General features: G+C 38.3%; 1 protein-coding gene across 1 annotated transcript; it reads right to left on the reverse strand.

The window, feature by feature from the left end:
* Positions 1–22,943: 22,943 nt before the first annotated feature.
* KLF12 (Kruppel like factor 12) lies at positions 22,944–483,060 on the reverse strand. Its single transcript, XM_036831128.1, is given in 10 exon segments — positions 22,944–31,563; positions 53,003–53,160; positions 105,387–105,449; positions 148,815–148,950; positions 179,221–179,299; positions 179,301–179,604; positions 179,606–179,766; positions 279,458–279,547; positions 341,952–342,015; positions 482,865–483,060. Coding segments are annotated over 9 exon segments (1,206 nt in total). The 5' UTR covers positions 341,985–342,015; positions 482,865–483,060; the 3' UTR covers positions 22,944–31,381.
* Between the last annotated feature and the right edge of the window lie 93,656 nt (positions 483,061–576,716).

The raw sequence follows: 576,716 nt of genomic DNA on the forward strand, positions 1-576,716 counted from the left end.
GACCCTTATAGATGAAAACTATAAGGTATTGATGAAAGAAATTTAAAAAGACACAAAAATGGAAAGATATCCCATATTCATGGATTGGAAAAATTAATATAGTTAACATGTCCATACTATCCAAAGTGTTCTACAGATTGCATGCAATCCTTATCAAATGTTTAATGGTATTTTTTACAGAAATAGAAAAAAAAATCCAAAATTCATCTGAACCCCAAAAAAAAAAAAACCTGAATAGCAAAGCAATTTTGAACAAGAAGAACAAAGCTGGAGATATCACACTTCCTGATTTCAAAATATATTACAAAGCTACAGTAATCAAAACAGTATGGTACTTACTAGAAAGTTAAGGAAGGTATAGTCAGGGGCTGATAGGTGGAAGAAGACTTGGTAATCACAGATCTTCTTGATCCAATTAATAGAATTACTTTGGAGTAGCAGACATAGGAAGCTGATTTTATAATAGTTACACTGTCTTTTACACAATAAATTCTCAATCAGTCTTCACTGAATCTGAAGAAAAAGAAGGAGGAGGCGGAGGGGGAGGGGAAGGGGAGGGGAAGAAAAGGAAGACGCTTTCCTCTTTGATGAAGAAACACTAGTAGTGAGGTTTGTCACAAGTGTATTAGTAGCTAAAGTTCCAAATATTGAAAGCAAATTGCTTTTTAAAATAAATCAGAGTGGATTCATGATTATCACTATTATAGTGTCACTTTCAATCATTTGCTTTGTTAACCGTGGAGAGAAAGGGATATAGTTACAGTCTGTGAATGGGAATTAAACAGGATACAGTCATGGGAGAGTATCATTAAGGTGAGCTTCATCCAGCAAGTGCATGAGGGTCAAAAAAGGTGGAGAATTCTGTTTTAGATTATCTTCTCTACCACTTCTCTCACTCGGGCATTTGACAGGATTATGCCAATAACAACTGGAAGTTACACTCTCTAAAACTGTATTTCATACAGAAGCTGGATCCCCATGCTCTACAAACTAGAAGACAAGTAAAAAGTTAATATTCTACCTTCAAGTCAAGAAGCTAGATCAGCACTCCCTTAGCGTATTAGTTTTCTGTGGAAACCCTAAACCCTTAGTGGCTTAAAACAACACAAAATTTTTACCTCACAGTGTTGGAGAGTTAACAGTGTGGGAATGGTTTAGCTGGGTCCTTGCTCAGGGTCTCCCCAGGCTGAAATCAAGGTGTCAGCCAGGGCTCTGATCCTATCTGAGGCTCTGGGTCCTCTTCCAAGCTCACTGGTTATTGACAGAATTAGGTTCCTTGTGGGTCTAGGACTGAGGCATTCAGCAACTAGAGCCCCCACAGTTCCGTGCCACAAAGCCCTCTCCATATGATGCCAGTTTGCTTCTTCAAGACCGACAGGAGAATCTCTCTGACTTCTTTAAGGGCTCACCTGGTAAAGTTAGGCGCAGGATAATCTCCCTAATTTAAAGTCAACTGATTGGGGACTTTTTTATATCTACAAAATCCCTTCAGAGCAGTACCCTAGATTATCGTTTGGCTGAATAACTGGGATAATGTACATACTTAGAGTGAAGAATCTTGGGGCTCTCTTAGAATTTTGCTTCCCACACTTGAAATGGAAAACATATCCCTATTTAAATACCTGTTATCACTAGTGTTGCTGCTAAGATTCTTGAGGATCCAAGAATTGCCTTTCACAATTTTCATTTTTGGGGAAAAAAATTACCTCCACAAAACTAGTGCAAAGAACAGTTGCCTCTTCTTAGTTACTTGGATATACTTCAAATTGAAGGAATTAAAAAAAACAAAAAGATTTTCTATGACAATTAAACTGTGGGAAGTCATGTGGGAAAATAAGACTAGTTAGTTGCAAGAAATGTAGATCATGAAAGGGACTCCACAAGAAGAGGTCAAGGTACCACTAATTAAGAAAAGATTGTGCTGAATAGCCAGTCACCTGGATTAAATTAAGTCCATTTCCTTGGATACAAGGCGCCTGGACTCTGACAACCAGTCTGTTCTAGAATCCCTCTGTGCCTTTTTAGTAACCCACAGAAAATTTGGTATTCAATACTTTGAGTCCATAAATCCATTAAAAAAAATAAGAATGCACATTACTTTCTGGGAGGTCTGCTTGTTCTAATGAGCAAAGAATAAAATAATTATCTCACACAATGCTGCAGGTGTAGAATGTAAGAGCAACTTCAATAACTGTATGTGCAATTGATAATAGGTCTCCAGTGAAAGAACATTTTTAGATCTCCATTTTCTCATAGTTTCTTTTCTTGTGAAATAGCTAATGCCAAAATTAGTTCAATTGCTCTTTTTGGAAGCCTTCAAAAACTGCAGTCACATTATTGGTTCTTTTGTTTATTACATTCTATCCATATGCTGCTGGCTGGCCTATTCAGAGAGCTCAAACCTTTGTGTATGCCCTTGGGAAAAGATGTGTGGCCTCAATTTCTAATCAGGAAGTGCAGCTTCTCAACTTGACTCTGCCTCTGACTTACGTTCAATTGATTTGGTTCAATTTTTAAATGCCAATAAAGCTGAAAATATCAATAATGTTCCAAAAATAAATTTATTTTTATCCACAAATAATTGTGAAGTCCTTGTATTAGGATTATAAAGTCTAGTTGAATAGCGTTATTCAAAGATCTGTCTCTGATGTGATAAACCACATGCAGAAATGGATTCATTTGTAAATGATTGTCCTTTCAATAGTTTATAAAATGTCGATTGCTTAAGTAAAAAAAAAAACAAAAACCAGAGAAAATTTTTTTAAAAACTTGGCTCTGGACTTGGAAAAATTAGAAACAGAAGGTTAATTCTAAAAATGAAAACACTCCTACTGGATTAACCAACAAGTAAATTGAAAAACAATAAAGATTATTTAAAACATTTCCGCATTCTAGAAATACAGTTACTAACTGCCTTACTGCCTAACTCTCCACCCCTCAGCAGATGATTTATCTGCTTCACTGAGAAAATAGACCATCCCTTCAATTTCCAGGCAGAATCAAGTTCACTTGATTCTGGGTCATATCCCAGACTTATTAAGATTCTGAACTTCAAGTTCACTTCCCAAAGCTTCACTGCACACTTACCGTCAGGCACTTCATGAATGGCTGTTGGGAGAGGAATGGATGGATGAGTGCAGGTCTTCATTCTTGACTCCTTTACTTTTGTCAAGTAGAAGAGATCCTCTCCTGTTACTTAACTAAGCCTTCTGAAGACCAAGTCCTCCTCCTGTTTTCTTGGCTCCATCCTCCAAAGAAGTTCTTGGATCCTCCCTCATCAGGGACTTACCTGGCTGCATCAGTCAATCCTTCTCTTATATACCTTCCATCTCTCCTGGATCTTTCTATTACCAAGTCCAAGCTCATATTGCTTGCCGTATGACAGGCCAATAAATCAAGATACAAGTTCTTGGGGAAAACAATAGTGACGTTATTCGGAAAGCCAGCAGACTGAGAAGAAGGTGGACTAGTGTCCCAAAGAACCACGTTACCTGAGGTAGAATTTAGGCTTCTTTTATACTAAAAGGGGAGAGGGTGTGGCTGGTTGCTGCAAACTTCTTGGTGCTGGAATCCTTTGTTCTTGCAGCTGTCTATGTAGGCCTGTTCATCATGTTCCTGTAAACCTCCAACAAGACAAATGTCATTCTCTGTTCTGCAACTATTTATCTCTATGTGAATGGAAAAGTGTTATACCTTTAAAGGTCAGAGCCTTGAGTATGGGCTATCATGTATATTTCAGGCTAGAGGCAACATTCTTTTACAAAAGGTGGAGAGCCAGTGTGACTAAGCACAGGCAACAGAGCACAGGGCTTAGAGCTAAAGGAATAGATGCAATGTGGAGTCAAGTTTGTTCTTCTCTGTTACATTTGCATTTTTCTATTAACAAGGACACATGCTTCAGCTTTCTTTTCTCTGATGTGTGTGTCTGTGTGTCTCTGTACACGTATATACACCTTTATTACATTTACAAACACATATGTCACATTGTATTTAGACATTCCCTTGTTGATAGCCATTTCATTTGTTACCAAATTTTTGCCTTTATAAACATTTCCCTGTCTCCTTGCACACAAGTGTGACCGTTTCTCTGGGACAATGGTCCTCAAGGGTCATATTCCAGACTTATTAAGATAAGATCTCCAAGCCTGTTTCTTAAAAGCCTTGCAGATAATTCTAATGAGCAGCTTTCAGTTGAGAACTACACCTTTAGAATGAGAAGTAGAAAATCTGGGTAGGAAGGTATGCACACTTTACACTTTATTACATATTGCACAATTACTTCCCAATGTAATTGTACCTATTTTCTATCCTATTAGTGTGGTAATATTTTTTTGCTTCTTGCTTGCTACCATGTGGTATTGCCAGACTTTTTCATTTTTGCCAACCCGAGTATGAAATTGGATTTCAAATTATTTTTATTTTGATCTATCCCAATTACTAGCAAGTTGGATCATCTTTTTGTGTATTTTTCCATCCTGGTTCTTCTGTAAATTACCTGCTCATATCTCTTGTCTATTTTTCTGGTGATGATTTGTCTTTTTCTTATTGATTTATAGGTGAGGTTCAAAATATATTCTGTGTAATAATCTTTTTTCTATATGTGCAAAGTATCTTCTCCAAGTGTGTTGCTAGTTTTTAAAACTTGTGGGGTTTGAGTGATAACCACCTAAGTTCAGTTTCCAGCTCCACAGCTTCTGTTAAGTTGTTCTTTTTTATAATTGGAATTGACTATTCTTAGACTTTTCCTCTTTCATATGGATTTCACTGTCCTTTTTTTTCTTTTTTTTTTTTTTAATTCATATCACTTTCTTCAGAATTAAAGTCCAGAAAGGAGTGTCATGTGTTCTAATCCTGGCTGCCAGGGGCATGGATCTTTTCAGCTTTGGAAGTGGAAAATGGGTTCTGTTCTTCACCAGAACTTTTGAAATCAGAAACTCCCCAAACAGCAAGGGGAGTTTAGATGCCGAGCAGCCAAAAACATGAAAAAATCCATTGTAGCTTCTAAAATTTAACTAAAGGCAGTAGCATGCTAGTAAATATTTAACTGGCACTCCAGGGGGAAGAAGCATTGATTTGGAGCATTTGTCAATTTCTAGGGTGTATGTATCCCACTATAACAAATTTCAAGCTACCAATGTGATGTTTCTTAACATAGAGTTGGGAAGTGATGAACTCAATCCTCTCTCAAGAGCTGGTATGAGTCAGCTTCTGGACAAAATTGCAACCAGTATAACGATTGTTATAAGTTTGATTTCTCCTTAACAATAACAAAGAAAAAATATCCCAAGTTCCCCTTTAGTTACAGCCCTTCACAGATGATTGTCATGGAAGGATTGTCTACACCTGCTAACCCCACCACCTCAAATCATTCATTCTTCATCTCTGCTCTAAGTCCATACACTCCGATATATATTATCTAATTAGCCTGTGGCAGCTTAATTCCCTGAACACTTTCCTGCACTTTTGGAGCAATCTCTACCATGAACTTTTGTGTCTACCATGAACATTAGAGTCTGCAACACTGCATTCTTCTGTGGTCTGTCTGATAATCAACCTGATCTTTCTCAGTCTCGTTTATAAACATCTGTTTTTCTGTCCTCCCCTTGAATGCCAGGATTCCCCAATTCCCCTATGGCTCTATCTTGACCTCTCTTCATACTCTACACCACCATCTATTGGGTTGGCTGAAAAGTTCATTCAGGTTTTTCCGCAAGACATTATGGGAAAACCTGAACGAACTTTTTGGCCAAATAGAGATTCCTGATTCTATATCTTCAGCCCTGTCCTTTCCATTGAGGTCCAGACCTATACAGGTAGTTCAAACTGCTTTTGGGCAATTTTATCTGGACGTCTTCTTGGCACTTGAAATGATATGCTTAAAGCTAAACCTATCATCTTCCACCCACCTTACTCCTTGATCCAACCCCCTCCCTCTTCCACTATCCCAAGCCAAAACCTTCTCCTCTTCATATGTTCCTTATCAAAACCAGAAACATGTGAGTGGCTTTCAAGTCCTCTGTTTCCCTAACCCACAGCAAGTTATTACCTAGTCTCTTAGACTCTTCCATTTGCCCTACTATGACCTAAGATGAAGCCACCATTAACTTTTGATGAATGCAATATCTTCCTCATTGGCTTTCTTGCACTACACTACAAGTTATTTACCTCCAAAATCTAGTGTTCTTGTTCAAAGGCACATCTGATGTTGTGATCTTTCTACTTAAAATTTTTCAATGATTCCTGAAAGTCTGCAGAAAAAAATACTTTAGCAAGGCATTCATGGTTTGTAGTGCTAATTGTGATTGACCCCATCCATTCCCAATCCTATCCTCCTACTATGCAGCAAAATAATTTTAGGAACTGACATTTGCTTCAGAGGCAGATCTTGCTTAGTCTAGCCAGTCATGATGATCTCATCCTCCTTGCCAATAATGGATTTTGGAACTCAGGGCTGAGAAAATTGATGCTGGACATTCCACTGGTGACATTTGTTGATGGAGCTGTGGATATGGTAACTAAGTTGGTCCACTCTAAGACTGAAGTGAGGAAGTTTTATTCCACAAATTGGAGAGTTCTCTCTTCCCATATTGAGGTAAACAATAAAAGAATATAACCTTGATTACTCTTGGCTGCTATCTTAACAAGCTAAAGTTGATGCTGTGGAAGACAAAGCAAAACGATGGAAGAAACCAACTAACCATGAACATACTATGACTTACTCTTTTAAAGCTGATATGAAATCATCCTAAACATTATAAGGCTCTTCATGACCTAGTCCCTAATTACCTTTCTAGCTTCACCTCTTCTTATCTGTCTTCTTACACTCAGTGTGTCATCTGAGGACCAGCAGCATTGGTATAACCAGAGAATTGGTTAGAAATAGGGAACTTTAGGTCCTACCCTAGACCTACTGAATCAAAATTTGAAATTTAGTAATTTCCCTAGGTGACCATATGCACAAGAGAGTTTGAGAAGCACTGCCTTTGACCAGTGGTTCTCAAAGTGCAGCTCCCAGACCAGCAGCATCAGGATCAATATCCCCTGGGAACCTATTAGGAATACCAATGCTCAGGCCCCCAGACCCACTGAATCAGAAACTCTGGGGGTGGTATTCCCAGCAATATGTGTTTTAATGACTCTGTCACTTCTCCAATACCATGCATAGGATTTGTATTTTTAGGTGATGCTGATACTGTCTGTCTCTAGACCACTCTTTGAGAACTATTGGTCTACACTACTGTTTCCTAAACTTGGCTGCACGTTGAAATCACTTAAAGAGCTTTACAACTTACTGATGTCTGCGTGACACGCCCAGAGAATCCTGATGTAATAGATATGGAGTACAACCTGGCCATTGGGGAGTTTTCAAAGCTCCCCAGGTGACTCTAATTTTCAGCAAATTTGAGGCCACTGATCTACACTCTAACCATACTGAACTACCTCTGCTGTTTCTCCAAAACCACAAAACTTTCTTTTTTGCTGAACCAAATCACTTGTTTCTCCCATCTCACCTTTCCATTCTTTACCTGACTGACTTGTGTAGGCCTTTTACAACTCAGTGCAGGTATCACCTCTTGCAGGAAGATTTCCCTGATGGCCAAGTTTGGATTAAGTGCTCCGGCCATATACTTACGTGGCAGCCAGAGCAATTCTCACACGGTAGTCCACTTTGTTTCTTCTGACCTATCTTCCTCATGGAATTAACAGTCATTCTGAGTGCAGTAACTCAGCCATAGACACTGTTTCATTCCTGTGTTTAACAAGACCTTGCACAAAAATGGGTGCTCAATAAGCATTTGTTGAATAATACGCATTAGGGCAGGAATTTTGTCTTCAACTTCCTTGGTGATGGTCATAGCTCTTCAAAAAAATATTAATAGAATTTTTATAATTACTTCTTAAAGGAACTCTTTCCATTTAAAAGCCTCCAAATAGAAAATGCTATAGATGTAGGAAAACTAGGGGAAAATAAAACTAGGGAAACTTGGTTAACACCATCGATTTACTGCTGAATGAGGTCTGGACATTGTGTAAAATTAGTTATTTTTCACTGGGTCTGGGATGTGGATTTTGACTAAGGCTGGATTACCATGATGACTATATACAGCATCGATGTGATTAAGAGCTGGGTTGGGGGCAGCAAATTCCAGCTTGGCCACTTACTCATGGTGTGTCTCTGGGCAGCTGCTTGCCTTCTTTAAGCCTTATGGTCTTTACCTCTAAGATGGGTAATGTTTGCCTCACAGGGATATGGAAAGCTTAAATGAGACAACATTTTTCAGGCACATAACACAATACCTGGTACATAATAAGTGCCCCATGAGTGGGAGCTAAGAGTTAAGAGGGTATTTCTAAATTCCATTTAGACTTGTGGGTAGAGTTTGGTGCCATCTTTGCTGACCAAGCTATTTTTCAAATATAAGCTTGGTCTCTTCAGAATCTTTGCATTTTATATTGAACTCTTGATTACCCAGGGGCAAAACCAGAAACTGTTTCCACACCTACTCCTTCCCTGCCATCCTCACAAATATCCTTTTATGGATATTACTTCTTTCTCCCGAACAATAGCTGCATTACAAAGTAATGAAAACTCCCATGAAGGGGGTTGAGGTGGGATGAATTGGGAGATGGGGGTTGATATATATACACTACTGATACTATGTATAGAATAGATAACTAATGAGAACCTACTGTATAGCGCAGGGAACTCTACTCAATACTGTGTGGTGACCTAAATGAGAAGGAAATCCAAAAAAGAGGGGATATATGTATACATATAGCTGATTCACTTTGCTGTACAGTAGAAACTAACACAACATTGTAAAGCAACTATACTCCAATAAAAATTCAAAAAAAAGTAATGAAAACCCCCAAAAGATGGCCCAAAGGAACAGAAGGATGGGAGGGCTTATTTGTGGATGACTGGCCCACAAGCAACAGATTATGATTTTAACTGAAAGTCCCAGAAATGCAGACCCTCACAGCAGACGCCAGCCTATGTAGGAGGAAAGGAATCACAATTTACCTGGAGGTTGAGCTGTGTAACCCACAGCTATAAAATATAGCCCTACATGTGTTAAATGCTGAACCAGGGCACATTTAGACAAGAAATGTTTATTTATAGGCATCAGTAAAGTGAAAGCATAAGCTGTATGGACAGAATTGGGCTGGTCAAGGGCAGCTAATTCCTGCAAATACCTTGTTGCTCATTGAATGTAAATGATCTACTTCTGCATTTTATCATGTTTACACAGTGATATTTTGTGGTAGCTGCTTCCAGGTTTATGTGTATCTTTAATCTGGGAAAGTCCAGGGCTTATTCACTCTTATGTTGAATAAAAGGTCACTGGTAAAAATCAGGAACCAATCTAAAACAAGAGAGGGACGGGAAGTTTTGCCAAGTGTGTACATACCAACTTATTTCAATATTTTCTTAAAAATCCATTGTCTCTAAACAAGACATGGCTTCTCATATTGCAAATAAAAAAATCAGACATTTCAATGAGGCAAGTAACAATACCAACAAAAACAATACCCTAAATAGTGCCCTCAGCTTTCATTAGAGCCACAGAGAGGTACTTTTGTGTGGATATAGTGGGTAAAAGGGGATAAGTAGAGTGAGGTGAAAATAAGCAGAACCCCAAACTTCAGATATCGTATTTTATTTAAATGATCTAGCATCCTATGAAGTTGTTACTACGTGTTATCCCCATTTTACAGATAAAGAATCTAAAGATCAGCAAGCCTGATTTACCTGCCTAAGACTCACATGGCTAGCAAGCCACAGGGCTGATCACCAAGTCTGGGTTATTCAGCCTTGTCAAATCCTGAGTTTTCCTCCATAATGTGATTTTTTTTTGTTTCTTCAGAAAAAAATATTTTGAGTATGTGTGTGTGTTTTCTTTATTCACTGTACAACTCAACATCTTTTTTTTTAAATACAGAGAAGAGGCGTTTGGGGGTATTGGATTTCATATGCTGAATAAATGTGTTTGACATACCTGAAAAAATTTTCTACAGCTCTACAGCATGAAAATTCATCCCACTGAATTTCAGCTTATTAATATTATCACACTGAACATTCTGTTCAAGGATGGAAAAAAAAATTGTGTTTCCCAAATGACAGACACTGAGTGTTAAGGAAGTTAAAAAGGACACTGAATGAATGTATTCATAAACTCATAAATATGACTTTATTCTTCATATATATAAAATCTGAAATCTGTTTTGTGATGCAATATTTCTAATGTAAATATTCCTGGCAAGATATTAGCAGTTTTTAAAAAAAAGGTTTTAATAATCCTTTTGCTGCTTTGACCAGTTCTCAACCACTCCCCTGAGGGACATTCAATTCTCCTAGAAAAAAGAACAGGAGTTTACAGAAAAAAAAAGTACAGTTCTCCTAACCTATGCTTTTGCATTTCTAGTCTTCCTCCCATTTGCTCTTTTGTTAAAAAAAAAAAAAAAAAGGCATTTGATAGCAGTTTGCAATCAAATAGCAGACTGAGTAGTGAAAACTATCAAATCAGATTTGATTTGCCCAGAACTCTCAAATAAGAGACATACCTTCAGTAAAGTAATTTGTAGAAAACTGTTTTTCTAAACATTTTCCCATCTGTGTGTTGGATGGAATAATCTACCTGGGTATTAGATTGCATGGACTCCAGTGCATGAAAGTGTATTTTGACAAATCCTCCTACTCAACAGGGACTAAGCAGATGAGTGACACGTCCTTTACTTCTTAGGCAGACTCACCCTGAGCAAAATTATAAGCCAGAAAAAGATTATTTTCCAGGGCTCTTGTCTCTCCTTCATGAATCTCTGCACAATTCTCTCTTTACCCCTTGCCACTTCTGTAACTCCCAGCCACCGCAAGCAACCACAATGACCACCACAAAAAGCACACAATCACACGAGGGAGGTGTTTGTACTAACTTCATTCTCCTTCTTAATCTAAACCTGCTCTTGTAAATACATCTCCAGACTCATTAATATTAAGGTGTGACTGTTGATAAGGTCACCACTTTTGCTCTTCAGGCTTATTTGGTAAGTGATTAGAAGCCTTAGGGAAATAAATGAAGTCTAATGGGTAATTTCAAACACCAAGTGCATAAGTAGAGAATATATTTACTGAGGAGGTGGGCTAGAAGGGGTATTTTTAGCTGACCCCCAAATAAAGTAGCTAATAATCTGTGTATGCTTAAGGCAGATACCCTTTCATACTTAAGTAGCTGTGATCTCCTTTGTTGCAACATTTCAAGCCCGCACTCACAAAATAAAATATCACCTTTACCTTCCTGGAGATCGCAGGGAGATGGCCCCAAACTCTGCAGAAGACAATGATAATGATAAAGGGATCTTTGCTGTGGGTCTGATTGACAACATGGGCGTTCTAAGGGCAGGGTATCCTGAGAGAGGGAGAGGGACTGAGCCACCGTGTGTTCGCTCTTTTAAAGTTCACAAAACGGATAAGTTACTCCCACTCCTCTGGGGAGGAAACACAGAGGGGTGGAGAATGGCTGGAGTCGATCTTGCTGAACTTTCCTTCCTGTGGAGTGAAGTGGAAATCTTTTCCCTTCATGAACTTGAGGAACGGGGAATGACAACAAAGGCTGACTTTGGGCAGGCTCTGCACTGTCATTTTGTATATGTGATCCTGTTTATACCTCACAACACCCGAGAAGGCGGTGTTTTCTTTACCCCCAGTGTTAAGATGTGTCTCCTTAGGCAAGGAGTTTGCAGGCATCACTCTGCCGGTAAACTGAATAACCAATATCTAAAAACACTCCCGTCTGACCTTAACACGAATACTCTTTCCACCGTGCCAATATTTTAAATATCTTCAACCTCTATGACACAAATGAACTTATCTACAAAACAGAAACAGACTCACAGACAGAGAACAGACTTGTGGTTGCCAAGGGGGAGGGGGGGAGGGAGAGGGATGGATTGGGAGTTTGGGGTTACCAGATGCAAACTATTATATATAGAATGGATAGACAACAAGGTCCTACTGTGTAGCACAGGGAGCTGGATTCAATATCCTGTGACAAACCATAATGGAAAAGAATATGAAAAGGAGTGTGTATATATGTATAACTGAATCACTTTGCTGTACAGCAGAAGTAAACGCAACATTGTAAATCAACTCCACTTCAATAAAATAAATTTAAAAAAAACCTTCAACCTTCTGTAACAAAGACTAAGGTCGTAGCTCCACCAGTATATTTTATCAAAAGCTTCTTTCTTAACCTCTGTCCTCAAAACACTCACAGTTCCAAACTTCTACCTAGATCCTCTGGCACAAATGGAGAAGAATTCATCCAATTTTGGTAGGAAGTCTTTTTTTTTCTCATCATGGAATCGAAAATGCCATCATTACACCATTTATCAACAACCGACTGAGGCCAATCTCAGTCTTTACATTTATATCAAACATGTCCTATTTGTGAATTGATTCCAACAGCCAATGGCATTATTTTCAATCTAAGGTAGAGGAATCTTTCATTGATAATACATTCAAAAGAAGTAGGACTCTAAGAAATATGATGGGAGGGTCCTTTAGTTGATAAGGACGTGAAGAGATGCCAAACACCAGTGCCTATGTGAAGTTTTACGGAGCCGTTAACCTTGAGACTTCACTGTATGTAAAGATTAAACTGCAATTTCTGGTTAGCAGATTTATAGAGCTTTACAAATACCTTGGTTTCACTGTTTGTGCTTTTATCTACTTCTGGATTTTATTACTGCTTTCTGTCCAGTGATAGTCTTTATATACACAGAATGCCAAGAGATTAAGCAGTGAAAAGGAGTCAAAAGGTTTCCTTTGTCATCTTTGATGTCTTAAAGGTCTTGATAGAGAGATGCACCTTCCACCAGTTAGAGATCCATAGAAAATGCCACCCATCTCCCCTGCATGGGTGACAAAATTTTCATAAATCAGTCTCTACAAATAAAGGTCAAGAAAATGTTAAAATAGTAGCTCTCCAGGGTTATGGTGGAAAATAACTAGTCCCTGATTAGCAATTCACTGCATAGGCACAAAATCAAATTAAATACTTTATATGATACAGTCAGCATGTTGGTAAATAAATATATCATAGTTATATATCATTAGAAAAGGGACTATGGTTATGGTTTTATGTGAATAAAGACAGCCACATCAGTGTAGAAAATGAATTTTTAAAAAAGGAAATGCAAAATTTTTAGACCCCATCTGGGCTGAATGATTCTAATATTACAGAATCTTTCACAAAAGACAGGAAATGACAATGTTAGCACAAAATACATTAATATTGGAAGAAGAAAGAAAACATCCATTAACAATGTGAAGAGGTGGCCTGTTCCTACTTGCCCTGGCTATGAGGAAGTATTGTGTATGCTCGGGCCTTCATGCTCCTGAGTTATCTACTGTCACAAGGGCAAGCTACCAAGCCACTTGAATGCTATGACTTGAAGGAAAACAACATTTCTGACTAGAAAATTGTTTCTCAGCTACAGTTCTACCTGCTCAGCAAAAGCATTATAGTCAACGCATTTTTTTTCACTTGAAGAAAACAATTTATTTTTTGATTGCAGTGAATTCTGTATACCAGCTGTCACTCCGAGTTTCAAAATTCTTTATTATATAATATGTTTTTAAAACCCAACCCTAATCAAATGATCAAGTGAAAGCTATTTCTAAACAGAGACTCATACATGAGGTATGGTATCAATTTAGGGCTTACCGAACGTGCGTTTTCTTAAAGGATTTCTTTGGAAAGATGCAAAAGTATTAAAGTCACAGAATTAAAAGACTTTTTTTTTATTGTCATAAGACTCTGTGGATTGAAATGATGAAAAGGTAATCAGATGCTAATAAGCGTGGGCACTGGCAGAGAGTCTGAGCAGAAACTTTTAGGTAAATTGGCACCTTGCAATTTTCACAATATTTGAAAATTTCAAAATATTCTCTTCCTATAAAGTGCTTGGTGAGTTGATAAAATTCTATTTTCTAATTTTTGAAAAAAGGAATTTTATACTTTATAATTTTATACTTATACTTTACCATAAGCCCATAAGCATACATATATATATATATACATATAAATTCCAGTGAAAGATTACAGAATACAATTTGATAAGCCTCCACTGATGCTAATTTTGACATGTGAATAAGTTTTAAATTATCAGTTATTTTATTATGCTCCTTCTTTAATGGAAAACCCAATATATTTGTGTGTGCGGAAGTGTGTGTAAGGGAGTGCATTTAAAATATGACCTAATTTTCAAAAAATTTATCAAAACATTCACTTTTAGGAATAATAATATTACTCCCTATTGCCTAAATAATAAAAGCCAAAGTCCACAATTTAGCCTTTATGGCCCTCTATGATCTAGTTCAAAAATACACTTTCAATTTTACTGTTTCTATTCCCTCATTAAAATCCTATTTGTAAACTGGATCATTTATGTAGCCATCAAATATTTATCGAGTGCTCACCACGTTCCAAGCTTTGAGACCCAAAAATCAATAAGGCACAATTTCTACTTTCAAACAGCTCACAGTCTAGCAAAGAAGAAGATACATAATCAGCTACTTACAGTATTAAAAGTACAGTATTTGACGTGTGTTAAAGGCACAAAAGGAAATGTCAGTCACTTCCTGGATGGATAGATAACAGACTTGGGGAATATTATATAGAGGGAGTAATGAGTACATTAGAATTCACCAAATTGACACACAGAAAATGAAGCTCTGTACACAGGCACACAAGTTTGAGATAGGAATGTAGATCTATTCAAGTACAGATGTAAGACTATTTCTGGAACAAAGAGCACAGGGGTTCACCATCTTCCAAATGCCATTTATCCATGAAATCCTTTGTTTATGGCTCATCTTGCCATTTCTGCAGACTAGAGTAGACAATGTTGGTTGCTTATGGGAACCTAATAACTATGACATGATCTTGGACCAGAGTTGTTCAAACTTGGTACTACTGAGAGTTTGGACAGAATTCTTTGTTATGGGGGACTGTCCTGAACATTGTAGGATGTTTAGTAGCATTCTGGGATTCTAATCACTAGTTGCCAATAGCATCTTCACTCCCAGTTGTGATAATCAGAAGTGTCTCCAGTCATTGCTAAATGTCATGTGGGGGGAAAAATTGTCCTCAGTCGAGAATCACTGTCTTAGATTTGTGTGTCCACATAATCACTTTAATATTGGTAAGGGCTATAACCCTACTAGATAGGAATGATTATAAGAAAACAAATTATCACATTCAAAAGTCTTTAGGACTGTAAACAACCTAACTTTATACCTAAAGGAACAAGAAAAAGAAGAACAAATAAAACCCAAAGTTAGTAAAAGGAAAGAAATTATAACGGTCAGAACAGAAATAAATGAAATAGAAACTAAAAAAAGAATAGAAAAGATCAATGAAACTAAGAGCAAGTTTCTTTGAAAAGATAAACAAAATAGATAACCTTTAGCTAGACTCATCAAGAAAAAAAGAGAGGGCCCAAATCAATAAAATCAGAAATGAAAAAGGAAAAGGTACAACCAACATCACAGAAATACAAAGGATCAAAAGTGATTGCTGTGAACAAATATATGCCAATAAAATGGACAACCTAGAAGATACGAACAAATTCCTAGAAATGTACAATCTTCCAAGACTGAGCCAGGAAGAAATATAAAATATGAACAGACTAATTACCAGCAATGAAATTGAATCACTAATTTAAAAAAAAAAAACTCCTCCAAAGCAAAAGTCCAGGACCAGATGGCTTGACAGGTGAATTCAATCAAACATTTACAGAAGAGTTATCATCTATCTTTCTCAAACTATTATAAAAAATTCAGAGGAAGTATTGCCTTTGAACTCATTCTACAAGGTATCATCACCCTGATACTAAAACCAGCAAAGATATCACAAAAAAGGAAATTACAGACCAATAACACTGATGAACATAGATGCAAAAATCCTCAACAAAATATTAGCAAACCTAATCCAACAACACATTAAAAGGATCACACACCATGATCAAGTGGGATTTATCCCAGGGATACAAGGATGTTTCAATAACTGCAAATCAATAAATGTGCTACACCATACCACGTTAACAAACTGAAGAATAAAAATCATATGATCATCTCAATAGATGTAGAAAAAGCTTTTGATAAAATTCAACATCCATTTATGATAAAAACTCTCAACAAAGTGAGTATAGAGGGAACATACCTCAACATAATAAAGGCCAATTACGACAGACTTACAGACAACATCATACTTGATGGTGAAAAGCTGAAAGCATTTCCTCTAATATTAGTAATAAGACAAAGATGCCCACTCTCACTCATTGTACTCAATATAGTATTGGAAGTCCTAGCCACAGCAATCAGACGAGAAAAAGAAATAAAAGGAATTCAAATTAGAAAAGAAGAAATAAAACTGTCACTATTTGCAGATGACATGATAGTATATATAGAAAGACACCATCAAAAAAACCATTAGAGGGACATCCCTGGTGGTGCAGTGGTTAAGAATCTGCCTGCCAATGCAGGGGACAAGTGTTCAAGCCCTGGTCCGGGAAGATCCCACATGCTGCGGAGCAACTAAGCCCATACACCACAACTACTGAGCTCTAAAGCCCGCGAGCCACAACTACTGAAACCCGTGTGACACAACTACTGAAGCCCGTGTGCCTAGAGCCCATGCTCTGCAACAAGAGAACCCACTGCAATAAGAAGCCCGCACACCGCAACAAAGAGTAGCCCCCACTCGCCGCAACTAGAAAAAGTCCGTGCACAGCAATGAAGACCCAACACAGCCAAAGATAAATAAATAAATTTATATTAAAAAAACCCATTAGAACTAATAAATGAATTCAGTAAAGTTGCAGGATACAAAATTAATATACAGGAATCTGTTGTGCTTCTATACACCAACAGTGAACTACCGGAAAGAGAAATTAAGAAAACAACCCCATTTACAGTTGCATCAGAAAGAGTAAAATGCCTAGGAATAAATCTAACCAAGGAGGTAAAAGACCTGTAGTCATAAAAGACACTGATGAAAGGATTGTAGAAGTTTGGTGAATCCAAAATCTGATGGGGGTGGGCTGGCAAGTTAGAGAGTCAGGGAAAAGTTGCAGTTCAAGTGTAAACGCGTTTGCTGGCAGAATTCCTTCTTTCTTAGGGACAGTCTTTGTTTTATTAAGGCCTTTAGCTGATTGAAAGAGGCCCATCCACATTATGGAGGTTAATCTGCTTTACTCAAAGTCCGCTTATTTAACTGTTAATCTCATCCAAAAAACACCTCACAGAAACAGCCTCAATAATGTTTGACCAAATATCTAGGCACCATGGCCCAGCCAAGTTGACACATAAAATTAACCACCACAATGGATAAATTGCTCAGTGTGAGAAATTAGCGCACCTGGATTTGCCATGGGAGATGTTGGGCAGGAGAAAAAGAGAGAGAGAGAGACCAGTCAACTAGAGGCTTTCAAACTTTAGTTTTTTACCTTGTGCCTTGTCACATGCATGCTCTTGTGTACATAACTGAAATAAAAGCTACGCTTCATCTCCTCTCTTTCTTCTCTTCCCTTTTCTTGCATTCCATTCCACCCCATTCCATCCTGTCCTATACCATCCCATTCTATTCTTTATTTAATTTTTGAAAATTTTCATCTTGACCCAGTAAATGGATTTCATTGCCACTAATGGATCACAAAACTTCAGTGTGCAAACAAATGAATGTATAATTTACATGTGTGTGTGTGTGCGTGCACATGTGCATGTGTGTAGTAAATCAAAGAAGAAGCTGACAGGTCAGAAAACAGAGACAGCACGCTTTAGACCTTGAAATGATCCATAAACCAAGAGAATGAGGTGATTGTGATGATGCAAGCAGCCTTGCCTCCTTTACCCCTGGGGGCTGCACATGCCCTCAAAGTTCATGGAAATCCTGGGAAGGGCTTTGGTCTTTCACTGGGCATGGAATTAGGGATCTGAGCAACTGCATGCAAGAGAGATCTCAGGGGACATGGAAGCCCCGTTGATTACCTGTGTTACAGAAGCTATTCTCTCTGCATTTAACCTTTCACAACACCTTAGCCAGTTCTGGTGGTACTTATCCATTTATATTTTATACTATAGAAACTGTGTATTTATCTACTCCAATAGGTTGTAACCTACTCCAATAGGTTGTAACCTAAGGTACAATTTTTATATCCCATATTGATTAGTATAATACCTGCACGGAGTAATAACTCAAATGTGTGCTTTATTTTATGCATGTAAAACTTTTTACTAGCAACCATAATAACATTGACTTGTTATGGGTGGCTGAATAAATAAACTGTATGAAATCTCCTAACCATTCTCCTATGTTTTAGATACAGCAAATATAATTTAAGTTCTCACTTAAGTTACAAAATATTGTTTTATATATATATATATATATATATATATATATATATATATTACAAAAGAATCAACATCAATGCCCAAGTGACCCCGTGGATTCATGCTGAACATATTACAAAGCAGTGGCTCCAAATTAGCCATGAAAGGTGAGGCAGGGTTCAGCAATGGAATGTACAGTCCCTACCAATGTAAGCTTTAAGGGCCCTGAGGATGATCAATTATGCTAACCCTTCATGACCACATCTACCTCATGAATCGGTCTCTGGTCAAGCTGAAGAGCTCAGAGGAGTCTGGGGCACAGCAAGGCTGCCCTTGAGATGTTTGAACTGACCTGAGTCTTTGGTACAGTCTGAAAGCTCTAAGGGATCTGGACATCACAGTAGCTCATGGCACAGACTTACAGTGCCCTGCAATCCTCTCCAAGGTAATGGATTACAATGTATGCATGTAAACTGTAGCTCTAATAAAAGGGGGCATCATGATGGCTATACTATTTTTAAGCAATTCTGGAGCATTCCCTGAGTGAACCTGTTTTTAGCATACCTGCTTAAGTCTGATGTTGTTGATATTATCCTGGCCTCATAAAACTGAGTTACACACACACACACACACACACACACACACGAATTTACCACAGTGAAACTGTAAAAGAGAAAGATCATGTAAAAGTTGTTCCTGTATAAGGAAAATGTATTTTATTTTAGAAATAGACAATCATTCAAGGGTATGGGCTGTGTAGGTGTTCATTGGTGAATTTAGACTAAACAGGAAGTGATGTAAATTATACTTATTACACTGCTGGGAGATAAATATATTAAATCCAGGCAGCACTCGGACAAAGCACAAAGAACTCATTGTGTTGAAGGAAATCATGCAACTTTGGTGGGAAGACAATGTATTATATGGTATGAAAACCATCAGTGGCCTTTTGGGACTGAAACAATTTTTTAGGGAGTATAATTTTGTTCTAGCACTGAAATATTTTTCTTTTTTAATAAAGCTCCAAGGTATTCTAATCTTAATCACATTGTTACTTCTATACTTTTAACTCTTTCATGCTGTTGCTTTGTAGTCATTAACGTGGAGAGAAACAGAAACAGTGAAACCATCAATGTTCAGATTAGAAATCTCAGCTAGGCAAAACATCCAGAATAAATGTAAGAACTGAGGAAGTTTCAGAATTATCTAGCACCCATATAATTCCACCTATTGTTGAAGTATCCAGGAATCACTTGGTAGAAGAAACACTGACAAATACATTACCTTGAACGTAGAATAGTATCGGGTGATCTATTCCATGAGATTTGCTTCATTGGTCTATGCTTATGACAAAGTTTCCTAAGGCAGACTGGAAAACAAACAAGAACAAAGCTGTAGAGCTGGCTTAGCTGCTTGTGTGGCCTCAGGAAATCAGGCCAAAGACATGTAAATCTAATGTCCAAGTTCCCACTTTGTTACAAAGTCACATCCAAAAATGAAGTAACTGAATGAATTAGGTTCAGCCTTACAAGTTACTACCATGCTTCACCAGAGTGTTAAACAAGATAGACTATCCTAATTTATTGGCTTTTGCCTGAATGGATTATTTCTAAAATGGCACGACTAAAATACTCATAAATAGTTTAGTAAAAAATGTACTTACAGTTTGTTGCCTCAGGTGTCAAAGAATCTTATCATCATTTAGTGAGTGATTTCTTCTGTAGAGTTGGTGTTGTGATCACCATGAAAGTGCCAAGGAAGCTCTCCCTGGGAGAGGAATCACTCCCTTAGGACCCCTTCAGATGCTCAAAGCAACCAGGTTTGGGAAAGTCAAATATACAGTGCACTGAGCCTTCCAAACTACATGGAAGGAGCGGCCTGGATGGAGTGCAGCGTGATGTGCAGCCCTCATGGCTCTCCTTGCACAGCGTCTCTGAGTGGCACCCGGTGATTTCACAGAACTCAAAGTTCATTTACAAATGGATTTGAGTCAGGAATAAAGTGAGTCAAAATCAATTTCAATCTCTGACTCTTATGAGTTATTAAACTACACTACAGTTTGCCAAGTATGAAGAATAGCATTTATTGGATTTATTTTTATTTATTTGTACATACATCATCAAAGGTATTTGTCGAACATTTCTATGATATTCATCACTACTTATTCTCTCTTCCACCTGGACCCCCTGCTCCCCACCTTCCATCCTTTCTCCATCCCCTTAACTCGTAACCCTTCAGTAGCCTAAGACACCAGTCCTGGAACCAGACTGACTGGGAAAGTTGCCTGAACTCATTACTTTACTTTTACCTCTGTAAAATTAGGATAATAAAAGAACCTAACTCAGGATTTTTGTAATGAATAAAGGGAGCAAATATAATACTTAGAACACTGCCTGGCGTCTAGGAAGTACTCAAATATTGTTTTAATTATCATCTTCTTATATAATCGTTAGTAGCATTTACTACCATTCTCATTGTTGAATGGATTTTTCTAGTAGGTCTCCAATTGAAGGACACTAATAGGAGGATACAGTAAGTCCCCTACATATGAACCTTTAAGTTGTGAACTTTCAAAGATGCGAACATGCGTTCGCATGTCGAATCACCGTGTCTGGCGTACGTTGACACGTGTGTGCATTCTCTACAAGTGGTTGTGCTTTTGTGTACTTTACTGTACAGTACTGAATAGAGTACAGTAGTACAGTATCTTTATTCCAAACCCAGGATCTCCGGAAGCAAGCGTAAAAGCAGCGGTGATATAGCTGGTACTACTGTACTTTTCAGGGTACTGTACTGTAAGATTAAAAATGTTTTATTTGTTGTGTTTGTTTGGTATTATAGATCTATTACAGTACAGTACTATATAGCTGATTGTGTTAGTTGGGTACCTAGGCTAACTTTGTTGGACTCAAGAACAAATTAGATTTACGAACGTGCTCGTGGAACGGAACTCGTTCGTATGTAGGGGACTTACTGTACTTAGATTTTTCAAGTGCTTTTTTAGCAATTATTTAAAAGATAGTCTACTCATTAATGGTCTTATTTTCAAAAGCCTTATAATTGTTTTCTTAAAAAATGTACAGAAATAAACTAGCGTTGGCCTGTGTTAGATGGATCATTCTACATTTAAATGATCCACAAAGTTTGAAAAATATTATAATTCATTCAATTACAGAGATTTAATTTTAGGCTCTGAAAAATATCTTTTTTTCATATCACTTCATATTTCTGGACCACTTTTTAGTTTTACATTCATTAAAATATTGTTAGGAATCCCTCTTTAGGTCCTGGTTGTTATGAAATAAAACCCTGTTCATTTTTTAGTATAGAGGCTATCTTGTTCAGTGTTTTAAATTACTATACACAAATGGTAAAACTTTTCATAACAATGGTTTAATTAGAATGGTTAATAACTATGATTTCCAAAGTGTCTGGATCAGCCTTAGTAATAATTAGGGAGTTTCGTTCCATACAAAATGCTTTATTTAACCTTCATGCCTTCATTCAGATAATTATACAAATGCATACAGTTAAAGGTTTAAACTCTATTTCGGTTCACAGCTCAATTCATAGGAAAGTTGAATACAGAAAAGCAATGCACCAACAGAATATGTCTGAGACACCATTAAAAACGATAACACTTGTTCATTTACATCTCTGAGAATAGACTGGAATAATCATCCTCTGAGAGAATCTCATTAGGAGGGTCTCCCTTTACGTTATCATAGGGCAAAAAAAAAAACAAAAAAAACCAAAAATCACCATTTTACAGTAAAAGGAAAAAAGCTCTGAGTATATTTACAATACATACACTATACATAAATACAAGAACAACACTTACATAATATTAATAAACTTATAACAGGGGTTGCCTAGACACTACAGAGTATATAAATGCAGAGGAAACTATTGGGAAATTAGATCTTTAGATAAGCTGGAGAAATAAATTCATTTGCAATTAAAACTCTGAACAGAAAACCAAATGAAGATTTAAGAAATTAACACATTTGCTTGCCAGCATTATTTGGGGGGCGGGGCGGGTTTATCCTTTAATTCGGAGGACCTCCTCTGGGCATTCTAACTCTCTAGGGTCAGAGACCCAGGAGCCTTTTGTAAAATTACACCTGTAAAGTGAATCAGACTCAGCACATCTATTCAATTTGCTGTTCAGAGGCTTCAAGCCTAGAATAACTGTTTTGTAAACGAAAGGATGTTTTTGTATTTTTACACAGCTCTTGTAATCCAATCACCATGTATAATGAGCTAAGTGTCAAGGAAAAGGAAAAAGATGCCTGCTTGATTTGGCCAAAGATGATATTTTTCTTTATTCTCATGTGTTTTTTCAAATACCACCAAGAGATTTATTCAAAAGATGACGTTTGAATTGAATCCCACACACCAAGAGCAACGTCTAGACTACTACTAATTATAACTAAGTCATTTTAAGTGGCAGGTGGGTATCTTAAACGTGGTCTGTTCTCATCGTTTCACAACACAAAGTTCTGAGTACATTCTTCTATGGACAAACATGAATTTGCTGGTTTCTCTCTTTTTTTTTTAAATGAGCATGTTATGATACACATAATTGCATTATGATACAGGATGACATAATACAGAAGACGATGTTTTCAAGCTGGTTTTGTAAGTAGTTATCTCACATCCACGGGGAGTTGATTTGCCACGTGATGCAATGTGTCCCACACAGACATGAACAAAACAATACAGCCACCCATTCCATGGGTCGGGGGCAGTGATGGTAATTTTTTAAAATGAAGTTTTAAACACAACAAAGTGTGGACAGACAAGTTGATAGGAAAGAGCCTTGAATATAGGCACCAGTGCCCCAGTTCAACAATACCCATCCAATGTAATCAAGTCTGAGGGATGAAATATATCCTGTAGTCTGGATGTAATTACAAAATTCTGTTATGGGAAAACTATCAGGGCAAACACAAGGAGGACAAAAGCATTTCCTATAATGTTTTATGCTATATCTTAGGGGTACGAAATTAGCAGAAAGGGAAGATGTTGGTATGTCCCTAAAATATCCTACTTTTTGATTACTTGAGCATTTTGACTAGAATTTGACCCAAATTCTACCCTCCTCTTCACCCTCGCTTGGAAAAAGCAAGATATAATAATTCACGCAAGGAGTCCATTCGTTGGTTCTTGCTTTGCACAAAGGGCAGAGTGTTGCCTCAACATTTAAAATTTCTAGAGAAGTAATCCAGAAAGAAAAAGTACCGATGTGACTATTTTCACTATTCACCTCTTCTCAACTCACTTTAAGTTGTGGTCTTGTTGTTGAGAAATTATTGCTTGTGAAACCCAATTAACTGAGGAGAAAGTCCCTTTCCACAGTGGGTTGTGTGCACACAGAACACTTGCTTTCAGCATGGAAGGGAATTTGTTTATACAGGTTTTATCTCTTCCCTCAGCCAAGTAACATGGAAAAAGATCATAATTCAGGAGATTCATTTTCAGAAAAAGAAACACCATGAGAAATGACATTCTCTTAATGTCTTCTAAGTCCATTAGTACTTCCATAAATCAATACTGTCACAGACCTTGTTCTACATAGAAAAGGGGGGTCGGGGTCATTTCTCTGAGGTTGGACAGCTTCCTACGTAAAATTCAATTAAACTAACAACAATACTACAAACAAATTATTTATAAGGCTACTGAAAACATTCCAAGGTGGTACTGTTAGGTGAGAAATCTGAAAAGGAATTTTCCGTTCTCTCTTCTTGCTCATCATCTGAATGTTCAACATGGTCTCCCCATTCACCACCGCCAAGAGTGGGCTCTGTTATTAACGACTAGTTCCATGGAGGTGAACATTTCAAATGTAACTTAAACATACTCTAGAAGGTCTATACAGGTGTAAAGCCTTTTAGTAAACCTACAAAGAAATATGCAGAATCGAGAAAACCTGCTCTGTCGAAAATGCTACAAAGTAGGGAAGGGTTTTGATGATTTGGGGATCTCCAGGCCAAACATTTTAAGAGGCGAGTGACAAGTTCAGGGAGACAGCTGGCTGGTACTGTTTGTTTATAATAATCCTCCATGTGTGACTTCCCAGGAGAAGACTGATTTCAAATATGATGTACCACTGTTAAATCACGTGCTGTATCATGTCCCTATTATCTTATTCAGAAAATACGATGACACACATCCATAATAAAACTACTTAAGAGTTAGATATGGAAAGGTGGCTTCTGTGAACACACGTGCTGTGGCGCACTGGGAAGAATACAGGCGTCAGAGCCAGAGAAAGGTAATGTCACATTCCCACTCTGTCGCTCACTATTTCTGTTTGTGGACAACTTAGCCACCTTCTCTGTGTCTCAGCTTTCCACCCATAAAATCTAGCACTGTTGTACAGATTAGAGGTAATATGTCTAAAAATTGCCTAGTATAGTGCTTGGCACGTAGTAAGGGTTTACTAAAGAATAGCTATTCTTTTCATGGTTTGCTGAACTTTTGACCTTTCAAGTTCTTTTAGTTCTTTCAGACAACTTGCAGAAAACAGCCCGCTCAGAAGACTTGCCTTCAGTGAGATTATGGAACCCAGCAACTTTCCTTTGACACTTAAATGGTTATTTTACACCCTATCCTGGCATATTTCCTTCTTTCCCTTTTTTTCTGAAATGCAGAGGAGGAAACGGGAGATGGTTTTCTAGGCCTGTGATCTGGTTCTGGAGAACAGTGCCCATCGTGGTAGGCTTCACTGTCTAAAGCCTGAGTGTTTAATCACAGTTATACTTTTAAAACTGCTCTTACCAAATGTTTGGCTCTGAAAGAATATAATTTTACTGATACCTCTCAATAGGTTGTTTGGGTGGATTTGTGCTCTGAGATGGTGAGGCCGGTGAATTTCCAGGGCTCTTGTCTATTCATATCATCTCCTCATATATTTCTATTCACGACTCCACTTTTAGCAGTGAGACAATGATAGGAAAATATTGTGAAGTTCTGAATGTAAATCTGGTCATTTCCAGGACTAACTGTAAAGCTTAGTCAAAGATTAGGCTTACTAAATGTCAGTCATACCTTTGTAGGCTTTTTGGGGAGAAATGATGGTGTCAGTATTCACTCCAAAATGGTTCTTACATGATAACAGGAAATATTAGGGGAAAAGGATATGAAGAAATGTAAAGATGGATTTGTGCAGTTGATATTAGTGAATAAAATAAAGGAAAACAAACAAATATCTCTAGTGTTTTGCTCTAAATAAATTGGCTTTTCTTAACCAAGCAAAACTTTTTGAGCCACACACAAGTGCTTCATAAGATTGGGGCAAATCACAGTGAAGTTTTCATCTCAAAATTATAAATGCCGTGTGCCAGAGTATATATTGGAGATAATCATAAAGTTCAGATTTGCATTCTTACGTTTCGTAGTTTAGAAAGATTAAATTAAGAAATGTTAACATAAACAAGATTAGGTATATTTAAAACACACCAAATAATTTTTGAGGGGGTATGTGAACAGATTCAATTTACTGTGTGCATATATTTACTCTGTGTGCATGTGTTCGCAAAGGTGGAGGGAAAACCCAGTCTGATGAAGAATTATTGCTGTGTAAAAGTATAGGAATATCTCATTGGTCATAATGTTTATTGACAGGCACTTTCAGCTTTTAATTCATTTCTGAAAATTGGCATTAGCTTATTCCTACTGCCAGTACAGATTCATTTTACATGTGGCCATACCCATAGCACTCACCTTGTCAACAGATAGCTACTGCTAAAAGTATTCCCTCTGGGATTCAACAAGAATAAACACCTGTAGAGGGTGTTTGTTTCTTTTGATAGAGAACTACTTCATGGAGGAGGAAAGTAACTGAGAAAAGAGAATAATTGCTAGATGCTTCTATTTTAGCACAAGTAAAATCCTTTGCAGCTGTTTTTCTCTTTTCAGGCAAAGACCTTTTGAGTTTGGAATCAGTTGGCTGCAACTTAAAATGACTTCATTGCGTTCTAAACCATCCTGGCTAAATTGAGACAAGTGGCCACTCCATTTTGTCAGGAAGCACAAGGGCTGTGCTCTGACAAAGCAGAACAGAGTTCCCATGGCAATATCACTAATCATGTGTAAGATACACAAGGCATATCTGAACAAGTTTTCTTTTTTTTTTTATTGTGATGAAAACTAGAAGCTCTTTTTCCCAACATACTTCATCAAACTATTTACAACCTCTGTAAAATTTGTGAGTTTGAAAATACTTTTTCCACTATCACACGTTACGAATACAGTAAAATATCTTCACTCTATTTCTTTAAGATGCAGTATCCTCCTGTTTCATTTTCTTACGAAAATCTGAATTTCTATTGCAGTTGCACAGTATTTAGCATATTTAAAGTACCAATGGACATGGGTTGCTAAACAGACATTATTCTATAATGAAACTGTGAAAATATAGCATTTTAAACTTTTATGTACACTTCTTAACTATAAAATGCAGGCGAAGTCATATATAGCATTATAAGCTGATTCCCTAGTAAGGTAAATAACTTACATTTTCTAGACAGCATGGATTATTACAAATTCATTCTTTTAAAAAAGTTCTCTGTTGATATTTATTAGTCCCGTGGCTGCTGCATATATAGGTATGTATACAGGTGTGCATCTGTCGGGGGGCCTGTACATGTTAAGTGGAAGGCAGTGTGGAGATAAGGAGAAATGTGATATGGAAGACATGGTTTACCAAACCCCTCTTCTAAACGAAACCAAATCAAGTTGAAAGATTGTTTTCATGAGATGCGCTACCTCAGAAAAGTGGAAGGGAGAGATCTGATCAGTGAAGTTGTAGAATACATTTACCTCCTAAATTTATAGGCATTAATTAGTAAGGAGCAAAATCTGAGATTGGATTATGGACTAAGAGTATTAAGGCTTCCTGGGCCTATTATAATTCATAAGAGTTATCTCACGTTCAATCCGTTACACAAAGATTGTAACTCAACATATAATGAATGCTGGTATTCTTAACACTGCTTAAATTCTGTCAATCCTTACTGTAAATGTTAAGACACCTTTATAACAACATCATGGCTACATTTCTAAGCAGTTGTAACAATGTAACAAAGGCGTATTAATACATTTGAAGGCCTCACCTCACCAGATTTATTCAATTGCAGCTTTGATAAATATAATAAAGTACAGAATAAGGAATACTGCATCTTTATCCATATACATGGTATCATTCTAATGAACTGATTTCAAAGTGCAGAATTATATTTATGTTTAAAACACAGATGGCAATTTGAAGTTAAAACAACTGTATAAAAATGAACACAATCTTTGTATAAGCTATTCCAAATTTCAACCATAATGAGAATGGCCTTTTCAATCATCTAGAACTGGCATTTGTAAACACTGTAGCATTTTGCAAGTTTTTCCCCCCCCCGACATTCCTCTTCCTATTTTCCACTTAAACTTTAAAGTGAATAAAAAGTGCTCTTTTTTAAAAAAAATGTGGTTTATGTTATTGTTATTCAACTGCCTTTGAAAATAAATGTCCTATAGTGTTTTGTAAAAGTAATGCCAGGCAACAGTATAAATTTTATGGTAAAGCCATTAGGAATTTCAGTCTAAATGCCTTAATAGAACTTAAGACAAGTTATCAATCAGGCTCCTCAAAGTCCACACACAATTGATGGGATGGGGCTGGAAGTGGATGGGGAAGTGTGAATCTTTTCCCAAACAACCTAAGATCAGGATACAAGGAGGGAATCTATTGAAACCTCAAAGTCTGTACCTCTTAACTTTTCAAATAACATTAACTTCCTTGAAATCAATCTCTACAATGCAAAGAGACAGGTCAACTGTAGCTTCTCAAGCCATTGCAGCTACCTGTGTCTAAGTTCCCAAACATGCACATACGCCCAGCTGCAAACTGAATAGCTTCAAATTTGAAACCAAAGAATGCTTCTAGTTAGAGAACAACTGAGAAGTCCTTTGGATTCTACTCCTTTTCTATTGTTAATCATCTACTGTGCTTTTAAAAAGAGTCTAGAATGGACATAAGATAAAATAGAGTAGGCTTTTCCATGCCTGAAGTTATTCTTACTTAAAAATGTAATTCCTTCTCTCCCAAACCACCTTCCTTTCCACAGGGAAACACTTGTAGAAAATTCACCAAGGAGAATTTGTTATGTCCCAAGACAAGCCCCAGGTAAATTTCAGTCCTGCGACTAGATCAGCAACTCATTCACTATTTGTGCTTGGATCCCTCCTTAGAAGTATCAGTACATCAAAAGGGGGAAATGGCATAATGCTGACAGGTTCTATCAGTAAACTTACTGTCTCAGTTGGGTTGCCACTTTCAGGGGGTGAGCAGACAAGCTCATGTCCCTGAATTTTTCCTACGTTATTACAGAGGAGCAGCTCATTTCATTCTGTGCTAAATTTAAATCGAGCTGTCACTCAGGAGGCTCCCACTGCCTGTCAGTTCTATGGATTCTAAAAACCATTTCTACGTGTAATGCTCTCAAGATCTCTCAGCAGAGAACAGGATTGGCCCTTCTTACGAGAGCAGGCAGAATTAACTCAAGTCTGCCCTTCACCTCAGTGATTCACCTACTATCTGCCAACTTGGTTCCAGGACTAGCATAGAGGGCTGCACAGCTGTGTTCATCATGCTGTGTTCGTCATGCTCTGTGTTCTTTGCCACTGACCAGTAACCAACGTTGGCCTTTCTATTCAAAATAGTCACAGGCAATGAGAAGTAGGAGTTGCATACAGTACAGATAAAAAACTTTCCAGTTGGTTAAAAAAACCCCACAAAAACCCAGTGCTTGGTGGGTAGTACACTGTTGTAGCTAAAGAAGCTATTTATCCATAGAATTGCAGCCCTTGTTGGAGGGAAACTGCCAATGAATTTTTCAGACCTGGCAGGAAATGTAGAGCACATATTTTTGAAGATAGAATTTGACCTGAAAATCATTATGCTGTTGCTTGAACATTAAAAAAAAAAAAAAATTCCTTTTAATGCCATCCAACACAAATCATCCTTTTTCAATGTTTATAGTTTTTGCTTCACCAAAATAAGATTATCTGAATTAGAAGATAATCCTAAAATGGATAATTCTAGAACCAGAAATTATTTCAGAATGTTCACACCTTTAAAAATGAGCTAGTAATATTGCGAGGTTGATTTGTGCAATTCTCCAAATCAAGTGTTTGTAATTAAAATATATTGCAAAGGTCTATGCTGGCAACTTCTTATATCTAAGCTATAAAAAAATCTTAATAACAACAACAACCAACAACAACGACAAAAAATCCTCACCAAGCCCCTTAGCCACAGAAAGCTGAAAAAACCCAGCTTTTAGTGGGGAAAAAATATGATATTTTTTCTGAAAGAATGCTCGTTGGTGATGTATTGCTTTGTTTACTATAGACTTTGCTAGTTGCAAAAAAGGTTCATAATTTTTGGGGGCTGACGGGACTATAATTTCCTCTCACCCTCAGCACACGATGGTTGGGTTCAATATCCCTGCAGATGCCATAGCAGAACCACTGGGTGCTCATACAGTTTAGAAAATGAAATCTGTAGAGAAGAACCTAGTGGAGAGTCACTTATCCTCGGCTCTCCAAGGGAGGAAACTAGCACCATGTCAGGCTTTCCTTGGGGAGCATTCCTTTCCCACTGACTTGGTTCCAAGAACTGACCCATTCACCCAAGAGTTAATTCCCTGCTATGCCTCCGTGGCCTTTCTAGTCACCAAATAACTGTTTTCAAACAAGAAAAGGGGGAGCATAATCTTTAATTGTGGTCCTCAACCAAGCAGAACAACAAACAGCAGAAAGATTACCTCAGTGCTGCAAATGTAACCAAGACGTCTAAAATGCTGGGGTGTTTTTTCCAATCCCTTTAGTAAGTATGAAAATTGGTAACATGAGTCCTCAGTGAAGTTATTGTAGGCAAGTCCTTTTATTCGTTATTGCTTTTCTCCTCAAGAGGCGCATTATTTCCATCTCTGCTTTGTCTGATTTTTTCATGTTCACTGACTTTGCCTGGTCAGCCCCACCTCTTACCTTGGTGCCAGTGTGTCTAAGAAAGTTTCCCCCCCTCCCCCCGATTCCTTGTAATCAAATACTAGGGGCAGGAAGAGATGATGCCTAGGTGACAGAACACTGAATTTGAAGTGGGGCAGTAGTTTTTTTAGACAGGCTCTTCCTATTCAACTACAGAACGGCTCTGTGCCCGTCCATGCCGGGGCAGACACCGGGACTAGACTCCAACTGAAATGTCGCTGCCCCTCTGCTCGAACAGATGAACAAAACAGAAGCAGAACAAAACAAAAACGATCAACAACAAACAAATGAAAGAATCAATGTTGGTTTTCTCCAGGGCACGGATGGCAGAATGACAAGTTGCGGGTGATATCTAGTGGCGGCCATCACTATTGCAAAGGGCTGCCTGAGCACTCCTTTCTTTTCAGGTAATGGAACCTCTCCAACAGCTTCTTCTTTTCTACTTTCAGGCTGCTTGCTGGTAACAGATTGGAAGTGGGTTCTATCTTACTTAGACAGTAACTCAAACTTTTGTAAAAACGGGCTCAGGGGTGGGATGATGGGAGAATAATTCAAATTTACAAGGTCTTGCTCTAGGCATCAATTTGTGGTAGATGACCTTTAAAGTATCAATAACAAAACGTCTGACAGCTCAGAAAATGTACAAACTACAAACATCTCGAAATGGCAGAGGACACAGCACGGAAAACAATGCCTGTCTCTTCAGCATTTGTGTCACCGATCTCCCAGGCCAGCGTGAAGTTGTTTCTCGTGTAGTCATGATGGGGGTTACCTTCAGACCGAAAGGAGAAGTGTTACTACTTCTTTTTTCCTGCTCTGCTTTCAGACATCGTGGGATGGTGATGCCCTTTTGTGTTAACACTGTGAAGGGGATTCAGCCCTGCTGAATTGGGTGCCGCTAAGAGATCCAGCTCTTACGCTCAGCTGGACAGGTAGCCTTCCTCACACCAGCATATGCCTCCGGCGGTGCAGTGCCAAGTGATCTGACCGGGAAAAGCTGCGATCACAGTCTGCGCACTTGAATGGCTTCACTCCCGTGTGTTTGCGGTAATGCCTCGTCAGTTCATCCGAACGAGCGAATTTCCAGGTGCAGCCTTCCCAGGTACACTTGTAGGGTTTCTCTCCTGGAAGAAACAAAGGGACACACGCTTTGGTGCTCCATCATTTCTCCAGAAAAAACCATCCCAACATGATATTTGGGGAAATGACTGTTCTCGATGGATTTTCCATTTGGTAATCCTTTGTCGGGAAACCTAATCACCCCACCAGCTGCTGTTGGGTCAGACAGGTGGGGTTTCAATTTCGTCTCTCTTGCTGTGACACTGGGCAGGTTAGTTAACACTTGCGTCCTCAGTTATGGGTAAGTTACTTTGCAGTCAAAATATCAAAAGGCATAGACTGATGGCTACTGGATATATAATCACCATGGTAGACTGGAAAGGCGTGTTAGGGAGCTCTACCTAGGTTGACGTGGTTCGAGGGCTAAAACTCACAAAGAATTATAAAGGGTAGTGATTTATATGTTTTGTTGCAATATCCCTCCAAAAAGTGTATCGCTTAGATGTTTAAAGGCTATTTTAGGGTACAATGTCCTTTTATCAGTCACACAAAATTTCATTAAAAGGTAAGCACTCTACCACCCCCAGAAATTAGGTATTAAGTACTTATTATTTATAAACATCTACTGTTAGTTTGTCTACTGGGAAAGAATCCTAGATACCTTAATAGTGCAAGTTTCAATATCTCCTTCAGTGATTTAAGAATTAGGGCAAGCCCTAAGGAATCATCAAGTTGGTCCTAGTGTTGAAACCCACAGTAAAAAACTGTCTGAAGAAGTATGTAATTTGACCAGATCCCTCAGTCAACTCGTAAGGACAGTAAAATATGCAAAGGCTTTGCTGGGAAAAGATATGCTATCCATTGTCCAAAAGAGCTCCCTGGGGGAATGGGACAATAGTTGACCTAGGTGTGCTTTTTCCTGGCTCTCATTCAGAATGGAAGCGCTGTCCTCATGCAACCCCACAAGAACTGATCTCTCCTCTGCCGCTTCCATCCAGTAGTCAACGAAATGCTGCTTAGCCACACTTGGTGTCTGGCCAAAGGGCCCAAGACAGGGAAAGGAGCTATTTGCTGATCCCAATGAGAGGTGCAAAGTGAGCTTTGTTATATCCACTTAACAGATGAGAAACCTGAGGTTCAATGGAGTAAAGTAACTTGCCTGAGGCCAGTACATAGATGTGTTTGGTTCCAAATGCAGTGCTTTTCACTGTGTTCTAGGGGAGTGGATAATTCTTTCCCCATCTAAACTCTGTCACATCCTTAGACAACATTGATTCCACCTTCTTAGATACTTTCAAATTATTCAACTCCTATTTCTATTAAGTCGCCTACCACAATAGATGATACAGATTTTGTCTAGATGTCTTTCCCCTCTACCAGTTTCTGAATACACAGAGATCAAGAATCACGCCTCTACTATTTCACTATCCTCAGAGCTTAAAAGTATGTGCCAAACAGTGTTTGAATAAATTAATAAAACTGCAGCACATGCTCACACAAAGGCGTGTACACAGGAAACTACTAAGCCCTGTAAATGAGATGTACAAGTGACGGGAAAACTAGACTGAACCAGACCCAGCAGTTTTTGTTCAACTGTTAAATAAACGTTAACTATAGAGGTCCTTTTAGGATCAAGTGGCCCTTTCATAGAAGTGAGTGAATAGTACAGCCCAATTAAATCTAGAAATACTGACGCACTAACTGTGGCCCACAGAAAGCTCCAGGTTACTCTGAAAGGGCTCCTGTCAGGTAGATGCCTACTGACTGGATTAATCCAAAACCTCAACTTCCGACTCATTCTGGATGTCCTATGGAGACAAAAATCTGCATTTACAGGTGTCTACTGATCAGAATTTAACAGAAATTTTAAAAAATCAGCAAAACCCCTAACTTAAAAAGAATGGCAATCCACTATACAGTATATCCATGGCGACTGTTAAAATGCTTTTATTTACGTGTCATCACCATGTTTTTTTTCTTGAAATTTATAACATGAGCATGGGTTTTAATAAGCTGAGCTTGATATAAATCATATCTTCAAAACACATCCATCTTTGGGGCACTGAGCTCAGCCAGTTGACTCCTTGTCACCAACAGGTATCTCCTAGTTATCTCCTGTGTTACTAAGGAACCAGCCACAGAGAGTATAGGCCTAAGAAGGAAAAAATAAAAGATTTTCTTAATTGGGGAAAAGCATTGCTCAGTTGTGTGTTAGGAGGACGTCTGTTTCTATCTTGATGTTGAAGTGTCATCTGAGTATGACTGGGGTTAGAAAAGCTGCTGGACCCTCACCTTGGCATTGCAGATGGAGAGACAGGAAGGGGCTCCATAGCTGGGATGGGCCCGTAAGTAAAGAGAGGCAATAGAAGGGGACAGGGCTTCAGTCTCACCTCAAGAAGGATGCTGGAGGCTGGTATGGCCACCGTAGGGACGGCCTGTTGTCTCAGGGGTTCTCTGAATTTCCTTGTACACCCAATTTTGGCACTTAATATTCTCCAATTTCTTCCTCCAAATTATAATAGACATACTTGTACTTTCACTTTGGCTGTTTAATAATGGTAGTTGTGCCCTTTTCACTTGAAAATCTATAGCAGGGGTGGTAAACTGTGGCCCCCAGGCCAAATCTAGTCTGTGGTTTGTTTTCTGTGCAAGCTGCAAGCTAAGAGTAGTTTTCACACTTTTAAATGGTTGGGAAAAAAAAACCCCAAAAGAGGGCTCTCTCGTGGCATGTGAAAAGTATATACTTTTCATGAAATTCAAATTTTAGTGGCCATAAATAAGTCTTTATTGGAACACAGCCACACTCATTTGTTTGCATATTGTTTATGGCTGTTTTCCAGGGAGGGAGGCATTGAGCACTGCAATAGAGAATGTATGGCCTGCAATACCTAAAACATTTACTACAGAAGGCTGGCCGACTCTTGATGTAAGGGATGGGCACCTCAGCTTTTGGCAGGCTTCCTGATTATGTTAACTTAAGCAGGATATATAAAACACCGTGTTAGTTTGGGATGGGTGGTTGAGGGAGTATTTTGGCTATAAGATAATCACTTATTCTTAACTCAGGCTCCTCGATTAAAATTCTAACTGTCCTCTTGGTAATGAATACACGTGATATTTCATGTCCGATGCTTTAAATAGAGAGTTCTAGACAAGGAGAAATAAGGGCTTCTCTGAAAAGGCTCACCCAATTCAGTCAGGGTTTTAAAAGTCTTCAGGATCTCCTCTGCTCATTATAAAAGCACAATAATGAGTAAGGCCTTCGCTATGAGGGTGAGAGGGGTCAGGAAGGTCTCTATACACTTTACCTGGTAACCAAAAGAGCACTGATTCTACAGTGATGGAGCCCGACCCTGCCCTACTCCATCCCAACCCACCCTTTCAATACGGTTGTGTTACCATGGCCACCATGCTCAGCAATGAGCTACGATTAATTCTACTGAGTCTGAGGAGGAGGACATAAGGAAGGAAGGATCAGGAAAGAGGAGCTCAGATGTTTGGCATCATTTCTAAGGTGGATATCTTAAAGGGGGAGAGGCAGAGAAAGCAACAACCATGGCGAGGATTTCTGTGGGCCCAACAAATGTGCAGCAGGAAACTCAGTGCAGAACCTGAAAAAAGTATTCTGTGAGGTGAAATCAGGTACAGTAAGTGCCTCCAAAATGCAAGATGCAGATACGTCCCTACTTCATGAGTAAAACCAGTGAAAATGATATATAAGCTTATAAACCATTAGGGGCTAAGTGATTAATGAAGGCACATAAAAAAGAATGAACACATTCTCATCTAGGGGGTGGGGGGAGGGATGACCTATATCAGAAAATAATCAACTTAATTATCTGAGTCATAGATGAGTTTTCCTTGAAGCTTTTCTTACAAAAATATATGCTTTCTTTTTAATATCCCCAAATATTTCTTGCCCCCATTTCCTCACGAATAAAACCAGAGTTTGGGTATTCTCTCTCCATACTCAGAAAAAAGAAGAGGGGAAAAAAAGAAAATAAGATCTTCAAATCTCTCTTCGCAGCTAGAGGCTGAGCTATGGGGGTGGCTCCAATCTATGGAGATGAGATGGCTGCTTGGACCAGGCAGAGAGCAGGCTTGCCCCTCCCTCAAGACGGACCTCGGTTTCCTAGTGCCTAGCATTTCATTAAAAAAAGTCAATAAGTTCTCTCACTGGACTAATTAAGTTTTAGAAATGGATACAAGAACAATGCTAGTGGCTACTACATGTGTATGTTAAAACTGCACGTTATATTTTATGCTTGTGCTTTGAAGCTATTTAAAGGGTACAATCTTATAAACAAATTAACATAAGAGACACTAACTTCATGATGTGAGTAAAAACTAATTAAGATGGGAGAGGAACCAAGATGGCGGAGTAGAAGGACATGCTCTCACTCCCTCTTGCGAGAACACCAGAATCACAACTAGCTGCTGGACAATCATCGACAGGAAGACACTGGAACTCACCAAAAAAGACACCCCACATCCAAAGGCAAAGGAGAAGCCACAATGAGATGGTAGGAGGGGCGCAATCACAGTAAAATCAAATCCCGTAACTGCTGGGTGGGTGACTCACAGACTGGAGAACACTTATACCACAGAAGTCCACCCACTGGAGTGAAGGTTCTGAGCCCCACGTCAGGCTTCTGAACCTGGGGGTCCGTCAACGGGAGGAGGAATTCCTAGAGAATCGGACTTTGAAGGCTACCGGGATTTGATTGCAGGACTTCGACAGGACTGGGGGAAACAGAGACTCCACTCTTGGCGGGCACACACAAAATACTGTGCACATCGGGACCCAGGGGAAGGAGCAGTGACCCTGGGGGAGACTGAACCAGACCTACCTGCTAGTGTTGGAGGGTATCCTGCAGAGGTGGGGGGTGGCTCTGTTTCACTGTGGGGACAAGGACACTGGCAGCAGAAGTTCTGGAAAGTACTCCTGGGCGTGAGCCCTCCCAGAGTCTGTCATTAGCCCCACCAGAGAGCCCAGGTAGGCTCCAGTGTTGGGTTGCCTCAGGCCAAACAACCAACAGGGAGGGAACCCAGCCCCACCCATCAACAGTCAAGTGGATTAAAGTTTTACTGGGCTCTGACCACCACAGCAACAGTCAGCTCTACCCACCACCAGAGCCTCCCATCAAGCCTCTTAGATAGCCTCAACCACCAGAGGGCAGACAGCAGAAGCAAGAAAAACTACAATCCTGCAGCCTGTGGAACAAAAACCACATTCACAGAAAGATAGACAGGATGAAAAGGCAGAGGGCTATATACCAGATGAAGGAACAAGATAAAACCCCAGAAAAACAACTAAATGAAGTGGAGATAGGCAACCTTCCAGAAAAAGAATTCAGAATAACGATAGTGAAGATGATTCAGGACCTTGGAATAAGAATGGAGGCAAAGATCGAGAAGATGCAAGAAATGTTTAACAAGGACCTAGAAGAATTAAAGAACAAACAAACAGAGATGACCAATACAATAACTGAAATGAAAACTACACTAGAAGGAATCAATAGCAGAATAACTGAGGCAGAAGAACGGATAAGTGAACTGGAAGACAGAATGGTGGAATTCACTGCTGCAGAACAGACTAAAGAAAAAAGAATGAAAAGAAATGAAGACAGCCTAAGAGACCTCTGGGACAACATTAAACACAACAACATTCGCATTATAGGGGTCCCAGAAGGAGAAGAGAGACAGAAAGGACCAGAGAAAATATTTGAAGAGATTATAGTCGAAAACTTCCCTAACATGGGAAAGGAAATAGCCACCCAAGTCCAGGAAGCGCAGAGAGTCCCATATAGGATAAACCCAAGGAGAAACACGCCGAGACACACAGTAATCAAATTGGCAAAAATTAAAGACAAAGAAAAATTATTGAAAGCAGCAAGGGAAAAATGACAAATAACATACAAGGGAACTCCCATAAGGTTAACAGCTGATTTCTCAGCAGAAACTCTACAAGCCAGAAGGGAGTGGCATGATATACTTAAAGTGATGGAAGGGAAGAACCTACAACCAAGATTACTCTACCTGGCAAGGATCTCATTTAGATTTGATGGAGAAATCAAAAGCTTTACAGACAAACAAAAGCTAAGAGAATTCAGCACCACCAAACCAGCTCTACAACAAATGCTAAAGAAACTTCTCTAAGTGGGAAACACAAGAGAAGAAAAGGACCTACAAAAACAAACCCAAAACAATTAAGAAAATGGTCATAGGAACATACATATCGATAATTACCTTAAACGTGAATGGATTAAATGCTCCAACCAAAAGACACAGGCTTGCTGAATGGATACAAAAACAAGACCCACATATATGCTGTCTACAAGAGACCCGCTTCAGACCTAGGGACACATACAGACTGAAAGTGAGGGGATGGAAAAAGATATCCCATGCAAATGGAAATCAAAAGAAAGCTGGAGTAGCTATACTCATATCAGATAAAATAGACTTTAAAATAAAGAATGTTACAAGAGACAAGGAAGGACACTACATAATGATCAAGGGATCAATCCAAGAAGAAGATATAACAATTATAAATATATATGCACTCAACATAGGAGCACCTCAATACATAAGGCAACTGGTAAGAGCTATAAAAGAGGAAATCGACAGTAACACAATAATAGTGGGGGACTTTAACATCTCACTTACATCCATGGACAGATCATCCAGACAGAAAATTAATAAGGAAACAGAAGTCTTAAATGACACAATAGACCAGATAGATTTAATTGATATTTATAGGACATTCCATCCAAAAACAGCAGATTACACTTTCTTCCCAAGTGTGCATGGCACACTCTCCAGGATAGATCACATCTTGGGTCACAAATCAAGCCTCAGTAAATTTAAGAAAATTGAAATCATATCAAGCATCTTTTCTGACCACAATGCTATGAGATTAGAAATGAATTACAGGGAAAAAACCGTAAAAAACACAAACACATGGAGGCTAAACAATACTTTACTAAATAAGCAAGAGATCACTGAAGAAATCAAAGAGGAAATCAAAATATACCTAGAGACAAATGACAATGAAAACACGACGATCCAAAACCTATGGGATGCAGCAAAAGCAGTTCTAAGAGGGAAGTTTATAGCTATACAAGCCTATCTCAAGAAACAAGAAAAATCTCAAGTAAACAATCTAACCTTACACCTAAAGGAACTAGAGAAAGAAGAACAAACAAAACCCAAAGTTAGCAGAAGGAAAGAAATCATAAAGATCAGAGCGGAAATAAATGAAATAGAAACAAAGAAAACAATAGCAAAGATCAATAAAACTAAAAGCTGGTTCTTTGAGAAGATAAACAAAATTGATAAGCCATTAGCCAGACTCATCAAGAAAAAGAGGGAGAGGACTCAAATCAATAAAATTAGAAATGAAAAAGGAGAAGTTACAACAGACACCGCAGAAATACAAAGCATCCTAAGAGACTACTACAAGCAACTCTACGCCAATAAAACGGACTACCTGGAAGAAATGGACAAATTCTTAGAAAGGTATAACCTTCCAAGACTGAACCAGGAAGAAACAGAAAATATGAACAGACCAATCACAAGTAATGAAATTGAAACTGTGATTAAAAATCTTCCAACAAACAAAAGTCCAGGACCAGATGGCTTCACAGGTGAATTCTATCAAACATTTAGAGAAGAGCTAACACCCATCCTTCTCAAACTCTTCCAAAAAATTGCAGAGGAAGGAACACTCCCAAACTCATTCTATGAGGCCACCATCACCCTGATACCAAAACCAGACAAAGATACTACTAAAAAAGAAGATTACAGACCAATATCACTGATGAATATAGATGCAAAAATCCTCAACAAAATACTAGCAAACAGAATCCAACAACACATTAAAAGGATCATACACCACGATCAAGTGGGATTTATCCCAGGGATGCAAGGATTCTTCAATATAAGCAAATCAATCAATGTGATACACCATATTAACAAATTGAAGAATAAAAACCACATGATCATCTCAATAGATGCAGAAAAAGCTTCTGACAAAATTCAACACCCATTTATGATAAAAACTCTCCAGAAAGTGGGCATAGAGGGAACCTACCTCAACATAATAAAGGCCATATACGACAAACCCACAGCAAACATCATTCTCAATGGTAAAAAACTGAAAGCATTTTCTCTAAGATCAGGAACGAGACAAGGATGTCCACTCTCACCACTATTATTCAACATAGTTTTGGAAGTCCTAGCCACGGCAATCAGAGAAGAAAAAGAAATAAAAGGAATACAAATTGGAAAAGAAGAAGTAAAACTGTCACTGTTTGCAGATGACATGATACTATACATAGAGAATCCTAAAAATGCCACCAGAAAACTACTAGAGCTAATCAATGAATCTGGTAAAGTTGCAGGATACAAAATTAATGCACAGAAATATCTTGCATTCCTATACACTAATGACGAAAAATCTGAAAAAGAAATTAAGGAAACACTCCCATTTACCACTGCAACAAAAAGAATAAAACACCTAGAAATAAACCTACCTAGGGAGACAAAAGACCCGTATGCAGAAAACTATAAGACACTGATGAAAGAAATTAAAGGCGATACCAACAGATGGAGAGATATACCATGTTCTTGGATTGGAAGAATCAATATTGTGAAAATGACTATACTACCCAAAGCAATCTACAGATTCAGTGCAATCCCTATCAAATTACCAATGGCATTTTTCACAGAACTAGAACAAATCATCTTAAAATTTGTATGGAGACACAAAAGACCCCAAATAGCCAAAGCAGTCTTGAGGGAAAAAAACGGAGCTGGAGGAATCAGACTCCCTGACTTCAGACTATACTACAAAGCTACAGTAATCAAGACAATATGGTACTGGCACAAAAACAGAAACATAGATCAATGGAACAAGATAGAAAGCCCAGAGATAAACCTACCTACCTATGGTCAACTAATCTATGACAAAGGAGGCAAAGATATACAATGGAGAAAAGACAGTCTCTTCAATAAGTGGTGCTGGGAAAACTGGACAGCTACATGTAAAAGAATGAAATTAGAGTACTCCCTAACACCATACACAAAAATAAACTCAAAATGAATTCAAGACCTAAATGTAAGACCAGACACTATAAAACTCTTAGAGGAAAACATAGGAAGAACACTCTTTGACATAAATCACAGCAAGATCTTTTTTGATCCACCTCCTGGAGTAATGGAAATAAAAAGAAAAATAAACAAATGGGAGCTAATGAAACTTCAAAGCTTTTGCACAGCAAAGGAAACCATAAACAAGACGAAAAGACAACCCTCAGAATGGGAGAAAATATTTGCAAACGAATCAACGGACAAAGGATTAATCTCCGAAATATACAAACAGCTCATGCAGCTCAATATTAAAGAAACAAACAACTCACTCCAAAAATGGGCAGAAGACCTAAATAGACATTTCTCCAAAGAAGACATACAGATGGCCAAGAAGCACATGAAAAGATGCTCAACATCACTAATTATTAGAGAAATGCAAATCAAAACTACAATGAGGTATCACCTCACACCAGTTAGAATGGGCATCATCAGAAAATCTACAAACAACAAATGCTGGAGAGGGTGTGGAGAAAAGGGAACTCTCTTGCACTGTTGGTGGGAATGTAAATTGATACAGCCACTATGGAGAACAATATGGAGGTTCCTTAAAAACTAAAAATAGAATTACCATATGATCCAGCAATCCCACTACTGGGCATATACACAGAGAAAACCGTAATTCAAAAAGACACATGCAACCTAATGTTCATTGCAGCACTATTTACAATAGCCAGGTCATGGAAGCAACCTAAATGCCCATCAACAGACGAATGGATAAAGAAGTTGTGGTACATATATAAAATGGAATATTACTCAGCCATAAAAAGGAACGAAATTGAGTCATTTGTAGAGACGTGGATGGATCTAGAGAGTGTCATGCTGAGTGAAGTAAGTCAGAAAGAGAAAAACAAATATCGTATATTAATGCATGTATGTGGAACCTAGAAAAATGGTACAGATGAACCGGTCTGCAGGGCAGAAGTGAGACACAGACGTAGAGAACAAACGTATGGACATCAAGGGGGGAAAACCGCAGTGGGGTGGGGATGGTGGTGTGCTGAATTGGGCGTTTGGGATTGACATGTATACCCTGATGTGTATAAAATTGATGACTGATTAAAAAAAAAAAGTAATTAAGATGATAAATAAATTTGTAAAGTACACTGTAATATGTATAAATGAGCCCTGAAAGAATATAATAAAGAACAGACAGAATCCTTCCTCCATCCCCCCTTCTTTCCTTTAAATCTTGCTAGAAAACAGAAAGCTCACTTGAAAGTTAAAAAAGTCAGCGGTGGGGACAGAACGGTAGGTGAATTTTCCATGAACATTTTCCTATGGAAAGAGTTGGTTTGGACACTAATAGGAGTCAAGCATCTCCCAGGGTCTGTGCGGCTATTGTGCACAGCTGCTCTGTGTCAGGCTGAATGGGGGTGACAGTAAACACTATTTCCAGTGATTTCTTCAGGAATAGTGAATGGTCCTTAAACTCATTTGAATTAGAATTCTGCAAATGTGTTATTCAACACTGTTTTCACTAGAAATAAGCTAAAAATTAAAAAAAGCATGCCCACCTTTTTTTTTTTTTTTGGTCTAACCCACAAATACACTTAGAATCCTCAGTAGCAAAGTCTCTGAAAATGTATTTAAATATTTTTCAAAATAATCAGAAGTTCTGACTCCACCATTAGATCACCTTTGATTTTTGTTTCTTATATTAATCCTGTGAAATAATAAAATGATAGGGAATGGTGTGGTATATGTCCTTACCAATAAGTCTTAGTAAGTGATTAAGTTGAGACATCAAGTTGCTAATGTATAGGAAAAAAATCAAAGGACCTGAACTGGGTAATGGGTAGCTTAACACTACACTCACCTTGGGGTGTAGTTATTAACTTTTAGACTTTCAATTCTGAAGTGAAAATCTCTATGTCCCATGAAAAACCTGTAAACCACTTCCACCTCTTGACCATTTTTCAGCACAATCTGTCCTCTTTCAGTTCTTTATAAAACCTGAACTAAACTATGAAACCTCTGAAAAAGAAAAATGTTAACTGAAACTAATAGCAAGCCCTCCTATTCTTTTAAAGTGAAAGAGTCCTGTAAAGATTAAAAAGAGAACATAACAGGGCTTCTCTGGTGGCGCAGTGGTTAAGAATCTGCCTGCCAATGCAGGGGACACGGGTTCGAGCCCTGGTCTGGGAAGATCCCACATGCCACAGAGCAACTAGGCCCGTGAGCCACAACTACTGAGCCTGCGCGTCTGGAGCCTGTGCTCCGCAACAAGAGAGGCCATGACAGTGAGAGGCCCGCGCACCGCGATGAAGACTGGCCCCCGCTCGCCACAACTAGAGAAAGCCCTCGCACAGAAACGAAGACCCAACACAGCCAAAAATAAATAAATAAATTAAAAAAAAAAAGAGAACATACCAAAAAAAGAGGGTTTGTTAATTTTTGTTCGAAAACACTCTTTTTAACTCCTCATTTGGGGTTCATGTTAGAAACAGTTTTATATGCACACTGGCCCGTGTGTGTGTGTGTGTGCGTGTGTGTGTGTATTCACAGGCATTATTTAAATAGTATTCTAGTATTCTAATTAATGAATAGAAATGGGAAAATGAAAACTCTCATCAGGGTTTTTTTCTTGAAACAGTGAACAAACTGATTTATTATGAGAACTGCTGTCTCTTTCAATTTTGGTTAAAGAAAAGGATTAAGAGTCACTCAGTGCATTTCCATGACATTTACCCAGCAGAAGGCATAATAAAGTCTAAAGAAAACATCAGGTATTGAATGGATTCCCAAAACCCACGAAACAAAAATAACTTTTTCGGTACCTCCCATTTCACCATCTGAAACGCTGAAAGGTAAATGTGTCCTGAGACAAAAGACAGGTGCCCTTTCATATTAAAATGACGTGTGAGTAACACCAGAAAAGGAATGTGCAGTTTGCAAAAGCTCCCGGTCAAACAAAACGCCCATGTCCTCACACCAGCTTCTCTCTATTATTTTCTCAAGCAACCGAAAAAAAAAAAAAAACACCTTTGGCAACAGGAAACATAGGCATTTTCTTCAGTTCAGAAGTGCATTTCTGAAATGTGTCCCTGTTTAACTTTTATAAAGTCAGGGGGCCCCAGACACTGACAAATGAGCTTCATTACACTCAAGGCTCAACATATTTGCTGTGACAATCTGTTTCACTTGAGGAATGGTATTTGCATATGAGGGGAAAAAAACCCCCAGAATCAAGATTCCTATCTCGTTTTCTGGTTTCTGTTACATTAGTTCATAAAAGTTCACAGAATTTTAGATCTGGAAGGAAATTAGGTCCTTTGAAAATGAGGAAACAGAAACCTAGAGCTGAGATTACAAGGCCCTTGACTTGTCCAGGGGTAGACAAGGCTGCCTTCCTTCTTGCTGGTGGTAAGGGGGCAGAAGACAGCACAGGCTTTGAAATCAAGTGGAATGCACGGTCAAATGAGGCTCAGTCTCCAATCTGCGACTGGATCTCAGGCTAGAGAGTTAAGCTTTCTGAAACTCTGTTCCCCGTCTGTAAAATGGGAACACTGCCTCCACTGTGAAACTAAGAAATACACGTGCCATGTGCCTGGCAAATGATAGGGGCTCAATAATGGATACTGAATTCTATAGTTATGAAATTCAAGGTTTTTCTGTTTCTGCTAAGAAATATAAATAACATAAAGTTAAAAATAAATCCCATTTGCTATTTTTAAGGAAGGAATTAAGATTTGCAGGTAAAATGGATGCTGATCCTGATTTTTTCTAACGTTTTAAGTATAAAACTCCTTTACAGGCCAAGTAGACCAATCTACTCTATAATCTGTTTGATCCGTTTGGTCTTGTCAATTCAATCAAACAAGTGATCAGTATGTTAGTATCTGCCCTATGGAACTGTCGGAACTGAATTAATTCTTTTTCATTACGTGTAAACAAGACCAAGTGGGTCTTTTTTTTATGCAATTATATAATGGATTTCTTTGATGAAAATAATATTTGCTACAGCATATAGCGTCTTCCATCTACCACACTTAGCTCTAAGAGTTTTATGGATCTGAACTCATTTAACTTCGACCCTAACTGTAGTTGCTGTAACCAACCCCACTTCACCCAGAGTTAGTATGTGGTGGATGGAGGGGGGATTTCAACCCAGGGAGCCTGACACCCAAGGTCACAATCCTAACCACTACCCTGCAATGCCTCTCAACACCTTAAATCACTGCTTTCATAAACCAGGATATCCAGTCAGAACTGGCCAAGCAGACTGAGAGAATATGAACTAGTACTTACAAGACAAACACTGTGTTAACCCAGAGGCCAGCCCCTCTCCTCTAGAAATCAAATGTAAATGAAGTTAAAAATACCCTATACTAAAAATGTACTTTACTGGAAGTAAAAAGTTCAAGGTCTAAGGATAATACTCTACGTGGCTGAGTTTATATTTCTATGTAGGGACAACGTTTATCTTCCTGTTTCTGGTTACCTTTTCCTCAGTTTCTTTTGTAGACGCCTTCCTTTACCTGTCACATAAATCAGGGGTCCCCAAATCCCAACCAGTACCGGTCCGTGGCCTGTTAGGAACCAGGCTGCAGAGCAGGAGGCGGGTGGTGGGAGAGCGAGCAAAGCTTCCTCTGTATTTAGAGCCGCTCCCCGTCCCCCGCATTACCGTCTGAGCCCCGCCTCCTGTCGGCATTATGGTCAGTTGCATAATTATTTCATTATATATTACAATGTAATAATAATAGAAATAAAGTGCACAATAAGTGTAATGCGCTTGAATCATCCCCAAACCATCCCCCGCCCTGGTCCGTGGAAAAATTATCTTCCACGAAACCAGTCCCTGGTGCCAAGAAGGCTGGGGACCGCTGACATAAATGTTTACTGAGATTTGGGCTTTGACATCTTCTCACTTGCATAGGTTCTCCTTGGTTTCCACAGCTTCTACCACAACTTATAAGGGAAAGATTCCCAAGTGTCTACACCTCAGTCTCTCTCCCAAGCACCATGGAAGGGGAGACAACATTTCCAGTTGGCAGCCCGAAAGCAACCCCACGTGACCAAAACGTTATTCAGCATCTACCACTTAGATGAGACATGTTCCTCCTTCTATTTTGATATCTGGAAAAAAGACAAGCCCATCTACTCAGGTATCAAGTCATACATCTCTCCAGTTGGCGAGATTTCTTGGACTCTTTCCTATCGGTTATTCTCTACCTGCCCCAACCCGATTATTACATTTGCCAGTTCTGCCTTCCAAATGTCCTCTCCAGTTCATCTCCATGAAGATGGTCTGCCTCTTTTTAGAGTTTCACCACCTTTCACCAGTACCAACTTCTACTTCTCTGTTTCCCTGTCTTATGTCCTGCTACCTCTAGTTTAATTATTAATGCTCCTGGTCCTTGTCTTCTCACTGGCTTTCTAACAAAGCAAAACTTTAGTCGACTTTCAAGAAAGACTGGGAATTCCCTGGTGGTCCAGTGGTTAGGACTCCATGCTTCCACTGCAGGGGGCCCAGGTTTGATCCCCGGTCAGGGAACTAAGACCCCGCAAGTCACACAGCACGGCCCAAAAAACCCCCCAAAAAACCAAAAAACAAACAAAAAAAGATCCTCTCTGCCCACTGAGCTGCTGCAACAAGGAAACGTCCAAGTGTTCCAGGGTCACGGAGGAAAAAATTCTACCTGCCTAGGGAAGGAGGGTGGTCAGAGAGCTTCACAGACAAGGTGACACTGAGGCAGTTTCCAAAAATAAATAGGAGTTTACCAACTCAAGAAGGAAAAATGGAGGTGCCCAGGCAGGCAATTTCAGGTAAGGGCAAGAACGTACCAATGAGCTCCATACAGCTGGGCATGTTTGGAAGTTGGTTCATTTGTGTGGGTGGGGAATGGGGGAAATTGGGATGGGGTCAGCAAATGAGGTTTGACGGATGAACAGGAGTCAGATGAGAAGGGTCTTGCACGCCCAGCTTAGAAAGGTGTCCCCAAATTCCCTGGCCATAACAGACAACTCCCATGGTGTTCTTTTGTTATTCTGCTTGTATCTTTATTATAAGACTTTGTATACTTGGCCTTCGTTGTGACTGTTCAATGGATCTTACCTAGTATACTTATGGACAAGTTCACTGAAGATGGGAGTTCTGCCTCTTTCTGCCTTTTTCAAGAAAAATCTATAGTGCCTTAGACATGGAAAATGCTCAATAAATATCTGTCTTGTTGAATTTGTCTATGAATAGGTCCTTTCAAATAAAAGACTACGTTTTACTAAGTATTTAAAATACGTTCCTGAAAAGATTATTTATACTATCATTATAAAAATGATGACAAAGGGCTGATTAAATAATACTTTTACTTCAACTTTTTTCTTCATTATATAAATATTAAATTAGTTGAGTCTGAAGTAAAGAGATAATATAATTACAGCTGATTGTGATGAGGATATATTAAATTATCCAAACTTTTTTGCCTTGAATCTACTGCTCATATTAATAATATATGTCCACGTCAATATCCAGACATACACAATTTCAATTCAACAAATAATGATTGGGTCCTTACAATGTGTTAGTCACTGTATTCACTGGGGATATAAAAATGAGGCCCCCTGTGGTAATTATGCAACAACTTGCTATATTTATGTTCAAAGTTAAAAAAATACAAAACCTGAGATACATAGAGTTAAGTAGCTTGTCTAAGCGCACAAGCCAGTTAGGGGCCAAAGACAAATTTCTGTGGCCTGACTTCAAATTTAGTGCTTTTTCTATGATACCTTCTTATTTCTTCGCAGTTATCAATATGGAGTGTATCTGTGAGCTCTCTGGCCAAGATCCGCAAAGAGCTTATTTGCAGAGGATTTTTACCTGAAAAATGTCAGTTTGTTCTTAAGTGATTCATTATCCTGGCATCACTAAGCCCTATGCTTTATCTAACAATGAATCTAGACCGAGGGTCTGACGTGGAGCTTTATATGGAATGAGTTACTTAATTAATGAAGATAGATGTGAAAGTATAAGCAGCACCCCATCGCCTGAAGGTAAGATCTAGCAACCCCAAGAATTGTGAACAAAAGGCCACCAAAATGCACAGCTGTCACATAGCTCATGATTTTCTTTGTAGGATATCATCAAATCATTTCAGAATCTCATCCAATAAAATAAGATGTCAAATTAGAAGCAAGAAATATAGGAATAGCAAGGAGAAGTAATGAGACAAGAAAGAAAGTGAAGAAGCATGGAATCCACAAACATTTTGGACTGGGGTGTGTGTGCGTGCGTGCGCGGGCGCACGCACAGTCATTATCTGATATTAATTATAGCTCATGATATTAGTTACAAAGTCTTCATTCCTCAAGGGAAGGGCTAAATAATACATCATTTCTTTCATTTGTAAAGGTAGGGAAGGACATATTTTAGAGACGTTTAAATCAAAATTGGTTAAAATTTTTAAAGCATCCATATGAGTTAACTTCCTTGATGTGTAAAATTCAGATATGAATTATTTTTGCTAAAGCCAGACAGATAAGAAATGTGGCTGCTCTATATTTACTAATTTTTAAAACTTTGGTGTATCGTTTTCACATGAATTCAAATGAATATTAGACAAGATTGGCTAAATGAGCCTCAGATTTATTAGAGAGCAGGATACCAAGTTGAAATTTTCAAATTCAGATTCATCTGAGACAACATTTTTATAGGTCAAAACTACTTTTTTAAAAATCTGGTTTTAAATCTTTATCTTGCCGTTTCCTTGTTCATCATTAAATTATAATATTCTGCAGAGCAGTGATCATCACGCCGTGTCAAACGTACCACTAGAGGGTTCTAGCTGACTCTTCCTTGGACCCTCTTAGACTAGACCCAACATCTGGTTGTAGTGCGCCATCTAGTGGTTGTAAGAATCACTGGTGCCTGAGTGTTATTTGCTTGAACTGCATTTTAGAAAACACAATGGCATACATTTTTAGAAAGTAATAAGAATTCTAAACAGCAATACCAAACTCATAAAACCATTTTTTTCTAAAATTCATATTTAGATCACTTAATAAGTAATGAAATTCTTAAAGTGAGGGAAACTCATTGTATTAATACCTAGTAGTTATGTTTAGCAGAGATTTAAATGACCTTTAATTTCAATACACTGCATATTCATTTAAATACACTGCACACTGCTTCATGCAGAGGAAACACACAATTTAGACCAGTGAGTAGGAAAAACGTACCTGCTGACAAAAGGGGTGGATGCAATGACCGAGATATATTTTTTTCCTTCTATTGAACGTGCCTTAAACAACTTACCACAGACAGGTGTTAGTAGGCATTTAAAAGTATTTGGTCAAACCTTTATGTTATTATCTAAACTGCACATTTATGAAACGATATTTAATTATTTTTAAAAGGTACTCTTCAGCATGTCTTTTTTTTTTTTTTTACTCTAAATTCCTTGTTAATACATAGAAAATGATCCTCTTTCACGCTCCTACAAATATGTTTAATTTACTGTAGGTATAAGTCCTAAACAGATGACTGATTATGTACTAATAAAGCACAAAAGATCAAGTGTTAAAGGTAGACTTAACGTGACTTTCTCAAAGAAAGTGTCTTGTTGTCCCTTGCTCACCTCCCATCGCGTGTGTAGTTCTCATAAGTCATCTGTTATAATCCCAAACTTCACATTCATTATTACTGGTCACACACAAATAACTTACTCAATATGCCTGAAGCAAAGGTAAGGCTAAGAAGATATTTATTAAAATCAAAGCAAGTCAACCTGAATCCCTATAGAACTAGTGTTGATTTTACTTTGAACCCGAAGTTATGAAATCTTGCATGTAATTATAAATCAGAAACCAGTATGGGCTCACTTTGAACCAGTGGCAGCAAATCAAGCGAATTTCATTATTTCTTTTTAAAAGTACTCTTATTTGACTGGTAGTTTAGGAGCCTCTGCCTTGAGCAGAGTAAGTGTTTCTCTGCTAAGTGGATGGATGAAGTTGGCATATCTGGGTTTGGAGCAGGAATTTCACAAGGACTTTTGGATGCAGCTGTGAGATCAAGAAACATGGATTGGAGTAGGACAACTAAATGGATTCTTAGCTATAAGTTAATAAATTAAGACCCACTTGGATGGAAGTCTCCAACATCACATCTCAGGGCTTTTTCCTTGAACCTGTTCTACTCAGTACTTGGAAAAATGGAGAAGCTGAAGGAGAAAGCTAAAAAAGTAAAAGCAAGGTGGGCAGGGAGAGCTCCAAAATCTTTCCAATTTATTAGAATAATGAGCCCAAGTCAATAAAATGGATGCAGTATAATTATCTCCCAGACTTGAAAGGGTATGTGCAGCCCTCACAGTAATGACTCTGTCCTGTATCTCCCACAAGAGGTCATCCAGCCTGGGGCAAAACACCTCAGTGACGGGAAACCCACTATTCCCAAGGGAGCCATCATCTGAGGGACAGGTTCAATGACAAATACAACACTGCACGTTTAAGTTGAAAAGAAATCCGTTATAGGTACAGGGTGTGGGAAGATCCAGTTTTCAGCAGTTTTTGATTTAGATGACTTAACAGAGTCAACTGCTAAAAGACTTAACACTATCTTTACATCTATTAAGAGACGTCCATTAACAAGAGCTCTTCCCTCAATTTGTGGCGTGAAAACTTTAAAAGATACTGTGATATGTTGGCATATACCTAGGAAAACGTGGCTGAGAGAACCGCGGGTGTCTGGCTGGGAGACATGAAGATACGAGTGGTCCATGAGAGTGCTGAGAGGAGCACCAGGGTCCCGGAAGTGAAATTTACACTGTGATGGCTGGAGCGATTCCCTTGGACAACGAGACAACGGGAGCCAAACAACGCCATACGAGACAATTCAATGCTGTAAGAGATGAGGACTCTGCCCTCAGAAATGTCACCCAACTTGTCTTGCACAAGAAAAAGCTCTCTGTCACGCGAGGCATTTAAGGAGAGATGGGAAATAAGACTTGACCGGGAGTCACACTCATACCAAGGAGATAATGACACTGGTTATTGTGTGGATCAAATGAAAGAAAAAATATGCTAAGTGTGCAGAATACTGCATAGTATAGGGACTGGTTCTCTGTGAAAGATGACACCCAAGGATCCCTTTAACTAGGAAATGAACTAGACTTGGTGACATATAAGGTCCATTCGGACCCTAGGAGTCGATGACTTCATCTTATTAATAAGCCAAACTAATTACTTCTGCTTCAGCACTAAAGGTTTATATTGCTTTGAATTATAATGCACACATCACGTCTCCCCCACTTTCACAATCTATATTAAAACCTACAAGATGCAATCCTATCACGCCATAACATTAAATCCTTTAATAGTACCTCATTAAACCTTTTCCTCTCTTTCACTGTTCATCACTTGCATAAATGAAATAGAGGGTGCCTGTGTGAAATGGGGATAATATGTATTTTGGAAAGTTCAAGGAAAATAGGAGTAACTCAAAATATATGAGGATTCACTGAAGAAAGGTCATTCTTTTTTTTCTTTAACTGAAATGCTCCCATAAGAAGTCAGTAATATGAGCTGATCATACTTACTCCTCTGATTTGTATTCACTGTCTACTGATAGGATGAAACATGCTTATTCAACTTTCATGCCTTTATACGCATTCTTGGCCTTAATGAGAAAATCGAAGATACACTATTCTATAAAAGATAACCAACAAGGACCTACTATATAGCAAGGGAACTATACTCAATATTTTGTAATAACCTTTAAGGGAAAAAAATCTGAAAAGAAAAAAAAAGATATATGTGTATGTAAAACGGAATCATTTTGCTGTACACCTGAAACTAACACAACATTGTAAATCAACTAACTTCAATAAAAACTTAAATATTACATGGCTTAATTTTTCAGATCCAAAAAAAAAAAAAAGAAAGAAAATTGATTCAAAAATAGTGCCGAAGAAATAGATGAAAACCTCTCCTGGGAAAGCTCTGGATCAATGGAGAGGAAAGAATCTGGAATTAAGTAGAAAAGGGATAAGGAGTGGGAACAGGGAGGAAAGATGGAAGTGACAGTTTGCACACTGTGTTGAATTACCTTAGAAATAGTAATAGTATTAATGTATTAGATAAGCAGAAGTAAACTCCAGATTCTATAAAGCTTTTCTGACTTCAGGCAAGCATCCCGTGCTATAACTTCATCACACACACAAAAGGATGTCCCATCTTAACGATCAGAGTCATGAAAGTCTCTGTAAAGCAGCTTTCAAATAATCTGATATAAGAACATGACTCAATAAATGGCAAAGAATGATGATTTAAATGATTTTGCTACCTCAGCTGAGAAACAGTTTGTACAGTGTGGTTATCTTAATGTATCTGAGATGGGAGCACGATTTACGCAGCCCCACAGGAGTCTGTTACACGTGAAGCTCCCAGATAGAGGCAGGTGCTGGAGGCCAATTCCTGTCGAGGATAGTTACTGGCTCTATAGCACATTGCTACCAGGAATGCGTGTGAATGAATTTCTCTCTTCTCTCTGCTTCTTTGAGGTTCACACATTCCAGTCACCAGTCACTTTTCTGACCAAAAGGTTCTGTAATTGGGGGTCCCTCCTTCCACCTTTGGTCTCTTCCCAGAGCCTCCCATTGATGGTACCCAATGGGATCCAGAAGCCAAGGAAGCCAGGGGATGCCAGGTGAGGGACACACAGGGTAGAGGATGGATGCGGTGGGTAGGGAGCTAAGTGAAGAGTCACTGGCTTCTCTCCTGGGTAGGTGCATGGGTGAATGGATGGTGACAAAGTCAGTGAATCACTTGTGATCTCAATTTCCTTCGTTGCAAACTGTGAATACGAAAAATCCTTTCCTTATACAAAAAAATACCAGTGAGAATCAAATGGAATCATGTGGAAGTATTGTTTTAAACTTCTCACAGTGCTATGTATATGTCAATCTTATTTCATTTTTTGGGGGGGAGGTTTATCTGTTTGGTTATTTGGGGGATGAGATCAAGGGGAGAAAAACATGATCTAAGTGGTGGTGAAAACAATAACTTTAAGAGAATGATTTTGTTCAGCTTGTTTGGTATGTTATGTGGACATTTTAAAACCTAATAACTAGACAACGATTAAGCGGCAACACTGATTATGAAAAAGACTAGACCACTGTGTTCATACTATTATTTTAAAAGTCCTTACGACACAGAAGAAATACTTCTTTGCTTGCTAAACTTCACGAAGACTTAGGCCTTTTTTCAACTGAGAGAGGGAATGTACTCCACTCAGAAAGGAACATAGGATGCACATATGATGGGTGAGCACAGAACATTCCAGCACACTCATGGCTCCAAAGCCAAGCAGCTGGCCCTTTCTGGACTCTCAGCGACCCTCAGGTGAGAAGCCCTGCAGGGCTGTACCTGTATGTGTCCTTCGATGAGCCTTCAGGTGAGAACTTTTTGTGTACACTTTGTTGCATCCCTCAAAATCACATCTGTGGATACGCCGTTTTCTGGAGTCTGGGGATTCAGACCTTCTCTGGCGTCTTGTGCTCTCAATACTAAACGGTGAGATTGAACTGGAAAAAGAGAAAGTAGATTTAAATGGTGAGCAATACAGCACTCTGTTTGGTTCCAGTGCCATGAGACCCGAGGCTCATAGACTGCAGCTTCATACAGACCCAAGGTCCCATGTCCACATTTCCCGCTGTCACCTTCTGGGACACATTTCATTTCTTAATCTTGAAGGCAGGCAGCTAGACCTATTTTTGATGAAACACTCTTAGGGAGAGAAAGACATGCTTAAAATAACAACAAAATGACAAAAACAAAAACTAAATGAAAGCAGAGGTGAGTGAGTAGATCCCCATCATCAAAAGAAATAATCTGGCGGTGTTAAAACTATCCCTCAAAGTTTTGAACTTGTGAAGACACTTACAGAGAATATTTTAGGAAGACCTGCCATAGACAAATGACAAAATGAATGCATTTAATAAGTAACATGAGGGTCTGAATTGCATGTGACAACATATAAAATTGTGTAAAATCACAACGTAATTTCAAAACAAGTAAGGTCGGGTTGAAAGAAATGACATCAGTACATCAATAACATGACTCATGACAAGCTTTTTCAGTTCTGTAAAATGCACCTGACATTTGACTTTTCTCGTTGGTGGTTTTTCACGGTGAGGAATAAAGTTCACTGTATTGAAAGATTAGCTGTACCACATTATGAAAAAAAGTTTTAACTATGAAATTTGGCCCTGGCTTGTACATTGTTTAACCTTAATGCCACAGTAGAAAAACAGGATTAGTTTGTAATGTCAGGTAACTGATTAACATGTACTTCTTCCAACCTTAATCTCTTTTGATTGAGATAGAAATGAAGAACATGACTCATCTTCTTTAGTTATTCATGAAGTTCTTGAAAATTACAGTGAAATACACTAAAAAAAAGAAATCACCCATATTCCTACTATAAAAAATTTACCACTATTAATACTTTGACATTACTTTTTTCCAGGTTTTCCATGCTTTGATGCTTTTTAAAATTCTTTTCTATTAATAAATCAATCCTTGAAAAACCTGAACACAACAGATAAAGATACCCCTCCCTCCTTCTATCATTATCCTGGTCCCTTCTCCTCCCAGGGAAAACCTCTATCATCAGCTTCCTTTAAATTCTTCCAATTCTTTTAAATCATGCTCACTGATATATATCTGCATTCATGGAAACTCATTATATTGTTTGGTGTCTTTTAAGAGACATATAAATAATATGCTGTTCACATCATTCTGCAAATTGTTCTACACTTGACTTTTGTTAACTTGACACCGAGGATCTGAGATCTGTTCATATTGATACACTGTATTGTTTATTTGAAATGCTATATACCACAGTTCATTGATTCTACGATGAATATTTTAATATTTTAATGTCTCTAAAAGCAGGATGCTTCTGACATTTGACAGCTTGTCATAGTTTGACATATTTTTTTTTCTTTCTTAGTGGTATATAAAGTAATGGTGTATTTTACAATAGATGGTGTTTTAACCTAGATCAGGAGTTGGTAAATTGTTTCTGTAAAGGGCTAGATAGTGAATATTTTATTTTGACTGAGAGTCATACAGTCTATGTTGTAACAAATCAACCCTGCAATTGTAGCATGAAAGTAGCTATAGATAAATATATAAATAAATGAGTATGGCTATGTTCCGATAAAACTTTATTTACAAAACAAATAGTGGGCTGTAATTGATCCATGGGCTGTAGTTGGTTGATACTTGACTCAGATGAAATACAGGAGTAGTCCAAAGAATATCATCCCAGCATTTTAAAATCCATTTCCTAGGTGATGGACATATAAGTTATTTCTAATATTTCACTGTAACATTGCTCCAGTGAACATGTTTTGAATGTCTCCTTCCATGTACGTGCCTTTTAGGTTTTCAGTGCATCTTTTCACTTGTACAAATAACAGATTCAGTAGCCAAAGCTTCATATTATTAGATAAGATCAAATATAAATGATGTTTATCTACTAGTATCTTAAACAGTTTTGTGCAAGGTTTCTAGTAGTTGAAGGAAAGAACATATGGGACGGCTAAGCCACTTTTTCAGCCTTCTTATCACTCAATACGGATTTGTGGTTTTCCACACCATTGACTCAGTTGTAGGGATTGGAGCCTATTGTGAAAAGAGTCAAAATAGTGTGACAGGTTTGCCCATGAGAGAACAGCTTTAGTCACTCCTAACAAGGTATGTTCTGGCATAGGCTGTGATTTTTGCAAATAATTAAGACTGTGTGTGTGATAATAGGGCAACAGTAATTCACTTCTTGAATATCTAGTCATAAAAACAAATATGGATCTTGTCACTGGGAGCCCTCAAAAATGGAAACTTTCAGATTGTGGTATGTTTGACATCTTTTAAATTGAGAATATGATATGGCATTTGTTTCCTTCAAATTATAACTTAAAGTCTATATAATAAGAACCCTTTGTTTTGTACAATAATTTCTACACACTAATATGCAGAAGTCTAAATGTAACTAAGCATAATCACACACACATATTGTTTGCCCATAGTTGACTTTAGCTATTTATCTTGCTATGTATACATGTATACAGAGAAAAGTGAAAAATAAATCTGAAATAAAAAACTAAGTAACTACTAAGTAGGTCTTTAAGGGACAGAAGTAATGCTGCTATATAGTCAATCAACTACTGAACTATATGGCAGGCAGAGAAGGGAAAGCAAGGGCTATAGAATGGTATAAAATTACTGCACTCAGATTTCTGAATTTACATTAAATGAAGACAGGTTAGGTGGATGGCCTTAATGTTCTACAAAACTTCATACCCTGGTTTTCCTCATTTTAAAGTGAAATGTTTTAGGACATTATGAAGAACAACCACCTAAAGGTATTCGTGTAAAGATGATGATGATGATAAAAATAATTTTTAAAAAGGTATGTGCAATGAATAGCTGGACCCAGCAAAAACTAGCTTTAAAATGATATTCAGTGGGTAAAATTTTCCCTGGTTCCCCTTTTTAAATGGTACAGACATCCTCAGAAGACATCAAAGAACCTTAGGCTAGCCTGTACCTTTCAGAACTTATTTGATCTCTTTGTGGAAAGGCAGGAAGGTAAGTGGGGCTGAAGTGAAAAGGAATAAAAAGTGCAGAAGAGCTTAAAGAACACAAGAAGAGGAGAGGACAACCCAACTCCACAGAGGACTGCTGCTGTACTGGGGCCCACGGCATGATCCTACAGTTAGGGGGCACTGCAGGTGGAAGACAATTGTGGGTTGGGTGTTTGGCCAGGCCAAGTCCATGGCAGGAAATCTGATAGTCACGGTGCTGGTACCAAGTATTTTTGTGTCTCTGGAGCCTAGAACATTGTGGGCATATAAGAAATGTTTGCTAAGTAGAATGAATGAATAGATGGATGAATGGAAGAGTGTATTAAGTCAGGTATACCTAATTTTTAATTTAATATAATCAACTAATTAATGAATCTTTAATTGGTTAATTAATCCTTACCAGGATCCTTTGACTGCAAATCTTCCAATAATGATCACTCACTTCCCACTCTTACTCTCATTTCCCTAAATTTCATGTTTTAAATGCTAGAGTATACAAAGTGGCTACTGAATATCTGGGATTCTGGGTAACCATTAAAACCACATGTACAGGGCTTCCCTGATGGCGCAGTGGTTAAGAATCCGCCTGCCAATGCAGGGGACACGGGTTCGAGCCCTGGTCCGGGAAGATCCCACATGCCGCGGAGCAACTAAGCCCGTGTGCTGCAACTACTGAAGCCCGCGCACCTAGAGCCTGCAAGCCACAACTACTGAGCCCACGTGCCACAACTACTGAAGCCCACGCGCCTAGAGCCCGTGCTCCACAACAAGAGAAGCCATTGCAATGAGAAGCCCGTGCACCGCAACGAAGAGTAGCCCTTGCTCGCTGCAACTAGAGAAAGCCCACTCACAGCAACGAAGACCCAATGCAGCCAAAAAACAAATAAATTTATAAAAAAAAAAAGTTTAAAAAAATAAAAAATAAAAAAACACATGTACATATAAGTGTCTTGGTTCTTTGCTCTAAGTTCAAGAGAATGGCATTCTAAAGCATGGCTTACAATTAAAATTCTCAGTGGGAGACTGCTGAGATCCCTCTGAACACGTACAAGATGCTGGTGAATGAAAGAAAAAGCTTCCCTTTGATCCTAGGTAAGCATCTAGGTGAGCGTGAAAGGGTGAAGGAATGATTCTAACTCATCCTGTTCCGTCTCACTCTGGGGCTCAAAAGCACAGTATTTGGTAACAGAACAGCTATAATTACATGTTGGGTGTTTCTATTCTGCCCTTCCTATGCTTTCTGAAAGCCATGTGCCCTTTGTTTCCAAAGCACTTCAGGTATCCTCAAATGCACGCACACTGACTTGTGTGCTTCGAAAGTTGGCCTTGTTCTGAAGAATGGAAATGCGCAAGAAACTACTGCCTACGCCAGCAGAGGATTCTTCCAATAATCCTTGGTAATAAGCCCGGTACGATGAAAATGGTCAGGGTAAAAGAGTTGCTAGTGTGTTCCCAGACACTGCGCTAATAAACATATCCGTGCAGTTCAAAAGAACAATAACTAAAGGCCCACTCCCTTCCCCAGAAGGTTCCACCATTTAGAAAAGTGAATGAATGCCCGAGGGGGCCTCACAGGCACTGCGTTGTAACAATTAGATGTAGAGAAAACAAATGAGTGCATCACGCCTTCAGTTACACAATAGTCCCACTTGGAATGGCAAGTTAAATTAGAATTAAACCCAGAGAGGCTCGAAAAGTCATATCCAGGAACAGCTCTATTTAAATAGAAGGCACCACATGGCTGCCATGAAAGAAATGAAGGTTAACTGTAATCAGCACGTAATAAAAGGCCATTTGTCACATGTGACCTGAGTGTGATGAGACGCCCTTCACTGAAATTGGAGTTTCTACAGGAGTTAGAAAAAAAAAAGCCAGGACATTCGTTTAAGGCTGGGAAGGGAGGACACACACATCCTAAATTTTAAAACAAGAGCAGAAAACAGAGGGATAGAAGGTGCTTCAGCAAATTCACATATATCATCTCAACAGAACACCAAGGAGGATGGCTGACGATAACCATGACGGCTGACATTTACAGAATGCTTACCATGCGCCAGGCACAGCTCTAAATGCTTTAAGCTTCAAAGCAACTCTCGGAGGTCAATATTATTAGTACCTCTAGTACTAGATGAGGAAACTGAGGCAAAGAGAGGTTAAGACCTAGGCCAAAACAAAGTTGGTGACCACACCAGGATTTGAACCCAAGTGGTGGATTGACTCCAGAACCCAATACTAGTTAATATGTTCTGTTGACTCAGGTAAACAGGAATATAAACCAGCATATAACACAATATGAAAAAGCAACAAAATAATCTGTATCATTTAAATTTCCCCTCTAATCCTATTATAGAAAACAACAGCACATAAAAGCATTCTTAAATGTAGCCTGCTATAATATACTTTTCTCTTGAGAATTTTAAGGTAAACTGTTTTATTAATACTGCCAGTAGAGGTACTCAGTATAATTACTTACTATTAATCTACCTTAAAAAATACTGTCTTAAGGTTGTTGTAAAATATATATTTCCTTCCAGGGACATGTTTTTAGAAGACTGAGTTTGGCAGCGGTATGCGATTAAGTTTTCCTTGACCATCAAGACCACAGAACTAGTTCCTTCCCTGCCATTTTAGTTTATTTACAATTGTACCAAAAAGCATTTAGAGTTGGTTGCATGACAGAGTTACCTTAAAGGAAGGGGGAACATTCAGTTTTAAGAGAATATTTTGTACTGTTTTCCAAAGTTTGCTTTAAAATCGTTTTCAACAGGACATAAATATTACCTACGGGAATTCTGAATCAGCTTCTGCCACAGAAGAGACGGAAGCAAGAACTACTTCCTTGTTAGTAAATCAAACACCACGTTGAGAATGAAATATCGAGGTCACACCATCAAAAAATCTAGAAACAATAAATGCTGGAGAGGATGTGGAGAAAAGGGAACCTTCCTGCACTGGTGGTGGGAAGGTAAACTGATACAACCACTATGGAGAACAGTATGGAGGTTCCTTAAAAAACTAAAAATAGAATTACCATATGACCAAGCAATCCCACTACTGGGCATATACCCTGAGAAAACCATAATTCAAAAAGAGTCATGTACCAAAATGTTCACTGCAGCACTATTTACAATAGCCAGGACATGGAAGCAACCTAAATGTCCATCAACAGATGAATGGATAAAGAAGATGTGGCACATATATACAATGGAATACTACTCAGCCATAAAAAGGAATGAAATTGAGTTATTTGTAATGAGGTGGATGAACCTAGAGTCTGTCATACAGAGTGAAGTAAGTCAGAAAGAGAAAAACAAATACCATATACTAATGCATATATATGGAATCTAAAAAAACGGTACTGATGAACCTAGTGGCAGGGCAGAAATAAAGACACAGACGTAGAGAATGGACTTGAGGACACAGCGGTGGACGGGAAAGCTGGGACGAAGTGAGAGAGTAGCACTGACATATATACACTTCCAAATTAAAATGGATGGCTAGTGGGAACCTGCTGCATAGCAAGGGAGATCAGCTCTCGATGCTTTGTGAAGACCTAGAGGGGTGGGATGGGGAGGGTGGGAGGGAGGCTCAAGAGGGAGGGGATATGGGGATATATGTATACATATAGCTGATTCACTTTGTTGTACAGCAGAAACTAACACACCATTGTAAAGCAGTTACACTCCAATAAAAATACAAAAAACAATATCGAGGCCACATGCCAAAAAAAATAGTTGATGAGAATTTCAGTTAAACCAGAGTTACATAAATCTTAGTAATTGAGATTCTATTCACGTGGACAAGCCAGACATTTGTGGGTTTTTTGCAGGCTTTGTCTTCGCCAGCAGATGGCTCTCAGAAGCAGGAATCTTTATATTTCTCTTCCGTACTATCACAGACTCTATCTAGCGTCTATCAAACCATGTCAGTGCCTTTTCTATGACATGAATTGGGGAAAAGGCGTTAGATACATTCACCCTCCGGTCCCCAGAAGCTACATTCCAAGGCAGCACAGATTCACTGATTCACAGATTCACCTCTTTCATTCCTGACCATAGTTTCCTACAGAAAACTACTTTTGAGCAGATTTGAAATTGTAAGATTAGTAGTTGCCAATCTCTCCAGAAGCTGTGACTAAAACATTATACACCACTTTACATTCAAATCTGGATTCAATAAAAATAAATCTATTTCACAAAATGTATAAATCAAGAGTAATACATTTGCTGAAACATGTCCCAAAGCTCAATCCTGGCATACATTCCACTAGAATTTGACACTTTTTCATATGAACAGAATGTGTCCAAGTGTATTTCTAATTATTATTCTAATAAATGAAATCTCCTACTAAGTAAAATATAATGGGTTTACCAATGAAGTTTTTTTAGGTGGGTCTGCAGATAGATTCATAGTATATTATGATTTTCCTTAAAAATAACAGCTGCTACTAAGTATTTTTCATTACTATCTAGGACCATTAAAATACTCAGAACTGGTACAGGCTCTGCTGTTTTCCTGATTCATCATATTTTAGCAAGTAAGTAAAATCATAAGCTGTGTAAGCAACAAAGTAAAATAGATAAACAGACAAAAGTGAATCATTAATGGCATTTGCTGTGATTGCTTATACTATCAAACTTTTATGATGAATTGATATTACAAGTTGAGAGAGGATTATTTGTTAACAAAAAAGATCCATTTCAGATATGCAATATCTATTCAAAAGTTTCTTTTGGGGGAACACTGTAGGCATTGTAAACACTTTTCCCCATAAAATCAATTCATAATGCCGAATGGAACAACGGTCCTGAAACAAGTGCAGATTTCTTTTGTTTTCTTTTTCTTTTTTTTTTTTTTTTGGCTGCACCTCGCGGCTCGTGGGATCTTAGTTCCCCAACCAGGGATCAAACCTGGGTCCACAGCAGTGAAAGCACGGAGTCCTAACCATTGGATGCCAGGGAATTCCCACAAGGGTGGATTTCTGAATTACACTGGACATGGAACAGAAGACATATAACTTACTGAAATATTCAGAAGAACGTTTCCACAGAATTTCTTCAGGAAACACTGGGGTTTAAATTATGTTTCGTGCCAGGAGATATAGCTTGATGGATCATTTAAACCTAAAAAAAATACTTTCTAGGTCTGAACAGGATTAATTAATCAGAATGCCTTTAAGGCAGGTGCTGTCCTCCCCAGGTTGGCATGAGTCCTACAACTCCCTGTTGCCTTATAAGGACAGCACTATGCATTTATCTTATTGGCATGGCCATTCAACCCCTCTGATTTTGAGACCCTCTAGAACTGTGCTAAGTTAGAAAAATAAGTTCTCCTTATTTCATTAAAAATAAACTTTAAACTCCTCAAGAATGAAGATGTGGTCACATGCATGCCTCTCTAGAAGCTGGCATATCAGTAGGTGCTGGAAAGGGTGACGGGAAAGGAAGAGAGAAAGGAACTTGGGAAACACAGTCCGCCCCATGAGGACGTTCCCAAGGGCACACACTGGAGTCTCACCATAACACTGTTCTAGGGCAGAATTTGATATAAACAGGTTAATTTTTCCATATCAGAAGGATCTTCTTATAAGGCAGATTCAGTCTTAAGGTAGTTGTTTGGATATACCCTAGGCAAGGACAGTATATAATAAGACTCTGTGTCTTAAATATTAAAACATATATAAATGGTTCCAAATATACAGTTCTAATGAGATATTGTAAGGCAACCATAAATAAACTTTTTACATGACCATCCACACAGCCTCCACTTATTTTACGCTTATCATTAACCAGGTCTATATTCTACTAGAGATTTGTTTTATTAAAGAGAACTGAAATTATATCAGTTAACTATCTGGTACTTACATAAATTATTGAAACAGTTTTTAATTGCTCATACAGGTATATATAAATAACAAGGCCAGATTGGTTCAAGATGGCAGAGTAGAAGGACGTGAGCTCATTCCCTCTTGTGAGAGCACCGGAATCACAACTAACTGCTGAACAATCATCGAGAGGAAGACACTGGAACTCACCAAAAAAGATAGCCCACATCCAAAGACAAAGGAGAAACCACAGTGAGACAGTAGGAGGGGCGCAATCACAATAAAATCAAATCCCATAACTGCTGGGTGGGTGACTCACAAACTGGAGAACACTTATGCCACATAAGTCCACTCACTGGACTGGTTCTAAGCCCCACATCAGGCTTCCCATCCTGGGGGTCTGGCAACAGGAGGAGGAATTCCTAAAGAATCAGACTTTGAAGGCTAGCAGGACTTTATTGCAGGACTTCGACAGGACTGGCGGAAACAGAGATTCCACTCTTAGAGGGCACACACAAGTAGTGTGTGCATTGGGACCCAGGGGAAGGAGCAGTGACCCCAATGGAGACTGAACCAGACCTACCTGCTAGTGTTGGAGGGTCTCCTGCAGAGGCAGGGGGTGGCTGTGGCTCACCATGAGGACAAGGACATGGGTAGCAGAAGTTCTGGGAAGTAGTCCTTGGAATGAGCCCTCCCAGAGTCTGCCATCAGCCCCATGAAAAAAGAGTCCGGGTAGGCTCCAGTGTTCGGTTGCCTCAGGCCAAACAACCAGCAGGGAGGGAACCCAGCCCCACCCATCAGCAGACAAGTGGATTAAAGTTTTACTGAGCTCTGCCCACCAGAGCAACAGCCAGCTCTACCCACCACCAGTCCCTCTCATCGGGAAGCTTGCACAAGCCTCTTAGATAGCCTCATCCACCAGAGGGCAGACAGCAGAAGCAAGAAGAAGTACAATCCTGCAGCCTGTGGAACAAAAACCACAATCACAGAAAGACAGACAAGATGAAAAGGCAGAGGGCTATGTACCAGATGAAGGAACAAGATAAAACCCCAGAAAAACAACTAAATGAAGTGGAGATAGGAAACCTTCCAGAAAAAGAATTCAGAATAATGATAGTGAAGATGATCCAGGAACTCAGAAAAAGAATGGAGGCAAAGATCGAGAAGGTGCAAGAAATGTTTAACAAAGACCTAGAAGAATTAAAGAACAAACACCTAGAAGAATTAAAGAACAAACAAACAGAGATGAACAATACAATAACTGAAATGAAAAATACACTAGAAGGAATCAACAGCAGAATAACTGAGGCAGAAGAACGGATAAGTGACCTGGAAGACAGAAAGGTGGAATTCACTGCCACGGAACAGAATAAAGAAGAAAGAATGAAAAGAAATGAAGACAGCCTAAGAGACCTCTGGAACAACATTAAACACAACATTCATATTACGGGGTTCCAGAAGGAGAAGAGAGAGAGAAAGGACCAGAGAAAATATTTGAAGAGATTATAGTTGAAAAATTCCCTAACATGGGAAAGGAAATAGCCACCCAAGTCCAGGAAATGCAGAGAGTCCCAGGCAGGATAAACCCAAGGAGAAACATGCCAAGACACACAGTAATCAAATTGACAAAAATTAAAGACAGAGAAAAATTATTGAAAGCAACAAGGGAAAAATGACAAATAACATACAAGGGAACTCCCATAAGGTTAACAGCTGATTTCTCAGCAGAAACTCTACAAGCCAGATGGGAGTGGCATGATATACTTAAAGTGATGGAAGGGAAGAACCTACAACCAAGATTACTCTACCCGGCAAGGATCTCATTCAGATTCGACAGAGAAATCAAAAGCTTTACAGACAAGCAAAAGCTAAGAGAATTCAGCACCACCAAACCAGCTCTACAACAAATGCTAAAGGAACTTCTCTAAGTGGGAAACACAAGAGAAGAAAAGGACCTACAAAAACAAACCCAAAACAATTAAGAAAATGGTCATAGGAACATACATATCAATAATTACCTTAAACGTGAATGGATTAAATGCTCCAACCAAAAGACACAGGCTTGCTGAATGGATACACAAACAAGACCCATATATATGCTGTCACAAGAGACCCACTTCAGACCTAGGGACACATACAGGCTGAAAGTGAGGGGATGGAAAAAGATATTCCATGCAAATGGAAATCAAAAGAAAGCTGGAGTAGCTATACTCATATCAGATACAATAGACTTTAAAATAAAGAATGTTACAAGAGACAAGGAAGGACACTACAAAATGATCAAGGGATCAATCCAAGAAGAAGATATAACAATTATAAATATATATGCACCCAACATAGGACCACCTCAATACATAAGGCAACTGCTAACAGCTATAAAAGGGGAAATCGACAGTAACACAATAATAGTGGGGGACTTTAACACCTCACTTGCACCAATGGACAGATCATCCAGACAGAAAATTAATAAGGAAACAGAAGCTTTAAATGACACAATAGACCAGATAGATTTAATTGATATTTATAGGACATGCCATCCAAAAACAGCAGATTACACTTTTTTCTGAAGTGCACATGGCACATTCTCCAGGACAGATCACATCTTGGGTCACAAATCAAGCCTGGGTAATTTTAAGAAAACTGAAATCATATCAAGCATCATTTCCGACCACAACGTTATGAGATTAGAAATAAATTACAGGGGAAAAAATAGCATAAAAAACACAAACACATGGAGGCTAAACAATACATTATTAAATAACCAAGAGATCACTGAAGAAATCAAAGGAAATCAGAAAAATACCTAGAGACAAACGACAATGAAAACCGGATGATCCAAAACCTATGGGATGCAGCAAAGGCAGTGCTAAGAGGGAAGTTTATAGCAATACAAGTCTACCTCAAGAAACAAGAAAAATCACAAATAAACAATCTAACCTTACACCTAAAGGAACTAGAGAAAGAAGAACAAACAAAACCCAAAGTTAAGAGAAGGGAAGAAATCATAAAGATCAGAGCAGAAATAAATGAAACGGAACAAAGAAAACAATAGCAAAGATCAATAAAACTAAAAGCTGGTTCTGTGAGAAGATAAACAAAATTGATAAACCATTAGCCAGACTTATCAAGAAAAAGAGGGAGAGGACTCAATAAAATTAGAAATGAAAAAGGAGACGTTACAACAGACACCGCAGAAATACAAAGCATCCTAAGAGATTACTACAAGCAACTCTATGCCAATAAAATGGACAACCTGGAAAAAATGGACAAATTCTTAGAAAGGTATAACCTTCCAAGACTGAACCAGGAAGAAATAGAAAATATGAAGAGAAAAATCAAAAGTAATGAAATTGAAATTGTGATTAAAAATCTTCCAACGAACAAAAGTCCAGGAACAGATGGCTTCACAGGTGAATTCTATCAAACATTTAGAGAAGAGCTAACACCCATCCCTCTCAAACTCTTCCAAAAAATTGCAGAGGAAGGAACACTCTCAAATTCATTCTATGAGGCCACCATCACTCTGATACCAAAACCAGAGAAAGATACCACAAGATAAATAACACGGATGAATATAGATGTAAAAATCCTCAGCAAAATAGTAGCAAACAGAATCCAACAACACATTAAAAGGATCATACACCATGATCAAGTGGGATTTATCCCAGGGATGCAAGGATTCTTCAATATATGCAAATCAATCAATGTGATACACCATATTAACAAATTTAAGAATTAAAACCACATGATCATCTCAATAGATGCAGAAAAAGCTTTTGACAAAATTCAACACCCATTTGTGATAAAAACCCTCCAGAAAGTGGGCATAGAGGGAACCTACATCAACATAATAAAGGCCATATACGACAAACCCACAGCAAACATCATTCTCAATGGTGAAAAACTGAAAGCATTTCCTCTAAGATCAGGAACGAGGCAAGGATGTTCACTCTCACCACTATTATTCAACATAGTTCTGGAAGTCCTAGCCATGGCAATCAGAGAAGAAAAAGAAATAAAAGGAATACAAATTGGAAAAGAAGAAGTAAAACTGTCACTGTTTGCAGATGACATGATACTATACATAGAGAATCCTAAAGATGCCACCAGAAAACTACTAGAGCTAATCAATGAATTTGGTAAAGTTGCAGGATACAAAATTAATGCACAGAAATCTCTTCCATTCCTATACACTAATGATGAAAAATCTGAAAGAGAAATTAAGGAAACACTCCCATTTACCAGTGCAACAGAAAGAATAAAATACCTAGAAATAAACCTACCTAGGAAGACAAAAAACCTGTATGCAGAAAACTATAAGACATTAATGAAAGAAATTAAAGACTATATAAACAGATGGAGCGATATACCATGTTCTTGGATTGGAAGAATCAATATTGTGAAAATGACTATACTATCCAAAGCAATCTAAAGATTCAGTGCAATCCCTATCAAATTATCAATGGCATTTTTTATAGAACTAGAACAAAAAATCTTAAAATTTGTATGGAGACACAAGATCCTGAATAGCCAAAGCAGTCTTGAGGGAAAAAAACTGAGCTGGAGGAATCAGACTCCCTGACTTCAGAATATACTACAAAGCTACAGTAATCAAGACAATATGGTACTGGCACAAAAACAGGAATATAGATCAATGGAACACGATAGAAAGCCCAGAGATAAACCCACACACCTATGGTCAACTAATCTATGACAAAGGAGGCAAGGATATACAATGGAGAAAAGACAGTCTCTTCAATAAGTGGTGCTGGGAAAACTGGACAGCTACATGTAAAAGAATGAAATTAGAACACTCCCTAACACATACACAAAAATAAACTCAAAATGGAATAGAGACCTACATGGAAGACCGGACACTATAAAACTCTTAGAGGAAAACATAGGAAGAATTCTCTTTGACATAAACCACGGCAAGATCTTTTTTGATCCACCTCCTAGGGTAATGGAAATAAAAACAAAAATAAACAAATGGGACCTAATGAAACTTAAAAGCTTTTGCAGAGCAAAGGAAACTACAAACAAGACGAAAAGACAAGCCTCAGAATGGGAGAAAATATTTGCAAATGAATCAACGGACAAAGGATTAATCTCCAAAATATATAAACAGCTCATGCAGCTCATTATTATAAAAACAAATAACCCAATCCAAAAATGGGCAGAAGACCTAAATAGACATTTCTCCAAAGAAGACATACAGATGGCTAAGAAGCACATGAAAAGCTGCTCAACATCACTAATTATTAGAGAAATGCAAATCAAAACTACAGTGAGGTATCACCTCACACCAGTTAGAATGTGCATCATCAGAAAATCTACAAACAATAAGTGCTGGAGAGGGTGTGGAGAAAAGGGAACCCTCTTGCACTGTTGGTGGGAATGTAAATTGATACAGCCACTATGGAGAACAGTATGGAGGTTCCTTAAAAACTAAAAATAGAATTACTATATGACCCAGCAATCCTACACTGGGCATACACCCAGAGAAAACCAGAATTCAAAAAGACACATGCACCCCAATGTTCACTGAAGCACTATTTACAATAGCCAGGTCATGGAGGCAACCTAAATGCCCATTGACAGACGAATGGATAAAGAAGATATGGTACATATATACAATGGAATATTACTCGGCCATAAAAAGGAACGAAATTGGGTCATTTGTAGAGACGTGGATGGATCTAGAGAGGGTCATGCTGAGTGAAGTAAGTCAGAAAGAGAAGAACAAATATCGTATATTAATGCATATATATATATGGAACCTAGAAAAATGGTACAGATGAACCAGTTTGCAGGGCAGAAATAGAGACACAGATGTAGAGAACAAACATATGGACAACAAGGGGGGAAAGTGGTGGAGGGGATGTGTGGTGGGATGAATTGGGAGACTGGGATTGACATATATACACTAATATGTATAAAATGGATAACTAATAAGAATCTGCTGTATAAAACAATAAATAAAACTCAAAAATTCAAAAAAATATATATCATTAGCCATTCTTACCTAAAAGTGACTATTATCTGAAATAATTTGGTTACCATTCACTTGAATTTTTGGAAAAACATGTAAAATTTAAAAAAGAAAAAAAATAACAAGGCCAAGTAGAACTCATTAGTAATGTCCCACTTGAGTTTTTGTTGACCAAAAGGGCTATCTGGCGCCACAAATAGACATTTCTCCTACCATAAAATGTGGCTGTATTTGAATTTTGGAGAAAACCAAAAATCTTCCCATCTAACGGAGGGAATATTTTACCTGTTTTTTATTTCCGTCTTGAAAACTCAACTTAATCTTTGAATACTTTGCCAAATTAATGTTGGAAAAGTTAGAAGGTATATTAATGTGACCCAAATTCATATTTGAAAGACATTTAGAAGATGAGGAAACCAAGGCTCAGAAAATTAATTAAACTAACCTATGCCAAGCCCATACAGCTAAACAGTAGCAGAGGTGGAACCAGACACTGTTTCCCGACCCCTCAAGCTAGGACTCTTTCACTCTCCAATGACACTGGAGAAAGAGAGAAAGAGCTATGTTATAATTTTTATTTGGTATGGAGGAAATGTGCTTGGTAACACTGATGTATATATATATTTTTCATCAGATAGTTAGAAGTAAAATCCCCACCCTATTTACTTTTTTGCTTTGGCTACCAGGAAACTCAGCCACAATAGCCTAGGATCTGGTGTGTTTATCTCCACTTTACTTATACAGCTCCCAACCCAAAAGAATATAGTTTTAATTTTATGAAGTCATTCTTAAATGTATGTCTCATAAAGTTCTTTCTAAACTAGGTCAAGTACTCGTGGTACACAAGGAAAACAAAACAAAACAAAAAAAACAGAACATGCTGAGCTTAAAAATGGAGAAAAACATGTGAAATTTGAATCTGCATTTTAATATGCAGACTTCTAAATTAAAGTTTTGTGATCAATAAGTTCATATTATTATCTTTAAGAAAAAAAAAGAAAACAAGAATCCTATTTTTTGTTGTGGTCCCTAGAGAAAAGCATAGACTGTAATCTGAAATCTATGCATGAATTATAGCTTATTATAATTTATTAGTTATGGTATCTTAGACATTTAATCTTTTGGATTTTCAGATTCCCATATTTCAAATGTGGAGCTGTCAGGAAGATTAACCTAGAGTAATGCAGACCTGACTCTATGTCCAATATACTGCCAACACTTCTTAGCCTTGGGCTCCTTCTTCCTTTTTTTGGCTAATAATAACTTTATTAAGATATAATTCACACACCATAAAATCACCCTATAAAGTGTACGATTCAGTAGCATTCATTATATTCACAATGCTGTGGAACCATCTTCTCTATCTAGTTTCAAAATATTTTCATCACCTCAAAAGGAAACTCCATACTCTTTAACCGTCATTCCACACACCCCCTCCTCCCAGCTCCTGGCAACTACTAATCCACCTTTCTGTCTTTATGAATTTGGCTAGTCTGGATATTTAATAGAAGTAGAATCATAAAATATGTGGCTTTTTGGGTCTGGCTTCATTCACTTAAGCATAAAGTCCTTAAGGTTTATCCATGTTGTAGCATGCATCAATACTTCATTCCTTTGTTTTCTTCCAGTTTTATTTAAATATAATTGACATGCAGCACTGTATAAGTTTAAGGTGTACAGAATAATGATTTATGTACATCATGAAATGATTAATACTTCATTCTTTTTAATGGATGAATAATATTCCATTAAACAGATACATCACATTTTATTCATTAGTTGACGGACATTTGGGCTGATTCCACTTTCTGATTATTAAGAATAATGCTGCTATGAATATCTGTACAAGTTTTTGTGTGGACATATATTTTAAATTCTCTCAGGCATATACCTAGGAGTGGAATTACTAGATGATATGGTAACTCTATATTTAATATTTGAGGAATTTTCAAACTGTTCTTCAAAGTGGCTACACCATTTTATAATTTCACCAGCACTGTGAGAAACTTGTAATTTCTTTTTATCCTCACCAACACATTATGTCTGTCTTTTTGATTTTAGCCATCTTAGTGCATGTAAGGTGGTATCTCATTGTGGTTTTGATTTGCAATTTCCCTAATGACTAATGAAGTTGGGAATCTTTTCATATGCTCATAGGCCATTTGTATATCTTCTTTGGAGAAATGTCTGTTCAAATACTTTGCCTATTTATAAATTGTGTTGTCCTTTTATTGTTGAGTTATAAAATTTCTATATATTCTGGATACAAGTCCCTTATCAGATATAAAATTTGCCAATATTTTATCCCAATCCATGGGTTGTCTTTTCATTTTCTTGTATCCTTAAAGCACAAAAGTTTTAACTTTTGGTTAGGTCCAATTTAATATTTATTTAGTTGTATGTGTGTTTACTGTTATATCTAAGAAGGCTTTAGCTAACCTCAGGCTCAAAGATTTACTCCTATAGCTTTCTCCTAAGATCTTTACAGATTTAGCTCTTACATTTAGATCTATGATCTATTTTGAGTTTGTGTATGGTATAAAAAAAAAGGAAGGAGTCTAATATCATTCTTTCACATGTGGATACACAGTTATTCCAACATTGTTTGTGAAAAAGATTCTTTCCTCATTGAATTGTCTTGGCAACTTTGTGAAGAAAGCAATTGACCATAAATGTAAGGGTTTATTTCTAGACTCTCATTTCTATTCCATTGATCGATATGTGCATACCTGGCCTAGTACCACACTGTCTTGACTTTATAGTATTGAGGTAAATTTTGAAATTGCAAAGTGTTAGTCCTTCAAATTTATTCTTTTTTTCAAGGTTGTTTTTTCAAGATTACTTCCATATGAATTTTAGGATCAGTTTGTCAATTTCCTCAAAAGAAAATGCAGTTGGAATTCAGATAGAAATTACATTGATTTATTTCCCATTTTGTGGAATGCTACCATTTTACACAGCAATAAGTCTTTCAATCTATCAACATGGAATGTCTTTTCTTTTAAGAGTTAATTGTTTTAAAAATAATGCTTTATAGTTTTTAGTGTTCCAATCTTGTACTGCTTTGGCTACATTTATTCCAAGGCATTTTTCTTTTTTTTCGTGTTATTGTAAATGGAATTTTCTTTTTCATTGAAGTATAGTTGATTTACAATGTTGTGTTGGAGTTATTTTCTGAATTTTATTTTCAGATAGTTCATTGTTAGTGGATAGAAATACAGTTGATTTTTGTATATTGATCTTATGCCCAGAAACCATGCTGAACTCGTTTATTAGTTCTAACAGTTTTTGAAGGGATTCATTTGTGTTTTCTATATACAAGATCATGTCAACTGCAAATAGAGATAATTTTACTACTTCTGTTCCAATCTGGATTTATTTCTTTTTCTTAATTGCCCTGGCTAGAATGTTGAATGAAATTGGTGAGTATAAACATCCTTGTCTTGCTCTTGATCTTAGAAAAACTATTCAGTCAACCATTAAGGATGTTAGATACGGGTTTTTCATAGATGTTCTTTATAAGATTAAAGAAATTCCCTTCTATGCCTAGTTTGCTGAGCGTTTTTATCATGAAAAGATGTTGACTTTCATCAAATGCCTTTTCTGCATCAATTGAGATAATCATGTGGTCTTGTGTTTAAGTCTATTAATATAATATATTATACTGATTGATTTTCATGTGTCAAACCAGCCTCATTCCTGGGTTAAATCCTTCTTGGTCATGGTATATAATCTTCCGTATATGTGGCTAGATTCAATTTGTTTGTATTTTGTTAAGGGCTCTTGAGCCTATATTCATAAGGGATATTGTGTAGTTTTCTTTCGTCTTTATCTGGTTTTGGTATCAGGGGAATGACGGTCTCATAGAAGAGGTTGAGAAGCGTTTTGAGCTCCTTCTTTTTTTTTTATTTTATTTTTATTTATTTTTATGGCTGTGTTGGGTCTTCGTTTCTGTGCAAGGGCTTTCTCTAGTTGTGGCAAGCGGGGGCCACTCTTCATCGCTGTGCGCGGGCCTCTCACTATCTCGGCCTCTCTTGTTGCAGAGCACAGGCTCCAGACGCGCAGGCTCAGTAATTGTGGCTCACGGGCCCAGCTGCTCCGCGGCATGTGGGATCTTCCCAGACCAGGGCTCGAACCCGTGTCCCCTGCATTGGCAGGCAGACTCTCAACCACTGCGCCACCAGGGCAGCCCTTGAGCTCCTTCTTTACCTTGGGTTCCATGAAACCATGTTTATACCAAGAGCCATTCCTTACTAAGTTCCTATTTGCTGATACTTACACTTTCTTTCCAACCTCAGTTTTGCTCTTAGCCTGCTTCTATGGAGCTGATGTTTCTGCCATTTCTATGCTATTTGCCTAGAACTTCTCACCTAGAACTTCATATATCACTAAAATCTCAGAGCCAGACTATCCACCAAGAGTACAGCCCTGGCCCATCTTTCTTCACGTAAGAAGAAGGGTTAGATAAAAACTTTGCAAGCTTTCAAGCATCATGTAAATATCACTTACTTTCCTAACTTCACTCTTCTCCATTATTGGTAAAACGCTGTCCACAGCTCTCAGGACCAGAGTATTATTAGATATGATTGGTAGCCTCTCAATGTGTACTGTGCTGTTTATAGTAAACTTACTGTGTACTATCAAATACTGCAGATGGCATAAGAATGACTTTTATATCACCATACATAAACTTAGAAGATCATCACAAAAATTACAGAAAGCTTGGCAGGGTAGATGTTGTTATTGGCAGTCTAAGAGCTGAGAAACAGTGGAGAAAATAGATGCTCAGAATGGTTAAATGCCTCGGAAATGATAGACTTAAGACCTCCAGCTTACACTTCCTCCTACATCACATCAGTCCTAGAGTAAGATGGAAAACCTATAATATATCAAGATGACAATACTAAGTCTCGTGCACCATATTCATTGATGATTAAATATCATTTGCACTGTTGGTATTTTTTTACTTGGGTTTTTCCTGCTGAGAAAATCCATAAGATGAGAGTTTAAATAAATAGCAGTCAGGTGTATAGGTATTTTTCATCTCAACACTACTTATTCAATCAAATAAAACAACAAATATTTTCTGTGGGTTCACCATAGGAAAGCAAGTGGGCACACAAAAGTATCCTGAGAGAGTTTATAATCTGGTGAGGTGTAGGATTTGGATATTTATCTGACTCAGACAGGTGACAAAGGACTCAAATATTTACCAATTATATGACATGTGGAAGTCCAACCCTCACTCCCAAAAGATGTATGTAAATTTCTGGGAGGTTTATATTCTCAGGGCTATCTTGGCCTCTATCATTAATCCGGATGTAAAAATCAGCACCTTCTTCAATCTTCACATCAAGAACAACCACAAACGCTCATCTGAGTTCAGTAGCCCTTTTTACTATCGACGTTGAGGCACTCCTGGAGCTTTGTTTTTCTCTTCCTAGTGTTCCTGTATTTATAAAATGCTTCTGGCTACTTTTGTGCTGCTCACTGGTCCCCTCCAGCCTCAGGCAAGTGTACATCTTGCTGGCACTCTCTCTCTCCTTCATCTCATCTCTGGTTTCTTCTACCCCCATCTCATCTTTATTCAAGAGAAAAACAACAAACTCCTTCCCTTGGCACACGCGGGGCAGATTTCCCCTACTAAAAACCCTGGGCCTAAGGTTACATCCAAGTCCTTGGCCGGGAAGTAGGAGTGGGGTTCAGCTGTCAGTCTACCTCCAAGCATTCCTCAAAGCACATTTTCTACACCAAAGGAGTTTTTCCTGCAGGAACTTGGTGCCAGCTGTTAAGATAATAAAACATTGCTCCAACTTATGTACGTGAATCATAATTATAAAAGCCGTAGAAATGATATGTGATAAAGAGAGGAATAATAAAGCGCTATGGGAGTAAAGGGAGAAAGTGTCTAATTCTGAGAAGATCAGGGCAAGCTTAATGTAGGACACTGACTTGTGGGTCTTAAAAGAATGTGTGAGTGGTAAAGAAAAAGCAGAAGAGACAAGAACAGGATGACCAGAGCCAGATACCACGGGCTTTGAGTGTTCCCTTATAATGATGGCAGATACGGGAGAGGGAGGAACGACCCCAGCAGCTTAGCCTGGGTGACCAGGATAATAATAATGTCCTGAACCATCCTAGAGTCCCCAGGAAGAGTGGCAAGATAGGAGGCACTAACGATTAAAATTAATCTACGTATAAACAATAGATTTATGTTTAAAAAAACAGCAGAGGGGATTCCCTGGCGGTGGTTAGGGCTCCACACTTTCATTGCCAAGGGCCCGGGTTCGATCCCTGTTCGGGGAACTAAGATCCCGCAAGCCAAGAAGCGTGGCCAAAAAAAATAAATAAATAAGGATCATAAAAAAAAAGACAGCAGAGTGGCACTTTCATTTGCCAGACAAGCAATAATTTAAAAGGGTAGTATAAACTAAGTTAAGGTAGTATTTTCAGGGATATCTTGAATGCAGTTTATAAAAGAAAGCTCATAAAATTAATTTAATAGTAATGGGATTTCATTAAGTGCTGTCCAATCTGTAAATTCTAAAGGCCAGGTACTTTGTAGAGAAAATTAGACTACAAATGCACAGTTTTTGTTTATTCAATCAATTAACATTCATTAAATTCGTTTAGGGATATTATTAAGTTTATAGTTGGCAGTTTACATATTGATGACCTAAGTGACTGCTTTTCTGATTGGTTTTAATTATAGGAGTTTGTTTTTCAGGACTTCAAAGAGACTCACTTAAGTGGAGGGGAGGACAAAGAAGGGACGAAAGAAACATATTTTGAAGCACTTACTATCGCCTCAGGCAGCTTGCTGAGTATTTTACATATTAGAATGGCTTGAAATATTGGATGGACTGAAAGATGTGAGTTCAGAACTACCCGGGTAAGAATCTTGCCAATGAAAATGAATTTTTAGCTGTGTCTTAGAAAAATTTATCAGCTTCCCTAAACTTTACACCTACCTTGCAGGGTTATAAGATGAATTAGAGTTATGAAAATAAAACACCTTGTATAAACAGGTGGATAAATCAGGAAATGTTTCAAGTTACTGTTGTTTCGCTTTGTGTGAACCTCAATGATTAAGCCCATTTTACAGATGAGGAATCTGGAGTTCAGTCAAGTTACGTAACTCGCCCAAGAGCAATAGATAATATTAGCGGGGGCGGGGCTGCCTTATTTTAGGCAGTGCTGTCCCAGTCACCTACAACAGTGCCTGGTAGAGGAGGTGCTTAACAGAAACTTGCTAATATTAGTGAAAAGCATCTCACATGTATGTGCCTCTGAATGCCGGAGGGTCCCTGAGCTCAGGCCTCTGATCGCTTCTCTTTCAACTCCTTGGGTGATCACATTCACCCCCATGCTTCATAGAGTGTGCTGCATAGACCATCTTTTTGCATGTCACCCATCCATTTTTATTTCTGCAGGCTCTCTTCCCTGAGCTCCAGACTCATACATCTTGAACTTCCACTCATGGGTCAATCAGACATCTAATTTAACATGTTGAAAGGTGAATATGTGATATTTTCCCCCAAACTTGCTCCTTCCCCAGTGTTCTCTATCTCAGGAAATGACCACTGTTCTCCTGGTGGCTTACAACAAAACTATGAGTCTTTTGTGATTATCCTCTTCCATTTACAACCTGTCAGCAAGGTCCTACTGGCTCTACTTTCAACATGCATCCTGAATTTGAATACTTCTCACCATCTCCACAGCCATGTATTTCTTATCTGGCTTTACTGCCACAGCATCTACCTGGAATTTCTGTTTCCACACCCTTTCCCCCCATAGTCTTTTTTGTTTGTTTTTTATTATGGTAAATATACGTAGCATAAAATTTACTCTTTAACTACTTTTAAGTGTACAATTCAGCGGCATTAAGTACATTCACACTGTTGTACAACCATCACCACTATCCATTTCCAGAACTTTTTCAATACCCTAAATAGAAACTCTGCTCCCAGTATATTACAGTAACCCACCCTCCTGGCCCCTCAGTCCCTGGTAACTTCTACTGTACTTTCTGTCTCTATGAATTTGCCTAAACTAGGTATCTCATATTAGTGGAATCATACAATATTTGTCCTTTTGTGTCTGGCTTATTTCACTTAGCATAGTGTTTTCAAGATTCATTTACTTGGTAGCATGTAACAGCATTTCATCACTTTTTAAGGCCAAATAATATTCCACTGCATGTAGTTACCACGGTTTGTATATCCTTTCATCCACTGATGGGCATCTGGGTTGTTTCCATCTTTTGGCTATTGTGAATATTGCTGCTGTGAACACCAGTGAACGTGTATCCCTGTCTTCAATTTGTTGGGTGGTATATACCCAGAAATGGAGTTGCTGGGTCATAGGGTAACTCTCTGTTTAACTTCTGAGGAACTGCCAAACTGTTTTCCACAGCGGCTGCATCATTCTACATTCCCATCAACAATACAGAAGGATTCCAATTTCTCAACAGCCTCACTAACACCTGATTTTTTTTTTTTTTTTAAATAACAGCCATCCTAATGGCTGTGAAATGTTCTCTCATAGTCTTCTTAATAAAGAAACAGTGTCCTATCAAAACGCCAGCGGTTTCCCATTTCACTGAAAACAAAGCCCGAAGTCTTTATTATCACCCACAAGGCCCCCTAGGAACTCTCAGACCTTATCATTCCTTCTCCAGCTCACTCTACTCCAGCCACAGTGGCCTTCTAACTGTTCTTGGAATGTGTCAAACTCATTTCAACTCAGGGCCTTCACTCTTGCTATTCCTCTGCCTAGAACTATTTCTCACCATATGGCTTCTGGCCTCACTGAATTCACAGCTCTAATCAAATGTCACTTCTTCAGAGAGGACATACATGTCCCCTCCCACCCCCTTTCCCCACACCCTCTCACTGTCTATTGCTTTATTTTCCTTCGTGTCGCTTATCACTCCTAACATTATATAGTATATTAATCTGTCCATCATCCATCTCTCTCAGCAGAGACGCGGGTGGGGACTTTTTCTCTTTTTTTTAATTAAAGACTTAAAAAATTGATGTATAGCTGCTGTACAATATTATGTAAGTCACTGGTGTACAGTATAGTGATTCCCAATTTTTAAAGGTTACACTCCATTTATAGTTATAAAATATTGGCTATATTCCCTGTGTTCTACAATATAGCCTTGTAGCTTATTTTATACCTAATAGTTGTACCTCTTACTCCCCTCCCCCCATCTCACCCCTCCCCCCTCCCTCTCCCCACTGGTCACCACTAGTGTGTTCTCTATATGTGAGTCTGTTTCTTTTTTGTTATAGTCACTAGTTTGTTGTATCTTTTAGATTTTTCTTAATCACGTTTTCATCTGAAGTGCCTAGAACAGTGCCATACAAATCGTGGCATTAATTATTGAAGGAATGCATGGTTATATGTTCACAGAGGTTTAATACTTTGGGATATTTAAGATAAAGAAGCTTAATCTACTTGTTTTGTTATTTTCCTTAGAAATGGCAAAATATTCTTTGAAATTTCAAACATATATGTCTTTTCCTCTTTTCGGGGCGGGGAGAAGGGTGGGTATTTGCTATTCTCTATTGATCAGTTAAGAAGTATCTACTGATATATATTCTGTATAATAACAACAATATCATTAAGCATTTACTTGTGCCCAGAACTGTGCTAGGTGCTTGATACATATTATTACTAATTTTCAAAAAATTCTATAGGGTATCTGCACTTTACAGAAGAGAAAATTAAGGCTCAGGAAAGATAAACTGCCCAAGATCACACGGCAAGGAAGTGGCAGGCCAGGAATCCCAACCAGGCGCTGTCTGGCTCCAAGGTTGATTACTTATTCCACCAGGCCACTCTGCAAGACCTCCTACTCAGCGATTTGGGGGCCCAAGAGCATCAGACCCCACAATCTCTACTTTAAGGCACATGCTGCTTAGTAAGTGGTATGACAAGGCATATATCTATACATATAATTTAAAAGACACCCGACAATATGAGGGACAACAAACTGGTGTTCCAAAGACTGTTCGTGGCCATTAGAGGAATTCAGAGATGGGAGCCACCCCTGGGGGCTGTGGTGGTTAGGACGCCATCCTGGGAAAAGTGAGATTTGAGCACGACCCTGACTTTGAGTGGGAATTCGAGAAGGGAGGCGTAGGGTGAAGTGGAGAGGGTCACACTCCAGACAGGATGAATCACCTGAGCATTGGCCCAGGGATAACAAGGAATGAGGGGTATTTGGTCAAACGTGGGTAGAGCAGTCTACTAGAAATTCAGAGTTTACTTCTGGAGGAGTGGAAGAAGAAGAAGAATGCTGGCTGATATTTATTGAGCACTTAATAAATGATGCCAAGCCCTGTACTATGTATGGATTATCTGTTTAATTTTCAGAACAACCCTATGAGATGAACACTACTATCCCCATTTAACAGATGGGAAAACTGAGACTAAGGGTGAGGTAGGGACGCATAGTAAGAGGTAAGGATGGGTAGGCAGTCTTGGTAAAGATTTTGAATGCTAAGACAAATTACTTGTCTTTGGTCTGTATGCACTGAGTTTTTTGGGTCCCTCCCCTGTGAAGTTCTACTCCCATCTTAATAACCACCAGTGGTGCTACTTTAAAATCACCTCCTCTCTTCCCAAAGCTATCCTGAACATGATGCATGCTTCCAAGCACGCATGCATCAAGACAAGTCTGCTAGCCTGCTAGTCTACTTAAGCCCTACTAACTGAAATTCCTTAGTTGCCCCTAACACGTCCCCTGGATCCTCCATTCAAGGACCTACTTTCAGCCAGCAAAGCCTACATAATGCAACTCATTTATAGGGAAAATGGATGTGTAGTGTGAGAACTGTTTCATAATCTAGAGATATTAATTAAGGATAATGTCTCCAGAAAGCCTGGAGTTGCTGTGAATTACAATCTATTCTTCCTAACTCAGAGAGTTAATTATTAATATAATAAATATTTGATTCTTCCAGCTGCCAATATAAACTATAATACTTTAAGACTGTCTGACTTCAAGAGTCAGTAAAACGATTCAAACACTAGAAAATTCACCATTTTAAGATTTCTCTCATTATCTCATAGTTTCCACAGGTTTACATAGTACCAGGTGATATAAGTGCCTGTATGTTAAAGATCACATTGTCAAGCAGAAACTTCATATATTACTAAGTGTTAGTGGTGCTTATGTTACAGGGAAGGTGCAAATCTCCACGAGATGTGTGTTACGGCTTCCGAAGAACAATATAGGGGCTGGTTATCAGATGGGCTGTTGCCATGCAGGATTAACTGGTATGTTGTGATCCACTGTTCAAACATGTTTGACATCATTGGTGCAAGTTTGGGTTCATTCAAAGAGAAAGTAAAGCAGAAAAATAAAGTGTTGATGCTTATTATGAAGAGAGTGACTGACTAAAACAGAAGGGCTTCCCAGGGGAAAATTACATATTAATAGCTATACTCCAGCACATGACTTTTAGAGTTTCTAGCTTTCTTTTCTTAAAAAAATTTTAGAGCACTAGATGAAACATTATCTGTTTGATTTTTTAGTTCTCTTCATTACATACTAACTTCTAAGATAAAATTCATGTTCTAACAAAAAGGATTATGTTTCACTGGTTTCTAAGATTTCTCATCCTGTTTTCCAAACAACGCAATGTATTTTTTCTTTTGACTCCTATCTAGATTACCTGAGGGCAACTTCTGAGACCCTTCAAAAAGATGATGTGCCTATAAACCTAATAAGTATTCAATGTATTACTGGCAATGACATTGCAGGATTAAATATGAGTTATCAGAAGACATCTGTGAATCAGATACAAAGTTCATACTAATTACCAGCTTAATTTTCCTTGTTTATTGGGTAATAAAAATATACTTTAATGTGGAAATAGTAAGGCTTTGACTTTTCCTAATTCTGTGCATGAATATTAGGCATTTGTGGAAATATCTGCAACTGTCTCATTTAGCTTTATCTGGAACCTGGGTTTTTTTTTTGTTTTTTTTTTTTCAGCAAGAAGTTAGTTAAAGAATATGTATATTATCAGTGAGAATGTATTAAGCATCTTCTCTGGAGAAATCTCTGTGAGTCTCTCAGAAGATGACCAAATTGGCCAAATGCATGTTGGCATTAATATGTGACTGAAAACCAATGATACCAAGTTATCTGAAGATTACAGATTTTGGCAGATGTAAAAAATAGCTTAATAAAAACCAAATTATTTAACTTTCTTAAATCCACCTCATCCAGTATGCATTTTTCAGTGCTTACTCTATCCTTGTTTTTCCATGTCTTTTCTTGTGGAAAACAGACAAATAATAAAAGACATTGTCTCTGATCTGTAGAACTTAAAATATGGGTAAGTCAATGTGCATTATGTTTATGAAAAAACAACAACAAAAGACCAAATGTAAGCAGCTATGGAGTGATTAAAACAGAATCTACGAGTGCTGAGGGAGTTAACCAGGGTGTAAGATTACCCTTAAAGGGCTGCATAGCTGAAAAGACCATGATAAACACAGCCAAGATGATTTCATGAAGCTTTCACTTATGATTATATCATTTGTCAACTCTGGTCTGTTGGCCATCCCTTATGGGAGAAGGTCTGTGGTTAAGTGTTTGGGGCCGTACGGAGACAGATCACCCAGCCTCATTCATCTAACTGTACAGCTGTGGACAAGGCCTCAATGCCTCAGTTTCTTTTCTATAAAATGGGACAAATAAGCAGACTTACAGGGTTGTTATAAGGAGTAAATAAATTCATACATGTAAGGCATTTAAGACAGTGCCTACTACTTGGTTAGCCTTCGCTACTGGGGTAGCCTCAATAAATCTTACCTCACTCTGTCCCCTAATTTTGGGCTGGGAATGTATTAAGTATTGTTGTTAACCTCAAAGACAATTACAAAAGTGCACAAACAAACTTCAGTTAGAAAAACACAGGTCAATACAGTCAACGATACTGTATTAGAAACTTCGAAGTTGCTAAGAGACTAGATCTGAATTGTTCTCACGCAAAAAGAGAAAAGATAGTTATGGAATGTGATGGCGGTGTCAGTGTTAAGGTGGTAGTCATAGTGCAATATGTAAATGTATCAAACCAACACCTAATATATGTCAATTATATCTCAATTAAAAGTAACAAAATGTACGTCACATAGCCCATATAGGATGTAGAAGTGAAGGCATAAAGTCAATAAAAAAAGTAAGAAGTTTTAAGTCTCTAAGAAAGTTCAAAGTGCTCAGGGGCAGAGGTTGGGGAAATGAACACACCACTTATGCCTCTTTTCATTATTGTTATCTGATATTCTCAAGAGACCTTTGCACCATTGCGGACTAATAATAATTTCTGAATCATTCTCACATTTACATAGAGATAATGATAAATAATCAGAAAACATATTACACTCTCTTTGACAATGATCAAAACATTTGTAAATTTACCTGGGGTTAGCACATTCTTGGATAATTGTATTTTTTAAGTGAGCTGTCTAGTTTTCAAATCCAAATAATAATTTTTCCTTGTAGCAGAAACATATCACCTTGTGAGGTGTGATAATTAAAAATCGGTAAGGTGCACAGGAATATGCACTCAGCTATTTTTTCAGAGCTGATCTGCTGGGCTGCAAGCGCACAGCCCTTGTAGAATTATTCAATTTTGTGGACTCTGTGAGCTACAGCCTGTGACCTGTTTGCATGCTGTCCAAGTACCAAGAAGCGTTCCCAGAAATAGTTACAGGAGGAGAGAGTGAATCACAGTTGAGCGCTGAAGGGTAAACCCGCCTAAGCCTCATCATGGAAGATGATTTAGAACTAGCCATGCCATGCATCCTTTAGTTTGCTTACATGAGTTCAATTCTTGATTTATTGTTTCAGAGCAACTAGTTAAGATTTTCTTTGCCATATGTTCTTTTATCTCAAGAAGCAGGAATCAGGGAAAGCATTCTTGATACACCCTCTACGTGTCCCGAGGTGAAAGCATTTTGTGCTCTGGCATATATCTAAGTGTCAGTCTACCAGTGTCGGGGAGACTTCGAGGAAAATCAGGAGAAACAACAGAGCAGTCTAGCACTGACAGACAGTGCAACTCATGTATGAAAAGCCCTCCCCCCACCCCGCCCCCTAATGTGATCTACGCATCCAGAAGACAGGCCTAAAAATTCCAGGAGCAAAGGCAAAAACATAAGGAGTAAAATGGGACACATTCTCCTCAAAGTACTAAGAGCATTTTTACCTACCCATTTTTTAAAAAGTTTATAATAAATCCTTCCATTCCTAAAGCATCTTTCCTTGGAGCAGTTAAACTTCCTCTAAAAAATGTTTTATTCATTTTTAAAGTTCCAGTTCATCCTGACAATGTTTCCATGGAACAGAAACTTTCCTGCATCTTAGAGGAGAGAAAAAGCAAAGCACAGTTAAGTCGAGCACAGAAGGAGAGCGACAAAAGCTCAGGTGTGCTCTGCCATGGACCCACGATGCCTCCCAAGCACGAGAGAGCCTATCAGGGTTGGTCCCTGCCCACAGGAGTGGGTTGCACCAAAAATGCTCCCAAGACCCACAAAAGCTTTGGGTTGGTCAGACATAGCTGGCGTTTCAAAGCCGTAAATTCCGGTTTCCTTGTGGGATAAGAATCTTGCCTTCAGATTTACAAGGAGTAACAGCAAAGACTTCTATTGTGATCCCCTGGATCACAGTTCCTCTTATAATCCTAAGGCCAATGCCACATCCTCTCTTAGCTCCATGACAGTTGTCTTAAACCATGTACCATGGAACCTGCAGAGCTTCAGTGTCACTGTTTTGAATTATTTTTATTTCAAGTATGTAAGGCTCATAGAATAAGACTAAAACTCTCACCTTTGTCCCTCCAGTGATGAATTTCAACAAGTTCATTGTTCTCAGTGGTTGACTTTAAAACAAGAAATCAGACATTTCTCCAAAGACACACAGATGGCCAATAGGCCCAAAGGGGAAAGTAGGAGAGGAATAAATTTGGGGTCTGGGATTAGCAGATCCAAACTACTATATATAAAATAGATAAACAATAAGGTTCTACTGTATAGCACAGGGAACTATATTCAGTATCTTGTAATAAACTATAATGGAAAAGAATATGAACAAGAATATCTATGTATATACATATAAAACTGAATCGCTTTGTTGTACACCAGAAACTAATGCAACTTTGTAAATCAACGATACTTCAATTTAAAAAAAAAGAAATCTAAATTTACAGAAAATAAGTTTATACTAACCAATTACCACTCTTCTCTCTCTAAATATTCCATATGAAGTTTAGTTTTAAAGTTTTAAAAAATACAGTTTAGTTGCTTTGGAAAAAATCTCAAGATGTCATTGTGAGATCAGTCACTTCTTCAGTATTTCACAAGCGTTTCCTGAGCACCTACTATGTGTGAGCACAGCTCTGAGTTCTGGGGGTTCAGCAGCAAGTGGGGTTGTGACAGTCCCCTTCTGTCACCTGCTGCACACCTACCCCAGGCCACCAAGGGACGAGAGCCTTCACTGGTCCTGCTGCCATGCACACTGACCTCTGAAAAGTGGCTGGAAAGCCTATTGACATGGTGAGTTTCAAGCCCAACCTGCTGACGGTTCTCTCGTTTTGTGGCTTTTGAGCAGAGCCAACAGGGTCAATTTAATAAAATGCTGGATATTTAGAGGTATAAGAGAAGCAAAAAAAGTGACAGAAGCAAAGGGCAGTGCTTGTTATTTCAGATTCTTGCTACAGTCATTAGACTTGGGGAAGATTCCTGAATATTTAAGGTATTCTGTGGAACATGCACAATTTTTTCACTTGGAAAAGCACAAAATTTTAAGAACGGAACCAAATCTCTGAAATCACTTGCTAGCTTTACTCCAGTCAAACCTGAGCTCAAAAGACAGAGAGTATATGGATTTTAGTCTCTACTTACAGCATCACAAATAGGAATTTTCCTTTCGCTGAACTTTTGTGTATTCAAATCATAATAGCTCACAATAGCTAACATTGATAGAACAAATTAAGGTTTGCCAGATGCTTTGTTAATTCTTTTACGTGTATAATTTTATTTAGTTCTTCCAATACTCTAAGACGATGGCATTATCGCTCCCATTTTACAGATGAGTAAAATAAAGCTTAGGCAGATTAAGCAACCTTAAAGAGGTCAAACAGTAGAATGTGAGTAACATCAACCCTCTTAGCACTGAGGGTATGAAACGGCAGCGTGTATACTTTCAAATGAGAGCTCAGGATTCCAACCTGCTTTTCCCTTAAGAAAATAGTTCATCCAGAAGAAACAATAGTCACCTCTCCCTGTGAGGGACTGAAATGGCTCAGCTTCCCCCTGGCTCAAAGGAGTGACTGTTTCTCAGTTCTTTCCATCGTCGCCTTAAATCTGGGAGAGCCATAGTAAAGTCATGTTCTCCTGAGCATAAAGAAAAAAGTTGGCCTTGAGTCCCAAACCCTCCTCTGGTCTTTCATTCTCTTACATAAGAAAATCCCACATCTTTTCATTAGTTTCTCCACTTACAAGAAAAGTTGCTAGAAGGAGGCAGGAAGTAGCCTGTTACATTTCAGATGGGTTGAGGACATCAGCCTTGATTTCTTCAGCTCTGGCTACACTCCATTTCCAAAATCTGAGCTTAGAATATGAGCAAATTTGGGGACTTCCCTGGTGGTTAAGACTCCGCGCTCCCAATGCAGGGGGCCCGGGTTGGATCCCTGGTCAGGGAACTAGATCCCACATGCCGCAACTAAAGGATCTCGCATGCCACAATGAAGATCTCGCATGTGGCAAAGAAGACCCTGCGTGCCACAATTAAGACCCGGCGTAGCCAAGATAGACAGATAGATAGATAGACATTAAAAAAAAGAATATGAGCAAATTTGGAGGATGTATATTCATCTATGAATTACCTAAGTACTGCACGTGCTGTTACTACTACTCCCTCTTGCTGAAGGTTGGTGGAAGGGGTTTATCCTGACTTCCTGCAGGATCAACTCTTCTTATGCAGAGTCTTAAATTCTGTTGTCTGATCAATGCTATGTTCCTTAAAATAGCCCTCTAAGATCCAGAAAGCACCTGAGAATTTAGCTTTGCCAAAAGACTTACTATACGATTATTTAACAAGTTGAATATTTTTAGAAATCAAGCGGGGTGGCGGGGGAGAAGTACTAGAAGAAATGTTTTCTCATTCCATTAAAGTTACATGGAAACTTCTTTTGAAATGGCTTCTGAAAAACTACCAAGAGATATGTATGTTGTTATATGCATAGGTTTGTGTGCATTTATTTCTATTTAGAAAAAGTTGATCCAAGAAGTACATCTTAAAAATCGTTTTGGTAACAGTGTGCTTCGGAACCACGAATAATTTCAGAATAATCACCTTAAAGTCCCATTGTGTTGATGAGAAAAACCATGATGGTGGTTTCTAGGAAGTTGTGGTGTCCAAAAAAAAGGAGAAAAATCAGACGACTATAGAGTACATTGAGAGTTCTTATAATTTCCTAGTTCCTTGAGGCAGGAGGTATGTCAAGCATTTCAGAGAGAAAACTAATCTATACCTTTAAAAAGGTTTTGAAAATCCGTTTCAAGAACTTCAGTGACCTCTCATGTTTATCTGGAAGCTCATCTTTCCCCTTTCTACGAAATATTTTTCCATACTTCAAACAAAGCCAAATGCCAAGATCTGTGGCATCTTTGTACTGAAATAAAATAGAGCTGGTGTGTCTGCTTTGAAATTCCCCTTCCACAAATAAGAATTCCAGCTGACTCTGGGCAGCCTGGGTTAGGAGATCCAGTGCTAAATTTGGACTGAGATCTCCATGTGTCGGCTCTGTTCCACAGTGGCTTGTTACAGAGAACGAATCACTGAATCTCTATTTTGGACCCTTAATTTCATCACTGACAAAATGTGGTCAGTGATACCGAATGTTAACGTCCCAAAGGTTGACTGTGAGTTTCCCATGAGAGAATGGGTGAAAAAGGATTTAAAAGGATAAGCATAGGCCCCCTCCAGTAGGGATCTTCTCAAGACAAGTTTTTATAAAACCCTTTTTGGCAAGTCAGTGATAGGAGAGGAGACCCGGTGACAGGGGTCTTTGTGCTGGACCACCTGGAGCCTGAGTCAGCTACACGGGAGCTGGTCCAGTATGGGGAGGGGTGGCGGCAGCAAGAGGAGTTACTCCAGAGGAGGGAACACAGGAAGAACTGCTATAATGCCCCAGGGCTGCAGGAGCAGGTGTGTAGGCACCGAAGAGCAATGCAAGAATGGAAAGTACAGCAGCATGTGCCATGTGCTGCTTAAGGCTAGCGTGACGACAGGACACTCAACACATGCAAAATCTGTACCAGGATATTAAGAAATAAAACTGCAGGGTGAGATCGATATACATACAGGTATGGATATACACATATATGTGAATGTGTGCGTGTGTCCCTCTACACGATTAGAGTTTGTTCTTTCCTGAATGTAGCTGGTTGAGGTTTACCTTCAACGAAGGCTAGTGTTTCAGAAATAAAGAATGCTGACATCCCACTCCTGGACATACATCCAGACAAAACTACTATTCAAAAAGATACATGCACCCCTATATTCACCGCAGCACTATTTACAATAGGCAAGACACGGAAACAACCCAAATGTCCATCAACAGATGAGTGGAAAAAGAAGATGTGGGGTGTGTGTGTGTGTGTGTGTGTGTGTGTGTATAATAGAATATTACTCAGTCATAAAAAAGAATGAAATGATGCCATTTGCAGCAACATGGATGGACCCAGAGATTATCATACTAAGTGAAGTAAGTCAGACAGAGAAAAGCAAACACCATATGATGTCATTTATATGTGGAATCTAAAATATGACACTAATGAACTTATCTATGTAACAGAAACAGACTCCTAGATATAGAGAACAGACTTGTGGTTTCCAAGGGGGAGGGGGGTGGGGGAGGGAAGGATCGGGAGTTTGGGATTAGCAGATGCAAACTATCACATACAGAATGGAAAAATAACAAGGTCCTACTGTATAGCACAGGGAACTATATTCAATATACTCTGATAAACCATAATAGAAAAGAATATGAAAAAGAACATATATATGTATAACTGAATCACTTTGCTGTACAGCAGAAATTAATACAACATTGAAAATCAACTAGACTTCAATAAAATAAATTACTTAAAAAAAAAGAAGAATGCTGATGTTTCTGCATCCTGGTGTTAAATCCAGAGATGACAGCTGCACCTAGAGGCATCTGCAGAGCCTTCTAGCTTTAGCTGGCTACATCCTTTGGACCAAGGCCTGATAATAGAATCAGTCACTTTTAGGAATGCTTAAAATGACAGCTATTATTTATCAATGAGAATAAACATTTTACTCATTCTGTAGTTAGGAGAAGTTGCGGTTACTACATTTGTATTCATTTAAAAAATATGGCTCATTACCATAAATCATCTGCAGTATGGAGTTATTTTTGGACATGTGTTCTTGAGCCCCTGGGGACATAAAAGAATGCACATTGCAAATGCACGTTCGTTTAAAGGATATGTTTCATGCAGGAAAGTCACTACTCTTGCCTCATTGTGACTAAAATCGTGAAGATGTGAAGGAGCTCACCATGAAGGGGTCCGGGTCAGGAGCCAGGGAGCAGGCTTTGGTTTTCCTCTTCCAGTGACTAAATCATGTGACATTCAGGTCAACTGGAATGAGGGCTGAAGGACATACTCCGACCAATCTAATCCTAATCATGCATATTGATACATATTAACTGTAATTATTATTATCCCCAACATGTATCTAACAAAGGGCATATTATGTCCAGATTGTGACGATGAGTGGTTCCATATTTTATGAAAGTATCGCATGCAAGAATTACTATATTTCACACACTAAGCCGAAGTACCAAGTGCAAGAAGAGAAGGAAATGCTCCTTTGTCAACACCTGTGCTTCACATCTACAATCTCCACAATCAGAGGCCTCCCGATCTACTGAGAAGCACCGACTTGTAAAAGCAAATGCTGTTTCAGACAACGCCGGGCAATAACAGCCATGATTCTGCTTTCACTTAATGCTATTTTCAAGATACCCAACAGTTTGAAAGCATGCAAGTCAAGGGCATGCCACTACGCAACTGAATCAATAACAGCGGAACAACATTAGTGGTCATGAGATAAATGATGTATCATTTTTACGTTTCAAGGATAGTAATGTCCGACTACGTAGGTAACGCAGGCAGTCTATACACCAGGCAAAAGTCTATTACTGAATGCCTGACACCTTCAAAATGGGTCTTTAAACCCAGAGAGAAATCAGCATTCTAATGACATTCCAATGTCAGTACAGTGGAGTAGTATCAGGCTGGCAAAGATGCACAGATAAAACCCACAAACAAAAATACTGCATTACCACAATCAGGAGTGTGTATATGTGCATGTGGGCAAACAGTGATGGAACTGTGTTAGTTCAATTATTTTTCAGTTTACAAACATGGTAAACCACACTAGGAAACGGAGACAATGGAGACACTTTTTAAAAAACTTTTAAATGAAATGAAAAAATGCAAATAATTTCTATGCATGAATTCCACTAGCTCAAACAGTGCTGACGCCCAGGGCCAACACATGATGCAATATCTAAATATGTTAAATTGCTGAGGCGCAGACATGATTTTTACAAAAGACCATCAACACACAGCAACAACGTAATTTTGCTAACTCATTCTTGAGAGTCTGAAATCTCCCCCAAAGAGACATTCCTTGAGGATACCTTTATAGTCCCGGGATTCACACAGTGACTAGCACAGAGTACGTACTCAAGATAAGTCAGACTTCTGATAAGCAGATTATTTTAATTGAGCAAATCTTGGAAAAACTCTTAAAACATTCCAGAATATTCTGGAAAGTATTCTAGGAGGATTAGAACACTTCAGTTTAAAACCATGCCCCATCCCTTTTTTTCTTCCTTCTTCTAAGATTTCCAGAGTGCCTGCTATGTATGGGCCAGACCTTTTGTAAGGTACTGGAGACTTAGAGTCTAAAAGAGAGAGGTGCGCACGCATGCGTGCGCGCACACACACAGACACACACACACACACACACACTCAAGGGTTGTGACAGAAAGACTTGGTGGGCACACAGAGGAGGAAGTGGTTAATCCAAGCTGTCACTGGCAAAAGGGTGGGGTCTTAAACTGTGGAGAAGGCTGTTATCATTAAGAAAGATTATGCAAAATGAGATGGAACTTTGGAAAACATGAACATTTAAAAAGGAGGTAAAGGAAGAGGAGTGAACAGGAGGGATGTAGTGGAAATACTGAGGTCAGCTGTGTGTATCATATTGGGATCAGTTAACCCTAGGTCTCCATTTTGTTATCCGTAAGAGGGTCAAAATACTTTCTAGACATTAATGAGATAACTAATGCTAGCTATATATTAGCTGTGGTCCTGCATAAATTAGGTTTGCCTTCCCTTAAAATACTAATAGTCAATATTTATTGAGTTTGCCAAACACTGTTCTTACAGTTTTCTAGGTATTATTAGTACATTTAGTCCTCACAATAACCACGGCACAAGGATTGATAGCAAGTCTCATTTTATAGATTAGGAAACTGAGGCACAGAGATATTAAAAAATTTGCCTTAAGGTTACAGAGTTAGTATGTGGTAACTGTAACATGAAAATAAGTAGACTGATGTTTTAATCCCCACTCTGTTCTGCCCTTCTTCATTTTAAAGATTAAGATAGTAATATCTTTTAAGATATCTCCCAGAATTGTTACGAAGAAAAATGGAATGATATGTATGAAAATGCGTAAAACTATAAAAAGCTTAAGAATGTAAAATATCACTGAAAGGTGGTTTAACCAAGTACACAGTCCATTTCCTGAGGAAATCAGACTTCATTGTGTCCGTTTGGAGAGAAGTGTTAAAAATGAGGAGTTTGTGGAGAATCACTTTGGAGACCTACCTTCTACCACCAAAGGATGAATTATTTACCAGCAATATAACCAGGCATGCCAGAGAGCAAATTATTGACTTCAGGGCCCATTTCTAATTCTGTATCAGGTTCCCTTTGTCAGGGGGTAGTACATAGCCCACACAGAAGGCAGAGTCAGACACAGATGTTCAGACGATTGTTTTTGAGGGAGGAGATAATCAGGAGCTGGCATTTTGATAAAAATAATAACTAACACACATGATCCTGCTCCAGCTGGATCTTTAACCTGAATCCACGCATTTAAATTTTAACCTGCTGAGCTCTAGGAAAGAGATATTTTTGTTATATTTTTACCCCTGAGGAAAACGGTGGTGAGGAATTTGATGACTCGCTTAAGGCCAAACAACCAATAAATGCAGAGGACACGATCTGAACTAGCATCCCCTGATCTCAAAGCCTGTGCTTTTCTCCATTGAGTTGCTTGGATTTTTATTTTAACATTTATTCACCCCAGGTCAATTTTAAAGGCCTTAAAAAATTATTGGAGAATAGAAATCTACATTCAGTACTTTCGAGGCCCCATTTCCCTCTGTGGCCAATTACACCCCTAGATTTGCTTTGATGGACATTTCCTAAAGAGTAAATGATCCTCCCTTATTATCATTAGGAGGCCCTTTCTGGTGTGTGCTCTGGGACCATGGGTCCACAACTGCTATGATCCTGGGGAGGTCCAGCTTCTTAGCCCTTGGGAAGATAAATGATTTAACTCTTCACACCAACATGGATTTGATATTCTTGCACAGTGCCACTTAAAATGCAGGACCTGTTGAGTTAGCTAATCGATTAAAAAGAGAAAAGATATTTATTCTTTGTTCATCTGACAATGTCCCATGCCTTAATCCTGTTAAACCACAGAGCCACTATTTAAATCTCGTTCCAAATCCTATTTCCAGAGTTGTGATGTTTGTGGGTGTCTGTGTCTTTGAAGGTGTGGCAATAAAAACCAGAAGCTTGATTTTCAAATCCATCAATATACACAAGAAACAAAAAGCCATGGAATTAGCACACCCAAAGGACAAAGAATTTAAAAAAATTACCCACACAAAGCCCAACCAGGAGGTGACCCCTTTTTATTGGACTAATTACAAGGAAATATAAAAGGGCAGGCTTTTATTAATCAAGCTTTTTTCACTCAGCCATGAAGAACTACTAGGCGGGAAGAAAGCAAAGAGACAGGGTGTTAATGTAAGCCTAATAATTAAATTCAGAATCAAGTAGATCAGAGGGAAGGGTGTAAATGGAAAAGTCAGGTGGAGGTAACAATTGGAATCTTAATCCAGGTGGAGGTAACAATTGGAATCTTAATCCTTTATAAAACTACATGATTGTGGAAACAAAAAGAGAAATGGAAAGCTGTCAAATATATGTATTTTTAAAGTACCAATAAAGGAGGTTACATTTAAGAGAAAAGTGAACAGTGACCAAAAAATACCACCGAGGCATTTTGGAGCATCTTGCCTTCCAGAGCATGAAGTCCTTTCCTACAAAATCTCTTCTATTTATTTTCATATCATCTCTCTGAAATATATAGGCAAGAGCAGGCATGAGGGACTCAATCTTGCCCCAGATCAGATAATTAAGAGAGTGACAGACGAGGCCCCCAATCTCTGAAATTCAGGTCAGTATTCTACGATTATCCTTCAAATATTTTGTTGAGTATAATAATTATAAGCAGAGAAACGGTAGAGATGATGTACGTAATGTCTAAAGATGTTTCTAACATGAAAAAAATTCTTGTTGCTCTCTGAATCTGAGTATTTCTACTTTTTAAAAAATACTGAATAAGGAATAGGAAACAGCCATGAAAAAGTGGAAGGGAAACCATCAAAGTCAGGAGACAGAAGGTCTAATCCCAGCTCAAATTTGCTGTGCCAACTTGGACAACATTCTTTAAACTCTCTGGGCCTCAGTTTTCCTACAAATAATACAAGGATGTTGAGATTACTCATTTCATTGATCAATATGCCCTGGGCTGACTGTCCCATGTACTGTGAGGGAAGCCAGGAAATGATGGTCCTCACAACAGAGGGTTTGCCATCTGCAGATGAAAAGGTGGGAAGATCATTACACACAGGCAAACAAATGAGGAGAGTTAACCAAATGATAAGGATGGTAATTCGGTTCATACAGGGGCATTGGATCAGGGGGGAAGAAGAGGCTGCTGGGATGGGAGACTGTAGGGAAGACTTTGCACAGAAGAGATTTCTTAACCTGAGTCTTTCGGAATGAGTTTCTTTTGTGATCAAGGTGTTTTGAAAAACATAAGTTCAGTGTGGCTGGAACGTAGGGTCCAAGGCTGATGGGAAACATTTAGGGAAAGCGAAGTGGAAAAGGAGGAAAAGAGTCATCTTGCAATGGGTCTCATAAGTTGCTCTGAGGGCTCTGGACATGTAAACGATGCAAGGTACTGGCAGAGCTGTACAGAAGAGCAATCCCCTTTGCACTTTACAAACATCATTGTAGGCATGGTGAAGACTGCATACAGCAGGGAGTAGAAAGAATCAGAATCCAAGGAGACCATTAGGAGCTCAGGTTAATACTTCAGGCAAGAGATGGGACGAAGAAGAGCCAACACAGCCAAGAAATATTTAGAAAGAGGAATGCTAGACTGGGTGATCAAATAGATGTTGGTTTTGACAGAGCTGAAGTTACTGTGAGGCTTCTGGCTTGGGTGACTGTGTGGATGGAGAACAGGAAGAAAACTGGGCCTGGAGGAGCTGAGCAAATAGATTCTTTTCCAGTGCTAAGTCTTTCATGGAAGAAAGGGGCCAGGGTACTTGGTGTTTTGGGAAAAGACGCCTTTGGGTATTAAGATCTATTTATTTAGTTGAGGTTGAGTGTCTCACCAAGCAGCGCTGGGCTGGACATATACCGGGGCAGGTGGCATCATTTTATGATGGGTTGTTGATAGCATACAGAGGTGGGGCAAAAGAAAGGGACAGAAACTCACAGCTGTAAGTTTGCACGCTGAGGACATGGCAGGCTCCCTTCAGGGGTACCGTGATAGTTTCTGTCTGATTTACCTGTGGTTACGTACGGCTCATCAATCTTAATAATCCTTTCTCCACAGAGTAGCCAGAGTGAGCCTTGCAAATATACACATATCTGGTCATTTCACTCTCCTCCTGTGGTCCCGTTACACTCAGACCACAGGCTGCAGGCTTCTGTCCCGGCCAACCCCTCCGCCCTTACCTTGTTTCACCTGCTCCTTACTCACTTTTTTATATTCCTTGAATTTTCCAAATGCGTTCCCATCCTAGGGCCTCTGTGTGAGTTGTTTCGAGCACCTGGGCCATTTCCCCCAGCTGGCTCCTTTTCATGCATCTTCCAGCTTGTGTGTCTCCTTCTTTCAAGAGCTTTTTTTCTGACCAAGCCCCTGGGCTGGCTTTCGTCTCCAATCATCCCCCTGTTACACTTTCATCAGAGCACTTATCACCTCCAGACATTTGTTAGTTATCTATCTTACTCAACTCCACGGTAAGCTCTGTGAGATCACAGGCCCGTTTGTCTTATTAAATACAGTGTCCCCAGAGTGCTGAAAAGTGGCCAGATCACTGCAGGTGCCATAATTTCACTGAATAAGGGAACAAATGAATGAACACAAATATTCTAGAAAAGTGACGATGTTATTGAGTACAAAACAAAAAACTCACAAAACTTCTGGCAGTTTCAAACGTGATCAGGTTTGCAAGTGACGTAGAATGGAAATACTTAAATGGTAACTTAAAATTCAATTCAAGCTAAGAAAAAGAACAAAAATGGCAAGCAAGTACATAAAGCCCCACCAGGCAGGTAGGCAGAAAAGAGATTCAGCTAACGCGTTCTAGGGACACGTTAAAAATAAAAATAAACAAGCAACACAGGACCACTCTGCTTCCTAGCCTCATTTTCTAAAAGGTCTTGCTGATGTCTTCTGGTCTTTTCTGAAGCCTTTTTTGCCCCCCGAAAACCATCATCACAATGATCCACAACATTCAATCAAGTCTCCCATTCAGGAGAGGAGAAGAGGGGCTGATGTATAAACTCACACAGATATTCTCTTCGTCTCTTCTCACCTTTCCATGCCAATATGCTTTGCTTTAGCGCCCCAGGAGGTACCCTCCACATAGGCTACAATGTGAAGAGTGCCCCCTGGGTTTGTGCAATATGGCCGTCCTGGAAAGAGAGAATCGCCAGCCAAGTGTGGCAGCACAACATTCCTGGCTGCCTAGGCTTCTTTATGAGGGAGGATTTTCCATTAAAAATGTCCTGGCAAGACAAAAAAAATTGTCACTGCTGTGTACAACGAGTTTCTAATAACCAAAACGAAAATGGGCTACACTGTATATTATTCTTGAGGCTGGTGCTGCATTGGTTGTAGGTTTTGGCATAACTCAGGGGAATCTCCGGGTCCCTTCCTCTCAATGGTATTCCTGGGGCTCTCTGCTCCCATCTCAACGGTCTCCCTGCTACCTGAGCTTTCTTGACACACAGGAGAGCGTCAGACACAAAATTCGAAAATGTAGTCTTCGAGGAGCTCCCAAGGTAATATTTGAAATACATGCCATGGATTATGGAAAAGACACTCTCTATTAGCCAAAATAATAAGGACTCCTCCAAATAATTGAGATTGCATGGTACAGAGGACTTCCAATGACTTCCAAAGACTTAACAGACGGTTTCATGATCAATAACAAGGCTATTGTCCACAAAAATAGAAAAACCCACGAGGGTCAGCAAAATCTCATAGGAAATATTGGCGCAGTGCCAACGGGAAGGGGAGAGAATGAGTCTAGTCCCACTTAGAGGCAGAGACTGAGTCAACTGGCAGCATTTCAGCTACATGATGATTCTACTTCAAAGTCTCCTGTCAAGATCACTCCATGAGCTTTCACAGTACACCCTCCATTTACCAACTTCTACCTCTAGGTGGCAGCAACTTCCTTCTGTTCTCAACACCCTCGCCTTTGGCCTTTGCTTCCTACCTTCAATACAATTCCACACTTCTCTTTCTCAAAAAAACACTTCACAGCCTGTAAAGTTTGGGGAAGATTACTGTAAGCCACTTGCACTGTAAGAAATCAGTCCATTCTTTCGGTTAAGCTACAGGGTTCTTCAAAGAGTACGAAATAAGAAAAACAAATACCGTATGCTAACACATATATATATGGAATCTAAAAAAAGAAAGGTTCTGAAGAACCTAGGGGCAAGACAGGGATAAAGACGCAGACGTAGAGAATGGACTTGAGGACACAGGGAGGGGGAAGGGTAAGCTGGGACGAAGTGAGAGAGTGGCATGGACATATATACACTCCAAGTGTAAAATAGACAGCTAGTGGGAAGCAGCTGCATAGCACAGGGAGATCAGCTTGGTGCTTTGTGACCACCTAGAGGGGTGGGATAAGGAGGGTGGGAGGGAGACGCAAGAGGGAGGAGATATGGGGATATATGTATACATATAGCTGATTCACTTTGTTATACAGCAGAAACTAACACACCATCGTAAAGCAATTATACTCCAATAAAGATGTTAAAAAAATAAAAAAGAGTACGAAATAATTCAGGTCTAAAGTGAAAAATAGAAAGCTATTTTCTTTCTTTCTCCAGACCTATCAACTACAAAATCTAAGGAAAGCAATGTTTCTTCTTCTTTACAGTCCTCTAAGGAAAGAAGGCAATGAGTAGAGGAATGGGAAAATAGATGGAATTGGAGAGATTTCTATTTTACAAGAACATTAATTTAATCCTATGGGTAATTTAAATCATTGCTTTCTAAAGGATATAACCCAATATGTCTTATGTATGAAGGCATTCCAAATATAGGGTGGAAGAGAATATTTACTAGTCACACAGAATTAGTAACATACAGAGTGTTACCCTTCTGTTTATTTGGCCTTCACAGAAACTGAAGTAAACTGGCTCCATCTGTAACCTAAAAAGCTATCATTTCTGCTTGGATGTAACACATGTCCTTCCTGGAGCCTGTATTCATCTAATGTATCAAACAACAGTCCTACCTACCTATACTCACCTGCTCAGGATTCTAAACTGTTACAGTTAAGAAGGACCCAGGAGAGTCGAAGTAACTTATAGCCTCATTTGAGATTATAATAACTGCTGGGTATGTCAAAAAAATCACCCAGGTGGTAGAAAAAGATGTCTTTTATGTGAAGTTGACATTCAATTGTGGGCTAATATCTAGGGTTTATGAAGCACTTTCTTTCAAGGTGATACTATGACAAATATTATCTCTGTTGCATTCTTCCCAAGACCAAATGTGAATAGTTTGGGTCAAACACCATTCATTCATTCACTTAACAGAAATACTGGGGTGAAAGGAGAAGAAAGATCAATTTAGTGTAAGTGACAAATTTATACTAGAACCCAAGCCTGCAGACTTCAAGCTCTATTCATTTCATAGGAGGCTCCTCTATTTTATATCTTTTAACAATAACTGTGTTTGGTTTTTTCCATAAATTTATTAATTTACTTATTTATTTATGGCTGAGTTGGGTCTTTCTTGCTGCGCGCGGGCTTTCTTTAGTTGCGGTGAGTGGGGGCTACTCTTTGTTGCGGTGCGCGGGCTTCTCATTGCAGTGGCTTCTCTTGTTGTGGAGCACGGGCTCTAGGCGTGCGGGCTTCAGTAGTTGTGGCTCGTGGGCTCAGTAGTTGTGGCTCGCGGGCTCTAGAGCGCAGGCTCAGTAGTTGTGGCGCACGGACTTAGTTGCTCCGTGGCATGTGGGATCTTCCTGGACTAGGGATCGAACCCGTTGTCCCCAGCATTGGCAGGCGGATTCTTAACCACTGCGCCACCAGGGAAGCCCTTAAGTGTGTTTGGTTTTATTTGTTTATTTTTTACTTTGTTGGCCGTGCCTCGTGTCATGCGGGATCTTAGTTCCCTGACCAGGGATTAAACCCACGCCCCCTGCAGTGGAAGCTTAGAATCTTAACCACAGGACAGCCAGGGAAGTCCCAGTGTGTTTGGTTTTAAAAGCTGCTTTTTAAAATACATGATTTAAAGTAGGATTTCTGGGAAAATGGAGAGTTTGAGGGGATTAGGATCAAAAACTATTAAGTCTCAAGAATGAAGTCTATTTTGACTAAACACTCTTCTTGTGCTTCAAACATTTAAGAGTGAGGCCGGAGAGAAGCCACTTATTTTAGTTACTAATTGCAGGGGTGCCTTCATCATCCAAAATATAAGACTGCCTCCAAGGCATAACAGTGAAGTTCAGTAACCGCCTTTACTGGTCGCTTCTAGTTTACTGGATAACAGGGCAAGCGGACGGTGCTGGTTTATGACGCGTCTTCTTTCCCATCACCGTTTGGTACCAGCAGCCCCTCTTCCTTTGGGACACTCCTCCTTATGCGTGGTCGTAACAGGACTGTTAACCAAGGTAGGTACCCTCCCCACCTCGGCCAAGGGCTGGGCACCTGCGCCAGGCTGGGGCTGATCAGACTCTGACCTCCTTGACTGAGATCGAGGAGCTGGGAAACGAGTCAGCTCCCCTCGTTCTGGGCCGGCACCTGCTTCTTCAATCTTGCTTCGGGGTGCTGTCCTGCCCCCTGTGTTTCCTGAGGCCCAGCTCCTCTTTTTTTCCTTTGACTCCCGTAACCCACCTCACGTCCTTCGACAAAATTACCTTTGGCTTAAGTTAAACAGACTCAGTTTCCATTACTTCCAACAAAAGAAACTCACCTGATAAAGGAGACTAAACTGAATGAAAATTGAGGCAGAGGTAATGGCTGCAGACAGTGGATTCCTGCAGGGTCCTCAGCTCTCCTGTTACTGATTAGCTGAGGGTTTATGTGCAGCAGCTGGGGCTAAAACCCGTGGGATATGGGTTGGTTTTAATTGGGGGGTAAATAGGTCACACGCTATCTACTGCTCTCTTAGAACCGATTAAAAGAAATATGAGGATATTGGTCCTTCCTTAGGTAATGTAGTACTGTACCAAGAAATGTAATACATAGCCAGTTTGAAGGAAATTGTTAAGAAACTTTATGAAAATCTAGGGGTCAGCTGAGAAGAATTAAAGTAAGATGAGGATATATTATTTAATTTAAAAATTGCTAGTTCACTGTCCGTGTGTATACAGATAAATCTCCATGGCTAGAAAGATTATATTGGAAATACGACTTAAAAACCCAAATCAAAACAAAACTGCTGGTACCCCAAAGCATTCTCTTAAGATTTATGATCCTGAGTGGTATTCCCAGCACATTCAAGAACACATTAGGATTTTTGATTGGGTCCTAATATTAAGTCATTATTCTTTCAAATATATATATTTAGAAGTCAGCTTTGGTTAGCTAATTCTTTAGCCCAAAAATATCCACTGAAAAATACTGCAAAAGACTAAGAAAGACGGAGGCTCCTCTAGAGATATATAAAATAAGATCTTTCGTTGTTTTAATTTCATACATTAATTATAACAGAACTTGTACTGGTGCTAACAGTAGGTACATCATTTTTTTCATATTGGGACAGTTTTTTCCTTGCATTATTCATTAGTGACTCCCTAAATCCCCTTATTCTGCCTGTTTCATTACAACACAACCATTATTTTAAAGGTCTACATCTGAACAAGTTTAACAGGGAGGGGATTGTGATGGAGGGTAATGCACACTGCACACTTTAAAACTATAAAAAGCTGTATTTTAAGTAGCTTTCCCAGTAAAATCATGATTCCTGATTGTGTGGATTTTAAATATCCTTAAGCTATATAAAACCAAGCTAAGAAACAACAATTATGTGAAAAAATATGCTACAAATCCCAGAATTACAAACAAGTCATTTTGTTTTTTCTTTTCTTCTGCTTACTTTGGATTTAATTTGCTCTTCTTTTTCTGGTGTCCTAAGATTAAAAACTTAAAGATTATTGATTTTATAGAGACACAGACGTAGAGAACAAATGTATGGACTCCAAGGGGGGAAAGTGGCGGGGGGGTGGTGGTGGGATGAATTGGGAGATTGGGATTGACATGTATACACTAATATGTATAAAATGGATGACTAATAAGAACCTGCTGTATAAAAAAATAAAATAAAATAAAATAAAAAGATTACTGACTTTAGATCCTTCTTTTCTAACATATGCTTTCAGTGCAATAAATTTCCTCCTAAGCACTGCTTTTTGATGCAACCTACAAATTTTGATAAGTTGTGTTTTCATTTTCATTTACAGCTGACCCTTAAACAACACAGGTTTGAACTGTGTGGGTCCACGTATATGCAGATTTTTTTCAATAAGTATGTAGTACAGTACCACACGATCAGAGGTTGGTTGAACCCGTGTATGGGGAAGCACGGATATGGAGGGCTGACTGGAAAGTTATACACAGACTTTCAACTACACAGGGTCAGTGCCCCTAACCCCTGCTTGTTCAAGGGTCAACTGTAGTTAAAAGTATTTTTAAATTTCTCTTCAAATTTCTTCTTTGACCCCTGTATTACACAGAAGTATGTTGTTAAGTCTCTGTGTATTTTTAGATTTTTCCAAACAAGTCCTTTTGAATACTGAACTAATATTTCTTGGTCATGCTAAACTTAGTTAAAACAACAGAGATATTTTAATACACAATAGTACCACACCTAGCTACAGTGCTGAGAAGATGCCACAAATAACAAGAAATGTATTGACGTGCCCAATAAGACGCTAATATGGTCCTGAGCGGCGGGTTGGTAAAAACAAATTACTAATGAACTTTTAATAGAAAAATGTCTCAGAAGTGGTGACCTTTTAGCTCAGCATGATCTTATGGCCTTAATTCTCCCACAATTAGAAAATAATTGTAGAAAATAACTTACTTTAACTTTTTTCCCCAAATCATCTTTATTGTGATTGAAGTAATACTAGACACAAAAATCAGCTGATATTACAGGAATGTGAAACACTTTTATCGACCGTTCTTGCTGAAATTCTGGGTAATAGAGAATTGAAGAAAACTAGACCAAAGGTCGTTAAGAAGGGCAATCTGAAAGACAGCATACAGGTTTAAAGTATACATAATTGTCACCAAGCTAAACTTGAGGAGGTGGTGGAAGTAACGAATTTACTAGCTGACACTGGATTATAACATAAGAAAAGATATGGATTTGGAGGGATTTTAAATGTGGCAACACTGTGGAAGTACTTTTCATTGTAATTCAGGATACAGAGAACTCGCAAACCGGTTTATGATTATATAAACCACGGCCCATTTTCTCAATCTGTTATCAAACACTGGAGAGACCATGCTTCCAAACTAAATCTAAAGGCAACCTGCTGTCACTTATTTGCCAACACGTATGGATAAAAAAAAAAAAAAAAAATGAAGGCCAGGCAGGCACCCTGGGAACTGGAATTTTCACATATTAAAGTTCAGACACGGTATCATAATTTTTGCCCCGTAAGTCAAGAAGCAGTGAAATGCTCTGGTAATTAAAATAACATAGTCAATATTATCTATAAATAATGAGCATGCAAGGATCTGCAGGATGATGAGTAAACATTTTGGCAGGGAGCAACTGCTACATATTGGAATGGAAAGCAATGTCTTTATCAGGCCTCTCTCGCCTCCTTCTTTCTCTCCCCCGTCACATCAATCTCATGGGAATTTCCCAGACAAAAGCCTTCTGCTTAGCTTGTAATGAATTAAACATCCATCTGATTTAATCTTTAGCATTTCTCTTGCTCTGCCTACAGGTAACTAACTGCCACGTAGCAGAAAGCTGACTGGACAGGAGTGCAGCGAACTGGTTTTATGCCCACATCTGACCTGGAACACATGTCTGTCTTTGGACCTCCATTTCTACGTTTGTAAAAGTGAGAGGTTGAACTGAACTTGATAATGCTTACGGCTCCTTTTCAGCCCCACAGTTGATAACTACTGCATTTGGACATGTAGAACATGGGTTAGTTCTACCTGAGCTTTCTGAAAGGTTTCCAATATCAACAACTTGAGCACCTTCCTCTATTAAGGCAAAAAGTTTAAACAAGAAGGAATGTCCTTATTTTTATGACAAAAATCCATACTGCTTATATCCTTCAAAAAGTCTCGATGAAGTCATGTCTAACATTTGCAACTATATGCATGTAAATATTTAAGTTCATGGTAGCACAGCATATCAAACAATAAAACATCAAAGCGTGCAAAGGCTCTTCCTGCCCTCCCCAAAATTGGTGGCACGGGATTTTTTCACTTCCAAATGTGAAATGTGATTCACACCCAGAATGTGTCATAATTTGCATGGACACGCTATTAAAACTGGAGCTTCTTTTGTAGACGGCTACATAACATCTCAGGCATGTTGGTAAGAAAGGAATCATGACTGAGACTGGTGGTGGCAGCATACGGTTGGTTAGGGAAAATTAATCCTATTTTACTAATGGCAATTCCTATTCACAATGCCTAATTTTCTCCATTATCGTATAAATAGCCCACAGTGTCTATTATGTCACACATACCTCTGTCACATAATAGCCCTACGTGGATGCTTTGGGTGCAGAGTACAACCATGACTACACCATCATCAAACAACCATATACACCCAAGTCTTTGAAAACTCTGGGACTGGAGCAGGATGGAAAGAGAAATAAAGAGAAGAACGAAAAGCTATAAATGAGCATATACTACGTGCATGTTTTTGGAATCCTCCCACTGATCCTGGCAAGCTTGGAGCCTTAAATCAACTTCGACGTCCAGTTCAGAGATATTCCCCACCGAGCCCCTCCCTGTCCTGGTTCAACCTACACACCAAACACAGGTTCCAGATTTCTAGAATAGCTTCAGGAATAAAAGAGCTGAAAGACGACTTGGAAACAGCCACTCTCTGTGGGTTTGGTATCAGAATACAAGAGCTTCAAGCAAAAAGATCTGTGAAGAAGAAAAGCCTATCTGTACATTCAACTCTCTAATAAGACTTGCCCCATTTGCCCCCATTTGCCCCCACCATGGAGCAAAATATTTTTTTCCCTGTCATTATCATATGTAAGAAAAAATACCAAATGCTCTTGAAAAGGTTCACATTGGAACAAAGGAAGGTGTGGAAGAGGAGAGCTGTGACACGTGACATAGAGAATGAAGTTCATGTGCTGAACCTCAAAGGCTTCATCAATCCTCAAATCAACAAGTATTACTAGAGCGGGATGGCATTCAGGGGAGAGCCATTCTGATAGAGTTTACGTCTGGTCTGGATTGCTACCTCTGATTAACTGAATATCAAATGAGTTGTCCGGTGAGCTCGTGTTCTCTACTGGGGTGCTAATAGATCTTGCAAGAGGTTCTTCCTGCCATTTCTTAATCCTAAAAGTTAGCAGATAGTTATAACAGACCTGGCTCTATCCTAACATCTGTCATTGGACCCTTTACAGTCTGGTGCTTTCAGCTCCTTCCTGGTTATGTATATTTTTTTAACTACATTTTCTTTCCATTGCAGCAGGTTTGTTTGTCTTGAACAGACATTCTTTTCCACACCTTTCTTCAGCTCCAAAGGAAATGCGGCCACAGGAATGAGGCCAGTGGACCGACGCCGCCTCTTGTACTGACATCGTGCACAGAAAAACACTATTTACAATTTTAAGCCACTTTTACTCAATAATAAACAGTGGTTTGATAGTTCAACCACAGCTGTTGACATTTACAACCGTCATGCATTTCCTAGGCATAACTTACAAGTTCAAGCTTTTACATCTTTCACTGAGGTTTAATGCTTTACGTGATGAACAGTATTTTTTAGCTGATTGCGCCACTTGCTGGCTTCACAGAATCACCCAACATCACTCACATATAATGTCTGTGGATCTAACTCAAGCCGGAACCAAGTTAGTGCTGAACTTGCCATCTAATTCTATAAACTATCCCAAACTTCTATTTTGCGGAGAGCAGCTATCACTTTCATATCCATGGCTAGCGTGAGTATTTAAAACTTCTGGATTTTCAGAGCCAAGACTTCACAAAGAAATAGCAAGAGTTTATCACTTAAGTAGATGTAGATGCTGGGTGATTCACTGGGCTTCTTCCCAGCTGGGTGATTTATTTCCATACACCAGCCTCATAGTATTTATGTAAGAAAAAATTCAAGGTAGCATATGCAATAGGATTTTTAACTAAACTCATGACCCAATAATTTAGAAATGTCTCCAGGTCTTTGTATATGTGTTTCAATCAATAAAGGAAGTGCTGTGTCAACCCTCTGCTTTTCCTATTAATTCTGGGTCTTTACTCAAAAACCTTCTTCTTGGGGATGGGTTTTCTGACAATCCTCTTCTTTCCTCTATAGTTTTCCCCTTCCCAACTGCTCACTCCCAAACTAGTCTTAAACAGAGCTGATTACATTCTCCTCTGAACATCATACTATGAATGTATCTCTTAGAGCATTATCCACATTTTATTATATATTATTTGTATAAGGTAATATTTATATTATATATGTGAGGCATTACACACACCCCTCTCCTACAAGACAGTGAGCCCCGTAAAGACAGAAAGCATATTTTATTTATCTTTGTAATCTAGTGCCTGAGAGTGTAAATAAATGTTGCTGAATAAGTAAATGTTGAATTTTCTCAAGCCTAGTAGTAAAGATCCCTTTTGTTTTTCATGGATTATTTCTCTGGAGATAAAAGTGGTTTAAACTTACTAACCAAATACTGTGCTATGAATTATGTAGGAACAAATTATTGTTATTCTAATATTCCAGAAAGGAAAAGTGAAGGAAAGAAAATGTGTTATGTACTCGGTGTTCCACATTTAGCCACTGAGAAATAAGGTGTAGAAACTGGATTTCATACCTGACAACGTGGTACTCTACCCATTAGCTTATGTCACTCACTTGAACAGTTCATATTCTCTATTTGTAATAAAGTTTCTTTAGCACAATATGCTTTGGACTAAGAAGGCATATCAGTTCCGTGCAGTCAAAAAAGGGCCTGATTTCTCCCTTTCTTTTATGTAATGGCAACCAGCATTATTATCCTCTCAGCTTTCCAGGTTTGACAGGGAACGGTATGCTTTAGTGACTGTGAGAAACCATGAGGGGTGCCCCAGCTTTTAGGGAGTGTGTAAGCAAATGGCTGTTTCCTCTGTACTCCATTTCCCACTCTGTGAAAAAGAAAAGCGTAATATTTAACATCACCAAGCTACTGTGAGGGTTAATTAGATTTAATGGGGGAAGGGAGGCAAGCTGATTAGGCACTATTCAAATTCAAAGAATCATTATTTTGTGTCTAAAAATAATCCCAATTTAGGAGTAAAATTAATTTGGAAGCTCAATCTTTGGTAATCATCTTCCCATACCTAAAAAAAAAAAATGCCATAGTTTTTAATCAAAATCCCATTCTAAGTGCAATTCAATGAAGTAAAAGAATGGAGACCTGTAAATGTCCATTCACCTTTGAAGTAAGACAGTACACAGATCAGTTCTTTCTTTTTCTTTTTTCTTTTCCCTACTTCCCTCCCTCCCTTCCTTTGCTCCCTCCTTCCTTTTTTTGAAGATACACTATGTGTGGAAAGGTTAATTTTGGAGAATGGAGTAACGTAAACAAGTACAGATTTTAAATCTACATTGATTTTTGTTCGTTTGTTTCATATGAAACATTTGTGAAACACTTTAAATTCCCTCTTTAAGGAATCAGTAATCAATGTTCTGTGGTTGAAATAACTCTTCAGGTCATATCTGATAAGTTCCATCTCTATTTTTGTTCAAGAACTAGTCAGTCCACCTAGAGGGGTGGGATACAGAGGGTGGGAGGGAGACGCAAGAGGGAGGAGATATGGGGATATATGTATATGTATAGCTGATTCACTTTGTTATAAAGCAGAAACTAACACACCATTGTAAAGCAATTATACTCCAATAACGATGTAAAAAAACAAACAAAAAAAAGAACTAGTCAGTGAAAGAAGATCTTTGTATTCCCCAAATTAAAAAACAAATCCCTTGATATTTAAGGCTAAGGTCAGAAAAAGGGCATCTAAACAGTAATCATCATAATTAATTTAATAGATTAATTTACTATGAAAATCTTCACGAGAAGTAGAAGCTGGTACCTGAGAAAAATCCGAGTTGTTGTCTAAATCTTACTAAAAAAGTGTCTTCTAAAAATGGGAAACATTCTTTAAAAATGTAACAGTTGATAATCCTTGGAAACATGCCATATCTGTTAGGAAAAAAAATGTTGCACTCAGTTTTTGGTGAGTGAAGACGCTTTGGCTGGAAAGGAACTCTATTCGTGTTTGTTTAGAATTTTCCAAAGGAAAGGGAAATAATGTAGTTCAGTCAGTAGAAATGAATTCTCTACAGAGAAAGCAGGAATAATTCTCTTTTAACACAGTCCTATTAAAAATTCCCATAAGACTTATAAATTCTCATCACCTAGACTGTATACTCACCAAGCAAACTTCTGATTATTCATTCGATTTCCCCGGACCCTTGATACTGGGGACGGATGTACCCTGTAGGAGATGAGAGTAATCCAGTCATTGAAAAAGCATTTTCCTGATTATAAATGAACAAATAAAAAGTGATCTGGCTTATAAATGATCTCTTTTAGATTTGCTTAATATAAAATGCCCCAGAACTTGAGCACCTCTTAGTAAATGGATGCAGTTAAATTCCTATGCCTACAGACCAGCAGTCAGTCTCTCTCTTTCCTTCTGCACCACTTTTAACATAAAAAGTGTTTGTCACAGTGTTGACTGTGAAGATCCCCCCCAAAAACAGGACCAGTTTTAGTAAGTTGATTCATTCATTCAGTCCAACAAAAAGTTACTGCTGCCTACCTAATCCTTGCCAGGTTTAGGAGTGCATAAAGGTAATGTAAGGTCTGGTGCTGGCCCTCAGTGAGCCCTTTCTGCTACCTGTTTCCATAAGGAGGACACGAAGAGACAGTCTAAGTATACACTCCCTCAGTCAACTTCCAGATTTAAAGCCCTGAAAAGCAAGATAATGAAGGGGATCAGTATACGCCACCCCAAAATACGCTACTGAGGCATAAGGATTATTTTCATTTGAAGGCAACCACAAACAGAAACAGGAGGAGGAGCTCTCTACCTTCCCTTTATATGCCTAAAAGCAGGGCATACATTTCCCTTTTGTAAAGGAAATTTTCATTTTTAAAGGCGTTCCCTCCCCCACCCCATACCAGGAAGCGGAGTACAATGTACAACTCTTATCACCAAAAATGGTATTGAGATGAGCTGACATAAACAACCCTTATATACCATTAGTTTCCCCCATACATTTCCTAGTCACCTTCCTAAAATTTAGCCCCCCTAAACGTCCAGACCCCCTTTTCTTTTGACAAGGCACTTCTCTACAATTTATTACCCTTTGTTAAAACGGTATATAAGCTTCAAATTTTAACCACCCCTTTGAGTTACTCACCACTGAGTATTCCTGCCTGCATGTATGCATGCATGTTTTATGTATAAATAAACTGTTTTGATTTTTATTCCTCTTGCTAATCTATCTTTTGTCAGTTTAATTTGCAGGCCCCCAGAGCCCGAACATGAGAGCGTAGAGGAAAAAAAATTTTTTTCCCTCCCCTACAATAACTTCATCCAAATGTCCAGGCACAGAATCTGTGGGAATGGAGGAGAAAGGATAGGTGAATAGTTATTTCTAGGAGGAAGGTCTTCTAGATGTGATACTCTCCAGCCGGGCTTTAAAGAAAACAAAGTCATTTCAAACCTTTAGCTAAATTATGGGGAAAAGATAGTAAAGACTATATTGTTTTACAAGCTTCCAGGGTTGGAGTCATCCACTGGAAATAGTTGAAATTTCTAGGAACTGCTAATATCTTCCAATCAGGAGCTAGCTGCTGAACCTCCATGAACCTCCACCTCTTTGTGGGTCACTTACCGGCAGCACAATTTGCTCTACTTCCTGTCCTTGTGGACACCTTCCTGCTTCCTGGTAAAGTACCTATCTTTACTAGGTACTTGTGAGATCTAGGCAGTCGTTAAGCTTGTGTTATCTTTACCCTTTATGTCTCAGACATTATTCTATTTACAAGACAAGAAACAAAATGGGGATTTTAAATTGGTCTTAAAGTCCAGTTAGAACCAAGAGCCCCAAGGTTGATTAGAATCCCAGTTCTCCATAGTTGTTCAGCGAGTGAGAATCATTTCAAAACGGACAGTACGGTTCTAGCCCCTCAGAAGGGCCAAATGCAGTCTTTCCGTAAATCCAGAGCCAGGCTGCACTTTGCACTCAGAAGGCTTATTTCTTCCAACATCCCTTATTAACATTCTTTTCCTCACAGCACTTCTCAATGGATTCTGCAGCTGAGCTGCTCAGCCCAGATTTTTCTGCTCCGTATGGGGGAGGGGTTGTTAATTATGCAGAAAGATGGAGAGAGGCCAGACAGCCCCTCTGGTGAACTGTCTCATTCAAGCACGGCCCACTTCCTGCTGTTTTGCAGCCACAAGGATCACCTGTTGGTCCTGGCATCTGGCCACAGGGGGGCCTATCGGAAATGACAGACTCAGCTAGAAATGAAAGCCAGCTCATATTCCAGTACCCCAAATTGGGGAGAGAGAGAACAAACACGCAATAAAAATGTGTAAGAATTATACACAAGGTAGCAAGACTCATTTTTTTTTTTGCTTTCTTTTTTCTTTCAGTCTGTCTGTTTGAAACAAAGTCATCAAAATGGAATTGTGAGCCAAAAACTGTCTCTCCAGTTAAAGTTCCCTGACCTAAGGGAAAATGCAGGAAATCCTCTTGAACCTTGCCTACATACCCCCTGGGGTGTCAGACTCCTACTGCCTAAATAAAATGTGAAGGAGTAATAGCCCACATACTCGCAGTTCTTTAATTTGCTCTGCATCCATTAAATGTTTACCTCATGTTGCTTCCTCCTTAACCCTATTTCTAGTCATCATGATAATTCCACCAGGTGAAGTTTGATGATATAGAAGTACTGATGCTTCTCACTGCATATATCAGTGGGAAAAAACGGGTCTGTTTAACCTATAATTACAATATTCTCTAAGTAATTGTATCTTTTAGCAAAACTTCATTGATCCATAGATCAAATATTGTAAGTGGATAATTTCTGTAATTGTTTAACAGTCTTCAAAGAATTCCTGATTGTGTGTGTATGACCAAATAATTATAAGGTTTCTTGAAATGGTAAAACAAGAAGGGTTTTTTCCCTTCCCAAAGTGAGTAAATTGATAACCTGGAGCTTACTTTATCTGATAAAGCAGACCGTAAAGATTTGCCTTTCAGCTACTCCCCAATTTCATTTCTGCAAAAGAATATGCAGTGTTTCTGTGAGCTCTGTCTTTAAACTGTGACACTTTTTGCCTTCGTCTACCTTCTTTCCACATATAGCAGCTAGGCAGGTAGCAAAGTCAAAACCCCAGTAGGAGAAACCACCATCTAATCTGCATGTCATGCATTATTCATGACCTCCTGATTCCTGCACCTGCATCTAGGCAGGAAGCTTGCAGGGAGTGTTCATTATTCTTCTCTTAGCCTCACACAGGCTCGATTACTGCTAAGCCACTTTGTTCTGTAAGTAAGGGTTTCAGGCCTCAGTACTAACCGCTGGATATGGAAAGAAAAAAAAAAATCACCAGGCTGAAGAAAAGGGCAATCTTGGTTGTTGTATAACATGTATTCAATCCTACAATGTGCTCTTCCGAGACTGACAGTTTAGGTCAGATGGAAATGCTCGCATTTGGTAATTTACATTACACAGAAAAAAGGAAGCTATAACATTAAGGCCATGTTACACCAACTGTTCTATTTATATACACTTACTCATCTGAGGCAGACAGCATGTTTATAATTTTACCCAACACAAGGCTTAATTTAGCTTTTCTGCTTAGCATGTGAGAACTTTTTAGATACCTTCACACAAAAATGATTCTTCCTTCTTTGGGTATAAGCACTAAAGGACCCGACCCTCCAATCTTGTATTTTAATGACTAACATTTATAGTTAATCAAGGGAATATGACCAGTCTGTTTTTCAATGTTTTCCTGAACCTACCCGAATGGCTGGTGGCCGGCGGCGGGATGTGAAATCCCGATCCCCAACGCAAATTATTGATCACGGATGAACTGCTGGGAAGGGCGCCCATCCTACCTTTTTACTATCCCCACCGCAGAAAAGCTGTGACAATTTAAATCCAATCTTACAGCCCCCAGTGGAATCAGGATGAAGCGGTAAAGAGTACAAACTGTGTAGCTGCCTGGGATTGAATTCCGGCTCCACCATTTTACCAACAGTGTCATCTTAGGGCAAGTTACTTAACCTGTCTGCCCTTCTGTTTTCTCATTTCTGCACAGATGGAGGCAATGATAGTGGCCACCTCCTAGGTCTGTGCGATTTAAATGAGTTCATAGTTTTAAAGTGTTTGGAACAGTGCTTGGTACCCAGGAAGCAGTTAATACATGTTAGCTATTATCATTAGCAGTGCCGATTGGATAGGAAAGGATGGGGAAGATGGAACTGGAATATCCAGTTAATTCCAGGGGGTTGAGATAAATGTGCTCTACAGAGCCTGCAGTCTTGACTACTATGCTGATATGACTTCACTAAAGGCGAGGAAATAGCAAAGAGAAATAAACACCCATAGAGTAACATGAACCAAATACTGTGGTTTCTAAGGTATGACTTCCTCTCTGGCACCTCATTTTGTCTTCTTTATTAGAAGACCTATCTTCTGTTTACTAAATTGGATAGTATTTCAGCTGTATCCCATTCAAGAACAAGTCAGTAATCATAGGAACAAAGTCATCCCCATTACTAAGCCTCTATTAGGTGCCAGACACCATGCTTAGTTCTTTAGCCACATTATCTTATTTTCTCCTCATATCATTAGTATCCACATTTTCCCTTTGAGAAAAATAGGTTTAGAAGAGTTAGGTAAGTTGCCAGAGTTGCACAGAAAAAAGCAAACTCAGAACTTGGACACAGGCATGTCTGACCTGTCTTCCTCCAGATTATCATCCAATACTTATAAACTCATGTATATTCCCTCCTCACTACCCCAGAGGATGCAATAAAGTGAATTAGCACCAGGGGCCTTAACGAGACTTCGCATTCGTTTAAGCCCAACCGAACATTCTATAGTATAAGTAGATGCAAAGTGAATGTACTGGTTTTCCTGGCCTAAAATTGGCACCGGGCTAAATATTAAGCCTTCGGGGACTCACCAGAAACAGAGCCACAGTCATATACTTTGTTCTCCCCTTAACTCTTTATGAAAATTCCGCGTTATTTGTGTTACCATTTAAACACATAATGTATAACACATGTTAAGTTTTTTTGTTTTTTTTTTAAATTATTTTTTATTTTTGGCTGTGTTGTGTCTTCGCTTCTGTGCGAGGGCTTTCTCTAGTTGTGGCAAGTGGGGGCCACTCTTCATCGCGGTGCGCGGGCCTCTCACTATCGCGGCCTCTCCTGTTGCGGAGCACAGGCTCCAGACGCACAGGCTCAGTAGTTGTGGCTCACGGGCCCAGTCACTCCGCGGCATGTGGGATCCTCCCAGACCAGGGCTCGAACCCGTGTCCCCTGCATTGGCAGGCGGATTCTCAACCACTGCGCCACCAGGGAAGCCCCACATGTTAAGTTTTTGATGGTAAGATGAATCCACCTCCTCACTTCCCATTTTTTCTAGAACCCAAACCAGTCCAGTTCGGGACCACACGTGTCTGATGAAACCATCGATGTCACGGTCATCAACAGCCTCCATGTTTTCAAATCTACTGGTTAAGTCTCAGTCCTTATCTTCTCAAATTCTCCACAGTGACTCACAGAACTGATCACTCCATCCTTGAAAAACTTTCTCTACTCGGCATCAGTGACATTTTTCCCTCCTTCTTACTCCTCTTCTTTTTTTCCTTTGCCTAAGCCTCTTCCTCTCATTCTTTTGAGCTCTAAATATTGGTATGGCCTGGGGATCATTTTTCCCATGACCTTTCTCTGCCCTGTTTCAGCTCACTCCCTAGATGAAGGAATCTCCAAAATAGCTCCCCTCACCTCCTTGATGATTTCGTCCCATCCACAGGCCTTAGATACCATCCATATAACAATGACTCCCAGATTTCTATCTCCAGCCCTAGCCCCATATCAACACGAGACTCAGGGTTTTCAGCCCCGACCAACCTTTCCCTTAAAAAATAAAAGGTGTTCCTTTTCTTATCTTCCCAGGCTCAAAACCGGCACCATCATTCACCCAGGTGCAGCCCTGAAATAATATTTGAGCCATTTCATGCTCTCATGCCCCATAGGTTAGAGAGGCTGCTTAAGTGAGAAAAATCAGAATAAATTATTATTTCAAAGGCCAATAAAATATTTATTGTAACAAATTACTCATCTAGTAAGATTAGAGATTTTCATTACAAGATAATAAGAAATTATTATATGTACATATTTCCTATCCTTAAATCCACTGTTTTCTGTTATGTGATAAAATGAGTAGCCCATACTTTCATCCATAAATTGATCCAATTATTTGACAAAATACACACTTTAACAACTCAGTTTACTACATTTGGGGAAGAAAAGATTAATCTCTAAAAAACTCCATGATTATTCTTAAGATTCAGAATTTTCCTATGTAGAATCACATGAAAGATAATTTTAAAGTAATTCTTGGTATTGCTGCCTTCTGACACACAGTTGTACTGAATACAAGTTCTCATGATTATTCAGGTTGGTTTGGATGTTTTTATCATAATACACACACACACACACACATACACACTACACTTGACCAAATAAAAATATAAGCATGACTCCAGTATTTAAACTAAGTGGGCCCTTTTTATTCTCAGTTTTCATCAAGTCAGTGATTAGATGACCATTAGGAATGCCATATATTTTCTAAGAGTTCTTTTTCCCTCCCATTGTATTTAATTCTCTCTTTGCAGAGCCATTGATGTTATTTTCAGAAGAGTAGGCTGAATTTAAACATCATACAGAATTAATGTGATCATTTCTTCACAGTTAACTTTAACAGTATAAATTTTGTTAAAAATATAGTGCTTTGAAAGGAAAAACATGAATTTCTGCTACACATCAACAGAATGAGAAATTCTAAAAAGGGAACATTTGGTTGGTATAATTACATCACATTAATTAATGCCAGGTTCATCTCCCAGCATCCCCACTTGCTCTCTCTGTGGCAGTGACACTGAAGATTCTCCTTCTCCCCTTGTCCCCTGGTTAGTGGATGCTCAACTCTAAGAAGCCCTCCCCAACCTCTATGTCTAGGCCAACTTGCTCCAAGTTCTCACAGCCCAGGATACTTAGCACACATTAACTAAAGATTACAGTTGTTTATACGTTTAGTTTATTTTGTCTGCCTCTCCAAGTAGATGATATGCTCTAAGGGGACAAGGGAGCTTTTCTCTTTTCACTCACTGTCATTAACTCCTTTACCTGCCACAAAGTGGGCACCCAATAAATAACTGTTGGAGCATTAGCGCTATTTCCCTACTAGACCAGAACTTCTAGGATGGGTGGCAATGGCTATGTCTAAGTCACCACTGCATCCTCAGAGCTTAGCAAAATGTATGATACAGAGTAGGCATATAATAAATACTTGTTAAGCAATGAGATGTAGAAAAAGGATAAAACATTTTAGATTTACAAAGCTGAGCTATTTTACTGAGCACCTCCAGAGCACCTAGAGCTTCAATAATTGATCAATGTTAACTAAATCCAACACATTTCCCTTAACAGCTACTACCCATGAAGTCTTGCACTGTGGGCTAAGACAGGATCTCTGCCCTCAGGCAGCTTGCAGTCTAGTTGAAATAAAGAGGGAGCAACTACCATAAAATAGGGTAGGAAAATTAAAAGGGATTTCAAGTTTTATTGGAGGGAAGAAGAGGTTAGAATTAATTCAAACTGTAAAATAACAGAGAAGGTTTTGAGGAGACCTTTAGGCCGGGTATGAAGGAAAAGTAAAAATGTCATCATCAGAAGTGAACGACGGTAGGAAGATACTCCAAGAAGAGAAGCGTGAATTGAAGGTGTGAGGTGAATAAAAAGATATGCCTGGAAGGGAGAGTTTCTTAGAAAAATTGGGGAAAGCTGAGCTAGAATGTTAAGGCAGGTGTAGAACACAGATCAATAAATGAATGTCTGAAAAGGAATCAGTAATCGGGATAGTCAGTTGTGGAAAATATCAATCTTTCCTCTACTGGACAAAGCAATGTATATACTTCATGTATATTTTTAATTTAAGCAACATTTATTGCATACCTAGTATTTACTCATGAATTCAAATATTACTTGAGCACCTATTATGCCAGACACTGTTCTAGGCTCTTAAGCATGGTGAACTGTGTTAGGGGAGAGGATATTACATCTATTAAAACGTGATTCCTGACATCAGGAAGCGTACAGCACGGCAAGAGTTTAGACAAATGATTGGCCATCAGGGTGCAGTGTGATAGCTGGCCATGGGAGCAGATAAAAAGGGCATCAGAATTAAGTTTTGGAGCAGACACAGACGTTTTCCTTGGATTATAAATATGGTAAGTTTTAAAGGAAAAGTTTTCAGCTATGGAAGAGGAAAGGGGCATCCAAAGATATGAAGAGGCATGGAAGGGTAGAAATAGCCATAGCAAAACTACAAATTGTTCAGGGTGCCAAGGGCTGGCAGGTCTGGAGGGGCAGGAGATTATGTAATAACAGGGAACCCTGGAGATTCCCCACATATGGATGGGAAGTTGAGTTTCATGACTCAATTTAGGCTCATGTGATCTCACGACCAAGATTAAGAGACTTGATCTTCTCTACCCTTCCCTCAATGCCAGAAAAGCCAAAAATAATCTGTTTCTCCTTCAGTATTACCTTGGGAAGTAAATGGCACCAACCACAATAGCGTCAAAGAACCCAGCAGCCCAGGAATCAAGTTTGACTGAACCTCTCTCCCCACATCCAACCCATTTTGAGGCCCGTCTGCTATATCCTACCCACTTTTCCTTTCCACAGCCATCAACCTATTTTAACCCACTCTTCTCTCCTACCAGCACTACTCCCTAAACTTCCTCTCCCAATCCATTTTTTACACTAGCACCATAGTGATCTTTTTAAGAGGCAAACCTGTTTTTTCCTCACTCTGTTATCCCTCTAGTGGCTTTTCATTGCTCTTCAAATAGACCCAGATCTCAACATAGCCTAAATGCCTACGATCGGGCCCCTGCCTACCTCTCTAGCTTCACTTTCTAACAATATCTGTGCTTTCTGTGATCCCATCACCCTGGTCTCCTTTCAGTTTTGGTGCCTTTGCTTATGTTCTTCCTTTTCTATAGAACCCCCAACAGGCCCTCTGCCCCCTTCATCTGGTTAACTCTTACTCATCCTCAGCTCTCAGCTCAAAGAGTGCCTCTCAGGGCACCTTCCCTGACTCACCAACCTACATCATGTCCATACTACAGACTCATTATTCTCTGCATTTATTCTTCTCATCAGGCTTGTGGTTATATACAGATGCAATCATTCAGTGAGAAGCAGAAATGATTTTCTCCTTAGCTCTCCACTATATGCCCCGTATTGAACCCTTCATCTGATACAATTAAATATTGCTCTTTAAAGAGAAGGAGATGATGAGAACTAGTTATAGTAGCCTTTTTATTTTCCCTGAGATTTGTTCTTGCAATAATCTGGAAAGATAAATAAGTGAATGTACATAATAATTTTATACACAGATTTAATATGCATTTACTTTTATATTTAATATGTATTTATATGATAAAATATAAAGTGGAAGAGAAGGTGAATGAAAATGGAATGGGCCTGGGTGTTGTCTCCTGGGTCCCACAGGAGATGGGTTCTTTGGACCCTGCATCAGCCCATGCCCAGCACAGTCTGAGCACAGGACCCATCCAGGGCCAGGATGCCAAAACAGATGTGTCTATCACTTCCTCATCTCTGGAGAAATTCGTGGAAAATTAGTGGACACTGTGGAGACACTGGTGAAATTCAAATGAGGTCTACAGTTCAATTACTAGTGTTGAACCAATAATAATTTTTTGGTTTGGACAACTGTACTATTATTATTTAAGATATAAACCATACAGAAGCTGAGTGAAAGGGATCTGTGAACTCTCTATAGTATTTTTGCAACTTTTAAATATTAAAATTATTTAAGACTAAAATTATTTAAAAATAAAACATTTTTAAAGTGCTATTTCTTTGCTGGGATAAGAATATAAGCAATGCAGATCTTCTAGGAACTCCTTTTTCCCTGTTTTATTTCATGCTTTTCAACAGTTAGTTATTGTTGCTAGCATTCATTTTATAAGTTTATAAATATGAGTATATCTGTGTGTGTACATTCTCTCTCACACTTTTTTTTAGTAATTAAACTCATCAATCAACAATTCTAATGCTTTCACCATCATCTTTTCCATGCACTGGGTAGAGAATTACTAATAACAGGTGTGCTAAGAAGTGGTAGAAAGGAGTAGAAGAAAAAAAGATGAAGTCATTTTAAAAGGTTAACAAAGGGCTTCCCTGGTGGCGCAGTGGTTAAGAATCCGCCTGCCAATGCCGGGAACACGGGTTGGAGCCCTGGTCCGGGAAGATCCCACATGCCGCAGAGCAACTAAGCCCATGCGCCACAACTACTGAGCCTGTGCTCTAGAGCCCGCGAGCCACAACTACTGAAGCCCATGTGCCACAACTACTGAAGCCCGCGCACCTAGAGCCCATGCTCTGCAACAAGAGAAGCCGCTGCAAGGAGAAGCTCGCGCACCACAACCAAGAGTAGCCCCCTCTCACGCAACAAGAGAAAGCCTGTGTGAAGGAACGAAGACCCAACACAGCCAAAAATAAATAAATTTAAAAAAATAATAAAAATTAAAAAAATAAAAGGTTAATAAAAATAATGCTATGGGGGGGGAAATTTAGATCATGTCTACAGAGCAACAACCTATATCGTGGAACTGACATTTATCCAGGTAATATAGATTCCACATGCCTGCTCTGACCTGAGCTATACTGATAGTTGCTTCAATTTTTCACTTCATTTTGCATCTGCATAAGTCTGACATATTATTCTTCAGCATTCAGTATATGGTGTGTTAAGGTTCCCAACTTTCAATATGTGAACTGAAATACTTTGATCTAGTTGTTAGTATGCATGGCGCTGAAAATTTCATGAATTGACAGACATTCTGATTGGTAGTTATTCTATTAGTCACACTGCTAATGCCTTTTATTTGGTGTGCTCTGTGGAGGAACTGGAGTATTGGAAGAATTACTTCAAATGTTTTTACTGCCTCTGGCTGCATTAATTTTGAGATGCCTCATTTAGGCTGAAAAAAGAGGCAAAGTTAAAGTATGTAATATGGGCATTCTGTCACCCCAAATTGGACCTATTACAATTCAGCGTTCTCTCAAGAAGGGGTTACAGCTCACTGGGTTGCACCATTTTTCCTTTGAGTAGGACAAAATTTTACATCGTTTTGTTCACAGGCATAATGAAAATGGCGTAAAGTAGACCCCAAAGGTGATAAGCAATTGCTAAGGAGAAAATGTAGCTTACATTTCCCTTAGAGTAAAACTTCAAATGCTAGAGAAACTTCAACCTGGTAATTAAATGTAACTGTTATCTCTATTTTAATAATGTGTTTAAAAGAAATGAATTTATGGATTTGTATGTGTGTATAAAGCCTGATTTGTCTTTAAGTAGACACCAAATAAATCAAAAGGAATGGTATCCAAGAGATGGACTCAGTACTGAATCAGAGAGCAGTCTGATCTGTAGACAGCTGTAGAGGCTGTCCTTTCACTGCCAAAACTGACGGCCAAGAAGCTTGGAGGACTTTAAGGCAAAAGAGCCAGGAAATGACTTACTGACTTATGCAGAGACACTTTATTTTAGAACTTAGCATCGCAGGCCAAGAGCTGCCAAACACATCAATCAGTACCCACAGGGCTAAAGGTGCTTGTGGAGACTGGCAAGGAATATATGAAATATCACACACCCACTTACCAACAGAATTGGACAAAGAGCAATGCACCCACCATATAAGCACTTCCAAAATGCACCAGGCCTTCTACAATTGAACACCATCATTTACATTAATTGCATTCACATTCACCATTCCCTCCTCTCCCACCGCCAGCCACTGGTATTTTCTTTCCACTGCTTCATGTAGCACTGACCCAAGAGGTTACAGAGTTTTCCTGCAGAAACACCTATGGGATATTATTATATTAACAAAATAGGCAAACCTAAGCACAGCTAGTTTTGTTATTTTGGTTATTTCTGAATTTGATACAGATCTCAACATCGTTGTTCTGGTTGCTTATGAAGCACCCATTACTGTGATTGAAAAAAAGGATAAAGAGGAAAGAATTGATTAAAGTGTATTAAGCACTGTGCACCTGCCAACCAATTTAGGTGATATTAAAGTAATCCAAGATATGGCCTCTGACCTTAAAAACAGACTGTAGTTCAACTGGGTGAGTATACAATCGCCTCAGAAAGGTTAAATCATAATATAAGATTAAGAACGTCCGTTCTCCAAACAGAAGAGTTGGTGCAAGACAGTAGATGATGAAAAAATGGAAGCACTGATTACTTCAAGCGGGCAGTGGAGAGAAAAATCACTTCAAGCTAAGGGTATGAGATGGGGCCGGGTCTCCCAGTCTACATCTCCTGAGCAGGCGTGGAGAAGCCCCCAGGCGTGCAGGTGTGCAGGTGAGGATAAAAGAGGAACAAATAGAAAGAGGTGGGAGATGAGAAGAGTATGTGGTTACCTTAGGCAGAAGCAGGAGTTCATGCAAGGGAGTGCAGACCAGAAGGTGGAATGTGTTTGATGACTGGTGATAGATGTTTTGGGATTTTTCTCCCTAGAAAGTGCAAAACTGATGGAAGATTTCATTTCACAGGAGAAATGGTATCACATAAGAATTCATCTGCCCGTGGTGCACAGATGACTAATATGAAGATAATCTGGATGATGTTGCAACGTTCAGATATAAAGGGACAGAAGTCAAACACAAAGAGGTCCTGAGGAAATAGGGAGAAAAGAACTGATGCGATAACAAGAAGTATCCACATGATCTGTTGACACTGGATAAAGGAAGGTAAAGGCAAGACACGAGTTTTGAGAGACTAGAGGAATGGTGGGAAACATAGTTTTAATTTTAGGCAGCTGGAGGGCAGACTTGCAGGAATGGATCCGATTTTCATAAACATAGTGCAGAAAACGGTAGCTGAAAAAGTGGGTGAGATTTCTAAAGGAAAACTACAAAGGCAGAGGAGTTCGGAGGCACTGACTCTGAGATATCTTACAGCTGAGGGCAAGAGGAAAAGGAAGAATCAAGGAGTTAGAAGGACTAAGACAGATAAGAGGGAAACTAATATAAAAAGATCCTGTGAGAAGTAAACACAGCCACTTTGTCAAACTGTCTAAAAGGAATGAGAGTGGGAACTGGGAAAGGCCCATTACACGGTCAACAGGTAACCACCCGAAGAATAGTTTTCTTGGTAAAGCTACAGAAGGAGTGAGCGTCAGTCTCTAGAGTGTTAAAGCTCAAAATGGGGATAACGATCTCTAGGTCCATCCATGTTGCTGCAAATGGCATTATTTCATTCTTTTTTATGACTAATATTCCATTGTATATATGTACCATATCTTCTTTATCCATTCCTCTGTCCATGGGCACTTAGGCTGCTTCCATGTCTTGGCGATTGTAAATAGTACTGCAACGAACACTGGGGTGTATGCATCTTTTTGAATTATGGTTTTCTCAGGGTATATGCCCAGGAGTGGGATTGCTGGATCATATGGTAGTTCTATTTTTAGTTTTTTAAGGAACCTCCAGACTGTTCTCCATGGTGGCCGTACCAATTTACATTCCCACCAACAGTGTAGGAGAGTTGCCTTTTCTCCACATCCTCTCCAGTATTTTTTGATTGTAGATTTTTTTGATGATGGCCATTCTGACTGGTGTGAGGTGATACCTCATTGTAGTTTTGATTTGCATTTCTCTAGTAATTAGTGGTGTTGAGCATCTTTTCATGTGCTTTTTGGCCACCTGTGTGTCTTCTTTGGAGAAATGTCTATTTAGATCTTCCGCCCATTTTTTGATTGGATTGTTTGTTTTTATGATATTGAGCTGCATGAACTGTTTGTATATTTTGGAGATTAATTCCTTGCCAATTGCTTTGTTTGCAAATATCTTCTCCCATTCTGTGGGTTGTTTTTTTGCTTCGTTTATGGCTTCCTTTGCTGTGCAAAAGCTTTTAGTTTAATTAGGTCCATTTGCAGCAACATGGATGGACCCAGAGATTGTCATAATGAGTGAAATAAGTCAGACCAAGAAAGACAAATATCATATGATATTGCCTGTATGTGGAATCTAAAAAAATGGTAAAAATGAATTTATCTACAAAACAGAAATAGAGTCACAGATATAAGAAACAAACTTATGGTTACCAGAGGGGTAAGGGCGGAAGGCTAAATTGGGAGACTGGGATTGACATGTACACACTACTATATATAAAATAGATAACTAGTAAGGACCTACTGTATAGCACAGGGAACTCCACTCAATACTCTGTAATGACCTATATGGGAAATGAATGTAAAAAAGAGTGGATACATGTGTATGTATAACTGATTCACTTTGCTGTACAGCAGAAACTAACACAACCTTGTAAATCAACTGTACTCCAATAAAAATTTTTAAAAAAGAGAGAGAACATACGTCCACACAAAAACCTGCACACTGTTGTTTATAGCAGCTTTATTGATAATTACCAAAACTTGGAAACAATCAAGATGCCCTTTAGTAGGTAAGTGGATAAACAAACTGTGGTACATCCAGACTGTGGAATATTACTCAGTGTTAATAAGAAATGAATTATCAAGCCATGAAAACACATGGATGAACTTTAAGTGCATCTTACCAAGAGAAAGAAACCAATCTAAAAAGGCTACAAACGGTATGATGCCAACAATATGACATTCTGGAAAAGGCAGAACTATGGAGACACTAAAAAGATTCGTGGTTGCAGGGCGGAGGGAGGAATGGATGAATAGGCAGAGCACAGAGGACTTTAGGGCAGTAAAATTATTCTGCGTGATACTACAATGGGGGATACATATCATTATACATTTGTCAAAATCCATAGAATGTACAACAGCAAGCATGAATGTAAACTATGGACTTTGGGTGATGACGATGTATCAGTATAGGTTCATCAGTTGTAACAAATGGACCACTCTGGTGTGGGATGTTAATAGCGGAGGAGGTTGGGGGTACAGGGAGTATACGGGAACTCTCATTCTTTTCACTCAATTTTGCCATGAACATAAAACTTCTGTAAAAAAAAAATAAAGCTTATTTTAAAAAGTTTAAAAAATGGGGATGAAAGAATATTGGAAAACAACTTCTGTTTGAGAAGCTTTCCCATGAAAGAAGAGAAATAGCTGGAACAGCCAGTTGGGACCAAAAAAAGTCATTTGTGTTTTCTTTTTCTCTTAAGAAAAGGGAAGCTATCATTCTGTATGTTAGGAAGAAAGCACAATGGAAAAAAGGTGTCCCTGACACACAGCAGCGACACATACACAAAGATTTTCTGAAAAGTGAGCTTACCGTGAACTGGGTACGTGGTCAGAGTTTTACTGGACAGTTTCACTTCTCCACACAGCAGCCCATGACATAGATATCATCATTCCCACTTTGTAGTAAGGAAAAGGCAAGCTTAGAGAGCTGTGATATACCTAGCCCAGGGTCACACAACAGTGTTGAAACTCAAGTCCAAGCCACAGAGACTCCACGCCACGCTCTTAAACAATGTCCCACTCTGTTTATTTTATGAGCAAAGAAGTAACTCTATTTTTTAAAAACATGTCAAGTGGAGAACAGCTAGAATAGTAGAACATATTGCAAAATTTTCTTGCTTATAGTTTTGTGTTTACCAAACAATGCTGCTTGAAATTGAGAATTATGTTTATAAGTAGTCATGAAGTAGTCTGAACTCTTTAAGTGACCATCTAACCTCAAAATATTGCTTATAATACGTACAGTGGTCCACATATACCTGGTATAAGAAAAGATATATATTTGGTCTTTGCCCCAGGTGCTTGAACAGAGCTCCTAAAACCCTTGCCATTTCCTAAGTGATAGCGTGTCTCTTGTTATTCCTCACAAGCCCCTTTATGGTAAACCGAGTTTATGGTAATGAGGTGACTCAGGGTCAGGCTCCCAGGTGGCTTCTGCAGGAGGGCTGGTCACCAGGAAGACCAAGCAATGATGAGAGGGTCAGAACTTTCAGACCTACCCCCATGGAGGGGAGAGGGGTTGGGGATTGAGTTCAATCATCAATGGCCAACAATTTCAGCAGTCATGCTTATGTAATGAAACTGCCATAAAAGCCCCTAAATGATGGGATTCAGAGAGCTACCAGGCTGGTGAACACAACAGTGTGTAAGCAGGGTGGTGTGCCTGGAGGGGACATGGTAGCTCCGTACCCCTCTCCCTCATACCCTGCCCTTTGCATCTCTTTCATTTCACTGTTCCTGAGTTGCCTCTGTTATAATACACTGGTAATCATGAGTAAAAGCACTTTTCTAAGTTCTGTGAATCATCCTAATGAATTTTTGAGCTTGAGAGGGGATCTTAGGAACCCTCAAATTTGTAGTTGACCAGACAGCCTGGGGACCCCATATGTGGCTGGCATCTAAAGGAGGGCAGTCCTATAGGACTGAGCCCTTGACCTGTGGGTCTTTGCTAGCTGTGGGTAATTAGCGTCAGAATTGAACCGAATTGTTGGACACACTGCTGGTGTCAGAGGATTGGATAATTGGTTGCTGTTTGGAAAACAACATATAATTTATATATGTATGTGTGTGTGTGTGTGTGTGTATTTCAAACAATTTTATATTGAGCTTTCATAGTACTTAAATTTCCCATGTGGTCTGGCCAAACATGAGAATAATGCACATAACACCATTGTCAAAAAGTGAAATTGTGATTTTTGAAGTCTGTAAGTTAAACGATCTTTTAAAAATTCTGCAAAATTTTGGGGGGCTATTTTCCCTCAATCTCCTTATTAGAAAATGTGGAAGCATGAATGGCCATTAAACAGAATTAACCCATATTTAAATCTACCAATCCTGATAGTCTTTTAAATAATCAAGACAAACTGAATTTACAAAATATGATTAGAGCAGTTTGCTTAAATTTGTAGTCCCTGATTAAATACAGGTGTTATGCAAAATAGGCTGGGTCTGGAAACTGCTCACAAATGCATCCTTACTATTTAGCATTATTTTTGCTTTGAATAAAAGAAAGCAAGAGTTTTTATAGAGTCCCTGCAAAATCTGCAGAAATGAGAAGAACCAACCTAGAAAAAAAAAAATTCCATACATGTACTAAACAATACCACACAAAGTATATGGGCCTAAAAACTGCATATTAAAAAACAGTAAAACAGAACTACCGTGATTTAAAAAAAAAAAAAAAAGAATTGATAAAATTGAAATAGAATCAGCTGATGGTTTCACTCTTGCATTCCTGCCCTGGAGATCTGAGAAAGCAAGCAATATGATTCAGCCAGTTGTACAAGGGATAAAATGACAATTCAACATTCGAAAATAATAATTAACGAATTGAAAGACTTTCTTAGTTTCTATTGTTTGCCAGGCCTTGTGCTAGACATTGGTGATGTACAAATGCATAAAATATTGCTCCTGCCCTGAAAAACGTTCCAGGCTAAAGAGTTCAAACATCACAGAAATTTCATAGCAGGGTTACATAGCGCATGGTTAAGAGTACAGACTCTGGACCAGGCTGCCTGGGTTCAACCACTATGAGGTTCTAGCACTTACAGGTTGTTTGGTCTATGGATAAGATATCTAATCTTTTACATATCTATCTATCTCAGTTCTCCCATCTTTATAGTGAGGGTAATTACATCGTCTCACTCAGAACAATGCTTGGAGCACAGCACGTGCTGGACAAGTCTTAGCGACCGTGACGATCTTGACCTTCCCAAGGAGAGTCCCACGTTGCAGTGTTGATGTCTGCTCAGGGCTGCCCCATGTCTCTGTGTCTCACTTTCCTCTGAAGCAAGGGCAATAATAAGAGGATGCTATGTCTCTGGGTATTAGGTACAGTCTAAATGCTAGGAGACAACAAGAAAGACTATCTCAAAAGAGCCAGCTCTCAAATTGTCCATAACTAGGGAAATTCATCATGAAGAAATGTAAAAGCTTAATTTTTGAATAAAAAGTCACCAGAGTATTGCACCAACCTGTTAAATATAGCAAGACAGATTCAAATCAGTATAGCTGTAGTAGACGGCATTCTGTTAGAATCCCAGAGTAACGGTATTTTGGAAATTAAATGTGAAACTAACTAGACAAATTCTCTGCTGATTAGGAAGTATGACCCAGTGGCTGTGAGGTGACTAGTTTCTTCTGAGTTTATCCATATTCAAATTTGGTGTTGACTGCATATCAGAGGAATGGCTGTCAGGAGAGTCAAGAAAGTTTACTGTAGTGGTGTCAGGGGCTCTAATTTGCTAAGTCATCTCCAAATTGTGGCTGTGTTTATAAAAGCAGCATCAATCTGGGCAGAGCAAAACAGGACAGTCAGTTGGACTGATTTACTGCTTTCTGTATGCTGAGTAGTGCTGAATAGCAGGGATCCTGAGATTCTCTTCTGCTCAGACATGTATCATTATGCTAAACACACGCTTGCTCCCCCGTTTGATTCATTCACACCACGGGAAGCAAATCATGGATGGATTAAATTACGCTTTTTTTTTTAGGTAACAGCATTACCAACATAAGGGGTCAAGGCCTTCAAAGAGAATATTTCTATTTTGCCAATGTGAATTACTGCGGAATGCCAGTTGTAAGTCACATAAGAGCCTGTATACACCCTACTTTTTTTTTTTCACCTTGACCATGAATTAATCCACAAGTACACAGTTTGGAAATATATTTGCACAATCTTAAATTCAATTATGCCATTCTGTTCTTCATATTGCAATAAAGCGAGTGACACAAATTTTGGGGTTTCCCAGTGCATATAAAAGTTATGTTTACACTATACTGTAGTCGATTAAGTGTGCAATTTTATTATGTCTGAAACACAATGTACATACCTTAATTACAAAATACTTTATTGCTAAAAAACGCAGACCGTCATCTGAGTCTTGAGTGGTAATCTTTTTGCAATAGCAACATAAAAGATCACTGACCACAGATCACCATAACAATAATAATGAAAAAGTCTGAAATATTGCGAGAATTACCAAAATGTGATGCAGGCAAAAGCGAGCAAATGCTGTTAGAAAAACGGCACCAACAGACATGCTTGAGTCAGGCTGGCACAAACCTTCGGTCTGTAAAAACGCAGTATCTGCAGAGCACGATACAGCGAAGCACAACGGAATGAAGTACGTCCGTATTACCTTTCTTCCCCTGAACCTCAAGAATACGCAGAATAGGCTTTCTAGTAAATAAAAAGAGGGTGAAAAAAAACACAACTTCTGCTGCTTCTTTACAACTTACCCTCTGCGACAAGTGGCTAACATCTGACCCTAGTTATACTCCATTTATATTATTATAAAATACTGGCTATATTCTCCGTGTTGTACAATATATTCTTGTAGCTTATTTTATACACAATAGTTTGTACCTCTTAAGCCCCACCCCTATGTTGCCCACCCCCCCATGGTAACCACTAGTTTGTTCTCTATATCTGCAAGTCTGCTTCTTTTTTGTTATATTCACTAGTTTTCAGATTCCATATAAAGTGATATCATACGGTATTTATCCTTCTCTGACGTTTCACTCAGCATGATGCCCTTTAAGTCCATCCATGTTGCTGCCAATGGAAAACTTCATTCTTTTTTTATGGCTGGGTAGTATTCCATTGTATATATACCACATCTTCTTTATCCATTCCTCTGTCGATGGACACTTCAGCTGCTTCCACGTCTTGGCTATTGTAAATAATGCTGCTCTGAACATAGAGGTGCATGTATCTTTTTGAATTAGTGTTTTCATTTTTTTCATTATATACTCAGGAGTGGAACTGCTGGATCATATGCTAGTTCTATTTTTAGTTTCTTGAGAAACCTCCATACTGTTTTCCACAGTGGCTGCACCAATTTACGTTCCCATCAACAGAAACTTGCACTTCTCTTGACGGCCACGTCTCATGACACCTCTGACACGCCCCCATCACCTTCTTTTGCTCCTTCTCTCCTGCCTCTCCCCTTAGTTTCCATAGACTTCATTAAGGTACATCATGCTGGTATCTCTCATGGTTACATTCTTAGTTCTAATCTTGCCCAAATTCTAATTTTGCATTTCTAACTCTTTACTAGATCTGTCCACTTGTATATCTCACTATTAATACAAACTCAGCATTTATCTTCTCTCCATTACCAATTCTCCACCCATAGTTTTATTAGTAAAATGAGTGTTTTTCAAGTTACCAGAGTTCAGAGCTGTGTAGGTGTTGTTGATCTCTTCTTTCTTACCCCTTATAGCCAATAACCGTTGTTGATTGACCCTGAACTGTCTCAACTGGCCTTTATTTTCTATGTTCTTGCAACCCCTCTAAATGAGGAAGGTGGTTATTATCTTACACTTTGCACATTTGTTTCCACTGGATGTCATGCATCAATCTCTGTCCCTGCCAATCCATGTGACATCCTGCTACGAGATGAGCTATCTGGGCAGATACGGATGTTGGCTCACTCAGCACTGTGCCAGCCTCTTGTTTTTTGACTTCCTAAAGAAGAGAGTCTAGAAAGCGAAAAGCGACATTTCCCAGAGGCCCTTGTCACTACATTTCTGTGTGTGAGCTGTTTCCACCAAGCCCCCGAACAAGGCAGATGTGAGCAATTTAAGGAAGCAACCCTGGGCAGACACCCTTGTCTCCCGACAAGGCTGACAGCAGAGGCTTAAGTTCTTCTAGGCCAGCTGGGAAGAGATCCTGGCAGGATCCAGGTCCACTTTAAAGGTGCAAATGGTGGGTGGGGAGTACCGGAGGTATTTCGCTAGAAGTGCCCTCTGGTTGCTCTGTTGATGTATCATTTAATAACTCCCTTTCACCATAAATTGTTAGAATGGATTCTATTATCAGCAACTAAAAAGCCTGAAACACTTTCCTAAACCACTCTCCTCATTTTATCAACCCTCAGTTCAGTAACCATCAAAGGGGTCCCTAATGTCTATAGTATGAAGCCCTAACTCCTTACCATCACATTAAAGACCTTGATATTCTGGCCCTCACCCACTAGTACTATTTCACACGACTTTCTATAAGAACCTTTCCTTCTAGGCTTCTGTTTTTTTTGTTATAGGGCTTACCCCATTTCATTTACTGGAAATGCCTTTCTCCCTGCCTCTGACATAAACTCTAGCTATCTTTAAAAGCATAGAATAAGCCCCACCTCTTCCTTGAAGCCCTCCTTGACCACCTCATGCGGGAGTGATTTTTCTCTTCTGCCTCCTCTAGACATACAGGATATATTATATTGTCAGACTATATATTTTTCACTTACGGCTTTCTATATTCTTGATAATTTTCTTATACAAGTTCATAAGATTTCTCTAATATTCATTCATGAGGAACCTACATTATATCATCCATAATAACAACTAAATAGCTAATTTATTGAGCACCTACTACAGCCAGGTGCTGTTGTAGGCACTTTTTATGTCCTATCCCTGGACACCCACCACGTGACAACCTTGTTCATTTAATGGATGCTGAAACAGAAACAAGTTCTGGGAAGTTATATAGCTTGTCCAGGGTCATGGAGTTAGAGAAAAGATGGTGCTCAATAGATATTTTATCCAACTACCAACTGAATAATCAGGAAATTATTTTTTCAAAGGAACATTTCTTGAGCACTTACTATTTGCCGCGCTCTATGCTGAGCACGACGTTACAAGTGATGTTTTATTTAATCCACTCAACCACCTCAAGATTTAAGATACTTTACTTGTTTTAAAGATGAAAAAAACACACTGCCACCAAGAGAAATTAAGTAACTTGCCAAGATCTTAGTGCCAATACACGGTGCTTCTGGGATTGGAACCCAAGCATTTGACTCCAGAATGCATGCATTGCATCTTAGAACAAACACTTCTGTTCTGAAGGATATAATTATTTGACTGGGAGACCATTCAATGAAATCTTTTGTTTTTAAGCAAAAAATAATAAAAATAAGGTACATCACAGCACATTTTCTTTATTACAAGAGTCATGATTACTGTGACAATTTAAATCTTCTAGTTTGCAAGACACAGAAGTAGCCTAACATTTGAAAATTGAAAAGTCAGGGAAAAGAGAAGAACAGGCAGGGCAAGAAGAACCTGGGGAAAAATAATCTCAAAGTTTGAGAGGATGTCACCTGACATGTTAGTCCTCCCCATAGTAGCCCACATATATTTTATTTTAAAAAAATAATTACTGACTAAATCTCTCAGGGTTCTCTTGTTAAGTCTCCTTGCTGAATAAGATGCTCTTCTTTGACTGATTCTTTCCTTATGTTAACTTACTCTTAATATGCAAATTTGTAGTTTGTTGTTTATCTATTAGTTTTTTGATAATACTTTTCCCTTCTAAAATTATCACCATATTAAATTTGGCAAATGTGCATAATTTTATTTCCTTAAAGAACTCATACATAACTTATTCCAAATCTTGGGTTTCAAAGCAACTGAATTTGAGCAGGTAATTCTAGTTCAACCCAAATTTGTCATCCTTTTATAGGAGGGTCTTTTTGTTCCTTTCTCCACATTCATTTGTCATTCAGGAAGTCAGTGAAGAGGTAAAATGATGGCCTATAGAAAATGACAAGTATACCCACACGTCAAATGCATCTGAAAGCAGATTTGTTTCAGGAGCAAACCTTCAGTTCAGTAATACAGGGTGGTTCCCAGTGACTGCTAAGAACAAGTCTGTAAAGGACAGCTCTTCACTGGGCATGCAGAAACCACTTCTCTGCTCTTATATCAAACACATGTCACGTTCCCTTTGTTTACATGCCTGCTTTCTAGTTATGTTTAAAATGAAATTGCTTTCATCTCTTTTTGCATTTTTGTTTCAGAACATTTCAACTTTACATATTAACTTTCAAATTAAGTAAACAGCTGGGCAAATGGAGTTCTCTGCAATTCATTTTCTTATAAAGTGTGAAACTTGCACCTACACATTCTGCTAATTAGGATATGAATAAAAGTCATAGTCTAGTGAAAACTGACTAGTTTTCCTGCCTTGAGTCCTATATATCTGTCATCTCAGCAAACTGCTGAGTTCTGTATACATTTCAAAATAGTTTATTGTTACTTCTGAAAGCTATTAAGAGACTCCACTTTTTTTCCGAATTGTAACAGTTTGAGTCATTAATAAAACTCAAAACTACTGAGAATAAACTTTCGTTTTCCTCTGGTGAGTTAAGAGTATAAATGCTCTTGGGGACACATAATGGTCTCATAAATCGCATCCTATAAGGGAAGGTTTGCGCACCTTTGTTTTCCTACAAATATTTTCATCCATCCGTCTTTAAGCGGGGCCATGAGTGCTGGATCAGTGATACTCTCCATTTGGGAAGTGCCTTAGAGTTCACAAAACACTGCTGTCTCATTCGATCCTCACAAAAGCCTGCGGCAGGAACACAGGCATTACTATATCTGCATTCTGTAAATAAGCACCCTATGGCATTCGGGGACTTGCTGGGTGTCACCATGGTCACCATGGTACCAGTCAGTAAGAAATGAGCACCAATTCTAAACGTTTCTTTTTTCTACCCGGACAGAACTCAGAGCCAGAAAGCAATTTGGAGATCCCCCTCACCCCCAATGGTGAGGATAAGACCATACAATTTGCCCAGAGTGGGACTCTGGCCACACAGGGACTAAGGACGCCCTCGTTCTTCCCCGATGTAATGAAAAGGAAGGCTTCAGAGTCAGACATAGCTAGGTTGGACCCTAGTTCCAAAATACACTCCCTGTGATCTTGCGCAAGTTACCTATATTCATTTGACTTTTGGTTCTTCATTGCTTAAGTGGGAATATTAACACCTATTTTCTGTAGCTGTGGGAATGAAAAGAGATAAGAGATGTGGTGTGCCTGTCTCAGGACCACTGCTCAGAACACATTCTTTTCTTGCCCTCTTTTCAATTCACTGTTTACATAATGGTACTCAGCTTTTACATTTTATTTCCTAAACTAAACATCTCAGCAATCCATAGTTGCTTACAAAAACTGGTTTTAAATGTATTTGTTTCTGACTTTTACAGGTCATCCTTATGTTTCTTTTATTAATTGTTCAGTCTTTATTATATATATATAGTCTTTTCCCTTAAAATACTAGACCAAACAGTAAACATACTATTCTTATTATAATTTATTTTAAAATGTAAGTCAAAACCCACATCAGTCTGCTCTGGACAATACATTTGTTATATATTTATTTTTGTAATTTCTTTTTAAAATTACACTGTTTTGTGCTTAGAATGGAAGCTAATCCTTCCAATGATCAAGTATTTTGTGAAGTGACCCATGCTGACACTACTTTGCAGCAATAAAAGTCAAGATTCTCTAGGGTGGCACTCAAAACCAATTAATAGAGATACATAGAATTTTATATTGCATCCTATCTACTACATGCAGTGCTGGGCATGGTCCTGGAGTCAAAATACTGCTTAGAAAGCATCCTTAGAGAATTTTCTGGGGATGCCACAGCACATTTAGGAACAAGTTTACAAAGAAGCTGCAAGAACTCTCCAGCTAATCCTGGTGTTTCCCTCCTCGTGGTCTAATAGGAGAGGAAGGAGGAGGTCTCCTCATCTCCATTCTGCAGATGTGAGTGAGTGCTGAGGCTGGGGAACCTGCAAACAGGGCCAGCAGAACACAGAGGGGGAAGTGAAATTCAGGACCAAGGACTCACAACTCTGGGCTTCCACAAATCATACTCCTGCTTCCATGAAAGTCCCTCCTATCCTTCCAGGAAATAAAAGTAACACATTGAGTGAATGGAACATTATCTATTCTGATCTTGAAATTTTTGATAATAGGGGGAACTAACCCTTGGAAAACATGTTCTGCATTTCAAACTCACCAGAAATACATTACAAAAAAAATTCTTTTGCATTCCTCTCAAGATCCCTAAAAAAACTTCCTAGGACTTCTTTCATTTTCTTAAAGTTATCTGAAAGTTAAATGGACTCAAAATATGATAATCAGAGTGAATAGATATGTGCAGTCTATACATTTTATAAAGACAGAGAGTAGAAATGTTTACCAGATTTAGTAGTAAAAGTATATATTCATGTGACTACTTAGACATAGCAAAAGCTAAAAATCATTATTACACTATTATCTAATGATGCAGTTGAAAGCATTTTTCTCTAAATAATACTGTAGCAGAATTTCAATGCAATTTGTCATTCTTCCTCATTGAATTGCCACTTTTCTTCTGCCACATTACCTGTTTGTCATTCCAGATAAGTTGTCAGGTCAAAAAAAATCATTGTCTTCTTTAAGAGCAATACTTTTGTGGCTATTCTCCTAGAATAAAGCCTTATTATAGAAGTGACCTTTAAGTATATATGGATGACACCAGCATCCTACCTGTATTTATTATGCAGGATCTCATGCTTTGCGTATCTAGGTATTAACAGTTCCCTAGCTTTATCTGTTGTTGCACTATTTTTATGTACGTTGATTTGTTAGCCCAGTTGTTAATTTTTCAGTTACACTATACTAGGTACATTTGTATAAATTATGGCAAAATTTCTTTTGAAATGGGAAAGGGAATAAGTAAAGAAATACAGTATTCGGCCTTGTTGTCATGGCTTCTGTTCTGGGATTATGATCCCTGAGGGCCAAAGAATACAATCGTCAAAACAGGAATCCAGTTCACTGGCATCATGCTGGAGTAGTCTCAAAAATTATTCCCCACAATGTGCTATCCTGGTCTGTAGAATGCACTAAATATGGCAAGCCACCGACCTAAATCAGCTGTTTTTAACTGCTTTTCCCCCAATACTCAGACATGTAATTCTCATGTTTATATACACAGTCAAACAGACACCAGAAAATAGACACAAATAAACCCAGATTTTGAAGGTCGCTCATTATGGCTATGGTACCGACAGCAGGTTAAATGATATTTCCAGTTAGCTGCAACTCCACTCTTTGAACCGATTACAATATACCAGTGAGTCCTAACCCATCAATTTGTATCCACATCTTAGATGAAAACTGCTACAAGAAGCCTTTTTACAATGAAATTGAACACAGAATCTCAAAGCGTAAAAGAGACAAAAGCAATATGTAGCTATAATAAACTTATTTTATGAACAGAAATTCTTAATAATTATTACAAAATGGATATGAAAAGAACAACTATGTGTTTTAATATAAATACTAAAATGTGAGGGTTTTTCTACGATTAGTGGCAGCATCCAAATGACCTTGTATTTCATTTCAGCGAGTGAGTCTAAAAGAATCTGGAACCACTGAAATTCATAGTTAAAAATGGTCAGACTGTTTAACAGGCCATTCTGCAATCTCCGAATCCTCTGCCATTAGAATAATGTCGATTTTCACTGGGTGGAGAAGTACTTGAATAATTTAAATTTGTACTGAGTGGAATGATATAAAGGAACCTTCTGAGGTATTTGAAATATTCTATATTTTGATCTCTACGAAGGTCACATGAGTGTATTAATCACTGAGCTGTACACTTAAGATCTGTATACTTAACAATGTACATGTCACATCTTAATAATAAAACAATGACCCAGAAGCCTGAAAAACAGTAAAGGAAACTTTTGTTTTTAAGTTAGTTAAGAAAAATGCCTAATGAAAGTGTATATTGTTTATCATTATTATTAGAGTTAGAAAATAAGAACCAAAATGATTTCTAATATATTATCTTGGCCACACATGCTATAAAGATTCACTTGATACAAATGACTGCTAAGCCATGGTGAAGTCACATGTTGAACACATGTGCCTGACTTTGCCTGACATTTAATTGAGCCTGGCACATGTGTGCTTTAGTAATGTACTCAGCTGTGCAATTTTATGTGAGTGGACATCTGTAGACATGAATTTGAAAAGAATTCGTGCAAAGTGACAACCTTTATAACTAGCAATGTATGATAAAAAGGGTCATAACGAGAAGCCGCAGCAACTAACATTTATTGAGGTTTTACTACAGTACAAGCACTGTGCCGAGTTCCTGCATTCAGCACCTCAAGAATTGCATTTACAGGATTTTTAAACATATGAACAGAGACGGCAGGAAATCTGTTTTGCAATCTGCCCCTAAAATAAGATAGTATGGCAGTACATAGTAATGCAATTATAGGCTCCAAGTTTGTAAAAAAAAAGTTGTTTGGCAACTCTTATACATGATTGTATTATAATTGCAATTTTAAAATTTATTGACTTTCATTAAAATGAACCTTAAGCATTTAAAATCTAGCATTCTATAGGTGTCATCTTGAAAAGCATCATCAAAGGAACTTTTCTGACACCAGATGCATATTTTCTCATTCGAAGAGTTTATAGCTCACAAACTCCTTTCCTTAGCCCGCAAGAGCAGTGAATAAGCTTGGAGACAATGGGAATGAATTTCCTGGCTTAGGACTCCTTTCCTAAACAACTATTGTCTTCGTGATTAATATGTTTCATATGTAAAGCAGGTTCTTGACATTTTTTTATTGGATCTTGTATAAATCATCTATTATCATTACATTAAATCTTATTGAAGTTTCAAGTCTAAAACTCTAAATTCCAAACTCTTACTTGATTACTTAAATTCAAGTAATTTTTTTTTTAACATCTTTATTGGAGTGTAATTGCTTTACAATGGTGTGTTAGTTTCTGCTTTATAACAAAGCGAATCAGCTATACATATACATATATCCCCATTATCTCCTCCCTCTTAAACTGGTTTTAAAATCAGCAACAACTGGGTTTTACAAGCATCGGATTTGCTAAAAAGGAAGTACTGACACTTTTTTCCCCCCTAAATTGGGAAGACATGTGAAACAATCTTGAATCTTTTTTTTCCCCTGTGATAAAGATGGGTTTGCCTGACCCATGCAGACCTTCCCCAATGACTGGTGATTTTTGGCATATATTCGATGCTCAAGAAATGTGAGCTTCCATGAAAGATAACAGAAATTACTGCAATGCGTGGAGGAACTTAAGTTCACTGGAAATTTTCTTTGACTACAAATATCCTAGATATTGTGGTGGACAGAAAATGAAACCACTCTTGGCATGTTAGAGATGACATTCTCTACTTGTCTCTTTCACGAAGCTGAGGGTGAGGTCTTTACACATGGCAAGCGTTCAATAAGCACTGAATGCATGAAGTGTAAGAAGGAAGTAATCCCCTTCTGATGTCTGTCGTCTCATTAAGTAGAACAATATACAACAATAAACAGTCATTCAAATGATCTGGTAGGAGTATCTGGATGAATCAGTAATATTTACCTGCAACTTTGGCTTTATAATTTTAGTTATGTAATATAAAGAGGTAACTATAGTTCCTGGGCATTTTATAAGCACAGAAATCTGGAAAATACTTGAGACTCTCTCTATCTTTAATGGATAAGAAATGGGAAGGTTGGAGAGTTATAAAATATTATGGAGTTAGCAAATGGAAGAGCTATTACTAAAAGAAAAGCTCCTTATTTTCTCATTGGAATAAACCAAGACCCAACCTCATCTGGGGTTTAAAGCTTACAAATACTTATTCACGTTTGAAGGTAAGAGATCAGAGGAAGAATTTCAAAGTTCATGTGGATAAGAAGACAAAGATGTACCCAGAGTGAAAATAGAGAGGGGGAGATACAAATGACTATGGCATTTGCTGGGCCTTTCTTTAATAAGTATATTTTGAATGGATAAAAATTCATAATTGCTACCTACATTGACTTCTCCAGATAGTTAACAGATAATCAAATTTATATATTCAGACAAAAACATGTTGTAATTAAGTTGTTTTTTTTTCCCCCCAAACACAGTTATTTGAATAACTGTCCCAAGCTTTCTTTTCACTCTGGGTTGATCTCTAGTCTACAGAAATGAACATCACTCCTCTGGCTGTCATTTTTCTCATCTCCCTCACAGTTACGTGTACACATTTGCTTCCTCGAATCTTAGGCTCCTTCCCCTTCAGCACTCACGATTCCTTCCTATTAACTTGCTGCATCCAGGCTTATAAGTCCTTTCCGCAACTCAATGAGATCTGTACTGTCTCTAGTTCATTTTTTGCTAAATTGATTAGAGTTCTCATTTTTCACTCTCCTGAAACCTCAGAGGGACAGGATCTGGCTGAAAATCACTCCTCCTTTTTTTCTTGATGCTTCTCTTAGCCCTTCTGTCCGTGTAACTTTCTTTATCTGTCTCCTCACCACGGGTCTTCCTCCAAAACTGGTCCTTGGCATCTTGTTCTTCATTGAGAAGGACTGAATAGATCTTATTTTAAAGATTAAGTAACCAAGAGAATGCCTTAAAAAAGGACTATGAATAGCGAAGGTAGCTGGAGATGTGGACTGACTGGAACTCCTGCACACTGCTGGCGGGAATCTAAAAGGATACAGCTACTTTGGAAAACGGTTGGGTAGTTTCTTACAAAGATAAACATACATGTTCCCTTGACCCCGCAATTCCTCTTCTAGGTAGCTACCTAAGAGAAATGAAAACATGTCCACAGAAGAGTTGCACAGAAGGTTCATACAGCCCTAATATAATAAACCCAAACTGGAAACAACCCAAATGCTCATCAATGAGTGAAAGAATAAACAAATTATATTACATCCAAGTAATGGAGTACTACTTAGCAATGCAACAACATGCAAGAATCTCAAAAACATCATGTTGAGTGAAAGAAGACTGAAACCAAAGAATACATAGTATACGATTCCATAAATGAAGGTCTAGAACTACTCCATAGACAGACATCAGAAAGTGGTTGGCTGGGGGTTAGGGGGAGGTACTGAATTTATTGGTGGGTGCAGGGGGCGAAGGTAACTTTTTAGGCGATGGAAACGTTCTGTATCTTGACTCAGCACAACTACTGAAGCCCACGCGCCTAGAGCCCGTGCTCCACAAGAGAAGTCACGGCAATGAGAAGCCCGCGCACCGCAATGAAGAGTAGCCCCAGCTCGCCGCAACTAGAGAAAGTCCAAGCGCAGCAACGAAGACCCAATGCAGCCAAAAATAAATAAATTAAAAAAATAAAATAAAATAAAGCTAGTTAAGTAGGGCATATTCATGCCCCCCCACACCATTTCTCTCTACCCATGTCATACACACACTTCTACTCTAACATTAAAAAAAAAAAAAAAAAAAGTTGCAGGTGTATGAGTACAGTCGCCCCCACTCCCCCACAGACCCAACCCCGGCCCCATGCCCACCCCATCCAAGGGTTCTGCATTTGTGGATTCAACCAATCGTGGATTGAAAAAAAAATTTTTTTTTCCATAAAGTTCCAAAAAGCAAAACTTGAATGTGCCAGGAGCTGGTAACTATTTACATAACATTTACATTGTATTTACAACTATTTACATAACATTTACATTGTGTTAGTACTATAAGCAATCTAGAGATGATTTAAAGTAAGTATAAGGGAGGATGTTGTGTATGTTATATGCAAATACTAAGCCATTTTTATAAGGGACTTGAGCATCCTCGGATTTTCGTATCCACGTGGGTCCTGGAACACAATCCCCATGGATATCAAGAGGCAACTGTATATACAATTGTTAAACCCTTTGAACTGTATTTTATTTTTGAATTTTATTTTATTTACTTTTTTATACAGCAGGTTATTAGTTATCCATTTTATACATATTAGTGTATTTATGTCAATCCCAATCTCCCAAGTAATCACCACGACCACCCCCTGGCCACTTTCCCCCCTTGGTGTCCATACGTTTGTTCTCTGCATCTGTGTCTCTATTTCTGCCCTGCAAACCGGTTCATCTGTACCATTTTTCTAGGTTCCACATATATGCGTTAATATATGATATTTGTTGAACGTATTTTTAAAATATGTGTGTTTTATTGTATGTAAATAATACCTCCAAAAGAAAAAATAAACCTCAATAATCATTCTTATGCCAATGACTGCCTCTCTACATTTCCAGCCTTCTCTAATCGGTTCCAGTTCCAGATCTCAAAATTCCAACAGGATGGTTCCGTTTGTATGTTTCACCATTTTATCAAACTCCACCCACTCTACTCAATTACATTATTCAGTTCAAAGGCATGGCCATTCCTTTTGCCTTTATCTTATCCTTTAGAGTCTAGTTATCACTAAAACTCTCAATTATTCCTATAAAACATAAATCATAAATCCTTTCCCTTCAAGACAGAATGCAGGAAGGAGCACTTTTAACATGTGCTGTGAAATATATCTGATCGGGCATCATCAGTATCACTACTTATTAGTTTTATGATGCCTACTAAGTACTTAACTTTCCTGAGTTATACTGTCCTCATCTGTAACATGAGATAATTCATCCACTGCTACATTAGGAACATGGTGAGATACATAATAAAAATAAACTGAGACTTATAAAGCACTATATTTTTAATACAACACTTAGGGTTATTGTTACTGGTTCAAAAGCCACCACTGGAGCCCTGGCCCAGGCCCAGAGGTGCTCGTGTCTGAACTATTTCAATAACTTCCGATATTGTCTTCCTGAGTTTTTTGGGCATGTGACCAACTTGTTACTCATTTTCATGACTAATAATTTATCATGCAATCCCTTTTAAAACACTAGGATAATCTTGATCTTTTAAAGATACACATGGCAAGATTTATGAAACTCCTCATTTGTTTTCAAAGTAGCTGTCAATCTGGAAGCTTGGGTAAAAATGTAGGAGTAAAAAGCCAAGGCTATAAATATATTTTTAGAAAACCAGGTTGATTTTAGTCTATGAAGAGATTACATGCTTTTAATTCAACAATTACTTTGTTTGTTTTCTTGACAATACTTTTGCTGGATATTCTCATATCCAGTAAAATCTTTACTGGTCTACTGACTTTACCTGAATAATAAGCCTCATAAAAAGCTACAGTGAAAAATTAATATCTTAACCCCACAGTGTAATCTACCCAAGTAGACAAGAAGATATTCTAATTTCTTGATTTTAAGAGAGACATTTATTTTTTCTAATCAATTTCCTTGTTTGCCCTTTACTATTATATACTAGGAAAAGTTTCTCTAAATGTACAATTTAAAATAAGTTTTGGGCTTCCCTGGTGGCGCAGTGGTTGAGAATCTGCCTGCTAATGCAGGGGACACGGGTTCGAGCCCTGGTCTGGGAAGATCCCACATGCCACGGAGCAGCTGGGCCCGTGAGCCACAACTACTGAGCCTGCGCGTCTGGAGCCTGTGCCCCGCAACGGGAGGGGCCGCGATAGTGAAAGGCCCGTGCACCGCGATGAAGAGCGGTCCCCGCACCGCGATGAAGAGTGGCCCCCGCTTGCCGCAACTAGAGAAAGCCCTCGCACGAACCGAAGACCCAACACAGCCAAAAATAAATAATAAAATAAATAAATAAAGTAGCGGAAAATAAGTTTTATATTTGCATTAGAAAATGGAAACTACAAGAACCAATTCCATGTTTTCTATCACTTGTAACAGTGATTACATATACAGAACAAAATGGAGAAGGGATGTAGAAATGAAGACCCAAACACTTTTTGCTGAAAGGTCGTGAAATTTTAGCTCAAAGATTTTATCTTCTCTTATCTGTGTAACAGTTTCAATTTTATGTTTTGTATTTTGTCACTCTCTTAGTCCACAGCTATCTAATTCCAGAAATCAGGGGAATAGACACATTAGCTAATGTTAATTTTTTTTGTCATTTTGTGCACCATAAGAGGTTAATCAATGTTAATTTGAGTTTAGAGACTGAACATAACTACATTTCACAGATTTTGCTTATTCAGCTAGAATCAGCTTCTTGCTAAGTGCTACATCTTTTGTAATACCACTCTATTACACTTGGCAAAATAAAACACTTCTGAGAGTATAAGCCCTGGAGATAAGAGCTTACCCTATGAAATCCAGATATCAAGACTCAATAAATGTACTTGTTATTAATTTTAAAACATACATCATTAAGTAGATATAGAAAGAAGAATTTATGAGATCTACCAGGGCCATCTAGAAATTTCATGAGAACATGACTAAAATTTGCTAAAACTTAGAAAATAAGATTTCAAAAACAGGTAAATTAATTTCAATTGCTTCTAGAAACAACAGCCATTTTTTCCCAAAATATTAGTATACTAGTCATCACTCTCCTAAAGCTTTGCATCTCCATGGGAGGAATATATTTCCCCACCCCACTGATGCTGGGCTTGATCATGTGCCTTGCTTTGGCCAATGGGATGCTAGTAGATGAATGACGTGAGCAAAGGCTTAAAATTTGTTTGTACTATAGGGCTTGTCCTCTTATGCTCTAGCCACTGCTGTGAGATATACATGTCCTGGGCTGTCCTTTGGGTTAAGAAAAATGAGTAAACAGTACTGCTCCAAGAACCTGCAGACCTGCTCCAAATGACCAGCTGATACATGGAAGAGAAGTAAATGTTTTATGACGGTATGCCACTGAGTTCTGGAATGACTGGCTACACAGCATTATAGCGGCAACATATGATTAGGAAAAAAAAAAAAACACACCTTGATATTGAATTTGGGGTGGTGCCATATTTTTCTTAGGTATTAAATTAATATTTGGTGGCAGACATTACTGATTAATTGAATCAGTCCTGTCCATGTTTTTCTTTTCCTTAGCCATACTCCAATAATTGGGAACATGTAAATTAGTTTTGGCCAATAAGATATGAGCAGAAATCACATGGTGGGTGTCCTGGGAAAGATTTTTAAAAGTGACACAGTTGGTTGCTATGTTCTTCTGGTTAGTTTGTTTTGCTTTTACTCCTTCTCTTCTGACTATTATAAGGGCGGGATACCTGGAGATGCAGTTGACTTCATATAACCATTGGAAAGCCACAACTGAAGGACAACAAAACAAGAAGAGAGAAGAAACCTTAGGACACTCCATCAGCCTGTCCTGCTTACTCCAGACTTCTTGTTATACCAGAAAAATAATTCCATGTTTAAGTTCTCTTGTAACATTTATTGTTATTTGCAACCAAAAGTAACATTAATAGATACTTGAAAGGATATGTAGATAGGTAGGTAAATAGATAGAACTTTATTCAAATTAACAAAAAAGATCCAAAATTGTACCCAGAAATTTCCTGGCATTTTTACTACACTAACTGCACATGGTTTGGGATTTAACTTTTAGGATAAGCCATAATGTGTGATGTACTAGATTTCAACTGAGGGCAACCCTCAACTTTGTGACTGTGAAAGTAGATGGCACAAAATCATGGTAAAATGTCAACCTGATAAGATTCACTCTGATCCAAGCTATCTTTTTCTATCTATGTCAGATTTTTCTTTATAGCAGCAGGTTCTCCATGAAAACGTATCCTTCAATTTTCTACTTTCATTTGACACATGTAAGTAAACATATTCAATGAGATTCAAGTGTGGGAGAGTGCTATAAAGTGAAGGAAAATTATGGTACAATGGCAATAACTCATGAAGAGTAATAAGAAGAGACAGTGTCTAGAGCATTTGACTGCAAATGGAAGAGATTATATCCTGGTGAATTGAGTTAATTTCAAATATATTACAGTATGGTTTTCTATCATATGTACTCTCTCTGACTATATTAATAAATGAAAGAGTGATGAATAGTTCTGGGAACTTGTAGCGAAACATTAATATTTCAACATCACCGTTGAGTATCTATGTCAACACACATCAAAAATGCATGAGAAATGACTACCTATACTCACTAGTTACACTCATTAAGAATATATGGATGAGAAATATAAATGGTATACATAAATTTGCAATGCAATTACAGGTAGAACATATAGAAAGAAAAAAGCTACACAAAGATCTCACACAGAGAAGTATGTCAAGCAATTGACAGCAAATTAATACTGGCAATCAGTTTGGAGTATACTGTATGACCACATGAAATACCACTTTATTTTAAATTATGAGTCATCTCAGTAATTACTAGCACTAAAATTTTTTTTAAATATAGAAGTAGCAAAAATAAGTAGCCACTCTCAAACAAAAGTGGCTCTTCATTCTATCTATGATGTAGCTTTGGAATCCCCTACTTTAAAAATAAATATAAAAACAAAAGTTTGGCTTTAAAAAATTTGATTTCTATTTTTAAATTGATCACCTAGAAGTAATAAATCCACATTAGAATGAGGCATGGCAGTTTGAAAAACAAATCAACACTCAGTTAACAATAATTTCCAAGTGGTTAGGAAGGCTAAACAAATAATCTGTTTATATCTGTAGTATATTGAAAAATGATGTTCAATTCAGTTGGGGAGGGGGAAGGTCAAACTCACTGTTTAGCATTATGCATGGAGTATCAAATGTCTACCAAAGAGATGAGATATAAATCACTCTCAAAACAGCAACACCTGTGCAGTAGCTTTCATATATGGTGCCTTTTATTTTCTTTGCTCTTTTTTGTTTGTTTTGTTTGTTTGTTTTCATATTTTCTGGCATTTCTAGAACAAATTGTAATACTTGTATTCTTTTTTTTTTTTCTCTCTCTCTCTTTGGCTGTGCCACGTGGCTTGTGGGATTTTAGTTCCCTGACCAGGGATTGAACCCGGGCTCTCAACAGTGAAAGTGCGGAGTCCTAACCACTGGACCGCCAGGGAATTCTGGTGCCTTTTATTTTATTTTACTTTTTAATGATCAAAAAGATTCAGGCATAAAAAATTCTGAGGGTAAGCTCTCACTTGGAATGACAGTTGCGTCATTTTTAGGGAAAAAGTATGAATGTTTCTGTATCCTAGAAGATACAGTAACAATATATGAAAAAAAAAAACTTTCTAGGATAATAAATATTTTTGACTCATCAGGGGATACAAAATTAGATTTCAAGAACCCAGGCCCAAAAGAAGTAAGTACTTCTTTGAAAGAAATTTTGAAAGAAAAATTTTGTTTTGCATTTATTTTTTGTTTTTGTTTATTGATTCTTGTGTGGGTTAAATAACTGCAGATTCCCTTAGGAAAAAAAAAAGAACTTGTATCACAGCATAGAGGGAAAAGTATGAGTGGATAAAGAGATTCAGTCCTGAATCCCTCTCCCTAGGGATGTAATGGTAGCATCATTACTTGGCATCAATAGAGCTCAGTTTCTTCTGTAAAATTAAAGTTCTCTATTGGTCAGTGAGTTTGTTTATTCATTCCAGAATATTCCTGCCTTAAGGTCTCTGCACTTGTTATTCCCTCTGCCTGGAGGGCTGTTCCTTTAGATATCCTGGGGACTTGATCTCATGCCTCTTTAGGTCTCTCCTAACATACAATCTTATCAGAGTTCTTTAAATGCCTTACGTGAAAGAGTAAATGCTGTCTACCATTCCAGCCCACTCAGCACCCACACCCTGTCTCCGTCACCTCCACAGCACTTACCTTCTTCAGGGGTACCATATGCTTACTGTCTGTTTCCCTCCCACCTCCTCCACTGGAATATAAGCACCATGAAATCAGTGATTTTGTCTATTTTATTCAATGCTGTTCTAGTGTTTAAAAAAGTACCTGGCCAGGCACTGTGCTAGCAGCCCTGGAGATACACGGAAGACTAGAACATGTTATCTACCCTCTGAACAGCTTAATATACTGGAGAGTCTGACATGTATGGACACAGGGGTGTCTATACATATACATATGTGTGTATGTATTTGTACATATACATACAGATACACATATATATAAAGATTTATATATATATATATATATATACCACAAGCTCCTGTGTCTAACTGTGGAAGCTGTGGACAGCTAGGTAGCACTACTCATATAAATGGCACCCTTTGGGATGTACAGTGTTCAACCTGCACCATCATACCCAGCTTCCTTGAGACTGAAATCTGTAAAACACAAAGCTGACGACGCCATTGCCATTTAAAACCTACTGATGTCTCCCCATTGTCTACAGAATAAATTCATCCTTCCTGATCGGGTCCCTACCCACCTCCCCAAGCAGCTGCATCTCCCAGCTCTCCGCCAGACTCACTTCCGCGCCAGTTACTACGAACTCACACATCCCTACCGCATGTCAACGCTCTCCTCTACTCCAGACTGAGCTACGTGACCTTCCCCCCTTTCCTCACTGCAGCCCTTCATGCTTTTATCCCATTGGGATTTAATTCGCCTCATATATGTTGATTTTGAGCTCCCTGTGGTAAGGTTCTATGAATCATTCATCCTGTATCCCCAGCATGTTAGCACAGGGCTGAATAAACGAATTAATTATTCACCAAATACAGACATGACTTAATTTGCTAATTCACAAAACAGTTCAAATATCAAATTATTATCAAAAACTGATCAGACTTTGTTTAAACGAAAGCGGGACCAACACGGTCCCATCAAAGCGATAAAAGTGACTGTGTATGGGTGTACAGTCTTCATCTTGCTATTAAATACCCAGGGACTGAGTTACTCAGTGATCATTATATTTTTTTTTGTTAGTATTGCAAGAATGTTGGGTTGATGAAGGCTAAGTATACACTTTAGACTCTATCTATGTTCATTCACATCAAATCAGGAGCTTTTTCTGACCTCCTTTAGAAGAAGAGCAACGTAAAAGTGTTTATCTCCTTGGTAAGACAGCGAACGCCTCTCGGATTTACCCATCAGCCACGATGTCTATTATTAGTCTATTAGAGAGCTAGACTTCCACCTACAGAACTGAATCAAAGCTATTTCTTTGTTAAGGCATGAAGTGGGGATTTGAAGGTGTCCCAAACACATTAGGCTTATTAAATAAAAGTACAGCTTCTTTTAATGAGACAAGAATCTGGGCAAGATTTAAAAGAAAAAAAACCCTGAAATTGTCTGACATACTGAGCTCTCTGGCTTCTTCTCTGGGCACAATCAGCTCAGCTGGGTTCGTTCTAATCAGCAGACAAGGGAAGAGGCATGATCCAAATACCCTCAAATCTTTCAGTCAAGGGCTGCAAAATTAGATGACACAGTACCATTTCAACCCTTGGACAAACATTTCCTTTTATAGATTGACAGAAAGCAATTCTAAAAAGGATGCTCATTTTGGGAATGTCAGCACATATGAATACACTGAAACAATAATTTCCCAAAATAATAGCAACAGTGAAGTTTATAGAAAGAACGCTCTAATGTATTTGTACTTTATTTCTTCACATATCAATATAATGTTGTGTGTGATTTACAGAAGTGGAACACCTTTTTAAGAACCATTTCTGAGAAGGCATCTAATAGAATTATCTCCCCCTAAGTCAGATTATATTTAAAGTGACAGCAAGTTTAAAGATGAAAAAAATCTGAAATTATTTCATAAAAGTTATATTCTTATTGGGATTCAGGTCTCAAAAAACTTTGCTAATTTTAGATAGTTATGGTTTAGAGATATTAAAGCCACAACATAAAAACAAGAGCTGCCTTCAAAAAGGAATATGGGTTTATAGTCAGACAAACTTTGATTTCAATATGAGCTCCGCAAATTATCAGCTATAGGACCTCTGGGGATAGAGTAAACCTCTCTGGGCTTCCGTTTATTTGTGCATAAAAACAGGAGCATAGGGGCTTCCCTGGTGGCGCAGTGGTTGAGAATCTGCCTGCCAATGCAGGGGACACGGGTTCGAGCCCTGGTCTGGGAAGATCCCACATGCCATGGAGCAACTGGGCCCATGAGCCACAACTACTGAGCCTGCGCGTCTGGAGCCTGTGCTCCGCAACAAGAGAGGTCACGATAATGAGAGGCCCGCGCACCGCGATGAAGAGTGGCCCCCCACTTGCCGCAACTAGAGAAAGCCCTCGCACAGAAACGAAGACCCAACACAGCCAATAAATAAATAATTTTAAAAAAACAAACAAACAAACAGGAGCACAGGGCAAATTAAATGAAAACTATGTAAGTTCTCACAGAATCTGCCTGAAAGAAGTCAGTCAGTAACAGTTTTGTTTTCTCTTTCTTCCTTATCTCTAGGACTGTTCTCTACTGTAATTTAAAAGACATTAACAAAGTTATATATGAGGAGATTCAGAAATAAGGATCAAGAATTTTAAAATAAGGAAAATGAAAAACACACACAAAAACCCCAAACCGAAAACCCTCCAAGATTTCTGACCCTTCTCTGATCATCAGATGCAACCTTCTAAATTAAAAACCATGATGTTTGAGCCAGCAGCAGAATCTGAAGGAATAGGATATCCAACTTGCTACCGTATCTGTTCTTTCAAAGAGCATCTAAGTGCAAATAAAGATTGGACTCTTCATTTCCAGAATTCACAAATTGTTTTCCTTTAAGAAGAAGGGCACTTGACACAGGCAATATAATAAAAACAGGGGGAGGAAGTCAGTGTTTTAATTAGCTTAAATGTAATTGACAGGAACTATTTAAAAAGAATATCCTTTTAACAGGTTCAAATTTTAGGGATACTAACCAAAGCAAAAAGCTACTAAGGCTACTAATGTATGTTGCTTCTTTTCCACTCTGACAGTTACAATCAAGATCAGAGAGGGCAGAGAACTCAGATATGGTGTGAGGTAAACAATCACGTGCATTTACCAATTCTGCGAAAACTGACCCTGAGGAAAGCTGGTCCATCTCCTTAAAATCTTCATCGGCTTCCCCCACTCTCTACTCCACCCTTTCCCACTTCACTCTTACTGAAAGTATCAGGTCTAGATCTTTATTCTTTCAGTTTAAGGCTTGTTCCTGGTTAAACACTAATTCCTCTGAGGAGGGCGCTCTTTCAGATATTCTTATTCATTTACACTTTACTTTGAAAGAAGTTGATTATTCTACCAGCATCAACAAATGAGGAGTAGGAAGGTTTGGAGTTAGAGAAAAAAGAAGAAAAAGGGGTACAGAAATTAGAGGCTCTGGGTAAGAGAGCCAAATTTTACCTATTTAAAAAATATCATTGTTTTGCCTAGGGTTAGAGTTAATTATAATAATTTGCTCTAATCGTGTGCCTGTACCTCTTTTTCCAAACACTTATTTCATAATTATGTTTGTCAAGTAGTTAAGGGTAATGATCCTATTATAGCATCAGAGGAAAAAAAAAAAAAAACCCAGACCTAAGCAAAACAGATGTTCTATGAATTGCTGGAAGTTGGCTTTGTCAGAATTACTTGAATACATTGTCTCTGGCTCAGACAGTATCTCTATAGTTGAAATACAAGAAGGGTAGAGCCTGTCTGTAGGCCTCGCTATGGCTGGTTCTTCCCATTTATCTGAATTCACTGAGGCTGAGCTGATAAACGAGAAGCAAGTGAATCAATGAAAATAGTTGCAATGATCAGTTCAAGGACAGCTCAGGAGCCTTGCTATAAAAATCGATTTAAATGGAAGTCGACTTAGGTTGCAGCTCTAGCCACCAAGCATTGTTCCTTTTTATTCAAAGACAAGAATATCTAAATATTATATATTGGGGTGGGGAGAGGTGCAATTTTGGCTAACAACTTCTGCATTTCAAATCAAAGGAAAATTTCTTGAACTGAAGATTTAATAAACGTTCATTTTAAAAACCAGTAAAATGCATAATACCAAATATTTAAAAACAGCATTTATTAGCATATTAAGGTTTATGCTATGTAAATATAATAATGTCAGCAAAGTAAGCCACCAAATTAAAAATTCAAACTATGGCATGAGGCAAGGCTATGAACCCGAATGGGAAAGGAGACAAAGAAGAGATTCAGTTGGAGAGAGTCACCTTGTGGGTTAGGATCTTGTTTGAAGGGCTAGCCTAGGAAAAGGCAGTTTCGTCCCTCTCTAAGTGTCAGTCTTTCCTAATATCTTCCTTTCTCATCTTCCCGCTTTCTTCCTTGACACTGCACTGGTGGCCAATGAGATAAGAGGCATGCCTTCAAACCCCTCCTAAACCATGGCTTTAATTGGAGAGACGTGTTTCGGTTGCCCAGGGCTTCTAAAATGTGCTGCCTCTATTGCACATAAACCCTTGATTTTACCACCTCTCTACCTGCAGACATCCTTCTCACCTAACTCAAAGTTCTGCAAGTGCCAGAAACAGATGCATGGATGTCTTTTGAAATCCTCTCATCTCGTACATGCCAAGATGATTTCAATCCTCTTATGATTTGAAGCATTATTTTATTGATCATAGTATACTGGAATTTTTTTGTTTGTTGGACAGCTTTTGAGTTAATAGAAGCCATCAAGATCCAAAGGCAAACAGAAAAAAGAGGAAAGGGAAATTAATAGTGAAACAGAGACATGCATTAAAAACCAGAGAAATTAAGAGCAGGAAGACATATCCACCAAAAGTTAACTTTGGGTAAACCTAAGTACAGATTTTTTTAAAAATTCTCTAACAAGGACTATATACTTATTTGTCCCAGAATAAAATTTTCCTCAACATATTGTTTTAAGTTTTGAAATACACCTATATTTAAGAGGTCTCTGCAGAACATTCTTTTCTCTTCATCTTAGCACTTCTCAGCGTTTACACACACATACTCCTTCTTGAATGATGGTTAATTAACTATTGATGGGTCCTGGCATTCTAGTGCTTCCCAAGTGACAGCTCAGTATTCTTTACTAATCATTTAATGAAAACACTTACATGAATAATGAATCTGGCACTTGCCTAGATACACATGCAACTTTTGTAATAGTAATAAAGGCAGGCGTATGCACAGTCAGAACAAAATATTGTGGGGCTTACAAATGTTTTCACAAAGCAGATCGGAGAGGTTATGTTGAAAATGAAGCTCCAGTTCCTAAGGTTGCTATTAAAAGTTTCACATTAAAATACACTGTTATATTCTCAGCACATAATATCAAAAGCACAAAAAATGGTTATGTTTAAGACGTTAATACCATGATTTGCTCTATAAGCCCGAAATGGAGTAAGCGTAACTTAGATTTTAGTAATCACAGTGCCAAACTTACAGAAACACACATATCTATAACACACACACACAAATTATGTATATATTATATGGTGCAGGAAAACAGTGTGATTAAAATGTCTATGAAACTTATGATTCATCTCAGAATTGAACCTTGTCATCATTTAGTCTAATTTTGCAGGTGAGAACATGGAATCCTTGATCTTAAGATTTAGCTCCCACAAAACCACAATCACTGGGCTCATCACTGAACTGGTGATGAAGTGACCGGGCACGCCAGCACTTAAATATCATTTCAGCCACCCTTCTGATCCAACGCTTCAGGTTAACATTGGCTTTGGAGAAACTAAGTTACTACAACCAGTTATTGGAACAAACGAGAGAAAAAAGTGTTTTTATACATGTTCAGGTGGAAGAATGTGACTGGTAACAGACATTACAGGCACTCTTGAGAAAAATATGTTTTGGGAGTCAGAAGTCTTAAACTTTGTTTCATCACCTCTTATTATATGACTCTGGAGAAGACACTGAACTTCTCTCATCCTCAGTATCTTCATTTGTAAAATCAGCATGACACTTGCAATATTTATATTTCCTAGTTGTCATGTACTTATACTACACACTATTACCATTATTGTTACTACTACCACTAATAATAATATTAATTTCACCCTTGAGGCTCTCATCTGTCAAAACTTTGCAATTCAATTTTCATGCCTTGTAACTGTATCACACCCTCACAATGGTCCTGTAAGGTACGTATTCTTTCTTACTACAGATGAAGAAACATCTCAGAGTGGTTAGTTAACTTGCCAGATGTCACATGGCTATTAAGTGACTGAATGTGAACTTGAATCCAAATCTTTCTGACCGCAATTTCATTAGATTTGCCATATCCTGTTTCCTCTAATACATAATATACCTAGTACCTATTTATCATAGAGCTATATGATTCATTTTATACACCCTCACATATACACACACATAGGCTTTAAATTCTAAAATGCATTACTGATTTTTTTTTTTTTAATTTCAAGGCTTAATTCATGAAACAGAGTAGATATTTAGTCAATACCTGGGAAAAAAGAATTAATATATGGGAGGTAACTAAGATCATTTTAAGTAAAGTGTTAATTAACTTTTGTGTTGGTAGCAACAGTGGCTTAATTTAAATCTTCCTCTTCTTTAAAATTATGTTATTAAAAATTACGCTAGAGAAAAAATACACATAGACTAGTCACAGGTGCAATTCTAGACACAGAATTGACGATGAAAAAGCAGCTATTTTCAATGAAAAAGGGCTCAACTCTAACCCTGTGTTACAGTTAAAGGAGTGAGAAACGATCCCTTTAAAAATTACACATGATTTGAATTTTTCAAAGGGGTAACACAGTATCTTCCAAATTTTAAATTTCAAAAAAGCTGTTCTGTACTTTCCTATCAACACAAGATAATACCGCCTGTCATATTTTACTTCTCTCGACTGTTCTATATGAATAATGAAAACCTGATGAGAATTAGATAGTGACACTCGAAAAGAACAATTTTTTTTTTTTTTCAGAGTTAAGGAGAAGGGGCGGGAAGTCTTAAAAAAAGAAGTCTCATTTCTATTCAAAATACAAAATTTCAACTACGTAAAACACTCCACGTTTCCCCTAATCTCCTCCCAAAGAACACAAGGCTGAATGGAAAGGTGCCGACACGTGTGCCCGTTCAGAGCTAGAATGACATGTCTGGGGAGCAGGAGGTGCTGCTGTTTCCAGTATCCATTGAACACCTTGGCAATTCTTATTTCATCCTGAGAAGGTGATACTTACTCTTGTACTGCTCTGGCTATGGAAAGGGCCGTAGATCCAGTTTCATTAACGCTATCTAAGGTCACATTTGGCAGGTCATCATCATCACTGTCACTTTTACTTTGTCTGGGAGATAGGCCTCGGGGGTCCATTTGTGCTGGGAAAAAAAGGCATATATAATGAATTAAAATTAGTGTGCAGAAAGGTAACCTTGTCCTGGACCAACATCAAGCACGGAATGTCTCTTCTGTGTCTATCACACACATGGAATTCTCCAGAAATCCCAGGAATTCGTGAAAGGCGTCGTATTTTATGGACTGAGCACGCACTGACTCTTTTCCCTCGTTCACCTGATTTATAAAACCTCCGTCAGCTCTCGGTAGTTTCAGGGGATGATTATGGAATAGAAACTGTAAAATCCACAACATTACCAGCTTCTGAGTCGTCAGAAGCTGATTAGGTAGCTCATGAGTTACTGTTCTACCCTCTGGCTTCTTCTGGATTCTGCTGCCAGAGTTCTGGCCATTTCGCTGCACATTAGCACTTTCCCTGGAAGGTGGAGAGCAGGAGGGAGAGAAGGTTTTATTTGCTTATAGCTCCCATCAGAAGCTTAAAGAACAACAAGGTTTACAAGACTAACATAAAGGTTTAGGTATTCTTCATACTACAGTGAATCCTTGCCCACAGTTCATTGTTGCTCTAAGTGGAGAGCTGAGTGCAGGAAAAGGACTGAAGTAGTAGCATTTTAACTGTGTTTACATGTGCTAGAAAGTGCCTTTCATCTCTATGCTGATCTCATTTTCCAAAAATGCATTTTCTAGATAAGATCCTCCTCCAACTGCAAACTTGCCGAAGCAGGAAATAGCCTGATGTTCTGACTCCTGTTGATTGGGACCATCAGATCCTTTTAAACGAGAGGATTACCATCAACATTTAATGTATTAATGCATATTTTTAAAAATAGATTTCATTTCCACCTCCTTCTCTTTATGAACAGCTTTAGCAACCACTGCCTAGGATTTCCATCAGCCCTCTCACCTCAGGCACGGAAGAAGCACACCTTCTAAATTAAAAGTACTGCGCTAGCTACATAATTGCATTGCTAAAATATATGACTTCAACCCTCAGCCGGCTCCCTCAGCCTGCTCTTCCAAGCTGCCTACAAAAGATTCCTGAAACCACCTCTAGCTGTAAAGAAAAGCAAAATACACTTAAAATCGTGGTTACAATGACATTCGGGTACATTTACAGTTTCATTTTTTTTTTTCTCAAATCATTTTTCTTCTTGTTGTTACTGTGCATCAGACATTAGGTAGAGCCACAGGAAAATGCTGATATTTTCCCATTTTTTAAACCACGAAAGACAATTTCTCATGATTCCACCTAATACTTACCATATGAATAGAAAAACTATACCTAGAGAGTTCTGATATATTTCTAACTAAACTTGGTTAGGAAGGAGCGAATATCTGTTGAACCTAGGGCGTGAGTGTACTTGACATACATCCTGCCTGTAAGTCTCAACACGAAAATGTACTTTGAATAGTGGAAGTGTTTGGTAAATGTTGGCTAAATTAAAGAGAAAATCATGAAACTAATCTAAAGCAGTGGTCCTTTGCTGATGACAAATTTGCCCCCCCCAAAAGACATCTGGCAATGTCTAGAGACACACTGATCTGTCATAACTTGAAGGAAGGGGGAATGCTACTGGTACCCAGAAGGCAGAAGCCAAGGATGCTGCTAGACATCCTACAAAACACAGGACAGTCAGTGCCCCATGACAAAGAACGAACCAGTCTAAAACGTCAGTAGCACCAGGCTGAGAAACTTTGACCTAGAGATTTAAGAGTTTGGACGTAACGGTGTTACATCTGATGATTTTCAATTGCATAACTATGTTCCAGTTTCAAAGTCACTAGCAACGAAATTAAATCACACATTCGATTATCCATCTTTTCTGGTTCTATCCTCAAATAAAACAATTCACTGTCATGTGACTCAGCACTCGTAACTTCCACCAATACAGCACTCACTCACTCCAACGCCAGGAGTGAATTATGCAGTGACGCTCATTAAGAGTCCTTGAATGTTGTCTTTTTACCACATGGTGGGACAAAGACTTTCTTTTCCAGCTGATCTCTAGAGATTTCTTAGGAGAGGGATGTTGGAGAAACTCTTTGTAGAGGAAAGTAACCAGTTCCACAACTATGCAATAACAGAGAGCTACTTAAGTATTCAGTCATTCCAAAGGCACTGAAGGCATCAGACCATTTAAGATTTATTTTGGCTACAGGCAACAGAAACTGGCTCGGGCTAACTTATATTAAACGAATGTACTGGAAAGATACTGAGCAGCTCATAGAATGGAAGGTAAAGATGAACAACCAGCACTCAAGGAGCCCAAGACACAGAGATGATACAGGCATTTCAATCAGAAATTCATAGATAAGTTTCCTCTGGGCCCATCTCACTGTAAAATGATTCATTTAACAATCGTTCACAACTGCTCAAATTCAACCAAGAAAATGAGTAATAGACCTAGCTAAGCTTCCAAATCTCATACTGTGTGGTGTTACATACACCTGTAAACATCAACAATTTAACATTTAAAGTTCCTGAAACACCATGCACGAAGACTCCTTTGCCAAGATATCAAATTAACAAATAGCCAGAGAAAAGAGAATATTTTGGTCCCATTTTGAGCAAGCCAACTAGAGCTCTCATAGGTAAGTAATACAACTCAAGGAAGACACAGGCAGTTAAGCAATAAGCAATTTGGCTGTGAAAGTTAGTCTCGCTGTATGACAGATTCCAAATAACTGGTGTGAGAGTTGATCATCTAAATTATGTTATGTTTCTATCTTAATGAAAGTTTAAAATATGTTAACTATGATGCCTTTTTTGATGTACTTTTCAGGAACATTATAATTGAGGATTTCTTTCCAATAGTTTCAATAAATATTATGAAATACATCTGCTGCCGTCATGCTGGGAAACTCTTTTTACCCGTACCTTCAGCCAAGTCGAGGAAGTAATTAGAAAAGCTTCTTAAAATGTGCATTGCTGATTAGGTCAGATGATTAGCTTATACTCGCATAATTCCACTCTATTTTTATTAAATGTGGGGTAGGGACATTTATCCTAGTTAACCTCCATTAGTCTTTGAGTTTTCTCAGCTCATTTAGGGAACACCAATTCTTTGGGGCGCCCATGCAGAGAAAATAGAAAAGTTACCTGGACACCAGAACCAAAAACATACCTATTTCCCGAAGTAAGAGAGCAGCCAGAGAACTATAAGCATCTGAAAAGAATTTACATTTGAGATTTTATTCCTCTTAAATGAAAAAGGGATCAGACACTGGTGGGTACCCCAGCTCATTGCTGGTGGAAGTGTCATCCCCGAGGTGGAGGTACTGGGGAACACGGTGTGAACTTCACTCCATGTCACACAGTCTTGGGAAGATAACTGCAGAACCCCCAACACCTGAAGTTGAACCTATCTACCCTTTCAAACACCCACCTATAGTCAATGTTACTGTAAAGATCATCCCGATGAATCTTGTCTCCCTGTAGCCATGCGCTCGTGGGGCTCCTTCCCACCGTGACTCTGGCCTTGGCTCGATGGCTTGAAGTCACTTTAGACTGAGAGGACACATTCCAGCCACCAGATGACCACGTTCATAGGAGTGACTAGCGTGAGAACAGCCCGGCTAAACCCATTCCAAATTTTTGACTCACAGAACTGTGAGTAAATAAAATAGTTGCTATTTTAATCTACTAAATTTGGGAGTGATTTATCACACAGCAATACAAAAATCAATGTACTGACACAAGAGGGAAGGGGGGCAGGGCACAGCCTTTGAAAGAATGACACAGCCCGAGGACATGACATCAACGGATTAGAACCAAATGGGTCCAAGATGGCGGACAAGCCGACTTCCACTAGACCTTGAGCCTCACTATACACTCACTGGAACACATCAGCAAGCTAAATGACGCACCCACAGGTGCCATGACAGTTCCAAGATGGGCCATAAGGATCAAAAAGTGGGCAGTGGCCCAATTCCTGGAAATCTCTGCCCCATCCCGAAATAGCTGGAATACTCCTCCCACTCATTAGCCTATGAAATTACCCACTCCTGTAAATACTGACAACCCCCATACCCTGGTGCCTTTCTCACCTTCTGAGATGGCCCACACTCTGTCTGTGGAGTGTGCTTCTCTCTAAATAAATCCACTTCTTACCCATCACTTTGTCTCTCGCTGAATTCTTTCTGCGATGAGACATCAAGAACCTGAGCTTCATGAAGTCCTGACACCAGGTGTGTGATCTCAGTTGGAAGACTGTGGGTTTTGGCCGGGTTCGAGTCCCGGCCATGTGGGTTCAAGTCCCAGCCTGAGGTGCACGGTTTCAATACCAGCCACTCTCCCAGCTCCTTCCAGTAATTTCCTGGCAACGATGTGGAGAAACCTCTGCTACAGTTATAGTCAGTCTATCACACTCCTCTCTATTTCCCTCCCAAGAGGTAATCTGGCCTTCAGTGGCATATATTTAAGCGGGCTATTAATACAATAAAGGAAAATAAATGCCACACATTATTTTACATTATTTACTTCTTAATGCAAAATGTGCAAAATGTATTTACAGGTATTTTGTCTTCAGAAGCGTCTTCTTTGATCCTTGACCGTGCCTCATACAGGCTTCCATGGGAAAAGGGGCCATGAGTTGGCATTATTGCTCTGGTGAACAAAGCTTCTCTACCCAAGTTCATAGTTCACAGGAGGCTCAGATGGGCAGAACTCCCAGATACGTGATCACCCAAAGCTACACTTCCTATGTTTGCCTTTCTAGAACTCACATGAAACATGTAAACTTTACTTTCCCCCCACGTAACAGTGGACTGACACAGACACGGTGGCATCAACGTCCATTCTCACCTCCGTCACCTCAGGCTAGGTGCTCTTCTAACTTCCTTAGAAAGGAATTGGTCCATTCAGCTATTCTTAAAGGAAAGGAAGCTTTCCCGTAAGTCACCATATTTACTATGTATAATACAATCATCTTTGAACCCACATGGAAATTTACAGACTAACGTTTCCTAACCAGAAGGAATGCATTCAGTCGCCTTCACCTCCGCCCATCAGGGCTGGAGGGCAGAGGGGTGCACGTGGACGGAAGCGGGGTGAAGCAGTCGGGTGAGCAGCTGCAGTGCTGCCAGCCTTTCTCTTGCCCTGTCGGCCACTGTCAGGCTGCCTGCGACCTGCAGATGCCCTCATTGCTCGCCCTGCCAAGGCTGAAGCGTGCCCCAGTTACAGAAACCTTGGTTTCCAGGAGGGCCGCTGCTTCCCTAGAAACAAGGGCAGTGGGAGGATGAGGAGGGGGGGGGAGATGGAAAATGAATGTATAGGGGGGAGAATTCCTAGCATCCCAGAGTAGAAGAGTCCTCCTTCAGCACTTTCAACGTAGGAATGCTCCAAAAATGACAGTCACAGAGGTTTTTTTAGAATAAAAACATGGCTCTGGCTTCAGAGAACATGGGTGAGACTTCTGGCCCCGCCACTTGTCATTTACAGCCATCTGGCCTTGGACAATTGATTGGCCACCACTAACCCTCAGTTTTCTTCCCCTGCCATTGCTGCTGTGAGGAGTAAGTGAGATAATATATGCAAAGTGTTTAAGTACCCTGCCTGGCACTTAGCAGTCAGTCATCATTCTGTTTCACCCCTGGCAGTAAGTTTAGTACTCCTTCAGCCTTCCCTTATATCGATATAATACTATTTACAAAACCCTCATCTTCCCCTGGACTTATTCAAATCAAGCATTTTTCTTTTTAAATGCACCTAAACTGATAATACTACTAGAGAATATATATTGAATAATACCTAAATATATATTATAAATATATATATAAATATATATTATAAATATATATATAAATATATATTATAAATATATATAAATATATATTTAAAATATTATATATTATATATATTATATATATAAATATATATTAAATAATACCTAAAACCACTACTTCTTTTAATCCAAACATTCCATACTTAAGATGGTTTGAGTTACGATTTTTCGACTTTACAATGGAGTGAAAGCGATATGCATTCATTAGAAACTGCACTTTGAACTTTGCTCTTTTCCCGGGCTAGCAACATGCCCTGCCAGACTCTGTCATGATTCTGTGCAGGGCAGTGCGCCCCAGCTCCCGGTCGGCCACCCAATCACAACTCTTCACGACCGATACACTTACAACCATCCTGGTTTTCACTTTCAGTACAGTATTCAGCAAACTACATGAGATGTTCAACACTTTATCATAAAGTAGGCTTTGTGTTACATGATTCTGCCCAACTGAAAGCTAACGTAAGTGCTCTCAGCACGTTTAAGGCAGGCGAGGTTAAGCCATGATGGCCCGTAGGTAAGGTGCATTAAATGCATTTTTGACTTAAGATATCTTCAGCTTATGGTGGGTTCATCGGGATGTAACCCCATCTTAAGTCAAGGAAGATTTGTATTCAGTCAACAGATATTTATTGGGTACCTATGAGGTACCAAGCACTCTTCTGAGTGTTGGGGAGAAAGGAGAGAATAAGGTAGATAAAAATTCCTGGTTTCGTACTGGGGCCAGCGGGGGGAGAGAGAGATAACAAAAATCAATAAATAAGAAAACCACATCCTCTGTTAGACAGTAAGTGCCATGGAGAAAATAAAACAGGGAAGGGAGGGTAGGGGTCGCTGAGAGGCAGGTGGACAATTTCAGACAGGGTGGCCAGGAAGGTCTCACGGAGAAGGTGACACCTGAGCCAGGACCTGGGGGAGCTGAGGGAGGCTTGCAGATGCGGCTTACTTATTTCGGTGGATGGGGGTGGGATATTCCAGGCAGAACAAACAATAGGTGCAAAGGCTCTGAGGTGGGAGCAGGTTTTACGTGCCTGAGGACCTACAAGGAGGTTATAGCTGGAGCTGAGACAACGGAGAGCAAAGTGCATGAGGTCAGACAGAGGAGGGTGGGCACGAAGGCCTTGATGGCCAGTGGAAGGATTCTGAGTTTTGTTTCTGGGTGGGAAAGGAAGCCACTGGGAAAGATTAAGTAAAAGGATGACAGGATCTAAGTTGTGTCATTTGATCAGAATAACCCTGGCTATACAAGCACAGGGGGAGATCCAGATGGAGATACCTGCAGGACAATCATCAGTGATATTAATATTCCCTAAAAACTGCACTAGCTTTTCTCTCTTTGGTCACCTCATGCTGGCTGCACATAGTCAATTAAAACTTAGGTAGAACTTTATTACCCGCAGGGCTATGAAGCAGGCTTTTCATAACACATTTGTACAACTGATGTTCTCACCTCATTTGGTTTCAGAGTATCAGTTGCTCAAATACATACTTGATTTTTCTAGCATATCAAGATAGATGATGAGAGAAAAACGTGTAAGTAAATAAAGCTTGACTCAAAGGCCGGTGGACTCCAAGATTAGAACCAGCTCTCCTGGGTTGCACTGTACTTACTGATGTTTCCACTGTGCGCTGTTTCTTACTTTCTTTACTTTTGTTACTGCTAATGTGACTATGCCTCTACACAGTAGTAACTGTGATTGTTTAGATAACCCCCAATGGAGATTTAAAAATCCAATCAATTATGCAAATCCTGGGATGTTGGTACTCTGTAGATACAATACGCAACTTATTCATTTTTTTCCCCAATTCCTCTGCACATTTGTCGGTGTTATGGCTTCTGCCCCCATTATACTAAAAAATAACCTCATAATGTTCTTATAATTCCCTAGTGCAAGGTCCCCTTCTCAGTGATAATGCCATCGGACCTCTCTGCACCTTTCAAGACTGTTGGTTATCTCTCTTCATTTTCACTTGCAGCCTCTTCTTAAATCTCTCTCCTCCCTTGATTTCAGGGGTGGGCACACTGAGGCTTGCCACCTGCTTTTATAAATAAAGTTTTATTCCATCATGCTCATGATTTGGTCTCTGGCCGTTTTAGGACTCAAATGGCAGAGTTGAGTAGTTGTCACAGAAACCATATGGCTCACCGTAAAATACCACCTGGCCTTTTGGAGAAAGCATTTGCTGACTCTGCTGTAGACTGTTTAATTCTCTTGGGTCTCTCTCCCTCTTACCTTCTTCATCTCCTCTCTCTGTATATACCTAAATGTTAGTTTCCCCTTCAGACTCCACTACCTACCTTCTTATTTCTGCCTCTCTTTATTGGTGACCTTCTCAGCAATTCCAGACAATTCCACAATTTCTACAATTTCAATTACTATCTCAGTGGAGATGAACACCAAATTCATGTTCCCGTCTCTAACCTCTGCCCTAAACCCCAGTTTATTTACATTTATATTTCCAGCATCCTACTTCACCTGACTGTCGGAAAGTCATTTCAAACTCCAGTCCTATTCTTCTTTCAAGTCTCAATGGAAAGACCCATCATTCTCCTGGTCACCCAGGTTCAGAGCTCTCATCATCTCCTGTGTGTCCCCTTCATTCAACCAGCTGCTAATTGCTACTGCTTTTACCCCACAATTTTTCTGGAGCCCCTTCCTTTCTTTTCATAATAAACTCAATAAACTCCCTCAAAGTACTGCTACATACATTTGTCTTCCATAGTATTTCTCTAGTAATTAAATGAAGCAGGACTTTCCTCAAATCACTCTTCATTTGAAAGCCTTGAATTTTCCCCACCACGTCAACAAATAAGGTTCAGCAGTGCCCACTAACCATTCTACAATTTCATTTTTCATTTGGAACGCTTATGTGTCTTATCTGCAAAGCCCCTGAATCCAGCTACATATGGGTATACCCTTCTACCCACAATTCAGTCAACAAAAAACCTTCCTTCATCAACCTTCTTTTCATTTTCTAAAAAAATGTAAACTTTCCTTTTTAAAAAATACCCATATTTTGTACTTAAATATTTTCATGGCACTCTTGCACTTCCATTTTCAATTATACTTAAGCATGTACTTATTTTACATCCCTTTTTATTCCATCTACTCCTTGAAAGGAGAGACCATATTGATTACATTCCCCTGTACACAGTCAAAAGTAACATTTACTGATGAAGATGATGGTAATAAATGCAGATCTCTACTTGAAATGATCGCAGTGGTTCCCAGCTGGCAAAAGATTCGGCAATATAATGATAAAAGTGTATATTTCACATTTTATTTTAAAAATTACATTCTGGCTTATATTCTAATGTTACATTTGTGGGGGGGAAGTCACAATCATTAAATTTCTATTCCTCTATGAAGTCTTAGATAATTCAATATATTTTTTGGTTTGTATAGTTCACAGGACAACATGGGAATGAAAATGTTCTCAGTTTTTCTTCACTTTTTAAGCTAAATTACATTTAACAGGCTTTTCTTTCCTTTCAGGAAAATATTTTAAATACATCAACATACCTATCATTTCTATAATATGAGTTACTGCTTGGAAACTGCAATAAAGGAATTCAATGCTTTAAAATACAGCTTAAAATTAATGCTTGTTGAGATTATCACAACAGCAACTAGGGTTTCATTTTCTAAAGAATCATGACTAAAACTACTTTTCTTACTTACAAAAAGAAAATGAATAGAGATTTACAATTGTCTTGTGTTCACTGGAAGTATGCCTTAGCGCACAAAGGGCTTTTGTGATTAAAAAGAATTCATAAAATTTTCCATTAATAAGTGGGGTTTTACCCTATACTTACACTAACCTTATGTAACTCTCCAGAGTCAGCCAAGAACCCTGAACTCTAGGAGTCCTCTGAGATACCACTATACCACTATTTCCCACTACCTTTCCATTTTCTCAATTCATTACAACTGCTCAAAACCCAACCTAACCAGCTCCAATTGATTTATTCAAAACTGAATCTACTTTAGTCAGAGATGATTTAGAATACTTAATAATAAAGTGAATTTGTGGTGAGTACATATGGTGTATAATGAGATCATCAAACTCATTTTCATCCGTAAGGCACAAAGAAGATGATTTTAGGCATTAATCCGTGGCATTTTAATTCACTTTTCTTATTTCACTTAGTTGGTCTTTCCGCTCTGTGTTTTCCGGTTCGTCACCTGGGTACAATTGAACCTTGCAAGAAACAGATCGAGATCTCCTATAATGATTTTAATACCACTAAATCATGATCCTCGATTTAAATATAAGGTGCTTAGATATAAGAAAAGAAATACTTCAGAAATGGCAGAAAATCTACCTTGAACTTAATAGTTCTGTTTCTATATCAACTAAGCTCTGTATAGTTAGTTGGCATGGAAATGACTTACACTTACAAAGAAAGATTCTTTGCTAGTTTCAAAGTAAAATGGTTAAAAAAGTTGGCACATAAAAGTACCACCGCATGTTTCGAATCAATGTTACTATTGCTCTAACCCCTCTTCAATGGTTGCTTTCTGTGCCTCATTTTACAATATACTTAAACCTGCCAGATTAAAAGTAAGTCATGATATGTAATAGTGACTTAATTCATCCTATTAGACATACAGTAGACCTTTGGAATTCTTGAAGATTTGTTCCAAGACTATTAAAAATCCTCAAATTTGTAAATTACTGACACATGCTGTTGGGTCTCTCTACAGCTTTCAAGACCATTGGTTATGCCTCTTCACTTTCACTTCCACCCTCTTCTTAAAATTCTCTCCACCCTTGGCTTTGGGAATGGGCACACTTGTCCACATACCCTGTAATACATTTCCATCCAGAGTTATGTATCTCTTCTGCACACCTTCCCATCATATTTTTTAAAATTTTATTGAAGTTTTCTTTCTCATTTAGCAATTTACCCACATACCCACACACACGCCTCTCCCCCCAGCAACTCACTAGCGTTACTGTGTGGGCCACAGGTAGAGAGCACAAAGCATCGCTGAAATGAGTCCTGTAGTTTGGAGGCTCAGGCGTGAACTGACCCCCATGTTCACGTGACTTGTTAGAAAAAGTTTTAACTTGTGACTTAGCAAAATATAGGTACTACATAACAGACTTCTAGGGATACTTGTGAAAAGCCAACATCTTAGATGTTCTACCTGTCAACGCCAGGGTCTACTGTGTTAAAATCCCGAAATATAATTTTTTTTTATGATGGCAAAAGTCGGTGCTAACTCTTCTCTTTGCAGTGCATTGTTTGGCTTCATCCTAACCTGGGATGAATAACTACCCGAAAATGACCTGTAAATATCTTTGGGCCAAAAAGCAAGTATTGTTACATTTTCTTCCTCTGTTTCAACCTAGGCTGAAGGATGTGTTTGCTCACATCCTCATTTTATGCAAACTCCAAAGAGAAATATTTGCTCTGCAAAACTGGATGAAAGGTGTTTTCCATATCAATTCTATGTTTGATATGCTTTTAGAAGAAAGGACAATTCTATTAGTTCCCCTCAATCCCTAAGAAGCATGCATTCTCTGTTTGGGGGGTTTGTTTGTTTGCTTTTAAAGAGATGTTATTTTGATGCTTTGCCTAAAAGCCCCCCTTGGGGATGATAAATTACCTAGTCTCTGAGAATGCCACTGAGATCCCTACCACCTGGAAATGGAATCATAACTTCCTTTGTCTTCGGGTACAACCACTACTTTGGGGCTCATTTGCAGAGACCCCTTCCTGAGCGCGGGGACTCCACCCTCAAACATGGTCAGGGAAGGAGCCCATACAGGCAGGGGGCGCTCTCTCCAGAAATGACTCCAAGAACAAGGTCAAACTCATAATTCTACCTAGAGACAGGCCAGGTGAAACAATATATGCTAATTAATACACGCTATATTGGGAGAGGGCGTAAAAGGCATACACTTGTCTTTTTAGCTTTCTTAACTTTCAACTGGGTTTACACTAACTTCTTTACAAAAGCCCATCTCGGTTCTGTGAGGAGAAGAAGATAAGGGCTATCGCGGAGGGTAAGGTCTCGGACTTTCCCAAGCCAATGTCTGGCAGATTGTGTCGTGCTTGAGGTCAGTATGCTTAGATGTTAAACAAACACAAATATTTGATATTGTTTTCTTTGAATATAGTAATAAAGAAAAATAGATTTTTCTTTTTGGTAAGAACTACTGACATTTATGTTTGGATGACTTCTAAAATGTATAATGCTCTAACAGTATGCATTCTGAATGTCATGTACCCTGATTTCCTTCACCAAAGTTGCCAAAGTCACCTCCTCAGCACTAAGCATTAGCTCGCCCTGAGGCCAAGCAGAGATCTGAGAAGCCCGGATGGCTCATTATAATCCATGCACATTAGTATGCTAAAAATAGAGCTCTTCCTCTGTGTCTACCCCATTCACACTGCCAATTAAGTAAGATGTCAAGGACCAAAGCAACTATTCGGTATTGTTATTCCTTTTTTCTCCTTCAACCACTTCAAATCCTGAAAACTGTTTCCTCCCATTGTCTCTCCCATCCAACCATCTTTGACATAAAAATCACAGCAAGATCCTTTTTGACCCACCTCCTAGAGAAATAGAAATAAAAACAAAAATAAACAAATTGGCCCTAATGAAACTTAAAAGCTTTTGCACAGCAAAGGAAACCATAAACAAGACGAAAAGACAACCCTCAGAATGGGAGAAGACATTTGCAAACAAAGCAACTGACAAAGTATTAATCTCCAAAATATACAAGCCGCTCATGCAGCTCAAAATCAAAAAAGAAACAACCTAATCCAAAAATGGCTGAAGACCTAAATAGACATTTCTGCAAAGAAGATATACAGGTTGCCAACAAACACATGAAAGGATGCTCAATATCACTAATCATTAGAGAAATGCAAATCAAAACCACAATGAGGTATCACCTCACACCGGTCAGAATGGCCATCATCAAAAAATCTACAAACGATAAATGCTGGAGAGGGTGTGGAGAGAAGGGAACCCTCTCGCACTGTTGGTGGGAATGTAAATTGATACAGCCACTATGGAGAACAGTATGCAGGTTCCTTAAAAAACTAAAAGTAGAACTACCATACGACCCAGCAATCCCACTACTGGGCATATACCCTGAGAAAACCATAATTCAAAAAGACACATACACCCCAATGTTCACTTCAGCACTATTTACAATAGCCAGGACATGGAAGCAACCTAAATGCCCATGAACAGATGAATGGATAAAGAAGATGTGGCACATATAGACAATGGAATATTAGCCATAAAAAGAAACAAAACTGAGTTATTTGTAGTGAGGTGGATGGACCTCACTAAAAATAGTCTGTCATACAGATTGAAGTAATTCAGAAAGAGAAAAACAAACACCGTATGCTAACACATATATATGGAATCTAAAAAAAAAAAAAATGGTTCTGATGAATAAAGGAATAAAGGATAAAGATGCAGACGTAGAGAATGGACTTGAGGACTGGGGGGGGGGGTGGTGGAAGGGTAAGCTGGGACGAAGTGAGAGAGTAGCATTGACATATATACACTACCAAATGTAAAATAGATAGCTAGTCGGAAGCAGCTGCATAGCACAGGGAGATCAGTTTGGTGCTTTGTGACCACCTAGAGGGGTGTGATAGGGAGGGTGGGAGGGAGACGCAAGAGGGAGGGGATATGGGGATATATGTATACATATAGCTGATTCACTTTGTTATACAGCAGAAACTAACACACCATTGTAAAGCAATTACACTCCAATAAAGATGTTAAAAAAAAAACAACAGAAAAAATTTTTAAAAAAAGGAAGATAAAATAGGAAGAGCCATGTCACATATGACCCAACAGTTGCTCTCTCATACACTTGCTTATAAAATTGAGTTAAATTATTTACAGCTTTTCTTTGATGCCATTTTTAAGAAATTCCACACACATATATGATAATCACCTATTTAATCTCCCAAAAGATTAAAAAATCTCAACATTCACAGTATTTCTTTCAGATCATTAAAAAAAGTAAAATATCACAGAGTTGCCTCTTTGCATTTTTTCCCCTATTTTGTTTCCCTCTTCCATAGTGTCCTAGTGTATATAAATTTTAATGCTTTAACTCTGTATGTATCAATGAACCACCAATGCAGTTTTGCTCTATAAAAACCATATATAATATCATATTCTACAATTTCACATTACATTTGAGATTTATTTATAGTCTTTTCATTTAAAATTCTGCTCAAGTCATTCCATGTATCTCTTCTCCCAAACACAAGAAGGACTCAGCCCAGTGAACATTCCCACCTTCCCCAAGTTCTTTTTCATTATAGTCCAAAATTCTGGTTCATGTTTCAGTGTTAGGGAGTTAATTAAAATATATCTCTTTATGCAGATATTCATCTATATTTTTAAAACCAGTTCTAAGCTCACCTTCCCTTTCAGGTTTTTTTCTTCTTTCAAAAACATATCCTTTACTTCTTTCAGCATATCTGTGTGGGTGGTAAACTTAGTCAATACATGTTTGAAAATTTTCTTCATTTTACTGTCAGTTGAATTGACTTTTGCTGAGAACAGAATTCTAGGATCCCTCACCCGGTGCTTTGAAGAGACTACAGCATTGCTTTCCAGCATTTGTTTTTGTTGACAACCCTCTGTCATTCTTTAATTCCTTTGTAGAAAAGCTTTGAGATTTCTTTATGACTCATGCTTGACAGTTTCCCTGCTATGTGTCTAGATGTGGATTTATTTTTACTGACTTGTCTATAGTCTAGGATTCATGTCATCCCTTAATTCTCCAAAATTCTCAGATCTTCCTCTGAACACTGCTTTTTTGAATATCATATTCTATCTATTCCTATTTTATAGAAGTCCTTTTAGATAAATGTTGGAACACTTCAATTCATGCCCATGACAAAAATTTTTGTCAATTTTTTTTTACTTTGCCTTGTTTTCTGGGTAAAATTCTCAGTACAATCTTTCAATTCATATATTGTTCCACTGAAGAATTTTCTCAACATTGCCAAAACAAGAACCTGGGAACTAGCCTAGATTTATTTTTTCCTTCATCCTTGACATCCATTTGGGCAATGAGTTCTGTCCATCAGATGTCCAATTCATACTGCCTCCGCAATGGCCTTTGGGAATTCTTACGTGGCTTCCCAAAATAGCCTCCTAACTTTTCTCCTTTCCTTTATTGTCACTATTTCAGTCCTTCATCCACAAATTTGAAAATTACCAATGTTACTCCCATCTACTTACAAGTCTGTCTCCCTAATAGGTGTTTGGTAAATACAGACTCTTTAGTTTGGCATACCAGGGCTGTGATGACCAGATCCATGGATACCCCTGGAACCCCATTTCCATTTCTGACAAACACCCTTCACTTGAACCATACCAACCTATCTACTTGTATAATCTCCCTACCTACCAGGACGCAGTATGCTCTTTCATATTTCCAGGACGTTGCATCTTTTTTTTTTTAATTGCCTTTCCTTCCTCATTTATGTGGATAATATAAGTAACACTTTCCTCTGAGAAACACCCTTCTCCTGAAGTCATGACCACCCCCTTCCAACCCCCCAGCTTCGTGCTCCTTTATGATATATCACTGTGAGTCTACACTTATCTGTATTACAGCACTTGTCTCACTATGCTTGTCTCCTTCATCCACTTGACTATGCACTTCTTGTGGGCATTGTCTGTGCATTGAACTTGTGGCTGAATCATAAATGTGCATTAATCAAATGAGTAAGTGAATGGAAAGGAATACATTGGATAATTCCTGGGTAAGGCAAAAGTGTAAACAAATAAGAATTAATATTTTTTAAAATTTATATCTGGTAGTTCAAATTTATTTAGTTTTGGTAAAAGAAAAAGAAAGCAAGAAAGAAAATAAATGGTTTTTATACTCATCATATTCATTCAATAATTCATAAATATGAAGACTTTTCCCCTTATTTAAATGGTACAATATAGGGAAAAAAATTCAATAAGTTTATATAATGAGTCAACTAATTTCATTTAGTTTACAAAGTATTAAATACAACAGTTTCTAGGTGGTATCATTTTATAATATGAATATATATACATACATACGTCTCATGTATTTATATCTATATATACATGCTTAAATAAGGTACAGTTCCAAGCTCTTCTTTGAATGCATTCTAACATGCCCAGATAAGAGATGACCACTGCACCCTGTACCTTACAAATATGCAAAGCCCCTCTAAATAAACCACCCACTGGCTGAATAGTAATAACATGGCCAATATTCCTTATATGGTCTCTGGAATGAGGTATGGAATAAGTAGTGTTAACAAGTAGAGTCTGAGTGTGACAGCTTACTCCTGCTGATTAAGCATAACTCTAGTCTCAGTGTTTACCATAATTATAATTAAAAATACAGAGCATGACACTGAAAGATCACTATAAACCATTCAGTGGCTTATTTAGACTTATGAACTGAAAAAGTTGTAACTTTCCACTTATATCAGATCATGCAAAATTCTATAGGTAAAACTAGTTTAAGTTACAGCTGAAAAAGGGTTTACTTTTTAAGTGTGAGGGGCTTATTGTGGTGATTAACATGAAGAATGATCACAACTGGCCAAGGAAGGAAATAAAGGGGCCTGTTAATAAGTTGTCCTACTTGCAAGGTAAATAATGAGGTAATAAATTGGATGTATATAGTACCTTGATTACTGTAGATCATACCAATGGGCACAACGATGCCAGGAAGCAAGGGCTCACCAGTTAGTGCCCATTTGTTAGATGAGAAATGGGTCATGTTCCATGACAACCATGACTTCGAGAATATGCTGGAAAATATTTAATATCTACTTGCTAGCACGTATCATGATACCAATCAATTTTGGAAAGCATACAAGATATTTTACTCTCTGCTAAACTTCATAAAACAGTAAGAGAACTATTGATACAGAAACACAGAAAAATAGTATATGAGACTCTGAAGAGAAACTGACACAAAAACTGGAAAATGTCAGATCTTACTTTGAAGCTATTCTCTGTTAACCAAACACACATTTTATGGAATTTATTTTCCAATTCAAAAGAAGGCATTTTGGAACAGCTGCTACATAAGCTAGGATAATTCTAAAGCTGTAATGTTGTAATGATTATTAGCTATTGGCTAGTGCTCAGAATTTTATTGAACTCATTAATCTAAGAAAAATAAATATAATTATAACGATACTAATAAACGCTGGCTGTATCTTTATTTTGTAGTTTCCCCTTGTGTTTTTCAGAAAATAACCACTACCAGAGCGAGGCAAGACAGAACAGTCACAGCTGTGTTGTATATGTCTGTCTAACCAATTCCCTGCTCACGAGAGCTCCAGGCAGGAACCAGATATGTCGAAAAATGACACAGATGTCGATCTCTGAAACTCAGTGAACCACACTTTGACAAAATTGCCCTGCACCTAGGAAATGTTAACCTATAGCTCGAGGCTGTTGTTTTCAATGCTGCGAGATGCTGGAGAAAATGGAAGTACATAATGGTACCATAATGTCAATATTTAGCAACATGGAATTACCTCATGCAATTCATATACATACTACTTGATTTTATTTTTAATTTTAAAGTTTAAGAGTGTATAGCATTGTCTGTTTTTTTATTTTTGTTTTGTTTTGTTTTTAATTTTTATTTATTTATTTATTTATTTTATTTTTGGCTGTGTTGGGTCTTCGTTTCTGTGCGAGGGCTTTCTCTAGTTGCGGCAAGCGGGGGCCACTCTTCATCGCGGTGCGCGGGCCTCTCACTATTGCGGCCTCTCTTGTTGCGGAGCACAGGCTCCAGACACGCAGGCTCAGTAGTTGTGGCTCACGGGCCTAGTTGCTCCGCGGCATGTGGGATCCTCCCAGACCAGGGCTCGAACCCGTGTCCCCTGCATTGGCAGGCAGATTCTCAACCACTGCGCCACCAGGGAGGCCCATACTTGATTTTATATATAGATAATTTCATATGTAACATTTTACACCTTGACAAAAATAAAATGATTTAAAAATACAATGTACCTAATTTGAAAAAATATGAAATTGGGGTATTTAATATTGACAAATTCTCCAGATAACTAAGGCATGCCTTTTTAATTATGGCAAAGTATGGCAAAAGTATTAAAAAGTTGTGATTTTATTCAAGGCTCTATCACTAATAAGCTGTGACCTTATAAGAAGTAGAGGAAGGTACATGAGTCTCAGTTTTCTTATCTGTAAAAGACAGGCAATAATACCTATACACTGGTTATACTGTAAGACTTAAAGATGATTGATGTATGTAAAGCACAAAGAACATATAAGCGTTCAATAAAGGTTAATTATTTAAATGATTTTTAGTAAATACAAGATTTATTACATACTTTGTCTCCTACTTCAAATAGACTAACCATAATTCAGCATTTCCTTCATTACTAATGGTCATTATTTCAAAAGCAATTATTATGCTGTAATAAAGTATTACCTCTAAGGACTAAAGAGCTGTGTAAGCCTATTTACTGCAATCCCAAAAGACCTTGCTGTGATTTTTCAAGTTCTTATCTTAATAATAATTTTGACACCTCCTTTGTTAGCTGCCACTCTTTTGCCCTTAGTCCACCTACAGATGAAGGGAATTTCCTATTTGGACAGGGGGATTGGCAGATGAGAATCTCAGAGGGTTTCGAGCATCTGTAGATTGGTAATGCAAAATCAGTAACTTCTTTTCCTAAGGAAAACTACAGAAAGTGAAATGCTACAGTTTTTGTGGCTATTGGGAATACATAAAAAAATCTATTGAGACAACATTTCAGGGGACATGAGTTATAAAAATAAAAATTGAGAAATATACCTCTCCTATATTTTTCTTTTGCCATTTTTATTCACTATTTCCTCTCTACACACAGCAGGAAGAGTCATATTCACAAAGGATGTAAGAAGTACATCTAAACTAAGAGTTAAAAGCCTTTCTCTTTCAGAGAAGGAGAATCTCAGGTCCTCCCCTATAAGTAATTCATAGTATATTCACGTATGCAATGTATATGTTATACCCTATTGCCGTGTGTGTGTGTGTGTGTGTGTGTGTGTGTGTGTGCGCGCGCCTTATAGCCTAAGATTCAGTAAAGCTCCACTATTCTTCATTCTTTACGTACCCTTCATTCTCTGTCCTCATTGTTCACTCTTTTCCTTGGCTGGAATACTTCTGCCTACTCCAAGTAGCAAAGCCTTATGCTTCTTTAACTTTCACGTCAAATGCTACCTACTTTACCTTTATTATAACATATGACTTCCTCCAGAGTCTAATTTATGTTCTTTGCAGATTTACAACCTAAGTCTCTGGAGGGTTTCCTCTGTTTTAAAGGGCTCTGTGTTTATAGAGGACTGACAAAACATCTACTCCTAACAAAGGCCACACCAGAGATGATTAGGGAGCTCTTGGATTTAGCACAGATGAGACAAAAATGCAATCATGAAATTGACAATTCCTTCTAAACGCAGAAAATTTGAAGCAATTCAGCAAAGCTGTTTTAGATTTGTGCTTGGGTTTGCTTAATATACCTTTAAAATTAGAGATTGGTGGAAAGAAACGAAATCTTTGTTTTATGGCTGCAACAAACGGGCCCCACCATGGTAAAAATGTCATTTATTCTTTCTCACAAAGAGACATTCGGTGCATAGTGCAAATAAAAGTAGCATTTTCCTTCTACTTAAGGTTTGTTAGATGAAACTTATGTTTTTAAAATGCACTGCAAACACCAAAAACTGATTGTACCGTTATCAGCTTTTAAATCAAAACAGCTTGCTATCTGGTAAGGACAGGAGAACTGGTTGATTTATTTCATAAAACTTTATGTACAAAGAGACAGTGTCTATGAACTTCATGGAGAGAATACAGAGTCTGGAGGGGTAATTTTTATTACAATTTATAGTGGGATTATCCATACTCCACAGTTTTCAGATTTTATTGAGATTTTAATGGTAGTGTGATGCTGACACAGTTAACTGCAATGGGATAGGAGGTGTAATTTGTTTCACCCTGACTGGGAAATGAAATTGGCATTACTATTACATAAGAAACCTCACAGACTCTATTAATTGCCTAGATCCGATCAAAGCCATTATTTATCCTAGTTTCACAGGTAAACTATTTTACCTGAGAGTAAAACAATAAATAAGAACTGGCTGTAATTTTCATACAGCAATATCTTTTCATTAAGACTGTTCAGAAGCCATAAGAATATGTCTCACCCACAGGGGTTCAACTCCAGAAAACATTAAAACCTAAATCATATCAAGCACCTATAATGCACCACCAAATATTATTCTTCAATATTAAATGCAATGAAATAAAACAAACCTGGGAAACAGAAGAAACAATATACTCAAAAACACCAGGGAATTACAGATGGCCCACTGACATAAGAGAGTAACAGCTCTGGGAATGATATTCATTCATTCTGCAAACATTTATTGTTCATTGTGTGCCAGACACTGGACAAAGCAGTAAGGCCATGATATAGATACCATTATAATAAAGTTTTATATTATATATAATGTATTTGAGCCAAATATAGTGAGCCAAGAGAATATATTTTACATATATGTATATCTATGTGTATGTGTATATGTATGGCATAAATTGTAATACAATTTGGTATGTGTCTTTCTAGAAGAGAAGGCATCTGAACCAGGTCTTTTTCCAGAGAAAGAAAAGGCCGTCCAGGAGAAGGCAACTACATGGATAAAGGGAGAGTTGTCATCATGAAAATCCATGGAAATGCTGGCTGAGACATGAGACATATTCAGTGGAATGGCAACAGCCTGGCGGGGAGGGGTGGTAGGATCCTCACTGTGGGGATATGAGGAACCCTGCTGGTTTCCACTTTATGTTGTTGCTTCTTCTACTTCACCATACAGGGGAAGGTTCCTTTTATGTTTAGGGTTTAGGACTAGAGACCAGCACTGGCCATGGCATTCTAACTGAGCACCTCATATAAAACACTGCACCTACATTAATTAATTCATTTGTTCATTCACTAAGTATTTATTGAACATTGACTAGTGTCAGGCACAACGCAATGTGTTGAAAAAATTGTAGCTAATGAGGCCCAGATGGATTTTGGGAGATGTCAGCCTATTTTATCCTGTGAGTGAGGATTTATAATAATATATACTGCATTATATAAGCAACTACAGTTTTTGTCAACAGACAAGTTTATTCTTATTGTAGGTCACCCCAGTCCCACTAGGTCTTTCTCGCACTGAGAAACTGAGAAACCCATATACCATGGGAATATCTTTCGAATTCTACTCCGTTTCTACTGAGCTTTTCCTAAGTCCCTAGCTGTTGAGAAGGCAGTTCTCTGATGAATTCTCCAAGGGCTACTCCCAGTTATCAGTTTCACCAAATTCTCCTATTTTCTGTCTTCCTGCAGTCCTGCTGTCCCAGACATAACTCTCTTTTTATTTTTTCTCTATGACATTCAATAAAACTTAATAGTTCACAAGTCGGCATATACGTGCGTCCACTAACCCAACAAACACAATCCACAGTTACAAAAAGAACTAAGCACAGATACATAGAAAGTAGCATTTTACTTCTACTAAACAGAAGTCACATACAAATGTGCAGGATGGGAAGTAGGACAAGTGAGTAGAAGGGATGCTTCTTAAAACAAAGTAGATATGTTAGGTTTCAAATTCATGTTCAAGTTTCACTTTAAAAGAGCATATTCACTGCACTCCCTGACAACCCTAAACCAGCTGGGAAAACCCGAGAGCAATCACAGAAGAAATAACTTGATTCCATAGAGTTCCTCCAACTCTTTCCGTTCACATTATTTTAAAATTCCACCACTAGATGGCAGTACAAAGGCTAGATCAAATAGAGGGGCGCCTATACATCACTTCTGGGACAGGTGATTTGGTTACATATAGAAGAGAAAAAGAAGAAAAGTCAAGAAAGAAAATAGAAGGTGAGAAGAAGAGTAGAATGGTGAAGGGTGGAAGGAGGAGTGGAGAGAAGGACACCTGGGAGAAGAAAGAAGAAAGAAGACAGAAGGGAGGGGAGATGGGGAGAGTGCGAGGGTAAAGAAAAGAAGGTGGAATCAAGAAGGGTATTAGAGAGGGAGATGGAAAAAAAGAGAAAGGAAGAGGGAAGAATCTGAATTAAAGGTGACGGAACTCCATGCAGTCTCGTTCAAACTTTTTAGACAGCAACTACAGTAAGAAATACGTATTTCAATATGACTCAGTACACAGACAGTATACAGACACACACAGTATTGCATTTGCATGTATGGAAGTAAAAGTTTCATGATATGATACTTATTTGGGTGATAGTCTCATATTTCTTAATCAATTCCATCCTATTTAATTTTGTTAAAATGCTGATTATAAGCTAATAAACTGATTTCAAGATTCATCAATAGGAAAACGACTCACAGTGTGAACAGTATCATTTTAGTGTATTGTACACTAAAAAGCAGGCTTTTAAGAGAAGTTATTTTAAAAATCGCCATAGTGACATTTCTGGCCGTATAACTGGCCAAAAATATTTCTTGATAAAATGAAGAAAAACGATGGTGAAGACGCCTGGTCATGAAAAACACATACAACTGGCCAATGATCAAAGTAGCATTCTCCCCACATGAAGGTGGCTGGAGGAAAGATGGAGTACGTGACGATTACTCTGTAAATTGGTAGCTCTTCTTTTATTTATTAGAAAGAAAGACAAATATCAATTTGTCCTTTTCTAAAGAACACAAAGTGGAAGAACAGTTAATCAAATTCTCCATTAACAATGGAGAACGGGCAGAGAAGGGGCTGAGAAAATAGTAACAGAGCTTGGAATAGAAAAAGAATTATTGTTGAGGGAGTGAGAAAAAATCGGGAGACAGAAACCACAGCCAGAGGGTTATAAATAATTAAAAAGTCAATTTAAAACAGTGCTGGCAAGGATTCTAAGACCAAGTTTCCCTTTTGGATCTTATATTCTTCCTTCTTTCATTTGTTCTTTCCAGGTCTTAAGACTCACTAGGTAAAATGCCCATTTGCAAAAAATAACTATATCTATATAGATATATCCAGATAAGGATAGATATCTATCTCTCTATATATATAGATATATCCCTCCAATACCCAAAGGTTTCTTGCAATGAGTATATAAGTCCAAACATCATCAAAAGAATCCTATAAATATCTGCAATCTGATATGTAAAATAAGAATTTCCTTGCAGCATAACAGCACCTGTACTATTTGAAATTAGAAGCTTTATATTTAAATAGAACATGACTTCAGGAGAGAAAAAAGTTGTTCTTAAAAAAGGAAACTATAGAGGAAAGGAAAGATATTATATTTCAAGATACAGTATGTTAATGTTCAATGTGTTAAATATTATCAGAGAAAACTTTTCAAGTGTGGTGAAAAATGAATATAGAGACTAACCTTAGACTAAATACTAGTAATATATCACATTTAAGCATCTATCTATTTAAATATAAATTAGACCACTTTATCCTAGGAGGCACTTGACCTAACAAATTAAAATGGTGTGCTAGGTATCACTTAATAACAGAATGGACACAAATTCCACTTTGGTAACCCCTTGCTTTAGCTACTTTATCTATTGAATGGGTTTGTCTCCTGTCTATTATCTTTGCTTCCTTACATAATATCTATCTCTGAATGAAGTATCACCTCTCTCTTAATGTGGATCCCCTCTGCAGGCCATACTTTTTTCTCTTCTTTTCCCCTTTGTAATTTTATTTACTATTTAACTGTGTGGGGGAAAAGCCAAACTCATTCCTTGACATTTTACAGTTTACATTTACAGTTTTCTCTTTTCTGCTAATTCTCTTCGAACAGTACATACAATTTCTGTCTCCTCTCTCAAGACAGTTATTATCATCAAATTTTAGACCTAACCCAGTCTATGCCAGACAAAACAGAGGAGTCGACAGATTGTGGGTATTTCAGATAAACAAGAAGAATAAAGAAGCCATTTTTTTGATGGAATCCATTCAACTTCCTATGGGCGCCCAGAAGTGAAAAAATACAGATAAGTTTCTACTCCTTGTTGAAAATCAGGTAAAAACAAACAACAAATGACCAACGTATCTATATAAAATATTCTGACCTCCTATTTAAAATTCAGTTTTTCATAAGTACTGGCTGCCTTTCTCACTATTTGACATGTTCCTGTCTTATATTGACAGTAATAAAACACTCAAGTCCTATCAAAATCTAAATTCAAGAATAATAAGCCAAAATTCAGCAACCATCCATTCCTGCTTCCCAATAAGCAACATTAAAAAATTAACAATAAAAGATTGAGTAACTAGATGGTTTGTCAATAAACATTAAATTCAGATTTAAAATAGGAATCTGTATCTAGTAGTTATCATACTTAAGCATAAGTAGAAGAATACATTTACCAAAGGAAGCTGTGGTAGTTCAATCACTCAAGAAGCCAAGACAACCATATACATGAGCATAAGTCAGCTGCCCTGGACTATTCTGGTCCTATGGACAGATGATACCAGGAATCCATTGAATGGTGAACTAAAAGAGGACAGTCATGTGTAAGGTAGACAGGAGAAGCAAGTCTGTGACAAAATGAACCTGGACCTGAAATGAGATACCACAAACGTCAACGTTGGGAAAGCTGACAGCAGAAGAAAACTGGCGACACAAAGAGATCTGAAATGGAGAGTTTCATGGGAGCAAAACTGCAGTTGCATTAGATGGTCAGGAGCTACAGTCATAACCTCCAACCAGCTCTGCAGCAATCACTGCAATGACCAGATTTCCCTTCACAAGTATAAATGGCCTAGGACTAAAAATACACTTGTGGCTTCTTTCTGTGGGCTGCTGAGAAAAGCAAAAGCCTGTAAGAAGAAATAGGGTTTGAGTATTTCAGATTTGCTCACAGCCACAGCCCTTTGAAATTCCTGAACCAGTGCTATGGGAATAAGGTATAGTTTTCGAAGATTCCTCACTTCATCTAAAAATAATAGAAAAATAACACGCTTTCATTAAGGGAGATGACAAAAGAAATGACATGCCCAAATGGCTGCTGGTTTCTTAACAGCAGTAACAACAGGCTCTCGTCAGACATCTGGGGGGAAAAAGTACTTTAAACTCAAGGATCTTATCCTATAAATATTTGAAGTCAGGAATAATGCACTTATGACCCATAATGAGTTATTTTTCAAGTATGACATCATTATAAGAAAAAGTCTTGATGCAAGAAATATGTTTTGTAAAACTTCTGGTAGGCTGGGCTGCCAGGGTTGCATTTTCAGGAAAAAGAATGTGGTTGCATAGGAAACGAGCTGAGCTTTTTCTGCTGGGCAATCTCCTTTTTTACAGCCACGGGGACATCCAGTGGGTTTGGGTGGCTAAGGAGAAGACAATATGGGGAAAGGGGGAGAAGACAGACCAACAGACCATCTACATAAAGTAGCAAAGAAGGATGCAATAGTGGTCAGGGAAGAAAACTGGGCAACAGTGAAATACCCAGCTGGCTTTTCAGTTCTGGCTGTTTCAAAGCCATCGGTCAATCACCCCTTTGCTCGAGCCTCATTCCTGGGCATCAAGGTGATATCACCTGTTCCTTTAGCTCCATGGAGAAAGGACTAGCTCACATATGGGAGGGAGAAAGTAAATCCATTTTTTTTTTTTTTTTTTTAAGCTCTTTAGTTGGATGGTCACAGACTGGCTACGGCCTTGCTCTTTAAGTGTTCTGCATTTCTGAAATGTAATATCTATTAATATTCAATTATACAAATGTCTTTAAACAACAAATTATTTGGGGGTTACCTTTTTCTTTTAATTATTCTGTACATTCCAGTAAGTGGTGAATGAGAAATGTTTGATCTTATATTCATATTAATGCTGGTATCGTTTTTATAATTCTCAGTGGAACCCACATTTTGCTGAACTCCTGTTTGCTTTTCATTGTCAATCCAAGATCATTATCTGCTGTTTTTTGCATTTTCTTTCCTTTTCCATTATGTATCTTTTTTCCTAAAACTTGTGTCAATCTAATAAATTGTCTTTAGAATTTGGGTTAATTACTGCAAGATGCAGGTTACTTCCACAAAATTATACATGCAACTAATGTGCAATTAACAATTTTGCTTCTGTAATTCTTCTCTCTCTAGAATTACCCATTTTCAACTGTCTACTGGATTATTCTTGACAGAATACAAATATGCTATACTTTCTGCCTCTTTTAAAATTCTCCCTTGAGAGCGTAAATGCCTCTCCAGCTATCATGCCATTCCTCCAAAACTCTTCCAGCAAAACTACTCCAAAGAGTTGTCTAGACTTTGTCGCCCCTGCCTCACGTCCCATCTGAACATGAACTCACTTCAGTCCGCCCTTTGTCCCCACCACTCCACTGACACAGTGTCACCAGTAAACTCCATCCTCCCAAAATGCTCCATTCTTAGTCCTCATTTTGTTTGGCTCCTTAGAAGCTTTTGATACATTTGATGAGTCCCTCTGTGAAACGCTCTCTTCACTTGCATTCTCTTAAACACTCTTTCCCTCACCTTAACAGGGGATCAAAAGGAAGGAAGGAAAAGAGAACCATAAAAGTGCCTACTTTTCCATCAAGGCAATAACAAACGAAGAACAACTTTGCTTGTGATTTGTTTTGACCTTCTATGCTTCCTGCTGCTAAATATCTGTAAAAACTAATGAAAATCTCCTGGGAAATCTACCAAAAACTTCCCCAGGCTGAACTGAAATTCCTTTACAAGGTCAAATCATCCCTTTAGGGTCTTGTTTATAAATAACAGGTCTCAGGTTCTGTGGAGAGCCTTCTACCCCCCAGCACTATCACTTCAAGGGGCTAACTGCTACTTTGTCCTGTATCAAGCAGAAAAATGTCCTCCTCTGGAGACCTTCTCTGACAGCACCCCTCTGATGGCTCTAGTCTACACTGTGTTTACTGTGCCTTCCAGAACATCATGCCATTTTCCTTCATATCACAGATTACATTCAAGACCCAACTGAGATCTGTTGGTGCCCTGGGCTAGCTGACGACTTGCCATTCCTTTAGACCATATTCCATAAATACTGGATAGGCTGGAGTTCTCTCCTCATTAGAATGCTTTTTCACATCCGAGCATACCGTGCGGAAGTTCCAGCCCACCACACTCCCGAGCCCCGAACACCTCTTTCTGAGCATCACAGCAAAAACATTTTTTCCGACCACATATAACACCCTGTATGAAAATACTTCTGTCATATACAACTTTCTCTCTCTGCAGTTATAATTAAACTCTTTGCCCTAGGCACATCTATGGCTGGTCTACATTTTAACCCAACTCTGTCCACAGTTATCAGTTAATTGTACGATTTTTCTGTTTGATGTCAAAATCTCCCAGTAGACTACAAGCACTCAGATAGAAACAGCATCTGTTTTGCTCAACACTATGTCTCTGGTGCCAATAAAATGCCTGATCCATAAGAGATGCTCAATAAATACTTGAATGGACAAATGACTCAATTCATGTTATTTTAGATACAGATGTAATCATTCACAGTCCCTTGTGTAGTGTCATGTAAGGTAATCTATTTCTCTACCACAGACCAGATATGTTATACCAACTTTAAAGGTAATTAGCTAGTACAACCACCTACATTTATATGAGTTAGTTTTGTATTTTTATCAGTAGCATTTTGAAAAACCAACTCCCCTACTGTATTTTCTTTTGCTCATCCATACCAGATATACAAGTCCTATTTGAGAATGGAAATAGGGCCCCCTTTATCACCCAGCCATTGCATTGCTGGCCCAGTGCCCAGTGCATATGTGCAAAATAAAGACGTGAGGAATCACTGAAATGCCCTCTCCTTTATTCATTCTGTGAGGTAGGCAGGCCTCCTCCACTAGACAATTTTACCATCATCTAATTACTCAATTAAACAATAAAAAAACTTACAAAATGCTGTAGCAATATTTGTAGAATGTGAGGATTATAAAAACTTAATATAAATTAATAAAAATAGAAAGTATGAGATTTTCCAGACAATTTCTCATCCTAAACTCTCATCCCTTATAATTTGTTGTAACAACTTTGAGAAGCATTTCTATACCAACTTCTTGGAATCAGTTTTTCACTTTTAAATTCAATAAGTCTTTTTTCCTCCAACTTTCTGTTTTTATACGACAGAGAAAAAATTTCTGAACGTTATTGCTTCAGGTATTTTTTGGGGGGGGATATAATAATGATAAATAACTGCAAACATTTATTGATAGTTGATCAGTGCTAGACATTTACACATAAGCTCTTACTTTATCTTCCCAATAATCTTCCAAGATATATACTTTTATTCCCATTTTATCACTGAAGAAAATGAAGATTAGTGAAATTAAATAACTTTGCCCAGTTACTGCCCAGTCCAAAGCTGGAAGTGAGGGAACTAGGATTCTAACCCATACAACCTTGACCACAAATCTCATGCTGTTAACATCCACGTTATAGTTTAGTGTGTTTATGGTTATATAAATGTTTACTCTTGATATGAGGAAACTACTGAATAGAAAACACTGCATGAAACTAACAAATATACTCATGTAGAGAACAAATTACAGCATGAGTCTTACTTAACACAGTTCTTCTGCAAAGATAAATTTTCCAGAAAATTAAATTTTGGCAGTAAACTTTAAATAAAAGTAATCTCTCCCATAAAATAATGGCAAATAAAAGAGATATCTCTTTTGTTTCCTTCATTAGAGCATGAAAATTGTAAAAACAGGTCATGAACAGTGTTAAAATCCTTATCAATCACCTTCACAATAAAAGCAATATTTTTCATAAGTGTTATTGAAAAAAGATTGGGTTCTGTGGCGTACACACATACACATATATAATGTAATACACAAGGTTATAATTTTTCTAGTTGTTAATTCCTAATTCTTAAAAAATTTAAAGCACATCTGTAAATTATAAAAGAAAATAAATACCTAATGTGGCCTTAGTTATGTTATTATTATTCAATCAATTAGCTCATTTGGATCAGAAGTATTAGTAATATCAAAGAAGGTTTGACTCAAGAAAAATCTATGTAAAGACTCACTTCTTTTTCTTCTACCTGCTCACAAAGATGGTGGTAGGACTACTTCCTGGCCTTTGCCCATAAAAGCACCAAAAAAAAAAAAAAAAAGAAAAAAAAAAGGTTGTCAGGTAAGCAGAGTGTCTGGATCTCAAGTTTGCAGTTTAAACCTCTGACTGCTGTAAAGCACAAGATTTTTCACGTGGTAAAACTGGGAAGATGAAATTTGTCATGTGCTATGAAGAAACTCACAGCAGATAAAATAGTAACTTGCAAAAGATGAATGCACAATTTTGTAATGTATGCTTGCAAAAATTTCTCCAAGTTCACGACCAAATGTTATTCCTATGCACTGAATCCTACCTTATACAAGAACCAAAAACAACTATGTTTACTATATTTTACACGAATGCAGTGTTTTATGTATTCACCCATCATATTTTAATTATGGGCCTCGGAAGTAATATGGTATCAAAGCAAAAAGTAATGCACTCTAAGTCTTAAATCCATCGTCATTTCTAGGCTCTGAGACAAAATACACACATATGAGTTGATGATTATAGGCATTTTACATCTCTATAGAAGGGTGGCTTATGTTTTTAGATTCATAGAGGGAAGAAAAAATCAACACCATGATATTATTACAATTCCTTCTATTTAAAAATGAAGCAAAAAGAACTTAGAAGAAGAAAAATAACTTCATGATCAGCTGTCTATCATACATAATTAACTTGGTATTATTACATACAGTCATATAACAAAGTATCTTTCTGTCTTCTAACCCCCAGAAGGAAATATTAATACTGCATTTTGAATGATTTCTATCATATGGAGGTTTCCGGCTATTTAAAATAATAACTTAGACTTGTATGAAGATAAGAACTCAAACTACATAACACATTTGTAGCCAAACACCTAACTTTAGAATTACTTTAATGGCAACTTAATTTACAAATTACTCAAAAGTGAATGATCGATCAGGTTCCAACCACTGGAACTTCATGGAATTTTATATTATTGCCAGACAAGTTAAGTTCCAGTCTGAACAACTGAAAGAAGAAACATCCTGATACACTTTTTAAAAATTTCACAGTGGTTAACCTCTACAAGGGATTTACACATTTACATCTCACAAGCAGTTACGCTGACTATAGATTGAACTTTCTATCTGAGCACTTGAAGGTAAAAATATTTTGCAAAGTTAGGTATTTGAATTCTGACATTAAATGACTTGATATATAGAAATATGGACTAAGTAATACTGAAGCATATACCTATATAAATATGAGGTTATTTTCTACTAAACTGTGCTCTACTCAGCAGTGGATCTGCTGGCTCCTCTGTGCCGTTCTGCACAGAACTTCCTTGGATGTAGTGTGTTTGCCTACGACTTAGGGTCCGCTCACTGAATAAATGAAGAGTTACTGCTGAAACAAATCAAGGCTTGCTTGTGTCTCTTACCTTTGCCATGGCTTCTCCCATCCTCCAAAGTGGTACGACGATAGTGTTTGTTCACATTTCCAGGTGACCGCACAGCTGTGGTAGACAACAGGCACCGACTGGACCACCACGGGGATGCGGTGAACGTGACTCAGTTTGTTAGACTGTAAATTCATGGGACTTGAAGGCGGAACGGGATGGATAATGTGCAAAAACTGCTGGCCTCCCACACCAGAGGCAGAGGCAACAAGGGGCCCTGGAGTTAATACCGTTGACGAAGATGATGCTGACATACTGATGTTATAACAGGTTGGGGATGAGGCTGGACGACTAGAAGACGACGAAGAGGTTGAAGGTTGAGACGGGGAGGAGGCGGACGCTGTCATGGAAACGGGGGAGGAGGAACACTGTGGGGGACGTCCTGGCTTTGTTGATGGACAAGTCCACTGGCTCAGTTTGTGTCTGGAAGTGATCTACGCATAACGGGTCCTCCGGGGGTTCCCCTTTCACATTATTTAGCAACAGGGGAACAGCTTCCATATCGGGGTAGTTGTGGACGTTTGGAGACTGTGGGGAGAAAAATAGAGGTATGATTGATGACTTGAATGATTTTTAATTTTTCTCTTATTGCTACAGAACATTAATTCGCTCTCCAAATATCTGAAGAACCGCTCGGACAGTCGTCATAATTAAAGTGGAGAGTACAAAGCACAACAGAGTAAGACGACTGGGAGAGCGACAGACATCATCTGTCGAAATCCAGGGAAGATACCTACGGAGGAGAAAAGAAGCCACAGGAACCTAAAAATGACAGCGATTTACATAAAATCTTCTGAAAGACCAGTTCAGAATGCAAAATTATTATCTTAAGACAGCAATAAAATACCAACCTCTTCAATTAAAAACATTCGCTCTGTTTGTCTGACCCATCACTGCAACTTAAGAGTCTCACTCATTTCCTTGGTTATAAACTAATGGGAATTTTGATTAGATAAGCTTAAATAGCCTTTCCAGCTCTAAAATTCTACAATTTCATGATTCCAACCTTTACTCAACACTCTAATAAATCTGCAGGCATAATATTACCTGGCAACACCGGGGGAAACTCACCACAACATTTCACTTTCATATTTGGTGCAAGAGCCATCATACCATTCTCATTTTTGAGCATTAAAACAGGCATAAAATTCTCCAACCTCCCACACCCGCTTGCTAAATTATTGAATACAAACCATTTCTAATAACTGGATTATAACTGAGCTCACAGCAATGAAAAAGTTTTTCTCAAAATAATATACAGAAATACTACAACAGACATTTTTAGGAAATAATTTTAGGAAAGCTATTCTGTAAATCTTAAGTTGCCTATGCTTGTGCTGTGTAATTAAGACAATGATAATAATTTTGTCCAAGTTTGTTTTTCATGCTTTCAAGTTTTAAGGAGCAAAATTTAATAATAAATAATAATAAAAAATCCAAGATTCCACCCAGACTAATGGGCTCAGTGTGTTATTACTGAGCATGAATATAATTTATTTTTATACCTATTCACTCATAAATTCAAGAAATAGTTACTAAATGTCTATTTCCAAGGCCTAAAATGGCCCCCAAATTAGCAGGTGTCCGTCTAGCCTTAACAGAGAGTTAGACTACAAAAGATTATTTTTGGTTATATCTAATTTGACCAGGCTAACGTAGACATTATTGTTCTATTATATGAAGACCAAAACTTTTTTTTTTCAGCTTCACTATGGTATGAGAACAACAATGCCTAAAATTATATTAAATTGGTTCATTTCATTCTTTGTTTAATAAAAGATTTTGGTTTGCTAGTCCCCTCAAAGCTTGAGCATACACTTAAAGGAACAAAACATGCTTCTTCAAATCTTTCTTTATAGAATATAAATTATAGCTCCATTCAGAAAATACAATAGTGCAAGGGCATTTTATTTAGCAACAATGAGAAAAGAAAGAAAATAAGCTAAACAATGGTACCAGATCAACTAAACAGGAAAATGGGTTGATATTTTATTGTTTGTTTTTTTTTTTTTTGCTTCTAGGCTAACATGTTACTTACCCACCAAAGAAAAGAATTAGAAAATATCAAAATGAGCATCCAAAATATCTACTGCATAAAATTCTAAATGACAAGGTTTCATTTCATGTGCTGAAATTGAGAAATAAGAATTTAGATATTCTCAGATATTAAGAAACAAAAGAAAAGAAACACCATAAACAGAGCAACTTTTATAAAAAGCTATTAGCATTATCTACTCTTCTAACTAGAACACTATTTCAGTCTGTACCCAGTATTATCATTTAATTTCTCTGTAGAACAATGTAGGATGTTTCTTATTAGTATGTCATACCCACATAGAAATTCTTTGTTGAGGCTGCTTTCATAAAATATCCCAGTTGGTTTGTCATTAAAATTATAAAATATGTCATTAAGCACAAATTATCATAGTTTGCTTTCAAATATAGCCTTAATTTCTCTCCAAAATTCTAATTTTGGAAATAGTGACTATTTCCATCACGAATTTTTTTCTTCCTAATTATACTTAGACACAAGGTTCTAACATAGGTTTATAAACCAAAGGCTGAGGTGCAATTCATCGTTGTAGAAACATTTCATAAAGTAAATGGAAGAGTGCTTGACAATACAGGAGGTAAACATGGAGCTTATTTGTAAATAGATGGCTTCTGAGGCATCAAGCTTCACTGAGCTTTGCAAACTGCTTAAGACTTCTGTAGATTATGAACACGAGTCCATACTTTGTAGGTATCTGCTTAATCCCTCAGTAAAAAAAAAATTTTACTCCTTAAGCTGTTTTACAACAATAGAGGAAGAGCACTCTTCTTGTAATTCTGCTGTATATACCAGAAAGCTAGGAAGACCAAATACTAAGAGCCCCTAGGTGCTTTCAAATACTTGAGAACTATATAGCTTTTGCATGAGCTCAAACCAAAATACAGAAAGTGCTCATAAAAATTAGGAAGGATCAACCAAACCTTTGGACAACAGACGTATCTTATTTGGGAACGTTAGACATGTTATGCATGAATTTATAAGTGTAAACATCACAGACGCACATGCTGGTTCCTATTTCATACGTAGCAGTTGAAATGCAGCCAGCATATCCAAAAACAATGCCTCATCAGTATAAAGAGGACAAAACCCTGATCATACCATTCATCCGTTTACAGTGTTGACCTAATATATTCTCATAGCCCATACCAATCACTTCTACTGTGATAATGTGGCCAGTAAACCATCCATAATTCCAGCTTCAAGCTGCACATATGTACACATAAGACCCCCAATACTGCATAAATATGTTTCCCAAAGAGTTGAGGTATATGCTTCCTCCTCCTTTTAGGAAAAAGAAAAGACCTGAAAGGCTTGATCCTGAAATCATTATTAGAATTCATTTCTTGGCTTTTGGAAAGTGGAAAATGGAAACACATTGGTTCCGAGACATGAATCCATAAATGTGTAGCAATGGGAGAGCAGCCAAGAGAGAGAAGGAAAGCTGGGGAAACCACGGGAAAACACCAAACAAGCAGCACTTAGAGCAGTTAGAAATTAAATAAAAGGACTACACAGATCTGAGAAAGTGAGAAAAGATATGGCTATGTTACCAGGAAACAGCCTCTAAGAGGCAGGGACACTGAAAAGACCAGATATCACAAAGAAAAGTTTTATGCACAATTAGGACAAGAAAATGTTGTAAAAAAGAACAAAGAAAGGATTTCATACTAAAATTCTGCCCTTGGTCATTAACTACTCAATTCTTGATACAACATTGATGGACGGCTCACAGCAGCATTCGCTAAGCATTGTTGTTGTTTTGCTGTTTGTTTGTTTAAATAAAAGCCCATCAGGATTTTTGCCTGGGAGCGGTGACTTTAGCTGAATTTTTGCTGTTGATGACCCTGGGGTGGAAAAGATGATCAAACACTTAAACTATATTTAATATTATCAACAGAAACAGAATTCCTTCTAAGGATGTGAAGATTGAAGGGCACGCTGCATTTTTGTCAAAGAGAATGAGAGTAATTAATTTCATTTTCCAAGAGATGATATAATATTTCTTGGAGGAGGTCCACAATAAAATAATTTTTCAGCCTTTCATACCTTAAGAAATAAATGCATAAACACACACAAAAATCTGACAAGGTAAATGTAACATTATACTTCATTAAAAAAAGGTGTGTGAAAAACCTAAAGATAAATATAAGTAGGATTATACTGCTGCATAATAATATTTCTTCAAAAGTCTGAAGGCCAGTTTGATTCAAAATAATCCACGCAATAAAATATAATGCACAATATTCTAGTGAACATATTCCCTTCAGTGATCTGGGGATTACATGTGAACTGGTCTAATGAGATCATCTTTTTCCTGAATAAACGTTTTCAAATGTAACTTCAGCTTTAGGCATTTTGTTGAATAAATGCAAAAATGTATCTAAAACTTTCTCTGTGTGAGTACTCAGAGTGCCTGATGTGTTTCCTACAGTCAGCCATTGCCATCAGCTGAATCTTATAACAGTCCTCAAGTGAATATGGGTTTTTAAGGCTTGTCATGTATTTTGATCACCTGGTAATCTTAAAAGGAGAAAAAAAATATACGGACACCACCTCATCTTTGGAAAGCCCTCCAGAGACTCTTACGTTTGGTTGAGGACCACTTGGGTAATATTCTGCTAAATGTTATCCAAGATTTATAAGCTGTTTCATCTTTAATGGCATCAGGGATTGTTAGAGAACTAGCATAATATTTATGCATATACACACGTGCACACACAGACACACACACAAAAAGGATGTGCCCAACTATCTATCCATCCATCCATCTCTCCATTCATCTATCCATCCAGCCAGCAGGCCAGCAAACAGCATTTAAAGCATAAAAAGATTATGTTTAATTTTATCCTTTCAACTTTATAAAAGTTTTTTGAGAAATCATTTCATGGCAGCGTTTAGAAGATTGTAGAGTGACTTGCCTACTGTTACATAGCTCATGGCTTCACGGTTATAAGAATCCGCTTTATAGCCTGTTATGTGGTTATTAGAGACAGAAAATTTGATTTGGACACAAAAGACTTGAATTCATGACCTGCCCTGTTACTTATTAGCTGTACAGTCATGGTATCATCATTAAAATTCTCTAGGTCTGCGTTTAGCCACCTATAAAAGAGTAATATTAATTCCAAACTCACACAATTGTTGTAAAGATTGAATTTAGGTCATTAAGTGCTTTTAAGTAATACTGAGAATTGTGGGACAGAAGCAAATGAGCTTCCCCTTTTAGAGCAAAAATTCCAAACAGAACCTGATCTATTACTATAGCTCCATGAACTCAGCATAAGATATATTCTGAGGCAGGATCACATAATACAGCCACTGTAGAGGGGCAGTGTTTGCTAAACAACCAAACAGATATATGTTACAAAAGTAAGCTGAACATGCAGAAATATTGTAAGCATTTTCAGGTTCCACATAAAATTTTAAACAAACACATCCTCTCTTAAAATGCACAAGACAGTCATTTGACATTATTCAAATTTTTTTTTCTCTATTTTTTTTTTAGCTTAATTAGATTGGCCCACAGGATAAGCATGTAATAGGTGACGGAATACATTTTAATTGACTAGTCTGATTTGTTAATTCCACTATATAAATATCGCCTATCAATCCATAGTTCAGTTGGTATCCATTATGACAATAATACATAAATATATTAAAATAATTGTTTGGGGATGTTGGCTATTCTTCAACAGTCTTATCATGAGATGAAATAGTAGAGCTTTATTTGTTCCTTGTGTCTCGGTAGAAATTTAGTTTATGTAAGTTTCACTGACTTGGTGAGTAGTTGAATGTGCACTTTCTATGAGAGGTGCTTAAAGAAACTTACTGTGCACTTCATGTAAAAAAAGGAATAAACTGGGCTTTCCTGGTGGCGCAGTGGTTGAGAATCTGCCTGCCAATACAGGGGACACGGGTTCGAGCCCTGGTCTGGGAAGATCCCACATGCCGCGGAGCAACTGGGCCCGTGAGCCACAACTACTGAGCCTGCGCGTCTGGAGCCTGTGCTCTGCAACAAGAGAGGCCGCGATAGTGAGCGGCCCGCGCACCGCGATGAAGAGCGGCCCCCGCTCGCCGCAACTAGAGAAAGCCCTCGCACAGAAACGAAGACCCAACACAGCCAAAAATAAAAAAAAAAAAAAAAAAAAAAGTAATAAACTATGACTCCATATCCTATTATCATTGAGCTTTTGTTATACTGCATTATTTTAAATGCAAATACACTTTATTTAAAGAGTAGAATTCCTCTTTGTACATGAAATGCACAATAGGTACATGTCTTAGTTTTCCACATTAGTAAATGAAAATTTAAAAATATGAGCACCATGGTTCAAGCAAGCAACCTGCTCAACTCTGACTGGTCATTTTTGCTCAAAGTGTGAAAGGCACCAAACATCAATTTGTGAAGAAACAAGTACTTCGCTTTCCTCTCTATTGTGTTATTTTACTAAAAAGGAAGGCCTATTTTTCAAAATTTGTCTCGCATGGGCCCTGATGGTCATCATTCACCTTTCTTTCAAGCCTAGTGATTTTTCTTCTTTATTCTTCATGTTAAGAGCAAACTCTTAACTACAATTGCTGTAAAAGTGTGAATTTGTAAACCTGACCAAGAAAAAATTAAAGCAAAGTACACTCAAAAAAGGAAAAACAAATTGTAATTTTTCTAAAAGTACGGATGAGAGAATAAAAGGCAACAAGTAGAAATATCCTACATTTACAATCTGGAACTTGGTTTCAAAAGTACTGAATGAGTTAAAGAGGAAGATATTTCAATGAATATTTAATTCAACTGCTTTATCTCAATCTCTCAAATGCTGGTTTAAGAAATGATTGATTCCTTAAGAAAATTCAGAACATATGCATAACATAATGGACTCTTTGTGCTTTTACATTTATGTTTTTATGCTTTCACATTCAAATTGAAAATGCCAGCCTTCTAAAAGGATTCAATACAGGCATTTAAATTTATCCTAAATTTTCCTTACATCCTAGTTATTATATTTTTCCATGACCTATTTATTTCCCAGGGCTTTCATGAATCATATTATTTACCCAAAGCAATCAATTTATGTTAACAGTTGGCTGCACATCTGAAATTCTGGTTTGGCACTTACGTGTTGTAAAGTTAGGGTCATACCTGAGGTGGGGAGGATTCTCCTACAGGGTGGTAGAGGACAGAGGCATTTCTATTTGTGCATTTAAAAAATTAATAGCAGACATTCCTAACCAACGAAAAGACTAACAAACTCGTTTGAACATGGATATAATGTGTTACATGTAAATTAATATTGTGTTCTACTACATAACATAATCATTGAAGACTCAAACGCATTTGTTAGATGAGAATATTTGTGCTCAAGATATTAAGCCACTTAAATCCCATTTACCTGGTCAAATGAGATAACAAAATAGTGTCACAACAATAAATGTCCAAAAAGGAAGTATAAGAAGTTAGTTTTGTTCCTATTTTCTTATAATTACTGTCAAACTGAACTTCACAAAAGCATGCAAATATGTCTTAAAAATAAATTTTATGAATCCAACTATACGACATTTTGGAAGAGGCAAAACTATAAAGACAGTAAAAAAGATCAGTGGTTGCCAGGGGCTTGGGGGAAGGGAGGGGAGGGATGAAAAAGAGAAGCACAGGGGATTTTTAGGGCAGTGAAACTCTTCCGTATGTTACTGCAATGGTGGTTACATGTCACTATGCATGTATCAAAACCCACAGAAGTGTACAACACAAAGAATGAACCTTAATGTAAACTATGGACGATACTTAACAATAATGTATCAATATAAGTTCATTAAATCATTAAATCTAACAAAGTATTACACTAATGCAAGACTTTAATAACAGGGGAGACTGCGAAGGGGGGGGTAGGGTGGCTATATGGAATTCTTAAGTACAATCTGCCAAGTTATTCTGAAAGTATAAATCTCTACTAAAAAAGTAAAGTCCCCTAATGATTTTAAATTAACTTGAATGTAACATTAGTGCTACTGATAAGATTCAATTTTATCTATTATTTTGTTTATAATTCTTTGCAAAATTCATAAACCAAAACTATTATCATAACACTTGCAAATTTTTTTTAAGAGGTAACTGCTATAGACTTATCTTGACTACATCATGGTTAAGTTTTTTCTTCTTTTGGTTTTAAATTGGTATTATTATTCAGTGACTGATGTAAGATATTAAAGTTTCACTATATGTGACAGGAACATGTCTTACAGACTTTTAGGGATAAAAAGTTCATTTGAATCTTCACCCTAAGCCACAGTCTTAGTCAAGCGCCTGAGGCAAATGTTCTGTGCTAGTTACATATTTTAAAATATGCCATAATGTTTACCATTCTCAAACAGATTAATCTTGTCTGCTACCAGATGGACTGTGCTTTCGATTTCACAAAATATTCACCATAAAGAGTTATTTTTATAATGGTATTTTTCATAGTACTGGAATACATCAAATTTCAGAGACTAGAAAATGACCTCAGAGAGGCTGAGATACCCAAATGATACAACTGGAAACCCTACCATATTACAAACATATAAAGCAATAATGCAATCTTTTTATGTAAAGGGAGGTATATTTGCAAAATGTAGGTTTTACTTTTTGGATATTTAAAGCAAGCAAGTAGTCCAGAGAAGCCTGTATATGCTTCTCTACTCATAGAAAATGCCTTTAAAGAGAGATCAACGACCAAGCCAAAACAAGACAAGTAGCAAAGTTGAGAGAAATCCACCTTTTCTCACCTACCCCTGGAATCACAGGGAGCTACCATGGGAATGTGGCAGAAGTAGAAAAGCAATAGTGTTTACATGCTCCAGAACTTGTTCACAAGCAGTGGATTTAATTCCATCCCAGCCCCCTACAAATCAGCAAAATGCCCTCATGCAAACCAACTCTTTTAGCTTCATCTTTTGGCTTGCTGGTAAATGGGGTATAGATGCACGTAGGTCTTTCTAAGGATCTGAGAGGGTGAAACTGTCTAAAGGTTTTCTAAAGTGGTCCCCTGTTAAGGTGCAACTGCCACAAGGCACACATAGGCGTACGTAATTAATACGTTTAGGTGTAGAATTAACTGTACAAATCGAGCCCCTGTTGATTTTACCCATCGAGATGAGCGTCTGAGCAAAAGGGGAGAAGGGGCAGGCTAGAGCCTCAGGGAAGACAAAGGCAGGAACAGGAAGGCAGAACAACTGATCTGATTGAAAAAGAGGACTTGCCAGCCAGACAAGACTCCTGCTAATCAGCTATGATTTACAGTGACAGGGCAAATAGCTCAGTACTCCTCCTGGCTGGGACACAGAATTCTAAGAAATAAAGATTTAAAAAATGATACTAGTAATGTTGACAAGCTTGTAGTAAAACAGACACTTTATTATGCTGCAGGACAGCAGTGTAAATGGATACACACTTTCAGGAATGCTGGTGAGCTGTGTCTCAAGAGTCTTAAAATACCTTAAAACAAGTAATAACATTTTTAAGAATGATATAAATGAACTTATTTACAAAACAGAAATAGACTCACAGATTTCAAAAGCAAAACTTATGGTTACCAAAGGGGAAAGGTGGGGAGGGATAAATTAGGAGCTTGGGATCAACATACACACACTACTATCTCTAAAACAGATTAACCAACCAGGACCTACTGGGGACTCTACTCAATATTCTGTAATAACCTATATTGGAAAAGAATCTGAAAAAGAATGACTATATGTGTATGTATAACTGAATTACTATGCTGTCCAGCTGAAACTTTCACGACATTATAAATCAACTATACTCCAATAAAATTTTTTTAAAAAAAGAATCTAGGGCACTGCCATCTCCCTCTCTCTCTTCTTCCCTCTCTCCCCTCTCCATATATATGTAAATACATCTATTCAAAGTCTATCCCTAATCATTCTATTTTGAAAAACAAAATGCTATTTTGAAAAGCAAATTCTCAATCAACACCAGTGTTGACTTTTAGAAATCACCAAAGAGAATATGCTTAAAAAAAAAAGTCAAGGAATGTTAACTCAGATTTAGTCATGATTCCTGTGAAATGACCTCATAATTTCAAGTGTTGGCACTGTGAAGAAGCTTTCAAAAGATGGTCATTCTGTTGGGAAGATGACATATGTATCAACCATTTCAATTTTATGCAATTAAGTACATTTTACATAAAATGTGATTTTGAATTTGTTTTGCAACTAATTAGTATATTAAAATATTAACAGCTATTAAAGTTAAATTATCTACGAGTTTATATATTCAAGTTGGTTATAAAACTTTCCTTCTGGGATACAGGGCATAACTTAACGCAGGGACTTGCCTTTAGACATAGAGGGCAATTTGGGATTTTGACAAAGATGTATACACAAATATTTAACTTTGCCTTATTTACAGGAATAAAAGTTAGAAACAACAAAGTGGTCATAAAAACAAAATAAAATTTGGAACAATGATTTGAACCCTAACTATGAACCAGAATCATACATGGAACATTTTAAAGGTATACAGGCCAGAGATGAAATAGGTCTGGGATATGGCATAGGCACCAATAGTTTAAAAAGCATCACATGCAACTACAATGATAAGCCAAGTTTGAGAAACAATACTCAGTGGCATGGGGAACTATTATCTATGTAATGCTAAGTTTAAAAACGTTAGGATATAAAACTGTGTATAATAAATGAGTTTAACTTTGTTCCACCAAAATATTTTTACACGTGAAAATAATAAAAAAAAGGCTAGAAAAAATATTCCAGAATGGTAATAATAACTTCTCCATTTGGTGAATTTGTGGGTGATCCATGTTTCCTTTTTTACTTCTTTCCTGTTTTCCACATTTTCTACAGTGAATCTACTACTTTTTCTTTTTTTTAAAGATTTTTTTGATGTGGAACATTTTTAAAGTCTTTACTGAATTTGTCACAATATCGCTTTTGTTTTATGTTTTGATTTTTTGGCCATGAGGCATGTGGGCTCTTAGCTCCCTGACCAGGGATCGAACCTGCACCCCCTGCATTGGAAGGCGAAGTCTTAACCACTGGGTCACCAGGGAAGTCCCGCTACTTTTAAAATAAAAAGAAACAAGTTACATTTTCAGAAAGATAAAAATGAGTAGTGTACAAAACATATTTTAAAGAAAAAAACCTAGAAAGTGAATGGAGGTGTTTTATAATTTTCAATCTGGCTTTTCCAAGATTCTAGTGAACCGTAATGTTATTAGAAGCAAATCACTATAATATACTGTTATTAGAAGAAAACAGCAAATTCTCCTAAAATCTCAATTTGCCAAGGGTGTTACTACTATCAGTCCTAGATTGTTGGCATGGTTATTCTACATAAATTAACGTATCTACCTATATACCTTGCAATTAAACTAAGAAAAGAGTTAAATGTAACTGGTAACTAAAAGTATGCAATTGTAGTAACCCTAGTGGGTTAAAACTATGAATTCTTCCGGAAACCTCAAGCTTCCGCATCACAGTTTACTAGGAAAACATTCTCATACTTGAGAAGCTAATGTCAACAATTATATAACAATGTATGGGTACTACAAAGCTTTGTGTGTTTCTGATGAAAAGCTTTCACGCAGTAAGTATTTAGTCACCACTACTGTATAATCAGTACAACACTGATAAATCTGAGGATACTGCAAAAGGATTTTAATCTTGACCATGATAGAAGCAACTCTTCCCCCACCCCAGTCCCCCAGAGCTTTAATGAGAGTTTCACCACTTCTTTAGTGAACTGCATTTAGAAAACATGAAATGGTATGAACAATGGGGAATGTTTCATTCAACCTTGTGCTATAAAGAATGGAGGACATTTTAAATGAATTTGAGAAAACAAAACTGTGCTCTTTAAATCAACAAGTTAAACACTCAAATAAGTATTACAGAGAACTTGCAATCATAAATTAGTTAATTCAATACTAATTAATTGAATAATAATGATTGATTTTTAAAATACAGGAAAAGTAAATATACTTAATATTTACTACAACATTATCTGGTAGAATTTTCTCCTCCAGTTTTAATAATAAAGAAATGTCATCTCCCAGAATTTGAAAGAACTGCCCAGGGCCACAATGTAATATGGATCTGTGATCTAAACCTAAGAGTGATTCCTAAGACTGAACTTATCCCCCATGCTGCCCTCATCAGCCCTGAAAGATGGAAAAAGAGTGAGAACCTGTGCCTTTGAGAAATATTTTCTTGCAGTTCATGTGAAATTAGTATCTGGCAATATTAAACTGAAAAGAGTATAAAAATGAGTGCTGCTTGGATAGCTGTCTGGTGGGCACCAACTCACTTTCCCAACATACCTAGTACACAGCAAATTGAAGGGCATGAGGCAGGTACCAGTAACCCACATGATAATGTCTATTTCATGTTTATTTCCAATTTGTTTTCACATTAAGTTTTAGGATAACCACAACTAGAAACATCATTCTTAGGAACAGCATCTTGCATTTGGTGCTCTGGCCAAACTGTATGTGATGTAAGTTTGAAAGAAATGAGAAAAGATGGGGGAATAAAATGGAAAAACCAAAGCCTAATTAGATTTGTAAGCAATACATGAGAAATGTAGTGAAAACCAACCAGCTCACCATCTATTTAACTTCTTTTGTTCCTTTTCTTGTAAACCAGACGCTCAGAAATGAAAAAAAAAAAAAAAAGCTTCATTTTTGGCCAATGATGCATGTTCCTTGATAAAAGCAGTGTAATAAAGTGTAAATTTGGTAAATAGAACACTAAGCGAGAGGCAACACGGTTTTGTAAAACGAGTGCTTGCCTGTGTTTTAGTAGAGGTTCTATTTTATGCAGACAGCTTACTCATCATCTCTCTTCCTTTAATTTCTAATTGAAAATGACTTTGATTATGCTTTTGCACAGTCACATGTCTGTTACCACCTTGACCTTTACCAGAGTCTACCTGTCCTGATGAGACACAACTCTTCTATGTTTCCAAAGCACTCTAGGCCTGTGTGTCTTTTCTCTAACCAGGCTGTGAGCCCATGCAAGACACCACTTTTATTAAACTCTTTTGTCACCCAGCACCTATCAGAGTCCCTGGAACAGGCCCCAGTTGCTCTCTGAAGCCCTCACTAATTCTAAAATTCAATAAATCTATGAAACTTAACAAACAGTAAATATACTTATTAACGGTAACATAAAAATTAGCATTGTAAGTTTCCATCTGCCCATTCCTTCATTTAAAAAGAATTTAATTGACTGATTGCCATTTTATTAATTCCTCTCACAAAAGAACAATTTCATCTGCATACCTGACATTCTTTCTTACAGCTAAGGGCGCAGTTCTCAGCCTGGGTAATTTTTCTCCCAGGGGACACAGCACTGAATGTCTGAAGACATTTTTGATTATCACAACTGAGGGCAAGGGTGACAGGCCCTTCTCTACAGCAAAGACGAAAGATCAATAGGGCTGAGGTTGAGAAGCCATGCACTGAACTACCATCCCTTTCCTTCTATCTTTTTCCTTCTACCGTCCTATTTTTTCCTTTTTAAAAAAAATTTAGATTATTTTCCTCTCATTTTTCCCTCCTCAACTTCCTCCATATGTATTAATCAGGTAAATCCATCTATACAGTTAAAACATCAGTAGATGCATCTCTGTGGGCAAGTGGGTATGGTTTATATATTAATATGAATGTTAGTTAACATGCATACATTCTTGTGACTTTTACCATACGGTACACTTAAAAATTACAGGGGGGTTACGTGTGTGTGTGTGTGTGTGTGTGTGTGTATGTGTTGTGTGTGTAGTGAGAATGTGCACAAAAAATAACTTGAGGAGTTTATGATCTATATATGCAGATGTGTGTGTATGTGTGTGTGTTCACATGTCTTGATTTTATAAGTATTTACTGTTTACCTCTCATATTTGTGCTTAGGTGCATAAATAGAAGAAGGCAGATATATTTGTTTTGTGTAAAAGTCAAGGGGGACTGGGGTTGGGTCAGAGAGCTGAGGTAACAAGTACGGTTGATGAGCCGAGCTCCATTAAGCATGTGCCTTTCTACTGAGGCTTCTGGTATCAGCCAAAGGATGGCTACTCTGTCTAGACCTCAAACCTGAATCATCTTCACCACATTTAAAGGTGAAATGGCATGTATCTAACACTTACCGACATGTGTACACGCACTGTGATATATCCATTTAATCCTCACATCCCAATATAGGAAACTATTACTAATCACACTTTTCAGATAGAAAATAGAGACTTGGAGAGGTTAAGAAATGTGCCAGTGGCTCTACAGTGGTAAGTGGCAATGTCAAGACACAATTTTGAGTGATCCCTGACAACAAAATCCATTGCCTCGACTGTAATGCATCACTGATCTCCACGTCTGATTCTATGCTGTATGCCTCCAGCAGATCAGGAAAGACTGAAATCACTGTAATCAGTGCCATAGAACATTTTCCTTTATTTTCATACAATTTAAAGATGACTACGTTTCATAAAGAAGGGGCTAAAAAGGTTAAGTAAAAGCTTTCGTGGACTTCACAAACATGTATTAACAGAATTGTTTTTCCTTCATTGGTTTCCTTATATCTCTAAGAAAACAACTGTACATTGTTCAATTATGCATTACTGAATACAGATGAAAAAGAAAAGAATCAGGCATATTAACCACTTCTTTGATTTAAATAAGAGAACTTTAATTCCCATGAGATAAAGTTACTCTGTGTTTCTGGCTTTAAATGATTCCTGTGATGAAATCTCAAGCACATTATTAAATAAATAAGCAAACTCACATTTACATAGTTCATTTTCTCCTTAGCATCAGGACCTTCAGCTGCAGTAAAATAGCCCATGTTCAATTATCTACCGTCTTATAAGGGATCGCAGTATAACTAATCCCAAATGACAGATAATCCAAAAAGCATTTATGTTGGGTTTTAAATTCATTATATGATTCCAGCAGATTTACCACCATAATTATATTCTTTTTCTCAGGCTCATATTAAAATTCATTTGTATTTCTTGAGCACAAGCCAACTGTCAGCAGAAGGGAGGATCCCAGATACATTCTGGATGACAAAAGGAAGTTGATTTGCTATTTGCATGTTTTCTCCATAGGTAATTGACATGAAGATAATCAAGAGTTGGTTGTGAAATTGCATTTCATATTTATTAAATGTCTTATATGATTAATTAAAAAGGATATATTATAACACTATAGCAGAGGTGTGAAGGGCATGGGCTATAAACACTAATAGACTTAGGTTTGTGCCCTGGCTCTGCCCCAGTTCTGTGACCACAAAGCAAGTTGCTTACCTGCTAAACTGCAGCTCCTCACTTACGAATGGTGCTAATATTTCTACCTACATTTGAAAGGAGTTCTGAAGATTAAATTATTGAATGTACACTGCCTGACACAAAGTACTCAATTAAAATTGTGGTTGTATTTTTTGCTGTAGCTATTATTTTTATCTATTTTACTCTAGTGCTAAAACTAGAGATGACTATATCTGATAGTCTGTAACAGTTTAGCTTCCATAAAATGACACTGCCTTGATTATTCAATAAATTATATTAGCACACTATAGGGTCAAATGTTGAAATTTGTTCATAATCTTCTGCACAAGACAGTTGGACATATTTATGATATAACTACCAAAACCAACTGGAAAATACTAGAAACACACAATTTCTTGTTTTCAACCCTTGGGGCCATATACGTTAAAACTTTTAGGATTTTAGGAAGGTAATAGCACATCGCCAAAAGGGTTCGGAGTGGAACTGCATTCTCAGACATATTAATATTTCGGCAGTAAAGCAAAAGAGCATTTACATCGAGTTAGAAATAAGGACTATAAATATCTGCACATTGGTTTAGTCCAGATTTTAATTCTAAATGAGTTTTTTTTAATTTTTAAAAAAATTTATTTATTTTATTTATTTATTTTTGGCTGCATTGGGTCTTCATTGTTGCACATGGGCTTTCTCTAGCTGTGGTGAGCGGGGGCTACTCTTCATTGCGGTGCGCGGGCTTCTCATTGCGGTGGCTTCTCTTGTTGTGGAGCATGGGCTCTAGGCACACAGGCTCAGTAGCTGTGGCACACGGGCTTAGTTGCTCCGCAGCACATGAGATCTTCACGGACCAGGGCTTGAACCCGTGTCTCCTGCAATGGCAGGCAGATTCTTAACCACTGCGCCACCAGGGAAGCCCTAAAGGAGTTTTTTTTAATGTTAAATTTTCCTAGCTTTTAACAGATAAGAGATTGTGAAACTGGATTAAATGATACTGATAATATCAATTCTACCTTATTTTCATTAAAGCTGTGTTACACATCACAGAATTATAGGTTAAGATAACTGAAGAATAAAAAAATCCTTCTCTTGGTTTGCATAAAATGGTGCTGGATAATTTCTTGCTAGTGTAACTCTAAACAGTAATTCCAGCTTATATGATAACTCCTTAATTGTATAAAGGATATGGCAGATATCCTGATTTGCAGAAAGGTGACATGTAGATGGCATTATCCCTTTCCCCTTTATTTCAATTAGTAATTGATTTCTTTCATTAGCTATACTTTACTGGTTAGCTAGATTAAATTATTAGATTTGAGTTTTAATATGCTGGAACATTTTTTGATACTTTCCCTGGTCAGTAGATGAGATAGAACCTAAGCAATACCATATGAAAAGGGGGTGGGGTCTTAAGAGAAAACACTGATTTACACTTTTCCTACAAATACACACAAATTATATCAGATTGTAAATAATTCCCCAAGATGAAGTGGAAAGGTAACAGAACAAAGGTAACAAAAAACATACAATAAGATTATATTTAAATGTAAAAGATTCTACATTCTGCAATTAAGTAGTCTAGTTTTTTATGGCTTTAAAATCTTTTAATATTTTAGATTTTGTTAATACCTTAAAACTGACAAATCTTGAATATAAGAATATAGAAGTTGAAACTGAAAGAATGAAAACAGACTCACATAGCTATATGAATACCAGAAAAAGTACACTGTAAACTCAAATAATTACTATAAGAGGGACATTTCATTTTGACAAAATGACCTCACAAACAGGAATACATATAATTGTTCTCAATTTATAACCACCTGAAAACAGCCTTAAAAACGTAAAGGGCTAAAAATGAGAAATAGACAAATCCATAATTATAGTGTGAGATCTTAGCACACCTCTCTTAATAGCTGATAAACAGGGAGCCAAAAGTATAGAAGATGGGGAAAAAAAAAAAAAAACAACACAATTAACAAACCTACCTTAGTTGATCTGTTTACAACAATATACCTGGTATCTCCCCAATAAACAGTGCTTTTCAAATACTCTGAACCTTTTACCAGAATTTGACCACAGGGTAAGCTGTAAACTAAGTCTTAATAAATCCAAAGAGTGAAAATTATTCAGCATATGTTCTCCGACCACAGCAGAATTAGGTTAGGTATCAATTACAAAAAGATACCTAGAAAATTCCAAAACACTAAGAAATTAAGCAGTACACCTTAAAGTCAGACCGTGGGTTGAAAAACTATCACAAAAAATAGAAAATAATTTGATTCAAATAAGAATAAAAATATGATATGTGAAATCTGTGGCATATAGCTAAAGGTGTGATTAGATGAAAACTTATGCTAAAACATAATTACAAAAGAAGAAAGGTTGATAATCAGTGATCTAAATATCTATCTAAAGAAGTTAGAAAAAGAAAGCAAATTTATCTTAAATAAAGGATAGGAAGAAAACATTTAGGATAATAGAATTAATTAAATAGAAAACAAATGCACAACAGAGAACCTAAACAAAACCCTAAACCTGTTATTTCAATAGATCAATAAACTAATAAACTCACAGTAAAACTGTTAAAGAAAAAAAGAGAGAAAAGGTAGTCATTACCAATATCAGGATTAAGAAATGGGGATGTCTCAATTAAAAACATAATTAAGAGAATGTTAAGAACAGATTTATGCTAACAGATTTAAAAATTCTGATAAAATAGAGAAATTGTTTAGTAAGTACAATTTACCAAAACTGACACCAAAAAAATGGAAAATCAAAGTATCTTATATCTATTTGAGAAATTGATTTAACCTTCTGACTTCAAAACTCTAGGCCCAGATTTTGCTTCATGAATTATTTCAAACATATTATGATGAAATAATTTAAAAATAACCCAAATCACATGCAAAATCTTCCAGAATTAAAAAAAAGGAACACATTTTAAATGTTATTATGAGGTTGGTATACTTGTGATGAAAACCTAACAAAATTCAAGAACAGGCAAAACTAAGCTATAGCTTTAGAAGCCAAGATAGTCATTATTTTGAAATTGGGTAGTGACTGTGATGCAACGCGAATGGGACACATAAATTCCTCTTTTTTGATCTGGGTGGTAGTTACGTGTCTGTGTCACTTTGTGAGAATTTCACAAACAGCACACTTGTAATTTGTGAACTTTTCTGTGTGTATGTTATATATCAAATTTAAAAGAAGAAACATACCTAGAAAAATAAATGAAAGAGCTAAGTCCTTAGATTAGACCTCACTGCAGGTCAACAATAATCCATAAAACATTACGTGTGAATTGTCTGAAGAATAAAGTTGTTACCTTGATACACTATTATTCAGAGTATTTTTTCTGCACATGTCCATCAAAAACAATTATAAGAAAAAGAGGATGCCTTGCTGAAATCAAACCCAACTACACTGATGGCATTTTTCCAATGTCAAAAATGTGAAAAATAACATTTGATGTGATTTCTCAGGAAATCCATTTAAGTTTATATGGATATCAATATTCTTTCTAAACACCAACCTAAACTATGTGTTTAATAATACAACGTCAATTTCAACAAATATAGCAGTACATCTTTCCAGAGTTTAATTTTACATTTTGAAAATTATAAAAGAAATATCTGTCCAATCGTCTGTCCAACTTCTCCTCAACTTTTCTTAGATTTTCCATAATCATCCTGCAATTACATGGGTAAGATTTATCAGTATACATATATGTAATGTATTCAGCACTTAACATAGTTCCTGGCACCTTGTCCTTATAGGTACTCATTAACAGTCATTAAATGAAGGAATGGACTTCATGACAAAGCAGACAGTCTCTTAACAATTTATCTTCCATTGAAGACTTCAATTTCCTCTGAAGAAAACTGGTCCTTCCCTTTCTAAAAGTTAGAGAATTCTTCTTTGATGGAACAAGTATTGAACAGTTCCATCTCTTCCCTGTCCCTGACTAACTTATCTTTTATAACTGAAATAAAAAAGCTCCTAGTAGAGCCACACTGATTACTCTATGAGTCATAGAACTTCTCATTTATTTTGAACCAGAGTAACTTTTTTTTGCTGTTTGCAGCACTCTAAAACTCCAGCTTTCCTACGTTCTCCCCCCACTACCATGTCCAGTATTTCTTTTCCAACGTTTACAAAATTCAGTATCAATTTCCATGCTCCCCAGGTTGCCATCTTTTTGACATCCCTTTTTATTCAGAACCTAATCAGAGCATCATCAGTTTCACCTCATTGCTTCCTTTTCCTATAACTGTAGCCAAGTCAGAGATTTACCAGATGTCCTAACACTACACTCCAATAATATTTTACTTATACGAGTTAAACAATTTACACATTATATCATTGATTTTATAATAACATTGTAAAACACATGTCAACACAAATTTGGTTCCATTCTACAGTCATCACTTTTCAAATATTTTCCATTTTGATGTCCACAGATTGCTTTTTATTCTGGTATAGAGGAAAGATATTCTCAAAAGTACTTAAAGGTAGCTAGAAGTGTGTGTGTGTGTGTGTGTGTGTGTGTGTGTGTGTGTGTGTGTGTGTAGATCAGCGGTCTTAAACACAATCTTAAAGTGATCCTTTGTCCTCATGCCTATATGACCATTCAGCTTTATGAAATGCATAATGTCAGAACATTTGCCTTCAGAGCTCTGAGGAGGCTTCAGCAGAGAAAAACATAAGGTTAAAGTAGAAATTAGTGTGAAGGGATGTTCACTGAAAACCACCTAAAATTAGCTACAAAGAAGGTTTCCCTCTAAACCTTGCCATTTTTTGGTCTGTCAAATGTACTTTCTCCCCCCCCTATCCTAGCCAGTCTTTTCTTCTCCAGACTTCTTTTCACTCCCTTGTTGATAACCTTTTTATTTCCTTTCTGGTCACCTTCATACTAAAGGTAGATTCTTTACGGGGTCGGGGAAAAACCATATTCAGCATTTTACACATTATATAAACAAGTACAAAACAGAATATTGTATTTGATGTGGTTAGATTTTGCTTATCATCTATTACTACTGCTCACTTATATCTCCCTGAAACACAGGGGTGGAACATCAAACTCTCTTATATAGTAAGGTTCTAGATTCTGCCAGTGAGATGCCCTCATGCAAGTATTAGAAGTCAGAAGTGAGCTGGAGGTCATCTTCTGGCTGGGGTGGCCGCGGACAACAACGTTCCACGTGGTAGGGTTGAATAATTTGTGTGAGAAGTGTTTGTGTCCACAGCAGTAATGGCAATACCAGAAGCTTCCCAGTCTCTGCTTTACAGCTATGATGGTGTGTCCTGAAATCAGTGGTAGAGAGGCAAACCCACCTTCAACCCCTCCCTCTCTTCAATGGATTACATAAACATCTAATTCTCTACATTAAATTCCTGGCTGCTTGAAATTCCACTCAATTCCTAGAGTGGTTACCATTTCCTATGTTATAGTCTGCAAACCTGTTAGGAGATTAGAAAAGAATATAAGAATATAGATAAGAAATGTAAAGGAAGGTGTAAAATGCACAGTTACCCATCACAAAGCATATGCATTCTAGGCTCTTTAACACAGCATAAATGATAATCTTTGATAGTCCCACACCCACCTCTCATATCCCTCCACTCTCTCTGTCTCAAAGTGCATGGAGTTTCCTCACATTATTGAAAATTCTGGGCCCCTTCACACATTCTGTTACCTCTGAAAGGAAGTACACAATTCTCTCCCAACCACTTTTTCTCCACCCTCAACTTTTCCCTAACTTCTAGACATCTTTAAGATGAAATTCAGATGTCCCCTCTTCCAGGAAGCTTTCTCTGAAACTCACTCTAGTCCTATTAGGAGCTTTCTTCTTGTGTCCAAACAATTTTTCCACCTACCATGCTGTATTAAAATTATCTGCCCATGTATATGTCCCTCTTAGAAGACTGTTGAGTCCTTGCAGTGTGGGACTACATTCAATAAATATTTGTCAAATGAATAAAAGACAGAATGAGTCTATATTTTTCATTGCTCTATCTGCCTGAAGAGGCTAATTATATCAGTTAAAAAATACATCCCCTATTTGGTACAGTGGAAGTTTACATTTTTGTAGGGTTCAGCTTTTAAAGGGAATGAGGAAAAATCCATGGAATGGATTTCATCAGGGCTCGGGTCAAAGCAAGATTTCCCAGAGAAACTTTCAGTTCTCCCCGTAAGCTATTTCCCTAAGTGTGGAAGACTACGTACTTAGGTCCTGTACCCTATAGAAAGGGAAACGATTCTAACAAGTCCTATGTGCGGTAAATGATGGCATTTTTTGGTCCAGATTTTATGTCTGGCCATTCACACTACAAATACATTGCAAAATTTAATCTACACACCTTATGTCGGCACCACCCACCTTCACCCTGTATAAACTCATTTAGTGGCCAACATTTCTCACTTAGGTCTTCAAATCCCTTTCAGTATAATGACATACATAAACACAAAAATAGAAATGAAAAATGAAAAACTGTAAGTTTCATTCAGTATTTTGAACTCAAGGGTCTGCAGACAGTTTATGGATTACGAGACTCCGCCGTCCTTACCTGAGGACAGGTGTAAGGCGGGCAGGCAATCATGCTAGAATTGGGACTGCAGAGATGCACTCTGCCAGGAACCTGGCCACTGTCCAAAACAGAACGGGGAATGGGGGTCAGACTCCACTGATTAGAAGAAAGGGGATTAAATCTGGGAGCACCTAGGAAGCCACCAGCCATTGCTGGATCTTGCCAAGCTCTGGATTAGTACAGTATTTGGTTCTTTACGGCCAGAACCCTTTTTGACTGATCAATCATTGTTCTACCTGTTCTTAAAGAGTTTTGATATCTCACTTGGCTAAGATATCCTCATAAGTGGGTACGGGAGAGGTAAATGGAATGAGGAAAAGAGGGAAGTTAAGTATTGTCTGATACATTTTTGAAACAATCAGGAAAACAGAGTCAAGCTTTTAGGAGGAGAGGTCTCAAGGCTCAGCTGTGGGAACCAAAATAATCAGAAGAAATGACTGAACCTTCATGAGAGTAGAGATTTTTACTTCCTTCACTGGTATGTCCCCAATATCTGGAATGTTTGCTGAATAAATGAGTGGAATGAGGCTGGTGCTGTTATATGCTTTCCTTCATCCCATTTGCTTATTTCTCTCTTGGTATCTCCTTTGGTCACTGAGAATTGACCACTGCACCGACCATATTTTCAAGGTTTTAAGCCTAAAGCAAGACTTTCATTATGTCAAGTTTGTGTGTTTATACTTTCATTTATGTCAAGTTTGCACATGGGTAATAACAAATATAAGCTGAATCACATTAAAATCAAAGGTGAAAAACTAATCACCTAATTTTACCATAGAACATTACAACGAATTCAGCAACTGATCTAAATGAGTGATTTTATTAGCCTTGGCCATTTGATAATAGCCTGTTAAAACAACCTAATCAATGATCAATTTGACCTGGTTTGCTCTCATCTCTGCTTCCCTATTAAGTAAGAACTTCAATAAATAGAGAAATCACTTTAGTAGATTTAACCTCCAAAAATAAATAAAAGGGAGGATAAGCCTAAACATGAAATGAGCCAAGAGAATCATCTGTCAGACACTAAGAGAGGCTGCCTAAGAAAGCTTTATTAAATGTGGTCTGAGATTTCTATCATTTTATCATTAGCCTAATTTTAAATAGATGACGCTGCTCAAAATATTGTTTGTCAAATTTTCTTTTACTTTACTTTTGGTATGACTGTTGTGTTTTTACTTCTAGAAACAACATGCAACTTATATATAACACAGCTTAAAATCAACTTACATCGTAAGTTCCCCCAAAAAAGTGTATTATGTAATCAAAGCACTGGGAAATGAGCTATTAAAACCCAACTTTATTATTCTTTCCCTATGTCCATATTTGTTTCTGTGGATTTTTCTGAAAACTGTTGCTCAGCCTAAACTCTTTAGTGAACTATTTAAAAAATTATAATAACACATGAACTTGAATGTGTTTTATTTCTGCTCCAAGTAAAAATATGTGAAATGAAAAGATTTAATACTCTTTAATAATTCTCAGAGGAAAAAAAGTAGGGTTATGAAATATCAGTAATATGTATTACTATGTTTCAAAATATCTAAAAATAATTCACATTGATGATGTTTTCAAAAGCTCTACTACAGCATTTAAATTAAGAAGGCATTCAGAATTTATAATGAGAGCAGTAAACATATGGCACCACTCAAAAGAAGGCATTGAAGCAAATAATTCATTAAAAATGCAAATGAATACAAGTGAACTTGGTTAGAAAGGTTACTATGGAAGTGGAAAAGGCAAGGTTGAGGACTGTTCACTGGGGAGAATTCTGATGAGGTCAAGTGCAGCCTCCGGAGCTGCGGACGACTTATTAAGGAAGTAGCAGTTCTGAATTTTTATTACTGAGCTTTGCTCACACTGTGATGATTTCAGATAAGGTTATTTATGAATTCTCTGAATATCTGACCTTGGGACTTTTATGGACACTAGATATATTGCTTTTTATGGGGAAAATAGGCAGTTCTATGAAGGTAAATCATTCAGATTATTGAAAGAGAAAAGAGGGGAAACATCCCCTGTGAAACATTTGATGCCTGTTCAATAAGTTTAAGCAATTATGCACTACAGTAAATCAGAATAAATTATAAATCAATTAGTCAATCTTACTAGAAGCCATAATGTCACATAAAATAAATGACATGATGCCCTTTTTACAATAAAATTCAATACTGACAAATTCAGTTATTTAGGAAAATGTAACTGCAGCAATGTCAGTCTATGCTGAATTATAATATGTCCAATAATGAACTTGTATTTTCTTTAGCACAGGGCACTGACTTTATACCAAAGTGAAGTAAGTACTTGTACAGGCTTGGGAAGCAGACAAGGACATCCTATTACACCACTCACCAACTTGGCAATGGCCTCCCTCAAGTGAAACCATTACCAGTTCAAGTCATCAGAACTAAGAGACGTGGGACAATTGACTGTCACAACTTAGTAATTATATTATTTTATTTTCTTTATTATCAAGTGATAATGAAGATTTCAGTGAAAGCTTTCTTTTAAGTAAGAACTTACAAACACTATCCTTTGCATTAGATATTATCTAAAGAGAAATTTTAAGAACGATAGCTACTTGTCCTTATTATGTTGCAAATATCTAGTCATTGCTAAATATCAGATTTTAAGTAGGAATTTCAATGATGAGATATAAAATAAAAAATGATTAAGAGCAGCTTAAATGTTGTTTACTATACTGTTTCAACAGCACTGGTCATCTCTGTTTCAACACTGGTCATATTAATTTTTCATATATCATCTGCAAAAGAACACTTATTAGAAGAGAACACAGTAATTATTGCCAAATTAGAAGACCACTCAATATTAAAAAAAGAACTGTATCAGTAGATTTATTTTTATAATATTTGAAATATGAAAAATAATGCATTTAACATAGGTAGGCATAATAAATAAATATAAAATTTATATGAACCATAAGAAAACGAACATCCATAATTAGTTTCTTGTCTAATATATGCCTTTATTCTCTTTTAAGGTTATAAGTACCCGCTTTACAGCATCCTACAAATTTTGATATATAGTATTTTCATTATCATACAATACTAATTATTTTTAAAATTTCCATTATAATTTGCCTAATTCATGAGTTATTTATAAAGATGTTAAATTTCAATTTTTTTTACATTATTGACTTCTAATTAAATGCAGTGGTCAGAAAATGTGGGCTGTGTGATAGGAATTTCAGAACTTTGACGAGGCTTGCTTTTATGGCATTGTTTTTTCTACATTTTTACAATTTTGAAAATTTTGAAAGAATGCTTATTTTCTAAATTATTGATGCAAGGATCTATATATTCTATTCCATTTACCTTATGAATTATGCTTTAGAATGCATCATTATCTTTACTAGTTTTTTCTGACTGACATGAAAATAATTGACAAAGGTATACTAAAATCTCCCTCTGTATGAGAACTTTCCATTTTTTATGTTTAAATCAATTTTGCTTTATGTTTTCATGCTACTTTTTTTAGCTGCTTACAAGTTTATAATTGTTATATAATCCTGATAACATGTAATATATGTAGTGAAACTCTATCACTACCTAATTATATTTTCTGTACTTAAGTCTGGATGATCGAAAATAAAATGGATACACTTCCATGGTAAACTTCTCATCATTCCTTTACATTTTTTTTTTAACATCTTTATTAGAGTATAACTGCTTTACAATGGTGAGTTAGTTTCTGCTTTATAACAAAGTGAATCAGTTATACATATACATATGTTCCCATATCTCTTCCCTCTTGCATCTCCCTCCCTCCCACACTCCTTATCCCACCACTCTAGGTGGTCACAAAGCACCGAGCTGATCTCCCTGTGCTATGCGGCTGCTTCCCACTAGCTATCTATTTTACGTTTGGTACTGTATATATGTCCGTGCCACTCTCTCACTTTGTCACAGCTTACCCTTCCCCCTCCCCATATCCTCAAGCCCATTCTCTAGTAGGTCTGTGTCTTTATTCCCGTCTTGCCACTAGGTTCTTCATGACCTTCTTTTTTTTTTTTCCCTTAGATTCCACATATATGTGTTAGCATACGGTATTTGTTTTTCTCTTTCTGACATACTTCACTCTGTATGACAGACTCTAACTCCATCCACTTCACTACAAATAACTCAACTTCGTTTCTTTTTATGGCTGAGTAATATTCCATTGTATATATGTGCCACATCTTCTTTATCCATTCATCTCTTGATGGACACTTAGGTTGCTTCCATGTCCTGGCTATTGCAAATAAAGCTGCAGTGAAAATTTTGGTACATCACTCTTTTTGAATTATGGTTTTCTCAGGGTATATGCCCAGTAGTGGGACTGCTGGGTCGTAGGGTAGTTCTATTCTTAGTTTTTTAAGGAACCTCCATACTGTTCTCCATAGTGGCTGTATCAATTTACATTCCCACCAACAGTGCAAGAGGGTTCCCTTTTCACCACACCCTCTCGAGCATTTATTGGTTCTAGATTTTTTGATGATGGACATTCTGACCAGTGTGAGATGATGTCTCACTGTAGTTTTGATTTGCATTTCTCTAATGATTAATGATGTTGAACATTATTTCATGTGTTTGTTGGCAATCTGTATATCTTTGGAGAAATGTCTATTTAGGTCGTCTGCCCATTTTTGGATTGGGTTGTTTGTTTTTTTGTTATTGAGCTGCATGAGCTGCTTGTAAATTTTGGAGATTAATCCTTTGTCAGTTGCTTCATTTGCAAGTATTTTCTCCCATTCTGAGGGTTGTCTTTTGGTCTTCTTTATGGTTTCCTTTGCTGTGCAAAAGCTTTTAAGTTTCATTAGGTCCCAGTTGTTTATTTTTGTTTATATTTCCATTTCTCTAGGAGGTGGGTCAAAAAGGATCTTGCTGGGATTTATGTCATAGAGTGTTCTGCCTATGTTCTGCTGTAAGAGTTTGATAGTGTCTGGCCTTACATTTAAGTCTTTAATCCATTTTGAGTTTATTTTTGTGTATGGTATTAGGGAGTGTTCTAATTTCATACTTTTACATGTAGCTGTCCAGCTTTCCCAGCACCACTTATTGAAGAGGCTGTCTTTTCTCCACTGTATATTCTTGCCTCCTTTATCAAAGATAAGGTGACCATATGTGCGTGCATTTATCTCTGGGCTTTCTATCCTGTTCCATTGATCTATATTTCTGTTTTTGTGCCAGTACCATACTGTCTTGATTACTGTAGCTTTGTAGTATAGTCTGAAGTCAGGGAGCCTGATTCCTGCAGCTCCATTTTTCGTTCTCAAGATTGCTTTGGCTATTCGGGGTCTTTTCTGTTTCCATACAAATTTTGAAATTTTTTGTTCTAGTTCTGTGAAAAATGCCAGTGGTAGTTTGATAGGGATTGCATTGAATCTGTAGATTGCTTTGGGTAGTAGAGTCATTTTCACAATGTTGACATTTCCAAACCAAGAACATGGTATATCTCTCCATCTATTTGTATCATCTTTAATTTCTTTCATCAGTGTCTTATAATTTTCTGCATACAGGTCTTTTGTCTCCTTAGGTAGGTTTATTCCTAGATATTTTATTCTTTTTGTTGCAGTGGTAAATAGGAGTGTTGTCTTAATTTCACTTTCAGATTTTTCATCATTAGTGTATAGGAATGCAAGAGATTTCTGTGCATTAATTTTGTATCCTGCTACTTTACCAGATTCAATGATTAGCTCTAGTAGTTTTCTGGTAGCATCTTTAGGATTCTCTGTTTATATAGTATCATGTCATGTGCAAACAGTGACAGCTTTACTTCTTCTTTTCCGATTTGGATTCCTTTTATTTATTTTTCTTCTCTGATTGCTGTGGCTAAAACTTCCAAAATTATGTTGAATAATAGTGGTGAGAGTGGGCAACCTTGTCTTGTTCCTGATCTTAGTGGAAATGCTTTCAGTTTTTCACCATTGAGGACGATGTTGGCTGTGGGTTTGTCATATATGGTCTTTATTATGTTGAGAAAAGTTCCCTCTATGCCTACTTTCTGGAGGGTTTTTATCATAAATGGGTGTTGAATTTTGTCGAAAGCTTTCTCTGCATCTATTGAGATGATCATATGGTTTTTCTCCTTCAGTTTGTTAATATGGTGTATCATGTTGATTGATTTGCGTATATTGAAGAATCCTTGCATTCCTGGGATAAACCCCACTTGATCATAGTGTATGATCCTTTTAATGTGCTGTTGGATTCAGTTTGCTAGTATTTTGTGGAGGATTTTTGCATCTGTGTTCATCAGTGATATTGGCCTGTAGTTTCCTTTCTTTGTGACATCTTTGTCTGGTTTTGGTATCAGAGTGATGGTGGCCTCATAGAATGAGTTGGGAGTGTTCCTCCCTCTGCTATATTTTGGAAGAGTTTGAGAAGGATAGGTGTTAGCTCTTCTCTAAATGTTTGATAGAATTCGCCTGTGAAGCCATCTGGTCCTGGGCTTTTGTTTGTTGGAAGATTTTTAATCACAGTTTCAATTTCAGTGCTTGTGATTGGTCTGTTCATATTTTCTATTTCTTCCTGGTTCAGTCTTGGCAGGTTGTGCATTTCTAAGAATTTGTCCATTTCTTCCAGGTTGTCCATTTTATTGGCATAGAGTTGCTTGTAGTAATCTCTCGTGATCGTCTGTATTTCTGCAGTGTCAATTGTTACTTCTCCTTTTTCATTTCTAATTCTATTGATTTGAGTCTTCTCCCTTTTTCTCTTGATGAGTCTGGCTAATGGTTTATCAATTTTGTTTATCTTCTCAAAGAACCAGCTTTCAGTTTTATTGATCTTTGCTATCGTTTCCTTCATTGCGTTTTCATTTATTTCTGATCTTATATTTATGATTTCTTTCCTTCTGCTAACTTTGGGGATTTTTTGTTCTTCTTTCTCTAATTGCTTTAGGTGTAAGGGTAGGTTGTTTATTTGAGATGTTTCCTGTTTCTTAAGGTAGGACTGTATTGCTATAAACTTCCCTCTTAGAACTGCTTTTGCTGCATCCCATAGGTTTTGGGTCGTCGTGTCTCCATTGTCATTTGTTTCTAGGTATCTTTTGATTTCCCCTTTGATTTCTTCAGTGATCACTTCGTTATTAAGTAGTGTACTGTTTAGGCTCCATGTGTTTGTATTTTTTACAGATCTTTTCCTGTAATTGATATCTAGTCTCATAGCGTTGTGGTCGGAAAAGATACTTGATATGATTTCAATTTTCTTAAATTTACCGAGGCTTGATTTGTGACCCAAGATATGATCTATCCTGGAGAATGTTCCATGAGCACTTGAGAAAAATGTGTATTCTGTTGTTTTTGGGTGGAATATCCTATAAATATCAATTAAGTCCATCTTGTTTAATGTATCATTTAAAGCTTGTGTTTCCTTATTTATTTTCATTTTGGATGATCTGTCCATTGGTGAAAGCGGGGTGTTAAAGTCCCCTACTATGATTGTGTTACTGTCAATTTCCCCTTTTCTGGTTGTTAGTATTTGCCTTATGTATTGAGGTGCTCCTATGTTGGGTGCATAAATATTTACAATTGTTATATCTTCTTCTTGGATCGATCCCTTGATCATTATGTAGTGTCCTTCTTTGTGTCTTGTAATAGTCTTTATTTTAAAGTCTATTTTGTCTGATATGAGAATTGCTACTCCAGCTTGCTTTTGATTTCCATTTGCATGGAATATCTTTTTTCATCACCTCACTTTCAGTCTGTATGTGTCCCTAGGTCTGAAGTGGGTCTCTTATATACAGCATATATACGGGTCTTGTTTTTGTATCCATTCAGCCAGTCTGTGTCTTTTGGTGGGAGCATTTAATCCATTTACATTTAAGGTAATTATCGATATGTATGTTCCTATTCCCATTTTCTTAAATGTTTTGGGTTTGTTATTGTAGGTGTTTTCCTTCTCTTGTGTTTCTTGCCTAGAGAAGTTCCTTTAGCATTTGTTGTAAAGCTGGTTTGGTGGTGCTGAACGCTCTCAGCTTTTGCTTGTCTGTAAAGGTTTTAATTTCTCCATCAAATCTGAATAAAATCCTTGCTGGGTAGAGTAATCTTGGTTGTAGGTTTTCCTCCTTTATCACTTTAAATATGTCCTGCCACTCCCTTCTGGCTTGCAGAGTTTCTGCTGAAAGATCAGCTGTTAACCTTATGGGGATTCCCTTGTGTGTTATTTGTTGTTTTTCCCTTGCTGCTTTTAATATGTTTTCTTTATATTTAATTTTTGATAGTTTGATTAATATGTGTCTTGGATTGTTTCTCCTTGGATTTATCCTGTATGGGACTCTCTGTGCTTCCAGGACTTGATTAACTATTTCCTTTCCCATATTAGGGAAGTTTTCAACTATAATCTCTTCAAATATTTTCTCAGTCCCTTTCTTTTTCTCTTCTTATTCTGGAACCCCTATAAGTCGAAGGTTGGTGTGTTTAATGTTGTCCCAGGTCTCTGAGACTGTCCTCAGTTCTTTTCATTCTTTTTTCTTTATTCTGCTCTGCAGTTGTTATTTCCACTATTTTATCTTCCAGGTCACTTATCCGTTCTTCTGCCTCAGTTATTCTGCCATTGATCCCTTCTAAAGTATTTTTAATTTTATTTACTGTGTTGTTCATCGTTGCTTGTTTCTTTAGTTCTTCTAGGTCCTTCTTAAATGTTTCTTGCATTTTGTCTATTCTATTTCCAAGATTTTGGATCATCTTTACTATCATTATTCTGAATTCTTTTTCAGGTAGAGTGCCTATTTCCTCTTCATTTGTTAGGCCTGGTGTGTTTTTACCTTGCTCCTTCATCTGCTGTGTGTTTTTCTGTCTTCTCATTTTGCTTACCTTACTGTGTTTAGGGTCTCCTTTTCGTAGGCTGCAGGTTCGTAGTTCCTGTTGTTTTTGGTGTGTGTCCCCAGTGGCTAAGGTTGGTTCAGTGGGTTGTGTAGGCTTCCTGGTGGAGGGGACTAGTGCCTGTGTTCTGGTGGATGAGGCTGGATCTTGTCTTTCTGGTGGGCAGGTCCACGTCTGGTGATGTGTTTTGGGGTGTCTGTGGCCTTATTATGATTTTAGGCAGCCTCTCTGCTAATGGATGGGGCTGTGTTCCTGTCTTGTTAATTGTCTGGCATACACTCTCCAGCACTGTAGCTTGCTGGTCATTGAGTGAAGCTGGGTCTTGGTTTTGAGACGAAGATCTCTGGGAGATTTTCGCTGTTTGGTATTACGTGGAGCTGGGAGGTCTCTTGTGGACCAGTGTCCTGAAGTTGGCTCTCCCACCTCAGAGGCACAGCCCTGATGCCTGGCTGGAGCACCAAGAGCCTTTCATCCACACAGCTCAGAATAAAAGGGAGAAAAAATAGAAAGAAAGAAAGAGGATAAAATAATATAAAATAAAGTAAGATAAAATAAAATAAAGTTATTAAAATAAAAAATAAAAATAATTATTAAGAAAAAAAATTTTTTTAAGTTAAAAAAAAAAAAAAAACCGACAGACAGAACAGTAGGACAAATGGTGAAAGCAAAGCTATACAGACAAAATCTCACACAGAAGCATACACATACACATTCACAAAAAGAGGAAAAGGGGGAAAAAATAATATATCTTGCTCCAAAAGTCCACCTCCTCAATTTGGGATGATTCGTTGTCTGTTCAGGTATTCCACAGATGCAGGGTACATCAAGTTGTTTGTGGAGCTTTAATCCACTGCTTCTGAGGCTGCTGGGAAAAATTTCCCTTTCTCTTCTTTGTTCACACAGCTCCTGGGGTTCAGCTTTGGATTTGGACCTGCCTCTGCGTGTAGGACGCCTGAGGGTGTCTGTTCTTTGCTCAGACAGGACGGGGTTAAAGGAGCCGCTGATTCGGGGGCTCTGGCTCACTTAGGCCAGGGGGAGGGAGGGGTACGGAGGAGGCGGGGCGAGCCTGCGGCAGCAGAGGCCGGTGTAACGTTGCACCAGCCTGAGGCGCGCCGTGCATTCTCCCTGAAAAGTTGTCCCTGCATCACGGGAGCCTGGCAGTGGCGGCCTGCACAGGCTCCTGGGAGGGGAGGTGTGGAGAGTGAACTGTGCTCGCACACAGGCTTCTTGGTGGCGGCAGCAGCAGCCTTAGCGTCCCATGCCCGTCTCTGGGGTCCGCGCTGATAGCCGCGGCTCGCGCCCGTCTCTGGAGCTCGTTTAGGCAGTGCTCTGAATCCCCTCCCCTCGCGCACCAGGAAACAAAGAGGGAAGAAAAAGTCTCTTGCCTCTTTGGCAGCTCCAGACCTTTTTCCCGGACTCCCTCCCGGCTAGCTGTGGCGCACTAGCCCCCTTCACGCTGTGTTCACGCTGCCAACCCCAGTCCTCTCCCTGGGATCCGACCTCCGAAGCCCGAGCCTCAGCTCCCAGCCCCTCCCGCCCCAGTGGGTGAGCAGACAAGCCTCTCGGGCTGGTGAGTGCTGGTCGGCACCAATCCTCTGTGCGGGAATCTCTCCGCTTTGCCCTCCGCACCCCCGTGGCTGCGCTCTCCTCCGTGGCTCCGAAGCTTCCCCCCTCCGCCACCCACAGTGTCCGCCCACGAAGGGGCTTCCTAGTGTGTGGAAATCTTTCCTCCTTCACAGCTCCCTCCCACTGGTGCAGGTCCTGTCCCTATTCTTTTGTCTCTGTTATTTCTTTTTTCTTTTGCCCTACCCAGGTATGTGGGCAGTTTCTTGCCTTTTGGGAGGTCTGAGGTCTTCTGCCAGCTTTCAGTGGTTGTTCCATAGGAGCAGTTCCACGTGTAGATGTATTTCTGATGTATCTGTGGGGAGGAAGGTGATCTCCGCATCTTACTCTTCCGCCATCTTCTCCTCTCTCCTCCATACTTTTAATCTTTATATGTTTTTATGTTTAGGTATTTCTCTTGTAAACCATATATAATTACACTTTTAAAATCAAACTAACAATCTCCATCTTTTGGCTTTCATGCTTAGTCCAGTGTATTAGTGTTCTATTGCTGAATAACAAATTACTGCAAACTTAGTGGCTCAAAACAACACAAATTTATTATCTCACAGTTTTTGTGGGTCAAGAATCTAGCACATTTTAGCTGGGTGCTCTGCACAGGGTCTCATAGGCTAAAATCAAGATTTCAGCTAGTCAAGTCCTTTTCTGGAGGTTGGATTACCATGCACCCTTGGGTGGGGCAGACAGGAAAACTTGGAGGTTGGCCAGAATGCAGCTTATCACATTCATTTACATTTATTATGACTAGTGATATGTGGCATTATTTTTATCATCTTACTTTTGGCTTTCCATTTGTTCTGCCATTCTTACCTATTTTTTATTATTTCTGATGTTAAAAAAACACATAGGAAAAGAAAGATGCCTATACTTTTTTGTTTGCTTCTTGTCTTATACATTTTTTTCCATTCTACTGGGTTTGGAAATTATGTACTGTACTTCTATTCTTTTAGTAGTTACTCTTGAATTTTTACCAAACATAATTAACAGTGTCATAGAGATATAACATAAGGACCTTAGGAAACTAATTCCCAATATCCTCTCTAAACTTAAATGTTATGATAGTCCAACATTTCAGTTCTGTCATTATATAAAAATCCTACAAATTAAATATTAGTAGTAGTATCTCAAGAAGAAAATGTGTGTGTAAATTTATGTAATGTTCACCAACTTCTTTGGTTATCATTCCTTTTTAGATTTCAGATCATCCTTTTGGGATCATTCTATTTCTTCCTCAAGTATTAATATGTCAGAATCTTTTAGTTGAATACTTTAGGAAGTCCTTTACTTTAGGTTCTTGGTTTTTGTTCACTCAAAAATGTCCTGAGTTTTGCTCATATTTTTGGAAGATATTTCACAGAATTATAGTGAGTGATAACACAACTTTATGTTGACATGTTCTCTCAGCATTTTGAAAATACTATCCCACTGTCTTCTAGCTGCCATTGTTGATACTGAGAAGTTGGATGTCTCTATTGGTATTTCCTTTGTAAGTGATATCTTTTTCTTGCTATTTTTATGAATTTCTTTGTCTTTTCTTCAGTTTTGACATTGTAGTTTATCCACTGAGTCAATTATACTTCTTATTTTTAACAATTCTATTTGTTTCTTGATCTCAGTCAGCCCTAGCCTAATACTGATATTGTTCCCAGGGTAATTCCAATTATGATCTTTTGATATTTTAGTGTGCGTGTGTATGTGTGTGTCATTGTGTTGACCGGGAAGGGAACAACTAGGAATGGTGGAAGGACCTGAAAAATCTCCCCTATTTTTTCTCTTCTCCAATTGTTTTGCAGTAGGATGACTTTGCAGAGTATTTACTCCTCCATACTACTGGAAGTATCATTGTCTATAAAGACCAAAATATCAAATCATTTTCATTAATCATGTTTTTTTTTTAAGTTGTTTCCTTCATTGCTCTTGGAGATTTGTTTTATTACTACAACCTGTACCATCATAAGTAATACAATTTCGTATAATGCTAAGTTATGTCCCATATTTTGAATAAAGTGCATGCCAAATATAAAATCCAGGTGACCCAGCACATTAAATCTCACCTGAGAGAGTTAAATAGGCCATCAGAGCAACACTTGCATACAACTAAAATGACCAGAGTACTTTTCTTTAGGCATAATTATGTACTTTAGGCTATAAAATTGGAAAAAAATTACTACTTCATGCTCAGTGATACACTGCTGACATATTCTCCCTCAAACATTTCCCCATCATGGTTCACTGTTTGATATGTGAATAGAGATAAAGATTAAAAAAGGAAAGAGTTTGGGAATTCCCTGGTGGTCCAGTGGTTAGTACTCTGTGCTCTCACTGCTGAGGGCCTGGGTTCAATCCCTGGTCATGGAACTAAGATCCCACAAGCCACAGGGCAAGGAGGAGGGGAGGGGAGGGGAGGGGAGGGGAGGGGAGGGGAGGGGAGGGGAGGGGAGGGGAGGGGAGGGGAGGGGAGGGGAGGGGAGGGGAGGGGAGGGGAGGGGAGAGGAGAGGAGAGAAAAAGTTGGCTAAGCTGTTAACCAGGAATGACTACGAATACTCCTGTGTTTATTCACTTCTCCCTAAAGAATTCTCACACCTTATCCTGTGCCCCAGAAAAAGTCAGGAAGCCTCGTATGGAACATGTAACAGCTCAGTTGATATAAAATAGTTTTTTGATGTATCCTTTCCTGGATCTGGAGTATTTTTATCTCAGAAAGATGTGTATCTAGTTAATAAATCCTTATTACATGTAATTTAGTTGTACTTTTCTTAGTATTTTAGCTGTCATAAAGAACCTCACGATAATATAGTAATAACACTACTGGCATTTCCTCTTGACCTTCAAATTTGAAAAGGTGCTAATGGATATCTCTCATGAATCTTAGACTCTTCATGGATTATAAGAGTAACACTGACTTTATAGCTGGTTTTGGAAAAGCATAAACTCAAAGTAAATTTAATTAAATTATGTACTATTTCTATTCACAAGAGAAAATTACATTCTATATGAATAATGACATAAAATTATACAGAGGCTAATAAAAAGGGGAAGTTCTTTTTACATTTTCCTATAGAGGCCACACAGACATAAAATTTAACCTTAGAAATTTGATGTTTCTCACCTAAAAATAGACTTTCTCATTTTGACATGCTTTGGGAGCTGTTCTAAGAAGGCAAAATTAAAAGAGGAATGAAGAACTGGTAAAGAAGGTGCAAAACTTCTATTAATTACTTAAAAGTATTTCTGGCCTGGAATATCCAGAATTTCCTCTGTGTTACATTTTTCTCCTAATTCCTCAGCCAAGGTCTTCAACTATTTTGCAGTCCCACTTCCACAGTGACATCGGAGTTAAGTTTTTAAGAGATTTTCTATCAAGAAAGAGACAAGAGAAGAGGCCAGACAGTTTCATGGAAGAAGCTTCTACTTAGATTGGGTGTTCACAGAAGGCTTGTCTGATGAAGTGAGATTGGATCTGAAACCCGGATGAAATAAGGGAGACATCCTTGAGAAGAGTGCTCCAGAGGACCTATGAGCTGGCAGTGTGCTGGGTACATTTGAGAGAGCTCAAGGAGGCCCGTGGAGGTAGAGCAGGAAACATGGGAGAAAATGAGTTCATACAGGGGAGTAAGGAGTCAGGTCATGTAGGATCTTTTAGGAGATGGTAAAGAGCTCTTATTTTATTTTTTGAGTTAGGAAAGTCTTTGACCAGAGGTGTGAAACCATCTGATTTACATTTAAAAGCAATCATTTTGGCTGTGAGAGGGAAAACAGACTCTGCAGAAGGGCAAGAACTTTCCACAGGCTGCAAGAAAAACCCAAACGACTAAGACGGTCAATTAAGATACTTTAAAACAGAGGATAGGTCTATATCCTCCAGGTTTTCTGATGTTCTGGACTACGTGATGTTCACTGAGTACTGCACTGCCTTTCACGACTTTTTATTTCTGCTGATGCTATTTCTCATGCCCAAAATATCGTTTCTTTTTTTTCACTGCTTGGCAAAATTATACTTATCCCTCAAGGGCGAGCTCCAATGTTATTGCTTTGTAAAGCCTATGTCTATGACCCTTGGATATTCAATGTGTTTTCTGCTCCTCTTCTACTGTGACACTTTCAGTGCGACACAAACTTAAGAAACAAAAAGAAAACAGAACAAAAGATATGAAGGTAATGAGACACTGTGAGCAATTACTATATGTAAGTATGCTAATAAATGTTAGAATCTCCAGAATGGAAAGCAAATATCAGATACTAAAACACACAGTAAAACTACAGTACTTAAAACACAAGGGGAAAAAAAAAAGTTTTGAAGAGGAAGTATATAAAACTTTTCCTTAATTCTATCTACACTATGCCATTCAGACCAATCTTATGAAGATATTAATAAAAGCAACATGAAAATTACTCAAAGCAGTAGGGGGCTGTGGCGCTTACACAACCTCTACACCAGCGGTCTGGCAAGCTGGAGCCTTAGGGCCAAATCCAACATGACAATTTTTGAAACTGTCATCATAGAACACAGACAGCCATGCCCACTCATTTACATACTCTCTAAGGAGCCACTGCATCAGATCATACGGTCCGTAAGATGTGCACAGTCTAAAATGTTTACTATTTGGCCCTTTACAGAAAGTGTTTGCTGACCCCTGCTCTGACTCACTTCACCAGAAGCTCCTCAAGACTTAGGGTACTACTCAAATAAATCCTGTTCTTCTGGTTCTCAGTGACAGTCAGTGCTAATTTTGCTGCCTGGAGCAGCATTCTCCACCTCCTCTGCCTGGCTAAGTCCATGTCTCCTTTAGGACTTAACTCAGGCCATCTCTCTAACAGAAGGCTCCTCACCGTCCAACATGCTAACAGTCCTCCTCTCAGGTCCCTATCAACTAACGCGTACCTGGAACTTCACACATAGCTTTTTTGATTTTCATCATTTATATCCTTGCCACCCTGATTAAATATCAGATGGCTGAGAACAGGAAATGTTTTGTGGACTTTGCATTTCTTCTCCAAATGAACAAATATTCAACTTATGTGGTTGGCATTAGACCCAGACTGAGAGAGAGTTAAATGGGCCAGAAAGAAATTCACATTCACTTTACTGCCTCATCCTACAAGTCAGCATGGTAAATTTGTCATATGCCGTAAGTTTAGGAAAAATGTTTATAAAGGTTTATTCCTATAAAATGTATCTGTAGGGTCTTTCGTCCTTATGAGGAATTGCTTCCAACCTGTGATGAAGGTTCCTCTGTCATATTCAGCGGCTTCCAGATGCCTCTAGCCGTGACTCAACCATTCCCTTCCTAATTTGTTGCTTTAAAACTACTTTTAGAGCTGGAAAACAAAACAAACACGGGGTAAAACTGGTATCTAAAATTAGAATAAATAGGCTTTTAAGGATCTATGGGATTTTTTTTTTCTACAGGTGCATGAACAGGGCTGCTCTTCCAAAGATAATTTTTCTAAATTCCAGATTCTTGGCTGTGTTCTAAATGGGTGTTTTTCTTAAGTCAGAAACCTAGTACAATTACTTGAACTATTATGGAATGCAAAACTACACCTTGACCGACTTAAAGAAAAAAATCTATAAAGACCTACTGCTTTTACAAAGAGTAAACTTGATGTTATATTATTATTCTGTTAAAAAATAAAGCATGTACCCAACTTTTAGCAAGCCTGACACCTAAAAATGTTAATGCTCAAGACAGATTAGAACTCTTTTATGTACCTGTTTACGGTCATTAATTCCTAAACATGCTCTCTAGAGACAACGAAACAAAAATCACATTTCAGGAGTCATTGCCAAGCAAAACTAAATAGAAATTAAGGGGACACAGTTTTGGAAATGAAGGCCAAATTAGCGGAAACAATTCCATTTTTATAACTCAGATTTATAAATCATTATTTACAAAGCCATAGATTTCATTTTGATGTCTGTATTTTGGCACCAACATAGAATCAGTAAGTGTTATTTTTTTATAGAAGATAAAAAACACTTAAAGTAACATTTTTTCTTTAAACTTTCCTAAAATCTTAAAGCGGTAAAATAACTGCTTTCATCTATTTAGCAAGGAACATTACTTTCTTATATTTAGTATGAGAGGTAAAAAAATTTCAACCAACTTATTCACACACACAAAACAGCTAAGATCTAGTCAAAGTTGTCCTAATTTATAAATCTAAGGAAATAAAATATTTAATACAAAAACAGGGTAATACAGGCATAATTATAGTTTGGCAAGGTCGAGGGAATTTCATTTTCTAAGCTTTGGCACAGAACTACTGTCCCATATGAAAAGTTTTTCAAACAGAGTTTTGCTCTCATATAGACTTTTCCTCCTCTGTAGACATTGGATAGGTGGGTTTTTGTTTGCTTGCTTTTGGCACACTATGGTGCTTTTCCTTTATGATTTTTTAAAAAAGCAAACTATGTTGTTTATAGAGAGAGCTAAAAAGAATCCACTGAATACAAGACCTAGTTTAGACTGACAAACTTAAAACAAGCGTCCACACCAGCTTTGCCATTCCAGTTCATTAGTAACTTTAGAAATCTGGTCCTGGCACAAGATCATGAATTTTCTACTCCCATTTTTTACTGTCATGCTAATGGAGGAGTGGAATGAAATCTTAACTCGAGTAATGTGGCATTATGTTGTTTATATGACACTAATAAAATTCATTATAAAAATAAGTCAGGTAACTAGGTCTTTTTCATCAGTATAACTTTAAATAATCAGCATGATTTATGGCTTTGTCCAAAAAGTGAATAAAAATTAAAAACTAAGGGCTTATGGAATGTTTTGTTGGCTCATTTAATCTTGTCTTCATTACATTTTTAAAGGTAAAGTGAGGGCGTGTTCTGCTTGACTAGAACAGCAGCTGCTTCACTCTCCTTGTCGTTTACTTGGTCAGCCTTTCTGGTTTTTTTTTTTTGTTTTTTTTTTTAGGATGTTCCAAAAATTAACTGGGTTTTTTAATATGTTTATATATTTATATTTCATATGAATGTCATTAATTTTCTTCTTTTTTTAAACATCTTTATTGGAGTATAATTGCTTTACAATGGTATGTTAGTTTCTGTTAAATAATAAAGTGAATCAGTTATACATATACATATGTTCCCATATCTCTTCCCTCTTGCGTCTCCCTCCCTCCCACCCTCCCTATCCCACCCCTCTAGGTGGTCACAAAGCACTGAGCTGATCTCCCTGTGCTATGCGGCTGCTTCCCACTAGCTTCTATCTTACATTTGGTAGTGTATATATGTCCATGCCACTCTCTCACTTTGTCACAGCTTACCCTTCCCCTCCCCTTGTCCTCAAGTCCATTCTCTAGTTCAAATAGTCATGTACCAAAATGTTCACTGCATCTCTATTTACAATAACCAGGACATGGAAGCAACCTAAGTGTCCATCAACAGATGAATGGATAAAGAAGATGTGGCACATATAGACAATGGAATATTACTCAGCCATAAAAAGGAACGAAACTGAGTTATTTGTAGTGAGGTGGATGGACCTAGAGTCTGTCACACAGAGTGAAGTAAGTCAGAAAGAGAAAAACAAATACCGTACGCTAACACATATATATGGAATATAAGGAAAAAAAAAAAAAGGTCATGAAGAACCTAGGGGCAAGACAGGAATAAAGCCTTTCCGATTTTTGCTGCCTACACATCAATCACAGGCATTAGAAATACTGACCACTGCAGATAAAGCTTGAAGTTTAAAAGCTCCTGTTCTTTAACGTTTGAAGGACCTACCCTTTTTGGAGTTTTCAGAACTCTATTTTTTTCCCAGTTTTATTGAGATATAATTGACATACAATACTGTATTAGTTTTAGGTGTACAAGGTAATGATTTTATATATGTATTACATATACTGCAAAAAGATCACCACAATAAGCTTAGTTAACAAACATCACCTCACACAGCTACAATTTTTCTTCCTTCTGATATGAGCGTTTAAGATCTACTCTATTAGCAGCATTCCAATACACAATACAGTATTGTTAACCACAGTCACCATGCTGTATATTACATCCCCAGAACTTATTTATCTTCTAACAGGAAGTTTGTACCTTTTTAACCACCTTCACCCACTACGCGCACGTGCACACACACACACACACACGCCACCAATCTGTTCTCTTTATCTATGAGTTTGGTTTTTTAAATTCTACATATAAGTAAGATCACACAGTATTTGTCTTTCTCTGTCTGACTTATTTCATTTAACAGAATGCCCCCAAGCTGCATCCACATTGTCAGAAATAGCAGGATTTCCTTTTTTTATGACTGAAGAATATTCTTATATATACACAAACACACTACACTGTCTCAGAACCATATCTTCCAATGTCATTTTCATTAGGGTCATTTTTAAATTTTATCCAAATTATAGTCACACAGAATATACTCACATACAGAATATACTAAAATAGGGAAACAAATTTGTGCTTAGATTTTAATTAATTATACCAAATACATGTGGATTTAAATAATTCTGAATTTTAAAACAAGTGCATGAATTTCATGAGTAAGCATGAAGATATATGTAAATCACTAACAAATAAAACTTTAATTTTCAAAGTACAGTCTGTATGAGGAATATCAAGTGCAAAACAATCTTATAAACTTTGAATATTTGTTTTACTGACAAAGGATACTTACGAACAGACCAATCACAAGCACTGAAATTGAAACTGTGATTAAAAATCTTCCAACAAACAAAAGCCCAGGACCAGATGGCTTCACAGGCGAATTCTACCAAACATTTAGAGAACAGCTAACACCTATCCTTCTCAAACTCTTCCAAAATATAGCAGAGGGAGGAACACTCCCAAACTCATTCTACGAGGCCACCATCACTCTGATACCAAAACCAGACAAAGATGTCACAAAAAAAGAAAACTACAGGCCAATATCACTGATGAACACAGATGCAAAAATCCACAACAAAATACTAACAAACAGAATCCAACAGCACATTAAAAGGATCATACACTATGATCAAGTGGGGTTTATCCCAGGAATGCAAGGATTCTTCAATATACGCAAATCAATCAACGTGATACACCATATTAACAAATTGAAGGAAAAAAATCATATGATCATCTCAACAGATGCAGAGAAAGCTTTCTACAAAATTCAACACCCATTTATGATAAAAACCCTCCAGAAAGTAGGCATAGAGGGAACTTTCCTCAACATAATAAAGGCCATATATGACAAACCCACAGCCAACATCGTCCTCAATGGTGAACAACTGAAACCATTTCCACTAAGATCAGGAGCAAGACAAGGTTGCCCACTCTCACCACTATTATTCAACATAATTTTGGAAGTTTTAGCCACAGCAATCAGAGAAGAAAAAGAAGTAAAAAGAATCCAAATCCGAAAAGAAGTAAAGCTGTCAGTGTTTGCAGATGACATGATACTATACACAGAGAATTCTAAAGATGCTACCAGAAAAGTACTAGAGCTAATCAATGAATTTGGTAAAGTAGCAGGATACAAAATTAATGCACAGAAATCTCTTGCATTCCTCTACACTAATGAAGAAAAATCTGAAAGTGAAATTAAGAAAACACTCCCATTTACCACTGCAACAAAAAGAATAAAATATCTAGGAATTAACCTACCTAAGGAGACAAAAGGCCTGTATGCAGAAAATTATAAGACAACTGATGAAAGAAATTAAAGATGATACAAATAGATGGAGAGATATACCATGTTCTTGGATTGGAAAAATCAACATTGTGGAAATGACTCTACTACCCAAAGCAATCTACAGGTTCAATGCAATCCCTATCAAACTAACACTGGCATTTTTCACAGAACTAGAACAAAAAATTTCACAATTTGTATGGAAAAAGAAAAGACCCCGAATAGCCAAAGCAATCTTGAGAAAGAAAAACAGAGCTGGAGGAATCAGGCTCTCTGACTTCAGACTATACTACAAAGCTACAGTAATCAAGACAGTATGGTACTGGCACAAAAACAGAAATATAGATCAATGGAACAGGATAGAAAGCCCAGAGATAAACCCATGCACATATGGTCACCTTATCTTTGATCAAGGAGGCAAGAATATACAGTGGAGAAAAGACAGCCTCTTCAATAAGTGGTGCTGGGAAAACTGGACAGCTACATGTAAAAGAATGAAATTAGAACACTCCCTAACACCATACACAAAAATAAACTCAAAATGGATTAAAGACCTAAATGTAAGGCCAGACACCATCAAACTCTTAGAGGAAAACATAGGCAGAACACTCTATGACATAAATCACAGCAAGATCCTTTTTGACCCACCTCCTAGAGGAATGGAAATAAAACAAAAATAAACAAATGGGACCTAATGAAACTTAAAAGCTTTTGCACAGCAAAGGAAACCATAAACAAGACCAAAAGACAACCCTCAGAATGGGAGAAAATACTTGCAAATGAAGCAACTGACAAAGGATTAATCTCCAAAATTTACAAGCAGCTCATGCAGCTCAATATCAAAACAACAAACAATCCAATCCAAAAATGGGCAGAAGACCTAAACAGAAACTTCTCCAAAGAAGATATACAGATTGCCAATAGACACATGAACGAATGCTCAACATCATTAATCATTAGAGAAATGCAAATCAAAACTACAATGAGATATCATCTCACACCAGTCAGAATGGCCATCATCAAAAAATCTACAAACAATAAATGCTGGAGAGAGTGTGGAGAAAAGGGAACCGTCTTGCATTGTTGGTGGGAATGTAAACTGATACAGCCACTACGGAGAACAGTATGCAGGTTCCTTAAAAAACTAAAAGTAGAACTACCATACGACCCAGCAATCCCACTACTGGGCATATACCCTGAGAAAACCATAATTCAAAAAGAGTCATGTGCCAAAATGTTCACTGCAGCTCTATTTGCAATAGCCAGGACATGGAAACAACCTAAGTGTCCATCAACAGATGAATGGATAAAGAAGATGTGGCACATATATACAATGGAATATTACTCAGCCATAAAAAGGAACGAAACTGAGTTGTTTGTAGTGAGGTGGATGGACCTAGAGACTGTCATACAGAGTGAAGTAAGTCAGAAAGAGAAAAATAAATACCATATGCTAACACATATATATGGAATCTAAAAAAAAGAAAAAGAAAAATGGTCATGAAGAACCTAGTGGCAAGACAGGAATAAAGATGCAGACCTACTAGAGAATGGACTTGAGGATACGGGGAGGGGGAAGGGTAAGCTGGGACAAAGTGAGACAGTGGCACGGACATATATACACTACTAAACATAAAATAGATAGCTAGTGGGAAGCAGCCGCATAGCACAGGGAGATCAGCTCGGTGCTTTGTGACCACCTAGAGGGGTGGGATAGGGAGGGTGGGAGGGAGGGAGATGCAAGAGGGAAGAGATATGGGGATATATGTATATGTATAGCTGATTCACTTTGTTATAAAACAGAAACTAACACACCATGGTAAAGCAATTATACTCCAATAAAGATGTTGAAAAAAAAAAAGGATACTTATGTAATCATATTCCATCAGCCCATATTTTATTGCTAAGAAGGGACTCAAATAAAAATTACAGTGTTTCAACCGTAAGAGCCAATACTAAAACCCAAAATAAATACTGCTAATGTCTGATATTTTGTCTTATAAGCATTTTAAAACAACTGCAATTATTTCAAACCAGAAGCAGTACAAGTTAATATACATTAACAGAGTCCATCATTACATACAATAACGCAAACTATCAAAGGAGACAAATATCAGGATCATGTATAGACTGGCTTAGGGAACTATCTCATGCCCGGCAAACAGCATTTATGGATGGAGTCATACTCATTCTTTATTTTGCTTTTCACTGAATTGTCACATTGGTGCCTTTGTAAACTGTCGTCTGTGAAATGAAAACAATTATCCCTGAATATGAAATTTATTAGCCCAGTAATTTTGAGCATGACTGCTAAATTAAGAATACCTTCTCTAAAAAAAAAAAAAAAAGACCCTTTCCCAAATAATTACTATGGCTAATATCTACATTACATTGCCTCCTTATTTTTACACATTCTGAAGTTTGTTGTTAGCTATTAAATAAAATTAAATTATGCCTTATTACACATCTTTTTTTATAAATAAGCAACTTTAATGAGAAAAGCAGTAAATTCATTAAAAACTAAGTTACTTGCATGAGAAAAAAATGAGTGATTCTATCAAAGTTTGAAAAGTTTCTCTTTGTTGAAAAAGACAGAGCACCAGTTTTTATCGTATAAGCCTTACGAATATGTGGCACAGTCCTCTAGAACAGCGGTCCCCAACCTTTTTGGCACCAGGGACCGGTTTCGTGGAAGACAATTTTTCCACAGACCAGGGTTTGAAGGGGGATGGTTTCGGGATAATTCAAGCACATTACGTCTATTGTGTACTTTATTTCTATTATTATTACATTGTAATATATAATGAAATAACTATACAACTCACCATAATGCATAACCAGTGGGAGCCCTGAGCTTGTTTTCACTTGCGGCTCACTGAGAGTGTTTTGATATGCGTCTGCAAGCAATCGATTTATTATGGTCCCTGTGCAGTCAAACCTCTCTGCTAATGATAATCTGTATTTGCAGCCACTCCCCAGCGCTAGCATCACCGACTCAGCTCCACCTCCAATCATCAGGCATTAGATTCTCCTAAGGAGTGCGCAACCTACATCCCTCACATGCGCAGTTCACAGTAGAGTTCACGCTCCTATGAGAATCTAATGCTGCCGCTGATCTGACAGGAGGCGGAGCTCAGGCGGTAATGCGAGCAATGGGGAGTGGCTGTAGATACAGATGAAGTTTCGCTCTCTCACCTCCTGCTGTGCGGCCTGGTTCTAGAGCAGGGGTTGGGGACCCCTGTGCTCTAGAAGACGTATAAATTTAAATGTCCTTGCCACATTGATAACTTGCTAATTACATAAACAGGATGACATTCAGTGGGGAAGACGACAAGGTAGTATAGTTAGGGATTTTTCTTTTATTGTACATTGGAGAGATGTGACAGGGAAGGGCACCATAAGCTCAAGCACAAAAGGAAAGAGAATAGGAAATAATTCTGCTCGGAAACTGATTCAACAGAAGTAACATACTACTTAATTCAACCCAACCTGCATCTATTCAACATCTAACTATCTGCAAAGCTTTGAGCAGGGCACTCCAGGGTAAAACAAATACACACCCATTTTTACCTCAAGGAACTTATAACCCAGTCTGAAAAACAGGCATGCACATAGCAAATCCCATTTGTAAGGCACAATGTGACAAAAGGTAGGACATTTGCCTCTGACAGACAGTTGATAAAATAATTAACTCATATTTTTAAAAAGTGTTAATTTTTGTTAGAAAAGTTACAATTTGGGCATGTGCTATATGACAATGTGTGAGATAAACCACATTCCTGTACCACAGTGACTAGCTATTCTACTATAAAGGACAAACTGATAAAATGGAATGACAGCCAACTTAATTACAGATATAAGTTATGAGAGAAAGCAATAGCCTTTCTGGGGCAACTTCCCCAAATTTAATACAGCTGAGAAAACGAAGTCTTTTTTGTACACTATGTTAAAAGTTAAGTCCCCTACTTGGTTTTCAGAGATCTACAGAAGAGGACCTCAGTTGACTTCCTATCAATCTCATTTGTCAGAATAAAATGGAACTCTTTTCTCATCTGGATAACAAGGATATTAACAATACCTGCCTCCTAAAGTTGTTCTGAGGATTCAATATGTCAGTATGTCTAAAACACAGCCGTACTTGTATTTTTCTCCTCCCTCAGTTGAAGGGCATATCAATACTCCTTTGTGGATCTGAGTTTTATTCATCTTCAGCCTAGCATGAAGTACTGTCTACGGAATTAAATTTTCCCAGACAACACGCTTCGCAATCACCTCCTGAGGTGTCCTTGACCTCCCAGGAGTGCGACTGCACAAAGCAGTGTAACACTTACAGTCAATAAAAGAAAAGATCTGCGGTAATCACTTCCACTGTCTCCTAAACCAGAGAGATCTACCAACCTGTCTGCACTTCTTCAACTCTTTTGGACCACTTCAATCACGCTTTCATCTTCACTACTCTACTGGACGCTATCCCCTTAGGTAAGACCAGGTATACGGGATCCAGTGCCTCAAGGACCCTGCTCTCATCTTTCTCTGGCCACACCCTTCCTCACAGGGAGAGGAGTCTGCCAGGCCAAAAGAGGACATGCTCACTCAGAGCTGCACTTGCCTTCTAGACTGGCAGTATCCAACAGAACTTTCTGCAACGATGGAAACGCTAGATAGCTACGCTAGATAGCTACAGTGTCCAGTATGGTAGCTACTAGCCCCCTGTGGCTATTATATACATGAAATATGATTAGTGTGACTAAGGAATATTTAATTTTATTTCATTTGAATTCATGTACATTTAAACTTAAAAAGCCATATGGGACCAGTAGCCACAACATTGGCCGCTAAGAATTCTCTTATCAAGACCACCCATGACCTTGCTGCCAATCTATTATTTACTTGTTTATTTTCATCTTCTTTGATGTTTCAGTAACATTCAACACTGCTGAGGAATCACCTCGTCATTAAGTACCTGCTTCTTTTGACCTCTGGGGCACACTTTCCAGGTTTTCTGCCTATATCACTGGCAGTCTTCTTAGGTTTCTTTGCTGGCTCCACTTAGAGTGTGCAAACTTTCAGTACTAAAATTCCTCGGGGCCCAGTCCTGTACCTTCTATTCTATTTACAATCTTTTAGGTAATCTCTTACATCAATATGTCGATCACTATGAAACCTTCACCTCAAAATACAGATTCTCATAGCCAATGGTGTTCCTGAAATCTTCACTTAGCATCTAAGTGTGACTCAGTTTCTCTCTTCTGCAAAAACACATCTCCTAATCTAGTCCTTCCCCCTGCCACTGTATAGCATCAACATCTACCTAGTAGCTCAAGACAAAACTAAGGGGTTATCCTCGATTCCTCTGTCTTTCATCAGCTCCAAAATCCAATCCGTATGTGGGATCTTTTAACTAAACCTCCAAATACATCGCTAATTGGTTTACGCTACTTTATCTCTAATACCACAAACCTACTCCAAGTCACCACCATCTAGTCTTGACTATTACAGAAGTCTGCAAACTTGTCTTCTTGCATTCACGTTTGCTTTCATTACCACCCATCCCTACCACTCTTCACCCAGTGAAGCAGCTGCACTTTTAAACAGGTGGTAATGGAAGGGTTTAGTGACAGTGGCCATCTGAATCAAGACTTGAAATAAGAGAAGGAGGAGTGAGCTAGGCAGATACCTAGAGAAAGAGAAGTCTAGAAAGGAGGACAAGCAAGGGCCTTAAGCTATGAATGAAAAATAGGCCTTATTGTTAGGGAAATGAAACGATGCTGAAAGGTTGTAAGTTGGGAAGAGAAACCTGCTATGTGGAGAATGGGCTGACAGGGGTGGGAATGGAAGTTAGAGAAACCTGTTAGGAGGCTATTAGTGTAGCTGGGGTGAGCATTTGGGGAGGTGGAGATGAATTCAGATAAAAGGCATATTTAGAAGTTATGAATTGAATGTGGAGGATGCAGGAATGAAGGATAGCAAGGATGGCTTTGGCTCCTATGGCTTTGGCTTCAGAAACCTGATGAAGATTGGTGCTCCCTACTGAGATAAGGAAGGTGCACTATGGAACCCACCATTTAGGTGAATGCTGGTGGTGGAGGTTCTGCAGGGACATCACATAGGTAGGTTCCAAAAATGGACAGCAAAGGTCAGCTGGCACAAATCTAGGAGAGTGCCACAAAGATGGAACCCTGAAATTCTAACCTCCAGGTGCCACTTACCCACAATATGTCCACTGATATTTTGTATACCGGAGGTTTGCCATTCCTACTAGTTAAGTAGAGAAGCCAGTTTTATTCATGAGCATGGAACACACAGAATCTCTCTGATTCTCTCCAGCTGCCATCCAGGACATCCTTTAATTCTGCATGAAATCTGTGCTCAGTGACAAAAAATCTGTGCTACTTCAGTAATAACCAAATAACAAAGTTAACTAGGAAGTAGCAATGTGGCACACAGCAAGGGCTCTTTTTGTAAAAGGACATAGCCATCTCACAAGACAGAGAATCAGATCTATTGGATATGTCAAAAATACCAAAATGTTTAAAAAAATTAAAGTATAATTGTTGTTAATGTATACAGTCAGATCAAAACTGCTCACTCACTAGCTCTGATCACACACACTCTCACAGTTAATCATCATTGGAAACACCAAATATCTTCAAAAATAGAAACTAGTGACATATGTGCTGAGTAAGCATAACTGCCCAATTTTAATCTACATAGTCTAATCTAGATATACTGCTCAAGCCATCCATAAATACAATAAATAATATAAAAAAATTAAAGACAGCAAAGCTAATAAAAGTACCATTTTCTTTAAAAAGTTCATTTTGTTTACATTGTTTTCTTAAAAAAAAACTTCTTATCCATCTATTCATCTAAACCACCTTTAAAATTTTTGTAAGCTCCAAATAAACATTTATCTGAAGTTGGTCAAATATTATCCCCATGAATTAAAAAAAAAAACAAAGAATCCTGAATGAGCTTTCTTAGGGAAACCAAGATAAAGGACTGCATGACAAGAAGTGACTGAATACATGAGACTATGATGGCCATTTCTAAGTTTGCTTTATTTATAAGAGAAACACTGATTATTGATCATGATATTTAAATATCTGATAAAAAAACCTTATAATTTTTAGATGAAAATAATTTAGACTCAAATGAATTTAGGTTACCTCTTTTAATATTTTCATTATAAAAGTTTTGTTAAATCATTGACTGTCTTTTAATTATGAAGGCTTTTGGTGGGGACATTAGTGCTCTGAAGAGCAGCAAGATCTAACGACAAATCTCAGCATGCATAATTCTATCCTTCATTATTTCATGAAAACTCTTTGTCTTTCATCTGTGTTAGTTAAAAAGAGAAGGTTATTGTGCTTCAATTTCTTAAAAACAATATGGTAAGTAATTGTCCAAAAAAAAGGAGAACGGAAAAGAGATAAGCACATATCTTATTGAAATTGTCAAGAAAGAAACCATCATTCTACAGAAAATCAATGTTTTTATGCTTATGAACCTTTCTTACAAGAATGAAATGTCATTTGAAAAGTAAGAAACCTCCTCAGATTTTAGGGGACTTGGGAGACTCAAAACTTGATTCTTTGCTACTGTCTGTCATGCTTTGTAATCTTCCTTTATCTTCAAAGAGCTTAACTGTGCAGGCTGCACTGCATTTGGAAGAGTCACTGAGAAAGTATGGTCAACATCTAAGAAACCACTAAAAATTCTAGAATTGCGTTCCTATAAATTTCTTGCAGGATAGGAACCACACTGATCATGTAAGCTAATGGGTCTTCACAGATTATTTTAGATCCAGACTGATTTACTTAGAACTGCCAGAATCTTTTCATATCATGAGTCTTCTTTCATTCTAGTGTCTAATGAAATCCAAATGTATGCACCTCTCCCCTACTTTTAGAAAGGAGTTGGAGGGTTGGGTAAAGGCACAGAATGCTGTAGGATAGGCAGAAGCTACATTTATGTATAAAATATATATGCATATAAATGCGCATACCTATGCACATATGATATGTATTCGAGTCAAATCTCCTTTCCTTCCTTCCTTCCTCCCTTCCTTCCTTCCTCCTTTCCTTCCTCCCTCCCTCCCTCCCCTCCTTTTACAGTGACTTATGGCATTATGAGTCTAAAGTTCAAATTACACTAAGAAGCAGTGATAATAGTGTCATTGAACACCTGGGTAGGCACACAAGCCGTATAATAGCTCTTAACATCTACAGTGTGAGAATTATTACATTCACTACACACATTGAGAAACTGGAAATCTGAGAGGTTACCTTCAATTTCCCACCATATAAATTTAGAATCCAGGCAATCATGCTTTGTTTTTCTCAATGACCATGTAGTAGGATTTTTTTCTTCAAGTTTTATTGAGATATAATTGAGGTACTATTATGTAAGTTTAAGGTGTACAGCATAATGGTTCGACTTGCACACATCATGAAATGACTATCCCAGTAAGTTTAGTCAACATCCATCATCTCGTATAGATACAAAATAAATGAAAAAGAAAAAAATATATTTTTTCCTTGTGATGAGAACTCAGGATTTACTGTCTTAACTTCTACACATAACATACAACAGTGTTAAATATATTAATCATGTTAGGCACTGCCTACCTAGTAGTTATTTATCTTATAACTGGAAGTTTGTATCTTTTGATTGCCTTCATCCAATTTCCTCTCCCCCCAACTCCTGTCTCTGGTAACCACAAATCTGATCTCTTTTTCTACGAGCTTGTTTGTTTGAAGTACAACTGACCTACAACACTACATTAGTTCCTCGTGTGCAACATAGTGATTCGATTATTTCTATACATTAAAAATGACCCCCACGATAAATCTAGTTACCATCTGTCACCACACATAGATATTACATAATTATTGACTATATTCCCCACACTGTACATTTCATACCTGTCACTCATTTATTTTGTAACTGGAAGTTAATACCTTTTAATTTCCCTCACCTAATTCACTCATTCCCCCCCAAACCCCTTCCTCTCTGGCAACCACCTGTGTGTTCTTTGTCTCTAAGACTCTGTTTCTGTTTTGTTATGTTTGATCCTTTGTTTTTGTTTTTGTTTAGATTCCAACTATAAGTAAAATCATATGGTATTTGTCTTTCTCTGGCTGACTTATTTCTGTCAGCAAAATACCCTTTAGGTCCGTCCATGTTGTCACAAAATGGCAAGATTTCATTCTTTTTTATGGCTAGTATTCCACTGTATATATATATCACATCTTCTTTATCCATTCATCTATCAGTGGGCACTTAGGTTGCTTCCATTTCTTGGCTATTGTGAATAACTCTGTAATGAACATAGGGGTGCAAATATCTTTTAAAATTAGTGTTTTTGTTTTCTTTGGAAAAATACCCACAAGAAGAATTGCTGGATTGTACGGTAGTTCTATTTTTAATTTTTTGAGCAAACCTCCATACTGCTTTCCATAGTGGCTATACAAATTTACATTCCCTTTGGGCTGTAATTCAAAAAATTATCACCCCAAAAATGCTTCTTTCTACCTAGAAGAAATGAACTAATTCCTAGAAACATACACTCTTCCAAGACTGAATCAGGAAGAAATAGAAAATCTCAACAGATTGATCACTAGTAATTAAACAGAATCAGCAATCAAAAAACTCCCAGCAAACAAAAATCAGGACCAGACAGCTTCACAGGTAAATTCCACCAAACATTTACAGAAGAGTCTATTCCCAAAAAACTATTCCCAAAAATTGAAGAGGAAAAAATGCTACCAAACTCTTTGTATGAGGCCTTTAAAATTACCCTGATACCAAAACCAGAAAAGGACACTGCAAGAAAAGAAAATTACAGGTCAGTATCCCTGATGAACGTAGATGCAAAAATCCTTAATAAAATACTAGCAAACCAAAATTTAAAATACACAAAAAGGATCATATACCATGATCAAGTGGGATTTATTCCAGGTATGTAAGGATATCCACAAATCAATCAATGTGATATACCACATTAACAAATGGAAGAATAAAAATCATATAATCATCTCAATAGATACAGCAAAAGCTTTTGACAAAATTCAGCATCCATTTATGTTAAAAAGTCTCAACAAAGTGGGTATAGAAGAAACACACCTCAACATAATAAAGGTCATCTATGACAAACCCATAGCCAACATCATACTCAGTGGTGAAATGCTGAAAAGTATTTCCTCTAAGATTAGGAATAAGACAAGGATGTCCACTCTCACCACTTTTATTCAATGTAGTTTTGGAAGTCCTAGCTACAGCAATCAGATAAAAAGAAATGTAAATAATACAAATTAGAAAGGAAGAAGTAGAACTGTCACTATCTGCAGATGATATGATATAGAAAAAAATATAGAAAGTCCCAAGTACTATGATTTTAATGCTTGATTACTAAAGCATATCTATAGAAAACCCAATGACAGATATGTGGTTTAAATCTAAAAAAAAAAGGAATTTACTCATTTTCCCTAGGCATCTCCCATATATACACAAAGTATACATGTCAATAAACTTATTCGTTTTCCTCTTGTTAAAAAAATAAATATATACACGCATTTAGAAATCCAGTTTTGAAAGACTAGTTTTCATCTAAGAGAACCCAAGAGTATCACTAAGTTTCTGAAGCATTTTATACATTTAAATGTATGAGCCAGGATAATGTAAAATAAGGGGTTTATACAGTAAAAAAAAAATCTAGAAAAGTTGGGTAAATAATTTTTTAAAATATTTAAGCAAAATATCACTGTGCTTCTACTTTTGTGTAGAATATTGCAAGATAGAAGGAACTAAATATAATCACATTTTCAAATAGTAAGTTGTGAGAATATCTTTCAAGTACAAGATAGGTATTGAATTTTTTTCAAATAAAAAGAGTAAAGAATTAATTAAAACAGTGAATTTCTGGGCCTACTTTTTACAAGATTTCCTCTAAGTAATGGTTTATGAGACTAAATTAAGAATATTCTTAAGATATAATTTGATTTATCACATATATATTGACCTTAAATATATTTGAAGCAGAGGACACACAAGGATATTGTCTTTAAACTAAACATATCCATAGTAGGATAGTATCTAGTGTTATTTGTAGTTTATTACCAGATAAGTAATGATAAATTCCTTTGACTCATTCCCACCCACTAAACTGTATTCTTTATCTTCTGCCTCACGTAAGTGTTAAGGGTCATGAATTTTACAAGCCTTACTTTGGGCTATAATTCAAAAAATTATCACCCAAAATGCCTCTTTCTACCAAGGAATGAGAAATTAACCTTATAAAGGTTCTTTGTGTTTGCTTAAAGTTTCTGATCAGAAATCCCAAATACTCTTACCATAAAAAAAAAGCAAAAATAAATTCATTTGATGTGAGGATTTTCCCATAAGGGAAAATAATCCTTTTTATCCCATTAAGTGTTATTTTTAAAAATCACTTTACATACTTGTAAGTGGAGGTGTTTTTGTATAATTTGAAATGATGACTAAAGGGGAACAAATTTTAATTTTCTAGTGAGAGCTTTAAAAAATTAACAAACACACACTTCAATAGATTTTAACCATGTACAATCCAATGGTCTGTTCTATTTAAAGAATTTAAAAGAAACTAATTATTTTATACTTTTAAAGACAATGTAAATGTTGAAGATGGAAACGAACAAAAATACACATTTATTGGAAAGTGCTTAAAACCTCTGTAAACGTCTCAAAGAACCTGAATTCCAACTTTTTAGCTGAAACCTCAAAATATGGAATGAATTTTCCTAGGCTATTCCAACACTTTTTTTCATCTGAATAAGGGAAAAAATTGAAAGGAAAAAAACAGAAGTATTTACAATAGAAAGCTGAAAGCAGAAAATATTGTGCTACAGCATTCTACTTTTTTAGGAGATACGCACATATGTACAAATAAATTTTCATGAGTATGGCTAAGTTAGAAAAGACCACAAGAAAAAACTTTGGTCAAAAAATTTACATTTTTATATTAAAAATCAAATGTTATTTAAAATATATTTTCATATATTTCAAAAATGTAGATTGCCTCTCACACTGTTGCTATATAAGGACAAAAATCCCATGTGTCTAGAATGACCTAGAGTAAGAACCATCTCTTCTCCTCTGAACAGCTGAATGCATTACAGTTGGGACAAATAAAGGTCACTTTTTCAATAATATTTTTAATATTAATACATTCAGTAACTGAATTACTTCTGCCCTAAAAATGAAACAAAAATTAAATGAAGGTCCAGAAATATAGTTTTCAAGAACCATGGGGAATAATGAGTTCTGGACAAGTATACTTTCAAAATAGTTATAATCAAAGCTGGTTTTGGAAAAAACATTTCTAAGATAATTATGCATTTCCTTGCCTTCTTAACCAATATGGAGATATTACGATCTTTTCTGGGCAGAGCCTACATCAATTTATGTCTTCTTCTAAAGATGTAGTTGTTGCACAGAAACTGACACACTCTACAGTTTTCTTATAATTTTTATTTCTAAAGAAGTTTCTGCTGATAAGCTTGCATTTGTAGATCATTTATCTCTTTCTTATTAGTAAGGCAGAGTAGTCGTGTACAAACTCCTAATCAATATAATATGATTATCTTCCAACAGAAAGTTAAAATATTGAATTACTGAATTAAAACACTGATTCAAAAGCCAAAGTAATATAATTTCCCAAGTAGTCACCAACCTTCCTCGCTACTGCTGTGTATGGCTGATTCGTCAATAGCATTCATTCACAATGTTATTTCTATGTTACTACAGGAAGCAACTTTGTGACAAGAATTTATCTTATCGCCCCAGTTTGTTGTTGTAATGGTATTAACTTATACATTCAAAGACTCTGGATTTGAATATTTTACAGAGGCCTTATTTTAAATCTAAAAATTCTTCTTCATCATCAGCAATCTCTTCTGAAATATTTTGTAATCTAAACATTACTCTGTAATAACCCATGAAAATAACAGGACAACAATGGAAGTGAAGAGAGTAAACTATTAAGAAATAGTGATCTCACTTCTTCAGGATGACCTCTAACTCCTTACAGCAATACAACAGTATTCCTCTTCTCAAGTAATAAAAAACTTTTAGTGAAGATTTTAGAAGATGCCAGAATCAAAGGTCCACATATATATTCAGGTGTATTTGAAAGCTGTAGAAATTTCACAGCTACTATGGTTTTTATCAATTCTTGCAGATGTTTATATAAAACAGGAACATTATGAGTACATGGACAAGAAAAAAAAAAGTCAAACTCTTCTTATTTTGTTAAAAGTTGCCTATCTGCTAGGGTAGAAGCCACTGCCAAAAATCCAATGCCAACCAATAAGGAATCTGACAATTAAACTGGGCTACATCCATATAACAGAGCACTATGCAGCTGTTAAAATGAAAGGCAAAGAGTTCTGGGCTAGAGAGAGTTGTCTAAGTTATTCTCTTTAGTAAAGAAAAGAAGCTGTAAAACAGTATACCTTGCAAATGCAATTTGCATATTCTTAATATATGCAGAGACCACTGTATGGTGGTTACAACGCACCATTCACCTTGGCTACATTTGTAGGGAGGGAGATGAGTGGGATGAAGCTACTACTTTTTAGACACAACTTTCTGTGAATTTTTTTTATCAGAAGAATATATCACTTTTGTTAAAATAAAAATAAAGGGATAATTAAAATCAACCACTTTGCCGGCAATGTAAATGTGTTCAGATGATAATATACTGTGTTCAGAAAGAAAGCTTTGGAAATAAAGACAAAAACAAAAAAACCCCAGCCATTTCCTGTTTTGCTAACTGCTTATCAGCCCCAAACCTGATGCCCTAACATCATATTTTGAAAAGGCACTCTTCAAAAAATCCATGACCCACACCTCAGCATTACTCTTCCAATTAGCACTGGGTCAGAGAGACGGGCACCTTCCAATCTCTTCTCTAATGACTAAATAAGCACAATCCATGTGATCTAATTTAATTATGTGAGTGATGCAGATCTTTTCATTAGCTTTAGTTGACTGAATATCTGAAAATAATTTGATCATTTTTCCTCAGCCTCATTGTTTTAGAATATGTTCAATAAACAATATTGAGTGTTTACTATGTGCCAGATATTGTTCTATATAGATTTTTTGAAAGGAAGGAAGGAATGAAGGGAGGGAGGGAAGGAGGGAGGAAGGGAGGAAGAAAAACCTTGTGCTTCTCTAAATCAGGACCCAGTCAAGAAACAGGTGCCATGCTGGATATTCAAACAGAGGAAATTTAACACAGGTGACAACAGAGCTGAGAAGCCAAAAGGGGAACAGTGAAGTAACAGCAACAGCAAAACCCCAAAAAGCCCCTCTCATCTCTAGAACTGGAAAGACAAAGGTCAGAGAGGATGTTATAAGAATCGAGGCTGGCTCCATCCAAAGGGAGCTAGATCCACAGCGAGGGCTGCCTGAGGAGCTGGGTACAAGAGACACAGCCACTGGAAAATGGCTAGGAAGAGAGCTATAACCCTGGTTTTCCCCATTCCTTTAACCTTCATAGTTGTCTGCTAATGCTTCCCACTAGCTGAACTTCTTGACAAGCCAGTGGGTAAGGGAATTTGGAAAACACAGCTTGCAAGAGAATGGATAATGCAGAGACACTGAGACTTCAGTAATGATTACTTAACGATTAATTAGTCTACAAAACGATTCACTTTCCAGATGTCCACAAACCACAGACATACATACACATGCACACCAGCACACACATGTACTATATAATATGTGTTCAGTCACAATGACAATGAAATGATGCCCATGAGTATACAGAGAGTACAGCCTGGGGATCAAAGAGACTCTCTTGACTCCCCCAGTCTCACTGCCTTTTTCATTCTTCCATCAATACAATTTATCTCTAGGTAGTTCATAATAAGTTGCCACCATGAATGCCATTATATTTTTAATTTAGTTATTAATGAAGCATAGATATGCCATTTACTTTAGCACCCTTACTTTACTAAACTCAAGCTATTTAATCCTAACTTAACCACCTTTTCCTCTAATTTGAGGTGTTCAATCACACTCTCTCGAAATAATGTTTTTATCTTAGTTTGTCTAGTGCTTACTCTTTTTATTTGTGTTCCAGGTACACACTGAGTAGATTTTCTAAAACAAAATAATGATGATTGTGTTAAAAGGTTGCTTCTTTTCTGATTTTAATGGAAACTCTTGGTTTTTTCCGTTAAATATACTGTTGACTATTGGTTAGAAGAAATATCTATTAAGTTTTATTTTGTTGACTGCTGGTTAGAAGAAATACCTATTAAGTTTTATTTTTTAGTATTTTTCTAAGGAATGGCAGTTGAATTCTATTAAATGTCAGAATTTATTGAGACGATTACAGAGTAATAGTTCTTCATATTTAACAACAGATTTCCTTTTTATTCATTCTATCTTCTTTTTCCTCTTAAACCTCCTACATTTCTCGGCTTATACACAAAATGTCTTGGCGTTATAAAAAAGCCAGCTAACAAAAGTATTTCTTTCTCTGTGGTTATTCCTCTGTTCAGGAACCACACAATCACAGTCTGAGCTGTGATTATATCTGTGGTTCAACACTTCTTCACTAGTTTTATCATGGGTGGAAAACAAGAAACTTCTTTTCCGCCAAATCCTTGTTTTTATCCAGTTGCCAGATTCTAGACGGCTGAGCTTACGTAAGGCCTAACTTCCGTGTCATAAAGGAATTTATTTTTATAGATCTTAGAACTGCTAAAGAACTTAGAAACAGTGAAAACAAAGAAACCAATCACCTAAAGCCCAGAGAGTTAAGTAATTTTTTCCAAGAGTATACAGAAGTATCTAGTAGTCTTAGGCTAAGATCTCAGCCTGCCAACCAGGTAACATAATATTTTTCACTTACCATAATTTTCCTCTTGTCCATTTAGTTTGGGTAGAACTTTTCCCATATGAAATTATATTTAAGACTTGAAACATCAGAAAAGGAAATGAGGGGCTTTGATCTATGCCAGCCATTCTAATATCTTCATAGTGGGTGGTTAGCAATGCTGACATCGTAGAGAAGGTTTACAGAGTGAATTATGAGCCACATGTCGAAGAGTGGATGGCAGCACCTAGGGCACAGAGGAGGGTAGGGGATACACCAGGAGGAACGAATGATGGGGAACAACAAAGGACTGACCTCACTGGAATGGAAGCAATGGACAGTTAGGTAGGTTGATATTAGGTTTAAGTTTTGCTGCCCTAGATCGGAAGTTTGATCATAATGAACAGGTCAAAGAGAAACCACCACAGGTCCTACAGATGGGAAGAAAACAAAGTGGCTACAACAGAAGATGAGTTTTTGAGGAATCCTGTCCCAAGCATGCTTCACATTCAGAAGAAGCTGATATCCAAATTATCTGTTATAAAGCAAGACACGCTGCCTCTTTTATGTTCATTATAACTCAGATAGTAAGTTATGTCGAACAAAGAGTTCCCAATTAACTGATTTTATTTTATTTATTTATTTATTTATTTATTTATTATTTATTTTTGGCTGTGTTGGGTCTTTGTTGCTGCGTGCGGGTCTTCTCTTGTTGCAGTGAGCAGGGGCTATTCTTCGTTGCGGTGTGCGGGCTTCTCATTGCGGTGGCTTCTCTTGTTGCAGAGCATGGGCTCTAGGCATGCGGGCTTCAGTAGTTGTGGCACGTGGGCTCAGTAGTTGTGGCACGTGGGCTCAGTAGTTGTGGCTCGCAGGCTCTAGAGCGCAGGCTCAGTGGCTGTGGTGCACAGGCTTAGTTGCTCCGTGGCATGTGGGATCTTCCCTGGACCAGGGCTCGAACCCGTGTCCCCTGCATTGGCAGGAGGATTCTTAACCACTGTGCCAGCAGGGAAGCCCCAATTAACTGATTTTAAATCTTTGGATAAGAAAGTTTCTGATGAAATCAAACTCACACTGAAAACTATGTTTTTTTGCCAAAAGCAATGCAAATTGTGAGGGAAGGGAATGAATACTTTCTGAATGTCCACTACGTGCCAGCAGTATGCTGAGGGTGACCACTGAAGTGAGCTACAGGGTCGGGGAGCCTCTAAGTCTTTCCCCAGGACACAGTAACAAGCTAACAGTAACAGTGTGGCATATTCAGCTTCATCTATGAAGGAGTAGCTCACATAAAAATAAAAATCATCCGAGGAGCACAAACTAGGTCTGAGTTTTCATCCCCACCTAATTCACTTCTTCCTTGAAGTGTTTTAACGTCTATTCTCTAAATCTAGGCTTTCTTCTCCAGAATTAGCAATTCTCTTCATGTTTTGTTCTTTACCCTAAAACTTAAAAATTATTTTTGTTGATAGAGATTCATTAAATCCATATGTATGAGCGCTAAATGATGGACTCAGGTTTTCTGCTGTAATATAACGGCTAACAGTTGGTCCCCTCCAAGAGAATGAGAGCCTGGAATATTGAAGACTTGTGCTTTATTATTTCTGTGTTTTATCATGCTAAAAATTCTAAACTCATAATACTAACAGTTCTTTTCCTGGGCAAAGGTTTTTGTCATATTTCATATCCAGTCTCAACCAGGCAACAGGCCTGCAAAACTAATGGTTACTTTTAGGTTCAGCACTTTTTTAAAAAAATTTATTTGTTTATTTATTTTTGGCTATGTTGGGTCTTCATTGCTGTGCGCGGGCTTTCTCTAGTTGCAGCCAGTGGGGGCTCCTCGTCGTTGCGGTGTGCGGGCTTCTCATTGCGGTGGCTTCTCTTGTTGCGGAGCACAGGCTCCAGGCACGCAGGCTTCAGCAGTTGTGGCACTTGGGCTCAGTAGTTGTGGCGAATGGGCTTAGTTGCTCTGCGGCATGTGGGATCTTCCCAGAGCAGGGCTCAAATCCATGTCCCCTGCATTGGCAGGTGGATTCTTAACCACTGCACCACCAGGGAAGTCCCAGGTCCAGCACTTCCATCTTGGACATGGTAGCCACATTATGTACACTCACACTTGTGCTCTAAATTTGGTTCCCATGGCAAAAATCACCTTAAAATTTTCGAGTTATGGTAGAAAGAGGGAACATAAAATTTATAGCATATTGAAAACATTTAATAAATCATTTTCATGGGGGGAAAAACAGCCTCAAATTAAAAAGTTGAGTTTGCTAACCCAAGCACTGCAACTCAAGGATAGAGCAGAGTCTGCTTACTCTTATTTTGAATGAGCTAACAGCTTAGGTAATGAATTCAGCATTCCAAACACAATCCGCCTTTGCAGGCCAAATACCTCCTGATATCTCAAATGCCTACCTGACATCTCCATATTTTTGGCCTTTGGGCACTTCAGACCCTGTTGATGTATAAAACTCAACCCATCATCTTCTTCATCCTGATCAGGTCTTCCTTCCACCAGCGTCCTCTATCCCAGGATAAATCAATATCAAACTACCTGGCATCTCAGGACAGACACTGGTACCTTCTTCTTGACTCCTTCCTCTTCTTCAACCCCTACTTGCCATCGGTCTTCAAATGCTGACAACTTCACATGCCAAATGGCTCTCTAATTTGTCTATTTCTTTTCACACCAGCTACCCCACTCTATTCCAGGCCACCATCAATCATATCCTACATGGATCACTGCAATGGCTTTTTAACTGATCTACCTGCATTCCTCATGCCCTCTTCAATCCGTTGAACACAACATAACAGTGGTCCTTCTAAAATACAAATCTCATGATGCCACGCCCACACTTAAAATGTTTCACTAGTTCTCCAATTCTCTTAGGATACTTTTTTTTTTTTTTTTAAATTTAATTTTGGCTGCGTTGGGTCCTCGTTGCTGTGCATGGGCTTTCTCTAGTTGCGGTGAGCTACTCTTCATTGTGGTGCGTGGGCTTCTCATTGTCGTGGCTTCTCTTGGTGTGGAGCACAGGCTCTAGGCATGCGGACTTCAGTAGTTGTGGTACTTGGGCTCAGTAGTTGTCGTGCACGGGCTTAGTGGCTCCGCGGCAGGTGGGATCTTCCCAGACCAGGGCTCGAACCCGGGTCCCCTGCATTGGCAGGCGGATTCTTAACCACTGCGTCACCAGGGAAGCCCGCTTAGGATACCTTTTAAAAAAATTCTCATGATCTGGTTTCTGTTTATTTCTCTACAGTCATGTAAGACCACTCCAATCAGTCCCTACTTGGCCTATAAGTACTGCATATTCTAGACCTTCAGGACCTCAAAGTTGAAAGTCCTCTCTTCATTCTGGGACCTTGTAAAGATAGTTATTATGCCTGTCAGGGAACACTTTTTTCCCTTGCTCCTGTCACGTGCCTAATCCCTACATCTCCTTTAATCATTTACTTAGATTTCACTTCCTGCAGGAGAGAGAACAACCTCCAAAATTCTGGGCTAAGCAACCCTCCTTAATGTCAGCTTCCTATTAAAGCTTTTCTCTCTCTCTTAACTAAAATCTTTCTCTGCCTGACACACAATAAACTCCTAAAACAATGTTCAAGAAGTAAATTAACCTATCTTAGAAAGTGATCTTCAGGTTGATAATTTCAGATACAAAGGGCAGCAATACATATTTTATCCACCCCCCCCACCCTTTCCTTCTTAAAGAAAACCTTATTGCAGGAGACTTGTAGGCTCTTCTCAATTGTCCTCCATTTGTCCACTAACACGAAACTGAAGACAGAGAGATAAACCACTTAATATTTAAAGATGGTCATAAATATCTAGCACCAGACAATTCCCTCGGGACTTTTAAAATTGTAGCTGAAAAAAGCTCTGCTACTCATGACCATCATCCAAGTCTGGGCCACTTCTGAAGTCCTTAAGAAAGAGACTAGGGAGGAAAAGGAGAGAACTGTGGAATCAGGTGTCCTCTGCCTGGCTGTCAGGACAGGGGATGAGGGGGATTAGGAGCTTACCCCAACCAAAGCTGAATGGGATGGACAGCGACCAAGTCTATTATGAATATAATACTCATAAGAAGTGGAAATTTTATATCTCAACCCTTGGCTGGACATGCACTTCGGCAATACACTTATTATCCTTCTACCTATCCAAAAGTATGAAAAGAGAAATTAGAGACCAACAGGTAGTGAAGGGTGGAGGAATGAGCACACAGCCTACACTCCCACCTTTTGGCATTGTAATAGGTGAGAGTCCCATGAACTAAGGGATATTGCAGAAGGAATTTGGGCTTGTACCTCAAAAGAATGTTTAGCAATGAAAGGCAACTGCAAGAGAAAACAGCCATAAGGTATGCTTCTGATGGCAACAATTGAGGGAGGTGGGTGAGAAAAGATCATGCTAGTAGCATCGGATGTCCCCCATTAGGGAACCGTACTATGGGGCTGCCCAGGAGGCTACCAGCGAGGGGCACCCTTCCCAGAGAGGGGGGATGGAGGCATGGACCACTGGAAGACTGAAAGGAAACATGGCTGCCCTGCTTTGACAGGTCCTCTGAGAAGGTGAAATAGAAGTGAATGCCATCTATATGGAGAACACCGCATCACTGAGGCCACCAGTGGTAAAGAACTAGATCAAGCCAGATCAAACTGTAGAGTGTCTCTCATTACTGTTTTCTCTCCCCTCTCACCTCCCATTCTCACTCATTAGAAGGAGGGGAATGACCCAGAAACCAACACTGCCCTCCTCCCCACTCCTTGAGACACATTCCAAGTTGAGAAATAAGAAGATGAAGTTAAAAAACAAAACCAAAAACAGAATTTCCTTCCCTCCTCTGAGCCATCTGCACAAGAGCTTACAGTTGGATATGAGGTTGAAGTATGAAGCTGGACTGAAAGTTTTTCTTTAAATGACCGAAAGTCACTAATAAGGTACAGAAAACATTTGAGATGAGATGTCAATTAAGGGATACAAATGGGAACTTCTAAAGACGCAGGAAAAATATAAAATTTCAAGCTTATACTTTACCAAATTCAGATTTTTCAATAAACTGATGAGCGAGCTCAGTCATCATACGAGAAAAACCATCCAAATGAGACAACAATTTGCTAGAGTAGAACTGGCACCTAATTAGACTACATATTAAGGACAAAATTTTTTAAAGCTATTCCATAATACCTAATAGACAAATTATTCTGTTCCTAACCACCTCTACCTTCAATAAGTTTTATTAACTGCTAGTTACGGTAACTATCAAAACAGGTGTTTACAAAATAAGAGAACCTATCTTAAGCCTTTTAATAAATTTTTTCAATTTAATACATTATAGAATGATGCAAGCGTCAGTGAAATTCATTCAGAGTTCTACATCTTAATGGGATGATTACATGATTTCCAAACAAAGTCTTATGCAACTACATTATTACTCATGAAAAATCTCACTAAGTACATAGACTAAGGACTCAAACTATAATTGAAAACTATAGTTTTTAACTTCTAAAAAACTAATCATACATAGTAAGAAACTGGTTTTTGCAACACTACAACTGAAATCTCATGCTTGAAAAAAAGTGAAAACATTCAATTGTGTTGCCAAAATTAGCCAAATTTCGACATGTTTTTCCTTTTGTAAAAACATTGTATTGGCTTACTCGGTATAATGCTCATGGCTATAAATGCAGGCATACTAAACACTTCACACACATCCCAATCAGAGTGGGATTCTTGTTGGCCCATCTGCTTTAAATTGTATGCCAAGAACCAAGAAAAATCTTGGAAGTTCTGAGTCCCAGTTGTAAAAACAGAAGATAAATTCGGAATCATAGACTGTTAGCCCTGGAAAAACACTCCAATGACAACTTGATTAATTCAATGGCCATTTTGATTGACGTGGAGAAATAATAGACTTCTCTAAACAGTGTAACTGCATACACACTAAAATCATTTAACATAGACCCATCACTCTTTTTTTCTTTTTTAATTTTATTTATATATTACTTTTGGCTGTGTTGGGTCTTCGTTTCTGTGCGAGGGCTTTCTCTAGTTGCGGCGAGTGGGGGCCACTCTTCATCGCGGTGCGCGGGCCCCTCACTGTCACGGCCTCTCTTGTTGCGGAGCACAGGCTCCAGACGCGCAGGCTCAGTAGTTGTGGCTCACGGGCCTAGTTGCTCCGCAGCATGTGGGATCTTCCCAGACCAGGGCTCGAACCCGTGTCCCCTGCATTGGCAGGCAGATTCTCAACCACTGCGCCACCAGGGAAGCCCCTACCCATCACTCTTAATTGTGCTTTTGTGTTGCTATTTATGTTGTCGGTTCAAAAACTTCATCCACATTCAGCAAACATCTTATAATTAGCTATGGCTTCACCTCCAGAGACAAGGAGCACAATGATCTCAGGTTCTTAATATTCCTTTGAAATTTTTCAAAGCTATGCTAAGTAAATCAGTCAGAAAGCCTCAGTCAAGCAGTCCACCCACGTTCAACAACCTTTCTCTACCTAATGATAATTACAGTCTGTGAAACAGGCAGCCTCTGATAAACAGCATCAAGTTTAGAAGACAGACATCTGTAGGGGTCTTTCTGTTGCCATAGAAATATCTTCAAGCCACCTTGTCCTCAGCATGAAACATCACCTTCACATTAGCCTGCTATTAATGGTGTGTGTGCATGTGTATGTGTGTGTGTGTGTGTGTGTGCATGCGTGCATGCACACGTGTTGGGGTGGGTTGGGGGCATATATTAGCCCAAATTAGAGGATAATTTACCCTGTGCTGATGGTTATAAATAATATGTGGTCCTTAGTTCTAAAACATTCCCCAAAATGGAGAACACAAATCTTCTCAGTGACAGCAGTCCCTGATTAATGGGTTCTTGTTCCCTTGGTTCAGTTGAAAACCTCCATAATGCAGCAAAGCAATAATTCAGCAAAGAATTCTCCGTATCCCTTCTCTTCATTCTAAGCTCTGGGGTCAGTGGCTCCTGAAAGAAAAGGTATCAGCAGCTGCCTCGAAATGGGGAAATAAATCTCATCATGTCAACCCAAACATGAAAAACATTTTAGGAATCATTAATTCAGGGTGGGGAGCCTGGAATACTGTTTAATTAATTATTTTAAAGGTTGTTTTTAAAAGAATCAAATGAACTTCCCTGAGGCATATTAATGGCTTAAAAGTACACGATCATTCACTTATCTGTAAATAACTTTCAGTGGAAATCCACAGTATACCATTTGGGACCAGAGGAACGAGACAGAATTTAGTCATCTCTATTGCTTATATTTTAATGTGCTTATTTTTAGGGCCACTTAAACACAAAATCTTAACTAAATATGGAGGATAGTTTAAAAAGTAAAATTACAAAAATGTAATTACTTGGACTTTTACTGTCCCCAAATGCTTATGGTGTATATCAGGGAGCAGGTAAGATGGGAAGGCATGGAGATGTGTGTTAGAAGGGTAAGAGATTCAGAAACAGCAGAGAGGGGTACAAAAAGTTTTAATGCTCAACTACTTTGAGGTAGGTATTCTATTTCTTGGTCACTTTACATACACAATTTGTTTAATTCAAGATTCCTGGCATTAGATGAGGCCCTTTGACATCTGTTCTCTCAATTATTTCTAAAATACTACCAAGGGAGGAGGTGGAAGAAGAGTGTCTTGCCATCTTCACCGAAGCGGATACCAAAGTTCAGGAAGATCAAATGATTTGCCCAAGTTCACAGACGTGCTTCACAGGGCTCCCAGGAAGCAAACGTAACTCCAAAGCCAGGGAGCTTTCCGACACTTCATTATGGTATTACTTTCGGTGTCACTTTATTTAGCACAGTGGCCACACAATACATTCTAAAATGTTCTTTACACAAACAGTGAAGAAACGTTCTCAGCACACAGTAATGATTCATTGTTAAATCAAGAATATTAAAGCTTCTTTCTTTCTATCCTTTCATTCTCAAAGTACTCAAGATCCAGTCCATCAACAGCCCTCTGTTAGTTTCAACGAGATGATGATATAACTAAGATTAGTGAAAGTCTTACTAAAAAGACTAAAAATAAGTGCTGTCCAGCAATATGACCCTGAGTTGGGTTTAGTTCTGTTTTTTTTTTTTTTATGCCGTTTCTTTTGGAGAATCGCAAAGGCATCCATCGGTAGAGTCTTCATTAGTTTATCCTGAAAGGATACAGTTGCTTTATTCAGATCACTTCCTCTGCATGTGTCACTGAAAATTTTTCTTTGTAATTTTTTAACAAAAAAGTTAGCCCACAAATCAAGACATTATACTTTTTTATATGTGCTACCGAGAGTTTTTATGTGATGTGATCTAATAGAAGATATCATCTCACTTGGTCTATGTCTAATTGATAGCTTAATTGTTAAAGCAGTACCATTTTTTTTTTATTAATAAAGATGCTGTCTGTGTGTGACACTGGTGTGTGCCAGAACAAGCTGAGACAGTGACGAAGTGATCTTCACCTCAGGAGATGGGCAATAAACACTAAAATTAACCACAGTGTCTAAAGTCTTATTAATTATGGCATCCCACAAATACACGATAAGCCTGTAAGTTCAACAGTACAAGGAAAATAAAAGGGATTATAAATTTGACATGATATTTGAAAATATACTAAAAGAATAAAAATCTGGCCATCCTTTAAGAAATTCATATTACTATGAAGAATAACAGGGTTTGAATCTAAAACCAAATTCAATAGGACTGTGTAATTTTTTTCTGAAAGCTTCCCTATCCACATATCAAGTCCATTTTCAAATAGGTAGATCAACTGAATTTTAATAAATAGGCATGTGGGAAAGTTAATGCCCCAGAAGTTTCAAATTTTTCCTCTGCTCTTGCGCTTAGTCTGCAACAAAGCCAAGCTAAAGATACACAAGAGAATATAAGAAAGTTGTCTGCATCAAGGAGGACCATAACCAAATACTTTTTAATGGCAATCAACAACCTTAAAGTAAACTTCTGGGTAGCAGTTATAGGCAAAGACAAGGCTACAAATGCATACTCAATAGATCAGAAATAAGCAATCAAAATAATCTCAACCACAGACTTCAGGAAAAAAAAAAGCCAATCAGGTTCAAAGGTTCTACATGTTAATTATAGCTATTAAGGGTCATTAATAAAACCTACTACCCTACACTTCCTCCTAACACTGATGCAACAAATTTGTTTTCTGTGATGTATAGGCTGACTTACGTAACAATCAATTCCCCCAAATCTCTGAATTCTGTTTCCTTGGATCATTCGATATATAGCAAATGCAATTTTCATTAGAGAACAGAATAATGCACTATTTAACTTTATCAACTTCACTAAGAGATGGAAAGGTATTTTCTCATGTGTATTTTTTAAATTACAAACTCAATTTATTTAATTTTGATTCCATTAGCTCACTGTGAAATTTAGGTCCAAACAGACCAAAGGACACAACAATGTCAGAAATCCTAGCTATCCCTAAGAAATTCTGCCACTTCATTTCAGTGACCATCTTAAAAATTAATATAACTATATTCTGGATCCTTTTATTATAGGGCCATCATGTGATTTCAGTGTCTGCATTTGTACCTGTGTTTAACATTGTAATAGCAACACTCTAAGATACAACTCTAACATCCTGGGCTAATGCAGTGGAAAAGGAATGGAGGTGGACTTAGTAGTGATGCCTGTGACTCAAGCTTAGACGAAATGGCAGCGCTGGGAGTCATGATGATGGTTACCCGGTAGTTCCAACTGAGAAACATAGCAAGAAGACACAGAACTCAGTAGATCAGGATTGCCAGACTCAAAAAACCCATGCTTCAGCAGTCAGAAGCCATTCACATTGATGGCAATTTACACACTCAGCAAAAAATCATCATCCATCATAGATGGGATATTAATTTGAATTTTATAGATTCCTGAATTGTCAATTCAATTTAACCTGCATATCTGTTTAGTTTATATGGCTACTGTTGGATTGGCCAAAAAGTTTGTTTGGGTTTTTTCTGTATCAGCGTACAGAAAAACCCAAACGCACTTTTTGGCCAAACTGCTATATCTATTTAATGCAATATCATAAACAAACAAAAAAAATCGTATACAATTTGAGAGGTATTGAAGTGTTTTTTCCTTTTTTAGAAAGAATCCTTTCATTACTCATATTTAATCTGCAGTTTACCATTACTCTTGTTCTTCAGTTACCTCTTAACTTTCAAATTATTGTTTTACTTGTGCAAGTGAAAGGTTTTTGGTTTTTTCTGCCTCACTGAAATCTGAGGCAGCAATGACCTTTTTTAATTTTCGTGAGACTCTGTTGAAATGTTACCATCATGGTTAATCATTCCATTGCTAAATTAGTACCCTGGGTAAGTAACAGTACAATAGCTTTAAAAATACACATTTCAGAGTAAAATCAGCATATTTGTGCCCAAGTCCAAGAATTTCTACAAGCATTAGTTCCTGTACTCTTGCCATTATTAATTTGTGTTAACAAGAAAATGTCAATTCCAGAGATTTAATTCCCAATTAATTTAGTAGCTGATCTTACATTGTATTGTCTCCTTTTCATTATATCCTCGTAATACGTACATAAAAGCAGGGAACATCCTGAAATACTGCACTAAAAGTGATTCTGATCATTTTAACTCTCAATATATAATAAAATAAATCTTTGTGGTTGTGTAATACATTTTTCTTCAGATTAAACATCAGAAAAATTTTTAATGTTCATAAGGATGGGTTCTCTTCATGAAATCTTCATTGCATTATGCCATCATCCCCCAAACTTAATTAACTTACCTAAAATTAAGCACCTCTTTCCCCCACAATTATTTCATCTCAACTTCCTACAACTGATCAGTAGACCCATGACTTATACGTGAGATCTTTCATGGATTTACAAAATCTTTGGAAGATAAAGATCAACCTTCCCAGACCAAGAAATCCCAAGTAAAATCTGTGCAAAGTATTCAACTAAATTCTGTTCCCACACTACCAGTTGACAGGGCACAAAGCACTCATCAGAAAGAGGATCTCATTTTTCAAACAATTCTACTTGTTACTAAGCTCTTGCTTCCTCATATATATCAATCCTGACTTCCTATAACTTCTGGTTTGTACTAACACCACCTTCGGAACTAAATTTAATTACATATACATCATCTATAATAAACTTTCAAAAATCTGAAAGTCTACTGAGTCTCCTCCTATGTCTCTTGCTCTGTGGGCTAAATCTCTCTTTGTTACCTCAGTTATGTTTATGTGGGATGACTTCAAATCTCTCACCATCCTGACCACTTGCATCTAAAGAGATTCCATTTTCTCAAAGTTTGTCGCCCTAATAGGACATGTGTAGCATTTCCAGCGCAAAGTCAAAGAAATTTTAAGAGTTGTGATATCCAGCCAGCCGTTCACCATCAATCTACATGTTAAGTGAACATCCATGATGTCCTAGACATGACTTAAGTGTGTTTAAAAAAAAAAATCTCTGAATATTGACGTTTCACTGCCTATGAATCTACTCTGCGTTACTCTCATTCAGTCCACATTTTCCCGTCTTATCTAAATAACTTAATGGAAGATTCCTTTACCATTTTCTTAAATTGCTGAAATCAAAAAAGGCTTTGGTTTTTCCTTGATCTACTATTCCAATAAGCTTTACCATTAGGTTATTTTGTACACCATCACCCTAGAGTGGTACAGTTCCTTATAATTTATAAATTTTTAGATTAACAATAATTTCCAACCTTAATTTTTTTGGATGCATCCAATGGCTCAGCAATATGAAGAGAAGAGCAATTATTAGCCCCTGTTATAAAAGGGTAATAAGGAGCTCAGAGCTTGCAGCATGTTAAATGTAGGGCTGGTATTAAATACCAAGGCTTTTGATTCGTCATTTCTACTAGGTCTCCTGCACCCTGCCCAGCTTCTGAGCACGCTCTGCTTTTAGGAACTATCCATGTTCACTCCACATTAACACAAACAATCTATTTAATACTCTCCAAAAAAAATTGGGGGGGGGGGCGTTTTACAACTACTGTAACATTCTATAGCTTTTGGCATTTATGTATTTGCTCTATATTTAAAGGTTGAACATTTGATAGAAATAAAAGCAGATTTAATCCTGCTTTTTCAGTCCTCATGTGTTCTAACAGACAAAACACCTAAATATATTGGACAAAATTTTGTAATCTAAACATGAATGTAACATTATATAATAAACTAAAACTACAGATTATTCTGCTACTTGTATTAAGGCAACTTGAATCTTAGCCACAAAATTTTTAGCTAATGCGAATACTGAGCTATATAGTAATGAATTCAAACTCATGACTCTTAAAAAAAATAACCTTACAATAATTATCAGAGATAAGAGGATAAGGTATGGTAGTATATGAGTGAATGAAAACAATTTTTAAAAATCTCTTGGCTTATTAAAATGAAAAAGTCACCTTAGGAAGCTATTTCAGCTTTTGTTCATAAGGTCAAGAGGGAGGGGCTATGGGAATATATGTATGCCTATGGCTGATTCACTTTGTTGTACAAGAGAAACTAACACAGTAATGTGAAGCAATTATACTCCAGTATAGATCTATTAAAAAAGAAGATGATATGAAGTAATGGCCCCATCTAATAATATAAATTTAGTGGAATTTCAGGATAATCTTTAAAGATACAATTCAGTGCAATTCAAAACCTCAATACTGCCCATGCAGCCGGGAGATTAACGGCCAAACACGTTCCTACAGTCAGCAATAGAGAAACATAGAACAGTGGTTTTTAAGTTCACAGAAAACACGTGTTCCTAAAAAATGCACAAATTTCTATAAAGCAGAGGATATATATTCACTTGTTCTAATCAAAGAATTAATTATTTTAATGTACCTAGAATAAATATATCAGGAGTTACAGAAATAAGAAAAATATTCAGATGTGAAACTGTACAAACATTAGACCAAAACTTACATTCCCTGTATTCTGAACCACAGAAATGTACACTGTGTCTTTGTGCTTTCATTCTATGACTCTGTTTATTTCAAAGCAAATATAACCTTTTAAATAAAACTGTTTTGTAGGCCAGAGGCCCCATGGTTTTCTCCAATGTTTCTGCTCCTTTTATGCTTCTATAAGGTACAATGATTTAGGGTAGGATGTGTCCAGGGTTTTGTGGTTTGGGGTTTGTTTTGTTTTGCCCCAGGTAAGGCTCTGCTAAAGGCCTAACTACTTACTGCTCCTTCACAATAGCTCCCAGAAGATAGGTTCTAAATTACCTTCTCAGAAAAATGCTACCGATTGTTTACTTAACAAGGGCTACTAGAGCTCATTTAATGGTTACTGTTCTTTTTCTAAGTTCATTACATCAAAGTTTGCTTATTTGTCCTCCATATGTTGTTTAAAAAAATCACCACAGTTTATCAGGCCACAGGTGTAGGTTCCCACTGAGTGGCCTTCCTTTAAGCAACTCCCAGGAGAAAACAGAAACTTGAACACTCCTTTGTGGATACATGCTCTGGGTGAACTGTGTCCTCCAAAATGATATGTTTAAGTCCTAACCTCCAGAACCTCAGACTGTGACCTTATTTGGAGATAGGGTTGTTCCAGATGTAACTAGTTAAGATGAAGTAGTACTGGAGTAGGGTGAGACCTTAGTCGAGTATGACAGGGGTCCTTCAGAGAAGAAGAGACACAGAGACAGAAATACAAAAGGAGACTGGGATTGGGGTAACGCATCTAACGGCCAAGGACCAACAAGGATTGTTGGCAAACACCAAAAGCTAAAAGAAGTAAGAAAGGACTCTCCCGTACAGGTTTCAGACGGAGGAGCCATGGCTCTCCCAACACTTAATTTTGGACTTCCCCAAAGGTGTGAGAGAATCCATTTCTGCTACTTGAAGACACAGAGTTTGTGGCAATCTGACATATACCACATGTCTTTCTTAAGTCAATCTTTCTTCTCTTTCTTCAGTGTGTTATGTTCCTCCTATACTGCAAGCTACGTACACTGCCCTCACTCACGGCATGCAGCCTTATGCTTCCTCCTCTTGGCTTGTAACATTCTCTCTCTCTCTTGACTCTCTTTCCCCACACTTCTCCATGTCATTAACGTACCTTTCAAACTCATCTCCGAGTTACCTTCTCCATGTAACCTCACCTAATCTCTTCCCAGGCTGGGTTTTGGGCTGAGCTTCTGTTTCCCCCAAGCATAACAAACAAATCTGTGACACACCTCTGACTTCCCCAACGACTGTCTGTCGGCTCTGAACTCACACTGACTGTTTCTCACCATTGCACCCCCAGGACCGAACTTAGTACTAGGCTCAGAGTATTTGCTGCATGGTTGAACCACTCCTATCTTGCATTATCCTATGCTTTCCTCTCTTTATATCCCCTTCGGCTCATGCATCACGTAATCCTCAATTTAGAATTTAGCAGGTAATTTTAGGGTTTCCTTCGAGAAAATCCTTAGATGCAATTCTAGGAAAAAAAGCAGCTGATGCAGCACTTGGGAGCCACAGCCCAGCTACAGGGACCTGGGCTATTCCTCAGATTTGCCATCATCTTAATCACCACGTGTAAGTCATGGTCTGCATTCCATCCAGCCTGGCTGTCTGTTCTGTTGATGAGCAGGCAGACCAGCAGAAGCAGCACTGCGCGAGTCTAAGCGCGAATTCGAGAACCCTCTCCTTCCACTGACATAAGTGACCATGAGTGGATTTTCACCCTCTGTGATGGAACGCAACTGGATGGCTCAGCCAATAAAAGCAAGCACTGGGGGCTTCCCTGGTGGCGCAGTGGTTGAGAATCTGCCTGCCAATGCAGGGGACACGGGTTCGAGCCCCGGTCTGGGAGGATCCCACATACCGCGGAACAACTAGGCCCGTGAGCCACAACTACTGAGCCTGCACGTCTGGAGCCTGTGCTCCGCAACAAGAGAGGCCGCGACAGTGAGAGGCCCACGCACCGCGATGAAGAGTGGCCCCCGCTTGCCGCAACTAGAGAAATCCCTAGCACAGAAACGAAGACCCAACATAGCAATCAATCAATCAATCAATCAATAAATCTTAAAAAAAAAAAAAAAGCAAGCACTGATGCTGGTGATGACCAAAAGGGCAGATTTGAACTTAGCACACACAAAAACAAAAGAAGCTTTTCATACCTTCCAAATAAAACACACGTTGTTAAAATTTATTTATATTTTAAAAGCACTTTTACGTATAAATTAATATTACCATCGGCATATTTTCATCTGTTCTTGTATTAACTATAGCACTTTAAAAATGATACAGTATAAGCAGTATATGCCAAACTTCTAACCACGGCAATACACACTATAATGGCATCTGAAACAGCTTTACAAGTATTTTTCTTGTTGAAAGAAAAATGTCAGTTAAAAAGGATGAGTGCAGTCAAGTGTTTTGTAAGAAACCATTTGCACTGCATCTCTAGGAATTAAATGAATTGATTTTTCATCTTTGCTGGTCCCTGGCCAGCCCAGCCCTGGGTCTGTAAGCCGACTAGTTTGTTCTTGCCAACATTAACAAATGGCCCACGGACCTTGATTTTCCCAGGGAATATCCCAAACCACTCTACTTCGACCAACTTTAAATCCCATTTCTGACTTACGTCTGATAGCTGTTCCTCATCCCTTGGGTTTCCCATTGAAGGTCTTTCTCTTGCACCCCGGCTGTGATGACTTTCTTAGACCCACCAGCACAAAGCCCTGGCTGTGTCCTCCTTGGTCCACCTCTCACAAGCCCACTTTTCCCGGGCAGCTCATCCTCCCGAGAGTCCTGGCAGCCACGAGAAGACCCATCCACTCATCCTCTGGGACCTTAAGCCCGGTGGTACAGACCCTCACTGCTGGAGGGTTGCAGGGTATGTTTCAGGCTTAGGAGTTTCACTAAAATGAGACATTTTCACTAACTCCTACCTCCAATGCACTTAGAATAGTGCACCCAATAAACATACGTTGAATGAGCAAATGAATTTTTTCCTCCAAAAAGAAATGAGCATCTACAAAGTTATAAATATCAAAATAGCTAAATTCTCTGGCTGGCTTTTGACTCTAAGCGTGAGACTGGAAAACCAGAATAAGGTTGGCGGACGCCACAGAGAAGGGCCTCCACATTCATGTTCTTTCTTCCAGGGGAAAAAAATGCAGGAGACATTACACAAGGCTATGAGAGCACACTCTCTCATGACCCCCTCTGTGTCGTTTTTTTGGGTACATTTTTCTTTGGAATAATTTTAAACTTACATGAAAATTACAACAAGATACAAAAAAAGTCCCATATACCCTTCAACCTGGGTTTAAAAACGTCACTCTTTTTACATGCATTTGTGCATGACTATACCCATTTGCTTAACCATCCATCTCTTTATATATTTATATCTATCTAAAAGCATTTGCAGACATACACGCACATAAATGTGTATACAGGTACGTACACACACAATTACATACGTGTGTACAAACATATCCATTTTTTCCTGAACATTTCAGAGTAAGTTTCAGATATACTGCCCCTTTAGCCTTAACATGTCAGCATGTATACACTAAGAATGAGTACACTCTTACATAACCATAATCTAATTATCAAAGTCAATAATTGCATCTACTCCACAGTCCATGTTCAAATTTAATGAATGCTTTCCTTCAACATTGTCAGAACATCTATGTATTATTCTCCCACTCATGGACCCACCTTTTTTTTCAGGCTTAGAACTACAAGTAAATATAAATATTCACTCTCACATCATTTTGCCAAAATTTTCCCAGTCATCTCTTGGTTGCCAAAACTCATTCTCTTAACATTTCAAGAAGAGCTCACTGGATGCTGAAGTCCTTGAGCTTTTGCATGTTTAGAACAGTTTTTCTATAGCTTTATACTTGATGAAGAGCTTGGCTGGATATAAAACTCATGGTTCACACTCTGAATTCACACTTGAATTTCTTGAATTGCTGCTACTTTTTGCATGTTCTTTGGAGATGTCTGATGCCCTCCTAATTACTTCTGAATTATTTGGTTGATTTTTTATTTGTTCGTTTTTGCCTGTAGGCCAGAAGTCAGCAAGCATTTTCTGTGAGGAAACAAGTAATAAATTCTTCTACGCATTGTGGGCCACATATGTTATCTGTCACATATTTTTGTTTTGTAACCCTTTGAAAATACACACAGAGACAGTTCTTAGCTTGAATTCTACATAAAAACTGGCCATTAAATGTAGTTTGCCAACCCCTGTTATAGATTATAAGATTATTTGCTTTAAAGTTCACTACTTTTACTAGGAAATATATAAGAGTTGATCATTCTTTGTCAATTTTCCTAGTCACTTGGAAATCCCTTCCAGTATGTGTACCTTCAGGTCGTCTTTTAATTCACGAAAGTTTTTTTGGGTTATAGTTTAAATGTTAGTTCTGTGTCACTGCTTTGCTTCTCTTCTCTATCCATAGGCTAGATCTTCTCTGCCTGTCTATTTCAACAACTTTCTGTGTGACTAATTTTACCTTTATCTTATTTTCATTCTCTTAGTTATTTGCCTATGTCTTCAATGCTCCTTATTAAGTTTTCCTATATTAATCCATTCCCCACCTTGAGCATCTTATAACTTAGTCTTTACAATATTGCTTATGATTTTACCTATTTCTGTTTCTTTCCTAGGTTCAATTAAGTTGTGTTTCACTTCTTCCTGTTTTTAGTCCATGTCTGTTCTTAGAGTTTTGACATAAAGGTTTTCCCCCTTATAGTCCCAAATAATTGTTTAGGAATATTTAATTCAGTTTGCAGTGCTGTGTTACAGTCTTCTCCTACTTTATGGCTGACACTATGAGGGGAACTTTCATCAACTAACAGGTTCTGATTCTCATTTTGTTTTCATCTTAGAATAGTTCTGAAGACTGTTTATAATTCCATTTCATGAACGATGGTGGTAGTTTGGAGTGATTAATACAATTTTAGATTAAGAGTGCCCTCTTCTGTTAGTGTAGCAAAAATGTACTTTAATTTGCACAAACTGTACAAAACGTGTACACTGTAAAACATACAAACATTTCTCCAAGAAATGGTTTGTGCAGATGATGGGCTGTGGGAGCTGTGTGCTTTCCATCTACTTTCTGGTGTGTTGTGTCTTTCAGGAGCCGAAATTCCCCTCTGCTCTTCATGCTTTTCACCAGGGAGTTCTCAAAGGCAAATTTCCCATTTCATCTCTGTATTCGTTTCCTTTTGATGCTATAACAAATTACCAGAAATTTAATGGTATAAAAATAACAGAAATTTATATTCTCTTATAGTTCCGGAATCCAGAAGTTTAAAATAAGTCATATGTAGCTAAAATCAAGGTGTCAGCAGAGCTGGTTGCTTTGGGGGAGGCTCTAGGTGAGAATTTATTCTTAGCGCTCCAGCTTCTGGTGGTTGCCAGTGTTCCTGGGCCTGTGTGGGCATTACTCCAGGTCCACGTCCTCACATTGCCTTCTCTTCCGTGGTCACATCCCATCCTGCCTCCCTCTAATAAGAGCACTCACGCTGTCACTTAGGGCCCGCCCCAGATAATCCACGATAATCTCCGCATCGCATAATCCTTAATGTAATCTTATCTACAAAGTCCCTTTTTCAGAAAACACAGTAAAATTCAAAGGTTCCAAGGATTCTGACGTGGATATCTTGAGGGGCCATTATTCAGCCTCCCGCTCCTTCTCCCCAGATGTGTTGCCTTTCCAAGACTGCTGGCATGGGTCACACGCATTTTAAATCCTTTCCCTGCAGTCAGTGCTCTGAGCTACCCAGGCCACTTGTGCAGTGTTTTTGAATTTAGGACTGATTTTCTCTCTTGCGGGTTGACTGTAGCTCAATTACATCTTCGCTTTTCTGTATAATTTGACGAAAAACCCAGTCCTTCACAAAGGCTTGAGAAGGGAAATAAGAAATATCTTTTCTAGACATTGGTGTTTACCTTCCTGCTGCAGATAATTTGAAGTCTGTAGTGTTCTGTCTTCCTATTACGTCTAAAGCATGAGGTTTTACGGTTTCATCTGTTCTTGCTGATCTGAATAGATTTTTTTTAGATGATGTTTGGAGTGATGTGACTGTGATAACTAAGAAGTATAAATCCCGTGTGAAACAGACAAATAAACAGTATTCCAATTTGGTGACGATCTGTTACTTACACAAAAAAAGGCTTTAAAAAGTTAATAATCTAACATATGGCTACTATTTTTTATAGAAACTCAGAGAAATAACAACTAATTAAACCATGGACTTATTTAATTCCAGAACTGACATAGACCACAAGGACCAGAGCTGTCAAATCCAGTAAATATCTCTAGCTGCCCATGGCAGAAGAGCCACAACAGACTGTCTCCTCTGCAATAAACGACCCTTCAACCATCACAGAACCCCAAACTTTAAAAAATCCAGAATGCAATTAATGTCATTATGCTGAACAAAACATTCTAGGTATAATGCTTTATACTCAATGTAAATAAAGACTGTCCATGTCTTTGCCGCCTATTCTCTGCCTATAAAATAGCAATCCTAATATTTAAATGAGAACCATTAGGAAGTGTTTTGATGAATTAGCCAGAATGTGCAAGTTACTTTGTAAATGAAGGCTTAAGTACTGTCACGTAACTCTGATGTATGGGGAGATGAAGCAGAAGTGTCAGTGGCTGACTGTGGTCGTATAAATTAATGTATTAATATTTAACAAAGAAATGGGACATAAGGAAGCAGAATGTCTGCATCTTGCTCTCAGTACTCTACGACTGGCTTTGAGATCTTACAGTGATATAACTGTTTTTATTTAATTGTTAACTTCATCTGCCCCCGATTAACAGGTATAAAACACTTTCAAGGCAATAAAATGTTGTAAACAATTATTTTGAAGGTAGGAACGTGGACACTGGTATTCCCTGGGCCACTACTGTACCCAGCTAAGTCAAACGACAATCATGTCTTTAAATGAAACTCTGTAACTAACTACTGTCCAAATTTGAGTAAGCATCACCAAACATATACCATCCGAGGTCCAGTATGTGTTGCGTACTAAGTGTCTGACTGGCCCTGACTTGGGAGAACACTCCATTTTCTTAGTGTCCACTTCATATGCTAGAAAAATGATTATTTTTTATAAGAGATACTAAAACAGTTGGCACATACCATTCGTACTCGGAGGCAGACACTTATACTAATAAATTTCAACACCCTTCTTGACGCTGTTCCCACTACTGAGACTGATTCCTCTCATGCCTGCACTAACTTCTTCCTGGTGTATATCAGTTGTCATCACTTTGGAGCTTTTCCAGATCTTCTAAACTAGAAATAATCACTCCATGCTCAGAAATCTTTTAATAGTTTTTAAAAGCCATATATTTGTACTTGCCCATACTGCTTATCACATACATATATGATGGCACCACAGAGGTATATTTAAGAGCCTGGCTTTGGTTTACACCAGGCACCAAGGTGAACCCTGCCATCTACTTGTAGTTATCACAATGATTGGCATATCTTTCTTGAGACTCAGTTTGTTTAAGGAAGAAGAGGATAATAGTATCTAACCCTCAGGTTTACCAGAAGAATTGAATGAAATAATATACGTAAGGTGCTAAATCTAGCACATCAGTAATAAATACACATTAGCTAATATTCTTCTTCCTGCTGCAACCTCATTCTGTTTTCTGAGTATAAACTCTCTTCATATCAGAGATTATGTATTATGTACTTGGTGTGCCTACAGCACCTAGGACAATGCCTTATACACAACTGGTGATCAGAAGGCACTTTTACATGGAAATTAAATGAAAAATAGTGATCAAACATTTGTTGAGCTTTTCCATTGTGAAGGCACAGCAAGAAATGAGAAAGACATCATTCCTGACCTTTATTTACGTCTTTAAGGGCTTAGTCTAGTTAAAAAGCAGAGTCTAGTAAAAAAGCTGAGTCTAGTTAAAGAGCAGTTAATCTTTAAGTGTTTAGTCTAGTTAAACATATACACGTATATATATATTTTACATACAAGACTGTGAGTGAAAAGGACCAGGCGGGCAGTACAAAAGGGAGTGCTGACTCGGCAAACAATGATAAGTGAGTTAAACTGAAAACTTATTTTTCCTTCCTTCATTTTTTCCAAATATACTTCCCTCTGCAATCCTTACCTCTTCTTACTCCTACTCAAATCTTTGTTTCCATGGCAATAGGTTTCTACCCTGAGATTCCATCACTGGAATGTCTACATTCAGTCTACAGTATTTCTACTGCTCTCTCTTTTAAATTGCTCCTAGAAAAGCCCAATTCTCCCCTCTATGATGTAGATGAACTACATAAATGCTACCAACTTAAGGCACATTTCTCATCTCATCCCCTTGTACTATACAAGAGTTCTTACACAGGACTATATTAATACTTTTAATACTTGATACATTTTTTTAAAAGATTTTTTTGACGTGGACCATTTTTAAAGTCTTTATTGAATTTGTTAAAATATTGCTTCTGTTTTCTTTTTATGTTTCGGTTTTTTGGCCACGTGGGATCTCAGCTCCTCCACCAGTAAATCAAACCCATACCCTCTATACTGGAAGGCGAAATCTTAACCACTGGACAGCCAGGGAAGTCCCAATACTTGACACATTTTAATACTTGATAACAAAAGAAATAAACACTGACCCTGTGATATGAACTACATAGAATCCAGGCTTGTTCAGATTTAAGTCCTTTATCCAATGCAAAGAGAACCTTTAGAGAGCTACTTAACAATCAAAATCAGAAAAAAAGAAAGACTGCCAGTAAAAGAATTATTCATCAAGGACTTGTTTCCTACCACCTGATCCTGAGTTTGGCTAGACACTGGATTTCTCCTGCCAGACCTCAGAATTGTTAAGGGAACCCTATTTGCTACTGAGCTTTTCCACTGATGTGCTCTAAACTCTACTCCTATTAGACTCTTTAATGTTGCCTAATTTACTCTTAATTCCTCTGTTTTGAGTTGTGCTGCCAAAGTCCTGAAGGTCTGAAACACGCCATTACCTCTGAATGGATGGTCGACTTGACTCTTCTGAAAACCAGTCAGATTCTGGAGAACACCCGCCAAATGCCACAAGTAAAATGGGTGCCCTGCGATCAAACTGTGGGTAGTAACTCACAGAGCAGGTCTTACCCTGGGCTTCGAGAGCCAACGGAAGTCCTTGTTACCTACCCCAGGAGTGCAGCCCAGGCTGAAGGAGGCCCCCAGATGCCAAACGGTTGCTTTAAAAACCCTCAAAACTGATACAGAACTCAAAGAATAAGTCCTGGTGTTTCTTCAAGAATTCTAATGCAGGGAGCTCCTAACTAAAATTTGAGCCACTCAAGAATTGTCATGAACATTTCTAGAATGGTTATCCACGAATGGGATCAATACCCCAGAAAATCTGCTGACCCACATGATAGAATTTTGACTGCGACAGCAAGACCTAGCACTGACTCTCTCATGACGACTCAAGGGTATGATCTCTCTAGACTGCACAGAGGCAATGTGGATTTTCTCTGTTGACTTTGCTTATCTTGACATACGGAAGAAAGCTGTCTTTCTCTAAATCCTAAATCCAATCCATCAATAGAACAGCATAGATAGAAAACTAAATGAATTTTTTTTTTTTGGCCTACATTGCATAAACATTTAAAACTCCCTCAACAAATAAAAACTGGCTACATTACTCTGCAGTTTGTCCAAATGGGTCAAATGATCCTGCTTATTTTATTGTTGCATCTTACTAATCTTCAATTTCTAACTACATTATCGATATTAACATAATACACCATGCTGTCATGAATTAAGCCTTAGCATCCCATTTGAATGCATCCAGAATTCTGGGTATTATACTCAGTACACCATGAAAAGCAAAATAACTCCCCAAGGATTTGCCATGTTGAAAAGCAAATGTTTTCATTCCTCATATGAGGCGTGTTCTAGTACATCAGGGTTGCCCGCCAACTGACTTTGTTGTATCCTTAGATTCTCAAACTTCGTCTGAGAGACATCCAAGCTGATTGCTGCTATCAATGCTTTATCTCTTACAAACCTTTCTCCCCTAAATTTTCTCACTATATGGCAAGAAAGGAAGTCCAGCCAGCAGCAGCAGTTACCCCAGATTCCACTGAGGGTTTTCACTGCCAGGATCTTCTTCTCCATCTCCTATCAGGGGCTCCAATGTTGGCACCTCTTCCCCTTCCAATTTGGAAAAATGTAAAGTAGGTTGAAAAGCCTGTTCTAAACAATACAACACTGCCAATACTGTGAGAAGAATCTGGTGTTCGTGCATACGAATTTATTTATGTGATGTGTAAAATAACTATAAGTTATATAAATATTCAATAAATCAATACATATACAAATATGTACGCATATATATTTGTATTTTCTGTGTGTATGCATAAATATATAACATATATTTACATATGTATAACTATATACATACATGTATATATGTAGTGTGCATGAGTGTGGGTGTGGACATGTGTGCATTTACTTTTAAATATACATTGTAACCCATGTGGAGAGGAGCTACTGCATGGGCCAGGGATGGCAATCTGCTCTTTAAGGAAATTCCAATCCGATATTCAGTAAACAATTTAGATGCGTAGTCAAGTCTCTGGACAAAAAATTAAAAGTTAAAATGTGATCATAATACACAAACTAGCAAAATGCCCTTTCCTCCATTTTCAAAAAATGAAACGCTTGGCAGATCTACCCCTCCCTGCCCACTACTTTTTAACTCTCTATCCAAACTCAGCAAAGCTTTCTTCTTGGCTCTTAGGCGCCATCTCCCTACCCTGATCTCCGCACACGCTTTCAAAATCAATTATTCTCTCCCTCAGCAACAATGCTCTGACCTTTCCAGAATAAATGAAAGCATGCTGGTTTCCCTGTTCTATCTGTTCTACCCACACCCCCAAAAGTCCTCTTTCTCTGCTTATCCAGATTTTGTATAACAAAGGCCCACAACATAAAAGAAGCTGGCAAAAAGGGTAGGCAATGAATACTTACATATTATGTTTCCCTATCTTACATGTCTATCAGAGAATACACTTGAGATAGCACTTTTTCATTTTCTGTGTATAGTTGAAAGAACACTCCTAAGATTTGATGCTAGATGGGACACTTAATACATTTGGAGACTTGATTTCCTCAACTGAAGATGCCACTGTAAGAATCAAATGTAATCATACACGTTAAAAGACTAAAACAAGTATCTGTTAATAAACACTGGTCTCACCTGCCCTGTCAATTCAGTAATATCTCCTAAGATAAACTCAATTTTTTTTTAGCTTTATTAGTGTCAGAGAAACTCAAGTATTTTAAAAGTACCTCCCTTATGGAGTAAATAAATAGCACACGTATTGAAAAGCCATGTGGTAAGCTTTCTGGATACCACGTCTTTTGAAATTATTCAGTTTTCTTCTGTACCCTGCTTTCAGGTAGAAGGAAGAATCCTCTTCATCTGATATGGATCAAAAGAAATATTAAAACTCTATTATCACACCCAAAAGTTATAAAGAAAACAGGAGCTTCGGAATCTGTGGACGTGCCATTGTGCGCTTGCAGGACCAATAAATAACATTACACAAAATCTCTTATTTTTCATAGGAAAGGCCTATGCTTCGAGCAGTACAAATAATCTAATTTCTACTATTGGATGATGTTTTCTGGCACCTACTTTCCATTTAACTGAATGAATTTATTGTCTAGTTTCAACTGAATTGTTTTCCATTTATATTGACGTTACCTCCAAGGAGTAAAATCTTCATATTCTATATATACTGAAAATTACTTGATTCTTGTCTTTGCCTTAAAGATTTTACATATGAATTGAGGGTCAAAGCTGTGTTTGCCTTTTTCTTTCCTCCCTCTTCAATGGGCTATGCTGGAAAACCTATATATACTCTCCTGGTGTCATAAATAGATCATTTGTGTATTTCAAGTTCACTACAGGACTGAAGATGAGCTTAACATCTCCGTATCCATGGCAAAGACCCAGAAAAATCAAGAAGGTAGCCTATTGTGTAAAAAGTTTTGAGACGTTTGATTAACAAAGGCTTTGCCAGGTTTTTCTTCAATGATTCTAATTTTCCTAAAAACTAACTCCAGACAACAGCAGTACTGTTCTCACCTCAAGATTATTTCAGCCAGACTTAATACCAGTGATAGAAATTATAAGTGACTGCTGCTGTTTTGCCAACAAGAGAAATAGTTCACCAGTTATCACACGTCTCCAAAGAGTGTTCACAAGTCAGGGTTGTTCTACTGTGGCTAAACAAAAAGTCACCTGCCAGGTATTAAAAGAAAAAGGAAAATAGAGAATTAAGCTATTACTATTAATATTATTTCTATTATTCAGAAAAGTTAAAACTACCATGTTCTCGGTAGTTCTGGCAGATTTTTCTGAAACTATGATTATTTAAATAAATGTCATTATTCTCCTTTCCTTTAGCTTAGGTGTCCTAGACTTCTCTGTCTCTCTCTTGCTTGCACTCCCTCCCTCTCTCTCTCTCTCACACACACACACACACACACACACACAATATTTATGAGATAATTATTTTCCATCTTAAAAAAATAAAACGTCAGCTTAAAAAAACAGGCACTGGGGTACTTGTGTTGATTGTCATGCTAACATTCAACTGTCACCTACACTCATCTCTGATTGCTAAGGAGTGACAAAGGCAGATAAACTGCACTGCCAAAGGGACATCAGAGACGGGATTTTAGAAAATGAGAGGGAAAGGGAGAGAGGGGAATAGTGTGACATGGGTCTTTTAAGATTTAATAAAATTTGTTCATTTATTTGTTCAGGTCAGGGAGATGTGATCCATCTCTTCTTACAGCCAAGAGAAAGGCGGACTCTTGGACCATCCGTGTCAGAGGGGACAGAATCAGGATTCTACACAGCAAAACCTCGAAAACCGTGTCACAGGAACATAAACACAGAATCTCAGACTTCTAGCCAGGCTCAATAAAATAAAACAAAATAAACATTTGTCAAGAACCTACGTCATGCATTATCATAAGTACTGTGCAAGACTTCGGCGAACCCCAAAGCCCTTTGTTGTTTGAAAAAAAATATCAGAAAAAGACACCTATTCAGATGAGTAATTAGAAAAATTTACCCTAGAAAAATCATGTGCTGGAGCTCCTGACTGGCCCGGAGAGCACAGAGTGAATATTAACCCCTGGCCCCTCTGCAGGGCAGCTTTATGCGAAGCTCCTCAGCCTCTGCAGCCCCCACCACCGGGCTCTCAGGGGTGAATTCAGAATCTGACACCGCGGCTTCACTCCAATAGCGAGTCTCATTCTGTACAAAAGAGGTGGAATCTTTGGAGACATCATTTAAATGCCAATTTTCATGCCTCCCCTTCTAAGTTATGGCACTTATAAGATCAATATTTTAAAAAGTTCAAATATTTTTTAACTTCCAAATGAGTCATTCACTCTCTTAGCAGAGAAGATGTAAAATAAAATGTCAATGCCTGAAATGTGAACTACTTCTTCAAAGACAGAGTTAAGTACATTGCTCACAATTCAACGGTAATTGGCTTAGAACTTGAAAATACAGCGCTGGAACCTGACAATGGGAATTCACTGGGCTCCACAGGAGCTCAAAGGCTGCTGGAGAAAGTGGGCCCAGAACTATCCGTATCCTGCTCACTATACTTCTTATGCAACGTCCGCACAACCCTCACTGAGTTTTACAGGAATCATTTGTGCCATTCAGAGTCTACATGCATCCACTAATCAATTTCAGGTATTAAAAATTCCTAAGCTGCCTCCAGACTGCAACACCCACTGGCTTCTCCAACAAACCCACTGCATCGGCCAGGCAGACTTTCCCAGAGGGTCACAGCAACCATATGAGGCCTTCCTTCGCTCCAAGACAAAGGGGGGTTCTGTGATTTAGACGGTAGCACCTCAGAAGTCATAGTCACAAGTAGCCTAATGAACCAGAGACCCTATTACCTCACTCTGTATCAGCGGTTCTCTAAAGGCTATAAAAAAAAGCATGACAATCACCTGGGGAATCTGCTGAACACCCAGATTGTTTTTTTTCCTATTTCCAGAGATTCTGATTTGGTAGGTCTGGGGTAGGAATGCAGGAGACTTTGAAGCCATGGGCAGCAGACCACACTTTGAAAAATGCTGCCTTCCGTGCCCTAGCTTTCGGAATCCAGAGACTGACGTAACCTCCCACAAATTCAACGCGGCTCACAATCTCACCATTAGTGTCACACAAGAACCCTGCAATCTCTGGCCATCCCTTGGGATTAACAAACCACACTGCTCCTGAGTACCAACTTAATTTCTCAGTTTTCCATTGTGAAAAATGGTGATTGCAAAGCTCTTCTTATTTGACCTTCTCACTGAATTGATACAGACATCTAGGTATAATGCACAGGAAACTGCTCTGAAGCATGAAAAGGACATTCACAGATGTGGACCGGTACTCAGGGATAGCATGACCAGCTCGTTAAACAGCAAAGTACATCAGTACATAACAAAGTGTCATCTCCTAAAACTTGATATATACACATTAACTTCATATTCTCAGGGTTCAGGGTTCTCACAGGTATATCTCCCCCAGTGCCCTCCCCCAGTATTTTTTTTAATGAATGTATAAATAAATAACTGAGAACCAAAGGTGTTGCAGAAGGGTAACTTATTTTGCAAAACTAATCAGACTAAATCACTCTAACTCGTGAAAGATACAACAAATGGTTCGGTTTCAAGCGCATGTGGTTTCTCTGCTTGAATTACCCAAGTAATTGTAGCTATGCAGAATCAGGCTAAATTCACTGCACATCTATAGGACTGCATGATTTCAGTAAAAAGGAGTGTCTCTAGAATCACACTCACACCATTTTAAGACTCCAAATGAGAACATGACAGAGCAACACTCTGGGTCCATAAAAATAATGGGCCCAAAGCAATCCCATAGATGATTCCCACAGCGTTACACAGAATTATAATGAAATCATACTGGATAAATGAAATGGCATAAAGAATTTGAAAGGGTGTGAAGCATGAAACTCAAACATCTAGCCACTTAACTATAACACAGCTTTTATGTGAACAAGTATCGATAATTCCAAATTTATCTCAATGAATTCTGGCACAGCCAAACAGGCTTGAAAATTCAGTACCACAGCAAAAGTGGGGAATAACATAAATGAGAAGGTGAGGAAGAGAAGGAGAGAAGCCAGTAGGTCAGCTAAGAGTGGGAGAGTCCCAAAGAGCATGGACCACCCCAAAAATCAGTACTACAACCAGCATCCTTCCTTCACAGTACAAGTAACAAAGTTCTGTTGTCCAAACAAAGGGATGAATTATACCTCTTTTACTCTGCCCTCGCTGGTGAAGTGGAGATGATCACTGTGGGACAACCAGGAACATGAGACAAGATGATATAAAGGACCAGGCCCTCAGGAGTACCCGTAAATGGCACCCTCCACAACTAGTCTTTTGCGGAAATTTAATACTAGGATCATCTTCCTAATAAACCATGGGGCTCTTTGAAGTCAGGCTATACCTTGATCCCTAACAACCAGCACCATAAATGATTGTTCTGAGACTGAATTAACAAATAAATGTGCTTGAAATCAAGCTGAGAGTTAACATGCATCATGCAATTTGAGCTCAATTAAGTGCTAAATTGGGTGGGTAGTGACTACAGACAGATTCAATAAAAGTGCAGAGAAGAGAGAGATCAATGGGAATGTTTTATGGAAGAGAGATTTTTGTCCTGGGACTTGGAGGATAACGATGACCTAAACAAACTACAGGAACAGAGAGAGTATTAGGTTGAAGCAACAGCTGGCAGCAAATGGATATAATATACATTAACTCCTTTATCTTCCCCAAAACTCCAGTAGGTAGGTACTCTTGTAATCCCCATTTTACAGACAAAGAAAATAAGACAGAGATTAAGTAGCTTGCTCAGGTCACAGAAAAAATGTTAGAGACAGGACATAAGTACAGCCAGTCTGGCTCTAAAGCCCACAGACTTAACCATGGAGAGTCACTGAGGTAAGTCCCAAAATATTTAAGCAGGAAAGTGAGTAGACCTCATTGTATCAGCTGTAAACAGAACCCACTCGGAGTAGTTTCAGTGGAGAGAAATATATTTTTTAAAATATCAGTTCAGAAACTTTCTTGGTACGTCAGAGAACCAGGCTTAAATACTACATAGCCAGGAACAATGTGGGTGGAAGAAAGCCCAACCACACCTCAGGTCTCCTCCAGTGAAAATTCCACGACTACTGTCCTCCAGCATCTGATGCCAAAAAGTCTGTTACAACCTCCCCCAAAAGCCGGAAATTCTTGCCACTGCACTCACCCAAAGAGCACCAGCCTTGCACTGCCTCCTTCTTGTGTCCCTCTAGTGGGTGGTGCAACTCACTGGCAACAAGTCCTAGCTGCAAGAGAGTCTAGGAACTGCAGGGTGTTTTGGTTTTGGTTTTGCTATTTTTAAAGATTCTATCAGGGGAATTGGAATCACAATATGGGAAGCTAACAGAAAGTCAAGATGATAAACAAAAGATGTCAGGCAGTCACAAAGGGCCGCTACACATTCTGATAATGGGCAGGCTGAGAAGTTTTTGTGAATAATGTCAGCTACATAAAGGAGAGTCAGATCATGTAGGTATAACTTCATTTCATTTGGGAACAATTTACTCTTTTCTAACAAAGGCCATAGGTCTCTTATAATAGCAAGACATTTCACAAGGCATAAAGACAATAACTCATGTGATTCAAAAACTAATAATATCAACTACTTGGTGACTTTTTTCCCCAGTGATTTCAGAGTGTTACAGCATAACAATATGTATCATTTTTCCTATAAGAAAAAGCAAAAGATACTAATTTAGGAAACTGGTCACATTACATAGCATGTACTATTTTTGCCTCATAGTTCTCCTATACTTTTGTAGAAGAAACATTTTCCAAGACAATGGAGATTTTGAATGGTGGCAATATAACTTTGTCTTTGTGGAAATAGGAGTTTGAAATAAAATACTTTATAAATATTCACTAGAAAAGAGTTAGTTCAGTTTTGTTTTACAAAACAGAAAGTTATTTTTAAACCACTACTCCTTTAACTATCATGGCCACATATGCTTCTGAATAAAATTTCAAGTGCTTTCTACAGTAACAATTGTTTCTTGTTCTTTATGCTTAAGGAAAGTTAGCTGCATACAATAAGATATAGTATTTCAGAGTAAAATTCAAGAATACAGAACTAAAGATTTATTTTTAAATGCGAATTATGCATAAAGGCAGGTGTTAATAACACAATATATATTATTTCTATTGTGTAAACATAAATTGACAGTACCATTTTTTAATTGATAATGGAGTCATATGAAACAGTGTGACTTTGGACCATCACCAAAATCCATGTGAATAAATGAACATATATTATAATTTACATAGGCAACGTACTTTACATAATGAAATTAAGGAGAAATTCAGACTAACAATAACAATTCCAAGAGCAGTTGTTTTTTATTGATTACTTAATACACAGTGTACTATGCTAAGCATTATGTATATAATTTCATTAACCCAGCTGAACTCTATACCCTTTATTACACCTGAATTTAAATATAGGAAAATGTTTCACATCCTTCTCAGAAACATTTCAGTCATTCAAAAACACTGCACAGAAATGTGAATGTACCCCAAGAACAATAATCCAAAGAGGACAAAGGCAAAATCTCCACTTTTACATATTTATGGATTGTCAACGTGGAAATCAGAAGTCACTGTGGCAAATAAAATTTGTTGGGAGGGAAATGAGAGCAAATTGAGAGTATACAGTCACGCAAGGTGAATGGAAAGAGATAACTGTCTCTACATCTATTTTATGACTTGATAAAACAGTAGACATTAAGAGTTTTGCCATATCATTGGTATTTATTTACCATATTAATAATGATGATGGGTATGAAAATCACGTTCCTTTGCAAAATAGTTCATGGTAAAGACTGAAGAAATTTTCAGCAAAATATATAAATTTTTAGTAAGTACAATATTCACTGGGGGAAAAAAATATATGATCTTATACCTGAGAAGGTCATGTGTATGGGCGGGAAAATAATGTCCAGACTGTCAGGTCCCTAAAAGGTGCCAGTAGCCACTGCATTATTCACAGAAAATACTTCACCTCAAACACTTTGCCTCTTTATTTTTTTCAGTAAATAGAGTAATATACTGATGATTCATTTGTAAATGGTCTGAATACTCATCTTTATATGAAATTTATCACTTGAAGTGACCCAAGAGACTTATTCTACTACCTTGTTATAACTGACTTAGCCAAGGGAGGGTGCAGATTTTAAACCCACAGTTGTATTAATTTCTTTCAATCTGAAAGTTAAAAAGTATATAACCGAGGTCTTTAAAAAACGAACCTAAGAACAGTACATTCTTTATCTTGATTGTAAAGAACAGTAAGATTGTCTTGTTTAGTAGATATAGGCTTTAAGACTAAATAATCTCAATCATTAGGTGCATGGCTTTATTGAAAAAGATATAATTAGTTATGACAAGAGCATAACAGTGAAATTAAACTTGGAAAGTTGGAAATAGAATTGGTCATGGGGACCATGAGTCATCTGAACTTCACCGTTCATTTACGACTGACGAGAAGTACATATTTCTTCATTAAGAAAATCTTCTGACATTATGCCCTTAAGAGAAGAAAAAGGACTGACCAGCAGATTAGAGACAAATTCATTTCTCCACAGGCCACAGACACGACCATTCAGCAAGACGCTAAATTGATCAAAATTATCACCAGGTCGAATGTGCCTTGGTAGCAAAGTATATATTTTCCTCAGCGACGACTCTGACATAATTTGTAAAGCAATGAAAAAAGAGTAACTGTTGACATCCTGATGTTACATATTTATGAAATTCTGGGTTCTCAAAATACTATGACAGAGAGACAGAGCTTTCTAGAAGGTGCATCTAATATGTGCTGTCAGCTCTGCTCAATTTGTTGATTTCTAAAATTGATAGACACACAGTGAAATAAAATTTTGCCAATGTGATGAGCAGGGAATATTTTTGCACATTTTTACCTACTATTAAATTTTTGAAAACATTATTTTATATTAAAACAAACATACAGTAAGTAGTAAAATATTTTTTAATCCTACATAATTAAGGTAAAAGAGAGATTCCAAGAGTTCATATTTATTTCATGCTACTGTGTGCACTGGGCATTGAACCTCTGTTGGTAAATCTGCATTTATTGGAGTACTGAATTAAAACTTTTCATAAGATCTAAAATTTGTCTTAAATATTAATATTGTAGTGGAAATTATTTGAAATCAGATCACTTCCAATGTGATGACTAGTTATAATACTATCAAGGACAGCTTGCCATATGAAAAGATTCTGATTCAGAATACATGAACTCCAGTTACATGCCTGTTACTTACTGGTGATGTGACCTTGGACATACAATATCTCTGCAATTTTAATGACTAATAGGGATAATATTATATTGACTCAAGGGTTTACTAAGGTAAAAAAGCAACTTGTACTGTTATGTCCTCTTAATGAATTGACTCTCTTATCTTATGAGATGTTTTATTTTATCTCTGGTTCCCCTTGTCCCTAAGTCTATTTTCTCTAATAATAATACAGGCATTGCAGTTTTGTTTTTTTGTTATTATTTGGTGTATACATGATACATCTTTTCCTATCCTTTTACTTTTTGTTTGTATAAAAGAATGTCTATTACAGAATTATTAATTTCCTGGAAGAAAAAATTCTAAACTATTAACAGCTTTTTTTTTTCAAATCCAAAACAGTTAAGTCATTTTTAATATAATCAGATATCCAACCAGTTTTAATATTTTCAATTATTTCAAATGTGATGTTTCCCCCCCCCCTCCAGCTTTTATTTCAAGGTAGTGTGATCATGCCTTTTATTTTCTTCTTGATGGGTTTTTTATATATTTGAATTTTTCAATGATAAAAATGTTACCAGACATAAGAATTATGTTTCTGATCTGGATGATCGACAGGACTGGCAATCAATAGGTCTGTGATGACTAAACACAGACACAGCTGACTCTGGAACAACATGGGTCCTCTTCCGCATCAACTGTTTCCAACAGTAAATACTACATGATCCACCTTGCTTGAATCTGCGGATGCGGAACACAGATACGGAGGAACGCCGGATACGGAGGGCTGAATACAAGCTATCCTTAAATATTCAGCTGCTCAGAGGCTTGGCACTCATAACCCCTGCCTGGTTCCTCAACTGTAACCTCACTTTTCATATAAAACTTCTTCCTCCAGGGTCAGAAGAAGGGTGTTGTCAAAGCCAACCTTCATTTAAGAAGTGGCCGTTTTAAGTAAAACTAGGGCCATTTACTCACACATGGCTGCTGCTATAACAAACAGATTTTTTAAAAAGTCCCTTCCCATTTGAACTACCTGAAGCAATTTCTGCTGAAGTTCTCCTTCAGCCATTCAGTTCAGTAATCCATACTAAACTGTCTCTTGGACAATTGTAAACAACAGCTCCCTGGGGTTTTAAATGTTTTTTTTATTTTTCATTGTGGTAATGAATACATACTATAAAATTTACCCTCTTAACCATTTTTATATGTGCAGTTCAGTAGTGTCAACTGCATTCACACTGTTGTTGTAACAGAGCTCTACAGTTTTTTCATCTCACAAAACGGAAACTCTCTCCTCATCAAACTACTCCCCAGGTCCGCCTCCACCTAACACCCCACAACCACCATTCCATTTTCTGTTTCATAATTTCGACTACTCTTGATTTTTTTACTTTTACCCTATCTGTATCTTTAAAGGGAGTTTCCTGTAGATAGCGTGTAGTTGGGTCTTACTTTTAGTTCCAATCTGACAATCTGTTTTTTAGATGAAGTGCTTCAACCATTTGCATTTCACACAATAATCAAGGTGTTGTGTTTAAATGCACTACCTTGCTATTTGTTTTCTATTTCTCCTATCTGTTCTTTGTTCATTTTTCCTCTTTTCTTGCTCTCTTTTAAATAACGTTGAGTACCTTTTCAAATGTTTCCAATTCATCTCTACCACTGATTTATTAGCTACTATCTGGTTGTTTTCTTTTGTGGGTGGGTGTGTGTGTGTGTAGGGGGGTTGCTCTAGGATTTACAGTGTTACACCTTTAACTTAACACAGACTACCTTCAAATGATACCACAACTCTTCACACACGCACAACAGTATCCTTCCTTCCATCCTCCCATTTCTGTGCTACTGTTGTTACTCATTTTCCTTCAATATATGTTATAATGCATTGTTATTATGTTTGCTTTGAGCAATTTTCCCCTAAATTTTTTTTTAATCTTTTATATTTGCCTAGGTATTTGCCATTTTGAGTGCTCTTCATTTCCTTGTGTTGATCCAAATTCCTATCTAGTGTCCTTTTACTGCTACCTAAGGAAGTTCTTTCTTCTGCCCTGAATGGTGTCTGATAAGAAGTCTGATTTTTGTTCCCCTGTAGGTCAGGTATATTTCCTCCTTCTCCCCTGGCTGCTGTTAAGACTACTCTTCATTACCTGTTTTCAGCAATTTGATTATTATATGCTTTGGCATGATTTCTTTTGCTTGGGGCTGAACTTGGATTTGTGGGTTTATAGTTTTCATCACATTTGGATCATGTCCAGCCATTTCTTTGTTCAAGTATTTTTTCTGGCCCTCCCCTCCTCCTGAGAGTCCAATTGTACATATATTAGAAAACTTGGGATTGTTCCATAGGTCACTGAGACTCTGTTCAGTTTTTTAAATTTTTTTTCTATATGATCAATTTTGATCAAATGCCAAGACAGTGTTACTTTTACATTATTGAAGGCTAGATCTGTCTTCCTTTGAGACTGCTGGATTTTGTTCTGGCACAACTAAGTACCTTGCAGATCAGTCTGATCCTTTCTGTCATGGAAAGGTCCAGACCAGACTATCACGGAACTAATTCAGCCCCATTACTAAGCTGTGGCCCTTCTGAGACCTCTACCAAATGCCCATGTATGAAGAGGTCTCTCCCATATGGTTTTTGTGAATTTTATGTGAAATCCAAGAATCGTTCCACCCATTGCCATCCTTGTTCTTTCCTTGCCTTCCTCCTCACACAGGCAGATCATTACTTAGCAAAACCCTTAAAGGGACCAGTTTGAAGATCCCCAGAGCCCTCTCTTTGTACAACCCCGTCCTCTCTGTTATTGTTCTCTTTAAAAATTAATTGCCTTGACCTCTCCAAATGCCGAACCCTGCCTGCCTAGCTCGGTGTGACTGTTAGACCCTCTCTGGGTCCGCCCCACCTGTTTGCCTCCAGGCAGGAGGTTGAGGCAATACTAGAATCACCCCCTTTCTCGCCCCACGTCCCAGGGATCACAGCCCTTAACTGCCTGTTGCCCAATATGTGAAAAACATTTCATGTATTTTGTCTGGTTTTCTAGTGTTTATGGTGGGAGGTTTTTACCCACCAGCAGTTAATCCCTCACAGTCAGGAGCAAAAAGTCCTCCAAGGGCTAAATAAGATATTTTTGTGAGGCACTTTACAGACTATGAATCAGTATATAAAGATTAGTATAAGAAAACACACCTAGATACAGAGAAATATACACCTCATGCTCCAGATTTTTTTTTCCTGATTCTACTACAGAGACTAGTACATGAAGGAGAACACAATCATTCATAAGCTGAAATATTTTGGAAAGGTTCATTTCCCCCAAATCAAAATTCCCAAATTACTCAGAGCATGAAATTTCTTCAAAAAGTGTTCCTTTTTACAAAGCACTGACCCCGTGCAAATGCAAATAATGCTTGGAAAGAATAGCATTTCACATTCGCCTCAATGAATACGACTGCAGTTAGAACTGGTCATCTGTGGATACCAAGAACTACCACTGCACAGAGGGTCAAGGGTGTCTGGATGGCAGGCGGAAGGGAATAAAGTTGAAGGAGAAAGTACATTGCTAATGGGAAAGAAGGAGGGCAGAATTATCAGCTTCATAGCTTTGCCCAGGGCAGGGCCCGAGGGAAAGGATCTTGCTGCCTGCTATATTTCCCTTGGGTACTATCTGTAATTACTATCACAGCTCATTGATTTTCAATTCTTTCTATTAATACATTTACTGGCCATTCTGACATTATTAAAATCAGTCCAACTCCGCTTCTACAGAGGAGGACAACCCTTCCCTAAAATATGAGTTTTGCAAGTGCAGATATTTTTTCCTGCTTTTAAAAAAAATAATGGTCTTCTTATATTAGCAATAACATAGCTTCTGCGTATGCTTTTCTTTGAAGCCAGGTAGTGACATGCAAAGATTGGACTACAGATCAAAAGATTTCAAGCAGTGGGTCATCAGAGAATATTAAGTGATAAGCAACATCATATGTCTAAGATAATTCTACCGATTTACTAGCTATGCTGGCCCCTGTTCCCACAGTGGGGGGGGGGGGGGTAATAATGAGGCACTGTGGAAGGGAAACGCAAGTGGCATTTTTATAATGTCTTCTCATTCTCTTCTGATAGTCATTAAAGTAACACTGTCTTACTAAGCCTTGACACACTCATGTATATTAAATCTTTTATGTTAAGTTAAACATAGTGGTTTAGTGAGGGAAAAGAAGGTAGACGCGTTGTGGAGTTTTTTTCTCTAAAGCTACTGAATTTTAATGTAACTGCCAGTCTCCAATCAGCACTGCATAGCACACATGTAGGTTCAGCTACAACACTTGCACCTGTTTCTCTTTGTTTATCAAACCTAAGGATTGGCAGCTTTTCCAAAATGGCACCTGCCTCGAAATCTCAATTCTGCCGTTGACACTGGCTCCCAATTACAATAAACAGCATCTGAATTGATCGCTCTTTGCTGAGCTCTGCCTAAGCATCAGCTCCCTGCGCTGGGAGGATGAGGAATAACGAGAAACAAAAAGCATTAGCTCTGCTCTTGAGGACGTGACAATACAGTCGCCTTAACGGCGCTAGTTCTCCTTGATACAGAAATGTCTTCAACACCTTGCTATGAACGTCCTACTGAACGGTTTGCAAAAGCACTGCAAGCCTCCAGGGGAAAGAACCATTATTCTCTTTTGTCCTACCTCTAAAATTAGAGCGCTCAGAGATCTCTGGTCCGACCAGGGCTGATATTTTCTGCTAGGAAGCCACGGAACCATACCTATCCGCTGCCATACCTGTCCCCTCCCCAGCTCCCGGGCTGTGGTAAAGCCACCTTAGGCCGTCTCCCACAGTGTCACACAGAGGGGTCTTTTATCACCCAATTACCAACTGCTCGGAACACTTAAAATGGGCAGAACATCCCTTCTCCTTCTCTCTCTCAGCCATGCTATTGCCACTTCCCTCTGCCTACAAGCCCGCGGATCAGGACTGCACCTGCTTCTACAAGAGGAGAGAGAGGAGGAGAAACCAAGGGCTCCAACACCCTCGTGGTTGGAGGAGGAACTCAGGTCCGCTCCATCCCTGCGGCAGACCCCTCAGGCCTTAGAACACGAAGAGCGAGGGTGACTGAGTGAGGAATGATTCTTTCCCGACTCCCTCTGATGCCTATGTATTTTTCATATTTTTATTGAGAGAGCTGTTTTAAACATTTTACTTTAAAGAATTTCAAACATATATAAGATTAGGCAGAACAGTTAAACAAGTCCCCTTGCACCCATCATCCAGCTTCAGTAATGATGGAACCATGACCAATCTTACTGCATCTCCATCCCCATCCATTCCACCCTCCCTTTTTATTTTGCAGCACATCCCAGACATCAAATTATTTCATCTGGAAATACACCAACAAGTCTTTAAAGTATGCGAACTCAGACTCCTTTTTTAAAAATTATGGCCAAATAGCATTATCACACCAAGCGGTATCACTTCTGTGTTAAAATAATAACTGATTTCTGGCTTCATCATTCTACTTTTTTACATGATAAAATCTAATCCGAATTTGCAACATTTCTCCAGATACGCTTAAATAAAAATTAAAATACAAAAACAAAGCTTAAGATTTAAGATTTACCTGAAGTCCTCTCTTAGGATTATAAATTAATGCAGATGTTGAAACCTCTGCTAAGTACCAATGAGAACTGCAGCAATGGAAAGTGAAGCAATGGGGCCCTTTATAATCCTATTTTTCCTCAAAAGGAGAACATTTCTTGAGCACCCACCACGTGCAGTCAGGCCCTTGCGAGGCTGGACGGTTCACTTCACTTCCCAGATGAGGAGGAACAGGGGGACAGAGACGGCTGAGGAAGCATCTTAACTCAGGTCTGTCTCACTTTACAGTCTGTGCATTTCTACTTCCACACACAGGCAGTTTCACTGCAGTATCACTTTTAGACTCATCATGGGAAATGCCTTCTCTCACTCCATGCCTGTTACCAGAATCAAAGACCGCCAGACTGAATTTGGAAGGTCTCGTCTCTAACATCCCCACTGCACAGATGAAGACATAGAGTCCTGGAGATGGGCAGCTCCTTCCCAATGCCGTTCCAGCCAGGGAGCTGCAGGGCCGGGAATAAAACCACGTTTTATGTCTTTGAGGTGGTGCCTGTTCTCTGCACACCGCCTTATCTCTGGGGTTTACAAATTCTAGCATTCCTCTTCCTGCTTTAGTCCTGGGTTTAACAACACCTTAGAACATCCAAAGGCTGAGAGCACATTTGGGAAGCTCTTATAACAGCAGGACACAAGCACCAAAGGTCACAGACAAAGTCACTCCACCACTCCATGCTGTGCCCCTGAAGTATACCACCAGAGCACATGACCTTGCCATGGACCACGTAGTAGCATGCGCTGTATTACCAAGAAGGTTGAAGAAAACTTAAGTCACATTTCAGGAGACTGCAATAATGATCGACTTCAATACCACAAAACTAAGGGTTCCAAACAGAAGTCAGGCACACAGAGACGGTCTGAATCAGCCACTCTTCTCTATCCAGTTCACATGGCTACAAGATGAAGACTGCCACCAAAGGGAATCTATTATTTCCAATATTTCCAATTCTTATTTTTATGTTCACAACAACCCTATGAGGTAGACAGAGCAGGTTTATAAGTAGCTATTGACTGGTTTCATATTTTACACCATGCCAGTTATAATGCCTGGACAAGTTTAATAAAGCACGTATTTTCTGAGCACTTACCACGTGCCAGGAACTACGAGAAAAACACAAGGAATAGTTCTTGCCCTCTGAGAGCTTATAATCTGATTGAAGAGATGGGACCACATACACACACCACAAAACTATTAAGGGGATGAGGCAAGGCAGCCAGAAGTTTTCAGAGAAGAGAAAGCAGAGTGGCCAACCTCGACCTGTTCCACAGTCTTTCTTTAAGCTCTGAAATGTGCTCATCCAGTCCTGAATTCCTTGGAGAGGAGGGGACACATGCAGAGACCAGCTGACAGCCAAAGACCTAAGGGACTATTTATGACAAGAAAGAGAGAAGGAGCAGATGCCTTCATGGTGCCCTGAGACAGGAGGTCCATGTAAAGTAGCAGATCTTTACAATACTGCCTTGTAGCCTGAAAGGCAGACTAACTTTTTTTCCCCTTAACGCTGATGGAAGAGTCTCAAAACTAGGTTTCCAGAGTGATTACAGAATCCCACTAATGCATAAGCTTCAGGCTTTCCCATTCATTGTTGTGATGCACAGATACATTTCTATAATGTTTTGTTCACTGTAACTAACATCTCATCTTTTTCAAAAGCCCATAATCACACATGTGATGATTTTAATGTCACCAATATGTTCACATTTTCTTATGAAGAATCAAACTTCAACCAGCTTTTAATACTCAATGAGGAAAGAGTTCCGTAAGATGGAAATCAAGAAATCTTCAGAATTCTAGCACTCCTTATCTAAAAGTAGTTCTGAGATTCTGAAATTACACAGTATTATCACCCATCCCATCATCCGCAATGAAAAACTCCAGTAAAGGGACCAAAAATAAAGTTCACTAAAATTCAAGATTTCAGCTGTTTAAAGGAGAGTTGATTTAAATTATTACAAATGACTAAGTACAAATTAATTGTATTCTATAAATAGTTAAATCATAATACATTTCATTAAACACTGTGGTCTGCTTCTCTTAAAGCTTTGCTGTAAAAGAGAACAAAAGTTTGCGTGTCATATACTTAAGAAAAGTATATACGAGACTAAGGAAAAGAGTAAATGAAGTTTCTATTCCCCTCCAACATACACATTCTAAATTAGGGTTAAAATACCAACATCAGCTCCATTCACAAGGAAGAAAACTGATTTTAATGAACAGGCATTAAGTAAAACCTAGAACCTACAATTTTTCCTGTCCCTATTTGAGGACAGAAAAATACTTTCTATAAATAATGTGACATGAGTTTCTTATTCACACTGTAAAACCCCTGGGAATATTGGCTTTCATTTTTTGTATACTTAAATCTTTCATGCAAACCTTACCTTAAAACTGGAAAATGATAGTAAAGGAGAGAGACGTACCTAGATGTTCTTAAAGATTCCCAGGACTGGTGACAACAATGCACTATCCTGGCTTTGCCTAGTAGCCCAGGTAACACATTCTGACTGGTTTTCTGTACTTTTTTGTCTCCCTCCAACATGTATGACTTGAACAGATTTACTGTTATTTAAGTTGAAGAACATACTGTGAAATAAAAGCGACATTGTGAAATATACCGTTTTCACTTTTCCATCAGGCTGCCTTCTCCAAATAAGATGTTACAGTCTGTATGTTTTGTTAAACTTAAACACGGGGTACGTAGGAATTTATTTTATTAAACTGATGCTAATGCATTTAGATTAAGAAAACAGAACTCCTAAGAAATAAAACACATCCTTCTGTGGTTTGGTTAAAAAAACAAAGGTAAAGAACTACTTAGTTTGGGGGATATAGAGTTTAACTTGATGAATGTCAGGCTAGAAAATCCAGGTGAACACATGACTTTTTCTGAAGGTTTGTCTACAACGAATAAGCAATTATTAATAACCAACACATAGTCTTTTCTTTCATGATGCTCTACTGCCTAAGTCTGGGGTTAAATCTCTGTGAATCAGTCATTATGTCACGTAGACTGTGGGGTCATGTTTTCGGTTGACATACTCCACAATGTGCATTTCAGAGCTACCACAGTCTACGCTGAACATAGAGATGAAATGATATGTTCTACGTGATGGGGGTCTGTTTCAGACACTGACCTACACGGAAGAGAAATATATTACGAGATGCCATACACCCTGCCACAGAGTGCTCAGCAATGGGGACGTTACTGGAGAACCCTCTAAATGCAACCACCGAGATCCCTGCCCTCGAGTGTCCTCATTACAAAATAATTTTGGTATATCAGTATCCTAACCTCTTGAATGGGGTCCCAGAAGAACTCATGCGTACTGACTGTTGTTAAGAGTGAGAGTTTATTAACACTTAAATCTGATTGCTCAATTTCAAAACGCTGCTAATGTTTTGTTTTGGTTTTTTTGAATAAGGGATACACAAATAAGATTAAGATTAAATATGTATTTAATAGATGTCCTTTTTGCAGTCACGTGTACTTGCCTCTGTGATGCTGGTTTAGTAAGACAGATAGGCAGTGCTTTCTCCCTTAAATACAAAAGGTGGTCAGCCAATGCTGCAAGGGATCACGTCGCGCTGATTATGATTTTTACTAGTGAAGCTATAGATGTTAACAATTATAAAATCACCCACATCCTTTTTTAAAAAATCTAGCTATGCTCTTAAGTCTTTACACTTTCAGTAGCCATAAACTGTCAATTTGGCTACCTTATTGCTCAATAAGCTTTCTTTTGCTTTTATGTGCTTTTCAAACTCACTGACCTAAATTTCATCATCTATAAAAAAGGGTAAAAACAAATGTCAAAAGAGAAATCCATCCAAAAACAGTAACATTCCCATAACTGTACTCTGTAATTTCCTAACTTAGTAAGAACCAAACTATCTTGACATTGAGGTTATAGTCTCATCTTATTTTTTTAATACTTCCTCTGTGAGTTGGATTTGAACTAGCTTTCCAAAACATTCACCAATTTAAATAAAGCCGTATGGTCACTATGCCTTCGTAAATTCAAGAAGTTATCTTTTCTAAGTTAGTAATATTTGAGGCTGCAAATGGGTGAGAATCAACCATGGTCTCAGATGATTTTTACTCAAGAGAGAAAAGCTGAAGCAAGTGAAAAATCAGAAGTGTTCTGCAAACCTTAGAACACTCTGGAGGTAAACACTCCACTCTCTTAAAGAGAAGGGGGTGGGGCATCGTCGGAAACTTCTGCTTACCCCTTGTTCAGATTCCAAAAGCTCTGTTTTGACTCTGACTGCCGGCATCCCATCAAGCATTAACATTCTGTTCTCAAAGGTGTTGATATTCTGAGAATAAAAAAGAGAGAGGGAAATTCAGCTATAAAGCGTTCAGAAGAGGACAGCTGGTAGAGTCTGCCTTCATTGTATGTAGTACATTTAGTACTGCTAACCTAATTTTTTAACAATATAGTATAATTAAATGAGAATATCAGCATAACCAATTATCCCCCCATTCTGAACTTTCATTTGAAATAATGACCAAGAACTTGAATTAATCAGTCTGATTCTATGACCCCTGGGTTGGAGGTCAGACGGTAATAAACTGGAGTAAGGCAACCTTACATTAATTTATACGAGGCCGGAATAACTCATCACACTTGCAATCGTGGAAGGAAATACAAGGCAAGTTTCTTTCTTCCTTAGCTCTGGAGGTTGAACTGTATACAGAAATCCATAAAGGAAAAGACAGATCAAAATAATTTATATACTCTCATATTACTGCCAAAGTCGAAATAATTTTAAATACAAGATACTATAATGCTCGACAGTGAATTCGGTATCATGGTATATCTGATCAAATGAAAATTTCTACCTTTCAACCGCAAACATCTCCTTTAAAAACAACTAACATAAATCTTGGATTAGGATGAATTCTTAAGCTGAAGTTATAATCAAAGAATAAACAACAATTTGTTTTCTGTTCTGGTATATGTTTGGCTCCATTTAACACCTCTCGAAGGGAAAACCTTACTTCTATTGTGGCTCAACAGAATTTCAAACATCTATAAAAAGATTAAATCAGGGTTATTTTTTGACTAATTTCCACAGCTTCGGGGATTTTCTGAAGTCAACAACCTAGGACGGGAGTCAGAAAGCCACACATCAGTGCTTGCTTCAGGCCAAAATCAGGCTCATGTTTTAAAATATGTTGAGAATGCCAACTTTACCCTCAAATACCGACTAAACCAAGAAATTACAATGACAGAGTTTGACTGAGTTTTTAGAATAGTGTCTTTGCTGTCATAGAATGTAACCACATGACACTAAGGTGGTCTTATTAAAAGAAAAAGAGAGACATTTCTAAATGTTTTGCCTACATGGTGACAAAGGTTGATATCACTTCTAAACCTTCAGGTTTTCGCCATTCATAGAGATGCTTTTCTCCCCAACAGACAGTTAAATAAAAACAACTCTCACTTCAACACATCATAAATTAAACGTTTTTATTACCAAATAATACCAACAGAGTGCAGTATAGCGAAGCTCTAATTATTTCTCCCATTTCTTGACTCTCCTTTTTGTTTAAGAAAAATACTCTGAGAAATAAAATGTATGGGGCTTTTTATCACAAATATTTGCTCAGAGAAATCAACGGCAAGAAGAAAAAGCAAATTTACGCTACAGCTAACTAATGAGCATTTAGAAATCCCATGCTACCTAGTCTGTTAGGTAATAAAAAGAAGAAAAATTACTGTCACGTTCCTCTCTTAGAAATGTACAATATTATTGAAACTGGCAGGATACATCATTGTTTTTACATGTTTGCTTTTGACCTGTCCGTATCTTGGGGGGATTTTTGCATCCTAATAGCTTAGGACAGAAGGAACTATGGTATTACTGGTGAGCTCAGTGCATTTGTTCCAAGCTTAAAATCCTTTCACGGAGGCTGGTGGGTTGTTTACATATCAGGCATGGACCTCAAATCCCAATGTGTCACTTGATTCCATGCTTGGAAGCAGCCAGCTTGGTCTGCCACCTCCCAACCTCAGGAAAGCCTTCCTGCTGCCAGCAGCCCTCAACTGCCGGGCCTTTCACAGCAGCATGGAATCCACCCTAACAAAGCCTCCCGTAGGCTGTTTGGTTGGTAGACAATGAAGGATGAGTTGATATGCTTCCTACCCCGGAGGAGGTCTTGCCCAGATGGAAAGGGAAGAAGATGCCTTGCAAAGGAGGGGAAAAGACAAAGAGCGATTCTGGAAAGGCAGGTTTAATGAACTGTTAGAATCTGATTAGAGACTAATGTCCCTTTTAGTGCTTTGTACCAATTTACAGCTGATAGACTTCAGCCGTTTTCCTCGCTGGCTGTGATCAACCCATTCATTTAAAAAAAAAAAATGCAAGCTAACCAGAGTCTTTGAAGTTAAAAACGGATAAATCATAAAAAGCTGACTGGGTTCCCATGCTATTTAGTATATTTAAATATCACTGTTTTCATTATAATTTTTGTTGTTGTTGTATTGGAATAATTCTAGATGTGTTAAAGACAGGGTTATACTTCAGTTTCATGTAAAAGTGAAATAATTAAACAGATTTTCAAGCATTTTTTTAAGAAATGAAGTTTGCCTGGCAAATATTTCTCTTTCCCTGATTTTTCCAGGATCAGCGCAGCACAGCCATAATAAACACCATAAATAACAATGTTCACAGCTAAGGAACCCAATCCTTAATTATTAAACTCTTGCAACTAGCGCAGATTCGATCGGTACATATGCCTGAAAGTTATACTGTATATACATGAAGTGTATTAATCTCTGCATTCCTGATTCTGACCTTGTTTAGCATAAAGAGAAGGGCCGAGCATCACACCATATTCCAGACCATCCAAGAAGGTGTGTGGTTTCTACAGAGCACATGGTAATTGTACAGCATTGAGGACGTAGTCCTTGGAACAAAATATCGATAGATTTCTCTCTCTAAGCTAAAAATCAGATACATGCAATCTCAACTGACTTCAGACTTTAAATATGTAATAAACTCTGATAATTTGAAATTGCTGTCAAACGTATCTTGTCGTGATCTTGATCAAAACGCATTTGCTGGGGAATCCAATAGCTCAATTGATTCCCAAGAGGTAAATAAGATTAGTCATCAATTTTAGTAACATGGTACTCTTTATGTTGTAACAAATATTTTGATATTATACAACCCTATATAATTTACGTATATGTGTTTATATTCATGCACACGTATCTATACACCTATGTTACTTATTTCATATGAGTAAATTGTATCAATCAATTACAGCCAAATTTATCATCAGATTTATTAGCTGGCTGTTGACCAATTACATGTGCACTGGATGAGAATGGTACTCTGGATATTCCTATTTCCCAAATAAGGTTTGGCAACACAGCAGTACAGCTGACGGTAGCTCTCCCAGTCAAAAGCAGTATAAACACAACTGTCAAGAGACCTTCAAGTTGGCGGAAGAGTAAGACGTGGAGATCACCTTCCTCCCCACAAATACATCAGAAATACATCTACATGTAAACACAACTGTCATCAATCCTAGCATCTCACAATATTCTGAATGGAACCTGCAGGAAGGAAAAGGACTGATGCTCAATGATCCTCTCTCATAAAAACATAGAACAGGGGTGACTTTCCAGGGCAACTACTACAATCCGCCCTCCTACTCCCAGAATGCAGGTCTCTTTCCTCTCCCTCCTCCAGACTGTGCGTCATCCACTTTGCACAGCTGGGGTAATCAAGAGCCAGCTAGTCGACATTCAACAGACCAAATTTTTCAACAAGGCTTCCCTTCATAAGCCAAAAATATCTACTGGGATTTGTTCTGATTTCTCAAGATACAGGACATATTCACTTAAACATGTTTCCATCTTGAATCTCCATGTTTGGCTACAGGTAATGAAAAATATGAATTGCCCTCACCCCTACACCCGTGTTATGTTCAACAGTGATCAAAGGGACATATGAGAAGCAATTCAGGATTCACTGCATCAAGTTGATTAAGGCATGTTCAGAAAAGACTCTTCACGGGTTATAATGCAGGCATACCAACTGGTTAAAAGTATCATCCTCTGAGTACTTTTTCCTACAGAAAAAGCAGAAGAATCAGATTGTAAGGAAATTCGCCTTTTGCTTAAAAACCACTTCATAGAGAAGTCAATCTCTCCCCTTTCTTGACTCACTTCTACCATAACAACAATAAAAACCAACAAAAATAACAATTGTTTTCCAAACCTGTATGCCAGTTCAAGCAATAGGTCCTTTCTTCAGAGAAAACATGTGTTTTATACTACCCCCAAATTTGTGCGGAAATGCAAAAGAATGAGTGAATCCCTGCTCTTCCTAAGGATCGACACACCTAAGAGATTAGAATTATGCCCAGCCAACAGTTTCCATTATCTATTGTTACGCAAAAATAGGTAGCATAACACAACTACCATTTTATTATTATCTTGCTAACAAACATAATAACAACACCTGCTATTTGCATATTTACTATGGACTAGACCCTGTGCCAAGAGACGTGTACTCATTTAGTCCTTACAGCAACCCAAGAGGTCAAGGCTTTATTATCCGAAGATGAGGCATCTGAGACACAAGGAGGTTAAACTGTCCAAGGTCACACGATTAGTAAGTGGTGCAGCTCGATTCCAAACCAAAGGAGCCTGAGCCCAAGCTAAGCTCCCAACCACTACACCCCTCTCTCCCTTCCTCTCCCTCTCCTTCTCTCTCCATCTTCCTCTGTGTGCTCCCTAAATCAACGTGGAAAAAAACATGAGCACCTTATTGAAGGCCCCAACAGAAGAGCTCTAGAATCTCAGTCGATGGTTCCTCTCAGGGCTGAACTGATTTAGTCACTGAAAGGAATGTGCAACTTCTGGTCACAGGTGAGTATCAACAGTTTGGGGAATAACAATAAGAGATCAAATAAGCCCCTGGTTTCAAAGCTATTTCACTTTTTTTTTTTTCCTTTAAATCAATCTTTCAACATATTTCCTTCGCTTGATAAGATTATACATTCCTATCCTAGAAACATCTCGTAATTAATTTAGCAAGTGAGTCCCATCCTGAGTTCAACATCCAGAAAAATCTATGGTAATCTCATCTGCTACCCAGTGTTTTGAAAATATTCATATCCTTGATGGCTCATTCAATATTTTCACAATAGTTTCAAGTACTTGGATGATACAGGAACTTCATCTTCGACCTTTTGTACTCAAAAGAGATACATTCGGGCCTCACATTCAATTTATAATTGCTTAGATTAAGTGTAAAATTATATTTTTCTAAACTCACATACCCTCACACTGGTAAGTCAATTTTGTAGAGGGCATATGCATCATTAAAGTACCTCCGATGGTACAAAATAAATATCAGTTCAAATGTAGACTTTGCCATTCTGGCCCAGGCTTTCATCTTCCCTTGCTTTGCAGCACGGGAGAATGGATATCACATTGATGATCATATTTTACTGGGAGAACTAGGATCCAAACTATAGACCTACCGGGACTTGCAACTTAAATCCCCTTCAGTGGTTTCAATGATCCATATACACATTATTCTGAAATATCTGTCATCAGTCTCAAAAACAAAATGCTTCCATAATCACTTCACGTCAAAACATGGAATTGTGTCTTTCATAAGAACTGGTAAAACTGCACATGCAATGCAGCAACTTATATTTTCCTGATAGCAAGAATCATTGTTTTCTATGTTGGTAAAGCGCTAAATTACCACAACAATGGATCATTTACACTAATATTTTTAGAAATGTCAACTGAGCTTCTAAAGAAGTCTTCCAATCCAGCATTAATACAGATTGTAATTAAAATTATTTTGTCATTCATATTCTGAAGAGCTGCACACACTTGGGGGTCATGAGTTGGCCAAACTTCTCCTTAAACACGTAGTGACAGGTCTCTGCTATGGCAGTCATCTCATTCTATCCGCGCCACATTCATGAACCACGAGGCACTACGGGAGGTAACGGGCAGAGCCAGGACTGGAAAACAGAAACCAGGTCAAAAGCCAGGAAAATATCATGGCAAGAGACGTGCCAACTGACCACGCACCAAACCCTAGAGAGGGAGCACAAAACTTCAGCTCAGCTGGGCAGATATTAACATCCCAGGGAGAGATCAAATGTGTAGGAACAGGTATCAGGATGGGCTAACAAGTGGTCTTGATGTCAGGTAAAGATAAGGGAATTATTCAGTCATAAAAAAGAAGGAAGTCTTGCCATCTGCAACAACATGGATGGACCCTGAGGGCGTTATGCTAAGTGAAATAAGTCAGACAAAGAAAGACAAATACCACATCTTGCTTAGATGTAAGATCTTAAATGCATACACACACACACACACACACACACACACACACACACAATACTAAAAAAAAAAAAGAGAGAGAGAGAGAGAGAGAGCTCATAGATACAGAGAATAGATTGGTGATTGCCAGAGGGGTGTGTGTGTGTAGTGAGTGAAGGTGGTCAAAAGGTACAGATTTCCATTTATGAAATAAATAAGTCATGGGGATGTAATGTACAGAATGGTGACTCTATTAACAGTATATGTCAATTATAGCTCCCACTTCCCCCCCCAAAAAAAGGATGAGAAAGAAAAGAGGGAAGTGAGTTCAGTCCTGGAAAAGGAAGCCAGAAACAAGATTCTCTGAAGGGAGCAGGGCTAGCAGAAACTAATTCTGAGTGCCTAGCCCCAAGAGAAGCCAGAACCGGGTAACAGACGCAGACGAGAATCAGAGAGCTAGCCATTTGCCCGAGCCCAGGCACACACATGGGCACAAAAACCAGGCACCATGAGGCTGGGCAGAAAGGCCGATGCAGTACACAGGACCCACACATGGACAATTACACTTGCAATACAACCACACTATGACCACGGGGTCTCAAAATTTTAAAAATAATTATATAACAATTATAATAACAATATATATATAACCACATACAAACAATGATAATAACTACCATTTACTAAACACTTCCGTACCAAGTGTTGTTTCATGGGCTTTACATTTGTTATATCCTTCATTCATTCAAAAAATACTTACTGAGTACCAGGCACTGTCTCGCTATTTAGGAAACGTCAGTGAACAAAACAGGGAAACTTTTATAGAGTTTCATTCTTTTCTTTTTTACTATGTCCATTTTAGACAAGAAAGTTCAGGTTCAGAGAGATTAAGTAATCTGCCCAAGGTTATGAGAATGATCGGCAGTCTAATTCTGGGGTTAATACCTATTTTCCATTGCTACCTGGGATAGAGATTCTCAACTGCTGGGTACTCTGACATTGGCTGCAAAGTTGGATGAGCCCAGAACTGTCCAAGCCACTCTGGCTAGTGTGCTTCAAGCTCCTGTTATAGCAAAAGGCTGGGAACCAGGGCTGAAGTGGGAGCAGCAAGGCAAGGGCAGGCTGATCACAGACACACTGAAGGGAGATGGTGTTAAGGTCATTCTGAAGTCTTTACTCTGTCCTATAGTGGGTACCTCTAACTATTTATCCAATGTGCCTCTAACCAGTTACCCAACCCTGTTTTCCATCATTCTGCCCAGGGTACGTCTCAACCATGTCAAAAATGCTCTCTCCTCCAGGCCTCTATATATTAGATTCCACCCTTGTATTCATCACTACCTGACAAATTCTTTATCTGTTATTACACTAGAATGTAAGTTCCAGGAGGGCCATGACATTGTCTTCTTGTTCATAAGTCCCTATCCCCAAACTTATAACTGTGTCTAACACATAGTATGTGCTCAGTAGATGTTTGTTGGGCTGATGAAAAGAATAAATGTAAATAGATCTAAAATCAGTTCATTCCCTGGGTTCACCTGACCCAGGTGATAACTGGTTGTTGAGAAACAGATGGGAAGAAGAGCATAAGCAAAATCGTAGGGCAATGAAATTCTCCATATTTGTGAACAATAATAAAGGATTTCATGTGGCTGGAACACAGGATTTATTGGAGGAGAAACTGGAGATGAGACCATATAAGTAACTTGGTGTTAGGTGGCAAAAGGTCTTATAGGTTATGGTAATTCATTTATTCATTCAAAAATGTTTCTTTAATGCCTGCAATGGGCTAGTTGCTAGGGGCCCAAGTGAATAAGAGAGAAAGACTCCCTGATCCAAGAAAACTTGAGGTAAATGGGAAAGAAATGTGTTTGGGTATCACACAGCAGGTGATGGGGCATCATGAAGCAAAAGCATAATGTGTTTAAGCTTTGTGTTTAGAAAGCTAGCACTGGACTTGCTTTGGAAGACGGCTTATAAACAGATAGAATTTGATGCAGAAGGGAAGAGCCACCAGTTCACAGGCTACTGCAACAACTCAGGGGAAAGCTGGTGAGAGCTTGACCCAAAACAGTGGCAGTGGGAATAAAGAGGAGGAAAATTATTTGAGAGAGAGTACACAGGAAGAATGAACAGCTTTTGATGACCGACAAGAAGGAGGAAGTGTGGGGTAAGAGCTGAGAGGAGTGTCAAGGATGGCACTGATTTTCTACATTGTACATGAAGCTTGAGGCAGGAAGCCCAGCAGGAAAAGCCAAACGTGTCATATACTCCTCCAGTATCCCGTAAAGGATCTATTGCACTCTGGGATACATGAATATTTCGGTATATTGTTTAATTTCAATACATTTTTGCTTACTCAGGATCTGTTATGCATCGAAGAAAATTTCTCTCAAGCTGAGTACGTTCGAATATTCTAACAGATACTAATAGAGTCAAATTTATTCAAACTTGGAAACACAGGTTTGGTTGAAATAAGGAAAAAAACTATATAAAGAAATCTTATTAGCTGCATTTTCAAGACAAGAATTAACTCTGCCTTCACGATCATTTATCCCCGGATTTATCATTTTACAGACTTTCACGGTTATCAAAACTTGAAACAAAATAAATATTTGCCAAAGTACGAGTTTAAGAGTACTGTACATTAACATATTCACCGCTGTTTCCCTTTATGAAAAGTCATTTGGAGAGTAATGAAAAAAATATGCAGAACACTGAATGGAATATGTAATGAAATAACATCACCGGTCCTCTGTACCTGGAGACAATGAAGATTACTATCAAAAATTAAGTCATTTATTTTCTGTAGGAAACAAAGGAAATGACTATTGACCTATATTTCCACCTTTCCTGACCTACAATGATGTCAAGTGGCTCCTTATCAAACCCAAAATGGATTATCTTACTCAAACACGAGCTGTTGAATATCTGTCTCCTGTACAGCCTGAAGAAATAGCACTGAAGAGTTGGGAATACACAAAAAAATTTTGAGGAGAAATAAAAATCCAAGTTAACTTTTTTTTTAGTTAGAACTATTCTAATGAAAACAAAAAGAAAAGATCAACTTCATGGGTCTCCTCAGTGGCCAGAAAAATATATAAACTGGTAAACTAGGTCTTATATTCAATGCCTTCTTATTTTATACATATTATTTAGTTAAGATTTTGTAACAAATATAAAATATCACATTCCTTGAAAACCCTAGGCATGATACTGGTTTTTAATGTATGTTTTGAAAAAGTAAAGCTAGAACAAATGACCTTTACAGTTTATTTCATCTAAGAAGGATTGTCAAAGCATGTAAAAGCGCTAGGTAGTGTTTGTCTTATTATTAAAAGGTGTAACAAAAGTGCTTTAAAAAGACTATATCAAAAATACAAAGGTGCAATCGTTTGCACTGCCAGGAAAATCATGTAAGACACATCACTGGAATGGCCTTTCCCCTCTCTTTCTTCCTCAGCACTCTGGGTCCTGGGACTGACTGCAGTGGAGAAAGACATTAGTAGTTGGCTGCCAAATGGCCAAATGCATTGGCTCAACCCAAAATGTAATCTGTCAGCTTCCAAGTATACCCACCTCTAGCTGTGACCTCTCCAGATTCCCCAAATGATGTCTTTAGTTGTAATAATTAAATTTTACATACAATCCAAATCCTGTACTAATTTGACATTTTGATTGGCAATGCTATTACACATCTACTTTCATTTTATCCAATACCATCTCCAAGAATTCTGACTACTTTACCTTTTACCTTTTTAAAAGCATTCTACCTTCCAAGTCTATGCTTTTTTTTCTGTACACTTTCATGACTATATAGAAGTGTAAGTTAGAATAGAATATTGCCCAGAACATGGGCCCAATGAACAGATTTCCTGGGTTATGACCTTCTCATGGTTTCAGTTTTCTTATCTGTAAAATGCAGATAACATTCTATTTCACAGAATTATTTTACGGATTCGATGAGATCATGCACATAAGATACTTTAGCACAAAGTATTTTCTATTAATTGTTAATATTAAGTAATTTTAATTAATAGTAGTAATGGTTATACTATTTCACGCATTCTACTAAACTTACTTTTAAGAATGGATGTCCTAATCTGATTTTTGACTCTTTGCAGAACCCTCTTGGTTTTATGTGTGAGATTTCTCTATATGAACTATTATATAACTAGAATGGAAATGGTAGATTTGATAAAAATACTAATGAAAGGAATTGATAGAAGACTGATCTAACACAATTAACATATATTTCTCATGATGCATGGCAACAGTGAACTATTTTATCTGTTTAAAACTGTGAGGATGAACACCAATAACAAAGACCCAGCTCACCTCTCCAAGGACACCTCTAGGACAGTTAATATTCTCCGACTGCCGGGCACACCGTGAAGTGTCTGATAGCCCTTCCTAGCAATCAAATATTATTTGATGCAGTGCTCAAAGCCTCTTCTATGGTTCCCCTTCACATGATTACCCAGAAATACACTGTTTTAAAGAAAGATACTCACTACTACAACATATTCTCTGTAGGAGAAGATACCTACAGAGTGCCCTGTTATTTGAGCTGTGGAAAACTTGCAAAATTATTTGAGGAAACCAGAAGAACTACATAGGAGGTAAAATAAATCCAAGGGAATAAAAGTTTAAAATCTGTCTGTATTCAGGGCAATACAATGCCAGTGATATTAACACCTCCATGCCATTACCCATGCTGCTGTCACCCTGAATGCCTTTCCCCCATCTCTGCACCCCCCTCATTTTATCAACCATCCTTATGCCTTCTTAGAATTTCTATAAGGGGTGTGTGTGTGTGTGTGTGTGTGTGTAGAAAAATTAAATCTAGGGCTATTTTTCCCCATAAATGGTACTTCTAAAATTCTAAAATGCGTCGCAATGCAATTCAGAAAGGACAATTTATTCAACAGAAATCTGAAGCACACTTTTTATTAAGGAATTAAATAACTACACGGCATTTACTCAGGCTTTGTTACTTCCTCCAGCCTCTTAATAAACCTGCTCCATAAAACCAGAAACAGTATAATTTTCAACCTGTATAACTTACTGTATCCAGTAAGTTTCTATTACCTTTTTCTGCTACTTCATAGTCAATATGTCTAAATTAAATGCTGCTCATAGCGAGAGGAAATAGGTTCTGTTAAGGAAGTCCATTGTCGTAACTCCGGTATTCTTTTAGACCAGGGCTTTTCAACATCTGTACTACAACATTTAGACCAGATAGTTGTTCGTTCTGGGGGCTTGTCCTGTACATTTTAGGATATTCAGCAGCATCCCTGCCTTCTACCACTAGATCCCAGGAACATTCCTTCACCCCCATAGTTGTGGCAATCCAAAATGCCATCAGGGGCTTCCCTGGTGATCCAGCGGTAGGACTCCGGGGCTTCCAATGCAGGGAAACGCGGGTTTGATCCCTGGTTAGGGAAGTAAGATCCTACATGCTGCACGGTGCAGCAAAGAAAAAAAACCCATGAGAAATGGCCAAATGTCAAGGGAGAGGGGGAGAGGAAGGAGAGGCAAAGGAGGGTGCCCCATCTAAGAAGCACTATTTTATAATTATTGATATTATGAACTCATTGGAAAAGAATCTTAATTTTCTGTTGAATTATATTGCCCAAGCGTATAGATACAACCTGAATATTAAAAGAAAATAATATCTGATTATAAAGAATATTTATAGTTTACCTTAAAATACACCTAACTGGGAAATGAGAAACATTTTACAAGATGGCTTTACTATTTTGTTCGAATTTCTTCTCCTCTTTCTGCATATCCAAATTTTCCCACTAAACAAGGGCAAAAATTCCAGAAAGGAGCTGCAAGAATTTGCTCATTAGTTCAATCTACGGCAACTGAAAGAAACCTATAGGGATTTCAACATTAATATAGCAACTCAAGGGAGATCTCTCACCTCATTCCTAGACATGGCCAGTGAGTATCTACCAAATTAGCCTAGAAAACCCCCAAAGTAAGAAACTGGAATCACCTAAATGAATATGCTGACTTAACTTTCAATAAGAAACCAGAAGATAAAGTTTTCATTCTTGGCGCTGTATCTAATTTGCTGGATGACGGATACGTGGCTTTTCTCATGGAAACCAGGACTGACCCCTCTATCAAGAACAAAGTATTTCACAATTATGAACTGAAATATAAACCTGTCTATATTTTCTCAATTGTGTTAGTAATGTTACCTTTTAAGTAACAGAATTCAATACACCCTTGTGGAACTACAGGAGTTAGTTCCATCTAGTTGTACTGGACCAAACAAATTTAAATCATAACCCAGGTTATGTAAATTAAACTGCCACAATGTCCCTGCTAAAGAAGAAGAGGAAGGGTGCCTTCTCATGAAAAATGAAATCTGTGAGGGCTAGTAGGTTCTTAGAGCATCTCACTGCTGATTCAGAGTCACAGGAATAAAAGAAGGACTTCTTTTTAGAAGGTGGGAGAACATGCTGGAAAGGCAAACCACAAATTCACTTCCATTAGGATACACACAGTCTACACCTATGGTGCCTGGGTAGCCACTAGCTATATGCAGCTATGGAGCAGCTGAAATGTGACTAGTCCAAATTTAGAGGTACTTTATATATAAGATACACACTGGATGTGGAAAACTTCGTATGAAAAAGAGAATGCAGAACATCTCATTAACTGTTAATTGATTACAGGTTGAAATGATATTTTGGTTACATTGGGATAAATAAAATATATTATTAAAGTTATTTTTTTAATTTTTAATGTGTCTACTAGAAAATTCAGAACTACACATATGGATTTCATTCCATGTCTACTGGACAAAGTCGTTCTATGCCATCACTTCAATAGACCTCAACCTCTAATGGGATCATGATCTTCCCTCCAGCTTCTACCCAATCCTTTTGGGAACTGGGGTAGGGGCAGGGTGGGTAGAGAAGTGAGAAGTTTTGAATGTCACAGAATTGGAGGAGTGTCACTGGCCTTTAATGCTCGGGGATGCTAAAATTCTTCAGCGCAGGAGTCATCCCCGTAAAATGAAGAATTCACCCACCTACAGTTGTGTCTCCATTGAAAAAGGGGCAGGTGATATAATCCGTCAACCAAATGGCAGCAACTAATTGCTGGGACCCAACTTTGTATTTTCAGCTCTGACTTCTTTTACTTAAGACTATATTCCAACTGACTGGTCAACATCTCCCACTGGACATTCCTTGAGTAGGCCATGATTTACAATCCAAACCAAATACAGTATCTCTGATCTCCATACACCCCTTCCCAAAAAGAAGGAAGGAAAGGAGGGAGGGAGGGAGAGGGAGAGGGAGAGAGGGAGAGGGGAGAGGGAGAGGAAAGAGAGCGAGGGAGGGAGGGAACAGGAAAATCTACTCTGCTTAATGAACTGTCCCTCAAGGAATGACTTCATAATCAACCCTGCCTTCTCCGGCTAGAGACCTTTCATGAACCGTGCTACCAGAACCATTAGCCATCACAGCCAGCCTTTACTCTCAGTTCCCATTAGTCTTTGTCCATAAGTGACAGTCTTGCTACACCCTTCTTCTACTCTGTGTCAGAGTACATCTTGGGACAGAGGGGAAATATTCCCCTAACCAAGTCTAAGGCTTAACTAACTTAAACTTAGCCAGATAAGAGGGAAAACTTCCCTGATCTCTGATGGTAGATAAAATTTAAGGTCACAAGGAAGCCTTAGAAAATTTGACTTCATTTTAAGCAAAAGGGTCAAATAAGGGAAAAATAATAAATTAAGTATATTAGTACATAAGAATTAAAAGTGACTTATAAAGCAGTTTAAGTATTATATATGGTTACATATTACATATGGTTACATATTCTATATGTGTCTATATATAACACATGTATATGATTATGTACTATATGTATAATATATATAATAAATTTACATAATATATAATGAGCATGTATGGTTATTTGGATTAAAAATAAAGAAATTTATTTCAGGCACAGTATTTTTCAACACAATATCAGATAAATGCTATCTTTAAAAACAAAAATATCTCTGCTAGATTTTAAAAGGACAAAAAAAAATGGTAAAGTTTATCTTGCTCATAACTACATGGTTTATTCCTAAAGATCGAACCATGATGACCCATAACCACCTTTGGAACGCATGAAATTACTGGAACAACAGCCTCAGATACTGCAAAATGTAGGTTTTTCTTTTAACATTAACTTGAAAGCCTACTAAACTAAAAAAAGCTGGAGATACACAAATGGAAGAGAAACATCAAGGCCTACTAGTATCCTGGTAAAAATAATGAAATTAACAGAAAATGCTATTCTAAGAAAATAACTGAACAAGCACATACTTAAGCATGTACAACAGTGTCCTGCTTACAGTATTAAAAGAACCAAAAGGAATCAATCTAAATGCCAAACCACAGGTAATTGGTTGAATGGATTATGGGACATACAAACCAGTGAATAATATTTATTCATTAAATTTATGATATGCAGCTTTCTGTCTTAAGGTAGATGAATGATCATAATTAAGCAAAAAAAAAATGACAGCAGAATATGTTCCTGTTCCTTTAAAAACAATGCTTATAACAGAGAGATAGACAGAGAGAAAAGTGGGGTGGGGGGAAGGAAGGAAGAATAGGAGGGAGGGAGAGAGGGAGGAGAGAGAGCTAAAAGGATATACATTTCAAAACTGGACCTGACAAGACATGGATTGATTTTCTTCACATGTTTTGACAAATTTTCTCACTTTTTATGAATTTCATATACTATCTGTGTAATTAAAAGAAATAATTGGGCATTCAAATTTTGAGGTTAAAAAGAGCCAAACAGGTTAAAAGAAAAACAGATGGGAGAAATCAGTTTTTAATCCAGATTAACTTTCATAAAGTATAAAAAAGTCATATCAATTTTCTAACAAGGAAAGTGCACACACACACAGAGCTGCATGTATATTTATGTTGCAGTTAAAATTTAACTACTACAAATCTAAAAAAATATGTAGGTGAAATTGAAAGGAACTTATTGTCTAAGTTATATTTGTAATTGACTCACTGAATTCTGTTATATTGCTTCAAGTGGGCTATCAACTGTTATTTGCAAATATTTTTATTATGCAAAGAGCTATGATACATTGCTATCTAATTTGCAAAATCTATAATCTTTTTTAAGTTCTATTAGAGTCCACAAAAAAAAAATAATGGGCACATTATACTACTATCTTGAGCTAAGAACTTAGCATCCTGAAAAAGGAAACTATGTGCCAAATACTTTTGTTTTTTCCACTACATCGAGCAGTCGGTGAGTGTATTTTAAAAGATTTTAGTCTTATGGAAAAATCAATCCTTTCTGTTCTTGTCTGAAAAAGTACTGGAGCGAAAAGATTTATACTTGTCAGGTTTTTAAACAAAATACTCTATCTTATAATAACCACAAACTACTATACTCTCTGCCCTTTGTGTAGATCTCCCACTTCCCTGGACCTTTAAATGTTAAGGCCACATTCTCTGATTACATAACAATGTTGGAATTGTTATTTGAGAAAATTCCTAGAGAGTTATGAGGAAAAGAAATAAAAGAACTAGGTTCTAAACAACGCAGTTTTGGAAGAACTAAAAATAACCTCAGGGACTTTCAGTTTCCGGTCCACCATGTAAGAAGCTTAAAGTCATCAACCCATCATGACAACAAGTAAAAAGCTGAATAAATAGACACCACAACTTTTGTTAGACCCATCAGAAAAGTAAGGTCATAAAGCAAACTGCTGTTCCAAAAACTGGAAAGACAAGAGGATGCAGAGAACCCCAACTTCCCAGAGCAAAAGCCCCTGAACCAAAACCTCTTTGGGAAGCAGTGCTCGGGTAGAGAAACCTGAACTGTAATTGAAGAATTAGTGGAGGCTCAGGATAGACAAACCTGAGAATTAAAAACTCCATTTATAGGGTGTCCACTTTTTGAGTTTTATTCTCTGGGAGTTGTACCATGTCCTTACAGTGAATATTGGAGAAAAATCCTCTAATACTTCCATCAGGGGGAGGATTTCCATTTGAAAAACATGTTGAGCACTAAATTCTTCTTAACAAGAACTTCCCTTAGGAGAAACTCTTACCAAAGCCTAACCTGCTGGGTCTTATAAGCATCTAACCTACCTGCAGGGAGGGGAGTACACAACTCCAGCCCCCTCTAGCCCCCTCCAGCCATCCTGTCCCATGTAAGGGGATGGGGAGGACTCAGAAGCACTGGTGAATTACACAGCTGAGAGGCACAGGCTCTCCAAAAGACTAAGACCTGACCATAGGACTATCTTACCACTATATTACTAACAGCCTATTAACTCTAGTTCATTTTATCCAGTATCTCATGTCTACCTTTCAACAAAAAATTACAAGGCATACTAACAGGCAAAAAACACAGTTTGAAGAGACTGAACAAACATCAGAACCAGAGTCAGATGTGGCAGGAATGTTGAAATAGCCAGACCAGGAATTTTAAAAACTACAATTAATATGCTAAGAACTTTAATTTTAAAAGTAGACACATGGAAGAACAGATGAGTAATGTAAGTAGAGAAATGGAAATGCTGAGAAAGACTCAAAAAGAAATATAAGTGATCAAAAACATTGTAACAGAAATGAGGAATGCCTTTTATGGGCAGACAAAGGAGAGAGGAATCAGAAATATTTTTTTTATTATAAGGTACTTTGCATTATCCATGACACAGGACAGTGTTATTTAAAAGTGGACATGGATTAGTCATCAATGTATATTGCAAACTCTAGGGCAACTACTAAAAAAAGTAAAAAAAGAGATATAACCAATATACTAAGAAAGGAAAGAAAACAGAATTATATAAAATGTTCAGTTAAAACCACAAAAGGTAGAAAAAATGTGAAAAACAAAAACAAGAACAAAGAACAATGGCAATAAATAGAAAATAATAACAAATATGGTAGATATTAATCCAACTGAAATAATTACTTTATACATTAATGATATAAATACACCAATTAAGACAGAGTTTGTCATAGTGGATCAAAAAAATAAGACCCAACTATATGTTGTCTATAGGAAACCCAGTTTAAATATAAAGACATATAGGTTAGAAGTAAAGGGATAGAGGAAGATATACCATACTAACATTAATCAGAAGAAAGCATAAGTAGCTATATTATTTCAAGCAGATCAGACTTCAAAGCAAGGAAAGTTATCAGGGATAAAGAAGGACATTATACAATGATAAAGGGGTCAATACTCCAAGAAGACATAACAACCCTTAACATGTATTTATCTAACAAAACGTCAAAATATTCAAGACAAAAACATAGATAGAACTTCAAGGAGAAATAAATGAATCCACCATTACAGTTGGAGACTTTACATCTCTGTATCAGAAATGAACAGATCCAGCAAACAGAAAATCAGTAAGGACATAGATGAACTCAACAGCACCATCAATAAACTGGATGTAATTCATACTGTAGCCTGCTTTATCCAACAACAGTAGATTACACATCCTTTTCAAGCTCCCATGGATCATTCACCAAAATAGACCATATCCTGGGCCATAAAATACACCTTAATTAGTTTCTAAAAAAGAAATCTTACAATGTCTACTCTCAGACCACATTGGAACTAAACTAGAAATCAGTAACAGAAAGATAGCTGGGAATTCAAAATAACACACTCCTAAATAGCAAATGAGTCAAAAAAGAAATCTCAAAAGAAATTTTAAAACATTTTGAACTAAATGACAATGAAAATACAACTTATTAAAACTTGTCAGATGCTGCAAAAGAAGTACTTAGAGGGACATTTATAGCACTGAATATATTATAAAAAAAGAAATATAAAAAATCAATAATCGAACACTCCACCTTAGGAAACTAAAAGAAAAGCTAATTAAATCCAAAGTAAGCAGAAGAAAAGAAATAATAAAAATTAGAGCAGAAATTAATGAAATTGAAAACAGGAAATCAATAGAGAAAATCAACAAAACCAAAAGCTGGCTTTTTGAAAAGATGAATAAAATTGGTAAGCCTCTAGCCAGGCTAACTAAGGGAAAAAGAGGGAAGACTCAAATTAATAATATCAGAAGCAAAAGAGCAGACATCAATACAGATCCCATGGACAATAAAAGAATAAAAGAATATTATGAACAATTCTATGCCCGCAGATTTGATAACCTAGATGAAATAGATCACTACCTTGAAAGATACAATCTGCCAAAACCCACACAAGAAGATACAGACAATATGAATAGGCCTGTATCCATTACAGAAAAAAATTTTTTGCTGTTTTTTTGGTTTGTTTTGGTTTTTGTTTTTATTTAAGTATACTTGCCATATATATTATATGTTACAGGTGATCGCACAATTTTTAAAGGTGTAGTTATAGTTATTATATTTATGTTATAAAACTATATAATTTATAATTTAAATTTTTAATTTAATATTTTAATTAATTTTAATAATTTATATTATAAAACTATAAAACATTTATAGTTATTATAAAATATTGGCTATATTCCCTGTGTTGTACAATGTTTCCTTGTAGCTTATTTTATACCTAATAGTTATCCTCCCAAAACTTAAAGTACCAGGTCCAGATAAGTACACTGGTGAATTCTACCAAGTATTTAAAGAAGAAATTATACCAATTTTCTATCCTCTTCCAGAAGACAGAATCAGAGGGAAGGCTTCCTAACTCACTGAGGCCAGTACTACCATATTACCAAAACCAGACAAAAACATTTCAAGAAAACTACAGACCAATCTCTCTAATAAACGCAGCTGTCAAAATTCTCAACAGAACATTAGCAAAATGAATGCAACAACGTATAAAAAGAATTATACACCACAGACAAGTAGGATTTATCCAAGGTATGTAAGGCTGATTCAAAACTAGAAAATCAGTGAAAACAATCCCTCACATCAACAAGCTAAAGTAGAAAAAAAATCACATGATCATACCAGTACATGCAAAAATAGCATTTCACAAACTCTAATACTCATTCATGATAAAAACTCTCTGTAAACTAGGATTAGAGGGGGACTTCCTCAACCTGACAAAGAACATTGTGATGGTCAATTTTATATGTCGTCTTGACTCGACTAAAAAGCATGCCTAGATAGCTGGTAAAACATTATTTCTAGGTATGCCCATGAGGATGTTTCCAGAAGAGATCAGCATTTGAATCAGTAGACTGAGTAAAGAAGATCCACCCTCACCTATGTCGGCAGGCATCAACCAATCCATTAAGGGTCCAAACAGAACAAAAATGCAGAGGAAGGGCAAATTCTCTCTCTCTCTGCTTCATTTGGGACATCCATCTTCTCCTGCTCTGAGACATCAGAGATCCTCGTTATTCGACCTTTGGTCTCCAGGATTTGACACCATCAGCTCCCCTGGTTCTCAGGCCTTCAGACGTGGACTGAATTATATCAACAGTTTCCCTGGTTCTCCAGCTTGCAGATGGCATATTGTGGCATATCTCAGCCTCCATTATTGTCTGAGACAATTCTCATAATAAATCTTCTTAGCTATATATGTATCCTACTGGTTCTGTTTCTCTGGAGGACCCTGACTTATACAAATATCTACAAGTAACCTATACCTAACATCATACTTAATGATGAGACATCAGAAGCTTTGCACTAAGATTAGGAACTAGGCAAGAATGTCAACTCTCACCACTGCTCTTCAACATCATACTGGAAATCCTAGCTCATGATCTAGTAAAGATAAGAAAGGGAAATAAAAGGTATACAGACTGGAAAGAAATAAAGCTATCATTGCTCGTAAATTACATGTAGAAATTCCAAAGAATCAACCAAATACTCCTGAAACTAATGAACAATTATTACAAGGTTGCAAGATACAAGGTTAATATACAAAAGTCAATCATTTTCCTATATACCAGCAATAAACAAGTCAATTTGAATTTTAAAACATATTATCATTTACATTAGTGCTCCCCAAAATTAAACACAGATATAAATCTAACAAAAGATGTACAAGGTCTACATGAAGAAAACCACAAAACTCTGACGAAAGAAATCAAAGCACTAAATAAATGGGAGAAATGCCCCATATTCATGGATAGGAACACTTAATATTGTCAACATACCAGTTTTTCCCACTTGATCTTTAGATTCAACCCAATCCTAATCAAGCTTCTAGCAAATTATTTTGTGGGTATCGACAAACTGACTCTAGATTTATATGGATAGGCAAAAGATCTAGAAGAGCTAACTCAATATTGAAGGAGAAGAACGAAGTCAGAGGACTGACAATACCCAACTTCAAGACTTACTATAAAGCTTCAGTAATCAAGAAAGGGTGGTATTGGCAAAAGAACAGACAAGTAGATCAATGGAACAGAATAGAGAGCATAAAAATAGACCCACATAAATACAATCAACTTATCTTTGACAGAAGAGCAAGGCAAGACAACTGAGCAGAGAAAACAAAGTATTTTCAACAAACACTACTGGAAAACTGGACATCCACATGTAAAAAAAAAAAAAATGACCCTAGATACAGACCTTATACCCTTCACAAAAAATTAACTCAAAATGTATCACAGACCTAAATATAAAATACCCAACTATAAAACTCCTAGAAGATAGGATAGGAGAAAACCTAGATGACACTGGGTATGGAGATAACTTTATAGATATAACACCAAAGGCACGACCCATTAAAGAAATAATTCATAAGCTGGACTTCATTAAGTTTCATTCAAGGGAATGAGAAGAGAAACCACAGAATAGGAGAAAGTACTTGCAAAAAACACATCTGATATAAGACTGTTACCCAAAATATACAAAGAATTCTTAAAACTCAACAATAAGAAAATACACAACCTGCTTAAAAAATGGGTGAAAGACCTTAACAGACACCTCACCAAAGAAGATATACAGATGGCAATTAAGCATATGAAAAGATGTTCAATATCATATATCATTAGAGAAATGCAAATTGAAACAATGAGATACCACTACACACCTATTAGAATGGCCAAAATCCAAAACACTGACAACATCAAATGCTGGAAAGAATGTGTGGCAACAGAACTCTGATACATTGCTGTTTGGAATGCAAAGTGGTACAGCCACTTCAGAAGATAGTTTAGGGATTTCTTACAAAACAAAACATACTTTTACTATAGTATCCACAATCACAATCCTTGGTATTCACCTAAATGAATTAAAAATTTAGGTCCATACAAAAACCTACACACGGATGTCTATAGTAGTGTTATACTCATAACTGACAAAACTTAAAAGCAACCAAGATGTCCTTCAGTAGGTGAATAAATAAATTGTGCTACATCCAAACAATGGAATATTAAACAGCACTAAAAAGAGCTAACAGGCCATGAAAAGACATAGAAGAAACTTAAATGCATATTACTGAGTGAAAGAAAGCTATCTGAAAAGGCTATATACTGCATGATTCCAACTATATGGTATTCCAGAAAAAGTAAAACTACAGAGACAGCAAAAAGATAACTGGTTGCTAGGAGTTAAGGGGGAGGGAGGAATGAACAGGGAGAACATAAAGGATTTTTAGGGCAGTGAAACTATTCTATTGCTATATGATACTACGATGGTGAGCACATGGCACTTATACATTTGTCCAAACCCACAGGATTTACAGCACCAAAAGCAAACTCTAATGTAAACTGTGGACTTTGGGTTATGATGATGTGTCAGTGTAGGTTCATCTATTGTAACAAATATACCTTGTGGTGTGGGTTGTGCATGAGTGGGGACGGGGGGTACACAGGAACTCTACACTTTCTGCTCAGTTTTGCTGTGAATCTAAAATGGCTCTAAAAATAAGTTTATTAAATAAAAACAATTCTCTGCTGTATGTTTAATCACAAATTCCATTTTTTAATTAAAAAAGAATACATTCTTTAAAGTGGTCACAAAAAGCAGTTAAAAAATAAATGGGCAACTCAAACACGCATTTCTTACTTCATTCAGAGGACATCAGAAATAATATTTATACATAGGAAAAGAATAATGATTCCTAAAGGCAACCATTACTACCTAGTCTATAAAACTATCAAAAGTTGCAAGGTACTATCATAAGAGGTGTGAAGAAATAGACCAGTCTCCCATACTATTTTATATCAGTTAAGCATACTTATAACAGTGATTCAAATGCTAGTCTATTACTTTACATTAATTATAAACACATTTTGTCAAGACCAATAGAAGGGACTGGTTAATCATCTGAAATATGAGGCAATGTGGGGCAAATATATCAATCTGCATTTAATCATTTTTCTCCTGGCAGTAAAGAAATTTGTTATCCAGTGTATTTGTTATATATAAGACTAAAATGCAGTTGAATAAAGCAATAAAATTGTCATTATTATGCCAGAAGATAATAAGTATATGTATGTCTGAGTGTGTTTGTATATAAGTTATATCTGTTATTTATATATATGACTTTTATTTGCATGTCCCTGAAGAATGTCCAGGGGGAAAAACAACTGGAGATTTTGAGTCACAACACTCTGCCTTGACTAACCTTAACTCTTCAATCTGTTTCCAATTCTTGAACGCATTACATAAACATGAAAAAAATACTTTTAGGTAGTAAGTCTTACTACTTCTAGCAAATAGGACAGGTCACTCAACAATGTTTTTAGAATGCTTCTTTCTGGGCTTCCCTGGTGGCGCAGTGGTTAAGAATCTGCCTGCCAATGCAGGGAACATGGGTTCGAGCCCTGGCCTGGGAGGATCCCACATGCCATGGAGCAACTAAGCCCGTGTGCCACAACTACTGAGCCTGCGCTCTAGAGCCCACGAGCCACAACTACTAAGCCCACATGCTACAACTACTGAAGTCTGCATGCCTAGAGCCTGTGCTCTGCAACAAGAGAAGCCACCGCAATGAAAAGCCCGCGCACCTCAACAAAGAGTAGCCCCCGCTCACTGCAACTAGGAAAAGTCCGCACGCAGCAACAAAGACCCAATGCAGGCAAAAATAAATTAAAATAAATAAATTTTTTTAAAAAGAGCTTATGGTTAGACTGTTTCTTTCTACCAATTATCCTTTAATTTTAAAAAGAGTTCAACAAAATAATTCTATTTCTCTATATGGAAAAGTTTTGTGATGATTTAGTCCTTGGTATAATACAATAAGCACCAAGAGATATTTTTCATTTTAAAATACCCGATTGGGCAAGTTTCAATTATTTTGGCAGAAAATAAGCTGCCAAAGCAGAAACAATATAGAAATGGTAAAAATAGTTATCTAAACATACTCATTTGATAGAGCATACTAAGCTTACATTTCTTCAAGCTATTACTTTTTAAAAAAGAATCCAGGTACCACACAGATGCTAAAATCTGGTTCCTTGCTTGGTAAGGGCTAACATCCAGGAGAACTGGCAAGAAGATCCCGGTCCGCAATCAGAGATGGGAGGAAAACATCGCACTCTGTGATTAGGATGGAAACCCAAGTAGTAATAGAGCCTGAGGTGCGACTGGTTCAAGATGGCAGAGTAGAAGGACACGCGCTCACTCCCTCCTGCGAGTGCATCCGGAATCACAAATAACTCCTTAACAATCATCAACAGGAAGACACTGGAACTCACCAAAAGCGATACCCACAGCCAAAGACAAAGGAGAAGCCACAGTGAGATGGTAGGAGGGGCACAATCACAATAAAATCAAATCCCATAACCGCTGGGTGGGTGACTCAAAAACTGTAGAACACTTATACCACAGAAGTCCATGCACTGGAGTGAAGGTTCTGAGCCCCACATCAGGCTCCCCAACCTGGGGCTCCAGCAACGGGAGGAGGAATTCCCAGAGAATCAGACGTTGAAGGCTAGCGGGATTTGATTGTAGGACTTCAACAGGCCTGGGGGAAACAGAGATTCCACTCTTGTAGGGTACACACAAAGCAGTGTGCGCATAAGGACCCAGGGGGAAGGGACAGTGACCCCATAGGAGACTGAGGCAGACCTACCTGCTAGTGTTGGAGGGTCTCCTGCAGAGGCGGGGGGTGTCTATGGCTCACTGCAGGAACAAGGACACTGGCAGCAGAAGTTCTGGGAAGTACTCCTTGGCATGAGCGCTCCCGGAGTCCACCATTAGCCCCACCAAAGAGACTGTAGCCTCCAGTGCTGGGTTGCCTCAGGCCAAACAACCAACAGGGAGGGAACTCAGCTCCACCCACCCCATCAGCAGACAAGTGCATTAAAGTTTGACTGAGCTCTGTCCACCACAGCAACACCCAGCTCTACCCAACACCAGTTCCTCCCATCAGGAAGCTTGCACAAGCCACTTAGATATCCTCATCCACCACAAGGCAGACAGAAGAAGCAAGAAGAACTACAATCCTGCAGCCTGTGGAACAAAAACCACATTCACAGAAAGATAGACAAGATGAAAAGGCAGAGGGCTATGTACCAGATGAAGGAACAAGATAAAACCCCAGAAAAACAACTAAATGAAGTGGAGATAGGCAACCTTCCAGAAAAAGAATTCAGAATAATGATAGTGAAGATGATCCAGAACCTCGGAAAAAGAATGGAGGCAAAGATCGAGAAGATGCAAGAAATGTTTAACAAAGACCTAGAAGAATTAAAGAACTAACAAACAGAGATGAACAATACAATAACTGAAATGAAAAGTACGCTAGAAGGAATCAATAGCAGAATAACTGAGGCAGAAGAATGGATAAGTGACCTGAAAGACAGAATGGTGGAATTCACTGCCATGAAAAAAGAATGAAAAAAAAATGAACACAGCCTAAGAGACCTCTGGGACAACATTAAAGGCACCAACCTTCACATTATAGGGGTCCCAGAAGGAGAAGAAAGAGAGAAAGGACCAAAGAAAATATCTGAAGAGACTATCGTCGAAAACTTCCCTAACATGGGAAAGGAAATAGCCACCCAAGTCCAGGAAGCTCAGAGAGTCCCAGGCAGGATAAACCCAAGGAGAAACACGCCAAGACACATAGTAATCAAACTGACAAAAATTAAAGACAAAGAAAAATTATTAAAAGCAACAAGGGAAGAACGACAAATAACATACAAGGGAACTCCCATAAGGTTAACTGCTGACTTCTCAGCAGAAACTCTACAAGCCAGAAGGGAGCGGCATGATATATTTAAACTGATGAAAGGGAAGGACCTACAACCAAGATTACCCAGCAAGGATCTCATTCAGATTCTACAGAGAAATCAAAAGTTTTACAGAAAAGCACAAGCTAAGAGAATTCAGCACCACCAACCCAGCTACAACAAATGTTAAAAGAACGTTTCTAAGTGGGAAACACAAAAGAAGAAAAGGACCTGCAAAAACAAATGCAAAACAATTAAGAAAATGGTATTAGGTACATACATATTGATAATTACCTAAAATGTGAATGTATTAAATGCTCCAACCAAAAGACACAGGCTTGCTGAATGGATACAAAAACAAGACCCATATATATGCTGTCTACAAGAGACCCATTTCAGACCTAGGGACACATACAGACTGAAAGTGAGGGGCTGGAAAAAGAAAGTCCATGCAAATGGAAATCAAAAGAAAACTGGAGCAGCAATACTCATGTCAGACAAAATACACTTTAAAGTAAAGAACGTTACAAGACACAAGGAAGGACACTACATAATGATCAAGGGATCAATCCAAGAAGAAGATATAACTATTATGAATATATATGCACCCAACATAGGAGCACCTCAAGGCACAAGGCAACTGCTAACAGCTATGAAAGAGGAAATCAGTAACACAATAATAGTGGTGGACTTTAACACCTCACACCAATGGACAGATGATCCAGACAGAAAACTAACAAGGAAACACAAGCTTCAAATGACACAAGAAACCAGAGAGATTTAATTGATATTTATAGGACATTTCATCCAAAAACAGCAAACTACACTTTCTTCTCAGGGCGCATGGAACATTCTCTAGGATAGATCACATCTTGGGTCACAAATCAAGCCTCAGTAAATTTAAGAAAACTGAAATCATATCAAGCATCTTTTCTGACCAGAACACCATGAGATTAGAAATCAATTACAGGGAAAAAAATGTACAAAAGACAAACACATGGAGGATAAACAATACGTTACTAAATAACCAAGAGATCACTGAAAAAATCAAAGAGGAAATCAAAACATACCTAGAGACAAACGACAACGAAAACAGAAAGATCCAAAACCTATGGGATGCAGCAAAGGCAGTTCTAAGAGGGAAGTTTATAGCAATACAAGTCTACGTCAAGAAACAAGAAAAATCACAAATAAACAATCTAACCTTACACCTAAAGGAACTAGAGAAAGAAGAACAAACAAAACCCAAAGTTAATAGAAGGGAAGAAATAATAAAGATCAGAGCAGAAATAAATGAAATAGAAACAAAGAAAACAATAGCAAAGATCAATAAAACTAAAAGCTGGTTCTTTGAGAAGATAAACGAAATTGATAAACCATTAGCTAGACTCATTAAGAAAAAGAGGGAGAGGACAAATCAATAAAATTAGAAATGAAAAAGAAAAAGTTACAACGGACACTGCAGAAATACAAAGCATCCTAAGAGACTACTACAAGCAACTCTATGCCAATAAAATGGAAACCTGGAAGAAATGGACAAATTCTTAGAAAGGTATAACCTTCCAAGACTGAACCAGGAAGAAACAGAAAATATAAACAGACCAATCACAAGTAATGAAATTGAAACTGTGATTAAAAATCTTCCAACAAACAAAAGTCCAGGACCAGATGGCTTCACAAGTGAATTCTATCAAACGTTTAGAGAAGACCTAACACCCACCTTTCTCAAAGTCTTCCAAAAAACTGCAAAGTAAGGAACACTGCCAAGCTCATTCTACGAGGCCACCATCACCCTAATACCAAAACCAGACAAAGATACTACAAAAAAAAGAAAATTGCAAACCAATATCACTGATGAATACAGATGCAAAAATCCTCAACAAAATACCAGCAAACAGAATCCAACAATACATTAAAAGGATCATACAACATGATCAAGACGGATTTATCCCAGAGATGCAAGGATTCTTCAATATACGCAAATCAATCAATGTGATACACCATAATAACAAACTGAAGAATAAAAACCATATGATCATCTCAATAGATGCAGAAAAAACTTCTAACAAAATTCAACATCCATTTATGATAAAAACTCTCCAGAAAGTGGGCACAGAGGGTACCTAACTCAACATAATAAAGGCCATATACGACAAACCCACAGCAAACATCATTCTCAATGGTGAAAAACTGAAAGCATTTCCTCTAAGATCAAGAATGAGACAAGGATATCCACTCTCGCCACTATCATTTAACATAGTTTTGGAATTCCTAGCCACGGCAATTACAGAAGAAAATGAAATAAAAGGAACACAAATTGAAAAAGAAGTAAAATGTCACTGCTTGCAGATGACATGATACTATACATAGAGAATCCTAAATAAGACACCAGAAAACTACTAGAGCTAATGAATGAATCTGGTAAAGTTGCAGGATACAAAATTAATGCACAGAAATCTCTTGCATTCCTATACACTAAAGACGATAGATCAGAAATAGAAATGAAGAAAACAATCCCATTCACCACTGTGACAAAAAGAATAAAATACCAGGAATAAACCTACCTAAGGAGGTAAAAGACCTGTCTGTACCCAGAAAACTATAAGACACTGATGAAAGAAATCAAAGATGACACAAACAGATGGAGAGATATACCATGCTTTTGGATTGGAAGAATCAGTATTGTGAAACTGACTATACTACCCAAAGCAATCTACAGATTCAATGCAATCCCTATCAATTTACCAATGGCATTTTTTACAGAACTAGAACAAAAAATCTTAAAATTTGTATGGAGACATGAAAGACCTCAAATAGCCAAAGCAGTCTTGAGGGAAAAAAACGGAGCTGGAGGAATCAGACTCCCTGACTTCAGACTATACTACAAAGCTACAGTAATCAAGACAGTATGGTACTAGCACAAAAACAGAAACATAGATCAATGGAACAGGATAGAAAGCCCAGAGATAAACCCACGCACCTATGGTCAACTAATCTATGACAAAGGAGCCAAGGAAACACAATGGAGAAAAGACAGTCTCTTCAATAAGTGGTGCTGGGAAAACTGAACAGCTACATGTAAAACAATGAAATTAGAGCCCTTCCTAATACCACACACAAAAATAAACTCAAAATGGATTAAAGACCTAGAGGTACGACCGCACACTATAAAACTCTTAGAGGAAAACATAGGAAGAACACTCTTTGACATAAATCACAGCAAGATTTTTTTGACCCACCTCCTAGAGAAATGGAAATAAAAACGAAAATAAACAAATGGGACCTAATGAAAGTTAAAAGCTTTTCCACAGCAAAGGAAAACATAAACAAGACGAAAAGACAACCCTCAGAATGGGAGAAAATATTTGCAAGCGAATCAACAGACAAAGGATTAATCTCCAAAATATATAAACAGCTCATGCAGCTCAATACTAAAAAAAAACCCAATCCAAAAATGGGCAGAAGACCTAAATAGACATTTCTCCGAAGAAGACATACAGATGGCCAAAAGGCACATGAAAAGCTGCTCAACATCAGTAATTATTAGAGAAATGAAAATCAAAACCACAATGAGGTATCAACTCACACCAGTCAGAATGGCCATCATCAGAAAATCTACAAACAACAAATGCTGGAGAGGGTGTGGAGAAAAGGGAACCCTCCTGCACTGTTGGTGGGAATGTAAGTTGATACAGCCACTATGGAGAATAGTATGGAGGTTCCTTAAGAAACTAAAAATAGAATTACTGTATAACCCAGAAATCCCACTACTGGGCATATACCCAGAGAAAACCATAATTCAAAAAGACACATGCACCGTAATGTTCACTGCAGCACTATTTACAATAGCCAGGTCATGGAAGCAACCTAAATGCCCATCGACAGACGAATGGATAAAGAAGATGTGGTATGTATATACAATGGAATATTACTCAGCCATAAAAAGGAACGAAATTGGGTCATTTGTAGAGACGTGGATAGACATAGAGACTGTCATACAGAGTGAAGTAAGTCAGAAAGAGAAAAACAAATATCATATATTAACCCATATATATGGAATCTAGGAAAGTGGTTCAGATGAACCAGTTTGAAAGGCAGAAATAGAGACACAGATGTAGAGAACAAACGTATGGATACCACGGGGTGAAAGCGGGGTCGGGGGGGTGGTGGTGTGATGAATTGGGAGATTGGGATTGACATATATACACTAATATGTATAAAATGGATAACTAATAAGAGACTGCTGTATAAAAAAAATAAAATAAAATGCAGAAAAAAAGAGTCCAAGGTTCAACTTATGGGCCTATTTTTATAATTTATTACCAGTGAAGCCAACAAATATGGCTGAAAGAGCTGAAAGGTCCTTCCTAAAGTATTGTTACAAACGCCTAACGTCTAATTTTATATGATTCAGAATCTTCCATTCAAAACTTAGACAATGAGAACGTGATCTGTGCTATGGTACAACTTTTAAGAGCAAACCTAAGTATTCAGTACTTTTTCACACCTACAAAAATTACAGTCAAGGATGCAGGGATACACAGTCTGCAAGGAAGTACAAATATTGACATTAAGAAGAAGGTCTGTGCAATGGTAAGCTCCTCAATAGCTCTTAACCATGACTGATTATCTCTGCAACTCCCACTGTTTGTAGTACAGTTCACAGAACACAGGACTGCAAAACTAAGCTTATCTAGGTCATTTTTCCAGGGCAAAGGGCACTGAAGATACCAACACTACCTCTTGAATTTCAGCATCACTCTATGAGAATCTTAGGTAACTCTCGCTCTACTCTAGTTCTAGTGAATACCTCAGAAATTTTTGGATCCTTCAATTCTCCCCCAAATGGTATCAGAGTAATCTATAGGAGACTGAATAAGGATGCTCAGACACATCTGTGCTGATCTGAACCTAGAATATATTGTTCCAAGGGAGCCAAAAGTCAAAACACTATAAAGCAGCGCTTCCCAACTGTTTTTACATTATGGAATACAAAGAACAATTCATGGCTCTACCGCACAGTGGGTTAATCAGGAAAGGCTGGCCTTGGCAGATAGTCTCAAACGCTCAAGGGATGGATACCTGTAACCGATCTGTGGCACACCAGTGTGACTTGATAGCATACTAGTTGAAAGGCTTTGCCTTAGGATCAAATACCCTCAGCATGGCTAAGTTATAGACAAAACAATAATAAGGAACAGTGCTACGAGACTCACAGATATAAGAGCAAACTAGTGGTTACCAGTGGGGGAGGGGCAACAGAGGGGTAGGGAAGTAACAGATATAAACTATTAGGATACATTGTATATAATACGGGGAATACAGCCGCTATTTTATAATAACTATATATGGAATATAACCTTTAAAAATTGTGAATCACTATACTGTATACCTGTAACTTATATAATATTGTACAGCAACTATACCTCAGTAAAAGAATAACTTTTTTAATTTAAGAAAGTAGTGCTATGAATCAAAGCACCATCAACATCTTTACAGTTTAATATTGAAGATATTACAGATATCTACATAGATAAATGTTGCCACCATTAAAAGTCCATTTCCTAAGAAAATTAATTTCTAACATATTTACTTCAGATGAAAGATTCCTTAGGGGACAGTATTTTAATACAGTCTCCATAAGAAATACTGTATTTTAAAAGCACAATTTATTTTTGGTAGGCCACTTCTTTGTTCTTCCACAAAATTTGGAAATTGTATATTAGCCTGATTTTTCTAACATATACAGAGCTTCCAGTCTCTAATTGCCTCCGTTTCAGTCCTATACAGAGACAGACTGATCGGGTTTTCAGATCGGGATGGGATAGATGGGAATCCTAGGAGTCACCCATTCGGAGACCTTGCACTCATATCTACGTGGCTGTTTATGATCCCACCGCCCACAATCCACAAAGGTACATTCTGGAAGCTAATTCAACGTCCCTAGGGTAGGAAATGCAGAGACCATTCACGCACACGACTGCACATTGCTCCAAAACTCCCATTCCCTTTTTACTACTCATCTTTCCTTTTTAAAATAGAATGAATATATTAAAATTTCCCACTCTAACCAAAAGGCATGAGGTGACAGGAATTTCAGTAGAAAAAAAGGATGACGGTTATTGAGCACCTATTATAGCCTGCTCTTCAACCTAGAAAATGACCGTCTCAGGCCAGCAAACTAGCTTTTCCAAGTTCTTGAGATACAGCTGCAATGTAAATTAATTAAGAGCAGGCTACTCTCATAATCTAGTGGGTGGGGCTGCTAGCTACAGGGCAATTTGGCAGAAAATATTAAAAGCCATAAAATGCATATGCCTTTGGCTCTAGCAATTCTAACTCTTGGAATTCATCCTAAGGTAATAATTAAGAGCGTGCAAAAGAATATTTATTTCTCTGCTATTTGTAATTACTAAGTCTTGGAAGCAAACTAAATGTCCAAAAATAGGATAGTGGTTAAATAAATTATCATAGAGCTGTAAAATAAAATACCATAAAGGGTCATTTCAAAAGATGTAAAAATATGCCCACTGACACACAAAGGTTTGTACTACATACTCTTAAGTATAAAAATCAATATACAAATAGCATATAAGAAGTTATCTCATTCCAAGTGTAACGAAAACTATGTAGGTTTACTTTTCTTGTCTCTGATTTCTTTTTACGTTTTCTGCTATTTCTCTAATGAGTACATAAAGAGTATGTATTGTTTCGATAAAGACAAACTAAAGGGGGGGGGACAAAAAACAGTAAAAGATTTTTTTTTTTTGTAATATGCCAGAGAAAAGAAACTGAAAGAGGAAGGATTAGGAATGGGCTTTAGGAAGAACTCCTTACAAGTGTGACTGAGAAGCTCTGAAATGTGCAGTCAACCAAGGTCATGGAATCTCTTTTCCTTGGGGATTTGTAAGAAAAGGGTAGCCAACTTTCATTTGAGGACAGCTTGAATGCAGGCCTAACCTCTGTGGCCTCTTGCGCCTCCATGTGCAAAAGGATTGAGCCAAAATACAATTTGCACTCGGTGACACACCAAGTAGCCCATTCCGTAAAATGCCCCCGATCCTCCACAATCCTTTACCCTGTTCAAGGGAACTTAATCCCTAAGGTCTTACACCCAGCACTGACACCCAATGACCTTGAATTTACACACCCAGCCACTTGTCAGCGCTTTACTCAGGAAGTACAGTAAAATGTTAGCTAACATTCGGCAATGCACAAATAACTTCTGACTTTTCGACATTAATTTCATTCTAATTTCAGCCAAACTGAGACAAAGAAAATGATAGCGCTATTTAAAATCTTAATGTGTGTTTACCTCTAAGTTTTACAGACAAAAATATTATAAATAATGACCAAAATAAATGCCAGGATATGGTTAAAGACAAATAAAATGAATAAAAATGATCAATTCTGACAAGCTCCTCTGCTGAGAAAGGCCACTAATTTTGTTTTCTGATAACTTTCTATGAAGACAAATGTAACATTTCCCAAGCCCATAATTAAATGCATTTTTGTCTCGGGAAGCAGTTTCCTAGACTAGTGAAAGGGGTAGAAGGTGGAATGGTTGAGAGCCAAAGGCAGAAGGGTTGAACCAAGAATGACCAGTTAAAATAGGGTTATGCTGGTCGCCAAAACTGAGAAAATGAGTTTGAATCAATGAGAGAGCCACAGAAATGTCAAGATGAAGGACTCGGCCAAGACTGCAATACACAGCCACATAACACAACTCAAGCATGGTGGTATTCAAGGACAGAAGAATGAGGTAATTAACGTGTGATGGGAGTTTGTAAGACAAACTCAGGTGGGGGGCAGGGGGGCAGGACCTTCTCCTGAGGTTCTCATGCCTCCTGCCCAGGATAAGCCTTAAACCATGAGCTTGGTAAACAAGGCACCTAACAGAGATCCCTCCTCCCTCTAAATATTTGAAGGCTTCAGTTCTCAATAAGGTCATGCACTCTTCAAGGTATTTTACTCTCTGCACCAAACGTGTAAATCTTGTCATTTTAATGAGAGAGCGAGCACAATGCAAGAGAGATCTATCCCTTCATCAATAAGCCTCCCTTACACAGCATTCTTAGAATACTGTGTGCTGGAGAGTTTCGTTTTCTGGATGGGCGAGAGTGTATCTCTTTTAGCTTCAAATTTAAAAGGAAAAAATACTAACTACTTGGGATGGAAATATTCCTAATATATTTTACGTAGAAGGTAATAAGGGACATAACATTTTCTTGATGACTCAGACCAATAACTATGAACCTCAATGACTATGCAATGCTGCATAAAGAGATAACTTCAGGGCCCACTGAAGTGTGTCTACACTAAATGACCTGAAACTCCTGTGCTCCTTGAGTCCTTGTATCTGCATTTTATAGTTTGTCAGGCTTTTACTTCTCAATATTATTTTTTTTAGTAAAAATGAATGCTCCTTCTGCCCTATGGTAGAACAGAAAGAATATCAGACTAAGAGTTAAGTTGATTTAGGTTATTATTTAGCTAAATGACCTTGGATACATCACTTAACATCTTTGGGCCTAAGTAAGATGAGGAAATTTAACTAGGTAACTCTTTCAGTCCTTTTCTTGCTAAAATGCTTAATGCAAACTGGCTGCTTCTCATTTGTTTTATATTTTTAAAAAATAAGCCAGTTAAAGTTAGATGGAAAGTAATACAGATACTTAAGCGTGCAATATACTCTCACATAAGCAAAGTGAATATACCTTGTAATGTCTAGTTGTCTTCTCAGATGTCTTACTATATAATTCCCAGTAGTTGGTGGGGTCTAGTACAGCTATGGTTTCTGTATAACTAAGACCCTACCAATGATACGCCACTATACTTCTGTATGTCTCTACTTGGCCTAGTATTCTCAATGCAAATAACTGATTATTTGACAGGGCTCTTTTTCAGGTCACCCAAGAGCAGAATCTGTACATGTCATCATCTGTGCCTGTCAGTAAACTAACTGCAAAATGAGTACTCAGTTCTGAGACTTTCTTTGCCTTATGTGTTTGGATGACAGAATTACTTAAGAAGCTTTCTAAAAGATGGCTTTGTGAAAACACTTAATATAAAATAAAGTGCAAATGTAAAGGATATTTCTGCAAACTCAAGGGAAAGTAATTTATTCATCTTTTATCTTTCAGGAGTCCCTCGCACATGATTTCTATTATACACTTCAGTGTCACCATCAGGAGCCTGAAAAACCCATACCTCAGTCTGTATCTCTTTCTCCTTCTACACATTTTTCCCTGAGTAATCCAAGTCATGCTCACCGCCATCATTCCATCTCTATATGCGTGACCCATCTCCAGCTCCCACCTCCTCCTGAGTTCTAGATCCCTATTCCCTATCATAACCTCTGCTTGGATTGCCATAAGTTAAAAAGTGCCCAAGAAAGTTTATAAAGGCTCCTCATCTCACTTATTTCTCTCCCTACCTCATACTTTCAAAAACCTACTTTCTTCTCCATTATTCTCTATTCATGTTAATAACATCAACATGCACCAAATGAGAAATCTAGGAGCCCACTTTTTCTGACTTCATGATCAATTACAAAGTTGTATTGATGCCACCTCTGAAAGACCTCTCTACACCACCCATGCTTACTAACTCTACTGTTGCAGGCTTAATTCAGGTCATCATCTCTTAATGATTATTAAATAGCCCCTAACTGCCTTCTCAGCTACCAACAGTTTCCCTTCCAGTCTATGTATAGATCAGCAATGAATTATATTTCTATAAAACATACAGTTGACTTTTTACATATGTATACATACATACATATGTAGAAAAACCATCAACTTAACATGCATATATATATATATCTTCTTATTGTTCATGACACCTATTCTCAATTTTTTCTGCCATATTGGAGCTAAATGATACTAATCCAAGGGAAATACTAGGCTGCTGCTGAGTTTGGCCTCACATTGTGTGTGAACGTGTGTGTGTGTGCACGCGTGCACACACATACGCGCGCATGTGTAGGAAAAAAAGAGGGAGGAGACATGATAGTCAAAAAATATGGATCCAAAATGATGAAGGATCAGAATACAAAACCTATCTTCTCAGAGGTTCTAAAACATATCATAGACAACTACTGTGAATAATGACATTTTATACTGTCTGCAGTAAATTGAACATATGAAGATACAGAAGTATAAAAAAGGGGTAAAAGCCACTAGACTGGATGTTATGTGCAATGGCCTCCAGGACATCCTACATTCGAGAGGACAGCTGGCAAACAGGCCCCAGCTTAGCTTCTAACTTCTCCTCTAATCCTCCCAACAACATACAACCACTAGAATTTTTTACATTCCCTTCCACACATTAGGACATGCCCACACTTAGTTTATATCCTGGGAGGAATATCTTTCCTCCTCATTTGGTAACAGAACTTTTACTCATCCTTCAAGCCCTTGTTCAAGTGTGGGTCTATAAAGAGTGCTCTAACTCTGTTGTATTAGTCAGCACAGGCTGCTACAACAAAATATCACAGACTGGTTGACCTAAACAACAGAAACTTATTTCTCATAGTTTTGGGGGCTGAGAAGTCTAAGATCAAAGTGCTGGTCTATTTGGTTCCTGGTGAGGCCTCCCTTCTCAGCTTGCAAATGGCCATCTTCTGGCTGTGTCCGCACACGGGAAGAGAGATTGCTCATCTGTCACATCTCTTCTTCCAAGGGCACTAATTCGTCATGAGGGTTCAACCCTCACAATCTACTTCACTTCTAAAGACCCCAGCTGAAAATACTGTCACACTGGGATTAGGTCTTCAACACGTGGATCTGGGAGAGACATTTCAGTCCACAGCATCTACCAAAGTGAAGGAGTCATTTCCTCAACCCTATGTATTCATCATCTTTGTACCCCCAGTACCCGGCATATCGCTTGACACCAAGCACATCCGTAGAAAGCACTCAGCGCATACACGGGACAGAAGCTCTTCCACCCATCCCAGTTAACTAACAATATGCCATTCTCAAAACTTTCCTCATGGGATTATATCAAATCTTCTTCCTTTTAATGCAGTAAAGACACACACACCCAGAAAACATATTATTTATGTCTATCTATTAGATAGATACAAATCTGCATCCTCACTCATCCAGTTTTTGTTCTTATCGTATAGAGACCTACTTATAGTTTTAGATCTCATCTAATCAAAACTTTACAAATCCCATAGTGCTTAGTTATGATCAACAAACACCTTGTTGCCAATTGACCACCGGAGGTTGGTGGTACAAGCAGCATTCTTGGGTCCTTAATTTGATATCTATTTGACGCAATCTTGTATTACACTAGCTCAGTCCATCTTCCATTGGCCAACCCTTATTTCCTGTGTAGCACAGTGACAGAACACAGAAGATGGGATCCAGTGACAAGGATTTAAACCCACAATGTCAGCATTTCCAGCTTGTGTGACTGACTGATTTCGTATCTGTAAAATGGGTATAACACCATCTACTTCACAAGTTTTTTTTGGCTGATCAAATGAGAAAACACATGGCAGTGCACTTTATAAACCACAGAGCACTACAGAAGTATTTTTTACCATAATATATCTTTGTACAAAAATGACATATTAGATCTCAGTTGTACTAAATGTTTTAACTACTTTAGATCCAACATGACTGAACAGTTGCTCTAAGAGTTCTGATTTCCTTGGATCAACGTCACAGGGGGTCTAAGCAGGCTTCCTCAAGCCACTTTGGACAGGTAGAGGAAGCTCATTGGTATTTATATGCTTCCAGGTTACAGATAGATGCTTCCAGGTTCCTTCCGGTCAACTTCTGCTGGTTCTAACATATGCCAACTGGCTACACAAAAGAGCATTCTAGTGCCACCAACTCCCCATAGACACACCCACTTCCACTCCCTGAGAGGTACCAGACTGTTGGACAACTTGGCCGCCAGCCTATAAAAATGTGGGAACACTGCAGAAACATTAGCCAATAAAGCACATACTGGCAGCTGAAGCGAACATTTAGGCTCTGAGATGTACCTAAATAAATCGTTTGTGTGTTCTAACAAATGTTTTATTTGGAAATCATTTCCCAGTACAGATGCTGTCAAAAGTACCCATTTTTAGTGGGTTAAATCAAGGGCTAGAAGTAGCAGAAGGGCAGGGAATGTTTTTTAAACAGAATTTCATAAGCTGCAGAAAAAACGTTAATGTCAACTGTGGGAGGGCGTCCATGAAAAACAGAAGAGTTGTTAGTGGTTTGCAAAGTTAAGTTTATACCAACTGCAAATGGTAAAAATGTATAAACATTAATATCACAAAATGAGAAAGTTACCAGAACTTGGCAAAGGATAAAAAACTGGGCTGTTTTTTGAAATATGTAATATATCAATAAAAATAGATGCCAAAAAAAAGATAAAATCAAGCAGGGAGTCAAGAAGTTAATAAGCATTATAAATTAAACCCTTCACTTGCTGGATCTTTTTTTATAAGCAATCAATTACAAACACATTTAAGGGTTCTTATACTGAAGTTAATAATTTGGGGGAGAGACATAATGCAATCCATACACTTCCTTAACAAAATAAAACTCTGGAACCAAAAGCTAGACAGAGGCTCTGATAAGCTGCCAAACTCCATAAAGACACAATAATATACCATAAGAGACCGGAGAACTATTGACCCCAGTTCTTAGGCAACACTGTGATGCATGTATAATTTATCTGGGCTAGAGCACCCTTTCCAGGTTAGTTCCACCTATATGATGATATGCTCTAAGACAGAAAAAGTTACTAAACTGTAAACTATGAAGATGATTCCTTTAAGGCCTCAGATTAAGAAATGCATGATGACTGTTTCTCCTGAGACTCAAAACAAAGAAACTTCTTCTTCATTAACAGTGGCTAAATAGGTTTCATCACCACCAATTTTCTAGATTTTGTGTGTAACTACTGATGACATACGTTCGTGGTGGCAATATGAACTACGAATAAATACAGCTAACAGATTTTTTTCCTAGCTGAACTGATAGAGGAGTTTTAAAAGTTTTTTTTGTCTGTTTGCTACTTTCGCACTCACAAATTAACTGGTTGCACAACTCCACTGGCCAAATCAATCATATTTTTTGGTATTATGCAATCAATAAATATTTATTAAATCAAAGTTAATGGTACAAAAATACTTTCGGGAAAAGAATGATGCAAAGTTATGATGCCAAAGAAAACTTTAAAATTCTGAAATCTTTACTCTGAGAAAAAGAAGAGAAAAAAATTTTAAATGCCTGAGTACGTAAAATCACAGCAATGTGTTAAAGATAACATAACATAATGAGAGTTTATGACTGTTCTAACACTGAGTTTTGAGTAATCGGGATGAAGAAACACTGACAATAAATGAAACTTTCCCCATTATCCTGATACAGTTTCATTGTGAATGTACCTTTAAAGAAGTATGGACAGTCTTTAAAATAGTCTTCAAAGTTTGATTCCCTATAATTAATCCAATCAATAATATTATCAATACGATTGATTAGTAATAATCATTAGAACAGCCTGGTGGTTCCTCAAGTCACAGATAGTCAATCTTTATGACATATGACAAATAATTTCCTTACAGGCCATCTCAATAGAAGGGAGTATAACATCAATTGCATTTAAACGTAACCATAATAAACTGCACATGAAGCTTGACTTCCTTTTTTTTTTTTTTTTTTGGTAAACTGTATACATTTCAGTTTATTTTCTCATCTTGTATGACTCATATGGAATTCACAGTAATCACAGCTGCAGTGGAGCATCTTCCAACATAAATGAAACAAATAACTAGTAGATCGATAGGAGGTGACAGACTCCCGGCTAAAATCTCACCCTAGTGTGACCCACCACTGCCCTTCTGCACTCCAAAGACTTAATGAATCACCAGGAGCACACTGGAGATTGTGTTTTGCCCGTGTGAGAATGGATTTATGTCAGCACCAGAAAAGGATCATTCCCTTTCCTTGAGATAAATACACTGAAGTAAAGAGTTTGTTTCTACGAGGTGCCGGACATAATGATTTGATACAGCTTATGTGCCTATTTTATAAATACTTCATTTTAAGTTGAAACGCCAAGAATGACAGAAAACCAGGATGCCTAATGAGCTGATAATTTAAAATGATACGCACTTTAGAGTAAGTCGTTTCTATGTTGGCAACAGGAAATGGTGCAACAGCAAAACATACAGGAGAAACGCAAAGCCCTTTCAGTATTTCTGAAGATGTTTTGCTCTAGAAAATGTATAAGATGACATTGTTATTTAAAGCTGATGATGTTCCTACAGGGCCCAAAGTAATCTTAAATACTTAAAATAATTACCCTGTGGAGAGATTTTCAGCTCTTGAATAAACAAAGATGTAGGCAACAGGGCTCATACGTGTAAAGAGGAAAGCCACAGGATGAAACAAAACACCACCACGCTCCCTAAAGACTAGCTCCGTGCCCCTTAGCTGAAAGGTGCAGAAATAGTTTGCATGCTTTCGTAAGGAAGTATTATATCTGAGATCTCCTTCGAAGGGCATCATTGTACACGCATGGCCATCTGGGGAGAGAAGTCACAGACCATTTTGACACAGCTCACACTGCCAAGCCCTTCCCTTCTTTCATTCCCCACAATAAGGCCATCCCACTTCTTACCTGGAATTAGAGCAAAACGAAAGGGACAACTAATTCTCAATACGTAGCAACCAACGGAAAATAGATAGGTCTCAACCACAGAAGGAAAGAAGGAAAGAGAGATTCACCAACACTGCATCTCCGCAAACAGACTATCTGCTTACATGACAAGATGAAGCAAAACAGGAAATATGTAAACAAATCATAGGATAAAGGAAGTAAAAAAGGAAAGAATGGGAGAGAAAGAGAGGAAAGGAAGGAAAGGAGGGAAAAAGCACTCATTCCAAAAGAAAACACAACCTAAAAACAAAAAGCTTCCCATTATAGCAGGATTTTTTTAAAGGATTATCAGTGAAGAGGGGATCAAAGATGAAATGATGAAATAATAGAAATTAAAAAGATGTTGCAGAGCCTTCAAAACAAACAAAAGATCAAAAATTTATCAATTCAGTACTAATAAAATAAAAACAGCAAGGGAATGACGCGACATGGCTAGAAATGAGAAGATATGGCTAAAAATTGAATTATTGATTTTTTTAAAAAGGACTTAATTCCAAAGAATACAGAGGAGAAAGACAAATACATTTTTTTTAATGGAGAAAAGATAAGAAGCATGAAAAACAAACTGAAAACTGCTGACTCTGTAGAAAAGACCCCAAAAACTAGCTAGAGAAATATTTCAAGTAATGATAGCATGAATTTTCCATAACACAAAGGAAGAACAGATTGCAATAACAGTTAAAAATTGAAACAGAACGATCCAAAAGAATTATATCCTTGAGTCACTGAACTTCGAGATAAAGAAAGAAAGTTCTGCAGGTGTTCAGGCAGAAAAGAGCAATTCACTCCCATGGTGTGGTGAGGTCAGACTAGCCTCACTGTTCTATAGGAGGAACACTCAATGCTGGAAGACAAAGAAGCCATGTCTACAGATTTCTTAATAGGACCCCAAAATTTTATAACAAAGCAAAATATCCTTTGAATATAAAAGAAACATACTGAAACATGCAAGAAGTCAGGGAACACAGCATCCATGAGTCCTTCATAAAATAAACTATTCAATAATAGAATCTAGCCAAACAAGTTATTAACACAGATGCTATGGCAAAAGGACTACTTCGGCACTCAAGTTTTACAAAGTTCTGAGGAAAAGTATGATCCAATTCTTTTATTAAATCAATGTGACCTTAGGGTATAAAAGCAGCTGTTTAATGTGCTCAAACATAAAATATCTTAGGGAATGCAGGATGTTACGATATTTTCTTAAAATTACTTGACAATGAAATCTAGTCGACCAAGAGATAAATTAAAAGAAACAACTCAGGATGAAAAAGCCATGGAAAAGGACCAGGATGAACATCAAACTAATTTAACTGATTTAAATCTTTTGCTGCTTAACTAGTTGATGAACTTTTAAGAACACAGTACAGGTGTCCTACTTTTCCAGAGGCTCAGGTAGACAGCTCTACACAGTCAATAAAATTTGCTAATTGCTCAATTGATTCAGTAAAAGGCAATCTTGACGCTTAAGAACTGAATTTTCAACTGCAACATTATCACTGTATACTCATTAAAAATATTATTTCTTCCATTAATAAAACAAGTGTTTTCATCCAAAAATCTAAAATTCCAATTACCTACATATCTAGTATGTAATTCAAAAGTATACTTATAACTCCAGAAGTCCTAATAAAAATGTATACAGAAAGTTTGGAAAGACAAAAGTTTATCCCACTTATTCACCCTCAATTTTTTGTTACTATTTGAGACCCGCCAACATAGTATGTCTAAAATTACCTTTCATCATTTCAACCACTTTTTTTTCCTCTAAACACTAGAGTTTAATAATTAATGCATGCTTACTTATATAACATAATGAGTGAAATCAGATGAGTGAATTCAGTGTTAATAAATTTCCTTAAATACAACCTGAGTACTTCTTTTAAAAAAGAAACAGATTTTCAAAAAGCATCTCAAAAGAATTTCAATTAATCACATCAAGGGGAAATACATTAAGAATAAAAAACACCTACAAACTGTTAACTGTGACCTCATGGTTAATAAAATAAATAAGAGACAGACATTTTTACAAGGCACACTAATGGAATTCATTCAAATACCCTGAACTATACTCTAACATTATAATGCATTAGATATTTTACAAAATGGCCCCAACTGACCTTTCTGTTCTGTCCTAAACTAAATTATTCTTTGGTTTCTAAAGTTATGCTCTTTTTTTCTCCCTCTGTGTGACTGCTTGTATAACTCCTTCTGGTTGAATCATTCTCTTTCACAATTATTCAGTATTAGCCATCATTCTTCAATGATCATCTCACTTGAAGACTTTCCTGTTCTCCTAACAGTTAGCAACTACTCCCTTTAAAATCCCATCTTCTTACTGCATTTCATCATATTATTACATTATACCCTTTGTACTTGTTTTATATCAATTCTCTCCATGCTGACCCTCCCACTTTTCTCTTCTCTTTCCATAAACATTACTTGGCTGATCTCATTCACTCCAACCGCTTCAAGCGCCATCAATATATCACTGACTTCAGGCTTCCCTGGTGGCGCAGTGGTTGAGAATCTGCCTGCCAATGCAGGGGACACGGGTTCGAGCCCTGGTCTGGGAAGATCCCACATGCCGGGGAGCAACTAGGCCCGTGAGCCACAACTACTGAGCCTGCGCGTCTGGAGCCTGTGCTCCGCAACAAGAGAGGCCACGATAGTGAGAGGCCAGCGCACCGCCATGAAGAGTGGCCCCCGCTCGCCGCAACTAGAGAAAGCCCTCGCACAGAAACAAAGACCCAACACAGCCAAAAATAAATAAATAAATAAACTCCAATCTCTTAAAAAAAAAAAAAAAGTGTACAATGAACCCCCCTACCATTTGACCCACTCTCAAAAAAAAAAAAAAAAAAATATATATATATATATATATATCACTGACTTCCTAAGTTCCTAGCCCAGAACTCTCTCCTGAGCAACAGGCCCAAATATACCCACTGGAAAATCCCTTTGGATTTCTCCCAGGACGTTCCAATCTCAAAAGTTTAAAAGACCTCATCATGTTTTGCAAACCTGATCCTCCCAGTAGCACAATCCACCCAGTGACCCAAGCCCCATCTTGCTACCATTTCTGACTTTCTTCATTTCTTCAACATCACATACACTGAATAACTAAATCTATCACTTTATCTCCTAAATATCCTCCAAATCTAGCCATTTTTCTCCACCTCCACAGCCAAGCCTAAAGCCAGTTGAAGAGAGTATCATCATCAGTCCTTTATCCGGTGATCCACCCTTATTTCCCAACCCAATCCTTTTTTATATATACTCAAGAGTTCACTAAAACGCAAAGCTGGTCATGTCAATTTCTTTCCTAAACCTCTTCACAAGCTCCTTGCTGTTTTCACAATAAATACCAAACTTTTAAGTTATAAGACACTAACATAATTTGAGTCCTCCTTCCCTCAAACAGGTACTATATCTCTTGGCACTCTACTCTCAAATCCTAATGATTTTCTTTTTTTTTTTTTTAACAGTTCCTCAACTTTGTCATAATCTCCTTCTCGCCTATGTTCTTTCTCCAAAGTTCTTAAATTTTCTCTGGTGTGCCCCTACCCATCTTTAGGTCTCTTTTAGTCTAAGCTTCATTTTCATTTGAAAATCTTCACCATACTTACTGGACCATATCTAGGTGGGTATCCCTGCCACGTGCTGTCACAGAACCAAACACTTCTCTCACCAAAGCTCCTCCCACATTGTGTTGATACATGACTCTGTGCTGGTCTGCATTTACTACGAAACTCAGCACAGACACACACTATACTTATCGTATTTACCACCGCAAGCCCCGAAAAACTGGCACTGTGCCTGGCACACACTGAGTCATCAAAAAAAAAGTTAAGGAATTAATAAATAGGACTAGACAGAAAGCTCTTTCATAGCATCCCCATACACGAATAGGCTTGTTTTTATTCTTTCTAAAGCAGCAAGGATGAAAATTATTCTTCAGAGACCCTCAACATTTTTTTTGAAAAATAAATGGAACATGTACAAAAATGAATTGAAGGAGAACACTCCTCTACTACTTTAAAATTGAAAAATGATAATTTCAAGGAATGAGTTGCTCAAGGTAGAAACTGAAGCTCCATCATTCATACATTCTCTTTCACATCACCCTTGACATCCATCACCAACATCTGTCAATTAATTCTCCCTCTGAATCATATACATTCTCTTTATCTCCATCTCAGGTGCTAAGACTCCAGGCCAAGCCACCACCATCTCATGCTGCCCGATAATAGCCCAACTCCAGGTTTCTGCAACCTTCCAATGCCTTTTCCATACAGAAGCCCATGCCATTTTCTCAGAACTCTTGACCATATGAACCTCCTGCTTGCAATCTTTCAAAGACTCTGACTGCATTTAAAGTGAAATGGAATAATGTCCTCACAATGCTGAAAGACAGTAATAACTAAGTAGCTGGAGTATGTAAATTCAGACAAAAGAAGCATACAGACAAAATGCATTATGAAAGGAAAGGAAAATGACTAAGTAATGAGACACAGGACGTATTTCCTAAGAGTATTAAAAAATTCTAAGTGAGTATGCATCTATTAGCATAATTCAAAATATACACAGCCAAAATTTATAGAAATAACAAGAAACTAAGACAGTCATGATTTTTAACTCATTCTTTCAGTCATGGATAGATTAGCCAAGAAATGGAGATTATAACCCATTCTTTCAGCCATGGATAGATTAGCCAAGCAAAAATCAGTAAGGCTACAAAGATTTTGAGCAAAATAATTAAAAAGCTTCATCTACTGGGCAAATATAAAGCGATATACATAACAATAAGAGAACATACATTCTTTCCAAATCCAAAGCATTTACAAAAATTGTCCTTGAAGTAGGCCATATAGTAATACTATAAATAATTAATATCAAGCAGACAACATGCTATAAATATAACACAATGAAGCTAATGTTTGGTAATTTAAAATTAACTAAAAGTACATTTGGAAATTAAACCTTCTACAGAGGGTCCCCAGCTTACAATGGTTCAACTTGCGAGTTTTCAACTTTATGAATGGTGTAAAAGCAATATGCATTCTCTAGAAACCGTACTTTGAATTCTGAATCTTGATCTTTTCCCAGGTTAGTGATGTGCAGTATGATACTCTGGTGACGCTGGGCACTGGCAGCCATCGCAGCTCCCAGTCAACCACATAAACAGGAGGGTAAACAATCAACACACAAGCTTTCTGTACCCAGACAACCATTCTGTTTTTCACTTTCAGTAACAGTGTTCAATAAATTACATGAGACATTCGACACTTTATCATAAAACAGACTTTGTGTTAGATGATTTTACCCAACGTGGGCACGTTTGTGCCCAGGTGGGGAAAACGTTAAGTGTTCTGGGTACATTTAAGGTAGCCTAGGCTAAGCTATGATGTTTGGTTAGTTAGGTATTGATATATTAAGTGCATTTTTGACTTAGGATATTTTTTTTTTCTTTTTTGGCCACGCCACTTGGCTTGTGGGACCTTAGTTCCCTGACGAGGGATCGAACCTGTGCCCCCTGCAGTGGAAGCACAGAGTCCTAACCACTGGACCGCCAGGGAATTCCCGAGGATATTTTCAACTTATTATGGGTTTATCAGGACATAATCTCATCATAAGTCAAAGAAGATCTGTAAATAACTCAAGACTCTCAGAAAAGAATTATAGTGAAATACAGAAAATAAATAGGTCTAAATGATACAGAAAATACTTCATACCAAAACTCATGAAATACAGTTAATGCTGTGTTTAGAAAGAAATTATATACTGAAATCCTTAGAGTATAAAGTTAAAAATTAATTAGTTCAGTAACTAAATTTATCAGACAACAACTATGAGAAGAAACTCAAGAGAAAATTAAAGACAAATAAAAACTAAGAATACATAAAAAACAAAAATACAGTAGAAGGAAACAACAACAACAAAAGGAGCTCTTTGAAAAGACTATAAAATTGACAAATCCCTGGCAAGACTTACCAAAGGAAATAAAAAGAGAAGTAAAAAACATAAAAATAATCATTTTGAAACAAATAAAATGAAAAGAGAGACATAAGTACAGATACACCAAGATTAAAGATATAATTAATGGACAACTGTGAACATCCTTGCTATGGGCTGAATTGTGTCCCCCATAGATTTCTTATGTTGAAGTCCCAGTATCTCAGAAAGTGACTGTATTTGGAGATAGAGCCTTTACAGAGGTAGTTAAGGTAAAATGAGGTCAAATGGGTAGGTTTTAATCCAATATGACTGGTACACAGAGGAAAGACCACGTGAAGGCACAGGGAGAAGAAAGCCATCTATGAGCAAAGGAAAAAGGTCTCAGAAAAAATCTACTCCATCAACACCTTACTTCTAGCCTCCAGAATGTAAGAAAATAAATTTCTGTTGTTTAAGCCATCCAGTCTATGGTCCTTTGTAATGGCAGTTCTGGCAAACTATTAAAATCTTTATGCCAATAAATTTGAAAACTTAAAATAAACAAACAACTTTATAGAATATACAACTTACCAAAACTGACTGAAGAAGAAACTGAAAACCTAAATAGTCTTATTACCACTAAAGGAAATGAATTTCAAGTTCAAGTTTTACCCACAAAGAAAACTCTAGTCCCAAATAGCTTTACAAGTGAGCTCTACCAAATATGTAAACATAAGATTATTCTAGTTATTCACATGCTCTCAAAGAATAGAGAAAAAAGATTCTAACATTGATACCAAAACCCAGTCAGAATATTATAAGAAAAGAAAACTACAGGCCAATCTCACTTAGTAGATACAAACATCCTATATAAAATTATCATGACAAAGTGCATAGAAAAACACTAACCATATAATAAATATATATTCAGCCAAATCAAAAATTAAAGCAATACTATAAAAGTGAAAAGAAGGTCCACAATCTTGGAGAAAATATTTTCAACATATTTAATCAGCGCTGAATATCTACTCCAAGGCGAGAAAAAAATTGACTACCATTCAGTAGAAAAATAGGCAAAAACACATGAAAAGGAATTCCACAGATGAAACTCAAATAACCAGTAAACATATAAACCATTAGTAATAGAAAAGTGCAACTAAGGCCACAAGGAAACACTATTTAACACACACCTGACTGACAAAACTCTAAACGTCAGCAGAAACCAAGAGTCAGTCAGGATGTGGAGAAATGGAACTATCAAACAGTGCTATTTAAGTGCTGCAACAATATGGGAAAGCAACTGGGCATTATCTAGTATAGTTGAAAATGTGCATACTCTACAATCCAGCAATTCTACCCCTAGAGATACACTCCAGAGAAACCCTTCTACTTGTGCATCAGGACACATTTAAGTGACTGTACACAGCAGCATTGTTTAAAATAGCAAAAAAGCTAGAAAGAATAAAAATGTCTATTGCTGAAGAATGGATAAATTACAGTATGGTCATATAATATAGTTCTATTCAGTTGTGGAAATGAATAATTTTACCTACATGTATCAATGTGGATGAATATCAAAAAACAAAATTTGAGTAAGAAAAGCAAGTTACAAAGGAAAAGAGTATAGCACTACTCATCTGATGTCCCAAGACAAGTAAAAGTAAACAATATATAGTTCCTGAATACGTACTTATGTATGATGACAAGCATTATAAAAAGCAAGGAAAATACAATAAAAAATGCAGGATAATGCTCATGCCTGGGACTAAAAGGGGTCTTTAAAAATATTGGAAACATTCTATTTCTTAAGTTGGGTTTCTCTTTATCATTATGTCTTATAACTTACACATACATCCATCACATATATTCTTTTACATCTACCAAAAACTTAATAACTTCAAGAAAGCATCTATCCCTACTCTTTCAACTAGAAACACATTGTTTAAATTGATTAAATAAGAATTTTCAAAGTTATTGATTCTGAAATAAAATGACTATTAGCTAGAATTTGCTTTATTAAGACTACATAGTCATCACACAAAACAAGCAATTATTTTAGAATCAAAACTTAATTTGCAACACCAAAGCATAAGAAAAAGAGTAGAGGGGAAATCCTCAGAACACTCAACTTACCAAACTGGGGAGGAAAAAAAAAAAAAAAGCATATTATCCATTAAAAAAAAAAAATCATGTTGCTAGATGCATTAATACAAAATTTTTGGGCTATCACAGATGCACAGACTAACAATCATAAATATTTAGTATAGGAAAGTACCCTCTTCATATTTGTTATTTTATTTAACCATAGTCTGAGCAGTAAATTCAGAATATTTTTGCCATGTCATCAGCATAGTTGTGTAGGGTAACTGTTTAGGAAAATCCTGCCTTGCCATTTTCCACATAGTTAGCTCCTGTAAACCAGACCTTTTCCCTCAACCACTTTTCCACTTACTGGAAAAGTCAACCTTAATAAATTTTCAGTGTTTCAGGTTTTGTGTGACCCATTTGCCAACTTTTCAGGGCCTCATCTTTCTCTCTCTTCCATCACACATGATCACATGATGACACTCTTTAACACTTTTTTCAAAGAAGGAAAAAGTGAGAGATCAGACTCATTTTCTCTCTCATTCTCTTTCTTTTGCCCTCATTCATCCTCCATCCATCCGTTTATTCAAACGTCCATTAAAAAGATATCCATCCATTTTGCTTTAAAATCAAAAATAGGCAAAAGTTAAACCGACTTGCTTAAACTGAGTTTTAAAAATCTGTGAACTACAAGTAACCACGTTCCCTTTATGCCTTCCTTTCTCCCAAACCTCCCCCTCTATAATGGGCTATGTAACCTTGAGCAAATTGCTTCATTTTTATTGATTTTTTCCTCCTATTTACATTAATCCACTTGAATGAGATATTTCTTATAGAAACATCCAACTCCAAATTTCTGCATTTCTAAGATATGTTTGAAATTTTCAGCATTGCTTGAGAAGAAAAATCTAGAAAACAGCTACTCTTTTTTTAATTTATTTTTATTTTTTAATTTTAAAAATTTTTATATAATTTTAAAGGTTACTTTCCATTTACAGTTATTATAAAACATTGGCTATATTCCTCATGTTGTAAATACATCCTTGGGCCTATCTTACATCCAATCGTTTGTACCTCCCACTCCCCCATCCCTGTACTGTCCCGCCCCCCGCCCACTGGTAAGCACTAATTTGTTCTCTGCATCTGTGAGTCTGGAAAGAAGCTGCTCTCTCTTTTTTTTTTTTTTTTAATTTCATTTCTTTTTTTCTAAATTTATTTATTATATTTATTTATTTTGGGCTGCATTGGGTCTTCGTTGCTGCGCACAGGCTTTCTCTAGTTGTGGTGATCGGGGGCTACTCTTCGTTGCGGTGCGTGAACTTCCCACTGAGGTGGCTTCTCCTGTGGTGGAGCAAGGGCTCTAGGTGTGCAGCCTCAGTAGTTGTGGCACACGGGCTCAGTAGTTGTGGCTCGCGGGCTCTAGAGCGCAGGCTCAGTAGCTGTGGTGCACGGGCTTAGTTGCTCCACGGCATGTGGGATCTTCCTGGACCAGGGCTTGAACCCGTGTCCCCTGCATTGGCAGGCGGATTCTTAACCACTGTGCCAGCAGGGAAGTCCAAGAAGCTTCTCTTGAGAGCAGCAGTAACATCATCCCTTTGAAGCATAGACCCTGTATCCTGAACTACTGAACAAGACTGAGCCAACATCAAAAGAATAACAATTCGCTAACCCACTGGTCCCATTTAGTCTCCCCTCTCACCCGGTCAACATATTTCAACATGGAAAGAGCAACTAACGTTACCAGCAGTTTCCGCTGGGGCTTTAGTAGCATCTGTTTCACAGTTAGAGGCAAAGTAAGATGGAGACTTAATTTCTCATTCAAAAAGCACTAGAGACTTCTCCACTGTAATTAAATTCTTACATTACAACAATGTATATTGTTTCTGGCAGAACAAAAAATAAATGCTGTTGCATAATTGATTAGAACCGGGGAAGAGACCTCAATTCACACTGAGTTGCAACACAGAAATCTCTTGGCCTTTTCTCTCTTTGCCGCCCCTTGATTATTTACACCAAGCTGGCCAGAAGTGGGCTGGGGAACTGCCAAACTGCATGCCCCGGCCACCTCTGAATATCTGATATCTCCGTTTTCTCCAAACTCTACGAGGAGAATTAAGAAGTGAGGTGGGGATACAATGATTACCTAGTTATACAAGCAAGCATTTCAGATGCATAAATGTCCTAGAGTAGAACCAGAAGAAATTATAAATGGAAATCATTTAGTTGCTTTAAACAATAAATTCTGCTTACTCTCCTCTACCTGTAATCACTCAACCTCTCCTCCTCCCACACAAATATCTTCACAAGTAGCTCCTCCACAATTATTTCTCTACTGGGGCCTTTCTAAATGGCACTTTTAGAAATAATGTACAAACAAATGTTACGAAACAAAGATTAAATGTATGCCGTTCTACTAACTGCAGTGCAACCTTACGCAAGTCCCTCAGGATCTCAGAGAATGATAAAGGTTGTCACGGATGGAAATAACATATCTAGCCACAAGCCAGACACCCACCTATTTCCATCATTTTCTCCTTTTTAGAATGAGTATATTCTGGAGGAGAGAAGAGTTTACAAGCATAAATAAGATACTCTGTCCTTCATATCTATAGGTTGGCAACATTAATCTCCGTGAAAAGTAGTCACCACTGGAAAGAACTGAGTCCACAAAGGGAATAACCAGGTAAAGTGTCTCAATTCATGTGATCCTGGTGTTTAAGGACTGTGAATTCGATCTGCAATTCAATTTAAAAGGAATGGAGTAATTAAATTTAAAAAGTAATTAAAACTCAGAAAAATCTAGCAAGCGTTTACCCATAAACTAGAATCAATCAACCTCTCTCTCTCTTACACACACACACACACACACACACACACACACACACAACCACGTAAATGTAAAAATATAAACTGGTATATTCTACCAGTATCTGAACTTTTTTTTTTAGCAACCTAATTGTTCTTACTCTCTATCTGATTAGAATGCTATTTCTGAATTTACTCTAAATCACAAAGCAGAGTCAAGTCCTTTCTGGGGTTACGGATGGAATTCTGGGAACTGAAGGCAGGTTACCTTCAAAAGCTTTTCTTCTTTTTCCCCCCAAACCCAGGAAAGAGCTAATACCCTCTCCCTGTCTACCTTCACCCACCTCTCCAAATGCTCTCCTTTACCTCTGTTCCAGGAAGGCCCATCGTACAGGATTTCCTGGTCCTGCACCAGGGCTCAACACAGACCTCCGGGAAACCTCCCAGCACAGGAGAGTTGACTTGTGAGATAACGAGCCACGTGCCCTTCCAGCCTGTTGCACAGGCCCCACCTTTCTTTGTGCCAGCATGCTCCTACTTCAGCAGTCCCACTGGTGTTAACCTTTGCCCTCTAACGCTCCCCCCCCCCCAGCCCCCAATCCTCCCCTCCAGTATTAGCACCTCCTGTCCGGAACCCAGTGTGAATTTACACATGCCTCCTCGGTAGCTGCTCTCCAGCAATCCTGTTCAGTTACAGCCTGTCAACCTCACCTCTAACGTACGCTGGCCCTGGCATCATTCGTTCTTACTCTGGATATAATCTCTCAATCTCATTCTTGCTCATAATTTTACTCTGAACTTTACTACCTGGATAAGCCCCTAACATCCGGATGACCCACCTATTTCCACCATGCAGAAAATCAGAATCTCCCCTCTTCTCATGCTATGTTTGATCTTCCTATGCTCTCAAAGCTCCCCACGGCCACACGGCCCTGGCCTGAGCCTGACCGTTCTACTACATTATAGACGGACAGTCAAAATCCAGGAAGCAGAGTGATCTCAGCTACTACGGACACCAAAAACTAGTCAAGTACCACATGAGGCCACAAACGATCCTGCTGTTCCTCAAGAGATGAGCAGGGCTCCAAAACAGTGAATCCAGGCAGGTGGTTGTCCAGAGACTTCTCTGCGCGGGACATCATCTCCACTACAAGCCTGGGTCCCAGAGACGGTGCTTCTGGTCCTCGGACAGGAATGGAAGTATCAAGGAAAGAGGGTATGAATCAGAAAAGGCACATGACGTACAATACTCAGGTGGAGGGAGGGGTGAGGAAGGAGACTCCTGCAGGAAAATGGAGAGAACGGGCAACGTGGGACTCAGTGCTGGGCATGAACCGTCACAGCTCAGCTGAGCTCCGTCTGCATTGCCCAGCACTGTCTTCCCTGCAGGGTTCCACAGCTCCCGGGTTATAAGGGACGCCGTGGGGAGACTCAGAAGGCAGAAGTGCAGCAGTCCTCATGATCTCACCACACTCAGAAGCTCAACGCAGGACTCAGGGGCGAGTGCAGCTCATGCCCGCTGTCGCTCTGTGCTTGCACACCATGCTGGCTCAGGGGTGGAATGGGCCCACAAGATCTCCAGCAGCTTATCTGATTCTCACACGAGACACTTCTGACTCAGAGAAGGCGCCAGCTTCCCCTGCAGTCCGCAGCATCCGCGAGGTCGGAGGCTGGTGAGCAGTGAGGAGTCTGGTGGACTCAGCTCACCCTCACAGCTTCCGTTCACCCCTGCTCTCCAGCACCTCCTGCCACCCTTCCTTCCTGACTGCGTGCCCTGCTGACTTCAGGCCTGGCACCCAAAATACAGAGGCAACAACCACACCTACCTTGCCTAACTAGCTCCTAAAATCGGATGAGGTCGAATCCTGATACTAAATTCCATATTCTCTACCATTCCCATGGTTCTGTTCCTCTGAGCCAACCCTAGCTCCAGGAAGAAAAGCATGCTGAATATGAATAACCCACTGATTCTTAAATTGGAATATTTGTGAGTCTTACTTCCATTAGGCCTTAAGGTATACTAAGGACTAAACTATAAGGTAAAGGATCATACTCATTGTTGAGTCAATACTTATTCATGATTTTATTAAACAAAAGTCTCTTTAGAGAACAGTAAGAGATTAATTCTCAGCTAACATCAACTGGAGAGAGGGGAAAGAGGTTGCAATTTTTTTTTTAATGCACAGATGTTGATAATAACAAAATTAACCAGATAGATATTATATTTCAACAAATGCTTTTAATAATCAATCACTACGTTGCTTTAATACTCTGATGTTCTCATTAAATCAAAACTGGTTAACTAAAATGGTTATGTTTAAAAGATGCTCATATCATTTTTATGATCACTCCTGAAAATTTCTGGTAAAACACATTATATAAACTACTTTGGTAATGTACTCTAAATAGGATGACATAAAGCTTAGCTGAAGATCCACTATAATCAAACGGCCAGAGAATGAAAATGAGAGAGAGAACACAAAAGTACACCAGAGCATGTGAGACAGAGAGAGAGAGACATAAAACGGGAGAGAGACAGAGGGGGAAGCAAAGAGAAAATCATTTGGACACATAAACGAGCCTCAATAGATTTTAGCTGAAATATTTAATGGTATCACTGAATATTACATTTATCCTTAACTCCAAAAGGAAATTTTGCAGGGCACTTTTGTGCCCAAGAGAAAGAAAATATACTTTTGTGTTAACTTAGAATTTTTTTTGAACAAAAAAATTGTGACTTTTACTCCTATTTCTTCCAGAAAATGTGACACCATCATTCGAGGCCCAGGTCAAAGGTCACTTCACAAGTGAAGCCATCACCAGCTCCCTAGGTTTCATTAAATATATTTTAGCACTAATCATATCAAATAGTAGTAACTCATTTGCCTGTCCCTGAGATGATGAAGCCTTGAAAACAGGGTCTAAATATAATTTGTCTCTGTAGGCCTGTGTCTAACAAATAACATACTCTAAGTATATGATTACTCGATTCAATCAGACTACAGCATAGGTGTCATGATTAATTTAATGTATCAAGTTGACTGGGCCACAGGGTGCCCACATTAAACATTATTTCTGAGTGTGTCTGGGAGGTGTTTCTAGATGAGATTGGCATTGGAATCAGTGGACTCAGTAAAGCATGGCCCTCCCCAGTGTGGGTGGCCATCGTCCAATCTGTTGAGGGTCTGAGTAGAACAAAAAGTGGAGAAAGGGAGGATTAGTCCTTTCTTACCTGCTTAAGCTGGGACACTGGCCTTCTCCTGGGCTTGGATTCACATCACCGGCTCCCCTGGTTCTCAGGCCTTTGGATTTGGATTGGAACTACACCACTGGATCTCCCAGGTCTCCAGCTTACAGATGGCAGATCATGGGACTTCTCAGTCTCCATAATCACATGAGCCAATTTTTACAATAAATCACATACATCATACATATATGTATATATATACAAACACATATATATGTGTGTATGCATATATATACATATATATATCCTATTAGTTCTGTTTCTCTGGAGAACCTTGCCTAATACAAAATAAGCTGTCAACATTCTGTGGGGGAAACGAATAACATGTGTACCAACCACTAGAGCATATCCAGTGAGTGCAAGGATTTTATTTCCTCCAAGAGAAAGCCAGAGGTATCTATTTCTTATCAATACAGAGCAACAACTTAGAAGTCCCCAGTCAGATCCTGAAACTGGAAGCTGACATATTAAGTCAGAGACCCGGTACCCCCTGGTATGCAAGTATGTTCCAGCAGTATCTTCAGTCCAAGGAAACAATATAGATACAATTACTGGCCTGAACAGCAGATTTTCCTAAAGCCAAATGGACATAATTAACATGACTTAAAATAATGAAATGGCTATTTTAACGAGCACTTAGTAACTACCAGACACTATGGGAACGCTTTAGCATTTTACTCACTTAACTTTCATGACAACTTTATGGACGAGACATTACTATCATCATCATCGTCATCCACATAGCACTGGTGTGACAATGAGCTACAGAAGCAGGTGAAGCCCTGGCAGAGCTGGGATTGAAAGCCAGGAGGCCTGCATATAGAGCCAAGCTCTTAAACACGTCAGCAAGTTCAACAGTCTCCATGGGTCCCTTAAATGTACCTAAAATACTATCTATTAAAAACGGTGATGTGAAGGCATTTTTATACCCTTCCTTTAAAACTCACTGAAAACATTTAAAGCCAATTTAGGGAAAAAAAAAAAAAAACAGAGAAAAACTCCATCTTAAGTGAAAGTAAAAAGTCAGAAACTCAGACTGCCAATCAAAATATACTCATCAAAGACTGTGAAATCTCGGAGTCCTCGGGGAGCGGACACATACCTCCTCAGACATGGAGCAATTTCCTAAAAGTGAGAATCACAGCGATGAAAGGCCTATCCAGTGAAAGCAGAGAAAGTGGTGCTAAGGGAGCAAACACACAGATGCAGCATTTTCTAGAGTCTAGCTCCATCATCCAGGGGGTCACTGAAGTGCCAGAAGTACAGGAGCCTTTGTCCCCAGAGGCTCTGCTGTACAAGGGCAATTGAGGGAGGACTCTGGAAGTAACACCTTTACTTAGAGTATCTGAAATAAGAAATGCAAGACAAAGATTTGGACTTATCTAGCACATGCCCAAAACTGTTGGGGCCCCTGTCCACAATACTACCTGCCATACTGGAAACTACCGGCCCCATTCAAAGATGGGTAAAAACCAGAGAGAGGCCACAAGGGAACTGTGCATGAAAGCAGCAAATATTAAAAGCCAGAGAATAATGTAAGCAAGAGGCCAGTGAAGAACAAACACCACAGGAAGAATTACCCAAGGAAACAGATGAAGAATTTGGATAAATAACACCACTTCACAGACTCAAAAATAATAACAGTTCAAACAAAAGGGTCTTGCGTTAAAAGAAAATAATATTCAGGAAAGTACAGGGCTCAAATGATAAAGTACAGGATATGTGAAACAGATGAAAGTAAGTGGACAGAGTTATGAAATACTACAGAGATGATAATTAACTCCAGGAACTAAAAAATAACAAAGAATTTGACTGAAAAGATAGTAAGAAAAAAATGTTGAATGGGAAAGCACAGTTAAGTGAAATAAAAACGTTAAAGGTGAAGACCACAGATACAAAAAACCAAGGAGAAACATTATACCTATCTTCAGGGTTACTAAACAAGAGAACAAATAGAAAAGACACCTTAAATATAATATTTAAATCTGAAGACATAAAAACAGAGTCTACTTCTCCGAGTTGAATGGCAGGATCGAAGTAAAACTGATACAGAATGATAAAAACCAAGAAGCAAAATTGATGAAGTTACTGAACTTCTAGCTTACTAAAAATAGTCCACGGACATCTGAACAAAAAGCAAGACAAGAACAAGTGCAAAGACCAGTTTGCTTCAGCCTTCACAGTGACACCAAATACCAGATGACAGTAAAGTAGTGTTTCCATATTTCTGAGAAAAATAAGAATTAATACTAATTGGCTTTGATAATTACAGTTAACAATCAGAAAATAAATGTTAATAACCTAAGTTTTAAGAAGATAGTAAAACAAGAAGAGGGAAAAAGAGTTAGAAATGTCATTAATTTACCCATCTTTCATAGCAACAAGTCAAAAGATGTTGTTTGAAGTTAAATTCTGTCATTAAAAAAAAAACACAGAATTATCAGAACTCAAAGTTTTTTATTTTCTTTTTCTCTTAACTCTCAAATGATAGCATCACTTTGGTGAAAGGACGTTAACTTGAAAATAATAAATTCCTTTGGTTTAAACTCAGCTTCTATTTCTTCCATTGCATCAGAAGCAAACAAACATAACTCTATATTAGAAATACAAAGTATAAATATGATCCTATTTTTGTAAAACCATCTCTCTTTACTTGTATATACATACACAGAGATGCTGCAAATAATGCTCACCAAATGCTAATAGGTGTGAGACAGGGAGGTGATGGGACTTTGCATGCTTTAATGTTTTAAAATGAGCAATGCATCATCTTTTCAAAGAATAAAGCCATTATTCTACTTCAATAACTGCATAATCTTTCTCAAATCCCTGTATATCATTTTGTTCTCGTATCCCAGGTCTAAGAAATCAGACACCCAAGGGTGACGGGACTTGACAGAAGAATGACCTCATGCAGGACTAAATTTTAATAAATGTGCTATACACCTACTAGTTTGGATCATTATCAAATCTACTGATTAGGCTCAACAAAAGGAATAACTTTTAATATAACTAGATATGCCTGGAAACAGGATGAACTGCCACATGCAGTAGGAAATTCCAAGGAGTACTCAAGATACAGCGCTAAAGTAACCAACCAACTCTTATGAAAAGACAGCCGTGTACCAAGCACAGATTAGAGTCAATGACCTTTGTGGGCACTTCCAATTCTGAAAATACTTGACTTGGTGATGTGACGTCATACAACAAAGTCATGAATCTCTGTCTTATGCTGTATAAATAATAGTAGCAAGCAGGACTCATACTTATAGAACTCTACGGCTCTGAATTACTTTCATAAATATGTCATATTTTCTTTCACCCCATAACAACTCTTGAAATAGGTAGGACAGGTGTAATTAGTTCCACTTGGCACTTGAGAAAATTAAAATTCAGAAAGAAGTCACTGGTCCAAGATCATACAGGCAGAGAACTGCAGAGCCAAGACTTTGACTTTCTGTGATTCCATGTTTACTGCCCAGGCAGCTACTCTACATAAATGTACAGTGGCCTAGCGCTGACAATATATTTCACTTACATCAACTGGGGCTTTCTCAACAACTATAACTACTTAGCTCAAAATGGAAGAAAGGCTGGATTGTTCCTATTACAGTCTTTCTACCTTGTGTGAAGAAAGAGCCTTGAAACTTCATGGAAAAGAAATTTAAAGTAACCACCCTATATATGCCCATCGCTATGAAGCAAGCTTTTTTTCTGTAGGGAATTAAAGCTTTCCCAGAAAGGCCTGCTATTGTCCTCTTGCTTTCCAAATCCAAAAAGGAAAACTTACCCACTGTTAACGCTGAATGGTTTAAGCAGCTGTTCATCAGAGATAGTCACAGAGCAAAAGTTTGAACATGAACTCTGATAAGCTGGACTAATGTATACGCATGCATATGTTTTGGACACCTGCTCTAAACCAGCTGTTGAGAGCACTTGGGAAACACACTGAAATGGCTGGAAAACAATGGAGCAAAGCCAGGTTTGTGGAGTCAGGTCCACACACATTCACAATGAGAGCAACTGCTAAAATATGTTAAAGAGCACATAGACAAGGTTTTATGCTGATATATGTGAATAGAAAATAATGGATAACTGGGATCTTTTTAGAATTTATTTAATGTTATCTAATGGCAAATGGTAAAGTGACAAATTCAAGTGCAATGAAATGGAGTAAAAGAAAGAACTTAGAAACTGAGTAAAGAACTTAATGTGAATATACACACACACACACACATATATATATATGTATATAATATATATATAATATATATATATAATATATATATATTTATATATTGTATTTATATATTATTAATTGATTGATTGGTTGAAAGAGATGAAGACAGCACCTGAAAATAAGACTATTGATATGGCCACAAAAGAAATTTTACTAATGCTATTTAGGCTGTTTAAATATTTGAACATAAGCAGGAAGGCATAGCACGATATTCTGTGGCTCTTGGCAAGATTTTATCACCACTGGCAAACTGGAAATGTACAAAATAGTTTTAAGAGCCATATTCAAATCCCTTTTCAATTATGTAGACAGTGGCAATGTTGCACTCACTGCTGACATTTTAAAAACGTCATCTTAAAACTGACCTTGGGAATATACGTGAAATATAGAAAAGATAAATTTCCAAACTGCAATTTTCTCTCTGAATCAGACCGTATTAAAACTAACACCACCTGATTCAAGCAGGTTTAAAAACAAGCATCAATGTACTCCTTGTTCTAAGGCATCTATAACTGAAAACACAGATTGAGAAATATAAGGAACAGCAAGAAGAAAAACATAATTCATTGGGACAAACACATTAAGTGAAATACTCACTGCTCCTTCCTCTATAAAGACTTCTGAACTCATGAATTACGAGCTATGAGGCACGATCATTTAGAATGAATCACACATAATGTATTATACTTAATCAAGATAATATTTTCAGTCTATCCTCAGGGTAAGTATTAACACAAAGATTCTCTTTGCGATAATCTTCAGTTGTCATAAAATTAGTTACAGAGCAATGACACTGTCAAAATGTATAAACTTACAAAGCTGACACTGATCCATTCAAACGTAAAAATTTAATTACAACTGAACAAAAACATAAATATAAGATCAACATCATACATAAGAAAAGGGATAAGTGCTTTCTGCATGATAATGAGTGCAGGTTTCCATGTTTACACAGCGATGAGTCAGGAAAATTTGAATTTACTACATTTGCCCTATTTGTCTTAAGGAGTATAGAAAATTGTTTAACGTTACATTATACATGAAATTATCAGTGGTTTGCTGGAGCTAGCTCACCTCCAGCTCATGAGAGCCAATTGTTAAATTTTAAGGAATCTTGCAAGCTCTTTGTTAAACCATTGAAACCAGCCGTAGTGGGAATATTTACACCATGGGAATTGACAAATATTACAGATCAGGCCTCCCCACCCCATGCCCTAGAGCCAGTTTACTAGCACACACCACTAATCCACATACAAATAAGTACACAGTACAATTAATTCTCACAAAGTAAATGCACCCATATAGGTAATACTGAGATCATAAAAAAGAACATTACCCAAAAATCTACCTTATTATCATCTCTGAATCAAAACTCCCTCTAGAGGGCTAAAAATTTTCCAGAAACAAATACTACGAAGGAGAAATTTTAGCAAGGAAAAAAGGCTTTTTTTTTTTTTTAGATTCCACATACATGTAAAATCATACAGTATTTGCCTTTGTCTTTATTTCACTTAGTATAATGCCTTCAAGGTCCATCCACGTTGTCACAAATGGTAGGAGTTCCTCATTTTTTATGACTGAATAATACTCCACTGTGTATATATACCACATCTTATTTATCTTTTCATCTGTTGACAGACAGGTTGTTTCCATGTCTTGACTACTAGAAATAATGCTGCAATGATCATGGGGGTACAGGTATCTCTTCAAGTTAGTGTTTTCATTACCTTTGGATATACTGCCAGAAGTGGAACTCCTGGATCATATGGTAGTTCTGTTTTTAATTTTTTGAGGATCTTCCATAACGTTTTCCATAGTGGCTGCACCAATTTACAATCCCACCAACCAGTGCACAAGGATTGCCTTTTCTCCACATCCATGTCAGCATTATCTCTTATCTTTTTAATTGTGGCCATTCTAACAAGCGTGAGGTAATATGTCATTTCTCTGATGACTAGTGATATTGAGCATCTTTTTATGTTCCTGGCCTTTCAGATATCTTCTTTGGAGAAATGTCTATTCAGACTTAGGACCATTATTTTATTCCATTATTTGGGGGGTTTTGCTATTGAGTAGTACGAGCACCTTCTATTTGGGGATATTAACCCCTTATCAGATACACAGTTTGCAAACATTTTTTTCCCATTCTGTAGGTTGTCTTTTCATTTTGTTGATGGTTTCCTTTGCTGTAAAGAAACTTTTTAACTTGATGTAGTCCCACTTGTTTATTTTTTATTTTGTTGCTTGTACTTCAGGTGTCATATCTGAAACATCATTACCAAGACCTATGTCAAGAAGCTTTGTTCCTGTACTTTCTTGTAGGAGTTTCATGGTATCAGGTCTTACATTTAAGTCTTTAATCTATGTTGACTTAAGTTTTGTAAGTGGTGTAAGATATGGGTCCAATTTCATTCTTTCATACATGTATATCCAATTATCCCGGTACGATTTATTGAAGAGACTGTCTTTTCTCCATTGAGTATTCTTGGCTCCCTTGTCAAATATTAGTTGACCATATATGTTTGGGTTTATTTCTGGGCTCTCGATTCTGTTCCATTGGTCTATTTGTTGGGTTTTTTTCTACCAGTACCATACTGTTTTGATGACTATAACTTTATAGTATAGCTTGAAATCAGAAAGTGTGATGTGACATCTCCCGTTTTTTGTTTCTCAGGATTTCTTTGACTATTCAAGGTCGTTTGTGGTTCCATATAAATTTTAGAAATGTTTTTTCCTACTTCTGTAAAATACATAATTGGAATCTTGATATGGATTGCACTGAATCTATAGATGGCTTTCAGTCATATTAACATTGTAACAGTATTAATTCTTCCAATCCATGAACATGAGGTACCTCTCCATTTATTTGTGTTTTCTTCAATTTCTTTCATCAATGTCCTGTAGTTTTCAGCATAGAGATCTCCTAAAATTTATTCCTTTTCATCTCCTTAAATTTATTCCTAAGTATTTTACTGTGTTTGATGCTATTGTAAATTGAATCAATTTATTCCTTTTTCAGAAACTTTGTTGTTAGGGTATAGAAACGCTACTGATTTTTGTTATGTTGATTTTGTATCTTGCAACTTTACTGAATTCATTAATCATATCTATCAGTTTTTTGGGTTGAGTCTTTAAAATTTTCTATATATAAAATCATGCCATCTGCAAATAAAGACAATTTTACATCTTCCTCTGCAATTCTGACAACTTTTCTTTTTCTTTTTTTTTTTTTTTTTTCTTTTCTTTTTCTTACATGATTGCTCTAGCTAGGACTTCCAGTACTATGTTGAAAAGAAGTGGTGAGAGTGGACACTCTTGTCTTGTTCTCGATCTTAGAGGAAAAGCTTTCATACTTTCACCAATGAGTATATTAGCTGTGGGCTTGTCACATATGGCCTTTATTATGTTGAGATATGTTCCTTCTAGGCCTAACTTGTTAAGACTTTTTATCATGAATGGATGCGGAATTGGAAGAAGGCAATTTCAAGTGAAAGATATAATCTGGAAAATCATTTGTAAGTATCTGTGAAGGTGGGCTGGCAGAAAAAGACATGATGTACATTTATTTGAAGATAGCAGGAGCAATGGGGGAAGGAAAATATGAAACTGTATGTGTTGTGCAGCTATATAAAGAGTTATGAGGCACATGCCTCTGTATTAGACTTTATGAAATAGAGATGGTTTAACATATTGCCATTTTCTTAGTATTAATTTATGATGTTTATATTATGACCAGTATGAAGTACACAAAAAGTTCAAATAAATACTACAAAGTGATAGCCAGCACTTGATTACTGTTGAAATTCCCAGGATTTTTTTACCCTCTAATTTACACCAGTACTTTTCTGTGGAAAACCAAAGTTAAAAGCCTTTCATAATCATCCTATGCCCTTGATGAAAGCCAAGACTGCAGGTGCAAAGAGGACAGCATTTGACAGCAATCATATGCCATACAGCACTAGGATTAGGATTATGCTTGTGGTAGGAATTGATATATATTAAACAAAATCTGGCTTTTTTTGTGTGTGTGTGCCAGTGATCAGTTGTATCAAGTGGTTTTCCATTTTTTAATTATCATCTGAAAGTTGATTCTTAAACCAGCTTTGGTTCCGGAAACTGACGACAGCTAGACTTGCACAAAGAAGGGTTGCCTCTTCATAATTTTTTTTTATATTTAAGGGTTTAAAAACAAAAATTACACTTTATAGATAGATGTCTCTAACCTGTGACCTCTGTCTCACAGACAAAGAAGTGCTCTAATGAGAATAACTGCCCAAAATTAATGTTCAAAATAGGACTGCCACTGCGATTATACAGTTTGACTAACCAACCTTTATTGTTTTCCTCTTCATATGGATATTCATTCATCCATTTGTTTCCAGAGTCACATTGATCCTGCAAGAAAAGCACACACACAAAAAAACAAATAATTAGAACCAATAAGGGGTTAATATCCAAAATATATAAACAGCTCATACAACTCAACATCAAAAAATAACCCAATTAAAAAATGGGCAGAAGATCTGAATAGACATTTTTCCTAAGAGGACATGCAGATGGCCAACAGGCACATGAAAAGATGCTCAACATCGCTAATCACCAGGGAAACGCAAATCAAAACCACAATGAAATATCACCTCACACCTGTCAGAATGACTATCACCAAAAAGAACACAAATAACAAATGTTGGCAAGGATGTGGAGAAAAGAGAACCCTCGTACACTGTTGGTGGGAATGTCAACTGGTGCAGCCACCGTGGAAAACAGCATGGAGGTTCCCCAAAAAACTAAAAATAGAACTACCATATGACCCAGTAATTCCACTCCTGGATATATATCTGAAAAATAAAGAAAAACACTAATTCAAAAAGATACATGAACCCCAATGTTCATAGCAGCATTATTTACAATTGCTAAGATATGGAAGCAACCTAAGTGTCCAACAACAGATGAATGAATAAAGAAGATGTGGTATACATATACAGTGGAATACTACTCAGCCATAAAGAATGGAATTTTGTCATTTGTAACAACATGGATGGACTTGGAGGCTATTATGCTAAGTGAAATAAATCAGACAGAGAAAGACTGTATGATATCACTTACATGTGGAATCTAAATAATACAACAACCTAGTGAAGATAACAAAAAAGCAGCAGACTCGCAGATAAAGAGAACAAACTAGTGGTTACCAGTGGGGAGAGGGAAGTGGGGAGAGGCAACGTAGGAGTAGGGGAGTAAGAGGTACAAACTATTATGTATAAAATAAGCTACAAGGATATGTTGTAGAACGCAGGGAATATAGCCAGTATGTTATAACTATAAATGGATTGTAACCTTTAAAAATTGTGAATCACTATATTGTACACCTGTAACTTATCTAATATTGTACATCAACTATACTTCAATTTTTAAAAATGAGAAAAAAGTTCCACATGTTGGTAACATTCTTCCACTGGCGGAAAGAAAAAGAAAACCTTAATTCTGCAATTTTTGAAGCTCTTGATTAGTGGAGTGACACAATAACAATAATAGCTGATGAACAGTTTTGGTCTTTGCTTCCTCTTTAGCAGCCATGTAAAGGGCAGAATGGAGGAATGAAGAAACAGAGGCAGAAACTCCAGCTATGACACTATGACAGATCCTGGGCACAAGATATGAAAATCTGTATAAAGATAAGGCAGGGAGGGGAGAAAAAGAAAGGCATGCAACAGGGAGAGAAGGCTGGGGAGAAAACGGCAGAAACTGCTTTAGAAGTAAATTTAATATAAGAAAGAGAAGTCACAAATGTTCCGGCTGGAGCAGTTGGCTCTATTATTCTTAGCAACTAAGAGATTGTTAAAGGAATTCTGTTTTCCCTCTTTACAGTTGATACAAATGTGCAGAACAACTAACACGAATACTCTTGGGTGTATTGGGTTACTTGGGTATTGGCTCCATGTCAGCCAATACCCAAGTAACTTTTTAAAAACTGATCTAAGATATGGTCACTCCTTAAAAATTAAACAAATACCAAGTAAATATTTATGTGATTTCTAAAAGCTTCCAAACCCCCAACACCATTTGGATCTCACCAAATAGAATTAGATATTGCTGGATTGGAGAGTTCTGATTACAATAGCCCATTTGCCCCATTTGGATAGATCTTAAAAGTCCTCCTATTTAGTCTCTCTCAGTATTATGTAACTTGCTTCAGAATTTCCATTTCATGAGGCGAATTTTCTTTGGCATTCAGTTAAGCCAGCTTATTAGGCACAGTTGACTTTTTTTTTTTTTTTTTCATTTGGAATTACACTCAAGAGGGGACACGCCTTGGAGTCCTTAGCAGCGCCCATTCTGTGCCATAGCAGCGCCCATTCTGTGCCAATGTCTACACAGGTAGTATCCAGCCAGGTCTCCTTTGTACGTGTTTCCATACATTTGAACAGAAAAAAGAGTTCACTCACTCATAAAGCCTTAAATGAAATGTACCAGAATGTACGTGTTCCATGGGCTTGGCCTGTAAGATGAAGTGGTCTTTTCATTTTATTCCAGTTTTAACCCAATCGATTGATCAGTCAGTCAATGACTCTCCCTCCCTCCATCCCTCCCTCCTTCCATCTCTCCCTCTATGTCTATACTGATATAGAGGTGTCTCTTATGACTCAAAACACATCCCCTAATATATAGTACAGCTTTCACCACTACTAGAAATGCCACTAAGAAGCAATGGAACATAAATGCAATATTTTAATATGACAGTGGCGAAATATTCTCTTGAAATTCAGAGGATAATTCTTCTATTTTACATTATGAAACCATAATAGGGTACCCCTTGAAAGAACTAAAAAGTCATCTAAAACACCATGTTGTTATCAAAATACGTCTTGTCCTTTCTATTCTTCAAAATATATTTCAATCCATCAGTTCTCACTTCTCAGCAGAATGTACCAGGTACTTCAAAACTGGTTTCAATCTTACATTCTGGTTCTATAAATGTTTTCCACACTTTAATAAACCATGAGAATTTTTACATGACATTCAACTTATTAATGCTTCTTCCTAAATACATAATACTCCACTGTAGGGATACAGTATTATTTACTCCCTCATTTTTGTCTACTAGTTTATGATTTTTTACTATTACTGATAACACACATCCTTCTACGTTAATCTTGGACACAAGGACCTCTGCTAGCCTGGAGCATGCCTTTGGACAACTAGAAAGGATGCCCTCTCTGGGTAGACACAGACAGACTCTAATCAGGAGGTGGGGCCCGGCCAGGGAAGCCTAGTGTAGATTTCCACCACTCACCCCTCAGCCAAGCATCTATATCCTACACCACTGTACTTAGCTGCCCTATCTGCACCTTTAATTATTGCCTTAGAATATAGTTATATAAGTATAATTACTGGATCATAATAATATGAACTTTTTTCACTCTTTCAAAATATATTACCCAAATTGCTTGTTATACAGACTACATCAATTTATATTCCCACAAGAAGCTGTACCTGTTAACCTAGTTCTACTACCATCTACTGCCCAATATACAGCCCATTGCTCAGCAAACTTTAGGAGATAAAATAAAGGGTTGTCAAATGAATAAGAGAAGCTAATGATAAGAAACAAAAGAAAAATAAACTCCCCTTTATATCAATTTTGTGGATATTTCTTAACCAAGTAACTAGGGCCTTAATTATATAATTTGTATTTTTTTGATGCAATTAAGCTACAGACCACAATAAACATTAAATTTTGTGAACTATACATAAAACAACATCACACATTTTTACAGCATTTGAGGATTTACCAAGTATCCTCATGATAATATTTGTTCTGAAAGCACTTCTGTGAGTTGAGCACATGAACATTTTAAGATCCACTTGACAATGACGATCAGAGGTTAATTTCCTATGCAAGGTAACAAGTCAGATAATGGTGGGGTCCTTTTAAAACCCCTGAGTTAGTCCCAAATGTTAGTGGACGGCTCTTTGTAGTATATCTCTGTAACTACCTATAATTTAAATGTACACCTCAGTATGTTTTAAACCTGGGGACAGCTTGGTATAATGCTAACTTCTGTTTTCCATTCAATTGAAGCTGTTCAAAGAGCACTCAAGGTCATCTTTTGCTCTGTAGCACCCACCCCACAGAAAACGAAGACACAGTTTAGGATTGAGAAGACCTGTCCCTAGTTTCACCTCTGTCATCTACTGGCTGTGTGACCTTAAAAACCTCAATCAACCTCTCTGAGGCCCAACTTCCTTCTCCACAGAAGCAAGGATAATACCTGTTTCACCTACCCCACATACCCTAACTGAAGTAATGTCTACACAACAATCTGCACTAACATATACGTAAGCACACGTAAGAATTATCACTCTTTAATCAATGGACAGATATTAAATAGGAAAACAACAGAATTTCCCCAAATTAAGACCACAAGATAGAACAGATGAAGCTCCAATTTTATTCATGCTAAGGGACCTTTGGGTTGTTCCCCAAATCCCCATCAAAACCAAACCATGATATAAAATAGGAAACTGGCACATTTCCAATAACAGTTATTATCTCATCAATTTCCTAATTAAAAGATTATTTAACTCTGCCAAATAGGTTTGTGAAATTATCCAGTAAATCTTCCCTAAGTACCAAAGTTTTAAAGGGCACTGTCCTCATCAAAAAACTCATCACACGTGTTCTGGTCCTCACTTTCCTGGCTCCAAAAATGATTCTCAATTGTCAGGTGAAGAAAAGCAAAGGGTTAGGTAGTCACTTATTCCAATATGAAAAACATGAGAAATAACAAAAGGCATAAAATGTTGTATTTTAGAAAGAATTTTAGATTTACTTTTAAACAAAAATATTGCTACCTGGAACCACTGGTAAATACTGGTTTTTCTTTTAGTGGAGAGTCTGGAGAAGTTCTACTTACACCTGTTTCTCTCTTCAGTAGCTATAAGCAATAGAGAATGATTGTCCAAATTCTTCACTTTCCAACTCTTGTTTTCTTCCCTAAAATTTCCACTTGGTCAGCCAGCTTCCATAAGAATTCAAAGAGAGTATCCTGGATAACAGAAATGACCTTGGCCAGAATGAAAGTGGATGCTATCCTCCTTAATGAATAAGGAGTTACTTCGGAATAACTACCTCAGAGTACAGGCATTACATTACCCTCTAGTAACAGGCTGCTGGCTCTTCATCACATCTTAAATGATCTATTATGTTCTCAATCTTTAAAGGCTAGTGTTTAACATATTCAAAATACTTCAGGACCCATGAGTACACTTGTTGCTGGCTCCTCTGATAATCCCTTTATGTATCTTTAAGCAGAGACACAGAAACACATTTTAAAAGTGTTTACAGACATCTGACTAGTCAGGGCATACCACTCTGCCCACAGGTAATTTAGTTTGCTCTGTTTCAAAGAACTGAATCCTGATGCCGGTAGAGCAATCCCATTTGGAATTCCGTCTTCTGGATTCAACTTTACAAATCACTACTTCATTCGTTGTGATCTTGTGTTTTCAAGTGCTGATTTTTAAAAAAAGCCAAGTAATAAAGGTGTAATATACCTATTCAGTTCAGTTACCACAACTTTTAAAAGCTGATTAGGGAACTCACAGGCAGGCCTGTGCATTTCAGTCTGAGATATTACATAACAGGATCCATGTTGGCCTTACTCTGTATCAAGGTTTCTGATATATAAGTTGCCTTTTTTTGTTGAAAGTTATTTCTGTTTCATCTGTCGTGGTGAGTTATCTTGGGAACTAAAAATGTTTGAAGGTTAATCTAAATATTTCAGGAGATAAATGCAAATCTAAGCGCTACATTTTCATAACTATTTTGACTTAAAATGAAAAGAGACACTAAAGACACAAAGCAGTAAGCTTGTTGCTAGGTGACAGGTGACACCTACAGTATCTCTTCTGAACCTGTACAGCATGAGACATCTTACTGCTGAGAAAAGACACACGGATTTCCATGGCACACACATCATTCTCCGTAGAGAAGCAAACTAATGTTCAGGTATTTTTAAATACAGGCCACAGGTAGTCAGGAAATTACATCTATATGAATATGTGATTTTAGATATGCCTCTCACAATAAATAGAAAAGGATAGCTCTTTAGTTTCCATTTTGAGTATATATGGCTCTATAATCTAAATAACATCTACATATGAAATACATAAAATTTTCATGACTCGTGAATAAAGATTAAAGAGTGGTAATTCTTCTTTGTATCCCACTTCAGAATTTTCACACTTTTAATAGAAATCACTTCAACTAGGGTAGGCAGAATCCATAGAGAAAGCATTATCCTGAAAAAAAGGAACCCAATTTGTATTAAATTTATTAATACAAGAACATCATAGCAAAGATCTGATGAATGCAAAAAGAAAAGCACAAAAAGCCTCAATGTAGATTATTTCCTGGACATATTTTATAATTACACACCTACTTTGTAGCATTACCTCCCTTCCTTGAGACAAAAACCCAGGCACCAAGTTCCACCCCCCTCCTTTACTCGTCAGGCAATCCAAATGATGATATGGAAACGCCAAGGACGCTTTTATGCCCAGAATTGGGACTTCACATGAATGAATGGTATGTTCCACTCCCATAAGAAAGGTGGTACTGATGGTCACGAAAAAGATACAGGCATGAACGCCAGACAGAATGAACACCAGCTTTAACATGTGGGGTCATATAACTTGGGGCAGGTTGCTTCACCTTATGTACTCCCTTTCCCGAATTTATTAAACTGGTAACATAAAACCCTGTGCGGTGCACTGAAAAGGAAAATGTAGACAATGTATCTACCACACTACCTGGCACATACTAGTTACTCAGCAAATGTCAGTCCCGCCCCTACTCCCTACATTTATAATCAAGTGTCCAATCTCCTACTTCCACTTAAACTTTCCCGAGAACTAGGAACCAGCAATGACCTACTCTGGCCCAAGTTACACTTCCTCCATACCACCTTCAACCATGAGAGTGTGTCTCTTACAGGAAGATCCTGGGAATACAAAGACAACAGGATCTCCACTCTAGGGTGTCACAGTACAGTGTCTATAATGCGCCCATTAAGAGAGTTCAATGATGTAACAGCTAACAGAAACAGGAGAAAGGGAATTCAAGGTCATTAATAACTCATATCCCATAATAATACCCTTGGAATTCTGTAAGTTACATACAAATCATTTGGAAATTCTCCATTTACAAAATTGTTCTTCCCTATCTCCAGCTCTATGTTTCTCTGAAATTATGTTTCCATCCAGGAATTCTTCACTATTAAGAAAAACAGACAATACAGAAAGAGCAAACTTGAAGAACTAAGGTCCCACATGGAGTAAGGTGTGCTTTGCACAATCATTTAAGAACAGAGTTCTCTGAATAAACCGCCCATTCTCTGAGGGAGGAGGCAGAGCCAAAGCACACTGACGTGGAAATTACTCTCTCAATCTGTTTGCGGCTTCCGTTACACCCCATCATTCTGCGCAGACAGAGAACAAATAAACCCTTAAAAGAAAGCAACCATAGCAAATGAATTAAGCCTTTCTTTTACACATATTGTGCTCAATAGAATGGTTTGAAAAGTAATGTATGCTATGCTCGTCTTGCAGTGTAATTGCCATTTTACTGGGACTGCGTAGTCAAAAATCTGATTTGTATTGCAAAGGACTGACAAGATGATTCAATCTTGTCTTCGTATGTCTAATTTATGTGATTCAGATTGCAACACAAATATGAGCATGTGCAATTTGTACTTGCATGGAAAGCTACTGTATATAACACTACGTTCTGCCAAAAGTAACTTGGCCACACACTAGTCTGCATTGCCACGTGGGGGACCCTAACATCCTTCCCCTAACCCTCTCTGTCAGGATGTGTCTTAAACCATCATGCCAAAGATGTTAAAAAAAACTTTGGAGTTTTTAAGAGGCTGGTAGGATAAGAGGAGTAACAGGGTACCCAGATACTTATTTATCTCCAGTTCACTTCCCAGCACTTTCTATAAATATAATGTGGTTGTGTGATTTACACATAGAAAAGCAAACTTCAAGGTTTGAAAACAAATGAAAATAAAACCATGGTAAACACACATTTGGTACCACTTATAAACGCATAATTCACACAGCCTAAGAACTTCTTCACTACTTTACTTCAATGGGTATTATCTGAACATAGCTGGGTGTATATATTATTGGGTAATTAAAATTTTATACACTAAAGAGCTATGACATAGTCAAGAAAAATAAATGCCTCGGGCTTCCCTGGTGGCACAGTGGTTGAGAACCCGTCCGCCAATGCAGGGGACGTGGGTTCGAGCCCTGGTCCGGGAAGATCCCACATGCCGCGGAGCAACCAAGCCCCTGCGCCACAACTACTGAGCCTGTGCTCTAGAGCCTGCGAGCCACAACTACTGAGCCCACAAGCCACAACTACTGAAGCCTGCGCACCCAGAGCCTGTGCTCCACAACAAGAGAAGCCACTGCAATGAGAAGCCCGCGCACCGCAAGAAAGAGTGGTCCCCGCTCGCCGCAACCAGAGAAAGCCCACACGCAGCAACAAAGACCCAACGCAGCCAAAAATAAATAAATAAATTTATTAAAAATATAAATAAATAAGTGCCTCATTCAGTATACATATTTGGCTTTCCTATTAATTATTGCTTTCTATGTTTAGCTTGCCAATGTTAAGCAAGATAAATCCCACTCAAATGCATAGTAAACTGTTTGCGTAGGGAGTAAATTTATTTTCTAGTCCATCATAACAATAGTCGATTAAAATATGTTGCTCTTATCCAGTTTTGAATTAATTCATGTGAAATAAAACAAATATTTATTAAATCGTGGGGAAAACATTCCATCAAACTGTAAACCCTGAGTAGAAAAACAAATGGCACACAATTACAGTTGACATTTAAATGAAATTTGCAATCTCGAAATATTTAACAAGAATTAGAAAACATCAGACGAGGTATTTTTAGGATACTTTTATGTTCAATCTCTTCACGTATCTGGATGCAAAGAAGTTTTAACACAGGCAGATTTTAAAATAGAATTTGAAAGATGGATCAATGAAGTAAATAGATTCGTTTCAGTGACATTTTGACATAATGATACAGAAACAAGAGGGTTTATTTGATATTTTTAATGAAAATCTTGCCTTACTGAACGATAGTTTTGACCAGCTGAACTCATTAATCTAGTGTGCATATTCAGACATCATAATCATTGCCCCATGTAGTTCATAATCTGGTCCATAACAGATAGCTGGCTGTCATAGCAAGCACATAATCAATAAGTATTTCCCAATGATAAGCAAATTAGTAGACTGTCAAATGTATTCCATAACCGTATGCTTCTCTCATAATTAATTAATACCAAAATATCAAAATACTATTTTGCTGAGAATGACAAATGATATATTAGGTTGATTCTTGTTCAGAAGGATCAAGAAGACCACTTGAAAAACTGAAAAATACTGAAACTGGACCTCAACTCAAGTACAATCCAAGCAGTTAATTGATGAAGGTCCACTGACATTTATTACATGGTACATATATTCTGTTATTAATTCATCTGTGAATCACCTATATGCCAGAAATTGAGGGCATTACAAATTATATGCCACAATGCCTAATTTAAAGAAGCTCACAGACAACAAAGGCGAGACAAATATAAATAAGTAAAATAATTATAACAATAATAGATACCATCTATTGAATGTTTACCATACGTTTAACATGAACTAGGTGTTATTATATATATTAGTTAATAAATGCATGTACAAGGCATAGCTATTCTAATGACCTAGAATGAATACCCACATTTTAAAATGAAAGTAACTGTAATTAAAGTCCATATCCTCTAACTTATATCAAGTTGAAGAACTAATAACATCATAGGAGGTCTGGTGAAAAGAATAAAGTACAGCAGGAAGTTGAGGGAACCCACAGCAAGGTGAAACAAAGCTGAGTCTTGAAAAGTGAGGAAGAAAAGACATTTCAGGGAAAGGGGATGTACTAGGAATGAGTACATTTAAATCTGAGTCTGAGAACACTCACACATATATGTACAGACACATAAAATTTACACACACATATATGACCGAGCGTCCTAAGAATCGGCATACCTACCCCAGCCAGCCCATGTCACCCAACGAGGGGCTCTAATATAGAAGTCTGTAATGTGGAGAGAAGGTCCATTTCAAATAAATAATCAAAACAATCCTGAAAGCATAACTTCTAGTGTCTTAGGTGCCCATCTGTCTTACAGTATAAAGGGATTTATATTATATATGCTAAACCAAGAACATTAAAATATGATTTAAAGAAGCTAATTCTATGGAAAAAAATGACTTTAAAAGTGCTTTCTCATGAACTGTGCTATGTTCCATGATGGAAGGTATTTCTGACATTTCTGACCCTCATGGATCAAATATTTCAAAATATTTATTAATCAAATACAAAGCAATGAAAATATGCGCATAGATAGTATGTATACTATCTTCAATATGCTTCAACCTTCAGGTTCATAAAATGCTTTATGACATACAGGCCTACCCTAGCTCTCCTTTTTAAAGGTATTTTATTTCATTGAGGGGCTTTAAAGTTCCCTCACCACATCTGGGTTCTCATTCTGTACTCCTCTCCAGCATACGCATCTTCTCTCCTACCTTAAAAATATCCCCAATATGCATGGGCAAGTATTTTTACACTTTAATTTAAATACAGTATCAAACGACAACTGATTTTAAAAGGACAGTCTTTTAAATTCTTTAACTTTATTCCCAAAAGGATGGCTAAATACACCCCATATATCATGTATTTTAAGATTAACAAAAGGCTGGAGGTGGCATGCTGTTATTTGGGAAACTACTGGGCCTGCTAAAAAAACATTGGTAAAACCAGGTGTTGAGGTCTGACACATACTTCACCTCCGCAGAAAGCCATGGTCTGGAGAATGAAAATAACTGCATTGCAGTTCATGAGAACCAAGTATTGATAGATGACGACTTGCTAGTAATCAAGAAGAGGGCTATGAAGTATGCACGTGAGTCTGCTGTTCAACTTGAATTTGAAAAGAGCATTCAACCAGCATCTAAGTGAACACAAGTGTCACACAAGAGCAAGCCATATACTATTTGCTTTAATGGATGCCAGCCTTTGTCCAAAATATATTCATTTCTTTCATCATACAGGTTGCTGGTTGCTAATTTACATAATGAACATTTATTTAAATTTTGCTCACAAGCTTCAAACTTCAACATGCTTCCACCTTCAGGTTCATAAAATGCTTTATGACATATAGGCCTACCCTAGCTATCCTTTTTAAAGGTGTTTTATTTCGTTGAGGGGCTTTAAAGTTCCCTCACCACATCTGGGTTCTCATTCTGTACTCTTCTCCAGCATATGCATCTTCTCTCTTACCTTCAAAATATTCAGATAATCTCTGTCTCAGTGCTGACAGTCAGCCAGCTCTACTACTACATGTAACTTCAGGTAACTACAGAACAATTTCTATCCTTCCTCAGACATGTGATCACAACTCATTAACTCTACGGTGATCCACCTCCCCGGACCGTGAAATGGTCTCTTTGATGACAGATGTATATTTAGCGTTATAGATAACCTGCACCTGGAAAGAAAATTCCCCTCCCCCGTTTCAATGAGGTCTCTGATTCTTTTCTCCAGTCTCTCTACTACCATTGGATGTCTTTTAAATAGTCTACCTCCCTACAGAGGGGTATCTTCCAAAACTCTCCTTAATTTTACAATGGGCTTTGATCTCTTAGGAAGTTCACCCACCAGGGATTTGATTATTACCTCTCAAATGAACATCCCTAAGCCTAAACTCTTGCTAAAATCTTGCTCTACTTTTTTTTCCACATAGATATTATAGAATGGTGTCCAGTGTATGCATGAGTCACTCCAAAGCTAGCTATCACCCATGGACCAATCAGTTATCAAGAGGCGGCTACACGAGCTACTCTCGATTACAGAAGGGCAAGCAACTTGAAACACATCTAGTGCTCCAACTCTCTTGAACAACCCTTTCTACCCAGCATCAGTTTTTAATGCAAGCAAACTGTACGATGCATTTTGTTTGGAGTTTCTATGGTTCTTAGCAATATGCTGAATTCCTGTAGCCGACCACTAAACATTATTTGGTGAGATTCGTGTCACATTAGATAGAGTAAACAATACTACGGTATACGGCAATACTACCATTATCTACTGTGTGCTAGTGATTAGCTAACCGATCTGGGCCTCGGCTCCCTTATCTATGAAATTAAGGAGCTGAAACGTCTTCAAGTTTCCTTTCACTTATAAAGTTGTGGAATCTACAAATCCTCTATTTTAAAAATGCACAAAAAATGAGAAAGAAAAGAATCATACGAAGTCACCAAAAATAATTTATGGAACGCAATTTATTGAGTTCATACTGTAAAAGAAGGTATTTATATTAGAACACAGGAATTATTTGGAGAGTCCAATTCTCTGAAATTCTTTTAAAGTGGAATAAACAGCTGTTGTTGAAAAAAAAAAAGCACAAGTCTACAAGGCATATGCTATGAGCTGGAATACATTAATATTGGTCAACAGAGTTTGAGTTCTACCTCTGAATTGATGAACTCAGTGAAATTTATCAAAACTTCTCCTTCCCACTGGCTCCTAACCTGGCAGAATATCATGGATGACTAATAGGTCAATGGTAACTTAGCACACCACATCTCTTTACTATGTGGCACTCTGAAGAGAAATGCTTAGGAGGTAAAGGTGGGACCATGAAGTGAAATATTTTCACTATTTCCAAAGCTCAGCTTGTGGACACACCAGTAGCTGAACGATCCTCTGGAGGTGGCCTCGAACAATTCCAACGGTGAGGAGGGAGAATTCCTTTTCTAAGCACAGTTCCATGAAGCACTGCATTACAGTAGTGTTCATCTGTGACCATAAGTAATTTCTTCCCCTAGGGTTTTACCATGGCCACTTGGAATGCTCAGAAACATGTCTGCGACATTGTTTTGCATAAATTAAAGGAATATATTATTTCCAACAGTATCTCAGCAGCAAAAATGTACTCTGTATACCAAGTATGCACCAGGCAGCGTCGCAGGTACTTCATACACATTATCTTAGGTAGTCCTCACCACGAAGGAGGGATATTAACCTCCACTTTACCAGTGAAGAAAGCTTCATGGCTACTGAACTGCACAGTGGGGATCTGAACACTCTTCTGTCTGATTCCAAAGTCCATACTCTTTTCCTCACACCACAGTGCCCCTCACTAGAAGCTCCTGAGGTGTGAGCTTGATGAAAGCGCTATGCCAGGACAAATTTATCCAGGTACAGATGTGGCCAGCTTTCAGGCTCTGCAACACTCACTTTGTGGATCCGGGCAGCCATTGAAGAGACTGCTGTTCCCATTCTCAATTATGATCAGGAGCCACTGATGGCCCCAGTGTTGCTATTGCTACACTTGGGCAGCATTTCTCCATGCATGTTCTGTGGACGGAACGGGGTCTATATTAAACCAAGGACATCAGAGCTCCTTTTGCCAATGCATTTTGTTTTTAATGTAGCTTTTCTCAGAGATATTATGCAAGAACACTCCCCCATATAACCAGAAGTCCCAGGAGCCTCAGAAGTTACTGGAAAGTTAACCCTCCCATTTTTACAAGACCATGAACAGTAACTGCGGAGTTCTTCAGAGCTGGATGACATTTAACGTCCTAGAGACCTGAATTCGAAACTCAGCTTTTCTATTTCCAAGTTAAATGGCCATGGCCCGATCACAATCTCTCTAGAATTCAGGTTTTCAACATCCACAAGAATGGCTAAAATAATGCCTACCTTGCAGCATGTCTGTTATGTCTAGAGAATCTAAGAAGTGCAATTTGCAGAATACACTCGATAAGAAGAGTAGTTATTATTAAATTATTACTTTTCATAATTATAAGTACTACTTTGGTTTTGAAACGCAGAACTAAGCAACACTACTAAGCCACAGAATCTGCTGGAGCCAGAAAGAGATCAGAAAAAAAGCCACATGAACCTCTCTGGGTATCCTGTATTATTAAATGATACTAATTTAAGAAAAGAGAAAGAGTTACTAAAGACAACCAGATTTCCAGAAAACATGCATGAATGAGTATGCCATACTCTTCTTCTACAGGGAACAAGGCAACAGGAGATGGGTTTACAATTTTTCATAGTCATATGACCCAAATAAACTAAAACCCACAGAAGTAAAGATCGTTCTGAAAATCCATCATCCAGAATTCCTGTTTATGGAGATTATTTGGCTCCATCTTCTAAAACTTAACAACTTAATATTATACCTATTCCAGACGTAGACGTTGATTTTCAATAACTTCTACAGCCTCTCTTTTACTGCCTCTCTAATGTCATCCATCTTATCCCTGTAATTACTCGGAAATCCACACCTTGATCTCTTTCCTATGAACTTTAATCACTCATTCACAGATCAACAACTGCTTCTCCTCCTTCCTCCTCTTTCCAACTAAATCCCTCGTCGAGTTAAAAATAAAGGAGGACTCCAGGTTCCAGCAAGCACCGATTTCAGAATTTTGTTTATAATTACCATGAAAACATACACCGGGACAGCATAAAACCTCTACCCACAGTACTGAAGAAACTAAAAGTCACGGACTCCTAGTGGTTACTCCAGTAGCCACCAGTTGTAGCTGCTGAGCACCTGAAACGTGACTGGTCCAAATCAAGCTGCTCTGCAAGTGTGACATGCACACCAGATTTTGAAGACCTTTTACCAAAAAGCGTAATTTAAAAGACTTCATTTATCATTTTATATTGATTATGTGTTGAAATGGCAATACTTTGGATATGCTGGGTTAACTAAAATATATTATTAAAATTAATTTCACCTATTTCTTTTTACGTTCTAGCATGGCAATCAGGAACTCTACAATTACTGAAGCAGCTCGCATTATATTTCTATTAAACAGCACCGGTCAAGGTCCTACATTTCAAAGCCTTGTACAACACACTGGGAATTTTCTTGGCCTCTAATTGTATTTTATAGAGACCTTAATGACTTGTCTTCCACTGAATTCCCCAAAGATATGTTTTCGTGTTTAATCTAGCATTTAATGTATCTGGATGTGAATACATCCCAACATGTACTGTTAATTGAGCACGGTCTTCAGCTCCTTGGAAAGCTATAATTGTTAAGAATGTATTTGATGCTTGCTGGTACCTGATTTTTATCTCACCAGATTATCAATCTTCAGATCTCTGAAAACTCTGCAAAGTGATCTCAAAAGTGTTGTGTGTATCTTCCAGAAGCAGTCATTCATGCACAGCCATGCCTGAATTCAAGTGTCGAGGGCTTTCCCTAATCCTCATAGCCTATTAAAACTAAAAGATTCCCAGAGGGAGAGAAATACAACCCAACATCCACTTTATGTCCTGAAGCATAGCTGTATTTAAATTGATAAAATAAAATATAACGTATTTTGCATCACATATCCACTCTGCTGCTGATGGGAAATACACTGGACAATATATACATCATTAAACTGAACACAGCCAAGTATATTATGTTACAGCATCATTTGGAAACTCAGGCCAAACAATCCTCCGCAATTTCTAAATGTCAAAACTACTGACAATAACATTTTCATCCATTCTGTGTCTCAATGTTGCTCTTTATGTTTCTCCTTAGGCATTCTTCTGAGTAAACAAATTTGATTAACAGAGTTTCTCGTTTTCATAATGTGTAAAAGTGGTGAAAGACTTCATTGTACATTTAAGGAATTTTTCCAGCACTTTTATTGACAAGTAGCAGTACCTAAAAAACAATCACATATTATAACTCATACCAACCCTCATTTTTTTCATGGAGTTACGTGTGAAGTCATGTTTTCAATCGTATGATTTCTACCAAATATCCCTGGTGGGTCAGTTCCCGCCAGATGCTAACTTTATGAGTAAGTGTGGTACCAGGCAACGTGAGCAGGGCTAGACTCGGAAGACACTGGTTCACTGGCAATAAAACCTTTGACTTGAGAGAGAGGATCTACTTGGCAAAGAGCACATGCATTTATTTCTTCTAATTCTGCAGAAGGTCTTTAAGAGTTGACCATTCTCCACACAGTGGTATAAACACAGAGAGGCCCTCCTGTGAAAAAACTCCCGGAACCCACAACCCTTGGGGGATCTTAGGGGTGGAGGTGCCAGGCCACACATGAAGTTACCGAAGGCTAACTCAGTGCTTCCCAACCCTTTTCAGGGCATCCTCAACTGTTTAAGGAAATCAGTATCTCAACACACCTGGAACCAACCCCCAGCACATCAGTTGGGCAGCTCTGGGCTCATTTACTGAGGGAGCTACAAATCTCCATGCTCCCAGGAGCCAAGAGGCTGAAACAGTGGAGCCACCCAAAAGAAGGCTGGAAGCGGGACAGAGAAGGGGTGTCCTCTCTGCAGAGGGCCAATGGTCCTCAACTGGTGACAGTGGTTCCCACGAAGTTATATTCAAATGAAATGAAGCCTCTATACCCGTTGACGAGATCTCCTAATTTATAAACACAGTACTGCTGTACTGACAAAAAACAAACAAAACACCATCCACACATCAATCAGTTCATGATACGTACTGCACTGGCCTGACCTTCAGATTCAAAACATCTAGGAGGCCAAGGAAACTACAAACTATGGACGCCCTAGATTTGTCTGGGCCTTTGCATCGGTGTGCCAGGAAGAACATGAATTCACATAATAAACATGGTATTTCTAACGGAAGCATCAATTTCACTTTTAGATTTTTTTTGGAGAAACTGTATTAAAAACAAACTGAGTATATTATGAGCACAGTTCAAAAATCACGATTTAATGTAAAATAAGAGAGTCAGAATAAATTCACTGCTTGCAGCAGGCTACTTTCAACCACACATCTGGAATGATTTTCCCTTTCTGAGGAAAAGTTTGAAAAGTAAACTACTGGGCAACCCTCAGAGGGGACACGAACCCCTTAAGCGAGCTCTGAACAAAATAAGATTTTTCAAGGATTCTTCCACAGTTTGGAGTTTGTATCAGCTCTGGGCCACTTAGATTGCTAATTCAAATATAATTCATATTGTCAAAATGTTCTAGAAGGCTCCTGGAACACTGCCTTTCAGCAGCTCAGGTTTGCCAGCCCAGTGGAGAGGGGGCACCCCACAAACACAACAGATTTACCCATTCTACATTCATCAACAGTTTACTTCGTGTGTTCTGCATTTGTTTAGTGTAATGAATAAAACATTAAAATGGCTATTTGGAATATAAAACATTTTATAAAACAAATGAAAAATACAAAACAAATAAAAAATATTTGTAGTTCTTGCAAAGGGTAAAGTTATGCTGGGCTGTAGTTTAGAGTACCTAAGGCTGTTATTTACCGAATAAAACTCATTATCATTACTCAAATATTGAACAAGAATAGTTTGTACTCAAAGATAAAGTTGCCACAGGGGACTACTGATATAGAAAATAGGCTGCAGCGATAGGGGATGCATATTAAAATTTATATACTGAAAAGGAAAAATGTATTTAACAGGTATATTTAATATTCCAAGAGCATCAACTAGAATTGTTAAAGCCATATTTGCTGACATTTCAATTATAACCTTCTATGTTCAGTGCCTTCAGTTCAATCCAAAAATTGTCTGCAGTCCCCAAACTAATGTACTTTACAAGGTCTCTGTTGGCAAATGATTTTTTTTGTTAGCGTGCAACACATTGAAACTTTCAAGAAAAAGACCAAAGGCAAATTTGAATATTTTTCCTCACAGGACCACCAAATTTTGAAATGAATATATTAATAGTAGGGATTTAAAACAATATTTTTCCAAGTGAAGCACACAGGTTAAGAGTCTGCCATGCTTAGTTTAATAATAAATGGCAGAGTCAGGAATCAAACCAAGGATTTCCACTCCAGAGTCTGTGCTCTCAGGTAGTATAGTTTATTACCTGTTTATTATCATAAGTGGATAGAAATATTTTATACACAATAATTTATATATAGTATTAGTATAGTACATATAATATACATATAGTATTATATACCTATAATTTTTTAAAAACACTAAAAAATGTTTATTCTTATAATCTACTCTGGTTATCATATACAGACCCATATCTAACTTATTGTTACTGTGACCCTCCAATGCAATTACAATTGGTATGTGTAGTTCTTTGTGCAATTTCTGAAGTCGCCAACAGATTTATTTTCAGTGGGCATAGAGGCTTTCTAGGTTTACTGAAGTTATTTAAGCTCTGTAGGACCCTGTTTTCTCAAATATAAAACAGGAATAACAGCTGTGCCTATGCCACAGAACGGCTACGGGAGTTCAATGAAATAACGCAGGTACAGAGCTTAGCACAGTGCCCAGCACAGGAAGCACTCAGGAAATATTAGATACTATCATTGTTGTGGTTAATAATTTTATCCACCCTCGTGTCCTTGCAACTTACACAGGGTTTGGCTCATGAGAGGTGCTCAGCAAACAATAATTAAATAAATCAATGAATACTTATTTCAACATCCCCCCTATCTATATGCAAACACATCCTTCCTCTCCACAGGCACTGCCATTTCTCAAATATGATTTTGCTTCTTCCACCTAAAACACTATTCCCCATCTTCATTTTCATCTGGCTAACTCCTATTTTTCATCTACCTTTTGGTTCCCTTTCTTCTGTCATGGGAAGTCTTTTCTTAAAAACTCTGAGCCTATTATGTGCCCTGCTTATGCTTTCTCATTGGGCTTTCTCCTTGTCCCTAATTAGCAAAGCACTTAACCCTCAGTCTTCCTGATGTCTTTGACGTGCCTTAATACCCCACTAGACTGCAAAGGCAGACACTACCTTTATACTATTGTAAAGGTATAAAATATAAGAGATCTTCAATAAACCTTTTGTTAAATGAATGAACACGTACATATTTCTACCTGAATAACCTTTCCATGATCCTCACCCTCCCCACCAAAAGTCACACTGGATTTAGGATATGGTTCAATTTTAGAAATGAACAAAAACGGAAAAGACAGGTAAGCCAGTTTTTTTAATGGACCGAAAAAACGTGGACAAGTTTTTCCCCAAAGACGGCCAAATGGCCATTAACATATGAAAGGTATGCACCGTCATTAATCATTAGGAAAACGTATATTAAAGTCACCTCTAAGACATCAACACACATCCATCAGAATGGCAAAAAGAGAGTGAGAAAATACACAGTAGTGAGATATGGGGCATCTGGAACTTTCATAAAGTCTAAATTGGTATAGTCACTAAGGAAAACTGTTTGGCAGTATCTACTAAAATGAAAATACATTCCTGAAGACTCAGCAATTCCATTCCTACTACTATGCGATGTAGAAATATGTACATACACGCGCCAAAAGGCATTCACAAGAATATTCATAGCAATATATTCCTAACAGCTGAAAACTGGAAACAACCAAGATGTCCATCTACAGTAAAATGGATAAATAAGTCTGTGGAAAGTTTCTGATAAATTCCTATAACAGAATATTATATAGCAATGAAAAAAAGAACAATAGGAATGAATCTAAAAACATAATGTTGAGACAAATACTGTATGATGTCACTTATATGTGGAATCTAAAAAATACAACAAACTAGTGAAGACAGCCAAAAGGAAGCAGACTCACAGATACCGAGAACAAACTAGTGGTTACCACTGAGGAGAAAGGAGAGTGGAGAGACAGGGGAGGACTAGGGAGGGCTCAGGATTCAGAGGTATAAACTAGCATGTATAAAATAAATAAGCTACAAGGACATACTGTACAGCACAGAGAATATAGCCAATATTTTATAATAACTATAAATGGAGTATAACCTTTAAAAATTGTGCATCACTATAATGCACACCTGTAACTTATATAATACTGTACAGCACTGTACTTCAATTAAAAACATTTTTTTTCAAAACATAATGTTGCACAAAAGAATCCAGACTCTAAAGGGCACGTGTATCGTGTAGCATCAGGGACAGACAGTCATCTACGGTGATGGAGGTGAGACAGCAGCCGACTGGTGTGTGGACAGCTGCTGGTCATGTTTCACGACTTGGTCTGAGTGGTTGTAAAGTGTGTTCTGTTCACTTTGTGGGAGTTCACCCATTTGTACACCAGCGGTACGTGCACTGTTCTGCATGTGAACTGCACTCTGGTGAAACGGTGAGCTAAAAATAAATGAATAAATAAAAGCATTCAACCTTAAAAAAAAAAAAAGTCAACAGAGATGATTCACACAACTCCAGGAAGTCTGAAATCCTCTAAGCCTGACCAGTCACTTGATTCTATTTGAGATCTCATCTTGGTCTTATTTCTAACTCTTCTCTTTATTGGGAAATTCTATTTTAACCTATTTGCTAAATATAGACTATGTATACACAGCTTTAACATGGCCATAAAAAGGGATGGAACAGCTGAAATGGGGTCATGATCTTTTTATTACAAATGGAAGAAAAAGAAGGAAAGCGGTTTTCCTGAGATAAGTTGGCAACTGTCAAGAGATAGAAATGATACACACATACTCCATGCACTTATATTTATAGCAAGACATAGCTGTCAAATGGTCTGAATTGAAAGTAACTGGCAAAGGGCAGTGAAAAGACACAGAAAAGCAGAGGTCCGGGCATATGAACCATTGGCCACCCTCAGGGATGAAGCAAGAGGGGGTAAGAAAGCATCAGAGCAGACAGGTCCAGAGCCATGGGCACTGCCGACTCTGTACAGACTGGGAGAGTGCAGGGGGCACCGGATTATTCAGAGGTGCCTGACCGCTCCGTGCTACCTACCAGAACACTATCTATAAGAGAAGGTGAGAGGGAGCTTCAAGATGGCAGAAGAGCAAAATGCGGAGATCACGTTCCTCCCCACAAATACATCAGAAATATATCTACATGTGGAACAACTACTACAGAACACCTGCTGAACGCTGGCAGAAGACCTCAGACTTCCCAAAAAGCAAGAAACTCCCCACGTACCTGGGTAGGGCAAAAGAAAAAAGAAAAAATAGGGACAAAAGAATAGGGACGGGACCTGCACCAGTGGGAGGGAGCCGTGAAGGAGGAAAGGTTTCCACACACTAGGAAGGCCCTTCGCGGGCGGAGACTGCGGGTGGCAGAGGGGGGAAGCTTCAGAGCCACGGAGGAGAGCGCAGCAACATGGGTGCAGAGGGCAAAGCGGAGAGATTCCCGCACAGAGGCTTGGCGCCGAGCAGCACGCAGCAGCCCGAGAGGCTTGTCTGCTCACCCGCCGGGGTGGGCGGGGCTGGGAGCTGAGGCTCGGGCTTCGGTTGGATCGCAGGGAGAGGACTGGGGGTGGCGGCGTGAACACAGCCTGAAGGGGGCTAGTGCGCCACAGCTAGCCGGGAGGGAGTCTGGGAAAAGGTCTGGAGCTGCCGAAGAGGCAAGAGACTTTCTTGCCTCTTTGTTTCCTGGTGCGCGAGGAGAGGAGATTAAGAACGTCGCTTAAAGGACCTCCAGAGACGGGCGCGAGCCGCGGCTATCAGCGCGGACCCCAGAGACGGGCATGAGACGCTAAGGCTGCTGCTGCCGCCACCAAGAAGCCTGTGTGCCAGCACAGGTCACTCTCCACACCGCCCCTCCCGGGAGCCTGTGCAGCCCGCCACTGCCAGGGTCCCGTGATCCGGGGACAACTTCCCCGGGAAAACACACGGCGCGCCTCAGGCTGGTGCAACGTCACGCCGGCCTCTGACGCCGCAGGCTCGCCCCGCCTCCTCTGTACCCCTCCCTCCCCGCGGCCTGGGTGAGCCAGAGCCCCCGAAGCAGCTGCTCCTTTAACCCCGTCCTGTCTGGGCGGGGAACAGACGCCCTCAGGCGACCTACACGCAGAGGTGGGTCCAAATCCAAAGCTGATCCCCAGGAGCTGTGCCAACAAAAAAAAGAAAGGGAAATCTCTCCCAGCAGCCTCAGAAGCAGCGGATTAAATCTCCACAATCAACTTGATGTACCTGCATCTGTGGAATACCTGAAGAGACAATGAATCATCCCAAATTGAGGAGGTGGACTTTGGGAGCAAAAATATATATATTTCTTTCCCTTTTCCTCCTTTTGTGAGTGTGTATGTGTATGCTTCTGTGTGTGATTTTGTCTGTATAGCTTTGCTTTAACCACTTGTCCCAGAGTTCTGTCTGTCCTTTTTTTTTTTCTTAATAATATTTTTTTATTTTTTATTTTAATTATTTTATTTTATTTTATCTTCTTTCTTTCTTTCTTCTTTTTCTCCCTTTTATTCTGAGCCGTGTGGATGACAGGCTCTTGGTGCTCCAGCCAGGCATCAAGGCTGTGCCACCGAGGTGGGAGAGCCAACTTCAGAACACTGCTCCACAAGAGACCTCCCAGCTCCATGTAATATCAAATGGTGAAAGTCTCCCAGAGATCTCCATCTCAATGCCAAGACTCAGCTCCACTCAACTACCAGCAAGCTCCAGTGCTGGACACCCTATGCCAAACAACTAGCAAGACAAGAACACAACCCCATCCATTAGCACAGAGACTGCCTAAAATCATAATAAGGCCACACACACACCAAAACACACCACCAGACGTGGACCTGCCCACCAGAAAGAAAAGATCCAGCCTCATCCACCAGAACACAGGCACTAGTCCCCTCCACCAGAAAGCCTACACAACCCACTGAACCAACCTTAACCACTGGGGACAGACACCAAAAACAACGGAAACTACGAACCTGCAGCCCACGAAAAGGAGACCCCAAACACAGTAACTTAAGCAAAATGAGAAGACAGAGAAACATACAGCAGATGAAGGAACAAGGCAAAAACCCACCACCTAACAAATGACGAGAAAATAGGCAGTCTACCTAAAAACGAATTCAGAATAATGATAGTAAAGATGATACAAAATCTTGGAAATAGAATGGAAAAATACAAGAAACGTTTAACAAGGACCTAGAAGAACTAAAGAGCAAACAAACAGACATAAAAAACACAATAAATGAAATTAAAAATTCTCTAGAAGGGATCAATAGCAGAATAACTGAGGCAGAAGAATGGATAAGTGACCTGGAAGATAAAATAGTGCAAATAACTACTGCAGAGCAGAATAAAGAAAAAAGAATGAAAAGAATTGAGGACAGTCTCAGAGAACTCAGGGACAACATTAAACACACCAACATTCGATTATAGGGGTCCCAGAAGAAGAAGAGAAAAAGAAAGAGACTGAGAAAATATTTGTAGAGATTATAGTTGAAAACTTCCCTAATATGGGAAAGGAAATAGTTAATGAAGTCCAGGAAGCACAGAGAGTCCCATACAGGATAAATCCAAGGAGAAACACGACAAGACACAAATTAATCAAACTATCAAAAATTAAATACAAAGAATAAATATTAAAAGCAGCAAGGGAAACACAACAAGTAACACATAAGGGAATCCCCATAGGGTTAACAGCTGATCTTTCAGCAGAAACTCTGCAAGCCAGAAGGGAGTGGCAGGACATATTTAAAGTGATGAAAGAGAAAAACCTACAACCAAGATTACTCTACCCAGCAAGGATCTCATTCAGATTTGAGGGAGAAATTAAAACCTTTACAGACAAGCAAAAGGTAATAGAATTCAGCACCACCAAACCAGCTTTACAACAAATGCTAAAGGAACTTCTCTAAGTCGGAAACACAAGAGAAGGAAAAGACCTACAATAATAAACCCAAAACAATTAAGAAAATGGTAATAGGAACATACATATCGTTAATTACCTTAAATGTAAATGGATTAAATGCTCCCACCAAAAGACACAGACTGGCTGAATGGATACAAAAACAAGACCCGTATATATGCTGTCCACAGGAGACCCACTTCAGACCTAGGGACACATACAGACTGAAAGTGAGGGGATGGAAAAATTTATTCCATGCAAATGGAAATCAAAAGAAAGCTGGATTAGCAATTCTCATATCAGACAAAATAGACATTAAAACAAAGACTATTACAAGAGACAAAGAAGGACACTACATAATGATCAAGGGATCAATCCAAGAAGAAGATATAACAATTGTAAATATTTATGCACCCAACATAGGAGCACCTCAATACATAAGGCAAATGCTAACAGCCATAAAAGGGGAAATCGACAGTAACACAATCATAGTAGGGGACTTTAACACCCCACTTTCACCAATGGACAGATCATCCAAAATGAAAATAAATAAGGAAACACGAGTTTTAAATGATATATTAAACCAGATGGACTTAATTGATATTTATAGGACATTCCATCCAAAAACGACAGAATACACATTCTTCTCAAGTGCTCATGGAACATTCTCCAGGATAGATCATATCTTGGGTCACAAATCAAGCCTTGGTAAATTTAAGAAAATTGAAATCGTATCAAATATCTTTTCCGACTACAACGCTATGAGACTAGATATCAATTATAGGAAAAAATCTGTAAGAAATACAAACACATGGCGGCTAAGCAACACACTACTTAATAACCAAGAGATCACTGAAGAAATCAAAGAGGAAATCAAAAAATACCTAGAAACAAATGACAATGAAAACACAACAACCGAAAACCTATGGGATGCAGCAAAAGCAGTTCTAAGAGGGAAGTTTACAGCTATACAAGCCTACCTTAAGAAACAGGAAACATCTCAAATAAACAAACTAACCGTACACTTAAAGCAATTAGAGAAAAAAGAACAAAAAACCCCAAAGTAAGCAGAAGGAAAGAAATCATAAAGATAAGATCAGAAATAAATGAAAAAGAAATGAAGGAGGGGCTTCCCTGGTGGCGCAGTGGTTGGGAGTCTGCCTGCCAATGCAGGGGGCGCGGGTTCGAGCCCTGGTCTGGGAGGATCCCGCGTGCCTCGGAGCGGCTGGGCCCGTGAGCCACGGCTGCTGGGCCTGCGCCTCTGGAGCTTGTGCTCCGCAGCGGGAGAGGCCGCGATGGTGAGAGGCCCGCGCACCGCGATGAAGAGTGGCCCCCGCTCGCCGCAACTGGAGAAAGCCCTCGCACAGAAACGAAGACCCAACACAGCAAAAATAAATAAATAAATAAATTTAAAAAAAAAAAAAAAAAAAAAAAAAAAGAAATGAAGGAAACGATAGCAAAGATCAAAAACACTAAAAGCTGGTTCTTTGAGAAGATAAACAAAATTGATAAACCATTAGTGAGACTTATCACGAAAAAAAGGGAGAATACTCAAATCAGTAGAATTAGAAATGAAAAAGGAGAAGTAACAACTGACACTGCAGAAATACAAAGGATCATGAGAGATTACTACAAGCAACTATATGCCAATAAAATGGACAACCTGGAAGAAATGGACAAATTCTTAGAAACGCACAACCTTCCAAGACTGAACCAGGAAGAAATAGAAAATATGAACAGACCAATCACAAGCACTGAAATTGAAACTGTGATTAAAAATCTTCCAACAAAAGCCCAGAACCAGATGGCTTCACAGGCGAATTCTATCAAACATTTAGAGAAGAGCTAACACCTATCCTTCTCAAACTCTTCCAAAGTATAGCAGAGGGAGGAACACTCCCAAATGCATTCTACGAGGCCACCATCACTGTGATACCAAAACCAGACAAAGATGTCACAAAGAAAGAAAAGTACAGGCCAATATCACTGATGAACACAGATGCAAAAATCCTCAACAAAATACTAGCAATCTGAATCCAACAGCACATTAAAAGGATCATACACTATGATCAAGTGGGGTTTATCCCAGGAATGCAAGGATTCTTCAATATATGCAAATCAATCAACGTGATACACCATATTAACAAATTGAAGGAGAAAAACCATATGATCATCTCAATAGATGCAGAGAAAGCTTTCGACAAAATTCAACACCCATTTATGATAAAAACCCTCCAGAAAGTAGGCATGGAGGGAACTTTCCTCAACATAATAAAGACCATATATGACAAACCCACAGCCAACATCGTCCTCAATGGTGAAAAACTGAAAGCATTTCCACTAAGATCAGGAACAAGACATGGTTGCCCACTCTCACCACTATTATTCAACATAATTTTGGAAGTTTTAGCCAAAGCAATCAGAGAAGAAAAAGAAATAAAAGGAATCCAAATTGGAAAAGAAGAAGTAAAGCTGTCACTGTTTGCAGATGACATGATACTATACATAGAGAATCCTAAAGATGCTACCAGAAAACTACTAGAGCTAATCAATGAATTGGGTAAAGTAGCAGGATACAAAATTAATGCACAGAAATCTCTTGCATTCCTACACACTAATGATGAAAAATCTGGAAGTGAAATTAAGAAAACACTCCCATTTACCACTGCAACAAAAAGAATAGAATATCTAGGAATAAACCTACCTAAGGAGCCAAAAGACCTGTATGCAGAAAATTATAAGACACTGATGAAAGAAATTAAAGATGATACAAATAGATGGAGAGATATACCATGTTCTTGGATTGGAAGAATCAACATTGTGAAAATGACTCTACTACCCAAGGCAATCTACAGATTCAATGCAATCCCTATCAAACTAACACTGGCATTTTTCACAGAACTAGAACAAAAAATTTCACAATTTGTATGGAAACACAAAAGACCCCGAATAGCCAAAGTAATCTTGAGAAAGAAAAACGGAGCTGGAGGAATCAGGCTCCCTGACTTCAGACTATACTACAAAGCTACAGTCATTAAGACAATATGGTACTGGCACAAAAACAGAAATATACATCAATGGAACAGGTTAGAAAGCCCAGAGATAAACGCACGCACATATGGTCACCTTATCTTTGATAAAGGAGGCAAGAATATACAGTGGAGAAAAGACAGCCTCTTCAATAAGTGGTGCTGGGAAAACTGGACAGCTACATGTTAAAGAATGAAATTAGAACACTCCCTAACACCATACACAAAAATAAGCTCAAAATGGATTAAAGACCTAAATGTAAGGCCAGATACCATCAAACTGTTAGAGGAAAACATAGGCAGAACACTCTATGACATAAATCACAGCAAGATCCTTTTTGACCCACCTCCTACAGAAATGGAAATTAAAACAAAAATAAACAAATGGGACCTAATGAAACTTAAAAGCGGAGAAAAGGGAACCCTCTTGCACTGTTGGTGGGAATGTAAATTGATACAGCCACTATGGAGAACAGTATGGAGCTTCCTTAAAAAACTAAAAATAGAACTACCATATGACCCAGCAATCCCACTACTGGGCATATACCCTGAGAAAACCATAATTCAAAAAGAGTCGTGTACCAAAATGTTCATTTCAGCTCTATTTACAATAGCCAGGACATGGAAGCAACCTAAGTGTCCATCAACAGATGAATGGATAAAGAAGATGTGGCACATATAGACAATGGAATATTACTCAGCCATAAAAAGGAACGAAACTGAGTTATGTGTAGTGAGGTGGATGGACCTAGAGACTGTCATACAGGGTGAAGTAAGTCAGAAAGAGAAAAACAAATACCGTATGCTAACACATATATATGGAATCTAGAAAAAAAGAAGGAAGGAAAGAAAATGGTCAGAAAAACCTAGGGGCAAGACAGGAATAAATATGCAGACCTACTAGAGAATGGGCTTGAGGATATGGGGAGGGGGAAGGGTAAGCTGTGACAAAGTGAGAGAGTGGCATGGACATATATACACTACCAAATGTAAAATAGATAGCTAGTGGGAAGCAGCCGCATAGCACGGGGAGATCAGCTCGGTGCTTTGTGACCACCTAGAGGGGTGGGCTAGGGAGGGTGGTAGGGAGGGAGATGCAAGAGGGAAGAGATATGGTGACATATGTATATGTATAACTGATTCACTTTGTTATAAATCAGAAACTGACAGCAATTATACTCTAATAAAGATGTTAAAAAAGAAAAAAAAAAAAGAGGTGAGAAATTAGGGTTGGAACAACCAGAGTCGTGAGAAAACTTTTGAAAGTCCTTATAATTATTGTTTTTACTACTTTTTGTTTCTTCAGTTAAAGAAAAAGCATAAAGGCAACATCCCCAAGAAGGAAAAAAAACTTCAATGCAATTTTAAATCAGTAATTATGTTGCTAAACAATGAATTCTTCATTTCAAACCCTTGCTCACTAAAAATTTTCCAGGATCTCTCCACCTCTCTTCCCCACTCTCTCCAGGTATCCTGCTTTCTTATGCATAGCACACAGCTAATTATCTCCTGCAGACATGACCTAAGATGCAGAAATGCCCTAAGAGGGAGTTCACCACTGTTGAACAGTTATACAAAATAGATCCACACATACAATTTCAACAAGGCAAATTCACCTTCGGGAAGGAGTCACTGTTCAAAACATTCACACATGTAGTTTTTACCAGACATTTCATTTCTGTTTCATTAAAAATTATGTCTAACTCCATAATATTCAAATTCTTAGGCAACATCCTAGACTTGTCATAGGTGACCTGTTACTTTGAAAGGCTACAACATGTTTTTATTTTTTACTGATGAAATCAAACAACGAATGTCAGGCATGCTTTATTCAACTAATAGAAATTACATAAAGTGTATGTATTTCCATTCCCATACTATTAACTCTCCACATGAAGACTTCAAACCTAGAGTTTCTTTGGCTCTAAAGTATTTGAATTTAATTCCGTTTCGACATTAACTCTCTTTGGATAACAAATATATTCCTCATAAATCAGTACAATTATTGTAGAACTATCACAGAGAGAAAGCAGTTTCCATTCACGGTGTTCGCATAGAAAATCAGATTTCACTGTCAAGAAGCTTACTTGTAATAGGTCTTTTTAACTTAGAAGTCCCTTGCAATCAAAGATCTGTATGTTTAAATAAAAGTAGGAAACAGATCGTCGATTTCACTTTGCATCTCTTCTTGTAACCAGACTGAGAAATAAAATTTTTTCTTTTCTGGGAAATTTCTTTTTCTTGTGGAAAACGCTTCCAATTTTAATATTTAAGAAGATAAAATCTACTCCATTAACTATTTATTTCCTCGACAAAAGCAAAATAAATTACCCTTACTGCAAACCACACTGGAAACCTCTGGGGTTTTCTTTCACAGTCCTCTGTAATACTATAGTAACATAAACTCCGCCTACGGTCCCCATGCCCATCTGCTCTTATCACTCAGTGGCGTGGCCTGCACATTAAATACAAGTGTCAGACAGTCATAAAATCTCAACAATTGCAAATTCTTTGGGGATCAAACATAAAATGACATTCTGTTGAATGGGAAATCCCATGGCCTGTGGCCATGTCTTCAAGGGGTCTGACATGATGGAAAAGAAAAATGCAGCCTGCCTTTAAAGCGAGGCCATTCTTACTCAGAATTTAGTTATAAAGGAGACTTTACAAGCCTCGTATTTATATTCGCTAAAGTATTTTTTCATGCATAGATAAAACTTCAAGAAGCAATTTCAGAAATTTTGTTTAACAATTTTTTTTTTTCAAATTACACAGGACTCATGGACTAAAGCAACTTCTGTACAGTCAAGTAATGAAGAAAAAGCAAGCAGTCCACACCAGTGATGGATTCAAGCACTCTCTACTCCCATCCGCCTACCACAGCTCTGCTGAAGAAAGAAGATGGGTACCACCGTAATCACTACAGGGCAAATCCTAAAGAGATGGCAGCAGCACTTCACGAACACCTAATACATCCAACTCGAGGTCTCGGCAAGGGCAGGGCATTTGACAAAAATGCAATGATTTAGAATGCACTCCAGTTTTTAAGGAAGTCAGTGTTACAGCCAGAGACAGGATAAATGGAACGTCTAAGACACGTGTTTTCTGAGATTAATAATCAGGTAGAAATTGACAAGGGGAAGGAGATTAGACAAGTGTTTAGACTTTCCATCAAAATATGCAATGGGAAGGAGATTTTAACACCGGCCATTTCCTTTGCAATTATGAAGAAAGATGACTGATTTTTCTCATGGGTTTTCATGACCACTGAGATCCAGAACCCTTCCAAGTCTGCTCCTACATTAGCTGTGTCAGGCAAATCTTATCCTGGAGAAAAAGTGGTTTCAGGTAAAGGCTATGCAGAGGAAAAGGAGGCATGGAAAGAAAAAATCGTTTTGAGTCAAACTCAAAAAGAACGCTTGGTGTCATGAATAAAATCAGTTTGATCTGTTACTGATAAGTTCATAACATTGCTGCTCACATCTGGAATGAACAGGCGTTTCACTTGATAGCATGCTCAAACACTTTTCTTATCAAGAATAATAAAGAGACAACTTAATATAATAAATCCTATTAATTCGACTTCAATGTAAGGCAATAAGGGTCCTGGACCTTGACATTTGATGATAATTCCATGTCTCTAAGAAACTCTTAATAGAAGAAGCTACAAACACGACATGATATTCTTGAGATAGTGATACAGGAGATTCTGTAAAATAACTGTCTTGGGGGGAGCAAGGAGAGAGAGAGAAAGAAAGGGAAGGAGGGAAGGAGAGAAGGAAGAAAGGAAGGGAGGGAGGGAGAACAGAAAACACAATAGAAACATTAGCTTTGGTGTAAGAGCCAGAGAAGAGTTGGAGCTGGCTCATGTAGGCACATGAGAGCTGACTGTGTACATCTCTGCACAACCCTGTGACTACACTCTTGTAGCTTGGAATTCATCATGGTCAGTACATTTATATCAAGGAAATCAGCAAAGGTAACAAATCAGAGCTTTTATTCAGAAAGCTATTTATCAGTATATCTGGTTAGATCCAAATTACCATGCTCAGTGACAGTCTCCTACCAATAAAACAGAAGTACTCATCATGTTCCTCAAAAAATTCACATGAAAATTAAACACAATAATACAAGAGTGCTTAGTAGACATACAAGAACTTCAGAGAGCTCTGCCTATTATTACTTTCAAGAATTAGCCATCAGGTATACATCACAGAAAGCAACCTCAAAGAATTTCACCAGTAATGAGGTCTCCTTCATGGTAGCGCTGGCTCAGACCACAGGCTTCCAGTGGCTGAACAGCAGCTGTGAGAGCAGCAGTGGAGTTTAGAAACAAATAACACAAAAAGGAACATAGTTAAGGTCACTGGGAAATAGCAAAGCATGCAAGCTTGACAAGGAAACCAGCACAAAATGAGAAGTCCACACGGAAGCATTCGTTCTGAGCCTTCAACATGAAACAGACCCAGGTTAAATTTGTCGTTTTTACGTCTTCCTAGATATTTTAAATATACCATCCCTGTGTAAGAAATGGCGACAATGAAATACTAGAAATAAGCCACTAGGAAGCATCAGAGGTATTAACCAGCTCTCAGTCCGTAACAGTAAAGGCACAACCCACTTGTCAAGTCTGCACAGTAAAAGGGGCACCACAAGATCAGGAGGAATGCCCTCTCATGAAACCATCACTTGATACAATGGTAACATTCACTACGAACAGAATTTCAGAAAAAAGAATGGGATTCGTTATATGCACACATTTTTATGTCACAAAAGAAAATCATTCCCTAGCTAGATTAAGTATCAGTACTAGATACTAGATAAAAGTATCTTCCATACTTTTTCAACTCTACACTTTCATCCTCATCTCTTTTAATGTGGGCCCAAAGCAGGTTTTCAAACAGCAGAAAAAGCTATGGTAGAGAGAAGAGTCAATCTAAAAAACACCAAGCCCCACCCTAACCAAGATGCAGCCAGCAGGGACCATTCCAATCCTTCCAGCACATAATTCATTGGCCTCCTTTATCAGAGATGTCTGGGAAATCTTGCATTGTGAGGAAGAATCAGATACTAAATTTGTTTCTGTCTTCTTGAAAGTTAACGTTAATCTAAGCCTATCCATTGCATAACAAAAATCATCATCACCATAATCTCAAAATTTTTTAAATAAGTATCCCTGCTATTCACTGGGATAAAAAGACCTTCAGACCAGTATTTCTCAACTTTGGCTGCACATCAGAATACATTAGGAGCTTTTAAAGTCCCTCTGAGCCATCGGAATCCCTGACCAATGACCAGAGAATCTCTGGGGTCCGTGCTCAGACATCAGTGGGTCTTCAAAGTCACCCAGGTGATTCCAGGGTGCAACCAAGGCTGAGAACCGCTGCTCTAGACAGAATGGTTCTTACTCTATGCTCCAAGCTCTATGCTCGTGATTCTCACCGCAAACCGCATGTTCCCAGATTCCCTTGGGAAGCTTAAACATACAGATGCCAGAGCCCCACCCTAAGCCAACTAAATTAGAATCTCTGAGGCATGGAAACACTTTCCCACAAGATACTGAGCTAAAGCTGCGGTTGAAAGTAATGCTCTTCCAGCTAGAGATCCTCAGCTTTGTTTTTGGAATTCCTTGAACTATTATAAGTTTCCCTATTTTATATTCTACTTTTGTCCCATTTCCAGTAGGAGTAACCCTTACGGAACTTTAAAATTACTTAAGCACTTGTCTCAAAAACAGACCTGCAGTTGAGAAACTCGGAGACTATTCTTTGCAGCTTATTGGCAGGTTTATGGGTTTCCTAGGGCTAGGTGGCTTATAATAATAGATACTTACTGTCTCTCAGTTCTGGAGGCTAGAGGTATCGAGAGGGCCATGCTCTCTCTCTGAAGGCTGTAGGGGAGAATCTGTCCCGTGCCTTCCTCTTAGTTTCTGGTGTTGCCAGCAACCCTTGGTGCTCCTTGGCTTGAAGACTCATCACCTCAATCTTTGCTTCCCTCGGTACATGGTGTTCCCCCTGTGTGTCTGTGTCTCTATATCTCTTCTAAGGATACCAGTCATATTGCATTAAGGGCCCACCCTACTCCTGTATGACCGCTTCTTAGTTAATTACATCTGCAACAGTTCTATTTCCAAATAAGTCACATTCTGAGGTCCCACGAAGGACATGAATTTTAGGGGAACACCAATCAACCCAGCACAGCAGGAAAGAAGGGGGGAAAAACAGCAACTCTGGTCAGAAGCATCAGGTGTTGCTTGCAAACAGGTAGTAGATCAGCCAAGTCTCTGGGGATGTCGAAGAAAATAAAGAGGTGTGTGAAACAGAGCTAGAGTTAAGAGTGTCCCTAAAAGATAACCTGGAAAGGGGTTCCAAGCCCCAAGAGTTTATCACCACCAGTGCAATGGAACCCCTTCCAACTTGCAGCCTTTGAAATACCAAGTTGCCTGTGACGTATAACTTTCCTTATTTCTGTTGTCAGAGTTACAGCAATGTTCCTAAAAATGGATATGAGAATTCAAACAATTCCCAAGAGATACACTGTCATATATAGAGTTATAATGGAAGTAGCACATTCTTATCAGGCAGGCATTATAGATGAAATGTGCTTTGTAGAATTAACCACCTCTAACAAGCACATACCCAATCATGTTTCAGGGACAATACTTTCTGAATTCCAACTTCATACTCTAACAAATATCCAGCAAAATAATAAACTTTCCATGATTCAGCACTTTGGTTATCCATCAAATGGTTTATATATTAATCGTCCTCACTAGCAATAGTTAGCACAGACATTCTGTTTCCAATAACCAAAGAAATCAAAGAATATATGGGTCATTTTGTCATGCTCGAAAACTTCTCTGTGATACACTAAGAAGAGCCCCCATGATGCTATTAGCAGCCATCAGTTGGACTTCTGCCAAGAGAGAGAAAAGGAGAGTGAGAAGGTATAATCAATACATGTACTGCAAAAACTTTTTGATGAAAATCATTAGCCCATGGACACAAATTAGTTTGGTCCCTGGTCATCTTTTTTGGCCTTAAGCATCCTATAAATTAACTGGCAATATAAACAAGTTAGTACTGTTCATTTAAATACTATTTTAAGGGAGATGGGCAGAATCATTTAATTCAGCCAAATTTTGTTTTTCAACATTAAGGAAGAAAAAAGCAAAAACGCTCCAAAATGTAGGAAATTAGGAGAAACTCCAAGTAATCAAATAAATTTTTATTGATTGTTTTTTGCTTTCAATAGACTTCAAATATTTGAGATTCCTGACGTTTTTCAAACTTTAATAACTCACTGTTTTCCTAACTACATTAAGTTCTAAACAAAAATAAGGCAAAAGAAATCTCCCTTTATAATGTAGCTCAGAGAGAAAAAAAAAATCTCTTCTATTTACTAGGCTGACATTTACTTTGATCTCTTACAGACCCTTTCAGGTAACAATTTATATATAACAGAGCAAGCAAACTCCTTTGGGAATGTAGAATACCTTAGAAGTCATGAACAAATGCAAATAAACTGAAAACACAAGGGGGCTGTATCTCTACTGCTTGCCTTTTTTTACTCTGTTTGACAGCACTGTTTTAAAAAACAGGCAAGGAAATAAATCCTTCAGTTTGGCTGTGATACTTGAAAAGAAGCTTAAAGTGGTTTAATAAAGGAGTAAGATTAAACCATACTTCTAAAAAAAAAAAAAATTCCAAAGATGGCAAAAGGAAGTGCCTTTATGCAAACGTCATTCCTTCCCAACTACTTCTACCTTCTGAGAAGAGTTGCTAATCCACTCAGGTGAAGTGTCCAAATACATCTGATGCCCCAACTACCGCTGTAGCTTCAAAGTCGATTTAAAGGTTCTTAATTGTGCTACTAATTTAGCTATGAACATTAGTAAATTATACATGGTGGACATTTCATTTTTTTTACAGTTTTATAAAATCAATCTAAGTAGATGCAAAGGCTCTGATGCTTCACTGTCATAGGTCTAGCTAGCCCATAATAATAATTTACGAACATACACTGAGCATGAAAGATACAAAAGGGAATTCACAATCGTAAAAGTTTATGCTCTGCCTTTATATAAACAGTCACTGTCATAAATACAAAATAATAGAGATTATATCAATCAATAAAGCAAAATGAAATGCAGTAGACTAATCTGATAAGATAACCAAATGACTGTAGATACAGCTAAATGAAGAAACCAAGTAGATATGTCAGGCATCTAACTTGATTACTACCGTAAATAATCACACCTCTAGCGTCCTTATGATACAAAGAAAATATTATTTGGAGAATGCAAAGGTTACCTTCCTTAAATAATTTAGACTTCCTAAGGTTTACCCAGCAAAACAGCTGTATTTCAGGTGACCTTACTCAAAGCTTAACTTTATTAATAAACATAATTCATGGCAAGAGAAACACATCCAAAATTATCGATTTCATAGTTTTATTATTATAAAATTATTGTAAATAACTGCACATGGATTGCATGCAAACCCATCCCATGAAAAAATTATCTTTTCTTTTAGACCTTGATGGGGAATAAAAAAAAATCTCCACATTAGAGGAAAAACAGGTCTAAAATAACTTGGCAATAGTTCAGCTACCAAAATATATGTGTAAAAAATGAAGAAAGGCGGAAGAGGAAAGAAAATCAGTTATTTTAATTCCAAAAAAAAGTAAAAGATTTGCAAATCAACTTCTTTTTTAGCATTATGCTTCTGTCATAAAACTTTATATAATTCCCCCTGATGCTTAAATTATACAGTGAATAAAAATCACCTTGAACTATCCACTTAAAATGGCTAAAAGGTCAATTTTATTGTCACGTATATTTTACCACAATCAAAAAATAAAAATGAAGTGCTATTTAGAGGTTCTTCTATTCATAAAATAGGGAAGGAATGGTTTTCATCTTTGTAGCTTACATATGCATACACATATTTCCAAGTTAGATACAGTTATCTGAAACTATATGGATTTAACTCTACTTCCGCTGTTTGAAGACAAGAATCAGGTTATGTTCATCTTTGAATTTCCTACATTTAGAAAAGTTCTTTGCACAGTGTGAAAAGCTATAACTCTGTCAAATAAGTGACACGTTTTTTAAATGATTAAAAAGGTAAATTTTATGTTATGCAAATTTTACTACCACACCAAAAAAAAATCACTTTATTTTGGAATCAAATATCAGTATCATTCACCTTGATTTCAATCCAGGTGAATTTAAACATCAAATCTAACCTTCCATAATTTATATTCTGGAACATGGTTACATCAGTTTTTAACTTTTCTAGCCACTCTAACCTCAGACCCCTGGGAGGCCAAAAGGTATGGGAAAGAAGGGACCCATTTGTGCACCAAGTTGATCAGTTCGTCCCACCATGAAGTCATGTGCCCTGTGAAACTTCTCAGGTCCTTTCCTGTGTGAATCGCCACCCAGAAATGTCAGGGGCCTGCCTTTGGTTTCTGACAGGAAACAGTTCCCCTGAAGTGCAAATTCACACGGAGGCAGGGCTGTAGGTGCACTGACAACAGGGCAGAAAGAACCAGCGACTCAGACTGTGCATTTCTTAAAAATAAAGCAAAGAATCTGAAAAGTAAAGAAAAAAGAGCAAGGGAAAGAGATGCAGAATTAGTTTGACCAGAAATACAAATCAACTGAGCCTATCGTAAGGCTTACAGAGGAATTGGTGAAGAAATTTGAAGGCAATGAAAATTCAAATCTATTCCCTTCCATATGTCCAGGTCTTTCTCCCTTCTAAGTTTCTTCCCCTGTCCTCCTCTTTTGTTCTCACCCTTTCCTCCTTTCTTTTTTTTTTTTTTTAATTTCCTTCCAATTATACATCTCACGACATTCCCTTGCCCCTTTAGGTCTATTCATCCAAGCTGCTGTGGGGAGGGGAGGGGAGGGGAAGGGAGGGGGGTGGGAGGGTACTGTGAGTAAATACTAAGATCTGTCCTCCTCCAAATCAGGTGAAAGACAGCAAGCTAAGAAGAGTAAGTAGTTGGCCTGAAGAGTAAAACTCAAGATAAGGATCCCCTGAGGCTATTTTTAACCACCCATGAAACCAAAACAGTGGTTTCCAATCCTACATTTAGTGACTGGGACTGCAGACAGAAAGAGGTCACAGCAAATGTTTCATTAAGTCAAATCATCAGTAATTCGATCTATAAACCGGAAAAACATTTTTTTAAGTACTGTTTTTAACTTCAAAGACTTTTCCTATAAGTAGTTTCAACTGTGAGCATACAAATTCATCATATAAAAGTCAACAAGTTGCATTAAAGAGTTTTTCTTTAAATTAGTTCCAGCAAGATGTGCTTTATCACAACTATACAACTAATTCCAGAAAACTGCAAGACATGACCAGATGTGTCTTAAATCAGAAAGTAAGTACATGTCAACAAGGTCACTTTTGCCCCTTGTAAAGAAATAAGAAACTGTGAGATATCACTAAGCATCAATTAAATTAGCCAATTTAAAACAAACACCTATTATATTCATTGTTAGAAAATGGTAGAACCATCTTACTCGTACACTGCCTCTGGCAATACCAACTACCAGAACCCTCTGAAAGGCACTCATGTTTTAAGAGTCAAAATATCAATAGTTAATAATCTGTGACCCAGTAATAATATTCCTGAATTAATCCTACCCCCTAAAAAAAAGGGAAGGGAGGGAGGAAGGGAGGGGGTAAAAAACAAAAGAAGGAAAACTACACATATAAAAGGCTCATTGAGGGGGACTTCCCTGGTGGTACAGTGGTAAAGAATCCGCCTTCCAATGCAGGTGATGCAAGTTCCATCCCTGGTCAGGGAACTAAGATCCCACATGCCGCAGGGCAACTAAGCCTGCACACCACAACTACTGAGCTTGTGCGACTCAACTAGAGAGCCCGCGTGCCCCAACCTACAGAGCCCACGTGCTCTGGAACCCACGCGCCACAGCTACAGAGCCCGTGTGCCCTGAAGCCTGTGCACCACAAATAGAGAGAAGCCCGCATGCCTCAACGAAGATCCCACGTGCCGCAACTGAGACCTGAGGCAGCCAAAAATAAATAAATAATATAAAGTTATAAATAACAAATAAATAAGAGGCTCATTGAAACACCATTTGTAACCTAAAAACAGTTCCAGTTCTTTTCCAGTTCATCACAAGGAAATGGCCGATTTAATTTGGTAAAACAATGTAATGAACTATTATGCTACCAATATAAACTACGTTTAAGAAAGATGGGGAAAAGAGCAATACTACGTAAAAATGACCTGCACATGAAGAATTAGTAAAATGCACAAAAGTATTTGTTGAATAAATGTGGTGTGGTGGTCTAAGGTTTCTTCCCTACCTTACCTTTGCATTACTGACACACCTTTGTAATGTTTTTTTTAAAAAACTACATACACTATATATTTTTGTAAGTATATTTCCTAATACTATTTTTAAATATTAATAAACAGATTTCAAATAGCAGTGTTTATTGAAAAGACTATAAAGATTAACAAGGTCACTCCTAGAATTTGTCTTAACATGATGAATAATACAATAAACATGGCTCTTAAGTGGAAAACACTTCAAGATTCAAAATGTGCAATTAGTCTTTGTGTTAACAGGATTACCAGAAAGCATTTTGCTAGGTGCTGCAGAAAATGATAGTGTGTAAGAGAAAGAAGGTAAGAAAATCACATCATTATGGAAAGATTACACTATGAGAGAGAAATAAAGAAAAAGAGGCTTTTCAGTCTGTTTAAAAAGGACAGACATGATATGACCAATTACAATACTCTAGAGAAACAACCAGCAATAATGTATAACGTAAAAAAAAGGAATTTGCAATTATCGCTTATTATTATTATTAATAGTTATCACTCGGGGGGGTGGGAGGAATTGGGAGATTGGGATTGACACATATACACTAATACGTATAAAATAGATAACTAATAAGAACCTGCTGTATAGCACAGGGAACTCCACTTCACTGTACAGTAGAAACTGACACAACATTGTAAAACAACTAGACCCCAATAAAAAAAAATTAAAAAAAATATATATAATGGATTTTCTTTTATTTCTTTTTAAGTACAGTAAGTCCCCTACATACGAAACTTCAAGTTGCAAAAAAAAAAAATAGTCATCACTCATTGAGTACTAATTTCCAGACACCCTGCCAGATGTTCTACATAGTTATCATTTCACACTCAGTACAACACTACCAACTAGACAAGTTTAGTAAATGCATTTCACAGATGAGGAAACTGAAGCTTAAGTAGGAAATATAACTTGGCCAAGTTTATCTGGAGGACGTCCAATCAACAATAAAAAGTAGAACTAGGACCTGAACCATGTTCTGATCCTTTATTGTATGCTTTCTAAACGACTTTAAAAGAAAAAAATGTATAAACCATATAAAAGCAGCACTTTTACTTCTATTTCTTTATATAATCCCACTAGATTTGCTTTTTCCTCAGGTGTTTTTATCTATTCTTCTTAAAATAGAAGAACTCCTCAACTATACGATAAGAAAACTTCATCCATCATGGTTAGTCATCTCCTTTATTTTCAACAAGTTTCCTATTAAATGTTTCCAACTAAATAGAAATTTTATCTTTAAGATCACAAAATTAATACAGGCATGTTTCCTGATCATATTACTCTTTAGGTCAGACTTAGCTACACCGGGAACAATTTGCCAGAATACACTGGATCAGATATGTTTTTAACTTTTTCCTTTGGCATCTAAGTCACTCATGATTTCTAAGGTAAGTATTTAGGAAGATCTGTGAACAGGTTTGGGCATCTAGGGCACCCAGTATCACTCTTCCAATTTGTTCTCATGCATTTTTCTAAGCATGTCTTATTCTAAACACCAGGTAATTCCCAGCCTCTAGAAGGAGCCTTGCATTCCAATATTAACAGCCCCTTCAATCATCTCCTGAACAGTTACCTCCTTCCTAAACAACATGTCTGGTTCCCTCTGAGTTAAGTTCTATAATGTAATCTCCTAAAGGCACTGCCTTATCAACTCTTACCTCTAGACCATGGCTAAGTGCAGAACCAGGGCCAAGTGAAAGGCCATGGGGAAAGGAGAGTGAGTTGCTACTGCCGGGAGAACATGATTCACCCTCACATGGGTCTTAAGGTACCTGAAATTCTGTATTTTCTTATAACATGAATTTTCTTCATAAAATTACACAGTAGCTCTTTTATATTTCATTTAAATCGTTTTAAGTCATCACCTGTCTTGAATTACCTGAGTAAGTTGACAGGCAAACATGAAAGTCAGGACGCCCTCGGAGATGTGGACATCCCAGAGGAGAATGACGCAGAGCCAGGGCTGAGAGTTGGGGGAGGGGAGCGCATGCTCTGCTTTACCCCGTAGGGTAGAGGGTTTATTGGAAAACAGGAAACGAAAGAGAAGATGTCTGACGACAGAGTCTACTGGAGATAGAAGGGCTGCCTCTCGGGAAAAAGCATTAAGAGATCAGAAAAGCAAGAGCTGGGGAGGAGTGGGCAGGGCCCTGCCCAGCACTGGGTGACTTCCCTCCTATGTCACTGCCTCTCTTTTCCTCTCCCTGCTTCAGACTCTGTATTTACTCATGTCGACCTCTGGCCCAGGGAAATACCAATTCCTTGCATTAGCACAGTGATCTCGCACCCTACTTTATTGGGCCTTAACAAAATTTTTAAACACCTACATGGGGAAGGGACAAAAAGTTTGAACAGCTCCACTGTTCCAGAACAAAACCTGGCCATCATTTGCTCACTGCCCACACCCTCCCTAATTCTGGCCCACATCCAACCAACATAATTTAAAAAGAAAATAATCATATTCTACAGACAATAGTCAAGCCACTAAGCATCACGTCTTAGAAGCTTATGGCAGGCCATAAAGAATACATTTATATGTTAATGCAAACCACAAAAGTAGCATTCTGCCGTATCCCACATCTCTTTTATTTAAGGTTAACATTTAAGCTAACACAGTGCTAAAGGCTTGCAAGATTTATCTCACTAAAATCACAAGTTAGGAACTTGTGGTTAGGTACTCTTTACCACTTTACAGTTGAGGAAACTGTAACTTGAAGGTAACTTGTAACTTGCTCAACATCACAAAATGGGAGCAAGTAATTACGGCAGGAGTCAACTTCCATCTCTCCAATTCCAAACTGAATTCTGAACCGCCAAATTATACTGCAAGTTGTTAAAATCTACTTTCTACCCTTTTTGATATCTCAAAGGCACTATATTTAATAAGAAGGAGGAGGAGGAAGTAGAGGAGGAGATGACGGAGAAGAAGAAAAGAACTGAGCACCAGTATGTACAAGGCACTATGCTGTATCCTGTAAATGTAAAGATTAGGTAAACAGTCCAAGTCTTGATGGGTTCATAGACTCCAACAATTCACCATTCCTTCTGTATGTAAACCTGCCTTGGTCCACTAATGCCCATATTTATGCTCTTTCAAATTCTTGTTCCCTTTCTCCATAATGTCTTTCTTAACTAATTCTCCTTATTTATTCAATCAGTCTAGCAATGCTATTGTATATGATATTATCTTTGATTTAAAATCAATTCCTGTAGTTTCTTTTGTTTGAATGGCTTGGTACATAAAATTTACATTCAACAAATACAGAGAAGGTGTCTTCTACTTTGTTCTAAATGACCAGCTATACCTACAATACACTGTATACTGAATATCAAGGAGAGTATACAACTTAGTTTGATGGGGGTGTATCTCAGGTACAAAGAACTGGATTAATCTTAATTCTAGGTTTATGAAAAACTATCATCATAGGTCTCTTTTTTACTTAGAGGATGTATGTGTTACTGGTAATAATCTAGTATTTGTGTGAGGCACACAAGCATTTGTTAATTTATTAATAAATACAATCAACTTGATTTAAATTATTACTAACAAAGAAATTGATCTTTTATCAAACTGGAAGTGAATACTTCTTGTATACACCGTTAATAAGCTACGTGTCCAGTATTATAAAGAGTACACTGTAAGACAATAAAATAAAATAGTTAATATCTATAGAATATAAACATGATATACTTAATACATTATAGTCACACCAAAAGATCAAGTGACATTTCATTTGTTACTTGAGAAAGCTAACTAAAATATTTATGAAGTCACTGACAAAAAACAATATTCAATTTGCCAGATCAATTTAAGAGATTTAAAGATGCTCTTTCACGTTGCAATAAAAGATTAAATGCTTTTTTAAAAAGCATTTCAGGGACTTCCCTGGTGGTGCAGTGGTTAAGAATCCGCCTGTCTGGGAAGATCCCACATGCTGCGGAGCAACTAAGCCCGTGCGCCACAGCTACTGAGCCTGCGCTCTAGAGCCCGCGAGCCACAACTACTGAGCCTGCGTGCCACAACTACTGAAGCCCGCACGCCTAGAGCCTGTGCTCCGCAACAAGAGAAGCCACCACAATAAGAATCCAGGGCACTGCAACGAAGAGTAGCCCCCGCTCGCCGCAACTAGAGAAAGCCCACGTGCAGCAACAAAGACCCAAAGCAGCCAAAAACTAAATAAAAGTAATTAATTAATTTTTTTTTAAAAAGCATTTCAAAGATTAAATTACTTAACTGGTAATTCAGTATTCTACATGATCCTTTCCAAGTATAAATCTTCTAAAAAGAAACATGTGGTGTGTGCTTTTAAATTTTTCTTCAGTTATAAATATATGTTTCAACAGATAAAACAGGCTACTTCAAATTTTGGCCTAAGCATCAAACACGTCTTCATCTTCCTCTTTCTATTCATTTTAAACAAATAGTTAGAAATAATCCCCTTTGGGGATTATCATAGAAGAAATCTCTTTACTGAGGTGAGAAGTCAAACTAAATGACATCTAAAGCCCCATCCAACCAGAGTTTCTTAATTAAGAACGCTACTTACAAGAGCTCCAATCAGACTGATCAGCTACACTACTTCTCATGCAATATCCATGGATGTTAATATAGCATAAAAGCACAGTTTGAAAACTGAAAATAAAACCCTGTGGTGTATAACAGGAACTTCCAAATCTGTTAGGCATGGACTCTTATCTATCTCTCTCTCTCTATATCTATCTATTTATGGCTGCATTGGGTCTTCACTGCTGCGCACGGGCTTTCTCTAGTTGCGGCGAGCAGGGACTACTCTTCGTTGCGGTGCGTGAGCTTCTCATTGCGGTGGCTTCTCTTGTTGAGGAGCACGGGCTCTAGGTGCGCGGGCTTCAGTAACTGCGGCACGCGGGCTCAGCAGTTGTGGCTCCCGGGCTCTAAAGCGCAAGCACAGTCGTTGTGGCGCACGGGCTTAGTTGCTCCGCAGCATGTGGGATCTTGCCGGACCCGAGCTCAAACCCGTGTCCCCTGCACTGGCCAGGCGGATTCTCAACCACTGCGCCACAAGGGAAGTCCCAGGCACGGACTCTTCTTGATTAAAGGACCTTCCTTTAATAAATCTATCAAACTGAAGAGAAACTTTTGGAAAACTATTATAATTAAGCCTGTAGACAGCCTCGAATTTTTTTTTTTAATCTGTCAAACTTTCTACATAAATGCTTCACACTGGAATCTCTCTATAATCTGCCCTCGCCTTACTTTACTTCCCACCTCCTGCCAACCATTACTGAACTAAACGCCTGCTCCCACCCTGCTCACTCTGGCTTCGACCACTTGCTCAGGCTACCTGCCACCCATCCAGCGTTCAGTGTCAACCCAATCCTTACTTTCTCCATGTACCTTCCCTATTACACATGATTATTATCCAACCCTATCTATCTTACACTTTATAAGCATACTTGTATAGTACTTTTATAGTACTTTATATACAAGTATATACTTATATACAACCCTACCCTCATGACTCAGTTTTATTTCTGTATTTTCATCTGAAGTTTATCATTTACCACCTGATAACATACTGTTTTAAATACATACAGATTATCTGTTTCTGACGTTTTGTGTCTACAACTAGATTGTTAATTCTGCATCTTACACTTCTTCTTTATTCCTGGAAATTCTCCATATTCAGTAAATACTTAACGGCTTGTTGATAAAAATAAAATTACCTTTATATGAACTCTTTTCTTTTTTTGATTTTTCAAAATAGTACTTAAAATTTTAAACTGATAAATGTGTCCAACGTTCAATTGTTTTTATTCTTTAAAACTCAATTTTTGTTGTATCTACCCTAAAAAGTACCACAGAAAACATCATTTACTAATTTCCTAATATGCAATGTCCCATGGGTGTTATGAAAAATGCCAACTATAACTCTTCCTCTTAAAGTAAAAGTTGACACACATTGTATACAAATTAGAGCTAGTGTACCTACCCTTTTAAAAATCTAAAAACTGCTACTTATAATACAAACATTAAAAAATAAAAATAGCTTTGCTTTTCTGAATAGAAAAGTACAATGTGCATATTCTAAAATCCTCAGAGAATGCCTAAAGGTATAAATAAGAAAATTTAAATCTCTTGACATACTAGTAACAAATAGGAAGCACTGTTACCATATTTGCTGTGCCCTTTCATATATGCATACACACACACAAAAGTTTAATTCCAGAAGCTACTCATTAAATCCTGGCTCTATACCCCCTACTGCTGCAACCTTGAGCTATTTATCTTCCTGATGCTTCTGTCTGTTAATCTGTAAAATGGGGCCACTAATATTTAGTAGGAGGAACGTTGTGGTTATTAAAGAAGATAATCAATGTAAAGCACTTAGCAAAGGATCTAACATACAGCACATTTTCAACATTACTATATATCCTTGACATAAATGCCACTTTGTAATCTGCTTCCTTCAGTTGACAACACTTCACTGACAAATTTCCCTATCAATAAATTCAAAAATATGTTGTTTTTAACAGCAGCTTAGTGCTTCTTCTATCAATGTACCATATTTGTTTAACTCTATTTGACGTTCTGATTGCTTCATAATTTTTAATGATAACCATACTCTGGTGAACATGATTGTAGCCAGATCTTTGCACATATTCATAATCACATTTTTGGAATAAATTCCTAGAAGTAAAATTTCTGGTCCAAAGGGTACTCACATTTTAAATGTTTATACATATTTCCACAGAAAGGTACACGTTTACACACGCTTCATCAATGCACATGCATGAGAATTTACCACTTCCTCCCCAGCGTTTGGTATGGTCATCTTTTTCTTTTCTTTTTTTTTTTTTTTAATATTTATTTATTTATTTGTTTGGCTGCACCGGGTCTTAGTTGCAGCATGCAAACTCTCAGTTGCAGCATGTGGGATCTAGTTCCCTGACCAGGGATCAAACCCAGGACCCCTGCACTGGGAGCACGGAGTCTTAGCCACTGGACCAACCACCAGGGAAATCCTGGTATGGTCATCTTTTTAATCTTACCCAATCTGACAGCAGAAAAAAATGGTTCTAATTTGAACTTCTTGGACTATCGATGAGACCAAACATGAATTCATCAGTTCACTGGTCATGTGTATGTCTTCTTCTGTAAAATCCCTGTTCAAATCTTCTCCCATCTTTATACTGGGGCAGTTGCCTTACTCTGGTTAAGAGATTTCTTCCCTTAAAAATATGAATTTTCACTGCTATATATATCTCAGATAGTTTTTTTTCCACATTATAATCTGTCATTTCAATTCACCGAATTTTTATTATAAAGATGTGTTTAATTTTTTGAGTCAAATATAGCCATCTATTTCCAATTTATGATTTCTGGATTCAGTGTCATCCTTTAGAAATTCTTCACCCGTACAGATTTATAAAAGTATTCATCTAAATCTTACTTTAGTACCTTTTATACGTTACTCTGATTCAGTTTTATGAAGCAAAGTATTAGGAAGATGTATTTGAAATCTTAGAGAATTATTTCTGAAAATATCTCAGGCTGGACAAAGCATAATGCTTAGCCAAACTACTGTATTAAGGATGATATAGAAGCGGCTTTATCTAAGCTTCCGGAGCAGAATATTATAAAAAGGCAAGTCATATACAGTGGCTTCATATTTTTAGCAATTAATTTTTATCTCAATCCATATACCTCTGTTCTGCTTTCCAGGCTTGTTGATCCCACAGCTTACTTCACATCTGTACTCAAATTACTTCCTCAGGGAGAACGGCCTCACAGGTGCCTGTTATAAAGCACTCAGGATTCTTCCCTCTATCCTACAGTAGAGGTCGGTTGGAAATGATAACATTTATTTTTATTAATTTGATGACTTGAATCACGGCAGAGATGATGAGGATTTTTGACCCCCACTGCAGTAGCTGGCATATAAACAGGTCCTCAAGGGAGGAAGGGAAGTTCCTTTAGCTTTAGTTCCATATAGCTTTTTGTCTTGTTTGTTGGCATTTGTTTTTCTGGGAAAAATATAAAGTCAGACTGAAGCCAAACAAAAAAGCTGTCCTTCCACAGTCCTTCTTCGGAAGTAATCCATCTTTCCCTCCCACATATTTAGAAAAGCTGAAGAGGAGCTTAATCATTCTAAAAATTCATTCCTGACGGGTTGAAAGGGGAAAACATATTTCATCCTAAAGTGATCTGCTGAATTGGGTTATTTCAGTACCATTTCATGCTCTTAAATATAGGTAAATACCAGTGTACTTTCCAACGCTCTGCAGTTTTAAAGCGTATACAAAAGAAATAAAAAACCTTTGATTTCTAAGACTGACAGCTTTTTTGTAAACATTATTTAGTATTCACAACTTTAGGACAGTATGAATGAAAAATACTGCCTGCCATATCAATAAACAAAGGACATTGCAGCCATCAAGCCATCACATACAGTGTCCCCAACAACAGTGAGCCTTGAGAACTCAGGATAGAAACAGGATGCCCGCCACCTAGCAGTCAAATGCTGCAGCCACCCCTGAAGATGCACCCAGCCTCAGGGGACGCAGGATGAGAAAGTACAGGATACTGGCGACAGACAGCTGAGGTGCATAGCAAAGGAATGACTTCAGTGAGCCCAGGCTCTTGCATCTTCTCATACATAGAAAAATGCTAAATTCTTTAACTTGAGATAGCTGGTTTTCTTTAATTAACAGTAATCTTTTGATGTTCCGACTATCTGGTTTCTGCTGCAAAAACTCCTATACGCCCTGGCTCCCCTGCTTGCCTCCTGGGAGCAGTCCCTCAGAGTTATCTGAGATGCTGTATCCTGGGGTCAGGTCCTCAGTTTTGTCCACCAAACAAAATATAAGTCTTAACTTTTAGGTTGTGCATATTTTTTTTTTCAGTCGACGGCAGGGATGTTATAGTCAGCGAAGGAACTCAACTTGAATTAACAAGTCCAGCAAGTGGCAGGACCTGAACCCAGGACACCTGCTCACCTCCACACCAGCGCACATATTAGCCGCATCCTCGCCCCCTGCCTCTCCAAGGGCCCCCTTCCTCTCCAAGGGCCCCCCCTTCTTCAATGCCCAGCAGTCATCCACTCCTTGTGAACTGTCTGGAAACGCCCCTTCTCTAAGTCTTCACAGATTGCACCCAGACCACTTCCATCAGGTTAACAATGTATTCTCTCAGAACTTAAAATAGTCCGTGGCCTATTATTTTGCATTCCTCGTAAATCTCTTTTTTCTCCCAACTAGTAGATAAATCCTCTGAAGAGACTGTTAGCTCCTCAAAGATAAAGGCTTTCTTTTAAACTTCCCACAGCACCTCGTGTAAGAATTTAAAATGGATGGTTAATACACTGGAACAGGGAGGTTATATTCCAAAAAAACGAAAAACAAGCTATTTTTAAAGGCTTAGCCAAACACTAACCCGGACGTGGTATCCCCACGCCCACCTTCAGTCTCCCAGATCCGTTCAGAGTACACGCCCAAACCCACATTGCACGCCCAAACCCACATTCCACGCCCAACAGGGGCTCAGTGTGCCCAAGACAGGTTGCAGGTTTTTCACCCTGAGGAGGTGGCAGTACTTTTCTGATCCCAGATCTGGGGAGTGTCACCTGGAGGCTTTTCTTTACAAAACAGGTCTTTCACAATAGCTCCTGGCCCAGCAGGTGCTCCAGGGAGAGGCTGGAGAAGGAAGAAAGGCAAGAAGCAGAGTCAGCCGCGGAGGGTCCTTTCACTGCCAGTGATGAAACTCCCAAGCCACTTCCACCACTTTGCCTTCCAGCATAATGAAATGCGAGAGAATAAGCAGGCGAGGGAAGGAGGAGAAACACTGCCTTCTCTCTCATACCCAGACACGAGATACAAAAGTATCTTTAGGATATGAGAGTAAAAGAGATTCATTTTCAAAATTTCAAACTACTTCCTAAAGGAAAAACGTCCACAAGCATCTGTTTTTTCCCTTCTACACCAAAAGTTTCCTCCGTACTTATATAAACATGGGTGGTCATATCTGCGACCCAGCCTGCTATATTCACCCCAAGGGACAGATTCCCTTTCAACACATAAAGTCACACATTTAGACCCACTAAGCCTACTGCATGCATCCAACCTTACAGCCTCCATCATGCACAAGGAAACCGTGGTCACACCAATTAAAACCCACTGGACACACCCTTTCAGGGCACATGAGCCTGCATCAGTTTTTCACCCTCAAGATCATTTCCTAAGATTCACTTGTCAATATCTAACTCATTAACACTGTGGATCCCCATTTTTAGCATTCGATTTATGTTTTGCAACCTCACGCATTTTCTGGATAATGAATATACCACGCGGTCTCTAAATTGCAACAAATGGGAGTAGACTCCCATGATGATAATGTTGATGATTCCTAACTTTGGAGAAGCCAACTTGAAGGTAATGTTTCTTTAAAATAGGAAAGATGTAAACTGTTCGTGGGTGAGAGGTGACCTACAGACCGGGGAACAATCACGGATGCTATCACTGCTGCTCCCTTTTCTTGAACAGAAACGTAATTCTTGTACGTGCCATAGTTAATGCATACGTGAATGCAAAGCAGAGTCAGCACTATTAAAAACCTGTTGCGTGGGGGTGGGGAGGTGAACAATAAAAGGGTAGCACAAGGAAGCCTTGTGCCTGTGATAGCAGTTAAATAAATCTACACGTGCGACAAAACTGCACAGAACTATACACACAAGCACACACAAATGACTGCATGTAAAACTAGCGAAATCTGAACAAGCTTTGCAGATTGGACCGATGTCTTGGTTTTGATTTTGCACTACAGTCAGGCAAAACGTTACCACCGAGGGAAACTGGGTAAAGGGATACAAGATCTGCTTTGTACAAGACCCGGGAGAATTCCTATGAACCTATCATTATTTAAAAATAAATTTTTCAGAAAGAAAACCTGTCAGTAGCAAACACTGTTTGCTATACATACAGACATACATTTAGTCATATTCTTTCAATCCACGTTTATTAAGCACATACTATTGCCTGGCACTGTTGCACATGCTGGGGCTATCGACACAGAAATGATATCACCTTTGATCTTGAGAAACTCACAGCCTGGTCATCCACCAGGAAAGCAAGGTATGGAGGGAAGAGAAGGTACAACGGTACTCTACATGCAGAGATCAAGTAAGGGTCTGCAATTGGTACGTGTCATAGTCAAGCTTTACATGAAAGCAAATGTATTTGCCAATCACCACTCCATTCACAAAATAAATGACTACGTACGACCAGAATAAAATGGTCATATTAACGTAAGGTTCACATCATTAAAAAAATCTCAACCCTGGAGACAAGTTGCTGCTAAAGGTATTTCTATCTTAAGAGCAAATAAATGTTCAGTTAAAATAAGCTGACTGCTTTCATAAGAAAGGGGGTTGTGTTTGACTTCAAAATGTCAATGTTTCCTTTAAATTGCTTTTTTGAGATATGTCTTTGGAAATGTTAAAATTATTCAAGTTAAATTTACAGCTTAGTTTAAAACATGTAAAACTGAGGGGTGATAAAGAAAGACTATTAACTTGGAATAGAAGTTGCTATTCTTTAAAATACAGCTATGGATTCACTTTGCATGTTACGTGCTTTCCTGGAAAAGTTTTGTAAAAGCAAATAATTTCACTTTAAATCAATATGATCTTTTATTTAAGAGGTACTTCCTCCCTGATTCTGATTTTCCATTAACAATATGTTAGTACCTTAACTTTATCAGTCCCTCTCATAAATTGGCCTAATCAAATCCTTGGGTTCCCTCATACTTCTAATATTGTATCTGGAAAACGCTACACAAGAAAACATAATTCTGTAAAAAAAATTTTAAATAAAGAAATAATGCCATTATTGTGCTCTGGCCTTATTAAAGATTTACTACAAAAAATCTTACTTTTGGAAATAGGAGAAAATAATAAAGGACCAATATTAGCTTTCAAAAACTGAACGCAATTAAGAGAAAGACGGAAATGCTACCAATCTCTCTAGCCTCAGCTTGGATGATCACTGGACTCAAGCAGGCAGAAGCAAAGATGGCAAATGCTGACTACACAAAACTCCTGACTTACACACCGCACCACCTGCACTGCCCCGAAACTTTCACACATGACCTATCGTCCGAAAAATCAATATAAAACAGTATCTTACAGTCACTATATAAAGTACGCAGTACGGCTTGTTCAAAAACCAAACTCACGGGCTTCCCTGGTGGCGCAGTGGTTGAGAATCTGCCTGCCAGTGCAGGGGGCACGGGTTCGAGCCCTGGTCTGGGAGGATCCCGCATGCCGCGGAGCAGCTGGGCCCGTGAGCCACAACTACCAAGCCTGCGCGTCTGGAGCCTGAGCTCCGCAACAAGAGAGGCTGCGACAGTGAGAGGCCCGTGCACCGCGATGAAGAGTGGCCCCCGCTTGCCGCAACTAGAGAAAGCCCTCGCACAGAAACAAAGACCCAACACAGCCAAAAATAAATTAATTAATTAATAAATACTAATTAAAAAAAAAAAATAACCAAACTCAGGAGACCAAACCCTAAGAGTTCTCATCACAAGGAAAAAAACTTTCTTCTTCTCTCTTCTTTTTTTTTTTTTTTTTTGCTATTTCTTTCTATTGTATCCATGAGTTGATGGATGCTAACGAAACTTACAGCAGTAATCATTTCACAATATATGTAAAGTCAGACCATTATGCTGTACAGGAACTTACACAGTGATGTATGTCAATTATATCTCAATAAAACTAGAAAAAATGATATGCAGGCAAAATTAATAAGACTTACTATGTTACAGAATTTTTACTGTTTCCATTAAATAAAATACTTCTTATCTAAAAAAAAAATTATCACAAGACATTAAATAGACCTAAATAAATGATTAAAGATACCAAGTTATGAGACTGAAAATATTTTTTTTACTTTGAAGATGTCATTTCTCTCCAAAAACATGTCATATCAATTCAATGCAACCCCGATAAGAACCCAGAAAGGGTTATTTATCTTTGTTTTGTGGACCCTGATCAGCTGATCAAAAATATATTCATAAGTATAGTGGGCCAATAAAAACCAAGACACTCTTGCAGGCGGGAAAAAAACTCATGAATGTCAAAAATTGAGTACAGTGTTAAACAGATATTCTGGTTGAAATAATTCAACTACAGGTATCACATACTGAAATACATAAATGGTTAAGTCAGACATATAGGTTCCTTAGCTCACACTTTCCCTAATGAAGGGCCATCAGAATACCATGCTTGAAAACTTAATCTGCCACAGACTATGGGAACAACTCATATCTCTTCACTTGTATTTTTCTGATTCTATCACGTATCCGACATGGAGCCAAGTGCCAAAATGCAACAGCCATCCAAAGCAGACAGGATTCGTGCCATCACGGAGAGCATCTACAAGGAAGAGAGGAAGGTATGCTCTCCGCAGCCTGTGCATGAGACCCAGGGCTGTGTGTGCAGACCGCCCACCGCTCCTGAAAAAACACGGTTGCTCCAAGTGGCTGCACTGAACATCCTAGACTGGGACACAGGATTCCAGAGACCTCTAGACCTCTGGAGCCTCCATTAAGCCAAGAACAGTCTCAGGAATGAATGGACTCCAGTACTATAAACTCAGTGCCAACGTCAGTATGCCTACAGCGTCTCTCCCTTATTTTCAAGCCACTTAAGATCGAACAAGAGACTCCTAGAATACCTCATTCAGAAACAGTGAATGCGCTACACAACAAAGCTGTTGTCACGAAGAGGTATTTTCTCCACAATTCCTTTACGGAGCTGTCCCCTCTCCCTTTAAACAATATTAGGTCGTATGACCCAGGTTTTCAACAGCTGAGGTGGTCAAAAAATGTTTATACCGAATATCGAAATAATCCTTCTTGCCTCAGCAAGCAGGCTAAAATGAAAACCAGCTCTTCTATCTCCATCCACCCTCTCAGGCCTGCTTGACTTAAAAGCTTGACACCATCCTGAACCCCCCTTCCTCCACCCAGATCTCTTCCATTCTATTAGTTGTCAAGTCCTATGGGTCCTGAGAATGACTCTCAAATTGATCCCTTCTCTTCCATTCTCACTGCCACAACAATCATCCAGAGTGGCGTTAAATGAAATTCACGTTATGACCCCAAACCACAGAATTATTCCCCACCTCGTACACATTAAATAAAGTTCACATTATGACCCCAAACCACAGAATTATTCCCCACCTCGTACACATTAAATAAAATTCACATTATGACCCCAAACCACAGAATTACTCCCCACCTCGTACACATGTGACCCAACAACCACACGCGACTACTCGCGCACACCCTTCCTCCTGAACACCACTGATCACCGGGTTCCCTCCACCTCAAATATCTCTGACAAAAATCCCTTCTCACAACTTAGCTCGAAAACCACTTCCTCAAAGAAATTATGTCCTAATTCTTTACCATCTCTGAACCCTCACGATACCTTGTACCATTCATATGCCTTGCAATGCAGTTACTCACCTGAGTATTTATTATGGACGTCTTTTCTGTAAGGGTAAGGCTTGCCTTGTCCCACCCAGTGCAAGGACGTATCCTGTGAACACTGTGCACAGGAGATGACTGATAAATATTTATCAAATGGAACTGACCTTGACCATTCGTGGTAAAATGCTGGCTTCTTCTCAAATGCAAGCATTGTGTAAATGGGGCTAAAATGTTGATGAGTGGGGAGGCAGGAACTCCAGCAGTTCCAGTGATCTCAGGAATTGCAATTTCCTAAAACTCATTATCAAAATCACCAACACCCACGGCTCAACTTCATGAAAAAGGAATCCAACATCAAAGATATGGCAATAAAATTCCCCCAGACCTCTGAATTACACACACACACACACACACACACACCCCTCTCTCTCTCGCTTTCTCCCCCTCTTTCTCTCCCTCCCCACCTGCCCCCACCCCCAAGGAGGGGGCAGACCTCAGGGCAGGACAGTCAAGTTTTTATAGCAGTCTCTGGAGTCAGAATGCCTTGGTCCCAACCTTGCCCTGTTATTGTGTGAATGCATTCAAAGTATATAAATTACCTGTGCCATAATTTCATCATCTGCAAAATAAAGATTATGACATAGTACCTCCTTCATTTAAAACATGTATATGCTAAATAAGTGCTACAGTATGTAAGTGTTTGCTACTGCTATTTTCTGGAATGTATATAATTTATTAATAATTTACTTAAATATTTAGAATGAGATTATCTACTGGCTGATTCTTAATAGATAAGATCTCAAGTGCAATTAACAGCATAAGGACCCAATCCTGAAAATGGATCTGACCTGGTACCATCTCCCCGGGCCAGGCAATATTCCATGCTTTTTACTGTAACAATGATATCAAAAGGTCACAGGGTCCTAAAGACTGCTAAAAAAGAAGCAAACCCAGAACAGGATCTCTGTTTTGATTCAGCTGTGTTGAACACTGCAGGAGTTAGGGCTACAGGAATCCTAGTTACAGCCTGAGTTTGAATTGACTGAAGAAGCCTTAATGGATTGCCAAGTCTTAACATCAATTAAGTAAGACCTGATAAGTATGTCCAAAAGGGTAATAAAATAATTCAGAAGGACCTCATAAATATGAAACATTAAATATTTGCAACGTGTCATTCAATCAAACAGTTAAGATCTATGCTTCAGAGAACAGAAACTCATAAAGCATTTAAATGAACACGAGAAAAGCATTAACTGAGGCACAAATTAAAACCGAGACAGCACAATGCTCTCTATGGGCAGGGACTTTCTAGTACCCAGATATCCCAGGAGACACAACGAAGTAGGGAGAAACTGAGTAAAATAGGAATCAGAGTGTCAAGAAAGCAGCAAAGACTCATCAGGATCTTTCTCAAGATCATCCAAATACAAAAAAAAAAAAAGAAAAAAGAAGAAGAAAGGTATAAATAAGATTCCATGCATGATAAGCAACGTCCGACTAATTGACTGAAAAGCCTCTCCACAAGGTTAAACTGAGATTCCCTTCGTGAAATATTATTTTTTCATTAAGTCTGTAAACTTGAAAGATTGCATGAAATGGGGGTCTAGCACTGCTCAAGCTCTTCTAATTAGTCCCCTAATGGCCAGAAGGAAAATAAAATTAAGTACCTCACCCTTTGACAAATTAAACCATTTCAAACATCAAAAATTAATGCATTCACATGCTTCAAAAGAACAGAATGAATAGAATATGTTTAGTGATGACTAAATATGGGTATGGGGAAGGAGGACAAGGACAAGATAATTCATTGTGGCCTGATGGAGGGCCATTCTGTCCGGGCTAACACAGCAGTAAGGAAACTGAGACAAAAGAACTCACTCCAAATTCCTAACAGACACACAGAAGGCCTCATGGAAAAATGGAAATGAACCTCTGTGTGTGCATGACTCTGTGTACACTCTCTGCTTTCAAAATGGCTTCAGTGTTTCTTGATATTTTACTAAAATACAGTAAATCCAGATTACAGAAGTATCTTGGTCCTTGGCCAGGACAACCAGTTAAAGCTACCACTCTCCCATTTCTAAAGAGCACTGATTAATTAATTAACGAAAAGGGACAAAAGTAGTTATGTGCTGTACAAAGACAGACTAAGTGGGCTTAAATTTTTCTCTAAGTTAAGAGTTCCTTGAGGAAGGTCTGCATTTCTCTACTCCAGATAATGTTTATGTTTTCAATAAAGACTGAAATGTAAAAATTGGGCTATGGATCTAGTTATAATACATTAGGCAATTCCTCAGAGCAACTGCTGTTTAGGTTGAAAGAGGAGAGTGAGAGAGCATTATATCCATTAAACACTCCTAAAGGGTTCCATGTTTCCCAATAATCCTGTAAGGATTCTAGTCTTATTGTCAGAAACAATAAACAACACTATTGAGCAGATCATATTTCATTTTATACCTTTTTGGAAAAAAAAAAAAAAAAAAAAAAAAAATGATGTGGTCAATAAATGAATAACTCCTCCAGTCAGAACATTAATAAAAACCCTCTTACACTTTGCCCTTAGATAAATGACTCATGAGAGGGCCCAGGAAAATAAACCACCTCACAAAAACATCAGTGAGAGAGAAAAACCTATTAGTTCCCAACTGCAGAGGAATGGAAGAAAAACCACCCAGAAACAAGGCCTCTTATTCCACAATGTGACCACAACTACTTCTACCCTCTTCCATTGCCACCATTTTTATTTGGGATCTCCAACTCTACATCTGTAAAATGGGATAATAAAAACGCCCCGGCAGCAACAAGCACACCGTGCACCCAGATCTTGGTTTCTAGTATCATTCTCTAATAACAGGAACCAGGTCTCCTTGGAGAAATGGCTGATTCTAGGACTGAGGCAGGAGATATATAAAATGAGTATGTAGCATCTGTAGTGACAGAAAGTAAGGAAGAAGAGGAGGGAGAGGGAAAGGCAAGGGTAAAGGGAAGAAAAGACAAGAGAAAAAAAAAAGAAAAAAAGAACAGGGAATTCCCTGGCCGTCCAGTGGTTAGGACTCCATGCTTTCACTGCAGAGGGCCCGGGTTCAATCCCTGGTAAGGGAACTTAAGGTCCCACAAGCTGTGTGGCACGGCTAAAACAAACAAACCACACAAAAACACAATAAGGGGGTTTGTCAAAGGGATACAAGGACCAACTAAAAGAGTCCCCAATGCCAACGCTAGAACAATCTGAGTAACAAAATTAAGTAGTATTAGATTATAACCCAAAAGTATAAAATAACCATGAGTCTATATTAATATGTGTTTAGATAGATAGATAAAAATAGACAAATAGACAAACGATAGACAGATAAATAAGGGATAACAGACAAATCTCATGAGTTGAAGAAGTCCAAATAATCTTTGTGTACACTTCTCCCTCAAGGAGGAAGTGCACAACTCCCCACTCTTCAAGTGTAGGGAACACAGGGCGACTTCCTTCCAAGGAGTAACCATAAGGAAAGAAGGAAAGAGGATAACTTTACAGTGGAGAAACCTGACCAACCCTATCTCAGCCAGGTAACCAAGGTCAGCATCAACAGTGATAAATCATTCTGACAGCATATACTGTTGATCTCATGTCATGACAATGGCACTTTAGCTCTGTGATCCTCCTCTTAAAGAGGTACAACCCCAGACTAACCATGAGAAGGACATCAGACAAATACCAATTGAGACTCACTCTACAAAATATTTGACCAGTACTCCGCAAACTGTTAAGGTCATCAAATATGAGGAATGTCTCACAAACTGCCACAGCCGCGAGAGGCCAAAGACGCATGACCCCAAAATGTAGTGTGGGGTGCTGGATGGGATCCTAGAACAGGAAAAGGACAGTGGATAAAAACTGAAAAGATGGGAATCAGGTATGAACTTATAATAACGTATCCATATTGATTCACTAATTGTAATAAACATACCATAGAAATGTAAAGTGTTTGTAACAGGGGAAACTGGGCGTGGGTATACGAGAACTCTCTGTACTATCATCACATTTTTTTCTGTAAATCTAAAGTTTTTCAAAAAATAAAGTTTATTTTTTAAAATGCCTGACTAACCTTCTAGGCAAGGCTGAGTTTTTTTAAAGTTTATGGAAGGGGAGTTATTGTTCAATGGATATAAAATTACAGTAATACAAGATGAGCAAGTTCTAGAGATCTGATGTGCAACAGAGTACCTATAGTTAACAACATCGTGCTGTGCACTTAAAAATATGTTAAGGGACTTCCCTGGTGGCGCAGTGGTTAAAAATCCAACTGCCAATGCAGGGGACCCAGGTTCAATCCCTGGTCCGGGAAGATCCCACATGCCACAGAGCAACTAAGCCCATGCGCCACAACTACTGAGCCTGCGAGCCACAACTACTGAGCCCGTGCGCCTAGAACCTGTGCTCCGCAACAAGAGAAGCCACCGCAATGAGAAGCCCGCACACCGCAACAAAGAGTAGCCCCCGCTTGCCGCAACTAGAGAAAGCCCGCACACAGCAACGAAGACCCAACACAGCCAAAAAGAAAACGAAAAACAAAATATGTTAAGAGGGTACATCTCATTTTAAGTGTTCTTAACCATTAAAAAAATAAGCGAAGAGACAAAAACTCTTGGGAGGTGATGGATATGTTTACTACCTTGATTATGATAACGGTATTATGAGTGTACACAGATGTTCAAACTCATCAAATTATATACATTAAATACATGCAGTTTTTTTATGTGTATCATACCTCAATAAAGCCATAAAAAAAAGTTTATAGAAGTATTTAGTTTGTTCACAAGCTACAACACCTGTAGTCTTAAAACATATTTTAAAAATTATACTTTTCCATTTGTTTTCCAAAAGAAACAACATATTCCGTTTCATTTTGAGGGGCTCTTAGAGATTTGTTTTTTCCACCTGATAAAAAGAAACTGGGGTCAGCTGTGGCACTGCGTGGGGCCTTTCGAGAGGCTCACAGGAGAAAAAGAAGAGTTACTTGCAAAGATTACAAACTGGAATTGAATCATATAAGGTTGTTTCTTGACTACAGTTAAGGCAGTCTGCTCAGATATACTGTAACCACCCTAATAAGGAATGCTTAATTATCACTAATAGAAATGACCTCTATTTAGAAAACATTATTATGATTTGTTTTACCACACATATTTTCATCTGATCATCTTACTACTGTATTCCATATGGGCAAAGAATACTTTGTACTTCCTTACTACATCATTCATTTCATTTTTTATTTCTTTACTGTCATCGATTTGCCTAATGAATAAAATCATTCATTTTAACATTCACTGCATTGTTTGGAAAGGACTACTGAAAAACAGAAAATGCAAGAAATTAACCTACATATTTTTTTAAATCACAGCACTATGAAGCTTAATTATACATAACGCAGCTAGACATATGTAATATTTATCTTCCCAGCATCTTCTCGGAACCAGCCCTGCTTCATCCTAGAGAAATTCTGCTTAGTCCGTGTGTTTGGGTACGGCTGTCCCTCCGCCTGGAGCCCAGGAATGGGCACGTGACCCTGGCCTAACTGATCTGAGCATTCTCCCCCTGGTCACCTCTGATTGGTTTAGGGAACAGGTGACAGGGACAACTGTTAAGTTATCAGAAGAAGTGCTTGCTCTTTCTCTGAGAATACAAATGTCTTTATGATAGAGGCAACCAGCAACCATTCAGTTACCACACTTGAACAGGCTGAGAATAAAGCAAGCAGAAGCGACAAACCTGAGAAGTGAACAGAGAAAGTGAGTACTAACGACATAATTTAAACTGCTGCATGGGGCAGGACTTAAAAACAGCGTCACCTCTTGGATGGACCCATTCCATAAGCCAATAAACCATAAACCTGTTTTTGGTTAAGCAAGCTTGAGGTGGTGTATCAGTTAAGATTGGGTTTAGCTGCAAGTGTCAGCAAACTTAAAAGGACAGTGGCTTCGACACGACCGCAGTTTCTATCTCTCGCATTCAGAATGCAGGGTCAAGGGCTGGTATGGAAGTTTTGCTCCCCCAAGTCTTACAGAACCATGCACATTCCAGCTCACGGCACCACCATTCCTAGAGCCTGACCCCCTCTCATGGGTTTAATCTGACAGCTAGACCTCCTGCCACTGCGTCACATGCCACACACAGAAAGGAAGAAGGGAGGAAGATGTGAGGGAAAGGGAATGCAGTAGGTGACTTCACAGGTGGGTCCGTAGCAGCCACTTACAGTAAGTTCTTACTGGCTGGAACCTACTCGGCCACATTTAGAGGCTAGAAAATGTCAGTCACCTTTCTTCTGGGCAGCCATGCACACAACTAAAAATTCTATTGTCATAGAAGAAGGAAAGAACAGAGATCTGGGGACAATCAGCCCCTGCCAATCTGGGTGTCTACAATTTCCAACCGAGGCAACTTACACAAATCATGTACTACGTAATAGGCGTTCTTTCAATGACTGTAATTTAAGAGCAAGAAACTTCAAGGCATTAAATCACCGCAGTACTTACATTTTGGGAATCCCACACAACAATGACACACACTTAGAATCCAGCAATATGAACATCTAATTTCACATTTTAGAAAACCAAAATTTTGAGAGTAGAGCTTTATCATGTGGCCCAAGTGGTTAACATAAGGATACAAATTCAATAAGGAATTAAAACTACAATATATAAAGAAATTCTACAAAGAAAAAGACAAGAAACTCAACAGAAAAATCTGCTAAAACATATGGATACATGACTGACAGAAAGGGAAACAAAAGTGGCCAACAAGAATATGACTTTTGGATTAAGAAAGAGCAGATTGATCATACACATTGACTTTCACTCTCTCCTCTACTCAAATAAAATGAGAGGTAATAGATTTTTCTTTTGGCATAGAATGTGAGATGAGTCAATCACGGCCAAAAAAAAATTTTTGGAAAGGCAAAAAGCAGATGGAAGAAAGGTAAATGATTTAGCAGACCCTAGAAAGCTGAAAGAAGCTAAGCCAATTGTGAGGAAAACTGAGACGCAATCTCACTTACCCGACAAAACCTTCCAGGATCTGGGAGGCTGTCAGCTCCACTCGACTCTAGAAAAGAGGGTAAAATTTAGCTGTATCAAGGGAAATCGGCTGACAATCCCTCTAAGAATTATTTAGATCTCCGGATGCCCTACCTTATTGAACACAGATGACCGCCCTCCCCAATCCTAGAAGACCAGTGGTTTACTCTCGGATAGAGGAAAACATGGGGCTTCTACTGGAAGTCCGGGGACACCGTGTGAGTGAGGGAATCATACGGAGAACAGAGTGAGGGGGGAGCAGACTGCTGAGGTGTCATGCCCAGTTTTCTTCCCAGTCAGGCTGCAAATGGCTTGCCTGGCCTATACCTGTAGGCAGGAGTCTGGAAGCTCTTTCTCTGAGAACCTGATTGGTCCTAGAATCAAGCCTACAGATATTTCCTGCCATCAGGGGCTCCACAAGTAGTAGCCCAGTGAGGTGACTCTGCTGAGAAGCCCACATTCCAGTACAGAGCTTCCAGGAAGCTGTTGAGTGCTCCAACCAGAGATTACAGAGATTATAAATGCATTCAAAAAACAAGAGGATGTCATTAACAAAGGATTGCTATAAGAACAAGTGATTTTTAGAAATTAAAAATGTGACAGTAAAAAAATGAAATAAAAGGATGGGAAGATGAGGATGACACGTTCTTTCAGAAAGCAGAACAAAACACAAGAGAGGAGCAAAACAGTAACTGGAATTGAAGAAAATTGGAACTGAAGTCCAGGATGTTCAATGTGGGAATATGGGAGTTAAAGAGAAAACAGAAAATGGAGATGAGGACAGCATCAAACAAACACAACCCTCCTGCTCCCCAAACTCTTGTTGCCTGAACTGAATAGATGATGAAAATAAATTTTGAGGTAGTACTCTCTGGAGGAAACACTATTCCTGGATCCTCTGACACGTTCCAATCTGGTTGCTTGCTATCTGAACTCAGTAAATGAATCAAATTGGACAACAAGGGATTTCTGCATTTGAAAAAAGAAATTTCCCTAAAACAAGGGTTGAAAAGTTGACAGAACTATAAAACCAGCTGCAAATGATAGAACCTGCAAAATTTGATGAAAACCGATCACACAAAGGCACATCATTGAGAAATTCAGAACCCTTGCAACAGGAAGACACTTCTCCAAGACTCCAGAGAGAGAGAAAAAGCAAGGGGGGCGGGGGGAGGAAAGGTCATCAACGAAAGTACAGGGAATCATGACAGCATCCAAACAGAAGCTGGAGTGGAGGAATGCCTTCAAAATCCCAAAGGAAAATCACGTCCAACCCTGGATTCCAGACCCAACTACACTGTCAATGAAATATAAAAGTAAAGGTATGTTAGATGTCAAAAATTTACATCTCCTACAAGGACCCTTCTCAGGAAGGAGGAGATGCACAGCAAAGAAGGAGGTAAACAAAGGAGGAGGAACCATGAGATAAGGGAATAGAGGGCTCAAAAGAGAGGAAAGAACAGACAACTATGGGGCCCCAGGACCCGAGCTGTGCACGAGGCAGGGCAGCACTACAGGCCCCAAGAAGAAGGATCTGACACAACACCCCAGGAATCTAAACGCACAGAGAGGAGAATCAGACAACTCGGGGATTGGAGCAACGGTAAGAATATTCAAAACTCAGTAAACAAACAAAAAATCAGACAAAATTTATAAGAAAGGAAGAGTAAACGCTGAGCACGGCACAGCTTCGAGTAGTGTCTCCAAAGGTTTAATTACGTAAACACTTAATGTGGATTGAACCAAAGCTGACACAACTACACTGGAGAGACTGCAAAGCTGTGGGTTTGGTGGGGGCAGGCAGGGGGGTGTGGAGAGGAAAAGGGCTCAATCCTGTATTACACACTGGGAAGTCGGCAGGTAAGGGCTAACACTAAGGGAAACAAAGAGAGTAGTTCCTCAGAGGACAGAAAGACAGGGTGAAGAAAACAAGCAAAGACTTGCTGCTGCTTCTTACCCAGCTGCGTTGGTCAATCTGACTGTTTAAGCTATGTGCAAACAAAATTTTAATGAAAACTAAGAAACAAAATGAGGATCCCGGACAGATGTGGGAGGGCGTTCCGCGTGGAGTAACGCACAGTGAGGAGACCCTACCATGAGTCAGGGGTCATGGGGGGCTGTAGGAGCCAAGACTAAGAAAACACCATGGACCAACCACACTGTGGTGGTGAGGCCAGATGGGGGCGGGCAATTCACAGAAGAAGAGCTGACCTCATACACAGAGGATGTAAAGCCATTAAGAGATTTGGGGTAGAGGATCCATGTGGCACATTTAGGGGGATGAATCGGGCAGTGCCGAGCAAGGGGCACTGGGGAATGAGAGGCAGAGGCGCCAGTGAGAACGATATTTCAACAGTCCAAGAAGAGTTAATGAGCATGAGTTTCCATAAAAAGGCAAAGGATAGTACAATGAGGCAGGGAGAGTAGGAGAGAGGTTAAAACTCACTAGAAATCAAGGAAATACACATCAGAACAACAACCTATTACTTCATACCTATCAGAATGGTGTAGAATGAGAAAGGAGAATAATATCAAGTTTTTGCAGTGATTTGGAACAAGGGAAAATTTGACACACAGCTGGTGCATGTTTAAACTCGTAGAGCCATTATGGAAAAAATAAAATAAAAATATGGCAGTAATTAGTGAAATTAAGTATGTTTAAGCCCTATCTGATCACTCGTCTTAAAGACACATGTTTGGAAACGCTGAAGGCAACACTGTAGTAATGGGAGTTGAAGGCATGGAGGTATACACTAGGGAATGGAGAAGTAAAATATAGTAGGTGAATGTTACAGAATACTATGCAGAAGTAAGAACTGATAGCAAATTAGATATAACTTAAAAATACAGTGTTGGGTGAGAACCGTAAAAAAGAGAAATGAGTTTTATAACATAGAACCATGTATGAAAATCAACCACACACACTTACAAACACCACTGACAACTCTGCAAGGGCTCCTGCACATCTAGGGACATACGCCACATCGGAATGTGTGCTTGGCTGGTAGTGAGGAGCAGGGCGTGACCAGGGGAAGAGGAGTGCGAGAGGGGGTCAAAGACAAAGGAAGTGAAATGACTGAAACAGGAGAGGAGCCTTCCACGTATCAATAAGGGAGGTAAAGCACGATGGACTCAACTGTGTACAGCAGAGGATCAAAAACACCATCACTGGGGCTTCCCTGGTGGCGCAGTGGTTGAGAATCTGCCTGCCAATACAGGGGACACAGGTTCGAGCCCTGGTCTGGGAAGATCCCACATGCCGCGGAGCAACTAGGCCCGTGTGCCACAACTACTGAGCCTGCGCGTCTGGAGCCTGTGCTCTGCAACAAGAGAGGCTGCGATAGTGAGAGGCCCGCGCACGGCGATGAAGAGTGGCCCCCGCTTGCTGCAACTAGAGAAAGCCCTCGCACAGAAACGAAGACCCAACACAGACAAAAATAAATAAATAAATAAATAATTTTTTAAAAAAACACCATCACTGCTCAACACGAAACCCCACCCCCAAAGACAGAAAGACAGACAGAACTGGGATGAAGTAGAGAGAAATATAAGTGGTGTCAAGTACAAAAAAAAAAAGAGGATTTAGAATCAGAAGACATGGATTTCAAGTCTGGCTCCCAAATCTTCTAGGTATATGGCCTAAAATAAATATTTTACCTTCTATGCCTCATTTTCCTTATGCATAAAAAAGGAAGATACTGTAACTTCTTCTCAGAGTAACTGTGAGAATTAAACTAGAAAATTTTCTATAAATGTCAGGTTGCTTTTAAGCCCAGAAACTGGAAGACGGTCCAAATTTAAAGTGGCCCTTATGTGGCATCACAAATGTGGTATACAGTGTGCCGATCTCTGGGATACAGTGCCATAGACACACAGTCTCGTGGTACCCACTTGCTGCCCAGTAGATAATTCTGAGAATTACAGTTTTGAATCAATTGTTGTGTTTTTTTGTAAGTTTTCTACTAGTCCCCCCCTTGAGAAGACTACTTCTACTGAAAATAAGTTTTCTGACACTCCATGGAAAGGAAATCACAAAGGGTCCATTTATCAAAGCTGAGTGTCACATTAATAGCCAAGGAAGCAGGCTACCTACCCCACCCAACGTCACACCCCATCATCTTGGCCTGGATCACAGCACACACAATTCAAATGGGAGAATTCTTTCCCCGAAGCAAGTTTCCATTATATTTCAGTTCCCTAAATTTTAAAGGCAGTGTCCCTTGGACGTGAGTAGGCCACTCACAGCCATGAGTAAAGAATCAAGAAGAATCAAACATAATCCCTTCTAGAAAATGTCACCCTTCCTGGTGTCTGTCCTTTTCTCCCATTACCACAGCTGAGAGGAAAAACTGCAGAGCAACTAGCCTTCTCTCCCTTGTATATAATCTGCTCATTTCTTCCTCAAATTTCCAAAATACTCCACTCCTCAGCTGCTAGGCCTCTCCTCATCATCTCTGCCAATTAACACCTTGCTTTCCCTCTAAAATCTTTGCAGTCTTCCCAGCTGCCCTGTGCTCTCCATCCACCACAGACATACCAGCAATAATTTTTAAAGCACATGCATATTAACTTACACCTCATCAGCAGAAAGCCATTGTTTCAGGAAACTCTATTATCTAGATTTTTTTTTGTCCACATGTTTACAATGAGCATGTTCAGATACTTGCTATTATAAACTGAAATATCTAAAATAATTAAGGATGAACTATGTATCAAAGTAGGTTATTATCTAACCTAATTCTATTAAATATAATATTTATAGAGAAAAATGTCATTTGCCATTTGTGGTGAAAAACTGTATTCCAAACATAATTTATACTTAATACATATTCTTTATAATAGAACTCTCAACTTCCCATGAAACTGCAAGAATCATGATGGCAAGAAATACCACCTACCACTTTCAACAGTACCACTACTACTGTTAATGAATGATAGTAATATAATAATAAACAATAAGGATTATCATGTGTCAGGCACCATATTAAGTCCTTTCCATGTATGAATTCATTTAACACTCAGCAACCCTGTGAGACAGAGTTAACATGCCTGTTTCATAGAGGAGGAAACCAGCATAGAGAGAAGGTAAAGACTGGCCAAAGTCACACAAGCAGTGGAACAGGATGAAAAGCCAAGCAGTCAGAGGCTAGAGCTGTTCACCATTCAACACACTGCCCCCACTGGCTTCAAAACAGCCAGAACAATGCTTTATAAACAGTGGAGTTTCCCTACGTGGGTACTGGACTTCACACACTGCAGATGTTCAATAAGTATAGAATGAATGCGTGAAAACTTAAATTATTCCATGAACCTCTTTGGATGAGAAAATGCTAAAAAGATTGCTTTAAAATTATATTATTACATTGTCGAGAAGGAAGATGAGGTAGAGGAAAAGGAGAAAATCTTTTGGCATATCATTGTGACTCTTCAGAAGGGTAAAGGGGACTAGAGATTCCACTGAAAAACGGGAGACAAACTCATTTTGTGGGACTAGTGACTACAGAGTACTTTTAGGAACATTTAAAGGCTTATTAGTTCTGGGGTGGGGTGGGGTGTGATGAACTGGGAGATTGGGATTGGCATATATACACTAATATGTATAAAATAGATAACTAATAAGAACCTGCTGTATAAAAAAATTAAAATAAAATTCAAAACTTAAAAAAAAAAAAAAAAGTAATTTAACTTATAATTTCTTATATGATATCCCAATCCCAGTAAACTTTTCCATGTATTCCATCATATAAAATAGGATTAAGATATGTTAAATTTAAAACTGCTCCTATCTTCAACATGTATTTCAGACAACTCACAGCACCAAAATGCTTAGACCCAAGGGGGTTAAAAACCAAACACAGAAAGTCCATCCCTAACTCCAAAGACTTACAACCGCCAGGCTAGGCAAAACAGCTAGGACAATTCATAAAAAGAAGTCAAAGCAACTAACTCAGAGCGATCATTTACACTTCTAGACGCTTTAGCCAGAAATAATTTATACATGATACAGAATACAAAAAAAAAAAAAAAAAAAAAAAAAACACACAAGTTGAGGGCCTTGTTGTCAGGAGCTGAAGTTTTTTCATCAGCAACTTTAATGCCACAGAGACTCAGCTCACTGAGGTATGCATCAGCTCCCTTGGAGGGGCCAAGTCCAAGACCTGACACGGATGGGAGGAGCAAGCAGGGAAAGGCAGGGAAGTGGATACTTGGTTTTAAGATGACAGGACACAAGGGAACTTTGGGGTTGGCAAATTGAAATGACTCATTTTGCAAATGAGAAAATACCTCATGACTTACCCGGCAGCACAGAGCTAATGAGAGACAACTTCAAGATCAGAGCCCAGGGCCATTCTCGCGGCTGCGCTGCCTCACTGTTCATGTAATTTTTTTGGTGTTCTGAACATAATAGTGTGCCTACGTATTTGACCGACTACATTAACTCAGGGGTTTTCATTTTCTGGACACTGTACAGTACTTCCCATTCTTGACAGAACTGCTTGTTCCTCATTTCCCACAGTAAAAACAAAAGGAATACACGAGGACCTACTGCACAGCACAGGAAACTCTACTCAACACTCTAGTAACCTATATGGGAAAAGAATCTAAAAAAGAATAGATATATGCATACGTATAAGTGAATCACTTTGCTGTTCACCTGAAACTAACACAACACTGTAAATCAACTATACGCCAATAGAAAGTAAAAAATTTTTAAATAAAAAAACAAAAGCAAAAGGAATATGCCTATTATCTTATTAAGAAAAATGACTCACGAGCTTAAACATCTTCAAGGCACCACTATCCTAATTAAAAATTAGTGAGCAAAGATTGACTTTAAAGAAAATAATAAAAATCCATTATACTGTACTTTGTATTTACGCATGACCTCTACTCCAAAGCATCATGACATACCTATAAAAAAAAGTGGGGAAAAATTATAATAATTAAAATCTTACGGGCAGGGAAAGAGAAGTTAAATTTCTTGCTCAAGAGCATCTAGCAAGATGGATAACAGTGAACAAAACTTCTCATGCCCCAGGAAAGCAACCACTGATGACATTACTAAATATTTAAAAAGCACCAGATGCTGAGAAAACTGGACAGCTACAGGTAAAAGAATGAAATTAGAACACTTCCTAACACCATACACAAAAATAAACTCAAAATGGATTAAAGACCTAAATGTAAGGCCAGACACTATAAAACTCTTAGAGGAAAACATAGGCAGAACACTCTATGATATAAATCACAGCAAGATCCTTTTTGACCCACCTCCTAGAGAAATGGAAATAAAAACAAAAATAAACAAATGGGACCTAATGGAACTTAAAAGCTTTTGCACAGCAAAGGAAACCATAAACAAGACAAAAAGACAACCCTCAGAATGCGAGAAAATATTTGCAAATGAAGCAACTGACAAAGGATTAATCTCCAAAATTTACAAGTAGCTCATGCAGCTCAATATCAAAAAAACAAACAACCCAATCCAAAAATGGGCAGAAGACCTAAATAGACATTTCTCCAAAGAAGATATACAGACTGCCAACAAACACATGAAAGGATGCTCAACATCACTAATCATTAGAGAAATGCAAATCAAAAGTACAATGAGGTATCACCTCACACCGGTCAGAATGGTCAGAACGGCCATCATCAAAATATCTACAAACAATAAATGCTGGAGAGGGTGTGGAGAAAAGGGAACCCTCTTGCACTGTTGGTGGGAATGTAAATTGATACAGCCACTATGGAGAACAGTATGGAGGTTCCTTCAGAAACTAAAAATAGAGCTACCATATGACCCAGCAATCCCACTACTGGGCATATACCCTGAGAAAATCATAATTCAAAAAGAGTCATGTACCACAATGTTCACTGCAGCTCTATTTACAATAGCCAGGACATGTTAACAACCTAAGTGTCCATCGACAGATGAATGGATAAAGAAGATGTGGCACATATATACAATGGAATATTACTCAGCCATAAAAAGGAACAAAATTGAGTTATTTGTAGTGAGGTGGATGGACCTAGAGTCTGTCATACAGAGTGAAGTAAGTCAGAAAGAGAAAAACAAATACCGTATGCTAACACATATATATGGAATCTAAAAAAAAAAAAAAAAAATGGTTCTGATGAACCTAGGGGCAGGACAGGAATAAAGATGCAGACATAGAGAATGGACTTGAGGACACGGGGAGGGGGGAAGGGTAAACTGGGACGAAGTGAGAGAGTGGCATGGACATATATACACTACCAAATGTAAAATAGATAGCTAGTAGGAAGCAGCTGCATAGGACAGGGAGATAAGCTCGGTGCTTTGTGTCCACCAAGAGGGGTGGGATAGGAGGGTGGGAGGGAGACACAGGAGGGAGGGGATATGGGAATATATGTATACGTATAGCTGATTCGCTTTGTTATACAGCAGAAACTAACACACCATTGTAAAGCAATTATACTCCAATAAAGATGTTAAAAATAATAATAATAAATAAAAAATTAGAAAAAAAATAAAAATCACCAGAAAAGTCATGTCAAGAAAACTACCAAAGAAAAGTTAACTGGAAGTTTTAGTAAGTCAAATTCTGCCCCTTACTCTCTCACCAAAATGCTTTGCAGTCTTAGCATCAAGCAAGTTGGAAATTTAGACTCCTACTTCTCAAATCCATTCCATTCACTTAAATGGCTTTAAAAAGCAAAACCCTGGCTGCAAAGCAATTTATTAGAAGAAAAACATACATGATGTTTGTGCTAATGGGCCACAATAACAAATCAATGCAAGGCATTTACTTTGCCATTAAAGTATCTGAGGATCCTTGTAAATTTTACTTTCTTGGTTCTTAACAAGATGTAACAGAAAGCAACAAGGCTTGCTGCCCCAGTTAAGTGTGGTTCTATACCACTGTGCACATATGATGCTCATCTCCAGAGTTCGAAAACAGACTGTAGGCACAATCAAGATTCTTTAACCTACTTCCCATGGTAATATTACAAGGCCCCTCAGCCTTTGGGCAGGTCTTAACTTCTTTGCAGGCAGAGCCCGCTGTGGCCCAGCACATGAAACAGTCAAGATGCATCCAAAGAGGGGTTTTCATTTAATGTAGGAGGGTATGGATAAGCAATGGTGACAGAAGAAAAACAACAGCATAAATCTTCCCCAAACACAGTTGCTCCAGGCAGCAGGCGGCCAGGAAGCAAGGGCTATAAAGCACCAAGCCCAGGACCAGGATAAACGGCGGCAGGGTAAGGCCCAGGAATGAGTCCAACGTGCAGTTGGCAAAGCAGGCATGAATAACAATAGCCAAAACCACCACCCCAAGAGCAACAGGGGATTGTACAGATGGGCAAGGAAGGCAGAGGACACAGGGACAGGAAGCATCGAGCGTGAGTGGGGCCCAACCACTTTAAAAGCTATTCTCAACCCACCGCAGGGAAGATGGGCATGCGTGGGACCATAGATACAGATGATGGGCATGCTTGGGACCATAGATACAGATGATGGGCATGCCTGGGACCACAGATACAGATGATGGGCATGCCTGGGACCATAGATACAGATGATGGGCATGCTTGGGACCACAGATACAGATGATGGGCATGCCTGGGACCACAGATACAGATGATGGGCATGCTTGGGACCATAGATACAGATGATGGGCATGCTTGGGACCATAGATACAGATGATGGGCATGCTTGGGACCATAGATACAGATGATGGGCATGCCTGGGACCACAGATACAGATGATGGGCATGCCTGGGACCATAGATACAGATGATGGGCATGCTTGGGACCACAGATACAGATGATGGGCATTCCTGGGACCATAGATACAGATGATGGGCATGCCTGGGACCATAGATACAGATGATGGGCATGCTTGGGACCATAGACACAGATGATGGGCATGCCTGGGACCACAGATACAGATGATGGGCATGCCTGGGACCATAGATACAGATGATGGGCATGCCTGGGACCACAGATACAGATGATGGGCGTGCCTGGGACCACAGATACAGATGATGGGCATGCCTGGGACCACAGATACAGATGATGGGCATGCTTGGGACCATAGATACAGATGATGGGCATGCTTGGGACCACAGATACAGATGATGGGCATTCCTGGGACCACAGATACAGATGATGGGCATGCCTGGGACCACAGATACAGATGATGGGCATGCCTGGGACCACAGATACAGATGATGGGCATGCCTGGGACCATAGATACAGATGATGGGCATGCCTGGGACCATAGATACAGATGATGGGCATGCCTGGGACCACAGATACAGATGATGGGCATGCTTGGGACCATAGATACAGATGATGGGCATGCTTGGGACCACAGATACAGATGATGGGTGTGCCTGGGACCACAGATACAGATGATGGGCATGCTTGGGACCATAGATACAGATGATGGGCATGCCTGGGACCACAGATACAGATGATGGGCATGCCTGGGACCATAGATACAGATGATGGGCATGCGTGGGACCACAGATACAGATGATGGGCGTGCCTGGGACCATAGATACAGATGATGGGCGTGCCTGGAACCACAGATACAGATGATGGGCGTGCCTGGGACCACAGATACAGATGATGGGCGTGCCTGGGACCACAGATACAGATGATGGGCGTGCCTGGGACCATAGATACAGATGATGGGCGTGCCTGGGACCACGGATACAGATGATGGGCATGCTTGGGACCACGGATACAGATGATGGGCATGCTTGGGACCATAGATACAGATGATGGGCATGTTTGGGACCATAGATACAGATGATGGGCATGCTTGGGACCATAGATACAGATGATGGGCATGCTTGGGACCATAGATACAGATGATGGGCATGCTTGGGACCATAGATACAGATGATGGGCATGCTTGGGACCATAGATACAGATGACGGGCATGCTTGGGACCATGGATACAGACAAATGCAACACCTGCCTGAAGAGTGGGAAGGAAGAGGAAAGGGGCAAGCGGTTCCCACCCAGAGAAGATGTTTTTAACAGGACTTAAGAGGTGTGGGAAGTATGGGAGAGGAAGGAAAAGAGGAAGATGGAAGGAAAAATGGAGAAAAGAATGGAGCCCAAGCTAGGATTTGAAGTGAAAACCATGGACCATATTAAGGGTACACACCAGGGCATCAGTTATGCAACATACATGTAACCCAAATTTCACTGACTGTCACTTCTTTCTGAAGCATCTGTTAGGGGATTTTTTTTTCCTGTATGTTTGTTGGTAGTTTTTTAAGGCCTGCTTTTATTGCTCACTTGTCATTCTACTTACAGTAAAGATTAATAACACTGCATATGGTGTGTGATGAATAAGAAATCCAACTTATATGGCACTAGGTATAAAATTATGCAGTATATCCCTCTGAGTGTATAAGAATCCTACTTAACATGAAGAGTTTCCTATGCAGAGAAAAGAAGTGAAACTTATTTGTGTATTTGTCATGCTTTGGTCTGCAAATAGGCTCAGAAAAGTAATCTGTGAAAATGAAAACTGTGTTACCCGACGATACTGTCAAACTGAAAAACGTTTTTCAAAGTTACAGTAAACTTCAACTCATCCAAAATCTACTCAACCAAAAAGCCAAGATTAACATAATTTGTTTTGGCTTTAATTCTACATGTAAAAGAGGACTGGAAAAATAAAAGCCATGTCTGCCTTCTTTGGGAGGGAAGGGGGATGAAATTCAACTCAATGGGAAAAAATCTGCCTACTTCCCCTTCCATTGTGAGGCCTCTAAGAGAAAGGGGAAAGCAAAGATTTGGAGTTAGAAATTATTAATGATTCTATAGATAAGCAAAAGGAGATTCAGAACTGGGCACCAGGGTCAGGGAAAGGTGTAGTGCTCTGCATAACATAAGAACTCAGAATTATTTTTTTAACTTACTGGGAGCCATTAAGGGACGAGAGAAGGAGGGTCAAGGTGAATGATGGGTGGCCAGGCACAAGTTGTTGGATCCTGACAAGGGAACTTTTAAAATATGGTCTAGTATTCAATTCCAAGCTTTTTTTTTTGTTTCTGGAGGTCTGACTTTTCAGTTTCCCTTATCTTCATAAAGCTAATTCTACATGGTCTTCGGATAAAAAGGAAAAAGCAAGGGCAAGGGGTTGAGTACTTGTGTGAAGAGGTACAAAGTGCAACAGGATACAAGTTAGAGACAGTGAGACAGAGACAGGGCTGGGGCCAGCTGTCCCTAGCCTCTGCCCAGCCCCACAGCCCGGGAGGAAGCTCTGACCTCCACCCGTCACTTTTGGAAAGGGTCCAACTAAATTCACTGGACTCTCAAAGAACAGGTTACAGCAGGTTTTGTACTCTGAGAAGACAGATTTAAAGCAATCAGAATGGTAGCTACTATATGATGCCTTTTAAAACCAGAGCACTCTTAGGATAAGTAGAATTGGCTGTCAATGAAAAAGAAAATTTTCAAGATACGTATCTATGAGTCGCCTCCATCTCTTAAACAAGAATAACAAACTACTTTTCCTGTCAGCTAGTCATGGACACGCAGGGGAGGCGAGTTAAACTGCTGGCCACAAAGTGCAACTTAATTTAACAGCTTTAAAAGAAAATGTATTCTCTCCTTTAAAAATGGGTATAAAATTCAAAAATCACTAGAGACAGCAACTCTTAAAAGTTGTTTCTGTCATACAGAAGAGAAATGAGGAAAGACAAAACAAGAGAAAACTAAAATGAGGCAAAATAAAATAAAATACAAAGGGAGAAGAATAAGATGAAGGGTGAAAAGGAAGGAAGCCAAGAATGTAGGGTGAGGAGAAGAATCGGATGAAGAGAGAGATGGAGACACACGGGGAGAGAAAAACAAAAAGTGAACCAGAGTTAATGCAACCACTTCTTCACTAGTTTCTCAGGGCCTCAGTTTTCTCATCCATAGAACAGGTACAAAGAAATCTCTCTCATAACTTTACCATCATCATTTAAATAATATATGCAAAAATCACATATAAAAATGCATACCCAGGGCTTCCCTGGTGGCACAGTGGTTAAGAATCCGCCTGCCAATGCAGGGGACGCGGGTTCTGAGCCCTGGTCTGGGAGGATCCCACACGCCGCGTAGTAACTAGGCCCGTGAGCCACAATTACTGAGCCTGCGTGTCTGGAGCCTGTGCTCCGCAACAAGAGAGGCCGCGACAGTGAGAGGCCCGCGCACCGCGATGAAGAGTGGCCCCCGCTTGCCGCAACTAGAGAAAGCCCTCGTGTAGAAACAAAGACCCAACACAGCCATAAATAAATAAATTAAAACAAAAAAAATGCATACCCATATACAGTCAAGAGTAAGAAGTGGAAGCAAAAAAGACGAGATCTTAATATATAAGATGACCGTGAATGAAACCTGCCATTGTGAACTTGGGGGTGTTCCTACAACCTACTCCGAAATGTTCACTGACCCCTATTCACAGGTTTTAATGTCTTGAACTTTATTACTGATAGAGCATTCATTTCAGCCCACCAGAAAGAAAATTATTTTCCAGTATACAGGGGTGAGGGCAAATGTAGACCTTGGTCCCTCGTAGGGTCCAATACTCAGACGGAAATGAAAATGAATCCCTCAAACGAGGGCCTTGAGGTATTGTAGAACAAAATAACATTATTAGTCATCTTCCGAACAGGCCAGATTTATTTTGCTCTTTCTACATACCAGACACCACACTAAGGCATTTCAGATCTGTTCTTTCAAAATGTCACAACAATCCTTTTCGGTAGGTTCTTTTATTAAGTTCATCTTACAAATGAGGAAACTGAGGCCTCAAATATAAGTCACTTGCCCAAGGTCCCAGCAATAAGGGGGAAGTTAGATTTCAAGCCTGGCTTTTAAAAACTATACCAAATTTTGTGATTCTCAAGTTCCTTCTAAGTACCAGAGAAAGAACAAATTATAGCCAGGAAAGCTTTAATATAAGCATATTACAGTTTTTCTTAATTTTCCACCCAAATAGCAAGTCTAATATTGAACATAAAGTAACCCTCAATTAGACTCATTCATCTAATTTCCATTAATACTTCCTAGATTACGAGATTTCAGGTAAGGAAGACACTTTGGGGTCCAAGTTTCTTCACCTGTAATTGAAACTGTTCCAAAGGATGGCCCCAATTCTACCAAATAATAGAAAATTACTCTGCAAACCCTCCTCGACCTTCCCAGAAATTCTAAGGCAATAATGATCTTTTTCCTGCTGAAACATGATGGAAATCTCTGAATACATGTCTTCTGGAATAGTTTGAAGGAAGCACCCAGCTAAACAAAGGTTTCATTAACTTCGAATTCGTAAAGTATTGTAGAAATCCAGGCCATGCACTGTCGTCCTTGACTTACATGAGAGCTCTGCTAAACTGTTAACCGTTACTGAATAAGAAATGTAAGGACTGTGCTTTTGAATTCAAAAAATTAAGACGTAAACAAGAGCTCTGTAAGCTTTAGTAGTATATAAACACGTATACCGAACACTCTGGCTTTTTTTTTTTTTTCCTTGCACTAGGGCTTGCTATTCAGAATGAAAGTGCCAGCAAAACCTTCCTCACTTGCCTGAGACTGTGGTTACCCTACTTCTAATAAACAAGGCAGCTTTCTGTCTCTGACGTCCCATTGCTCAACAGGGCTGAATCATGGCAGTGTGCACAGCCATGACCCCTGAGTGCACTCATGCTAAAGAGTATCTGCTTTGATTCACTCCTATTGTAGGAAACTACTTATCAGAGGACACCTCTTGCTTTCTGAATTGAAAATACTTGCATCACTGAAGCTGAAAAGGAGCGAATTTCTCACGCTCAGGCTTAGTATCTCATTATCTCTAAATTTATCTCCATTTGGTTGATGTCCCTGGACTTTTTCTAAGTCTCTGAAGGGCTAGAGCTCTGTGTACACTTTTAGATCATTTCGGAAGTGGTTAAAATGGCATCCGGTAGATGATTTTCTAATCAAATATTCATTTATGCTTTTCTGAAGGATCTTTAGCGACAGAGCCCACAAGGCAGAGTTCAGAATCCAAACATTAAAATGCAGTTCAGGTTACACAAAAAAACTGTTTCCGAGTGATAGATCTTTTGCTTAAGCGTTTAAGAAATACAACTGAACAGTATTTTCTCCCACATTGGGGCTGTTCTGAGGTCATTTACTGTCCAGCATAGTATTCAACTTGTTTTCAATATGCTGATAAATTATACATGATGCACGTCCCACTTCCTTTACTTTGCTCATAATCTCCTACAGGACTGTGCCAGCAAAAAGGGCAGCCTTTGCATTTCTGACCTTTTTGAGAAAGAAAGAAGGGGGGGGGAGGGAGAGAGGCAGAGAGAGAGAGAGGGAGGGAGAGAGAGAAAGAGAGAGAGAGAGAAAAAGAAGGAAGGAAGGAAGGAAGGAAGGAAGGAAGGAAGGAAGGAAGGAAGGAAGGAAGGAAGGGAGAGGAAAAGGAATCTGTCTTGCTGCTCTATAGACAAAAGATTTCATCTCCAGCTTTCCACCAGCACCATCTTCCTTACCCAGGGCCACCTATTCTTTTGGACAATCCTGGCACCTGGATATTGAGACATCGCTGCACATAACCTGCAAAGGCTAGAAGCGCTCCCCGTCCTCCTTCTGCCTGGGCTGTTACACAAGCCCTCATGCTTCCTGCAGATGTCGGAGTCCCAGCCGGTGTGAAATGGGGATGCTGTCAGTCAGCAGGGAAATTTTCTGCTTCTGCAAACCTCTCTCTCAGAGCTTTCTCTATGCAGCACCTCCAGCTGCCTTGGAGTACCATGTCAGTGCATGAAAATAGCTCTGGCCTGATGACTTCACTAATGCTCACCAACAGGCCAGTTGGCAGAACTCACATGCAGTCTGTCTGCTCCTGAGGGGAAGGCAGTGTTTCTTTCCCCACCACCCTCTAATATGAATATTTAGTTTCATTTTGACTCTGGAAGAAGTCTTCTTGCTGAGGTTAGAGTCAGCACACACCTAACGCCAAAATCTCAAAATGCTGTAAGGAGGCCTGAAGGAAAAGAGCTAACCGATAGCCAATATGAAACATCCAGAGGCTATTAGTATTTCTTATGCTAAACTTTAAGAACATCAAAACTGCTTGGGAAACCAACCTCATAAAACATGTTCTCATTTCATTCATTTCAGGGCCAACTAGCTTCCTGAAGAACATTTGCGGTAACTAATAATCACCCACATGTTTTAAAGTCCGATTTCTCATGTTTACTCCTTTTCTACAAATAAGAAGGCTGACAAGGTATCAAAGTAAGAATTAATTACCACTACACCTAATCAGCCGAAGCTGACTAAGGGCCTCTCAAAGGCATTTTTTTGCCATCACAGCAAGCTTTAGTGATGAATGCTCAAATGGATTTTTGAAATTAAAAAAAAAAAAAAAAAAAAAAAGGACAAGGCATTTCATGCAATGAAAAGGGTGTTCTTTTGTATTAGATTACCAAATTTTCTTTTATTGTTTATAATTTTCCCTTATAGAGTTTTTCACTTCCCTTTTGCAGTAAGAGAATATTCTAAGAGAAAAGTAGGACTGTCTGACATTCTATGTCTGCACTGAACTTTGATTCCAAAAGACAGCATTTATATTAACTGCTTCAGTGCCCTATAGACACAAGATTTATGCCCAGAGGAAAAGCTCCCATATGATTTTATGGACACAGATCTACTTAAATCAGTGGTTCATTGATTTAAGATGGTTCCTCTAAAAGGGGTGCAATAACTGTTCCCAAAAGAGAGAAAAGCAGTTACATTCTACTCCCACCATCCCTCAATTCCGCACCCTGTCTGTCACAGTTACCAAGAGCATCTAAATAGTACTGCCATCTTGCAACCATGATGGTAGGAAACCACCCTTCTCCACCATCTCCAAGCAAAACATTGCAAAGGACTCTTGAGAAAACACATGGGCACATAGATAACAATGAATTATTTAAATGTATTTTATCATATAATTTGTTCATTCCATAAATATATGCTGACTATGTAGCATGTGGCAAGGGCTATCTATGTACTGCCTACAAAGATGAATACTGCCTTCAAGGCTTTCACTCACTCAATCCTTTTAGTTAGGTATTAAATAGCCAGGTAGCCTTAACAAGATGAGACAGATTGCTGCAACATTTTCTTTATGTTAATGCAAGGATTTAGAAAATGTGGTTTTTGACAGTACATCCAAGGAAGTGTTGGATTCCCTTAATTATAAAACCAGGGGCCATTTTGGGCATAGTTCAGAAAAATAACCGTGAAATTAGAGTTATCATGTCTCTCTCCCACAGAAGTTAATAAACAATGATACAACAGAGATTCTGAATGCAGAAAGGTCAGTTATAAATGTCATTATAGATAGAATAACTCACACAATGATGGAACAGGCTAAGTAGTTTCAGATAGTGCAGTGACTGCACTAACCATCAAATTTTAGAACCATAAAAGATTGCAGTTAGATCTAGTAAAAATCTCGCCTAAACCGTGCCTAGAAAGGTTGTGTGATTTACACAAAGTCATGCAGGTGTTATCATTTTGGAATCATCATAAATTTTATTTATCCTGTGTTTTTCCAATTATACTACTCTGATTCTCACACACACACTTACTTTATAGTACGATGTGTCTGAATCCTATACACAGATACATATGCACACATACGTATCATGCTTGCCTGCCCCTGATTCTTACACACACACATTACTCTGTGTCTGATTCACACACACACACACACACACAAACACATTATACCACTGTGTTGGACTCATATATACACATACACAAATATACATGACACTACTCTATTTGACTCTTACACATTTGATTCATATGCATACACACACACATACACATATGTGCATCAATCACACTACTGTTTGATCTGTACATACAACTTACTCACATGTATCATACTACTTTGTGCCATGCACACACACACACCTTGTAATACTGTGTATGTTATTTATATTCACACACTTACATATTGGCATATAGACAGACACACTAAAATTTAAAGCAGTAAACCATGTTCGTATTCAAAATACATATTTTTCAATGTGAGTTCAAATGTGAAACAGACACTCATGTAATGATTTCAAAGTTACTGTAACTGATACTATGTCGTAATTTACCTGGACCCTATTTACCTCTATAGGAGTTCCTAACTTGAAAGGAAGAGGTGTATCTAGGTAAATATGATGACGTGGAAATTCCCTGAGCCCATACCTATCCATTTGCATGAAGACTTTTGTTTCTTGGCTGGAGGATGAGGATATTCGTATTGTTTGTGTAGTTATCCATCATATGGGGTAAGGAATGGGTAGGCACAGCAACCAGCAACAAAGAACAGTATTACATGTACCTGCTTCAAGACAAATTCCCAGTTTCTAAGCCCTAAAGCAGTGTTAGGAGTGACATGAAGGAAATACATGATCAACATGGCTTAGGACCCCAGCTACCTGAAAGGACATTCTCCCTTATGTTCAAAGGCTGACAATCTAGAGAGCTCTGAATGATGTCTCTAGACATACAGAATTAGGATTCTTTCTTACAAGACTTATAACCAGCAATGATGAGGCCCTCTCAGGGATTTTAGGAAAAGAGGATGTGAGCAAGCAAGAGACCAAAATGGAGAAGACTCTTCATGGTAACCAGCAGATGGAATAACTCACCAGTACATACAAGATGTCCCTGGGCACCCAGACACAGAAGGATTAGGGGACACTTTAAAGGAGACTGGAAGTGCTACAGGAGCAGGTAGGTGCATCAACAGGAAATGTGAGCTGCTGTGGATGACACGGTCCATCCACATCCACACTCTAGTAAGGCCAGTGGACACAGAGGTGATACTGAGAAGGTGAGACTTACATAAAGAGGAAATGGAAACACCTGTGTGTGTGGGTTTTAGACTGTACTCTATTATTCTCAAAAAGTCTACTGAAGCAGATGGTGAATATTTGGAACACTTGCTTTCTCAAGCTACTTGCTCTAATAGTCTAGCATGCTTCTCTTTATCCATAAATAATTCTCCTTTACTATGAAATACAGCCATTTCCAATTCATATATACATTATACTGAAAGAGCCTGTACAGTCAACTATCAGGTCTTACTTTTAAGATCCTTTTAGATAACAGTCTCAGAGTTTTAAATAAGATAGTGAAAAGAAAACACCAAGAATAATGGAAATGCAATATGAGCGTACACCTCTGGGTGTCAGGCAGGAGAGTTTCACCTAACATTGAAAATCAAAGACTGGGAAGGAGTCCTGCCAAAACAGAGATTATCATACAAAGTACGTCAGAAAGAGAAAGACAAATACCGTATGATATCACTTATATGTGAAATCTAAAATATGACACAAATGAAATTATCTATGAAACAGAAACAGACTCACAGACATATAAAACAGACTTGTGGTTGCCAAGGAGGAGGAGGGAAGGATTGGGAGTCTGGGATTAGCACATGCAAACTAGTATATATAGGATGGATAAACAACAAAGTCCTACTGTGTAGCACAGGGAACTATATCCAATATCCTGTGATAAACCATAATGAAAAAGAATATATATATAACTGTATCACTTTGCTGTAGAGCAGAAATTAACACAACATTGTAAGTCATCTATACTTCAATAAAATTTAAAAAAAAAAAAAAGCATCATCACTCCAGACTTGGAAGACAGCTATAACAGGTCACTAGCCAACTCTTAAAAATGGGGCATTATTCCTAAAAAGGATACACGCAGTTTAAAGAAAATAAACCTACGTACTTTGAAGACCATTTTAAAGACCTTATCCATAGCTCAAGATAAACATCTGCCAAGCATCAAAACGATTAGGCCCTGGGTAGAGGCTTAGGGGACAGAGACAGGGTTGGAGGCGACATATAGCTAACTGCTTTTCAAAAACCGAAATGAGAGCCCTATCAAGGAATATAGGGAAACCCTCAAAGATTAGAGGGTCAAGGACAAACTACTAATCAGGCCTGCCAAGAAAGAATTTGACAGTAACCTTACAAAGTCCTCCAAAGCCAATAAAAAAAATGTTGCTTAAAAAGATAAAACCTCAGGAAGTAAAGTAAGATTTTCTGCAAAGCATGTACTTTAGATGAGAGACAAAAAGAGAGAAACTGAATAACTGTTTCCTTGGTCTTTATCGGGAAAAGTATTAAGAATATTGCAAATACCAACTTATCTTTTGAAACAGATAGGCTTGCAGGACCTAAATCAAAGAGTCATTAGTTCGAGGGCGGGTCTAAACCTAATTATTAAACAAGATGTAACAAAAATTCGATCGGCATTATCACGGAGTTAAAGATTCAACGTGAAGTTTGTAAACTGTTGGCTCAAATGTAGAAGTCTAGTTACGACAGGCCATCGGACAGAAGGACGCAGTTGCTAACGACGATGACGAAGCAGAATTTTCAAAATGAAGCCCTTTTAAATAGTGAAGAAAACAACATGTTGAGGGAAAAAAACAAACAGGAATTAATGGTAGAATATTGCTGAGCACTCATTCTACTTGAGAGCAACCAACAGACTGGAACAAACCACAGAGCAGTTTTAAAAATTACATTTTGCCATGGTTAAAGCAGGAGACAAATGGCAGAGAAACAGACGTACAAAACGTGAGGACGTCCAGGAGACAGGTGCTCACCGTGGTCTTATTTAACATTTTTATAAATGACGCAGAGGAGAGAGTGCACACGAAAGCAGGCAGGTTTCTATCCAGCTCTCTTAGTTACCAAAACGCCAAGTAACAGAGATAACATCTTTTAGCATCAATCTGACAAACATGGTAGGATGCTTTTAACCAACTTCCACTTAACCAACTGTCCAGATGAACCAATGATCTCCACTCCCTTTGTAAATCATATTGACTGATGCACCTGGAATGTTCCCAACCAGCAGCCTCCTTCCTGAGCAGAGCAAGGGCCTCTGCTGCCATCAGCTGAGCCATATCTGTAGTAAGAGTAGTTTTGACCCTAAACCTGTTCAAGCAGTTATACTTTATTATAATAATGTGATTTTTATTCAATGATATATGACTTAAAGCAGTGAAACTGGAGTACGAAAAGAAGCACAATATCTGTTTCTATGAAAAATACGTTGAACGCTTTCAAGATTTTCAAAGACTAGACCGTAATAAAATACTAATTTTTAAAGCTGCCACTGAATAAGGCATGTGCAATCATAATTGTACAATGAGAAAAATAAATCAAAAATATCTTCAAAAGTGTTTCTAAGGTTTTTAGTTTCACTCTAAAAATAAACAAATTGGAAATAACAGATAATCCACTATTGGTTTTGGTATGAAAGATAATACTGAATCCCATCTGTGAATTGAAACTGGAAGAAAAAGTCTTGGCCATATATCAAAGGGTTGCCAAAAAATGCATTTGTAGGTTTTATGTTTAAAATATTTAAGATATGTATACATCATTTCTATGTTTCTCTATTTTAATAACTTTCCTGACTAACTGACCAACTATTGATTCTTACTTCTTTTGTTGAGAAAGCTCTACTGTACTTATCGGTATGCCTACTATGTGCCAGGCAGTATAACAGGGACTGTGGATACAATGAAGAAGGAGGTTTCAGCCCTTCAATAAGTCACGATTTAATGGGGTAGATGGATGTGTTAACAAAGAATAGCTATCCATTATACCAAGCACTGAAAATAAACATGAAGCGTCGAAAAGAAAACAGCTTAGTCTGAAGAGCAGTAGGGTGTGTTGATAGTGTCAGTGAGGCTATAGCTGTGTGAGTTCAGGCACATGCAGACAGAGCCCATGTGCCAAAGCAGAGCCGCATGAGGGAGCACCACGGGTCCCAGACACCGGAAGTTCCCAAACTGTGGAAAGGCTGGAAAGGGAGGGTGGGAGCCGCGTCATGGGGGACAAAGTTATTTAAGTTTCAGACTATAAATTATGGGGAATCATTATATGTTAAACAAAAGAATGACACCATCATACTTGTATGTTAGCACAGTATCTTTCCAGTTTAGCAAATGGATGGAGGTTAATACAGAAAGAGACCAGTTATGACACTAGGTTATGAAAACAGCCTACTAAAAAAAAATAAAACAGGGGCTTCCTTGGTGGCGCAGTGGTTGAGAGTCTGCCTGCCAATGCAGAGGACACGTGTTCGAGCCCTGGTCTGGGAAGATCCCACATGCCGCGGAGCAACTAGGCCCGTGAGCCACAACTACTGAGCCTGCATGTCTGGAGCCTCTGCTCCGCAACAAGAGAGGCCGCGACAGTGAGAGGCCCGCGCACCGCGATGAAGAGTGGCCCCCGCTCGCCACAACTGGAGAAGGCCCTCGCACAGAAACAAAGACCCAACACAGCCAAAAATAAATAAATAAATAAATAAATAAATAAATTCATTAAAGAAAAAAAAAGCAAAGCCCAAGAGGATTAAAAAAAAATGTACTGTTTAAAAAAAATAAAATAAAATAAAATAAAATAAAGCAACAGAAGAACAATATTGAGGAGGTAAAATCAGCCTGATTTGGTAACTGATGAGAGATATAAGTGGTGAGTCAAGTATGGTTCCCAGGTTGAGGGATGGATGTAGCACCTGGTGGTCAAAGATTCATTAATAAAACAGGAATTTGCAAAGCAGAAATAGAGACACAGACGTAGAAAACGGATGTATGGATGGGGGGGAGGGGAGGGGGGATGAACTGGGAGAATGAGATTGACATATATACACTATTAAGTATGAAACAGATAACTACTCAGAACGTACTGTATAGCACAGGGAACTCTACTCAGTGCTCTGTGGTGACCCAAGTGGGAAGGTAATCCAAAAGAAGAGGGGATATATGTATACACATAGCTGATTCACTCTGCTGTACAGTAGAAACTTACACAACATTGCAAAGCCAACTATACTGCAATAAAAATTAATTTAAAAAAATAAATAAAAATGGGAAATGCAGGATTCTAAAAGAACAAATAAAGAATGTAGCTGGGGACATGATGAGTCTGAAATGCTACTATATAACCAAAGGGAGATATTTAATTAAAAGCTGGCTAGAAATAACTGGACACATTCAGGGAGGGCAAATATAGAAAGGAGGGAGAAAGATGAAACGCTTCCAAATTCCAACTTCAGAGGCAAGAAGAAAAAGATAAACCCATACAGGAGTCTTAGAAGTAACAGTCAGAAAGGAAGGAGCAAGAGCTTGGGAATGATATGGGAGCCAACAGAAGGGAATTAAAGAAGCAAGCAACCCGCCACATCAACTGCAAAAGCAAGGTCAAATAAGATCACTATGATACCACTGTATTTAGCAGTTATGAGACCATTAGCAAAGGAAGTTTGAGCTTGGTAGCAGGTACATAAGCTCAAGGGTCTTGAGTTGGCGTGTGAAGATCAAGAAGTGGAAAAGAGCTCTTTTAAGAAACATTCCTTCAACTGAAGTGAAAGAGAAAGTGAAGGTACTTCTTAGAGAATGGAACAACATAAAGGAAGAAGTTGGTTTTTTTAAAGATGATATAACCTGAGAGATTTTCATAAACGGAGGAGGAGATGAAAACAGTCATGGGAGACAAGGTGAGGGTCCCAACTTCACAAAAGCCAGGAAGGACCCAGATTCTAAGAGGACCGATGTCAGGACACCCCCAATTCAAAGAACTCGTCTGTCTCAGAATGGGAAGGAAGGAACGGCTAGGCTGTGGTAAGCCCACAAATTGATCAAGTGAAAAGCTGAGAAAGTTATTCACACAGAGACCTGCTGTCTCGGTGACACAGACATTACCTATGAGGGTGAGAGTGGCATTGTTTGGGAAAAAGGAATGAGAAAGGAAGGCAACAAAGTCTTAAACGCCCCCTGTGTGTAATGCAGGGGCCCTCCTGAGACTCTGGAAGTGGGTCTGTAACATTTCCCCGATAATTCATTTCATGAGGAGAAAAAAAAAATCAGTTTTAGATGTTTATAGCATCATGGGTGGCAAGTTATAAATAAACTTAGGAAATGTGCCCAAAGGCACTATGAAACAACTCGAAGGTATCTCTCTAGGACACTCTTAACTCACAAAAATATTTTTAAAATTTAAACATGACCCAAATAGAACTAAAAGTAAAGCATACAACATTACCTTTACAGAGCTGTGATGCTCTTCACAGTGTTAACCACCAGACCTGACTAAATAATGCATGTTAAAGGCGATACCTACTCACAATTTAATGATCATGAGAATGTGGGAGGGCCATATAAAAATAACGTGGTGTCTTGGTCTAGAAACAGAAGCCAAATAATCTATGGAATCATACCTGCCCCCATGGTATGATTTTATAACACAACCTGTCCATCTAACCCTGGCCTCAGTACACTCAGGTCTACCTCATTAAAACCTGCGAGAAATATACATAAGATTCAGGAAAGAGAAAGTCATTATTTTGTAAAGCAGGCAGTAAACCTACATAAAATAATTCCTTAATCTGTGAGACTAAATTTTATTAAGTTAAAAAAAAAATAATGAATAGAAAACTAAAATGGATTCAACGGAACCAAGTAGTAGTTTAAAGAAATTAAGATGTCAGTGGACTATTTTAAGGGGCAACCCAGAAACATGACCCTCCTTGATTGGCCATGAGTCTGACCCTATACAATGATTTTTATTCTAAATCGATGCCAATGGAAAAGAATGAGAAGTTCTACATGTGTTACCAGAAAAACGTAAAACACAATGTAATCTAATAACATTTCCTAATCTTCCTTCCCCCTGGAACAAGCAGGCAATATCTCATAGACACTTAGATCACAAAAGTACAGACAGCAGGGATAGTATTCAAACCTCCTTATGAACCCTTAAGTTATTGCTACAAAAAAAAAATTTTTTTACCTGAAAATATAAATGTATCTGGAAATAAAACAAATGAAAGCAGATCTATGCCACTTACCTTCTCCCCAAATTATATTCCACCTTTATTATTACTTAACTGTTTGCATATTATCATGCATTTCTTTTGTCCCTATGAGTACTTAACAGAGGGTCTGCTATATGGTAGATACTCACTAAAAAGAAAAATTAATGAAAGCATGATTATTTTTTAAAATGTATGAATGGGTCTTCCCCGGTGGCACAGTGGTTAGGAATCCACCTGCCAGTGCAGGGGACATGGGTATGATCCCTGGCCCGGAAGATCCCACATGCCGCAGAGCAACTAAGCCTGTGCACCACAACTACTGAGCCTGCGCCGTAGAGCCCGCGAGCCACAACTACTGAGCCCAAGTGCCACAACTACTGAAGCCCGCACATCTAGAGCCCATGCTCTGCAACAAGAGAAGCCACCGCAATGAGAAGCCCGCGCACCACAACGAAGAGTAGCCCCCGCTCGCCGCAACTAAAGAAAGCCCGCGCGCAGCAACGAAGACCCAATGCAGCCAAAAATAAATAAATAAATGTATTTTTAAAATTTAAAAATAAAATGTATGAATGAATTCTTGCCAACTCCTGATCTATACCATTTCAAAGATCTCTACAGAAGAAATACAAATTATATAAAAGATTACTCCCCTTAACTATCTACAAGAAAAAAAATAACATATGTAAAAATAGCACACAATCAGTACAACGTTAAGCTACAATTTTCGAAACTTTCTTCTTAAATTAACCAGCATTTGTGTTTTACACTCCTCTGGCATTACTAACGATTATCTAGCTGATATGACCATGTACTTAACTGATTATTTCTTGTTTTTCTGTTTGTTTTTTGCTTACAGATGCTGATCCTATGATTTTAAAATACGAGATTTTTTTTAAAGGAGTCAATTACCATGAATCGGGGGTGGAGGAGAGGAATTACATGCAGTAACGTTGACCTCTGCACTTCCGCAAACCTTTCTCAGACTTTTTTGAGGCATAGGAAGTTCCAGATCCTGCTCAGCGTTACTTAAGGAAATGCTTTGTTCAGGCTGTTTTTAGAGAAAACAGTCAATAACTATGCTTGCTCCTCTGAATTCAGCTGCACCAGCTGTTGACTCAATGACACTGAAATTAGGAAGCTTTGTTTGAATGGTGGCCACACAGAAGCTCCTTTGGTATACGTCTAGCTCCCCAACAAACAAAAGTCTTTAAAAGGCACATGCCAATCCACACGTGTCCAGAGAATAAATTCTTTGCAAAACAAAATAAACAAGTCAAACGGCCCCAATAAAAAGTGTAGGAGTTGAGGGGGGAATGCAGTGTGAGGGAAAAAACCTCAACAACTAAATGTTTCATTTACAAAGTAAAAGCAGAATGTATTTATTAAAATATTTTCCTAAAAACATGGGACATGCTATGACTCTAGATATTATTATTCACTATTGCATATATAAATTTAATAATGCCAATAGTGGCAGCAAAGACTCAACCAGGAGGAAAGCCTTGTTAAGCCTTGCGATCTTTCTTTCTTCCCCTGTGTTATATTTCCATCAGGAGCACCACAGCAAGATACAAAAGCCAGCAACACACACCCACTTACTCTTATTCAGAAGGTATTTGCTATATGCTGAAAGGCTGGAAAAGCTAAAAATAACTGAGTTAAAAAAAAAATCACTGCTTAGAAAAACAAAACAAAACAAACTATTGCCCCATCTGCTTCTGTTTTCTCTCTTAAATATATGTATGTATGTATGTGCGTGTGTGTGGACACACACACATGGACATTTTACTATTTTGTTCTAAGCTCTCTTTTTTTCCATAAGTAAAGTCAACGCTAAAATAGTCATGCAACTGTAGGGGAGCACAGGAGAGACGATCAACCCAGTCAGAACGTATAAACTCCTACAGAAACACACCATGCCTCCTCCTCCCCTGCTCTCAGAAAAGAAAATGTGCCATGGGGCTGAATGGAAGCCTGGTTTCTAAGACCAAGTCCTCCAGGGACAGACTTCTCTCATTTACAACCCCCAGTCCGTGTTCCCCGTCTCCGTCATCTAACTTGACATTGAGCTTCCCCAAAACTCAGTTGCTGGTGGGACCCAAGTGTTTGTGATACATGGAGAAGTGAGACCTAAATTACTCATCCTAACCAACTCTATCCTGATGACTCAAGCCTGGCTAGATGTGGGGTGTCCCTGAGCAGACAAATGAGGAAATGACAAACGATGCTTGGAATGTTCCTGGATATCGAAAAGGCATAATTTCTACAAAGGATCTGAGGAACTGCACACCAGCACGCCAAGAGCGCTCAGCTGTGATTCTATTCAACTCAACAAATATTTATCATGCAGCTTCTGCCAACTCAAATGTAAGAAGGACTCCAAATTGTATTTATATCCTCAGGGTATAAAAGAGCGCTGGAACAGACAGTAGGCACTTAATAAATGTCGAAGGAAGGAAGAAAAGAAGGAAGGAACTTCTACAGAGCAGGCATTTGCTAAGTACAGAGGATGCAAAGACCAACAGTATAGCAAACGAGCTTCAGAGGTGCTGCCTAGTGATTTACTTAGGGTTCCCTCTCCTACTTTCTAATCTAGCCTTGATTTAATCAGTTCTTTTTCTTAGGCTTCAGCCAGACAAGAGGTAAAATATTTTCAAATAATGTTTTTGACAGCAAGAATCTAAAACAGGTTTTTAATCCTGGCCATACAGGAGAATCATATAGGAAACTTAAAATTGGCCAGCTCCTGGCACTTGGGTCCCACGCTGAATTACATTATCAATTAAATTACAATCTCTGAGGAGTAGATAAAGGTGCTGGTATTTTTAAATACTCATGTGATCCTAATCTGCATTAGATTGAGAACTACTGTCTGATAAATAATGCTATATAAAATGTTCTGCCTGCGATCCACTGTGAACTTGATAAGCTAAAACAGAAATCTAACCATGTGTATGTTTATAGCTCGTACAGTAATACATGAAAGTCATTTGTTTAAGCAAACATCGTTCACTTCACCTTCCTGACCAAAAACTTACAAAAACAGGAACAGAGAAACACTAAGTCACTGATATAACCAAAAAAAAAAAAAAAAAATTTTTTTTTTAAGTTTTTCAGCTCAGCACACTGGCACAAAATGTCTCTAAATAGCTGAGAAATAATTACAATATAATTAAAGGTTTTCAAACATACGATTCTGACATTAATTTAAAGATTATTTTGTTAAAATTGCCTATACTTTTTTTTTTTAAAGCAGCTCTATTCATAACAGCCAAAAACTGAAAACCACGTGGATGTCCCTGAACACTTCTACTTTTAAAAGTAGGTATTCTATGTTCTAAAATTGATTGTGGTTATTGTTGTACAACTCTGTGAATATGCTAAAAACCACTGAGTTGTATCCTTTAAATAGGTGAATTATATGGCATGTGAATTATATCTCAAGAAAGCTGTTAAAAAAGAGAAATTTTTTAAGCAGGTTTATTTTCTTAGCTACATGAAAAATGAGTTTTTTCATAGTTGTATACAGACTATAGGTATTCCACAAAATGTCAGTATAAATCTTAGTTTCTTTTTCATATTCTCCTAAAATCATAGGTACATTCCATACTGGAAGAATTTTGGCTTCAACAGCTTTTCAAACTCACAGCCTACAGCAAAAATTTTTAACGATAAAAATTAACATTAAAATACTGAAATAAATGATATAATTAGGGAGGGAGCAGGGAACAAAGCGTGATGAAGTTATTAGTGAATCACTAAGTGTGATGCGGTGGAAATGAAATGGTCCTAAGAGTCAGAGGTCCCAAATCCTAGCTCTGACTAGGGTGAGTATTCTTGGACAAATTACTCAAAATTTCCTTAAACATTATACATCAGAAATTCCTTGTAAGAATAAGCTAAAGCAATATTTAAGAAAACATTAGAAAACTGTTTGGTGCTTAAAAAAAGAGTGTTGAAATTATTTTGGCTTTCTTACAAAAAGAGAGAGGACAGAGTTCAGAGAGAGACTGTAACTTTCTCCAAGAACCTTTCAAACTTTGTTCTCCACCCCCTTTTTCCTGTAGCATCACTTAAACTACTTAAGTTTTTCTTGTCTATGTATCTTCTCATCTCTAAAAGAGAGACATATGTCTTTTAAGAGGTTTTTGAACTATAAATTAAGTCCTCTACTCTGGAAAGTAAGTGCAGCTGATGAAACAAACTAGGGGCTGACTTCCTTCATCTGCCTTTTGAACCTAGGACAATACTGTGTGTTTTTATAATAGTGCAATTATATACTGCAAGTGGGTTTTGTGTGTTTGTTTTGTGGTTTTCTGACAAGAGTCCAGACAGCTATGGGAAAGGGAAAGAGCTGGAAGGAACATTATTATTAAAAATGCTTGTCATTTAGAAATAGAAGACACAAGTATATGGAAACGTTTCTACAAACTTTTTCAAGCATTACTGAAAACTTTTATAAGGCATAATTATAAATGGCCCTAAATGTAATATTATTTAATTGAATCTTCAACTCTGGTAAGGATTATTTCTTGCATTAAATTTCCCTCATTGTGAGACGATATGGAAATACATATACCCACACATGTGTGAGCTACTCTACTGTAATTAATGATGCACTTTTATTCTCTATTATTGTGTGGAAAACATTCTGACACAAAATAAATGAAGCATAATCATTCAGAGTAATGATTCGAATGTGCTGATTAATGATACCAGATAGCTTTTCTGTTCTTTAGTTAAATTAAAACATTTACTGGGAATCATAAGGGCATCCCTAAATGAATGTTTTCTAGATAATCATTTTACCTTACGGAAATCACCTACCCTACCATCATCGAAAACAAGTTCCCATCAATTGCAAAATGTACCATTATTTTATGTGCAAGAAACAAAACCTCTGTCAATTAAACTAGTATACAATGTTAAGTTGCCTTCAGAGATGTTACAAGGTGTGTGGGGAGGCTCTTGGGGGAGGGAATGTGCAGATACATGGCATTCTATTCCCAAAGGACTCAATAAAGGTTAATTAAATAAACATTTTTAAAATGTTGCAACAAAATATTTTCAAATTTTTTAAATTTGAAATAGGCCAGTCACAAAAAACTGTTATGATTTCACTTATATGAGACACCTAGGGTAGTCAAACTCATCAACAGAAAGTAGAATGGTAGTTGCCAGGGGCTGGAAGGAGGAGGGAACAGAGAATTCCTGTTTAAGGGTACAAAGTTTTAGTTTTGAAAGATGAAAAAAGTTCTGAAGATGGCAGTGATAACTGCACAAAATCTGAATATCCTTAATGCCACTGATCTAAACAATTAAAAGATGGTGAGATGGTAAATTTTATGTGTATTTTATCACAATTAAAAATAATAATAAAATATATCTCCACAAGAAAAAACCAGTATGCAAAACAAAATCACAAGACAATAAAAATCTTAAGCTAGGAAGTACCTAAATTCAACCCAGCCAATTAGCTAACTTGATATGGTAACTTTTCCTGAAAAACTTCTATTTTTGAAAAAAACATTGAGTCATCTCTCACTGGACTAAAGATAAAGTTCTATACACTGATTCCTGAAGCTGGCACTATTGTAGTCTCTGCAACACAAAGATGTGCTCAGATAGTGGTTTACACATTTAATCTACCATCAGAATCACCAGTGGGCTTTTAAAAGATTTTCTGACACTTCATACCCAGTGGGAAGGCCACAATCCAAAAAAAAACAAAAACAAAAAAACCCAAAAAATAAAATAAAATTAAGTTTTGGTGAAGATACAGAGAAACTGAAACCCTGCACTGTTAGTAGAAATATAAAATGTGTAAAATGGTGCAACTGATATGGAAAACAGTATGACATTTCCTCACAAAATTAAAAAAGAACTACCATATGATCCAGCAATCCTACTGCTGGGTATATATCTAAAAGAATTGAAAACAGGGTCTCAAAGAGATGGTTGCACACCTGTGATCATGGCAGCACTATTTACAACAGTCAAGAAGTCAAAGCTCCCCAAATGTACAGTGACAGGTGAACAGATACACAAAATGTGGTATATACATACAATGGAATATTATTCAGCCTTAAAAAGGAAATCCTATCACATGCTACGACATGGATGAAACTTGAAGACATTATGCTAAGTGAAATAAGCCAGTGACAAAAAGACAAATGCTGTATATTTCACTTATATGAAGAATCTAAAATAGGTAAATTCATAGAAACAGAAAATAGACTGCTGGTTACCAGGGCCTAAGAAGAGGAAGAAATTGGGAGTTGTTTTAATGGATATAGTTTCAGTTTTGTACAATAAAGTTCTGGGTATCTGTTGCACAGACAATGTGAATATACACTACTGAACTGCATGTTCAAAAATGGTTAGATGGTTTTTAAAAAGTAATCAATCCATAGACTTCCTGATCCCCATCACAAACCTACTGATAGGTTTTCCGGAGATTGGGTTAAAATACTAGTATGTGTAAAAAGCTCCCCAAGTGAGAGACCAAAACCAGCAGACAGAGATCTATCAATTGTATCAGTTTCCTAACCGAAAGTAACTCAAAGACAATGGCAGCCATGTTGAACCTTCAGTTTGTTTTTAACAAATGTTTATAGGTGTATGTAAAGTTATTTCTTATAATGGAAATTGATTTTCTTACAAACGTCACTAAAAATGGATGAATTTTAATACTGATACTTATGACAGAAGAGACAAAGGCAGTCCCTTCAAGTCCCTCTCCCCATCACTGCACTGATGCCAATGGGTGGAGCCCAGGTCCCACTGACAGCAGTATCTGCTTTACACTTTTGGTTTAGCAAGAGCCCCAAGTCTTCTTTTGCATCTGTGGAGTCCAGAGAACTCCTGGTACCCAACTACCATCGTGGGCCAATCCTGGTCCGGACAGTTCTAGAAAACTAGAAAAGCAATTATACAGCAAAGCAGTAAAATAGGCAGACAAAATAGGTCTCACAACCTAGCTCTGCCACTTAACTGCTAGGTGATTTGAGAAAGATACTGAACCTTGATTATGTCATGGAGGAATAACAGGAATAATAATCACAGATTTATTATGAAGATTCACTGGGATGATATAGGTAAACCACTTAGCACAATAAATAGTGCAAAATAGGTATTTGGTCATTAGTAAATGACACTATCTCTACGGTTGCCTCATCTCCTTTTTTATTAAAAAAATTACTTTGTATGTACTATAGATTTCAGTACAAATCACTCTCCATGAATGCACCAATTTTTGTCTCCACTTCTAAATTACAACCTTAAGGACCATGTTTAATATGTTTTTTTCTATGTTCCTTAGAGCTCATCACATGGTATTAAGCAACTAGGTCTTTTATTTATCAACTCAACCATTCACTCAACAGGTAGTAATTATGGATTTGCCATGTGCAAGGCACCGTCCTAGGCATAGGACATACACTGATATACTCAGGTAGACCCCTGAGTTTACAATCCATGCTCAACAAGATCTAGTGCGTGTTACTGAATTATTCATTGAAACAACAGAAACACATACATATATACAGGCATGGAAAGCCTCCTTCTACGCATTTACAATAATCTGTTCCCTTACTCCACTCCTATCAGAGAATAAGCCACCTTATTTAATTGTTATACTAATTTCAACTATATAGATTATAGAATCTCATGTTCCAGCAACCTCAACTACTGGGATCTGTCTAAAAATGAAAAATGTCTACACATGCCTCAAGAGCTTGTAAAAGAGCCAATCAGAATTTTTACCCTAACTAAAAGTATGATATGGAAAAACTGTTGATACCAGAACAAAAGAAATTCACAAAACCGTATTTATGCATGATGCTGTAAAATATTTCAATATATTTACAGATGGAGCTTTCTTTCCAATTCCAGAATCACCTTTTCTCATGTAAAATTTCTTCTAGTTAGGAAAAAAGCGTAAGTGAGCTAAAACAGAAATGTCTTGAGGAAATCACCCTGTATCGCACGTAGCTAAGAAAGAGATGTTATTAAACTAACGAATCCGTCAATAAAGAAAAAAAGCATAATTTTCTCCATTTGTTCAGCACCATCCTTTCTTCCCCTCCAACCCCACCTCATGGGCCCCAGCCCAAGATTCCACACTACGAGCTGCCTTAGACTTCTACCCCTCTACCAAATACAAGATGTTTTTAGTAAGGATGAACATGCACATATTTTTGTACAAGATGAGTATCTAGTTTGCTATTTCTGGCAAACGACAGAGAATGTCCAAGGTTGTCAGTACAACTTTTATCTCCTGTGATTTAACTGGACCTTTAGCAAGCACAAAAATATTTCAAAGGAAGGAAAGGATTTTTTTTTTCCCCATGGCTAAATAAAGCAAGCCAGGGAGGATTTTCTGAGGAGGGGGACACGGACAGACCTTCAGCCAAGAGTTAGGTGGGCAAAAAATTTTCAGAGAGGAACATTAGAAAAATAAAGAATTCTTATTTTTGCATTAAGTAAAGCAAAATAAGTATAGGCAAAGGAAAGAAAAATATTTCAACCAAGGTAACAATATAAAACTAAAACGTAAGTAACAGTGAATGAGACAAGAAGTTTAACTTTACGTGTGTGACAATACTGTAATGGTTTGGACAATGCACACCAGAGTATACAGTGGACTCCTGTATATGCTGGCATTAAATGGGTGTGGCTCACAGAACAGGTCTCATTTCTAAATCAATTATTACCTGTTTATAAAAAGTGATGATAATTTAGACAGTCCAACTGATTTCATTTCAACAAACATTTCTTGAATACATTTGTCGTGTCCATAACTCAGCAAGTGCTCTAGAACAGAGAGATGTGTAAAACCAAGTCCAAGATGTGTGTTAAGTAACTCAGATCATCATTTATTTTCAAAAGTTTGTGCAGTTCATGATGAAATACGTATGAGGTTTGACCTTATTAACTTGATGTTCTGTAGCACAAAAATAGTTGAATAATGGTAATTTCATATGCCTGATATGATACCTATCCGTGAAAACTAACAAAATAGCTGTGAAATAGAAGTCTAGGCAAAATGCCTCTTTCTGACATACAGAAAGTACAAAAATTAAAATGCAAACAAAAGAAGTCATTCACTTTTGACTTTGGAAAGCAGGACAGCTTCTCGGAACAGATGGCACATGAACTAGGAATCAGGTTTTGAAAGTTGGAATAGTTAGAAGAGGGAATAGAGTGCGGAGGGAAGTAGCAGATGGGAATTTTAAGCTGAGGAAAAGCAAGAACATAAGCACAGGATCATAAAGTGTAACAGAATAATTCAAATGACAGAATCGTGTATTTTAATGTCACAGAACCAGTACAGAAGGTTCACTATTAAAAAATAATTTATATTCAAGTCACCTGATGAATTTGATGTTATATCTCAAAATCCAATTAAAATCTGGGATTCTGAAACAAATAGAAAGGTTTTCTGATAAACAATAAAAGGAAATTGAAATAAGAGCGTCAAGTCAGTCACTCCCTATAAAAGGGCTGCAAACGTTCTCAAGTTCATAGAAGTCTCAATACAATACAATACACTAAAAGCTCCTTGCTCTGCCTCAGATGCAGCAAAACCATGCATCAGATGATACTGTTTTCTGTTCAGTGATGGGCAACAGATTTCCCCTTGACTATTGTCCTTATGGATACCTCTGCTTCTGCTTCAAACATCAGGGTTTTAGAGAGGCCCCATTGGATTTAAAGGCCAAGTTCTTCCCTCCACTCCACTCACCAATCACCGCAAGTAACCGTTATAAACTTACCATGGTACTGGCAAAATTTAATAATCACAACAACTTACTGAGTGCTTTGTGGGAGCGCTGGGTTTTGCGTGGTTATGAGGATGGTAATGAAATCTAATCTACTGCTCCATTACACATATTATTCTTAGCCACAATAACAGTGTTCCGTTTAAGCCTTAGGACTGTATTTAAATAGATGGTCTAGGAAACAATAAGGCCTAAAAGAATACTGTAGGTGTATTCCAAATTTAGAGTGAGTAGGAAACATCAGGGGAATTTTATCGGCTCCATCAAGCAATCAAACACCCGGAGCCAGCAACATAAAGAGGCCAAGAAAACAGGGGACGGGAACTCTCCTTATTAGAGAGTCTGTGAGCGAATAAAAATATTAATCAAGAGACACATAAAAAGACTTTTAATTACAGTTTGGCAGGAAGCTTTTTTTTTTAAGAGAAACATTTAATGCTATGCTAGTTATACTTCATAAACACTGGACCCAAGGGGTATACTATATATCATGACTAGTTAGAGAAGCAAGACCCAAGGGATACATACATATCTATCATGACTAGTTAAAGGACAAAAGGAAGAATGGAGTTAGGGGACCAAGTAAAGGAGGAATGAGACACACACAGAGAAAGACACAAAACACCAAAGAAGTAGAAATATAAGCGAAAAGCACCTATAATCAAACCCACATGAACACAGAATAGCATTCTAATTTCTCAATCTCTCCAAACATTTTTACTGACGACTAAGAGATGTCTGTCTTACTATCATAAACACATGCAAAAATGGAGATACCTCATCATCTGTCCCAAGGGGCATGAGGAACTATGCTAAGGAATAAATGTAAAAATCACAGTGCAGAGGTTCTTTCCCAACTAAAGCCCAGGACAACGTTAGAGGCTCCAGCAAGAAGGATGGAACTTGGACTTTTGGAAAAATGAGATATTCCTGTTATTAAAGCTGCTGGGACTTCCCTGGTGGCGCAGTGGTTAAGAATCCACCTGCCAATGCAGGGGACATGGGTTCGAGCCCTGGTCCGGGAAGATCCCACATGCTGCTGAGCAACTAAGCCCGTATGCCACAACTACTGAGTCTACGCTCTAGAGCCTGCGAGCCACAGCTACTGAGCCTGAGTGCCACAACCACCGAAGCCTGGGTGCCTAGAGCCCATGCTCTGCAACAAGAGAAGCCACTGCAATGAGAAGTCTGCGCACCACAACGAAGAGTAGCCCCTGCTCGACGCAACTGGAGAAAGCCCGCACGCAGCAAGGAAGACCCATTGCAGTCAAAAATGAATAAATAAATTAAAAAAAAAAAAAAACCTGCTGGAAAATATCAAAATGTTGTAAATTAATTGTCGCGCGTACGCTTGAGACTGATACCATACTTGCTGAACAGAAGTTCTAGGCGGTGACCTTAATTTGTGAAATATAACCACAAATTTCAACAATTGTATCTTCACTTGGACTTTTAGGTTTAGAGAATGAGACTGCAATTGTTTCCGTAATAATATCCTTCTACAGCTTTCCGTCAATTTTGGATTGTTTTTTCTCATCTGATAGTTGGGCTTGGCTGTGGTTTCTAACGTAGAAAGGGTAGGAGATGAATGATAACGCGTTTCCAGAATTCAATGTAAACTCAAACTTGGCAGTGAGAAGGCCCACCAGGGCACATGACTCCGACTGCATGTTCTCTGGAAACTGGTTCCCCTTCCCACGTTGCTATTTGTGGGGACTCTTAACACCTGAGTCCCGGGCGGTCTTGAAAGCATTCAGGCAGCCAGCTTCCCGGATGCTGAAATGGTCCAGGACCCCTTCACTGCTTTTGAGGCCAAGTGAGAAGGCGGTGGTAGAAAGGCCCGAAGAAGGGCTGGCGCTGCGTAAAGACGCGAAGCAGCAGGTGTGGTGGGAGCACTGAGCCCGGACAGGAACACTGGCCGCTGCCACCAGCACTCTTATCACAAGGCCTGACTGCTTCTGCACCACGGATGAACGTCACTGAAGCTTCCACGGAAAAACCACATTCCCAGAGAGGAGAGCGGGAGTCAGCGAACTTCCCCTGTCAAGAGCCAGAGAGTAAATATCATTGGCTGTGTAAGCCAAAGGGTCCACTGCAGCCACGGACGATACTTAAACCAACGGGGTGGCCGTGCAGCAATAACGCTCCTTGTAAAAACGGGCCGTGGGTCTGGCGTTGACTTCGTGACTCTCCAAAGTTATTCTTCTGCTAACACTCTCACAGCCTTGCTTGGGGGACGATGAGCCCTAGCAGCTATCATGTCATTTGGGTGCAATGACAACAGTAACGAGCATGGCTGTGCCCGCCCTGCCCAGAATTTCTTAAGCACTTGCTGTGGACCAGACACTGAGTTCACTGGATCCCCGCACCTCCTTCAGGTAACTACATCATCCCTATTTCCACATACAGATATGGCAGCAGCCTTAAATGTTGCAGCGACTAAATCCAAGATCTCCGTGACTCTGATCCATTGCTGCCATCTACTAGCCAGCCAGCTTCTAACTTCAGAGCTCACCACAATCAACGGGGAGCTCGTAAAAATGCCCATTCCTGGGCCTCACATCCAAAAGGTTCTGATTTAGTCATGTGGGGTTAGGCCCGGGACTCTGCATTTGAACACATACTTCTCGTTAAGTCTGGGGCAAACTGTCAGTGGAACCAACCCTGAGAAACCCCGCAATCCCATGCATTTTCCAAGCAAAAGGCCAAGTATCTGTACTGGAATAGGGATTGTCAGTGCCTGCTAAAACCATACCTGCAGTGGATGATTAGCCTCAATGAGGAAAAGCTGCAGTAGATTTCAGGCTAAATTTTACTTTCGGCCTGCTTTCTATGTTTTTATGAATTAAAATTATGAAAACTATACTGAGCTTTTACTATTTTATTTAAATGTAAAAGTGCTTTAAATTTTAAAAACCAGTTTTTGTTTAACAAAAAATAAGCTAAACAAATCACTGATATTTTAAGCACAGAGAGAGGTTGACGATCACCTGCCAGCAGGTAATCTTTTGTTTTAAAGACGCAAACCCCATTATACCTCTCTCCTGTATCTTCCAAAACATACACTGTCTAGAACATTCTACGTATGTGCCCCTGAGGATGCTGGAGAAGAACTATGACGTTTCTGGCAACAACCGCACTTGGAGTTAATTCTGACAACACAACTTGTTGAGTAAGTAACAGAAAGCCTGGTCCAACATGCAAGTTCAGACCCAAAGCAGCAGCTCTATGAATTCTGCCATCAGTAGCACAAGGCACAGAAGCTTGGCCACCAGCAAGAGCACGTGATGTGAATGTTGACACAGGTCCTCTGTCAGAAGTTATGTAGGTCAGAGACAAGACAGCAGAATGGCTTCAAAAAAAAAAAAATCTTGGCAGGATTTTCTCACTTCTGAAAGCAGCTGATGTCCCTGGGCCCTAAGAAGAGAGCCTCAGGTTCCCTGTAAAGAGTCTAGAATCTTCTGCATAAGCAATCTCACAATAGCATAGCAGAGTTGGGGGGAGCCACACAGTATGGAGCGGGGGCTCAACATTTATACAACACGTATCTGGGGGATCCAAGTATGAGCCAAGATACATGCTGAGTGCTAGGGCTATGACACTGATTAAAATGTACTCCCTGTTCTCAGGAAGCTTATAATCTGAGAGAAGTCAGGTTCCTAGCCCCAGTTTGTACCAGCTTCTGGTCCTGTCATTAAAGGTCCTGAGCCTCAGGGGTTTTTTATTTGTAAATTAGAGACAGAAAGTTCTTCCATTGTTAGCATTAAATGAGAATCTCTGTAAAGTGTAAGGTACTAACACATACTGAATTGGTGTTCCTCAGTGCATTGCACAGAGGAAGTCAGACCTGGGCTATCAAGGAAGCCCCACCAAATACACAAAGAGTTAATGAGCAGAAAAGGAGCACCCAGGTGCATCCTCAAGCAGGAGAGCACTCACGAGGGCATGATCCAGGGTGGTTTTACCAATATGCTCTTATTCTTAGCAACTTCACAGGGATGAGCGATTGGAGGAGGGGGTGTTACGGACTGGGGACAAAGTATGGTCCTGCTCTCTCTCTCTCTCAACATCAGGGGACCCTAAGAAATAGGAATCTGCTAAAAACTCCACAAAAGATGGTGAGATCAGGCCGAAAGGCCAAGCAACTCTTACTACTTAGTAAATCATCTGCTCAGAAATTCCACTAAGGATAAATACCATCCTTCAGAGGAATTTAATCTACCATAGAAACTACTGCGCTGGTGACATTGTTGGCTGTGGCTTTCTTTCTGTTCTAGCACACCAAGAACAAAAAGAAAAAGACGAGGGCCATTCAGAAATCAGAGATGGTCATTAGATGGTACTTTTATGCAGATGATTTGGTTTATCAAAAAGAGTATATGGCTGGGATTCTGAACATCTAGGTTACTATGTTTCTAATGCCACTACATAGATCTGCAACCTTAAGATCTCTAAATGACTGAACTTGTTTGTCTGACAAGTTCAGATTACAATATTAACTCTACCATTTTTACAAGGTTTTGATGATGGCCAGATAGGATGACAAAAGTGAAAGCATTTTAAAGTGTCAAAATCACTCACAAGGAATCATGATTAAACAAACTTGCACGCATATGGGGATGTTTGAAGACAATAAGCTTTAATTTTTTGGATTGTATTATAAACAACTGTACTGTGTTCCAAGCTCCTAAGAAATAAGAAACCTGTGCAATAAATTAATTCTGCTACCTGCAGTGGAACTGTGCAATTATCATTTGTAAAATTCTCATGTTCTAATCATCAAAAAAAGCAATAAAACCCTAAATACAAATCCAAGCTTAATCTCCATAAAATTAACTTTATCTTATTCATAATATAATATATTCATTGCTTTTCAGGTAAATGATGGGGTAAATGAGTCCTATAAACACACACACACACACACACACACACACACTCAGGTAAATGATGGGGTAAATGAGTCCTATAAACACACACACAATCAAAAAACACTTCCACCAAACAAAAAAATAAATAAATAAATAAACTGTGGCGAGAAAACACACTAGGTTAATGAGTACAATAAATTCTGTCATTCCACTGTAAAAATAGGTGCTACAGTGCTCCCTTTCCAATCCTAAAAAAAAAAACTTCAAAATATGATAATAGAGACTAATTCATATGCCATTTTATTTAATGTGAGCACTTAAATAAGCCCATAAAGAAGTATTAGTCATCAATGACATGTTAAAAATTCCAGCTAATCTAAACTAGGCATTTAAAAATGAATTATTTCCAACAAAGACATCACAAGAAAGCTATAGGCTGGTATGTTTTATGCATATGAATACAAAATCAACAACAAAATACAAGCAAACAAAATCCAGCAACATATAAAAAGAATTACATATCATGACAAGTGGGATTTATCCCAGGTATGCAAGGTTGGTTTGATATATGAAAATCAATTAATGTAATAACATCATATCAAAATACTAAAAAAACCCAAAAAACACATGATCATATCACTAAACACAGTAAAAGCATCTGACAAAATCCAATCCCCTTTCATGATAAAAACTCAACAAACTAGGAATAGAAGAGAACTTCTTCACATGCTAAAAGGCAGCTACAAAACACACACACACACACACACACACACACACACACACACACAAATTACATCATACTTAATGGCGAAAGACTAGACGCTTTCCTCCGAATCAGGAAGAAGACAAGAAAGTCTGCTCTTGCTACTTCTCTTCAACACTGTACTGTAAGTTCTAGCCAGAGTAATTAGGCAAGAAAAAGAAATGAAAGCCATTCAGATTGGAAAGAAAGCGGTAAAACTAACTCTATTCACAGATTACATGATCCTGTATATAAAAATTCCTAAAGAATTCATTTTAAAAATTAGAATAAATGAGCTCAGCAAGGTTGCAGGATACAAAAATCATTATACAAAAATCTACTGTGTTTCTATATACTTGCATGAACAATCCTAAAGGGATTTAAAAAAACATGTCTACTGGTAGTTAATAACACTGTACTGCACATTTGAAAGTCGCTAAGAGAGTAAACCTTCAATGTTCTCATCACAAGGGAAAATAAGTTTTGTAACTATGTGTGGTGATGGATGTTTAGACTTACTGTGGTGATCATTTTACAATACATACGAATATCAAATCATTGTGCTGTAAATCTAAAACTAATATAGTGTTATGTCAATTATACCTCAGTTAAAAAAGAACACAATTCTATTTACGATTGCATCAAAAATAATAAAATACTTAAGAATAAATTTAACAAAAGAAGTACAAAACCTACACTCTGAAAACCAGAAAATACTATTGAAAGAAATTAAAGACTATGTGAATGAATGAAAGAAAACATCCCATGGTCACGGTGAATTACAGCATCTTTGTCACAAGTGGCATCTGAGAAAGAAGATTCCTCACCTGAGAGAGCTGCCAGGAGCCAACTTCTTCTATTCTCCAAGTGAAAAACCAGATACCTTCCTTCTCACTCCTGCACACTTGAGCAAGAGCCAGAATGACGTTAAAGCTGACACAGAAAGACAGAAAGAAACTGGATACATCCTTGATGATACTGCTGAGACATTAAACCAACTAATCCTGAAGACCTACCTCCCTCTGGACTTTCTATGATCAGACCAAAGTCTCCTTTATTATCAAAGGCAGTTTGAGTTCATTTTCTTTACTCTAATCAAACACATCTTAATTGACTAAATCACAGAGTTAGGAAATGCTAGTGGATAAGTGGAGCAGAAATATAATCTTAGAGGCAAGTGCTGAAACAGCTATTTTTGAAGAAAGGCAAACTAGGTTTCCCCCTAGTGTACCGAATCATGTCTCAAAGCTTCACTCAGAACTCTACGCTCCAAACTTTTTCCAGCTCAAAGATCTTACCTGAGCTCCAGTTCCAGAATTCTAACCATGTGAGCACAGGTCCACTCAAATTCCTACCATCAGCTCATACATAATCTGACCACTACTGAGCTCAGAATCTAACTCCAGATCAGCTCTCCCACAATCTCCCCATGTGAATGGCATCTCCCAATCACCCAACGCTGAAACTTCAGAATCCTCTTTCCTCTCTCCCTCTCTTTCTCTTCATTTGTATTCTCAGGAGTCGAAACACCCTTCATGAAATGCTCTTAATTCTACCTATTTCTTGCATTCCAAAACTCCCTTATTTCACTCTAGACCAGAATTTTCACTTTCTACCTAGTCTCCTTGATTCTCGTTTCTCCTCATTAAACCCAATCTGCATGCTGCTCAGATTAAGCTTTTCGCATTATTTTCACCATGTTGCTGCCTTCCTCGAAAAGTTCCCTCACTGACTGCAAAGTAGTGCTTCATAATCCACCACCACCCCGAGTTAAGCATCTGCGAAAGATTAAACTAGATAGTGGTAGGAATGGTAATGGCCGTTTCATTTGCTCTGCTGAGGTACAAAAAAGTCACCATGGACATCTTTATAGGTGGCTAAATCATCTTTGGGGACAGACTGGGGGCAGTAAACCCAAAACTTGGGAAAGAAAGGTCACTTGTCTCCTACTTTTTCTTTAAGAAAACATTCAATTATTTTCTTCACTTTTCCCACACTCCTGCCCTTCCGCTATCAAAAACAGGTCTTTCCTCTTCTTTCCACCACCTGTATGAAGAAATCAGACCCAGTGTCCCTTAGCTCTTACAACTACTTCCCATTTTATTAATCAATATATTTGACATGGACCCTTACACAAATCGAAAAAGTCTCCCACTTTCCATGGAAATTCCATTGTTCTTTTTTTAGTCATCTTTGCTGACACTAATGTCCAAAATAACATGACACAAAGAATAAAGAAATTAAAATACAGAGGTCATAGATTTAGGCAAAGCTGGAGCTCCATTTAATGAAAAAGAACTTTGTAAACTATAAATCACCATAATATAATCATTATCATTTGCTTACAAATAACTTTAAAGAATTAGACTACATTAATTTTCAAAGAATCCCAGCTCTAAAGTTGTAATTCTAAGGTTTTCGAAAATATATCATCATATGCTATATACATGTATATATAAATACACACACACACACACACACACACACACACACACAGAGTGTCAAGAAATGACTGTAAAAATTATATACAGTGAGAGGGACTATTCGCCTCAGACCCATTTCTCTAGATAAGTAAAATAAAGAAAAATACAAACTAACATAAAGGAGCATTACTTTGGTTTAAATAGCAATTCACTATTTAAACCACTCTGTTTCAACATAAGTTACCAAGTAAAAACATATGAAAGTCATTCCTTCCTTAGGGAAGAACTAGTTTTCCCAAATATTTCAAAGTACACTAGGTGTACCAGTGAAAAACAATTTTTAAAAAAAGCTAGGGGATAGTCCATATTTAAGTTACACAAACACGTATTCAAAAATTTAAATCGGTATGTTTTATAAATTCTGATGTATATAATTTTATATATTTTAGACACATCTCTTACATGTGTATACTAATAAATATCTGTCATACACACACAAATACATACATACACAGCAGAAAAAGTTTAAAATCTTGTCTATTCAAATTATTTATACTTTAATCCCTTGAGGGCTGGGAAAGTAAAGGACACTGGTTTTAGTATTAATAACTCTAAAATACACGGATTTAAAAAACTACAGCTCCTGGCTTTAAAAAGCAAATGCACGTGCCTTTGTGGCGGGGAAGAAATGATCCGAGCACAACTGGCCTCCCCAGCGCTCTGCACTTTCCCTTATAGATCACATGGGTCCCCTCCTTCATCAGATGTGCACTGCTGAGGGGAAAGGACTGGGCCAGGAAATCCCCAGAAGGAAGCACAGGGCTGGCACATAGGAGGGACTCAGTAAACATGTTTTTTCCCACAACCAGAAAGGCTTTTAGATCTACCGTTCTACTGATTTGGCTACATTTTTTAAGCATTTCTGAAGCTACCTGCTTTCAGCATTAAATACCCCGCGTAAGTAATATACTCTACGATTACTCTACTCACTGTGTACAGTATTATTTCCTTTCATTGGTTTTATACTTCAATATCTTTCAGATTTCAGAGGAAAACTCAGTTCTATTACAGATTGCTGAGATTTGATCAATTAAGTCGGCATTTTATAGGCTCTGATCATATTCCAGCCTGAAAAGTTCACATTTTTCAAATCCCCAGGTAGAACAAAAATCAGTTCATTTCCCTTTTTTCAAATCTATATTTTCCTTGAGATGTGATTGAAAACCCCAGGTGGGATTTCAGATTAGAAGTGTCAGGGGGTTATGACTGCATTCAGTGAAACTTCAATTATCTAGACTCCTCAAGGAATAAGTCCTCCGAGATGACTGCATTTTTGTCACAGTGAACATTTTCAGTGCCATTATTTTTTATTGTAGTTTTTAAAAGACATGTTTATAAGCTGCGTTACATATTTCCAATTCCTTACAAAGAATGTACTGAAAACTTAAAACTATTCATAGTGACTTGGGGTTACCATTTTGAACACGAGTTACAGGGATGACCTCTGCCCATCCTCATATCTGATTCCAGAATCGCCCTGGGTGTGTTGGGTTGTCTTCAGCATGGTATCGTGATACCATCAAGGACACACAGTTCCCCCCCAACACACACACACACACACACACACACACACACACACACACACACACCTGGTATCTCTCACACCTTCATGAAATTCTCTAATGAAGGTAGTGGTTTCCCCACCCAGATTCCTACCATCTTCCATCATGTCATGAGCTCGCTCTTTTGGTCTGAAGAGGCTCAACTTTTACACACACATCCTGAGCAGTTCCTTTCAGTTATGTCAATTTGCTGACAAGTGCTCAGAGGCTGTTTCTGGAGGTTTTCTTCTTCCCCTTTTAATTATAAAACTCAAAAGGTTTTCATCTGAATTGGTGGTACAGAAAGGTACCAAGTTCAAACAACTCCAAAAGTGTGCCTGCCGTAAGACAGACTACAAGCGTTCATCATTCTAATTAAACGCTAAGCTGCATCTTAAATTATGTTTACCTTCCTTTGTACCCACTGCCCCTTTCACACTGGCACTCAGCACAGTGCTCAGAAAATCAAAGGGTGACTGACTAGAGTGTACTCAGCTACAGGAAAAAAAAAAAAAAAGGTCCCCCATTTCTCCAACAAAGAAACCACACAGGCAGCAAAGATTACAATCACAAGCCTCAACGCGAATTTCACAGAATCACCTATTACGCAAGATGCAGTCTCCATAAAATGTGATCACTAAGGATTCAATTATTTAACTTGCTCTCTTCAGAAAAACTATTTTAAAGGCAGAAACAATGGCCTAGGATTTCCTCCAAGCTTTTCCAAATCAATATTTGTAAATCATGTCTGTTTCCTAGGAAACTCAGCAGGTTAACCTAAGGCAAGGAAACTCTACCAGTGTCATTTCCCTTTTATCCTCAGCTCACATATGTGGTTACTGCCTATTAGAAGAAAAAAATGACCTTCCAGTATCAAAGAAATCACAATGAAATGACAAGAGAGCTAGAATATCACTTTCCCAGCCTGCTTCTTCTCCTGGGGTGGATGGAAGAACAAACAGAAGAAAAGTCTGCCCAGAGAGCTCCAAAAAGCTGGAAAGCGGTTTATGATCTAGTTCAGTAAGTGCCCAACACAGTTTGTGGCATTTAGCTTAACTCATTACGTGAAAGGCGAGACAAAAAATGTCTAAAACCTGGATTTATTAGAAACACTGGGTCAGACATTTCTGAGTTCAAATTCCAAATCTCTTTCCCTGGGTAAGTTACTTCACTACTCTGAACTATGGTTTCTAACTCTTAAAAAAGGAAAAATACCTAGCTCATATTGTGGTGATATTAATTAGGTTTAAAATGAATACAAAATACCAAGTTCAGAAACAATTTTGTCTCTGAAGAGTCTCCAAGTGCTATATTCAAAGATGGCAAAACTGGTAGTTTCTCAACTATTGTAAACTATGCTATTGTAAAATAAGGGTGTGATTTGGGGGGGGGGTGGCTTTCTTTTTTTCTCCTCTTAAAGGGTTTACAGGGAGACAAGGCATTTACAGAAGGTACAATGGAGTATCACTTCTACAACATCGGCAAATGAACTTTTTAGCCCTGAGAATATGGTTAGTATTTATTGTACATCTTTGCTGGGTCCACACAGTACCTGGACTTTTTTCTTTAATCAACAACCAAACACAGGAGGAAAACTAAGGCACAAATCACAACATAAATGAGTTTTAAACACGTCTGTAGAGCTTGTTTAAACAGTTTCAAATTTCTAAAAGCCATTATTAAATCACAGTAATGTGTAAGGCATCACAACCCTGGCCCAAAGATCCAAACACTACATATGCTGCTGAGATTTGCTGCTTAACAAGATTCAGACACTATATCCCAACACTTTTAACACATTTTTAAGTATTTTTCCAAACATTTAACCACACAGCGTACTTTAAAATGTTATACATATATTCATGTGCTTGGATGATTTAAATGTCTGCAATTGCAAAGCAACTTTTCTCTAAAGCAGCAACTTAGTATTTATTTTTCCATACTACGAGCCCCAACTCTACAAAATGCTCCTCCAAATACTTTTCTGAAATACTCCTTTTGACTTAGAGGTGCATCTACTGGCCCACCACACAGATATTCAAAATTCAATGTTCTTTTCTCTCCCTTTTAAAATACATAAAAATCCAAAAAAAGAAACTAAGAAATGGAAACAAGTAGCTAAACTAACTTTCATAGGCCACATTCAGCATCTACTACCAAATGATAGACACCACAGCTCTATATTTCACTCTGTACCATTCACCTCCTAATAGCCCAGAAATCCTGATCCCAGCAATGTAACCATTTCAGCCATAATACCAACGACAATTCAGATTTTCAGCTTATCACTCACAGATAAAGCGGAACTCACTGATCAGATTCTTGAAATTAAACATTGACAAGCGAACATTGCTCCCATTTTAATTAAGTGCTAAAAATGGTCCAGCTAATTACTAACCATTGGTATTGCTTACCTTCTGGCAAAAGCTTGGTGTTACAAACTGTTAGGCTAATCAAATAATAATTATTATAATTATTCTTAAATAATAATTATATAATATATAATTATTTATGTAATTTATTTTTATAATATATTTATATAGTTATTTATAAAAATATGAATGTTAAATTGTTATGATTATGAAATTCATTGTTACTATTATTATCACCACTACCATCACCACCAAATCCAGAAGCACTAAAATCTCAGGCATAGATTTTGACTTAGAGCCATGAGAACTAAATTTCTGTCTGGGCCCCTGGCTTCACTGAATTCAAGCTCTATAACCTAGTGCAAGTCACTTTACCTTTATCTACAGAAGACAGATGATTTAAAGCTCCTTTAAGCTTCCATTACTCTTTAGGCCTCATGCCCTGGAGAGCTGTATACTGAATAATGAATGGCCATATCAAACCTCATACATGGATTTTGCCATAAGGCAGGAATGCATACTTCCCAGATATTTAGTCAATACCACAGGAAAGAGCCATTATATAAATCAGACCTTGGTAACCTCTGTTTCCAAATTTTTACGCAAGGAGTCTTCATCATAGGCTGAACAATTTTTAGAAAATATTTTGCTAGCTTGTTTATGTAGCACTGAACTATTATTAAGCAATTATGTTCAAAATGTAAAAAGGTTTATATTTAAGTGAACAAGTAAACAAGTTCACATGGGACAGAATAGTTTCAAATCCTTAGAGACAACATGTTATATGCTACAGGCCTTGTTTTACAACACAAATGAGTGAAGTTTCATTAACAGGTGTTTACTTTCTAAGGTTAGGAAAGGGTATCTTTATGACTTTTTCTACTGTTGGACTTATATTCCTAATTATTATTCTATAAATGGCTTTAGAGAAATCTCTTTGCACTGGGTCAAGCCCCATAAGCATACAAACCTTTTACAATACAAATCTTACCTGCCTCAGAAACATCAGCTAGTACCCTCCCACCAAGCAGAAAATGAGTCATAAAAATAGCCTTTCCTCTGACCAAGAGAGGAAGACTATGAAAGACCATCCAACCAAGGTGCTGGTCTCATACCCAGAATCTGCGACTCTCCAAGCCTTTCCTCTAGCCTGGCCACATATCATATTCACACCACAAATACCAAATAATCCATTCAGTCAATCTTGGAGGAGAAAGAAGACACTAATACAGGGTACCAGGGAGGCATGTTCAATGTACATCCACAACATTCATTCTTCCCTTTTTGTAAAATTCATCATATTTAATTCAGCTGTTTCACCCGCTAGTCATGGTCTCATAATGGGTGGAGACTGTGTCTATCTTCATTCTTGTAATACACCCAGCGTGGTGCCTCACACAGGGTAAGTCTTCATTGGGGAAAAAAAAAAAAAAAAGTGTTGATTTAAACTGGAAATTTCTTTGAAAACACATTCTAACAACAGTGCTAAAGGTGCTGAAATGGTACAAAGCTGACCATAAGATATTACTGTGTTGTTTGCCCAGAAGCACCCAAGGACTTGGAGAGCTGCAGGGGTGGGGAGAGAAGATGGTACATGCCGGTGAGCATGCCCGCTGGCCCCAAGCACCCGGAAAGCCCAGGGCAGAGGGGAGCAGCTGATGCATGTTGGCAGCTATCCACTGGTGACTAAGGACACAGGGCAGTGGAGGTGGACAGTAAGGAGACAGCACACGATGTGACAGACAGTCAATAGAGAAAACCGGTAAAATGATTGAGCAAATAAGGGCGTATGCTCAGGCTAAGCAGGGCCAGGCTTCTCACTGCTGGAGCAGGTATTTACAAACATAGAAAGGGCAACGGCTAGAAAGACATGTTGGTTTAGAATTGGAAGTATAATTACGAACTTAGTTTTAAATATATATATATATATATATATATATACACACACACAGATGTACGCATAGCTATAGATGAAGTGTTTATGGGTGTGTATATGTGTGTAAAAATGCTTGCATACGTGCACACGTGGACGTGTTTCCTAGCGTCTGTTGGGAGGGCCCAGATCTTAGTTTCTGAACACCATACAGAAAAGGAACCACGGTCACCTGAAGAGATACAGCGTATTGCAAGGATGGGGCAGGGAAAGGGCAAGATGAGCCTGGAACAGCTTATTCTGTCACAAAATAAGGAAGTGCTCCAAGATTGATGAGGACGTGTCAAAAGACACATAAGCTACTTTAATGGGGTCCCCATTTGCCAAATCTGGGACAATATGAGCATCAAAATAAATAAGGATAATAGTGAATCGTAATGCCCTGAATAAACTAGAAATCTGTGACACATTAAAAAAAATAAATAAATGAGGAAGAAGGGAAAGCTCTTCCATAAAGGAGATTACCAGTAGAACGAATGACAGAAAACGAAAATCACCATTTGGCAACTACCACTGTGTTGGCTGATTCAGGCAGAGCCGTCAATGGAGAACAAGCCTGGTGGATGGTGCTTTGATGAGGGAAAGGACCCTGGTGTAATCTCAGATTACCTCCCTTGACAGCGCTAATCAATTACACAGAGGGGAATGGTGACTTTGGAAGGGAAATCTGACATACACTCACATGACCAGCTGATCAAAACTAACTGTCACTAACAAGAAACAATCTCCAAAGTGGCCCAAGTACACCCCTCAGAGAATTCTGAAGAGCAAAATCCAACCTTGAATTAGAGGTATTATTTGGCTAAGTTATAAGTGTTATTTGTATTTGACTTTATGGATCCTTTTGAGGGAAAAAAATAATCACAATTAAGGAAATGTTTCATTGTCACTGAAATGATCCAAAAGGAAAAAGACAACTTCAAAATCACTGTGAATATGTACTGATGAGCCATAATTCAATTCTGCCTAATTTCAAAAGGCTTAATCTGGTATGATACTATAAAGTACAATGATTACACAAATAACTCATCAACACAACACGAGACATACTTTATCATAGCATCACAGTTTACATTGTGATTTAGAGACAACGATAGAAGTTCTGTTAGAGGTTGGTGAAGTTATTAGTTAAAATATGACACTATAATAGATCCTAAAAGGTTAATTTAATACAAGAACAGTGAGAACAATTTTCCCAGTGGAGTAATTACCTTTCTAAAACTGGGTCATAAAATTGATTTTATCCTGTTATTCAAATACACATACACACACACGCATCATACAAAAATAAAGAGACATATACAGATAAGGAAATTTCCCAGATAAGGTGTTTTTTGGGCTTGTGAGTCATCACAGCTGAATATATTTTTAATACATTACTTCAATGATTTGTACACTTTGTTTCTAGACAGTTTTGAGTACTGCATCATTATTCCTCTGTGGACAGATAGAGATATTCAGTGAATGATTAAACTCATGCTCTGTGTTATACCACATCCATTCAACTGTAACTTTACAAACTGACATTTCTGCACATTCACATAAATTGAAATTCATGAAGATGAGTAAGATACCAAAATTTCTTGACTTGTGTGACCTCCGAATCATTAAAGATTAAATGCTTGGTCAATATCATATGGTTTCAATGAATCCATGTACCCGATGTTTTGAATGACCAGAACCCCACTTTGCTGGTCAAGTCAGATATGGTTTTTGCTGTGTTTATCTCCAGCCCCCTACCTTTCTCTCAGCTTCTCCTTATTTCTGTTCATGACACCACCATTTTCCCAGTCTCACAGAGTGAAAACATAATATAGTAAAGCTAGTATACAACTTCAGGAGTCAACATGTTCTAAGAAGAAAACATTTTCCTAGTTTAGTATATAAGTCCATTAGTGCTACTAATTAAATCTATTAACTTCTAAATTCATTAGATTTAGTTTAGGAAGCAACAGACCGGCAATGTGAAATAGAATAGCCATAAGAAACCACGGTGACTGGGAGATAAAATATGGAGTAGATAGGCTCTCATATTTTAAACTTGATGAGTAAACACTACTAAAGTAGGTTAGGTCCCCCTTTACACTCCATATAGGTTCCACAGTAGCTCTGTATACTTTTCCTCTATAGCTCTTCAGCCACTTTTATTAATTTAATTAATTTCTGAAATTATTTATTGTCTTTTTTTTTAAGACCATAAGCTGCACAGTTCAGAGCAGGTTGGGTCACCGTGAAATTTAGCACACCATCAGGGCCAAGCACAGCATAAGTCAATGATTATTTCAGTGCTGATAAGAGAGATCTGTTCTTTCACTAAATAAATACAAGGTTTACTGGATGACTGTATTTATAAATCTCTTAAGAAAGTTGAAGACAAAACTATGCAGTTTGATGATCTATAAGAAAGAGCAGGAGATAACTGTCAAAGGAAACAGTGACTTATTTAGCCACTTCAGAATTCTCAAGAGACAAGTATTTTCTAGAAATACAACTACCTGAGTTTTGTATCCCCAACAGAATTGAGTTTTGTTCCTAATTATCTCTAACTTTATCACAGGCTCTTCAAAATTTTTGAAAATATCAATCCGATCGATGAAGGGAAAAGGGGAAGCAAAGCTAAGAACAATAAAATCACATCATTATTATATTTGAAATAGTTGAATTAGAAACATCATACAATACACAGAGAATAATTTGACATTATTGAAGGTTTATCCACAAAGCAAAAAAAAAAAAAAAAGTGACTGAGAAGGCAAGAAAGGGGAAGAGAAGTTAGAAAAGAAAGGAAAAAGATCTTTGGTAAAAGAGTAAATTCATAGGGAATGGAATGCAGGGGCTGAATTCTCGTCTTCTCTCATCAGCGTACAAGTGAAGACAGCATTACTTGGCTTCCAACCTGAATGTGTTAACAGAAACAGAGCTTCTGAAGGACTTTTTCCACGAAAGGATGAAGTGCTTGGTCAAATAATGCAATATTCAAGCACTGACAATAAAAGGAGAAAAACTAATACACATTGTGCCTAATGATCTCCAAAGGAAATGAGGAAGAAGGCTTTTGCAAAGAGAAAGGCGGGGAAAATGACTTCCATACTACGTGTAAGGAGAAAGTGTGTAGAGGAGGGAAAAAAAAGAGAGACTCAAGCCCAGACGCTGATGCTCTCAGCATCATCTCTTATTGTAATAAAATTAAGGTGGTTATGAGATAGTAATTTCTTGTCAGCTTTAAAAAGAAATGATGTAATTGAATTTTACACACTTGGTTGAGCCTCTACTCTATGTAGCTTGTACCCCAGTTACTGGGAATTCAAGGCTATTTATAAAGCATTGTCCCTGTCCTCAAGGTACTCGCAGTCAATTATATTTCATAATCACATTTGGTGCTTCCTAGCTATTAAACGCTTCATCTGTGCTTTACCTGTAGACAGGAAATGCTTGCAGACCCGTAAACTGGTATCTATCGAAACTGATATTTAGGACTGTTTTGACAATACAGGTATTTCAACAGCTGTCTGGACCAATTTCTGTTTTAAACTGGACATCTTAAGATATTAAAATTGAATTCAAATACTTAAAATAGAATTTTCACATAATTATCTGAAAAGTTCATTTATTATTTTAAATATTGGTGAAATCATGATTATACTTCACTACAAGGGGAAATTAATGGCTTCTAACATAATAAAACAGACTAATTTAGGGCACTTTATAATTGAACTCCCATTTCTCCTACTCAACACTACATTTCAAGACATAAATTGTTTTTTTAATTATCAAATGCTCAAAATCTTTCAAAACATTCACATTCAGAAAATAGTGACATTTTCTGGAGAACCAAAATCAACGCAACAAAACTGCTGATAGAAATTGTGCATTTTTTCACTGGGTCATCAAGACCATAAATTAAATTATATTCAAAAAATGTAACTGCCTAGAAAATAAATGATTGTGTTATGTGAAACAGATTTTAGACGCCAGCTCCAGCCCAAGTATTGTTAGGTATTTTTCTCTGTCTGTAAAGATAGCAAGGTGTTTAGCAACTCAAATCTATCTCCCACTAACCACAAAATACAGCCAAGTCAAACAATTCAAGAAAGTCTTTCCTATTCTTCCTCTGTATTATGATAGTAAAGTCTTGGCAAGGGAGTTAGTTCCACTTCAAAACAGCTCAAAGGAAAAAGGAATAAAGCCGCCTCTATGGGACACACGTGTATTAAGGATTCAATTTCTAAGAGCAAATATCCTGGGTAGAGTCCCTGTTAAATTTTTCTTCAAACTTCCCAATCAAAATTTGAAATCACAGTGTTACTATGCTAAAATAAAGTAATAAGCTGAATTTCAAGATAATCATATCACTACAGAAATAAGAGTAAAAAGAAATGTTAACTCATCACTTTTTAGATCGTTTTATGTTCTACTTGTTTAAGTATAAAGTCTCTAGGTATATGTATATTATATATATGTATGTATGTGTGTGTGTGTATATATATCTCAATTTAAGGTCTCTGGGTATATATATATTATATATATATGTGTGTGTGCGTGTGTGTGTGTACATGTATCTCAATTTAAAGAATAAGAAGCAGCTTAGAGAAATAAACCACATATCAGAAACAAGAAATCAAGTAACACTAAGACATTAAGACTTGCCCTGTACTTGAAGCATGGTGTACCTACAGAACAGGAGCAAAGAGAAAGAACCAAAGTGAAGATGCTCACACATGGCATTATTCACCTAAGAAACTGAATGTATTATAGATGCATAATACTCTATAAAGATCAAAAAAAAAGGCTCTTTAAAGTATGTCCCTCATCGCCTTGAAAATACATATATATATTTATATTCTCTGCAATAGCAATAATAATTTGTCCATGTCTAGGTCATTTTGGCTTCCTTAGGATCTCTTGGGATCAACTTTTTCACCAAATTCCTACTGACTCCAATTGCTCTACGACTCTGAGAAACTCTAAATAATGTTCATTTACATATTATCTTTCTTCAAGAAGCTAAGCAGAACTCTTCAAGAGCAAAAGACAAAAGTTAGCATATTTACATCAAATTTTATACTCAGTAAATACACTCTGTTTTTAATATATAGAGAAATTTTATTTAAATTAATCATATACACCATGACAAAGATTTTAAATAAATACCAAAATGCAGAAATTGTAAATCAGATTTTCTAACCAAAAAATAACTAAATGTAAAATCCAAACATTTGGAAATAACCAATTAGAAAATGCAACAGAAAACAGAAAAAAATGTACTAAACTTGAATGTTTTTTTTAATGGTAAAATGAGTTATCAAACTAAAAAGCTTTTGCACAGTGAAGGAAACTATCAACAAAATTAAAAGGCCACCTACTGAATGGGAGAAGATATCTGCAAATGATATATCTGATGAGGGGTTAATATCCAAAATATACAAAGAAACTCATACAACTCAACATAAAAAAAAAAAAAAATCCCAATTAGAAAATGGGCAGAGAACCTGAACAGACATTTTTCCAAGGAAGACATAAAGACAGCCAAAAGACACATGAAAAGATGTTCAACATCACTAATCGTCAGGAAAATGCAAATCCAAACTACAATGAGACATCACCCCACACCTGTCAGAAAGGCTACTATCAAAAAGACAACAAAAAACAAGTGTTAGGAGGATGTGGAGAAAATTGAACCCTTGTGCACTGTTGGTGGGAATGTAAATTGGTGCAGCCACTATGGAAAACAGTACAGAGTTTCCTCAAAAAATTAAAAATAAGTGGGAAGCAGCCGCATAGCACAGGGAGATCAGTTCGGTTGTTTGTGACCACCTAGAGGGGTGGGATAGGGAGGGTGGGAGGGAGGGAGACACAAGAGGGAAGAGATATGGGAACATATGTATATGTATAACTGATTCACTCTGTTATAAAGCAGAAACTAACACACCATTGTAAAGCAATTATACTCCAATAAAGATGTTAAAAAAAAAATTAAAAATAGAACTCTCATGTGATCTAGCAATTCCACTTCTGGATATTTTTCCAAAGAAAACAAAAACACTGATTCAAAAAGATACATGGACCCCTATGTTCACAGCAGCATTATTTACAACAGCAAAGATATGGAAGCAACCTAAGTGCTCATTGAAAGATGGATGGATAAAGAAGATATATATAAAATGGAATATTACTCAGCCATAAAAAAGAATGAAACCTTGCCATTTGTGACAAGGACGGACCTAGAAGGTAGTATGCTAAGTGAAATAAGCCAGAGAATGAGAAATACCATATGACTTTACTTACATGTGGAATCTAAAAAACAAATGAACAAATATAATAAAACAGAAACAGATTAATAGAACAAACAGGTGGTCGCCTAAGAGGTACAAACTTCCAGTTATAAATGAGTCACACAGATGAAATGTACAGCATGAGGAATACAGTCAATAGTACTGTAATGTCTTTGTATGGTGACAGATGGAAACTAGACTTACCATGGTGATCATTTTGTAATGTACATAAATATCAAATTACTGTGTTGTGCACCAGAAACTAACATAGTGTTGTAGGTCAATTATACTTCAAAACAAACAAATTCATGGAAAAAGAGATAAGAGAAGAGAGGGGGATTTGGATGAAGGTGATCAAAGGGTACAAACTTCCAGTTACAGGATAAATATGTATTAGGTATGCAATGTACAACATGATTAATTAACACTGCTGTATGTTATATATGAAAGTTAAGAGAATAAATCCTAAGAGTTCTCATTACAAGGAAATATTTGTATCTACACGAAACGATGTTCACTAAACTTGTAGTGATTACGTGATAATATATGTATGTCAAATCATTATGCTGTACACCTTAAACTTATACAGTGCTGTATGCTAGTTACACCTCAATAAAACAGGAAGAAAAAATTAAAAAAGAATAAATCATAAACTAGTTTATTTCAAAGATATAAGATATAAAAATCATGAAATTAAGAATTGCTCTTAACTACCAAGTAAAAACTTTTTAAATATGTTACGCTTAAATTTATGCTACTAAATTTTGGAGGTAACCAAGGCTATTAATCAATATTGAGTTAAAAGAAGTAGGGGGACCTCCCTGGCGGTCCAGTAGTTAAGACTCCGAGCTCCCGACGTAGGGGCCCAGGTTCGATCCCTGGTCAGGGAACTAGATCCCACATGCTACAACTAAGAGCCTGAATGCCACAACTAAAAGATCCCGCATGCCACAATAAGACCCGGCGCAGCCAAATAAATAAATAAATACTAAAAAAAAAAAAAAAAAAGGTAGGAAATCTGACTGAATCAATAACTACAGATCCAATTCAGTGGGGTTGCAGGGGGGAAAAAGAACAAATAATTATTTTAAAAAGATAGATACAAACATGAAGTTTCTCAACATTTAAAGAATAGGTAATATATTTTACAGTAACTTTTAAAAGCAAAGATCATTCTGATGCTCTAGAGTACAGAAAAACATGGGACACTTACTAATTTACTATAGAAAAGAAACATACTATAATGCAAAGCATCAACATGTCAAAAAGAAAAATCATAATATAACATGCCCCAAAACACTTGATAACATTCAAAGTCTATTCTTAATGATAATTCTTAGCGAAGAAAGAAAAGAATGCTTCCTTAACATGACAAAAATATCAATCCAAGCCAACAGAGATTGCCTACCAGAACACACTGAATAAAGCAGCAATAGTAACCAAGACATTTGTGACAATAATGGAAGAAGATTTGAGCTATATTAAAATGCTAAAATATATTAATTAAAACAATGTGAGGCTAAGAAGTGGTGATAAGCTTCAACCAACAGCTGTAAACAAATTTTTCAAGGAAAATTGGAAATGTAGATTTAAGTGAAATCTCCCAGGTTACTCTGTTGGCTTAAATTTTTGAAAGCACTGTATATTTCCAAAGAAAGCATTGCTGTGGGCTAAATCAGCCACAGTGGACCTCAGCCCTATACACACCCAGCACTTCCTGCCTCACCCTGAGCTCAAGCTGCTTCCTGTGTCTAGACAGCCCTTTCCTCTCCCTCCACCCATTCAAAGCAACCCACCCAACAAGGTGTGGCTCATAGGCCATCCCTCTACAGAGCTTCTTAGAACCTCTAGAAGGAATTACCATTACTTCCCTCTACTACAGTTCTTCTCACAGCTTTAACATTACAAGTTATTCAGTGTGTTCTCTCTCTCTTCCTCTAGATTGCAGAGTAGAACATTGTCTAAGAATAATACGTACTACTATCTATTGGCCATATCTGTGCCAAGCACTGTGATGAAACTTTGCACACAGCTTCTGTAATCCTCTCAACAAATGCAGAATAAACGCTGTCCCCGTTTTACAGATGAGTGGGTGTAAATAACTAAACAGGCCCTGGAAGAAATAGGATTCTAATTCTTTTTGCCAGATTTCACCAACTACATCACAGTTGGTCTGAATTTAACTGACTTGGTATTCTCCTCTGCAAGAAGGAAAGGGTGAGAGATAATGGCTAAAAGAAGAAGGAGACTGAGGTTAGGACTTGGTGGTGTTGGTAGGGGAGGGGTTTGTACCCTAGAAACAGGATATGAATACCACATGAAGCATAAGACTGACGACTAAGTATTCTAATGCTGTATTTGAAATTGATTTCTATAATTTGTATCCAGAATTACCTTTTGCTTTAGAAATTTGTATTGATTCAATTGAATTCTATGTACTCAGTGGGCGAAAGAAGAACAAATGGGAACTGTACTACAGTCTGAAAGAAAGTCTGAGCTGTAAGACAGCTTTTGAAATATCCTTAATATTCTTTTCATTTTAAGCTCAGTATAATGTTTTTATAACACCTAATTTGCAACAGTTTTGTTGGAACTAAAAATAAGTCATCTCTGAGGTAGCTATACCAGCTTACCTTGAAAGAATTTAAAACAATAATTTGTTGATAGCTTCTAAAGATAAAAGCACTTTGTTTGGGATGTTTCAGGAGCTGTGAGTGAAAAAAGAGAAGACAATCTAATAATAAAGTCCTTTCACAAGATGATCTGAAATGTCCATTTAATCATTCATCCTAAAGAACACAACCTTGTTGAAGCATCTTGAAAAGTACAATACATCTCACATAGAGAAACATCTGTGCCACGAAAAAGAAATGGTCTTTTAAAAGTGCTGTCAGTTACTAAACAGAAATGTAGTCTTTTAAAGTGGTATTATTAAAGAAATCATCAAGATGGCACGCTTCCTCTTCTTTTCGGATCTCTGAAATATATACTTTTCAGGTTCCATTTATAAAAAAAAAAAAGGCAAAGACATTAAATAAAACTTAAGCATTTATCTGGCCGTTTCTACACTCCTTCAATCTTTGTTTGAGGTTAGAAAGCTATAAAGTTCAATCAATCATACCTTGGCTCAGATTTTAAGCTGTTCATATTTAATATCTGTTCTTCATAGCAGAAACACTTGGCTCTCCTTTTGAAAGAAAAAAAGACCCCTAATTTAAGATATTATTATATCATAGAACAAGAGTCAGCAGACCAAACAGAACCCATGGCCTGTTTTTGTAAGGCCTGCTCCCCAAAAATAATTTTTACATTTTTAAAGGGTTATTTTATATCTACACACACACACACACACACAATGGCTGTAAACATACATATATATATGTGTGTGTGTGTTTGGAAAAATAAGTATATATACACATATATACACACACCCCCAGACACCTTACATGGCCAACAAAGTCTAGAATATTTACTTTCTGGCTCTTGATGCAAAAGTTTGCAGACCCCCAATCACAGAGCATAGAAAGTCTTTATAACTGTGGCCTCAGGACACGTAGGGCACTGACTTCATACTCCTCTCTGAGCTGCCAAAGGGACTGATTTTCTTAAATATCTTTTACATTTATCACAGAGACAAACTACTTGAGCCCGGCAGCTTCAAGTTGACAATGTCACTTCAAGAAACAGCTCTCCTCTCAATACTTGAAAATACTGAGCTTGCAGATAGGGTGCTTGTCTCCCAGATGGAGGTTAAAGGAGCAGGACATGATATTTCCCACACGTGCCTCCCTCATCCCCTTTCTTCCAGGCACACTCTTACTCCTCATTCAAACCCAGATGGAAAGTTTCATCCTCAATGAATCTCCAAACTCTCCAAATTAGCAAAGTTAGCTGTACCCTTCAATGCTCTCAGTACACTCTGTACAAACTTCTACTACACAATTTACTGTAATGTTTTACTAGGTTCTTGTTTACATTTCAAAAAACGTTGATTTCTTAGTGACAAGGACCTTGTCTTGCTCAATTCTGCACCTCTAGCATTTAGCAGAATGCCTTCCCCGTGGCAGGGGGGTGGGGTAGGGATTAGTTTCCTGAAGCTGCCCTAACAAATTACCACAAACTTGGTGGCTAACACCGAAATTCTGCTCTCACACTTCTGGAGGCCGGAAGTCCAAAATTAAGGTGGTGACAGGGCCACACCACTCAGAAGGCTCTGGAAGAGAATCTATTCCTTGCCTCTTCAAGCTTCTGGCGGCTGCTGGCATTACATGGTGTTTCTTGGCTTGTGGCAGCATCCCTCCAATACCTGCCTCTGTCTTCATACTGCCTTCCTCTCTTCTGACTCTTGTAAGGACACTTACGGGATTTAGGGCTCACCCAAGTAATCCAGAATGGCCTCATCTCAAGGTCCTTAACTTGAGTGCATCTGCAAAAACTCTTTTTCCAAATAAGGTAACATTCACATGTTTGACAAATTCAAAAATGGACAAATCTTTTTGAGAGCCACCGTTCAACCCACTGCAGTAGGCATTCAGTAAATACGTGTTTTCTTGCCTTAGATCCAAATGAAATAAACATCTTCCCAAAAAGAGGAAAAATGGATAAAGAATAGCCTTTACTTTGTTCCCTTCTTCGCTAATGTCCTGCTTGAAAAGCAACCACTGAGGCACAGCCAGAAGCCGAAGCAGTATTTTCTTGCTGATCCCTAAGAATTACTCTACATAGGGCCAACAACAAATCTTTGGAGACCATATCTTTATTCTGAGGAAAAAAAACCCAGTTATATATCCTTTCTCACAAACCAACATACTTGTTCACATGGTAATTTTACAAAGACCTTCTCTGGGTGACGTTTTGATCTCTTCAAATTATTTATATAAGGACATGAATGTGTAATTTTACTTGCGTGGTTCAAAGTCAAACTATTAACAACTCACTCTGATAGGAAACTTAACCAAGAGTTAAAGCCTTATTTTTCAAGAATTTAGGCTTTTGGTCTGTTATGGACAGAATGTGTGTGTCTGCCCAAAATATTTTTGTTGAAGCCTAACCCCCAATGTGACTGTATTTGGAGATATGGCCTATGAGGAGGTGATAACGGTTAAATAAGGTAGGGCTCTAATCCAATAGGGCTGGTGTCCTTATAAGAAGAGACACCAGTGCACACTGTCTCTGTCATGTGAGGACACAGGGAGAAGATGGCCATCTGCAAGCCAGGAGGAAAGTCCTCACTACAGACCAACCCTGGTCTGGGACTGTCAGTACCCAGAACCGTGAGGAAATGAATCTGTGTTGCTTAAGCTACTGAGTCTGCAGCATTTTGTTAAGGCAGCCCAACCAAACGAAGGCAAGATCTAAACACAACCCCATGCGCATTATACATACTCAGTGAGAATCAGTTGATTTTCATGACTGTGATTGTTCCCAGTACACAGTTTATGATTTCACAACAAGACTTTTCAGAAAATATTTTAACTATATGGAGATCAAAGATTGTTATGATTTCCAAGTTAAGGTTAGAAACTGGGATAACAATCTCAAATCTTTTTAAAACTAAATTAGGGCTAAAGTAATTTTTCTGCCCAAGGTTTGAAGAGATCAATGAAGTACTCTTAAAATAGAAACCTCTAGCAAATTATGAAAATAGTGCTAGCAGTACAATGTGTCCATAGACTCCTAACCTTAGAATAAAACATCCCTAGTACTCCACGATATCAGGGTGCCAATATAATGAAAACTCACAAAGGAGAGACTTTAAGAAAAATGGCAAGCACCTTGCTGTAAGACGTAGTGGAAAAGTTATTTCCTAACTCTTATCACAGCAAGCAACAGGCAACCAATGGCATCACATCTAAGAGGGGGCCCTTCACACTGTAGACACCAGAGATTTGTGTATCAGTTACTAAAATGTTCTGGCAATGGCAGTACATTACCAAAAAAAAAAAAAAAACTTTTGTCAAACAGAGTTGTCTTAAGGAAATGGTGCATTTTCTTTCTCACACATCAGCACCATACGAGCTATAAACATGAAGTTGGGGTTGGAATACTATTAGTCAAACAACACAGTGAAGCATATCTTCCAAATTGATGGGGGTCATGTAGGAAATAAAAGACTATAAATATCAATTTGATTAAATTCACAAAAGCATGAAGAAATGAATACAAAATCATAATTAGGAAAAACACAGGGACAGTTATTATATTAATGTGACTATTAAAAACCTGAGATAATAAAATGGGTAAAAGAAAAAACAAAAGGCTGAAAAAAACACTATATTACAAAACAAACAAAACAAATTAAAAAGGAAAAGTTAATGACAGAATAAGTCATTTAGTACAGTAAAATCAGATGTATTTAAAGTCTCTCTCAAAAAGAAAACAGGAATGGCAGTATTAACATCAGTCTAGGATGAATTTAATTTTAAAGGCATTCAATACAAAAAAGAAGGATAATTTTAAAAAGAGTCATGGAGTTAATATGTCCCTAACAATACACAGGTAAATATACAAGCAAATCTACCAAAATTTAATGAAGACATAAAATTATAAAACTTAAAATAAAACACAGGAGAAAAGCTGCATGATAATGGATTTGCCAATGATTTCTTGGATATGACACCAAAAGCATAGCCGACAAAAGAAAAAACAGATAAACTGCACTAAAGCAAAACTGAGAGCTTTTGTGTATCAAAAGGATACTATCAACAGAGTGAAAAGGCAACCCACAGAATGGGAGAAAAATATTTGCAAATCATGTATTTGATAAGAGGTTTGTACCCAGAATATTCAAAGAACTCCTACAATTCAACAACAAAAATCCAACTAAAAAATGGGCAAATGACTTAGACATTCCTCCAAAGATACACAAATGGTCAGTAAGCACATGAAAAGATGCTCAACATCACTAATTATTACAGAAATGCAAATGACAACCACAATGAGATGCTACTTCAAACCCATCAGAATGGCTTTTTTTTAAAGTCCAGAAAATAACAAGTACTAGCCAGGATGCAGAGAAACTGGACCCCTTTTGCACTGCTGATGAAAATGCGAAGTGGTGTAGCTACTGTGGTAAATGGTATAGCAAGTCCTCAAAAAATTAAACAAAGAATTACAACAATATACAGCAATTCCACTTCCAGTTATATACCCCAAAGAATTTAAAGCAGGGACTCAAAAGACATTCAAACATCCATGTTCATGTAGCATACATACAACGTAATACTATTCAATCTCAAAAGAAGAAATCTTGACACATGCTATAATATAGATAAACGTTGAGAACATCATGCTAATTGAAATAAGCCAGACACAAAAAGACAAATAATATATGATGCTAGTTATATGAGGTATCTAAAATAGTCAAACTCAAAACACCAGAAAGTATGGTGGTGATTGCCAAGGGCTATGGGGAGAGGAATGGTTAAGTTTTATGTCACTTATATTTCACAACAATTTAAAATAACAAAAAATAAATTTTAAGTTTAATGAAGATGTAAAAATATGATTAGAATGTAAAACTCAATACACCACACTTTTTGAATTAATCAAATTTAACAGAACAGATATAAGTTAGAACATAAAATAATTTAAAACAAATCAACAAACAATTTAGCAGATGAAAAATAGAAAATCACATTCCTCAATAGAGAAGATACCATTATTCAAATCTCTAGGGAATATTTATAAAAGTAAATCATATACTTAGACATTAAAAAAAAATGTTAGTGATTTAAAAATGAGAATGTTTTACAGATTACAATCTCTGAATGTAAATCAAAATTTAGATGGAAATACAAAATTGAAGACCTAAAAATAGTAATCAGAAATTTAAAAACACATTCCTAGAAATTCTTGATTCAAAGAAGAAATAAAATTACCAACTATCTAAAAACAATGAAAAGGGAAGTAATTCCTCAATAAAAACACATAGAATATAGCAAAGGATATATTCAGAACAATATTTCTAATGTCAATGCCTTCACAGTTAAAGGTTTTTTTCTTTTTTTTTGAAAAAAAGGCAAAGCAAAAAGAAATAGATGAGGACAGAGAATTGAAAAAATATAAGCAAAAAGTCATGAAAAAGAAAACAAGGAAAAAACAGAGTAGAAATGATTTTAAAAAGCCAAAAGAATTTTTATAAAAGAAAAATAATAAAACAGCAAAGCAACACATGGACCATTTATGGAAAGAACAGTTTTAAAAAAAAAAGACAATATTGGGAATAAGAAAAAAGTGTGTTACAGCAGAAATGTAATTATGCATAGGGAATACTATAATACATGTTATCCCAAGGTAACAAATTTAAAAGCCTATAAAGCAAATGGGTACATACAGATATCCAGAGATCACAGATACAGAGAAGAGACTGGTGGTTGCCAGAGGCTGAGTATGGGGGTGGGCAAAATGGGTGAAAGTGGTCAGAAAGTACAGCCTTCCAGTTATGGAATAAGTAAGTCCTGAGGATGTAATGTAAAGCTGACTACAGTTAACAGTAAGGTATCAGATTATTTGAATGTTGCTAAGAGAGTAGATCTTAAAAGTTCTCTTCACAAGAAAAAAGCGATTGCAACTATGTGTGGTGACAGATGTAAACTAAGCTTACTGTGGTAATCATTTCACAAATCACGTGAAACTAATACAATGTAATACATGTCAATTATTTTTCAATATAAAATAAATAATTTTAAAAAGCAAATGGAATATTTCCTAGCCAAAACTTGATCCAAAAAGAAGCTGAAAACTTTAATGGACAGATACACAGACGAAATTGGAAAGAAGATTACATACGTACCACTGGGGTAACATAAAAAAAAAAAAACAACTATGATGCAGTGGTTCACACCTGAGTATTAGCCTTTAAGAGACAGTTCCAATTACAGAGCAAGGAAAGACATGAATACTTTCTAAGTTAATTTATGTATCCACCAAAATTATTATACAAAAATCTGATTCAGCACCAAGAAAAATATTATAGACCAATCTCACTTGTGAATACAGATGTACATATTCTAAATACCTTTCCAAGTTATCAAATAGAATCAAGCAAAGTTATAAAAAATAATAAATTATTTTTTAAAAGGGTTTGCTCCTAATGCAAGGATAGTTCAATACTAGCAAATCCTCCAATGCTTGATAACAGTCAACTAAAGGAGAAAAAAAATTTTCCATCAGTAGATTATACACACACACACACACACAGTCCAACAGGTATTACCAGAGGAAAAGAAAAGAATGAAATCTAAGCACATTTAAGCTAAGCAGATATAGAAAGAAAATAACTTATGTAAGATGAATACCCTACAAATTCATAATGTTTTTGAGACCAAAAAGTTTAAGTCACAAGGCAACCAGGTGAACTAGGTTCCGGTTCATAGGACTGACCCTTCATAGAGAAATAGGAATTGCCCTCGGCCATGATAATGGAAAAAGAGTGAACAGTCAGAAGAGCTTATAAGAAACACAAAACAGAAGGGTGGTTGCCAGGATCCCAGGAGAGGGGGTAATGGAGAGGTGCTGTTCAGTGGGTACAGAGTTTCAGTTGTGCAAGATGAAAAAGTTTGAGATGTGAAGCACAACAATGTGAATACAGTTGACATGACTGAACTGTGAGTTCAAAAATAGTTAAGATGGTAAATTTTATGTTAGGTGTTTTTATTTTTACTACAATTAAAATTTTTCTTTTAATTTTTAAGCAATATAAAACCACTAAAATTGTAATAAATTTTTAAAAGCTAAATGTGGGCTAGCAAAGTCACTTAGTATCCCAGGAAGCCCCAGATGCAAGGACACGCCACAGCCACTCACCTACTCTTCTGCATAATCCTCCTCCAGGTGTTAAGACAAAAGACTAGAAAAAGAACAGGAGACCTAAGAGAGCTACTCTTGGAAGTGTTGGCATGCAGGTAGGGATCAGCTACCACTGGGGGAAAAGCATAAAAACTGGCTTCATCCAAGACTCTAACATCAAATGAAGCAAAAGCCATCTGCCACAGAGAAAGGGACAGTAAATACTCCTGCTCCCTCCAGGCAAAGGTGGACTGTGCTAGAGGAGGAGGAGAAGAAGTTATCTGCCACTGGGAGAGAGAGAAAGAGACCCTCTGCCTAGCCCTCTTCCGAGGTTCAAAGGATAGCAGCCGCTGAGTGAGAAACAAAAGTCATGAACACAACTGCCCTGCACTGAACACTAGGTAAAACTCATCTGCTCCTGGGGTAAGGCAAGAAACTCACTGAGGCCCACAATTCTACAGCGATACAAATAAGACATCAGCCATACTGATGTAAGAATAGAAAACTCACTGGCACAAAAGCCTACCATTGACACAAGGCAGTTTGGCTACCACAAGAGAAAGGGACAGACATGCTGACAAAGTCCCAGCTCAGACTTAGTCATCCAGGCCAGCCTAAAACTGCATCTGGTGTAGGGAAACTGAGACCCCACACACTCATCCATCCACAACTTCACCCAAACTACTTCCAAGATAGACGCAAAAAGCACAGAAAGGGGTCCCTTGTGTCACTGGAGTTCAGGAGTAGCGGAAAGTTGAGGGTATAGCAGGAACGCTGAGAAGAAAAATTCTGTGACACTCCAGGTCTCACAGAAGTCTCCAGGTAAAGCAATGCATTCCTGGAGGAACTTGAAGTCTCTGGTGATATGACACTTCACTAGCAATGACAAAGCAGTAACTCAGCACATATACTGAACAAACTGATTCATTTACCCCCCTCGACAGACACTAACACCTTGCAGAATTAGAGGCACGTCCACGTCTTAGCATAATAACTTTTTATCTCACTATGTACTATTCTTTTACATAATGTCATGCAGCCAATCAAAAATTACAAGACACCAAAACAAAGCAAGAAAAGACACCCAATGTCAAGGGATAAAGCTATCAACATAATCAGATCCTGAGATGGCAGAGATGTTGAAACTATCATATAGAGACTTTGTAATTAAGATGCTTAAAAATCTAGAGAAAAAGACAGACAACATGAATAAACAAAAATTCAGCAAAGATGTGGAAAATTTTTTTAAGTTCTATGAAAATACTAGACAAATTACTTTATCTCAAAGATGAAGAATGCTTTCACTGAGCTTACAAAAGACTAGACACAACAGGAAGAATTAGTAAATTTGAGGACAGATCAATAGAAATTATTCTGACTGAAAACTGAAGGGGGGAGTGCAGAGAATCCAAGACCTATGAAACAATATCAATTAGACTAATGTACTTGTCAAAATAGTCCACAAGAAGCAGCAGAAAAGAAGCAGAAGAAATATTCAAAAAGATAATGGGTGAAAAATTAGGAAGGACAATAAGCTACAGATCAAAGAAGCTTAGAGAACCCCAAGCAGGACAATTACAAATGATAACACACCTATGCACTTCACAGCCAAAGGTAAAAAAAAAAGTTCAAAAAAAAATCCTGAAGGCAGCCAGAGAAAAAGAGAAATATTACTTATAGAAGAACAAAAATCAGAATAATAAAATAATAAAAGACATCTCTCAGAAACTATGTAAGCTATGGGATAATAGAGCAATATCTTTAAAGTAATGGTGAGAAAACTGTCAGCCTAGAATTCAAAACCCAAATAAAATATTTCAGAAGCAAAGGCAGATAGACTTTTTCAGACAAGCAAGAGCTGAGAACAGTCATTGCCAGCAGACCCGCTCTACAAGAAATACGAAAGAAATTTCTTCAGGCAAAAGTAACATGATACTAGATAGAAACTTAGAACAAACAAATAAAGAACTCTGGAACTAGAAAAGACATCAGTAAACACACACACACACAAAAAATACACATATATGTATATATATGTAATTGACTCTTAAAGCAAAAATAGTATCTAGGAAATTATGGTTTATAACATGTATAAGTAAAATATATTAAGAAAATAGCATAAGCAAAGTGAGAGGAAAAAACACCAGTATACCATTGTAAAATTCTGACATCATACAGGAAGTGTGAGAAGTTAATGATGTATACTGTAAACCCTAGAGTAACCGCTAAAAATATAAAACAAAGAGCTGTAATTAATAAGCCAAAAGTGAAGATAAAATAGAATATTAAAAAATGATCAAGCCCAAAGAAGGCAAGACGCAGGAAAATAATAGCAAAGAATATATGAGACAAATAGAAAACAAATAGCAAGTTAGTAGATAGAAACCTAATCACATCAAAATGTTTAATGTAAATGATCAAATGATTCCAAGTAAAAGTTGGAGATAGTAAGATTGTATTAAAAACAGTAACACCCAATTATACGTTGTCTACACGAGAAAAAGGGGGATACTACATGATGATATATGGGTCAATTCATGGAGAAAACATAACAATCCTAAATTTGTTTGCACCTAATAACAGTGCTTCAAAATACATAAACAAAAGCTGATAGAACTGAAAAGAGAATTAGAATAATTCGCAATTGAATTTAAATACTTAAACCCCGCTCTCCCAAAAACCTTCAGAACAAGGAGACAAAAAAAAAAATCAGTTAACAATGTAGAAGACTTGAAGAACATTAACCAACTTTCCAAACTGACAATTGTAGGATATAGGTCTAATATACATATAGACTGCTCTACCCAACAATGCAGGATCCACTGTTTTCAATTGTACATGTAATCTTCACCAATACTGACCACATTCTGAGCTATAAAACAAATCTCAGCAAATTTTTAAAAACCCAAAATCATACATACCCTGAAAACCATGGAATTAAACTAGAAATCAATATCAGAAGTATATCTCAAAATGCCCAAGTATTTGAATATTAAAATACATAATTCTAAATAATCCAAGATCAAAGAAGAAATCACAGTGGATATTAGAAAATCTTTTGAACTGAATAAAAATGTAAAATAAGAGAGCTCAGAGTAAAATTTATAGCATTACATACATTACGTAAGAAAAAAAGGTCTCAAACCAATGTTTTAAGTTCGCATCTTAAGAAACTACAAAAAGAAAAAGTAAACCTATAACAAGCAGAAAGAAGAAAATAATAAGGATCAGGAATCAATGAATTAGAAAAAAGTAAAATACTAGAGGAAAAAATTAACAAAACCAAAAGCTGGTTCTTTCAAAACATCAATAAAATTGATAAACCTCTAGCCAAACTGATCAAGACAAAAATAGAAAAGTCACAAGTCACCAAAATCAGTAATAAAGTGTTATCAGTGCAGATCCTACAAATATTAAAAGAATAAGGTAATATGAACAACCTTATGCCAATAAATTCTATAACATATAAAAAGCCAAATTCCTTCAAAATCACAAACTAAGAAGGTTCACTCAAAAATTAATTTATAACCTAAATAGCCCTATATGCATTAAATAAATTGAAAACCTTCCTAGAAAGAAAAATAAGCCTCTAAATCCACATGAATTCTCTGGTGAATTCTTCCACACTTCCAAGGGAGAAAAAATACCAATTCTACACAAAGTATCCCAAAAAAAGAACAGGACAGAACACTTCCCAAGTTATTTTCGGAGGCTACAAATACCCTGAAAGAAAAATCAGATAAAGACATTACAAGAATAAAAGCTAACTTTTAAAAAATTCATAACAAAATATTGGAAAATCAAATATAGCTATACATAATAAGATAATGCATCAAGACCAAGTAAGGCTTATACAAGGAATAAGGAATGTCTGGTACAACGTTCAAAACTTAAGCAGTGCAATTAATTCACTGTATCAACAAACTAAAACAAGAAATTATATTATCCCAATAGATATAAAATAGCCAAAAATCTATAATGTACTTAGAATTAAATTTAATTAAAGAGGAAACAATCATTACAAAAATATATTAAAATCTATCTGAAGTATAAAAAATAAGATTGAACAAATGAAAAGACAACCATATTTTTGAATTGGGATGATAAAATGAAATAACATTAGAAATAGAGATAACATTAAAATATTAATTGTCCCCAGATTATACATAAATTTAGTGCAATTAAAATCACAATAGGGTTTTTATGTATCTTTTGCCCAGGGGAGGTGAACAATGAATACAATATTCCTAAGATATGAACCCTAGTTGTATGTCTGAGAATATCTAAGAAAATCAGTTTTAAAAGAAAAAAAACCCGGTACTAGAAGATGTAACACATATATACAATGGAATATTACTCAGCCATAAAAAGGAACGAAATTACGTTATTTGTAGTGAGGTGGATGGACCTAGAGACTGTCATACAGAGTGAAGTAAGTCAGAAAGAGAAAAGCAAATACCATATGTTAACACATATATATGGAATCTAAAAAAAAAAAAAAAAAAAAAGGTTCTGAAGAACCTAGGGGCAGGACAGGAATAAAGATGCAGACGTAGAGAATGGACTTGAGAACATGGGGAGGGGGAAGGGTAAGCTGGGACGAAGTGAGAGAGTGGCATGGACATATATACACTACCAAGTGTAAAACAGATAGCTAGTGGGAAGCAGCCGCATAGCACAGGGAGATCAGCTCGGTGCTTTGTGTCCACCTAGAGGGGTGGGATAGGGAGGGTGGGAGGGAGACGCAAGAAGGAGGAGATATGGGGATATATGTATACATATAGCTGATTCACTTTGTTATACATCAGCAACTAACACACCATTGTAAAGCAATTATACTCCAATAAAGATGTTAAAAAAAAACAACCCAGTACTATCATAGGATATACGAAAACAACTGTGTAATTTACATTTACTGGGAAAGGGATACATTACCTTAAAAATGGTTCTGATACAATGGACTGGATACGCATCTGAAAGTAAGTAAAAGTGGACCCCCTCCCTCCCCTCTCATACCACATATACAACTAAAAATTCCAAATGGACTAAAGATAAGATCGAAGTGGAAAGAAAAATTAAATCTAAGTATAGGACATTACATGTCTATTTTATCAATGGAGAAAGTCTTTTAAAAACATAAAACAAAAACAGTAAACCAGAGAAACAGAGAGGAGAAAAATTGATTATATTAAAATTTAAAATTTTAGGGACTTCCCTGGTAGTGCAGTGGTTAAGAATCCACCTGCCAATGCAGGGGACACGGGTTCGAGCCCTGGTCCGGGAAGATCCCACATGCCGCGGAGCAACTAAGCCCGTGTGCCACAACTACTGAGCCCACGTGCCACAACTACTGAAGCCCACACACCTAGAGCCCGTGCTCCGCAACAAGAGAAGCCACCGCAATGAGAAGCCTGCACAGCACAAGGAAGAGTAGCCTCCGCTCACCGCAACTAGAGAAAGCCCGCGCGCAACAACGAAGACCCAACAAAGCCAAAAATAAATAAATAAAAATTTTTTAAAATTTAAATGTTAACATATCAAAAGATACTTCTTAAACAGACAAGAGACCAAAGATTAGTTTTTGAAAAAATTATCTGCAATGCAGGCATCAGACAAATGGTTAATAGCTGTAATATATAAATAACTCTCACAAAAGGATAATAACCAAATAGAAAAATGAACAAAGAATAAAGGGCAACACTTAGAAGAATAGCAATTTACCTACAAACACAGGAAAAGACGCTCCAGGTCACTAGAAGTCATGAAATAATAACTGAAGTTAACAATGAGATACCCCTACACAACTATCATACTAGAAAAGTGTCATCTATTGCTGATGGAGTTTAAGGGAAAGGGTATTGCCCTGCATTGCTGGTGGCAACATTTTGAATCAGTAACGCTACCCTGGTGGTGATCGATCCCATAAGTCTGTAATATAAAGATATTTATTACAATATTGGTTTTCGTAGCAAAACCTGGAAACAAAGTATTGCCCATCAGTAAGTTAACAGTTAAGACTATAAACCATACCTTGCAATATATGCAACAGTTTTGTTTTTAATGGATTAGAGTTGTTGCAGCTAAGTGGAAGGATTTCCCTTAGGCAGGACGAAATGAAAAAAAAAGAGTCTCCAAAAAAAAATCTCATTTTTGTAAAAGTGATCAAAAAACCGTGTGTGCAGATGCATCTATAACACTTATGGATATGGAGAAAAAATATTAAGACACATAATACTGATAGTTATGATGAGGGTTATGAGGGAATATAATGCTATTGTTGGCTAGAGGAAGAAGGGAAGCCAAGTAAAAAAAAAGAGAAAGGAGTTCACTATAAAATCAAGTTTAAAGTCTCCACACACGTGTACCTACTTTTATCAGAGAGAGAGATTTGTAAACCCCGCCCAACAAGTGAGTTTCTGCAAAACACAGCTTATTTCCTATAGATCTTAAGTGGTAAAACTTTGAAAAACTAAGTCATAAAGGTAAGAATAAATTCACATGTAAATATTATAAATATCTAGCTTTGAGTTGGTTGTAAACATTAAATAATACCTTTAAAATGTATATACACATTTTATGTACAGTAAATGTGCAATATACATTTTTGAAAGAGAAAACACTTAGAAAACCACGTTTAAATGGAAAAAGGTTTTCCAATAAGACTGAAAGTACTTAAAAGAGACTATAACATAAATCTAAGAATATCTAGTGTATTATTTTTAGACACATAAAAGATCTATATGAAGAAAATAAACTGAAGCAGAATACACTAGCATGGCCCTTCCTTTGGGCTTAACTGTGCTGCTTTTTCCCCAATCTGCCTATACGTTGGGACAAAGCCCATGTTCTATTTATCTTAGTATTCTCAGCACCTAATATAAGCCCTGCTATGTGCCAAGTGATGAAGCATCTCCCTAATTTTCTTCAGAGTATGGATGTATTCCAATTGCACAGTCTCTTCTAGGATTAATTGGGTTGATCTCTCCAAGCTGTTATATTTGGGGTTTTATATACCCCTTTAAAGTACGTTTTGGAAGGAGATAAGAATTCATCCAATAATATTCACTGAGCAGCACCTCTTTTGTGCAATGTGGACTTTCAAAATGTTGGCTTATTAAGACTAAATGAAAGTTAGGAAGACAGCAGTGGAATGAAATGGGAACAAATTATTTTACTGGGGTTGGAAATCAAGGTTCTAGTTTTGACTTGGCTACCTTCTAGTTATTTTACCTTCACTGTGTCCAATCTACCTTATAGGATTGTCAGGATGAAACTAAAACCACTCTGTAAACCACCAAGCACTAAGAAATTCTTTTTTTGCTGGCCCCTACTTCTAAAGTATTCTAAACTGTCTTAATTACAAAGCTACTTATACATAAAACACAACTGCTTCAGTCTGGAGCCTTGGTATAGTCCCAATATACTCAACAGAAAGTTCAGTGGACAATAAAAATACCATCAATGCTCTTTATAGACTCATTAAGAGTTCATTTGTTTCTTATTATACAATCTCTCAAAATGAAGTATTTCGTGTGTTTGCTTAAGTGTCCTGTATTTATACCTACAGCAGAACAGCTAATGCACATTCCAGAGGATATCACTCTTTAAATATTCAACCACTCTACTGTAAAGTTCCTTTCTAAATATCCCTTCAACTGACTCTGACCTTCTGTAAAACTGATCAGTTTTCAAGTTTTCCCTTCCATTGTTCTTACATAGAAAAAAAAAGATTTTATTCCTATATGTAAAGGCTTTTGGTCAAGGCTAAAATTCCCAACATTTATAAATAAAACATATATCAAACCTCTTCAGCAATATGCAAAAATTTTATTAGATAACTTCATATAAAGTGTACTTTTAAATTTTTATTAATCAACCATCATTATTTTTGTTTATCCAAATAAACCTTCTCTAAATTCACTGTAACACTGTGTGCCCTACTAGCCAAGCATATCCTGGGATCTGTTTTTGGAAAAGAAAATTTTCTGGTGATACAGCAAATGATAGAAGTTTGCCAAAACACCATAAAGCCATCAGCTCTAAAAGATAACAGAAAAAGAGGTGTGAAATCACCACAGATGCCAAAATAGCTGTTTTTAATTTGCTCTCTTCCACTTGCAGGTTTGCTGTTTCTTTTCTATAAAATGTAAAACTTTTTCCATGAAGGATTTGTGCCACCTATCCACTGAAACCTTGAAACCTTTGATATCCCAGCTAGGAGCAATTTTTCTCCCCTGCCTTTTGTTTAAGCATCTTATAGCACTTGATGCATGTATCACAAATTACTTTGAATTATAATTTTCTACAGAAGTCTTACCTCTCCTACTTGATTTTCAGCTCATTGGTGATGTCCTACCCATTTTTATATACAATTCCAGATACATGGTAGGAGCTAAATAAGCATAAGTCCAATGAGAAAGTAAGGCATTTTTTATACAGATAATATTTTTTATTAATTTTATTATGCCTCTGACTTTAATCGCTTTATCAAACAGAATGCATACTGGCCAGAATTTATTGGTCTACTATTAACATTATGGAACATCCTGTAGCAGCTGCCTCCTAAAATAAGTTTTTGGATTAAGTCTCTTAAACACAGAATTGGCTTCTACACTGAAGTAAATATTCTAGTAAAGGTATTCTAGTAAATGTATATCAATATAATCTACAAATAAAACAGCCTCTAAAGACAATATTTATTTGTACAATACCCCCATTCTTTTGCTCTAATTATCTACGATAAGACTAACTGGAATAGCATATTTAATGCTGAAGGGAGGTAAGAGTAACACAGAGGACAGTTCAAAGGTTTTCCAGTCTTCAAATCTTTGCTTTAAAGCTAACTGGTTATTGATAATGATGGCATTACTCTGTGAAAATCAGTTTCCACATCTATAAAATAGAAACCATAATATCATACACATGTACTCAATGAATATTTAATAAAGGAAGGGAGGAAGGAATCTCATGTTTCTAATATATAATGCACTCCAGCAAACTTGTACAAAACTCAAATATGTGTAAGTCAAGGGACTAGACTTACATTTTAAAGGACACCCATTCCCAGAGACAAAGGAATATTACAAAATCTGTAATTATACACAATCTATTAGTGTCATTAAAAACAGATGTATAGGGGCTTCCCTGGTGGCGCAGTGGTTGAGAGTCTGCCTGCCAATGCAGGGGACACGGGTTCGAGCCCTGGTCTGGGAAGATCCCACATGCCGCGGAGCGACTGGGCCCGTGAGCCACAACTGCTGAGCCTGCGCGCCTGGAGCCTGTGCTCCGCAACAAGACAGGCCGTGATAGTGAGAGGCCCGCGCACCGCGATGAAGAGGGGCCCCCGCTTGCCACAACTAGAGAAAGCCCTCGCACAGAAGCGAAGACCCAACGCAGCCAAAAGTAAATAAAATAAATAAATAAGGAAGCTTTCATTAAAAAAAAAAAAAAACAGATGTATAGCATTTTGTATGTTCTGTCATCTTTATTATTTTTTACAATTCATTAGCTTACCTCCACTAAGCACTTTCAATAAAGATTCACCAGTTTTCAGCACACCTAATGATTTCTTTGTCTCAACTGGATAATAAGCCCTGTTTCTCAAAACCAGAATCAAGATTTTCATTCTCCCCTTTTTCTACTCAGTTTGTTAATGAAAGGCAAAAAAACAGTAAAATTCACAAATAACTTTCAAAATTATTATCAAAAATGGCAGAATCAGGGTTGGGGGGAGGGGAAAGACTGTTACATGGCCCCATCTTACAAGAGCTTAAAAAAATGCATTCATTCATGAACTGATGACGTCCATAAGTCAAAATCCAGTGTACAAAAGGTATTTCGGCGGTCTCCACATAGAGTATTCAAAGTGTCAATTATTTGAAAGTCAACTAGACATGCCTGTTTACTAAATAGTACATATTAAATAACCTAAGGGACTTCCCTGGCAGTCCAGTGGTTAAGACTTCGCCTTCCAACGCAGGGGGTGTGGGTTCGATCCCTGGTCGGGGAGCTAAGATCCCACATGCCTCTCAGCCAAAACACCAAAAACATAAACCAGAAGCAATATTGTAACAAATTCAATAAAGACTTAAAAAAATGGTCCACATCCCAAAAAAATCTTTACAGTAAATAAATAAGCTAAGAAATGAAAAGCACAGTGCCTAATTTCTGTATTATAGTAGCTGCACAATAAATAGTAATTGTTTTGTTGCTGCTATTCATTCTCAGTGGCTGCTTTTAAGAGAGGCATCAATATACTGGAAGAGATGAAAGTTTTTTTCTTCCAGTTTTATTGAGATATAACTGATATACAGCACTGTGTAAGTTTAAAGTATAACATACACCATGAAATGACTACCACAGTAAATTTAGTAAACATCCAACATCTCATATGGATACAAAAACATAAGAAAAAGAAATTTTTTCCTTGTGATGAGAACTCTTAGGATTTACTCTCTTAACTCTCCTATATAACATACAGCAGTATTAATTATATTTATCGTGTTGTATGTTACATCCCTAGTACTTATTTATCTTATAACTGGAAGTTTGTACCTTTTGAGCAGACTAATATTTACTGAGAACTAAGTATGTACAAGGTTCTATATACCGGATCCTTTGCAGGCATTACCACAATTCTGATCCTCAAAAACGTTCTGCAATGTTGACATTATTTGTTCTTGTTTTTGTTTTTATTTACCAATGAGTAAACTAAGACTTGCAGAAGCAACTTGCCCAGTTAGACGGCTAAAAACTGGGTAGCTTAAGGTTTCAAATCCAGTAGTATTTAACTCCACTGCAAGGCTTCATGTGGCAAGGAGAAAAAAATTTTCAGGAAAATGTAGTGAAGTGTGGAATGGTTAATAGACATGAATACATTGACTAGAGATGAAAAGGCAAGGGGAAATGACCATGATATTTGGCACTTAGCTACTGAAAGGATAGTCATATGGACTGTACTCCTCAATTTGTTCCTTCAGTAAGTATTTTAGCACTATATGATCAACCACTATGTTAGAAGCCATGAAAGTAACTATGAAGAAGATTCATTTCCTGCTCTCAAGGGGCTTATTATTGGGAAGGGACAAATCAACAAGCAATTACACCAGAAGGAACATCGTGTGCTATGGGGCCATAGATTACAGGCTGGAACCTGGTGTATTCTTCAAGCAAGGGATGGTAAATAAGAGTCCCACAGAAGGTGATGTTTACAGTGACAGCTGTAACATGAACAGGAGGTAGGCAAGGTGTATGTGTGACACGGAAAGAGTTATATTGATGAGCTAGCTTGAGTCTGTTTCTTTGCTACTGCAAGCATAGCAGTGTGCAGTGTGAAAAACAATTGTTTCTTAACTGGAGAAAAGGTAGCTGGGGAGAAATTATGTAAACTATTATTGTTCTTAATTTTCTCACAAATGTGTGTGTGTTTAAAAAATGTACATGGCGGGAAATGTGTGCATATAAAAAAATGTGTGCAATAAATTTTCAAATATCCATTTAAGATCCCCATCATCTACCTTCCTTTATTGTTCACGTGTTGTACTGCAGCAACATCTGAGTCTAACCAAGAGACTAAACCATAAATCCGACATAACTTAATCAACAGAATCTTGGCTTAACTAGGGATTTGAAGTTCAATAGGCTGTTCTAAATTATAGTACAACAGCACAAATTTAATGATTCCATAAAAAAAAACATTAAGGGCATTTTCAATGACCAGTCGATAGAGGTTTCAGTTGACTCACTGAAGAAGTAGCCTGGCGGTTTATAATCTCTAAATAATCCTTGCTGATCTTTATTTTCTATTTTCTATAAATGATCATGGAAACTGTATTTTCATGTATTTTTCTTTGGAAAAGCTCAGATACTTCACCTGCATTATATAAATGTTAACAGTCAGTAACTTTTATAACAGCTACATAAAAACTTTTTTTAAGAGTGACTTGATCTCAAGGTCATAGAGCAAATCTCTGGTGAGACAGGAATGGAATTCATGACCTTTGACTGCCAGGAGTTTTCTACCCACACTCGGAAATTCCTTCTCCATAAGCGTAATTTATATGCTCACTTTGAGAGGCTGGAAAGTTCATCCCTTTTAGGGCAGGGGGTGGGGGGATGGGGAGGTAGTGGTTTTCCTGTCAAATCAGTTGCCACACCAATACTTTACAGTTTTACAAAGTGATTTTTACCTACATTATTTCATCTTACCCTCACCACAGCCCTGTAAACTGCATATGATTTTTCCCATTTCACAGACTCAGAGGAGTGAAGAAATTTAACAAAGGTCATCCAGAGTTAGTAAGCAAGAGAGCCAGGCTCAAACTGCAACATCTCTGCTTAAATCAGTCCTGATTCCAGGATGTATAATCTTAGCAGACACCCGATTATGAAATGAATGAAGGTTTTCTTTACAGTTATTTATTTCATTTTTTACAATCATTTACCTTGGTTGTCATTTAAGTCTGTTGGTTTGTTTTCTTTGGGGCAGGGTTGTTTTCATGTTTTAAGTCTGCTTGTTAAACTAAAGTGAAAACAGTATTACTAAACATAGAATTTGAAAAAACAAACTCTGCCTGTTCTTCTCCTTTTTTATGCAAGTGGGAAGGGGGCTTTTTACCATAATTCGTGGTCATAACGTACACGGTTTATGTATGGGGTATGTACCTATACAGGTAGAGAATATAAAAACTCACATTCATAAATATAAATACTATGTATGTACACATATATATGTACATACCTAAAATAGTGGCTATATTTTTATATATGGTATATACATACACATCATGCCAGTAATTATTGTGAAAAGCCATATATACTGTTAAGCACGGTGAATGTAGCACGTGAAACACAATTCCTGGCTGTGGAGGCCAACAATTTGTGATAGTGGCAGCTTCTATGGCCTCTGATGGGGGTGGGAAAACTACCCCAAAGCTCTGTAGTTTTTCCACTCGTCTTCCACGCCGGAATACAGCAGCAAGGGCTTTCTGCTACTGAATCCGTACCTAAAAAGCAACACTGTTTGGACCAGTCCAATTACTATGCTTTTAGTAAAAATTCAAAAATATATACCATTCAATTAGCCACAAAATTAAAAGTATGACTTTGAGTTGGAAAAAAAGACAGGAGGAAAGCCCGTCCCAGAGCAGAATTCTTTGACTGAATATCCTATAATCTACTGCCAGACCAAAACAAATTTTCATGGAGCAACAGAACTACTCAAGTAGCCACTTTGATGACAATAAACACCCCAAAGCGAAAAATCCTTTTGTAACATAATTACTGAGAATATATAGAGAAAGTAACCATTTAATCCACAGCATGTGTTCCCTACCGCAAGAACTCAAAAGCTGACATCAGATGGGGTTTCGCTGCTCTAGGGCCTGACAATGGATTCTGGCCAGCTGAAGTCAGACAGTTCTCTGGAAGGGCTTGGGATCTAGAAACCAAGCAGGTCTCACAGAGCCTAAGGCTGTTGCCCTTCTGGGCACAGGGGAGGTCCATCTGTTTACTTGCCTTTTGATTTGGGGAGCCCTGGTGGCGGTGGATGACTTAAGGCTGTGGTTATAGGGTGTTGCCAGGGATTTAATCTGAATATTTTCACCCTTACATTTTGTCCACACTTAAGACTGAAAGGCGTGCATAATGTGTAGGCTGAAAAAATAAATAAACGTGAATTTTAAAATGGAAAATAAACGAACACTGGGCAAAAATACAGATATTTCCACTCCAGTACCACACGGTATTTTCAAAATGTAAATGACAAAGGTGAGCCACTGCCATCTATTTTAGGAGTTATTTACAAAAATGAAAGTTGTTTTCTAAAAGAAAAAGATAACCATGGCGTTGATTCTGAATAAAACTCTTTGGAGATTTTGAGCTCTTGTTCATTAATCAACATGGAAGCACAAGCGAGGAAACTTATTTATCCAAAAAAAGAATAACTTTTCAAATAACTTTGTGCCACTCTAGTTTTGCAGAATACAAACTTTGTATTAGTACACAGATCACCTACAGCTAGATTTATGAAGTTGACCCTAAGAGGACTGTTACTCTCACAATATAAAGAAAACAAACCATTTGACGCCCCCAATTTAATGTGATTAGTCTCATAGTAATTCGCAGAAATATGAAATTCCACACTTTCCATTTTGTACCATGACGAAAATGGAAAGACGTTTATATGTTCGACTAGTTAACAACATCACCTCGCTGGTCAAGTTACTCAATACTCTAGATTAACCAACACTGGCTTCAGTTCAAAATGCCCTCATATGGGCCTAGAGGCCTAAGCACTTATGTCATCTTTATGGGGATAGAAAACACACCTATATTTAAGAACAAATTATTTCATTACGTTGATAGCAGCCTGCTTCATGATATGACATCTAAAACTCATTCTGAGTCTGTTGAAGTGCATGTTTACCTTTCCCAGGAGGCCGGAAAGTAATCCCCGAGGGACACAGATTTTTTTTAAAACGACCAGAACACCAATGCTATTACATGCCTGATGGGTGCTTCTTCGGAATGACCGTCAAGCATCCTGATTTGTTTTTCCCTTGGTCTGGGGAGAGAGAGCGCACCACTCTTCGCAGTCCCTCCCTTTCTGTACACACATAGGCTGCAGCTGTAGTAAACAAGCGCCAGCCAAGAGTTGCTAAGGTCAAGGTCTCAAATGCTATACCAGGACCAATTTTCTCACAAATGACATTCAGTTGTGGAAAAGGAATTTTCTGGAGAAAAAAAAAAATGTTAAGGGCCCATTAGCGCAACAATTTTCATTCAGTAAATAGTAATTCAACGCATTCCAAAATAAAGTTTAGCTGACAGAAGTTCTTTTAAATATGCATTACTAAGTAATAGATAAATAACTGAAGCACTTCAAAAATAAACAGAAACCCCTCAAGGATGTTTCTTTACCTCACACAGCTATAGTAGTTTTAGTGCATAAATGATTAAAATTTCATGTGAAAGCATCCCAACTTTTACCAGCGTTAAGTATATTTCATAATAGTTATGAATTAGAAGGTAAAAATAACAAACCTCTTCCCTGACTACATTACAAATTTCTGTGAATTCTTGTATGTTCAAAACCCTCTCTCCCCAACTCGGAGGAGCTTAACCTACTCTAATTGACCAGGCTGCAGCCATAAAGATGTAACTTATGCAACCGAATGTTTGTCCTTCAACAACCTATTTCTAAGCTTCTAAAGTTAAACATTTTCTAGCCTAAAAGTATACCCCTTTATCACAACCAATTTCTATGTGGTTTTTAAAAATGTAAACAACATCTGAATGAGGTCTGCAAATAGCACAACCAGGCTTTTTTTTTTTTTTTTTTAAGGTGAGGGGTCATTGTTTTTACTGAATGCCAATTCCATAGAGCATTTCTTAGAAGATGGAATACACCCACCCTTCAAAGTGACCACTCCTATTCCCCATCACAAGCTGCTGCCCGTTAAAAGCCTCCAAATTTATTTCAAAGCGTTAACTTATCTAAACAACTCTATCCTCCAGTAAGAAAAGGGCATGAAGGCGTCTAGGTGGATTTGCAGAATGACGTGCGTTGATTGGCAGATGTCTACCGAAGCCACTAGATGCACACGCACTAAACGTAAATAGAGCTGCCCCTCTCCCTGGTGTTACAGGGAAACTGAGAGAATATTAAAGCTGATTTAAAATAAAATATCCGAGTGCTCGGCTGAGGATTCTATTAGCCAGTGGAATCGCTTAAAACAATCCATACAGCACGACACTTAAACCATCTGTACAGTTAAATTAGAGAGCCGACAATACTAACCACACAAACTGTTTATCCAGATTACACATTCCGTTGTACTAATACTCTTTAACTCAACACAGTCAGCTTTTATCAGCTGAATAAAGGCTGTTACTATTAAAGTATGCAAAACTCGAAGCGCAGGGTGAAGGGGGTTGGGAAGCTGCAGGGCATATAACAAAGGAATTGGTACTTTTTCCAAGCATTTGCCTCAAATGCACTTCGAAACAGAACTGTTGAGTGCACCCCACCCTTTTCCCCAAAGATAAAAGTTTTCAAAGTTCTAATAGGCAGTTCTCTACCCAACAAAAGCAGGATTGATTCTCCCCGTAGGGAAGCATCTAACGCGAACACCAACTAATGTCGCGGAGGTCAAGTCCGAGTGCTCGGAGCGAGCCTCTTAAGGCAAGAAGTAGCTCCCAGGCCGGCTCCGCGGGCTTCCCGGCCCGGGTGGCCCTGCAAAGTTGCCCCTTGTCAACTCCGGTCAGGCCCCCCGTAACTGAAAATAACAGCCACGGGCCAGTCCCTGGCTACTTCCATGGACCAGGCACTGTAGCAAGTGACAGTTACACATCATTACGACCAGAGACAATAATGAATGTAGCACCAGGACCACTATTCATGCCAGCAGTGTCATCTCCGCCTTAACCCCTTCCCCTCCGCTCTCTCCAGTGCACACCCAAGCCCACAAGGCCCGGTGCGGCAGCTCTTCACCCAACTCGCTCTATTCCTGGGGGCACACTACTTCCACAAGCCCCCCCCCAATTCAGCCCTGGTGTTTTATTTCTCATCCTTGGCAACTGTCAGGCAAGCACTGCAACCAACAATTCCACTAGGGGTAGAAAAACATTTGCTTAATTCACGCTACTTGATAAGTTCTTTTTTAAAAAAAATTGCGGGGTGGGGGAGAGAAACCTCCTTCTTTCTTCTCCACGAATCCAACCGACGCTACTTGCTCTGCAGTAACATCGCTCTCCCTCGGCCCCCCTCCCGCTTCCCAACACTTTCCCCCTTTACGAACACAGACCAACCAAAATGATTTAACTTGAGCAGATGACAGAAGGAAAATAAAACATGTTAAGAGAATACGGTCTGATCTGGGATGGAAAAAAAAAAAAAAAAGAGGAGGGGGTTGTTTATTTTGATAAGAAACGGAATCGGCACAGACCTGAACAGAAGCTGCAGAGCAGGAGAAATTGTTTTCTTTCCCTCACACAGAGTCCCCCTCTCTCTCTCCCTTTCTCTCTCGCTCTCACACGCGCGCGCGCGCGCGCACACACACACACACACGGCGTCACCCGCGCACACTCACACGCACACTCGCACACGCACACGCACACGCACGGGCAGAGTCTCTCAGCTGCTCTCTGCAGTTCTCAGGAAATGAATGGGGGGCAACCCAGGGAACTGTTGTACTTGCAAATGACTTACCCGGATCACATGATGCGCTAAATGTAGGGTGGGCCGGTGGGTGGAGGCTGCCGAGACGCGAGCCCGGGTCTAGCGGGGGGAGCCTCGCCAGGCCCGCATCGAATTACCCCGGGGCCCAGCCGAGGGGGTTGCAAGACGCCGCTTCTCCTCCCTTGCAGCCCGCAGCTCAGGAAACCGGAGAGGCGCGGAGGGGGGGAGGGTTGGGGGAGCGGGGTGGGGGGGAGGTGAAAACACCAAACCCCCAAACAAAAGAGCTCCGGGTCCTCCTCCCCCGAAACAAAGCCCCGCTGCTGCGGGCGAGCCCCGGGGTGGGGCCGAGGGCGGGGGCGGCGGCGGGGAGGGGCTCGCTCAGCAGGCGCTAAGTCGCTTTATTGCCATAAAATGGGGCCCCCGAGCCGCTCCGCCCGAGGATTAGGAGGCGGGCTCTGAGTGTGATGGTTGAAATCCCCTGTGGGAAACTAACCCCTCCCCGCTCGCAGAGGTAGAAGGCAACACCCACTGCCCGGCCCTCGCCTCGGCGCCCGGGCCGCCGGCTGGGGGGTGGGTCCGCGGAACCTCCACCCCGCCCCACCCCTGCCCCCGCCCCCCGGCCTCGGCCGCGGCGGAGCTTCCCGATCACCTGCACCACCTTGCTGCGGCACCCAAAATAACCTACACATGGCCAACGCCGCTTTGGGAGCCGCGGGGAGAGGGGTGCCGGCGGGGCCTCGCGGCAGGAGGAACCCCCGATTTCAACTCGTCTGGAGAGGACTCGCGCGGAGACGCGAGAAAGTCCCCTCTTTTGTGTCAGCGCGCTAGGCAGCCTTAGGAAGGGAATTCGGAGACAAATAAAGCGCGGAGCCCGCTCGGCCCACAGCCCCCGCCGCTCCTCTACCCTCCCCTCCCGCCCGGGTGGAAGCGTGCAGGGAGGGGGCCGGGGGCCCGAGCCGTCCCCGCGGCTCTCCCACCAGCTAACTTGGAAAGGTGTGGGCGGAGCCGGCTCCGGCGGCCGGCGGACGCTGCGGGACCGCTCGCGGGGACCGCCCCCGGACGCCGGGCATCGCCCGCGCCGGGCAACAATAGGGTCCCGGCCCGGGCAGGCGGTGCCCTGCGCGCGGGGTTGCGTGCGAGGCTGGGCTGGGCGGAGGGCCGCACGCGGAAGGCGGGGGAAGCATTGTTTGGGTTCTGGAGCGACGCACGTTGCGGGCTAGGCGGGGGCGTCCTCCCTCCCAGCGGTTCACCTTGGCGGGATGAATGGGGGCGAGGCGGAGCCGCGCGGCCGGCTCGGGAGCCCGGGGAGAAGGGGCGTCCGCCCTCGCTCGGAATTTAGGCAGGCGGGCGGACTTGCGGGCGGGAGGGGCAGGAAGCAGGAGCTGCAGACCCGGAGCGAGGAGCGGCTGGAGAGGGAAGTCAGGCACCACCCCCCACCCCACCCCACCCCGCCCCGCCCCGCCGCGCCCTGCGCCCCGAGATGCGGGCGGCCAGGAGCCGCGTCCTTCACGCCCTTCCCGGGGGCCCCTCCCTCCCCGCCTCCGCGCCCGGGGGAGCGGATCGGCGCGATTCTGGGGCGGGAGGGGGAGGAGGCAGCCCGTGCGGCCCGGCGTTCCCGCGGTGGCCCCGAGGGCGCGGGGTCAGCGCGGCGCTGGAGGGTCGGCGGGGGCGGAAGCCGGCGCGCAGGGCTGGGAGCGGGCGGGCCGGGCGCGGCGGGCCGAGGTGGCGATCGCGTGCGCCACTTTCTTGCAAAGCTGCGTGAGCGCGCTGGGGCGCCCAGGCCGCCGGACACCCCGGCGCGGCGCCCCTGAGCCCGCCCCGCGTGGGAAACCGCCCCGGCCGTGGGAAGGCCGCGAAAAGGAAGTTTACATTAAGGGAAGAGAGATTCGCAAGTGTGGCACGAAGTAGGGTGGGAAGAAAAAGGAGGCAGAGGCCGAGAAACAGGAAATGAGAGTGAAGGGACGAGTTCTAGCCAGGAAAAGCCATGTTCTACATTTTCTGTGGCATTTTCCAAACACTTCTAGAGGCCCGGTGTGCGTTATGAATGAAAACAAAGGCAGCGCACTGCCTGGCGTGCTGTCTACCTCCTGCCACGTTCTGTAGGTGAGGAAGATGGGCAAGATGGTCCAGACCGGAGCACAGCCCACTTCTAGTCCTGACGGGATGAATCAGTGGGCCTGCGCCTGAGAAATCAGGATTAAGAGGAGGGGGTCTGTCCTGGTGTTAGGGTGTCGAAGAACAAATAAGTGAAGGTGGCCGAAAATTGTGCCCCACTCTTTAAGCGAAGTATCCTTAGACTAGGAAAGCAGCGCGAGCGGGAAGGCGATGGAAGCCCACATCCGAAGACGTGGGTGCGGCAAGGGAATCAGGAAGCCCAAAGGAAGATGGAAACTGGGGGCTGAGGGGCCCTCCATGGGGTGGGGTCTCTTCCGGGGAAAGCAGCCCCGGACCCCACCCCCTGGCCTGATCCTGGGCGCCGGGTAAACAGCCCTTTACATTCCTCTACCTCTGGATAAAAACAACATGAAAAGACAAGTTTGAAAAACCGTAGAACATCAACAGATGCACAGCATTTAAACGAAAAACTTGCCTCTACTGGAAACTGTAAAGTTTTCCTCTAGGTGGGGCAGGGAGTGAAAGAAGTGAGTTTAACTGTTAAGAGTGGAAGGAAGCTATAAGACATGATGTCATCGTGGCAGTTCTTGTACTAACAGCTCTTTCTCAGAGAGAGCTGAGTGGCGGCCTTACCATAAATATATTCTAGAGCAAGTGCTTCTGCACGTGGAAACGTATTCCAGACTGCACTTCCTTCCTGTGGCTCCAGCCATAGGCATGTTAATAGAATGATGAAAGATAGAAAACAAAGTACGGGGCTTCCCTGGTGGCTCAGTGGTTAAGAATCCGCCTCCAAATGCAGGGGACACGGGTTCCAGTCCTGGTCCGGGAAGATACCATGTGCTGCGGAGCGACTAAGCCCGTATGCCACAACCACTGAGCCTGTGCTGTAGAGCCTGGGAGCCACAACTACTGAGCCCGCTCGCCTAGAGCCCGTGTTCCGCAGCAAGAGAAGCCACCACGATGAGAAGCCCGCGCACCGACACAGAGTAGCCCCGCTCGCTGCAACTAGAGAAAGCCTGCATGCAGCAATGAAGACCCAACGCAGCCAAAAATAAATAAATTTATTAAAAAAAAAGAAAACAAAGTACAAGAATCCATTCCAGAGGGATAAGGAAAATAGAGATAGGTCAAGGTTAATATCTAGAAACTGTATAGTGTGGTTAAAAGACAGAGGTATATCAAGTATTAGAAAAAAAAATACTAGCAGATTTTGTTAAATTGTTGACATAAGAAAGAATAGAAATGTTAAATTAAGGCAACTCCCCAGATAGAAACAGGAAAAGGTTTAAGAGAGAGAATCACTTCATTGTGTGAGCTGGGGATGGATGTGGAAGGGCAAAAACAGTAAAAGAATAAAGAAGCAGGGTATTATTGGCACTTAGGATACTGGAGACAATTATATGTGAGTGTGTGTCTGTGTACAGGCATACATTTCCAATTCAGTTCGTATAATTCTATCTCTGCATAGAACTTGGATTTAAACAAACTAAGGTGTGAACAGCTGGAAGGAGGTAGGAAAAAAGTCCACATACCCTGGCAAAAGTATGTGCACATCTTTTATGTTTAGTCCTTTCTCTTCTACTTCCATGTGTATGCAGGGCTGTGAAAAAGCAGAAAATGTAAAGATGGCAAAGTTATTTTACCAAGAATGCATAATTCTGTCTGCATAAAAGAGTGTGTTGAAATTACAGAATCATAAAATTTCAGTGTTGAAAGTATCTGTCAAATCCAATTCTATATGATACTATAGTTCTGTTTAAAAGCAAGATGATTTGGGTCAAAGATAATGACCTGTTTTCCTAAGTTTATATACTTCATTTATTTAGTCTTTATTATTGCAAATACCAGAAGAATGAATTAAAGAGGATGAAGGTTTGGGCTTCCCTGGTGGTGCAGTGGTTAAGAATCCGCCTGCCAATGCAGGGGATGCAGGTTCGAGCCCTGGTCTGGGCGGATCCCACATGCCATGGAGCAACTGGGCCCATGAGCCACAACTACTGAGCCTGCGCGTCTGCAGCCTGTGCTCCGCAACAAGAGAGGCCGCGATAGTGAGAGGCCCGTGCACCGCGATGAAGAGTGGCCCCCACTTGCCGCAACTAGAGAAAGCCCTCGCACAGAAAGGAAGACCCAACACAGCCAAAAATAAATTAATTAATTAATTTTAAAAATAAAATAAAGAGGATGAAGGTTTGTACTCTGACATTCTTATACACATAAACAGGACACACGTTGGATTTCTTTTCCCTAACATGTTGGCCAGAAGAAAAAAAAAAAAACCATACACATGCACCCTCGAAGCAAATAATATACCTAATTCAATGTAAATATACAGCTAAATTTACAATTAGAGATGTTAAGTTGTTAATGTAAATGTTACCTACCCAGAAATTTTTTGCCAGATCTTCTTATACTTCACCAGTTGTGATACTCTTTGAAAAATTTGTGTCAGTGACAGGAACTCTTTTACAGTATTAAGAGTATTACCTGTCACATAGCCTGATTTCTCTAAGGTAAAGACTCTCTTCAATATCTATGTACATGTAAGGTTCTTAAGCCTTTGGCTGCATGATGCCAAAGATTGCATGGATGATTTAACACTAGTATAATTTTGGGGGGGGGGGGGGGGGGGGGGATGAAGTCCATTTTCAGAAGTGAAAGCTGTGTTGAAAGACTAGAACTGACCAGAAGTGAAAATGAAAGGTGATTCCTGGTGCTTTAAATAAATTTAAAAATATAACCTTGATTTTTCCTAGGGCCTGAAGTGAATATGTGCTATTAGGTTTTCAATGCCTGTTTTTTTTTTTTTTTTTCCCTTGTGTCATATTTTGGCAATAATGTGCTGCAAACGGAAATTTTCCTGCATGAGAAAGGCATCTAAAAACTTTACTACAGGGGCTTCCCTGGTGGCGCAGTGGTTGAGAATCTGCCTGCCAATGCAGGGGACACGGGTTCGAGCCCTGGTCTGGGAAGATCCCACATGCCGCGGAGCAACTGGGCCCGTGAGCCACAACTACTGAGCCTGCGCGTCTGGAGCCTGTGCTCCGCAACAAGGGAGGTCGCGATGGTGAGAGGCCCGCGCACTGCGATGAAGAGTGGCCCCCGCTTGCCGCAACTAGAGAAAGCCCTCGCACAGAAACGAAGACCCAACATAGCAATCAATCAATCAATAAATCTTTAAAAAAAAAAAAAAAACCTTACTACAAATGCAAACAGCTGGTGTTATTATATGATTACATGGTAAACAACATGTTTTGATTTGAGTGAGGGGCTATCTAGAAATTGGGGGAAAATGACATTTCATAACTTTGTTTTGTTGCAGTCAATACAGTTTTTGGTCCTTCTAGCTTCAATATCCTCCTCACATCCTCAGATGTGTCTCTTCTTTTCCAAGCTCCTGCATAGTCACTTTCATTCAAGTCTCCCCCTGCCCCCACTACCACATGCCCTCCTGGTACCCCAGCTCTGAACTTCTAGCCCCTCCTCTCAAATGCAGTCCACCTCTCCTACAGCAAAACCTTGACTATAGCATACCTATATTTAGAAACCCAAAGTGGCACAAATTAGTTTCAATACAATACGATGACACTTAAGGGCCCCACTTAGCTTTTCATATCTCATACTTCCCCTCCCAGCACATGTGGACATCTTACAACGCCCCATCCATCCTGGATACCTTTACTTAATAGTCCCCCTCCTTTTCCTCCTGTGGAATCATCACCAAATGATGCCATGACACCCCATACACATGTATGCATCTCTTATTCCCTCACCCAAAACTCATCTTTCCCTTCTTTGAGCTTCTTCTGGTATAATGGAAAGAGTGCCTCAGCCACTGACCCGATGGTTTTTTCATCCTTTTTCTGATTCTCAATTGTTCTACCTATTTAAATAATATTTCCCTCATATTGAAGGATTAACATTTATTGGACGCTTATTTGGACCAATGTGAGATATATTTAGCCTGAGCAGGCATCCAGCAAATGTTAATTCCCTCACTTATTCTTAAGGTACTTACACCTTTCTGCTTTCATTAAGTATTGTTGGCTGTCCTATCACAGATAACCCTTTGTGAACAAGAGCGGCACCTGAACCATTTATTTAGCCTTCCTTTCACCCTTCACACTATTTTGCACATAGTAGGGAATTAATGAGCACTAGTGGAATCTATTAAACAATTATTAAAATTAGAATGACATCATTAAAATACAATATAGAAGAAAACCTGAGTTTCCATTTGTGTACCTATATTGAAAATAAAATTCTGGCATATGTTGACAAATACCTTCTGAACATTAATTCTGGCAACATTCTTCAACTTTCTTCTAAGTTAGAAGTTTTTACATAAAGGAATATATTAGATTTGAAGCATTTTTACCTAATTTCATTGTCTCTATCATATGTAATCATTTAAAAATTATCCAGTCAATTATACTACTTTTTTGTTTTATTAGAATTATACTGTATTGACTAAAAATTCAATTCTTCAATATCAGAGAGGAAATTCACCGCAAATTTGTTTTTTAAAATGGCACTTTGCAACTTTTTAGGTTGCAAACATTGGAGCTATAATTTTGTGATAGAGATAATCTACAATTTTAAATATAACAAATTGAGGCATATCAGATTTGAACCATAGTTATCCTTGTCTTTTAAAATTTTACAAATGAAAATTGTACCCTCATGGAAACAATTCAGCTCAGCCTAAAGTATAGATCGTTTACAGAATACCACTTTAATTTCATGCTGAATGCAAGGGACTAGCCTCAGTATTATAAGCTTATGAAGATGAGCTCAGATAAAACTAATGAATAACAATAACACGAGGTACAATTAAAATACTCTGGATAAAGTTATATCTGTTTGGAAACACTGTGGAGAAGGTTGCCCTTAAAAGATGGAAAGGATATTTTTATATCTTAATAACATGAAGTGTGTCATGTATGTAAAATAGTATATATCAGGTACATGTGGCCTCTCCCACACTTAAGAAACATAGTGTTTCCAGTACTTTCTAAGCCACCCACTGTGGTCATCCCAGTTGCATCCCTCTCCTGTCCCTTCAGGGGTTACTATTTTTCAACTTGGGGGAAAATTTTCATTGCAGTTTTTTATTATTAATATTTTTGATCTTGACATAAAGTCTTCATATCTTTATTTTTCCTCATAATGATTTGCTATTATCTATTTACGGTACTGTCCCTCCCACATTTGAAGTTTTCCAAATGTTTGCAATGGTACTTACATTAGAGTAAACGCCTTGGCTTCTTTCTTTTAAAAAATAACTTTTAGATAGTTTCCCCTAGTTTCAATAGTGTTACTGAAACAAAGCTTATGAATTTGTTTTTATTATTCTAGAAACATACTGTTGAATTATTTTTCAAAAGTATTTTACCAGTTTACCATGACACCATATATATGAGAGTGCTATTTTCCTGTGTTCTTGCTAAGATTGGGTGGTGTTTTGAAAAAACCTTAGGTTGGTAAACAAGAATAGCTTGAATTTTAATTGTTTGATTAGTAGAGATTGAACTCTACTCTAGGAATATAAATGTGAAATTGGTGGGCAGGATGCTGGGACTGAGCCAAACTGCTGTTGCCACAGCCCGACTAAGAGGATGCCAGTCTGTCTACAATAGGAAATCAACATTGGAACAGCTGACATTACAAATTCAGACTCTGAAATTCAACAACTTGAGTATTTAGGGGAAGGGGTACAAAGGAAAGAAAATAGGAAACTTTGTCTCAATTTTCAAGTCCTGGTAATAAGAGAAAAACAGTGTCTTTATGAAATTCATACTTGTTTTTACTTTTGAGAAATTTGTAAGGCATCTAAATAGATATTTAGTTCTACCACATTGGAAGCTAAAATAACAAATTAGATAGCTGATAGAGAAGAAGAGAGAGAAAGAAAGAAGTAAAACCTAGCCAGAAACTTGGGAATAAAATAACATGAAATGAAAATAGGGGGAGAGAAAGGGAAGGAAGAGGAAACGGAGGGAGAAACATCACGGTACTGATTGGTAGTGCCTTGCTTTCATCTGCAAACAACAGAAAACCCAACTAATGTCTGCTTAGGATACATACCCTTCCCTCTGCTCCCCACCCCCCACCCCCCACCCCGCCCCACCCAATGCCCTTGCAATGAAGCAAGAAGTCCAAAGGTACACAGCCAGAGCTCAAGGCTGTGAAACTGCTCTCTGGTGCCCGAGGGCCTCCAAGTCCATTTTCTTTACCTGCTTGCCTTCTGAAAGTGTAACTCTTATTTCCCTCCGCAGTAGGAAGAGGGAGAAAGGCTAAAGATAGAGGCCAGATCTATTCCTTTTAGAAATTTTTCCCAAAGCCTCACCCATATCATCTGCTTATATCTCATTGGCCAAGATTGGGTCACATGGCTTCCCAGAGATCCATCACAGCAAAGTGGACACAGAGAACATCTTAGATGGAATTTGGGACAGCCAACTGACAGTCTCTACCTTTTTGCTATATAATTTCGCATAATGTTTTAAATTGCAAACCATTATATTACTGAGACTCTCTATTGAATTCTTGCTGGCTGACAAGGAAAAAAGGAAAAACATATCGTAGGCTGACAAGTTATTGACACAGTCATTGTAAGGACACCGTTTCATAAAAGACAAAAAAAAAAAGACTTTGTGATATTTCTTAACATATACTTTTCCCCGCAGTGTGACTTTTAAAAAATCATTAAAGTACACAAACCATAATGTAGCCAATTTAAGATTAATCCATGTGTGATTTACCTAAGGCAAACGTGAATCCCAGTTTAGCTTCACCCAGTAACATAGTCTGGTTGTGGCTCATCTTTCTATTCTATCGATTTACATGTCTTTGAGAAATGAACATTAATTTTTAAAAGTTGGATAAGCAAGTCACAATCGGAAAGGTAAATATAAACTGCATTCGTATTTCATACTCAAATACTAGTGAATCAGCAGCGAAAGAGCTCGTACCTGTTAACCAAAAAGTCCTGAACTGACTAGGGATTTTCATCACTTGATTGAGTGACCATTGACAGCTTGCTTAATTTTTCTTGATTTCAGTTTTCCTCCCTGTACAACTGAGATGGCGCCTTCTTTACAAAGACGTGGAGAACGAATGAGGTCTTATATACCTTCTCCTTCAGGACTGTAAGCTCTCTGAAACTTGCCAAGAATTGTGTGTGACCACTTCTTAGTTATCCCACCAATGTCTCACTCAGCACCCAACACACAAGTCCTCAAAACTTTTTCATGAAAAAATGAAAGTAACTTCCAAATTGCCTACCACATTGTGGGTGCCCTATGAGTATTTATTTTTCTTTTCTATTAGCTAGAACTGTTAACTTCTTTAATACAAATAACTCATTGTTTGTTTACTATTAAAATACACCTAAATATAGTCACCTTCTAGAATAATAAAGTTGTTGGTCAAGAAAAATAATCTCAAGGAATATATGAGATTTCTATAGATTTTATATAGTTCAATAAAATGTTAGAACCCAATTAATTCAATTACTAAAGATTAGTATTTTCCTAGATTTGGATTTAGATCTGTTTTAACTGAGCCATCTTTCAAGTTAGTCACATATAAAGTTAAAGTAATTTAAACTGTATGCCTTAAAACAATTTTATTCTTAAGATGGACTCTTAAAGAGCTTTTCTTTCCTTCTCTCCTTTCTCCCTTCCTTCTTTCCTTCTCCTCCCTCTCCCCTTCCCTTTCTCCCTCTCCATGCCCCCACTCCTTCCTCCTTTCTCTCTTTTAAGACAGGGACAAACTGTGGATAACTGATCCATGAAGACTTAGGTCTTCCAGTTATCTATTTTTATCTAGTTTACAAATTAGCTTTATGAACGTTTTATGCAATAGTCAAATACAATTCCATTCTTAACTCCAGATAAAAATGGCCATGGCCAATAAAGGAAAGTCTGCAGAACAAACAAAAACCTTCCTCAAAATAACCCTATGTGTCACACCCTCTTTTTCAACCTGACATTTATTAACCCTTTACTATGTGCCATACACTGCTCAATGCATTTTGCATATAATTCATTCAATCTTACCAAGAATTCTGTGAACCTCTACTGTTTTTACCTCCTCAGGGCAAGCATAACCAACTATTGCAACTAAGTTGCAAGCCCCAGGAGCCCTCTGATCCGCCTCTCCTTTTATCTTTCTCTATACAGCACTTATCACCATCTAATACACTACATATTTTGCTTTATTTTTGTTGCTTACTGTGTATCTGCCCCACCACTAGAGTAAGAATTCCACAAGAGCAGAGGATTTTTCTCACCTGTTCACTGTTGCAGCCCACTGGGTTAGAAAAGTGCCTGGAATGTAGTAGGCACTCAGCAAATATTTGGGTATTAACACAATTCCCATTGCATAGATGAAAACTCTGAGGCATCTGATGCTTTAGTATCACTTTGTCTTTAAAACTATTGTAAGTTTGTTGTATAATTTGTCATTCATTGTTATGATATAAATCTTTTCCATATATCTTGTTGACATGAAAGAGCTTGATAACCTCAACAGACCCAGCAGATAAATATTGGTCTCAGGAACTCAACTGGTTATCACAAGATCATGAGAGAGAGTTTCTTTGAAAATGAGAATGAAACCAGGACAGAAAAAATTGAATCCATGGCCATTAGCTACTGCTACTATACCTGCATATTTGTACACTATTTGTAGTTAAACTACTGACTGATTTTTGAATTAATAGACAGTGTCATGCCTTCATCTCTCTTTCACACCAATCACTGCGTATTTGTAGTATATAAGGAATTCCTTAGTCTCAGGAACTAAGTGTAACAAAGGGGAATAAATGTATGGTTGAACACTGTATTTTAACTCACTGAGAGAGAAAAATTAGACAGAATCATAATATTTTCATTCTCACATTATGCCTGGTACTTTTATGCCTAAGTATTAAGATGATAGGTGCTATAGAAAGGGTAAATAAATTCAACAGAGGAAGTCTGTTTAGTTATTTTAGAGCTGTTGTATTGAAATACTGTCTTGTTTACAACTTTCAACTCCACAAATCCTCATCAATTATTAAGTATTTTTCTCATTGAATTAAGCAGGGTGACTGTATTTTCTCAGAAAAAGCATCAGGTAAAACATAAGGCTTACTCTTAATATATCAAAACGTTCCCATGTGAATGAAATTCTATAGCTTTATTACACTACCCACCCCACCCACAAACTAACAGAAAGTATACATTCTATTTGTTACATAAAAGGAAAAAGGATTTAAATTCCATTATTTATTTCTTTGAAGCTGGAAGCAGATCTTTCCTATTATAGTGACAAAATAAACAAAATGTTTTGTAGAATTTAACCACTGGGTATCAGGCATCGTGTTTGTCCTGGCTGACTCCGGGGAGGTTACAATGAAGGCAAGTGTAGACAAAAATCAGAGAGAGAAAATGGGACTGTCACATCTTACAGTACAAAATGCTATGTGGTTCTTCCATCAAACACTTAATTATTTTTTCATTGGTTTGATTCTATATCATTTATCCGTTTATCACTCATCAAAAAAGTTTGGTTGAGTAGTATTCTACAATGATACAATTTGCTATTAGCATGCTTCTTTGTTTCATTTTGAGTTATGTTCATTGTTTATATGGCTTCTTGCCGCTAGAACTGTTATCCACATACTTGAGTTCCCTGGGCAGCCACCTAGACAAGAAACATATGGCTGGGTCGGCTGCGAAAATCTAGACGCACACCGTTCGTAATTCTATCTCTTTTGGTGTGTGTGTATTGACTTGTGTCATTCATGCGCATCTACATTTGGGATCTGTATCTCTTACAATCATGTGCTAATAAAAATATTTATATAATTTCACCCCAACGATACTTATAAATACCACTTTTGTTTAGTAACATGTAATCAAGCAGCAATGAAATATTTTGCCATTTTATCTAGAAGTATCAGTTAGAAAGGAGATATGCAATCCTCCTTGGATTTGACAATAAAACCTAGATTTCAGGTTTTTAGCTCCTACTTCTGAGCCTGGTCTTGGCTCAGGTTCCATGGTTAAAGCAAACATACTCAAACACATTTTAAACCCATATGCAAAATATAGTGTATTTTTCAGTCTTAGTATCACAAAGTCTAAGAACTATCTTCTTACAAGAAGCAAGCAAACTTAATTCTTTGCAATTTCAAATCTAAAGGAAGGTTTTATTTTTCACTAGAACATGTTTTTAAAAATTGCTGTAATTATCTTGGAATTTTGTCAAAGTAGAAGTCTTTGAAAATTGGTAGGTCCAGATCTTAAAGTGAGCATGAAGCAGGTACTTAAAGGACGCTAATAACTAACAAAGCACATCTAAGTTAAAGGGGGAAAAGGTTTAAATGGTCAGAGACCTTTGAATAAAAGAGAACATTAAACAAACATCTTAACCATAGAGTTATAAATATGTCAGAAATACAGACTTTCCTGCCGCTCTATGAGTGGACCGATTGTGACTTTTTGTTGACCTTCACTAAGTCAGTTAACCCTTCGTAATCTTTATTTTCCCATTAGGAACAATACCTGCTTGTAAAGGAAATGCTAGACCACAAATCTAAAATAATATTATTTTATTACTATTATTATCCCCAACAGAAAAGCTATTCCTTTCTGCAATAATGCAGTACAAGTTCAATAAACCTCTGATGTAGACTTTTGTCAAAATACTGAAGAGAAAACAGATTAGGAAGGAGCAGTGCGTTGACTTCATACTTTTCAGAACCAAATCAGCCACTTATATGTTTTCTTTTAAAAACATTCTTAATTTAATTTCCTTTGCCACACTGTTAATACAGACTAACGCTGCTTTACAATTTCACAAGACTTTTAATTTAGAAAAGTGCTTCCTATCAGTTATTGCTTGTTACAATATACAGGTAAAAGTTCAATGTGCTAAGTGAGGTGTTTTTTTTCTCATTTAATTCTCATAATAGCCAGTGAGGTAGGTGATATCGTCTTCTCTGTTTTGCAAAGAAGAAAACTGAGATCCATGGATATTAACTTGTTTCCAAGGTGACACAGCTAGTAGGAGATGGAAATAAGATTTGTCCCTGGTTTGACGGATGGCAGATGAGTCTTCTTAATCACTGTGTATTCTGTACTCACAACTGGTGGAGGAAACTTGCTAGTGAACATTTAGATACTTGAGTGCTGAATTCTTGCCGAAATTGCCCAGACTATGCACTTCAGCTTTGAGTTCCTGGATCCCAGCACATTGTTCTTCCCGTTAGACTGAATTGTCCTTGAAGGCTTTCTATACCCCATTAGGGGTCATGAATGAGGAACTTCAGAAAAAGTTAATGAGCTCTTCCCTAATTGTTTACCTGGAGTCTCTTAAGTTTTGCATCTGGTTCAGATGTTGTCCCTTATAGGTGGCATAGCAGTGACTACAAGAGCCTCTCTCAGGGAATTAATGAACACCTTTGGTGATGCTGTAGTTATGGCAGTGATTTTTTCCAAACTGGAGTCCATGGAACACTGTTCTGAAGGATGCTAGTAGGTAATGGGACACAAAGAGTTCTGTGCTCTCAAACATTTGGGAAAATTTTGATGATACAGTGTTAAACATCTTTCTTTGAAGAGAATGCTGTAGTTGCTGTTCACCTCGTAACTGACATTGTGACTTTGGAAGACAGGGCCGACAGAGCCTGTCTAGTCTAGTAGAACTCTACAGTGTAGAACTACAGTAGTTCTCCAAAATATTTAATCACCTGGTTTTCAAACATGTTTTTAATACTCTGGGAATATTTTCCCAAGGAACCAGAGTTCCAAAATGCTCCTCTGGGGTGTAAGTCCTGCCCAACAACCCTAGGACATTTCCTGGCCCGTTGACTGTTTACACTTCCTGTCTCACCTCTTTCAATACTCTTCTTCCATCCTCACTCTCCACTGCTAGTCTCGCTTCTTACTTCCCTGAGAAAACAGAAGCCCTCAGGAATGAATTTTCCACATATAGGCTTACACACTACAGCTACCCATCTTCTTACAGCTCCACCTTCCCTCCTGGTACCATGGATAAACCATGGTGCTCATATCTAAAGCCAGTTCCTCCCCCTTTAGCATGAAATTCCTTCTCTTCTCACCCACTCATGTATATTGCGCCATAATTGTTTCCTCACTTCTGCATCACCAGTTTTTCCTTCTCCACTGAATCAATTTCTTTAGCATACAACATCCTGTAATTTACCAAGTCTTCGAAATGAATTTTAAAACCATTCTCCTGACCACCGCAGTCTCCTCCAGCTCCTACCCCCTTTCTCTACTCTTTGTTATAACAAAAGCCCACCAAGAAGTGCTCTATTTTTTTCTGTACTCAATCTCTCTTCTCCCATCCTCTCTTGAAAACAATTCCATTAAGGCTTTGATCCCCACCGCTCTACCAAAACTGCATTTAAGGTCAACAAAAATTAAATCTGGTGTTTCAATCTGGTAGTAAATGCTCAGTCTGCATCATCTTGACCTATCAGCAGCACGTGGCACAGAGAGGTCAAGAAGATGAAGTTTAACACAAACACTAACCAGAAGTGAAAGAGATAGTAAAACACCCTCTCCTCCTTGAAGCATTTTCCTCCCTTGCTTCCCAGAACACCACATTATCTCATTCTTTTTTTGTTTTCCCAAGTTTCCTCGTGTTGGAGGGCCCACATTTCACTGTTCAGTCTCTCAACTGGCTCTGCCCACTCCCTTGGTGATCTCATCCAGTCTTGATGGCTTTAAATGGCATCTCTCTATGCTGATCATTCTCAAATGTATATCTCAAGGTGCCCTTCACTCCAGATTTATATAGTCTACTCTCTATTCTGTAGCTACACTCATGTGTATGATGGATAACTAAAATTAACTTATCTAAAACTGAACTCCAGATCTTACCTGTCCCCACCCTAACCCTAACCATTCCTAGTCACCTTCTTCATCCCAGTAGATAGCAATTACTTCTATTCCCCAGTCGTTAGGGTAAAAAACTTAATAACATTCTTGGGCTTCCCTGGTGGCGCAGTGGTTCAGAATCTGCCTGCCAATGCAGGGAACACGGGTTCGAGCCCTGGTCTGGGAAGATCCCACGTGCCGTGGAGCAACTGGGCTCATGAGCCACAACTACTGAGCCTGCGCGTCTGGAGCCTGTGCTCCGCAACAAGAGAGGCCGCGATAGTGAGAGGCCCGCGCACCGCGATGAATAGTGGCCCCCACTTGCCGCAACTAGAGAAAGTCCTCACAGAAACGAAGACCCAACACAGCCAAAAATAAATAAAAAAAAAAAAAAAAAAAAAACTTAGTAACATTCTTGACTCATTCTCTTAGAGTTCATGTATGATCAGCCAGCAAGTCCTATTGATTCTTCTTTCAAGTTCTATCCCACCATCTCTTTGTTACTACCCTTCACCTTTCACCCAGGTTATTGCGGAAGCCTCTTAAATGGACTTTCTGCTTCCATCCTCCCCTCTTTACGGACACTTCTCAGGACACTATCCAGAGGGAACCTCTTAAAACATAAGTCAGATCTTATCACTCCTTGGCTCAATGCCCTCACGGTGGTGTCCCCTCTCACTCTTTATAAGCAAAGTCCTCACACAGGCTTCCAAAGTGGTTATGTCAGGGCTACCTGCTGCCTCTCCAAAACCCATCTCCCACTTTTCTCCTTCACACTTTTCCACCCACTCTGGCCTCCTGGTTGTTCCTGAACACACCAGGCCTCCCTGCCCCAGGACCATGAACTTGCTACCCCCTCTGCCTGGTATGCTCTGCCCTGAGATCTGTGCCTGGTGAGCATTCTCACCTCTGGTGTCTGCTCACCCAGTCACGGAGGCCTTCCTAGACCACCTTTTGAAAAACAGTCCTTCTTCCCCACCCTGTTCCACCTCCCTTCCCTGCTTTATTTCTCTCCATATATCAACATCAATGGTAAACATTAATTCGTTTATTTTTTATTTTTTCTCTCCTCCCCACTAGGTTGTAATCTCAGGAAGGGCAGATATCTGTGTCTATTTTGTTCACTAATGTATTCACATTACCCAGAAGAGTGCCTGGAATAGAGTTGGCACTTAATAACTATCTACTGAATTCATTATGGAACGAACTAATGAATACCTCTCTAATACATGTTGAAGGAATTCTTCCCACCCAAATATCACCATCCATGAACACTCATACACGGAGCATTAGTATTTTAAATAAGAGAGATTTGTTTCCATGAATTAAAAGACAAAATTTCTGGTATCATTATTAATCAGTTGTAATATAATAAAATAGTACTGCTCTATCCCTGACAACTAATTTTAGGATTTATAATAGGTGGTGAGGTTTTTTTTTTTTCACAGTTAGTTCTATGAATATAAACTTGTTTAAGCGATTACAAGTGTGGAGAGAGAATTGGCTTTAGGGTCTGAGAGAAGACTGAAGACTGAAGATTAATAGTTCTGAAAAATAAGTCTTGAGAGCAGGAAAAAATGGCATTTTGGGGGCATTTTCATATCATCATTTACATTTAAAGTTGGAATTCTAACTAGATAAAATGTGATTAGGCATTTATAGTCAATAGGCAAAACTATACAAACCCCAAACTAAGGAGAATCCCTAAACCTAGGAGAAAGTCAAAGGAACAGTAAGAAATTCTGACCAGGAAATGATTGAAACTTATAAATACATGATTCAGGAACTTGACAGAAGGAACTTACCACCAGTGTGACTTGGAGTTACAACATGAAGAATAAAGGTAGCTCTTTATATATGCTGATCAATGTAACCAACCAAAAATATTAGGAATTTAAAAATCTGTAATTAATTTGCAGTGTTTTAAAAATACATGTTGAAAAGAAAAAGATGAGGGGAACAAATACAAAGTGAAAAGCAGTGGCACTCTTTAAGCATAAGAAGAGGCAATTCATAATGGCAGTGTTTCATTTTTGGCAGCATTTTCCAAGAAAGCGGGTGGCTTGACTTTGGAATATAAATAGATGCCGTGGTACAGTCCTTTAATGGAGAGAAAAGCAGGCCACTGGGCTCCTACAATGTGTTGAAAATAGCCTGCAAGACCACCCAACACATTTACTCTGATCCCAGATTTAGCGAGCCATTTAAAAAATTTTGATTTCTCAATACAGCTGGTTGGCAAGAATATTAAGCTAAGTTTCTCATTATTAATTATTTAAATGTCATCCTGGTACAAATAATTCATGTGTGACTTGGGGGCCAGATGAGCTTGTTTTCCTATCCAGGCAAAATTTCTAGAATGCTCCCCTCTCAGACGTTCGTCTTTACCTTCTGCCTTTCACTCCACCCCGTTCCCATAATTGTATTTCCACCCTAAGAACCAAAGATTTTATTTGCCAGTACTTTTGTGCCACCTGATAAACAGGACATTTTAAAGATGTTTGCTTTTATGGAGGTCTCTTAAGACCTAAAAGTTGATAGGACCAAAGCATACATTTCAGATAACAATGGAAAGATGTAATAATATAACTATTAGCAGCTATCATTTATTAAATGTTTGCTATATATCTGTCACTCTTAACACATACATTGGGTTTAATTTTCACATAGTCACAAAATCTGGGTGTTAAATATGAAAATGATTTTCTTTCTTCCATAACTGAAACTACTTAAACTTGAGAATTCCTGGTCTCTCTGATGGTGGAAATTTTCGTGTTGCCAATTCAAATTTACTCAGTAATATCCTGAATTCAATGTGGTCAATTTAAAGCTTCAAATCAGTCAATCTGTGATTCTCCCTCATTCTGTTTCAAGACAGAGGGTGAACTAAGACCTGGGTCAGAAAGAGGGAGACACTGGTAAAGATGTTGTCCTGGCCTAGGGATGAGTCATCTGATCCAGGTGTTATCCTCTGTGCTTGTTTGGTCCAGCAAGCTATAGCTGGTCCTGCCTGGACTTAAGTGCCTGTATATCCACTGTTGATCCATTTCCCTCCAGTGGCCCCCAGTTGTCAAACCATGCTTTCTTCATCTTCCTTGTTCCAAACATGAGGTGTCCTTTGGTCCACCTGTTCTCTCAACGCAAGCTGCCAATGGCCTTCTTCACACCACACTCAGGTCAGGGACTTCAAAAGCCCAAGAACTCAGAGATCTTATTCAACCACTGTTAGTTAACAGCATTTGGTTTGATGTTGGATTTAAACCTCTAGAAAATTTTCAGTGTGTGGGCTTTACCTGGCGAAGCTAAGCTATTTCTCTCCTAGGATTCACCTCTGAACCTATTGCCCCCCATCTTGGGTTTCTAGACATCACTGACCCTCTTGAATTTACCCTCTTGCTTGCCTACTTGAGATATTTTTAAGTTTCTACCACCAAATGGAATGGTGACTTTTTTGTTCTAAATTGGATCTGGTCCCCTCCTAAAGCAATGAATACTATTTATTCAGTAAATAAAGTCTTGAGACTATTGAGAACTTAAGAATGACTACAGTGGGATGAATTGGAAGATTGGGATTGATATATATACACTAATATGTATAAAATAGATAACTAATAAGAACCTGCTGTATAAAAAATAAATACAATAAAATTTAAAATTTTTTTTTAAAAGTTTTAATTCTGGATGATAGGAATATAGGTATTTAGTGTTTAATCCTTTGTATTCTTCTGTATTTTAAACAGTTCTAGAAATGTAAATAAAATACAAACATCCAAAAAAAAAAAAAGAATGACTACAAACATAAATTGTATTAATTAAATTTTCAAAACTATTATCTTCTTTCTTTTATCCCCTTAATAAGTATTTGCATTCCCATGAAGGGAAATATTTTGCTAAGAGTATCATAGCTAAGTCCCTGTTCAAATTTTGTTTACCCATAATATATGCGCCAGAGTCTCTGAGATTATTGAGTTACATGTGGATCATGGGTGAAGTTGTCACTTGTTTCCACTGGAAGATCGTCACTGCTTTCCCAAGAATTTCTCTTTGCTCACTTTCCCCTCTGAGGTAGTCTGTACTACAAAAGGTGCTATCATGATGCTGGGATAACTAAGGTGTCTTTGCTTAGGATTATAGGAAATGATGTATAGGACCCCCCAGTCTAAATCTCCTGGGATACCCACTGGTTCCCGGGAGTAGTGACTCTCCCATCACTGTGTCCAGGCAATCTGGTTAAAGGGATGATAGACACTGACTAATCAATCTTTGGCTTTTGCAATATCATGGTGTCTCCACTCTCCAGGTCTCAAGGACCCCCTCCCTAGTTTATTGAGCTTCTACATCACCAGCTATGAGTTCTCCTCACAGCTTGTTTCTTCTTCCAAAGTCAAACTCTTCAAATATCTGCCATCACCACATTTATGGCCTGAACTGGTATCCCTAGAATCAGCCTTCCTTCTATGAGTAGGAGATTTATTCTGCTGGTGTTTCCGAGTCACAGTTAATATCACAGTTTGGGGCTCCAAACTTTGGCTTTCTGCATACAGTTCTCTCACAGCATCATGGTCCTGACTTGCTCCAGTTCTTGTCTAAGGTTCATGGTGCAAGTATGCCTTACATGAATGTTCCTTGGAATTTCAGGCAAGCCCCCAAATGTCGCAGATTTAAAGTTTTACACTCACTAACCTATGGGTGCAAATCTCTAATAGTATTTATTTTTCTAGAAGTGAACTTAATTCAGTTCTAAAGCTCCCCTTTTAAAGGTCATAGAAAGATAATCTGAGCAATTCAAGATGACTCAGTCATTTACAACTTTTGTGTGGCCAAATCAAGTTAAATATTCAGTCACTTGAATATTCCCTTCCTCTCCTTCCTTCTTTTCTGGGATAATCTGCATTGGGAGGAATGCTGTTGCTTTTGCATCATTCTGGCATTGGGGAGAGGTGCTCGGTCCAAGTGACATCTTCTGAACTCGCTGGCCTCCAAGGAGATGTAGCTCACCTGAATGATCTGTTGTAGTGCCGTGGCATCTGTTACTGGTACCTGTGGTTCCTCCACGGCCTCTAGTCTCAGAGTCTATGCTTCTTTCTTGCTTCTTTCTTGGTTGTGCCACTTCTGTGCCCATGGGAACTTTTTGCAGAGACAAACTCCTCAGCCCCTCTTTCCCATTCTTCAGGTGCTATGTTGGAGACTTTCTCCAAAACACACCTTCCCAAGTTATATCTTGGGCAGCTAAGCCATAGTCCTGCTCTGAGAATCTCCCCCGAATATAGAGTTTATGCTGCTATCTCTATTCATAATTCAGATTTTAAATTGGGACAGAGTCCTGGGCACTTCTTAGAGCTTCTGTATGATCTAGTCATGTTTCCTCCAAATCAATTCATTCCAGCCATCTGATTTTTCTCTTATCACATTTGGGACGAGGGAACCTGCTCTGTAATCATCGTATGGGTTTTCTACAGTATAGTTTATGGTATAAAATCTATGCTCTGAGTGAGCCAAGCTCTGGATCTTTGGAACCCACAAATCCACTTCTTTCTCATTAAGTCCAGTTCTGGCAAACCAAAAGTGCTTTGAAATATTTGACACAAAAAAGGGTTGCATAAGTCAGCTTTTTGCCCCTTCTCCTAGGAAAAGGGCAAAAGCCTAAGGCATTAAAAATGGACCTTGCAAACTTAATTTTTCATGAAATTACACATATAATCCACTAAAATCTGCTGACTTCAAAATCATGTAAGAATGACCAAAAGTCACAGGAGGAGGTGGGGACAAGAAGCCCTGAAAATTCCAGAGCTCGGATTGAGCCACCTCCTGAAGATAAGGGGCTCTCCTAAAGTGCAAATACTACTTCACTTATTTAGAAGAAGGGGTCAGGAACTGGGGTGAGCAGGGCTGTAGTAGAGGTCCTTTAGATCCTTTTGGTTCAGATAAACAGAAAAGGTAGAGTTAAACAGTCACACAGATGAGCCATAACTGCAGAAATTCGCTTCCCTCTGTGCTAGAACAGGGGAAGAAATGTTCCTGCTGGGAAGATCCTCCAGGGTAGCCTTCCAGACTCCATGATCTCCAGCAAAAATCTCAAGTGCTACAGCATCATGAAAAGATATTCTAAGAAAGAAAAATATGTAAAAGAACAGCAAATCTTCCCAGCAGATAAACAGCGGGCATCAAACTGTCAATATTTTGAATACATCTACAATATTCCCAGAGGGAAGTGTAAGTGAAAGATTAAATATCCAGCCAAACTATCCTTCGAATATAAAGACTAAAGTCTGTCCAGGCTGTTTTGAACATGAGGCACCCAGGGAATATTGTTCTAATTAACTCTCCTTGATGAAATTCCTGGAGATGACTTTGGAAACTTTAGCTGATGCAATGGCAGGAAGCATTGAATTGGTTTAACTACAGGCAAAGATTAAACCAAATGTGATGGAACGTGGTGATAGAACAGACATATGGGTTATCTGCCCTAACAGTTTAAAAAGTATTTAATAAAAATTTGGAGAGGAAAAGGGAAAATGGGCGTTAGAGTCAGTTTGCTGATTGCTTCGTCTATAATAGTTGAGAGTGAGGAGATGTCATTTCAAGTTGACAGATCGAGTGATGATAGAAATATAAGCACATGTAACCATACTATTAAACATTTAAAAAGATAATAGAGACAAAGAGGGAGAGGAGGGAGGAAACAGGAAACATGCTAATTTTATCATTGTTCATAATGGAAAGTTAATAGGGACTGTCTAAAGAAATGAAAAACTAAGGATATTATATCGTTATAATTATAAAGGTTCCGCTAGTGTAAGAATACAACATTTCTAAATAATAGAAGAACTGCACAAACACACAGACATGAAGAATAGAGACCATAGAGTTAAAGGTTTAAATAAGTAGCCTATAAAACTGAAAACATGAATTTATGTTTAGTCTCTCTCCTCCCATTAGATTGCAAGCTACATGGAAATGGAAATACAGAAGTGATTGTAGATAGAAAGATGGTAGATAGATAGATAATCCTCCTTCACTCACATTTCTGATGCCTAGAATGGTGCCTCTATCTATCTACCTATCTATCTATCTATCTATCTATCTATCATCTGTCACTTCTGTATTTCCAGCTCCTATTATATATACCTGGAGTAGAAGAACTCAAAAAATATTAACTGACTGAATAAGTGACAGAACTAGGATATCTCTCATTAATAGATATAAATAGGTTTCACTCTCTATGAAAGAAGAAGGATTTCAGACCGATCTCAAAGAAAAGCCAAAGCTATGCTACGAGTGAGCCACACCTAAAACATTCTGATTTAAAAGGATTGTAAATAAAAAGTTGGGCAACCTTTCAACAAACAAAATTTAAAGAAAGCAAGAGTCATGATCTTAGTATCAGTTATGGGGTTTCAGGCCCATAAGCATTAAATAAAACTAAGAAGTTTTATAATTCACAAGGGAGATACAGGTATGGATATTTGTGCCCCACCCAAAACAAAAGCAGAATAGCAATAAAGCAGAAATTTTAAAAATTACAAAAGAGGCAGAAACATACTAGCACTACAAGTCCTTAATTCACCTTTCTCACAGATCAAAATTAAGTGACTAAAAGATTTAAATAGTATAATTAGTAGGGTAGATCTGATTTATACCTACAGATGTATATATCAAATGTTGTATCTTGAAAATAGCAAATACACGTTCAAGTGCTCAAGTCGCATTCACAAAAATTGATCACCTATTATGCTACACAGAAAACCTTAATAAATTTTGAAAAGTAGAAATAATACAAATATTCTCTGATTCTACTGCAATGAAATCAGAAATATCAAAATCTAAAAGATATTGCATTTATTTTTTCAATTATTTAAAAAGTAGTTTTATTGTTTTGTTTGACTTATTTTTGAGCACTAAGAAAATGATATTATACAGTAAGAACTTTTCTGGGACTTTTTATTTGTTTTCACCCATTGTCATCGTTCTGGTCGTCTATCCTTATGCATCACTGCAAAACTCAGTGGCTTAAAACAACAAACGTCATTTGTAGTTGATGGACATAAGCAGACATCTCATGCTGTCTCTGGACTCAGGAGTTTGAGAGAAGCATGGCTCAGGGTCTCTTATGTGTTTGGAGTCAAATGATTTCTAGAGCCAGAGTCATCTCTGAGACATCTTCACTCACATTCCTGCTGCCTGGGCTGGTAACACAAGCCCAGCTTCTCGGGCTACCTCTATCTCCTTCTCTGTGTATTCTTTCCATGGAGTCTCTCCAGCTTGGTGGGTGTAGGGTCATCAGACTCTTTACAGAGTAGCTTAGGACTCCAAAGGCCAGGAGGAAACTACATTGCCTTTTTATGACCAGCCCTCAAAAGTCACATAGTTTCTGTCTTGTATGAGTCGAGGCAGTCACAAAGACCCACCCAAATTCAAAGGGAGAAAACACAGACTCTACCTCTTAACGGGAGGTGGAGGGGAGGGTGGAGAAGGTTCTGGAAGAACATTTGGGGCCAGAACTAATATTGTGGCCATTTTTGAAAAATATCCTCTGCCACAATTACCTTTCAAAAGTAAGTTGTGGTTTATCTGTTTTCATCATTGTCCGAAAATACTTCATTTTACTAATCCATTCTTCTGTTTGTGGACATTTGGATTGTTTTCCGTCTTTTGCTCTTGTGAACATCTTTGCTGCAGACAATCTTGTATAAGTCTCCTGATACATGTGTGCAAGTTACCTCTCTTGGGAATATACGTGGGAGCGGGATTGCTGTGTCATAGAGTACCAGACATTCAACCTTGCAGCATAATGTTAAGTTGTCTTCCACAGGAGTTGAATCCATTTAGAATCAGCCATCAGTAATACATCAGTTCCAGTTTCTTCCCATCCTCTCCGCTCTATACCTTCCCCTTTATGTGTGTATGTATCATAAGAGTGTATTGCCTATTGTACAAAGTAAATTTTAAAAATTCAGAATTTTTGTTTGCTTTACTCACAACTACATTCACAGTGCCTAGAAGAATGCCTGGAAAGAATAATTTGCTGAATGAATGAATGAAGTGTTGTGTCCTGTGACAAGTAACTGAACTTGGTTTATTTGGAGATTTGTCTGGAAGTTCGAGATTCAACTCTTTTCTTTTAAAATTAAAGATATTTCATTTCAAGAGTAGTACTTGCAATATGAGAACATTAAAAAAGCATGAAAGGAATTGTTTAAACGGCACTTTGCTTTTCAAGTCTTTTGTCTCTTCTAAAAATTTCAATAATTTTAGAATTTAAAGACAAAAATGTGACTGCTGATTCCAACATATTTTTCTCACTATTTTCTTTTATGTCCTCTTTTTCCTGAGTCTCTGCTTTCCGCATCTAGTTTGAGTGACGGAAGGGCTCTAGCATTGAAAAAGAGTTAAAAGAAAGATACATCGGGTAGTATTTCAAAACATTTTGCCACTCTCTCTCATACTATCCCGAAGCAACCTTCGTGGTAGGTAGGGAATAACTAATGATATAAGTGAAGCACGTGAGGCTCAGTGTAGTTAAATGACTTGTCCAGGTTCCTATAACAAGTAAGTGAGAGTCAGGATTTGAAATCACCTCAGTCTGATTCTAAAGCCCATATACTTCCCTTTTCTTATCCTCAAAATACAGATAGCTAATTAAGTTTTTTCCCCCAATCCTAAAAAACTATTTATTTTACTGTAGAAAATTCAAAGAATACAGAAAAATAGAAATAAAAACATTTGAAATCATCTGAAATTCCACTTTGGGGATATCTCAAGGAGTGTTCAATATTTTGGTTAATATCTTTCTGTATCTGTGTGGGGTGGGTGTGTTAGTACAAACTTATCATAAATGGCATCATACATGTTGTTTTTTGACTTTCTTTGTGCATTTAACAGTGAATCACAGGGGATTTCTTTATCAATGAATAAAGGTATACACTTTTAATGATTGCCTAGTGTCCTGTGATATGTATACATGACAATTTATGGATCAATTGATATTTGGTTTATCCATCAAATTTTGCAAATATATAAAATGCCGTAATAAAACTCTTATACATGTACCCTTTTCCCCCCAATTGTCTTTTTATGACAGATTTCTTGTCATAAAAAAACCTGCAGAACTTGCAGAGAACTTGCAGAACTCATCTAATCAAACACTGGTTTACCTGATTCTATAGCCAAGTGCCCCAGAGCAGGGCTGAAGGCATCTGTAAAATCACATTATTCTACCGCTCAGGAGCCGATTACTTAGAGAAACAATTGTTGAATTTTTAAAAACACGTTTCCTGTAGCCCTGATTTTACTTTTGTCGGGGAGGGCATGGGAGTTGATTGTGTTTCCCCCACCACCACCTCGCCCCGCCCCAATGTAGAGCAGAAGCCCACAACAAGGTGGACACAAGTACCAGTACAGAGCAAACGAGGCGCTCAGAGGGGTTGCTGGAGATAGTCAAATTACGGCCATATTCTGCCTGATCCCTTAAGCTTCTTGTGGCTCCATTACAAAATCCTGAACTTTACCCCAGTCTTGTCATTAATCTTCATCATGCCCTAAAATACTGGACCGAGAAGGTCAACATGCTGGAATAGGCCAATTCTTTGGATCAGAGAAAACCATTAAACAGGGGATCTGGGGACTCCGGTTGTCTTGGGTCTTGGTTAATTGCCACGAGGGAAGATGCCTACTGAGTCTGTAGACACTCTGCTGTCTCTGATGGCACTCACCAAGTAAACTCACAATCAACCCCCTTCCCTGCCCTAGGGACAGCCCCCTTTTTGTTTCCTGTGCCTCTCCCCTCTTCATTCTTTTTTTAAATTTTTTAAATTTTTAAATTTTTATTGAAGTGTAGTTGATTTACAATGTTATGTTCGTTTCAGGTGTACAGCACAGTGATTTAGTTACACATACATACATATCTATTTTTTGTCAGATTCTTCTCCCTTATGGGTTATTACAAAATATTGAGTATATTTCCCTGTGCTATACAGTAGTAGGTCCTCGTTGGTTCATTCTTGTATTCATTGCTGTGTGAGTTGCTGCTGCTTCTGCTGCACTTTGTTGGTTTGCTCTTATTCAAATATGAAGTGTTATGACATTTAAAATCGTGTTTCTCTTTAAAATCTTCATAATGACATTGGCGGAAATAAGTGGAGCCGACGCAGACCGTGCAGGTTCAGGCATGGCTGAGATGAGAGAGCCAGGGAGGAGACGTTCAGGACTCCAGGGGAGGGCCCTGTGGGTGGTCTGGGAGGTCCTTGGGAGGGTGGCGACCTGCGGGGGCTGGAGTATGAGTGAAGACACATGTGTGGCCGCAGGAAGTTGGGCTGGATTCCTTCCCAGCCACCCTGTAGGGGATTTTCAAGGGGGGTGTAAGATGGAGGCGACCTGGGAGGTGCTGAGTTCTTGGAGCAATCTTCCACGAGGATAAAGAAGCCTGCGTGACCTTTCAGTGTTGCAGATGTGAGCAATTCACGTTCCGGGACTAGGTAAGTGGAAGGCCACTGGAATCCTTCACTCAGACTCCTGCTTTTTGGTTAGAATCTGCTTTTCCTAAACTTCTGAACTTGGATTACAAAGCCATCGGCAGACTTCTTGAGGAAAAAAGAGTTCAAAGCAAGTGAGTCCCTGAGAAAAATAAATCTCGGGGAGATCATGGGAAAGGGAAACACGGAGGAGAGAGGGAGTTGGTTGTAAAGAGAGATGATCAGATTATTCGAAAAAAAAGAAGATCATGTGTGGATATCCAGTATTGAGTGGGGGAAAGAAGGATGTAGAATATGAGGAAAAAAGCTTGAAAACATTAATTTCAATAAGCTCTCCATGGTCAGGGATCTTGCCTGCAATGAATGTTCACTGAATGAATAAATGAAAATCTATTAGAGAAAAAACAAATTTGTAAAAAGTCCTTCACCAATCTGGATTTTAATTCACCAAGGTTTGGTAAAATATTTAGAGTTAAAAGAGCTATTAGAGATGATTGGTTGATTAACCAGCACGGGTACCTATTGTGTGCTAGTCAGAGGGATTGGAAAATGAGCTACCCCAGTTCTATGTCTAAATACGAGGAAACAGGCATGAGTTTCCTACGCCTCAGGCACTTCGAGGCAGAGCTGAGACCAGAACCCAGATATCTTGAAGCTTAGTTCTTTGCACGTCCCACTGGCCATGTTCTTTCTAGGAATTAAGTACATCGGAGACCACTTTGTCCACATGTGTCCTTGAGACCTTGTGTGGCAAACACAAAGGACTGCAGATTCCAAAAAAGGGTGCACCCTTCGGTCTGACTAAAATAACAACAGTTCACACAAAGGAATGAGTGTAGCCTTTCGGAAAGGATATTTTTCCAAAAATGTAAAGTCACATTAAGATGGGTCATATGAGAGTGTCACAGGTAAGATAACAATGTGACCTTCCTGAATTCCCATCAAGGAAACCCAAAACGAAAAACGTTCTGAAGATCAAGGGGGGAGATATGGATGTAATAATGCCGAAAATTCTGACACTAAGTGCAATTTTAGTCACAGAAACTTTTGCACAATAGTAAAGAACACTGAAACTTGAGAGCCGGATAAGGCATACATTCCATTATTACTTGCACGTACTCTGGAGCAACTGAGAAGTTTTGATGCATGGCCCCTGTAACCCCAAGGTAGACAAGCTGCTATATGCCTTAAGGTCATTCATTTCTTTTACTCTCATTCAATAATCCAAGATATCCTCTAATTTTGATTTTATCTCTCAAGGACACATTTCTATTGAGAAGGTACTACTCTAACTAACCAAAGTGAGCATTGCAATCTACCTGGCAGTAACATTTTTCAGTGTAAGTTAATAAATTGGAATTTTGGCTTATCAGTGCTTTGCAATTTGATTAATGTGAATAAGCTCAGCAGAGAGAATTAAAAATCCAATTGCAGGATATTGAATATAGTTCCCTGTGCTATACAGTAAGACTTGTTGTCTATCCATTCTATATATAATTGTTCGCATCTGCTGACCCCAAACTCCCAGTCCACCCCTCCCCCAGCCCCATTTCCTTGGCGACAACCAGTCTGTTCTCTATATCTGTGAGTCTGTCTGTTTCGTGGATAAGTTCATCCACTTTCGTGGATAAGTTCATAGATAAAATCACATATTTTAGATTCCACATATAAGTGATATCATATCCTGTAAAAAACCATAATGGAAAAGAATATGAAAAAGAATGTATGCATGTATATATGTATAATTGAATCAGCTTGCTGTAGAGCAGAAACTAACACAACACTGTAAATCAATTATACTTCAACAAAATAAATTAAAAAAAAAAAAAAGAAAAACAAGAATAGGAAAAAAATCCAATTGCAGAACTTAAAAATGTAAGGAACAGAGTGTCTTCTTTAGTGTAGGACCATGGCATGATGGTACATGTTCCCGTACTCTTTGCTGTATATTTTCCTTCTGAACACTGAAGATGAAATTCTGGACCCATGGAGACCTCACTGATACCCTAACAGACAATGGAACTCAGTCTAAAATAGCCAGCTGGTAGGTCTCTCATACCAATCTTATTTACACCACCTTGTAACTAAATGCTCCCTAAATATAAACAAGTGGGATATATTCTTGTATATTCTCTGTTGCAGAGAGAAGAGAACTAGGAAATCTGTCTACAGCGATGTATCTGTTTTTTAATGGAAGGTCTCAGCAGAGAACAAACAAAATCTCTTTATGTAAATGCCAAATGAACCTGAGGGAGATAAAAAATGATGAGGGGACACTTAGGCTTTGGGCTCCTTCCCTGCAGCCCCACCTTGAGAAATCAGGTTACTGGGTTCGCTCCTTAGTCTTAGACGCATATGGAATGGAAAGGGAAGAAACGTAGGAAAGTTGGGGGACATGGAAAGTGGGGGACACACTGGATGAGGTCAGTGGGAGGAATAATTCTGAGTAGTTGACTCAAGAGAACTTTTGACCCAGAATGTTTGAATTTCAGTCAGGTTATGGTCAGCTCTAATTAACCTAAAGTGCAAGTACACAAAGCTCACTGTTTGTGGAAATTTTTAAAGTTCTGATAAACATGAGGACGGAAAAGCTCCTTCTCACCCTCTTCACCAAGGCATCCATCAGAGCAGAGCAGGGGAGCAGCCTCGATGGGACCACAGGTGGCAGGATAAATAGGATGCCACGTCACTCACGTGGGAGACGTCTGTGGGATGGAGCGAGTGTGTCAGTCTGGGACATTCCAGGGTGTTTTGGATGCATTCTGGTGAGGCTTCATTAAGCTGGACTAGGAGGATATGGGAAAGGTGGTTGAACTGGAGTTTTTGCAAATCTGTTAGTCTGTGCTGAGTCATATTTTAAGAATTGCTGGGAGGGTAGGAGGGAGGGAGACGCAAGAGGGAAGAGAAATGGGAACATATTGTATATGTATAACTGATTCACTTTGTTATAAAGCAGAAGCTAACACACCATTGTAAGGCAATTATACTTCAATAAAGATGTTTAAAAAAAAAAAAAAAAGAATTGCTGTTATAACCTGTAGTGGGTTGTATAGTGTCCCCCCCCCGAATTCATATACACTCAGAACCTCAGAATGTGACTGTATTTGGAAACAGGGTCTTTGCAGATGTAATTAGTTAAAGTTCTAAGATGAAATCATCCTGGATTTAGGATGGGCCCTAAATCCGAAAAGTGGTATCTTTGTAAGAGAAAGGAGAGTGCGCTTTGGACACACACAGAGACACAGGAGAAGAAAGCCATGTGAAGATAGAGAAAGAGATTAGAGTGAGGCAGCTACAAGCCGAGGAATGCCAAGGGTTGCCAGGAGCCAACAGAAGCTGGAAGAGAGGCAAGGAACAACTGTCCCTCAGAACCTCCAGAAGGAACCAACCCTGCCAACACCATGATTTAACACTTTTGGCCTCCAGACTGTGAGAGAATCAGTTTCTATTGTTTTAAGCCACCAAATTTGTAGCAATTTGTCATAGCCTCCCTGGGAGACTAACACATCACCATATTCCTCAATTTTAGATCCAGGCAAGGGTGGCCCATGGAAATATGGGCTGCATAGTTATTTGGTTAGCAATTGAATAGAGATTAGTTTTCATTTCTCCTCACCTCTCCTTCTTCAAGCACTCCTTATACATAAACAAACAACACACCCAAAAGGACCCACAGATAAAGACTCAAGGGTCAGGAAGAGTCATAAGAAATATTCAAAATAACTCTTTTCATTCCCTGAGTAAGCTGAAGACACAATTTTAAATTATTCTACTTTAAATGAATGTGTTTTTATTTCTATCATTTTGGCAACTTCTTTTATAAGAAAATATTTTTCCTATCATGTAGAATTAATTATAATAAGGTACACAAATTCCGTGGTGGAGTGAACACGGGGAAAGTGGCAGCAAAAGACATTACTTCCATTTTCAAAAGAGAGAGATTTCTACTATAGAATTGCAAACCAATGAAACATGTAATCACGGCAAAGTTAGGAGCATTGAGCCTTTCTTCTAAAGGATGTAATTTATGTGTTCAAGTCATCTGTTAATCTCATAACATTCTCCTTCTCCCTGCTGTTTGTCCAATGTCCTCCTCCTCCTCAAACACAGTGGACGAATGACACTACAAAAGAACCCTCCAGTTTGGCAACACAGGTTGATCAACGCTGCAGAGACCTTGACCAGTGTCTCCTTTATCTTTAACCTTTAACCCAGGTTCTTTCAGCCCTAGCACTGACCTCTTCAGGTCTGGTTTGTAAAATAAGCCAGATGCTTAATTTTGGGTTTCCCTGTGTCTTCCTCCTGAAGTCCATCTTAACAACCTGGAAGCTTGCCTGTGTGTGTGTGTATGTGAAATAATAGGGCTCTGAAATAGTAGGGTATAATGCTGTTTATTTGCTCTTCTCTTTTATTTCTCTTCCTCACTGCTCTCTTACCTCTTTGGATTCTGCTTGCTTCTCCTCACCACCCTCGTCAGCATTTTCAATCTTTATTTGCCATCCCTGGCAGAGGTCTGCAGGTCAAGTGTGGAATTACAGGTCATCAGTGGCATCGGTTAGAGTGCCAGGTCCAGGTCCTTATGACTATTACTGCTCTATTAACATAGGAAAATGACAGGATATACTGAATAAAATAATAATTATGAAGTTAGAATTATATTTTTAAAAGCATGTGTAAAAGAAGGGCTTACAAATGAAACTAGATTATACCAAAGAAACCAGGCAAAAATAAATAAAAAGAACCAAGGAAAGTAAATGAGCTGCTAAAGTCCTATGGGTTTATATTCAGAAGAGAAAGTGGATGAGTGGATAGGGGACTTGATGCCAGGATTTGGTGGAAGAGTGGAGATAAGAGTGAAAGGAAGTAGGTAAAATGAGAATGGGTAGTCAGAAGAAGAGGGAAGGGAAAGTTGAGGTCATCAGAATAGAAGAAACAAATAAAATAGGGAAAAAATAAGAAAGAAAAATGAAAAAAGAAGAAATATCAGCATGATGCATAAGAAAAAGAGCAAGAAATAATAAGGAAAGAATTGAAGACCAAGAAGAGGTGCGTTTCAGGAGAGGCCACATCTGGCCATGGCTTTCTAGTGAACAGATTTTAATAATTATGACAGTGTTTCTATGTCTCCTTTGGAAGCCAGTATGATGGAACAGAAAGGCTTTGGCCTGAAGGAAGGGTTACATTCTAGTCCTGCTTGCTGCTGTCTAGTTGATATGATCACCGCTAGATCTTTCAAACCCTCTATTTTGTTCCCAAGGTAAAAAAAAAGCATATTTATGGCCTTCTTGCTCTCTAAAACTTTATGTATACTTAAATAAATTTTAGTTAACTTGATTAATCAGGAGTCAACATGGCAATGTTATTTTATTTATCTGTATTTATTCATATACTTAGGTTTTCACTTCAATTTACTCATATTTCAATTTTCTTGTATATTTCTTTTTGTATCCTCAGTAGAAGGTGATAACACATGAAAATAGGTAGAACAACTTGTCATGCTTAAGTTCTCTGGATCTGTGACAACAAGACAATGTGCTAAATTATTTTTAAATATGTTAATTTGAGATGGCTTATTAAAATACTTTCCTGAACTACTAAACAAATGTGTTCTTTTAAAGCCTAAAAGATGCAATGAAGGTTATAGCTTGATTGCCCAGTCCAGATATGATTGAGATACTAAATGCTTTTGGGTTTAAATAACAGAAAATCCAGCTAAATTATGGCTTACGCATGTAACACATCTGGTAGTTGGCAGTTGCTAAAATAGACTCAACTATTAAATGGGATCAACCAGGAGTCTGACTCTTTCTACCCTTCTACTTTGCCATCCTTTTGTATTTGTAGCCTCATGGTTTCAAGATAGCTGCCACATCTCCAGGCATTATGTCTTTACATTGGTATCACAAACAGGAAGGGATAAGTTCCTGTACACTACTTTTGAGGCGAGAAGGGAAATACCAGGTTTCCCTTGATGTCTCATTGACCAGAACTGGTTCACATGCCACTTTGGGACCAGACCCACTAACAGAAGGGAACGAGATTATTATAAATGACCTAGACCAATAATGGCTCATTCCCCGGGGCTAAGTCAGGATACTACCTTGCCTGATATCAGATCTCTGCCACTCAAAATGGTGTTTCTCTTAGTATGTAGGAAAGGCATAATGACCATTGGGTCGACAACTAACAGAGAGACTTGTGACATCTAAGAGACCTATATGGGCAAAATCTAGAGAAGGTATAAAACTTTCTTCTTAAAAGCTAAAAGCTTATCTCTGTTGGAGAAAACAATATAGTAGTTAAGTCCTCTTTATGTCACTTTTTATACATTTTCCCCCCAACATTTGTTTCCATTATTTATTTTATCTTTAATCCTATTTCTGCACTGATTTTCCCCCCGTTTTTCTGTGTCTACTAATTACCTTTCAGATTTGTTTTGTTCTTTAGACTCTGACTCACCATTGACTTTGTTCTAACATTGAATACACAGTACTGCACTTTTGATACTTAACAACAGTTAACTGGAATTTCTCCATGCCTTTAACCTTTTTCAAATATATGCGCCAACAGTTGGCTCTTCTCCCACTGAAGCCCAGGTTATCTCACCAATTTATATCGCCCAAGCTCCCCTGCCCAACGTACACTTTGATTCTCTCCATTCTTTCTCTTCATAGATATTTGCGGCCGATATGTCGTGCCTTGGTCATTATGCAGAAGCAAATGTAGGCAAATAAAGCCATATTTTTTTCTTTCACCAAACTAGAACTATGTATCGATCCTTCTCTCTGCTCACCTTGAATGCTTTCATTCTAATAAATTCCAGTTTCTTCTTCCACATTCACACACTCTGAGCCTGTGTCTTGTTAATTCTTTTCTCTTTATTCTCTGCCTCTTCCTCTGGCCAGCTACCTCACAGAGGTGCTCAAGCAAAGAATGCATTAGGGCATAACTGATTTGGCTTCCTTGCCCACAGCACATGCTGTGGAGAGAGGCAAGCCTTGGAACATCTGGTATACCTCCCTTTTTTGCTCACAGAGGCCAGCAGGGAGAAGACAGAAGGTTAGAGGTTTAGTATTAGGAACATTGGAACCAGTACAGGGTCAAGTGGAAATAGCTCCTTTACCCAGAGGCTGTTTCTAATTGGAGTTAGGGAAATAAATAGAACAAACTGGAACCACACAGATTTTAAAGAATATTTCTTTATCTACTTTCACACTTCTTCATATCATAAAAAACAAGACTAGTAGTATTTCACATGAAATGAAAAGTTAGCAAAAATTTGGCGAGTCTGAGGTATATGAAATATCAACCAAGTCAGTTTGGTAATGAGAATAAATTTCTCATTTCTCTAAAAAGAACTAGTATTAACAAAGTAGCTAACATATGCCAGGTACTGTAATTTTATACTTAATCTCATATTTAATTTAATTCTCCATTGAATTTAATCCTCCATTGCACTTCATTGTTCCTGACATCTACATAATACAATCATAACAGATCTTCTCTTTATTATCATCAAAACAGCAATGCTTCATTAGAAGGGAGCAAACGCAAGGTATTTGTTAATCTACTTTTAATCAATTTATACAGTTGGTAAAAGTATTCACTAAGGAATGCAAGACACTCACAAAGGATGCATTTAATGAATCATCTATAAAGTTACCATGAGTATGTTTTAAAAATATGACATTAAAGCGAAAGAATGCTTAGACAAGCTGGCTAAGCATCCTTAAATGAGTCAAAACCAGTAATTAAAAAAAAAATTATTAGAATTCAAAAATTTCCAAAATTGGTTGGAATGGTTATATCAAAAATGAAATGAATATTTCATTTCATATACAAATCAGTGACTTTACCATTGGCTGAGCTGGCCTTAAGCCAACGAGTTTTAGGTGTATTTACCTGATAACATAGCAAGGCTTTGAAACGGTAGTTCAAATTCTTTGCATCCTGAACCATCTCTGCTGTAAGTGGCGTCTGTGAGACACTGCGGGCCCCTTTATGTGAGTCACTATACTTGCAGGTGGTCCAATATGAACAGCTTTAGCAAGGGGATGGCAGTTTTAGCTGCTGTGCAGCCTGTTTCTTCTCTCTGACCCCGGACTGGACTCTGGCTCTGTATCTTATATTGCTCCCTGTATTACAACTCTCTTTTGGCACCGGCGTGTTCGGCTCTCTGTGTTTGCTTGTGTACACCTAACCCTGACTCTGAATTTTAACTCCTGTCCAGTCCTCATGCCAACTTGGGCACAACAACTTGTGAAATAGTGCCACTGGTGATATTTGACAAAGAGACCATGTGCCTCTCAGTGAAAAGATCAAAGTGCTCCCCAAGTCTGACCCAGTGCTGGCTGAAAAGCTGGGCTATATCAGCAGACGTGGTGGCCACAGTTAGTGCACTTTCTCAAGGCCGGGGCTGGCCATTTAGAATGAGGTGTGCTATTAGAAATGGAAGTAACTAGTGACAAAGACTCGGCACATTAGGAGGCTGCTGAAAAATAACTGTGGCTTGTTTTCAGATAAATCACCTTTAAACAATTTACCAGCCTGAAGAGGTTGGGCTATTTTGGTAATTCTAACCTAGAAGATACCTAGAAAATAATCTGATGTCTCTGGGATGAATCAAATAAGAAAAGATCTTTGTGCACCAATGGTTGAGGTTCTTATAATATGAAAATATTAGGGATTAAAATTCATAGTCCTGGAGCATTGTAGCTGCCTTGTATTTACTGAGTACAGAGCACAAACCAATGCTGGCTTTAGACAGAAATTCTTCTCACTGATTTAATCACCTTTTGGTAGCTTCATGGGAAGAGTCCTAGAAGATTTTATGGTTTACTCTGAAGAAATAGGTTTATGTTTGGGGACTCTTTTTAAACCAGTGTTGTCCATTAATTCAAACTATGGATCAAAGTATTACTAGGAAAATTATATTACCTGAGGAAAGATTTTAATAGAACACAACTGTGACTTTCAAGAATATTGTAGCATTTTAATATGTAACTTATAATTTTTTGTGGCTACAAGAGTTCTGTTCAGGTAACGCAACAATAATAATCTCCATTATTATGTACCTGCTCTATGTCTGACTCTCTGAAGATATGTCACAGATATTACCTTATTCAGTCTTTATTCCTGTTTTATAGGTGAGGACATGGATTCATAAAAATATTAAATAGTTTGCCAGAGCTCCCATAGCTAATAAGGAGCAGAAACAAGATTCAAATTCAGATATGTCTTACTCTATCCGCAAAATGGAGAAATTGCGAAGATTAAATGGAACTATGTATAAGGAAGTGTAACTGAGTAGGGTTCTATGGGGGCTTTCTGGGACAGACGCCTCCCCCCAAGTCCTCTGCTTTAACTCCTCTCTGAAGTGTCTAGATAGTAGTATCTGATACACATTTCCTGAGTTGTTTTACATATGCTAAAACCACCACCAAATGGAAGAAGTTAACTACTTGATGACCATGAGTATGTAGCTCCCAGACCTACTGGAGCCTAAGGATTGATAATGTTAACCTCTGGGACACCACCCTGTTACTTCACCACCAACCAATCAAAGAATTGGGCACCAGCTGGTCACATGCCCTGCGATGCCCCTCCCTCACCTGGCTTTTAAAAATGCTTCGCTGAAACCCTGTCTGGAGTTCGGGTTTCTGAGCACGAGCCACTGAGCTACCCATTCTGCTTGTATTGGCGCCTTACAATAAACACTGCACTTTCCTTCACCACACACAACTCAGTGTCAGTACATTGCACTTGGGCGAGTGGACCCAAGTTTAGTTTAGTAACAGAAGCATTCTGTGAGCTTTTAAACTGATATACAACTGTTAGGTCTTGCTAATATTGTCAACAGGCTTTGGAATAGACTATACCCTTTGCCCTTGGACAACTTCTTCAAGTACTAAGATATGCTCCTTGTATACACTGCATCCTCAAACTGGGTACATGAGGTAAAAGAGGAATGACGAACTGACAAGGAGACACTCCTGGACCATAGAGTTGTGATCAAGAAACTAAGAATGATGCTTTGAATGTCATTGAGGAGGAAGAGACACAGTGACTGTGAAGATTGTCTGCGGGGGAGAAAATCACTGGGGAGAAGGCCCAAAGGTTAGAGTTGCTTCAACTTTAGTTCTCTAATTAGTTTTATAGAAAAGCAGCTGTGTTACGCTGCCCAAAGGGTCAACAGCTGCACATTTTTCACTCCACCTTTATGAGAGTCAAATTGTTTAAAAGCAAACAAATATTGGTGATTTTTTTCCCTAGAAAGCAAGTGTCAGACTCATTGGTGGAGTCCTTTCCATTCATCCCTATATGCCACATAATTTTCTCACATCTATATTTATACCTATATGTACTGCAAATTACTATCATTGATATTTATAATCACGAACTCTCAAATCCCTTCTGAAAGTGATATTATGCCCTGTGTGTTCTGCTCTAGAAGAGAGGAAGATAGGAAAGTATAGAGTATGTTATGGAGATTCTTTCCACTAAAAAAGAGTAAGACGTTAAAACTCTGTTCTCTGCTTTCAACTTATCTCTGGAAGTAGGTTTAATCAATATTTATGTGTTAATTAGTGTTAAATAATAGTTTGCAATTTATAAAGGCTTTTATATATACTTAATGCACTTAACAACCCTGGGAGTTTGGCACTGTTTTCCTTATATGGTTTCAATTTCTTGTAGAATGCAGTGCCAGGAAAATGCTGTATGTCCTCAGAGGAACTGACGTTCACTTTCCTTAATGAAAACCCAGTATATGTACCCTCATTTTTCCCTTCATGCCCTGGCTTCTAGGAACCTCAGATTCTAATGTAATGAATCTTTATGGCTATTATATCAACCTTTAGTGTTAGAACGCTTTCTCCTTTTTCTTTGTTCTGCTTTTCTATTTCTGTTTCATCAGCCTCAGGTGATTATTGCACATATACTTTTTCATAATCTGCTTCAAATGTTCTGAAAGAGGATCCATATGAGAAAATAAAGAAATGAATGAAAGAATAATTTGGCTATTATTGTCTTAATTTCAGAGATAGGTGAAGCTACCTGAGCAAAATTATTAAGCTCATACATGGCCGAGCTGGGGCTTTGTCCCGGGTCTCCTGATTCCAAATTCCATGTTGCTTCCAGAATGATCCATCTCTTGAGAATAAGGTGAACTAAGATTGTACTCAATTAATGCCCTGCCTCAAAGAGTAAAACTATTGCATTGTCTGCCCAAGGCTGGGCAAATCCATGCTATTGCCAATATCACCTTCTTGAAGATCCTTAACTCCTGAGAAAGAAGGAAAAGCAAAGGAACACTGCTTTTGTCATTCTCAGCTTTTTACACCTTCAGTTAGGAGAACCCCCATGTTAAAAATGGGGGTGAAGGTGCAGTTGTGGAACATCAAGATGGTTACTATCCACATTCCCTCCCATTTCATCCGAAATAGGAGGACAAACTGCTTCTTTTCAAATGGTCCATACATCTTTGCCTATTGAGAAATGGCCGCAGCTGCTACCCTGTTCTCCCTGCAGCTCAGCATGAATTTTTCTCTTTGTTGGAAAGAAGATATAAAAAGTCAATGCATTCTTTATAGTAGTTATTTTCATCATTACATATTCACAATAATTGAAAGGTGGAAGTGGAGTATAATATAATAGAGTGGGAAGAAAATGATCTGCAGTAACTCCAGAAACATTCATAGGAAATGTTCAGCTGCTAAAAAAACCCCAACACAAACACTGAATCCTAAAATACCATGTTAAGCCACCCACATCTGCAAAGCTTTATTTCTGCTACTTATTGGTCCAAAGAAATAGAGTGAGATTGGGATTGACATATATACACTAATACGTATAAAATGGATAACTAATAAGAACCTGCTGTATAAAAAAATGAATAAAATAAAATTCAAAAAAAAGAAATAGAGTGAGTGTAAAATAGAACCTGAAGGAGAATTCTCAATTCCTTCCATGTTACAGGGCTTATAATGCAGTTTTTTTCTTTTACTTTCAGAGTGAGCATAAACTTCTGACGTTTAGCCCAGCATCTTAATGGGTCCAGGACAATGTGTTCTGTGCTGACATAACTTCAATCCATTTCATAACCAAGCATTCTACCATTGACCCCAGTCAACTGGATATCAAATACATGTTCTCAGTTACAAGGAGAACTGGTTGAGAAAATGTAGATGGACCCATCCAAATTTATCACCCTCATGAAACACATGAGCACACACACACACATTCTTTACTGACATGTGCTCCCAGGATTATATTTGTCTACAAAGGAAAGTACACACTTATCAGATATAGACAGTGTATTTTCTATGACAAGGCACTAAACCTTAGGTTCCCCATGTATGATGAGAGATGTTTGGATTGGATAACACAAAGAATCTTATTAGTTAGGAAGTTTTCAACTAAAAGTAACAGAAAAACCTGACTCAAAAATATCTTAAACACTAATGAAAATGCATTGTTCTATGTAATAAGAAGTCTGTAGCCTCTTATTAGGTGTTTCCAAGCCCAGTTAGTTTAGTGGCTTAAAGACATTGGGATTGCAGCTGAGGTTCTTTCCATCTTTTGGCTCTGTTCTGTTCCTGTGGCCTTAGCCTCAGTCCAGCTCCCTTCACGGTCACACAGTGTTGGCATCGGTCCACGTATTGCGCACATGCAGAACAAGGTCAAACGGAAAAAGAGACTTCTTTTTCCCCATGAGTCTCCTTTTATTAGTAATGAAAAATTTTTTTCTGAAGCCATTCAGCAGATTTCTCCTAATGTTTCATCGGCTATAATTGCATCATGTATCCTTTGCTGTACTGCAGAAAAAGGGGATGAGATGACCATAGTTGACTCATTGAAGTCAAGAAGAGAATGGGCTAGGGACTTCCCTGGTGGTCGAGTGGCTAAGACTCCATGCTCCCAATGCAGGGGGCCCGGGTTTGATCTCTGGTCAGGGAACTAGATCCCTCATACCGCAATGAAGAGTTTGCATGCCACACCTAAAGATTCCGCATGTCGCAACTCAAAGATCCCGCGTGCCGCAACTAAGACACGGAGCAGCCAAATAAATAAATATTTTAAAAAAAGAAGAAGAGAATGGGCTACCCAAACAAAATTTTAGCTCTGTAAAAAATGGGGGAAACAAGGGAATTGATGGTGGGCTAGCAATTTAAAAAATGCCTCCCCAGGTTTACCCTTTGCCCAACCATCAGCTAAATATATACACTTTGTCCAATTCACACTTGGTAAAAAATGCTCAGACCTACATAAAATATACCCACTACTTTCTGAATGGGAGACAGCCCAAAATCTCATCTGTCAATACACCCAATCTACATCGGGGATTTCTAGACTTTTATTCTTCTATCATAGTCTGTGCACATATGGCTAAAAACAAATGTTCATCACTAGAATACCTAATGTAAAATACAATTAATTCTCCCCTTATCCTCTCACCAAATCAATTCCAATTCTGAAAAGGAAAGAGTAGAAACACCTGACAACAGTCCCTGGTCCCTAGCGCTTACATTCTGCTGAATGAGAGTAGCAAGTCTTCTTATCCTGGCAGTAGAGAGAGGTACTTGGTCATCCAATTGTACAGCCCCAGTGTTACTCTCAGGACTGGTCTTTCTTTCCTCTGTTGTGGCAGAGATGGTTAGCTGCTCTGCAACACCTGCTCCTTCTTCTTCCTGGGCACACAACTAGGACACCTTTTTCAGCCTTTCTAGCACTTAGTTGTAGCCATGTAGACTGCATTCTAGCCCATAGAATATTAGTGGAAGTGCCATGCATCACTTCCAGGCTGGGCTCATAAAACCAGCATGTGTGATTACAGGTCTTTTTTTCCCTCCTTCTAGCTCACTATCAAGTATCTCAAGTGGAGATACTTGATAAGATAAGCTTAAAAGATGATGTTGAATATGGTAGAACCTCTTTCAACCTGGATCCCCAAATTACTGCATAGCTAAAAGCTGTGCCACCCACTTCTTCAGTTGCTCAGTCCTGTTACTTAAATAGATCGGTTCAAGATGGCAGAGTAGAAGGACGTGTGCACTCTCCCTCTTGTGAGAGCACCGGAATCACAACTAACTTCTGAACAATCATCAACAGGAAGACACTGGAACTCACCAAAAAAGATACCCCACATCCAAAGACAAAGGAGAAGCCACAGTGAGATGGTAGGAGGGGCGCAATCACAATAAAATCAAATCCCATAACTGCTGGGTGGGTGACTCACAAACTGGAGAACAATTATACCACAGAAGTCCACCCACTGGAGTGAAGTTACTGAGCCCCACATCAGGCTTCCCAACCTGGGGGTCCGGCAACGGGAGGAGGAATTTCTAGAGAATCAGACTTTGAAGGCTAGCGTGACTTTACTGCAGGACTTCGACAGGACTGGGAGAAACAGAGACTCCACTCTTGGAGGGCACACACAAAGTAGTGTGCGCATCGGGACCCAGGGGGAAGGAGCAGTGACCCCCATAGGAGACTGAACCAGACCTACCTGCTAGTGTTGGAGGGTATCCTGCAGAGGTGGGGGGGTGGCTGTGACTCACCAGGAAGACAAGGACACTGGCAGCAGAAGTTCTGAGAAGTACTCCTTGGTGTGAGCCCTCCCAGAGTCTGCCATTAGCCCCACCAAAGAGCCCGGTAGGCTCCAGTGTTGGGTCGCCTCAGGCCAAACAAGCAACAGGGAGGGAACCCAGCCCCACCCATCAGCAAACAAACAGATTAAAGTTTTACTGAGCTCTGCCCACCAGGGCAACACCCAGCTCTACCCACCACCAGTTCTTCCCATCAGGAAGCTTGCACAAGCCTCGTATATAGCCTCATCCACCAGAGGGCAGACAGCAGAAGCAACGAAGAACTACAATCCTGCAGCCTATGGAACAAAAACCACATTCACAGAAAGATAGAGAAGATGAAAAGGCAGAGGGCTATGTACCAGATGAAGGAACAAGATAAAACCCCAGAAAAACAACTAAATGAAGTGGAAATAGGAAACCTGTCAGAAAAAGAATTCAGAATAATGATAGTGAAGATGATCCAGGACCTCGGAAAAAGAATGGAGGCAAAGACTGAGAAGATGCAAGAAATGTTTAACAAAGACCTACAAGAATTAAAGAACAAACACCTAGAAGAGAGATTGGGATAGACATATATACACTAATATATATAAAATGGATAACTAATAAGAACCTGCTATATAAAAAAATAAATTAAATAAAATTCAAAAATTCAAAAAAAAAGAAAGAAATACAATTTCCAGGGGGTGGAGTCAAGATGGTGGGCTAGGAGGACGTGGAATTTGTGTCTCTGCACAACTAGGGCACCTACCAAGCACCAGTGGGGGACCACGGACACCTAAGGGGACGGGAGGAACACCCAGTGACCGGGTAGGACGTGGGGCATGGGGGGAGTGAAGGGGAAGGAGAAGTGGAGGCGGGACGGGACTGGCGCCCCTGAGGGGCGGCTGGGGGAGGGGAAGGGATCCCACGCCCAAAGGGGGAAATTGGGAGGGCAGAGGATCAAAAGGGAGCATGGCCAGGTTTCCCCTGCCCACTTGGGCCCCCAGGAACCTGCTGAGATCCCAGGCCTGATCCTTTGCCCACCTAGGCCCCCTCCAGCCAGGCGGGTCCAAAGGGAGTGGGAGGGAGGGAAGGGGGAGCAAATGTAAAGGCCAGACCTCCAGGACCAGCACCCCTGAGGGGCGGCTAGGGGAGGGGAGGAGTTCCTACACCCAGTGAGACCCATGCACTGTTAGGGGTCCAAGCCGTGATGGGGGAGACCCTGGGGGAGATGGGGGCGGTGCAGAGGAACAGAAGGGAACGCGGCCAGTGCGTTCCCTGTCCACTTAGGCACCAGGGAGCCTGTTGGGCTCCTGGGCCTAATCCTGTGCCCTTGGAGTCTCCCTCCTGCCGAGCAGAGCCCAAGCCCCGCCCCTACCCCCCCGCCCAGGACCCCACCTCTACACTCGGAGACCCCCTCTGAGACCCCCTCCAACGCGCTGGGCCTAAACCCCACCCACACACCCTCACTCAGAGTCCTACCTCCAAGCTCCGGAACCCCACACTCCAGAGGCCCTCCTTTCCACGTGCTGCCTCTCCCCTTCCATGCAGGTCCTAAGCAGAGGTCCTGCCCCATGCTTGAACGTCGCCCCACCTAGGCCCCCCACCCAAGGCCTTTTCTGGCTGTGTGGGTCCTGAGCCTAGGCCCTGCCCCAAACTCAAACGTCACCCCCCAACCTGCCTAGGTCCCGCCCCACCCAAAACCCCATCCCTGCCAAAGTTGCACCCCCACCTAAACTCCGCCCCCATAGCCAAGGCTTTTTTTTTTCTTTTTTCTGCTTTTAGATTGGGGTTCTGTTTTACCTTGTTGATTCATTGTTGTTGCTTCATTTATATTTTTATTTTTTCTAATAAATCTTTTATTTTTCTAATTTTATTTTATTCTTTTTTTTAAAAAATTATTTATTTTTATTTATTTATTTATATATGGCTGTGCTGGGTCTTCGTTTCTGTGCGAGGGCTTTCTCCAGTTGTGGCAGGCGGGGGCCACTCTTCATCGCAGTGCGCGGGCCTCTCACTATCACGGCTTCTCTTGTTGCGGAGCACAGGCTCCAGATGCGCAGGCTCAGTAATTGTGGCTCACGGGCCTAGCTGCTCTGCGGCATGTGGGATCTTCCCAGACCAGGGCTCGAACCCGTGTCCCCTGCATTGGCAGGCAGATTCTCAACCACTGCGCCACCAGGGAAGCCCTATTTTATTCTTTATACTTTGTTATTGTTCTCTCCTTTTGGCTTGTTCCCCCCTCCCCTTTTTTTTTCTTTTTCTCCTTTTTCTGTTGTGGTTTTATTTTACCTTGTTGCAGTTGTTTCAATTATATATTTTTTTTCCTAAAATATTTTTTATCTTTCTAATTTTATTTTGTTTTTTATTCTTTGTTATTGTACTGCTCCTTTTTTTCTTGCTTGCTTTTTTTTATTTTTATTTTTGGCACACCACGCAGCTTGTGGGATCTTGATTCCCAGGCCAGACGTTCGGCCCAAGCTCCTGTGGTGGGAGCTCTGAGTCCAAACCACTGGACTAACAGAGAACCTCAGACCCCAGGGAATGTTAGAGTGAGGCCTCCAGGAGGTCGTCATCTCAGCACAAAGACCCAGCTCTGTCCATCTGCCTGCAAACTCCAGTGCTGAACGCCTCAGGCATTACTTACAATCAGTAAGACAGACAGGCACACAGCCCCACCCATCAACAACAAAAAAATGAAATGACAAAAAAATATGTTACAGACAAAGGAGCAAGGTAAAAACCTACAAGACCAAACAAATGAAGATGAAATATGCAACCTACCTGACAAAAAATTCAGAGTAATGATAGTAACGATGATCCAAAATCTCTGAAAGAGAATGGAGAAAATAAAAGAAACATTTAACAAGGATCTAGAAGAACTAAAGAGCAAACAAACGGTGATGAACAACACAATAACTGAAATTAAAAATACTTTAGAAGGAATCAATAGCAGAAAAACTGAGGCAGAAGAACGGATAAGTGAGTTCGAAGATAAAATGGTGGAAATAACTGCCAGGGAGCAGAAAAAAGAAAAAAGAATGAAAAGGATTGAGGACAGTCTCAGAGACCTCTGGGACAACATTAAATGCACCAACATTCGAAGTATAGGGGTCCCAGAAGAAGAAGAGAAAAAGAAAGGGTCTGAGAAAATATTTGAAGATTTGAGATTATAGTCAAAAACTTCCCTAAAATGGGAAAGGAAAGAGTCAATCAAGTCCAGGAAGTGCAGAGAGTCCCATACAGGATAAACCCAAAGAGAAACATGCTGAGACACATATTAATCAAACTATCAAAAATTAAATACAAAGAAAAATATTAAAAGCAGCAAGGGAAAAGCAACAAATAACATACAAGGGAATCCCCATAAGGTTAACAGCTGATCTTTCAGCAGAAACTCTGCAAGCCAGAGGGAATGGCAGGACATATTTAAAGTGATGAAAGGGAAAAACCTACAACCAAGATTACTCTACCCAACAAGGATCTCATTCAAATTCGAGGGAGAATTCAAAAGCTTTACAGACAAGCAAAAGCCAAGAGAATCAAGCACCACCAAACCAACTTTACAACAAATGCTGATGGAACTTCTCTAAGCGGGAGACACAAGAGAAGAAAAAGACCCACAAAAACAAACTCAAATCAATTAAGAAAATGGTAATAGGAACATACATATTGATAATCACCTTGAATGTAAATGGATTAAATGCTCCAACCAAAAGACACAGACTGGCTGAATGGATAGAAAAAGAAGACCTTTATATATGCTGTCTACAAGAAACCCACTTCAGACCTAGGGACACATACAGACTGAGTGAGGGGATGGAAAAAGATAGTCCATGCAAATGGAAATCACAAGAAAGCTGGAGGAGCAATACCCATATCACATAAAATAGACTTTAAAATAAAGACTGTTACAAGAGATAAGGAAAGACACTACATAATGATCAAGGGATCAATCCAAGAATAAAACATAACAATTATAAATATTTATGCACCCAACAAAGGAGTACCTCAATACATAGGGCAAATGTTAACAGCCATAAAAGGAGAAATCAACAGTAACACAATAATAGTGGGGGGCTTTAACACCCCACTTACACCAATGGACAGATCATCCAGACAGAAAATAAATAATGCAACACAAGCTTTAAATGACACTATAGACCAGATAGACTTAACTGATATTTTTAGGACATTCCACCAGAAAGCAGAAGAACACATTTTCTTCTCAAGTGCACACGGAACGTTCTTCAGAATAGATCAAATTTTGGGTCACAAATCAAACCTTGGAAAATTTAAGAAAATTGAAATCGTATCAAGCACCTTTTCCGACCGCAACGCTATGAGATTAGAAATCAATTACAGGAAGAAAAGAGTAAAAAACACAAATACATGGAGGCTAAACAGTGCGCTGCTGAATAACCAAGAGATCACTGAAGAAATAAAAGAGGAAACTAAAAAATACCTAGAAACAAATGATAATGAAAACACAATGATCCAAAACCTATGGGATGCAGCAAAAGCAGTTCTAAGAGGGAATTTCATAGCAATTCAAACTCACCTCAAGAAACAAGAAAAATCTCAAATAAACAATCTAACCTTATACCTAAAGCAATTAGAAAAAGAACAAAGAAAACCCAAAATTAGTAGAAGGAAAGAAATCATAAAGATCAGAGCAGAAATAAATGAAAGAGAAACAAAGAAAACAATAACAAAGATCAATAAAACTAAAAGCAGGTTCTTTGAGAAGATAAACAAAATTGATAAACCTTAAGCCAGATTTATCAAGAAAAAAAGGGAGAGCACTCAAACCAATAAAATTAGAAATGAAAAAAGAGATAAAGAGATTACAACTGACACCACAGAAATACAAAAGTTTATAAGAGACTATTACAAGCAACTATATGCCAATAAAATGGACAACCTGGAAGAAATGGACACATTCTTGGAAAAGTACAACCTTCCAAGACTGAACCAGGAAGAATTAGAAAATATAAACAGACAAATCACAGATAATGAAATTGAAACTGTAATTAAAAATCTTCCAACAAACAAAAATCCAGGACCAGATGGCTTCGCAGGCAGACTCTATCAAACCTTTAGAGAAGAGTTAACACCCATCCTTCTCAAACTCTTCCAAAAAATTGCAGAGGGAGGAACACTCCCAAACTCATTCTACAAGGCCACCATCACCCTGATACCAAAAGCAGACAAAGATATCACAAAAAAAGAAAATTATAGACCAATATCACTGATGAACATAGATGCAAAAATCCTCAACAGAATACTAGCAAACAGAATCCAACAACACATTAAAAGGATCATACACCATGATCAAGTGGGATTTATCCCAGGGATGTAAGGATTCTTCAGTATATGCAAAACAATCAATGTGATACACCATATTAACAAATTAAAGAATAAAAACCATACAATCATCTCAATAGATGCAGAAAAAGCTTTTGACAAATTCAACACCCATGTATGATAAAAACTCTCCATAAAGTGGGCATAGAGCGAACCTACTTCAACATAATAAAGGCCATATATGACAAACCCACAGCAAACATCATTCTCAATGGTGAAAAACTGAAAGCATTTCCTCTAAGATCAGGAACAAGACAAGGATGTCCACTCTCGCCACTATTATTCAACATAGTATTGGAAGTCCTAGCTACAGCAATCAGAGAAGTAAAAGAAATAAAAGGAATATAAATTGGAAAAGAAGAAGTAAAACTGTTACTGTTTGCTGATGAAATGATACTATACATAGAAAATCCTAAAGATGCCACCAGAAAACTAGTAGAACTAATCAATGAATTTGGTAAGATTGCAGGATACAAAATTAATGCACAGAAATCTCTTGCATTCCTATACACTAACAACAAAAGATCAGAAAGAGAAATTAAGGAAACAATCCGATTTACCATCGCAACAAAAAGAATAAAATACCTAGGAATAAACCTACCTAAGGAGGCAAAAGACGTATACTCAGAAAACTATAAAACACCGATGAAAGAAATCAAAGGTAACATAAACAGATGGAGGCATATACCATGCTCCTTGATTGGAAGAATCAATATTGTGAAAATGACTATACTACCCATAGCAATCTCCAGGTTCAATGCAATCCTTATCAAATTACCAACAGCATTTTTCACAGAACTAGAATAAGAAATTTTACAATTTGTGTGGAAAACAGTAGGACCCTGAATAGCCAAAGCAATCTTGAGAAAGAAAAATGGAGCTGGAGGAATCAGGTTCCCTGTCTTCAGACTATACTACAAAGCTACAGTAATCAAGACCATATGGTATGGCACGGAAACAGAACTATAGATCAATGGAACAGGATAGATAGCCCAGAGATAAACCCACACACATATGGTCACCTTATCTGTGACAAAGGAGGCAAGAATATACAATGGAGAAAAGACAGCCTCTTTAATAAGTGGTGCTGGGAAAACTGGACAGCTACATGTAAAAGAATGAAATTAGAATACACCCTAACACCATAGACAAAAATAAACTCAAAATGGATTAAAGACCTAAATGTAAGGCCAGACACTATCAAACTCTTAGAGGAAAACATAGGAAGAACACTCTTTGACATAAATCACAGTAAGGTCCTTTTTGACCCACCTCCTAGAGAAATGGAAATAAAAACAAAAATAAACAAATGGGACCCAGTGATACTTAAAAGATTTTGCAGAGCAAAGGAAACTATAAACAAGACGAAAAGACAACCCTCAGAATGGGAGAAAATATTTTCAAATGAAGCAACTGGCACCGGATTAATCTCCAAAATATACAAGTAGCCCATGCAGCTCAATATCACAAAAACAAACAACCCAGTCCAAAAATGGGCAGAAGACCTAAATAGACATTTCTCCAAAGAAGACATACAGACAGCAAACAAATGCATGAAAAAATCCTCAACATCACTAATCATTAGAGAAATGCAAATCAAAACTACAATGAGGTATCACCTCACACCGGTCAGAATGGCCATCATCAAAATATCTACAAACAATAAATGCTGGAGAGGGTGTGGAGAAAAGGGAACCCTCTTGCACTGTTGGTGGGAATGTAAATTGATACAGCCACTATGGAGAACAGTATGGAGGCTCCTTAAAAACCTAAAAGTAGAACTACCATATGACCCAGCAATCCCACTACTGGGCATATACCCTGAGAAAACCATAATTCAAAAAGATACATGTACCACAATGTTCATTGCAGCACTATTTACAATAGCCAAGCCATGGAAGCAACCTAAATGTCCAACAGCAGATGACTGGATAAAGAAGGTGTGGCACATATATACGACGGAATATTACTAAGTCATAAAAAGGAATGAAATTGAGTTATTTGTAGTGAGGTGCATGGACCTAGAGTCTGTCATACAGAGTGAAGTAAGTCAGAAAGAGAAAAACAAACACCGTACGCTAACACATATATATGGAATTCTAAAAAGCGGTACTGATGAAGCTATTGCAGGGCAGGAATAAAGAAGCCGACGTAGAGAACGGACTTGAGGGCATGCGGTGGGGGGAATCGGAAGCTGAAATGAAGTGAGAGAGTAGCATGGACGTATATACACTACCAAATGTGAAATGCATGGCTAGTGGGAAGCTGCTGCATAGCACAGGGAGATCAGCTCGGGTGCTTTGTGACAATCTAGAGGGATGTGATAGGGAGGTTGGGAGCGAGGCTCAAGAGGGAGGGGATATGGAGATATACGTATACATATAACTGGTTCACTTTGTTATACAGCAGAAACTAACACAACATTTTAAAGCATTTATACTCCAATAAAGATGTGAAAGAAAATAAAAAGAAATAAAATTTCCATTAGGTCTATTTGTTATGGCAAATATTGGGTCTATTTGTTATGGCAGTCACCCTACCTGTACCAATATAATTCTCCCTTACAGCGACATTAGAGATGAACATTGGGGAAAATGCTCTTACTGGGGGCTGCACAGTGTATTATTCTATATCCTGTTGGTGGGAGTTTAGGAGCTCAGGGATTTGCCTTAGAGACGGAGTAGTCACAAGCCATTGTTTATTAACCTTGGACTTTCTTTGGTAATACAATTCCTGTAAGAACTCAGTAGGATTCAGGTGCTTCCAGTCAACTCCATGGGCTAATAACACAGCCAAAGATCTTTTCTAGAAATAGATTGTGAGCCTGAGAATTCAGGACTCCATGCCAGGGACTTCTACATGATGCCAGTCCTCCTAGACCTCAGATTAATGACCTCTGCCCTGAGGCAGTTTAAAACAATAACCTTGGGTAGAAAGGCAATACTCATAATCCAGTCTTGGCCATCTGGGTTTTTCTCTTCATCAGGCAGAAACAACTTTATAAAAATTGTTTAAGACAGGTCTGGAAGATTACACTTGTCTTTTGGCTCAAATTTACCAGCTGCTGCTAAATCTCCTGCTTCCCTCTTTAAGATAGTTCATCCTTAGTTTTAACTTGTTTCTTTCCCATGGAACTTCACTGAAAGGCATCCATGGATCTTCCTACCATTTCCCCTAATACAGAAATCTCCCTAGGCCCATGAGCTGTGTTCAAGAGCAACGGATAATTTAACCTATTGCTTCACAGCCTCATAAAAAGAGTTACTATCTTACCAGTCAGGTTCCCCACCACCATTTACCCAATTCCTCATTTTATGTTCTGTTGCTTTCAGTACCCCACTTCCGGATCAAACATCTGTATCAGTCAGAGTTTTTAGTTGTCAGAATAATAAACCCAATCTATCTGATTTAAGGACAAATTGAACTTGCTGAATGAATAGTGGGTAGGAATCATGTGGGCATGCAAGACCAGGAGGAGAGGATGTGTCAGGAACAATGGCATGAAGCACATGCAGAACCGGCTGGGTGAAAACAACCTGCAGCTCATCCTGCTGATGTCACCAGTATGGAGCGCACAGTGCCGTCACTGCCACACTTACGAATACTACTCTGGGAGGTTAATCTGCTGCCATAGCCCCTGCCACAAGAAATACTTCTTTGCTATTGCACATTCCAGATCCCAGGGTAAAGCCTGGGAAGGTGCATCTCTTTGGGCTGAGCCTAGGTCTCATGCATGCTGTCGACCTGCAAGGGAGGCTGGGATAAATGAGGAACTGTCATTAGTTTCTACCTCTAACTCATAAAATGGGAACTCCCCCAAGTAGAGAAGCAGCTCAGATACAAAGCAGCCAGAAAGAATGAGAAGTATTTCCCACTGTCCTTTTAAACAGTTTGAAAATGTGCTATCAAAGCTTCTATTTTCTAACAGAGCATTAAAACTTACTGTTAAATTAAGTCATATTATTTCAGTCAACAAGTTCTTTTTTGTCCTTCTCATGTGTCAGCCACAAGATTAGTTGATTTTCTGACCTTTTTATGTCTCTGAGTGTGAGGCTCTCCTTTTCCTGGATTTCATCTCTGATTGATGCTGCCGGGGGCATCCCCAAGATGAGATCCAATCCAGGCCACAGAATATTCCTTCCAAAGCTTAAGTCATCCCTCTCGTTGGAAGGTAAGTATATGGACCCTAGGTGATTTCAGTTCTAAACCACTTGGGTTAGAATTTCCTTATAGAGACACCATCACAACCTCTCAACAATGTTCACATATGAACCCAGAACAAAGGTCATGGAAGGCTTACTCTACCTGTCCTAGGACATACATGAAACTTAGCCTGAGCCAGCCCTCAAAGCACCTGTCCCCTTGTTTCCTTAAAATCTTGATGCCAGCTAATTCGCTGTGCCTTACAACCCAGCATCCTTGTAGAAAAAGGAAACTCCTCGGGCCATCTGGTCTCTTCACAATTTTTATATTGCTGATTTTCTGTGTTTCCTTCCCCCGGCCAGCCCACTACTATCAAACTGTCTCGCAATATTTTACATTTTCAAGAAATCTCATTTCATGATGATGAAAAATGCCATCATTTTAATCCTCTTCAACAGAAGACTCATTACACCTTCTTGATTTGATTTAAACCTGGTTTTCTCCCAAGAATACAATTTCCCTTAGCCGTTTTCACTAAAACCAATCATTCCTCCTTTTCAGCATTAGGCTTTGGTGCATACGTGGGAGTGATTGGAAGGGGAGGGAACCCCGAGGATGGCTGGAAAGCATTGTTCTCCCATCACTGTGTAAATAGCCTTTGTCCTGTGAGGGTTAAACCATTCAGCTTGTGTACCCTCTATGTTTCCTCACAGATGATCTAGAAGCTTCCATCTGACTTAAGTTCTTCATCCTCACCCCTTGTCTAGCCATTATTCTAGATGACTTGGCTGTCCATGTGGACAAGCCCACCGTTCTAACATCATGGTGCCTTGTCTTCCTCACCTCAATGTCTGCTAATCTCATTCCACTCTATACACTTGACTGCTCATCCCCAGGGACTGCTTTGGCACTGAAACCTTGAACTTGGATTTCCCATTCTCTTTTTTTAAAAAATTTTTACTGGAGCATAGTTGCTTTACAATGTTGTGTTAGTTTCAGGTGTACAGCAAAGTGAGTCACTTATACATATACATATATCCACTCTTCTTTAGATTCTTTTCCCATATAGGCCATTACAGAGTATTGAGTAGAGTTCCCTGTGCTATAGAATAGGTCCTTATTAGTTATCTATTCGATATATAGTAGTGTGTATATTTCAATCCCAATCTCCCAATTTGTCCCTCCCTCCCCCTTACCCCCTGTTAACCATAAGTTTGTTTTCTATTTTCGAATCACTGTCTCCTAGTATTTTCACCTATTACGTCCACTAAATGGATTCTTTGATTGTATTCAGACATTCAGGTGCTTAATCTCTAGATTTTTTCTCCCAATTTTGTCAGCCTGTTTGGAGGTTCATTTCCTTCTATATCTAATCTAAACTCGGGGACCTGATAATTTACTCTCTTATCTTACTCTCCATTCTCTTGCCTCTTTATACTTACACCTTTTCCTCCCCACCTTTCCAGGCAAACTGCTGCTTTATTCTTTTTTTTTTTTTTTTTTATAAATTTATCTTATTTATTTATTTTTGGCCGCGTTGGGTCTTCATTGCTGCGCACGGGCTTCCTCTAGTTGCGGTGAGCGGGGGCTACTCTTCATTGCGGTGCGCGGGCTTCTCATTGCAGTGGCTTCTCTTGTTGCGGAGCAGGGGCTCTAGGCGCGTGGGCTTCAGTAGCTGTGGCGCACAGGCTTAGCTGCTCCGCGTCATGTGGGATCTTCCCGGACCAGGGCTTGAACCCATGTCCCCCCTGCATTGGCAGGCGGATTCTTAACCACTGCGCCACCAGGGAAGCCCCCAAACTGCTGCTTTGTATCAATGTCTACTTTGTCAACAACTCCACTGAGGTCCACGCATTAGGTACTTAATAATATAGAATTAATTAGTTGCACTTCCTGTATTAGATGATATCATTGCCTCAGACCATAGTAGAGCTGAGCATTTTAGCCAGCTTTGGGTTACTGGGAATCTAATACAATCAGCTTCCCACGATAGCCAACTCTAAAGAATCTTCCTTGATCTAACAGTGCTTTACTACCAATGGTCAATACCAAATTTATTTGAAGCGAAGTAAGTGCACTTATCAGTAACTCCTTTAAACATTTTTCATGACTTTCCTGTTCTAGGATGTGGAAGGAAGGTACTAAGCATCAAGATTGATTCTCCACATCATCAGGGACACTTAGAGTTCATAGTATTGAAGCTGAATCTTGAACTCTGAATAGAAAGTCTTCTGGGAGGGAAAGTGAACAAGGTGAACAATTTCAGGCAAAATTATAAGCAAATTCAGAAGGTGTGAAAGCGTATGGTGTTCTTGAGGAAGGGCTGAGGAAAGCAAGCTACATTTTCTAAGTGCCTATTTTTGCCGGCCTTGCGTAAGGTGCTTTAAATACATTACCTAGCAAGCGGTTCAGTGAACTTGAAAATAGGGAACCTGGGAGAAAAAGGTGATGGAAGGTGATAAGATGAGGTTGGAAAGTTAGCATGTTGCAGGGTTCTGAAAGATCTTACATGAAATATAAAGTTTTAATTTTACCTATAAGTTACGGGTAGTCATTTTAGGATTTTAACCAGGGAATGATGTGATCATATATACATTTCTGGAGGATCAATGATGACTGTAAGTCGGAAGAATCTGAAATGTTTAATGACATGAGCCACACCTCCTTCACTACTTTTTCCCCCGGCATCTACTACTGCACTTGACATTTAATAAAGAGTTGCTGCGGGTGTAAATGAATGAATGAGACTGGAAGTAGAGAGAATAATCCAGAGGTCTTTGCAGCAGTTCAGGTGAGGAAAGTCTGATCTAAGGCTATGATGGTGCAGGTGGAGAAGAGAGGCCAGAAAGACCTGGGGGGAAATCAGATTCATCATTTAAGAGAGAGAGAAAAATTCAAGATAACTAACAGATTTGATGCCAGGTAATTCACTTTGGTTTTGTAATAATAATTCCTACCCCAGAGGATTTTAGATCATCAAATGTTAATGAGCTAATGTATGCAGTACATTATATTAACAAATGAAATACACTTGGGGATTGTGTTTGACTGTGAGCAAGAGAAACCTCTAAAACCTAGGTTTAAATACATTAGGACTTTTATTTTCTAACAAGAAAGCTAGAGTCAGTTGTTATATCACGAATGATACAGCATTTTATAATGCCACCAGGCTGTCAGTTCCTTCTGGCTTTCTGCTCTGCAATTTTTCTTAATGTATGTGCTACAGGCTGAACATTTGTGTGTCCCCAGAATTCATATGTTGAAACCTAATGCCCAAGGTGATGCTGTTAGGAGGTGGGGCCTTTGGGAGGTGATTAGGTCATGAAGGCAAAGCACTCAAGAATGGGATTGGCACCCTTAAAAGAGGCCCGAGAAAGCTTCCTCCCATCTTCCACCATGTGAAGATACAACAAGTTGGCAGTCTGCAACTTGGAAGAGGGCTCTCAGCAGAACCCTACCATGCTGGCACCAGGATCTTGGACATCCAGCCTCCAGAACTGTGAGTAAAACATTTCTGCTGTTTATAAGCTGCCCAGTCTGTGATACGTTGTTATAACAGCCAGTATTAGACAGTATGGCTTTCACCTCAGAGCTACCAACCAGAGTTGGGTGCAAATTCCATAAAGGTCAAAGAGGAGACTCAAAGGGCAAAGGATGTACTCTGGCCGATTGTGTCCCTGTGTGCGGAGTTCCCCAAAAGCTCCACCCAGCGGACTGTTGCTTCATCACATTGTCCCCTGGTGCAGGTATGACTGGGAGAAGCAGTGTTTTCTTTACACGCATTGCAAGCCAGAAAACAATCAGTGTTCACTTACAAGGAAAAAGAGCAACTCTTTTGAGAGGGCAACTCTTAGCAGTGTCTGCCATGGCATCTAGAAAAGGGAGGTGGGTTGAGCAGGGGTTGGAGCCCAAGCTGCAGGCTCTAGAGCCATGCTCTCACCACTGCCCCACACTACCTTTCCGCTAAGGGCAGAGCTGAGCAAGCCCTTTGGCATCACCTACCCCATCCAAAGGTTCTTAACTCAAGGCCATGCATGGGCTTGGAGGGTCCAGGATCCCCCTGAGATCTTATGTGAATGTCTGTCGGCGGAGAGAGGAATTTTCCAGGAAGATGTTCTCAACTTTGACAGGCTTTCTCAAAGAAATGTGGGACCCACAGAGCATGAGAGCAAACTCTGCTAGAATAGCACCCAGTACAAGAGCAAGTGCTGCCACTGTACAAGCAGGCTGAACCTGGCCTGCTGTGCAAAAAAAAAAAAAAAAATGAGGGAGGGAGGTGATATCATTATACCTTGATTGTTTTGAGCATCTCTGCCTTAGAAATATTAGAGGTTTTCCTTGTGCTTCTTTGTGGTACTCACGAGAACAGAGGGTTCAAGTTAGTATTAAATTTTAGAAAATTGAATGAAGATGTCACAGAAGAAAGATCATCTCACTATAAAAGTGTTTCTTTCATTTATCGGTAGAGGCTGGTTCATCTCCTTAGTTTTAAGAAAGTTTTCTCATTCCTATATGTACCCCAATCTATAGGTTGAAACTGAGCCCAGGACAACCCGTGTGAGGGGAAGTTCTTCCGCTTGACCGTCTCCAGTCCCAGAGTCTTCCTGCAATACCTTACTCACTAGTAACCCACTGGAAGTACTGGTATCTCATTTTTGCCCCACCACCAGTGTTGTGAACATAATCTGTTACTCTTTAGTTAGTGTTTCCCTTTACTTTAAAAAATACAACCTCTGCCTTTTTCTTAAAAAATGAGATTATAGATACAGTCAGTTGCTGGTCAGTAGTATTTATTGAGCGTCTACTATGCTCCATGTGCTACAAACTTCTCTAGTCCTTTGAATCTCCCTTCCTTTGGGCACAGCGCAAACCTAGGCTGCCAGCCTGGACCATCAGACCTAACACTCAGGTCCTTCCTGCCAAAGACTTTAGATTCCATGACCCATAAGCCTCTGGTTATGAGGAAGAGAGAGCCAAGAAAGCCTCATGTGTGTAGTGAGAGCCCATTTGAACAGGTGCCATTACAACTGCAGAGGCTGAGAGCTATGCCTATTGGTAGAGATGAATAAAATCATAAGGTGACTCATGTATACATTCAACTTGATTGGTTGTATACGTCCTGCAGGAGAAATGGTGGCTTCTCTGAAAACAGAACTGTGTCAAGGAAGGTGCTCTTACTTATATATAACTGTCCTTTTTGAGCACCAATGTCACATCTTACCCATCCTCCTTTTAGTATGAAGCAAAATGATTTAAATGAATGAAGCCACACAGTCTTGCCTGGAGATGTACTAAAAAATTAGGCTGTATGTCAGGGGAAAGACTTTTAGCCATTTGGTCAGTAATTTAACTTCTCCCTGACCTCCATTTAAAGACATATTGATGCCATGGTTCTTCTGTCAGCTAGTTAAAGTCTGGATTTTCAGTGGTTTATGAAACTGAGGTTGCTTTATCAAGATCAACACTGGAGAACAGCGTATTCCATATGACTTGAAAACCAACAGCTATATCCCTCTTTTTTGTTTCAGTGAGTGCACAGAGCTTTTAACTCATAGTTACTTTAATACGTCCTAAGCAATGAGACTGAAGGTATACAACCTCTCTTTTCCAAAAAGTCCCCCAAATCAGCATCTGGTAATGATGAATGATTATATAATTAGCTTGTACTTAAAGGAGGAGAAAGTTTCTTACCCTTGTTAGAAAGGAATGGCTTACAGGGGAGTTATTCTATTAAAAGTTCAGAGCATGAAAGAGTATCATAGTTGCAACAAATGGGCAAGAAAATAATAAAGATATCTTTACAAATCATTGGTATGCTTTTTTAAGACTTTCTGGCACATTCCTTGGATGTTATAAGAGTTTTTTGTTGCTGTTGTTGTTATAAGAATTTTGATTAACTGGGTGGTGCAATTATCATGCAATATATAGATTTCTCTATGGAAAATAATTCCAACCTACAAATCAAACCTAAACTAATAGTCGGTGGTTGGTGTTCTCGACTGGGCCAAAAGCCTTAACAAATTGCAAAGAATATGTCAAAAGACAGATTGAGTTGGTTTGCTGAGTTTAGGGAAATGCTTGGTCTGACAGTTAATCAATTGAAATACTTGCAATTGAAAAATTGTGTTACTAATTCTCTTCACAATTTATCTTTCTTTCCTCATCTCTTCTAAGTAAAGCCTCAGAAATGACTGCCTTTGCCAATGAAGTGACCCACTTAGCATGTAGCTTTTCTGAAACAAAGGTGACTAACTGGCAAAACTCTTAAGAAGGCTGGATCCTGTTTCTGAAGATCATTATCAGATTTTTTTTTTGAGTTTCTTCCCAATCATGGCATAGGAAAGTTGAAACATGCATGAGTTAAACAACTCTAATAATTTAAAATAAATTAAGAAATTGAGATGCATATAGACAAATCTTTTGAGAAGAACACAAGATTTTGTCTTATTTCATCAAGAATGGGTGTTGTTATCCCACGAATGAGTAGATTGGGGTCATTGTCTTCTCTCACCTCCAGGAATGATTAATTATAAATTATAAATATAAAATCATAAAATATAACTATTACTCAGAAACTATGCTTCCTGAGCTTATTGCTTTTTTCCCCTACACAGAAATATCTGAGGATAAATAAGGGACATTCACAACCTAAAGGGTAAAATATAAAGCCCATTTAATTTTGTATGTTCTCTGCCCCAATTTAAAAGATGATCTACCTATTTGATTTTTTCATGTCCTTTGACTACGTATGTTAGAATGGTAAGTGCTGAAAAATATCTTAAAAATGCATCTAGCATAAAAGAAAAGAAATGTAGAAAATAATGACAAAGGTGAAAAAAGGGCAAAGGGGACTTAAAATTGAGAATGAGACATAAGAAATAACAATCAAATGAATGAGAGCCTTGTTTGGGACTTGATTTGATTTGACTACACACACTGTATAAATGTATCTTTGAGATAATCTGGGGGTCATGAATTTGAACTAGCTATCAGATGATATTAAGAAATTACTATTAATTATGTTAGATTTAATAGTGGCATGATATCTATCTATCTATAGATGAAGAACAAAGAATTTACAGTGGAAATGGCATAATGTTCAGAGTTTGCTTTAAGATAGTGTAGGAAACAAACAAAAAGGGTGGAAGGGTAAAAATAAAAACAAACTGACAAATGTCATATTTGTTCAAGCTGAGTGATGAGTACAAAGGTGGTTTTTTTTTTTTAATACTGTCCTGCTTTTTTTTTTTTGTCCTTCTGCTTTTATTCTTTTGAAAATTTTCCACAATAAAAAATATCATCTAAATTCATTGCCTTAGAAATGAGCAAATACACGAATGGGGAACTTCCTTTCCTTGTATTAGTTGTTTAGTTTAGGCATTCTTAGTAAGGGGTCGCTTTTAGAGACCCACACATAAAGCTGCAGTCACTTCTGTCCATGGGGGATTTTATTTTCTCTGTCCACGGTTAGCACACAATTAGAGGCTGAGCTAATTGTAGTACTGTTTCACTAGGTTTGAATCTGTTCAAGCAACCTAGTATATATTATGGTCTGCCCCAGGCTGCAGTAATCCCGGGGGAGGGGGCAGGGTTTATTTCACTTTCTGGTACCTCAGTGAGGATGTGAGGGGAAGAATGCTTTTCTGTTACCTTTTTTGGTGGGGAAGGCGAGGGGAAGGAATACCTGGGATGGGGAGCCCCTCCCGGTCTTCACCAGCCACTGAGAGAAGCCAGGAATCCCCTCTAACTGTGATGGACAGTTCACCTAAGAAGAGCATCTCCTTTTTGCTGTCAGGTAAGAATGCACAGGGAAAGAAATGTTCTTGGCATTCCTGTGAAGAAACAAGTGATAAACTTCCTTACAGAAACCAAGATACTGCTTCCACAAACATTAATAGACATTACGTGGAGAAGCACGAGGAACGGGAATCTGTCAGATAAGTTTGAGAAGTGCTTGGTTAAATGCATTAAGCATCTTTTTTCCACATGATGTAATATGTAGGTCATACTTCTTTAATACACATGACAAGCCTCCTAGGAAGCGTGTTGGGGCAGCGGTGGGAATCTGAATGAAGTAATTCCCAAACTGTTTTGACCACTGACTCTTTTTCCAGGAACATCATGTGAGACTCGTGTTTCTTGGAACACACTTTGGAAAATGCTGCCCTTGAGCAAACCATTTTCAACTCAAGCCTCAGGTGTACGACGGGCTCTTAGTTTTGGTCTCTCTTTCTTTTTGTGCCTGCCAAAGCCATATTAAAGTTCTTTTGTACATTGATTTATTGAATAGCACTGATTTATTGAGGGCCTACTGCGGGCCTACCCTCTGCTTGCTGCTGGAGATACAAAGATGAGCAGGACTTACGGTCACCGCCCTCAGAAAGTTCTTACTCTACCAGAGGAATCAGACACAAAGCGAGTAATCAGGTTCCAGGTTCCCAAGCCATATGAACATGGCACTTGGCAATGATGGCACAAAGAATGGTGACAATGTGTCCCAAAGTCAAGGAAACATCCTGTGAACAAGCTGTAGCTGCCACTCATTGACTGCCTATCTAATATCCATGCCTCACTTCCCAACGGTCCCCTTATTTCTGCTTCAAAAAATTCTTGTGTTTCCTGGAAAGCTGACTCTACCAGTGTTAATCTAGTCAGCACCTTCCATCCCCTTGAACAAGGACAAGTTCAGGAGCAGCGAATGGCCTGAGCCAGCCCAGGTAGGACGAATCTCAGGAATTATGCCTGGAATGTTTTGCCTGGTGATATACGGTAGCCATTTCTGCCACTGAGAAAACCCAGCCTAGAGCAAAGCAGGATATTGAGGATGGCAGAACTGAGAGAAGCACAAGGAAATGAGCCAAAGACCTGGGACCAAGTGCATTAAAGCCTACCCTACCTTTTCACTCTTCAGTTCTCTGAGGACAAATTTCCTTTGTTGCTCAAGCCAATTTGTCTTAAGTTTCTGTTTCTTGCGCTTGAAATATCCTAAGTGATATAATCCTGTGCCCAGGTCTTTGCCTTGGCATTCTCTCCAATGAAAATAGCCACTTTCGCAGTGGTTAAGAATCCACCTGCCAAGGCAGGGGACACGGGTTCAAGCCCTGGTCCGGGAAGATCCCACATGCCGTGGAGCAACTAAGCCTCTGCGCCACAACTACTGAGCCTGCGCTCTGGAGCCCACGAGCCACAACTACTGAAGCCCGTGTACCTAGAGCCCATGCTCCCCAACAAGAGAAGCCACCGCGGTGAGAAGCCCGTGCACCGCAACAAAGAGTAGCCCCCACTCGCCGCAACTAGAGAAAGCCCACGTGCAGCAACGAAGACCCAATGCAGCCAAAAAAAAAAAAAAAAAAAAAATTCTTAAAAAAAAAAGAGAAAATAGCCAACTTTCCATTGACCAGGGCCTACTCAAGTTCTGCCATCACCCTGCATCCTTCCTGGATCAGCTGAGTTCATGGTGCTCCCTCCCTCCTTTACCACTTATTTGCACTATGTTCATTTAACACTCAAATACTTCTGTGTTCATACACCCATGCACACACACACACACACACAAACACACTCACTGATGTATATGTCTTGTCTCCTAAATTAGACTGTAAACTTTTTGAAAATAGAGATTATAACATTACGTTACAGTGAATAAAGTATAAACATTTGTTGAATAGATATTAAAGTTTTCCATTGTACTATCCCATTTCCGGCAGTTCTTAGTACAATACCTGACTTATAGCAGAATCATAATAGTCATCCACATGTTACTTATCAGCTGTCACCCATCTTGGCATCACCCTTGATTCTTCCCAAGAGGGAGGGATCATTCCCCCTCTCATCCGCCCATAGTATCATCACAGCTATTACATTGTTGCTTTCATTGATTTCTGAAGCTCTTCTCTTGCTAGATTATAGAGACAGAGACGATAATTTCCCATCTTTCTCTCTCCAATGCCTTATCAGATACGTAGTAGACACTTAATAGATCTTGTTAAATATAAATGAGAGTAAATTATTATATTTCTAGTTCTTACACTGATATTTAAATTATCTATACTATTCCAACTGATATAATAATTCTTCCATTTTGTTCAAACATATAACAGACATACATAATAGGCTAAGTGGTAAAATGGGCTTATACAGTACATTTCTTTTATTCATTCAGAGACAAAGCATATTAGTTGAAGAATAATCTTATCAGAAAAGCTTCTATGTCAAATTTTGTACTTCAATAATAATGATTTCTTTTAGGGATGACAAACTGCTACGAAAGCTCAGAAATGGGCGTGGCTAACTCAATATGGTAAATCAGGAAAGGTTTTAGTTTTTCCAAACCATAAAAAAAATGAATATATTCCCACTTGACTACCTTCCAAGGATGCTGCAATATTTAACACTGTTATTTATGGAACACAGTAATATGCACTGAGAAAGAACTGTGTAAGCAGCATTCTTGCAAATAATGTTTGGATGAGAACTTCCCCCAGCAAATATTTTCTCCATTATAAAATGTTCAAAAGTATGCAGAGATAAACCGTAATTACTGGAGACTTTGTAATTAGCATGCAAGTTTAGTGCAATCCATAGTAGGCTAATGGCTGCATTCACGGAAGGCTGCAACAATCTACTGGAGCTGGGAGACACAGTAGTCAGTAGCACAATAACCGATAGAATACTGTTGACCAGAAGGCCAAACCAGAAATAAAAATATTTTTATTGGTTCTGTTTTTAAACAATAGTTAACTTTGCAATTAGTTTTTATGTAGAAAAACTACAGTATTTGACTAAAATATACAGTAATTTTTTACTTTACTAAATTTATTTAAGATTGGATATTTTACTACTGAAGTACAAAGTGGGTGCAAATTTTACATCGTGATTTGTTGTAAACACTTCACCATCATAAAAAAGTATGTCTGAAGTGCCTCTTTAATCAGGTACTAGTGATGTAGATAACTATGGCCCTATGCTCTTAGGAACTTATCGACTGTGTAATGTTTATCTTTACTATTCTAGTCTAGGACAGGCAAGATGGAGTCAAGTTTCCCAATGGATTCTACATGTGTGCCAATATTTTTTTTAAGCTACATTGGGAAACAAACTACATACAACAAAATAAATATTTTTTCCTGTGCAGTCAATTATATACTAAAAAATTCTTTATTGAGATCTTTCTCTCTCATCCCCCAGTGTTCCTAAATAGTCTCAGAATTTAGACCAATAAACTTAAATCAGAGAGGCCTCAAAAACAACGAACGAGACCAAGGATGGAGTGAGGCTGGCAAATGCAGTAACTAGTTCATCAGTAAATATTTCAGTCAGTCAACAATATTTATTTCTGACTTGATCAACTTCATATGGCAGCTTACTATGCATTGTGAGTTGACAGGCTTAGTTTAGGGCCAAAGAAGTTTGAGCTGTTGCAGAGAACAGTGGGAAGAGGTAGCAAGAGTCAAGTGATAGTCTTGGAGCTTTCAGCTTGAAATGGTGCTAACACTGGCCAGACTAATGTCTTGGACTCATAAGACCTCTTGAATTTGCTGTAGGTCACCTGGAGTTCTGTAATCAGAAAAGTGATAAGCTAAGATTGTTGCTATGACTCATGATTGATGAAGGATTTTAAAGTACTGAGGTTTTTATACACACTAATTGATACTGTTTCTTTCAAGTGTGCAATCATACAGTGATCACCAGACTCTTCAAAAAATGAGCGCAACAAATAACTCAGAAACACAATCCTAATGACCATATTTTCAAAAAAGTTTTTTTCCCCTTGAGATATATATATAAGAAACTACAATGCTTTAAGATTTGTAAACAGTTTCTTTTGCTGGCATATGTTCATTTTAATCTGTGGCAATTGTAAAATATTTCACTTCAAGCTTAGTAGGTTCAATTTTTCTTCCTTAGCCATCTTTCCTTTCCCAGCTATTTATACGAGACCATGAAGACTTAACCAGAGCCCTATTTTCAGATGTGATAGAATGAATAGGTGGGTCCTGGGCTAGAGTCCTCCCCAAAAGACCAAGCAGTATCCCTGGATCCTGAGACAGCTTGGGGCAAAGTGGCTGGAAATTCTCAGAAGGGTGATGGTGGAGGGTGCATTTGGTGGAGACCAAAAGCATCCAGAGGTTTAGAGACATATCATCTAGTTGATGTCGGAGCTGAGGATATTGGCTACACAGCATCCTAGGGTGGCGTGTAGAGCAGAGAAATTATCTTTTGGTTTTCCACCAACCCACGCATTTCCCGCCTTGATTTTTTTTAAAGTGCCTTTATTTGTTTATTTAAATGACATTTTACCTAAAATAAAAGAAAAATAGTTAAGAATTATAGTGCTTACTTTGAGCCAGACATGTTCTAAGTATTTTTTTCATGTATTAACTCATTTAATAATATTGATTCTATAAGGTATGTACTTTCCTCTTTTACAGATGAAGAAACTGAGGCACAGAGAGATGAAAGAAGTTGTTTAAGGACATAGCCAGTAAGTGAAAGAGCTGAGATTTGAACCCAGGAGTTTAGCTAACTGATCTTGTCCTCTTAATTTCTGCTCTTTACTGTTTCAATGCGTAAGTCTATTAAATGAGATACCATACAAAAAATGTAAAACACAGGACTGCGCATAGAAGATGCTCAACAAATTTTAGTTCCCCTTATGTTAAAATGTTGCTGTACACCTGAAACTAACACAACATTGTTAATGAACTATACTCCAGTATAAAATAAAAATTAAAACAACGTTGATGTATATGTTTACTTCTAGGGAGGGCAGAGTCCGTTATTGCTGAGATTAAGACTGTAGGCTCAGCAGTTAGTCAACCTGGGTAAAATCCTGCCATCTCTTACTAGCTGTGGCCATGTGCAAACTATATAACCTCTGTGTACCTTCCTATCCTCATTTGTAAAATGGGTTTTACAGAGTAGTGATCTCAGAGGGTTGCTGTGAGGTTAAATGAGATATCATGTAAAATTCTTGCACAAGTCTAGGTACATAGTAACCACTGATGAGATTTTGTTGTTAGTAGGGAGCTTATACGGAACGATTTACTACCCAGCATTCCACTGGGAATATAGTAGATTGTAAGTAAATATTTAATGAATGACTGAATGGACATATGACTTAATTAATTTGTCCACGGTTTGATTTGCCCCAGGGATGACTGGGGGCCACAGAGGTTGTATAATATTTTCCTGCTCCCTGAAGGGTGCCAGGATGACTCAGCAAACCCTCATTCCAACATCTGACAGTGATATGCTAAGCTGCTTGGGCACCATCTGACTTTGACATGATCCCAACTCTGACACATTTCATGGTTTTAGACACTGACGAACCCAAGCCAGGTCAGTCCCAAGGTGCTGAGAGTTCCTGCAGATTGGGGTGTAGCCAGAAGAAAATACAGTTATTTAACATTGCCCACAAAATGCAATACATGTGACTTTCTAATGAGCTTCCTAAATGACAATAATTTCTTTAAAAAAAGTCTATATAACAAACATAATGTTTACAGTGCTGTCCCTCTGAGGTAGCAGAAGGTCTGGGAGTATCTTTGGAATAACAAAAATAGGAAGAGAAAAAGTGGTTTAATATAGTTTTGGGGTTTTGTGTACTTAATTGTTAGATAATGAGTGCATTACTAAGTATATTAATTAGTGTATTCTATTCATGCTGTCATTTATTTGTCTAACAAATACTTATTAACTCCCTACTATATGCCAGGCACTATTCTAGGAGTTGAGGACACATCGGTGAACAAAACAGATCAAAATTATATCAACTAGGCTGTACAACAGAAAATTTACATCAGAATTGCATTACTTCAATGTCATAATACTTTTCTTAAAATACCATGAAGTTGATAAATTCAATAATGGAATGTTCTATGGCTCTAAATCCCATAATCTTTACTAAATTGTAAATATAATTGAAAAACGTTATTATTTCTTTAGAAAAATATATCTATGAAATTGTGGCTCAATTATCGTGCCTGTCAAAAAAAAGTTAACAGGGGCCAATTTCTCTAAACCAGAATTTTGAATATTATTTTCCATGAACTGTTAATAGGTATTCAGCTTAAAAGCAAAAAGTGAATTTCCTGCATAAATAACTTTGAAAATATATCTGTGCTTCCTGAATATCCAAGCATGAAGACTAATACTCAGGATTTCCCAAACCTATTTGATCATGGAACCCTCTTTCTAGTGGATCCTTTTTTTGGACAATTGTTTTACTGAACACATTTTGGAAAAAAAAAAATATTTCAGGGCATAAAGGAATTATAGACAATGGTAGACTTGTAAGAGAAAAAAAATTGAAGAACCAATTTTTCATCTTGTTTTGTAAGATGAATGACAGGACAATAAAAATGCACCTGAGATCAATAGCTTTCCTTCCTAAACAATGTCTGTATTTGACACATATTCTTCTTCACAGCAGTGAGATGCCTCTCTCTTTCTGTTGATGGCAACAGACACATCTGCACCTCCCTTACTCCATGGACCTGACCTTGTATGTGGAACCACCCCTACTCAACACCCCCCTTTCAACGTCCTCCATGTCAGTCATCCTCTTTCTCTAGGCTTGTTCACACAGAAGACTATTGAAACAAAAAGTTGTTTTGCTTTTGTTTTGGAATAGGTAGTATATTTACATGGTTCAAAATTCAAGAGGTACAGAAGAGTGAAAAATCCCTCTTCCACGTCAGTTCTCCAAATACCCGGTACAATTAATGTTGCTAACTTCTGGTGTATCCTTCCAGCAATATACAAGCAACATATGCATGTATATTTCTCCACCCACCAATGTCTATTATAATACTTTTCACACCTCTTTTTTTTCCCTTAGCAAGTTGTATCAGAGATTATTTTTGACCAGTCCCTGAGGAGTTTCCACATTCTTTTTTGCTTACTGTGTGCAAAATATTCCACCAAACACTTAGTGCCATAAGTTATTTAACTAGTACACTACTGATTGACATCATTATTTCCAATATTTTGCTATTGTATGTATGTAAATATTGTTGCAAAGAGTAACGTGGTCACATTCATCAACTCACATCCTTGAGAGTATGTTGGCCATATGCATTTTAAAGCATTTTTCAGTCAAAGTATATGCATTAGTAATTTCATAGATATTGTCAAATTCTTCCTGTGGAAGGTAATAACAGGAGTTGTACCAATACACACTCCCACCAATAATATTTAAAAGTGCTTCTTTCACCTACACCCATGACAGCACTGTACCAAACTTTAAAAGAAAAATTTAATTAATTAATTTATTTATTTTTGGCTGCATTGGGTCTTTGTTGCTGTGCGCGGGCTTTCTCTAGTTGTGGCGAGCAGGGGCTACTCTTCGTTGAGGGGCGCAGACTTCTCATTGTGGTGGCTTCTCTTGTTGCAGAGCACAGGCTCTAGGTGCTCAGGCTTCAGTAGTTGTGGCTCGCGGGCTCAGTAGTTGTGGTGCGCGAGCTCAGTAGTTGTGGCTCGCGGGCTCCCGAGCACAGGCTCAGTAGTTGTGGCGCACGGGCTTAGTTGCTCTGCGGCATGTGGGATCTTCCACGACTAGGGCTCGAACCCCCGTCCCCAGCACTGGCAGGCGGATTCCTAACCACTGTGCCACCAGGGAAGTCCCTGTACCAAAGTTTTTGATCTTTGCAAATCTAATAGGTGAAAAAGATATCTTAGTATAAATATGGAATTTATCCCTTGAAGAAGCAATAGGGTTTTTTAATTGAAAAAATTTTATAGAAATCATTCAAGAATATATTGCATATTTCTCTTGCCCTCTTGTACAACTTATATTCAAGTTAATCCTTCTAATGGTTCTTTGACATTTAGCTGTCATCATAATGGACATGAATCCTGTGCTCTAATGCGGTGATACATTAAAGGGTAATGAGGACTAGAGGCTTTTTGCCAGGAGTGGGACTGGTTTCTGAATACTGTGCCTCTATTGTTTTTCTGGCTACTTAATTTCTTTCAGCTGTGGCTTTTTGTGTACGTGAATATCCTCTTGGCTTCTAATCTGGTTCCTTAATTAACATTTTATCAACTGAAGGAGGGCATGAAAGAGGTTCCTAGACTTCAAAATACTAACTTCTAATAGCTCCCATTTATTAAGTATCTTTTGTGTTTCAGGTAGATGTGTGTATGCATTATCTGATTAAATCTTTATAGAGACCTTAGTGGTAGATATTATTACTTGCATCTTACTGTTAAATTTTACTGATAGGCTATATACATATGGCAGAGTTGGGATTCACTGTTCCAATGGCCATATCAACTCTCTCCTACCTCCAGAAGAAAAGGTATGAGCTTTGTGACAACTGTTTTCTTCACTGTTCAAAGACCCTTTTCTCCACTTATGTTTGGATTCCCAGATGTGTTCTCATGGTCTGGGGTTGCTCTGCATGTGACCTCTGGAAGCACATGGCACCACTGCCCATTACTTTACACTCAATATGCTTTTTAAAAAAAAAATAAATTTATTTATTTATTTATTGGCTGCGTTGGGCCTTCGTTGCTGTGCACGGGCTTTCTCTAGTTGTGGCGAGCAGGGGCTACTGTTCATTGAGGTGCACGGGCTTCTCATTGCGGTGGCTTCTCTTTGTTGTGGAGCATGGGCTCTAGGTGTGTGGGCTTCAGTAGCTGTGGCATGCGGGCTCAGCAGTTGTGGCATGCGGGCTCAGCAGTTGTGGCTCGCGGGCTTAGTTGCTCCGCGGCATGTGGGATCTTCCCAGACCAGGGCTCGAACCCGTGTCCCCTGCACTGGCAGGCGGATTCTTAAGCACTGTGCCACCGGAAAAGTCCCTCAATATGCTTTTGAAGCCAGAAGCCAGGAGTATCTTAATGTGAACCACAATAACTGAAAAGTCAGGTCAGCAATCATTTTAGCAATAAACGTCTGCTTCATTATATTGTGAACTCTCTCTCTAATGAATTCCCTTTTCAAAGGATTTTATGTGAAGCATGTGACAAGCAGTATATTCTCTTTTGGAATTAGCAAGGAGAGTCAAAGAGCTTGGCATCTGGGCATACAGGTGGCTGATTTATCATTTCCTATCTGCCTCAGCCGCCTCTGAAGTTCCTTTATTGTTGCTTTATCACGAGATAGAATTTTCCTTCTTCTTGTCCACTCGTAATGCCACGGGAGAGAAATACCCAAAGCTTTGAAAACCTTTGTCTTTGGTTGGGTTAAATTTGTGTTCTTTCCGCTTGTGTTTAACAATCTAGCTCCGAGCATCGTGATGCCGTCCTGGGAGGGGCTCATTTCTGCTCTTGCCTCTCCAGCTGCAGATGCTTGCCTCACAAAAAGCCAAATTCCTTTCAGATTAAGGAGAGGCACATGTTTCTGCATCTGGGATTCAGAAGGTCTCTTGCTACAAGGAAACAAGTGTTCTCGGCGTTTCCTGGGATCGCCCTGAAGAAATTCTCACTGGGGGGCTGCCCAGCTCTGTCCACAGGCCTGTGTAGAGGACGGGCTAGGAGGTGCAGAGCCCCTGACTCACACCAGGGGGGTCATGCCTTAACACCCTTGAGACAGAACTTCTTTGAGTGTCAGACTGGCCCATTGAGGGCAGATATTTGGTATATAGAAACTGTAAAATATTACCCTCCCCCCAGGAATAATAATTTTTATCTTCACCAGTTCCACCTGAAAAACAAATGATTTAAACTCTCTCTTTTGAATTTTTATGATTCCAGTTTTTGAAAGAAATTGTTAAGGTTTGAGATTTTCTCCTTTCACTTCAAATCACCTGTGTTGACTGGACGTCATGGCTTTTCGGTTTATTGTCCATTTTCAAACCTCAGCAGACACACTCGAACTTCTGATAACTAAGACTTGTAAACAGAAGGCAGCAAACTGATGAGCACTTGAGGAACGTGTCCTTCCCCAGAGAGCGGAAGAACAAATCAAGAAGAGAACCTTGGAGATTGACTACATTTTAATTCTTTTTTTTTTTTTTTTTTTTGGTGGGGGGTAGATTTCTTGAAATATAATTTTTCTTTTTTTTTTTTTAAATAAATTTATTTATTTATTTATATTTATTTTTGGCTGTGTTGGGTCTTCGTTTCAGTGCGAGGGCTTTCTCCAGTTGCGGCAAGCGGGGGCCACTCTTCATCGCAGTGCGCGGGCCTCTCACCATCGCGACCTCCCTTGTTGCGGAGCACAGGCTCCAGACGCGCAGGCTCAGTAGTTGTGGCTCACGGGCCTAGTTGCTCCGCGGCATGTGGGATCTTCCCAGACCAGGGCTCGAACCCGCATCCCCTGCATTGGCAGGCAGATTCTTAACCACTGCGCCACCAGGGAAGCCCTTGAAATAAAAATTTTAAGCATGATTCTCTTTACTTGGTTTTGTGGTTTATAGGGATTCCCATTATCTCTGTCAGATCTTCTTTGCTTATTTTCAGTGTCATTTTCTTTTGAATTATTTTATTAATTTCTTTTTTATTTTAAAAACCGTCCTCCTTTTTATCTTTTATTTATCCATTTATCTGTCGACAAACACTTGGGTTGCTTCCACCTTTTGGCTACTGTGAATACTGCTGCTATTAAAATGAGTGTACAAAAAAAAATCCTTTCTTTTTGAAAAAGGAAAACAGTAGCAAATTACCAACACTGGACCTACAAGAAACTTAAACCAAGTAATCTGTTAGTATCCTCTCTCCTCCCCAAATGTTGCTTTTAACTGGTTGCTCCAGTTCAATTCCTTTTACAAACTACATTATGTATTTAAAAAAACCCAGTATGTTAAACTCCCAGGAGTGGAAGTTACAGTTTAAACTAGTCTAGGATGCCTGATCTTCCCTATCCAGTATTAATACAGCCCCTAGTTTTACTTTACAAAAATCACTTTCTGCATATCTTAAAACCCCCATTGACTCCGTTAAAAAGATGTTATGAATTTGTAAGGTGTCGAGGCTCTGTAATATGATTTATGAATGTTTATTATGTTTTGGCTTCACATAGTGTGAGATGTGATTACAAGGTAATGATGTGGGTTTTTGTATGTGTCATGAGCTAGGTTTCATTACTTTGTATTTCTGTAGTTTGACACACTTATAAAATGGGTCCAAGTTGCCAATTCAATGGCAAAGCTATTATCTGCATTTTGATGCCTTTCATTAAAAAAAGTTGCAATGTCGAGATTATTTTCATGCCATGGACATTTTGGGCAGCTAGACAAATCTATGGACTCCTCCATATAATTTGAAAAATTCTTAAAATACATATATTTTCAAAGAAAACCAATTTTGTTGACATGGAGTTTATTTCCCACTACTTGGTGTCACCTCTCAAATTTTGTTACCACAGACCCACACACAACATAGATAGGCTTCTAGGTCAGAATCAGATTGAAAACGCTTTTAAGGAACCTTTCTTCTTAAAGAGCTAGTAAAGATGTGGAAGGAAGCCAGGATTTTAAGCTTACCCATTGCCTCCAATCTCGGCCACTTCCCCCTTTGCCCCAGTGCCCTTAGGATTTTGATTCTCTCCCTTTCTTCTGGTCTCTTCTGTCTGAGGGAAAATCCTGGTGATTGCTAATGCATCCTTATTAAATAGTTGAAAAGGCTACTTGTATTTGTAACAGAAATGTATGTTTGTGTTCTTCAGCTTGATTTCTTTGACTTTTGTTCTAGCCTTCTGAGGACATGGGTTTCGTTAAGTGGATGATGATCTTTTGTTCTGCTGAACATTTTAATGGGTCTGGATATAAATGTTTGTAGTAAGGGAATGACTTCATTTCTCTTTTTTCCTGAAGGGAACATAATTTGGAGAACTGGGGGCAACCTGGGAAGGAAGGATGAAAGAAGGGAGGACAAGAATAAAGGAGGTAAGATGTGAAAAATTTGCATGATACACGATGTAACCCTTTAATGTGCCAATAAAGTCTTTTCTTTTTTTTTTTTTTTAATAAAAGGAGTAGTGAAAACAGGTGAAGGGGGTGATTTTTGTGTACAGAACAAGCATGCATGAATTCAGGAACCAGACCAGAGTGAATGGAACAGAATTTTATGGACAATTTTGCCAATTTGAATTAATGGAGATGACACCAAATATATGTTATGCTCCAAGGGCCAAAAGTAGTCGGGATGACATCTAAGATACTCAAAGAGAGGGGAAAGTAAACAAACAGACAAAAGAAACTCTAATGTTTTCAGTTTGAGGTAGCTGTCACTCCCGGATGACATTCCTTTCCTACTTCCATTGAAAAATAATGATTCGTTCGTTTATTTCTTTTTCATAGACAAGTTGATCTATAAAAGCCTCTCAACTGATAATTATCTGCTTTCCTCAACTCTCTCTAAAGCATCTCCTTCAGGACTGCCTTCTTCTGCGGAGTTTGTCGTTGACTCTGCAGGTGAATTAGCTGGCACAGGGGGCAAAGAGGCCACTGTGGGGAGTGGATTTCTGTGGTCAGCCCTTTGGCTGCCTATGAATTGTATAATCTTAACTTTTCCAAGCTCCCGTTTCTTTATTGGCAACAACATTTCATAAGACTGTATTAAAATGTTTTTGAAAATTTGTATCCGCCAGATGTTTTAAAAAAAATTTACAAAAACCAGAACTTAATGTAGCTAGTTTTAGTAGAGAAGAAAGTTATTAAAGATGGTTTACAGAATCTTTGGAAAGGCCAGAAAATCAGACATGGCGGCCTCATAGCCAAGAAAAATATTGAATTCACTCCCGGCTTGGGCGAGGGCCCAGCAGTCCATGCTACAAGGCTGAGCAAAGGATACTTACTGCTATGAACGCTGTCCCTCTCGCCTCTGTGCCCTGACACCACATGAGCGCCAGGGACGGGGTGGCCTGTGCAGTCTCCTTCTCTCTTTGCTCTCTTCCAAACCCAGACTTGTTTGGAGGAGTCTGATTAACCTAACCTACGCTCCATGACTGAGGCTGGGAAACTCAGCCCTGGTTTTGACCATGGGAAGCAAGACTCACAAAGAGGGAAAGTCCATAAATTTAAGGAGATTTTTCTATGGCTGGTGACCACAAAGCATGACAGACCTACTACAATCCGAAAATGTATGGTACCTGGGACTTAACGATAGCTCAAGAAATGGATTTACTATTGTTACCACAGGTATTATGAAAAGAAAATGCGATAAATTAGGTTACTCTTGATAAGTACGCCTATATCCTTCCGTTAGCTCTTTCATACTTTTTAAGCACACATCAGGTACAAAATATTTTAAAGAGCACAAACACAACCATGTGTACATTGCAAGACAGCACACTGAGTGTGTTAGATGTCTTGTGTTTTTCCCTCAATCTTCACTTTCTGTTCTCCTCCACCCTTCTCTGGAGACTAGGACTTTGATAGCAGCTTCCTTAACCTCTGACTCCTGGTCGAGTTTTCCAGTGGGAACCCTCAGCAGGACATGAGAGGGAAGAAGGGGGGTAAAGACAGATATTTATTCCCCAGGCTCTTTTCTTGCAGGGTGCAGGGATCACTTTGGCTTGGTTGCATCCCTCGATCCAAAGGCACATAATGTTTACAATATTGTCAATGAGAGGTGACAATAAGTAGTGGGAAAGAAGAACAAACTCCATATTTGTTTTATTTTAAAAATTTTATTGGCGTATAGTTGATTTACAATGTTCTGTTAGTTTCCAGTGTACAGCAAAGTGATTCAGTTATACCTATACATATATTCATTCTTTTTCAGATTCTTTTCTCATATAGGTTATCACAGAATATTGAGTAGAGTTCCCTGTGCTATACAATAGGTCCTTGGTTATCCATCTTATCTATAGTAGTGTGTGTAAGTTAATCCCAAGCTCCTGACTTATCCCTCCCCCCACATTTCCCCTTTGGTAACCATAAGTTTGTGTTTGATATCTGTAAGTCGGTTTCTGTTTTGTAAATTAGTTCATTTGTATCATTTTTAAAATTACATTTCACATATGAGTGATGTCATATGTTATTTGTCTTTCTCTGACTTACTTCACTTGGTATGATAATCTCTAGGTCCATCCATGTTGCTGCAAATGGTATGATTTCCTTCTTTTTTATGGCTGAGTAATATTCCATTGTATATAGGTACCACATCGTCTTTATCCATTCATCTGTTGATGGACATTTAAACAACCTAAATGTTTATGTTGTTTAAAATGCTACTTGTATCTGTAACAGAAATGTATGTTTATGTTCTTTAGCTTGGTTTCTCCATTTTTTTGCTGGAGTCTTCAGAGGATGATCAGTTTATGAAGCTTTCTCCATCTTGGGGTTCAGCTCCCCTGGGGTTCTTTAGCTTGAGCATGGTAACAATGCTCCTGGTAACTAGCTCTGTGGTATAGCACTATGTTTTGTAGTTTCCCTAAATCCAGACCACATCCTTGAAAGTAATCCCTTAATTAAATTCTCCCCAAATATACAGCTTGACTGTGCCATCTCTTTCCTACCTAGACTCTGACTAATACCATTGTTGAAAGATACTGTAGATATATGTAGCAACATTTGTTTAGAATTTTTTTAAAAATTGTGTTTCCTACATCTTTTAAAATGTTGGTTTAATTTAAATGTGCACACATTGAAGGATAGTGTTTCCAGTAGAAGTTAGGTGAAGGTGAGCTTTCACTTCTAATAATTAATTAATTTGGTGAAGATTTATTTGGTTTCTTTGCTATTCCAGGCCCTGAGCAAAAATTTCAAATAGTACAATGAATGTGACCTGTGTTCATCTCTACGTCTTAAAGAGATAAGATCTCAGAAAACTGGAATTTAGTTTTTACAACACTTTCAAGTATGTAATGGCTATTGAAATAGAAATAATGACTAGAATTATTTATGTGGTCATAATAAATAATTGATAATAGGAAGAAAAAAATGTACAAACACTGTCTAGATTGTCTAGTTTCTTTTGATGGTTATTTTGAATTCTATAAAGTAAGTTTGCAGGCATCTTTACAAAATTATAATTTTTGAAATTTAAGAATATCCAGGAGGAACCATCCAATTTTCTTTGGGCAACTCAGTTTTCCTGAGAGTAAAGCAGAGGTTAATTTGTATGTGAAGTTAAAATCCCAAGAGTGCATAAAGATCCCTCAGTTAAAAACGAATTCTCTTGCCAGTTGTTCACACACACACACACACACACACACACACACTGAATAATTTTACAATTTTTACTGTATTTTCTACTAGTGCTATTATTTTTGGTTTCATACATATAAAGATATGTATCCTGAAAACTCCTCCTGTCTTGTTGTGAGATGAGGGTACAGTAAAGGAATGTATAAATGTTTGCATCGAAAGCATCATTTTATGCAATTATCAATCAGGTATCACATAATAGTGATGAACAGTTTTTTTTTAATTTTTTAAAAACATTTTTATTGGAGTATAGTTGATTTACAATGTTGTGTTAGTTTCTGCTGCACAGCAAGGTGATTCAGTTATACATATACATATATCCCCTCTTTTTTAGATTCTTTTCCCATATAGGTCATTACAGAGTATTGAGCAGAGTTCTCTGTGCTATACAGCAGGTCCTTATTAGTTATCTATTTTATATATAGTAGTGTGTATATGTTGATCTGATGAAGAGTTTTAAAATCCTTCTTAATTACTCCTATTTGTATCACCCAGATGTCAGTGTAATAGGCATTTTATGAAATATTTTCATACCCTGTACTTTTTTTTTGTTGCCTCCGAGGCTCCCCACCCACTTTGTCAATGGCAGTTGTCCTCTCAGAAGGAGGGCGGTTACCAGCTGGAACAAAGAGGGCATTGATCAGCTTTGAGTTCCAAAGCCAACTTAAAAAAAAATTCCAGCAAGAGGGTTGAGCCTTTTAGAGACTGAAAAGGGTTTTCTAGAATGCCAAAAAGAAAAAAAAGACAGAGAGAGAAAGAAAACAAGAAAGAAAGAAGAACAAGAGAAGGGGAAAAAATCCCTGCTGGTCACATATCAAGAGCAAAGACAGAGAGTTTTGTCTATCAACCCCAAGCAGATGGAAAGCAAGGGGAGAAAATGGAGAGGCTCCTGGTCAGAGAGGCAGATGCTGAGAGGGACCAGGGTCAGGAAAGAAGGTGTCCTCTCTTACCCCTGAGGCTAAACCCTGGGGCATGTGAAAGTAAGTATAGCTGGGCGTGGCGCTTGAAGGCTGTTAGGCAAATAAAACAGAGAAACTGTGCAGAATTCTGGTGTAGTGGGGACTTGCTCTTCCCTTTCCCTGGGCACTGCCTAAGACTAAAGACCGCCTTAGACAAGTTCTTGGCCCAACATGGCACATTCTAGGCCTGTGGTACTCAAAGTGTGGTCCTGAGAAGGTGCTGGCCTCCAGTTGCACACTGAGATCAGTTCTGAAATTGGGGAGTAAGCATTTAGAAACTTTTATACCAATTTGATAGACTAGTGTTATGGACTGAATGTTTGTGTCCCCCCAGATTCATAGGTTGAAATCCCATCCCCCAATGTGATGGCATTAGGAGGTGGGGCCTTTGGGAGGTGATTAGGATGAGACAGGTCATGAGGGTGGAGAGCTCATGAGTGGGGTTAGTGCCCTTGGGAAGAGTCAGGAGAGAACTTGCTTCCACTCTGCTTTCCTCCGTGTGAAGATAACATGAGATTCTGGAGGTCTGCATCCTGGAAGGGGGCTTTCACCAGAACTGACCCTCCTGGTGCCCTAATCTTGGACTTCCAGTCTCCAGAAATGTGAGAAATAAATATCTGGTGTTTATAAGCCACATAACCTATAATATTTTTCTTTTAGGAGCCCAGATGGACTAAGACAACTGATTTTATACCTGTTGACTCAACTAATTATTTTTAAAAACTGGGGCTTGTATTGTGTGCCTTTTTACTATTTTATTTGTCTAATAATTGATTTTTATTGTACTTTACAAAAATATGGGTCTGCTGTGGATTGGGGGGCAGGGGTGGGAATCCACTATAGTTTGAGGAGTGATGTCCTGAAGGAAATGTTACAAGTGGCTGAGCGAGGGGTGAGATAGAGGGCTGGAGGTCAGACTCCTCACTCTCCTCCAACTCCTTCCACATGCATGGGCCATGGGAGAAATCCAGAAGTAAGTGTGCTTGGTCAGGAGGAGACATAGAAAGTCCCTGGAATGAGAATCCATGAGCTGGCAATGCGAACAAGAACAGACTCCACTGCATAGGCTGCAGGATAGATGGCTTAAACCAGAGCAGGAGGAAGGGCTTGGCTGACACTCAGGTGGGTCCACAAAGCCAGGGAGAGGCAACCAGTATGAGAATAACTCATGGAACCAGTATGAGAACAACGCATGATTCCACCAGACCCAGACATCAGTACCATGGGCCCATAGGACATCCCATGACTGGCAGAAATCACTGTAGAAGTCAATGAGGACCACAAGTCATCCATTCCCGGGACCTGTGGGGGCGGTCCCAAAGTGTCTTCTGTCCCAGTAACTCGTGGCCTTGAAAGTCCCCCATACATTCACAAACCATCCTGGGAATGAGGGTAGAGAACAAAAGGACCGAGGATTTACTCTCAAATGACTGCCCCAAAGAGATTATATACTGTCATTCAACAGTCATGTTTTCTCTCAGTACCCAGCAGTGCGGTAGCTTGGGAGCAAAATTAAGTTAGATGTAGAAAATAAACTACATTTCTTTCACACCTGACTGGTAGTGCGTAAATTGGCCCTGCCATAAGCCCAATAAATTGTGACAATAAAAATCATGCCTGGCATATAGTACACTCTTAATAAAGGCTTACTGAAATATTAAAGGGAACTTTAAAAAATGTCACGTTTCAAAAATAGACACATAAACAGAATGAGGATGCACAGGACCTGCAAAGCTACTCCACACTTGGTGGCTCAAGCACTTCAGTTCCATTGCCCAATATTTTAGATGAAATAAATGAATTAGGTAAGAGAGTCATGACCATGTTGATTGACAATAAAGCCCTGAGTAAATGGTCAGATAGGAAGTTTTCCAAATCACAGGAATCTGCCTTGGGAAAGGGGAGTCAAATTTAATCTACTTTTAAGGAGTCACTGAGCTTCTCAAAAGAATGTGATACAATAGACAGGGGGGTGACTTGCCCCTGAACTCCACACAGAGACTTCATCTGAACAATCCCAAGCTCTGTCTAGGACATTGCCTGTGCCTTTTGGGGACATCTGGTAGGTAATGATCACTAGTCATTCTTTCAGTAAACATTATAGCATCCTAGTAACTGTGCCAAGTGCTGGGCATTTTAAGATAATTTACAGATTCAAAGAGATTCTTCCCACTCTTAAGGAGATTACATTCCAGTGGGAGAAGCACAAGGGTAAACAAAGACACAATGGAATTGGTGCCATTAACAAGAGTGAAGGGAGCTTTAGAAGAACAGAAGAAGGGAAACATCTATTTCTAGGCCTAGTCGGTGAAGGGTTTCATAAGGAGGCAGTGATCTTCTGGACTGAGGCTTGTGTCATGCAGTGTGCACCAAGCATGGCTGGGAGAATCAGGCAGGAACTGAAGCCAGGAGAGGAGAAAAGCTAGGTCTAAGTTTACCAAGGCAATAGAGTTGATACGCTTAAGCGATTTGAGATGGTTCCGTGACTAGAGCCAAGAGCCTCTGTGATGATGTGTGAAGAGTAGGAACGGGAAAATTCTGCAGGATCATATTGAATGTCATAGACAGGTTTGAAGGCAGAATAACCTGACTGGATTTTTATTTTTGATGAATATTATTCTAGAAGTATCACGGCAGGTAGAGTAGAGTGGGAAAAGACCGAAGATAAAAGAACATAAGACTAGCTTACATAAGACCTAATGACAGCTGCTAGCCTGGATCTTTGGTTTGTCCAAATCAGACTCACACAGATCTTTTTCTTTAAAAAAGGGGGATGTCTTAATAGGCAAACTGAACACAGAAACCATCAAGACAGGCTAATCTCATGTCTGTGACATGAGTTCAATCTCATTGAAAGTTTCTCCTTCTCTCTGTGGTTATACACTCTCCCTCTCCATGGAACAGCCCATTCTTCCCATTTTCTTTATTCCAATTTCTAGAAGATGTTTTGCATATTAGTCTTTTCCCTACAAGGATGATCTTTATTGAACTTTCTTTTAATTTGGTTTCTTCATAGTCCTGGATCTCAAAGCATAGACAAATGAGATTTAGGCTTCATCCTACAGCACCAGAATGCCATACCTACTTGGGTGCTACTATTTTATTTAGTGCAGATTTACTCACAATATCTATTTGGTTTTTTTAAATAGCTGTCTCCTTTCCCTGTCTTTGAAGCCTCATCAGGAAAGTAGTTTTCACTGCCAAGGTGGTTTCTCTTATTATACTCTTTTTAATGATCCAGAGAAGGGTGTGTCTTCCAGCCCAGATGGGGGGGCCTAGTTTGGAGCAGTTCAGTAGGACACAAAGATAGAGAAGCATTCAAGTATTCCTATCTTCTGCATCATTTGTAAACCTTTTTCACACGGACCATTGGTGGTCTGGCTTTTCACTGTTACGGGCTGGGTCTCAGCTGATCCCAGCAACCTTTGGAACCACAGAAGTTTGCTCAGGGTAGAAGTCTGGCTGGAGATAGTTGACTTAGGAGTCATTGACTATAGATGGCAGATCCCAACCTAATGTTTGGGAGGCACTGTCCCCAAGGTTCCTCAGTCTTCCACAACCCTGCAACCAAGTTCACATTTCCTCCAAAGATCTGTTGTCTGCAAGCCTACTTCAGCCCTCTGTCTGTGTTGGTCACAACCTACCACAGAGCTCCACATGTGCCTGAAGAGGTGAAACCATTTGCCTCTGCTTCCCCTTCATCCCCTTCCTTTCTCATCTCAAGCTTGGAATGAATTTGGCTAGATCTTCTCAGACAATGTTTTGTACCCCTTAGTTAAGCAAATGTAAAATTCATCTCTACATATTCTCATGAAGCTCTTCCTCATACTCCTGAGACAACTCCTATAATATTTTTGATAGTATTTTTTTTTTCCCACACTCGGATTTAGCACACCACTGGATCTAATGCTGTGTTTGAATCCTTATGACTGGCCTGCACCTCATTCCACTCTTGGGGGAAGCAGATGAATGCAGAGGTATAATTCAAAGGGACCCGGGAGTTGGGAAATCCAGACTGCGTTGGCTCCTCTCAGATGGTTCCAATTGCTAGTATGACAGTCTTTGCCAAACAGGGCATTAATTTTAACCATAGAAACCTGGCAAGTCAGACAATTCAGCTTGACGTTGCAATTCAGCAGTGGGTACTATTAGTTCTGGATCTGATTTTAAGTGGTCTCAGAATACTGGTTACACATAGAAAGGGTTTCCTGAAGCCAAGTCATGTGGTGGCCCTGTGTTTCTTTATCTGCTTTCAACCAGGCAACCTTGGACCAGAGCATGTGCTTTCCCAATGCAACCGTCTAATCGTATGAGAGGCGGTCATCCAGCTCTGGGATTCTTGAATTCATTTCTCTTTTTTTTTCATTTTTCTTTCTTATTTCTTTATCAAAAATCAGAGCATGTACATTGTTGGGAAAAATACAGGTAACCTTGAAAGATCTTAAAAGCCTCTTATATTTCCATCATCCAAAAGTAACCACTTTTAACAACTTGGTTCCTATTCTTCTAGAAAGGGCAGTACAAGGAGAAAGATACAGAGAGAGGAAGAATTTCACTTGCATTTCCCATTTCCTTGGAATTTCTCCAAAGCAAAAGCACCAAGCCTTGCTTTGGCCAGGACAGAATCCACTTTACCTTTGCCACACGTGGATTGCTTGCTCCTCCATCCTGGAACAGGTTGTCCAGTCTTCCACAACCCTACCAACAGATCCGCACCCCCTGTAAGGGACTGTGGGTGCAGGGATACTCCTGACCCCTCTATTTGTGTTAGCTGCTTTCTTTTGGTTGCAAGGCAGAGAAACTATTTCCTTAATAAAAGAGACTAATTACCTTAATACAAATGAGTGCTCATTGACGTGTTCTTGTGTGCCAGATTTGCAATCGTCAATCTGTCTATGATACAGCACCTCTAAGGACCAACATCTCCCTCTGTTCTTCTGACACAAAATTCTTGGCTTCACTCAGCAATGTCTGCTCTGCCCTCCTCCTTCTATTGATAGGTCAGTTCCTTCCATATTCCACATCCAAATTATGGCAGGAACTAATCTGCTAGGTGCTGCTGCCTCTTTTTGAACAGAATGTTCTGAGTTAAGTGACCTCATTAATCACCCGCTAGACTCTTGGCACAGGTGTGTCTGCTCTGGTCCATTTACTGGCAGCCCTTGTTCAAAAAAGGGGCTAATACTTCTTTTCATAAAAGAGGCAAGGTGGGGAAAGTCTGTGTGGGCGTGGCAGGCAGCATGACTAGCATGTTGGGTAATGATATTGCCAACAAAAGAAGTGGCAGAAGGTAGGAAGGGATTTAACTGAAAGCTATGTAGGAGATGCGAATGACAGAATAGAACTTAATGATCGATTTAAACACTTAGATTTCTGGTTACATGAATAGGTTGATGGGGTTCTATTAAGAGACCAAGAGGTAGTTGATTTTGGCATTTATTTCTCGGTATATTTAGTTTGAAGAATGCATGGCAGTATCTGGGAGATGATATACCTTTGCAAATACTAACGCAAATCTAGAGCTGAGGGCAAGATCTGGCTGGAGATAATTGGCTTGGGAGTCATTGTACATAGGTTGCAGATTTCAATCTATTGCTCGAGAACCTCTGCTCTCTCCACCCTGGAATAAGACCAGATGCAAAAAGATGGTGGAAAAATAAGATATGGAAGCAATCTAAGTGTCCATCAACAGATGAATGGATAAAGAAGATATGGTATAAATATTCAATGGAATACTACTCAGCCATAAAAAGAATGAGGTTTTGCCATTTGCAGCAATATGGATGGACTTGGAGGGCACTGTGCTAAGTGAAATAAGTCAGACAGAGAAGACAAATACTGTATGATATCACTTATATGTAGAATCTAAAAATACAACAAACTAGTGAATATAACAAAAAAAGAAGCAGACTCAGAGATATAGAGAACAAACTAGTGGTTACCAGTGGGGAGAGGGAAGGGAGGAGGAGCAATATAGGGGTAGGGGAGTAAGAGGTACAAACTATTAGGTATAAAATAAACTACAAGGATATATTGTACAACACGGGGAATATAGCCAATATTTATAGTAACTATAAATGGAGTGTAACCTTCAAAATTGTGAATCACTATACTGTATACCTGTAACTTATATAATATTGTACAGCAACTATACTTCAATTAAAAAAAAAGTACTTAGCCACTGTTAGACTGAAATAAATCCTCTGATTCATTAGGATTCGTTGAGATTCTATAATATGCTGTTTTAAACAATACCGCAATTAACATTAAAAAAAGGACGGTGGCAAAATGAATTTTGGATGGAACACTACTTCTTTTTAGAGAGATTTTCCCTCCTCAGATTTACAAATTAATAGCACCCATAGTAAAAAATCAAGCCTCAATTCCCCAACAAAAAGTTTTTTAATAAGACCTTTATGATTCACTGTGATTCCTGTTAGGATCCAAGCAGCCTGGTTATTAGGATAAGGTAATTAAAGGTAATGCTGATAAATTGCAGCTGCCATTGAGATGTATAACGGTGAAAAACAGGAAGTGTTATGATTCTATGTAATGTGAGAATCTGTATTCAGCCTGGTGGAGTATAAGCAGGAAGTGACTCTCCTTGGCAAAGAAGATTTAAAATGCCCTTCTCCTACCCACAGGACACAGGACATTAATTATGGCAGAGAAACTCGACTGCCAAGTAGAGGGCCGACCCAGCACTCAGGTTACAGGGGCAGAGAGCTGCAGTATCACCCAGCCATTCCCACTGAACAATATACGAGGCAGTTGCCAATTTTAAAACAGCTTTATCAATATTCAGTCCCTGAAGACTCTACTTTGAACAGCACATAGGTGGAGCTTCAGAAGAAGCAAAGCTTGAATGACTGGATGCAGAAAGACGTTCAAAAGAAGACATGGAGACGACATGGACGTTGTTTCTGAAAAGCTTAAGGAAGAAACTCCAGAAGAGCATGGAGATATTATGGGGAGTATATTATATGAAATCTTGCAGTGCTCCCATCATCTCTGCTGTAGAATGGGCTTTGAAGTGATACAACTCTAGTTTTATTATTTACTCTATGTATGACTTTGGGCAAGTTTTAAAACTTCCTGCAGACAATAGGGGTGTTGCTTGGTGTCACTGTAAGAACCAAGAAAACGCATGCAAAGTGCCTGGCACATGGAAAGCATTGAAATGATAGCTATCATTTTAAAAACACGTTGTTAGTAAATATAAAAATACCTGTAAGGACTCTTCTTGGTTTTCTTATAAATGATTATAAAATCATTCTTCCCAATTCATTTCCCCTTGAGTCTGAAAGTCTGTCAACCACAAAATCCTTCCCGCTAAAATTATTTAGATTTTTAGAAATCTCACCCTACCATTTGTGGTGAATTCTCTGTAGTTTTGAGGAGTAAGTTGAATGACTTCCATTTTTCTCTAAATCTTAAGCAATTTTCAGATTTAAAAACATGTTGAGGATCTTATTTTGTGTATGAGGCTGGCTATTACTTGGATGGTTCAGAAACCCAGGTTTCTCTGTGGCATCTGGAGGAACTTCAGGAATTTGTGGTTGGGTGGATTATTACACCACCATTGCTGCATGTTTGGGATATTTGGGCTACTTTGGTCTCTGTAGCATCTTGCTAGCAACTTCTTTAAAGTTTATTACTGCTATTGCAAACTTCAGGAATCTCTCCAGCCCTTTGATTGTTGGGCTTCTTACAAAGCCAGAGCCAGTCTAAAATAAATCACTGGGCATATGCTGATGACAGAAAATGACCATCGAGTTATCTTCCCATTTACCCTTTATTGTGATATTTAGAAAGTGAACTTCCCTTGACCCTGACATAGCTGCCCTATATTTTTTGGTCCTTGGTTATATTTTTCTGTGTAAATATTCTAAAAAGTTGTTTCCCTAGTGGTCATCTGCACTAGCTAGAGGGTAAATTCCTGAGGGGCATAGACTGACAGCAAATTTACTCAGAGTGGAATGAATACAGTAAATACAGTTTGTCAAATTAAGCCAGTGTAATAAATTCATAATTAAGACAACCAGCAGATTTTACTGCATCAGAAAATGTTGTCAGATGAAGTTCTTTATGAACAAATATGGTGTGAAATGAAAAGTAACTCTTTCAGACAACTGGAATCTTTATTTCTGAGATTTACTAGGCTTTTGGGGAAGGCGACATGTAGACCGAGGTTTTCGAGAGGTCCAGCCAGTCATGCGGGCTCTAAGTTGTGAGACCTTCTTTCTACCCAAGTGTACTAAGTAAAGAAAAAATTACCTAAAAGATTATGTTGACTGGCTCTGACTCAGCAAACATGTTCTTGGACCCGTGCAAACACACAAAGCTTTGCTAACCATGTATGATTAAGGATTAACTTCCTTTGACCTGCCCGTGTAACTTTCCTGACCCTCACATGGACAGAGAGAAAGGCCTTGGTTCTCTGTCTATATCATTTATAGCAGAACTGAACAGAATTGAAACAATTCTAGAGACTGAAACTCTGGTCTCAGAACGTGAGGACATGCTTAGCTGAATTTGAAGCTTACACTAAGGATGAAGGGCCATGGTGGTTGTAAAAGGATGAGTCTTTCCTCCAGACTGTAGAGATTTTCATATTACAGTAGTGGGAAAGAGCTGTCAAACATGAACTCTGTCCCCAGAAATTAATGGCTTCCAAATGTGGTAGATCAGGCTTTTAGTTATCTCATAGGTAGTGTCTTACATGAGATGACACAAGATACAGGTTTGTTCATAGGACATCTGAATTAAATAGTCATACTGAAGAGATCATTTTCTCTCTTTCTTTTCTTCCTATTCTTGGTTATGATACATTTCATTACCCAGAACTTCAAGTTTATGTAATGGTACCCAACCATGATACAACCTAAGAATCTAGCTGTCAAGAAAGAAGGTCTCACCTGTTTTCATTCCCCATTAGAGGCCACTTCCTATTTTAGAATACATTAAAAAATTGACAATGGATGCTTTACACAACATATTTTATAAACTAACTGTAATAATTATATTTTAAATGTTTTTAGAAGGAGTGTTGGCTTTGCACTACTCTGGTTATCTTGGTTATAAAAACATTGACTGTACTTAGAGGTTATGAACTTTTAAATATTTTAATATAGTATCAAACAATTGACTTATTCAGTTTCAAACAATTACCACAGGCTTTCATTCCCCACGTTCCAGGCAACCACTTTTGAGTGGCCCATTTATTTCTGGCTACTCTGGTATTTTCCTTCTCTATTCTTCGCTTCTCTTTGTGTTTGCATTCACCCACAGGAAACTGAGTAATCTATACACATGCTCTCTTCCCTTCATCCACCGATCCAAGGGATAGGAGCTGCATTGCTAATTTTCTAACAAGGAAAGTATAAAGTGTTGATTCTAGAATGAGAATGAAAGAGCCTGGGGTAAGAAGTGGTAGTTTAAGCTATACTTTGTTTTTCTTGGGAGACAGCAGGCTCACTATGCATAGGATTACGGAAAACAAAACAAAGTACAACACAGCACATTGGTCATTCATTTAACCCTGTGCGTTAGAACAAAACCCAGAACAGTTAAGAATCTAAAGCCAGTCTTCAAGAGTTTCTAAACATTTGGCATCTACCTCTTTGCCAATAATAATATAATGAACTAATGAACTTTTGTTCCTTGCAAACCTTATATAAGTCATACACAGCACACAGTATGGGACAGGGAAGTACAATGGTCCTCGTGCCTCAGGACAGGTCACGCAGGAAATGCTAGAAAGAGGTTTCCATCCATCCTCAAATCAAGTGACAGCCTGTTTACTTTTCAAACCACTAGGGCATATGCTTATTTAACTGTTCTTTTCTTATCTTATAAGGATCTCTTAATTCAAAGTCAATCACTTTGCCATCTGAGCCTATGGTGAAAAGTAGAAAATATAATCCCTGCTGTGCGGCTCTGTTGTCCTCCAAGTGATTAAGTGAATTATAAGTATGTTTGTCGGATGTATTTACAGATCTTGACTCCTCATTGAATTAGACATTCTTTTTTTTACAATTTTATTGAGATATAATTGACATATAACATTAAATTAGTCTAAGGTATACAGCATAATGATTTGATATATGTATATATTACAAAATGATTACCACAATAAGTTTAGTTAACATTCATTACCTCATATAGTTACACTTTTTTTCTTGTGATGAGAACTTTCAAGATTTTCTCTCTTAGCCACTTTCCAATATACAGTATAGTATCATTAACTATAGTCACCATGCTGTACATTATGCCCCCAGAACTTATTTATCTCACAGCTGGAAGTTTGTACCTTTTGACCTTTCACCCACTTTTGCCATCCCCAAACCCCCAAATTGGATGTTTTTTTACCTTAAGCTCAATGAAAAAAAACACAGGATAAAGAATTTATAGAATAAAGAAAAAGAAAAAGAAAAAAATGCAGCTATTAGTTAAGTTCAAAGAAGTTAATTCTCTTTTGACATTATGAATGTTCAAATTCAAGACCATCATTGGTTAGGTCAAGAGGTAAGACACATTGAAAAAAATATGTATATATTTCAATATAGTATATATATATATATTTTTCACAGTAATAATGTGATCCTACAAGTTTCGGTTATTAGAATCAAATACATTAAAGAGATTGTCTCTTTGCTGTAAAATCTGTCCAAAGTATATCGTTGAAATCTCAAGAGAGAATTGGCTCTAAAACCTTGTAACATAATCTTGCCAACAGATAATTCAGAGTGCTGCAATATGGTGCTTTAAGGATTTGAACTCTTGGTGGCCAATCTATCACCAATCAATCATGTGTAATTAGCAAAAAAAGAAAAATAAAGCACTACAAAATTGAATGTATGTTTTAAAAAACAGATGCATATTTTGTCTGAGAATTTTTCTAATGTTAATATTTTTGGTAGTGATAGTATAACAGTAAGGAGATTATATATCATTTTGTTGAAAGGCAGAGTCCCTAAATTCAAATAGTAATCTTTCAAATGTCTACTTTCTTATCAAAATGGGTTGTCAGAAAATCTTTTGGATTCGTAATTCTCAATGTAATGGAAAAGGCCTGTTATAATCCAGGAAAAAGGTCATATAAAAAAAAGTGTATGAAACACTTCCTTAAGAAAGAGAGAAGGGGCAGAGTTTAATTTTGCCTTGGGAAGGAGAATTGTGGGCAAACTCTAGCTTTGTTATCTTTGCAGTGGCCTAAGTGCTGTGGAAGAAAGAAACATGAGAAATTTCCCAAGTATTTCATGAAAATGCACTAAATACTGATAAGAGATCCTATCTCAATTTAATTAAACACAATCCTGAGTGACACAACAGCACACCAGGCTTTGTGGCAGTGTGGAAGTATAAAAAGAGGCTCAACACTTAAGGAACTTACAATCTTATCACACAGACAAACATATTAAAAATATGTTCCACAGCCAAGGATAATGACACAAACCCCATTTGTATTCAATAGATGCTGGATTCAGCTCTTTACAATGTTCAAGTTACTCTCTGTGAAGTGCAGTGAGAGCCACTTAATTTACTTCCTGTGATATCTGAATCTCCTAGGCTAACTCTGAGGGCTAAACATTCAGTCCTCTTTATTTTTTCCAACTAAAAAGCTGTCATTTTAATTGGAAAATATTTAATATCTGCTATAAGCTTCTGAGCACTGAGATTGATTTTTAACCTTTTCTGACTCCTATTGAATACCCTGTATATTGGCTAGTGCACAAAATACTCAGTAAACTTCTGTGAGAGAAAATAAATTTTTCATAAAGAAATGAAGGAAAGAGAGAACATTTTAGTATCTTGCACACACACACACACACACACATGCACACGCACATGCACTGCGGTGGTTAAATGTACAAGTTAAAAATTTGAGACCTGGGTTAAAAATCCCAGCTCTACCTCTTACTACCTGTGTGATCCTGGGCAAGTTACTTAACCTGCATGGACCTTCGTTTCTTCATTTGCAAAATGGCAGATATACGAGTGCATATTTGATGAAATTTTTTATAGATTAGATTTAATAATGTAAGTAAAGTGCCCAGCATAAATTCTTGCACATAAATGCTCAATAATTATTAACTACATTATTATTTGCCACCTGCCTATGTTGAAAAAGATTTGAGGCAACTAACACTAAGCAACAGATACAATAAAACCGAGATAAAAAGATAAGGACCAAGCTGTAGTGTTGATACATTTTTTCCAATTCTTTGATTAAATAAGTGAAATTGATTTGTAGCTCTTAAAAACATGCCTCAAACCAGATAGTATTTCGTGGAAGAAGCTAGGTTTTTGCTTCATATGTAAGAATTGCGTTAAAATTTATTCTTTACAAAATTCCTTGGGGTGACAAAATTCTAAAATTGAGAATGAAAAAACTCAAGACATTAGTGCAATAAGTTTAGAAAGACTGCCTTCCCATTCTTTTTTTTTTTTTAATTTATTTATTTATTTTTGGCTGTGTTGGGTCTTCGTTTCTGTGCGAGGGCTTTCTCCAGTTGTGGCGAGCGGGGGCCACTCTTCATCACAGTGCGTGGGCCTCTCACTGTCGTGGCCTCTCTCGTTGCGGAGCACAAGCTCCAGACACGCAGGCTCAGTAGTTGTGGCTCACGGGCCTAGTTGCTCCGCGGCATGTGGGATCTTCCCGGACCGGGGCACGAACCCGTGTCCTCTGCATTGGCAGGCGGATTCTTAACCACTGCGCCACCAGGGAAGCCCCTGCCTTCCCATTCTTAACTAATAGCTAAAGAATCTGAAAGTGGTTGATTTAGGTTTTTATCAAGTCACAGGAAACTACCTTCTCTAGGAATCCAGACACATGGTTCTAAAACCTGCTGGTTTGGTAACTGACAAATTTTTAAAAGTTATTTTGGTGAATCAAGAAACTTCTTGAAAGGTGCTGAGCTCAGTAGAATTATGCTTCCCTCCACCCAACTGCTTACCACCAAAACCTGTTCAAAGGTTCTAAAACCTTCTGTATTTTAAAATATACTTTAGAAGACTGGCCCATTAATCTCTGGGTTAGCTATGCTACCATAACATCAGCCATTTTTAACTGTGAGGCAATGCTATTTTCCCCATCTACGTCTCTTCCAAGGTCATAAAATCTGGCAGGACAGATACCTTCCATGCAAGGTATGATCCAGCCATTTTCTGTGCATTTTCTAACAGAGGGTAGTATCTATAGCTTCAGTGCCTCTTTTTTAGTTCCCCATTCTTTCTGGTTTATGCTTTAGTCACTACTCCAGACATGGGACCTGGTGATCTGGTTGGTTTCTTGAGCTCTCATAATATTTGTTATTTCTGTTGGGCTCCAGACCTGAAATCCAGTGTTCCCTTGGGATCCCACTATGTGTCCATGTTACCTTCAAGTCCTGGCTTGTCTGCCGGCTCACAGGCCTGTGTAGCTTATTTTGATCTGGCTTTTGCACTGCTCTCTAAGCACCAAAGTTGGGCCCGTAACCCTGCCCAGTGAAGGCTGGGAGGAGAGAGGTCACACCTATTACATGGTCCTGTAGCCTGCACAGGGTCTGAGTTCCTAGTGAGGTCTGTAAGCTCACAAGGCAACCAAGGGATGATGGCAGCCTTCCATCCAGGTTCATTATTGTGTTCCTTAGCTAATGCACGTCTTTGCTATGCTCTGGGATTTTTGGACATCTGGGGCTGGTTCTTGTCTGAAACATGATTTAACTGATTATGCTGCCAGGCATCTCTGAACTTCTGTATTTAGCTCGGAGCCTGGTCTGTTCTCTCAGTCCAGTGTTTGGGTCATCAGCCAGTCCCCAAATTTTCTACAGGTCCTGACTTATCATGACTTGTGCTTCAATAGTAAAATATGAAAATAGCCAACCATCATGTCAGTTGCAAGGAGTCAGGGAAGTGATCTAAGAGGAGGAATCATTCATACTGGGTGATTGTCTCCATTAGGGTTTGGGTTGGATAGGATATTGAAGTTGGTGACGGCATTCCAAGTAGAAGAACCACATGAGGAGAGGCAGATAAATAGCTGTTTTTTAAATTTTTTATTTTTGAAGGAAGTTAAGCAAGAACTGTTGGCCTATGGGCTTCAATTTGGGTTATGGAGTTAAAAAATTTCATGGGACACTTGAATGTAAAAATAAAAAATTTCACAGTATTCATTTGAGGAAGATCCATTGAAAAATTTTAAGAGAGAAACATTTATTAATTGCCCACGCATTTCATTAGTCCTAGAGAACAAAGAATAATAAGATGTTGTGATATTTGCTCTCAAGGAGCTAACATTCCAGTAGGGGAGGTGGATACACAAATAAGTGATTTTTTATATTCAGTTGAAGCTCTTTTATCTAATGCAATTTGGTCTAGAAATTGATTTATTAACCAAATAAAAATGTGCTTGTAGGAGGGAATTTTAAAGTGCCTTTTAATATTTTAATTTAAAACATAAAATTCTACATTCACTGATCTTTTGATATGTCAAAGCCTTTTCTTTTCATGATTTTTCTTATATAAACCATATACATAATGCAAGGTATGTGGTTTAATGTTTGTATTTTTTAAAGTGGAATGAGAAATTAGACAAACATGCAAAGTAATGAGCACAGATCCTCCTGAGGTTGTATTAGTTTTGTAAATGAGCATTTGAGTTATCTTGCTAATACTTAATTCAACAGTATTATTTTTTAACAACTCAACTTTATCCAGTCTTTTAAAAGTATTCACATATGTTATCACAACACAACTCTCTTTTCATAGAGTATTTCATTAGTTCCAACACAAAATTTAATTATGTAATTAAAATAGCAAAGACGACTGGTTTGGAAGAAATGTTACCAAGTTTTTGGAAACATACAACTCAACTGGTAGGAACAGAAGTTCGTGGTTATACTGGAGAACAGCTGAAAGCTGGGAGATTTTAGCATGCTTTGCACATCAGCCATTATATCTGACAAAGGAATGCACAATATCAATCATTTAGCTTAGGTATATTATTGGAGTTTCATTGAGAAAACTTCCTCAGTACTAAAACCAAGGTATGCATGAGATGTTATGGGCACAGAGTCTCAGAACAATTGATATTAGATTAAGTAGGGCTCAGGTCAGAACCTTGGGAGGCATCAACTATGGGATGAGAGACTTAAAAAACTAAGTGTAAACCACAACAAACTTAATGAAACGTGAAATTATAATAGCTTTAGTAGAATTGGTCTTGCTTAATTAGGATGGGAGAGGAAATAGTGGGGAGTACAAGAGAACCCTGGAAAACTGAAATGGAGGTAGGAGAGGCAGAAATAAAGGGGTGATAGGGAGCTACTGAAAACAAATTTCTCTTATTCTACAGTTACTCCCAGGATCAATCCTTCTCCAAAGTGCAGAACAACATAAAGAAGTGATGTAAAAATAAATATTTTAATTCAATGTTTTGGTAACAATCCTAAGTTATTTATTAACAAACATGGAAGGAAGAGAGAAGAAGGAGATTGGTTATAAGAACATATTTTTCAGGAAAGTAATAAAATAAGAAAGTCTTTATAATTAAAATGAGGGTGGTACTAATAAAAATTGTACGTGTAAAATATAATTTTAGTGTGTAGCACATAGTAGAAAATTTAGAAAACACTGAGATAGTAGAAAAAAATGCATACATATATCAGCAAATAAAAGCTAATAGTCACCTACAAGTCTTCTACCCAGAGATAACCTATGTTAAATTTTGTTTCATATCCCTTTATAATATTATGTACACACACATACACACACACACACACACACACACACACACACACATATATATATAAATGGGAGCATACTAAGGCTTTTTTTTCCATTTAACAATTTACTATGGCCATTTTTCATGACAACATGAAAAATTTCTTTGTCTGTGGCATTGGCTATGATTGTGAGTACAATGCTGAATTTTAGTGTTGAGAGCAACTGTCCTTCTCATTTGTTTGTCATTTTAATATCATAGTGGTTGCTGTGGGTTTCTGGAAGCTATTTTGTTATGAGACTTCTTTTATTTATATCAGCAATGGGTACAGAATTTTATCAATTTTTTTCAGCATCTATAGAACGGACCATTCATATTATCTCTTTTAACTGATTGATACAATGAAATACATGGATGGAACCACCCTCCCTTCCTTTCTTCCTTCCTTCTCCTTCCTTCTCTCCTTCTTTCCTTCCTTCCTTCTAAGTTTAAATCATTTCTATTCTATTTGAAATATTGTTTTTATTTTTTCTGAGTAATAAACATATGTAGTTTAAACAGTCAAATAACGTTACAAGACTGAAATTGAAAAATAGTTCCCCAAGCCCCAAATTTCCTATTCCTGTGTTCTCTTTCACAAACCTTCTGGCTATTTCCTTTGGCATTTAATTTCTTGTATTTTATAGTGCTGTTTCTTAACTTGTCAGTTTTAGTTATTATATATTTTTTCTTATGAGATGAGGATTTAGAGCTCTTACCTCATTTCATATTTTTTTCTATTGTCTCAATATACATAGTCTTATCAATTAGTTTTGTTGAATTCATGATCAGTATTTATCTTACTATGACTATGTTAGTGTTGTTCAGAGCTGAGCCAAATATTATAATTATATTTTCCATCTTGTGCAATTTTTGTTTTACCTAGAGTTAATAATACCTTTGTTTTTATTTTTATTTTTGTTTGCCTAGGTGTATATATGTATCACATTCATTATATCACACTCTCCAACTGATCAATAAGACCCTTTTGGTTTCCAGTTTCCATATGGTCAAAAACATCTGGTGCTTTATCAGTTTTTACCCCCAGCCCTTTGGAAGCATCCAAGCTGGAGCTCTTCATCCTTCTCCTCCAATATGGACTAGTTTCTCTTCAGAGCTAATGCAAAGCTATCAACCTGGAACTTCTCCTTTCTCCTGTTCTGAGTCCCTTGTTTTGTTTTTTTTTTTTTTTTTATAAATTTATTTATTTATTATTTATTTCTTTATTTTTGGCTGTGTTGGGTCTTTGTTTCTGTGCGAGGGCTTTCTCTAGTTGCGGCAAGCGGGGGCCACTCTTCATCGCGGTGTGGGGGCCTCTCATTATCGTGGCCTCTCTTGTTGCGGAGCACAGGCTCCAGACGCGCAGGCTCAGTAATTGTGGCTCACGGGCCCAGTTGCTCCGCGGCATGTGGGATCTTCCCAGACCAGGGATCGAACCCGTGTCCCCTGCATTAGCAGGCAGATTCTCAACCACTGCGCCACCACGGAAGCCCTCTGAGTCCCTTGTTTTGAAGATTTGGTTTCTTCCTGTATTTTAGTTTATGCCCTCATTGTCCAGGAACTTCTTAAAATGATGTGCATGGGAGATCATTTTTTTTAGGGCTTGCATGTCTGTCAATGTTTTAATATACTGTTATACTTGATTGCTGGTTTGACATAGATTGATAGTTTGGTTGAGAAGAGAATTTTAGGTTTAATAAAAGTTTCTTTCAGAAATATGAAGGCATTGTTTCATCATCTTCTAGCTTCAAATGTGGTTGTAGTGTTGTCTGGTAATATTCTGATCGCAGAAACTTTTTTCAAAATTTATTTCTCTCTGAACATTTATAGTATTTTACTTATCTCTAGTGCTCTGGATGAAATTTCAAGGAGATGCGCATTAAAATGGGTATTTTAAAATTTATTTTGTTGAGATTCATTTTGCAAACTCATATTCTAAAATTTTGGAAACATTTTCTTGAAATAATTTTTGATAATGTCTTTCTCTCTTATTCCCTTCTCCCCCCAGATATATTCTCTTTCTTGAACTCAAATTATTGGGTACTTTATCTCCTAAACCATTTTTTAAATTACCTTATTTTTCTGCTCCAATATTTCATATATTTGTCTTTTTATTATGCTTTCTGGGCCCCACTTTATCTTCTTACACTTCTGTTGACTTTTTAATTTTAGCAACCTTATTTTTATTTTACAATAAAAATAAAATTGTTCTCTGATTATTCCTCTTTTGTATCTTGTAATTATTCCACGGCTACAATACCTTTCCTTAAAACTCTGAGGATAATAATTTTAGGACCTTTAATGTTTTTTTTAACCCTATCATATCTTTGTTTCCTTTGAGTTCCTTTTTGTATGTTTGGGTCTCTGTTTATTATGAAATTAGATGCTTTCCTCAAATTTCAGATAAGCTTTAAAACTTTATATTTAAGAAAGGCCTTGAACACGTGTTTGTGGTTAGAACCTGCTGCCTGATGGGGTCAGCTCTTGGAGACCTGGCTATTTTGTTGCAGAACCCTCCCCTTCTCTCTACGGTCTCTTTTACACTCTTAAGTCCTTGTCATTCTCTCTTTTATGTATGTATGGATTTATACCTTAAAGAAAATCCATTTAATCTGCTTTCAGGGGGGTTGGGTACTTAAAAAATGCATTTGTTCCATTGGCCATGTCTAACTGGAAGTAAAAAGTAAATCAATTTAGTCAAACATATAAACCTTTTCCTTTATGGCTTCTGCCTTTGATGTGTGTGTGTGTGTGTGAGATGTTTAGATGTTCATTTATTTTACTCCATTTTTTACTAGATTATCACTTTATTATGAAAGAATATAACTCAGGAACAGCCAGATAAACTGTCCTTCCACAGTTTCCCCACTCTCAGCCAATCCATTAGCATGTCTTGCCAGTTTTCGCTCCAAAATAGATCTCAATTCTTCCAAAACTTTCCGTCTCCATGTCTTTGTCGAAGCCACCACCTTCTTTTGCCAGAATTACTGCTACAACCTCCTAAATGAACTCCTTGCTATGTATTTGGCCCATGTGAATCCAATAGTGTGAGTCAAACTATGTTTCTTACTCTTAACTGTTCAATACTTTTCCTTGGCACCTAGAATAAAATCCACCTTCCTTCACAATGCCTAGAGGGCACCACATAACCTGGCCCCTGCCTGCTCTTTCACTGGTCACAAGTTAGATGTTCATTTATTTTATTTACTTATTAAAAAAATTTTTTTTTAAACATATTTATTTTTGGCTGT

The sequence above is a fragment of the Balaenoptera musculus genome, chromosome 18 (assembly GCF_009873245.2).
Source record: "Balaenoptera musculus isolate JJ_BM4_2016_0621 chromosome 18, mBalMus1.pri.v3, whole genome shotgun sequence".
In the NCBI taxonomy this organism is placed as follows: Eukaryota; Metazoa; Chordata; class Mammalia; order Artiodactyla; family Balaenopteridae; genus Balaenoptera; species Balaenoptera musculus.